Source organism: Chiloscyllium punctatum, chromosome 9 (genome assembly GCF_047496795.1).
Source record: "Chiloscyllium punctatum isolate Juve2018m chromosome 9, sChiPun1.3, whole genome shotgun sequence".
In the NCBI taxonomy this organism is placed as follows: Eukaryota; Metazoa; Chordata; class Chondrichthyes; order Orectolobiformes; family Hemiscylliidae; genus Chiloscyllium; species Chiloscyllium punctatum.
In genome coordinates, this window is record NC_092747.1 from 80,489,593 (window position 1) to 81,044,821 (window position 555,229).

Below are 555,229 nucleotides of genomic sequence, written 5' to 3' on the forward strand. Positions count from 1 at the left end.
TTACATAGCACGTATGTAGAGAGAAATTAACACTTTTGAATTGAGGACCTTTTGTAATCCAAGGAGCTCTGGCTACTGACCAAAAAAATGGAGATTGTGTGGGGTTGGGTAAAAATATAATTGAGAACCAAGTTGAATATGGAAAATTGAAAGGAATGGTGAAAATGCAAATAAATGAAGCAAAGAGGGAGCACAAAAAGAAACCGACAGACAGCCAACATGAAAAAGAATCCCATAATCAGAGTACTAGAGTCATAAAAGGACAAGAGCCCCAGTCAGAGATCAAAATGGAATCTGCATGTGGAGGGTCATAAAGTAATAATTAGTCATGCAGCACAAAATTCATTTTAGCTCATCAAGTCTATGCCAACCTATCTACACTAATCCCACTTTCCAACACTTAGTCATAGAGATGTACAGCACAGAAACAGACCCTTCAGTCCAACTTGTTTATGCTGGCCAGGTATCCAACTTGTCAGCATTGGTCCATATCCTTCTAAACTCTTCCTATCCAGATACCCATCCAGATGTCTTTTAAATGTTATGACTAAACCTGTCTCTTCCTACTCCACTGGCAGCTCATTCCATACACACCACCTGCTGTGTGAAAATGTTGCCACTTTAATTTTAAAAACCCCCTTATGATTTTATAAACCACTATATAAAGGGAGCTCCTTAGCCTCTGATGTTCAAGGGACAATAGCCCCAGCATATTCAGCCTCTCCCTACAACTGCAGCATTCTAACCCTGACAACATCTTGGTAAATCTTTTCTGAATTCTTTCCAGTTTCACAGTGTCTTTCCTATAACAGGGAAACCAGAACGCTTACTCCAAAAGTAGCCTAACTAATGTCCTTGGCCCATAACTTTGAATGTTTTGACATTTTAAGTGCTCTTCCACACACCTTTTCAAAAATGGAGGTTTGCTATTTCTACTACCCTCCCCAGGTAATGCTTTCCAGATTCCTACCACCCTCTGGCAGAAAAACTTTCCCTAAAAACTCATCCAACCCTTTTGCCTTCACCTTTTTAAAATTATGGCCCTTCACTATTGAGGAATAGTTGCTTCTGACCCACCCCATTCATGCTCCTCATAATCTTATACAACTCAATTAGGTCCCCTGTCAGCCCTGTGTATTCTAATGAAAACAACCTGAGCATATACAGCTTCCCTTCAATGCTAAAATGCACCAACCCAGGCAACATCCTGGTGAATCTCCAGTACAGTCATGTCCTTCCAATAGTGTAGTGACCAATTGTGAACTAACCAGTTTTGTATTCTTCCAACACGACATCCCTGCTCTTAAAATCTGTCGCAATTGATTAAACTCCAGCACCCATATGCTATCTTAACTATCTTGCTAACTGGTTTCTGTCACCTTAAGGGGTCTGGGGATAAACACCCCAAGATCACTTCCTGACCTTTTAAATTTACACTTAATATATTTTTTCCTTGTTAAAGGCAGATACAACAGAGGTCATGTTGAAACAAGAGGTAGTTCAATATCTATAAGGGTTTACAATGGATGAATATTGTATATACTCACTGTATATTGAGGCACCAGGACTAGAATAGATGCATTCATGGATGTTGTAGTAAGTGAAGGTGTAAACTGCAGAGGTACTGGCAAGTTTTTTTTAGTTTTCCTGAAATCTGGATGGTGCTAAAGGTCAGAGTATTAAGTATAGGAGTTGGGAGGTCACGTGGCTGTACAAGATGTTGGTTATGGTACTTTTAGAATATTGCGTGCAGTTTTTGTCTCCTTCCTATTGGAAGGATGTTATGAAACCTGAAAGGGTTCAGAAAAGATTTACAAGGATGTTGCCAGGGTTGAATGATTTCAGCTGTATGGAGAGGCTGAATAGACTGGGGCTGATTTTTTTTTTAGATTAGATTACATTACAGTGTGGAAACGGGCCCTTCAGCCCAACAAGTCCACACTGCCCCGCCGAAGCGCAACCCACCCATACCCCTACATTTACTCCTTACCTAACACTACGGACAATTTTAGCATAGCCAATTCACCTGACCCTTTTCTCTAGAGCGTCTGAGCTTGCAACGGCAGGGGACCTCAGACCCGTAGCATGTGCCTTTTGCTTGATGTGGGAGCTTAGAGTGTCTGACGTTTCTGACTCTTACACTTGCAAGAAATGTGTCCAGCTGCAGCTCTTGTTTGACCGCATGACAGCTCTGGAGCTGCAGATGGACTCACTGTGAAGCATCCGCAATGCTGAGGAGATCATAGATAGCACGTTTAGTCAACTGGTCACACAGCAGGTTAGAGTTGCTGAGAGAGACAGTGAATAGGTGACCAAAAGACAAAAAAAAGAGTAGGAAGGCAATGCAGGTGTCCCCTGCGGTCATCTCCCTCCAAACCAGGTATACCGTTTTGGATACTGTGGGCAGCAGTTGCCAGGATCATGGCACTGTGGCGAGCTCTGCTGTTCAGAAGGCTGGGAAAAAGACTCATAGGGCCATAGTCATAGGGGATTCTATCGTGAGAGGAGTAGATAGGTCGTTCTGTGGCCGAAAATGGGACTCCCAGATGGTATGTTGCCTCCCAGGTGCTCTGAAAAGCGCAGCAGGTCAGGCAGCATCCAAGGAGCAGGAGAATCGACATTTCGGGCATAAGCCCTTCTTCAGGAAGTCTTCTGCCCGAAACGTCGATTCTCCTGCTCTTTGGATGCTGTCTGACCTGCTGCGCTTTTCCAGCAACACATTTTTCAGCTCTGATCTCCAGCATCTGCAGTCCTCTCATTCTCCCCAGGTCAGGGATGTCACTGATTTGGCTGCACAGCTTTCTAAAAGGGGAGGGTGAACAGCCAGTTGTCTTGGTGCATATAGGCACTAACGATATAAGTAGGAAATGAGATGAGGTCCTGAAAGAAGAATTCAGGGAGCTGTGAGAGCAGTTTAAAGAGAAGGACCTCAAAGGTAGTGATCTCAGGATTACTACCAGTGCCACGTGCTAGCCAGCGTCGAAATGAAAAAAGCAGGATGAACACATGGCTTAAGAGATGGTGTAGGGGGGAGGGGACATTGGGATCGTTTCTGGGGAAGGTGGGACTATTACAAAATGGACGGTTTACATCTGAACCAGACCGGAACCAATGTCCTTGGGGGAGTTTTTGCTACTATGGTTGGGGAGTTTTTAATCTAATGTGGCAGGGGGGCTGGGAACCAGAAGAGAAAACAAATAAGCAGTGAGGTGGAGACTGTGTAAGAATTATGAAGAAAGCATTAATAAAGGCAAGAGTAGGCAGAGAGCAGATGAGCGCAAAAAAACTGGTGGCATGAAATGCATCTGCTTTAATGCAAGGAGTATCGTGTGTAAGGCAGATGAATTTCGGGCTTGGATTGGTGCCTAGGTGTATGATATTGCAATTACAGAGACTTGGTTGAAGGAAGGGCATGATGGTTGGCAATTAAATGTTCCAGGATAGAGATGCTTCAGACATGACAGGGAAGGAAGAAAGAGGGGATGGGGTTGCATTACTAGTCAAGGACAATAGCACAGCTGTGCTAAAGGAGGTCTTTGGGTAGTGGAGGTCTTGGGTAGTGAGGCATTATGGGTGGAGGTGAGAAATAAGAAAGGTGCAGTCACCTTGTTGGGGCTGTATTACAGGTCTCCCAACAGTGAACGTGAGGTAGAAGAACAAATAGGTAAATAAATTATGGAAAGATGGAGCGGCTGTAGGGTAATGGTGATGGGAGATTTTAATTTTCCCAACATTGACTGGGATACACTTAATGTCAAGAGGTCTGGATGGGGTAGAATTTATAAGAAGCATCCAGGAGAGTTTTGTCAATAGTCTGACGAGGGAAGGGGCCAAATTGGACCTGGTATTGGGGAACGAGCCAGGACAGGTGGTAGAACTTGCGGTGGGGGAATTTGTTTGGGAATAGTGACAATTCTGTAAGTTTTAGAATACTTGTAGATAAAGAAAAGATTGGTCCTAAGGGAAGAATACTAAACTGGGCCAAGGCCAATTATATCAAGATTAGACAGGAGCACGGAAATGTGGATTGGACACAGCTATGTTTTGAGATGTGGGAGGCTTTGAAAGATAGTGCAGGATAGGCATGTCTCGTTGAAGGCAAAGGATAGGAAGGGCAAGATTTGTGAACCGTGGATGACAGGAGAAATTGTACAACTAGCCAAGAGGAAAACTGAAGCATACATAAGATCTAGGCAGCTAAGAACAGAATGGGCCCTAGAAGAATATCGGAAGAGTAGGACAAGTCTTAAATGAGGAATCAAGCGGGCTAAAAGGGGTCATGAAATAGCTTTAGCGAACAGAATCAAGGAGAATCCCAAAGCATTTTATTCTTGTATAAGAAGCAAGCGGGTTACTAGAGAAAGGATTGGTCCACTAAAGGATAAGGAAGGAAGGCTGTGTGTCAAACCTGAGAGAATAGGTGAGATTATGAATGATTACATCCGTGCTCACTGAAGAGAGGAACATGATGAATGTTGAGATTAGAGGTAGAAGTTTGATTCGTCTGGATCACGTTGACGTAAGTAGGGAAGATGTGTTGGGTAGGCTAGAGGTTATTAAGGTGGACAAATCCCCAGGACCGGATGGGATCTATCCCAGGTTGCTGAGGGAGGCGAGAGAGGAAATAGCTTGGGCCCTGACAGATATTTTTGTGGCATTCTTATGTACAGGTGAGGTGCCGGAGGCCTGGAGGGTTGCTCGTGTTGCCTTCCTGTACCAGAAGGGTAATAGGGATATTCTGGGTAACTACAGACCAGTCAGCCTGAAGTTGGTGGGAAAGTTGCTGGAAATGGTACTGAGGGATAAGATCTATTTATATTTAGAAAAGAATGGGCTTATCAGTAATATGCAACATGGTTTTGTGCGGGGGAGATCGTGCCTTACCAACTTAATAGTCTTTCGAGAAAGTGACAAAGTTGATATGCTGATGTCATATACATGGACTTTAGTAAGGCGTTTGATAAGGTTCCCCATGGTAGACTAATGGAGAAAGTGAAGTCACATGGTGTGCAGGGTGTTCTAGCTAGGTGGATAAAGAACCGGTTGAACTACAGGAGACAGAGTAGTAGTTGAAGGGAGTTTCTTGGAATGGAGAAAAGTGACTAGTGGTGTTCCACAGGCTTCAGTATTGGGACCACTGTTGTTTGTAATATATATAAATGATCTGGAATAATATACATAAATGATCTGGAAGAGGGCACTGTTGGTGTGATCACAAGTTTGCAGATGACACTAAGATTGGTGGAGTAGTAGAAAGCATAAGGGACTGTCAGAGAATACAGGAGGATATAGACAGACTGGAGAGTTGGGCAGAAAAGTGGCAGATGGATTTCAATCCAGACAAATGTGAGGTGATGCATTTAGGGAAGACTAATTCTAGAGTGAATTATACAATGAGCGGAAGAGTCTTGGGAAAAGTTGATGGGCAGAGAGATCTGGGAGTGCAGGTCCATTGTACCCCAAAGGTTGCTGCACAGGTGGGTAGAGTAGTCAAGAATGCATATGTTATGATTGCCTTCATTGGACGGGGTATTGAGTATAAGAGCTGGCAAGTCAATTTAACATTGTACAAAACATTGGTTCAGCCGCATTTAGAATATTGTGTACAGTTCTGGTCGCTACATTACCAAAATGATGTGGACGCTTTGGAGAGGGTGCAGAGAAAGTTTACGAGGATGTTGCCTGGTATGGAAGGTGCTAGCTACGAAGAGAGGTTGAGTCAGTTAGGTTTATTTTCATTAGCAAAAAGGAGATTGAGGGGGGGACCTGATTGAGATTTACAAAATCATGAAGGGTATAGACAGGGTGGGTAGAGACAAGCTTTTTCCTCAGGGTGAAGAATTCCATAACTAGGTCACTCTTTCAAAGTGAGAGGTGGAAAGTTTAAGGGGGATACATGCGGCAAGTCCTTCACACAGGGAGGTGGACGTCTGGCATGCGTTGCTAGAAGAGGTAGTAGAGGCAGGCACGGTAGATTTCATTTAAGATGCGTCTGGACAGATGCATGAGTAGGTGGGGAGCAGAGGGATACAAATGCTCAGGAATTGACCAAAAAAAGAAAACGCTGGAAAATTTCAGCAGGTCTGGCAGCATCTGGAAGGAGAGAAAAGAGCTGATGTTTCGAGTCTAACTGACCCTCTTGTCAAAGCTGACAAAGGAATTGACTGACAGGTTTAGACAGTACATTTGGATCGGCTCAGGCTTGGAGGGCTGAAGGGCCTGTTCCTGGGCTGTAAATTTTCTTTGTTCTTTGTATTATTGCCAAGGTTGGAAGATTTGCGCTATAGGGAGCGGCTGAATAGTGTGGGGTTGTTTTCCCTGAATTGTTGGAGACAGGAGTGACCTTATAGAGGTTTATAAAATCATGAGAGGCATGGATAGGATAGAACATAGAACAATACAGCACAGAACAGGCCCTTCGGCCCACGATGTTGTGCCGAACTTCTATCCTAGATTAAGCACCCATCCATGTACCTATCCAAATGCCGCTTAAAGGTCGCCAATGAATCTGACTCTACCACTCCCACGGGCAGCGCATTCCATGCCCCCACCACTCTCTGGGTAAAGAACCCACCCCTGACATCTCCCCTATACCTTCCACCCTTCACCTTAAATTTATGTCCCCTTGTAACACTCTGTTGTACCCGGGGAAAAAGTTTCTGACTGTCTACTCTATCTATTCCTCTGATCATCTTATAAACCTCTATCAAGTCACCCCTCATCCTTCGCCGTTCCAACGAGAAAAGGCCGAGAACTCTCAACCTATCCTCGTACGACCTACTCTCCATTCCAGGCAACATCCTGGTAAATCTTCTCTGCACCCTCTCCAAAGCTTCCACATCTTTCCTAAAGTGAGGCGACCAGAACTACACACAGTACTCCAAATGTGGCCTAACCAAAGTCCTGTACAGCTGCAACATCACCTCACGACTCTTGAATTCAATCCCTCTGCTAATGAACGATAATACTCCATAGGCCTTCTTACAAACTCTATCCACTTGAGTGGCAACCTTCAAAGATCTATGTACATAGACCCCAAGATCCCTCTGTTCCTCCACCTGACCAAGAACCCTACCATTAACCCTGTATTCCGCATTCTTATTTGTTCTTCCAAAATGGACAACCTCACACTTGGCAGGGTTGAACTCCATCTGCCACTCCTCAGCCCAGCTCTGCATCATATCTAAGTCCCTCTGCAGCCGACAACAGCCCTCCTCACTGTCCACAACTCCACCTATCTTCGTATCATCTGCAAATTTACTGACCCACCCTTCGACTCCCTCATCTAAGTCATTAATAAAAATTACAAACAGACAAACAGGATAAATAGACAAAGTTTTTTTTCCCTAGGATGGGAGGGTCCAAAACTAGAATGCATAGAATAGAATATTACAGTGCAGTACAGGCCCTTCAGCCCTCGATGTTGCGCCGACCTGTGAAATTAATCTGATGCCCATCTAATCTACGCCGTTCTATTATTATCAATACGTATGTTGAATACCCATTTAAATGGCCTTAGCATCAGCGAGTCTACTATTGTTGCAGGTAGGCCGTTCCACACCCCTACTACTGAGTAAAGAAACTACCCGATATCTGTCCTAAATCTATCACCGTTAAATTTAAAGCTATGTCCCCACATGTTAGCCTTCACTATCCGAGGAAAAGACTCACTGCACACACGATCTAACTTTCTGATTAGGTTATATGTCTCTATTAAATCACCTCTAAACCTCTTTCTAACGAAGACAGCCTCAGTTCTCTCAGCCTTTCCTCGTAAGACCTTCTTTCCATACCAGGCAACATCCTAGTAAATCTCCTCTGAACCCTTTCCAAAGCTTCCACGTCCTTCCTATAATGTGGTGACCAGAATTATACGCAATACTCCAGGTGCAGCCTTACCAGTGTCTTATACTGGTGAAGCATAACCTCATGGCTCCGAATCTCAATCCCCCTCTTTCCTGCGCTGTCTCTCTCTCTCGCCCAGTCTTTCTTGCTTTCTCCTATTCTCTTTCTCCCACTGTCTCTCTCTCTTGCTCGCTTTCTGCTGTTTGCTATAAGGTTATGATGAGAGAGGAAAGATATAAAAGGGACCTGAGGGGCACCTTTTTCAGAGGATGGTGCACATGTGGAACGAGCTACTAGAGGAAATGGGAGAGACTGGTATAATTACAGCATTTAAAAGGCATCTGGATGGGTACATGAATAGGAAGGGTTTCGAGGGATATGAGCCAAGTGCTGGTAAAGGGGACTAGATTTTGTGAGGATATCTGGTCGGCATAGACTAGCTGGAGCAAAGTGTCTGTTTCTGTGCTGTACATCCCTATGACTCTATCGCCCTCTTCTGTCCTTGCTCTCCCGCTCTCCCGCTCTCCCTTGCTTTCTTCCACACTCTTGCTTTCTCCTGCTCTCTCTCTCCTCACTCACTTTCTCTCTCCCCTCTGCTCTCCCTCCTGCTCTTTCACTCTCCCATCTCGCCCCCATCCTCCTTTCTCTTTCCCATTCTCCCCCAAAGTCTCACCCCTCTTGCTCTCTCTCGCTTTCTCCCACTCTCTCTTGCCCCCTGCACTCTCCCTCGCTCTCTCCTTGCTCACACTCTTGCTGTCTCTCCCTTCTCTTTCCACTTTTTCTCTCTTCCCCTCTCTCTCCTCCGCCCTCTAACTCGCTCTCCCCACATTCTCTCCTCCCTTTCCTGCTGTAGTCCCACCTCGCACTCTCTCCCCCTTTTCTTGCACTCCTGTCCCTGTGCTGTCTTTCTCTCTCCCCTTCTCTCTTGCTTTCCAATGTGCTTTCTCTTCTGCTCTCTCTCTCTCTTGCTTTCTTCCATTTTCTGTCTCTCCTGCTTGTTTTCCCTCGTCTCTCTCTGCCCTTCTCTCGCTCTACACCCACTTTGCACTTTCTCTCACCTCCCTCTAGGTCTCTCTCTCTCTCTCCCTCCCTCCCAGTCCCTCTTCCCCTTGCCATCTCTCTGGCTCTCCCCGGCTTCCTCACGTTCTTGCACTCTAACTCCCCCTCTCTACCATTCTCTCAGCCTTGCTCTCTTCCCCTCTCTCTCTGGCCCCCACTTCTCTTTCCCTCTCTCTTTCTCCCATTCTCACTCTCTCCGCTCTTTCCCTATGCCACTTTCTCCCGCTCTCTCGCTCACTCTCTCCCTTCCCTCAATCTCTCTCTCTCTCCCACACTTGCTCTCTCCTGCTTTCTCCCGCATTCTCACTCACTTTCTCTCTCCTGTGCTCTCGCTCTGTCTCTTACACTCCTGCTATCTATTGCTTTCTCCAGCCCTTACTTTCTCCTGCTGTCTCTCCCCGCACTCTCCTTTGCTCCCTCTCTCTCCTCTGTCCGCACTCGCACACAATCTCTACCCCACACCCTGTCTTGTTCTCTACCCTTTACTCTTCCTTGTGCTCTCTCTCCTTCTCTTTCCAGCTCGCGCTCTCTCTTCTCTCTCTCTCTCAATGTGACCTCTTTACCCGCGGCTCTCTGTCACGTGCGTGAGCTCGGAACCTGATTGAGTCTTTTGAGGGGGTGACAAGGATTATTGTTGAAGGAAAGGCTGTGGATGTAGTTTATGTTGAAGTCAGTAAGGCATTTGAAAAAATCCCACCTGGCAGCTTGGTAGAAAAACTAACATCACAGGGGATTCGAGGTGGGCTGGCTTGATGATTACAAAACTGGCTTGATCATAGAAGTTAAAAATCGCACATCAGTTTATAGTCCAACAGTTTATTGGGAAGTACAAGCTTTTGGAGTGCTATTTCTTCATCAAGTAAATAGTGGGACAGGATCATAGGACACTGATCTTTTTACTATAAATTGTAAGAGTCATAACTGATGTATTGAACAAATCTTTAATCACTTAGAGTGGGGTTGCAGGTTTTGATTCATAAATATGTAAATCCCAGAACTTCTTTCAAATAACATTCCTGGGATAACTTAAGGTTTTATAAAAAGAAAAGGTGACATTTCAGCTCCCACAATGCATTAAAGGTGTGAGGTAGAGTCTGTCTGTATCCCAACCTTGAGTCAGATTGGTTCTATTTTCAAAGTAGGAATTTATAAAATGTCACATGGACTGACTGCCTACCGAGTGTGTGCTTTTTGAACAAAATTGAGTGTATCTGCAAATGTAAATTCATCCATAGACGTGTGTGGGAGAGAGAGAGAGAGAGTGTGTGAGAGAGAGTTTGTGGACATGCTTGATAAAGTTTGTGCGTAAGTGTGACAGTGTAATGCCTGTGAGAGGGTATGCATGTGGGAATGTGTGTGTGTGTCTGTCTGAAAGACAGCGTGTGTATGAGAGAGGGTCTGTTTGAGTGTGATCGTGTATAGCTATGGGTGTGAGAATATATAGTGTAGTGGGGTCACCTGTAGTCTGACATGAACCCAAGGTCCCCGTTGAGGCGAACTTGGCTATCGGCCTCTGCTCGGCAATTCTGCATTGTTGCATATCCCAAAGTCACCCGAAGATCCGTGGGGGAATGTCCCTTACTGCTGAAGTGTTCCCTGCCTGGGAGGGAATATCTCTGTCCAGCGATTGTCCATTCATGCGTTGTCATAGCATCTGCTTGGTCTCACCAATGTAGCATGCTTTGGAACATCCTTGCTTGCAGTGCATGAGGTAGACAAACCTGAAGAAGGGCTTATGCCCGAAACGTCGATTCTCCTGTTCCTTGGATGCTGCCTGACCTGCTGCGCTTTTCCAGCAACACATTTTCAGCCCAAACCAAATCAGTACCTGCTGTGCACATGGTGGGTGGTGCCCCGCATGTAATGGTAGCATCAACATCAAAACTCTTGCAGTGGTTCCATGATAAGGTTGTATGGTGTCATGGTTAATGTTGTCCTGAAGGCTGGGCAGTTTGTTGCAATCAATGGGCTGCTTAAGATTTGGCAGTTGTTTAAAGGCGAGAAGTGGAGGCGTAGGGAAGATCTTGGCGAGGTACTCATCCTCATCAATAATGTGTTGCAGGCTGCGAAGAACATGATGTAGTTTCTCTGCATGGAGACCAGTAACTAGTGTTGTTCCACAGGGATCAGTCTTAGGTTCTCTGTTGCTTATAGTATATATAAATGATCTGGAGGAAAATGTGGGTGGTTTCATTAGTATGTTTGCAGATGACACAAAGGTTGGTGATGTTGATAGCGCTGATGATTGTGAAGGGATACCACAGGATATAGACAGATTGGTGACTTTGGCACAGAAATGGCAGACGGAGTTTAATCCAGACAAATGTGAGGTGATGCATGTTTTCCAGCAACACATTTTCAGCTCTGTGGGATATAGGTAAAGTAGTGTTACTTCTGCAATTATAACTACTTATGCAAGGTAAATGAACTCTCACCAGTGTAATTGTTTCAACTAAGAGCTGAGTCAACTAGTATGCAAACTGTGTATGAAATACATAATTGTTTTTATATTAGCTAAAATTGTATGCAAGAATGAAATGTGACTGCAAAACAATGATAGATGTTACAGACAAATAGATAAGGTGCTGTGAGGATGTAGGTTAAGCCAGATATGCTTGCACAAGCAGTCGTTATAAGCATCTGTTTCCCACTTTTACAGAAACACAGGAACAAACCCCAATTAGAAGGTCATAAGGATCAGTATGGTTGGGGAAAGCACAGATGGAGGGAGTAGATAATACCTAACAATGGGCCACAGCAGGATGTGGTCAAACGGCCTTGAGGCCAGAAATAAGTATTTTGTCACAGATAAGGCCGGATAAGGCAAGAGATAAACAGGAGTAATGGGTGCCGGTCTTAGAGAAGTGGAAGATGTAAACGGGGAGGCGCAATGGGATTTTAAAAAAAAAAGGAACCAAATTACATAAATATCGTGTATTCGTTGAATTCAGTGTGTGTGTCCCCTGCCTTGTAGACAGTGAACATCACCCCCTCTTGCAAGGGTAAAATAAATGACACTACTGATTCAGATCTTGTCTCTGACTGAAATTATTGAAGTGAGTGAGCTTTGTTTCTCACCGGTCTAAATTGATGTGTTTATTCATGGAGTTCTGGTTAGAATGCTATGCCTCTAAGAATTCTCGTTTGTGTCTTTGTTTTGCCTGTCCTAGATATGTGTGTTGTCCCAGTCAAAGTAGTATCCTTCTTGTCTGTATGGATCGAAACTAGTGATAGTGAGTCGTGTCTTTTGGTATCCAGTTGGTGTTCATGTATCCTGGTGGTACGTTTCCTGCTAGTTTGTCCGATTATAGTGTTTTTTTACAGTTCTTGCATGGTATCTTGTAAATGACATTAGTTTTGCTGGTGGTGTCTATTGGATCCTTTTGGTTCATTTAGTTGCTGTTTAAGTGTGTTGGTAAGTTTGTTGCCAAGGGGTCTGTGTAGTCTGGAAGTCATTTCTGATATGTCTTTGATGTAATGTGGCTAGAGTTTTTCGTTGCGTTGTGTCTGCTTGTTTGGGTTTGTTTCTGAGAAATTGGCAGATTGTGTTTATTGGGTACACGTTTTTCTTGAAAACGAGATGGATCCAACACACCACGCTTCTATCGATTTACCAAAAATATACAAACCAAGGGCCTCCCTCAGACCCATCAACATACAGACTAGCCTAATTAACTCCACCCAAGAATTCCTGAACACCATAAAAGACACTAAGATAGATGAGGATGAAATAATGGTCTGATTTGATATTACAGCTCTTTTCACATCAATTAACATTGACCTGACCAAAGAAACACTGGCATCACTTCTAGGAAAACTAGGACCATAAACACCAAACAGCACCAACTTCATCAGCAATAATAACATCATCGAGCTAGTGGACTTGTGCCTCACTACCCACTTCACATTCAATAATAAAACCTACAAACAATAGCAGGGCTCATAGCAGAAGCAGTAATTCAGAGACTTGAACAAGCTGCCCTCCCGCCTATCCAACCCAAACTTTGGGTCAGCGGCATAGATCACAAAATGGAACAAATTAGAGGAAACATACAACACCATCAACAATATCGTGACAGGCATTAAATTCACAAAAGAGGAGAAGAATAGACAACAGACTCCCATTCCTAGAGTGACAGTTGAACGTATAGTTAACGAAGAGCTTCAAACCAGCGTCTACGGAAAAACTACACACATGGACCAAATACTTAACTTCAGAAACAATCATCTCAACACCCACAAACGGAATTGCATCAAGACATTATTTCAATGAGCTTCATTACACTGCAGCACCCAAGAAGTACAAAAGGCAGAAGAAAAATATCTCTACAACGTTTTCAAGAAAAACGGTTACCCAATAAACACAATCAGCCAATTTCTCAGAAACAAACCCGAGCAAGTAGACACAATGCAACCAAAAACTCTAGCCACATTACCTTACATCAAAGACATATCAGGAATGACTTCCAGATAATCAGAACCCTTGGTATCATGGTAGCCCAGAAACCTACCAACACACTTAAACAGTGACTAATGAACCAAAATGATCCATTACATATCACCAGTAAAACTTGCCGCCAGGATACATAAACACCAACTGGCTACTAAAAGGCACAACCCACTATCACTAGTTTCCATACATATAGACAAAGAACGACACCACTTTGACTGGGACAACACACACATCCTAGGACAGGCAAAACAAAGACATGCACGAGAATTCTTAGAGGCATGGAATTCTAACCAAAACTCCACCAATAAACATATCGATTTAGATCCTATCTACCTTCCCTTGAAAAAAAGAACCAGAAATGACATCACCCACCTTAAGAAACTAAGACCTAGAAATAGAGAGGCAGGACATAACACCAACACTTGACCAGACACACTCATTGATGATGTTACCTAGTATGGTGACGAAACATCTGAAAACAAACCTTCAAGCTCAGCGAGCTAACTTATATAAAACCCTTGTTAGGCTGCATTTGGAGCAATATCTGCTGTTTTGGTTGCCTCACAACCAGAAGGATGTGGAAGCTTTGGAGAGTGCAGAGAAGGTTCACGAGGATATTGTCTGGTCTCAAGGGCATTGGCTATGAGGAAAGATTAAAAAGACTAGTGGCTTAGTGATTAGCACTGCTGCCTCACAACGGTAGGAACTTGGGTTTGATTCCTGCCTCGGGCAACTGTCTGTATGGAGTTTGCACGTTCTCCCTGTGTCTTCATGGGTTTCCTCTGGGTGGTCCGATTTCCTCCCACAACCTAAAGATGTGCAGGCCAGATGAATTGGCCAAACTTAAATTGCCCATAGTGTTAGGTGCATTATTAGTCAGGGGTAAATATAGTGCAGGGGGACTGGGTTTGGGTGGGATACTCTTCGGAGGGTCAATGTGGACTTGCTGGGTCAAAGGGCCTGTTTCCATACTGTAGGGAATCTAATCTTTTAAAAAAAAAAGACTAGGATTGTTTTCATTGGAAAGATGGCAGCTAAGAGATCTAATAGAGGTCTACAACATTATGACAGACCTAGGTAGTCAGGCATTTTCCCAGGGTTGACGTTTCGATAACAAGGGGACACAGGTTCAAGGTGAGAGGGGCAAGTTTAAGGAAGGTGTACAAGGGAAGTTTTTCATGCAGACTGTGATAGGAGCATGGAATTCACTGCCAGTGGAGTAGGTATGTTGTTGACGTTTAAGAGACATCTGAATAGTTACATGAAAAGCAAGGGAATAGAGGATAATGGACTGAACATGGGCAGAAGGTTTATTTTAGTTTACTTAGGGCATGATGATCAGCATAGGCTTGGAGGGCTGAAGGGCCTGTTTCTGTTCTGTACTCCTCTTTGTTCTTGTTCTTGTGTATTCTCTCTCCCATATCTTCTTTCTCCATCTGCCAGCCTCTACATTCAAAGGCTCATTCTCTGCCATTGCAGATAACCCCAGCAGAATGCCAGCAACAAAAACATCTTCCCTTTGCTCTCACTTTCTGCGTTTCACAGGGATTGCTCCCCCCCCCCACCCCCAGGACACCCTAGTCCATACCTTGACCATGGCATCTTCCCAAGTAAGGGTAGAAGATGCAACACTTAACCCTTCACCTCCTCTCTGCTCACTATCCAAGAGCCTAAATAGTCTCTTCAGGTGAAGCAACGTTTGGCGTGGTAACTCCTCCAACCTTGTGTATTGTATTTGCTCAACCCAATGTAGCCTACTCTACCTCAGAGAAACCAAACGCAGACTGGGTGATTGCTTTGCAGAGCACCTCTGATCTGTGCATAAGCATGATTGCGATCTTCCTTTAGCTGATCATTTTATCACAGAGTCCTGCCCACATGTCCACTTGTCTGTCCTTGGTATGCTGCAATGCTTTAGTGAACCACAGAGCAAACTGGAGGAACAACACCTCATGCTCAGAAGAGGAACCTTACACCCTTTTGGACTTGATATCAAGTTCCACAACTTCAAACTGTGAACCCACTCCCATTCTTTCCTATTTTATTTAGTCTTACTTGTTACATTCTGTGTTACCATGTCCTCTCTCCTCTTCTCCTCAATTCCCCCCGCCCCATCCCAGTGGGACTGTCTGTTGTTTCCAGTCTGGCTGTTCGGCACACCATTATTCTGGCATTCTTGCGTTCCGATAAAATAATCTGAATGTAGAACTGTGCAGCACAGGAATGAGCCCTTTGGCTCACGATGTGCTGAACATGACACCAAATTAAACTAATCCCTTCGGCCTGCCCTTGGTCCTCTTCTCTTCATTCCTTGCACATTCATATGCCTATCTAAAAGTCTCTTAAACACTCCTATTGTATATGCCTCCACCACCATTCCTGGCAGCACATTCCACACTCCTACCACTCTGTGGTGTACAAAAAAAACTTGCCTGTCATATCTCCTTTGAACTTTCCCCCTCTCACCTTAAATGCATGCACCCAAGTTTTAGACATTTCAACTCTGGGGAAAAGATTCTGACTGTCAGCCCTTCCATAATTATCAAGTCTCCTCGCAGTCTCTGCCACTCCAGAGAAATAACCCTAGCTTTTCTAGCTTCTCCTGATAGCTCATACTCTCTAATCCAGGCAACATCTCCAAAGCCTCCACATCCTTCCTGTAATGTGGGAACCAGAATTGAATGCCATACTCTAAATGTGGACTAATCAAAGACTTATAAAGCTGCATCATGACAGCCTGACTCTTGTACTCAAGTCACCCGACCAATAAAGGCAAGCATGCCATACGCCTTCTCCACCACCCGATCTACTTGTGTGGCCACTTTCAGGGAGCTATGGACTTGAACCGCAAGATCCCTCTGTACATCAATGGTGTTCAGGGTCCTGCCAATAATAGCACACTTTTCCTTAATATTTGATCTCCCAAAGTGCAGGACCGCACACTTATCCAGATTAAACTCCACTTATCATTTCTCTACCCCTATCTGCAATTGATCTGTATCCCACTGAATACTTTTATAATCTTCTACACTATCCATACCTCCACCAATCTTTGTATCATTCAGCCTGATAAATACCTTTCCAAATACACTCTGCCTTCTATGGGCAAGCAAATTCTGAATCCACACGGCCAAGTCATCATGGATACCATGCAACTTAACCTTCTGGATGAGCCTACATGAGGGACCTTGTCAAAAGTCTTACTAATATCGATGCAGAAAACATCCCTCATTGATCACTTTCATTACCATATAGAAAAAGTTAGTAAGACATGACCTGCCCTCCATGAAGCCATGCTGTCTGTGCCTAATTAGCCCATTGCTTTTCCAAATGCACGTAAATCCTATCCCTAAGAATTCTTTCCAAAAGCTTCCCAACCACTGTTGTAGGACTCACCAGTCTGTAATTTCCTGGATTATCCCTATTTCCCCTGTTGATTAGAGGAACAACATTAGCTCATTGCCAGTCGTCTGGGAGCTCTCCAGTAGCTGGCGACGATACAAAGACCTTATTCAGGGCCCCAGCAATCTCCAGTCTTGCCTCTCTCAATAAACTAGGGTAGATACCATCAGGCTCTATGGACTTATCCACCTTTAATGCTCTCCAAGAAAACCAACACCATTTTTTCTTGATTTCAAAATGCTGTAGCATATTAGAATGCTCTGCAGAAATCTCACTATCCTCCATATCCTTCCTAGTCCCACAAAAATTCCTGTGTAAAAATTGTAAAATGAATTGAAAACAGTGCGTGGTCCCTTTTAAGAGAATGTGCTTTGGCTGGGCCTGCAAGTTTGCAAGCATTGTGCAGAGAGCTCCAAAATTGAAACAAGTGTATCAAAAGACTTTCAATTAGCAGTTCCAAGTAGCATTTTACCCAGACACCTGTTTAAATTCAGCCAATTAATTTAAAAATGCACTTGTAGATACAGGACCAATTGAATTTAAAATAGGTTGTTTTTACTTTAAATTCTTACAATTTGTTTAGCTTTCTAATATGGCATGGGGGGGATATATACAACTGGGAGTTTTGAAAATCGGCAGACAGCTACCTGCCATTTGAACAGAGAGCCAACTGTCATCTGAAGAACAAATATTGGGCTTAAAGAAATCTTTAAGCTCTCTAAAAAGTTCCATCAAAGGTATCACAGTATTTCCAGCTCAAAATCCTCACAGAAGAATCATCAGAAGAAAGGCATCTGTGACATCAAATCAGCAGAAGGAAGATTGGAGATAAAGCAGAGAAAACACAGACTGTGCGAACTTGGAGAGATTAAGTTTTAATTTATTCTTATTAATTGGATTTATATAAGTGGGACCTATTTTATTGAAATAGCATATCTATTAAAATGTAGCTCAGTAAGGGAAAAGGAAGCAGTTAGAAGAGATTTATTCTGTTTGATAGTAATTATGTTGAATTGTTTACTGTTAGAATTGAATAAGTAAATAGTTAGTTCTTAATTGTAGAGTGATTTCATTTCATTTAACCACCTCTTTATAATAGATTGGGAGTTGAGAGGCAGATTATACCCATGTCACAATTGTTTTTAATCAGATTACGAGGTGAGGCGATCTTCTCTGGATGTTTCAGTTTTAATTATCAAAGAAGAGTCGACCTCCCCTTTGTAACACTAGTTATCCTCTTGTTTTTAATGTATGTATAGAATATCTTGGGATTCCCTTTAACCCTATCTGCCCCTTCTTGTTCTCCTAATTCCCTGCTTGAGTTCTTTCCTGCTTTCTTTATGTTCCTCATGGGCCCTGTCCAATTTTAGCTTTCTGAACCTTACATGTGCTGTTTTATCCCTTTTGACCAAACTCACAACCTCCCTTGTTATCCAAGGGTCCCTCACCTTGCCATTCTTATCCTTGCTCCTTACTGGAACATGCCAGTCCTGAACTCTCGTCAGCAGGTCTTTAAACAATTCCCACATGTCAAATGTGGACTCACCTGATAACAGTTCCTCCTAATTAACACTCCCTAGCTCCTGCTTAATACTAATGAATTTACCCTCCCCAATTTAATATACTGGCACAGGGTTCTGACTTATCCTTATTCATAGCTATCTTACAATTTGAATTGTGATCACTGTTTCGAAAATGCTCTGCCATATAAAGCTCCGTCACTTGGCTGGGTTGGTTAATGAATACAAGTTCCAGTATTGCCCCTCTACTTTGACTTCCACATATTGTTTCAAGAAACCCTCTTGGATGTACTTAACAAATTCTGCTCTATCTAAGCCTCTTGCTCTAAGGGAAGCCCAGTTAATATTGGAGAAATTAAAGTCACCCATTATGACAACTCTGTTTTTATGGTATCTTTCCACAATCCGTTTGTTCCTCAATATCTCATTGATTGTTGGGGGGCCCTATACTGTAATCCAATCGGAATGACAGCACACATCTTATTTTTAAGCTTTACCCATATTGTCTCAGTGGATGAGCCCTCCAATATGTCCTCTCTGAGTGCAGATGTAACATTCTCCCTGATTAGTAATACAACTCCACCACCTGTTTTACCTTCTTCTCTAACTAAAACAATGAAACCCTGGAATGTTCAGCAGCCAATCCTGTCTCCCTCTCTCTCTCTTAACCAAGTCTCTGTAATGGCCAGAACATCATAGTCCTATGTGCTGATCCAGGCTCTAAGCTCATCTGCCTCACTTATAACACTCGGTGTTGAAATAAACACACTTCAGCCCACTAGTCCTATCATGTTCATTTACCTGTCTCTGCCTGTCTTTATTTTCCTGATTTACTAGTTGTAACATGCACCTTCCCCTCCATCTCTCCAATGGCTGATCTGCTCTTGTTCCCAGCCCCTTGCCACTCTAGTTTGAATCCTCCAGAGTAGCACTAGCAAATCTCCCTGCAAGGATATTGGTATCTCTCCAGTTTACGTGCAACTCCTCCCTCTTGTACAAGTCACCCCTGACCTAGAAAAGTGTCCCAATGATCCAAGAACCTGAACTATCAATATCCTTTCTCCCCCAGAACTCCTCCCCTATTCCTGACTATTGTATAAATGCTGCTCCCTTCACACTTAATGTCAGCTCTGATGAAGTCATCTAGATTTGAATTGTTAGCTTGCTTTCTCTCCATGGATGCTGCTTGACCCACTGTGATCTCCAACATTTTTTTGTTTTCTCTGTCAAATTATCAGCCAGCTAACTGTATGTAATGAATATAATAGTAATCCATGTAAGCACATCATCCTGAATTTTAAATGTAAGTATGCCAAAGGAAAAATTCTCAGACTGAGAAAGAGAGAAACAGACAGAAACTGAAAATTTTGGGGATTAAGGTTTAGGAGCTGGTAATGTGTTTTAAATAAGATTTACTCTGAGAAATGAAGTCTCCAGAACAAGACTTGAGCAGGAAAGAAAGTAAGGTGCAGATCGAGAGGACTATCTGTACAGAGACCAATAGTAGTGTAACGTCATAAGTGCAAGGAAAACAGATGTTTGGCGAATGGAAATAGTGACCAAACCAATCTCTAAAGTGATTGTTGGGTATAGTTTATTGAGTCTTCATAAGTCCATCCTTATTCTTAGGGTAATAAATATTTTTACAGTGATGGGATAGTAGTCAGGTAAACTGCATGATTACTTTGTTATTATAGAGGAAAATACCAGAAATCTCCTAGGACTAGAGACCTAAGTGGCAAGAGAGAATGGGGAACTGAAGGAAATTAGTGTTTCTATTAATAACTAGAGGAATTAGTGGAAATTTAATAGCAGAATATTTTTTAATTGGTAAGAGGTTGTAAATTGTACATGTACAAAGGAACCTAGGTGTCCTTGTTGATAAATTACTGAAGACTAATGTGCAGGTGCAGCAAGACCAAAGCTGAGAATGAAATACTTGGTTATGTGATGTAATAAGTACAAAATGAAGAAATCATCTTTTAATAAGATGAAAAATCAGTGTCAAGGTAAGAAACAAAAGATGGAAGAAGATTGTTGGGGGACTTGACAGTGTCGATACAGAAAGATCGTCTCCCCTTGTGGAAGAGTCGAGGACTGGAGTGCAGAATTTCAGAATAAATTGTTGCCCATTTAAGACAGAGATGAGGGGGAATTTCTTCGGAGAGTTGTGAATCTGTGAAATTATTTATCGCAAAGGATTGTAGAAGCTGGATCAAAATATAATAAGGGCTAAGTAGATTTTTAATAAGTAGGAGGGTGGAGTTGAGGATTATCAGATCTACCATGATCTCATTGAATGGCCCATTCGATGAGCTGAATGGCCTACTTACATAGGAACAGATGTCTGAGATGTCAAACCAGTTACATATTCATTAATTAACAGGTGATTCAATATAAATCTGACTATGGGGTATAAAATGTGGCTTAACATGGAAAATACAATATTTAGACATTGATGTAATGTGACAATGCATTTTCTGCAGTTGTCCAAGTAATTTTGTACAAATGCAAACTAAGTTTTCTTTGTAATCCTCTTCCATCAATTTTCAGATATTTGTTTCCTCCGGTATGCCAACAAATAATAATCCTACTTTACACTCTTGGGAAATCAAATGTAGATATATTACTCATCTCAGGATCAGTGAAAAAAGCCAGAAAACTTGTTTAAAATAAATATACTGCAGAGTTAAAACTCAGTAAAGTTTGAAGTCTTTTGCCAGCTGTTTGGAAAGTCCAGTCCAATAAATACTTGTCCAATGATTCAGCTGAAGGCTATATCAGGAAAGTGGTCCAAATGGTACATGATTCCATGGTAATGAAGATCCAATTTGATTGTTTTCTTTACATTCCCTCCTTTGCAGAAAAGAGGAGACTATTTGGTCAGTCCCTGAAGTTAATGCTCACAGCCGGGAGCAAAAACAAATAATCCGTGTTGTTGTACAATTGGAGCAAAATAAAAGTTAAACGTATTCAGCATTCATGCAAACTCCAAAAACGTTTTGACAGCTACCAAGTGGAAATACATAGTTAGTCACAAACCCTTCTGTTCATGGACAGCATTTAAAGGCGTATCATGTCATGAGAAATTAACAGATACTGGAGTGAACCAAAAACAAATTTGCACAATTTATATTTTGAAGTGTAAAGCTTTTTCCTGGATTCTTTTGTCATGTAGGCACACTAAAATAGTATATAGTTTAAAGGAAATAAATGGAACAGTGCTAAATAGCTCATTATGGGTATCTTGTAGCTTTTAAATGTTGACTTTTAGTCACAAAGATGAATCCCCTTAAGGCTTTCCCTGCTGCAACACTGTAACTTTGGCCTATTAAACAAACAGGACTGTCAATAAAAATTCTGCCAAAGTTATGGCAACGAGCTTCAGCCTGAATGACATTCCTGTTGCATGTTTAAACAAAGCCACTATTTCCCCCAATGTGATCCTATTTTGACATTGAGTATGTGTCATGGTTGCCTTATAGTGCATGATATCAAAACTTTGGCTTGCAACATCACCTAGCCCCACTTTAGGAAGCCCTGCATTAGCAAATTAACTAGCAGATAAGTGACCCGGAGTGCACCAGTTGATCAAGAGGTCCACCGCATGTAAAAGCACACACTAAATAATAGAAACAATGCAGGGGTATACACATCATCATTATATTTTTGTTACAGTATAAATCACTGAAATAAAAGTGCAACTTTGCCTTAAGTATAACTTAAGGGCATCGAGCCTTCTCACTCACACCGTCAAATGACTACATGGACATAGTGGAGGTTGTGATAATATAGTAAACTTCCAGTAATTGAGGTATTTTATTTTTGCCAGTTTATCGAGAGTGCCAATTAAAACAAAGTTTACAATATATCTAAAGACACTCTTCCACAATTTCCTTGTAAAATAAATCTTTTAGTATGTACATTATCTTGATTTTTGTTAACTGTTGTCACACTAATGTTGGTGTTAATTCAATCCATTAATATTCACAAGACTGGACTATTTAGTTGAAATGCATCATGTAAATGGGGAGCCCTGGCCTGATAGTCCAAGAAATGAACATTGGAAACCGAGAACGTTGATATTCCTGACAGTTCAAGTTTACTAATGAGTAAACAAAGGCTTCTATTTTTGAGTCCTAATTTTAAATGTTCAAGAAGTTTCAACATGTCATAGTAGAGGTTAATGGAGATGTGAAATCAATGTACATGGATTTGTATGTGCATTGATAATTTCTATCTGACAATGGTGTACAACACCACAAAGTTGCTCAATAGCATAGAACAGTCGACTTTTTACTTTTCATTCTATTGTTACACATGAATCCTGACTTTTCGAAGACAAAGCCATGATACACGATAATCCATGTTGAGGTTCAAAGCCAACATTTTGAAATTTCATCAGGAGTACATTTCAGGAAGTAAAGGCCAAAGTTGAAAGCAAAGCATATTGTTTGATATTATTGATTCCTTTTGTAAACAATGACATTATGAATTATATATACGTCAGAAATAATTTTTGTGAATACCTTTACAATTCAAGTAGTTTAATGAATGATGATGAGAATACTGATAATTGTTTTTTTGGAATTAGGTTGTCTGCTATCAGCTTTGACCATGACTACGAACCAGACGTGAATTTCACAGCAAATGTTTAGGCTGTTTCCAATTTATAAAAAACAAATATAACAGGAATTTTTACCTCAAAGTACACACAACTATCATGTTATTGCATGTACACTGTACACTCTTATGCATAATCAAAGTTCTCAAGTAATATATATGACAGAAATAACATGTTTTCTTCTAACTATAGTTCTTACTTATTTAGTGTGCAACACAATTTCAGAGACTTGCTAGAGTTCATCTCGCCCAGGAGCTGGAAAACAGAAATTTTAGATGAAATGCTAATGACAATAGCAAAATGCTTCACAACCTTCATCATGGGATTAGTATTTTGAATTTTATTAAATACGCAAGTTGCAAGATTACAAAGGGATCTTGATCAAATGGGTCAATGGGCTGAAAATTGGCAGATGGTGTTCAATCTGGATCAATGTGAGGTGTTGCATTTTGGTAAACGAACAAAGGTAGGGCTTACACAATTGATGGTAGGATTTTGAGTAGTGTTGTAGAACAGAGGGACCTGGGAGTTCAGGTACATAATTCTTTGAAGTTTACTTCATATATAGACAGGGTGGTTAAAAATACATTTGGCACACTTGCCTCATTTCTCAGTCCTTTGAGTACAGGAGTTGGGAAGCCATGTTGAGGTTGAACAGGACACTGATGAGGCCTCTTCTGGCGTCCAGCTCTGGTTGCCCAGTTACAGGAAGGATATTATTAAGCTGGAGAGGGTTCAGAAGAGATTTACCAGGATGTTGCCGGGTATGGAAGGTTTGAGCTATAAAGAAAGGCTGGATAGCTAGGAGTTTTTTTTTCACTGGAGCATAGGAGGTTGAGAGGTGACCTTATAGAAGTTTATAAAATAATGAGGGGTATATGTAGAGTTAATGATAGCTGCCTTTTTCATAGGATAGGGGAATTTCAGGACTAGGGGTGCACATTGTTAAGATGAGGAGAAAGATTGAAAAAAGCATGAGGAGCAAATTTATTTACATAAGGTGGTTTGCCATTTGGAAAAATATTCCTGAGGAAGTAACGGATGTGGGTACAATTACATTTAAAAGACATTTGGATAAGTACATGAATAGGAAAGATTTGGAGGGCCAGGAGCAGGCAGTTGGGACAAGTTGAGTTTGGGATTATGTTCCGTGTAGACTGGTTGGACCGAAGGGTCTGTTTCTGTGCTTTTTGACTCTGAGATTTGGTGAGTTACTCTGTTGCATCTTAGATGATGATACACACAGCTGTCACTCTGCAATGCTGATGAAGGGAATATTGAATGTGCTATTTGGAATGCCTATCAAACTGGTTACAGTATTTTATCCTTGGGGGGAGGTTTGCTAGTGCTCTTTGGGGGGATTTAAACTAACTCTGCAGGGGCATGGGAACCTAGACTGTAGCTTTAGGGTGCAGGACCTGGAGTGTAGGGAGGTTAGGAACATGGCATCAATCTCAAAGGAGGGTGCCTGAAAACAGGAAAGTGGCTTGAAGTGTGTATACTTCAATGCAAGAAGTATACGAAATAAGGTAGGTGAACTTGGGATTTTGATGTTGTGGCTATTACAGAGACATGGGTAGAACAGGGACAGGATTGGCTGTTGCAGGTTCCAGGGTTTAAATGTTTTAGTACGGTCAGAGGTGGGGGTAAAAGAGGGGGAGGTGTGGCATTGCTTGTCAAAGATAGTATTACAGCAGTAGAAAGGGTGATGGATGAAGACTCGCCATCTGAGGTAGTTTGGGCTGAGGTTAGGAATAGGAAAGGTGAGGTCACCCTGTTAGGAGTTTTCTACAGGCCTTCTAATAGTCCGAGAGACGTAGAAGAAAGGATTGCGAGGATGATTCAGGAGAAGAGTGAAAGTAATAGGGTGGTTGTTATGGGGGACTTTAACTTTCCAGATATTGACTGGGAAAGCAATAGCTCGAGTTCGTTAGATGGGTCGGTGTTTGTCCAATGTGTGCAGGAGGGTTTCCTGACACAATATGTAGACAGGCCACAAGAGGTGAGGCCATACTGGATTTAGTCCTGGGTAACGAACCAGGCCAGGTGTTAGAATTGGAGGTAGGTGAGCACTTTGGGGACAGTGACCACAATTCGGTGACTTTTACTCTAGTGATGGAGAGGGATATGTGTGCACTGCAGGGAAAAGTAGGCTTCAAGGGAAGGGCACAATCGATATGTGGAGCTTGTTCAAGGAGCAACTATTGAGTGTCCTTGATAAGTATGTACCTGTCAGGCAGGGAGGAAAGGGTCGTGTGAGGGAGCCATGGTTTAATAAGGAATTGGAATCCCTTGTTAAAGGGAAGAGGGCGGCCTATGTAAAGATGAGGCGTGAAGGCTCAATTGGGGTGATTGAGAGTTATAAGGTAGCCAGGAAGGATCTGAAGAGAGAGCTAAGAGCAGCAAGGAGGGGACATGAAAAGTCCTTAGTTGGCAGGATTAGGGAAAACCCAAAGGCTTTCTATTGGTATGTCAGGAATAAAAGAATGACTAGGGTAGGAATAGGTCCAGTCAAGGATAGTACTGGAAGTTGCGTGTGGAGGCTGAAGAGATTTGGGAGACACTGAATGAATACTTTTCGTCAGTATTCACTCAGGAACAGGACATTGTTGCCGATGTGAATACTGAGTCACAATTAATTAGAATGGATGGCTTTGAGGTATGAAGGGAAGACGTGTTGGAAATTCTGGAAAGGGTGAAAATAAGATAAGTCCCCTGGGCCTGATGGCATTTATCTTAGAATTCTCTGGGAAGCAAGGGAGGAGATTGCAGAGCCATTAGCCTTGATTTTTATGTCCTCGTTGTCTACAGGAATAGTGACAGAAGACTGGAGGATAGCAAATGTGGTTCCCTTGTTCAAGAAGGGGAGTAGGGATAACCCTAGTAACTATAGGCCGGTAAGTCTCACTTCTGTTGTGGGCAAAGTCTTAGAGAGAATTGTAAGGGATAGGGTTTATGAACATCTGGATAGGAATAATGTGATCAAGGATAGTCAGCATGGTTTTGTGAAGGGCAGGTTGTGCCTCACAAACCTTATTGAATTCTTTGAGAAGGTTACTAAGGAGGTGGATGAGGGTAAAGCGGTAGATGTGGTGTATCTGGATTTTAGTAAGGTGTTTGATAAGGTTCCCCATGGTAGGCTACTGCAAAAAATACGGAGGTATGGCATTGAGGGTGAGTTGGAGGTTTAGATTAGGAATTGGCTGGCTGGAAGAAGACAGAGGGTAGTAGTTGATGGTAAAGGTTTATCTTGGAGTGCAGTTACTAGCGGTGTTCCGCAAAGATCTGTTTTGGGGCCATTGCTCATTTTTATAAATGACCTGGAAGAGGGGCTAGAAGGTTGGGTGAGCAAGTTTGCGGATGATATGAAAGTCAGTGGAGTTGTTGACAGTGAGGAAGGATGTGGCAGGTTATAGCGGGATACAGATAAGCTGCAGAGCTTGGCAGAAAGGTGGCAAATGGAGTTCAATGTCGGTAAGTGTGAGGTGATTCACTTTGGTAAGAGTAACAAGAAGATGGGGTACTGGGCTAATGGTCAGATACTTGGTAGTGTGGATGAGCAGAAGGATCTTGGTGTCCATGTACACAGATCTCTGAAAGTTGCCACCCAGGTAAATAGTGCTGTGAAGAAGGCATATGGCGTACTGGCTTTTATTGGGAGAGGAATTGAGTTCCGGAGTCCTGAGGTCATGTTGCAGTTGTATAAGACTCTAGTGCGGCCGCATCTGGAGTATTGTGTGCAGTTTTGGTCGCCATACTATAGGAAGGATGCGGAGGCACTGGAACGGGTGCAGAGGAGGTTTACCAGGATGTTGCCTGGTATGGTAGGAAGATCGTATGAGAAAAGGCTAAGGCACTTGGGGCTGTTTTCATTGGAGAAAAGAAGATTTGGGGTGACTTGATAGAGGTGTACAAGATGATTAGGGGTTTAGATAGGGTTGACCATGAGAACCTTTTTCCATGTATGGAGTCAGCTATTACGAGGGGGCATAGCTTTAAATTAAGGGGTGGTAGGTATAGGACAGATGTTAGGGGTAGATTCTTTACTCAGCGAGTCGTGAGTTCATGGAATGCCCTGCCAGTAGCAGTGGTGGACTCTCCCTCTTTATGGGCATTTAAACAGGCATTGGACAAGCATATGGAGGTTATTGGGCTAGTGTAGGTTAGGTGGGCTTGGATTGGTGCAACATCGAGGGCCAAAGGGCCTGTACTGCGCTGTATTTTTCTATGTTCTATGTTCCTCCTGGATGGTATTGAGCTTCTTGAGTGGTGTTAGACCTGCACTGCACCCATCCAGGAAGAATTCCATCAGACTCCTGGCTTGTGCCTTGCTCATGATGACATGGAGGAGCTGGTGTTGGACAGGGGTGGACAAAGTTAAAACTCACCCAACATCACGTTATAGTCCAATAGGTTTATTTGGAAGTACTAGCTTTCAGAGGGCTGCTCCTTTGTCAGGTAGCTAGTCTTGATGATGGACAGACTTTGGGGAGGCATAATGATAAAACAAAAACAGAAGTTGCTGGAAAAGCTCAGCAGGTCTGGCAAAATCAGGGAAATCAGAGTAAACATTTTGGGTCTGGTAACCCTTACTGAGAAGGGTTCTTTTGGTTTTCATGTTTAATGATGTTGAGTTCTAATGAACTTGTTTAAACAGTGAGCTATGAATATGCTTCCCCCTAATTACATCAATACCTTTAATGTCAGCTGATATCAGTATCTTCAATGATACATTCATTTGGTTTCACACTAATCAGTGCACAAGGCTGCTAAATTAAGAAGATAAATTCAAGGATAGATAGACAAATAGCGGTGTGGCTATTTGACATGTTCCCTTAATGGTCATATGAACAGATGGTGAGGAATTTATGGAGAAATAGTTTGAGATGGGAACAAGGTTAGAAATTAAAGAATGATTTAGAGAATCATTATGAAGAAGTATTTAAGTAGTTGTAGGGAAAACACATTACTGTACAAAATGTCAATCTCAAAACAATGAGTGAGAGGTTTACAGCACACTTAAATTGTTGCCTTAAACAGTGAGCAGCTAGGGGGGGAATGAATATGGGAGGTACAAACATGGTCTAAAAGAAATTTGGATGGTAAATAACAGAACTGTGCCCAGCAAGGAAAGGGACACACACTGCAATTCAGAAAAGTAGAGAAAGGAACAGTGATTTATACCCTTATATTCTGTGGACCACATCATACGACTGACTGTACAACTGAGTGCTCCAAGCAAGAATTGGAACTGAGGGGTCTTTAAAACTCAATGCAGAACAAATGGGTTATGACTTTTGCATCTTGCAAGTGCCATTACAAATTCAGGCCTTGTATTTTGATATTGAAGAATCAATATCAAAGAAAGTAACCATGAGTGCCAAAATAGCTAGTAAAATTACCATGGGTCTGAACATGTGCAGAAAAGGTCAGTAACATCAATTGGTTGAGACAGTCACAGGCCAAGATTTAACCAGTTGTACTCTCTCTTGTCTTCTCACTCAGGCAGCAGAGCTGGTTACTCTCCTGTGTAGTCTATTTTGTTCCTTTGTTTCACACTCATTTGATGCTGAATATTGACATTAGTTGGGGCTGGATATTTGTTGGTTCTGAATGATGTTAACATGCTTTTTGAGCCACCTAGAAGTACAGCCTTGAAAATATTTGCCAACGTATACACCAAGAAATAATAATTTTCTAAAACTAATGAAACCCATGTCAAAGGGCATTGAATTCCTTTCTCATTGCTATTTCTGATAGAATTTGGTCAATTGCCATTGTGAAACATTGTATGTTGTGAGGGTTGAGAAGGATATCAGTCTGAAATGGCCATGCCTGTGAGAATTCCTCTTGAGGTTGGAATATTGAAATCGGTCATTTCAGAGAGTAATTAATCCCATCTGTAATATCCCTGGACTCTTGCAGAAAAGTTGCTTTTCAACATTGAGATAATTAATTTGAGGAGCAGAGTTCTCTTTTGTTTTCTTTTGAAGTATTCTGCAGTTGTCTATGTTGAGACTGAAAAAAATCACTTTTTATTAATCGAGAAAATCTATTGGCTTGGACAATGTATTGCTTGCTAGCATATTTGGATGTGTTATAATGAAATCCAATTTGGGGCTACACGGGAATAAGTCTGTGTTGCAATTGTAGCACGTGGGGGACTTTGTGTAAAGGTGCAAGGTTCTCGCTGCCTATATGGATGAGGGCAAATTCTGCAAAGCTGGTGAGCAAACTGACTTCAGTATTGTGCTAGTGGAGGAATGGGGTAGGGAGTGAAAAGGAATGTGGTTGTGGTTGGAGACTGCACACTGAGTTACACTGCTCTCTGCAGTTCCATTTCATGCCTGCAGTCAAATCTAATGAAAACTCTGCGTGGCTCCATGACTTGCTCCATGAAAAGAGCAGGATCCAGTTACTGTGGACTGTGTAAACGATGCTCTGTTGAGAAAGCTTGAGGAGTTAATGTCAAAATTAAAATAATCAGGTGGATTAGAAGATAAATAAACAGGTTAAATATGTGGCTGAAAGAGAGTGAAGATTCAGGGGTTCACCTCATTGCGACCTGGCATGAATATTGAGGAAAAGGTGAGCTGTTCCAGTGGGATCATGTTCTATGGAATAAAATATTTAGGGCAATAGACAGAGGTAGGGGTGGGGGACACTTGCAGAAGAAGAATAGGGTGAGGGTGAGGTGTCTTTTGGGAGAAGAATGTGCTTAAAAGGTGCATAAACTCCTTAAACTGTCCAACTTTTCAAGAATAGTTAAGTGTGAGGTGATGGATTTTGGGAGATCCAGTCAGGGAAGGATATATGCAATGAATGGAGGAACAAAGGGTTCTTGGTGTACAAGTTCATAGATCTCTGAAGGTGTCAGCACAGGTTGGGTGGTGAAGAAGGCATACTGGTTGCTTGCCTTCATTAGCTAGGGCATTTAATATAGAAACAAATTCTATTGTCACAATTTTATAAAACATTGGTTAGGCCACAGATGGAATACTGTGTGCTGATCTGGTTGCCACACTATAGGAAGGATGTGTTTGCACTGGAGAGGTTATAGAAGAGGAATTTCACCTGGATGTTGCCTGCGATGGATAGCCTCAGGTAAGAGGAGAGACTGGATAGACTGGGTTTGTTTACCTTTGAGCAGAGCAGGCTGAGGGAGGATCTGATTGAGGTATATAAAATTATGAGAGGCATTGACAGAAAGATCTCTTCCCCATGGCAGATGTGTCTAAGACCAGAGGACATAAGTTTAAGGTGAGATATCAGTGGTTTAGGGGAGATCTGAGGAAAATTGTTTTCACCCAGAGGGAGCATAGTGCCTGAGAGGGTGGTGGAGGCAGTTAACCTTGCAACATTTAAGAAACAGTTAAAATACCAGGGCATAGCAGACTGTGAACCTAGCAGGTAAAATGCAGGGATTGGTGTAGTTTGGTTGTTGTTCATTGGCACGGACATGGTCGGCCGAAGGACCTGTTTCTATGTCTTATGATTCTACGTAACTGTTGACACCGTAAAAATGTGTTTTAAGAATGAGAATGTGTTTCTTAAGATTGTAGACTACAATATAGAGTTTTAAGTAATCAAACTGTTTGTTTTCCTCTGTTCATGGGTCCTTGAGAATATGAGATGAATTGGCAAGGGAAGTGAAGACACATGTACTTAGGTACAGTGAAAGTTTTGTTTTGTTTTGTGTGAAGACCGGACAGATCTTACCATGCAAAGTCCATAGGGGTAACAGAACAGTGGTGAGTGGAAGTAGGAACTACGCATACATTTGAGGGTCATGGGGAAGGATAGAGGGGCATAGGGTGGGATAAGGAATGAGGTGCTGTGGGGTATAGGTAGAGAGCAAACAGCAATATTTTATATTTTCTTCTTCTGTTTTAATTTTTGAACGCAGTACTCCATGTTCAGATTTCCATCCTGTCCACCTCAAAAATTGTCAGCCTGCGATAGTCAAGTCCTTCTTGTGTCAGATTCCTAATCCAACCTGCCCCACCCTGACTGAAAATGGAAAGCACAGGTGGCCATTTTTGAAAGTTGGTTTGTGGAGCTGGGAATTATATATACTCTTTTTGGAGGAGAGGAGAGTCCTGGAGGTTAATCTGCATAAATTGTCCAGTGAGGACAAGGGGGTGCACAAATAGAGTTATTGACAATAAGGGCAAGAAGTTATGTTGAATTTTAAAAAAATTGGATACACTACATGGAAGTACAATGTCTGGATCTGTTCACCAATCTTTTAGGAAAGATGTTAAGAGTTGTTGAGAGGACACACAGGAGATTGACTGACTAGAATAGCCTAGTGGCATGGAAATTCAGGTGCAAGATAAACCTGGAGAAGCTGGCATTGTTCTCCTTGCAGCAAAAGAGGTTGAGGGGCGATTTGACAGGAAAGTATGAGATCATGATAGGTTTAGATAAAGTCAACAAAGCAAAGCTATTTCCATTATGTGACTATATAAAAATTGAACACAACTGGGCAATAGATAAAAGAGGGATGTAAACACAGTGAAAGGTGATGACTTGAAACTAGCTGCTTATGAGAGTGATGGAAGCAGAGAGCAAAGGGAAATTGGATGGGCAGTTGAGGGAAGTTAGAAGGTTTACAGGGAATTGTGGGAATGGGGGACTGGATCACTCCACAGAGAGTTAAAAGATTATGATGGGCCAAAAGGTCTACTGATACTTGATGACTCTTAGCACAGACTCTAGTCTTCACCCTGCATCCCATTTTCTTCTTTCTCTATCCATCTTGTATTCTCTTGCCCTCCAGTCTTAACAAACTGTACTAATATAACAAAATACCTTCTGCACTGATCCAAGACCTTTCACAATGTATGGTGTAATGAACAGAGTAAAAACAATAAACAACCTAGAAAGTTCCGCTATAATCATGTGACTGGATTTGAAAAATAACCCTCTGGAACCCCTGTAAAGTCAATGCCAGCCCAAAATATAATAACTAAGCACTTCCAAATGGGTCTGAATGCTCACTATTGAGTTATAAACTGCAATTGAAATTTATCGCCAAGAGAAACCCTTAACGACTAGAATTGATAGTTATACCTATTCTACAGGAAGATATGTGAATGAGTTTCCACTTAACTCCTGGAATGGGCCATTGGCAGTTGGGTATCTATGATGCAAGGCTTTGACTCTGCTCCACCTTGGTCACACAATCCCACAAATTTGAACCCACCTGACTTTTTGAATATACAATTTTGAAATAGCAAACAATTTACGAATCAGTGCTGATCCATGTGAGGTAAACTGAATATCAGCATTTTCAATTAAAAAAAACAAAGAACTGTGAAGACTGGAGATCTAAATCAAACAAAAATGGAAATTGCTGGAGAAATTAAGCAGGTGGCAGCCCTTGTGGCAAAAAAAGGTTAATGTCCAATGATTCATACTTGAAAAGTTAACACTGTTTTCTCTCCACAGGTGCTGCTATATGCTGATTTTCTTCAGCAATTTCTGCTTTTGCTTATATCAACACTCCGAAACTTGGGTTCCGAAGAAAACATCTCTGACTTATTGAAAATAGTATGTGCTGTGTTAAACATTTTTCAACATGACATGAAAGGAGGAGTTAAATTTTGGAAAAAAAACTTCCCAGAGGGCTTCTGAAAAGATTTTTAAAGACAGTTTTTCAACTCATGGACTTCATTAAAACAAAGACATTGTTATGGGCTAACAGTCAGTTATTTTCTTTTGAATAGGTTGTTGCTAATTGAACAGTTTCTAATTTTTTGTGATGGTCTCTCTTTGTGTATACTTATGTACTCTGTTGCAAAATATTTCCCTTGTGTCATCGAATCATACAATTTTGCAGTATAGTAGGAGGCCATCCACCTATCTGTACCAGCCCTTGACAGAGATACCCAGCTGGTCCCAAAAGCTCTTGTGGTACTGCCCCTATATTTGGATTATAAGGCCCAGGTCTAAGTCCTACCTGCTCTAAAGGTGTGTAATAAAATATTCTCAACAGATTGATTCAAAAAAACCTTCAGCCTTATCTTTGTAGCCATCTAAATTCATTATTTTCAAATACATATCCAGCACTCTTTTGAAATCTCCTATGGAATCTGCCTCCACTGTTCTCCCAGGCAGCACATTCCAAATGCTCACAAATCTTCAGTAATGAAGTTTCTCCTCATCTACTTCTAGCTGTTCTTGCTGACAATCCTGACGTTCTGACCCTTTGTTACTGACACAGCAATAACTGGAAATAGAAAATCATTCTTTACGCTGTCAAAATTGTTCATAATTTCAAACACCTTAATAAGGTTGTCACTTAATCTTCTCTGTTCCAATGAGAATAAGCCCATTTTTTCTATCCTTTCCTTGTATAAAATATCCCTCATGCTTGTTATTATTTCAGTAAATCTCCTGTCTCTTGTTTAAGACTGTTTAAATTAACCCAATTCAATTTATTAACACTTGACCAATGTTTAGTTCTTTGCAAAGTCACAGCACATAAACAGGGGGAATAGGGAAGATAAGGAAAATACTTAAACAACAATCTGGTTATGGACAGAAGGGTAGAGGGGGGAAGGGACATGTTTTAAAACTTGCAATCCATTCAAAGCCTGTGACAAATGAGAATGATGTTCTTGTGAAGTTTATTATTCCATGTAAACAAGAATCCCAAAGATCTTACCTTGAGACTGGGATTTTGATTTTGTATGGCTATTCCTTCTCTGTCCCTCCACTCTTTTTAATAACATTTTTATTTCATTATCATAATCATTCCACTCTGGTACAATTCGCACAGCAGCTTTTAGCTTAGGTTCTTTAGTCCTGGGGTTGTTGCACTGAAAGTTAAAAGCAAATCCACAATTTGTAAAGACCATTTCTCCTTAAGATGCTATTTAAACAAAAGGCAAAGCTCAAAATGTAATGCAAGATAACATTATTGTTCATATAAATAGGCTTGATCTGATTCTTCCAATAAATGTTAATTCCTTAAAACCTATCATAAAGTTCTACATATGTCCTAATCTATAATTATTGATAGTTCACAACTTTCCAGTTCAAATGCTATCTCAATAATATTTACCGTAGTGGACATTGCTAGGGATTTTAGTTAAGTATTCACAGATGTTAACTACACTAAGGAGCAGGCCAATTTTGACTCCTAGGTAAAAACAATGACTGCAAATGCTGGAAACCAGAGTCTAGATTAGAATGGTGCTGGAAAAGCACAGCAGTTCAGGCAGCATCTGAGGAGCAGTAAAATCGACATTTCGGGCAAAAGCCAGAAATGGGCAATTACAATTTCATTGATGACTATATTACCTTACATCCGATCCATCACATCTTCCCCTCAGTGCAAAGTTCCCAGGGTAAATCAGATTAGATTCCCTACAGTGTGGAAACAGGCCCTTTGGCCCAGCAAGTCTACACAGACCTCTGAAGAATAACCCACCCAGACACATTCCCCTACCCTATATTTACTCCTGACTAACACACCTAACATTTAGCATGGCCAATTCACTTAACCTGCACATCTTTGGATTGTGGGAGGAAACCAGAGCAGCCGGAAGAAACCCACACAGAGACGGGGAGAATGTGCAAACTCCACAGACAGTCGCCTGAGGTGGGACTCAAACCTGGGTCCCTGGCACTGTGAGGCAGCATAGCCACCTTGCCACCCAGTTTAACTGTCTACTGAGTGTGGTTTTGAGAATGTGAGGCCCAAAGGTGGGCGTTAAAATTACTTTTGTGTTACATTGAGGAAGAGTGTAATAAATATGAGCTGTTGCAATCTGTGATTTCCCCACTCCATGTAGTATGCTTGCAGTCATGGCCCAGGAGGCCTACCTTCTTCCGAACCAGGTGAACCTCTAAGCCACTTGATATTGAACTAATCATGAGCAGCTAAGTCACAGTTCGACACTTTGTTCATGATGTTGTGTGGAGAGATTGATCATTGAATTGAGACAGAAATCAGTCAGCATAATATTTAAACTCTCACGAGATTGCAGCCATTCTTAACATCCTAACTGGTTTGAAACTAATGTGTCTGCAGTATCCGCAACAATCATTATCACACTCTTGGGAGAGGTGAGTATTATAAGGATCATCACTTGATTTGAGAAGCTGCCATCATTAAATTAGTAGCTGCCATTTTACTCACTTTAGTCCTTCTTGCAACAACAGCATAAGAGCATAAGGTAAACAAAATGGGACCAGGTTTAGACCATTCAGTCACTCAAGCCCACCCCATCACTCTACATCATCATGGCCTTAGGCCTCCACTTCTCATTCTTCATAGCATTCAACTCCTTGATATTTCAAAACCTTCTGTTGAAATATTTTCCAACTCTCCGGGGCACAGAATTCCAGACATTCTTCACATTTCTTTGTATCTCAGTTTTAAATGAATGTATCCTTATTTTGTAACAAAGCCTAATTCGAGATTTGCCCCATCAGTGGAAATACCTTCTCAACATTTATTTTTTTCAATATGATCAACCCTCATTCTTCTAAACTTTAATAAATAAAGGTCTAACCTGTTTAGATGTTCTTGATAAGTCAAATTCTGCTTCCTAGGAAATGGCCTAGAATCTCTTTTAAACATTCTCCAATGCCAACATGTCCTTTCTTAAATATGAGCACCCAATGAACATAGTACTCCAGGTTCAGTCTCATCCAGACCATGCACAGTTGTTTCAAGACTTCCTCATTTTTAAAGCCACCAGCAATAAAGGCCAAATTCTATTTGCCATTTTATTATTACTGCACCTACCTGATAACATTTTGTGTTTCATGCAACAGAATATCCAGCTCTGTGCTGTACTTTTTTGGAATTTATCTCAATTCAAATAGTAGTCTGCCTTTTGAGTCTTTCTACCCTAGTGCATGACCTACACTTTACTACATTAAACTCAATTTGCAAAGTTTTTGCCCACTCATTTACCTATGTCCCATTGCAGATTCCTTGTGTCTTCATCACAAGATGCCGTTCCACCCATTTTTTATATTGGCAGCAAATGATATATTACACTCTGCCCCCTTTTCCAAGACACTAATATAGAAAACAAATAACTGGGGCCTGAGCTTTATGGAACTCCACCTGTTCTTTCCTCAACTTGTAAATTCACATTCTTTCTCAAATTGAATTCAAAATTAAAATTGTGTTGCTACCTCCTAAAGGGTCCTTACCAATAAAACATCTTATAAATCCTACCTCATTATTACATTATCACATGCAAATTAGACTATTCTGAGGTAGGTTCTGCAATGTACTACAGTACTCTAAGAAACAATCCGTGATCCAGTCTGCAAATTCATCTTTCACATTTCTCTTGCCATCAGATTTGTCTAGTCAATTTTCAGATTAAAATCATTCGTGATGATGCTATTGCCCTTCTTACATGCCCTTATTATTTCCTGACTTATACTTTGTCCTAGAGTGAGGCAGCTCTTCAGGGCCCTATGATGATTCTCATTCGTTACTGCTTTTTTTTTGCTATTCCTTATTTAAACCCAAACTGGTTTCACGTTACATTCTATTGTACCTATATTGCTACTTACCACTATACTGATATATTCCTTTAACAACACCACCACATTTCCTTTTCTTTTCTATCTTATTTTTCTGGAACATTGAATATTCTTGAATATTGAGTTCCCAGTCCTGGTCACACTGCAGCCATGTCACTGTGATAGCTATGAAGTCATGTAAATTTATTTCTATTTGTGCCATAAACTCATGAATCTTTTTAAAATTAGAACACAGAACTGTATAGCACAGGAATGGGCCCTTCAGCCCAAAATGTTGTGCCAAACATGACGCCAAATTAAACTAATCCCTTCAGCCTGCCGTATTCCTCCATTCTTTGCATGTTCATGTTTTTATCTCAATGTCTCTTCAATGCCCTGATCATATCTGCCTCCATCAGCACCCCTGGCAGCATGTTCCACACTCCTACTGTAAAGGAGACCAAACTATAAGCAGCGAATGGGATGGACTTGATTGAAAGAAATACAAGTGAAATACTACTTCACCTGGGGCCTTGGACAATGAAGAAGGAAGAGTTGAATGGGCAAGTGTTACACCTTTTGCAATTGCTTGGGAAGGTCCCATGGGGAGTGAGGAAGTGTTAACAGTGATGGAGAAGTGGTCCAGGATGTCAAAGGGAGTACAGTCCCTATGGAATGTTGACAGTGGAGATGTGTTTGGTAGTGGTATCTTGCTGGAGATGACACAGGATGATCCTTTGAATGTGAGACTAGTGGAGTACTAGCCGGGAGAGTGAAATGCTGGGATGTGAGATGAGTGTAGGAGTTTAAAGGGAAGTTGGGGACGGAGGTATTGCTATGTCTTGTTTCCTTACACCTTCCACAGGTCCATTGGAGTTAGGAGCAGGTGTTCAAGTTCAGAAAATGTCATGGGACCAACAGGAGCAGCTGATTGATGAGTTAAGTCCCAGTAGGTATTTCCAAACTATATTATTGTACTGAAAACAAAAAATGCAGGAAATCACAGCAGGTTAGGCAGTATCCATGGAGAGAAAGCAAGTTAATGTTTCAAGTCTAGATAACTCTTCACTAAAGCTGAAGTGAAGTTGGAGGGAGCAGCATTTATGCAGTAGTGTGGTTGGAGTACACGTGGGGAGGATGCTGCTTTTGCAATCTTTTGTAAGTGTTTATTTAAGCAAGGGTAGGGACTTACTCGGTTTATTTACCTTTTTAAAAAGTCTTCTAAAGTTTTTAAACTTTAAATCGTTTAGTCAGGTCAGGAGAGGTCAAAACAGTGGTCTGCCCCTTTTGCTCCATGGGGGAAACTGGGCACATTTCCAGTGCCTGGGCCAGCAGGAAGTGTGCAGGAACTGTGTCAAATTGTAGCTCCTGGAAGCTTGGATTTCAGAACTGGAATGATGGCTGGGGACGCCATGGAGTATCCATGAATCTGAGTGCATTGTGGTTAGCATGTTTAGAGAGGTGGTCACTCCACAGATGAAGACCTAAAGAAAGAAAGGAATGGATGACCACCAGGCAGTCTAAGAGAAACAAGCAAATAGGATTCAGTCTTGGAGGCTGACAAAGATGCTGGTTTATCCAGAGAGTGCAGACAGAGGCAAACTTCTGGCACCATGAGTATCCTGACAGTACGGGGGGGGGGGGGGGGGGGTGCAGAAAAGAGGAAGGGCAATAGTAATAGGGGATTCCATAGTCAAGGGAAAAGATATTTGCTACTGTGGCTCTCAACATGACTCCAGGATGGTAAGCTGCCTCCCTGGTGCTGGGTCTAGAATATCACTGAATGGCTACAGGGCATCCTGAAGGGGAAGGATGATAAAATCAGAGGTGATGGCACATGTTGATACCCACGATATAGGCACAAAAGAGGGATGAGATCTTGCATCAAGAAGTCAGGGAGCTAAGCAGAAGACTAAAAGGTAGGACTTCACGGGTTGTAATCTCTCAGGATTACTCCCAGTGCCACATGCTGGCAAGTACAGAAATAGGAGAATAGAGCAGATGAATGCATGGCTCAAGTATTGGTACAGGAGGAACAGATTTAGATTTGTGGATCGCAATGGTTGATGGAGGTACAAGATTGGCAGTTCAACATTCCAGAATATAGACTCTTCAGGCAAGACATAGGAGCAAGTAAAAGAGGAGGCAGCATTGGATAATTAGTTAAGAACACAGTTACTGCAATTAGGAGAGATGATATCATGGAGGTTATCCTCTTCTCATTGACATATCTTGTGATATCTTGAAGCTTTGTGGGTAGAGCTTAAGAACAAAAATGAGACAGCCACACTACTAGGTATTTGTTATGGACCCCCAGAAAGTTGGCAGGAAATTGAGGAGGAAAATTGTGCACAACTCAAAGAAGTGTGTAAAAATTAAAAAATGGTAATTACAATAATTACAACTTTCCCAATAATACTTGAAATGTGTACAGTAGAATTATTTAGGCCAAATACATAGAGAGTTCAACAAAGGATTGAACTGTTCTGCACTTAATTCTGGGAAATGAAGCTAGACAGGTGGTTGAGGTGATATTTAGGAAGCATTTTAGTGATAGCAATCACAACGTTGTACAATTTAAGCTCATAATGGACAAAGAAATAGTTGTAGTGTGGAGGCTTAAGAAAGGAATTAGGAAAGCAAAACGGGGCTATGAAAAAGCTCCAGCTGGAAAAAGCCAAGGAAATCACAAAATATTCTGTTAGTGTATCAATGGGAAGTGATAAAATGCTGTAGTTGAGGTGACTGTGGGAGGAGTAGGCATGGAATAGATATTGGTGGATAGCCTGTCCTCAGAAATGGAAACAAGTCAAGGAAGGGAAAGGTAGACTCAGAGATATCAAAGGCAAGAGAAGGGTGGAAACTGGAAGCAAAACTATTGAACTTTCTAATTCTGGATAAGAGCAGGATTTATGAAGAAAATGTTGTGGTTAGGGGGCCCCCAAGCAGGATCGGAACAAGGAGTGTTCCACATACCCCATAAAGACAAATATAGCTGGAACTCATGCATCACCATTGAAAAACATTGCTTCAGTTTTAATGCTCCTTTGTTTCAGATTCCTCCATGAGAGAAAACAGTTTCGTTGTGATTTACCCATCACATCACTAGCCATCTTAAATGCCTCAATCAATCTTCTATACACAAGGGATTAGAAACATAAGCTCTGTAATCCATCTCCTCGTAACTTAACTCCCAGTGAATCCACACTGCAATCCCTCTTAGACAGGTATATCCTATCTGACATTCAACACGAAGACTGATTTCTAATTGGATTGCAAACAGAGCTCTGTACTGGCTATATCAGTTTTCTCCTCTTTACTTCTTGAAATAAGGGCCAACATTCCACTGGCTTGTTAAGTTATTGTTGGCACTTGTTCACTAACTGGGATTCCTAAGTCTCTCAACTGCTCACCCACAGTTCCTAGCTTCTTACAATGTAGAAAATATTCTGATTTGCATTACTTGGGTTTAAAGTGAATGTCTCATACTTTCTTACAATATACTCTCTTTGCCATTGTTTTGTCTACTCTTAAATCGATTCTGTCATTTTGCAACGTCCTGTTCCCATCGACATGCTTTGCCCATTGTTAACAGCAAACTTGTATGATGGCACTCTTTTCCTTCATCTACCAGCTTACAGACAGTGAAAAACTGAGGTTGAGATGTGATCAGTGATGGTTTTAAGGAATGTTAGTATGGAATATGAAATTTATGACATCAGGCTCTTTACCCACCAGATCTATTGTTTTAGCCATCTTTTTGGACTCCTCACTACACCATGTTTCACACCAAAGCCATTCCTGTGGTAGGGATTTGATGGCCACTTGATGGATCATGTTGTTGGGTAGGTCCTAGAAGCATAAAAAAAATTACGTTAATCCTCATGGCCAATGTAACCATGACATAGTATTCTAAATTGTCAAAGAACAGAGATGAATTGGCAGTTTCTGTAGTTAATAATGAAGTTTGGATATTCACTACAATAACACATTGTCATGAATACATGCTTGCACTATGTAATAGTGTAAAGGAAGGGACTCTGTCTTTAAATTGGAGCATTTTAACGTAACTTCCAAAAGCCATAAGAGTTCTCTTTGGTTACTAGTGTGGTACTGCAAGGATTGTTTTGAGTCCACTGTTGTTTGTCATTTTTATAAATGACCTGGATGAGGATGGATTAGTAAATTTGTGATTGACACTAAGGTTGGTAGAGTTGTGGTTAGTGACAAAGGATGTTGTAGGTTACAGAGAAACATAGATAACTGCAGAGCTGGGCTGAAAGGTGGCAAATGGAGTTTAATGCGGAAAAGTGTGAGGTGATTACTTTGGAAGGAGTAACAGGAATGCAGAGTACTGGGAGAATGGTAATTTCTTGGTAGTGTAGATAAGCAGAGAGATCTCAGTGTCCAGGTACATAGATCCTTGAAAGTTGCCAGCCAGGTTGATAGGGTTGTTAAGAAGGCATACAGTGTGTTAGCTTTTATTGGTAGAGGTACTGAGTTTCGGAACCGTGAGATCACACTGCAGCTGTATGAAACTCTGGTATTGTGTACTGTTCAGGTCACTGCACTATAGGAAGGATGTGGAAGCTTTGGAAAGGGTTCAACGGAGGTTTACTAGGATGTTGCCTGGTATGGAGAGAAGGTCTTATGAGGAATGGCTGAGGGACTCGAGGCTGTTTTTGCTGGAGAGAAGAAGGTTGAGAGGTGACATAATTGAGACATATAAATTAATCAGAAGGTTAGATAGGTTGGACAGTGAGAGCCTTTCTCCTCAGATGGTGATGACTGAGAGGGGACATAGCTTTAGCTTGAGGAGTGATATAGATACAGGACAGACGTCAGAGGTAGTTTCTTTACTCAGAGAGTAGTAGGGCAATGCAATGCACTGCCTGCAACAGTAGTAGACTAGTCAACTTTAAGGGCATTTAAATGATCATTGGATAGGCATATGGATGAGAATAGGGTAGTGTAGGTTAGATGGGCTTCAGATTGGTTTCACAGGTCGGTGCAACGTTGAGGGCCGAAGGGCGTGTACTGCACTGTAATGTTCTATGTTCTATTGAAGTGCCTCATTTTCATCTTCATAGCCAGCATCTATATGTAGTTACTTTAAATCTTTATTTCTTTATTTTAACTTTAAACTATTAAACTTAACCACTTTCTACTTAAATAACTTTCACCAATAGTTATGAAATAAATTAAACTACTATTTTAAGTCATAAAACTGCTATTGGTTATTTTTAAATTCAAACACTCAATAATTGAAACCAGGAGTACACATGAGCATAAACAAAGTTTTAGTTCAGGGACAATTCTGAGGACACACTTGGCAGTTGTGCATGACATGCACTTTAGAATTTACATTCTGTATAACTAAACAGATAAAGTAGTGTTCAAGGTTCAAGCAGACAAATTTGTACATAAATTTGTGAAACAATCCTGGAGATATAGTGAAATGGTATTAAATGTAGCTTGGTAATATAGCATGCAAACAATCTGTGATAGATCATGCAGTTGTACCTGTTTACTTTAACATTTGTCAACAATACAGAAATCATTTGGCAGAACAGAATTTGTGTTTTTGCTCATTTACATGACATGGGCATCATTGGTTGGCCAGTATTTTATTGCCTAGTCCTGATTGCCCTTGAAAAGGTGGTATTGAGCTGCCTTCTTGAAATGCTGTCATCCACATGCTGTAGATTGACCCACAATTCCCTTGGGTTAGGAATTCCAGGACTTTGACCCAGCACCAGTGAAGGAACAGTGGTATATTTCCAAGTCAGGATGGCGAGTGGCTTGGATGGAAACTTGCAGTTCGTGATGTTCCCATATAGCGGCACGGGCGGCACGGTGGCACAGTGGTTAGCACTGCTGCCTCACAGCGCCAGAGACCCGGGTTCAATTCCCGCCTCAGGCGACTGACTGTGTGGAGTTTGCATGTTCTCCCCGTGTCTGCGTGGGTTTCCTCCGGGTGCTCCGGTTTCCTCCCACAGTCCAAAGATGTGCAGGTCAGGTGAATTGGCTATGCTAAATTGCCCGTAGTGTTAGGTAAGGGGTAGATGTAGATGTAGATGTAGGGGTATGGGTGGGTTACGCTTCGGCGGGGCGGTGTGGACTTGTTGGGCCGAAGGGCCTGTTTCCACACTGTAAGTAATCTAATCTAATCTAATCTAATCTAAGGTGCTGTTCTTGTCCTTCCAGTTGGAAGTGGTCATGGCTTTAGAGGTGCTGTCTAAGGGTCTCAGTGTATTTCTGCAGAGAGCATGCACTGCTGCTACAGAGCATCAGTGGTGGAGGGAGTGGATGCTTATAGATGTGCCAATCAAACAGCTATTTTGTTATGGATGATGTCAAGCTTCTTAAGCATTGTTGAAACTGCACTCATCCAAGCAATTGAGAGTATTCCATTGTATTCCTGACCTGTGCCTTGTAGATGATGGACATGCTTTGGAAAGGCAGGAGGTGAGCTACTCGCTGCAGCATTCCCAGGCTCTGATCTGCTCTTTTAGCTATTGTATTTATGTGCTGAGTCCAGTTGAGCTTCTGGTCAATGGTAACTCCAATGATGTTGATAGTGGGAGATTCAGTGGTGGTAACGTCATTGAATATCATGGGTGGTAGTTAGACTGTCTCCTATTGGAGATGGCCGTTGCCCAGTATTTGTACAGCACAAACGTTACATGTGTGACACAAAACAAACATTTTCTTACAAATTGCTCCAAAAAGCGACAAAAAATTTTGACAAAATGTGCCTTTTTCAGAAATAGCAGTCATTTTAATTAGCATAACATAGCCCAAATAACTATCCTATCTTGAAAGCAGGGTGAATGCTTGGAAGAACTAAAAAAAAGGTTTCTTTAGATATTGCAATTCTAGAGTTCGGGAATATCAACATGTAAATGAGTCATATTCTGCTCGAAAACATTAAGTATTTTTCTCTCCACAGATGATGCCAGATGTGCTGTGTTTCTCCAGCCCCTTTTTGTTTTTATTATAGAAATTAGGAAGGCAGATGGCATATTAGATTTTTTTGCAAAGGGATCTGAAGTACAGGAATAAAGGAAATAAAAGCAAAGTGCTGCAGATGCTGAAAAGCTGAAATAAAAACAAATGCTGCACATACTCAGCAGGTCCGGCAATAACTGTAGAGAAAGAAACAGAGTTAATGTTTCAAGAACAAGAAGCGATGTACTGGCTTTGAAATGCTATTTCTGTTCTTCTTCCCACAGATAATGCTAGAATTGTTGTATTCCTCTAGCACCTTCTGTTTTATTTCAGGAATAAAACAGTCGTGTTACATTCGCAGAGATTTTTGATGAGGCCACATCTGGAATATTAGATGCAATTCATGTCACAATATGTGAGAAAGGATACACTTACACTAGGGAGATAAGACTTGGGAAAGTTCACTAGATTGAAACCTGGGATGATGGGGCTATGGTATAAGCTGAGGCTGAGTAAGTTGGGCATGTAAAAGCTGTCATCGTCCTATCTGACGATAGCACTGCTCCCATCTTATAGATGACTGGTGGTGGTTTCACCTGTGGGTCACCCCGCTTTAGACGAGGAGGGAGGTTGGGAAGGAGAATCCTGCATGGTAACCTCATCTGGTGCAGGAATTGAACGCTTCTGTTCTGCGGTATCATTCTGCATCACAAACAAGCTGTCCAGCCAACTGATCTAAATCGACACTGTGGGGCCTGTATTTTTTTAAGGTCTAGCTGAATAAAAGGTGATGTAATTTAAATACACAAGACAATGAAGCAGATTGAGAGAGCCAACACTGCAAGATTGTTTCTGCTGGTCAGGACACTGAAACACAGGGACACAGTCCTAAGACAAGGGAATGATCAATTAGGACTGAGAAGTGAGAAATTGCTTTGTTCATTGGGTTCTGAATCATAGGAATTCTTTACTCAAGAACGTTGTGGGCACTCCCATTATTTAAGAATGGAATGGAGGTCATTTCGGTCTCTCAGAAATTCAAGGCTATGGGAGTAGGCAGGAAAATGGGAGTTAAAGCCACAAATGACTTGGTTGAAAAAGCTGGATCGATGGGCCAAATAATTAGTTCTGCTTCCATTTACTCCATTGGGAAAGTTCAGCAGTGAACTACACTGAAATTGCAAGAAGGCAATAGTTTTTACGAAGTTAAACCAGATGCTTGTCAATCAATGCACGTCATCTTTTTTTTAGTTTAACATATAGTTACAATTATTTTTTAAATTTTAAAGAGCTGGGGATTTACATTAAAGATCATGACATATATAATGACCATAAAATGACTTCAAGAGAGTCTCTCGCTACAGGTTAATGCCATTTGAACAGTGATAATAGGTACTGCTTAAACTAAGCACTGTTCTTGAATGACCCAGTAGTTTTGTGCTTTGCATCTGGTTGATTAACACTCAGTGCTTCAGAGAAGTTCAGCGCAATCTGGAAGAACAGCATTGATTTTTCGCTTGTGGAGTATGCAGTATTTGGAACTCAGTATCACATTCAATAATTTTAGGGTCTCAGCATTTACAACCATGTCCTTACCCTGAATCCCACACACCAGGCCTTATCATCACGTGGACTGCTACCAAAATTATCCCACTGTCAGCTACTAATGGCCCCAATTAGCAGCTATTGATTTCCCACAGGCTGACCTTTACCCATTCCTTTGTTGTTCTATCTCCCTGGGTTTCATCTCCAACTATTATTTATTCCTCCCCCTCCCAAACCCCACTTTCAGCATACATACCTTTTCCTAGCTATAATCAATCACTAGACCCAAAACGTTAACTCTGCTTTCTCTCCACAGATAGATGCTGCCAGACCTGTTGAGTCTCTCCAGCATATTCCCGTTTTCATTCCTGTGATAAGCAGACTGGCTCTGGTCTGCATAGCCATTGAGTTAGACCGTTTCAGGTAGGTATGTCGCTGACCCGAAATTCCAATCCTAACTTTTTCTTTGTATAAAAAAGTGCATATTTATGTCTAACTTCATGAGGAGAGTGTGGACTGTCCCAAAGCTTAGCTTCTCATTTACTGAAAGCATAAGATGTATTACTGACAGGAAAGAAAAAAAGATGGAGAAAGTAATTTTCAAATTAGATGAGGTGGATCAGTTAATTGATATGCAAACCAACAAATGTGTTCTGAAACAAACAATCATTTGACTGTCAAATTGCCTCTGCCAGTGTTGAAAATCACCTCCATGTTGTACAATATATTCAAACACAGTTGTCAACAAAAGTAATCAATCCAATTAAGATTTAAAGTAAATACAGAAAAATTAGACTCTGTAGATATAGTAAAATAGCTGGACTATCTTCAACAATGTGTATTATCCACTGGAAAGTTAAGGAAACACTGACCTGATCCAGATTGGACAGGCTGTTGGGATCCTGACTGAGTGCTTGGTACTGACCTCGAAGGCGATCACCTGCTGCTATTTTTCTGAACCTTTTTAAATCCACAACATATAAAGCACTAGAATAAAAGATAGTTGCAAATTTTCTTCATTATAACATCATATGCAAGACAGTTTCCAAAAAAGCACCATGCAGTAATTAACTGAATCATCGTTTCAAATCAAAGTATCTCTGAATAAAGGCCATTGAAATTAGTAAAATAGGTCAACAAATTCTCAGAAAAATGGACACTGTCATGACAAGGAGTGCACTTCCCTGCTGAAGTGTATAATTAACACTTTGAATTTGCTGAGTGAAGGAACCCTTGCATTCTTACTCCGACTGGTATACTGGTATACAGGACTGTGACTCCTGTCCCACACTTCCATAGTTAATTATCCAAGTGGCCCAGTGATCGCCCAGACCATCACATTCTTGTTTCAAGAAGTCATTATGTGGAGGTGCCCGTGTTGGACTGGGGTGGTCAAAGTTAAAAATCACATAACACCAGGTTATAGACCAACAGGTTTATTTGCAAGTCCAAGCTTTTGGAGTGCTGCTCCTTCCTGGCAAAGGAGCAGCGCTCCAAAAGCTTGTACTTCTAAATAACCTGTTGGACTATAAACTGATGTTGTGTGATTTTTAAACTTTGTTTCAAGAAGATAGCTCATCCTCAGCTTTTCATGATGGCAATAAGTACGTGCCTGTCTAGTGACCCTTGCATCTTTATTAATTACAAAAAGACACATACCTCTGTTTTAGATGTAACATTCAGCAGGCAATAACATCAGTGGTTTTGAAAAAATATAAAAGATGTGGCAAACAATAGATATTAACTTCTACAGTAATACATTCTTAATGAAATTTTAGAAAGAAGATCTGGCATTGCTACGATGGTAGGTTGTACCTTATGTGGTATTTTCTGCCTCCCAAATGTGAGGCCCAGTATCCTGAGTTCCAGAAGCGGTAACCATCCATTTCTTTACGACTGTCACAGAATGGTGTATATCCATAGGGTGCACCTTCTAGATCCAACTCCACCAGTTCTTTTAAATCAGTTCTCACAATCTTCAAGGGAAGAGTAAAAGTCAATGCTAAAAACTGGCAAGCGCTTAATTTTAAAAAATGTTTCACAATTTTTTAAAGGAAGAGTTTGTTAACTTTCATGATATCATGAAAGAAGAAGTATCTTTCATGATATCGTATGCAAAGATTTGAAAGATGTGGAGCTGGAGCTGTGAAGGTAGGATAATATGCCAAAAGATTACACTAAGTTTGAGAAAGTATGGAGTTGTTCAATAACCCAACTGAGGCATTGTAAAAATAGCTATTTAAACAATAAAAGATAACATATTAACCCTGCTTCATTCTTTTGATTTCAGCTTTTGTTAAAAGTTAATGGTATTTTACTGCATTGGTCAATAATGGTGGGAGAGAAATCTCAGTAAAAACACTTTGGGCCAGATGTTCAGGATCGAGGCAAGTAGTTCAAGTCGGGAAATTTCCCTGGATTGCTGGTCCCACCTTGATATAAACTCAGCTAACATTTTGAGATTCTGGTTCAATCCTACCAAGGCAGTTGGTGGAATATGAATTCAATTAAAAAAAAAACAGAATTAAGAATGTCGTGATGACCAAGAAACAATTGTCGATTGTCAGAAAAACACACCTGGTTCACTAATGCCCTTCAGGGAAGGAAAGCTGCCATCTTCACCTGGTCTGGCCTGCATGTGACTCCAGATCCACAGCAATGTGGTTGGCACTTAAATGCCCTTTGAAATGCCCTAGCAAGCCATTCACTTGTATCAACCACTACAAAGTCTCAAAGAAACAAAACCAGATGATCACTTGGCATCGATCTGGAAAAAACAATGACAGAAACAGTCCTGTCAATACTGTAATCCTCACTCATGGGAACTAGTGCCAAAACTGGGAGAGCTGTTTCACAGACTAGTCAAGCAACATCCTCACATAATCATGCTCATGGAATCCTATCCAATAGATAATGTCCCAGACAACACTATCACCATCTATGGATGTATCCGGTCCTCCTGATGGGATCGATCTATCAATGGTGGCAGCACAGTTGGTATACAGTCAGGAGGGGGTTGCCCTGGAAGTCCTCAACATTGACTTCAGACCTCGAAGTCTTGTGGCTTCAGGTTAAGCATGGACGAGACTGTCTTCCCTTGGCTGATGAATCAGTACTCTTCCATGTTGAGCAATAGTGTGAGGAAGCATTGAGGATGGCAGGGCACAAAATCTACTTTGTGTGGGTGATTTCAATATTAACCACCAAGAGTGGCTTGGTAGCAGTACTAATCGACGTGGTCAGGCCCTGAAAGACAGAATCAATAAGAGGAAAAAAACAACTTGACCTCATGCATAGCAATCTGTCAGCTGCAGATGCATCTTCCATGACAGTATTGGTACTATATGGTCCTTGTGAAGGCAAAGACCCATCTTCACTTTGAGAATAACCTCCACTGTGTCGTGTGGCACTCTCACCTTGCTAAATGGGACAGACTTCGAACAGATTTTGCAACCCAAAATGAGGCACTGCGGGCCATTAATAATAGCAGATTTGTATTCCAGCACAATCTGTAACTACATACCCCCCACTCAACTATTACCATCAAGCCAGGGGATCAACTCTGGTTCAATGGAGAGTGCAGGAGGGTATGCCAGGGGCAGCACCAAGCATTCCGAAAAATGAGGTGTCAACCTGGTAAATCCACTAAACAGGATTAATTGCATGCCAAGCTGCACAAGCAGTAAGTGATAGAGAGAGCTAAGTGGTCCCACAACCAACAGATCAGATCTAAGCTCTGCAGTACTGCCAGATCCAGTCATGAATGATGGTGGACAATTCAACAATTCAACAATTCACTGGGAGTGCAGTCTCCACAAATACCCGGATCAATGATGGAAGACCCCAGCACACAAGTGCAAAAGATAAGGCTGAAGCTTTCACAGCAATCTTCAGCCAGAGGTGCTAGGTGGATGGTTCATCTCTGTCTCCACCAGTGGTCCCTAGCATTATAGTAACCAGTCTTCAACCAATTCAGTTCACTGCACGAAATAACAAGAAACAGTTGAAGACACTGAATACTGCAAAAGTCCTGACAACATTCCAGCATTGGTACTGAAGGCTTGTGCTCCAGAACATTCCACCCTCCTGGTCAAGCTCTTCCAGTACAGTAACAGCACTGGCTTACAATGTGGAAACTTGCCCAGCTATGTCCTGTAAATAAAAAGCAGGACAAATCCAACCCAACCCTATCAGTCTACTTTCAATCATCATTGAAGTGTTGGAAGGTGTCATCAACAGTGCTATCAAGCAACACCTGCTCAGCAATAACCTGCTCAGTGACACCCAGTTTTGGTTCCGCCAACACCACTCAAGGTCAGTCATCTCGGCTCTAGAACATTCTTGCAGGAGTTCCTCAGGGAAGTGTTCTAGGTCCAACCATCTTCAGCTTCGTCAATGACCTTCTCTCCATCATAAGATCAGAAGTGGGAATGTTCGCTGATGATTGTACAATTTTCAGCACCATTTGTGACTCCTCAGATTCTGAAGCAGTCCAAGTTCAAATGCAACAACATCTGGACAATATCCAGGCTTGGGTTGACAAGTGGCAAATAATATTTGCCCCACACAAATGCAAGACTATGACCATCACCAATAAGAGAATGCCCCTTGACATTAAATGTTACTACCATCACTCAACTTCTATTGTCAGCATTCTGGGGGTTATCATTGACCAGATACTCAACTGAACTTGCCACAGACACAGTGGCTACAAGATCAGGTCAGATGCTAGGAAGAATGCAGCATGTAAATCATCACCTGATTTCCCAAAGCCTGCCCATCATCTACAAGGCACAAGTCAGGAGTGTGATACAATACTCCTACTTGCCTCAATGACTGCAGCCTTAACAACATTCAAAAGGCTTGACACCACCCAGGACAAAGCATCCCCCCCCCCCCCCCCCCACTTGATTGGCGCTGCATCCACAAGTACCAACTCCCTCCAGCACTGACACTCAGTAGTAGCAGTATGCACTGCTACTACTCAGACAGCACATCCTCAGACAGCACATCCCAAACCCACAACCACTTTCATCTAGAAAGACAAGGGCAATAGATACATGAGAATGCCACTACCTTCAAGTTCCCCTCCAAGCCATTCACCATCCTGACTTGGAAATGTATCAATGTTCCTTTACAGTATTTGGATCAAAATCCTGGAATTCCCTTTTCATGGCATTGTGGATCAACCCACAGAAGGTGTTCAAAAAGGCAACTCCCCACTAGCTACTCAAGAGCGACTAAGGACAGGCAATAAATGCTGGCTAGTCAGCGACATCCACATCTCAAATGTTATGAGCTTTGCTCTTTGACATGTTGTGATGCTGCATGCACCAGGCAAGCATGTATCCTTAAAGGAGTTAAGTGATGACATCTGTGTGATTACCTGCAATTTTGTTGACTTTGTGAAAGGAGAAGTACCTTACATGAGCAAAGATTTAAAAGATGTGGAGCTACAGAAGTGAAGATAAGATGATTATACTGAAAAATTGCATTAAATTTGATAAAGTATGAAGCTGCTCAATGTCAAGAAAAGATTAACATAATTGAAGCATTGTAAAAATAGCTATTTAAACAATAAATCATACTCTCCAATAAAGGTATCAGCTCCATCTCGACTAGCTCCAGCTATTTTGTAATCCATTAGCAGAGTCCGTTAGCCACCTTGAGCCCAGTCTATACCAATGTCTATGATAGAGTTTTAATGTTGCTCCATGAATAAATCTTCTGAAACCTGTTCTCAGTAAGGACCCAGATTCAAGTCTGCATGTTACCATTGGAGGAACACATTAGGGCAGGCAGGTGCAGAATAGAGTTGGAGCCCTGAATCAGAAGCATAGGAAAGGTGGCCATGGTGGGTGGCCAGGTGCCATGCTAAGTTGGGGTGAGAATCTGTCTCAGTTCTCTCAAACTGCACTTGAGATGTACTAAAGAGCCTCTCACCCTCAGTCTCATTCCTGATGAAGGGCACCTGCCTGAAACATCGATTTTCCTGCTCCTTGGATGCTGCCTGACCTGCTGTGCTTTTCCAGCACCACTCTAATCTTGACTCTGATCTCCAGCATCTGCAGTCCTCACTTTCACCTACTCTCTCCCTCACCCCCACTTACCTCACTTCCATCTCCATGTCAACTCATTCACAAAATATTTGAAAGCATAAACTGTTCCTTCAGCACTATGGAAGTGTCAACTGAGCAATTAAAGTATCAATAATAGGTTTTAAACACTTCACAACTCTTAAATTTAGTCAAATAATACTGATACACAACAAAAGAGAGCACAGAAAGAATAACAACACAACCAGTAAAAAAATGTTCAATCAAAGAAAGACAGCAGTTCTTTCCAGTTGTGTAAACCAAACACCACACTGGGATAGTCTTATTATGTGCCTGGATTATCTGCAGAAACAGATATGCTACCTTTTGTAAAAACTCAATTCATAGAAATGTTATTACGAATGCTTGGCTGTGCTGCTCGAGTGTTTCTAAATTGTGATCAGTGGGAATCAGTTATCATAAATGGAAGCAGATTGTATGGTTTGATTGATTGACCTCATTGTTAAGTTATTAGTTTCCTGAATGCCTTAATTTAACATCTGCATATGTATTTAAACAATATTAAGCTGTGTGAAATGAGGCAAGGGTTATTTTCTTAATTTTTATACATTCAGAGGATGTGAACATCACTGGCTAGGCTAGCATTTATTACCCATTCCTCATTTTCCTACAGGCAGTTCAGAATCAATCACATTGCTGTAGGTCTGGAGTCACAAAAAGACTAGACTGGGTAAGGATGTGTGATTACGCTACTCCTTTAACAAGGGCATGTTGTCGTTTGTCTTTTTCAAGAGGGCTTATAAAAGGCAGAGGTTCTGATGTGTCTGGACTTTTGGGGTCTTTGCTAATGGCTAATAAATACTGCCCAAGGCAAAAATCAGGGAAAAGGCTTTTAGGCATTTTTTAAAAAAAAAATTCTGCAATAAAAGAGGAGTGACCAGTTCTCCTAGTTCAGGGATTTTTCCTCGTTTGGTTTGGGTTTAAGTAAGCAGCCTAGCCGAAGCCGCTGGTTAAAAAACTGCTGGAGACAGAGAAGCAGCTACAGTGGAAAGAGAGTTCATGCTTCAGCAAATGATCCTTGGCTGATCTTCTCTCTCTCCCTCTCTCTAACATCTCTCCTGTAAAAACCTGGGTTTGAATTTATCTTTTTACCAGGGGATGTGCTTATGGGGATGTCGTAGGAAATTGGAACAGCATCATTAAGTTGCAATAGAGTTGGTTGAGTTTTCAAATCGTTGTTATTCCAAATTCTGTTTCTTTGATTTGTATTTAATTCAGCAGTGTGGAAATAAATTCTGTTTTACTTGAAGCCAAATGGTTTGACCAGCTGCATCACTCCTGGGATATTCACTCTACATCTGCCTAGAACAACTAGAAAGGTTCGGGTCTGGGGTACCTTCTTAAAATGTTTGGGGGAACCTGGCCTGACCCATAACAGATGGCAGATTCCCTCAAAGACACAAATAAACCAGATCTTTTCTAAGTGACAATTAACAGTAGTTACAATGGTTGCTATTCGTTTAGGATTTTATTCCAGACTTTTTATTGAAGACAACTTTCAATACCTGCCATGGTGAGATTCAAATTGTGCCTGGGTTCTGAATTACTAGCTCAGTGCCATTAACACTATTCCTCGGCCTTTCTATGATATTATATGTCTGTTTGACTGATTCTTTTATATACCGTAACAGTAGCAGTCTTTTCAAAGCTGATTTCTGAATGGCATTTTCTTTAAAAAAGTGCAATTCAAAACTTGTCTTTGTTATTTGGCTTACTGGTTCTATGACACATATAGTGTGAATAGGTACAAACGATGTGGCAGGGGGCATCAAAACGAAATAGGATATAGAGGGGGCATGGAGATGAAATATATTTTGTGGGGCAGTGTTAAAGGAGATGGTCTGCAATGTTGGAAAATTTCCTGCATCAATCTTTCCACCTCTATGGTGAAAGCCCAGCTCTCGAAGTAATTCATATCCTCAAAAACAATAGAGAAAAAAATAAATCTGAATCTGATTGCTTACATTCTGGCTCCTAGAAAAAGTGATAATGGATCCACTAAATATTTCCTTTGATTCTAGGATGACCTCAGTCAAATGGAGCGTGACAAATATATCACTGCTACTTGAGAATGGAGGGAGACAGAAAAACATAAACTTTTGGCTTGACATGAGTCATTCTGAACTTGCTGAGATCCATTAATAGGAAGGTGTTGAAGTTACATCTTCATGACAAAGATTAGGCAGAGTCAACATCAAAAAAGGTCAATCCTGATGACAAATGTATTCAAACCTTTTGATTATTTTACTGGCTAGGTAGTTTTAGGGGAGCCAGTGTGCGCGAATACTTGGATTTCTGTAAATTACTCATCAAGATACATAAGAAGCTAAATAAGGGCTGATGGAATTGGGGTGAAAAAAATAACAAGGACAAAATATTGGTTAACAGGCAAAAAACAGAAAGTTGAAATAAACAGTGTATCTTCAAGTTGTTCCAACCTTGCACAGCAGAAGCAGATCAAACTGCTTTGAGATATGGGCTTGAAGCAGAAAAGGATGGATCAGTTGGACAGAAAAAGTTACAAATGATGAGCTGTGAAGAATAAATTAACAATGTAATTAGTTGAGCATTCTCATGAAAAGGTAGAAATTAGAGCACATTTTAGGAGGAAACAGTTATTGAGGGAAGATTTTAAGGAAATATAGGAGAAAAGAAGTCATCAATGTTAGGTAGTTGACATTAGAATGACATAAGGCAGAGAGATATGGAAAGAGAATGAGGCAAGGCACTGCCTTCAGATAACTGATGATGGGATTGGACTCATTGAAAGCATTGGATTTGCCACAAAGAGAGTTTCTTTGATCTCAGCTGTTTACATTCTACATCAATTATTTAGGATGAGTGCATTGACCATGTTTGATGATGAAAGAAAGCTGGATGGACCAGTAAGTTTTAAAGAGATAAAGGTGAATGATATGAATTTATAACAAAGTAGTAGATTGGAGATAACATGTGGGCATTAGAGGCTGGTCCCATCAGCAGGAATATCGAGAACCAGAATAAATTTTAAAGTAGCAAGAAACATTGTTGGTACTACAGAGTAATGGGTATTCCCATCCAAGAAATATAGAAGATTAATATGCAGGTACGTTAAGGAGGAAAATAATATGCTGGTCTTTTTTTGCAAGGAATATTGAAATCTTCTTGATTTAACTCAAAGTGTTGATAAAATCATATCAAGGGCATTATGTGCCTTTTTGGAGCAAGGATATAATGTATTAGAAGTGCCACAAAAACAGGTTAACTCAACTGATTTCTTGGCTCACAGACCAGTCTTAGAGTTTATGTGGAATTGGCCGCGATTCTTTAAAGGAGGAGAAGTGATCTCTTGGAAAAATGTAAACGTTTGAGGGGATTAACATGCAGATGTTGAGGTGCTGCTTTCCCTCAATGGAGGATCTAGAACTAGAAAACAGTCTCAAATAAAGGAAATGAGGAGGGATGTCTTCATTGGCACGTTTGCAAATCTTTAGAAATTACCACCACAGAGGTCTGTGGATGCTTAATCACTAAATACACTCAAGGTGTATTTTTGGTCTCTTAGGGTGGCAAGGTATAGAAGGATCCAATAGAAAAGTGGGAACTGAAGTTAAAAATTAGGCACAATGTTCCTGAATAGTTGAGCAGAATTGAGAAGTAGTATGGCTATTCCTGTTCCTATCACTGTGTTTTAATGTATTAACCTGAAAAGTCTTTGGAGATGCCGGTGTTAGACTGGGGTGTACAAAGTTAGAAATCACACAACACCAGGTTATAGTCCAACAGGTTTGAAGGAGTGACACTCCAAAAGCTAGTGCTTCCAATTAAACCTGTTGGACTATAACCTGGTGTTGTGTGATTTTTAACTTTGAAAATTCAGAAACTCTCTGACATTCTGTGACCAGGCCACAGATCCAAGAAAACTGTCAGCAATGAATCCCAATGTGAGCCATGCCATCATTCAAAAGAGACACATTTACCTGGTCAGCATCAACAAAGATAATTTTGTTAATAGCTAATGGGAAGAGGACATCAAGAAACAGGATCTTGTAGCCCCAAATAATCCTCTGCTTCTCTGTTTGCTGATGGAGCCACCTTGGCCACTTGTACTGTACCAGTTCATACTGGAATCCATATTCATTCGCCATTTCTGGAATGAACTCCTATGTGAGGAAATTAAAGTTGTCAAGCAAGTCAAAGACTTTATACGTAGCTACTCCAATTAGTGTCTTACATAACCACTAGTGCAAAGTTACATACAAGAAGTAGTTAAGGGAACCACACACCATTGCTGGAAGTGTTGGCCTGTAAGTCAACCTTTGAACCTTCCCAAAATTGTCTCAAAATGGGCACTGTTTTGAACACCAGGTATGGCATATACAAGTAGGGCAGCATGGTGGCTCAGTGGTTAGCACTGCTGCCTCACAGCGTCAGGGACCGGGGTTCAATTCCCACTTCGGGCCACTGTCTGTGTGGAGTTTGCACATTCTTCCCATGTCTGCGTGGGTTTCCTCTGGGTGCTCCTGTTTCCTCCCACAGCCCAAAGATGTGCAGGTTAGGTGGATTGGCCATGCTAAATTGCCCATAGTGTCAGGTGTATAATCGGGGTAAATATAGCGTCGAGAAATGAGTCTGGAGGGTTTCTCTTTGGAGGGTCAGTGTGGACTTGTTGGGCTAAATGGTTTTTTTCCACACGGTAAGGAATTTAATCTTTAATCTAACACATATAGCCAGTATGGTTATAGGCAATTGTCATTTTGGTATGTGAGACTAAAATCTCACTGGTAATTCATATTAAATTATGCTGCCATGATTAATTGAATAAATTAAATGTTAATAATTAATAATATGTAAATTAAATTAATTAATACAATTAATCATTTCTTAATCATACAACTTAATCATTTGAATATCCATCAAATTCATTGCCTTCATTAACGCGGTGGCACAGTGGTTAGTACTGCTGCCTCACAGCGCCGGAGACCCGGGTTCAATTCCCGTCTCAGGCGACTGACTGTGTGGAGTTTGCACATTCTCCCCGTGTCTGCGTGGGTTTCCTCCGGGTGCTCCGGTTTCCTCCCACAGTCCAAAGATGTGCAGGTCAGGTGAATTGGCCATGCTAAATTGCCCGTAGTGTTAGGTAAGGGGTCGATGTAGATGTAGGGGTATGGGTGGGTACGCTTCGGTGGGGCGGTGTGGACTTGTTGGGCCGAAGGGCCTGTTTCCACACTGTAAGTAATCTAATTAACTGATGGAAAGAATTGATCAAATTCAGTCTGAGTCACTTTGGCTATGAAATCATCATAGGGTTCCCAATCTGGAGTATACGTGGTGTTGTCATTTCTGTAGAAGTCATACTGGACTGAAACACTAACTCTGTTTCTCGCTCCAAGGATGCTGCCAGACCTGCTGAGTTTCTTCAGCACTTTATGTTGGTTCAGATTGTCAGAATCTGCACTTTATATGTGGTGTTTTCAACTTCAGAATGCTACCTACCCCAACTGCCAAACAACAAATTATTTTGCTCTCCATCCACTGAATTAAAAAGTCTTCATTTATGAATCATCTGATGATAGTCTTTGCATTAATTACACAATTTTATAATGAAACTACACAAAACATGCAGCAGACAGCTAACTTCCACTGTTTGTGAAAGTTTGTTTTTGCCATTAATCAGCCTCATATTCTATTCAATCTGATCATGATTCTTAATTGATTTGTTGACACACACTTCCAAAGGTTAAACCACAAGTGTTAATATGGTATAACTGCTATGTGGAATTTATTTCTTCATAGGCATCTCTTGATCTTATCAGTTATATGGATTTTGAAAACGTCCCAGACTAAGCAGCATTCAGGTCACAAAGTCATCTATTCCACATATTATCCATAAAATCACTCCATCCACACCTACCAAACTGTTACCATCAGCATGCAGAAAAATTCCTTGAAGAAATTTGTTCTTGTCATGACTTTATCTTTTAAAATTATCATAGGTTTTTATTCTGTTTCACACACCACGCAAGCAAGTATCAGCATGAATCCTACTTCGTATGGCCTGTGGTCTTCACTCCAAGTGCTTTCAAACTTCACACTCCTCAGTTCAGATACTGGTCATATTAAATTTCATATTTGTCCATTGTGCACATACGGCATCATGATACTCATGTTTTTCCTGCTGTCTGATAATGTACAGCTGGAAACTGTTTATTTTGGCATTGAGGCATTTTGGTAGTGTCTGGGTGATACTGGTTTTCTGCTGCAGGCAGAAAGGCATTTTTTTTCCCATAAAGCCACTGCACCAACTACCTATTGAGATCTTTGCTGGACTCGAGGTTTGAATTGACCCATTTGAGTGCATAGCTGAAAATGTGTGGCTGGAAAAGCGCAGCAGGTCAGGCAGCATCCAAGGAGCAGGAGAATCGACGTTTCGGGCATGAGCCCTTCTTCAGGGCTTTCTTCAGGGATTCCTGAAGAAGGGCTCATGCCCGAAACGTTGATTCTCCTGCTCCTTGGATGCTGCCTGACCTGCTGTGCTTTTCCAGCAACACATTTTCAGCTCTGATCTCCAGCATCTGCAGTCCTCACTTGCTCCATTTGAGTGCATATAAATGCATTGCATTTCTGATGACAATCGTACCATCTGACAATTTTTGAGGACACATTCAGACCCATATTTTCAAGGCTAGGCCAGTGACTGGTGCTTGTTCACATGGTGCACTTGGTCGTGGGCATCTTCTTCACACGCTCAGATCAGTTCTTTATTAATAGTTATTTGATGGTTTTGTACATGTTACTTCTTGAAATCAGTTCCACACTTCACTTAGTTTTGCAGAGGCGCCCAATGTGTTCATGATCATCATGCATAGTCTGTATTGTATGGATGTGTCAAACTTCCATGCATATTCACTAAACAGGATCTATCAGCAGCTTGACACCCAGTGCCTGGTAACAGCATACCACGAATAAACTGCATTCTTGCTAAGAACAATTGAGGTTGACTATTTAACATAATTCTAGTGCAGCTGGAAAAGTGGGGCAAGGTTTGACTTGAATGGTAAATGCATGTATAAATACAATTTGGTGGATAAATGGTGTCATTACATACTTTGTGTCAATTACAGTAAGTAATTTAGATGTAGGTAGATAGGATAGTGAAGAAGGCGTTTGGTATGCTTTCCTTTATTGGTCAGAGTATTGAGTACAGGAGTTGGGAGGTCACGTTGCGGCTGTACAGGACATTGGTTAGGCCACTGTTGGAATATTGCGTGCAATTCTGATCTTCTTCCTTATTGCCAGGGTTGGAGGATCTGAGCTACAGGGAGAGGCTGAACAGGCTGGGGCTATTTTCCCTGGAGCGTCGGAGGCTAAAGGGTGACCTTATAGAGGTTTACAAAATTATGAGGGGCATGGATAGGGTAAATAGACAAAGTCTATTGGGTTGGAAGTCCAGAACTAGAGGGCATAGGTTTAGGGTGAGAGGGGAAAGATATAAAAGAGACCTAAGGGGCAACTTTTTCACGGAGAGGGTGGTACGTGTATGGAATGAGCTGCCAGAGGATGTGGTGGAGGCTGGTACAATTGCAACATTTAAGAGGCATTTGGATGGGTATATGAATAGGAAGGGTTTGGAAGGATATGGGTCGGGTGCTAGCAGGTGGGACTAGATTGGGCTGGGATATCTGGTCGACATGAACGGGTTGGACCGAAGGGTCTGTTTCCATTCTGTACATCTCTATGACTCTATAGCTTAAAATCGGAGACAAAAACAGAAAATTCTGAAAACCCAGCAGCAGATCAATTCTGGTAAGTGATGTGCACAACCATAATGTCAATTTGGCTGTTCTCTTTGCAGACGCTGCTGAAGTGTTTCCAATATTTCCCATCTAATGTACTGAATATCAAAGTTCCCTTACTTTGAAAGTAGGAGATAGGTAATTCTTCAAAAACCAGAACTTGACAGTTGATTTCGTGTGCTTTAACACAGAAAGCATCATAATTCTGAAAATATAATTGTAAAACAAAATTGAACATTTTAACATCTGCTTGCATAAAGAATTGTACAGGTTATTGGCTACAATGCAAAATGAGAGTTTTATCACATAAATCAGTCATACACAGTTAAAATATCATTACTTCATCAAGCTGTACCAAATAAATAGTTTGGTAAATAACTGAATGTTCACAAACTGGAAAAAAATGCAGGCTAGGTGCATTAGGCATGGTAAATGCAGGGTAACGGAAATCGGGTGGGGGTGTCTGGGTGAGATGCTGTTAGGAGGGTTGGTGCAAACTCAATGCGCTGAATGGCCTCTTCCTGAATTATACGGATTCTCCCCATCAACTCCTTAATTTTGAATATCTACATTAAATCTTTCTTTCACCTTATTTGTTCTATGGAGAAATTTTCTATATTCATTAAAAAACTGAAACTCTCTCATTGCTGGTACTATTTTGATATTTTTTACTGCACTCATCTAAACCGTCTAAAATGTTTACTATCTAAACACTAGATACAGTAAACTAGGTTAGAGGAGAGGCTGGTGAACCTCTGTCTCTCCTGGAAGGACTGTTTGGGGCCCTGGATGGACGTGAGGGGGTGGTGTTCTGGCAGCTTTTGTACCTTTTCTGGTTGCAGGGGAAGGCAGCTGGTGTGTGTGTGTGTGTGTGGGGGAGGGGGAGGCAGCGTGGGAGGGGGGGGGTGGTAGTAGTGGTGAGTGTCACAAACCAAGGTTTCCCTCCACTGCACCATCTTCATTCCCTGTTCCACTGCTCTAAACCCCTATTCCCCACAAACACAATAAAGACAGTCTCCTTTGTCCTCACCTATGTCCCCCTCCCAGTCTGCGCATCCAATGCATTTTCCTTACTTATTTCCACCAACTCCAACTAGACACCACCACCACCACCACTCCCTTCCCCAACCTGTCTGCCTTCCACAAGGACCGTTCCCATCACCAATCACTGGTTTGTGCCACTCTTCCCACCAACCCCACCGAACTGCAAATTAGAGGAACAACACCTCACCTTCCACCTGGGCAGCCTACAGCCTGGCGGAATCAACATCGAGTTCTCCAATTTCAAATAACCTCCCTTGCCATCCCCCAACTCCCTTCCCAGCCCATCCCCTTCCCTTCCATTCCCCTCAGCCAGCTACCAGATTCATCCCTCCCATTTACCAACCCGTACCCGCTACCTGTCTCCACCTATCCTCACCAACCTCCCCCCCACCCCACCTCCTGACCTCCTTAATCTACAGCTCCCTTTACACCCACCCCCAGTCTTGAAGAAGGGTTACATCTGAGATGTCGACTTCTCCACCTGCTGATGCCGCCTGGTTTGCTGTGTTCGTCCAGCCTCCTACTTGTCTACCTTGGTAATGTGAGGCAACAATGCTAACCATTGAGCTACTGTGCTATTATATTTGTTAGAACAGCATAATCCTGGAATTACTCACCTTCAAAGAAAGAGACTAAAGAGAGGTACAGGATTATGACAGTTTGAGACAAGCAAACATAGGCACAGATAAGCTGTAAGGTGGAATGTAAAAAGACTAAGAGTACAAGATTTAAGGCTTTTGCAAAAGACTCAAGGGATGTGTCAAAGGACTTTATGCAAAAAATGGCAATGATGTGGCATGCACAGTCTAATAGCTGTGCAAGTGGAAATCAATAATTTCAAAAGAAAATTGATGGCTTTTAGAAAAACAAATTGCCGAGCTAGGGAATAGAACAGGAAGTAGGACTGATTGGACCATTCCACAGAGAGTGGACCACCATACAAATTAGATTTAAAAGATCCATCAATATTCATCAGCTGTTACTGATAATCAGAGATAGAGAAAATGAATGTTGAAGGTGGTGAATGGAGTATCAATCATTTGAGTTGCTTTCTTCTGGAGTTGTATCAGATATATAGAAACATAGAAACTAGGAGATAAGAGGGAATGCCATATTCCCCCTTCCCGCTTAACCCTTGATTCTTTTAAAATCTAAAGGGGAGGGGTGTCCTTCCTCAGGCTGATAAGAAGGTTTTAGCCTCAACCTGCCCAACCTCCAGCCATGCATTCCAGTTGCTGACCTCACCAGCCTTCCCAAATGATAACATACAAACCCCACTTTCACCCCTACCCATAATTCAAGTTATTTCCACATCTCCTTCCCACTGGTCAGGCTGATCATTTGATTGGGTAGTCACCATGTTCCTGGTAATAGCATATCTCCAGACTCTTCTTCACTCTCCCTGACCAATATTGGAATATTAATATTGGAAACACTTAGTCATCAACTAACCTCAAAAATCGCTCATAAAGATGTCCTGATGCAACAGAGAAAATGTTTAGGACGTCATCTTTCTGTTCAGACCGGAAACCTTCTGCAAAGCTGAAGCACAGGAAAGAGAGTCACTTGATTGTTATGCAAAAAATCAAAGAATTCCACAAAACCTACATTGGCATAATTTGAGCTCAATTTTGATCACAGAATAAATTTATTCTTGAAAATCTGATTAAAGTTGCTCCATGTAATTCTATGTTCACATCCTAAGTAGTAATTCCCTTTGTTCTTCAGTAGGCATTTGATGTTGCTTGAATGGAAAATATTTCCTATTCCATTTACTGTTGCACTGACAGCACAAATTAAAAATGGTCATGTTCAAATACAGCTTACTCAATTCGTTATCCCGCTCCCCATATGTAAATGGAGTCTGACATTTATATCCTTCGGTTCTCTACCAGTACCCCATATTAAAGGATTGGAAGATAGTGGCCAGAGTTCCCACTATGTACTTTCCTCAGCAAACTAAGATACACTTGACAGAGTCATAGAGATGTACAATAAGAAAACGGACCCTTTGGTCCAACTCATCCACGCCGACCAGATATCCTGAATTAATCCAGTCCCATTTGTCAGCACTTGGCCCATATTGGTCTCAACCCTTCTTATTCATATATGCATCCAGATGCCTTTTAAATGTTGTAATTGTATCAGCCTCTACCACTTCCTCTGGCAGCGCACTCCATACATACAACACCCTTTGAATGAAAAAGTTGCCCTTAGGTCCCTTTTAAATCTTTATCTTCTCACCCTAAACCTGTGTCCTCTATTTCTGGACTCCACCAACCCAGGGAAAAGACCTTATCTATAAATCCTATCTATGCCCCTAATCTGGACCGTTTGGATTTTCTACTTTGAACTAGTGCCAATACTTGAGTTAATCTTGCTTATTTTAATCCAATCCAATGTCTCTATTATGTTCTTCACCACTGAGATATCCTATTGTTTAGCAGGAACATATATAAAGTACTCATTTACAATCGTTATTGTGTAGAAGCAGGCCATTTGGCCTATTAAGTCCACACTGACCTTCCGAACAGCATCCCATCCAGATCCACCCCTCTACCCTATCATCCTACATTTCCCCTGCTAATCCACCTAGTCTGCACATCCCTGGACACTTTGAGCAATTTAGCATGGCCAACCTAATTAACCTGCACATCTTTGGACTATGAGAGGAAACCAGAGCACCTGAAGGGGACACAGGTAGAATATGCTAACTGCACATAGACAGTTATCCAAGGGTGGAATTAAACCTAGGTCCCTGGTGCTGGAAGGCAGTAGTTCTAACCACTGAGCCAGCATGCCACCTCACTTGGGGGCTCAACAGGCCTCTGCCTCCACAAAATTTCCCTTTTAGTTTTGAATCATTACATGTTGATAAAAGCCATCAAGTGTTTTCTTTCATTATTTGCTATTTTTTCTCATACTTGCTTATTTTTTCCTTTATTCATACCTCCTTGGTACTTCCTATTTCTGCTAGATTGCTACTGTATTGTTTGAACTTGGTACTTATCAAAAGCCTGTTTTATCATCTTTACTTTTAGCCATCTGGGAAGGTTTAACTCTAGATGTCCCTCTTTTGTCCTTCAAATGAAGGGCTAGGATCGATCACCAGATTCAAATGTTAACTCTGTTTTTCTCTCACTACAAATGATGCCGGATCTGCTGAGTTTCTCCAGCATTCTCTATTTGTTTCAGATTTCGAGCGTCTGCCGTATTTAGCTTTTATTTGAATGTTTGTTTGTACATGTCCATCTCCTTCTTGAATACTTATTGCTGTTTGACTGCAGTTTTTCTTTTCAATCCAGCTACACCAGATTCCTTCAGTATCTACTGAAATGAGCCCTTTTATCAGTTGAATATAGTTTGTTGCTATACTGCCTGATTGTGAGTGAGAGTCAAATATGCTGCTAACTGTGTCAGGGCTGACACTTAAGACTAACCTGACCACAGAGCATGTTCCAGGGCTGACTGCAGTATTGTAGCCTTTCAGATGCAATGAATGGATTTTTTCTAAGTAGTGCTGTCCACATTGGATATTGAAGAAAATGAGTCACCAGTAATTGAATTCAAGATCTTTATCAAGGAAGATAGTGCTGACCCAAGCCACAGAGAAAGAAGAGAATTCAGTTACTAAAAGGGCTGACAATTTATAAGTGAGATATCAGACAATCTGATACATAAAGTTGATAAGACACCAAGACCAGATGTAATACAGACAAGGAAGGAAATGAATGTAGAAATTCTGGAGGCACTGGGTCATTCTTTCAGTTTTACTTGGCCTCAAGAGTGATGTCAGATGTTCAGGGAATTACAAATGCAGGTTCGTTAAGAAATCCATGCATGGTTTCCTCAAGGGAAAATTATCTTTGACTAACTTGCTGGAGTTATTTTGAAGTGCTAAATGAGAGGGTTACTAGGGGAATGCTGTTGATATACTGTATGTGGAGTTCCAAAAGGTATTTGCTGCACTGCCACAGAACAGACCTATGAGCAACATAACAGCTCATGAAACACAAGGGATAGGAGCAACATGGATACATGATTAGATGAGTGACAGGAGTCAGACAGTACTGATGTTCTTCAGGCCAGAGAAAGATTTGTAATGGACTTCCCCAGAGATTATTGTCTTGGTTGCCTTGCTATATATTAATGACCAAGACCTTGGAGCACATGACAGAACTTCAATATTTGTAGATGAAACTAAACTTGGAAGCATTGTGAACTTGAGGAAGCTAGTATAGAACTTCTGATATGATCCCAGTTGATGGTAATTTGAAACAAGTGAGCTTCAAGAGTCAAATCTGGCTTGATGGATCCCATGTTTCATTTCTGTGATTTGTTTACCACGGTGGTCAGTCACTGAACATATCCATAAGAGACAGCCAAAGTAATTTTAACAAAAAAACACAATAGTTAACCAATATGATATATTCAAGAACTAGAAAGCTCTTGTTCTGCAGGAATGACGATAATTGGCTTCTTATCAGCAAATTTTTGCATTAATTAAATGCCAGCCCCTTCAGTAATTGTCTCTTCCCAACACTCATGAACAATCCGCTAACTCAACTCACCTATTTAATAACGTAGGTCCTTGAACTCGTGTTATCCACAGCCTGTGCTTCTGGAGGTCTTTTGTTTTCCTATCCCACTTGCGCATTTTTCTCAGCTGTGACAGCTTTAGATTGTCTTTAGTTTCCACTTCACTAGTCTTTGCATGCAAAGGATCATTCTCCATCATGTTCAGCAGGCTACCAGCAGTAAACATTCACACCACACAGGGGGATGTACCTGCATCAATGCAGTTCCTAGAACATACACTGTGACACCATCAAGGAATAACCAGCTAACTGCCTTCAACATTTATTCGCTCCACCATGACATGGAGGTACTAGTTACCAGATGCATCACTAACCAAAGTTCCTTACACAGCAACCTCCAAATCCAAGGCCACCTGCAGAAGGACAAGGGCAACAGATAAATGAAAACACCACCAACTGCATGTTCCCGTCCATACTACTCAACATCTTTCATGGAAATATATTACATTTCACCTTCAGTGTCATTAGATCAAGTTGCTGGAAATTCCTCTCAAACAATGAGGGTGCAGTTATAAAAAAGGAATGCAGAAATTCAACATAACCTCTCAAGGGCAACTAAAGATGGGTAATAAATGCTGGCCAATGACCCATAAATGAATTAAATGCAAAATTCAACAATTTTATGGTAACAGCTAAAATGTGATACTTTGGATAATGTAATCTGCTCAAACCATTTAAATGTCTGCTGCCTCTTATATAACTCTGGAGGACCAAAATAACACATACTCTCCTGTCACATAGCTCCATCTGTTGACTGAACATATCCCTGAATTCAATCAGACGCTGTACTTCATCTTTTATTTATGGGATATTATGATAGGCTCCTGTGGGTGGAATTTTTCTCGAGAAGATAAAAAGGTTATTCCTAGTAACTCACTGTCCATCTCTCATTACATGTCAGTAACTAATTTTTTGTTGCACAAAATATAGAAAATACAGCACAGGAACAGGCCCTTTGGCCCACTATGTCCATGCTGACCATGGCGCCATTTAAAATCAATCCCGTTCTGCCTGCATGTGATCCCTATCACTCTATTCCCTGCCTGATATGTCTATGCAAATGCCATCCTCTGTGTAAAAAGAACTTTTCTTGCAATACTCCTTTGAACTTGCCCCCTCTCACCTCAAAACTACACTCCCTAGTACTTGACAGTTCCACCCTGGGAAAGAGACTGAGTTTCCACTCTATCCATGCCTCTCAATTTTATAATTTTTATCAGGTCACCCTTCAACCTGAAACTCTAAGTTTGTCTTAGAAAACAATCTAAGTTTGTCCAACCTCTCTGAATACCTAATGCACTCCAATCTAGACAACATCATTGTAAACCTCTTCTGCACCCTCTCCAAAGCCTCCACATCCTTCCTACAATCAGAATTGCTCACAATACTCTAAATATGGTTGAAATAAAGTTTTATACAGCTGTAACATGACTTGCCAACTTTTATACTCAATGCCCTGACCAGTGAAGGCAAACATACTGTAAGTCTTCTTGACCACCTTATTAATTTGTGCTGCCACTTTCAGGGAGCTATGTACTTGCACCTTGTGATACCTGGTGATTGACTCCCAGATCCCCTTGTCTTCTGTGTCCACATCGCTGAGCAAATCTTCATTTATTTTATCGGGCTTTTTGCTCACCTGTAAGAAACCCAAAATAGGATGAAAGTGACATAATGGTCTGAAGCACAGGAAACACAGAATCATTTACAAATAAACACAAATAATGCTAACAGTGAATTAATGTGCTTTCAACATCAGAACATAGAACAGTACAGCAGAGGAACATGCCCTTCAGTCCACAATGTTGTGCTGAACATGATGCCAAGTTAAACTAATTCCTTCTCCCTGCCCTTGGTCCAGATCCCTCCATTCCTTGCATATTCATGTGCTTATCTAAACATCCCTTAAATGCCCCAATTGGATCTGCCTCCACCACCACCACTGGCAGCGTGTTTCCAGACTCTTACAACTCCCTGTATAAAAGACTTGCCCCTCACATCTCTTTTGAACTTTCCCCTTTCACCTTAAATACATGCCCCCTAGCATTAGACATTTCAATTATGGGAAAAAGATTCTGACCATTAACCCTATCTATGCATCTCATAACCTTAGATTTCTATCAAGTCTCCCCTCAGCCACTGCTGCGCCTGAGAAAACAACTGGAGTTTTTCAAGCCTCTCCTTACAGCTCATACCCTATAATCCGGGCAGACTCCCTGTGAACCACTTCTATAAACACTGCCAAAGCCTCTACATCCTTTCTGTAATGTGGTGACCAGAAATGAACGCAACTCTTGTACTCATTGCCCTGACCAATAAAGGCAAGCATGCTATATGCCTTGTTTAGCACCCTATCTATTTGTGTGGCTACTTTCAGGGAGCATTGACTTGAACCCCAAGATCCCTCGGTCCAATAATGCTGTTCCGGATCCTGCCATTAACAGCATACTTTTCTAAGGTCTAGGGAGTGTTGCTATAAAAAGAGACCTTGGAATCTAGGTTCATAGCTCCTTGAAAGTGGAGTCGCAGGCAGACAGGATAGTGAGCAAAGCTTTTGATATGCCTGCCTTTATTGATCAGTGCATTGATTGCAGGATTTGGGAGGTCATGTTGTAGCTGTACAGGACATTGGTTAAGCTACTATTGGAATACTGCGTGCAATTCTGGTCTCCGTCCTATCGGAAGGATGTTGTGAAAGTCGAAAAAATTCAGAAAAGATTTACAAGGATGTTGCCAGGGTTGGAGGGTTTGAGCTATAGGGCGTGGCTAAATTGGCAGGGGCTATTCTCCCTGGAGCATCGGAGGCTAAGAAGTTTTTAGAAGTTTATAAAATCATGAGGGGCATGGATAGGAGAAATATACAAGGTCTTTTCCCTGGGGTGGGAAGTCCAAAACTAGACTGCATAGGTTTAAAGTGAGAGGGAGAAAATTTAAAAGAGATCTAAAGGGCAACTTTTTCGTGCAGAGGGTAGTGTGTGTATGGAATGAGCTGCCAGAGGAAGTGGTGAAGGCAGGTAGAATTACAACATTTAAAAGGCACCTGGATGGGTATATGGACAGAAAGGATTAATTTGACAGGTTGGACCAAAGCGTCTGTTTCCATGTACATCTCTAAGTCTACTTGATCTCCCAAAGTGCAGTACCTCATACCTCCTAGACTAAACTCCATCTGCTATTGCTCCACCCACATCTGCAACTGATTTGTATGCCACTGTATCCTTTAACAACCTTCTACACTATCTACAACTCCACCAATTTTTGCGTAATCTGCAAATTTACTAACCCACCTATCTACATTTTCATCCAAGTCATTTGTATATATCAGAAACAGCAGAGATCCCAGGATGGATTCCTGAGGAAAACCATTTGTTATGGACTTCTGGCCTGAAAAATAACCTTTACCACTACTGTCTGCCTTCTATGGGCAAGCCAATTCTGAATCCAAGCGACCAAGTCACCGTGGATTCCATGCATCTTAAATCTTCTGGATTAGCCTATCACGAGGAAGCTTGGTGAAAGCTTTGCTAAAATCATGTAGACATCATTCACTTCTCTACCCTCAACAATCACCATCGTCACCTCCTTGAAAAATTCAATCAAGTTAGTAAGACATGACTTGCCCTGTGCTGAAAATGTGTTGCTGGAAAAGCGCAGCAGGTCAGGCAGCATCCAAGGAGCAGGAGAATCAACAATTCGGGCATGAGCCCTTCTTCAGGAATGAGGAAAGTGTGTCCAGCAGGCTAAGATAAAAGGTAGGGAGGAGGGACTTGGGGGAGGGGCGTTGGAAATGCAATAGGTGGAAGGAGGTCAAGTTGAGGGTGATAAGCCGGAGTGGGGTGGGGGCGGAGAGGTCAGGAAGAAGATTGCAGGTTAGGAAGGCAGTGCTGAGTTCGAGGATTTGACTGAGACAAGGTGGGGGGAGGGGAAATGAGGAAACTGGAGAAATCTGAGTTCATCCCTTGTGGTTGGAGGGTTCCTAGGCGGAAGATGAGGCGTTCTTCCTCCAACCGTCGTGTTGCTATGGTCTGGCGATGGAGGAGTCCAAGGACCTGCATGTCCTTGGTGGAGTGGGAGGGGGAGTTGAAGTGTTGAGCCACGGGTTGGTTGGGTTGGTTAGTCCGGGTGTCCCAGAGGTGTTCTCTGAAACGTTCCGCAAGTAGGCGGCCTGTCTCCCCAGTATAGAGGAGGCCACATCGGGTGCAGCGGATGTAATAAATGATGTGTGTGGAGGTGCAGGTGAATTTGTGGTGGATATGGAAGTATACCTTGGGGCCTTGGAGGGAAGTAAGGGGGGAGGTGTGGGCGCAAGTTTTGCATTTCTTGCGGTTGCAAGAGAAGGTGCCGGGAGTGGAGGTTTGCTTGGTGGGGGGTGTGGACCTGACGAGGGAGTCACAGAGGGAGTGGTCTTTTTGGAATGCTGATAGGGGAGGGGAGGAAAATATATCCCTGGTGGTGGGGTCCGTTTGGAGGTGGCGGAAATGATGGTGGATGATACGCTGTATACGGAGGTTGGTGGGGTGGTAGGTGAGGACCAGTGGGGTTCTGTCCTGGTGGCGGTTGGAGGGGCGGGGCTCAAGGGCGGAGGAGCAGGAAGTGGAGGAGATGTGGTGGAGGGCATCGTCCATCATGTCTGGGGGGAAATTGCGGTCTTTGAAGAAGGAGGCCATCTGGGTTGTACGGTTTTGGAACTGGTCCTCCTGGGAGCAGATGCGGCGGAGACGAAGGAATTGGGAATATGGGATGGCGTTTTTACAGGGGGCAGGGTGGGAGGAGGTGTAGTCTAGGTAGCTGTGGGAGTCGGTCGGTTTATAGTAAAAAGGACTTGCCCTGTACAAAGCCGTACTGACTGTCCTGAATTGGGCTATACTTTTCCAACTACATGCAAATGCTATCCCTCATAATGCTTTCCAATAGCTTCCCAACCACTGATGTGAAAAATCACAAAACTTCCTGGATTCTCCCTATTTCCCTTCGTGAACAAAGGAACCTACATTAGCTACTCGCCAGTCTTCTGGGCTAGCAAGGATACAAAGATCTTGGTCAAGGTCCCAGCAATCTCAGGTGCACAGGAATTTTGTCCTTTTTTTCAACGTATGTATAGAATGCCTTGGGATTCTCTTTAATCCTATTTGCCAAGGTTATCTCATGGCCCCTTCTTGCTCTCCTAATTCTTTCTGTTTTCTTTATATTCCACACTTGGCTGTCTGATTTTAGCTTCCTAAACCTTACATATACTACTTTTTTCCCTTCTGAGTAAAGTCACAACCTCTCTCGTTATCTAAGAGTCCCTTTCCTTGCCATCCTTGTCCTTTCTCCTTACTGGAATATGTTGGTCCTTAACTCTGACAATAGGTCTTTAAGCAATTCCCACATGTCAAATGTGGACTTGCTTGATAACAGCTCCTCCTTAGCTCCTACCTAATACTGATGAAATTTGCCTCACCAATTTAGTACCTCTCTGCAAGGTCCTGAACTACTCTTATTCATAGCTATCTTAAAACTTAAGGAGTTGTGATCACTGTATCCAAATTAGCTATCCCACTGAAAGGCCAGGCTCATTGTAACCAATTTAAGTTTCAGTATGGCCACTCCTCTAGTTGGACTATTCACATATTATTTCAAGAAACCCTCTCAGATGCACTTAACAAAGTTGCTCCATCCAAGCCGCTTGCTTAAAAGGAGTCCAAGTCAATATTGGGGAAGTTAAATTCACTCACTATGACAACCGTGTTTTATTGAATCTTTTCATAATCTGCTTGTATATTTCTTTCTCAATGTCTCAGTTGCTGTTGGGAGGCCTATAGTATAATCCACTCAGAGTGAATTACATGCATCTTATTTTTGAGCTGTATCCATATTGCCTCAGTGGATTAACCCTCCATCTGCTCACTGAGTGCAAATGTAACATTCGCCTTCATTAGTAAAGCAATTCCTTCACCTCTTATCTTCCTCTGTCTCATCTAAAACAACAGAAGCCTGGAAAATTGAGCTGCTAATTCTGTCCCTATCTCAACCAAATATCTATAATGGCCGTAATATCATAGTCCTACGTACTGATCCCACGTACTCTAAGCTCATCTGCCTTACCTATAATATTCCTTACATTGAAATAAACACACTTGAGCCCATCAGTACCATTGCATTCATTTACCTGTCTTTACTTGTCCTTCCTTTCTGACTTACTGGTTCTAACATCAACCACAGCATCAATGTGGACTTCATTACATTCCTCATTCCCCCACTCCCCCCCGCTCCCCTCCCCCCCCTCCACTTTATCCCAGTTCCAACCTTCCCAACTCAGCACCACCTTCATGACCTGTCATACCTGTCCATTGTCTTTCCCATCTATCCGCTCCACCCTCCTCTCCGATCTATAACCATTACCCCCACCTGCATCTACCTATCGTACTCTCAGCTACCTTCCTCCCAGCCCCACTCCTCCCTGTCATTTATCTCTCTACCCCTTTGGCTCACAAGTTTCATTCCTGATAAAGGGCTCTTGCCCGAAATGTTGATTCTCCTGCTCCTCAGATGCTGCCTGACCTGCTGTGCTTTTCCAGCACCAAACTCTCAACTCTAATCTCCAGCATCTGCAATCCTCACTTTCACCTGGTTCTAATGTGTGCCTTCCCCTCAATGCCTTCACTTGCTGATCCACTGGTCTGGTTCCCAGCCCCTTACCACTCTAGTTTAACTCTCCTGAGTAGCACCAGCGAACCTTCTGCGAGGATATTCGTTCCTCTCCAGTTCAGATGAAATCTATCCCTCTTGTATAGGTGAACCATCCTAGAACAGGCCTCAAGGATCCATGAATCTAAAATCCTGCACTGTGTGTATGTGATATATATATATATATATCCCTACCAATGGGATGGTAGCACCAAATCTGCCACATAGCTCATACAACATGGTGAGCAGTGGTGAGGATTCATCTTAGTATAACCGTTTCCTCATTCCAATGACAGTGTTCTAACCTTGTTTATACTTTATTAACTTCACCACAAGCCTAACAACTTCAACAGTAGTTCACTGAGCCCAGTGACACCTGCAAAATTTGCAGTATGACTCAACAAAATTCAGGGACAGTTTGCGAATTCAGCATAACTACGCCAAGATGGACATTGAACATGATTTCAATGAATGCTTAATCAAGATAGCTCCATGCCTTGATAGAACTGTTGCTCAGCATCAGCAACAAGTAACAGACTGAAAGGAAAATTATGACTGTAATACTTATACAAGTATTCTTGTATAATTAATTTTATATTGAAAAATACTTACATTATGGGTGGCATCTTGGGAGAAGCATCTCAGAAGCAAAATGGCTGACAACCACAAAAAAATCATGCTATTGATTCAGCATGTTGAAACCACTAAATGTACTTAATGGGAACTAATCAAATTTTGTATGCAATTTCCATTACACTCATTCATTATCTGCAGATTCCTTATCCATAGATCCATATACTTGAGAGGTCAGTCCAGATCCCATTTCTTTTTTCTATTGATGCACCAGGTCTGAGTGCATGGTCTTTCACGGTAAATAGGAGATTTACTTTTAGCAGTATCTGCATTTTTTTGTTAACGCCCCTATCCCCGATGAATAACAAAGATTAGTGTACATACAACAGGTATATGGTAAGGTTTACCACTGTCAAAAACTTGGACTTAATGGCTTGGTGCTGGCTTTCATGACACAAAATGCACAAGGGTAATGAAAGGGTGAGAAAGGCAGCCATAAATTTCATGAGGTCATAAAGCAGGACTTTGCAAACTATTCTGTCATGAGTTCCGAAGGAGCAATGACTTGAAGTGGAACTCAGACAGATTTTTTGACAGTAAGGCCCCTTCAAATAATTGTGTTGTTTTTGTTGGTGAGTTGGCCTAATAGACTACTCTTCAAGGCCTAATTGCTGCTGCAAAAAATCCAAGAAAAAGTAGTTTTTCACGGCAAACCGATGTGTTCAATAATCAGGACTACAATGCATTAATAATCATGATTCTATTACATTTATAATCAAAGTCTAATTATATTCATAATCACATTCCTAATACATTTACAATCAGAGTCACTTTAAAATTTGGGATACCACTACATTGATTAATCTCAATATTACGATAAGAATGCGCCATCAACAATTGAGATCTTATTGCAAAAATAATCAATACTGATTTACATTAATAATTAGAATTCTATTACATTGATAATCATTACATTAATAATTGCATAGCTTCTATTGCATTCATGACCAGCTGACGAGTGCCTAGAAATTATTGCTTAGGTCATTAGGAATGTTAACACATTAGTATTAATTATTTCAATTAATGAGTCCTATTGTCAATAATCAAGATCTGATTATAAAAATTAATGATCAGAATATTATGCATTGTATTGAGAATCAATGTTCAAATACATTCGTAACGCATATACGTTTTCATTAATCAACAACCTACCCCACCCATAATGTGGATCTTACAACATTAATCAAAATCCTCCTCCATACCTCACACAAGAGCAGAAGTCTATCCCAGTATCCTGCTCTTAAAAGTGTTAAATCCCTAATATTCACTTGCTAGTCATACAAATCTGAAGCACTGAAATGGCACCACTGTGGGAAAAACATGTGAAACGGTGTCATGAACAGACTGATGGATTGAGTTATCATCATTCTGTCCTTTGATTTGAGTTCTGCTCAAGGTCATAAGCTTCTGACCTTGGTTTTCATGTGACTGAACAGGGTCATTGTCAAAAATCAGATTTTCAAAAATCCAATGATTTTTAGATACATGGGGCTGAACATGCAATAGACAATAGAGAATAGACAATAGGTGCAGGAGTAGGCCATTCTGCCCTTCGAGCCAGCACCACCATTCATTATGATCATGGCTGATCATCCTCAATCAGTATCCTGTTCCTGCCGTATCCCCATAACCCTTGATTCCACTATCCTTAAGAGCTCTATCCAACTCTTTCTTGAAAGTATCCAGAGATTTGGCCTCCACTACCTTCTGGGGCAGAGCATTCCATACACCCACCACTCTCTGGGTGAAGAAGGTTCTCCTCAACCCTGTTCTAAGTAGCCACCCCTTATTTTTAAACTGTGTCCTCTGGGACTCACCCATCAGCAGAAACATGCTTCCTGCCTCTAGAGTGTCCAATCCTTTAATAATCTTATACGTCTCAATCACATCCCCTCTCAGCCTTCTAAACTCAAGCGTATATAAGCCTAGCCGCTCCAATCTTTCAGCGTAAGATAGTCCTGCCATTCCGGGAATCGACCTCGTGAACCTACGCTGCACTCCCTCAATAGCCAGAATGTCCTGCCTCAAATTTGGAGACCAAAACTGTGCACAATATTCAAGGTGCGGGTCTCACTAGGACCATGTACAGCTGCAGAAGGACCTCTTTGCTTCTATACTCAATTCCTCTTGTTATGAAGGCCAGCATGCTATTAGCTTTCTTCACTGCCTGCTGTACCTGCATGCTTGCTTTCAATGACTGATGTACAAGAACACCTAAATCTCATTGTACTGCCCCTTTACCTAACTTGACTCCATTTAGGTAGTAATCTGCCTTCCTGTTCTTGCCACCAAAGTGGATAACCACACATTTATCCACATTTAACTGTATCTGCCATGCATCCGTCCACTCACCTAGCCTGTCCAGGTCACCCTGTATTCTCCTAACACCCTCCTCACATTTCACCCTGCCACCCAGCTTTGTGTCATCAGCAAATTTGCTAATATTACTTTTAATACCTTCATCTATATCATCAATGTACATTATAAAAAGCTGCAGTCCCAGCACTGATCCCTGCGGCACACCACTGGTCACACCTGCCATTCCAAAAGGGAGCCATTTATCACGACTCTTTGTTTCCTGTCAGCCAACCAATTTTCAATCCATGTCAGTATTTTGCCCCTAATAACACGTGCCCTAATTTTGCTCACTAACCTCCTATGTGGGACTTTATCCAAAGGCTTTCTGAAAGTCCAGGTATACTACATCCACTGGATCTCCCTTGTCCATCTTCAGAGTTACATCCTCAAAAAATTCCAGAAGATTAGTCAAGCATGATTTCCCCTTCATAAATTCATGCTGACTCTGACCTATCCTGTTACTACTATCCAGATGTGTCATAATTTCGTCCTTTATAATTGACTCCAGCATTTTCCCACCACTGAGGTCAGACTAACTGGTCTATAATTCTCTGTTTTCTCTCTCCCTCCCTTCTTAAAAAGTGGGACAACATTAGCCACCCTCCAATCCGCAGGAACTGATCCTGAATCTATAGAACATTGGAAAATGATCACCAATGCATCCATGATTTCTAGAGCCACCTCCTTCAGTACCCTGGGATGCAGACCATCAGGTCCCGGGGACTTATCAGCCTTCAGATCTAACAGTCTCTCCAACACCATTTCCTGCCTAATATAAATTCCCTTCAGCCACTATTACATCTGGGAGATTGCTCGTGCACTGGGAAATGGTATGTGGAGAGCAGGATTTGTTTCCTTTCTTCCCCTTCTTTGTTGCCGCTCTGTCTCATCATTAAGATGTTTGAACACAAAGCCTGATAACAACATGGGGAAGACTTGTTGCAATTTTTGAACAATTGGTAGCAAGCTCTTCCCAATCTTTAAAGTCAATGCTACCATGCTTTAAGGAGAGTTCCTGAATGTCTTGTAGTATTACCTTTGTCCTCCTTGGAATACCTGCTTTTTGATCAGTAAGAAAACAGGACCTGACATTAGGCATAACATCAGTCCACTATAGCAGATTTTTCAGAAGTTTTGCCTGATTACTTATGGAGCTAGCTTCAAGGAGAACACAAGCATTTGTCTGATGGTCCTCTATTGAATCTGAAGGAGGTAGGGGTATTGCTGGTGAAATTTATCTAGCACTCTATGTGTCACTGCGACACAATCTAGCTCTCATTGCAGTACAGGGTATTGGTGACAACTGGATTTTTATAGATCTCTATGGTCAAATGCTCACTGCTGCTGTTTGTAGAAAGCTGAACTGGCACAACAGAAGCAGATGGATCTATAAGTCGATGGAGACCTTTTGAGAGAGGTGCTGTTCAGGTCTGTGAAGCACTCAACATATTCCAGATTCTATCCTTCAATGTATATGCGAGATGGAAAATTTGACTTATCAGGTCTGAGTTGATGAATTTTGTTTTGGATAGGTCGAGTTTCTTGTCTGCAGAATTGAAAAGAACAAGAGTAGGTTGGAACTTGGGTGGAAAGTTGGCAAAAACACTTCATACTGTAGGTTGTACTTTAAGCCAAGTTGCTATTAAAAATTATTAAAGTAGATAAGACTTTGCATCCTGGTGGGATCTATCCCAGAATATAAAGAGAGGCATGAGAACAAATTGCTGGAGCATTGACAGATATCTTCATATCATTTTTGGCCAATGGTGAGGTCCCAGAGGACTGGAGAATAACCAATGTTGTTTAAGAACGGTAACAGGGATAATCCAGGAAATTACAGGCCTGTGAGCCTCAAGTTGGTGGTAGGGAAATTATTGGAAAAGTTTCTCAGAGACAAGATCCATACACATTTAGAAGCAAATTGATTTATTACTGATAAGATAGCATGTTTTTGTGTGGGGCTGATCGTGGCCCATTAACTTGGTAAGAGTTTTTTGAGGAGGTGATGAAGATAAGTGATAAGGGAAGTTGGTATTGTCTATGTGGACTTCAGTAAAGCCTTTAACAGGGTCCCTCATGACAGACTGGTTCAATAGGTGAAGTCACATGGAATCAGGAGTGAGATAGCAAGATGGCTTCAGAACTATTATAGGAGACAGAGGGAGCGGTGGAAGAATGCTTTTCAGAATGGAGAGATGTGACTAGAGGTGTCCCATACAGATCAGTAGTGGGATCTCTGCTGTTCGTGGTCTATGCAAATGATTTGGATGAAAATGGAGCTGGTCTAATTAGTAAGTTTGCAGATGATACAAAGATTGTGGTGTTGCAGACAGTGAAGATTGTCAGAAGATACAGAAAGATATAGACCAGTTGGAGGCATGGACAGATAAATGATACTTGGAGTTCAATCCAGACAAATGTGAGGTGATTCATTTTGGAAGGTCAAGTACAGGTGGAAATTATATTGCGAATGCCAGAACCCTTAGGAGTTTTGATATGCAGAGGGATCTGAGTGGGCAGGTCCACAGATCACTGAAGGTGGCAACACGGGTGCATAACGTTGTAAAGAAGGTCTATGGCATCTTGCCTTCATTGGAAAGGACAGTGAGTATAAGGATAGACAAGTTATAGCGTGGCTTTATAGAACTTTAGTTAGGCCACAATTGCAATATTGTGTACAGTTCTGGTCACCACACACCAGAAGGTTGGTGAATGCCATGGAGAGGATACAGGAAATGTTTACCAAGATGTTGTCTGGTATGGGGGATTTTTTGCTATGTAGAAAGGTTGGATAGACTAGATTTTGTTTCACTAGAACACAGGAGATTGAGGGTTGACCTAATAGATGTTTGTAAGGTTTTGAATGGCATGGATAGGGTGAAACATATGAGGTTTTCTCCCCAGGTGCAGAGGCCAATTATAAGGGGACACAGATTCAAGATGCAGGAAAGGAAGTTTAAAAGAGATGTGTAAAGCAGATTTGTCACACAAAAGGTAGTGAGTACCCGGAACACGTTGCCAGAGGAAGTGGTGGAAGCAGACACAAGAGCAGCATTCAAGAAACATCTGGACAAATACACGAACAGGAAGGGAATCGAGCGATACTGATCCTGTAAGCAAAGACAGTTTTAGTATGGAAGGGTAAAATGTGTCGACGCAAGCTTAGAGAGCCAAAGGGCTTGTTCCTGGGCTGCATTGTTCTTTGTTCTCTATATTCTTTGTTATATTAGTCTCTGGTGTCAGTTTAATTCCGGCAATGGAGGTGACTGAGATTAAAGGGTTTTCCATCCAAGTGACACTCAATACACTACAGGACAGCTGACATCTGATCTTTGGTAGAATGAGTGAGCATATGGCTTTGTGAGATATTGTATTCTTGGTCCTTTCACTAACCCACTCACAAGCACTTCATGTTTATCCTTCACTAATCCATTCACAAGTGAACATTGCATTCCTGTTTCATTCATTCCTAACTCCCTACTATAACACAGTTTCATTCATTCATTCATTCATGAAACCGCGGTTCTGTAGTATATTTTACTATCATAATATAGACCAAATTTAAACAACCCTATCTAATTAAAACAAACCTTTCAACTATGACTGACTTTTCACCCTTCAATACTTATCAACCTTTGCTACAAGCAGTGTTTAGGCCTATTTATTGCTGAATAAGTGTAGCATATCATAAGCAATACCATCTCCATCAAGTCTCAATGAAACATTATAATATTAAATCAGCCCTTACCAACCATCTCTTAGACCTGGAACACCAAACATTTCCCCAGTTAGTACGTACTTGTTAAATACCTTTTAACTGGGCCATTATCCCTTTAAGAAACTGTCAAAACAGCACTTATATGAAATTGCATGAATGAATGAAACTCACACAGGCAAACAGTCAACAAATCTCACAACCCAGCTACTGTAATCCGTTTAATATCCTTTATTCTTTTATTAAGTACAGGTACAATTTCTAACCCATTTAGGACATTTGGCCTCGTATTTTTTTAACTAACATTTACTAACTTAAAAGACAAAAGGACAAACTCCTCTTAATTATGCAAGCAGACTGAACAGGCACTTTATTTTTCAATAAATATATATTTTAAAAAAAGATTTTTAATATTACAACAAATACAAAACAATACAATTCAAAACAATACAAAGAAAGAACACCAAAAAAAATGTAAAAAACCCAAACGGACCTCATGTACAAATGTATAAATATGCATAGAAAAACATACATATATAAAAATCCAAGTAACTACTTAACTAAATAATTAATAACCAACAACAAGCTAACAAATAACTTAGCTCAGCCAAACAAAACACTCATTCTCAAATATCACATTCATATGTTCGCAATGCCCCCTCTCTGGATATTGGCCTCATAAAGCATAATCGCTATAGCTATATAAAAGCCCTTATTAGTGTGGCAGACAAATCTGTGTCCAGGTATTCCAAAAACAGCTGCCAAGTCTTATAGAAATTCTCAGTTTTGTGGTGTACCATACTTGTGAGAAAATTTAAGAGGATATACTCCATATCAATCTTCCGCCAACCCAACAGGCCCGGAGGATTTTCGGATATCCAATCTAACAAGATATTTTTTCTTGAAAGTGAGGATGTTGAAAAGTTTTTCTTATGTGCATCTAAGGGAACACACTGTGCAGGCCAAGAAGAAGAGAGATTGGGTCCTTCTCTACCCTCATACCCAAAATCCCCTCCATTGCACCCACCACAGTGCTCCAGTGTGTTTGAAGCTTACCACAGGAGCAGAGACAATGGGTAAGAGTGCCCATACCAACCTTGCACTTGGGACATGCTGAAAATACCCCTGGTTTAAATTTTGACAAACATTCTGGAGCCAAGTGGACCCTGTGGAGAATCTTCAACTGTAAAGCATGGATCCTATTGCAAATTGATATTTTTCTTGTGTTTTCCCAAATATTTTCCCATGCCTGTGAGGAGACTTTGATGCCTAGCCCTCTCTCTCCCACACCCTGCAGAGTCAATCAAATTCTCTTAGAGGGCGCCCCCCCCCAATTGATGTTATAAAGTGCTGACAGAAAGTGTACTGTTAGCACTGAGTACCCTCCTCGCTATGTTGGATTTGTAGGAACCAAAGTGTAGTCTTTTTTTGAATAAAATCTATAAGTTGAGAAAAACGAAAGAGGTCTCTGTTAGATAACTCGTATTTTTGTGCTAACTGTTCAAAGGACATCATTGTGTCTCCCTCCAATAAATCGCCCATGCAAGACACACCCCTAGCTGCCCAATGTTTGAATCCTAACTCTATCATTCCCGGTTGAAAACCCAGCATAATCACTACAGGTGTAAGAGATGTTTTGCCAATATTGCCTTCCCTCTGCCGAATTGCCCTCCATGCCTTAACAGTATTGATAACTATTGGGTTATGGCAATATTCCCATCTGTCCTCATTTTATCCAAAAGCAGCAGCTAGTAAGGGGGCACCCTGCCTGAGAGGTTTTGCTTATCTAACCATATTGAAACAGGGTCACCACAAGCCCAAACGCTCAAGCTTAGTTGATAGTTTATAATGTCTAGGAGATACATTCCCCCCAATTTGTGAGGCAATTGCAGCTGAGCTAATTTAATTAGGGGCCACTTAAGATGCCAAATAAAAGAGATGAACCAGCCCTTCAGTCTCCTGAACATTTGCTTATTGAAAATCATGGGGAGCATTCATATAAAGGGTACAACAAACGGGGGAGAATATTCATCTTAATAAGCACTATCCGACATAACCATGAGACCGGAAGCGCCTCCCATCTTTGAATTGATTTGATTTTGTCGAATATTTGAACAAAATTAGCTTTGAACAACCAATCAAGATCTGGAGTGATGAATAAGGCCAAAAACATAAACCCCGCTCCGTGACCACTTAAATGGAAAGTGATATTCGCCCTCAAGACCTAGCACCTTTGTAAGACCACCCATAGGCATAGCCTCTGATTTTGCAAAATTAATCTTATACCCCAAAAAGGTGCCAAACGCACTGATGCATTGTACCAGGCGAGGCACCAAAACTGCTGGATTTGACAAAACAAATGAGGACATCGTCCGCTTACAACGAAATCTTATGTAATTTTGACCCCACATCTGGAGCTGATAGATTAGGATCCCTATTAATGGCCTCTGCCAATGGTTCAATCACCAACATAAAAGGCAATGGCAAAAGGGGACAGCCCTGCCAGCTGCCCCTAAAAATGCTAAAATTCCTTGATCGTACTCTGTTGGTGATGACCGCAATGAGAGGGTCATGGTAGAGAACCTTTACCCATCTTATAAAGGCTTTGCCTAGCCAAACTGCTCCAGAGCATAAAAAAGGTCCAGCCACTCAACTCAGTCAAATGCCTTCTCTGCATCTATAGAAACCACTAATCCCTGTATTTACTGTTGTTGACATGCTTGAATTACATTAAGCAGCCTCCGAACATTATTGGAGGATCTGTGGCCCTTCATGAAGCCCGTCTGGTCCTCTTTAACTATAAAAGGTAACACAGTCTCCAGCCTTAATGCAAGAGTCTTAGAGAGGATTTGAAGTCCACATTTAAGAGTGAAATGGGCCTGTACAAAGCACAGTCTCCCAGGAGCTTCCCTTTTTTAAGAATAGGCAAAATATTGGCCTCGCTCAGAGACAGCAGGAGACGATCATGACCGTATGAGTCATTGAGCATGTTGAGCATCAGGTCTGACAGTATGCTTATAAATTCCTTAAAGAATTTCCTGGGTAGTCCATCAGGACCAGGCACCTTTCCACTCTGAAGCTGCTTCCCAGCCTCCTACACTTCTTGCTCTGATAAAGGGGCATTGAGAAAAGATTCTTGTTCGGGGGTCACACCTGGGAGCTCCAGATCTTTGAAAAAGGACTCCATCTTGGCCCACCCCTCCTCACAACCCTCAGATTAGATTAGATTAGATTACTTACAGTGTGGAAACAGGCCCTTCGGCCGAACAAGTCCACACCAACCGTCCAAAGAGCAACCCACACAGACCCATTCCCCTACATTTACCCCTTCACCTAACACTACGGGCAATTTAGCATGGCTAATTCACCTAACCTGCACATTTTTTTTTGGTTTATGGGAGGAAACCGGAGCACCTGGAGGAAATCCACGCAGACACAGGGAGAATGTGCAAACTCCACACAAACAGTTGCCTGAGGCGGGAATTGAACTCGGGTCTCTGGCGCTATGAGGCAGCAGTGCTGCCCACTGTGCTGCCCACTTACAGTAAAATCTCTGGAATGCCACATTAGTCTTTTTGGAATCACGTGTTGGATTCCCAGATCCTTCCCTAATCAATGTAATGGCTTGAGGAGCACTCCTTTTCCTGGCGAGATATACTAGGTACTTGACTGGCTTGTCACCATGCTCATGTAACCTTTGCTGTGCGAAAGTAAGCTCCTTCTTTGCTGTCTGTGTGAGCATGGAATTTGATGCAGACCGCAGCACTGTAACCCTCTGTAGCTTGACCAATGAGGGCCTGTCAAAGTAAGCCTTCTCAGCTGCTTCAACCATGAAAAGAATGCAGTCACATTTGAAGAAAAACAGTACTACAGTAAAAAGGTGGGAATAGGAGGCTCAGTATCATCTTAGATGCAACAAAAAAAAAATGGTTTGAGAACAGAAAACGAGAATAATTGCTCTTCAGACAGAGGGATGGCGGAATCAAGGGTTAATATTGGGACTAATCTTTTTCTAACACAAAAATTTCATGGATATTGGAAAATGGGAGTGGGGTTGGAATTTCATCATAAAGAGTGCAGGAGACCATGCTTGCAGTGATTTAAAAGGGACATTAGGGGCAACGTTTTCATGCGTGTAAGGAATGAGCTGCCAGAAGAAATGTGGAGGCTGGTACAATTACAACATTTAATAGGTTTATGAATAGAAAGGGTTTAGAAGGATATGGGTCAATGCTGGCAAACAGGGCTAGATTAATTTAGGATATCTGTTCAATATAGATGATTTGGACTGAAGGGTCTGTTTCCATGCTCTACAGCTCTACGACTCTGTTTGCCTTCTTCACTGCCTGTTACACCTGCCTGCTTATTTGGAATGACTGGTGAACAAGGAGATCCAGATCTTGTTCCACCTCCACCATTCTGAATGTATTATCATTCAAATAACAATCTCTCTTCCTGTTTTTGCTTTCAAAGTAACAACCTCATATTTATCTAAAATATATTGCGTCTACTTTGTATAATCTGCAAACTTAAAGTATAAAACATGACGATACTGCTCCTTTAAGAAGATTATGTTGTCCTTGTTTGCTTTTCAGAGAGGTAATAAAAGACATAGACTCTGAAGTCTAAGTTGAAGGGTTTTGGGGCTAGTTTGATTGAAGCTAACTGATACTGCCTCAGGAAACAGGTTTTCATGTTTAAAAAAAACACTTGTACAATGAAAGGGGAGCGGCCAGTTCTCCCAGCTCAGCTTTACTCTGATTTGGTTTAGTTTTTAGCAGTAGTGTTGAAAAGGTTACTAGACCTAAAGAAGCAGGTTTATGCTGATCCTCCTGTCTCTCTGACTTCTCTCCTGTAAGAACCTGTGTCTTATTTTACCTTTTGTGCCAAGGTGATTGTTGCATTTGGAACTGCATCACTAAGTTTGAATGATCTGTTGGGTTTTCAGATAGGTTACGTTATTCGATGTTCTGCTCTCTTGTTTGTGTTTCATTCAGTAAATACATTCTGTTTTGTTTAAAACTAAGTCGCTTGACCAGGTGCATCTCTGCTGAAATATCTGCGTTACATCTGTTGAAAACAACTAGCAAAGTTAGGGTCTGGACTAGTTCTTTGAAATGTTTTGAGGAGTCTGGCCTGATCCATAGTAAAATCATGAATTATATTATGAATAGGTGGGATCATCGCACTGATCATTGCAGTACCCCATTAGTCACGCTCTGCCACTCAGAAAAAGATCAGTTTATTCCTACTCTGTTTTCTGTCCATCCAACAGTTCTCATTTAATCCTTACATTATATTTTAAAGAATCCCTACAGGCCATTTAGCATCTGACCTCTGAACAGCATCCCATCCAGAGCCACTCATCCACCCTAACCTTATAACCATGCATTAACTATGGCTAATTCCCCTAGCTTTACATCCCTGGATACTATGTGGCCAATCCACCTAACATGCACCTTGTTGGATTATGAGAGGAAACTGGAGTAACCAACAGAAACCCATGCAATTAGGGGGAGAATATGCAAACACTGCACAGACAAATGCCCACGGCTGGAATCAAACCCAGATCTCTGGTGCTGTGAGACTGCAATGCTAACTGTGCCACTGTACCACCATGCCACTTCTAATCTACTTCAATCCATTTCAGTGCATAACCTCTTGTCCCATGCAATTTAATTTTAAATCATAATCTCTTATGTGAGATCTTTTTGAAAGCCTTCAGAAAATACAAGTAAAGCATGCCCACTAGTGCCCTCTTATCCATTCTACCGGTTACGTCCTCAAAACATTCCAGCAGATTGATCAAGTACTTTTCCCCATCATAAGTTCACGTTGTTGCTGTCTGATCCTCTTACATGGACTTACTGGGGTTAAATTGGATACTCTAAAATGATGTATAGGAACAGGGTGCTCAAGTAACCTGCAACTATTAAATGTACTGCAGACAGCCCACCAACTGTTTTGAGATTTCAACATGCAATCTATTGTCTGCATTCATAAGCAGAGAGCCCAAAATCAAGAGGTAGTTATCCATCAACAGCCAGCTGTACTACATCTGGGCAGGTGCAGGGTGGCACGGTGGCACAGTGGTTAGCACTGCTGTCTCACAGCGCCAGAGACCTGGGTTCAATTCCCGCCTCAGACGACTGACTGTGTGGAGTTTGTACGTTCTCCCTGTGTCTGCGTGGGTTTCCTCCAGGTGCTCCGGTTTCCTCCCACAGTCCAAAGATGTGCAGGTCAGGTGAATTGGCCATACTAAGTTGCCCATAGTGTTAGGTAAGGGGTAAATGTAGGGGTATGGGTGGGTTGCGCTTCAGCGGGGCGGTGTGGACTTGTTGGGCCGAAGGGCCTGTTTCCACACTGTAAGTAATCTAATCTTGAGCATGGTATAGAAGACATTCTACAGTTGAAAAAGTGAAGAGTGACAGACCAGGGAACATTGAGCAAGTACTTCCTGCATCACACTGGAAATATTGTCAGCAGAGCTAGAAGATGTTCCATGTATTCAAGAGGGAGCAAAGTTTTAGGATACCCTCCAGAAACATGAGATGTTGGGAACAAATAGCTACAGAAGCTCATGGCAAAACTGTCATCAGAGGAGCTGGATATAACGACACAAGAAGTTTAACGATCTCACATGTGAAGTGAAGATCGGCGATAAATCTTCACGTGTAACACAGGTTGACAGTTACTTCGGCATGTATCACTTAAACATAAACATATAATCAGTGATACTCTTCTCTCTTGACTTGCAGATGATGCTGCACAACTAGTGGCAGCAGAAATTATTTACAGGGAAGCAGACAAATCTGCAGGTTCTAACCATCCCTCATGGAGGAGATGTTGTCAGCTCTTATGGCGAGAGCCATTATTTAGGCTATGCCAGTAAGAGGGCTGAACCTATCAAAAGAGAGATTATAGTATACTGTTGAGCTGCCTGTCTGTTGCAGAGGTCTAAATATTTAGTCAACTAATGGCTGCTTACAGATTAACATGCATTAGTCTTACTTAGTGTGAGACACATAAGAAAGATGGCCATTAGATTGGGTTGGAATTATTTCTTATAGTTATTTGATGAGGTTAAGGACTGAAGAACATCAGACACACTGTTGGCAACTTTTAAAAGTTGATTTTGAGAAACTTTAAGCAGTTTGACAGGTTGCTCTGCGTGCACAGTGCATTAACAGAGGATATCATTGTAAATAACATATTAGGTTGCAAGTCAGTGTAGTCCTCTCCATGATGGCCTAGATGTGGAGTTTAAAAATGCTGTCTACAAGATGCCACTGCAATGGATTATTGTGAAATATTTCCCTTATATCAATCAACATTTCCGTCTGCCAACTCACTCACTCTACCATCTACTGACTTACCTAACCTTCCAGAACCCTACCCATTCACTAACACTCACACTAGATCTAAACTCACCTTAGGCAGCTCGTGATGTGGAAGGAGGGGTGGGGGTGCATACAGGACTTCCAAGAGTTTTCTAAGCAACACTGCATTCCAACTGGCTGGATTCAGAAGACTGACAAGGATCATTCAGCGGCATCGTTTCAGGGGAAATTGGATTTTTATTGAGTCAGTAGAGGTTGGAGCTTCATTGAGTCAGGGACAATTGGAGTAACATCAAGTCAGGGGAACTGGAATCATAGAATCCCTACAGTGCAGAAAGAAGTCATTGAGCTCATCAAATTTGCACTGATCCTCCAAAGAGTAGCTCACCCAGATCCCTGTATTTACCATGGCATCTAGTCTGACATCTCTGGACGCTATGGGGCAAATTAGCACGGTAAATCCACCTAACCAGCATACCTTTGGACTGTGGGACGAAACTGGAGCACCCAGTGGTAACAATGCAGATATGGTGAGAACAAGCAAACTCCACACAAACAGATCCTGCATGTCATGGAGCAGAAACTAATCAAGATGGAAGGCATGTGCAGCTTCTTCAGTGATGTTCTAATTAACAGAAAGTGAGAAACAGCATGCTGTAGCGTTAAACAAACTTTGAGGTTAACTTCAGGATTATGGATGAAACTAAGAAGCACAAGAGTTGCTTCATGGTGTCAAGTGCATCACACCCGGATGGAAGATATCCACCCAACATAGGAGAAGGTAAAAGGGGATTTTCATAGAATCATAGAATCCCTACAGGCCATTCTGTTCTACAAGTCCATACATGCTAAAATTGCCCATAATGTTCAGGGATGTGTAGGTTAGGAGCATTAGTTTGGGGTAAATGTAGAGTAGTAGGGGAATGGTTCTAGGTGGGTTACTGTTCGGAGGGTTGATTAGATTAGATTAGATTACTTACAGTGTGGAAACAGGCCCTTCGGCCCAACAAGTCCACACCGCCCCGCCGAAGCGCAACCCACCCATACCCCTACATCTACCCCTTACCTAACGCTATGGACAATTTAGCACAGCCAATTCACCTAACCTGCATAAGTTTGGATTGTGGGAGTAAACTGGAGCACCAGGAGGAAACCCACGCAGAGACGGAGAGAATATACAAACTCCACACAGTCAGTCGCCTGAGGCAGGAATTGAACCCGGGTCTCTGGCGCTGTGATGCAGCAGTGCTAACCACTGTGCCACCATGCCGCCCTTTTGAAAGCAAAAAAACCAGAGGACAAAGAACAATACACAACAATCCTATAAATGTTCTAAATTCTTTCCCAATTTCTGAACTTTCTTCTCCAGCACTCCACTTCCCCCATTACTACTTGAATAAATGCCACTCCCTCCAGACTTCATGCCAGCTCTGATGAAGAGCCATCTGAACTCGAAAGATTAGCTTGCTTTCTCTCCATGGATGCTGCCTGGCCTACTGTGATTGCCAGCAGTTTTTGTTTTCAGCCCAATTTAGCTAATAGAGTCGTTCCACTGTATCAGCAGCTCGTAGTTAAATCAGATTGAGACTGATCTGTGGAATGTCAGAAAGTACTGGAAAAAGTGAACTGCTGATAGAGATGCTGCTTTAACCTACTAGCGTCCCAAGCCACAATTTATTATCATGTCTAATGCCTCATCACAGCAGTTGTCTCACAGAGTAAGCAGCCTGTAGTATAAGCTTAATGTACCTTAAATTCCTGTCAAAATCAACCCATAATTTGAGAAAGAGGCAGAAGAAAATCATTAATGGTATTATTAAATTCCAAGTACGTGCATGTTAGGGAATTCAGTTTGCTCACTTCTCCAAACGTCCACCCATACTACCTTATCCCATTCAAACTCCCTGGATGGCCTCTCATGTCCCTAATGTCAAGATCAGCTTCTCATCAACCTCTGAGGTCCTGCATGCTAAAATACAGTCCTTTTATCTCCAACATACAGGACAAAACAATGAAGTCAAGGGTGGCAATTAGACGTGTTATACATTTCACAAGTAATTCATTCGTAACATTTCACCATATTAAAAAAACTCCGCTAGGCTACAGAGAATTAAACTGTTAATCATTCAATCTTTTTAAAGTTTCAATATATGAACCCACAAACCATTTGAAACCACTTATTTTGTGCAAAAATACATAATAGAGATCAAACAGCCAGAACTGTCAATCAAGCCAGGATGTTGGAAGTGAAATAAACCCCTTCCCTGTGGTGGGTGGTAATGACGTGAAACTCTCCTAACTATGAGGGTGGTACAATCAGATATGGTCAATGATCTCAACAAGGAATCAGATGGATCTGTAAAAGAAATAAATTTGCAGCTCTACAAGGAGAGGATGGGGAATGGGAGTGACTGCACGGATCTACAGAGAACCAGCATGGACTCGATGGTCCAAATGTATTGTAAACAACTCAGTGATTCTATAACAATGACAAGACTCTTGCTGATTTCTGCTGCAGCACTGGCTGCAGAGATTGAAATTAAAAATGGACAAACCACCCACATGGATGGAAATTTTCTTTTTCAATTTGGCTTCCATTATCACCTCACACATACAAATGAACAGTTTTTGGGAAAAGGATGATGCTAGGGTTACAGGTTTCATCATAGTACAATTGATCAAGGTGAAGTGGGGGTTTCAGTCAATTGTCAGCTGATGGTCACAAAGAAATAACTCAGTGCACACTAACAGCTTGTTCAAAATTTGCGCCATCTCAACATCAAGATTCCAAATTTGAAAAACACAATAGGTGCCTGTTTTCTTAAACTTACAGAATTATTGCTGTATTTTTCAAAATCAGCCCTGCGAGAGTCAAGTGTCATGTTCAATGAGATGATTTTATCACAAATAAACTGTAGTTCTCCAAAGATAAAATCAAATTATACAAACGAGGAACTACTTATGACATATTCACAATTGTATTTACCTACCTGAACTTTGAGAATTTTGCTTTTGAAACTGTTCAGTACTACAGCAACATCATCTGCATCATCAGGAGAATCTGTGCCTTCATGCCTGCAGGAGAGATTACAACTGATCACCAATGATATCACACACTATTATCAAAACAATTTGGACCCTGGAAATGACATAAATTAGAAGATGGAATCACACGCTAGCAGGAAATAGTGGAATGGCATCATAGAGAACAGAAAGGTCCTTTGGTCTCTCAAGTTTGTACTGCCAAAAATATACTACTAAACACACAAGTTCCAATTTTCCTGCACTAGGCCCACAGCCTTGAATGGTATGGTTCTTCAAGTGCTCATTCAAGTACTTTTTAAAGAGTTATGAGGTTTCCTGCCTCAACTGCCCTCCTTGGCAGTGCATTTCATACTCTTACCATATTCTGGGTAAAGAAACTTTTCCTAAAATCTCTCAAAACCCCATCTTTCACTTAAAATTATGCTCCTTTGTTATTGACCCTTTGACTACTAGGAACAGTTGCTTTCTATTCACCCTGTCTGTGCCCCTCAATCATATACATCTCTATCAGGACACTTCTCAACCTTCTCTGCTCCAAAGAAAATAATCTGAGCTTCTCCAGCTTCTCTTTATTGCCGAAATACTACATCTTAAAAACATCCTGGTAAATCTCCTTTGCACTCCTTCTTGTGCAATCACATCTTTCCTATAATGTGGTGACCACACATTACTCCAGCTATGGCCTTACAAAACTTCTGTAAAACTTCAGTTGCTCTTATAATCAATGCCACGACTGATAAAAGCAAGTGTACTGTATGCCTTCTTAACTATATTAACCTGCCTTGTCACCTTCAGGGATCAGTGGACAAGCACCCCAAGATTCCTTTGTTCCTTTGAGCTTTTTAGTGTCTTGCCATTCATTGAGTACTCTTTTGTTTTGTTCCGTCTTCTAAAGTGCATCACCGCACATTTAACAGAGTTAAGTTCATTTGACATTGATTTGCCCTTCTGACCAATCCATTTATATCCTCCTGTAACTTAATACTTTACTCTTCACTGTCAACCACATGGACAATCTTTGTGTCATCCACAAACTTACTTATCATTTCTCCCAGCATTCTCATCTACATCATTTATGAATATCACATATAATAAGGGAACCAGCATGGATCCCTGTCATATGCCACTGCACATCGGGCTGCAGTCACACAAACAGATGGCTACCACCACCCCCTATCTCCTGTCACTAAATCAATTTTGGTTCCAATGTGTCAGGCTACTCTGAATCCCATGAGTTTTTACCTTCTTTATCAGTTTCCCTTGTGAAATTTTGTAAAAGACCTTGCTGAAACCCATATAAATTGCATCAATTGCACCTGCTTTCACCCACCCTCTGAAGTCAAGTCTCTGAACAATTTTGGATGTTTGAAGGTGGTCATCTATCATTCTTCTAAATTCCAATGAGTACAGACCCAATTACTCAACCTCTCCTTGTAAGAAAGTTCCTCCATACCTGGTATCAGCCTAATGAACTGACTGTCTCCAAAGCCAATGTATCTTTTCTTAGATAAGGGATCCAAAACAGCATTCCAGCTATAGTCTAACTATGGCCTTGTACAGTTTTAGCAAAACCTCCCTACTCCTATGTTCCATTTACTTTGAAATAAATGCTGACATTTAATTTAATTTTCTTATTCTCCACTAAACTTGTATGCTAGCTTTTATAATTCATGCACAAGCACTTGCTTAGCAAAAACCTGTTCACCGGCTCTCAGATTGAATTCCAGCAAATCCACACAACTCCTGACTCCATTATAACTTTGGTTCAAACATGGAAAAAAAAAGATGATTGTACAGGTGAGAGTTATTTGGCTTAACATCAAGGCCACCTTAGGCTGAGTGTGGTATCAAGAAGCCCTAGCAAAATTGGAGTCAATGGCAATTGGGGAAAACTCTCCATTGGTTGGAGTCACACATGGCACAAAGGATAATGGTTATGGTTGTTGGAGATCAGTCATCTCAGGTCCTGGACATCTCTGCAGGAGGTCCTAAGGGTAGTGTTCTAGGCCCATCCATCTTCAGCTGCTTCATCAAAGATCTTTCACCCATCATGAAGTCAGAAAAAGAGATATTTGCTAATGATTGTACAATCTTCAGCATCATTCATGACACCTCAAACTGAAGCAACTCATGTCCAAATGCAGCAAATCATGAACAATATTCACACTATGGCTGAAAAACTGCAAATAATGTTTGTGCAATATCAGTATCCTTTCTCAGGTCAACATTTCTAGCATTCAGGTAGTGATTGAAATCAATCAGTTCCATTTGGCAGGTTACATTTTTCACATGCCTGATACAAAACTTCCAACACAATTTTCCTGTCTTGAGCTCCTTCATTGCAGGTGGTTACCAGAGGCTCAGAGAAAACACTGAATTCAAGGATATCCTCAGAACCTCCCTGAAAAAATGCAAGATCCCCATTTAGTTGTGGTAATTTCTAGCCCAAGATTCCCAAACTGGAAAAGGAGCTTCCATGATGATGCCATCCATTTGAGCACCTAGATGGAAGCCAACACAAACAGTGAAATGAGCATGCAAAAAAAACTGCGCATCTTACCAACCCTGCTTCAGCGAACACCACCAATGGGAGAGTGTGTGGATCCAGCATCAGTCTGGTCCAGTCACCTCAGTACTCACAAATTCATAGTGGAAGAAAGCCATCATCAATCCCCACATCCTCAATAGCTTGAAGAAGATCAAGCCATTCTATGATTGTATCAATGAGTAATCTTTCACCAAGTAAGTACAAAGCGTTTGGACTTTTGGGCTGAAAGTTGTCAATTGACTCAGACAGGAGATTGATCATTACTTGAGTGTAAAGGTTATTTACTTCTTTGGAGCATCCACAGAACCACTCCACAAAATTCACAAACCAATTACATTCACCACAAAGCCAATGCAACCACAAATTATTTTACCTGTTCAAATGACTCTTAACATTGTGTATCACTTGTGTGGAAATAAAATTTTACCAATTTGTGGTTGGTGATAAGGTAACATTTATTTCATATGGTTTTACTTACATAAATATCTGGTAGATATTGCTAGATCTCCCTTTGCGTAATCGAAGCAACCAAGTGCCTGGATTTGCTTTTAGCTGAAAGTAACCCTTTAAAAATGAAATCTGAAGTTAAAATCTTTTCTGTGCAACGCAAAACCACCGTTTTTATCATTTCGTTGATGCTTTGTTATATAGATGAGGGGCTGACTTAAAAATCGCCTTGATTCACACAGAAGTGATGACAAAATTACAAGAAATAGACTTACTATAATAAATTTAGCATTACCACTAAATTTCTCATCATAGTACAAAGTGAATCAAGTGATACCATTTTTTAATATGGGGTTATAGTTTTGCCAAGGCAGCAGCCTTCCAACTCATAAGATGATGGTTGCACCTGATGTGTCTCAACTGCCTCACTCTGGCCTGGCAGCAACATTTATTTTTAAGATGCAATCCAACACACAACCACTTGGAAGCCCCATGTACTGTCAATCGTCTTGCCCCTGCATGATTCTGTGTTTTCAGAAGTTGCTGTTGTGCATGGACCTCAGAAATACATATGCAGGAGGGAGAAAAATCAGGGGGAACATTGACTCTTTCGCATTTGCTGCAGATGAAGACAGTGGCCTGCAAAGAGCACTATTTGCTGGCCTCTGTTTTTTGGGCCCTCTTCTCAGACCAATTAATTTTGGTTTTACCCATCTCTTTCAATATCCTTCCAGTCAGTCTCCAGAGGTCACAGTTGTCAATATCAATGTCTGTCATCTTCATGTCTTCTTGCAGGTGTCCTTATGGTAGAGTTATGGACGCATGGAGAGTCAGAGTCAGTATCCAGTTCACTGTGTAGAGACTCATCGTCCATTTCATAAACATGGCTGAACCAGTGCAGGAATCATGGACACTGATAGAATTATCATGCTCTAGGATCTATGTGTTGGTCATTTTGTTTTGTTAAAATTTAACTTGATTTAATTTGATTTATTATCATCACATGTACAGTGAAACATGTTTTTTGAGCAGCAGGTCATAGCAAGCAAAGGCATACAGATGATAGGGTGCTTAGACAGTGAGGTATACAAGGTTATGGCTGCAAAGCAAGATCAACATTAAATGAAGAAAGAGAGGTCCGTTCAGCAATCTAATAACAGCAGGGAAGAAGCTGTTCTTGAACCTGTTGGGGCATGTGTTCAAGCTTCTGTATCTTTCGCTTGATGGAAGGAGTTGGAAGATAGCATGACTGGAGTGAACATAGGCCATTTTCCCCTGTCTACCATATGATGTCCATGTTTCACCACTGTGGAGGAAGCAAACCTGGTAAATGTTAATTGGTGTTGTCAATTAAGTTCTATTGTTCTCACGTTCTTTTACACAGCTTGGATATCGCAACTGGAACTTTTACAATGGATGTTGAATTTTACTATCAAGTGACAGATGTTGATGATTGTGAAAGTGTCAAAAACATGCCAATCATATTGTCAATACTTATAAATGTAACAAAGAGCCATGATGTTTGTCTTCTTGATGCTTTGATATAACTAACCACTAGAAAGGAAGATCTGAGAGGATGAGAGGGTCTATCCACTTGCCACTGAAGATGTACTTTGATAATGGGGCATTAGTGCAGCATTGTCAGTAGAAAGTAATGCTCAGATGAGCACTTGACATTCCTATTTCTTGGATCCTAGGCAAACAAGGTTGACCAGCTTTTCGTCAGTTCTGGTATGCTAGTAAATACTCTCTATTGATGATTTTAAGGCAAATTATAGCAACAAAGAAAATAATGTCCTGAAGAGTTTTGGTGTCAGAACACAACCCCATTTGCAGATCTCAAAAGATTCCAATATTGTCCCAATAAACTTGACCTTACCTATTTTGTTTTTGTGGAAAAAATAGATCATACTGAGCAGGCAACAATTTGCTCCAGCAGCTTAAATAGATTAATACTAGCAAATTACTGGAAATGCTGGAATCTGAACTGAAAACAAAAAAATGCTGGAGATCACAACGTGTCAGGCAGCATCCATGGAAGAAAAGGAAGCTAACGTTTCGAGTCTAGATAAAGATCTCCAGCATTTTTTGTTTTCAATTTAAAAAGACTTCAAGTGCTTACATGGGTTGAATACCTTGGTGAGATTTATCTTGCTCTCCTTTGTTCATGGCATTTCTGTTGCAGCCGCAGGTTGAGAAGATTGTGCCAACTGCAGATCGCTTAGGTCTGACCTTACACTCAGATTCAGGGTAGATGCATTTAGCCAATATCTGCAGCTTGATGAGGGCAACAGGAGCATGGATTTCTCATTAGAGTGATATCCTAATAGTTGTTGCAATTACCACAGTTGCCCTTGGTCACAAACTCTAAATCATACATATCTTGGAGCATTGGAGAACCATTATAGAATGGTTACAACACAAATGAGGCTATTTAACCAATGTTTATGTTAGCTCTCCGAAGCAGCAATTCATCTCGTTCAACTTCTCCACTTTCTTCCTGTAACCTTGAGTGTTCTTCCTTCTCAGTTAATAATCCAATTTGCTCTTGAAAGCCTCAATTGGCCCTGCCTTCAACACACTCTCAGACAGTGGATTCCAGATCTTAACCACCCATTGCATGAAAAATTGTTTTACCTCATGTTGTCATTTCACCTTTTTCCAATCACCTTAAATTTTGATACTTCCACTAATGGGAAAATTTGTCCCTATCCATTATCCAGACCTGTGTTCCCTCTCAGCTGTGTAATTGCAACCACTTTATAATCATGCTCTTCAGTTCATATTGTCTGTCCATTCCCACAAGTGAATCTTTTATCCTCCCTCCTGCAGGATGGAGCCAGAGAAGTTGTTGTAGCTGCTGCAGGAAGCTGGCTTCCTGTGGTTTAAGGTTTCAGGCAATATGGTGTTACTACATTGAGCTTTGCCAATGGCAGATGAGTCAATAGGTTTGTGAAACTCCACTGCTGTGAGTTCAATATCTAACACCACTACAACTGAGAAGGATTGAAAGCTTCTTTGATGAGAGTTTTCTCTATAAAGTTCAAGTCAAGATAAGGTGCAACCCATCTTTCCAACTGTTTATTGTAATAGGTGTTGATCTTCTTCCCTTGTTATCAAGTATCACCAGGATGGAAAATTAATCATTAGATTTGACAAAATTGAATTCTGGGATTTTTACAATGCCTTGGAAATCAAACACCAACTTACCATCATTAGTGGACAATGTAGGAGGGTATTAGAGGGAAAACAGCTAACAATTCTCCAACTTACCAGGTTAGCCATCACTATAGTGTCCACCATAACTGGGTTATGCTTCATTCCCAGGGTGAATTGTAATCCTCTGGGAGGTTGACCCGTGGTCACATCAAAGCAATGCCCTTCAAGCAGTATGTACTCTAGTTCGTACTCTGCTGACACGATTCCTTCAACCTGTTGGAATAGTCAGAACAAATAAAATTGAATACAGGACAGAAATTAGTCACATGCTGTGAGTAAAATGTGTGATATTAGATTGTATGCCCATCATAATTAGCTGTTGATAACTAGTTCTATTTCAATCAACGGAATTAAGTATCATGTGCTAGATATAAAAGGCAACCAATACAATATCCCCCAAGGGCTCTTGCAGGGAGTTATAGTGTTCCTACCTCTGAGCCAGGAGACCTGTGTTCAAGTCAAATTTTCTCCAGACATATGCAATAACACGTCAGAATAGGTTGATTAGAAAATAGCTGCAGTATCACCAAAGATAGTCCTTGTCCTGTAGTGTTAGAGCTCTTACCTCTTAGCCAAGAGTTCTGAGTTCAGATCATACCTATTCTAAAGGTGCATCATAATGTCTCTGAACAGGAAAATATCTACAATATCATCCACTTTGCACCCAGAGTATATCTCTACCTTAGAACTTACCGTTAACTTCACAACAAATCCATCTCCACAAGGTGGTATACTACAGTAAGTCTGTATTTGACAAGTAAGGTGTCAGTTTGGGTATCATAAATACATATTGTGTAATTTTTAAAAATATTGCAATTACCAGATATATAACAAAACCTCATTAAAACAATTTCAAATGTTGATGCCTTTCAGAGTTTTTTTTAAAGAAGAGCTCTTAAAAAGTTTTTAAGACTTTGGGATGCATAAAAGTCTTTTGTTCATTATAAAAATGATCATGCATAGCATTCAGTTTAAAAGCAGGAAGGAGCTGGAACTGTATAAAACATAAGTTAGGCCACAGCTGGAGTACTGTGTGCAGTTCTGGAATTCACATTATATGAGTGATGTAATAGCATTGGAGATGGTGCAGAGGAGATTGACCAGAATGTTGCCTGGGCTGAGAGTTTTACTTATAAAGTCAGATTGGACAGACTGGATTGCTTTTCTTAGGGAAGAGGAGATTGAGAGTGTACAATATTGTGTAAAATTATAAGGGTATTGGAGTAGACTGGAAAAAACCTCTCCCCTGGTTGGAGGAATCAATGATCATCAGCAAAGATTTAAAATAGGGGACAGAAGATTTAGAAGGGATGTGAGGAAAACCTATTCTCACCAAGAGGGTAGTAGGAATCTGAAACTCTCTGCCTGTTATATTGGTAGAGGCAGAAACCCTCATAATATTTAATAAGTACTGTACTTAATGCACTTAATGTGTACTTATGATGCCAAAGCTTATAAGGTTACAGGCTAAGTTCTAGAAAATGGGATTTGGATAGTTAGGTGTTTTTTTTTAGATTACTTACAGTGTGGAAATAGGCCCTACGGCCCAGCAAGTCCACACCGACCCGCCAAAGCACACCCACCCAGATCCATTCCCCTACACCTAACACTGCGGGCAATTTAGCATGGCCAATTCACCTGACCTACACATTTTTGGACTGTGGGACCAGAGCACCCGGAAGAAACCCACGCAGACACGGGGAGAATGCGCAAACTCCACACAGTCAGTCGCCTGAGGCGGGAATTGAACCCGGTCTCTGGCGCTGTGAGGCAGCAGTGTTAACCACTGTGCCTTGGTTGCTTTGACTGGCCTGGAGACGAAGGGCTGAGGGGCCTTTTTCTGTACTGTAGACTTCTATGACACTAAGGCAGGAACTGGCAAACAGCCTGCCTTTTTTCAGTCTGAGACCATGGTCTACAGGTGAGTAGGAGGAAAATGCAGTTTTTGTAGCAGAGAGCAGTTGTTGGCTTTCATTATTCAGCTAGAAGAAAGAGGATCGCAGATGCTGGAGATCACAGTCAAAAAGTGTGGTGCTGGAAAAGCACAGCTGGTAAGGCAGCATCCAAGGAACAGGAACAGGACAGAAGGAACAGAAACTCTCTGGTCCTCACCTTCCACCCACCAACCTACGGACACAACGTATCATCCTCCGCCATTTCTGCCACCTACAGTCAGACCCCACCACCAGAGATGTATTTCCTACCCCACCCCTACCAACATTCCGCAGAGACCATTCCCTCTGCAATTTCCTTGTTAGGTCCACACCCCCCTCCCCCAACAACCACCCTCCACTCCTGGCACCTTCCCTTGACACCGCAAGAGGTGTAAAAACTGCACCTCCCTGCTCAGCTCCATCCAAGGCCCCAAAGGATCCTTGCACATCCAGCAAAAATTTTCCTGCACCTCCAAACACCTCAACTACCTGTGTCTGTTGCTCTCGATGTGGTGTCATCTACGTTGCGGAGACAGGATGCCAACTTGCGGAACGTTTCAGAGAACATTTCCGGGACACATTGGTCCAATCAACCCCACAGCCTTTTGGCCGAATACTTCAACTCCCCCCCACTCTGCCAAGGACATGCAAGTCCTGGGCCTCCTCCACGGCCAAATTCTAGCCACCTGACGCCTGGAGGAATAACACCTTGGGACCCTTCAACCGCATAGGATCAATGTTTCATCAGTTTCCTGATCTTCCCTACCCCACCTTATCCTAGATCTAACCCCCCAACTCTGCACCACTCCCTTGAACTGTCCTACCTATCTATCTTCCTTCCCATCTAATCGTTCCATCCTCCACTCTGACCTATCACCATCACTCCCCACCTTCATTTACCTATCGCATTCTCAGCTACTTTCCCACCAGCCCCAACCCCCTCTCAACCCCCTTGGGCCCCGCCCCCTCCACATTCCTGATGAAGAGCTTATGCTCGAAACGATGACTCTCCTGCTCTTCGGATGCTGTCTGTCCGGCTGTGCTTTTCCAGCACACTCTTTTTGATGTGCCTTTCAGTATTCAGCTGAGGATGTTACGACTCATTCAAAGTGGAATATTAGACAAGCACTTTAGTCAGAGAGGCAGTAGAGAAGTCAGAACAGATATAGCTTATACCTATTTTGAAATAGCCACTTTTGAGTTGGGGTAAGTATTTCTGGCATCATAACTTTATTTGGGAAGCTTGACTTGTGTGCTCCTGCCATTGAAATCTGGGCCCAGTATGTGGAAAGAATGCATTATTTTTACCAGGCAAATTATATTGGGGCAGATGAAAAGCTACAATTTGTCTGATTGCTTGCAGACCCTCAGCATTTGTGGTTATTAGCAGCCTCACTTTCCCTGAGGCCCAGACTTTAGATGTTTCAAGAGTTGACTGGTTCAGTTAAGGAGTATTATGACCCTAATCCTTTTTGATTCCGAGATATTATTGTTTTGATTCAGCAGTTCGAGAACTAGGAAAATCCATAATGGGAATTTTGACGAGGTTAAGACAACTAGTTGCTAGTTCTAACTGGCTAATGTGAATCAGTGATTACAAAATCAATCTTTAAGTCTGCACAACACCTCAGCCAAAGTGAGTACATGTGCCAAGGAACCTTTATAGATTAAGATATAACTTTGATTCCAGTCTCCTATGAGAAGCAGTTGGTGCAGTTTCCACTGACGAGTAAAAGGCTCAGGCCCAAGCTTGATAGAGCAGAATTGGTTGAGAAAGATTCATAATTTTTGGCTCAACATATTTCAGAACAAAAACCGCCTGAGTGAAGTCTTAATTAAATCCTAGAGGTTTTTCTGGAAGGTCCAGGGACTATCAAAGGAACCAAGGCTACTTTACATGTCTACCAGGAAGCAGTTCTGTGATTCTGCAGAACCTGCCCAGTGCCATTTACCTTATGTGCAAAAGCAGGAGCAAAAATCAGGAGGCTGGAAAGGGAAGGAATGATCAAACCAGTAAAGCTTGCGAAATGCGCAGCACCAGTTGTAGCAACTATAAAGTCAGATGGATTGGTTTGCCTTTGTGGGGATTTTAAGCAAATGGTAAACTACTGTTTGTAACTGGATAAATGCCAAATCCTTCACATTGAGAACCCTAAGAATCTTTCACCAAGCTGGACATGAGAATGCATAGACACGGAGTCCCAGGAGTATGCTAGAAGGGTTTGTACCAGTATACAAAACTGTCATTTGGGATATTAGCAGCCTGCGCCCTTTTCCAGTGGACGATAGAGTTGCCATTTATCTGGTTGACATGCCAGTAACTGGGAAAATCAATAAAGAACACTTGGAGAACTTAGAAGGGAAAAATGTGTATTCCAGGCACACCAGGTAAAGTGAGGGTGATCAAAGGCTACCATGTCTGTACTGGCGCTAAGGTCTTTCCTTGGGTTGGTGAATTATTACAGAAAATTCATACATAACGTGATCTGCATCCTGGCACCCTTACACCTGCCACTGAAAAAGTGCCAGGCTTAAAAATGGTCATGTAATCAAGAAGTAGCATTTAGGAAAGTGAAAAAGCAGCTATCATTGTCTAAGGTGTTGTCTTATAATGACCCCAAGCAAGATGTGGTGCTGACATGCGATGCCTCCCCAAACAGTATTGGGGTAGTGTTGGCTCATCAGTGACCCAACGAAGATGAACACCCGATAGCGTACGCTTCCCGGACTTTGGATGATGCCAAATACAAATACGTCCAGATAGAGGAGGAAGGTTTGGTGGTCTTCGCTGGTATGAGAAGGTTCCACTAATGCCTTTACACAAGCAAATTTGTAATAGTAATAGATCACAAACCCCTGCTAGGGCTACTTAAAGAAGACAAGGCATGCCGCCCATAGCTTCTAGTTGAATTCAACAGTGGGCCCTTATTTTCAGTGCTTACAATTATAATTGAAACACCATGCAGGAGGCCAGCTGGCAAATGCAGATGCCTGGAGCCACCTCCCAGTGGCAGATACACCACCAGTGGTGCCGCTTCTGGAAGAGTCCGTTCTAGTTTTAAACTTTCTGGATACGCTTCCAGTCACTACTGACAATATCGAACTGTGGCCATAGGAAGATCCAATTCTGCCAAAACTAAAACAGCTTGTGTGATGGGAGAAACAAAACGGCTATCACAACCACAGCTGAAACCTTTCTGGATCTGGCAAGACCAGATGACTGTAGGGGACAGCATATTATTGTGGGGAGCAAGAGTGATTATCCCAAGTTAAGGTCACCGCCAAATATTCAGGAGTTTCCAAAACGAAGATATACCTGGTGGCCAAGATTGAATGCTGGTTTCACCATATTGGTGTGGTGGTGCCAACAAGAATAAAAATTAACCCCAGCAGCTCCCTCACATTCAAGGGAATAGCCCCGTAAACCTTGGACTCAGATACATACCGACTATGCCAGTCCTTTCATGGTCTCTATGTTTTTAATCATTGTCAATGCCCATTCAAAGTGGTTGGACATGCATTGAGTTCCTTTGGCAAACTCAGGGATGAGAATTGAAAAGCCAAGAACATCGTTTGCAATTCATGGACTCCCAGAAATATTGGTCACAGTCAATGGGACATCAGTTACAAGCAATGAATGAGTATTTTCAAAAGTTGAATGGCATTTGGCATGTTCGGACAGCTTTATACCATCCATGGGCCGTCCAATGGCTTGTTGGAAAGAGCAGTCCAAACGATGAAGTCAAACTTAACAAAACAACCTATAGCTTCACTAGATATCAACTGTTGTGGTTCCTGTTTGTTTGTAGGATCACCCCTCACATAACTACAGAGGGCGGGGGGAGAATGAAATGGCATTGGGAATGCCAATGCCAGCCACACGTCTCCTCTAAATGTGAGGGACAGTTTACTGCAGGGTACGAAGTTTGATGTTGAAACCATGGAAACGGCCATGCATGTGTATGAAGCGAGGCTGACGCAAGGTCAGGTCCTGTGACATACAAACTTGTGGCTCATATGAAAGCTGCTACCTCGCAAATGGGGCAGCAGCAAAACATACTTGACCCTTCAGAATACCCAGAAATGCTATTCAAAACCGTGGGGTCACCCTCTCCATGTAGAATTGAAGAAACTTCTGAGTCCAAGATGGCACTGGTGATGTCGCAGCTCTATAACATTACCACCTGAAGAGGAGGAGGAATTTATTCCAAGACACTCCATGCACAGAAGACAGGCTATGGTCTGGATCACACCATTGCATCGGAGTCAGATATTGGAGAAACCATACATTGGGCGAAAATGTCTCAGGAGAAGATATAAGAAAAAGGTGAGGTCTACTTACCAGACTTAGTGGGAGGAGGGATGCAGTGATTAGAATGACGTTGATCAGGTGGATCTCTTTAAGAATGAGTTCCCCAATTGAGTCTGTTAACCTGCAACAATCAGTGAGTCCTGGCTGACGGATATAAATACAAATGCTGTAGGAAGGATAGAAAGAAAGGCAAGAGAGTGGGGGTGGGGGTGGGGAAGAGTGGCATTTTTGATAAGGGCTACCATTACATCTGTACTTAGGGAGGATACTCCTGGAAATACGTCCAGGGAAGCTGTTTGGGTGCAACTAAGAAATAGAAAAGGGATGATCACCTTAATGGGATTGTATTATAGACACCATAATAGTCAGCAGGAAATTGAGAAACAAATTTGTAAGGAGATTTCAGTCATCTGTAAGAATAATAGGGTGGTTATGGTAGGGGATTTTAACTTTCCAAACACAGACTTGGACTGCCATAGTATGAAGGGTTTAGATGGAGAGGAATTTGTTAAGTGTGTACAAGAAAAATTTCTGACTCAGTATGTAGATGTACTCACTAGAGAAGGTGCAAAACTTGACCTACTCTTGGGAAATGAGGCAGGGCAGGTGACTGAGGTGTCAGTGGGGGAGCACTTTGGGGCCAGCGACCATATTTCTATTAGATTTAAAATAGTGATGGAAAAGGATAGACCTCCAATTCTAAATTGGAGGAAGGCTAATTTTGACGGAATTAAGCAAGTATCAAAAGCTGATTGGGGGCAGATGTTCACAGGTCAAGGGTCAGCTGGAAAATGGGAAGCCTTCAGAAATGAGATAACAAGAGTCCAGACACAGTATATTCTGATTAGAGTGAAAGGAAACGCTGGTAGGTGTAGGGAATGCTCGATGACAAGAAAATTTGATGGTTTGGTTCAGAAAAAAAAAGGAAGCATATGTCAGGTATAAATAGGAGAGATTGAGTGAATCCTCAGAAGAGTATCAAGGCAGTAGGAATATACTTCAGAGGGATATCAGGAGGGTAAAACGGGGACATGAGACAACTTTGGCAAATAGGGTTAAGGAGAATTCAAAGGGTTTTGACAAATACATTAAGGACAAAAGGTGACGAGGGAGAGAATAGGGCCCCTCAAAGGTCAGCAAGGTGGCCTTTGTGTGGAGCCGCAGAAGTTGAGGGAGATACGAAACAAGTATTTTGCATCAGTGTTTACTGTGGAGGAGGACATGGAAAAGAAAGGATTTAGGGAAATAGATGGTGACATCTTGAAAAATGTCCATATTACACAGGAGGCCATGCTGGACGTCTTGAAATGCATAAAGATGGATAAATCCCCAGGACCTGATCAGATCATAGAGTCATAGAGATGTACAGCATGGAAACAGACCCTTCGGTCCAACTCGTCCATGCCGACCAGACATCTCAACCCAATCTAGTCCCACCTGCCAGCACCCCACCCATATCCCTCCAAACCCTTCCTATTCATATACTCAGCCAAATGCCTCTTAAATATTGCAATTGTAACAGCCTCCACCACTTCCTCTGGCAGCTCATTCCGTACACGTACCACCCACTGCGTGAAAAAGTTGCTCCTTAGGTCTCTTTTATATCTTTTCCCTAAACATATGTCCTCGAGTTCTGGACTCCCCGACACCAGGGAAAACACTTTGTCTATCTATCCTATCCATGCCCCTCATAATTTTGTAAACCTCTATAAGGTCACCCCTCAGCCTCTGCGCTCCAGGGAAAACAGCCCCAGCCTGTTCACCCTCTCCCTGTAGCTCAGATCCTCCAACCCTGGCAACATCCTTGCAAATCTTTTCTGAACCCTTTCAAGTTTCACAACATCTTTCCGATAGGAAGGAGACCAGAATTGCATGCAATATTCCAACAGTGGCCTAATCAATGTCCTGTACAGCCTCAACATGATCTCCCAACTCCTGTACTCAATACTCTGACCAATAAAGGAAAGCATACCAAACACCTTCTTCACTATCCTATCTATCTGCGACTCCACTTTCAACGAGCTACGAACCTGCACTCCAAGGTCTCTTTGTTCAGCAACACTCCCTGGGACCTTACCATTAAGTGTATATGTCCTGCTAAGATTTGCTTTCCCAAAATGCAGCACCTCACATTTATCTGAATTAAACTTCATCTGCCACTTCACAGCCCATTGGCCCATCTAGTCCAGATCCTGTTGTAATCTGAGGTAACCCTCTTCGCTGTCTACTACACCTCCAATTTTGGTGTCATTTGCAAACTTACTAACTGTACCTCTTATGCTCGCATCCAAATCATTTATGTAAATGACAAAAAGTAGAGGGCCCAGCACCAATCCTTGTGGCACTCCACTGGTCACAGGTCTCCAGTCTGAAAAACAACCCTCCACCACCACCCTCTGTCTTCTACCTTTGAGCCAATTCTGTATCCAAATGGTTAGTTCTCCCTGTATTCCATGAGATCTAACCTTGCTAATCAGTCTCCCATGGGGAACCTTGTCGAACACCTTACTGAAGTCCATATAGATCACATCTACTGCTCTGCCCTCAACTTGTTACGTCTTCAAAAACTCAATCAAGTTTGTGAGACATGATTTCCCACGCACAAAGCCATGTTGACTATCCTGAATCATCCTAGAACTCTGTGGTAAGCAGGGGAACTGATTGCTGGGCCCCTTCCTGAGATATTTGTATCATCGATAGTCACAGATGAGGGTAATGGTAATACTAGCTTCAGTGGAGGTATTTCACTCTCCAAGTTGGTTGTGACTGCTTTTTGCATTCGCATTCAATGCTTCAAGTTCAACTCCAACTTTTTGTCATGGTGACTCTTATTCATTTCATTTGCCTTTCTTCATTATCTATTGATAACTTTTACCCTTCATATATAAAGACAATCATTGTTTCCTCGCTTGGTTCTTGCCTTTTCTCCTCTGCTAGTATTTTTATCATTAATTTTAGCTCCATTCCAACAACTTTATTGTGTTCTTCCTCTCTAGTCACAAACTTCGATTTCTTCTCTCTTACCATATTAATCAAATCCTTACTGCCTGCTCTAAACACCTTCTTTACGATTCAAAAAATACAGTGGATTTGCTTGGTTAACAAGTTGTTTCAACAACATGCTGTTTTGCTCCTTTATCATTCTCACTGGCATTCTTTCATAATGCAAATCTTCCTCTCCTTTACCAATACTTTGATTTATACTGGAATCCCTCCAGTGATACTGAATATAGAACAATACAGGCCCTTCGGCTCTTGATGTTGCACTGCAGCATAAGCCTCATGGCTCTTAAACTCAATCCCCCTGCTAATGAAAGCCAAATATCACACACTTTACCATATGCCTTCTCAACAACTCTATCAACTTGGGTGGCAACTTTGAGGGATCCATGGACATGGACCCCAAGATTACTCTGTTTCTTCACAATGCCAAGAATCCTGTCTTTAACCCTGTCATGAAACACTTCACACTTTTCCAGGTTGAACTCCATCTGCCACTTATCAGCCCAGTTCTACATCCTATCAATGTCCCATTGCAACCTATAACAGCCCTCCACACTATCCACAACTCCAACCTTTGTGCCATCAACAAACTTGCTAGCCCACTTTTCACTTCCTCATCCAAGTCATTTATAAAAATCACAAAGAGGAGGGGTCCCAGAACAGATCCCTGTGGAACACCACTGATCACCGAGTTCCAAATTGAATACTTTCCATCAACTATAACCCACTGTCTTCTATGGCCAGCCAATTCTGTTCTGGATATGTTCTGAAAGTCTTGATTTTAAAATCTCAAATGTCTCAGCCCTTAAACCCAGACGAAGGCTTCAAACACTTTTTTTTCTCAATGGCATTGACCAGGTCTTATATTTTTACTTTCTCCTTTTCCAAAGGTTTTTCCATCTGTTACTTCAGCATTCATGATGGCAAAGGAAGTGATTCAGATCTGACTATAGAATCTGTCATTTCTACACTTCTATGTTCTGTCTCTTACAACACTGGATGAAATCTTGTGCTATATGCCGTGATTCATAAGATCATAGAATCCTAGAATTCTATGGAACTAAAAAGGGCCTTTCGGCCCATCAAATCTGCACTAGTCAAAGTCAAGCACCTATCTATCCTTGTCTCATTTTCCAGCATTTGGCCCATAGCCTTGGCATTGCAAGTGCACATCTAAATACCTGTTAAATGTTATGAGGGTTTCCGTCTCTCCCATCCTTACAGATAGTGAGTTTCAGATTCCAATCACCCCCCAGTGAAAAAAAAACTTTCCTCACATCCCCTCTCAGTCTGCTGCCCCTTACTTTAAAATTACTATGATTCCTACACAAAGGGAAGTGTTCCTTCCTTCCTTCCTATCCTATTCATGCCTCTAATTTTATACATTTCAATCATGTCCCTCTCAGTCTTCTCTGCACCAAGGAAACCAAGCCAAGTATATCCAATCTCTCTTCATAGCTAAAACTCTACAGACTAGGCAATATCCTGGTAAATCTCCTCTGCATTCTTTCAGGTGCAGTCATATCCATCCTGTAATGTGGATTCCAGAAGTGCACACAATTCTCTTGCTGCGGTCTAACCAACATTTTATACAGTTCCAGCATAATCCCCCCGCTCTAAACTCTATGCCTCAGCTAGTAATCCATTTGCCTTCTCAGAAACATTATCCATCTGTTCTGATACCTGAAGGGACCAGTGCACGTGCATACCAAGGTAGTTGGTAATTCTGATCCTTGGTGCTTTCCACGGTCTTACTGTTCATCAAGTATTCCTTTGTCAGTCTGGCTTGCCCAATTGCATCACCTTACACTCAAGTGCATTAAATTCCATTTGCCACTGATCAGCCCATCTGACCAACCCGCCTACATCCTCCTGTAATCTAAGACTGCGCACTTCACTATTTTCCATCACCTCAATTTTTGTCTCATCTACAAACTTACTGATCCACCCTCCAACACTTAAGCCTAAATCATTTGTATACACAAGCACAAGGGCCCAACCTGATCCTTACAGAACTCCACTCGACACAAGTTTCCAATCGCAAAAACACTCTGCAGCCACCACTCTCTACTTTCTGCCACGCAGCCAATTCTGTATGCAATTTGCCAAACTTCCTTGGACCAATTGAACTCTTACCTTCACTAGCAGCGTTCCATTTAGAACTTTATGTTATGTACTAGGCCAGACCCCTTCAAAGCATTTTGAAAGTAGCTCAGACCCGAACTTTGCTACTGGTTTTACGTAGGTGTGATGGATATTCCAGGAGTGATGCAGGTAGCCCAACCACTCATTTTAACAAAACAGAATTTATTTGCAAGATTATTAAATTAAACAGAAACAAAAGAGAACAGAATATAGAATAACTTAACCTATCTGAAAACCCAACAGATTATCCCAACTTAATGATGCTGTTCCAAATACTTGCTACAATCCCCATAAACACACCTTGGCACGAAAGGAAAATTCAAATACACGGTCTTACAGGAGACAGAAAGATGGCAGAGGGATTCAGCATGGAACACCTTCTTCCATGTAGCAGTTTCTTAGACCAGCATCTTCAAACTGACTGCCTGCTTTCAGTGAAGAGCCAGTCTGCTAAAACCTGAACCAAACCAGAGAAACACTGAGCTGGAAGAACTCCCCTTTAACTGTACAAGTTTTTTTTTAAAACTTGAAAGCGTTTTGCCTGAGGCAGTGTGTGGTAGCTATAATCAAACTAGCCCTAAAGCTCTTCAAGCCTAGACTTTTCGGAATCACAACTTTTACGACCTCTCTGAAAAAAAAGCCAAGGATGCATTACCTTGTTAAAGCTGCAGCATCATCACACTTATGATTAGATTAGATTATTTACAGTGTGGAAACAGGCCCTTTGGCCCAACAAGTCCACACCGACCCACCAAAGCGCAATCCACCCAGACCCATTCCCCTACATTTACCCCTTCACCTAACACTACGTGCAATTTCGCAAGGAAACCGGAGGACCCGGAGGAAACCCACACAGACACGGGGAGAATGCGCAAACTCCACACAGTCACCTGAGGCGGGAATTGAACCCGGGTCCCTGGTGCTGTGAGGCAGCAGTGCTAAACACTGTGCCACCGTTCCGTCCACAAAAGCTTTTTTGAAGGCCAAATAGACTACATCAAATGCATTACCATCATTGACTTGCTTGGTCACCTCTTCAATATGGTCAATCTAGTTGGTATGACCTTCCCATATCAAAACCATGCTGATTCAGAATTATTTTAAACCACCAACTTGATCAAAACTATTAGAATGAAAAGCTTATTGAAAGAGTTGGTAACTTTGTGACATAACTGTTCCAAGTCTTCCAAGAGGACATACTTACATGGTCATTTATAAAGCAGTTAGTAAATAAAACAAATATTGCATTTTGCAGAAATAAGAGAAAAATGATCAAAAGCATTCAAAAGACTACCTAACCATGGATTTTAATTTGTTCCATAAAGAATGTATAGCATTTTGATGGTTTGAATTATTAACAAAAGGTATTTGCAATTATTTTCAAGTACGTAAAGCAGTTGGCAAATTATTTTTAATGAATCAAATCAGTCTATTATGCCAATATTTTGCAGCATACTTTAAGAATTGTATTTCTATTCCTGAAAAGGTACTTACTTCTTCTAAATGAATGTTGTCCAAGTCATATGGGCTACGTACTGATTCTACTAACCAACTCTCTGGTGTAATCATGTTCAGAGTAAACAAGGGTACTTCTGGCATTTCGAGAAATTTGGCTATGGGTCCTGCTGACAAATTGTTATCAGCTGTGAAGACCAATCTCGGCTCGAGCACATAACGGTAAAAGCTGTAGAAAGGATATAATAAGACTAAATATCTGTTCACTGTACATGGTCAAAAACTATCCACACTTCTTACTCAAATAAAATTGGCATTATTTAAAAAATAAAATTCCAGTAAGGACCATTTATTCAAATCTTTACATTCAGCTGCCAGAATTCACCCACTCTTACTTTGTGGTTGATAATGACATCTATTCCCTCCTATCCGGCCACAAAATCCAGATCATGAACACCTTTCAGTAACTAAGTAAGTAAAGCTTACAATGATCAATGTTTAGTATATTTGCATTTCCTAAAAGCATCTTTTATGATGCCAGGTGTGGTTTCGGCAAAGCCCTGCATAATTGCAACAAGTCTTCTTTAACCCTGTACTCCAGTCCCTTGTAATAAAGGATAACATCATTTGCCTTCCTAGTTACTTGCCATTTGTGTTCCTATTTTTGTGGTGCACATCAAATTCCTCTGACCATCAACATTTATAAGTTTCACATCTTTTAAAAAAATATTTTGTCTTTCTCTGTGCTGTCCCTGTGTCCTTCTCACATCTTACACTTCCACCTAGATTTGTCTCATCAGCTAGCCTAGATACATTACTATCTGGCTCTTTATTTAGGTTATTGACATAGATTGTAAATAGCTGAAGTCCCAACATTGATCTTTTTGCACTTCATTAGTCACTGCCTTTCAACTTGAAAATGCTCCAGGATTTTCCAGAATCTGGAGGGCTACAGAATATCATGGCTGGTGCATATGTTTTTTTAAATCTCTCTTTTAGACCTCTGGAATGTTAGCCACCTTGGTCCATTGCCTTTTATCTAAATGTGACACTGGTGGACTCCTAAGTTGGCTGCCAAGAGGCAGGTGACAGCTTTTAACTATTTCTGATTTGAAACATGTTTCTTATACTTTGAAGATTGTCACAAAAATATTTGATTAATGTTTCTGCCATCAGGTGGCACAGTGGTTCACACTGATGCCTCAGGGCCACAGACCCAGGTTTGATTCCAGCCTTGGACTCTATGTGGAGTCGACACATTCTCCCCATGTCTGTGTGGGTTTCCTCCGGCTGCTCCAGCCTCCACCCCACCCTCCAAAGTCCAAGGATGTGCAGGTTACATGAATTGGCCAACCTAAATTGCCCATAGTATCCCAGGATGTGCAAGCTAAGTGAAGTAGCCATGAGAAATGCAAGGTTACAGGGAGAGGGTAGGTGGGTGGGTTTGAGTGGGATGTTCTTTGGAATGGCAGTGTGGACTCAATGAGCCAAATGACCTACTTCTGTACTGTAGGGATTCTATTCAATTCTCATTCTTCATGAAACTTTCTCCTGTCTCTGCTTCTAAGGTACAATGTTTACTTTTGTTGCTCTTTTCCTTTATATATATGCAAAAGCTGCTTTCATGTTCTTATATTGCCAGCCCGTTTACTCCCATGTTCTATTTGTCCCACTTCCAGAAATATTTTGGTGACCTTTGCTAGTTTGTGAAATACTAATTACTGTATTATATTTACATTTACTCTTTGAACTTCATAAACCTCTTTTTTCAATCAAATACCATCCTTAACTCCCCTTAGCAAGTCACAAGTGAATCTCTCACTAAGCTTTTGTTTCTCAATGGAATTTATTTTTGTTGAATATTTTCAGTTGCTCCTTTATAGCCATACCTTTAGATTAAATACCAAGTCAAACTTAGCCAACGTTACCTTATCCTATGAAATTGATGTTACTTCTGATCTTTGCTTATAATTGGAATATATTGTTTTTGACAAAACACGCCTTAATACTTCCCAGTGGATCTTCTCACCATGATATTAACTCCACCCTATTTCACAATACTAGACCTAAAGCTGTTTTAACCCTAGTTAATTTGACAATACATTGCTCCAGGAAAACATCACTAAACTCATTTTCCAGACCACCTTTGTCAACTTGATTGGTCCAGTCTATGAGAACGATTAAAGTACTCAACTTAATTAGTATTGCTTTTGTTAAATGTTCCAATAGTTTATTATTCAATTGTCTGTTCAACTCTACAGGAGGTCACTGATTTATGGATATGACTTACAAACACTCTTACATGTGAACACGATCCTATATCGGGTTGTGATTTTAAATATTTTAAACATATGAACATTTCCAATACATACAAACAGCTGCTTTATGCTGTCCTACATTACATTCCAACTTGCATACAAATAGACTTGTGAGTGGACTCAGATGGAACCAGTCGCAACCTGGGGACTGCTTGTATACTAACAGGTGGGGCTGACATCAGTGTTTTCTGACAATTGCAATTCTTAATCTCCTAGAATGGAATGATTTGTTTATTGTTACTTGCATTTTGCAGTGAATAATACAGTGAAATACCATGAAAAGCTTCAACTGTCGCCACAATGCAGACGCTATTTTCAATAGTTTAAGAATAAAAAGTTTAAAAGAATTAAAAGATATAACTGAAGGAGAGTCTATCTTCATTCCACTGCCTCAGTTATGAGTCCTGAGCCAGCTCACCAAGGACAAATGTGACTCCACCTCTCCTTCACTGCCTTGCTGCTGTCTGTCCAAACCCATCAATTTTTTGGATGTAGGTTTGCTCGCTGAGCTGGAAGGTTCATTTCCAGACATTTCATTACCCAACTAGGTAACATCTTCAGTGGGCCTCAGGTGAAGCAATGCTGAAAGTTCCTGCTTTCTATTTATATGTTTGGGTTTCTTTAGGTTGGTGATGTGATTTCCAGTGTTGATGTTATTTCCTATGGTGAAGTCACTTCCTGTTCCTTTTCTCAGGGACGGAAGATGGGGTCTAACTCGATGTGTTTGCTGATAGAGTTCCAGATGGAATGCCATGCTTCTAGGAATTTTTGTGCATGTCTTTGTTTGACTTGTCCTAGGATGGATATGTTGTCCCAGTCGAAGTGGTATACTTCCTCATCCATATGTGAGCATACTAGTGAGAGAGAGTCATGTCTTTTTGTGGCTACAACAAGCAAAACTAATGCCATTTATAAAATACCACGCAAGGACTGTAACAAACACTACATTGGACAAACAGGCAGAAAACTAGCCACAAAAGACATGGTCCCCTCTCTCACTAATATCAGCGAGCAAACCTACATCCAAAACCTCAACCTGAGCTACAAATCTTCTCAAAACCTGCTAAAACCTATAGGCGCAATATGCTAAAACTGGCCCGAAAATGGGAAACGAATGCCATCTGACAGAGTGCCACCTGTGAACAGCTGCACGAATGCCAAAGGAAACAGGTACTACCTAAATGTCTTCAATACAAACCTTCCCTTAACACCCCACTAGCCATAAGAATAGCAGGGCAAAATGGCCACAGAATGCTTAAATGGCCACAGAGAAATGATTAATGATGCCCACAACAGACTCTGTAAATACAACTGGGAAATTTTGCCTCAAAAATCTTTACTCAGTCATGCAACAGACCATGAATGGACAGACACAGTAGAACAAGCCATAGATATTAGACAGCGACAAACACAGAAAATGAAAAAAACTAGACCTGCAGAAAAAAACTAGACAAACTTACACAAAGTAACAACAACAACAACACAGAAGCATGGATAAAAAACTTATCTGACCGACCCTTAATAGACACTGAAAAAGCCGTCTTAGTAAGAGGATTAAATTATAACTGCCAGGATGTGAACAAGAAAGATTTCTTAGCAGCATTAGAAACAACACTAAAAGACTACCAACTCACAGAAGAAACCCAGCAAACCATCAGACAGGTAGTCGCACCAACATTAAGCAGTAAAAAGGAAGGAAACACACAATGCACAAGAATGCTGCATTTTAGGAAAGCAAATCTTAGTAGGACTTATACACTTAATGGTAAGGTCTTAAGGAGTGTTGCTGAACAAAGAGACCTTGGAGTGCAGATTCATAGCTCCTTGAAAGTGGAGTCGCAGGTAGATAGGATAGTGAAGAAGGTGTTTGTCTGTCCTTTATTGGTCAGAGTATTGAGTACAGGAGTTGGGAGGTCATGTTGAGGCTGTACAGGACATTGATTAGGCCACTGTTGGAATATTGCGTGCAATTCTGGTCTCCTTCCTATCGGAAAGATGTTGTGAAACTTGAAAGGGTTCAGAAAAGATTTATAAGGATGTTGCCAGGGTTGGAGGATCTGAGCTACAGGGAGAAGGTGAACAGGCTGGGGCTGTTTTCTCTGAGCGTTGGAGGTTTGAGTGGTGACGTTATAGAGGTTTACAAAATTATGAGGGGCATGGATAGGATAAATAGACAAAATCTTTTCCCTGGGGTCAGGGAGTCCAGAACTCGAGGGCATAGGTTTAGGGTGAGAGAGAAAAGGTATAAAAGAGACATAAGGGGAAACTTTTTCATGCAGAGGGTGGTACGTATATGGAATAAGCTGCCAGAGGATGTGGTGGAGGCTGGTACAATTTCAACATTTAAGAGGCATTTGGCTGAATGTATGAATTGGAAGGATTTGGAGGGATATGGGTGGGGTGCTGGCAGGTGGGACTAGATTGGGTTGGGATGTCTGGTCGGCATGGACGGGTTGGACCGAAGGGTCTGTTTCCATGATGTACATCTCGATGACTCTATGACTCTAAAGGAAAGCACTGGAAAGACTGAAAAAAGATAAAAAACATTGTTATCCTACCTGCAGATAAAGGACGCTTGACAGTCATTCTAAATCGAAGAGAGACTACATTGAAAAAGCAAACACACTACTTACAGATACCAACACTTACCAACAAGTGGCGATAGACCTGACCACACAACTAGAGAACTGAATCACAGCCCTACTCAAAATACTTCAGAAATCTGGAGAAATAAATAAGACTGATTTCCAAAAAATGAAATCAGACGGATCCAACACACCATGCTTCTACGGATTACCCAAAATTCACAAACCAGGAGCCCCCCTCAGACCCATAGTCTCGCTACCTGGAACACCAATTTACAGATTGGCTAAGGAGCTACACCAAAGACTTAGTAGAAGACTCACGCCACTTCACCCAAGAATTCCTGAAGACCATCAAAGACACTAAGATAGAAGAGGATGAAATAATAGTCTCCTTTGATGTAACAGCCCTGTTTACTTCAATCAACATTAACCTGGCCAAGGAAACACTGACTACACTATTAGAAGACCCAAAGACACATGCACCAAACACTAATAACTTCATCAACAAGGAGAATATCCCCAAGCTAGTAGACCTAAGCCTTACCAGCCACTTCACCTTCAATAACAAAACCTAGTGACAAACCAACGGAACACCCATGGGATCTCTGATATCAGAGTTCTTAGCAGAGGCAGTAATGTAGAGACTTGAGCAAACAGCTCTGCCAACCATCCAACCCAAACTCTGGATCCGCTACATGGATGAAACCTTTGTCATCACTAAATGAAACAAGTTAGAGGAAACCTTCAAGACCATCAATAATCCCCTTACTGGCATAAAATTCACTAAAGAGGAGGAAAACAACAACAAACTGCCATTCCTGGATGTCACAGTAGAGTGAACAGCCAATGGGAAACTGCAAACCAGTGTCCACAGAAAAAGAACACATACAGACCAAATATTGAACTACAGAAGCAATCATCCCAACACCCACAAACGAAGCTGCATCAGAACATTATTTCAACGAGCCAACACACACTGCAACATTGAGGAGCTACGCAGAGCAGAGGAAAATTACCTATACCGTCTATTCAAAAAGAATAGGTACCCAATGAACACAGTCTGCCGATTTCTCAGCCACAAACTCAAACAAGCAGACAAAACACATCCAGAAACCCTAGCCACTCTCCCCTACATCAAAGACATCTCAGAAATTACTGCTAGACTACTCAGACCCCTTGGCATCATGGTAGCCCACAAACCCACCAACACACTAAGACAGCAGCTAGTGAACTTGAAAGACCCTATACAGATAACAAGCAAAGCTAATGTCATTTACAAAATACCGTGCAAGGATTGTAACAAACACTACATTGGACAAACAGGTAGAAAACTAGCCACAAGGATACATGAACACCAACTAGCCACAAAAAGACATGACCTCCTCTCTCACTAGTATCCTCATGTATGGATGAGGAAGCACACCACTTCGACTGGGACACCACATCGATTCTAGGTCAAGCCAAACAAAGACACACACGAGAATTCCTAGAAGCATGGCATTCCAACCGGAACTCTATCAACAAACACATCACGTTAGACCCCATCTACCACCCCCTGAGAAAAGGAACAGGAAGTGACTTCACCACAGGAAAAACACCACCCAGGAAATGACATCACCAACTCAAAGAAACCCAAAAATATAAATAGGAAGCAGGAATTTTCAGCATTGCTTCGCCTGAGGCCCACTGAAGATGTTACCTAGTAGGGTAGCGAAATGTCTGGAATTGAACCTTCCAGCTCAGCGAGCAAACCTACATCCAAAACCTCAAAACTCACTGAGATCCATCAATATAGGAGTTGTTATTCTTTAGGCCCCATTGCTACACTGCTGGGCTGACCTTGCCAAAGCTGCTACCAATACTGTGTTACGTGCAGAACCCACACTTGTACCGCAACCTGAAGTCCCTGATTCGGCTGCTACTACTGCCTCACCAATAACCAGGAATTCCCACTCCAGGTCTGTTGTGGCTGCAACCAGCTGTCCCTGGCTCTGCTGCCCTCTCAATGACAGCAGGATCCCTTCTTCTGGACTTACAGTGACCACGGATACTTGGTTCCACTGCCAGGCTAGGTCACTGCCACCACCTTGCCAGAAATGCCACTCCAGCTACTCTTCCCCAAGATGCTGCCTTGTCAGTGCTACCATCTGAAAGGTCTGCTCCCCCGGCTCAAAGAACCCACACACAATCCTGCTGCTCCACTGCCATCTTGTTTTCTAAGAACCATTTCTGTTTAATAGCAACTAGATCAATTCATTCACCTCTATTTGTGCCAGTAGTTCATATCTTACACTGGATGATTTGCACATTCAAAAGAACTGACTTCAATTTAATTTAATTTTATTACTATTTCTTATGTGTGATAATAATCAGTTCCTTATGTCGCTGATAGAATGAAACATCATGGCACAGTAATGAAAACAAGACACTTGGGTGTCCCCATCTATTGTCACTCTCCTCTGCCGACAAGAACTGGTTCTCTTTCACCAATTTCTCCTTTAACCGGTCTCATTTCCTCCGAATAAGAGGTTTGTATGGTTATCTGCATGGGTCCTAGTTATGCTTGTCTCATTGTGGGATAAGGTGAAAAGTCCTTGTTCCAGTCCTAAATGGGCTTCTCTCATAACTCTTTCTAAAGTACATTTCTGATTTCATCAGTGATGCTTTCTGCTCTTGATTGGAATTGGAGAAATTAAATCAACTTTGCTTCAATTTCCACCTTTCACTCACCTGGTCTAAATCTGATTCCTCTATTTCCTCCTTTACTGCCTCCCTTTGGGGATGGACTCGCTATTCTAATTCATAACAAGTCCACCAACTTCCACAGTGACCTTTACGACACTTCCTCACACTTAGCTAAGGGCAGATTCTCCAAGTTTCTCTATCTATGTGTAACTGTTCTGATGATGCTACCTTTAATATTTCAATTCTGAATATGTCTTCCTTTTCTATTAACCAACTATTCTCTCCACTATAGTGGACAGGGCCTTCAATTGTGCCTGAACATTTCCTGCACTTCTGCCCTCACCCCTTTTCTTTTCTCCCAGTACTACAATACGGTTCTCCTTGTTTTCACTTTCCATGCCACCAACCTTCATAATCAATGAACTTTTGTTTTTCATTTTCTTCACCTCTAGTGTGACATCACCACCAAACACATCTTTCCCTCCCCGGTCAGCATTCCATAGGGACTGTTCCCCATGTATGATACTAGTCCATTCCTCTAATACCCCAAAACCTCATTTCCTTCCTGCAGCGTCTTCCATTACCAACACAAGATTCCAGATAAAGCAATAATTTATCTGGACTTCTTTCAATAATTTACCTGGTCTGCTGTGTGCGCTGCTCAGAATGCTGTCTCCGCAACATTGGAGAGACCAAACCTAGATGGGGTGACCACTTTATGCAACATATCCCTATTTTCGTCAACATGACCTTGACCTCGACCTCCCAGTCACTTGCCATTTCAGGACACCATCTTGCTCCCATGTTTCTGTCCTAGAACTGCTGCAGTGCTCCAATAAAGTGCAATGCAATCTGTAAGAACATAACCGCATCTTTCAAATAGTCATTGGGTTCAATACCATCACGGAATCCCCATTACCAACATCTCACAAGTTATCATTGACAAGAAACTGAATGGACTAGCCTGATAAACAATGTCGTTACAAGAGCAGATCACAGACTCCCAATCCTGCAGCAAGTAATGCACTGCCTGACTCCCCAAAACCTGGTAAAAACAATGACTGCAGATGCTGAAAACCAAAACCTGTCCAAGGCACAAGTCAGGAGTGTGATAGAATACTTCCAACTTGCCTAGATTTTTCCATTTCCACCAACACTCAAAAAGCTTGACAAAACATTCAAGACAAAACAGCCGTTTGATTGTTTGTGTATGTGGTGCCATTCATTTCCTCCACCACTGACACTCAATAGCAGGAGTCTGTACCATCTACAAGATGCACTGCAGAAATTAATAAATGCTCCTTATAGAGTACCTTTCAAATCAATGACCACAGCCATCAAGAAGGACAAGGACAGTAGGTGCATGTAAAAACCATCTACTGTAATTTTCTCTTCAAGCCACTCACCATCCTGTCTTGGAAATATATCTCCATTCCTCCACTGCCACTGACTTAGAATCCTAGAACTCCCTCCCTAACAGTATTGTGGGTCTTCCTACAACTCACAGACTGCAGTCGTTGGCAATATCACATCCAGTGAATTAATAGAGAAGAGAGAAAGGAAGGAGATGAATTTTAGAACAGTGTTCAGGAGAATTTCATTGATAAATACGTTCTTAGTCCAACTAAGAGGTACTGCTGGATCTGGTGCTGGGTAATGAGAGGGTCCTGTGGACCAATGATCCGTTGGGGAGCATTATGTAAGGGTGGACATCACATTTAGATTCAAATCAGTAATGCAGAAAAGCATGGCCAATAAACTATATGCCTATTTCATGGTTTATTTCTGGGTAAAATAGAACCAGAGACTGACTGAAAAAACTAATGGAACAATGTGTGAACTCCTAATTAAAGATGGCCAGTGTGGATTTGTAAAAAACAGGTCATGGTTAACTAATACCAGTTTTTTCAAAAAGATTTTTCATGTGATTAGGGGATCTCTGGCAACATTTATTGTCCATTCCCTAATTAACCAGAGGGTAGATTCGGACCATCCAAATTGTTGTGGTTTTGGAGTCACATATATGCCAGATCAGGTAAGAATGGCGTTTTTTCTTTCCTAAATGATATTAATAAACCAGATGGGTGGGAAATATTGTAGAGAAAGCATGGGAACAGGTAATAGTCATTTAATGGCACTGTTGTAAAACAGTATACAGCAACACAGGATCTAAAGTTGCATGTGCATAGGTCTTTGCTTAACCTCTCTTTCAGTGTGTTCTTCAAAGTACTGTTTATGGGATTGTGGATTTCATAAATAATATAAAAGGAATGTAGTCATGCTGAATTTCTATAAACCCCCGGTTAATTAGGGCATTAATCCAGTTCTGCTCAATACATTTTAGGAAGGATGTGAGGGACATGGAGAGGGTGCAGAGGAGATTTACCAGAATGGTTCCAGGGATAAGGGATTGCAAGGACAGCTTGGAAAAGCTGGAATTGTCCTCCTTGGCACAAAGAATACTGAGTAGAGATGTGATAACTGTGTAGGATAATGATTAATTTAAATAAGGTAGATAACAAAAAACAATTCACTTTAGTTAACAGAGCAAGGACGGGGAGGCACAAATTCAACAGGAGAATCGACGTTTCGGGCATGAGCCCTTCTTCAGGACTCATGCCCGAAACGCCGATTCTCCTGCTCCTTGGATGCTGCCTGACCTGCTGCGTTTTTCCAGCAACACATTTTCAGCTCTGATCTCCAGCATCTGCAGTCCTCACTTTCTCCAGGCACAAATTCAAGGTTCTTACAACAAATGGAGTGTCAGTGTTAGAAGTATAGATCTTTTTAAAGATCAACCAAGGAATATTTACTCATCAACCTGTTCAGAGAGGGTATTTCTCATCTCTGGAGCAAGTGAGACTTGAACCCAGGCCTTCTGGCTTAGTGGTAGGGAAAAAAACCTACCTGAGCTAACGCACGAACACAGCAGATACCCAATTTACGACTTGCAAAAGTGCCAGTGAACAATTTCAATTGGAATTATTGATAAGCAACCTGTTCATGCATGTTTGACACATATCTGAGGCTGGTGGGGCTTGAACCCAAGATACGGACATGACCACTGCCACAAGATTGCCAAGGGTCAACCAGAAGATATTTGCTGATCAACCTACTTACACCTCTTGAGTAAGTGGGACTTGAAGCTTGGCTCAAAGGGGGATACTACCACTGTGCCACAAGAACCCTCAGGGTCAATCAGAAAGTTTCAGAGTAGATTGAAGTCAGGTGAAGCCCTTTGCACTTTGTATTTAAGTGCTGCACTTACCCTTTCTAACTATATTTTGATTTGGCCCTCTCAACTCTCCCTGCCTCTCCTTCAGCTTTAATGGCTTGCGTTGCCCTTAAAGGCCTTTGTTAATCAGTTGAAAACATGGGTAATTTACTGATGGTGTTTAATAGATGAAAAACAAATTACAAGTGATTTAGTGGTGAGAAACAAAACTCAGCTGTGTGTAAGAGCATTTCTAAGCGTAGAAAAAAAATTAACAAGTTTGTTTTAACAGCTTCTTTGTGGTGTAATGGTACTGTCCTGACCTCTGAACCAGGAGACCTGCATTCAAGTCCCAACTGTTCCAGTGGTATGTAATGACACATCTGAACAGGTTGATTAAAAATATCTAAGAGTTGGGTTTAAGCGCCTTTGGGTGCAGTTGTAGTATCTCTACCTCTGAACCAGGAAGCGAAGGGAAGCATAGAAACTGGCAATTGTACTGAATTATAATTTAACAATATCAATTTCTACATATCAAAAATAAAAAGCTTCAGTCTTCCCCAGAGGACAGTTGACTTCTGGACAGAGGAAGGACTCAAAAGAGAAAGCTGGAAACTGGTGTTTGTGCTAAACTACACTCATGTAAATAAAACTCTTGGAAATCTCTGAAAGCCTTTTGCTGAATAATTCACAAACACAGGAAGCCAGTAAAGTCATGCCCACAACTCAGTAATTAAATACCTGTCTGTAAAAGGGGGAATGTATTGGCATCTACATCAAATGGACTCCAACAGTACAAGAAGGTGGCTCAAGCCCATCTTATATGTTTCAATTAAGTCACCTCTAACTCTCCTAGACTCGACAGAATATCAGCCTAATTTGTCGAGACTTGCGTCATTAAGGCAATCTGCTCATTCCAGGCATTAAACCAGTAAATTCCACTGAACTGCTTCCAATAAATTCATATCCTTCCATGACCAGTACTGTACAAAGTATTCCAGTTGTAGTCTCGCCAGTGATTAATATAACTGAAGCACAATCTCCTTACTCATACATTCAATTCTCCTCACAATAAACAAAATCATTCCATTAGCTTTCCTGATTAGTTGTTGTACGTGCACACTAACTCTCTGCAATTTAGTCAAAATGGATTCAACAAATGCTGACCCAGCCAGTGCCACCCCATTCTGCGAGCATATAAAAAGAAGCGATGAGGATTTTTTTTATACAAAGAGGGGTAATGATTTGGAAGTCACTACACAAGGGGATGGAAGTAAAAAATAATCAATGCTCTGAAAAGGAAAGTTGGTACGCAGTTGAAGAAAATATACATGTAGGGGTACAGGTATCAAGCACAGGAGCGGGACTGACTGGATTGTACTACAGAGTTATGGGCACAGACTTGGATGGCTAAATGGCCTCCTGTACTGCAAAAGGATTACCCTGGTTTAAGTAAATTGACTCAAATGCTATTTAATTTGCAGTTTACTGCTATAAACAAGCAATTTATGAGATAACGACTCAACCAGAATATTAACACAATGTCATTCCTCACAGTGGCAGAAGGGACCTGCAAATACTTCACCTTTTCAAAGGCAATTCCGAGAGTTTGGGTCTGCAGTTCATGAACACTTTCAGCTTCATATTGATCACCTGATGCAAGACCTGAATGATAAACAAATACTGTCAATTTTCATGAAGTTCATTTTGTGACATGCAAAATCAATAGATCAAATTAGAATCATAGCTCCATACTTTGTCCAGAAAAAAGAAAAATTGTTGTCTACCTACTTGCATTTTATGAAATTTTGCAATAGACTATCAGTTACATAGCCCACAAAAGGTTCTCATCCACTTTTGGATTCTATCAGCTATTTATGTTGTAAAGTTCTTTACAGTCATAAAGAGCTGATCTGAACATTAACAACTGAAAGGCTTGACTGACCAGTAAGACATTTCTTGATCAATCTGTTCAGACTATACAACACACCTCTGAAGCAGGTGGACTTGATATTAGGCCTTCTGGCCATGCTTGGCCTCACCTACCCTGTCAATCTCCCGTGCTACTGTGTTTCACCAGACCATTCTTAACTTTGGAGCTGTATTTGACCTCATACTCATTTCATCAACAAGATACCCACTTTGAAGTCTCATGCACTGGGTTCAGCCCAGGGTTCAGTTCAAAAGTTAAATATTGGATCAACATGATCCTTTTGAATGGTGGGTCAGATTGAGCAGCCAAATGGCCTACTCCTGTCTATTTCTACTGGTCTATTAAATGAATTCATGAATTCTCATCTACTGCTGAAATCCTCACTCAGGCCTTCGCTGCCTCTGGACAAGACCATTGTAATGCTCTCCTGACCGGCACATCACGCTCACCCACCATATTCTCCCATCCACTCCCGCACACCACCAAAGTGCATCAGTTTAAGTTCATCCAAAACTCTATGTCTACTACATAACTTGCATCAAAAGCATCCATTCTTCACCCTTTTACTCACTGATTCACATTAGATTTTAGTCTGACCAATGCCTCAATTAAAATTCCCAGCCTTGCTTTCAAATAGACCTTCCACATCTCTGAATTACCTCCAGCTCTACAACCTTGGCAAGACAGGAGACTTTTTAAATGGAGTGATTTTCACCATGTGGAACACTGTCTCTAAAAGGCTGATGGGAGGAAATTCAATGATAGAAACTTCACAAAGGTAAAAGGAATTAGATAAATCCTTGAATGGGGAAGTATCAATGTTTTGGGCAAAGCCTATGGGTGTGTTTTATGTGGATAGCTCAAAGACCAGGCATAATAGTTCACATGGCTTCCTGTTGTGTTATAAGATTTTAAACACCGCAGCTGGAGAAGTGCAGTGAAAATAGAATCTGTCAGAGGCAAGTTGCCTTTTCAACTAACAATAATCCCCTTGCCCCATTACTCCCACAATACACCTTCTCAAAAATGATGCATTCTTCAATCCTGTTCACACTTGAGAAAATAACACATTAAACCTGTACAGACCCCTAGAATACCAAATGAATAACTGAGCATGAATTAAGTACTCATCTTTATTAAAAGCTCTTAAAGGTGAAGATGAAACATAATATTTTTCCCTCAAATTAGTTTCCCCTAGGTGTGTAAATGTGTAGTTTGTCCTCACTTTGAGGGTGCAACTTAATTATGCAATTGGATCAATTATTGTCTGAGATGTTCCAGTGGTGTTTTGCAAAAACAAGACAGCTTATCGGACTTCAGAATGAAGAGTAAGTTCTGTCATCTCCCTCGTGTTCACTAGGCCCTACCATGTCAGTCTGGTTCACCGAAGAATATGCTTGATTTCTACTATTCTTAAAGTTTGAATGCACAAAAGGAGCAGAAATAAGCCATTCCAACCTTCCAGCCTGCTCAGTTATTCTTTAAAATAATGGCTGATCTGTTTGTGGTCCGAACACCACGTTCCCATTTACTCCTGATAATCTTTGATTCCCTTAACTAAGAAGAATCAATCTATCTCTATCTTGAAAATATTCAATGACCATGACTCCGCAGCCTTCTGAGGCTGAGACTTCCAAAGTTGTATACCATTCTGGAAAAATCCGCTCATTTCTATTCTACAAATATGACCCTTAAATTTTAAAACAGTGTCTCCTAGTTCCCGACTGACCAAGGGAAACATCCTTTCCACATCCACCTTGTCAAAATTATTTAGAATTGTATAAACTTCTTGACACCATTTGTTCTTCTAAACTCTAAATTCAAAACAAGCCTTCTCCAATGTTCCTCAAAAGACAACCCAAATACTTAAGGTATCAATCTAGTAAACCTCTTCTGAACAGTCTCCAATGCATCTACATATTTTCTTAACTAAAGAGACCCACACCACACATAGTATTCAGGACGTGTACACCCTGTAAAATTGAAGTATAACATCCTCATGTTCAATTTCTCTTGTAATAAAGGATAGGATCCCATTAGACTTCTTAATTCTGTGCTGCACCTGCATACAAACATTTTGTGACTCATGTACCAAAACAATTAATTCCCTCTGTACCATCGAAGTCTGAAGCTTTCTCTGTTAAACTAATACTCTGCTTTTTATTCTTCATGCAAAAGTGAACAACTTTACTTTTTCGCACATTATACTCCGTCTTCGGTCTAATAACCAAATTATGTCATCTCCACAACATACTTTGGCATGAGGAATTCTATTTCTTAGTCTTTCCAACCTATTTTTATTTCTTCCATAGATTTATGCACTATACTTTCAGAACCCTCATCTCAGTTGTGGTCAGTTGTCCCATGATGTTGAGGAATGTTACAGAAATATTGACATTTCTTTTCATGAGCAGGGATAAAAACTCAAAATTGGGAGCAAGTTTAAACCTAGCTGGAGTCTGCAGTTCACAAAATGCAGAGCTGGAACACAGTATCAATGCAGCCAGGCCTTATACAATCAACTATCTTCCAAAACAGGCAAGCCTGGAAATGCCTGGTCAAATGTTAACAGTCACATTGTTTCAGAACAAAACTGTTGTTTACTTCTGTAGGAAGTCCACTTTGTTAGAAGAATGCTGTGCACACTTAGTGGGAGCCAGCTCAGTAGGAGGCCAGAGGCATAGCATGGCAAGGTCAGCATTTGATAGCTGAAGGTTCAAAACCATGTTCTGCAATCTCCAAGAATGGAAAATAGACATCTCATTGGACCTTCCTGCCCGATGCTAATATTGGACACAGGCCATAACATTTTCGAGAAGGTATGAAGAGAGGGAGAAGGGGTAACCTGAACCCCCCTCACACAGCCTCTCGGTTTATGCACCTTCTTCAATATTCCATTGAAGCATCTTAGACTGACAGCCAAGGTGCACAGCATCTCCAGCTCCTTGTACCTCATGGCAAGCATCATCAGACTGACCAGACTAAGCTGACTGCCTTGGTGAGATGGTCCGAAGACCAGAATTAGACAAAAGAGGAAGCCCAAACTGACAACTGGAAATCCTGAAACATTAGCCAACTCTCAAAGTCTGGAGAACATTCTCTCCTTTTGAACAGATCACACCAGTATTTTCAGACAAACAGTTCAAACATATCAGTGGGGTCTAATTTGGATAAACTGTAAGAAATCCTCATAAACACGTGTTCAAGGTAGATAGCTAGGGTAGATTTGAGACTGTTTACTTAGAGGTTTACTGAACAGACCTGTGAAAAGTTTTGTTTATTTTTATTTATTTTGTGGGATATGGGTATCGCTGGCTGGCCAGCACTTATTGCCCCCCGTCCCTAGTTGCCCTTGAGAAGGTGATCTTCTTGAACTGCTGCAGTCCACCAGCTCTGGGCTGACCCACAATGCTATTAGGGAGGGAATCCCAGCAACAGTGAAGGAATGGCGATCTCTTCATATCCAACTGCCGCCGCGACATTGGCTGCCTCTACCTGTCCACCCTTCTCACCCACTGCAACCTCTCACCATCACAACGCGCAGCCCTCCACTCCCTCCGCTCCAACCCCAACCTCACCATCAAACCGGCAGACAAGGGAGGTGCAGTAGTAGTTTGGCGCACTGACCTTTACACCGCTGAAGCTAGACGACAACCCGCGGACACCTCCTCCTACTGCCCCCTTGACCATGACCCCACCTCCCACCACCAAACCATCATCTCCCAGACCATCCATAACTTCATCACCTCAGGAGATCTCCCATCCACCGCCTCCAACCTCATAGTCCCACAACCCCGCACCGCCCGTTACTACTTCCTGCCCAAAATCCACAAAACCGACTGCCCCGGCCGACCCATTGTCTTAGCCTGCTCCTGCCCGTTGAACTCTTCTCTTCATACCTCAACACGGTCCTGTCCCCCTTAGTCCAAGAACTCCCCACCTACGTTCGGAACACCACCCAAGCCCTCCACCTCCTCCATGATTTTCGGTTCCCGGCCCCCAACGCCTCATCTTCATGATGGAATCCAGTCCCTATACACATCCATCTCCCATCATGAAGGCCTCTTCCTCTCCCGCCGACCCAACCAGTACCCTTCCACTGACACCCTCCTTCAACTGACTGAACTGGTCCTCACTCTTAACAACTTCTCCTTCCAATCTTCCCATTTCTTCCAGACCAAAGGAGTAGCCATGGGCACCCGCATGGGCCCCAGCTATGCCTGCCTCTTCATTGGCTATGTGGAACAGTCCATCTTCCACAACTACACTGGCACCACGCCGCACCTTTTCCTCCGCTTCATCGATGATTGTATTGGCGCTACGTCATGCTCCCACAAGGAGGTTGAACAGTTCACCCACTTTACTAACACCTTCCACCCCAACCTCAAATTTACCTGGACTGTCTCAGACTCCTCCGTCCCCTTCCTAGACCTCTCCATTTCTATCTCGGGCGATCGACTCAAAACAGACATTTACTACAAACCAACCGACTCCCACAACTACCTAGATTACACCTCCTTCCACCCTGCCCCCTGTAAAAATGCCATACCATATTCCCAATTCCTTCGCCTCTGCTGCATCTGGTCCCAGGAGGACCAATTCCAATACCGAACAACCCAAATGGCCTCCTTCTTCAAAGACTGCAATTTCCCCTCCAACGTGGTCGACGACGCTCTCCACCGCATCTCCTCCACTTCCCGCACCTCCGCCCTTGAACCCCGCCCCTCCAATCGCCACCAGGACAGAACCCCACTGGTCCTCACCTTCCACCCCACCAACCTCTGGATACATCGTATCATCCTTCGTCATTTCCGCCACCTCCAAACAGACCCCACCACCAGGGATATATTTCCCTCCCCATCCCTATCAGCGTTCCGGAGAGACCACTCCCTCTGCGACTCCCTCGTCAGGTCCATACCCCCCACCAACCCAACCTCCACTCCCGGTACCTTCCTCTGCAACTGCAAGAAGTGCAAAACTTGTGCCCACACCTCCCCCCTCATCTCCCTCCAAGGCCCCAATGGATCCTTCCATATCCATCCCAAATTCACCTGCATCTCCACATACATCATTTACTGAATATGCTGCATCCGATGTGGTCTCCGCTACATTGGGGAGACAGGCTGCTTACTTGCGGAAAGTTTCTGGGTCACCCGCACCAACCAACCCAACCGCCCCGTGGCTGAACACTATAACTCCCCCTCCCACTCCGCCAAGGACATGCAGGTCCTTGGCCTCCTCCATTGCCAGACCCTGACCACACAACGCCTGGAGGAAGAGCGCCTAGGAACCCTCCAACCACATGGGATGAATGTAGATTTCTCCAGCTTCTTCATTTCCCCTCTCCCCACCTTATCTCAGTCCCAACCCCTGGATTCAGCATCACCCTCTTGACCTGCAATTTTCTTCCCGACCTCTCCACCCCCACCCCTTCTCCGGCCTATCACCCTCACCCTCACCTCCTTCCACCTATCGTATTCCCAGCGCTCCTCCCCCAAATTCCTTCCCCCGTACCTTTTATCTCAGCCAGCTTGGCACACCAGCCTCATTCCTGAAGAAAGGCTTATGCCCGAAATGTCGAAACTCCTGCTCCTCGGATGCTGCCTGGTCTGCTGTGTTTTTCCAGCACCACATTTTTCAACTCTGGTCTCCAGCATCTGCAGTCCTCACTTTCTCCTTCTACTTTGTGTATTAACTTTTGATGTGGCATCTTATCAAATCGGTATATCAACAGATTCCCACTTATTGATAGTGCATATCACTCTCTCAAAAAATTCTAATAGATTAGTTAAACATGATTTCACTTTCACAAAACGATGCTGACTCTTCCAAATTACCTTGAATTATTCCATGGGTGCATTATAAATCCTTTCATGGTCAATTCTAACACCTTCCCCGTGACAGATGTCAAGCTAACTAGCCTATAGTTTCCAGTCTGGATAGAATTTCCTCAAACCTAACAAACTTTGGAAAATCAACGCCAATTCATCTACTATCTCATTAGCAACCTCACTTTAAATCCCGGAATAAAGTCCAGCAGCACTGAGAGATCCTTATCTCTGCAACAAAAAAAAACCCAGAAGGTGACAAAAGAAATTTAGATTAGATTCCCTACAGTGTGGAAACAGGCTCTTCGGCCCAACCAGTCCAAACCGACTCTCTGAAGAGTAACCCACCCAGACCCATTTACCGTCTGATTAATGCATCTAACACTATGGGCAATTTAACATGACCAATTCACCTGACTTGCACATCTTTGGACTGTGGGAGGAAACCGGAGCACTCAGATCTAATCACAAATTCAGTGAAACTGCAAAGTCCAAATTGCAATTACTTTTCACAAATCAACAATTCTACCTAATTTTTGTCAATAAGGTAGCCAGTCATATGAAACGAAAACTGAAGTCTAAATGTGCTCATATCTGGAGAATGGTAGATTCAGGAACTATCCTACATTGTATTCTGCAGAATACATACCAACCTTTTTTCTTTTAATAATCCACACTGTCCGCCTATTCTGGATGCTTGTTCAAAATAAATTGAGAACAATGTGTGTTGTTGAATGAACATTTATATTCTCACCATTAGCAATGGGGCCATCCTTTGTGCCTCTCTGCTTAGTGGATCAAGAATGACCACCACTTCATAAAAGACTCCATCTTGAGGTTTTATTTTTACTACACTGCAGATCAAAAACAAACATTTTGACAATGTAGGTCAGTTAATGCTAGTAATACAACATAGTTGAAAAACAGAGCAGCAATTGAATCTGTTATTACCTCAACTGATCTTGAAGAAACTTGACATCTTTCCGAGATTCCATTTTTGGCATTGATGATAAAAGTGCATCTACCTTCATGAGCAAATCACTTCCACTAACAAAACAAAATGAAGATAATCAGTTCTTCCCCAGTTTTATTCCTATTCAGTTTGGTAATCAATATGTGTGGAATCAACAGCTGTCTGTAATGTCTTTAATCAACCCCTTATAAAAGACGATTTACTTGCTCAAAGTATTCTTAACGCTACATATATGGCTGGGATAAAGACTGAGATTTTGAAGATGGTCAGAATCCAAACAGGGAAATGTTATATCAAGTTAGAGTCATTCAGACACCCCCTTCTCTCTTAAACAATAGTAGTCTGAATGACAAAAGGAAATTCTAATACAGTGTGTTCACATTCCAAATGCATTTTATCATCATTTCTGGATGTAGATGTAAATGTAAATATACATGTAAATGGAAATGAGTTAGAAAGGACTTCCTGACACTTCAGAGACTGAAGCAGATTTTTTTAGGTTTAGAGAAAAATGAGGTGAGGATCAAAAATATTGCAAAATCTTTTAAATAAAATCCAAATGTTATGCAGAAATCTCCAGCAACTAAAGGAGCAAGAGAAGTTCCTTTAAACATTTAAATTAAAACAAAATACTTCAAAATGCTCACCCTGTTTCTCTTTCCACACTTGCTACCAGACCTACTGTGTTCCGCCAATGTTCTATAATTATATTAAATCAACACAAAGCTTTTCATAGTCTGGAAGGAGAGATCACATCTGGAGTGAGGCATAGCCCAAGTGAATATGCATTTTGGTAATTCTGGAGCAGTGTGGGAATAGAACTGGTAAAAGTTTATTTTCTTTAATTTTTAGAAAAGTTTAAAATTCGGTAGTCTAGTTAAAAGGTAGTTGACAGAGGAACAGTTATCAATGCATCACCTGAAACCTGAATTGGGCATCTATAGGTGTTAATTACGAGTGATGTTCAACTAGTGTGTGTCATCTTGGTTTACCTCAGCTCCATTTAAGAGGTCTGGTGAAAGTGTGTGACTAGTAAGACTTACACTAAAGAGAGATCTCATCTGGAGTGAGTACATATTTTGGAGCAGCCTGGGAATTCAGTGCTGAGGGGAACTTATGCTTTTTGCTTGCTTTTCTGGTTTGCAGTTTGTAAGGTTGTTAATAAGAGAAACTGAAGCGCAAGATCAGAGGCCCAGCACAAAGATTGAATTTAATAGGAAAGCCACATTGTGATGACACACAATTGAAGTCTTGGAGCAGAACCTGTAGGGAAAGAGTTTGCACTGAATGGTGAGTGATAAATTTACTGCTGAGTCTGTGAGGCCTACTCATTGGGAATCAGGGATGTGGAGTGGAGCCTGTGGGAGGAGCTTGATCTAGGTGGCGAGTAATTAAAAATTTTTTTAAAACTTCATTCTGAACAGAAAGAAACAATCAGGGTGACATTACAGGAAAACTGAGGTAATTGGCTGCTTAGGAGCCATCTTTCGGGACTGAGAAAGGAATATTGGGAGGGACACAAAGGGTATAAGTCCTTAGTTTTGTTGTTTGTAGTTTGATAGAGAAATCTAATTTGGTGAGTAGTGGGTAAGGTGGAGTAATTTGTTCCTAGTTTATTATATTGTTGGGTTAAAATCCTGAAACTTCCTTTCTAATGGCATTGTGGGTCTACCTATTGTTATGTATGTAGTGAAGGTGCTACCCCATGAAGAAAACTGATCAGGTGACCCAGAGGGGTGTAGCTTGGTACCAGTCTAGTCCGCATTGTGGAGATGTGAGCATCATCCATAAAATCCTCCTATTCAGATTTACCATTTGTCAAGAATGGCCACAAGGACTCAATATGTTGTACTCAAAAAACCCAGTGATGTAGTTGTAAGCAGCTGGGTCATATTGTTTGAAATTGCGGCATACAACCTCTATTCCTGATGAAGGGCTTTTGCCCGAAACGTCGATTTTCTTGCTCCTCAGATGCTGCCTGAACTGCTGAGCTTTTCCAGCACCACTCTAATCTAGAAACTGATTTCCAGCATCTGTAGCCCTTCTTTACCCTGTTTTTACCTGCATACAACCCAAACAAGAGAAGGAGAGTGCAAAAGAAACAACCATGAGGACAAGGCACAAGATGCACCCTGTAGCCAGGGAGTAGACTAGGCTGGTGTCAGCTGGGTCTACAAAAGAAGCAGAAGGCCCAGAGTCAGCAGAGTTTCAGTTAAATAGAATGGGAAGGGCTGTTATAAGTTGCAATGGGACATTGACAGGATGCAAAACTGGATAAGTGGCAGATGGAGTTCAACTTGGAAAAGTGTGAAGTGATTCATTTGTGAAAGGTCAATTTTGAACACAGATTACAGGGTTAAAGGCAGGATTCTTGCCAGTGTGAAGGAACAGAGTGATCTTGGGTCCATGTTCAGACATCCCTCAAAGTTGCCATCCAAGTTGATGGAGTTGTTGAGAAGGTGTATGGTAAGGCATATGGTATATTGGCTTTCATTAGCAAGGGGACTGAGTTTAAGAGCTGCAGGGCAAATGCTGTTGCTCAAGAGCATCCTGATTAGACTACATCTGGAATATTATGTACAATTCTGGTTGCCTAATTATAGGAAGGATATGGAAGCTTTAGAGAGGTTGCAGGAGCTAAGATTTTTTTCATTGAAGTGAAGAAGGGTGAAAGGTGACTTAATAGTGGTGTACAAGATGATCACAGGCATAGATTGAATGAATAGTCAAGACTTTTTCCCAGGGTGGAAATGTCTAACATGAGGGGGCATAATTTTTAAGTGTTTGGAGGAAGGTTTCGGGGAGATGTCAGAGGTAGGTTCTTTACAGAGAGAGTGGTGGTTGTGTGGAACGCACTGCCAGCAGTGGTAGTAGAGTCAGATACATTAGGGACATTTAGGCGATCCTTGGATAGGCACATAGATGATAGTAAAATGAAGGTAATGTAGGTTAGTTTTACCTCAGGGTAATGTAAACGTTTGGCACATCATCAAGGGCCGAAGGGCCTGTACTGTGCTGTACTGTTCTCTGTAAACATCCTGTTGTTATGGGCCGAAAACAATCACTTCTGGGTTCTTCCCAAAGTAGAAGAAAAGATAATAAAAATGGATGTTGATTTAGGTGCTGTGGTATACCTGATTTCTTAATTTGTCTACAGGGAGAAGTTAAGGGCACTACCATTGAAGCTAAGATTATATTACGAACATATCGTTACATTGGCTGTGTAGTGCTGAAAGTACAGCAGAATTGCCACTTTATATTGTTAAAAGGCAAATACTCAGAATTATTCAGATATTACAGAAGTTATGGTTAAACTGGGCTGTGGTTAATAAGCTGGTGGAATAAAACATTAATTTGCAAGCGATCCTATCAAGCACAAAGATGTGACCAGTAATGTGCCACAAGGATCAGTGCTGGGTGCACTGCTTTTCATCATTTGTATAAATGATTTTGATGTGAACCATAGGAGTTTTAGTTAGTAAGTTTGCAGATGACACCAAAATTGGAGGTGCAGTGGACAGCGAAGAAGGTTACCTCAGAGTACAACGGGATCTTGATCAGATGGGCCAATGGGCTGAGGAGTGGCAGATGGATTTTAATTTTAGATAAATTTGAGGTGCTGCATTTTGGAAAAGCAAATCAGAGCAGGACTTATACACTTAATGGTAAGGTCCTTAACAAAGAGACCTTGGAGTGCAGGTTCATAGTTCCTTGAAAGTAAAGTTGTAGGTTGATAGGATTGTGAAGAAGGCATTTGGTATGCTTTCGTTTATTGGACAAAGCATTGAGTGTAGGAGTTGGGAGGTCATGTTGCGGCTGTACAGGCTGTTGGCTAGGCGCTTTTATGTTGTGAAACTAGAAAGGGTTCAGAAAAGATTTACAAGGATGTTGCCAGGGTTGGAGGATTTGGAGGGAGAGGATAAATAGACTGGGACTGTTTTCCCTGGAGTGTTGGAGGCTGATGGGTGACCTTACAGAAGTTTATAAAATCATGAGGGACATGGATCAGATAAATAGACAAGGTCTTTTCCCTGGGATGGGGGAGTCCAGAACTAGAGGGCATAGGTTTAGAGTGAGAGGGGAAATATAAAAAAAGGGACCTAAGGGGAAACTTTTTCACACGTATGGAATGAGCTGTCCCAGGAAGTGATGGAAGCTGGTACAATTATAGCATTTAAAAGGCATCTAGATGGGTATATGAATAGGAAGGGTTTGGAGGGATATGGGCCAAATGCTGGCAAATGGGACTAGATTAGGTTATGATATCTGGTCGGCATAAACAAGTTGAACCAAAGGTTCTGTTTCTGTGCTGTACATTACCTCACTCTATGATTTTATGTCCTCAAAGGAACCATACAGAAAATCAAAGGAGTCAAAAATAAATTACAGCCGAAGCCAGTGGCTCATCCTCAGAGTCTGAAGGTGTTTCTGGTGCTGCATGTCATCTGGCCTAATGTGGAGGTGGAACTGGAACAGTTTGTGAATCTGGGAGTGCTGGAACCAGTAATCATTAGTGAAAGGGTCATTCCCATCATTTCCAGTCTTAAAATAAATGGCACTGAAAAATCGCCATGAAGGACAGTATCCAATCATGAAGTCAACCTTTATTTATACCTGCATCGTACATCCAGAAATCCTGACATTCCTCTTGAACAACACTGAACAAACCTACTGGCAAAGGTAGTGCTGTATCACTCTACCAAACAGTGGCTAATTAGCAATTTTGGAACATTTCTTCTAAACTTACCCAAACCTTGACCCCACCCACCAAACATCAAACCCTCATCTCCAAATCTTTCATTGACCTCATTTGCTTTGGAGATCTTCCCTCTACGTTCTCCAGACTCCTTGTCCCCAACACTGAAAGGCACAATAGTATCCCCTTCCCAACATGTGCAAAGAGAGTTATCATTTTAGTTGTTCCTATCCCATATAAAGATTGGGGAGGTGAAGGTGCAGATGACACCGATGTTAGGCAGCTGGTGGAACTACAATTCAATCATAAAATAGTGACATGTAAAGCTAGACTAGTGCTGACCTTGAAACTATTATTGATTGCCATAAGATAATCCCAGTCTGGCTCAATAATGACTGTGAAGGAAAGTAAATTGGCTTCGCCAGACCTACAATTAATTGGCCAGTGATACTAGTCCAGCAAGTTACCTAGCTGCAAAGTTTAAATAAAATGAATAAAAATGGAAGGACCACAAAGCTTCAATGAAGACATTACAAATAGCAACTACACACACGTTACTGCAAAGCCCTCCTTAATAACATCTGTGGCTTGGGCCAAAATTGAGACAGCTGCCTCATGGACTAGTCAAGCAACTGCCTCATGTAATCATTGAATCACATCTTATAATGACCCAGACACCGCGTCATCATCCCTGGGGTAGGTCCTGTCTTACTGTCCTATGACAGGACAGTTCTAACCGAAGTTGTAACACAGTAGTGTACCCCTGGGAGTTGTCAACATTGACTCCAATCTCATGGCACAAAGTCAAAATTGGCCAAGAGGCCTCTTGCTGATTACCACCTATCATCACACCTTACAACCAAATGTCAATTCATTAGCGTTCTTTGAAGAATTAATATATGTTGTGGATTAGGAAGAGCCTGTAGATATAACTGTACTTGAATTTCCAGAAGGCATTTGACAAAGTTCCACATAAAATGCTATTGAGAAAGTGAAAGCACATGGTGTAGGAATAGATAGAAGATTGGCCAGCTGGCTTGCAGAAAGTAGAGAGTATGCATAAATGTGTCTTATTCTGACTGACAGGATATGATGAGTGGATTCTCATAGGGATGTGCGCTGGGGTCTCAGCTTTCTACAATTGACATCAGTGACTTTAAACAGGGGAGTAATGGCATGGTCAGTACATTTGAAAATAATACTAAGGTAAGTAGAAAAGTATGCTGTGAAGACGGCATAGAATGTAGACATGTATTGACTTGAAGAGTGGAACTGGATATTGTGTTGTGAGTTTTGCAAGCATGGTCACATTGGTACAGTCAGTAATTTGTTGCGAACAGCTGGTAAGACATGCTTTTTGCTGCACGCCACCAGTCTTACAATCCTAGCATCACACTAGCTCAGAAATTCATTCACCACATTACTCAAACTTAAGAGATATCTTCCTCTTCACAGAAAATCTCAGATAAACTGGGTAGTTTTCTCGACTACAAGGGATGGCCTTCAACCTGTTCATGAGCTTGCATAATATACAGCAAGAAATTATTTGATTAGGGTAGCCTTTACCCTACCAGATAGTTATTTAGGAGGTTGCCAATAAGGCCAAGGTGCTTAGAACTTTAGGAGCCCCAATGCATATATTGACTAGCGAGAGTAGATTTAACCTTAAATGTGATTCTGTGATTGGAGAGCATTTAGTAACTAACCCTGAGTGCGCAAGCAATTATACTGACAATCAATATAGGATTGCCAGTCAAGCTGGTAATATGGTGATCTTTTAATAAAAAGGTCATGTTCTATGCAGACAGAAAGAACATGAACACATATTGCATCTGTTTCAACTCAACAAAGTTGATAACTGGTTTACTTGTCAGGGCAATGCACTGACCAAAGTCAACTTGTCTGCCTTAAAATTTAATTTTGTGTGAAAAACTTGCCGTGCACATTTCTTTTAAATATCCCCCACTGCACCTTGAATCTGTGTCTCCTAGTAATTTACCCCTCCAGCCTGGAAAAAAGCCTCATACTTCACTTTTTATCCAAGCCATTCACAATCTTACATACTTCTAGCAGGTTGCCCCCCAACCTCCTGAGTTCCAGTGAAAACAAACCCAGTCTATCCAACCTTTCTTCATAGTGAAAATCTCTGGTAAACTTTTCTGTACCCTCTCCAAAGTATCCACATCCTTCTGGTAGTGTGGTGACCAGAACTGTAAGCAATGTTCCAAGTGTAGTCCAATAATGCTGCAACATAACTTGCCTAACCTTACACTCAATGTCCCTTCAAATGAAGCCAAGCATGCCAAAGGCACTTTTACTACCTTATCTACCATACTGCCACCTTCAACAACCTGTGGACCTGCCCAGCCATTTCCCTCTGCATATCAATATTCCTAAGGGTTCTGCCATGCACTGTATAATTTCCACCTGTACTTGACCTTCCAAAATGCATCAACTCACATTTTCTGCTTTTGCCTCCAACTGATCTATATCCTTCTGTATCCTCTGACAATCCTCCTCATATTCAACCAATCTTTATATCATCCGCAACTTACTAATTAGACTAGCCACGTTTTCCTCCAAATCATTTATATAGACTATGAACAGCAGAGATCCCAGCCCTATGGAGCACACTAGTCATAACCCTCCATTCTGAAAGTCATCCTTCCAACGCTACCCTCTGTCTCCTATGACTAAGTCAGTTCTGTATCCATCTTGCCAGCTCACCCCGATACCATGTCAATTCACCTTCTGTACCAGTCTGTCATGACAGACCTTGACAAAGCTTTACTGAAGTCCATGTAGACAACATCAATCTCTTTCCCCTCAATAATCATCTTTGTCACCTCTTCAAAAAACGCTTATCAAGTTCATGAGGCTGTGGGAGCAAGGAAATCATTTTGACTGTGGAAGCCATTTTCAAATAATCAATGTTAGATCAGTAGTATTGTTAGCCTTTTTTTAATATTGTTAACCTATCTATCATAGTTAGACCTGTGTTGTTTTGTAATCAACAATCAGTCATTTGTAACCCTTTATAAACCATGTACATCTGTAGCTGAGTGGAGAGGTTATGACCCATCAGTGCTGACCGGTCATTCTGAGCTGAGCGCTCACTGACCTCTTCCCATCATATCATGAAATAAATAAACATGCAAATTTCACAAGGTCTGCATATGAGGTTTATTGTAAATGGTACATTTCTCCATCAGTTTGGTGTTAGTAAACAGGACCCCTTGATTACAACGGGGCTCTACAGCAAACCTAAATTTTTAAAATTCAGCCAATTGCGTGATCCTGACCGAAGCCGGCGAGCTGATCCTAAGTTGGGGACAGACGCTACGGCAAAGCAAAAGAACAGAAAAGTTGCCTCTCTAAATTTATAAACTTTTTTCCTAAAATTCCGCCAACTGTGTGATTGCACCCTGGCCAACAGGTTGGGGAGACACCAAGACAAGACGGGACCCAGGAAAGACCGCTGCCGAGCAGTAATTCAAGTTCAAAACAGGGAAACCTTGAGAAATTGACCAGGGTACCTGGGTTTGTGTTGTTCATTTATCTTACCTGTTCATCCTGTCCATGTTCGCTCGTATTGTTGTCTGTTCTTTGTTTCCCATACAACTGTTCACAGGTAAATGGGGTTGCAGAACTAGAAACCCTTGGGAGAAGGACTGCCCCCGGGGATGTGACTACCTTGTCTCACTGGGACGGATGGTCCGCATCCACTGACCCTCTCACGGAGGATACAGACGTGCCACGGTAAACATGTATGCTGCAAGAACAAGGTAGGAGCTCCTCTGGTAACACCAGGGTCACCGCTGACACAGTATGGAAGGAAACGGGTGACGGTAGACATATCATTCCCTTTATCTCCAATGTATATGGGTGGTCCCACAGAAATTGGCCTTATGGGGGCTCCTTTAAATTGGAGAAAATTGAGTACTGGAGAACGCATATTGAGGGCGGGTACGGTGAACCCTCTTGGAACACTGATTACATGCTTCAATGTCTGAAAAAGTTTAAGACAGTTGCGAATGGGCACCTGCCCCATGAAAATACAGGTCATTGTCAGCCTCAGACACCCCTGCATCTTCTGATTCCCCACCCACTGCCCCGCTGCTGTACACCCCTCAATATCCTAAAGTTCCTTTCCCAGCTCTGGAGCTAGACCCACTAGTAAGTTGGGTCGCTGCAATTATTGCCATATGCCCTCCCACGCCACCTGCAACCGTAAATCGTGGGATTTCAGAGGCATCAATTGTAGGGAGCACATCAGGGACAGAACTCCCAAATTAAGTAAGAACCGATCCCACTTCCAACACCAGACTTACTCACAATGCAGCTGCAGCCTTGAAGACCCAGACTCCCGATAACCAGCACCCCCACATTATGATAGGCACTACGCCTTTCAAAAAGCCCTGGACTCACTGTGTGGTCTGAGGCGTGCTCCAGGATACCCCGAGCCACTAAAGCACCTGGTACCATTTTTCAATTGGCTACTACAAATTTGTGATATTTATAATTGCTCACCGCAGGACGTCTAGACTTTACTGCGGTTAGCAAACAGGACTTCCTGGGCAACCGTGAGAAACTCTATTGAATTTCCCATCGAGCCATGGGCTAATGCGCGCGCGTCCTCCACCTGGCTTGGGAATAGCATTAAAGGTGCCATCATGGCAGCTGCAAGGCAACGGGGCTGACTTCAAAACGCAAACAAGCCCATCCCTGATTTCACTGCCCACTTCAAAGATGGTTGGGAGTCCTCAGGCATCCCTTTGTTAGAGAATGATAAGTTAGCAGCATTGACCCTTGTGAATTGTATGCAGCCTGGACATACTCAGGTCTACAAGACCCAAAACCTAACCTGGCAAACAGCCAAGTGGGCAGATACACTCAACACTCTCAACAATTTAGACTGATGGGGATTATTTGAGTGTACGAGAGAGAAGGAAGCATACCCTCAGCTCATGCGGCCATGGAATCAGGGCAAAAAGCACAGCGGTGTCGGGCAGAAGTGGGGATAAATGTAGGGCGTGCAGCAAACTGGGTCACTGGGAAAGAGATGGTTGGTTAGCAGACCCTCAGCGGTCATCTATGGTTTCCACCCTTACACCACCTTCACTTTCCCAGTGAAACCATACTCCTCCACTGGGACAGCCTCAGTAGCCTAGATAGTGGACAACCTATTTTCCCATGCCCCAAGAGCCAAGGGCTGCTTCGGGAGTGAGGTTTTGGAGGCTGCCTCAATACACCTCTCCCACGCCCAATCTGAAAATCCTATGATGGATGTAGAGGTGGGGGTCGTCTCTTTTCAGTTTTGGTGGACTCTGGAGCCACACACTCATCTGCACCTCCCTCTGCGGACCTTCCCCTCAGTTCTGATATGTCCGCACCGTAGGTGTCTCAGGAGTACCCATGATAGAACCACTTTCTAATCCAGTGCCTTTTAGCGTCAGACCAGTCACCGTCCCTGCCACAGCTATAATTTCCTCATCCTGTCCAGTAGCCCTCTTGGGTCGTCAAACCTTTTGTACATTAAATGTGTCAATTCACTGTTCTCCCGGGGTCTCACCTTAGAAATCCCTGATTCCCACTACTCTATGGTGCAGGCTGCCATTTCCACACTTCCACACCTGTCTTCCCCTGTTGAGACTGCCAACAGTTGGTCATGCTCATCCAGACCTATGTGTGCCTTTCTTGACCCCTTCCTGTCCCTTTTGCCGAATTCCTCTTTGTTCCCTGCTATCTCCTTCCTGTGCTAGGTGGTTCTGACAGGCTGTTTCCTATGCAAATTTCACTGCACTGCATCCTTCCCACGTGATCCGGGGTCACTCTACTCCACTCTTGCCTATCCCCTCCTTACCCTGCCCTCTCAGCTAGCGCTGACTGGTTTGTGTTTCATTGGTCCCGAGGGAGTAGCTATGGATGTTCTGCTCATTGCTGAGCAGATATCACTGTTTTGCCATGACCCTGCCTCAGTTCACCACATTCCCCTTATCATTAAGGCCCCATTACATCCCAAAGACTTGGGACCCATGGTAACTAGGTTACGACAGCTGTCTCAGCACTTTGCGCCCCTCGACCCTGGAAAGTCCTTGTCAGTTCATATTGCTTGTCGAAGGCAGGAAGAATTTTGTGTGCGCTACCACCACACATCTGTGGAGGTCACCTTTATTGTGCATTCCCCCACAATAATCCCCTCCTACTGGCTGACCTGCCAGTGTCGCTGTGGGCACAACACTCTAATCAATACGGCAGTACACTCTATCGCTGGCCGTAACAGAGGGAATCAAAGCTGTTATTGACTCCCTCCTACAACAAGGCATTTTAATACCTACCATCAGCCCCTGTAACACCCCTATATGTCCGATCCCAAAACCAGGAAAACCGGGAAGGTGGCGTTTCATCCAGGATCTGAGGGCCATGAATGCTATTGCTGTCCCCTGCTCTCTGGTAGTACTAGGCACCATTGCCATTCTTACTCGTCTCCCTGCCTCTGCCACTTGCTTTTCCATAACTGACCCATTTCAGGGTTTTTCTCCATCAAATTGTCCCATGACAGCCAGTAACTTTTCGTCTTTACTTCCAGCGGTTGCCAATATACATGGACCCGGCTTCCCCAAGGGTATACGGACAGCCCCACGGTATATGCCTCCACAGTCAACCAGATGCTCAGAGGCCTCTAACTGCTATGTGAAAACATCTTGCTACAATACGCTGATGATTTATTGGCAGCCTCCACCTCCATTGATGCTTGCGAGAAAGACTGTTGCCCTGCTCCACTGCCTGGCGCGGAATGGACACAAAGTTTCCGTCGAGAAAATGCAACTTTGCCAGAGAACAGTGCACGACTTGGTCTATGATCTTTCACATAGCCTCAGAGTCCTGTATCCAGATTCATTGCAGCTAGCACTAAGTTCATCCCACCCATGATGCTAACTGACTTTTTAGCCTACATGGGTATGGTCAACTACTGTAGACACTGGATACATGACCATCGAACTATTGATATACCTCTTTGTAATCTGAGGTAACCTTCTTCGCTGTCCACTACACTTCCAATTTTGATATCATCTGAAAAATTACTAGCTATATCTCTTATGCTCGCATCCAAACCACTTATGTAAATGACAAAAAGTAGAGGACCCAGCACCGATCCTTGTGGCACTCCACTGGTCACAGGCCTCCAGTCTGAAAAGCAACCCTCCACCACCACCACCCTCTGTCTTCTACCTTTGAGCCAGTTCTGTATCCAAATGGCTAGTTCTCCCTTTATTCCGTGAGATCTAACCTTGCTAACCAGTCTCGCATGGGGAGCCTTGTCGAACACCTTCCTGAAGTCCTTATATATCACATCTACTGCTCTGCCCTCATCAATCCTCTTTATTGCTTCTTCAAACAAAAACTCAATCAAGTTTATGAGACATGATTTCCCAGGCACAAAGCCATGTGGACTATCCCTAATTAGTCCTTGCCTTTCCAAATACATGTACAGCCTGTCCCTCAGGATTCCCTCCAACAACGTGCCCACCATTGATGTCAGGCTCACTGGTCTATAGTTCCCTAAACAGTGGCACCACGTTAGCCAACCTCCAGTGTTCCAGCACCTCACCTGTGACTATCGATGATACAAATATCTCAGCAAGAAGCCCAGTAATCACTTCTCTAGCTTCCCACAGAGTTCTAGAGTACACCTGATCAAGTCCTGGCAATTTATCCACCTTTATGTGTTTCAAGACATCCAGCACTTCCTCCTCTGTAATATGGACATTTTGCAAGGTCATCTATTTCCTTACATTGTATATCTTCCATATCTTTTTCCACAGTAAATACTGATGCAAAACACTCATTTAGTATCTCCCCCATTTTCTGCAGCTCCACACAAAGGCCGCCTTGCTGATCTTTGAGGGGCCCTATTCTCTCCCTAGTTATCCTTTTGTCCTTAATGTATTTGTAAAAACCCTCTGGATTCTCCTTAACTCTATTTGCCAAAGCTATATCATGTCCCCTTTTTACCCTCCTGATTTCTCTCAAGTATACTCCTATTGCCTTTATACTCCTCTAAGGATTCACTCGATCTATCCTGACATATGTTTCCTTCTTTTCCTTAACCAAACCCTCAATTTCTTTAGTCATCCAGCATTTCCTATAACTACCAGCCTTTCCTTTCATCCAAATAGGAATATACTTTCTCTGGACTCTCGTTATCTGATTTCTGAAGGCATCCCATTTTCCAACCGTCCTTTTACCTGCGAACATCTGTCCCCAATCAGCTTTTGAAAGTTCTTGCCTAATACTGTCAAAATTGGCCTTTCTCCAGTTTAGATCTTCAACTTTTAGATCTGGTCTGTCCTTTTCCATCACTATTTTAAAACAAATAGAATTATGGTCGCTGGCCCAAAAGTGCTCCCTCACTGACACCTCAGTCACCTGCCCTGCCTTAGTTCCCAAGAGTAGGTCAAGCTTTGCACCTTCTCTAGTGGGTACATCCAAATACTGAATCAGAAAATTTTCTTGTACACACTTAACAACTTCCTCTCCATCTAAACCCTTAACACTATGACAGTCCCAGTCTTTGTTTGGAAAGTTAAAATGCCCTACCAAAACCACCCTATTATTCTTACAGATAGCTGAGATCTCCTTACAAGTTTGTTTCTCAATTTTCCTCTATTAGGGGGGTCTATAATACAATCCCAATAAGGTGATCATCCCTTTCTTATTTCTCAGTTCCAGGAATTTTCAGGAATATCCTCCCTCAGCACAGCTGCAATGCTACCCCTGATCAAAAATGCCACTCCCCCTCCTCTTTTGCCCTTTCTATCCTTCCTGTAGCATTTGTATCCTGGAACATTAAGCTGCCAGTTCTGCCCATCCCTGAGCCATGTTTCTGTAATTGCTATGATATCCCAGTCCCATGTTCATAACCATGCCCTGAGTTTATCTGCCTTCCCTGTTAGGCCCCTTGCATTGAAATAAATGCAGTTTAACTTATTAGTCCTACCTTGTCCCTGCCTGCCCTGACTGTTTGACTCTCTTCTGTTCTGAACTGTACCAGTTTCATGATAAAATCGCTTGAAGAGAATTCTTTTCCTCCGAGGTGGAAAAGCCCATTCCTCGTACTCCTGACAACACAGATGGCTGTGAAGGTAGAAGGAAGACTCGACTGGACACATGGGACCCGATGGAAAAGAGCACCGCACCAGGGAGAACCCAAATGGACAGTGCAGCAGGCAGCAGCTCTCCTAACAACCATACAAGAGGCCGACTGGCTACCACAATTGTTGCTGTGCTCCTCCTCACCCTGGTGACATGGACCCAACATGAATGGGGCAGAGAGGATGGCCAGGGGAACCCTAGCAGTCGAGAACTGCATGTCAACACCTTTCTTTATATGTCTTATGCTTATGCTCAGAAGATTAACCGTTCCATCTGCTGGGGATGTGCCCACATATTCATGCACTCTCAGGGAGGCATTCCCCTCTGACCCATTCCCTTTAAAAGTCAGACACAGCTGAATGGGGGCTAGAACAAGACAGGTCTCCTGAGGTAGCAACCTTTAAGTTTCCCAGTTGGTTACCACCCACAGTCAAAATGGGGACTGAAGGTGATAACTGCCGGAAGCACTGGAAATCAGCGGGCTATGAAATGGAGAAATTTAATGGTTGGTTCCAACCTCAGTACAATCTCTCCCATGAATCCCTGGCCTTGCTCCTCACTGACACTACAGAAGGAGGCATACCCATCGGATCCATCTGCTTAAGAAGCAACCATTCATCAGGATGGGATGCTGGCATCAGCAGGTGTGCTCATTCCCTGTTCCTCATCGCGACAGCGATTCGGTCAGAAGGGAATGGGACCATACTTCACCTTCAGGTTCTCAGCAAAACCGCCGAAAACACCACATTCACTACCTTTTGGACTGAGACTCAGACTGGCCGTTTGAGAACCTATAATGGTACTTACTTCATTTGTGGCCACAAGGCCTACCCCTGGCTGCCTCCCCTGGACTGGGTGCTGCTATGTGGGGTAAGTGGTCCCCTTTGTTTACCATTCACACTCTTCTCCTTTTGAGAAGCCATGGGTTTGCAGTAAGAGAGCGATTACAGCTTTCTTCACCCCCTCCTATGTCACTGTCCGGCTGGAGATAGAGAGTCAGTGGATGGCCATTACTCTGGGCCAGCTTAACGCAGAAGCGGTTGCCATTTGCAACATCACCTCTCAGAACAGGATGACCGTAGATTATTTGCTAGCCTAAAAAGGGGGCACATGTGCCCTCATTGGCTCCGACTACTGTACTTACATCCCCAACTCCAGTGAGAACATTACCAACAGGCAGCCTTTGTGCTCAATAAACCAGGCTCCCAGTAGGACTTGTGGAGCTGGATGGGCTCCTGGCTTGGGTCCAGAAGCAGTGCCCTGCTATAAGGGCTTATTTTCCTTGTTGTTATCTTTGTCCTTCTTGCACTCTTTATTATGTTCATTGAATGGTGTTGTGCATGCTTGTGTTCACTACTGCTGCCTCCTGTCAACTGCCCAGTTGACAAAAAATCACTTCACCGAAAGCCCTTGCGACAATGCAGAACCTCCGGATCCAGAATCATTGAGTCTGACCACTCCAATTCTGAGGGCTACCTGTCTGATTCTGAGCTTTCCCCATCAGACAACCCCTGGCTTGGGCTACATTCCTCCTTTTGCCGAAGCTCCCGACCTGCTCCTTTGATGGAGAAAAGAGAAAAGAGGGGATTGTGGGAAAAGGGAAACCATTTTGATTGTGGAAGCCATTTTCCCTGCTTAGAGGAGACATGCTAGCTAAATTACTGATGCCATTCACAAGAATTGGCTATGACAGGCATTTCCTGACGGCAGGAAACACCTTATTTAATTAACCTATTAATTGGATTCTCTCAATGCTGTTGTACCTCTGCACCCACTGATGAATCCCTCGAGGGGTCTCTCTCTCCATGGGAGCTCCAGCTAAAACGATACCTCTGCAGACGAAATGTCACCAAACTATTTAATATTGATAGCCACTGACCAATTGCCACTATGAACAGGATGCTGCTTGATCAGTTTCAATTGTTCAACTAATCAATGTTCTCAGACCACTAATATTTTCAGCCTTCTGTTACGATTGTTCAATTAATCAATGTTGTTAGACCAGTAGTATTGTTAGTTTTTTAAAATATTGTTAAACTATCTATTGTGGTTAGACCTGTATTGTTCTGTAATCAACAATCAGCCATTTGTAACCCTTTACAAGTGCCTATAGATCTTGTCCCTAAGAAGCTTTTCCAATAATTTCCCTACCAATGACATGAGTCTCACAGACCCGTAATTTCCTGGATTATCCCTGCTACCCTTCTTACACAATGAGACAACACTGGCTATTCTCCAGTCATCTGGAATCTCACCTGTGGCCAAAGAGGATACAAAGATGTCTGTCAATGCCTAGCATTTGTTGTCTTGCCTCCCTCAACATTCTCAGACAGATCCCATCAGGACTTATCTATCTTAACACTTTTTAAGATACACAACACCTCTTCCTTTTTAATGGCAACTTGGCTTAGAAATTTGACACTCCTTCCCCTGAAATCATCCTCAAACAAATCCTTCTCTTTCATGATTAGCGACACAATAGTTTAAGATCTCACCTACCTCTTCTACCTCCTTTGTCCTTGAGTGGACTAACTTTCGCTGGCTAACTTCTTGCTTTTTATATGTGTATAAAAAGCCTTGGAATTCTCCTTACAGGTAAAAACTTTTCACGACCTCTTTTAGCCCTTCTAATTCTTTGTTTAAGTTCTTTGCTATTTTCCTTATCTAGTTCAAGGGTTTTGTCAGTTCCTATCCTCCTAGACCTCATGTATGCTTCCTTTTTCTTTTGATCAGAGTCATGACATCCCTGTTCACACAAGGTTCACTAAACTTGCCATACCTATCCTTTATTCTCGTTGTTCCTGAAGTATTATCAATTGCTGTTTGAAATGCTCCCACATGTCAATGTGGATTTACCCTCAAACAACTGCTTCCAATGAAAATTCTCCAGTTACTGCCTAATATTCTGGTAGTTCACCTTCCACCAATTTAACACCTTATCCCTATCCATGAGTAACTTAAGACTCACAGTACTTTGGTCACTACTCCCGAAATGCTCACCCACTGAAACTTCACTCACTTGGCCAGTCTCATTTCCCAGTATAAGTCCAGTATAACCCCTTCTATGGTTGGACTGTTTACATACTGTGTCAAGAAACCCTCCCTGAATGTTGTGAATGGCCCCTAGCATTAAGTGAGTTTCAGTTAATAAAGGGGAAGTTAAAATCACCCACCACAACAACCCTGCTATCTTTACATCTTTCCAAAATCTGTCTACATAACCACCCCTCTATCTCCTGCTGGCTGTTGAGAGGCCTGTAGTACACCCCCAGCATTGTGATTCCACCTTTCCTATTCCTGAGTTCTACCCACATTGCCTCGCTGCATGACTCCTCCGATGTATCCTCCCTCAGTATGTCTGTGAGATAGCTTTGCCAGTCATGCAACTCCTCCACCACTTTTACATCCCTTTCTACCACACCTGAAACATTTAAATCCTGGGACATTCAGCTGCCAGTCCTCCCCCTCTTTCAGCCAAATCTCCATAACTGCGATAATATCATAGTTCTAAGTACTAACCAAAGCTCTATGTTCATCTGCCTTGACTATTATACTTCTCGCATTTCAGAGCACTTCCCCTGCTCTTTTCAGCAGCAATTCCCTGCCTGTTCTTGTTTTTACTCATGTTTGCCTTGGTTTCTATCTCTCCTTCAATTTCTACATCTACTGCCCAGGTATAACCCATCCAGATGCATCTACTGCCCTAGTCCTCTGGTTCCTATTCCCCTGCCACACTAGTTTAAACCCTCCCCCAACCACTGTACCAAGTATCCACCACCACCAAGGACATCAGTCCCAGTTCTGCCCAGGTATAATCCGTCCAGTTTGTACAGGTCTCACCTACAAACCTGCACAAACTGGATGGGTTATACCTGGGCAGTAGATGTAGAAATTGAAGGAGAGATAGAAACCAAGGCAAAAATGAGTAAGAACAAGAATAGGAAGGGAAATGCTGCTGAAAAGAGCAGGGGAGATGGTCTGAAATGTGAGAAGTATAATAGACATGGTAGATGAACATAGAGCTTTGGTTAGTACACAATGTTATGATATTATCACAACTATGGAGACTTGGCTGGAGAAGGGGCAGGATTGGCAGCTGAATGTCCCAGGATTTCTTGACACTGGTCCAAATGCTCCACGAATCTGAAATTCTGTTCCTCACACTGTCTATTCAGCTACATTTTCATCCTATGCATCCTGCTGTTTCTACTCTAACTAGCTCATGGCACTAGTGGTAATCCTGAGATAACTAACTTTGAGGCCCTACATTTCGATTTTCTTCCCGGTTCTCTATATTGTGCTTTTTAGGACTTCATCCTTTTTGTTTTGCCTATGTTGTTTGCACTAACATGTACCATGATCACTGACTGTTTGCCCTCCCCCTCCAGAATGTCCTCCAACCATTCCAAGACATCCAGGACCCTAGCATTACAGCGACAACACACTTGGATTCTCATTTGCAGTCATTACCTCTCTATTCCTCTTATGATTGAATCCCCTATAATGGAAGCGTTCACTTATGATTGATTCCCCTATAACTAAAGCATTTCTATACCTCTTTCTCCATCCCTCCACAGCAGAGTCTACCGTAGTGCCATGAATTTGGCTGCTGCTGTTATCCCCTGATGGGCCATTCCCCTCAACAATATCCAAAACGGGATATATCTGTTCTGCAGGGGAATAGCCACAGGAGGTTCCTGCACTGCCTGCTTAGCCCTCCTGCTCTGCCTCATGGTCACCCACTCCCCTTTTGCCTGTGGAGTCTGAAACTGCAGTGAGACCCCTCTATATGTGCTATCCATGATACTCTCCACCTCGCTAATCCTCCAAAGTATCCCCAATCTGTCATCATTAACCAGTTCATTCTCCTTGGCAATGTCTCTACCAAACAAAAATTCAATTTTCTGCCAAATGTTTTCCCCTCACATTGGTATTTCTTGTGAATTGTCCTGATGACTGCTACTACTATCACCTGCAAAATGAACTAATTTTAGAAGTCAGAAGAAATCAAAACAACAAACATACCTTTTAGAATGCACACCCATCCGTCTGATGTGAGCTTTAATCTTCTCTGATGATGTACTGAGGGTGATCCTTTCCAGGAGGCTGAAGTCTTCAGGATGAAATGTCTCATTTTCATTGAAAGCACCCAGGATCTGACAGCACAAAAAGCAAACATTTTAAAAATTTAATACTAGTTTTTAACAGTCTCAATATTATTAACATTTAGAAGTTACTTACTTTTACAGATGTGACAATCTGAAGTGGCTGCAATGCACAAACCAGTTCATATAAACTGCTAATTTTTCTCACAAACACTAAGATGGAATAACACTCAAGTCTGTGATCATGCTTACCACAAAAAGAAGTGAGTTTAATTTTTAAATTAAGTTCTATATTATAGCATGCTTAGTCTATCAAACAGAGAAGGCCTACAAAGTAAGTCATATCCTCGTTAGAATAAGAAATTCTTATATTCAACTTGCTTGAATTCATAGTTGCCCAGAAATTATTGGAAATATGGGAGTATCTGATTATTGGTCTCAGTTATTAGTAGAACAAACCAATGCTGCTGCATCCCCATTGTAACACTCTGATCGATCATAGAATCATTGAGGACGGCAGCACAGAAAAAGGCCTTTTAGCCCACCACATCCATGCCTGTCAAAATGAAAATCAATGTGCTTGGTTTGAATACAATGTTAACTAAGAAAGTTTATAGATTTTACTACATCTGCACAGTGAACATAGCTCAATCAATGAGCACTCTCTTCTCATGCTTTATAAACCCTTCACCCTTGGCTGCAGCACACTGAATCAGGGCCTTGAGTGAGGCTTCCAGTGCACTTGTGAGAAGCAGCAAATTTTGGGCGGCATGGTGGCACAGTGGTTAGCACTGCTGCCTCACAGCGCCAGAGACCCGGGTTCAATTCCCGCCTCGGGTGACTGACTGTGTGGAGTTTGCACATTCTCCCCGTGTCTGCGTGGGTTTCCTCTGGGTGCTCCGGTTTCCTCCCACAGTCCAAAGATGTGCAGGTCAGGTGATTTGGCCATGCTAAATTGCCCGTAGTGTTAGGTAAGGGGTAGATGTAGGGGTATGGGTGGGTTGCGCTTCGGCGGGGCGGTGTGGACTTGTTGGGCCGAAGGGCCTGTTTCCACACTGTAAGTAATCTAATCTAATCTAATCCCTGGACTGCATGTTGGCCTCAGCTCACACTCTCCTTTATATATTTATGTACATACACACATGCATACATACACATTCCACTCTTCAGGTAGCTCCTTCGTTTCTCCATCTGATGCCATCCCTACTTAATTCCTCGGTAATTAAGGATGCCCTCAACCGCATCTCTTCCATTTCTCACACTTCTATCTTCAAATCACACCCACCAACAAAAAAAAGGATAGAGTCCCCTTAGTTCTCACATACCACCCCAACAATCTCCAAATCCATTATCCTCCGACATCATCTACAATCATATCCCACCACCAAAAAGAAAGTTCTTTTCCTAGCGCTGTCCCCTTTTCACAGGGAATGTTCATTCCATGACTCCCTCATCAACTCTACAGACCCCACCAACATCTCCACTACACCCAGTACCTTTCCCTGCAACTGCAAGAGATGTAATACCTGCCCTTTCACATCCAATCCCACCTCCATCCATGGTCCCAAATAATTCTTCTTGATCCAGCAGAGTTTCACTTGTACTTCATCCAACCTGATCTATCGTATCTGTTGCTCCCAATGTGGTCTCCTCTATTCGAGGAACTTCAATTATTTGAATATCAATTATCCAAATATTGGATTATCCGAAGGAAATTTTGAAGTCCTGATAGAAACATTACATCAAAGAGGTGCTTCCAACACTGATTCACCTTTTGTTTACAGTGATTAAAAACGAACTCACCTTACTGAAATTCTGCAGAGAACAGTCCTGGACATCGATGGGAGCTTAGGCACCGTCTCCAAATAACTGACTTCTCTCTCTCTCCCCCCACAATTTCCCTGGAGTTCTACACAGGGGTGTACCTGAACCCCCCCCCTTCCCCAGATAACCTCTCCAACATTGTCTTTTACAGGGCAAAGGTGGAACCTGAGAAAACATTGTAGTAGAGAGTTGTGTGTGTGGCTGCATGTGTATGTGCGTGCTGTTTGGAGACTCACCCCACCAAAGGCAGCTGCAGTCTTACTGTTGGTGTCTAGTCTTGCTGCCCTGGTTTTGGGGAGGGAAGAAGACGGTGGGGCAGGAGCGCAGGGTGAACGGGTGATGATGGGGACTGAGGCGGATGGGACAGCGTAGTTAGAGGCAGATAAGGGCGGGGTGCGATGGGGTCAGACGGGGGCGGGGTGGACGGGGTGGAGGGGGTGGACGGGGTGGAGGGGATGGACAGGGGTAGGGGTGGGGTTGGAAAGTGTTGGCAGGTCAGACAGGGGGCCGGGATTGGACAAGGTTTGGGGGGAGGGGATGTTGAATGGTGGGGCGGGGTTGGACAGAGTTAGGGGTGTGCACGGGGGCCGGAGGGTGGGGACCATGGGGTGCGTGTGGTATGCTGCTGCTTCATCTCCTGAACAGGGAGCAGCCTTAACAAATACTCACTGAATGGGGGGGGGGGGCAGGCATCAGCAATGCTGCAGGTCCCTTACATACAAGTCTGTGTCTGCTCAGAAACAAACAGAGAGAGGGAGCAAGGCATGCCGAAAGAGGAGAAAGAGCTGAAAAATGTGTTGCTGGAAAAGCACAGCAGGTCAGACAGCATCTTCAGAAAGGGCTGAAGAAGGATTTTTGCCCAAAACGTCGATTCTCCTGCTCCTTCGATGCTGCCTGACCTGCTGCGCTTTTCCAGCAACACATTTTTCAGCTCTGATCTCCAGCATCTGCAGTCCTCACTTTCTCCGAGAGAGAGAAAGGAAACTTCAGAAAACTCTGAACCCCAGAGAGGCATTGAATCAATTAACCGAACAATCAATTGTACGATCAAAATAGTGCCCGCCCATCTCGTTCGGATAATCAAGGTTCCTATGCATCGGGAAGACCAAACGCAGACTCAATGACCAGTTTGTGGAGTACCTGCACTCTGCACGCATCAACTAACCCAACCTTCAAGTTGCCACCCACTTTAGTGCCCCATCCCACTCCCCCCGCGACATGTTCATCTTTGGCCTTCTCCACTATCAGAGTGAGACCCAACATAAACTGGAGGAACAACACCTGATATTTCACCTGGGAAGCTTACAGCCCAATGGCCTCAATATTGACTTCACTAGCTTCAAAATCCCTCCATTCCCCCAAGCCTTATCCTATGTCCAGCCCTCCTCCTCTGCCTCGCCTCCCTAACCTGTCCATCTTCCTACTCACCTTACTCCACCCTTTCCACTGACCAATCACAATTATCCCCTACCTGCCTTCTCCTATCACCTTCCCACTTACCCTTCCCCCAGCCCCACCTTCCTCTCTCTATTTACCTCTGGGTTCCCCTCCCCCCCCCCTGTCCTGACAAAGGGTTTCAGTCCAAAACATTGAACTTGCTGCTCCTTGGCTGCTGTCTGATCTGCTGTGCTTTTCCAACTTCACATCTATTGACTCTGGTTTCCAGCTTCTGCAGTCCTTACTGTCTCCATTTTTACCCCATGGGTTTTGTGAATATTTCAAACACTCCTTTCCCTGGACCATTTGAATTCTGGCTCATTTATTCCATCTCTTCTGAGTGACAGATAGGATAGTCCATGGGACTCTTACTCCAGGCTGTAATTCACCCTGGCACACTGTCTGTGTGTGAGACACCCATATTACCACCTGGAGTCATAGAGTCATACAGCACAGGAAGAGACTCTTCGGCCCAAATTCTCCATGCCAACTGAACTCGTCCCATTTGCCTGTGGTCCATATCCCTGTAGATCTATCCGATCTTGTACCAGTCCAAACATCTTTTAAATGTTGTAACTATACTCGTCTCTACCACTTCCTCTGGCTGTTCGTTCCATAGAAGCATTATTCTCTGTGTGAAAAGATTGCCTCTTGGGGCCCTTTTAAATTGTTCGCTTTCACTTTAAAACTATACGTTCTAGTTTTGACCTCCCTTACCCTGGGGAGAGGAGCTTGGCTATTCATCTTATCCATGCCTTGTTCAACATTCTTGGTTTAGTTTCCACTCGGTTACTTTGAGCAGATTTCTACATTAACTCCCTCCCTCAAAAATAATGCTATTCCCTGGAAAGAAGTCCACTTTGTGCAAACAAGCCCACGTCTTGGAAAGGATAAGTGATGGAATGGGTATGTTGACCAGTTCCAGGTGCACTCGGCCCCTTGAACAGTTGGCTATGAAGAGATCGAGGACAGGTAAGAGGCCAGCACGGGGTGTCCAGGTGGATGGGGTGTGATGAACGAGGGAGAAGGGGTCGTCAGAGGGTGGGCGAGAGTCTTGTTTGAAGAAATAGGCGCGGAGGTGAAAGCGGCGGAAGAATTGTTCGATGTCACGCCGCGTGTTGAACCCGTTAATCTGAGAGCGTAGGGGAATGAAGGTGAGGCCTCTGCTGAGGACTGATCTTTCATCCTCAGAGAGGGGCAGTTCTGGAGGGATGGTGAAAACACGGCAGGGCTGGGAGCGAGGATTTGGTGTGGGGCTGGAGCTGGGAGAGGGGGTGGAGTTGGGCGTGGTGGCAGGGATGGAGATCGGTGTGGGGGCGGAGTTGGGTGTGGTATTGGAGATGGGCGTGGGGGCGGGGTTAGGCGTGATTAGGCATGGTGACAGGGATCGGCGTGGGGGTGGAGCTAAACGTGGTGACCGAGATCGGCGTGGGGGCGGAGACACATGCGGCGTGGTGGTCATGCAGGTTAGTGATGTCACTGGGGGGGGCGGAAGTGGCTGTGGCGACGAGAATTAATGAGAGTGTTATTCCCGATAGCCGCGGAGGCCGCGAATCTGTCGGCGATGGTCTTCCTGGCAATCGCGGAGGCGGTTGTCTGGGCGGCGATCACGGAGTCTGCGAGGTCAGTGGGGGTGGAGTGACGTCATGGTCCGTGGTGGCGGTTGCTGCCGTGGGCGCTGTAGCAGCTGCATGGTTAATGGCGCCGGACTGATTTCGGAGGCCGATGGAAGATTCTGGAACAGTTGAGGAACACAGAGTGTGGGGGTAAGTACATGAAAGTTTTTGGTACTTACTGTCTTTAATTTCCGATATGGCTAGGAAAAACTGTTTGTTTAGTGTATGGATTCTTCTGTGGATGAAGAACAGTAGAGCTCCTTTGCAAGTCTGTGAGAGTGTTGTCCTGAGTTGGGGTAGGTCTAATTGCAGGGAATGTAGGTAGCGGTGTATGGCTGCAAGCGTGGAGCGGAGGATCCGGAGGGAGGTCTGTTGCTGGAGGCTTCAGATTTGTTGTAGGTACTGGTTGTCCTGGTTGGGTCCAAATTTTGTTGGTCGGAACGTAGTCTGGAGTCCGTGCGGGATCAGTCGGTTCCGTAGGCAGGTGCTGAGGAAGGAGATGTGGCTGTGGTAGCGAGTCTGTTTGAGAACGTGGCTGAAGAGCTTCTGTGCAGAGGAGATGACCTGAGGTGTGCAGTGAGAGAGGGACTCACTGAAATCCTTTAGAGGGAGGAAGAGAGCTTCTTCAAGGAAGGCATCCTTGTAAGAGGATTCGCAGTAGGTTAACTTGGGGGAGGGGCGTTGGAAATGCGATAGGTGGAAGGAGGTCAAGGTGAGGGTGATAGGCCGGAGTGGGGTGGGGGCGGAGAGGTCAGGAAGAAGATTGCAGGTTAGGAAGGCGGTGCTGAGTTCGAGGGATTTGACTGAGACAAGGTGAGGGGAGGGGAAATGAGGAAACTGGAGAAATCTGAGTTCATCCCTTGTGGTTGGAGGGTTCCTAGGCAGAAGATGAGGCGCTCTTCCTCCAACCATCATGTTGATATGGTCTGGCGATGGAGGAGTCCAAGGACCTGCATGTCCTTGGTGGAGTGGGAGGGGGAGTTGAAGTGTTGAGCTACGGGGTGGTAGGGTTGGTTGGTCCGGGTGTCCCAGATGTGTTCTGTAAAACGTTCCACAAGTAGGCGGCCTGTCTCCCCAGTATACAGGAGGCCACATCGGGTGCAGCGGATGCAATACATGATGTGTGTGGAGGTGCAGGTGAATTTGTGGCAGATATGGAAGTATCCCTTGGGGCCTCTAACACACCCCATCCACCTGGACACCCCATGCTGGCCTCTTACCTGCCCTCGATCTCTTCATAGCCAACTGCCGCCGCGACATTAACCGCCTCAACTTCTCCACCCCTCTCACCCACTCCAACCTCTCACCCTTGGAACGTGCAGCCCTCCACTCCCTCTGTTCCAACCCCAACCTCACTATCAAACAGGCAGACAAGGGAGGCACGGTGGTAGTTTGGCGTACCGACCTTTACACCGCTGAGGCTAAACGCCAGCTCACAGACACCTCCTCCTACTGCCCCCTTGACCATGACCCCACCTCCCACCACCAAACCATCATCTCCCAGACCATCCATAACCTCATCACCTCAGGAGATCTCCCATCCACCGCCTCCAACCTCATAGTCCCACAACCCCGCACCGCCTGTTTCTACCTCCTGCCCAAAATCCACAAACCTGACTGCCCCAGCTGACCCATTGTCTCAGCCTGCTCCTGCCCCACCGAACTCATCGCTGCAAACCTCGACACGGTCCTGTCCCCCTTAGTCCAAGAACTCCCCACCTACGTTCGGGACACCACCCACGCCCTCCACCTCCTCCATGATTTTCACTTCCCCGGTCCCCAACGCCTTATCTTCACCATGGACACCCAGTCCCTGTACACCTCTATCCCCCATCACGAAGGACTCAAAGCCCTCCGCTTCTTCCTTTCCCGCCGTACCAACCAGTACCCTTCCACTGACACCCTCCTTCGACTTACTGAACTGGTCCTCACCCTGAACAACTTTTCTTTCCAATCCTCCCACTTCCTCCAAACCAAAGGAGTAGCCATGGGCACCCGCATGGGCCCCAGCTATGCCTGCCTCTTCGTAGGATATGTGGAACAGTCCATCTTCCGCAGCTACACTGGCACCACCCCCCACCTTTTCCTCCGCTACGTCGATGACTGTATCGGCGCTGCCTCGTGCTCCCACGAGGAGGTCGAACAGTTCATCCACTTTACCAACACCTTCCACCCCGCCCTCAAATTCACCTGGACTGTCTCAGACTCCTCCCTACCCTACCCTTCCTAGACCTTTCCATTTCTATCTCTGGCGACCGAATCAACACGGACATTTATTATAAACTGACCGACTCCCACAGCTACCTAGACTACACCTCCTCCCACCCTGCCCCCTGTAAAAATGCCATCCCATATTCCCAATTCCTTCGTCTCCGCTGCATCTGCTCCCAGGAGGACCAGTTCCAAAACCGTACAACCCAGATGGCCTCCTTCTTCAAGGACCGCAATTTCCCCCAGACGTGATCGATGATGCCCTCCATCGCATCTCTACCACTTCCCGCTCCTCCGCCCTTGAGCCCCGCCGCTCCAATCACCACCAGGACAGAACCCTACTGGTCCTCACCTACCACCCCACCAACCTCCATGTACAGCGTATCATCCGCCGTTATTTCCACCACCTCCAAACGGACCCCACCACCAGGGATATATTTCCCTTCCCTCCCCTATCAGCGTTCCGAAAAGACCACTCCCTCCGTGACTCTCTCGTCAGGTCCACACCCCCCACCAACCCACCTGCACTCCCGGCACCTTCCCCTGCAACTGCAAGAAATGCAAAACTTGCGCTCACACCTCCCCCCTTACTTCCCTTCAAGGCCCCAAGGGATACTTCCATATCCACCACAAATTCACCTGCACCTCCACACACATCATCTATTGCATCCGCTGCACCCGATGTGGCCTCCTCTATATTGGGGAGACAGGCCGCCTACTTGCGGAATGTTTTACAGAACACATCTGGGACACCCGGAGCAACCAACCCTACCACCCCATAGCTCAACACTTCAACTCCCCCTCCTACTCCACCAAGGACATGCAGGTCCTTGGACTCCTCCATCGCCAGACCATAGCAACACGACGGTTGGAGGAAGAGCGCCTCATCTTCCGCCTAGGAACCCTCCAACCACAAGGGATAAACTCAGATTTCTCCAGTTTCCTCATTTCCCCTCCCCCCACCTTGTCTCAATCAAATCCCTCGAACTCAGCACCGACTTCCTAACCTGCAATCTTCTTCCTGACCTCTCTGCCCCCACCTCAATCCGGCCTATCACCCTCACCTTGACGTCCTTCCACCTATCGCATTTCCAACGCCCCTCCCCCAAGTCCCTCCTCCCTACCTTTTTTCTTAGCCTGCTGGACACACTTTCCTCATTCCTGAAGAAGGGCTTATTCCCGAAACGTCGATTCTCCTGTTCCTTGGATGCTGCCTGACCTGCTGCGCTTTTCCAGCAACACATTTTCAGCACTAATTCATATCTGTCAAGACTGTTGATACTCATTCTTCTAAACTGTAGTGGATAGAAGCCTAACCGGTCCAACATTTCCTCAAAAAACAGTCTTACCATTCCAGGTATCAGTCTAGTAAACTTCTCTGATCTGTTTCCATTGCATTTACCTCCTTCCTTAAATAAGGTGATCAATACTGTAATCCCGATGTGCTCTTACCAGTGCCCTGCACAACTGAAGAATAAATTTCTTAGTTTTACATTTAATTCCCCTTGCAATAAGCAATAACTTTGCTAATTACAAGCTGTGCCTACATACTATACTAGCTACCCATGCACAAAGACACTCAGATCCCTCTGCCTCTCAGAACTCTGTAATCTTTTACAATCTAGATAATGTGTTTTTTTTCTATTCTTCCTGACAAAATAGACAATTTGTAATTTTCCCATATTATATTCTATTTGCCACATCTTTGCCCAGTCACTTAACATATCTACATACTTTGTAGTCTCCCTGTATCCTCTTCACAATTTACTTTCCTAACTATCATTATGTCATCAGCAAACCTAGCAACCATAATGTCTGTTCATTCATCCAAGTTATTTGTATAAATTGTAAGAAGTTCAGGCAAAAGCACTGATCTCTGTGGCACATTATTTTTACATCTTGTCAACCACAAAATGACCAATTCATGTCTGCTTTCTATTTCTTATTAGCTAGCTAATCTTCTACCAAGATTACTGATTATGCCAATCACTACACATTTATTTCATGTGGCATCTTCTCAAATGCCTTCTATAAATCTAAGTACAGTACATCTATTGGCTCTTTTTCTAAAACGTTTTCAAAAATCTCCAATAAGTTGGTTCAACATAATTTTCCTTTCACAAAATCATGTTGGGTCTGCCTGGTTACTTTGAATTTATCTATGTGCCCTGCTACAATGACTTTAATTTTAGCTTCTAACATTTTCCCTGTGACAAGCTAACTGGCCTGTACTTTCCTGCTTTCTATCTCCCTTTTTGATTAAAGGAGTTACATTTGCCACCTTCCGATCTATTGAAACCTTCCTTAAGTTAAGGGAGGTTTGGAAAATAAACTATCTCACTAGCCATTCCTTTAAAACCATTGGCACTTGCCAGCCCATAGCTCCAATAATTTACTCAGTACCATTTTGTTGGTGATGGTAATTTTCCTAATTTCCTCCTTCTCTCCTGATTTACAGCTATTTCTGGGATGCTGCTTGTATGCTGTATATGAAGACTGATGTAAAATAAGTGTTAAATTCATCTGCCATCTGAGTTTCCATTATTAATTAAAATATTCGTGGATCAGATCTACACTCTGCAGCCCTATCACAAATAGAATTGAACAATTATTGAACTAACAGTATGGGTAGGCTTCACAAATTTCTCCAACCTTAATAATCTCAGCAAGATCAGTGTAAAAGACAAGTTTAGAGCAGTTGAAACAATCTTCAGTCAGAAATGCCAAGGGAATAATCCATCTCATTTTCCACCTGAGGTCCCCACAGGTCAGCCAATTCACTCCATGTCATATCAAGAAACAGCTGGAGCCACTGATGCTGCGATAGGCTCTGACAACATTCCAGCAACAATATTGAAGACATACTCCAGAATAAGTCATGCAGTAGCCAAATTGTTCCAGTGGAGCTGCAACACTGGCATTAAGCTAACAATGTGGAAAATTGCTCAGGTATATCCTGTACATAAAAAAAGCAGGAAAAATCTAACTAGGCCAATTGCGACCCATCTGTCTACTCTTGATCATCAGTAAAGTGACAGAAAGGATTGACAGTGCTTACGGTATATACGGTATTTATGGTTTGGCATAATGGACACAGGTGAATGTGAGGATGGTGTATTATGGCTACACCCAAATAAAATAACAATGTTCAGACACAACAATCAGTGGGCAGAATATATGGAAACAAATGGGAGTTCAACTGATTGCTACCTGACCATAGAAATCACAGGTGATTGGTGGAGATTCTCAAACAATGGGTGCCCTGAGATAGGATGCTTAGCAAGTGGCCCAGAAAAGAGACTGGAACTCAGATAGCGGTGCCCCAGGAAACTCATAGAGAGGAAGTTCATTCTGTCTCGATTGTCTTCTGACATTGAAGACACTCCCAAAAGGGCGCAAAGGCTTTGAAGTATAACAATCACTGCAACATCATCCTAAAGAGTGGTACTCAAGACCAACCACTGAGAAGAGAAGACAATCCTGGGATCACTGGGAAAAACAATGACTGCAGATGCTGGAAACCAGATTCTGGATTAGAGTGGTGCTGGAAATGCACAGCAGTTCAGGCAGCATCTGAGGAGCAGGCAAATCGACGTTTCGGGCAAAAGCCCTTCATCAGGAATGGCTTTTGCCCGAAATGTCGATTTGCCTGCTCCTCGGATGCTGCCTGAACTGCTGTGCTTTTCCAACACCACTCTAATCCAGAATCTGGGATTACTCGGACAAGACCAGATAATCATCGCCACGTGGATCATTGTCAAGATCTAGTGTGGTGGTATAAGATCATTAAATAAATAAATATTACCTTTATTATTATTCAGAGTCGACTCAGTTTTTTTGCTAGTTATAAGAGATAAACACACCGTGGCAGGCGCAACACTGGAATTTCATCTTGGAGCACAGAGTCATGAATCAGGAAATCTGATTCATAATGATCCATCTCCTGAATGGAAGTGACTTGGTGACTCTACTGTTTCCGCCACCTCCAAACGGACCCCACCACCAGGGATATATTTCCCTCCCCTCCCCAATCAGCGTTCCAAAAAGACCACTCCCTCCGTGACTCCCTCGTCAGGTCCCCACCCTCCACCAACCCAACCTCCACTCCCGGCACCTTCCCCTGCAACCGCAAGAAATGCAAAACTCGCGCCTACACCCCCCCCCCTTATTTTCCTCCAAGGCCCCAAGGGATATTTCCATATCCGCCACAAATTCACCTGCACCTCCACACACATCATTTACTGCATCAGCTGTACCCGATGTGGGGAGACAGGCCGCCTACTTGCAGAATGTTTCAGAGAACACCTCTGGGACACCCGGACCAACCAACCCAACCACCCCGTGGCTCAACACTTCAACTCCCCCTCCCACTCCACCAAGGACATGCAGGTCCTTGGACTCCTCCATCGCCAGACCATAGCAACACGACGGCTGGAGGAAGAGCGCCTCATCTTCCGCCTAGTAACCCTCCAACCACAAGGGATGAACTCAATTTCTCCAGTTTCCTCATTTCCCCTCCCCCCACCTTGTCTCAGTCAAATCCCTCGAACTCAGCACCACCTTCCTAATCTGCAATCTTCTTCCTGACCTCTACACCCCCACTCCACTCCGGCCTATCACCCTCACCTTTACCTCCTTCCACCGATCGCATTTCCAACGCCCCTCCCCCATGTCCCTCCTCCCTACCTTTTATCTTAGCCTGCTGGACACACTTTCCTCATTCCTGAAGAAGGGCTCATGCCCGAAACGTCGATTCTCCTGCTCCTTGGATGCTGCCTGACCTGCTGCGCTTTTCCAGCAACACATTTATAGCTTTGGGGATAGGTCAGTGTCAGTCTGTCGCCTCCCTCAGCATGCCTCAGTCAAAAGTTAAAAGGCCTACTACTGCTTATTGGAAAGACCACATGTTTTGTACTGTGGATTAATAAATAGTGAAAGATACTACTTTAACCAAGCAAACTGTGGAAAATATTGTTTTAATAGCAAATTATTGGAACACACTGTGAATTGTATCTATAATGTTGCTTTATACAAGCAGTTGAGGAGGATGTTAGACACACTGTCCTTTCATTTGTTTTTGGGGCCATTTAGCCCAGAGACATCCTTTTGATTGGTTACTTGGTAAGTGACTATAAGCCTTGCACATGGACAGTAAAGCAGAAACATACAGCCTGGAGCCAATGTCCCCTGCAGGCTATGCAGCTGCTCAGAGCATCCAATTGGCATTCAAATTCAAGGAAACACGGCCTGTAAAGAAGAAGCACTTCAATCGCTCTTTTCCCAGAAAATTGTCTGTTTTTAATCACCATTTGTCTGTGAATTCCTCTCTCTGCAAATTGTTGAAAAGAAAAAGGGAGAAAAAAACTACATTTGAAGATAATGTAAGGGGCTAATTCTTAACCAGTGAAGGAAAGACAGCATCAGTGTTGAAACAACCTCATTTCACCATCATGGAACTGCCGAGAATGGGAGGAAAACATTTGATCAACACCTGCGGTCCAGATAGGCTGAACAGTTTGATAGAACCTAATTTAATTTGTCTCCTCTGCCTGCTACCTTTTCTGTCTGTTATATCCTTGTTTTGAGTTTTGTATTTCTGTTTGTATATGTATGGGAATTTTTTTTAAAGGGATAAAATTTACAGTACAGAGTCATAAGTTAGCAAATCAAATTTGTTTCATTGATTAAAAACATTTTGATTACAATAAGTAATTATTGTCTGCTGTTATGTTTTTGAACCCAAATTAGAGTCATGCAATTTGGCAGTTTAATCAAATTTTCACACTATGATGACTTTGGCACTGGTGGGAGTGACTGTCCCTGACATCAGGTCACACTTGACTGAGTATGGCATTAAGGAGCTCGAGCAAAACTGAAGTCAATGGGAACAGGAGGGAAACCCTCCACTGGTTGGAATGATAGATAGCATAAACAAGCATATTTACAGTATTTAGAGGTCAGTCATCTAGCTCCTAAACATTTCTGCAGGAGTTCCCCAGGGTAGTGTCCTAAATCCAAATATCTTCAGCTGCTCCATCATAACATCATCATAAGGTTAGAAGTGGGGATGTTCACCAATAATTGTACAAGGTTCAGCATTGTTCCTCAGATACTGAACTAGTCCATGCCCAATTGCCTCCTTGATTGGTACCACATTCACAAACATCCACTCCATCCATCACCAACACTCAGTAGCAACAGTGTGTTTCATCTACAAGATGCACTGAGAAGTTCACCAAGGCTCTTAAAACAGCAACTGTAAATCCATCATCACTATCATCTAGAAGGACAAGGACAGATAGATGGGAACATCAATACATGCAATTCTGTCTCCAAACCACTCACCATCCTAAGTTTGAAATATATCATCACTGTTCCTTTAGTGTTGATAGGTCAAGAATGCTGGAACTTCCATCATAATGGCATTGTGGCAACTCCAGTCCAAGTGGTTCAAGAAAGCAACTCATTCCCTCCTTCTTAAGGACAACCAGGGATCAGCAATAAATGCTGGATCAGCCAATGACACCAACAGATCCCATGAGAGAGTTAAAAAGAAGACTGAATGTGCTGAATAGGTCCCTCTGTGTTCTACAGTTTGTTCAAAATAACATGGAAGCTATAACTGTACAGAGTATTTCAAATATGATCTGAACATGATTCCATGCTAGTTTTAAAAAACTGGTCCATCTTTCAACTGAGCTCTAGAAATGAACGAGTGTTTGCTTCTGTTTTAAATGGTGTTATTGACTTGCTACATCAATTTGTGTACCAATGCAACTTGGCTCAGTCCTGGACTGAGACATGTTGTAATCTTATGACAGGTAAATAACTACAGTGCACGCATGGAAATACATACCCGACCATTGCTAACAACTGCTTCCTGACCAGGTAACAGCTTCAGAACATCTTGACAGAACAATCGATGGGTGCGAAGGAAGTTGACTCCTATGGTGTTGTATTTCTTCTCAAAGGCATCATTATCCATTCCCTGAAATAAGAATAATGAATAATTTCAGTTGCTTAAATGAGTGACTATTCCTCTTGGTAGAAATGGTTTCCAGCGCCTTCCCAACATCTACAGTGATCATTTCTCAACATGGAGGCTGCTAAGAAAATACAAATCTGGACAATCAAAGTAACAAAGATATTTAGCAATTTTCCTTTTTTATTTGTTCATGGAGTGTAGGCAATGCTGGCTTGGACAGAATTTATTGCCCATCCCTAATTACTCAGAGAGAACTTATCAGTCAAAACATTGTTGTGGGTGTGGAGTCACATGTGGGCCAGAGCGCACATTGGCAGGTTTCCCTCCCTAGGGGACATCAGTGAACGGGATGGGTTTTTAAGACAATCAACAACCACAAAAGTTAGTATTTTTATTCCAGACTTTTAAGGAATTCAAATTTCTGACATGGTGGGATTTGAACCCATGTATCCAAAACATTAGATCAGGGTCAGACATTACTAATTCAGTGATATAATTGCTATGCCACCATTTCCCCATACTGTATGAAAGGTGAAAAGTGGCACATGGACTGAAAATTGAACTATTGCTGTGATCTGATCTCTCTGTAAAAAGGCAAACCTGCTAACTATTCACTCAGTGAAGTAATCAACACAAGGTGCAAACACAAATCAGTGCACCATCCATTTAGAATATATTAATTGATTGATTTATTGTTGTCATGTGTTCTGAGATAGAGTGAAACATATTGTTTTGTGTGCTACACAGGCAGACTACCATACAATGTGCATCAGGGTACCAGAACAGAGTGGATAACACAGTGTTACAGGTGCAGAGAGAGAGAGAGAGAGAGATCAGAATTAACATCTGAGAGGTTCATCAAACATCTGATGGCAATGGGGAAGAAACTGTTCTTGAATCTGTTCATAGGTGTATTCAAACATATATCTTTTGTCTGATGGAAGAGGGTGGAAGACTATATTGGTTGCAGTCCTGAGGCAGCGGGAAATATAGATGGAGTTAATGGCTGGTTTGTGTCATGGATTGAGCTGTGTTCACGACTCTATGTAGTTTCTTGCAGTCTTGGAAAGAGCAATTGCCATACCACACTGTGATGCATCCAGGTAGGATGCTTTCTATGTTGCATCAATACAAAATCGGCATTGTGGATATGCCCCATTTCCTTCGCCTCCTGTGGAAATACAGATGTTGTGTTCTTTCTTGACCGTCATGTCGACATGGATGGACAAGAACAGATTGTTGGTGACCATCACTCCCAGGAACGTGATGCTGTCAGCCGTATCCACTTCAGCACAGTTGATGCAGACAGAGGCACGGCTTCCAATCCAATCCCTGAAATCAATGACCAGCTACTTTGTTTTGCTGACATTGACGCAGAGATTGTTGTCTTTACACAATGTCACTAAGCATTCAATCTCTTTCCTGTATTCTGTCATGTCATTGTTGAGATCGGACCTACAACAGTGGTGTCGTCAGTAAACTTGTAAATGGAGTCAGGGTGGAATTTGGCTACACTATCATGATCTTATAAGGAGTATAATAGGGAGCTATGCACACACCCTTGCTGGGCACCAGTGTTGAGGATTAAGGTGTTGTCAACTATTCCTTGTGATTGCAGTCTATGCGTCATAAAGTCGAGGATCTAATATCAGCTGAGACCTAGTCTCAGAATGTAGCGATGGGTTTGTTTGGATTTATGGTGTTGAAGGCAGAACTGTAGTTAATAAGTAGGAGCCTGATGTAGATATCTTTGTCATCCAGATGTTCCAGAGATGAATATAACATGTTACAACTGGAATGTTGTACATAATTCAGTATTGTATCGATGTAAATAAATCAGGGAAATTAGGTATAATAATTAATTTTGCTAACTGATACATTAGGAAAATGCAATGTCTGTGAAAATATTTGCCTCTGGATATTACATGATTTTCAAGTTGACAGTATATCATTGTTAAATTGTCAGTGTTGATAAAAAGCAATGCTGATTAATTATGTAAGTAGCAAACCTTTAGTTAAATAGAAGATAGTGTGCAGAGCAAAGGGATTACTGCAATTCAGACTAAATCAGATAATGATTTCCATTGTGATGCATTGTAATACAGCCTGTATATTAATAAATTAGGCCTTTGTAATGCTGCTATTTTGTTACAGGTCAGGAAAACTCACCTCAGTCTTGCTGAGATGTGGACCTGGCTATACATCTGTAAAGGCTCTATGCTGAAACAAGCAACTGAGAGACAATCAATCATTTCGATCACTGCATATGTCTTTGGTGGAATAACCTCAAAACATCTTTGAGTTTACTCTGAGATTTCAGAGTTTCTGCTGCTGCTTTTGGGTAATGTAGAACTAATCTGCAGAAGAATGTAGGAAGATCATCTTCCAAATCACTATTCTTTTCATAGTTTGCATGTACATGACCACTCTCCATAGACAAAACTAATTCCTGCTTATGTATTCAAATATTTCCACCAATAAAAGAACTCTAATCTACTACTGCTGTTTCTAGATCTGATCATGCAAATGTATTGAGAAGTTTTCCTTGTCCCAGATTTTGATGGGGCAGATCATCAATTCATCCTTGTCCAAGAAGCTGAATAGTCTCTGTATTACAATTAATTCATTCTTGGGAGAAAAATGCTCTTTGACCAGCACATCAAAGAACCACCAGAGTTGGGAAATTAGTTTTACTGGTCAACAGTGCAGTAGCACTTGAAATGCATCTCACTCTCTTGCCAGAAGTTTGTTCTGAATATCACTGAAAATGATGGCTCCTCAGGGGAGTGCAGCCAACAGCCATTGGGGAGACAAGGTTGGAGCTTAAGAAATACTGGGAAAACTGTAGTGACAAAAGGTATAATTATAATCCTTGTGGCAGCAATGATGGGGTCAGGGTGGGGAGGCGTTGGAGATGGATGGTTGGGGATAGAGGGTGAACAATGTCAAGAGTGTGGTGCTGGAAAAGCATGAGTCAGGCAGCATCCAAGGAGCAGGAAAATCGACGTTTCGAGCAAAAGCCCTTCATCAGGAATGAAAGTCATTTGCCCAAAACATGGATTTTCCTGCTCCTCAGAAGCTTCCTGACCTGCTGTGCTTTTCCAACACCACACTCTTGACTCTAATCTCCAGTATCACCCTGTTCATAGAGGGTGAACAGCCAATCATTGTGGTCCACATTAGAAGCCACGACTTTGATAGAAAGAGGATCAAGAACCTTCCACAGATTTCTGGTAGTTAGGAAGGAGGACCTGTAAGCAAGTAATCTTTCATTATTCTGGTACTTTGCGCAATTGTAGAAACAGGAGGATAGAGCAGTGGCTGCAGAGGGAAGGAGGGAAGGCTTTAGATTGCTGTGGCATAGGTACCAGTGAGAGATGGAAGTGGCACAAACCAAATGAGTTGCAGCTAAACTGGGGCATGAAGAACCTTGTGGTTAGAGCTACAGTGGCTGTTTTGAATTAAATTTAGCAGGGGTATAGGAACCAGGATGTGGCATTAAAAAGGAAAACCAAGAACAGAAAGGATGCAGAGGATATTTAGCACTGGTATAAAACATAGCAACTTATTAGGTAGGGTCAAAGTAAGTGAGTCCACTGAAATCAAAAGTAGGTTTCGAGTATGTGCAACGTGTGGTAAAGGAGATGATGAGCTATAGCTTAAATAAATACATATTGTTAATGTGCATTGATCTTTGAGGCCAGCAGGACATATTGAAAGAGTGTTGGCAAAATGTATGGAATGTTAGACTTCATAAACAGAGGCACCGCGTACAAAAGCAGATGAGTTATGCTGAACTGGTATCAATCTCTGATTACAACACAACTGGAGTGTAGTTTCTGGCCATCAGCCTTTAGGATGGATGCAAAGATTCTTAAGAGCATACAGTGAAGCAGGATGATGATGGGATGAGAGATTTCAGCTACAAGATTAGATTGGATAAGCTGGAATTGTTCTCTTAGGAGCAAAAGAAGCTGAGGCATATACCCATTATATGATAGCCCAAAGACTATCAATATAATACTTTGGCCTGATGTTGGGGCTGATGTGATGCACATTTTTATGTAGCCAATAGCATTGATCTGAAACTCTAAGCCCACAGAAGTGTTGAAAGCAGAGTCAATGAATGATATTAAAAAAAAGTGATAAGCTCTTGAGCAAAACAAATGTTAGTGGTAAGACTTGGTGAACAAGATATACCGAGAACCAGCAATGATTCAGTCAGCCACATGGCCCTCATTCCACATTGTAGCCATTCTGTAACTCCATTAGGTAGTGCTTTTTCTCATTCAGCTGAAGGTGGACAGCTGATAATTGCTTATTCATCAGTCCAAATGGTGTGAACAGAACGTTTGGAAAAGCCTACACATATCTTACTTCCAGATTTCTTACAATTATTACATTTCAGTAGGTTTTTTGCATTTTGATTCACTTTTGGTTCTTTTATCGTGAAAAACACAAAACAGAAGGAAAAACTTTTTAAAAAGTGGTGTTCTTCTCACCTGGAGTTCCATTCTTGGATTTTTGGGAGAGGATGGCTTGGTTTACTTGTCTCTAAAATTATACGTGTAGACGACAGACTTCTTTAAAACTGCTAGATAGATTTTTTTAAATCACGGAGGACAGTTTTTTTTAAACATCGCTAAAGAGTTTTTTAAAATCACTTAGGAGAGTTTTTGTTCCCTAAAATTATATGTGTAGAACAGAGTTTTTTTTTCAATGAAATTGTGTTTATGTTGATATTGGAGAGGCCTACACGTGGCTGGCTCTGGAGTGAGTTTTTTTTTAATATGAGAAGATTGAAAGCTGTCTGCTAGATCACTTGAGGAGGAGTTTTTTAAAATTCAATTGTTCAGCTGATTTTATTTAAGAATTTTTTTTTTGCTTAATATTATTCCTTTGGGTAAGAAAATGTAGGTAAGTTTATATATAAGGTGCCATTGTAAGCTGTTTCTTTTTAGGCTTAACGTCATTGATGGCATACAAGAGACACAGAGTTAAATGGCTAGTAGATTTCGAGAAGTAATTACACAGCAGGATCAGTCAGATAGATGGGTAACTGTCAGAAAAAATAAGAAGGTCATTCAAAACTTTCCTGTGGCTATTCCTCTCTCAAACAGAAACTCAGTTTTGGGTACTATGGAAAAGGATCATTTTTCTGAGGAAATCAGAAGGGACAATCAGATCTTGAGTGCTGAGAATGAATCTTATATTAGACAAGGTTTGACAAAATTCAGAAGAATAATTGTTACAATTGTCAAGGGCACAGACAGGAAATTCTTTCGCAGTGAGTGTGGGATAGGATGTATGTACTCAGACAGCATGTTGCTTTCAAGCTACCAGGATTAAGGATGTGTCAAAACATTTGAAGCATATTGTTCAAGGGGAGAGTCAGAAACTGTAAGTCATTGCACACATTGATAAGAATGGGAAAAAGTGAGGACAACAGATCAGACTCAATAAGTGTGGCGCTGGAAAAGCACAGCAGGTTAGGCTGTATCTGAGGAGCAGGAGAGTCAATGTTTTAGGCATAAATCCTTCATCAGCAATGTGGGGAGGTGGGGAGAGGGCTGAGAGATAAATAGGAGGATGGGGATGAGGGGAAGGTAGCTGGGAGTGGAGGGGTGGGTGATATCATAGTTCAGAGGGAAGGTTGGAGTGGATAGGTGGGAAGGAAGATGGACCGACAGGCAGTTCAAGACAGCGGTGCCGAGTTGGAGGGAGGAGCACCCTCCTCCAAAATACACCTGTAATATCCAGCAAACTTATTTTGTTTCTCTGTCCACAGATGTTCTCTGACCTGTTGAGTTTTTTCTCTTTTCCTTCTATCTTATTCTGCTCCATGACTGTAGAAATGCAGTAGCAAACCAGTGATGAGACTAATCTCTGACAAACTAGTGATGAGATTATCGAGGAAATTCAGGTAATCCTTTGACCAATTAGACAAACTGGCAATGTGACTAACCAGGTGATTCAGATTAACCTATGACAAACTAGTAATGGGAGCAACTAGGCGATTCAGATAAATCAATGCTATGCAGTGAGGGTTTCTCACTGTCAAATTGCAAGAGGGTTTCAAATAAAGTGAGTTACAAGAAATGCTGGCGAAAAATATTTCAACTATTTCATGGTGATATTTGTCTCTTAGCTGAATGTTGATTTACTTTTTGCATGTCATACACTTCAATGTTATAAAAATGAAATAGGATTATTGTATGTTTATGACACTTCAAAGTATATGCTGACTTCAATGTTTATAGATGTATATTCAAAATATTTATGAATATAGTAATAAAAACTAAAATGACTAACTTTAACAGCAAATTCCAGAATTTTTGCTCCTGACGCAAGTGCATCCACAGTTTCTTCACTGAGCAGCTTAGTTATGTAGTTCCTTGCAATATTCCCATTCTGTGTCAGAAGCACTGCCCAGATTGCTCTGGAAATAGGAGTTGTATTTTCTGTTATTTCAGCTGCATGATTACTTATGACTCCAATTCGAATGTTGCTGCTTACTTTCTGAAACAAAAAGCACAAGTATTGTTGACACTTCCATGAACACCCTGAAATGCAGGGATTTTGTTACTGTAAGAAGAACAACATTATTGCTTTGTGTAATACTTATTATATGATGAAAAATTCAGAATATTTATTTATACAATTCCGACCAATTTTTAACAGAAAACCGTATATTTTGTTTCTGGAATCAGAAATATGACAGCATTAGGTCTTTTGTAAAAGCTTGCAACTTCTGAAATTGTTGAGTTACAATATATTTTCAGTCATTGCTCATTTTTTTTAATAGATATTTTAGATATTTTTATTGAAAATTTAACATGTTTTTACAAACTTACAAAATAATACACACAAATACGAACATTAATATACAATTAAATATTAAATAAATAATAACCAAACCCTAACAGACAAAAAGAAGAGATTAAAAAAGAGAAAACAAAACTCAACTAACTACTAATCTAACCTATAACTAACCAGAGCGTATAATAAAATATCTTACATTACTCAAGAGAAAAAAAAAGAATAACATAGTATTAAATAGTGAAGTACATGCTCGGAACGAATTAACATCGAGTCATAATAAAACCCGTATTCATGCGGGATTCCTCCCTCCAAGGGTCCCCGGACCAGCCAGAACCGCTACCACAACTAGATGAATGCCCTTGACAAAATAGCTGAAATATCTGTATCTATATAATTCAGGAAGGGCTGACATATTTTATAGAATAATTCAGTTTTTTGGTGCACCATATTTGTCAGGAAATCAAGGGGAATACATTCCATGACCAACCTGCACCAATTTGAAAGTCCTTGAGGGCCCTGAGCTATCCAGTTTACCAAGATATTTTGTCTTACACAAAAGGAGAGAATGGAAAATAACTTCCTCCTGTGCACATCCAGGGAAGGCAAGCTCAAAAAGCCCAGGAGAAGAGATACTGGATCTACTCTAATTTCTGCTCCCAAGATTTCTGTGAAAGCATTTGCTACTCTGACCCAGTATTTGCGGATCTTATGACATGTCTATAAGCAGTGGGTGACAGTGTCCATCTTTATTTTACATTTGGGACAGATTGGAGATGCTCCTGCCCTAAAGTTTGCCAATCGATCCGGTGCTATATGAGTCCTTTGGAGTATCTTTAACTGAATGGCTTGGGTTCTATTACAGATGGAGATTTTTCTGGCATTTTCCCAGCTGTCATCCCACATTTCTGTGGATATTTCCAACCCCAATTCCTGATTCCATGTTCTAAGCAAACGTTCCAAGTCTTCCGAAACTTCATTATGTAATAAATGATAGAGAGTGATGACCGAGGGTAAACCCATTGGCCACAACACTCTTCGTTCCATATCTGATTTATAAAGGCTACCTAATAACATAGTCTTCTTCTGTATGTAATCTTGAATTTGGAAGTATCAAAAGAAGTCTCCATTCGGTAGTCCAAATTTCTGGTGCAGCTGTTCAAAAGACATCATGACCCTCTCATCAAACAGATCCCCTAAACAGGAGATACCCCTGGATCTCCAGGATTTAAATGTGGCGTCTGAGAGCCCCAGTTGAAAACCCCATGCCCCCACTATAGGAGTATAAGGGGAGGTTTTATGTGAATTATCCTCGTTTTGCCACATTATCTTCCAGGCTTTAATTGAGTTTAATACTATAGGGTTTTTACAATGGTCCATAATGACTTTCACCTTAACTAAAATAAGAAATTAATAAGAGGACACTTTGTTTGAGAAGCCTTGATGTCCAGCCAGATTGATTGCGGGTCAGACGAGACCCAATCGGCTATGTAGCTTAATAGAGAATTCAGCTGATACTTCCTAAAGTTTGGAAAATCCAGCCCTCCCCTTGCTTGTGGAAGCTGTAGCTTCTTTAACTTAATGAGGGGCCGTCTATGATTCCAGATGAAAGAACCAAGCCAATCATATAATTTGCGCAATCCCAGCCTCGGCAGCATCACAGGGAGCATTCTCGTAGGGTATAAGAGACGGGCAAGACATTCATTTTCATTTGAGCTATTCTACTTAGCCAAGAAATTGGAAGATCCCCCAAAGTTGAAGGTCCTGCCTTATCCTTTCCAGTAGATGCACAAAATTGACCTTGTACAGCTGACCAAATACTGGAGTGATAAAAATACCTAAATATAAAAAACCCTCCAGAAACCACCAAAAGGGAGAATGAGATCCATCCAATGAGTGGGACAGACTAGTGAGACCGCCCATCGGCATGGCCTCCAATTTTGAGAAATTAATTTTGTAACTTGAGAATGCACTAAATAAATTAATAACTTGGATCAGGCGGGGCACGGACATCAAAGGATTACTAAGAAAAAGGAGAACATCATCTGCATAAAGGATAATTTTATGTTTACCCGTGCCAATCCTTGGGACCGTTATATTAGAATCAGCCTGTATAGCTTCTGCTAGTGGCTCAATTATTAGCGTGCATAGTAACGGTGAGAGAGGACACTTCTGACGGCAGCCCCTACCCACACTGAAGCTATCCAAGCCTAAACCACTGGTGATCACGGCTGCTTTGGGGTCATTATACAATGTTGAGGCCCATTTAGCAAATACCTTTCCAACACCAAACCTTTCCAGTGTATAGAACAGTATGACCATTCAACCCTATCAAATGCCTTCTCCACGTCCAACGAGACTACTATTCCCGGTATTCTTTCCTGATGACAGGCTTGAAACACATTCAAAACCCTTCTAATATTATTAGATGATGATCTACGACCCTTGATAAACCCCATCTGGTCCTCTTTTATGATATATGACAATACCCTCTCCAGCCTCAATGCTAACATTTTAGAAAGAATTTTAAAATCTAGATTTAGCAAAGATATTGGTCTGTACGATGCGCAATCTTCTGGGTCCTTTCCTTTTTTGAGAATGAGAAAAATATTCGCTTCTCTCACTGAAGGCAGGAAGCAGCCCTGACTATATGAATAGTTGTACATGTCCATAAGTGGACCAGCTAATACTCCTGTAAACTCTTTGTAGAATTCAACCTGAAATCCATCTGGATCAGGTGTTTTACCGCTCTGAAGCTGCCTGATTGCGTCAAGTACTTCTTGGGTTGTTAGGGGAGCATGCAGGACCAACATCTATTCCGGAGTTAAGTCCGGAAAGGCCAGGCTATTAAAAAAGGACTCCATCTTTTTGGCTCTATCTTCACAATCCTGCGATTTATACAAATCAAAGTAAAACTTTCTGAAGATTGTGTTGATCCTTTTATGATCGTGAGTCAGAGTACCAGCATTTTCCCTGATGGACGTGATAGCTTGAGGGGCCTTTGTTTTCCTTGCGAGAATTGCTAGGTATCTACCAGGCTTATCGCCATATTCATATAGTCTTTGCTTTGCAATTAAAATCTCCTCCTATAATTGTGCAACAAGCCCTGAAAGCCATCAGTTTGGAGAATGCTTCCATTATAAATTTGAAAGGATGTGCCGAGGGACAATAAAGATTCAAAATCCCATATTCCTCTCCATTTATAAGGGCTTTAATCAGTATGTACCGTCCAGATTCATCTTTTATCGGACTTAAGATTTTGAAAGGGAGATTCTTCCGAATGAGAATGACTACTCCGTTACTTATTGAACTGAAAGATGAAAAGAAGGCCTAATCAAATCCACCCTGTTGTAATTTCAAGTGCTCTTTATCCAGTAAACGTGTCTCCTGTAAGAGAGCTATATCAAACTTTTCTTTTTTGAGGTTTAATAGTATTTTCTTCCTTTTGATTGACGAATTACTCCCCTTGACATTCCAGGTGCAACAATTAATCCAATGACTAACCACAATCATCCAGACAAGTCCGAGACCCCCCGGGAGGAAGAACCCCATCCAAAGCACCTCGAGTATAGACCATAGAAAATTTACAAAAATAGAGATTCTTTAATACACTCACGCCAATATAGTAAAAAATTATTTCTAAATAAAAAAATATAAAACATATTTAAAAAGGGATTGTCCCCCCTCACTTCGAGGGGGCATCACTTCCTATCTGAAAACCCATTGTATCTTCTCCCAACCTGTGCCCCACCCTTGACCCAGGCACCCCAAAATAAAATAGAAAAATTCAAGTGTACTATAAAGCTGGAGTACCCTACCCCCCACCCATACCAACATCTAGATACATTTAGTAACGATAACACCATGTATAAACATATAAAACTATAAATTTACAGTCTGAGCAGGTAATAACTAAGTATAATAACACAAAAAAGGGGGAAAAACCCTGCTCTAAAAGAAAGAAATAAGGTAGGACAAAGCAAACGCCACCCCCCCCCCCCCCCCACCTGAATCAACTAAACCGCCCGGCCTACATATAAAAAAAAGGAAATCACATAGTGGAGAACAAATAAGCCCCCCTCCTACCCCCCGGAGATGAGATTAAACAATAAAGGAAATAAGGGAAAAAAAGAAGGGTAAACTGGGGGGGGGCGCAGAACAGCATCATTAACCACACGGATTAATTCTTACAATCTATTTAAGAGAATCCAAAAATTCCTTGGCCTTCTCCGGCGATCCGAAGTTATAGATGGATCCTTTGTAGTTAAAATGCAGCGTCACTGGGTAGCACAAGGTGTGCTGAATGCTTAAGTCCCTTAGACGCTTCTTCGTTTCATCAAACACCCTCCTCTTGCGGACCAAAGTTGGGGAAAAGTCTTGAAACAGCATAATCCTAGATCCCTTATATGTCATGGCCTGGGGAACTTTCCCGAGGGTTCTGGAGGCTTCCAAGAGCATTTGCTTCTTTCTGTAACACTGAAGCCGGAACAGGACTAGGCGGGGGCGCTGGTCCAACCCGAGCCTGCGTATTGCAACCCGGTGGGCCCATTCTACCCACACCTGGCCTGATCCAGCCTCCAGCTTCAACATCTGAGGGAGCCACTACTCCAACAAGCTGGCCTTCCTCTTCCCGATCAGGAAGGCCCAGCAAACAAATATTTTTTCGACAACCCCAATTCTCAAGGTTGTTGATGTGATCTTCTAAGGCCCACACTCTCTGTTCAAGAGTCAGGACCCAACCCACGGCCGATTGTGCAGCAGTCTCAGAGGTTGCGCCAGTTAGCTCCACCCCTCCAACGCGATGTTCGATTTTTTGAATATCTCGGTCATGCGTTTGCAGCGCGACTGAGAGCGACTCCCACCTGCTTCTGGACCCCTCCATGAATACATTAATCTTCTCTTCCAGCTTGGTAATTACAGCAACAAGGCTGTAATTAACTACCATAGTTAAGTCCCCCAGGGCGGCTGCGGACGTCTCTGCTGCAGCTTGGGGGGGCTTCCTGCCTGCTGCGAGCATCCTTTCCCTTAGTCATTTTGACAAAGCACCGAACTACTCAAGTTTGATACAAAATGACTAACTCTATTGAATGAAAGTTATTTTGAATGGTTCGGCAGGTGTGGTAGAGGCAGGCAGCCCACTATGCCTGAGTCTTGGGCAGAGCACTACAGACTCAGACTTGCTGGGTCGCCGCCATCTTGGATCTCCCCATTGCTCATGTTCATGTTTGGTTTCTTCTTGTAAAAACTGACTACTTATTTGGAAGAAATTCATCACATTAACATTTCTTTAGTTTTGTTTTCAATCTGGACATTCAAGAAAAGAATTAATTTGACTAAATAAGGCTAATATTAGAACGCCCTTCTAAACATAAATGTTGACCACAATGTCAGTTTCTTGCTGTCAAAGTTTTCCTTGGCTACACCCAGTTGAGCCTTTTATCCAGGATCATCTGATCCTGCCTGTCAGAGTAATTTGCAGCATAAAGTGAGCTGAGGAATTTCATAGGCACACAAGAAGTTGCAGGACACTTCCGTATTTATGGCACTGACAGCCCTTTGGTAAGTTTAAAGATTCAGTCATTGAATGAGATGAAAGGATGAATGTGTGAAGGATAGGTGGATGGGTGTCTGAATGTGTGGAATTGTAGGTGGAAAGGTAGGTGAGTGGATATATATGTGAGTGGACAGATGGATGAATGGGTGAATGGAAAGTGAACAACTGGTTGAGTGGGTATATGTGTCAGTGGACAGTTAGGTGAATGAGTGAAACGAAGGCTCAACACATGGCTGAGTGGGTGAATGGGTAAGTGTATGATGGAGTGAAAGGGTAGGTGGACAGATGGCGGGTGGGTGAAGGCAAAAGTACATAAGTGGGTGAGTGGGTAAAGGGGTAGAAAAAGGTGAAAGTAGGCAGATAGGTGAACGGTGAAGGGGTAGGTTCACAAGTAGATGAGTAGGTGAAGAAGAAAGTAGGTAGTTGGGTGAATGGGTGAAGGGGAGGGGGTTAAGTAGGTGACTGGATAAAGGATAAATGAGTAGACAAAATCTTGGCATATGTTACATAATGTGTGGAAATGTGACCTTATGTATTTTGACAGGAGGAATAGAGGAGCTGAATTTTAGTCAAATGGAGAAAGGCTGCAGAAAGCTTCACCCCTTCTCCATCCTCCCATGATACCGATATGTCCCTCGGTTCTCGCTTTACACCCAACCAGCCTCCATGTTCAAAAGATCATAAGCCACCAGGTTCCACCACCTCCAGTGATATGCCATCATGAGGCACATATTCCCTTCTCCTTCTTTGTCAGTATTTCTCAGGCAGCATTCCCTCTAACAAATCCTATCCACTCCTCCTCTACTTCCCATCTCCCACACCTCCATGGCATTTTTCTATACAATCACAGAAGGTGCACAATGTGCTCGCTTCTTCCAGGTGAACAATGGCTTACCTGCACTTCATTCAATTTTGTCTACTATATTCACTGCTCACAATGTGATCTTGTCTATCATGGATAGATGAAATGGCTGTTTTTTGGAACACCCACATTCTGTCCGTAAAAATAATCCCAAGCTTCCTACTGCAAGCCACTTCAACACACCAGCATGTTCCCATATGAATATTTGGTGCGGCACGGTGGCTCAGTGGTTTGCACTGCTGCCTCACAGTGTCAGGGACCTGGGTTCAATTCTACCTTGGGTGACTGTCTGTGTGGAGTTTGCACATTCTCCCTGTGAGTGCATGGTTTTCCTCCAGATGCTCTGGCTTTCTCCCACAGTCCAAAAATATGCAGGATAGGTGGACTGACTTTGCTAAATTGTCCAGGGATATGCAAGCTAAGTGGGTTAGCCATGGGAAATGCAGGGTTAAAGGGTGGGTCTGGGTGGGATGCTCTTCAGAGGGGTCGGAATAGACTCGATGGGCCAAATATCCTGCTTCCACGGTGTAGGAAATCAATGTCTATTTCTGCCCGAGTCCTGCTGCAGTGCTCTAGCAAAGCTCAATGCAAGCTGAACGAACAACACCTAATTTTTCACTTGGGGAACTACAGCCTTCAGAAATCAGCATCGAGTCTAATAAATTTAGACTTCCTTCATATCTTTTATCTACCCTCACCCCAAATTTTGTCCTTTCAGCTCAGCAAACCCATTTTCAACTACTCACAGCCCCCATTATCACCTATCTCACTTCTTTTCTATCCTGGTTTACTACTGACAATGCTTTTGTCTACCTACTTTTTTTCGCTATCTGAGCTCTATCTTCACATATCCGCTCACTCCTTTCCATCACCCCTCTTATGCCCCTAACATCAGCATAAACATCACTTTTTTCCAGCAATTGTGAAGTCCAAAGAAAGGCCACTGGATTCAAAATCTTAAGTCTGCTTTCTCTCTGCAGATGAATCCAGACCTGTTGAGTTTCTCCACCAATTTTTATATTTTTTGGTTTAGATCTCCAGCATCCTGTTCCTTGTTCTATTACAGAAGAAAATGATTTGGAAATCCTTGTCCATAAATCAAAAAAGCTAGCATGCAGGTTCAGTGGGTAATAGGGAAGATAAATGGAACTTTGGCCTTTGTTTCAAACAGAATGAACTATAAAAGTAGGGAAGTTTTGTTAAAAATATACAAAGCATAAATCAGATCACAGTTGGAAAACTGTAAAGAGTTATGGCCTCTACATATACTAGCATTTGAGGCAGTCCAAGAAGGGTTCACAAGGTCGATACCAGATGTGGAGGGTCTGTTTTATGAGAGGTTGAGTAAATGGGCCTGTACTCATCATTCAGCTTATTGAAACATACAAGACTCTTAGAGGACTTGATAGGCTAGATGTGGAAAGGCCGTTTCCACATGTGGGAGAGGGCATAATCTCAGAATAAGGGGTCTGATATCTACAACAGAGATGAGGAGGAATTTCTTCTCTTAGAGTGTTGTGAAACTGTGGAAATTTTTACCATTGAGGGCTGCTGAGGCTGGGTCATTAAAAATCTATTTATCTCAGGCTTGAATTTAATAAATCAATAAGAGAATCGAGAGTTATAGGGAAAAGGCAGAAAAGTGGAGTTGAAGATTATCAGATCATCCATGATCTCACTAAATGGTAGAGTTGATTCAGTGAGCCAACTAGCCCACTTCTGTTCCTATGTTCTATAGTTCTGTCACCTGGATAAATGGTAAAGATTATGATTCAGTCTTTGGCCATCCACGGTGATGCTTAGTTCTCTGTTAGTGCCTTAGTGCTATAGCACAAAAAAATGTCCTGGTCAAAAACACCCACCTCAACTATTCAAAGCCCATGTCCAGCACTTAGCCCATAGCCTTGTATGCCTTAGTATTATAAGTACACAAATTAAATACTTCTCAATGTTACGAGTATTTCTGCCTCTACCACCCTTTCAGGCATTGAGTTCCAGATTCCCATCTGCTGGATGAAAATACTTTTCCTTATGTCTCCTCTAACGTCTTGCACCTTACCTTAAATCTATGGCCCCTGATTATTCATCCCTCCATCAAAGTTCCTTCCTGTCTAAGCCCCTCAATTTTGTACATAGAGGTCTACAGTATGGAAACAGGCCCTTAGGTTCAACTTGGAGAAAGTGAGGGCTGCAAATGCTGGAGATCAGAGTTGAGAGTGTGGTGCTGGAAAAGCATAGCAGGTCAGGCAGCATCCGAGGAGCAGGAGAATCAACGTTTCTGGCCTCATTCCTGATGAAGGGCTTATGCCCAAAATGTCAATTCTCCTGCTCTTTGGACGCTGCCTGACCTGCTGTGCTTTTCCAGCACCACACTCTCGACACTTAGGCTCAACTTGCCCATGCCACCCAGTTTTCAAATTAAACTAGTCCCATTTGCCTTCATTCTTATCATGTCCATGTGCCTGTCTAAATGTTTCTTAAATTACGAATTTATACTTGCTTCTACTACTATCTTTGGAATCCCGCTCCAGACAGTCACCATCCTCTGTGTGAAAAAAAATGTCCCTCTAGACCTTTTTGAGATGACCTTTCTCACCTTAGCCTATACCCTCTAGTTTTAAACTCTCCACAATGGCAAAAAGCAGTTGGCTATCCACAATCATCAATGAAGTTAAAAATCACACAACACCAGGTTATAGTCCAACAGGTTTATTTGGAAGCACCAGCTTTTGGAGTGCTGCTTCTTCCTCAGGTCGTTGTCAACCACCTGATGAAACAGCAACACTCTGAAAGCCAGCGCTTCCAAATAAACATATTGGACGATAACCTGGTGTTGTGTGATTTTTAATTTTGTGCACCCCAGTCCAACACCAGCACCTCCAAATCATCACATTATCTATTTCTCTTATGATTTTATACACCTCTATGAGGTACCCTCTCAATCACTTATGCTCTGGGGAAAAATGTCCCAAGTCTATTCAACCTCACCTTATAATTCAAACCTTCCTGTCCAGGTAGTATCCTAGGGAATCTTTTCTGTCTTCTTTCTAGTTAAATAATATCCTTTCTATAGTTGGGCGACCAGAATTGCAGGCAGTCCTCCAAATTTGGGCTCACTATCATCTTATACAGATGTACCAAGACATCCCAAATCCTATTCTCAGTGCTCTGACTGACTAAAGCAAGCATGCCAAAAAACTTCGTCACCACTCTGTCTACCTATCGCTCCACTTTCAAGGAGCTATGAAGCTGTGTGTGAGTATGTAAGAGTATGTAAGAGTGACACACACACACACACACCTGACACTCTCACCCACGCACACACCCTTTCACATACTTATACTCCGTCGCACTATGCACACACTTTTCCAAGCATGCACACACGCAAATGCAAACACACACTCACATGTACTCATACTCACACATGCACACACTCACTCTCTCTCTCATGCACTCACACACACATGTTAAGTCTATGGGGTGAATTTACATTTGTAGAATTATATTTGCAGTTACATTCCAATTTGCTCAAAAAGTGCACAATCTGCAGGCAGTCAATCTATGTAATATTTTATAAATTCCTACTTTGGATGTAGTACCAGTCTGACTCAAGATTGGGGTACAGACAGATTCTGACTTCATGCCTTTAATGCAATGTCTAAGCTGAAATGTCACCTTTTTGTTAAAAAACCTTAAGTTATCTCAAGAATGTGACTCGAAAGAAGTTCTGGGATTTATATATTAATGAACAAAATCTGCAACCCATTCTAAAAGATGAAAGGACTTAACAGCAATCTAGACTTGTTCAATATATTATTTCAGTTGCATGACACTGTAACCTCTTGCTATAAATTCTGTGTCACATGATCCTCTTCCAAAGCTACCTGATGAAGGAGCAGTGCTCTGAAAGCTAATGTTTTCTAATAAACCTCTTGGACTATAACTTGGTGTTGTGTGATTTTTTAAAAATATATTTTTAATGAAAAAAAGATTTTGGATGTTACAACAAATACAAAATGAAACAATACAAAGAAACCCACTAATTACATAAATAAATAAGTAATAACTAACAATTAACTAAAAAAGCATGACAGTAATAATTATACAGCTTAATGAAACTAAGTAATAGCCCTTGACCATTGACAGCATAAATTAATACATATTCATGCCTTCATAGTTCCTCCTCTCTGGATACCAGATTCATTAAACAGATTCATCATACGGCCCTTATTAGTATGGCAGACAAATCTGTATCCAGATACTCCAAAAAGTGCTCCCATGTCTTATAAAGATTCTCACTTTTATGGTGCACCATATTTGTAAGAAAGTCCAAAGGGATGTGTTCCATGACTAGCTTACACCAGCTCAACAGTCCCGGAAGGTTTTCAGATATCCAGCCTAACAGAACAGCTAGTAAGGAGGTATCTTGCCTGAGATGCTTTGATGTCCAACTATAGTGAGTGAGGGTCCCCCCGGACTCAGTCATTCATGTAAGATAGCAATGAGCTGAACTGATAGTTTTTGATATCTGGGAGGTCCACTCCTCCCAGTCTGTGGGGTAGCTGCAGTTTAGTAAGTTTAATAAGGGGTCACTTGCAATATCAGAAAAAGGAACTGAACCAGCCATTCAGTCTTCTAAATGTTTGCTTAGTAAAAAGCAGAGGAAGCATTTGCATAGGATACAGCAGACGGGGGAGAATGTTCATTTTAATGAGGGCTATCCGACTGAACGAAGAGATCAGAAGCACCTCCCATCTTTGAAGGTTTTGTTTGATTCTATCGAATAAATGGGCAAAATTGGTTTCAAATAGCCAATCAAAGACGAAAGTAATGAATACACCTAAGTGGAGAAAGCCTGTGACCATCTAAAGGGTAATTGAGATTCATCCTCAGGACCAGACATTTTCAGGACACCACTCATGGGCACAGCCTCTGATTTTGCAAAGTTGATCTTGTTACCCGAAAAGCCGCCAAACTAATTAATGCAATGTATCAGACGAGGCACCAAAACTGTTGGGTTTGATGAAAAGACAAGAATGTCATCTTCATACAATGCGATCTGAGGTACTTTTGTCTCCACTCCTGGCCAGCGGCTCAATCACCAATGTAAAAAGCAATGATGATAAGGGACAGCCATGTTGACTGCCCCTAAGAAAATTGAAATTGCTTGACTGCACACCATTGGTGAGGTCCACGGCAAGAGGGTCACTATACAAAACATTTACTCAACCGATAAAGGCCTCACCCGAGCCAAACTGCTTTAAAGTATAAAAAAGGTATGGCCACTCGACCTGGTCAAATGCCTTCTCTGTGTCTAAAGAGATCACTAATCCCTGTACTGATCATTGCTGACATACTTGGATCATATTAAGTAACCTCCTGACATTGTTCGGCGATTTGCGACCTTTTTGTGAAACCCGTCTGATCTTCCTTAATGATGGAGGGCAGCACAGTTTCTAGTCCTAGTGCAACAGTCTTAGATAGGATTTTGAAATCGACATTCAGGAGTGAGATGGGCCTATAGGCAGCACAGTCCTCTGGGGCCTTTCCTTTGTTAAGGACAAGAGAGAGGCCTCTCTTAAAGATGATGGGAGGAGGCCACGACTATGTTAAACATACGAAGCATCGGTCCTGATAGTATACTTACAAATTCCTTATAAAACTCACTGGGAGGTCAGTCAGGACCAGGCACCTTTCCATTATGAAACAACCTCACAGCATCCTGCATCTCTTGCACTGACAGTGGGGCATTGAGTAGAGACTCCGATTCAGGGGTTGCTCCCGGGAAGTCCAAATTCTTAAAAGAAAATTCCATCCTAACCACGCATCCTCACAACTTTCAAACTGGTATAGTTCAGAGTAAAATTTCTGAAATGCCACGTTAATCCTTTTAGAATCATGGGTTAAATGTCCAGTTTCTTCCTTGATTGAGATAATGATTCGGAAGTACTTGCCCGGCTTATCTCCATGCTCAAAGCCTTTGGATTGCAAATGTAAGCTCCCTCTTAGCTGTCTCAGTGAGCATGGAGTTCAGTGTAGACCGAAGCGCTGTGATCCTCTGCAGTTTAGCTAACGAAGGCCTAAGTATGCCTTTTCAGCTGCCATCAGACTTATCTTGAGCAAGCATTGCTGCTCATCCTTCTGCAGTTTGTTACTGGCAGAATATGAAATAACTAACCCCCTAGCCTAGACTTTAGCGGTTTCCCATAGAATGGATGGATTACTGACCAAGCCTGAAGTAATAACTAACAAAACCCTGAACTCAGTAAACTTGCTATCCTTAAAGGTGAAGGAATCATTCGCCAATGCCTCAAACCTATTACAGTAGGCTTCCATAACTCTCTGTTTGTCTTTATAATGATGGAACCGTACCAGGACACAGAGAGAGCACTCGTGGCCTTCATGGTGTAACCCAGTGGGCTCTCTTAATCTTTATCCTACCCTTTACAGCCTCCAAACTAAGGAATTTCAGGAACCACTTCTCAAAGAATTCCACTGGTTGCTCACCTTCAGTCCCCTCCGGCATGTCAACAACACAAAGGTTCTTCCTTCTGCCCCTGTTCTCAAAACCATCCACCAGATCCAGTAAACCATGGACCTGTGTTTCCAAAGATTCAATCTGACTCTTGAACAAATCAGCCTCTGCCTCCACTTCTGTGGCCTTGTGCTTGAGCTCATCAGTCCTTTTCCCCAGGTCTTGCAGCAGAGCAGAGACCGGGGCCAGCTTTTCTCGATTTTTTTCTTCAATCTGCTTCCCCAGGACCCACGAGATTTGGTGAGCTCCTCAACCAAGGCCTGGTGAGTAAACAAGCCCGCTGCATTAGTGGGTTGAGCTGTGGCCCTGGGCAATCATCCTCCTTTCTTTGGCATTCTCCCGCAGCAAAATAAAAGCTAAGTAAAATGTTCAGGCTCTATAGCTCTTTTACTGTTTTTTTCACTCACAGTAACATGGGTGGGACGGGTTCTATTTCTGTCCAAGTTGTGGCGCAGAATCCAGCAAATGAGATCCTCCCAGGTCGACACCATCTTGGATCCCCATTGTGTGATTTTTAACTTTGTCCACCTCAGTCCCACACTGGCATTATGGAAATAGAACGCGCTGGAGTCTATTTCACTGGTGTGCGGTTGCACACACCAGGGTCATAGAGATATACAGCACAGCAATAGATCCTTTGATATCCTAAATTAATGTAGTTCCATTTGCCAGCATTTCGTCCATAATCCTCTAAACCCTTCCTATTCATATATCCATCCTGATGCCTTTTAAATGTTATAATTGTACCAGCTTCCATCACTTCCTCTGGCAGCTCATTCCATATGCGCAGCATCCTTTGCTTGAAAAAGTTGCTCCTTAGGTCTCTTTTAAATCTTTTCCCTTCAGCTTTAACCTATGCCAGCTATTTTTGGACTCCCCTGCTCACGGGGAAAAATGTTGACTTTCACAATATCCATGCCACTCATGATTTTATAGACTTCTACTCAGCCTCCGATGCTCCAGGAAATAGCCCCAACCTATTGAGCCTCTCCCAATAGCTCAAACCCTCCATGATTTGCAATCTCCTTGGAAATCTTTTCTGAACCCTTTCAAGTTAGATGACATTTCTTTCCCACATCACGGAGACCAGAACTGAATGTCTGTATTTCAAAAGTGGCTTAACCGATGTCCTGTACAGCCTCAACATGACCTCTCAACTCGTATACTCAATGTACTGACCAATAAAGGCAAGCGTATCTTGCCATCTTGCCAAATCAACAGCACATTGAGAGACTAAGCATTCAAACATATGAAACAGCATGAAGCTGTTGCATGTGGAAAATAACTGGCCTTAAATCGTGCCAAAAAATGTTAGGGTTTGTCTTTGAATATGTGAGCAAGTTCTTAACGGCAAAGAATTATGATTACTCCCAAATAATTTTTGCTTGCAGCTTTGAAATATTGCTGGGGACTTGAAAGGCTATGCATTTTTAAAAAATATTTTTGCTTTGTTTCATAATCCATTCTTTCCAATTTGCTTTCTGTACATGAATATAATAATCTAATTTCCACTTTCTGATTCAGAATCTACACTACTCATTAACAAATGTTTAAGGAGATAGGCAGTGGTTTACCGTGTTCATACAAATTCCAGATACTTCACAGTGGCTGATGAATGGTAAAATGACTTTCTAATTACATCTAATTCCAGGGTATAGACAGACTTGGCAGATGGCCTGATCAGTAGCAAATGGAATTCAATCCAGATAAATGTGAGATGCACTTGGGCAGGATAAACAAAGCAAGAGAATGCATGATGAAAAGTAGAATCCTGAGAAACATTGAGACTCGGAATGACCTTGGTGTGCATATAGGTCCCTTAAGGTACCAGGACATTTGGACAAAGTGGTTAAGACTGTATACAGTATACTTGCCTTTAATATTGAGGTTTAAGAATGGGAAGGTTATGCTGGAACTGTATAAAATGCTGGTAATACCACAGCTAGAGTATAGTGTACAGTTTGGAGTCCACATTTTAGAAAGGATATAATAGCACTGGAGGAATGCAGAGGAGATTTACCAGGATGTTGCCTGGCTGGATAGTTGCAGTTATGAAGAGAGATTGCACAGATGGGGTTGTCTGCCTTAGAGCAGAGGAGATTAAGACAGAACATGACAGAGATGCATAAAATTATGAAGGGCATCGACCAGTAAACAGGAAGAAGCTTTTTATTTCAATGACCAGGTGGCACAGATTTAAGATAGTGGGCAAGGGGTTTCGAGGAGATCTGAGCAAAAATATTTTCCACTCAGGTTGTTGGGAATCTGGAACTTATTACCTGAAAGGATAGTCGAGGCAGAAACCTTCATAGCACTTTGGTGCATTGAGATATACACTTGCAATGCCAAGGCAGATAAACCAGTGAGCCAAATGCTGGAAAGTGGTATTAGAATAGTTATGCTGCTGCTTTTGACCAGCACAGACGTGATGAGTTGAAAGATCTTTTTTCTGTATTGTACGTCTCTGTGACTCAATGATTTCAAGCCAGATAGAAAGTCTGTACGCAAATATAAGAATACTGAATGTGCAGCACCATTCATCCATTGTTCACTGTACAATCAGGCCTATTTCATTGATAAGAAATAATCCTACCCCACGACTGGGAAACACCAATGACACATTTTAGACTTCCAATTAATTTTCTAAACATATTTTCTACTTTTCACCCATAAAAACAATGGTGTAGATTGACACTAAGTAATTAACAAATGAAAAGCACAGATGTGCCCTCCGTCATTTCCAACACAGACAACCATTAGTGAACAAATACCAGAAGAGAGAAATATGAGGAAACTAATGGTTCCATGAGTAAAGTACTCAAAGCGAGAATTGAGTTGCTAGAGTGCTTATCTCACACACTGTATATTTTGAAGGCCAATATTACAAAATGCTCAGAATACTTAAATACAGTAATGAGAAACTTACCATGTGTTTAATTGCATTAAGCAGTAATCTTCTCCCAGATAATTTGTCAAAATCAGCAACAATCCAGATGGTCACTGCATAAATGATATCCTCATCTGAAAATAAAAAAGACTCCTGTGACTACTGAAATGGTCAGTGGTGATATTCTGGGTATAGGCGGAAGTGGGTACTGCAGATGCTAGAGATCAGAGTCAAGATTAGAGTGGTGCTGGAAAAGCACAGGTCAGGCAACATCCGAGGAACAGGAAAAATCGACATTTCAGGCAAAAGCCTGATGAAGGGCTTTTGTGTGCTTTCCCAGCACCACTCTAATCTTGAGTCTTATTCTGGGTATACATTATACATAATTATTGCATAACAACTAAACACTTACATGCTCAGTGGAGCTATTCTGGGAACATATTATACACACTATTCCATAACACGTAAAGACTTACAGGTCTTTATACACACCAGATTATCTAAACTAAATCTAAGCCTGTTATATTCCCAGTTTTTAGACTGAATACTGCGTGCAATTCTGGTCTCCTTCCTATCAGAAAGATGTTGTGAAACTTGAAAGGGTTCAGAAAAGATTTACAAGGATGTTACCAGGGTTGGAGGGTTTGAGCTATAGGGAGAGGGTGAACAGGTTAGGGCTGTTTTCCCTGCAGCGTTGGAGTCTGAGGGGTGACCTTATAGAGGTTTACAAAATTATGAAGGGCATGGATAGGGTAAATAGGCAGAGTCTTTTCCCTGGGGTCGGAGAGTCCAGAACTAGAGGGCATAGGTTTAGGGTGAGAGGGGAAAGATATAAAAGAGACCTACGGGGCAACTTTTTTACACAAAGGGTGGCACATGTATGGAATGAGCTGCCAGAGGAAGTGGTGGAGGCTGGTAAAATTGCAACATTTAAGAGGCATTTGGATGGGTATATGAATAGGAAGGGTTTGGAGGGATATGGGCTGGGTGCTGGCAGGTGGGACTAGATTGGGTTATTTGGTCGGCGTGGAGGGGTTGGACCAAGGGTCTGTTTCCATGCTGTACATCTCTATGACTCTAAATCTGGTCAGAAACAGAGGACCAGATTTTGCCATCCTGACATAAGTACAGAGTGAAAAGAAGTGGGCCAAGTGAATTCTCAGAAGTGGGCCAAGTTGCATCCAGTTTCACTGTGTACTATTTTTGAGGGTGTGGGAGAAAGGAATGCATAAAGGAATCCTGACGGCAGTGACTGAATTGCAAGGAGTAGTGATTACAGACCTTCATCCACACAACACTCACAGCTTCAGAGAGAGGCTAGGCACAACACCATTTCAGAGGGCCTTTGCAAATGGGGGATGCCTGTTCTAGCAGCAGAACATTTTGACAGCGTTGTTAACTTCATGTTTCCCTATGATGTAATGCTGTAATAAACACATAACTTATCATACAGTGATTAATAATAGGACTTTCTTTAGAGGAGGTCATTAATTTAATGATCATTAAATTAATCAGCATTGACAGAGCGAGGTAGATTGTTTATATTAACCCAGAGCCAACTATACACCTGTAGTGGGGAGTTATTAAGGAAAGCTACGCCCTCAACATTATCATGACCTAAATGAAAGAGACTGCAGAAATGCATCGTGTTTATGATAACCGTGACCATGGATCTTGGATTGATTGAAGGTAAAAAGTGTGGCACTGGAAAAATACAGCAGGTCAGTCAGCATCCGAGGAGCAGGAGAGTTGACATTTTGGGCATAAGTCCTATAACAGCAATGTTGGTCTTACCAAATAATAGAGAGAGACAACTGTATGGTTTAACCTCAGCGTTACCACGCCTCAGGAAGAGACAATCCTTCACAATAATATCTATCCCATGTGGGAATTGAACCTATTCTATTGGCATCACTCCGCGTTTCAAAATAACTGTCCAGACAACTGAGCTAACCACTCCCCTTCCTGTTGTCAAAGTTTGTTTGAGTATCTGATCCATGATAAGTGGTTAAACTCAACCAAAGGAAGATGGAATTGTGAGAGACTCTGGGATTGTTGGTGGACTTATCTATGTGTTATGGATGCTGTAAAAGATTTGAGAGACTTTCCATGCTGTATCTACAATTTAAATTGGAGCACATAGTTTCCACTTGACTGTTAATTTATTTTTTGTTATTTGTGGTTGATTAATGCAGTAAAATCAGAGATATAAGCGTATTGTGGCTCTGTTACTGGACTAGTAATCCAGAAAACCAGTTTAAAAATCTGTGGGCATTGGTTCAAATCACACCATGGAAACTGGGTGAATTTTAAAAATTCAATTAATCAGTTAAAAAAGAAGTCTTAGAAGGAAATCCATCCACATTACTTGTGACTCCCAATGCACAGTAAAACTGTGAACTTCCCTCCAAAATGGCCAAGTAAGCTGCTCTATTCAAGGGCAATGAGGAATGGGCAATAAATGCTGGACCAGCCAGTGACATCCACATTATGTGGACTAATAAATAGTTAACAAATTAAAGGCACATGTGTCATTTCTAACACATAGACAACCATTGGTGAAGAAACACCACAAGAGAGGAATGTCAAGAAACTTCTGTTGCCATGAGTAAAGCACTCAAAGAATAAAAATAAATTAAAGATTGAAATCTTGTTCATTGTTTTGTCATTGAAGTAACTTGGGAAGGTCACTTAGTTCACATTCCTCCCATGTCTACATCGGTTTCCAGCCAGGTGGTCTGGTTCCTCCCATAGTCCAAAGATGTACAATGGTGGTCTAAGGCAGTGGAAGACCATCTCCGAGATTGTTTGGAATCGGTGGACTGGACCGTGTTCAAGTGTAAAACCTAGACGGGTATGCCACCACCAACATGGATTTCTTCAGCAAATGCGTGGAGGACTGTATACCAAAGAAGTCAATCTGTGTGTTCTCCAACCAGAAACCTCAGATGAATCAGGAAATCCACTCCAGACTGAAGACCAGGTATGCAGCATTTTAGTTAGATGATCCAGACCTATACAGAAAATCCATAAATGGCCTCCACAAAGCCACCAGGGATTCCAAGATGCAGTACTGGAGCAAGTCAGAGGCCCAAACCAAACATACATATTCCCAGTGCCTGTGGAAAGGCCTAAACAGCATTACAGGATACAAAATGAAATACAGCAAGATAGCGGACAAGGTCACATCCCTCCCTCCCTGATGCACTCAATGCTTTTCATGTTCGGTTTAAGCACAATGCCAGTGGCGTGGTGTCACCTGCCTGACAGCCCCGGTTGCACCTGTGTCCACTGTCGTCACAGTCAGTCTTCCTGGGAATCAACCCAAGGAAAACGATGGGCCTGGTCAGGCACTTAGACCTTGGGTGGACCAACTGGCATAGGTTTCACTGACATCTTCAACCTCTCCCTCCTACAAGCTAAAGTCCTCACCTGCTTTAAGAAAACCACCATCATCCTAGTATTTAAGAAAGCACATTCAATGTGCCTTAATGACTACTGCCCAGTGGCTTTGACCTCCATAATCATGAAATTCTTCGAGAGGCTGGTCATGGCCCGTATCAACTCTGGACTCCAAGCCTACCTCAACCCTCTACAATTTGCCTACCGACATAGCAGGTCTATAGCGACACCATTGCCTGATGAAGGGCTTTTGCCAGAAACATCAATTTTCCTGCTTCTTGGATGCTGCCTGACTTGCTGTGCTTTTCCAGCATCATTCTAATCTTGACACCACTTCCCTAGCCTGCCTTCATCCCTGGAACATCTGATAACAAGGATACCTGCATCAGACTACTGCTTGTTGATGACAGCTCTGTCTTCAACATCATCAGCCCTTCCAGACTGATCGCAAAACTCCATCCTCATGAATTGGATCCTCAGCTTTCTGACCCACAGACTTCAAGCAGTAAAGATAGACAACTGCAATGCCTCCACAATATCAGTCAGCACTGGAGCCCCCAGTGACGTGTTCTCAGCTCTCTAATGAACTCCCTGTACACATCTACAGGTTTGCTGATGACACCACTGTGGGAGGATAGATATTAACCAATGATGAGTCAGAAAACGGAAAGGAGATAGAGACCTTGATGAAGTGGTGCAAAGAGGAAACCCTCTCTCTAAATGTCGGCAAAACTAAAGAAATAATCATTGATTGGCGGCACGGTGGCTCAGTGATTAGCACTGCTGCCTCACAGCACCTGCGTCCCAGGTTCGATTCTAGCTTCCGGCAACTGTCTGTATGGAGTTTGCACATTCTCCCCGTGTCTGCATGGATTTCCTCTGGGTGCTCCGGTTTCCTCCCACAACACAAAGATGTGCAGGTCAGGTGAATTGGCCATGTTAAATTGCCTATAGTGTTAGGTGCTTTACTCTGAGTGTGTTACTCTTTGGAGGGTCAGTGTGGAATGGTTGGGCCGAAGGACCTGTTTCCACACTGTAGGGAATCTAATCTAATCTGATCCAATCTAAACACTCCCCCATCTACATCAACGGATCTAAGATTGAGAGGGTGGATAGCATGAAGCTCCTAGGAATGACAGTACCAACAACCTGTCCTGGACTTTTCACTTAAGATGTGACAGTCAACAAATGACAACAATGTCTCTTCTTACTCAGATGACTCAGAAAATTTGGCAACTTTTACAGATGCATTAATGAAAGCTTACTGTATAGGTGCATAAAAGACAATGGAGCAACTGGTCTGTCCAGGACCATAAGAAAGTACAGAAGGTTGGGTGCAATAGCCCAGACCATCACAGAAGTCAACCTTCCACCCTATGGACTTCATTTACTGGCCCATTGCCACAGAAAGGCTGCCAACATCATCAAAGACCCATCACACCCCGGCAATGCTCTCTTACAACTTCTTCCATCCGGCATAAGACACAGAAGCTGAAAGACATGCACCAACAGATTCAAGAACAGCTTTCAGTGAGAGTGAGAGCCAGTTAGCTGGAGCAATAACTGAGGTTCCAGCAATGATCCTTATGACTCTCCAGTAGTTACACTTTGCCAACCGAAAAGTTAGTATTTTATCGTGACTCTGCTTTCTATTTGTTAATCAATTCTCAATCCATGCTGACTTGTCACTCCCAGACCACACACTCTTATTTCTGCTGTAAATTTTCAAGTGGACTTTCAAATGCCTTTTGTAATCTATAGATCAGAGATTGATACGAGCCCTTTCAGACAGAATTTAAAATTATTGGTACCTTTTCTAGTGAGGTATTTCATCTGATCAGCAATGACTGCGCTTTTGTCTCGGACATCAAGGAAGGAATATGTAGTAAAGTCATTCCAGTCACTCAAAGCTAAAATGCAAGGCAAGTATTTTATATGAAATATGACTTCAGATTTAACATGAAGCAAATTCATTCATAGTCAAACTTTTAAAATAGGAAAACAACCAATTAATTTACCTGCCTTAGATGTAAGATCAAGATACTTCCTTTCAGCACTCAGAATTACAGGATTGATTCGGTGGACAACATTAGGCTGATCCATTAGGAAATCGACCACATCTATGTGTTCATTTAACTGACCCTGTAATCAGATTGGTAAGGAGGCTGGTATGATTCAGGACTCTGAATGGATGTGACAAAGTTATAACTCAGCAGTTGTTAAAATAGTAAAATCAAATTGGGAAAGCAATAGTGAAAGAGGATTTTACAGTTGGGAAACAGACAAGGGCTCCCGTAGCTGTTGTGATATGATATACTTCTACCTTTAAGGAAGGTGGCTTAAAAACTATTGCCAATCACTAAGGTTGATCACATCTGAGCTGACTCCACCTTCCTCCAAGAAATACTGACTGTCTTTCAAAAACAAATAGGAGAAAGTGAGGACTGCAGATGCTGGAGATCAGTTTTAGCTCAGGCAGCATCCAAGGATATGATTCCTGAAGAAGGGCTTATGCCCAAAACGTTGATTCTCCTGCTCCTTGGATGCTGCCTGACCTGCTGCGCTTTTCCAGCAACACATTTTTCAGTGTTTCAAAAACAAATGCCTACTTCTGCCTTAATAGTATTTAATGATCTTGTCTCCACTGCTCTCTGGAAGAGGGTTCCACAGACTTGCAACCTTTGAAAAGAAAAACACTCTCCTCATTTGCATCTTAAATGCAGATCTCTTACCTGTAAAATGTGTCCCCTCGTTCTCGTATCTCACAGAGGGAAACATTCATTTAGAATCCACCCTGACAAATCCTCTCAGGATATGACTTAATAAGAACACCACTCAGTCTTCTAAACTCCAATCAATACAGGCCTATCCTATCCAATCTTTCCTCCTAAGATGCCCTCATTGCAGGAATCAATCAAGTGAACTTTTTCTGAATATCTTCTAATGTAATTATGTTTTTCCTTAAATAAAAATATGAAACTGTACACAGTACCCTAGATGTGGTTGCACCAATATCCTGTACAACTATAGCTAAACTTCTCTTTTTTAATTCCATTCTGTTTACAATGAAAGACAACATAGTACCTGTACCCTAATCTTGTATGATTCAAGTATCAAGACACCCATATCCCTCACCATCTCAGAAAGCTGTTACATAGAACATAGAACATAGAACAATACAGCACAGAACAGGCCCTTCGGCCCACGATGTTGTGCCGAACTTCTATCCTAGATTAAGCACCCATCCATGTACCTATCCAAATGCCGCTTAAAGGTCGCCAATGAATCTGACTCTACCACTCCCACGGGCAGCGCATTCCATGCCCCCACCACTCTCTGGGTGAAGAACCCACCCCTGACATCTCCCCTATACCTTCCACCCTTCACCTTAAATTTATGTCCCCTTGTAACACTCTGTTGTACCCGGGGAAAAAGTTTCTGACTGTCTACTCTATCTATTCCTCTGATCATCTTATAAACCTCTATCAAGTCACCCCTCATCCTTCGCCGTTCCAACGAGAAAAGGCCGAGAACTCTCAACCTATCCTCGTATGACCTACTCTCCATTCCAGGCAACATCCTGGTAAATCTTCTCTGCACCCTCTCCAAAGCTTCCACATCTTTCCTAAAGTGAGGCGACCAGAACTGCACACAGTACTCCAAATGTGGCCTAACCAAAGTCCTGTACAGCTGCAACATCACCTCACGACTCTTGAATTCAATCCCTCTGCTAATGAACGATAATACTCCATAGGCCTTCTTACAAACTCTATCCACCTGAGTGGCAACCTTCAAAGATCTATGTACATAGACCCCAAGATCCCTCTGTTCCTCCACCTGACCAAGAACCCTACCATTAACCCTGTATTCCGCATTCTTATTTGTTCTTCCAAAATGGACAACTTCACACTTGGCAGGGTTGAACTCCATCTGCCACTCCTCAGCCCAGCTCTGCATCATATCTAAGTCCCTCTGCAGCCGACAACAGCCCTCCTCACTGTCCACAACTCCACCTATCTTTGTATCATCTGCAAATTTACTGACCCACCCTTCGACTCCCTCATCTAAGTCATTAATAAAAATTACAAACAGCAGAGGACCCAGAACTGATCCCTGCGGAACTCCACTTGTAACTGGACTCCATGCTGAATATTTACCATCTACCACCACTCTCTGACTTCGACCGGTTAGCCAGTTTTCTATCCAATTGGCCAAATTTCCCTCTATCCCATGCCTCCTGACTTTCCGCATAAGCCTACCATGGGGAACCTTATCAAATGCCTTACTAAAATCCATGTACACTACATCCACTGCTCTACCCTCATCCACATGCTTGGTCACCTCCTCGAAGAATTCAATAAGACTTGTAAGGCAAGACCTACCCTTCACAAATCCGTGCTGGCTGTCCCTAATCAAGCAGTGCCGTTCCAGATACTCGTAAATCCTATCCCTCAGTACCCTTTCCATTACTTTGCCTACCACAGAAGTAAGACTAACTGGCCTGTAATTCCCGGGGTTATCCCTATTCCCTTTTTTGAACAGGGGCACAACATTCGCTACTCTCCAGTCCCCTGGTACCACCCCCGTTGCCAGTATCACACTTCACTCCAGCAAGCAGGTACCAATTGCAAGAACCTAATTAAAATGAGTCTAACTGCAGTGAGGTTTGTGCAGGTCTATATAGAACTGACCATAGCTGTGTTTTCCAAACTTGTTTCATCTCTGACGTCATTTTGAGGCTTGAAAAATGTCATGATCCCTCAGTGAAAACTGCAAGTACAGGAGAACAGTCGTAACTTAGATAGGAATTCTGTGGCAGTGATTCTTGCCTCTGAACTTGCAACCCCAACATTTCACTGAACTTAGGATTCTGACCTTCACACATCGAAGAATCCATTTCTTTTTTCATTGTCCCAAAAGAACACAGGTGGGAGATTAAAACACTGCAGGACTGAGATAAGTTTCTCTGCAGGAACATCTTCCTCACAGCTAAAATAAGGCTGCAAGAAAAGCTTTTTTTTCACTATGTAACTGGTTCATTGGAGCATGTCGGAGGGCAAGCCAGAAGCAGCACTGGGCAGACCTAAAAATGAGATGACAATTTGGTGAAGCTACAAAATAGGATTATTTGTGTGCCGAACAGCATAAGAGTAAATGATAAACAAAGATAAGTGATTCCACAACCTATGGAAGAGATTTAAGCTCCTGTAACATCCAGTCACGAATGGTGGCAGACAATTAAACAACTCACTAGAGAAAGCCCACAAAGAAATCTCTCCTAAGTAACAGTAGAGCCCAGCATAACTGTGGAAAACATAAGACTGAAGCATCTGCAACAACCTTCAGCCAGAAGTCTATTTTGGCCTCCTCCATGAATCCCCAACATCACAGATGTTAGTCTTCAGTCAATACTATTCACTCCCTGTAATATCAAGAAACAGTTGGCGACATTGGATACTACAAAGGCAACGGGTCTGACAAGATTCCAGCAATAGTACTTAAGATTGATGCAGCAGGCCTGCAGAGCTTAGATCTGCCTCAAAGGTTGTGAAATTGCTTAGCTCTGCTTTGGCATGCAAGTAATCCTGTTTTGTAGCCTCATAGCGCAGCACAGTGGCTCAGTGGTTGGTACTGATGCCTCACAATGCCAGCGACCAGGTCTGATTCTAGCCTTGGGTGGCTGTCTATGTGGAGTTTGCACATTCTCCTCATGAATATGTGGGTTTTCTCTGAGTGTTCCGATTTCCTCCCACAGTCCAAAAATGGGCAGGTTAGGTAGATTAGCCATGCTAAATTGCCCATAGTGTCGAGGGGTGTGCAGGCTATATAGATCAGCCATGAGAAATGCAGGATTACAGGGTTAGTGTAGGGTAAGGGAATGGACTAGATGGAATGCTGTGTGGAGGGTCGGAGTGAACTCGATGGGCTGAACATCCTGCTCCCACATTGTGGGGATCCTATGATTCTATGACTTGTGCTCCGCTAGTCAAGCTGCTTGAGTATGGCTGCAATACTGGCATGTAACTGGCAATGTGTCCAAATATGTCCTGTACACAAAAAACACCAAAATCCAATCAGGCCAATTATCAGTGTGCCCTCAAACATCCATAAAGTGATGGAAGAGTTTGTCAACAGTGCTATGAAGTGCTATCAATAGCCTACTTAATGATGCCTAGTTTGGGTTCTACCAATGCCATTGAGCTTCTGAAAACATTTCAGCTTTTAGTCTAGATGTGGACAAAGAAGCTAAACATCAGAGACACAGTGAGACTGAATGCCCTTGACATCAAGGCTGCACTTGATCTAGTGTGGTATCAAGGAGCCCCACCAAAACTGTAAATTAATGGGAATCAGGAGGAAAATTCTATATTAATTGCAGCTATATCTGGCATTTACGAACACATTTGTGGTTGTTGGAGGTCAGTCATCACAACTCCAAGAGGCCTGTGCAGGAGTTCCTCAGCGCAGTGTCCTAGGCCCAACATCTTCACATGCTTCATAAGTGACCTTCTGTCCATCATAAGGTGAGAAGTGGGATGTTCACAAATACTTGTACAATGTTCAGCACCATTCATGGTTCCTCAGATATTGAAGTTGTCTACATCCGTATATAATAAGACCTGGATAAGTGGCAAGTATTTGCACCACCCAAGTCCAGGGAATGAGCATTGCCACCAAGAGACAATCTAACCATCGTCCCTTGATATTTAATGGCGTTACTATCACAATACATTATGGTTTGCAGCTGTTCAAGAAGGAGGTTTATCCCCATCTCCTCCAGACTAATTAGGAATGGTTAATAAATGTTAGATTAGCCCGTGACACTGGCATCTCATGAACAAATAAAAAAGAGCTGCCAAACCAAATCATTTCCAACATTCACAATGTATATCGATTTCTCCAAATTGATCCCAATTTTCAAGAAATCCAATAAATTAGTTAAGTATAACATGCTACTCCTGACACCTTGATGTTCAGCTTTCATTAGCTTCTGTTGCTTAAAATAATCCCTTACACAGTTCTTTTTCAATTTCAAAAAAGGTTAATGTATCAGTATGTTTTGCAGAGTTGTATACTTTATTGTTGGAACTTTTAAAAAATAGGAATAACCAGTATCCCTTATCCAATGAGTTCTGAAAACTAGCATTGACCTACGTCAAAATTCAAAATCAAAATTTAATAAGCTGCAACAATAACGGTATGAATCCAAGATCTTGCCCGTTTTTGATTACCAGACCCTTCTAGTACATTCCTCCTTTCAACGTTAGAAACTGAGTTTTGTCTTAAGACCATAAGACATAGGGGTGGAAGTAAGGTCATTCGGCCCATCGAGTCCACTCCGCCATTCAATCATGGCTGATGGACATTTCAACTCCACTTATGGTCTTATGGTCAATAGGATCATTTTCTTCTTGTCTTTAACAACTTTTTAAAAAAGAAGTTTGAAAGAAAAAACATATTGTCCTTTTTCTTGAATCATGATTAAAGGGAGTCAATTGGAGAAACAAGGTCCACCCATTTGAGCAAAAATCACAACTAATATGGAATCTTGTGAACTGGAAGATAATTTTTGTTAAATACCTTCACCTTTTAATATTTGAGACAATTCAAATGTCTAAAAAATGACAAACTATCAAATCTCATACTTCTTATGACTCACACAATATGTAAAACATACCATGAACACCGCCTTCTGAAAAAACCCTGCAGCATCCATTATCTTTTGAAGGATAATAGTTTCCAGCTCTTCAGAGTCCAAGTCATCTATGTTAAAGTGAATGCCATTAAAGAGAGCCTGTGGTAGTGAACCCAAGCCAGTGGTCTTATAATAGCTTGCTCCTGCCTATTCAAATCAAAAATGAAACATTAATACAGGATTTATGCTAAATGAAAAAAAATCTATTCTTCAATGCATGAAACACACGTTTCTCAACTAAAAGTTAGCTTAATGCAGTGTACAGTGTACACTGTAAAACCATTGTAGTATCTTCCAAATTGATAAACACTTCCATCTAGAAGAACAAGGGTAGCAGTTATGTGGGAACACCACCACCTGTAAGATTTCCTCCAAGTCACTCACCATCCTGACTTGGAGATATATCACTGTTCCTTCACTGTCTCTGAGTCAAAATCCTGGAACACTCTACCTAACAGCATTGTGGGTCTACCTTCACCAAATGGACTGCAGTGGTTCAAGAAGGCAGCTCACACCATGTTCTCAAAGATAATTAGGGGTGGGTAATGAATGTTGGCTTAGTCAGCAGCATCCACATCCCATGAATGAATTTAAAAATTTCTATTTCAATACTACTTCATTAACTTTAACAAACATTATAAATATGTTCAAATAGACCTCCCAAAATCACTTGTCTTCCTAGCACAGACTAAACGTGCCAGATCCAATTTCTCTGCAGTATTTAGTTAACTGATCTTAGTTATAATGACGGTATTGCAATGTCAGTCTCTTGGGCTATTGAGGGGAAAATGTGCAATGAAGAAAATAATTTGGTTTCTCCATTCATGCTTATAAACTAGGTGTTACTCCTGAAACATATAGGTGCATTAATGTCATGGAGAAAAGATTAAGCTCAGCTTTAAAACCTCTTAGGTTATTGACTTTTCTCTAGAAGTTCAACCATGTCTAGCTCTTGGACAAGTAGCTAAGACCAGCCACTCAGAAAATGATTTTTAAAAACTCAGGGAAGGGGAAAAAAAGCCTTAATAATTATTGAAGGATGTACACAAAACCTTGCCAGAAAGTTAATGCATGCAAACAACATAGCGAGTGAGTTTTACTCGATTATTGAAAGTATTCTTTGCACTGTACAACTAGCTAAAGTTTAAACAAGTATGGCAAGGTATATAGCATCAGATTAATGCAATGAACTGCAACTAAAGTGTTTCTCTCCTTGACAATATGATGATCTTGGGTTTTTGTAGCTGTGGTCAACAATAATGCAAAGTCTCAGTGTAATGGGACCCTTGGTTTCAAGCTTTGTATTTTTGGAGACAAACCCTGACAGAAATAGAACCTTCAAATAACTGAAAGGGAAAGCGAACCTTCAGATGTCTTTGAAAACTAAAATGCAAACAAAACTTGAGACTTACACTGCATATTAAAAAAAAATTGAGGCTTTTGTTTCATTTTAGCCTGTGGTTATAGATACATTACGAGAACTTATAAGCATTTAGACCATTCACCTTCCTTTGGTCATCAAACTCAGAATCAACACCCAAGATATTCTGAACATCAACCCGTGGATACTTCTTTTTCATAAAACTGACCACATTGTCCACAGTAAGTGATTCCCCATCTTGAACTTGATTGAATATCTGCAAGAATAGAGAATAGATTTAGCTACCTAGAGCAATAATTAAAGTGCAGGTCATTAGACAGAACAACTCACAACTAAGAGATTAGAGAGCATGCTTTAACCTATCCCAAGATTTACCAGTTATTATAACAGTCACATACTAAAATACCCTCAAACTCAGCTATCAATAGTGCAACTTAACCCAGGAGTAGCAAATTTGCTAATTTGATAAGTATTCTTAAGACCATTTTTAGACCAATAACTTGAGAGCAGATTATCCTAGATTGGGTACTGTGCAATGAGAAAGGATTAATTAACAATCTTGTTCTGCAGGGTCCTTAACATTATAGAATTGTCCAATCAGATGGAGAGTGAAGACATTGAATTTGAAGCTAACTTGCTGAATCTAAGTAAGGCAAAGTATGAGTGTATGAGGTGTAGGTTGACAATGATATACTGGGGAATTTTATTAAAAGGATTGTCAATATCTAATATTTAAGGAACATGTGTATAAATTACAACAATCATGTTCTCCACTTGGCACAGATATATATTGGGAAAGATGGCTCAACCATTGCTTACAAAAGAAATTGGAGGTAGCATTAGATCCAAAGGGGAGACATATAAAATTGCCAAAAAAAGCAGCGAGCCTGAGGATTGGGAGCATTTCAGAATTCAGTAAAAGAGGTTAAACTACTTGATTAAAAGGATGATGCTGAGCATGAGAGTAAAATGGCAAGCATCATACAAAATGATAAACAAGTTTCTATAAATATGATTTATAGAAGGGCTGATGAAGGGCTTTTGCCCGAAATGTCGATTCTCCTGCTCCTCGGATGCTGCCTGACCTACTGTGTTTTTCCAGCACCACTCCAATCTAGACTCTGATCTCCAGCGTCTGCAGTCCTCACTTTCACCAAGCTTCTATAAATACTTGAAGAGAAAGAAATTTCTCAGATATATTAAGGAACCAAAAGTCTAGTTGAGATGGAGGCTGTATTAGTTAGAAAAAAGATGCCAGAGAAATCAATGAGGGTAAAGGCTGACAAATTTTCAGGGTCTGATAATTTACATCCCAGACTATTAAAGGAAGTGGCCCTGGAAATACTGCATTCATCGGTTGTTGTCTTCCAAATTCTATAGAATCTGGAGCAGTTCCTTCATATTGGAGCATGGCAAATCTAACTCCACTATTTAAAAAGTGAGGGAGAGAGGAGGAAAGGAAAATTACAGATCAGTTCCCTTATACTGTAGTGCGGAAAATGCTGGAGGCTACTATAAAAAAATCCAATAGCAGAACATTTAAAAAGCATTCATATGATTAGACAAAGCCAGCATGAACATATCAAAGGGAAATCATGCTTAATTAATCTACTGGAGTTTGTTTTGGCGGATGTAAGGGAGAACCAGTGAACGTGGTATGTTTGGAATTTAAGAAAGCTTTTGATAAATTCCCACATAAGACGCCAAGTAGGCAACATTAAAGCACTTGGGATTGTGGTAAAAATTGTAATGAATTAAGGATTGATTCACAGACGAAAAAAAGAGAGTGGGAGTACACAATTTGTGCGGTAGGTGGTGACTCAGTGGTTCCCCCAGCTACAAATGACTTCTCAATAACTGAGGGTTTACATATTAAAATGACTTACTTGGTAGCTCAACACGTATTCTGCACTCACCTGCATACTTGCCAAAGTCAAATCATATTGTCGTTCCTTGAATATCACTGTTGCCGAATCCTGGAACTCACTTTCTAGCAGCACTGTGGATGTACCTTCACGTGAAATACTGCAGCAGTTTAAGAAGGCACTGCCTTCTACAGGGCAATTAGGCATTGGCATTAAATGCTGATCTAGCTCGAAATATCCACCGTGCATGAACAACTTGTTTTGAAAAGGAAATATATTGCGGAAGGATGACGTGAAAACTGAAAGGGTTCAGAAAAGATTTACAAGGATGTTGCCAGAATTGGAGGATTTCAGCTATAGGGAGAGGTTGAAGTGGTGGAGGCTGGTACAATTGCAACATTTAAAAGGATGGGTATATGAACAGGAAGGGTTTGGAGGGATATAGGCCGGGTGCTGGCAGGTGGGACTAGATTGGGTTGGGATATCTGGTCGGCATGGATGGGTTGAACCGAAGGGTCTGTTTCCATGTTGTGCATCTCTATGACTCTATGACTAGGGCTATTTTCCCTGGAGCATCGGAGGCTGAGGGATGACCTTATAGAGGTTTATAAAATCACGAGGGGCATGGGTAGAATAAATAGACAATGTCTTTTCCCTGAGGTGGGGGAGTCCAGAACTATATGGCATATGTTTAGGCTGAGGGAGAAAGATATAAAAGAGACCAAAGGGGCAACCTTTTCATGCAGAGGGTGGTGCGTGTATGGAATGAGCTGCCAGAGGAAGTGGTGGAGGCTGGTACAATTGCAACATTTAAAAGGCATTTGGATGGGTATATGAATAGGAAGGGGTTGGAGGGATATGGGCTGGGTGCTGGCAGGTGGGACCAAATTGGGTTTGGATATCTGGTTGGCATGGACAAGTTGGACCAAAAGATCAGTTTCCATGCTGTACATCTCTGTGACTCTATAATCATGTACTTTTCATTGAATTTTTAGCAGGGAAAAATATTATGGCACTTAAAACTTTCAGATATTCTTGGATGAAAATGCCACCTGCTGAGCTGAACCCAAATAACATCTTTTTAAAAGCAGCCAAACATTCCCAATGGCTACAGCTGTCCAAACAAAAGCTTCTAGTGACATCACCTGAAATCAACAGAACATATCCAATTTCAAAAGCAGAGTGCCTGTCAAACCATGGAAGGGATTGGGTGCGCAGATTTATTTCAACTTTCAAAAGCAGTTTTGATTAAATCTCAACTGATGTCAGTTCATATAAATTACTGCACAAATCACATGAAGACATGAAGACAAGACGATGCGGCCATGAAACACATCCTCCTCTCTCAACTATCAACATTCTGAAGGGATTGTTCCTTCGGTGACATTCTGGTCCACTCCTCCATAACCCCCAATGTTTCTTTACACCCCCATGGCACTTTCCATGCAATTGCAGCAGGTATAACATTTGCCATTCACTTCCTCACCGTCCAAGGCCCAAAAAACACCTTTCAGGTAAAGTTAGCATTTTACTTGTACTTGTTTCAACTCAGTCTATTGCAACTGCTGCTTCCATTGTAATCTCATTTAAAATGGCGAGATCAAATGCAGATTGGGTGACCACTTTGTGCTAAACCTCTATTCTGTCCGAAGCAATGACCCTGATCTCTCAATTGCGTGCCACTTCAATAAAACATCACCCTTATATTTCTGACCTGGACTGCAATGTTCCAACAAAGCGTGACATAAGCTTGAGAAACAATACCACTTTCCGCTTAGGCACTTTACAGCCTTGAGGTCTCAACACTGACTTCAATAATTTCAGAAACTGACTGCACTATGGTTGTTCTCCATTTTACTAACATTATCTCCCCATTAACAACTTTCCTAATGGCTACATGTTTGTGCCTTGTTTAATTTGCTCTCAGTAGAGAGGACCCATTCTTTCCCTATCATACACTAATGCACACCCCATTTTACATCATCTTTTCTCTTTCACCACTAGTAACAAACCTTTGATCTGGGTCTCTCCATCTGCTCCCTTGCTCCTCTTCTATTTCTGTCAAAAGTAGAATCAAAACCATTTTCCAAACCCTTTCAGTTCTGAAGAAGAATCATACATGACTCAAATGTTTCTGTCTCCACAGATATTGCCAGAATTGCTGAGTTTCTACAGCATTCTCTGTGTTTGTTCCAGATTTCCAGCATAAGCAGTATTTTGTTTATACTCAAATCTTACAATAACAGTCTTCTGTGGCTACAAGAGAAGTTCAGAGGCCGGGAATATTGCAGCAATTAACTTGCCTCCTGACTCCCCGAATCATGACCCCCATCTATAAAGTATTTCCTACTTGCCTGGATGAATGCAGCTCCAACAATGCTCAAGAAGCTTGACACCATCCAGAACAAAGCAGCCCATTTCATTGGCACTGTGTCTACAAACATTCATTCTCTCTCAGTCACTAACACTCAGTAACAGCAGTGTGTTCCATCTACAAGATGCAAAATACAAATTCACCAATGTTCATCCAATCTATGTGGGTTTCCTCTGAGTGCTCCAGTTTCCTCCCACAGTCCAAAGATGTGCAGATTAGGTGAATTGGCCATGCCACATTGCCCATCATGTTCAGGTGGGTGGGGTGCATTAGTCAGGGGAAATGTAGATTAATAGGGTAGAGGAATGGGTCTGGGTAGGTTACGCTTTGGAGGGTCAGTATGGACTTGTTGGGCTAAATGGTCTGTTTTCACACTGTAGGGATTCTATGTATTCGATGTAAACCAACAACCACTACTATCTAGGAGGACAAGGGCAGCAGATACATAGGAAGACCACCACCTGCAAGTTTTCTGTCAAGTCACTCACCATTCTTGGACTTGGGAATTATATCACAATTCTTTCAGTGCCATTGGGTTGAACTTCCAGAACTCCCTCCCTAACAGTATTGTGGGTCTACCTACACCAAATGGAATGTAGCAGTTCAAGAAGGTATTTCACCACTTTTGAAGTTCATCTAGGGCTTGGTAATAAGTATTGGCCCATGCTACATCCCTTGAATAAAAAAAATTGACACAACCACAGAGAACGAATACTCAGCCTGAATAGTTTATGCCCTATTTGGGCTTCCTTCAATATTTTTCCCGTTGATATCTTGCATCATAACCATCCAATGCCTTGTCCCTCAGATACTTGTTAAGCTTATCCTTAAATGCACCAACCATTAACATCTCATACGTGAGGAATAAGAGAATGATCAGGGAGAAGATAGGGCCGATCAGGGATAGCGTGTGTCAAGTCTGAGCAGAGAAAGGAAGCCCTAAATGAGTCTTTTGCTTTGGTTTTCACTAAGAAATAGGAGCTTGTTGTGAATGAGAACTTTGAGGAACTGGGATACAGGCTTGACCAGATCAAATTTGATGAAGTTGATGTGCTGGAAATTTTGGAAAACATTAAGATTGATAAGTCCCCAGGGCCAGACAAGTTTATCCTAGGCTGCTCAGGGAAATGAGAAAGGAGGTTGCTAAGCTGCTGGCGATGATATTTGCCTCCTCACTCTCCACGGGAGTCGTACCAGAGGATTGGAAGGAGAGGAATGGTGTTTCACTTTTCAAGAAGGCTATTAGGGAAATCCCTGGCAATTACAGACCAGTCAGTCTTACGTCTGTGATCAGCAAAGTTTTGGAAAGTATTCTGAGGGACAGGATTTATGACTATTTGGCAAAGCATAGCATGATGAAAGGCAGTCAGCATGGCTTTGTGAAGGGCAGGTCATGCCTCACAAATCTTATTGAATTCTTAGAGGAGGTGACAAGACAGGTTGACGAAGGTCGAACAGTGGAAGTGGTGTATATAGACTTCAGCAAGGCATTTGATAAGGTTCCCCATGGTAGACTCATTCATAAAGTCAGGAAGTATGGGATACAGGGAGATTTGGCTATCTGGATTCAGAAATGTTTGGCTGACAGAAGGCAGAGAGTGATTGTAGATGGAAAGTATTCTGCCTGGAGGACAGTGTTGAGTGGGATCCTGCAGGGTTCTGTTCTTAGGCCTCTGCTCTTTGCAGTTTTTATAAATGACTTGGATAAGGAGATTGAGGGGTGGGTTAGTAAATTTGCAGATGACACAAAGGCCGGAGGTGCCATTGATAGTATCGAGGGCTGTTGCAGGCTGCAGCATGACATAAACAGGATGTAGAACTGAACTGAGAAATGGCAGATGGAGTTCAACCTGGATAAATGCAAAGTGATGCATTTTGGAAGGTCAAACTCAAATGCTGAATATAGGATTAAAGACAGGATTCATGGCAGTGTGGAGGAACAGAGGGATCTGCGTGTGCAAGTACATAGATCCCTCAAAGCTACTACCCAAGTGGATAGGGTTACTAAGAAAGCATATGATGTTTTGGCTTTCATTAACAGGGGGATTGAGTTTAAGAGCTGCAAGGTTTTGCTACAGCTCTACAAGTCCCTGGTGAGACCACACTTGGAATATTGTGTCCAGCTCTGGTTGCCCTACTATATGAAAGATACAGAGGTTTTGGAGAGGATGCAAAATAGGTTTACTGGGATGCTGTCTGTACTGGAGGGCTTGCCTTATGAAGAAAAGTTGAATAAGCTCGGACTTTTCTCTCTGGAGAGAAAGAGGAAGAGAGGAGACTTGATTGACATATACAAGATAATGAGAGGAATAGATAGAGTCAATAGCCAGAGACTTTTCCCCAGGGCAGGATTGACTGGTACGAGGGGCCATAGTTTTAAAATGTTAGGAAGAAATGGTATAGAGGAGACGTCAGAGGTAGGCTCTTTACGCAGAGAGTTGTGAATGCATGGAATGCATTGCCAACGTTGGTGGTGGAAGCAAAATCATTGGGGACATTTAAGCGACTGTTGGACATGCACATGGATAGCAGTGAGTTAAGGGGTGTGTAATTTAAGTTGAATTGCTTGGTGACTGAATTATTTCGATGGTTATGCTCTTCCTCACAAGTGAAAACATTCTATCTCTACTCTTGGAAAACTTCTCAGAACTTTAAAGATCTCTATTAGGATACCAATCAGCTTTCTCCTTTCTAGATAAAAGGGAAGCAGCCTGTCAAACCTTGCCTGATGTTTAAACCCATATGGCTCAAGTATTCTCTTTCTCCGCCCCTGTCCTGCGTGTCTACATTTTTTATATTATGTGACCAGAATGGCCACGGTATTTAAGTATGACTAAGTATAAGTCTATGACTCATTTCTACAAAGTAATTGGTGACCAACCAATTTTTTCTACCAAAAAGTAGACCTCACGTTAGCTGTGTTGAACTTCATTTGCAAATTAATTGCCCATTAATAACGACAGAATTCATAATTTTAAACTACATTATATTTATACAACATGGCCCACTGATCCCTTTTAATTAAAAGTCAGTAGTGCAATGTTCACATTCACCACCCTAAACTGGGGTGAATTCTCTGCTTGTTGTTGACATGGTTACATTTCTACTGTAATCACAGGTGACATGCAAGTTAATGCATTGCCTGAGCCATGAAGACAACAATTGTCTGGCCTCCATCTCGGATGCAATGAAACAGGAGATTGACTAATAGATATTTTTAAAGATGGGAGAGTTGGGTGAATGAGCCAGTAATAAGGAAAATTGAACATCAGACTATGTAGCAGTACTGAACATATTAGCAAGTATCATGAAAATCTTACAAAGTCAATGGATAAATCATAACCAACGAATGGAAGGTGTGCAGCACTGGACATCCCATGATAAGAATGACACAAAGCAAACAAAAAGTGAATCAGGTAGAACGATCAGTTCACTCTATTCAGGGAAGTGGGGTAATACAAAACCTGATAACCATTTCCAAGTAATCAATCCTATCATTTCTGCGGTATTCAACAAAACTCAGGTACGACCTACGATACAATTTATACCAATGAATTCTCTACATACTCACTGCCACTATTGAAGAAAAGGCATGCGAAAGTTCAGAATCTTCGGCTATGAAGTTAAAGACTCTCAGAAGAGCAACGCCTGCATCTAGATTGCCATCAATCTCTTCATCAGCATTCACAACAAAAATGAAACCAATTCTAGCAGAGTTAAAGGAAAATGAAACGTTAGAGTTCTCATTAGAATACATTTCCACAGATTTACTCAGATACAGGATTGACATGTATTTTCAAAGGCAAGGACAGATTAGGGATTGTCAACACGGCTTTGTGCATGAGAAATTATGTCTCAGTAACATGATTGTGTTTTTTGAAGAAGTAATGAAGAGGAGTGATGAGGGCAGAGTGGTGGATGTGATCTATATGGACTTCGTTAAAAATCACACAACACCAGGTTATAGTCCAACAGGTTTAATTGGAAGCTCACTAGCTTTCGGAGCGACGCTCCTTCATCAGGTGGTAGTCGCTCCAAAAGCTCGTGTGCTTCCAATTAAACCTGTTGGACTATAACCTGGTGTTGTGTGATTTTTAACTTTGTACACCCCAGTCCAACACCGGCATCTCCAAATCATATATGGACTTCAGTAAGGCGTTCAACAAATTCATCATGGTAGATTGATTAGCAAGGTTAGATCACATTGAATACAGGGACAACCAGCCATTTGAGCTCAGGACTGGCCCGAAGGTAGAAGGTGGTGGAGGACTGCCTTTTTGACTGGAGGCTTGTAACCAGCAGTGTGCCACAAAGGTCAGTGCTGGGTCCACTGCTTTTGTCATTTATATAAATGATTTGGATGTGAACAAAGGAGGCATGGTTAGTAAGTTTCCAGATGACACCAAAATCGAAGGTGCAGTGGACAGTGAGCAAGGTTACCTCAGAGTACAATGGGATCTTGATCAGATGGGCCAATGGACTGAGAAGTGGCACATGCAGTTCTATTTAGATAAATGTGAGGTGCTGCATTTTGGAAAGGCAAATCAGGGCAGGACTTATACACTTAATGATAAGATCTTGGGATGTTGCTCAGCAAAGAGACCTTGGAGTGCAGTTTCAAAGATCCTTGAAAGTGAGGCACAGGTAGACAGGATAGCAAAGAAGGCATTTGATATGCTTGCTTTCATTGGTATTGAGTAAAGGAGTTGGGAGGTTATGTTGTGGAGGCACAGGACATTGGTTAGGCCATTTTAGGAATACTGCATTCAATTCTGGTCTCCCTGCTGTAGGAAGGATGTTGTGAAGCTTGAAAGGGTTCAGAAAAGATTTACAAGGATGTTGCCATGGTTGGAAGGTTCAAGTTAGAAAGAGGCTGCATTGGCTGTGGCTATTTTTCCTACAGCATTGGAGGCTGAGGGGTGACCTTATTGAGATTTATAAAATCATAAGGGCACTGATAAGACAAGGACTTTTCCCCGGGGGGAGAGTCCAGAACTAGAGGGTTTCGGTTTAAGGTGACAGGGGAAAGATTTAAAAGGCACCCAAGGGGCAACCTTTTCACACAAAGGGTGGTGCATGGATGGAATGAACTGCCAGAGGAAGTGGTGGACACTGGTACAATTACAACATTTAAAAGGCATCTGGATGCTTATAAGAATTTAGGATACCTGGTCGGCATAGACAAGTTGGACCAAAGGATCTATTTCCATGCTGTACAGCTCTTTGACTCTGTGACTGATATTTTTTATCCAATTACAAAGGTTTATGTAGTTTTCACATTTTCAGGTGCTCAAAGGATTAATTTTACAAAACACATTGAACAGATCATATGGAATCATAGTTCCTCACATGGAAGCCTAGAAGAAATGAATGTGTAAGAAACCAACAGAGTTCAGCAACCAAGAATGGAGGAGGTAAAAAAGGGAAGTCAGCACCAATTGCTCAGATCACCTCACCAACCTGGTCTTCACTGGAGCTATGGTTAACAAAATCACAAGTTATGACTGATGTCTTGTAATTAGTGCCTGGCAGATACCACTCAAGATCTTTTTTTTAGCTTATCTGTATGTCAATGCATAGAGGTCCCAAATGATGTGTGGTGAGGATAGGGGAGACAGCTTTCATTTAAGTTCACATGTGACAGGAATACATCAATCAACTCATTCACAGGAATGAAGGGAACCATGATTGGAGGGGACAGGATGTGTAACAACCATAGTACAAAGTTCACTTCTCCAATTTGCAGCATTACAGCCTGTGAATCAATTTAGCAATTAACAAATTTATTTAAAACATCACTGACAAATTTTACGCAACAACTTGATATGCAGTGAATATTGTGATTCAGTTGCACCCAATAAGTCCTTGTCATAAGAAGGGGTTCACAAGCGTTTTTGTCAAAACCAAAGAAAAGCTAGACTGCCTCATTTGCCTCCAAGCGCGATCTAGTGAAAGCATGAAGGCAAATACATTTAAGTAAAACATGAAGACCATCAACAAAAATTATTTCGGGAGAGCAAAAAGGGGCATCAGATAGCTTTGCCTGAGATTAGAGTGAATCTGAAGACTTTCTTTAAGTATGTTAAAGGAAAAAGAATAACTAGAGAAAGAAAAAGACCACTCAAGGACCAAAGTGGACGCGAATATGGGGAACTTCAGGAGATTGGCAAGGGTCCTCCATGAATATTTCTTGTCTGTGTTTACTGTGGAGAAAGACATGAAGATTTGGGAACTTGGGAAAGTTAGTGGTGATATCTTGGGGACAATCATTACCACAGTAGAGGAGGTTTTGGATGGAGTAGACTGTATGAAGGTGGATAAATCTCTTGGTCCTGATAAGATATTTTTGCATCATTGTTAGCTGCGGGTGAGGATAGTGGAGGATAGTGAATGTTGTGCCCTTATTCAAGAAGGGCTGCAAATACCTGGGAGGTAACAGGGCAATAAGCTCATGGCATGATTCATGGGGAGTAATGGAAAAACCAAACATGAGGCTAGATGAAGTATTGCAGTGGGTCACATCAATTGTAAATTACATCCTACCCCACCCTTTATGAGCAAGACTGTTTACAAACCAGTGTGAAGACATGGCATTCAATCATACTGAAGTCCATTTTGAACTGCTTGTATTTAACAATGAACTGTAAAGCAATAAAATTTGTTGATATGCTGTAACCAAGAAAAGGTTTTCTTCCTTGTTTTCTTCAAAAAGATTTCATGGGATGTTGGTGCTGCTGGCTATGCCAACATTTATTGCTATTTCTTAGTTGCTCTTGTAGTGATTGGAACGAGGAGCAGGTGGGTTTCATTGACTGAGATCCTTGATTGGGGCTGTTAACCTAGATCAATCAAGGAGTCCTTGCTGACAGATATAAACAGGAGATTCAGAGAGTTTCCTCATTCTAGAGACTGCTCTGAACTCATGTACTATGTGCATGTGAATAATTGGTGACTTGCTGTTGGGAAACCGGCCTCTGTGCAGTTATTTCAGTGACAATGAGAGGAATCAGTATGCTTCTGAAGAACATTCACTTGCAAACAAATATCTTTGTGTTGAGGTAAGCATTTCAGGTATCATGACTTTATTTGGGAAACCTGACTTGATTGATCCCGCTGTCAAAGACTGGGCCCAGTGTGTGAAAATATTTTTATTTCTGACATTGGGGCAGATGAAAAGCAATGAGTAATTCTTCTGATGGCTTGTCGTCCCCAGCATGTTCAGTTATTAGGAGCCTAATTTTCGCTGAGGCACCAGATACTAAAACATCTCAAAGAGTTGATTTAACTTAGTTAAGGAATATTAAGACAACAACCTCTTCTAATTCTGAGATTCTACTGGTTTTATTTGGCTGTTTAAGAACCAGGGCAATCTGTATTAGGATTTTTGACAAGGTTAAGATGACTGGCAAAGGCATGTGATTTTGGATTAACCCTGAATGAGATGTTGAGACCAGTTGGTATGTGGGATTAATGATGTAACCATGCAAAAGTCTCTATTAGCTGAAGTTCAACTAGACTTGAACAGGCACTGCAATTGCCTTTATCATTAGAAAATGCAGCATGTGAGCTATAGGACATCCCAATGGAAGTGGACACCCTCACCTGTCTGACTGAGCTTGGGGCACACCACGTGACTGTAGGCAATCACAGAGCCTCATGCAGGGGGACCCAAGGCCAGCCCACAGTTGTGCTACCTATAGCTTCTGGCCCTTATTCTCAGTGTGTATAATTAGAAGTTGGAACATCATTTACCAGAGGAATTAAGTATTTTCAAAAGTCAGATGGCATTCAGCATCTTTGGACAGCTCCATATCAATCATCATCCCATGGTCTAGTGAAAAGAGTAGTCCAAACGTTCAAGGCAGGCTTAAAGAAACAGCCTATAGCTTCAATCAATACCCAGTATGCCAAGTAGCAAATGAGAGTGCCTTGAACTGCCTCCCACTGGCAGATACACCACTAGTGGTGCCTCTCTTTGAGTCTGTATTGGGTTAAACTTTCTGGTTTAAACCCTTCCGGTCACTACTGACAATATCTGATTATGGACACAAAAAGATCCTGTGCTGACAAAACTAAACAGCTGGTGGTAATGGGAGAAACAAGGGGGCCAACACAACGAGGATTGACACCTTCTGGACCTGGTCAGACCAGATCACTACAGAGAATGTCATGCTACTGTGGGTAGCAAGAGTGATTGTCCTGAGTAAAGGTCACTGCCATATACTGGCTGAACTCCACCAGGGTCATTCAGAGGTTTCCAAAATAAGGATGTTGGCTAGAAGTTATGTCAGGTGGAAGGATTGGATAACAAAATAACTGAGTTAGTGGGGCAGTGCCCAGAGTGTCAACAAGGACAAAAATTACCAACAGTGCCTCACATTCATGGGAATGGCCAGGTAAACCCTGGACTTGGTTATATGTCAACTATACCAGCCCTTTCATGGGCTCAATTTTTTTGGTACCCATGCAGACCAGTTCCATGGCTTCTTTACCAAACTTCATCCCCAGAAGTAAACTGTGTCTCTTGCTTAAGGGAGGCACTTGGCCAGCATTGGTGTTCCTGCTGCTGTCCCCCTACCCCCACCCCCACCCCCCCCCCCCCCCTCCCCCCACCCCACCCACTCAGGTCCGGAACATTAGATTTAACCTGGTGTGAAGTCTTGTCCCCGTCAGCAACTCTGCTGGAGTTATCCCTGTAGTTGCATGAGGGGTGGCCCTATAATTAAACAGGAACTGGGACAGTTTAGTATTAAGTAAAGCTGTCTGCTGTTTTTTCTTTCAAGCCTGCCTTCAACATTTGGTCTGCTCTTTCTGCCAGACATTCTGAATACCCATTCCAAGTGGTTAGATTTGCATAGGCTTCAAGTTTTGTGTAAAGATTTGTAGTTCAGGTGCCGGTTATTGTAGTTATGGGTATGTTTGCTGAGCTGGGAAGTTGACTTGCAGACATTTAGTCCTCTATCTAGGTGACTTCCTCAATGCTTTGGAGCCTCCTGTGAAGTGCTGCTGTACTGTGTCTTCTGGAATTTAGTTGATTCTGTTTCTGCTGCTTATGGTTGCCGGTTCTGGTTGCTCATTGTAATGGCCAACATATTGGGTCCAGGTCAACGTGCTTTGTTGATGGAGTCCATGGTTTAGTGTCATCCTTCTCGGAATTATCTGGCCATCCTCTGTTTAGATTGTCCTATAACTGTAGGGTTGTCCCAGTCAAATTTGTGGTCCCTGTCATCTGTGTGTATGGCTGAGAGACAGCTGGTCATGGCATTTAGCAGTGTTCGTGGATATGGATTGTTAGTTGCCTGTCTGTTTGCCCGATAGTGTTTCGTGCAGTCTTTGCATGGAATCTTGTAAATTACATTAGTCTTGCACATGATGGGTATTGGGTGTTTTGTCCTAGCCTCACTAGAATGTACGCTCAGAACTGACTGACTAACCAAAGAGACACAGCAAATACTGAGAGAAACTATTGTACTCTTACTAACAAAGAAAAAACAAATAAAACCTCAACACCAAAGAGAGAAGCCCTAACAGCACTCAAATGACAAGAACATAATCATAGTACCAGCAGACAAGGGCAGAATGACAATTATCATGGACAAGACCAAATATATTCAAAGCAGAACCTACCTGCAGATACCAACACCTACCTACAGAGAAAGTTTGACCCTACGCCACAGCTAACCAGTAGAAAAAATCAACATGCTATGGAACCTTCAATAAACCAGACTAATAACCAGGAGTGACCTACAAAGGATGAAACCAGAAAGCAACAACACTCCAAAAGTTTACAGATTACCCAAAGTACATAAATCAGATATACCACTCAGACCCATTGTAACACTGGCAGGAATGCCATTGCATAAACTGGCAAAAGAATAAAAAACGAAAACATCTTATTAGTTGAACCAAACACTCTGTACAATCATCACAGAAATTCCTAGACAATATCAAGAACGTAAGCATGGATAAGGACGAAGCAATGGTCTCATTTGATTTCTTCACTTCAATTTACTAAACTCAGGCAACAACGCAAAGTGGCTGAGCAGAGGCTGAGAGCCACATTCAGTGCCCATGGTCGTAGCCTCAACCCGGGACCTTGGGTTCATGTCACTCTACAGGTGACCCTACCGCATTACAGACAGACACTCCTACAGACCCTCTCTCATATGCTCACACATTCACCCTCTCACAAACTTATAGCCCTTTACACTCACGCTCACGCACACACAAACTCTCACTCTCTCACAGACACTTATATCCCTCCCCCACCTCTTACCACCACACCCACCTCTCCACTCCTCCCCCCCACACACACACACACACACGTGCATGCATTCATGTAAGTTTGTGGGGTGAATTTGTACTTGCAGAATTACATTTTATTTTGCTCAAAAACTGCATGGATCCATGTAAGATTATGTAAATTCTTTTTACATTAGAATCAGTCTGAACATTGGGACACTGACAGTCTCACACATTCAATGCATTATCTAGGCCAATATGGCACCTATTGTTAAAGTTCACTTGAGAATGTAACTTACAGAAAGTTCTGGAATTTACATATGAACAAACTGAAACCAACATGGTAATTCCGAAAGATGAGAGACTTAAACTGTACAGGTATTTTTCAATATATAATTTTAGTTACATCACACTGTAAACTTTTGCTATAAATTCTGTGTCTTACGATCTTATACTCCACAACCACCTGAAGGAGCAGTGCCCTGAAAGCTAGCACTTCCAAATAAACCTGTTGGACTATAACTTGGGGTTGTGATTTTTAACTGTGGACAAAACTCTAACTTGGGAGACAACGGCCAAACTCCTGGATGAGAAGACCAGAATGGGGAACCTATTAACAAGGACTGCATACTCAAACTACTTAACCTGTGCTTGACAACACACTTCACATTCGACAACCAAATATATGAACAGATCACTCAAACACCAATGGGTTCACCCATCTCTGGGCTTATAACAGAAGCAGTGATGCAAAGATTGGAACTAATTGCCCTACCCCAAATCCAACCCAAACTCTGGATCAGATACAGAGCTGACACTTTTGTTATCATTAAGAGAACAGAATCAAGAACACACACAGAATCAACCATACTCACAGGGATCATATTTACGAGAAAGGAGGAAACCAACAGAATCACAGAATTTCTTCAGTGTGGAAACAGGCAATTCATTCCAACAAGTCCACACTGACCCTCCAAAGTGTATCCCATTCAGACCCATTCCCCTACCCTATTACTCTACATTCCCGCTGTCTAATACACCTAGCCTACACATTCCTGAACACAATGGGCAATTTAGCACAGCCAATTCACCTAACCTGCACATCTTTTCGATTCCCATTGCTGAATGTAATGGTACAAAGAACACAGAACTGTAAATGCACCACAAAAGTGTACAGGAAAGCCACACTAACCAGGTCCTGAATTACAACAGTAACCATCCAAACACACAAGAGAAGCTGCATAAGAACCCTGTTCAAAAGGGCCACAACACACTGCAGCATTCACAACTTGCAAAGAGAGAAAGACCACACCTCTACAGAGTCTATGCCAAGAATAGATGTCCCTGCAACTTCATCCGCCGATGCCTCACAGACAGACAATGTGACGAGGACATGCCACAACCTAACTCACTCACCATGCTACCTTGTATAAAGATAGTCTCTGAACTGACAGCCAGACTTCTCTGTCCCCTGGGATTCATGACAGCCCATAAACCGACAGCCACACTCAGACAACAACTCACCAGCACAAAAAAACCCTCTACCCATCACATGCAAGTCTAACGTAATTTACAAGATTCCATGCAAAGACTGCAAGAAACACTATCCGGCAAACAGGCAGACAACTAACAATCCGCATCCAGGAACACAAACTAGCTACTAAACTCCATAACCAGCTGTCTCTAGTAGCCACACACACAGATGGCAGGGACCACAAATTTGACTGGGAGGACACAACCATCATAGGACAAGCTAAACATAGGACAGCCAGAGAATTCCTCGAAGCCTGGCTCTCATCCACAGACTCTATCAACAAGCACATTGACCTGAACCCAATATAACGGCCACTACAACGAGCAACCTGAAGTAGCAGAAATGGAACCAAATAAATTCCAGAAGGCACAGTACAGCAGTGCTTTACAGGAGGCTCCAAAGCACTGCAGATGTCACCTAGACAGGGGATGAAACATCTGCAAATTAATTTCCCAGCTCAGCGAACATGCACAGACTTAATTCGGCAAACTCAGGGATGGCGACTAAAAAACTGTGAGCATTCTTCACGACACAGACTCCCAGAAGTATTGGTCACGGACAGCAGGGATTTTGAGTATTTCCAAAAGTTGAATGGTAATCGTCATGTTCAGACAGTGCCATACCATTCATTGTCAAATGATCAAGGGCCAGATGTATCTCATTGACTGAGATCCTTGAGTAGCATTGTTACCTGCACCAATCAGGGGAGCCGTGGCTGACAGGAACAGGAGATCTGGAAAATCTCCTTATTCAAAGGACTGTCTGTGACCTGACTGGTCAGAGCCCAAGTCCTGTGCATGGGTAAATAAAGAGTGACTTGGTGACAGGATACTGGCCTCTGTGCAGTTACTTCACCCTTGCTGGTGAGCTGCCTTCTTGAACTGCAGTAGACATGTGTTGTAGGAGCACACTGGGCAGGCAGTTCATTTCTATGACCAAGAAATGGAATGTTTTCAAATACAAAAATTGTACAATTACTGGGTTTTGTCTCTTTTCATTGATACAAGGCAATAAACCTTTAAAATGTTTCTTAATCTATTCACTAAGTTTACATTAAAAGATTACATTAACAAATAAGTCATAATAACAGATACTGCACATTAAACTAATCCAGTACCTGAGAGGAATATTGTGTTGATAGAACAACTCAGCCAATTTTATCAATTGAACTGCTTCTTCCTGGGCAGGATCAATAAACATGACCTGTGGCCGAAAAAGTTAAATATAAAATTAACATTTAAAAAATACTAAGAAACATATCTTTGAGTTTATATCAGAACCAAGTAAGCTTGTTCCCAAAACAATAAAAATTTTAATACATAGTGTGAAAATGATTAATCACTGAAACATCAAATAAATTCACCATAACAGATTGTTTTATAAGATAGAGATGAGATGTGTTTAATGATTGAGCTCTGCTGAGCTCCACCCAGACTAGTAATGCCACAGCCTCTGTGTGGAAAATCAGTTGGAGTCTGGCACAATCTTCTGATGGAGACATAGGAGACTGATTTGCAAGGTTAGATCTCATGGAATACAGGGAGAACAAGCTATTTGGATACAGAACTGGCTCAAAGGTAGAAGACAGAGGGTGGTGGTGGAGGGTTGTTTTTCAGACTGGAGGCCTGTGACAAGTGGAGTGCCACAAGGATTGGTGCTGGCCCCTCTACATTTTGTCATTTACTTAAATGATTTGGATGCGAGCATAAGAGGTCCAATTAGTAAGTTTGCAGATGACATCAAAATTGGAGGTGTAGTGGACAGCGAAGAGGGTTACCTCAGTTTACAACAGGATCTGGACCAGATGGGTCAATGGGCTGAGAAGTGGCAGATGGAGTTTAATTCAGATAAATGCGAGGTGCTGCATTTTGGGAAAGCAAACTTAGCAGGACTTATACACTTAATGGAAAGGTCCTAGGGAGTGTTGCTGAACAAAGAGACCTTGGAGTGCAGGTTCATAGCTCCTTGAAAATGGAGTCGCAGATAGATAGGATAGTGAAGAAGGTGTTTGGTATGCCAGAGGCGAATAATACCAAAATTATTAGCCAGAGTATCGAGTACAGGAGTTGGGAGGTCATGTTACGGCTGTACAGGACATTGGTTAGGCTACTGTTGGAATATTGTGTGCAATTCTGGTCTCCTTCCTATCGGAAAGATGTTGTGAAACTTAAATGGGTTCAGAAAAGATTTACAAGGATGTTGCCAGGGTTGGAGGATTTGAGCTATAGGGAGAGGCTGAACAGGTTGGGGCTGTTTTCCCTGGGACGTCGGAGGCTGCGGGGTGACCTTATAGAGGTTTACAAAATTATGAGGGGCATGGATAGGATAAATAGACAAAGTCTTTTCCCTGGGGTCAGGGAGTCCAGAACTAGAGGGCATAGGTTTAGGGTGAGAGGGGAAAGATATAAAAGAGACCTAAAGGGCAACTTTTTCACGCAGAAGGTGGTACGTGCATGGAATGAGCTGCCAGAGGATGCGGTGGAGGCTGGTACAATTGCAACATTTAAGAGGCATTTGGATGGGTATATGAATAGGAAGGGTTTGGAGGGATATGGGCCGGGTGCTGGCAGGTGGGACTAGATTGGGTTGTGATACCTGGTCGGCATGGACGGGTTGGACCGAAGGGTCTGTTTCCATGCTGTACATCTCGATGGCTCTATGACTCTTGTTACTAATAATTAACGTGCCTAATGCTAATGCAATCTGCAAAAGGATACTGTTGTGTAAATTACAGCTTCCGACTAAAAGATCTTTTTTTTCTGCTGAGAGGTGGTCCATCCTTCATACATAACATGACTTCTCCATATGGCATCAAGAAATGGCTGATTAATGCCTATCATCTTTCATTGACTGATGGCTTAGCATTACTCCTTTCTGAACATCAACTAGAGGAAGCACTGAAGGAGGCAAGGGAACATAATGTACTCTGTTCAATGAGCATCTCCAAGAATGGCTTGGCAACACCACTGATGACCAAGCTGCATAAATTGTAAAGAACATAATTAGGTCTGTGACAGGTGACCAGAGAACTAGTAAGAGGGTCTGGATGGGATGCTATTCGGAGGGTCAGTGTAGACTTGATGGGCTGAATGGCATCCTCCATCTGCACTGTTGAGATTCTGAGACTCCCTTGATCACAAGATCAGAAACAGGGACATTTGCCATTAATTACATAAAATTCAGTCCTATTTACAATTCCTCCATGTACCATATAGCATTCCATGTCCAAATACAACAAAACCTTGACAATATTCAGGTCTGACTTGACAAGTGGCAAGTATCATTTGCACTGAGTGCCATGCAATGACCATCTTCAAGAAGGGAGAATCTAACTATTGCTCCCTGATATTTAATAGTGTTACTATCACTGAATACTTCTCACTATAACATCCTATGGGTTGCCATTGACCAGGAATCAAACTCAACTTGCCATACCAATAATGTGGCTTCAAGAGCAGGTCAGAGATTAAGATTTCAGAGTGGTTAACTCACCACTTGTCTCCCAAGGTCTCTCATATCCACCACTTATAATCACTGTACACTTGGTATTCTGTCCTACTAAGAGATGCCTAAACTTTACTTGAAGTACCACAGATGGAAACTGTCTACTGCTTTTCTGGGCTTGCAAACATTGTTTGTGCCCTGCTGATCCTTGAAAGTGGTAAGAACAAAGCCTATTATACAGTTAGTTTGCTATTGGTCCACACTTGACTTTATAACTTTGACATAACTGTGGCCCTGGTAACCCTAGTGTTGATTTTGGCATCAAATGACAGGTTAATCCAAGGTATGTGAATCTATTGATGAGCTCCACAGTGAAGTTGTCAATGTTGCTGTTAATATTGTAAAGGAACAGACTCACTTAAAATTCTAATGCCATTATTTCATTCTTCTGTGAGTGGTGGTACATCCTTATTGTCCCCTTCTTACCTCTCTTCAGCATTTACAGCTCTGGATCCAAATAGATAGTTCAGTATCTTACAGATGTTGACTTGATGATAGACCTGGCTATCTACTTTTCTAGACAATGAATCCCTTATGACTGAGATCCAAATGTGCATATTCACAAATCCTCGAAGGGGAAGTTGATAAAGCAGCTAAGAAAGCGTGACAGCTGACTTTGAGCATTGTAGGGACATAACTTTAATGAAGGTTGTCAGGTTTTATAAGAATAGACATGAGAAATCTTTCTACAAAGCACACTGTCCCCATCCAAGGCTGGCTGAGAATTAATTCAAGATTTACTTGGTTTGACAGCTTTAACTCAAATTAGTAAGACTCTCAACTGTTGAGAGTCAAAAAGTGTGCTTCTGGAAAATCACAGCCATTCAGGCAGCATCCGAGGAGCAGATTAGTCAATGCTTCAAGCTAAGCTCTTCATCAGGAATGTGGGGTGGGCCCAAAGGGGCTGAGATAAACGGGAGAGGGTTAGGGCTGGGTGGAGAAGGTAGCTGGAAATGTGATAGCTAGATGGACATGGGGGTTGATGTGATAGGTTAGGGTGGAGTGGATAGACGGGAAGGAAGATGGACTGGTAGGACAGTTCAAGAGGGCGGTGCCATGTTGGAGGGTTGGAGCTGGGATAAAGTAGAGGGAAGAGAAATTAGGAAACTGGTGAAATTGACATTGATCCTGTGGGGTTGGAGAGTCCCAACGCAGAAAATGAGGGGTTTTTCCTTCCTCCTGATGGAGGAGGCCCAGGACTTGCATATCTTTGGTGGAGTAGGAGGGGGAATTGAAATATTTGGCCATAGGATGGTGGGGTTGATTGGTGCGTGTGTCCTGGAGATGTTCTCTGAAACATTCCGCAAGTTCACATACCTTGGATTAACCTGTCATTTGATGCCAAAATCAACACTAGGGTAACCAGGGCCACAGTTGTGTCAAAGTAGAGGTGACTGCATCGAGAGCAACAGATACAGTAGATGAGGTTAAAATCAACCAGGCGAAAATGAGGACTGCAGATGCTGGAGATTAGAGTAGAGAGCGTGGTGCTGGAAAAGCACAGCAGGTCAGGCAGCATCCAAGGAGCAGGAAAATCGGCATTTTGGGTAAAAATTCTTCATCAGGAATTAGGCTGAGAGCTTCGGGGGTGAGAGAGATAAATGAGAGTGGGTGGGGCTGGGGGGAAGGTAGCTGAGAGTGCGATAGTTGGATGGAGGTGGGGATAATGGTGATATGTCAGAGAGGAGGATGGAGTAGATAGATGGGAAGGAAGATGGGCAGGTAGGACAGATCACGAGGGCAGTGCTGAGCTAGAAAGTTGGAACTAGGATAAGGTGGGGGAAGGGGAAATGAGGAAACTGGTGAAATCCATATTGGTGCCATGGGGATGGAGAGTCCCAAGGTGTAAGATGAGGTGTTCTTCCTCCATGCATCGGATGGTAAGGGAGTGGCAATGAAGCAAGTCTAGGACCTGTATGTCCTTGGCGGAGTGGAAAAGAGAGTTCAAATGTTCGGCCACGGGGCAGTGGAGTTGGTTGGTGTTGGTGTCCCGCAGATGTTCTCTGAAGCGCTCTGCGAGCAGGCGTTCTGTCTCCCCAATGTAGAGGAGACCGTATCGTGAGCAAAGGATACAGCAAATGGCATGTGGAAGTAAAATTTTGATGTATGTGGAGCGCTCCTTTGGGGCCTTGGATGGAGGTGAGGAGGGAGTTGTGGGCGCAGGTTTTGCAATTCCTGCGGTGGCAGGGGAAAATGCCAGGAGGGGAGGGTGGGTTGTTGGGGGGTATGGACCTGACAAGATAGAGGCGGAGGGAACGGTCTTTATAGAAAGCAGGTATGGGTGGGGACGGAAATATATCCCTGGTAGTGGGGTCCGTTTGTAGGTGGCGGAAATGGCGGAGGATGATGTGATTTATATGGAGATTGGTGGGGTGGCAGGTGAGGAGCAGGGGGTTCCATCCTTGTTGTGGTTGGATGGGTGGGGTTCAAAGGTGGAGGTGCGGGAAGTGGATGGGATGTTCTGGAGGGCATCATCAACCACGTAGGAAGGGAAATTGTGATCTTTAAAGAAGGAGGCTATCTGGTTTGGAATTGGTCGTCTCAACTGTTGAGAGCCAAATAATAACTAAAGTTCTGTTAGAAGCTAGAAATAGATTCTATAAGGACATGTTCGGAATAAAATAGAAATATAAAGTCTGGAGCCAGTGTGTTACAAAGACGTAACAAATGAATATATCCTATTGTGTCAGTTAAACAGGACGATATATTCATTTAGAATTTTGAAGGGTACAATCCAAGTGAATAAGTGAGTTCTGAGATACGTTAAATTAAATACTGACTATTTTTTCAATATTGTTTTGTTCTGCAATGGAAATGCTGTCCTTTGAAAAAGTGTCTTCTGTACACCACAAAGTAAATAACGCAAATAACCATCATAATTTCTATGACTCCAACAGCCAGGGATTCCTCCACTTACTGAATTATTAAAGGACTCTTTGATAATAATTCATTTTACTGAACACAAGACAGAAAAAGGAAACTTTCACATATATATACAGACACATACATATAGAGAGACACAGAGACAAATGCACCTGAGAGTTTTCTCTGCAGTGATATTTACCATCACAAAGATTTCGCTGCTTCTTGATTTTAAAAATCAGAATTAATATGGTTTCGTTATCCATATTATCAAGGTTATTGAAACATTATCAGGTAATAATTACAAAAAAATTATAAAATGCCAAAAATATCGAATTAGTTGAGTATCTTTATTTCAGAAGACTTACCAAATTGAAGAAGTTGCGCCTAATTTGCCGTATCACACCTGGGAAGGTTGGCCGCAATAACTCTTGATAATTTGATGGCCAAGAACGGTACTTCTGGTCTCTTTCCAGGTCAGTTATCCACTGAAACACAAAAGGAGCAGCACCCCAAAGACAATCAAGATCTACTAATCTCGTAATTTCAATTAAATTCTCACATTGGACAGCTCATAACTTTAGAAAAAGGATATTAGCTACAACAGCAAATCCCAAACTGTTTTGATGAAACCCTTGAGAACATATCCCAGCCAAATATTGGTAGAAGCCTTACCAGAAGTGACCTGTCTGGTCCATCAGTCAGTGAAGGATACAAATTGTGAAAGGGATTTCATTTCAGAAGGTTGTTTAAAGTGTTATCAGTCACTGGAGCATCAGAAACTGAGGGTTAATCTTATAGGTTTATAAAATCATGAGGGGCATGCATAGAGTCTTTTTTCCCAGGATAGGGGAGTCTAGAACTAGAGGGTATATGTCTAAGGTGACAGGAGAAAGATCTAAAAGGGACCTAAGGGGAAACTTTTTCACGCAGAGAGTGGTGCATGTATGGAATGAGCTGCCAGAGGAAGTGGTGGATGCTGGTATAATTACAACATTTAAAAGGCATCTGGATGGGTATGAGTGGGAAGGTTTGGAGGGAAATGGGTCATATGCTGGCAAATGGGATTAGATTTGTTTCAGATTTTGGCTGACATGGATGAGTTGGGCCGAACGGTCTGTTTCCATGTTATGCAACTGTTTGACTCTATAACACTGCCATTTCAGAGTTTTGGAAAAAAGACACCAACTATCAGAAATATTCAATTTCTTACATACTGTTCTGGAATGTTACATGCATTTAAAGGATCTCAGAGTGCCAGCACATTCTTATTTGGTGGGGCATATGGTGCTGGAGGCTAAAGCAATCAAAACCTTCCACAGGTACTCTGGAATAGACACGTGGAATGCTGGAGAAACTCAGGAGCTCTGGCAGAGACTGTGCAGAAAGAAACAGAGTTAATGTTTCTAATCACGATGAATCACTGTACTTAAAACATTAATTCTGCTTTCTCTCCACAAATGCTGACAAGCCTGATGAGTTTCGTCAGCAATATCTGTCTTTGTTCCAATGACGTAGGAACAGCTAGAAAAAATGTCTGAGAGATTACGAACAACTCAGGGCTAAATGAAAAATTTAGAATCACAAATGTAGTAATCTCAGGATTTGGGGCGATTGAGAGTTATAAGGTAGCCAGGAAGGATCTGAAGAGAGAGCTAAGAACAGCGAGGAGGGGACATGAAAAGTCCTTAGTTGGTAGGATTAGGGAAAACCCAAAGGCTTTCTATAGGTATGTCAGGAATAAAAGAATGACTAAGGTAGGATAAGCCCAGTCAAGGATAGTAGTGGGAAGTTGCATGTGGAGGCTGAACAGATTGGGGAGACTCTGAATGAATACTTTTCGTCAGTATTCACTCAGGAACAGGACATTGTTGCCAATGTGAATATTGAGTCACAATTAATTAGAATGGATGGCTTTGAGGTGTGTAGGGAAGATGTGTTGGAAATTCTGGAAAGGATGAAAATAGATAAGTCCCCTGGGCCTGATGGCATTTATCCTAGGATTCTCTGGGAAGCAAGGGAGGAGATTGCAGAGCCATTGGCCTTGATTTTTATGTCCTCGTTGTCTACAGGAATAGTGCCAGAAGACTGGAGGATAGCAAATGTGGTTCCCTTGTTCAAGAAGGGGAGTAGGGATAACCCTAGTAACTATAGGCCGGTGAGTCTCACTTCTGTTGTGGGCAAAGTCTTAGAGAGAATTGGCATTGAGGTATGGCATTGAGGGTGAGTTGGAGGTTTGGATTAGGAATTGGCTGGCTGGAAGAAAAGAGAGGGTAGTAGTTGATGGTAAAGGTTCATCTTGGAGTGCAGTTACTAGTGGTGTTCCGCAAGGATCTGTTTTGGGACCATTGCTGTTTGTCATTTTTATAAATGACCTGGAGGAGGGGCTAGAAGGTTGGGTGAGCAAGTTTGCGGATGATACGAAAGTCGGTGGAGTTGTTGACAGTGAGGAAGGATGTGGCAGGTTACAGTGGGATATAGATAAGCTGCAGAGCTAGGCAGAAACGTGGCAAATGGTGTTCAATGTAGGTAAGTGATTCACTTTGGTAAGAGTAACAAGAAGATGGGGTACTGGGCTAATGGTCGGATACTTGGTAGTGTGGATGAGCAGAGGGATCTTGGTGTCCATGTACACAGATCTCTAAAAGTTGCCACCCAGGTAAGTAGTGCGGTGAAGAAGGCATATGGCGTACTGGCTCTTATTGGGAGAGGAATTGAGTTCCGGAGTCCTGAGGTCATGTTGCAGTTGTGTAAGACTCTGGTGCGGGTGCATCTGGAGTATTGTGTGCAGTTTTGGTCGCCATACTATAGGAAGGATGTGGGGGCACTGGAACGGGTGCAGAGGAGGTTTACCAGGATGTTGCCTGGTATGGTAGGAAGATCGTACGAGGAAAGGCTGAGGCACTTGGGGCTGTTTTCATTGGAGTAAAAAAGGTTTAGGGGTGACTTGATAGAGGTGTACAAGATGATTAGGGGTTTAGATAGGGTTGACCATGAGAACCTTTTTCCACGTATGGAGTCAGCTATTATGAGGGGGCATAGCTTTAAATTAAGGGGGGGGTAGGTGTAGGACAGATCTTAGGGGTAGATTCTTTACTCAGCGAGTCGTGAGTTCATAGAATGCCCTGCCAGTAGCAGTGGTGGACTCTCCCTCTTTATGGGCATTTAAACGGGCATTGGATAGGCATATGGAGGATAGTGGGCTAGTGTAGGTTAGGTGGGCTTGGATTGGCGCAACATCGAGGGCCAAAGGGCCTGTACTGCGCTGTATTTTTCTATGTTCTATGTTCTATGTTCCACCTGATCCATGTGCAAATTGGTAAAGGGCAAATAGGTTTAGAAAGTTAAAGGTTGTTGTGGGAGAGTTAGGTTCCGATACACAGGGCAGTGGCACCAGGATTGGCGACAGAGAGCTGTTCCAAGGGAATGAACTTCATTTGCTGGGACCATTGGTCTGGAAAATTGTATAACTAAGGTAACAGAGAGTTTCAACCTAATTAGTAGAGGGTTTAATTGAAGGGAAACAATAGAACAGTGGTACAGGTTAGTGAAGATGAAACTGATAATCAAAGTGAAGGAAGGACGTAGTGACTTTACCTTCCCCAATACTGACTGCGACTCCCTTAGAGCAAGTGATTTAGACAAGGCAGAATTTGGCTTAGACCCAGTCTACGCTTTGTTTCCCAAATGTAGAGGAGACCACATTGTGTGTAGCAAATGCAGTGGACCAGATTCTGTGTTTCAGCTGGAAGGTATGTTTGGACTCTTGGGGTTGGCGGGGTGGGGTTGGAATGGAGGTGAGTTAATGGTCAGGTGTTACACCTTCGATTACAGGAGAAGGTGGTGTGAGGTGATGTTGGAAGTGAAGGAAGAATGGACCATGGGATGTCCCAGAGGGATTGGTCCCTGCAGAAGGCAGACAAGAGAGGATGGGAATATGTGGCTGGTGATGGCTTCTCACTGGAGGTGCTAGAAATGGTAGCTGACAATCTTCTGGATGTGCATGTTGGTGGAATATTAGGTAAGGATAAGGGAGAAACCTATCGTTGTTGCGGGAGAGAAGAGAGGGGTTGTGGGCAGAAGTGTGGGAATTGGGTCGAACTAATTGAGGGCCCTGTCAACAACATTGCTCGAGAGTCCTTGGTCGAGGAAGACAGTGGACATTTTTGAGACTCCCTTGGCGAAGTTGGCTTCAATGAAACAGATGTGATGGAGATATAGGAACTGGGGGAATGGAGCCTTTACAGGAAACAGGGTGCAAGGATGTATAGTTCAGCTTGCTGTGGGAGTCGATGGGTTTACAGTGGAAATTAGTGGCCAGTCTATCCCCAGAAATAGAAACAGACGTCAAGGAAGGGAGTAGTCAGAGATAGGGCAGATGGAAATTAGATGCAAAATCAATGAATGTTTCCAATTCCAGATGAAAGAGAGAAGCACCACCAATGATATCATTGATATATTGGAGAAAGTTATGGATGGGGGCCAGCATAGGACTGGAACAAGGAATATTCTACATTCCCCATGAAGTAATACGCATAATTGGGGCCCACGTGGATACCCTTCACCACCCCTCTGCCCAGAAGAAAATGAGAGTAGTTAAAAGAGAAGTTGATGAGGGTAAAGACGAGCACAGTCAAGCAGAGAAGGTTGGTGGTGAGTGGGGACAGTTTAGGCCTTTCTTCCAGGAAGAAGCAGACAGCCCTGAGACCATCCTGGTGGGGGATGGATGTCATAGAGATGTACAGCATGGAAACAGACCCTTCGGTCCAATCCGTCCATGCCAACCAGATATCCCAACCCAATCTCATCCCACCTGCCAGCACCCGGCCCATATTCCTCCAAACCCTTCCTGTTCATATACCCAATATATACAATTGCAACCCAATGTTGCAATTGTACCAGCCTCCACCACTTCATCCGGCAGCTCATTCCATCCATGTACCACCCTCTGTGTGAAAAAGTTGTCCCTATAACTCAGATAAATGCGAGGTGCTGCATTTTGGGAAAGCAAATCTTAGCAGGACTTATACACTTAATGGTAAAGTCCTAAAGAGTGTTGCTGAACAAAGAGATCTTGGAGTGCAGGTTCATAGCTCCTTGAAAGTGGATTTGCAGGTAGATAGGATAGTGAAGAAGGTGTTTGGTATAAAGTCATAGAGTCATAGAGATGTACAACATGGAAACAGACACTTCGGTCCAACCCATCCATGCCGACCAGATATCCCAACCCAAACTTGTCCCACCTGCCAGCACCCGGCCCATATCCCTCCAAATCCTTCCTATTCATATACCCATCCAAATGCCTCTTAAATGTTGCAATTGTAGCAGCCTCCACCACATCCTCTGGCAGCTCATTCCATACACGTACCACCCTCTGCGTGAAAAAGTTGCCTCTTAGGTCTCTTTTATAACTTTCCCCTCTCACCCTAAACCTATGCCCTCTAGTTCTGGACTCCCTGACCCCAGGGAAAAGACTTTGTCTATTTATCCTAACCTTGCCCCTCATAATTTTGTAAACCACTATAAGATCACCCCTCAGCCTCCGACGCTCCAGGGAAAACAGCCCCAACCTGTTCAGCCTCTCCCTGTAGCTCAGATCCTCCAACCCTGGCAACATCCTTGTAAATCTTTTCTGAACCCTTTCAAGTTTCACAACATCTTTCTGATAGGAAGGAGACCAGAATTGAATGCAATATTCCAACAGTGGCATAACCAATGTACTGTGCAGCCGCAACATGACCTCCCAACTCCTGTACTCAATACTCTGACCAATAATATGCTTTCTTTTATTGGTCAGAGTATTGAGTACAGGAGTTGGGAGGTCATGTTGCGGCTGTCCAGGACATTGGTTAGGCCACTGTTGGAATATTGAATGCGTGTAAAGGGTTTGCATATCTGTGGTAAAGACGAGGCGGCTGGAGCCTATAAAATGAAAAGTACGAAATTGGAGTAATGCATTCGAAGGATCACAAATGTAAGTGGGCAGGGACTGGCCCAGGGGAGAAAAGATTGAGTCAAGGTAGTAAAACTATGGTTGTTTCGTCTGGAGCAGGGGAGGCTGAGCTGAGAAGTTGATCAAATTATAAAATGCATAGATAGGGTTTTATAGAATCTTTTTCTCCAGAATTGAAATGTCTAAAACTTGGGGGCTTGCACTTAAGGTGAAGGGGTAAAATTCAAACAAGTTGAGAGGCAAGTTTTTTTACACAGGGAATGGTAGGACTCTGGAATGTGCTGCCGGGGTGGTGATAAAGGCATATACAATAGAAGCTTTTAAGGGACTTTTAGATAAGCATATGAACATGCAAGGAATGGAGGGATATGGCCAAGGACAGACTGAAGGAATTACTTTCATTTGATGCCATGTTCGGTACAACACATGGGCCAAAGGGCCTGTTCCTGTACTGTACTGTTCCATGTTTTGTGTTTCAAAATATAAGCAGAAGAATACAGAAGGTATTAGAACCAGAATAAGTAATTATGGTAAAAAGTCAAAGCTTTGAGGCTCTGCCTTTGAATGAATGCACCATTTGTAATAATCTAGATGTGTTGATGGCACAAATATAAAGAAATGAATATTAATAAGGAGTTAATGCAGGAAGAGCAAGACTGCAAACTCGCTATTAAAGTGTATCTGATGTTCAGTAAAAATAGGCATAAGCAAAATAAGGTAAGGTAGCTTTGGTATCATCAATGAATTGTGGTATACATGTAAACAATTTAAAGTACAAATAGGAAGGGAAAGAGGTCATGGGTTGGAGTTTGCTCCAGGCCCTGGAACACTTGCCTCACTCTAGGACAAAGTATAAATCAATAAATGATGAAGGCAAATTAGAAGGGCACTGCAAGTGTCACTGATGATTTTAATCTGAATATTGGCTGGGCAAATCAGATGGGCAAAGGGTAACATGGATAATGAATTTGTAGAGTGGATCAGGGATCGTTTCTTAGAGCAGTACATTGCAGAATCTGCCCAGGAATAGACTAATTTTGATCAAGTAATTTGTAATGAGATGGGATTAATAAGAAATTAAAGGAGACATGATGGCAGAGTAGTAACATCACTGTATGAGCAATCCAAAGCCCCAGGTTAACATTGTTGTGACATGGGTTTGAATCTCAACATACCAAATGGAAAAATGTAATTCAGTAAACCTCTTGAATAAAAAGCTAGCCTAATAATCACTGTTGATTCGTGGAAAGGAATCAATCATTCTTCCTTGTTTGACCTACAGCAATGTTTTTTTTTAGATTAGATTACTTACAGTGTGGAAACAGACCCTTCGGCCCAACAAGTCCACACCGCCCCGCCGAAGCGTAACCCACCCATACCCCTACATCTATATCTATATCTACCCCTTCCCTCACACTACGGGCAATTTAGCATAGCCAATTCACCTGACCTGCACATCTTTGGAGTGTGGGAGGAAACCGGAGCACCCGGAGGAAACCCACGCAGACACGGGGAGAACGTGCAAACTCCACACAGTCAGTCGCCTAAGGCGGGAATTGAACCCGGGTCTCTGGCGCTGTGAGGCAGCAGTGCTAACCACTGTGCCACCGTGCCGCCCACTTACATTTGTGATCCTTCGAATGCATTACTCCAATTTCGTACTTTTCATTTTATAGGCTCCAGCCGCCTCGTCTTTACCACAGATATGCAAACCCTTTACACGCATTCAATATTCCAACAGTGGCCTAACCAATGTCCTGGACAGCCGCAACATGACCTCCCAACTCCTGTACTCAATACTCTGACCAATAAAAGAAAGCATATTATTGGTCAGAGTATTGAGTACAGGAGTTGGGAGGTCATGTTGCGGCTGCAAAGGTCTTCTGGAAAATTAGAGATGGGAACTAAATGCTGGTCGAGCCAGGAATACTCACATCTCCTGACTGAATTTAAAAAAAGTGTTGTTAAGGATTCTGTGGGAGTAACATACATGATACAATTTCAAACTCACTTTGAGGGAGAGCAACTTGTCAATTCAAATATGGGCAATTACAGAGCTCTGAAGAAAAGAGGTGTTTAAAGTGGGCTATGAAAATAAACAATGGAAATAGTCAGTGGGTGAGCAGTTGCAGACATTTTAAGAAGCAAAAATATATTCCAATCAAAAAGGACTAAATGAGAAGAATGAACCACCAATAATTACCAAAGGAAGTCAAGGAGAGTATCCAAACAAAAACTAAAGCCTTTAAAGTGAAGAAAGCTAGTGGTGGCCAGAGGATTGGGATTTTTTTCAAAGAACCGGCAGTGGATGATTAAAAGTTAATAAAGAGGGAGAAAATTGATCAGAAAGTAAATTAGAAGAAAATAGTAAAACAAAAAGCTTCCATGGATATATAAAAAGAGAAAGCAGCCAAAGTACATGTGGATCTTTGAAGTATGCAACTAGTGAACTGATACTGGGGAACAGGGAATTGCAGATAAATTAAACTAATCTATTCTTATTAGTCTTCCAGGTCACGCTACTATAAAAATCTCAACATAATAGATAAGCAAGGTGCTAAAGGGAGGAAAGGTCTTATAACAGTCTCTGTGTTGAAGGACAAAGTATTTGGCAAACTAATAGTACTGATTACAAACAAGTAATCTGACAGCTTGTGTCCATGGGTTTTACAGGAAGTAACTGTGGAGATAATAGAGGCATTGGACAAAATATTCTCAAATCAGAGAATTCAGAGTGTGTTCCAGCAGATTAGATGATGCCCTGTTCAAGAAAGGAGACAGAAAATAAGAATCTATCGGTAACTTACCTAACATCTGACATTGGGAAAATGCTATAGTGCATTATTAAAGCAGAAAAACAAGTTATTTAGAAACACTTAACATAATCAAACAGGGCCAACATAATTTTATGAAAGGGAAATCATGTTTGACAAATTTGCTAGTCTTTTTACGGAGATAATAAAAAAAACAGAGATGATAAAAGAAGTTTCTATTGTAAGTTCTGGGCATTTTAAACAAAAAAAAAACTCAGATCACTTGTAGCCTTACACTGCCACTCAAGATCTCAATTGAAAGACCACAATGACTTTCAGTACAATAATATAAATTTCCCTGCTGCAGAGTTCACACACAAATTCACACCTCACCTCAGTGTCAAACAGTTTCAGGTAAAGGGCTCCCTGAAAGGCTAAGCAAGTTTTATCCATTAAATGTTGAAGAAGAGCAAAAATTAAATAGCTGGTACGTGCCAAATTAATGGATTTCAGTGAACCACAAAAAGTAGTTCAATCCCTTTTGCATTATGGACTGTTTATCCATGATTGAATTCCAGTGAAATAATGAGATGAGGGCAACTCGAGGGGGCTACTCGTACAAAGTGGTAATCAACAAAATACCCCCAAAAAACAATTTGTCAAAAGAAGTTATGCACAGCAATATATTTAGTAGTTGGATATGATCCAATTGTTGTTTGTGCATGTGCAAACGTTATTAAACTAGTTTGCACATTTAATACAGAGGTTGTTATCCAATGCTGTAGAGGTCTTTGATAATGGCAGCAGGTGAATAGCAACAAGACCAATGTGCAAGACATGATTTGATGATTGCATGCTTGAGTTATAAACAAATAGAAAAGAACTTGGCTGATAAAATGGTGACTTATCAATTAAAGTAAAATCAATTAGGTAACAAACACTAGAATGCCTTTTTGGGAAAACTGAATCAATTAACACTGTGGAAGAAATATGCTCCATGTTAAACATAATAGAACACATTGGACAAATGGTGTAGTTTTGTTTTTTGATTTCTCTAATATGTCCAACTTTGTTCAGAAAATTGTTCACCAACTTCAACTTCCATCAGGAAGTGAAACTGTACTTCAGTGTAAGAACAACTCATGTTAAATCTCAAACACTTACGATTATTTCTTATTGAATATGTGGATTCACCTACTACAGAAAGAGAAAAACTTGACCTACTCTTGGGAAATAAGGCAGGGCAAGTGACTGAGGTGTCAGTGAGTAGCACTTGGGGCCAGTGATTGTAATTTTCGTAGTTTTAAAATAGTTGTGGAAGAGGATAGACCTGATCTAAAGGTTTAAGTTCTACATTGGAGGAAGGCCAATTTTGTCAGTATTAGGCAGAAACTCTCCAAAGGTGATTAGAAGAGGCCATTCACAGGTAAAGGTATGGTTGGAAAGCAGCAGGCCTTCAAAAATGAGACAATGAGAGTTCAGAGAGAGTATGTTCCTGTTAATGTGAATGGCAAGGCTGGTAGGTGTAAGGAATGTTGGATGACTACAGAAATTGAGGCTCTGGTTAAGAAAAAGAAGGAGGCATATGTGAGGCATAGACAGCTGGGATCAAGTGAATCCCTACAGGAGTATAAGGACAGTAAGAGTATATAGAAGAAATCAGGAGAGCAAAAAGGGAGCAGGAGACAGCTTTGGTAAGTAGGGTTAAAGGAATCCAAAGAGATTCTATAAATATATTAAGGGCAAAGAGTAATGAGGGAGAGGACAGGGTCCTAAAAGATCAACAAGGCCATTTTTGTGTGGAACAACAGGAGATGACTGAGATACAAAATGAGCATTTCACATTAGGATTTACTGTGGAAAATGACATGGAAGCTAGAGATCTTGGGGAAATAAATAGTGATACCTTGATTAGTGTCCATATTACAGTGGAGGTGGTGCTAGTTGTCTTAAGATGCATAAAGATGGATAAATGCCTGGGACATGATCAAGTTTATCCCAGAATCTTGTAGGAAGCTGGGATTTCTAGGCCCCTTGCTGAAATATTTGTATCTTTGATAGCCACAGATGAGATGCCGGAAGACCCCAGATTGGCTAATGTAGTGCCTTAGCCTCCATGTTTTTCTCAAGTAAATATCTCGAATACTACAGGGCCTTGATCAGACATGTTAATGGGCCAAGGAATGGCAGGTGGGAGTTTAATTTAGATAAGTGTGAGGTGTTGCATTTTGGATAAGTGCATAAATAAGAACGTTTTGGAAGGATATAGGCCAAGAGCAGGCAGATGGGATGAGTTTAGTTTGGCATTATATTCAGTATGGACTGGTTGGACCCATGGGTCTGTTTCCATGCTATATGACTCGAGGATTCTTAACCTCCAAAAAGTCAGATAGGTTCTACAAAACCTGCTAAAGTAGTACTCCTAAATATGCAGCAGGTGAATGGGAAATACATACTTACTTGTCTAAGTCTCAGATGAATTGCTATCACTCAGCTTGATTTGGAGATGCCGGTGTTGGACTGGGGTGTACAAAGTTAAAAATCACACAACACCAGGTTATAGTCCTACAGGTTTAATTGGAAGCACACTAGCTTTCGGAGTGACGCTCTGAAAGCTAGTGTGCTTCCAATTAAACCTGTAGGACTATAACCTGGTGTTGTGTGATTTTTAACTTATCACTCAGCTGAGTTATCTAAATATACATTAAAAATAGTTATGGTTATTGCCCCTAATGGTATCTAATATGTTTTGGTGAAACGTTCAATCCAAAATAGAAAAGTCATCAAGCCCAGGTACGATGTTGTTGATGGAAGCAAAGGTGGAAATAATGGAAGTGCTAACCCTAACCTTTAAACACTCCTAAATAACAAAGTGCACCAGTGGACTGAATAGTTACAATTGATGCACAACGCTTTATGAAAAGGGACAAATCCAGTAATTAAAGGGACAAATCCAGTCAGCTTCGAGTCAGGGTGGACAAAGTTTCAGAGTTTGAGACAAATAACGTCACTCAAAAATATATGCATTTATCAAAGACACCCAGCACAAAGTTGTAAAAAGTCAAATTCTGTGTGTAAAACCCGATTGCATTTTTTGATGAAGGAATATATAAAGTTTTAGGAAAAAGCTATGTTCCACATCTGAACTGGCAAAAGGTGAAAAAGTGAGTCTACAGGAACAAAGGGATAATGGCAGTTTGACTATGATGTTAAAGAGAAAAAAAAGAGTATAGTTGTCTTTCAGACTGGAGGAAAATGTACAGCAGAGATTCCCTGGGATCAATATTAGGACCACCATTCTTTTTGGCATATGAATCACTTCGATTATTTTATCAAAGCTTGCAGGTAGGGTACAATATCAAAGCTTGCAGATGGCACAAAGCCCGAACATGTAGTAAACAGTGAAGAAAATATGACCATGAGACTGTGTTGAAATTGGAGACAAAAATAGATGAAATTCAATGTGGCAAAGTATGAAGTGATGAAATTTAGAAAAGTTGAAGTATAAAATAACTGAAACAGTATAACTTTAATGGGGATTAACATAAACATAATGAAGGAAGGAGGGAAACTCAGTAAGGTTGTTTTAAAAAAACACATTCAGATACTTCAGCTTAAAAATTAAGTTTGGTACAAAAGGAAGGAGCTTAAACTGAACATTTTGTAAATCACTGCTAGCCCTCATCTAGACTATTATGTTCAAAACTTTAAAAAGTCTATCAAGACCTACAGAGGAGATTTACCAGAATAGAACTTTCATTCCTTATAGAGACAAAGAGAAGCTGAGATTTTTTCTCCTCAGCCTGCCATTCCACCCTTTGAGTTTGCTCCATCTATGGATTATTTAATAGCTGAGCTGTGCCTTCACTCCATCTCTCCAACCTGGTTCTGTTGCCCCCAAATTTTTGTTGTGTAGCAAATATCTATCAATCACTGTTCAAATTTCACACATTCGAGAAGACCATAAGAAATAGGAGCAGGAGGAGGTCATTCAGCCCCTGGAGCCTTCTCCACCATTCAGCAAAATCATAGCTGATCTGACCTTCTTCACATCCACTTTCCTCATCTTTCACAATAACCCTTAATTCCCTTACTATCCGAGCCTCAAGTATATACATAGATTATACAAAGATGGTGTGGGGATGGAGCTCAGTGGTAGAGTGCATGCTTTGCATGTATGAGGCCCCGGGTTCAATCCCTGGCATCTCCACTTTTGGATGGCACAGTGGTTAGCACTGCTGCCTTACAGCGCCAGAGACCCAGGTTCAATTCCTGCCTCAGGCGATTGACTGTGTGGAATTTGCACATTCTCCCTGTGTCTGCATGGATTTCCTCCCGGTGGTCCGGTTTCCTCCCACAGTCCAAATATGTGCAGGTTAGTTGAATTGGTCAAGCTAAATTGCCCTTAGTGTTAGGGGTAAATGTAGGAGAATGGGTCTGGGTGGGTTGCGCTTCAGCGGGTCGGTGTGGACTTGTTAGGCCGAAGGCCATGTTTCCACACTAAGTAATCTAATCTAATGTCCCTATAGCTCTTTGTGACAAGGAGCTGCAACCCTCTAAGAGAAGAAACTACTCTTCATCGCAGTCTTAAAATGACACCCTGCTATTCTGAAACTGTGTTGTCTCCCATGAGACGAAACATCCTTACCCTGTTAAGCCTCATAAGAACTCTGTATGTCTCAGTGAGATCATCTCCCATTCTTTTAAATTCCAAAGAATAAAGTCTAAACTTCTTTAGTCTTTGACCACAGATACAGTAGCAGAATTCGGGCATTTGGTCCATCAAGTCTGCTCCATACAATCATGGCTGATATGTTTTACAGCCCCATTCTCCTGCCTTCTTCCAATCAAGAACCTATCTATCTCTGCCTGACATAGACTCAATGACTTTGCCTCCACAGAATTCTGCAACAGTCAGCGCAGGAGAGAGAAAGAAACTGACATCGCAGTGAGCCTGCACAGTGAAACTGCGCAGTTACTGCCTTTGCTGTTTGAATTCATGTATCGCTGGACATCGGAATGCATCTGGGAAAATTAACAGTGAAATTCACAACTGATCTTGGAGGAACTGTTTGGATGAAGTCACAACACAGAAACACCTAAGTCAGAGTTTATGTAAGCCACACTTAAAACTACTACAGTAATGAGTAGAGTGGGTTATTTCATGATTGTATGTTTTTGAGATATATCTCGATTAAACGTAAAATATATGCCATAACTATCAATTTAACCTGGAGCAGTGTTTTGTAGAGGAATAAGACGGTGTTATTTTCTGGGTCTGAAGATTGTGAAGGAGCAAAAATGGCCTTTAGTAGAGTGTTTTGTACTTCTTGTCAGATGTGGGAGTTTAAGGACAGTTTACGGTTACTGTGGATTATATGTGCAATAAATGCTATTGGTTGCAAATCCTATCAGATCGAATCAATCGGTTGGAGAGACAATTAGAAGCATTGAGGAATTTGCAACAGCAACAATATGTGATGGATGGCAGTTATAGGAAGGGAGAAAAGTCGCAGATACAGTCACGTAGATGGGTTAACTCCAGGAAAAGTAAGAGAGGTAGGCAGTCAGTGCAGGAGTCTTCTGTGGCTATCCCCATTTATGCTGTTTAGGAAAACGTATGGGGTGATCGATTTGCAAGGGAACATAGCACAAACAGCCAAGTTTCTGGTATTGAGACTGATTTTAATGCAATGAGAGGTACGTCGGGTTCCAAGAGATCCCCATGGGGCGGCACGGTGGTTAGCACTGCTGCCTCACAGCTCGAGACCTGGGTTCAATTCCCGCCTCAGGCGACTGTCTGTGTGGAGTTTGCACATTCTCCCTGTGTCTGTGTGGGTTTTCTCCGGTTTCCTCCCACAGTACAAAAAATGTGCAGGTAAGGTGAATTGGCTATGCTAAACTGCCCATAGTGTTAGGTGAAGGGGTAAATGTAGGAGAATGGGTCTGGGTGGGTTGCTCTTCAGAGGGTCTGTGTGGACTTGTTGGGCCAAAGGGCCTGTTTCCACACTGTAAGTAATCTAATTTAATCAATTGTGTTAGGCGATTCTCTCGTCCGAGGTACAGACAGACGTTTCTGTGGCCAGCAGCGAAAAATCAGAATGGTGTGTTGCTTCCCTGGTGCCAGGATCAAGGATGTCTCAGAGAAGGTGCAGAATGTTCTCACGGGGGAGAGGGACCAGCAAGAGGTCACTGTCCACATTGGAACCAATGACATAGGAAGGGAAAAGGTTGAGATCCTGAAGGGAGTTGACAGAGAGTTAGGCAGGAATTTAAAAAGGAGGTCCTCGAGAGTAGTAATACCTGGATTACTCCTGGTGCCACGAGCTAGTGAGGGCAGGAATAGGAGGATAGAGCAGGTGAATGCATGGTTGAGGAGCTGGTGTATGCGAGAAGGATTCACATTTTCAGACCATTGGAATCGCTTTTTGGTAGAAGTGACCTGTAAGGCTTGCACCTAAATTGGGAGGGGACTAATATACTGGCAGGGAGATTGGTCAGAGCTGCTCGGGAGGATTTAAACTAGTAAGGTGGGGGGGTGGGACCCATCAAGATAGTCTGAGAAAGAGATCAGTCTGAGTCTGGTACAGTTGAGAACAGAAGAAAGTTAAACAGTCAGGGCAGGCAGGAACATGGTAAGACTAATAAATTAAACTGCATTTGTTTCAATGCAAGGGGCCTAACAGGAAAGGCAGATGAACTCAGGGCATGGTTAGGAACATGGGACTGAGATATCATTGCAATTACAGAAACGTGGCTCAAGGATGGGCAGGACTGGCAGCTTAATGTTCCAGGATACAAACGCTGCAGGAAGGATAGAAAGGGAAGCAAGAGAGGAGGGTGAGTGCCATTTTTGATAAGGGATAGCATTACAGCTGTGCTGAGGGAGGATATTCCCGGAAATACATCCAGGGAAGGTATTTGGGTGGAACTGAGAAATAAGAAAGGGATGATCACCTTATTGGGATTATATTATAGATCCCCTAATAGTCAGAGGAAAATTGAGAAATAAATTTGTAAGGAGATCTCAGCTATCTGTAAGAATAATAGGGTGGGTAGGGGATTTTAACTTTCCGAACGTAGACTGGGACTGCCATAGTGTTAAGGTTTAGATGGAGAGGAATTTGTTAAGTGTGTATAATTTTCTGATTAAGTATATGGATGTACTCACTAGAGAAGGTGCAAAACTTGACCTACTCTTGGGAAATAAGGCAGGGTAGGTGACTGAGGTGTCAGTGGGGGAGCACTTTGGGGCCAGCGAGCCTAATTCTATTAGATTTAAAATAGTGATGGAAAAGGTGGTGGGTCCACTACTTTCCGTTATTTGTATAAATGATTTGGATGTGAGCGTAAGATGTATAGTTAGTAAGTTTGCAGATGACACCAAAATTGGAGGTGTAGTGAACAACAAAGAAGGTTACTTCAGGTTACAGTGAGATCTTGATCAGATGGGCCAATGGGCTGAGAAGTGGCAGATGGAGCTTAATTTAGATAAATGTGAGGTGCTGCATTTTGGGAAAGCAAATCTTAGCAGGACTTATACACTTATTTATTCATTTCTGGGGTGTGGACAATGCTAGCTTGTCAGTATTTACTGTCCATCCCTAACTGTCCTTGAGAAGTTTGTGGTGAGCTGCCTTCTTGAACCTCTACTGTCAGTGACAGTGAAGGAAAGGCAATATATTTCCAAGTCAGGATAGTGGGTGGCTTGGAGAGGAACTTGAAGGTGGTGATATTTTCATGCATCTTCTGTCCTACCCTTTTAAATGGCAGCAGTCATGGATTTGAAAGTGATGTCTAAGGATCTTTGGTGAATTTATATAGCGAAACTTGTAGATATTACATACCTTCGCTACTGGACATCAGTGGTGGACGTAATTGATACTTGTGAATGTGTGCCCATCAAGTGGGCTGCTTTGTCCATAAGACATAGCAGCAGAAATTAGGCCTTACGGTCCACCACGTCTGCTCCAACATTCAATCATACCTGATACTTTTTCAACCCCATTTTCCTGCTTGCTCCCTCTAACCTTTGATGCCCTTGGCAATCAAGAGCCTATCTATCTGCTTTAAATATACTCAATGACCTGGCCTCCACAGATTCACCAGTCTCTGGCTAAAGGCATTTCTCCTTATCTCTGTTTTAAAGGGTCTTCCCTTTACACTAAAGCTATGCCCTCAGATCCTCATCTCTCCTGCCAATGGAAACATCTTCTCAACATCCACTCTGTCCAGGCTGTTCAGTATTCTGTAGGTTTCAATCAGATTCCCCCTCATTCTTCTAAACTCCAAGTATAGTCCCAGAGTCCTCAAACGTTCCTCATATATTAAATCTTTCATTCCTAGGATTATTCTCGTGAACCTCTTCTGGACCTGCATCCTTACTGAGGTATGGGGCCCAAAATTGCTCACAATATTCTATGTGACCAGAACGTTCTAAAGCCTCAGAAGTATATCCCTGCTTTTATATTTGAGTCCTCTCGAGATGAATGGCAACATTGTATTTGTTTTCCTAACTACTAACTCAACCTGCAAGTTTACTTAAGAGAACCATGGACTAGAACTCCCACATCTCTTTGCACTTCAGATTTCTGAATTTTCTCTCCATTTAGAAAATAGTCCGGGCCCCTACTCTTCCTAACAAAGTGCATGACCTCATAATTTTCCAAGTTGTATTTCATTTGTCACTTCTCATAGAATCCCTACAGTATGGAAACAGGCCATTTGGCCCAAAAAGTCCACACTAACCCTCTGAAGAGTAACCCACCCATACTGATTCCCTTACCCTATTACTCTACATTTACCCCTGACTAATGCACCTAACCTACACATCCCTGAACACTATGGGCAATTTAGCATAGCCAATTCACCTGCACATCTTTGGATTGTGGGTGGAAACCCACAAAGATACGGGGAGAATGTGCAAACTCCAAACAGATAGTCGCCTGAGGCTGGAATCGAACATGGGACCCTAGTGCTGTGAGGTAGCAGTGCTAACCCCTAAGCCAATGTGCCACTCATCTACTCTCTTAACTTGTCTAATTATTTCTGCAGTCTCCCTGCTTTCTTAATACTACCTGCCCCTCCCCTATTTTTGTATCATCTGCAAACTTGGCCAGAATGCCCTAAGTTCCTTCATCCAGATCATTAATGTATAAAGCCTTGGATAGTGTCAAGCCTCTTGAGTGTTGCTGGACCTGCACCCATTCAGGCAAGTGGAGACTATTCCATCACACTCCTGACTTGTGACATGTAGATGATGGACAGGCTTTGCGAAGTCAGGAAGTGAGTTACCCACTGCAGTATTCCTAGCCTCTGACCTGCTCTTGTAACCACTGTGTTTATGTAGCGAGTCCAGTTGAGGTTCTGATCAATGGTATTCCCCAGGATGTTAACAGCAGGCATTCAGTGATGGTAACATCAATGAATGTTCAGAGATGGTGGTTAGATCATTCCTTATTGGTGATGATCATTGCCTGACACTTGTATGGTGTGAATGTTATTTGTCACTTGTCAGCTCAAGCATGTATGTTGTCCAGATCTTGTTTCATTTTAACTTAGACTGCTTCAGTATCTGAGGAGTCACGAATGGTGCTGAACATTATGTGATTGTCGGCAAACGTGCCCATTTCTGACAATTTGATGTAGGGAAGGTCATTGATGAAGCAGCTGAAGATAGTTGGGCCGAGGACACTATTTTGCAGAAGTGTCCTGGAGCTCAGATGACTGACTTCCAACAACCACAATCATGACACAATCAACCTCCAATCAATGAAGAGTCTGCCCTCGATATCTATTTATTCCAGTTTTCCTAGGGATCCTTGATGCCATACACGGTCAAATGCGGCCTTGATATCAAGGGTTGACACTCTGCTCACACCGCCTGAATTCAGCTATTTTGTCCATGTTTGAACCAAGCCTGCAATCAGGTGAGGAGCTGACTGTCCCTGGTGGAATCCAAACTGAGCATCATTGAGCAGGTTATTGCCTAGCAGGTGCTGCTTGACAGCGCTATTGATGACACCTTTCTCCATCTTTCTGATGACCAGGAGTCAACCAATGGGATGATAATTGGCTAGGTTGGATTTGTCCTGCTTTTTTTGTACAAGTCATACCTGGGCAATTTTTCATATTATCGGGTAGATATCACTGTTTAAACTATACTAGAAGAGCTTGGGTAGGGGAATGGAACACTCTGGAGCACAAATCTTCAGTGCCATTGCCAGAATGTTTTCAGGGCCCATTGCCTTTGCAGTATCCAACTGTTTCTATACATCACGTGGACTGAATCAAATTGGCTGAAGACTAGCATCTGTAATGCTATGGAACATTGGAGAAGGCAGAAATGAATCATCCACTTGGCACTTCTGGCTGAAGATTGCTACGAATGCTTTGGACCTGTCTTTTGCACTGTTGGTGCTCTTCCATCATTGAGGATGGGAATATTTGTGGAGAAACCTCCTCCAGTAAAGTGTTTAATTGTCCACCACCATTTGTGGCTTCATGTGGCAGGACTGCAGAGCTTAGACCTCATTCATGGTTGTGGGATAGCTTAGCTCTGTCTATCACTTGCTGTTTATGCTATTTGGCATGGTAGTCCTGTTTGGTAGCTTCAGCAGGTTGACAGCTCATTTTCAGCTATTCCATGGTGCTGCTCCTGTCATGTCCTCCAGCGTTAATCCCCTGACTTGATGGTAATGGTTGAGTGGGTGCTATACCGGGCCACGAGGTTGCAGATTGTGCTGGTGTATAATTCTGCTGTTACTGACGGCCCACAGTGCATCTTCGATGCCTAGTCTTGAGTTGCTAGATCTGTTTGAAGTCTGTTCCATTCAGCACGGTGATAGTGCCACACAACACAATGCAGGTTATAAGGTGAAGGTGGGGCTTCATCTCCACAATGACTGTGCGGTGGTCACTCTGACCAATACTGTCATAGATGCATCTGTAGGCAGCAGGTAAGAATGTTTTCCAAGTATAGTTTTCCCTCATCACCTGCTGCAGACATAGCCTGCAGCTATGTCCTTTAGGGCCCTGCCAGCTCGATCAGTAGAACTTCTACTGAGCCAGTCTGGGCACTGAACATTTAAATTCCTTATACAGAGTACATTTTGTGCCCCTTGCCATCCTCATTGCTTCCTCCAACTGTTGTTCAAAATGGAGAAGTACCAATTCATCAGCCGAGGGAGAATGGCACGTGGTAATCAGCAGGTTTCCTTGCCCATGCTTAACCTGAAGCCATGAGACTTCATGGGGTGTAGCATTAATGTTGAGTACACCCAGGTCAAATCCTGGAGAATGGATAGCTGTTAATGCAACCATTATTGGCTGACAATGGGTTGTTTGTGGTAGCAGCTCATATGATGACAAGGTCTAGTATGTGGGGTTGAGGTAAGGACATGGGGGAAGGTGCAAACATTCTAAAATTGTTGGATTGATTTTGAGTCCAGAAGGCTTTAAGGTTTCCAAGTGGAAAATGAGGTACAGTTCTTCCAACTTGCACTAAGCTTTGCTGGAGCACTGCAGCAACACTGAGACTGAGATCTTGGCCAAGGAGCACAGTGTGTTGAATTGGCAGGCAACTGGAAGCACAGTCTTTTTTGCTGACAGAATGTAGGTGTTCTGCAAAGTGGTCACCCAGTCTACACTACATCTCCCAGTGTGGGCATTGTGAGCAGCAAATACAGTAAACTAGGTTGAGGGAAGTGCAGGGAAATTGCTACTTCATCTGGAAGGTGCATCTGGGTCTTTGGAGAGTGAAGGAGGAAGTAAACAGCCAGCTTTTATAATTGCAAGGGAAGGTGGTGGTGGACATGGAGTAGGAGTTAACCAAGGTGTCCCAGAAGGAACAGTTATTGCAGAAGGCTGATAAGGGAGGAGAGGGAAGTAACTATCTGGTGATGACAATTTGATGGAGGTAGTGGAAATGGCAGCTAATGATCCTTCAGATATGGATTTTGGTGGGATGCTAGATGAAAATAAAAGGTACCCTATCATTGTTGGGGGAGGGAAGAGATGGGGTGAGGGTTGAAATGCGAGAAATAGGTCCCATATGGCTGCCTGTTCTGTCAATCACAATGGTGGGGAATTCTTGGTTGAGGAGGAAGGTGGAAATTTTGGAGGCCTCCTTGTCGAAGATGGTATCATCAAAATAGATGTGACTGAGATGGAGGAACTGGGAGAATGGAATAGAATCTTTACAGGAAGCAGGATGTGAGGATGTATTGTCAAGGCAATTGTGGGAGTAGGTTTGTCTTGGATATTGGTGACCAGCCTATAACCAGAAATGGAAACTGAGACAGCAAGGAAGGAAAGAGAGTAGTCAAAGATGGACCAGGTGAAGATGAGAGCTGGTTGGAAATTTGAAATAAAATATATCAACGTTACCAATTCTGGTTGAAAGCTGCACCAACAATGCCTTCAATCTACCAGAGAAAGTGTTGTAGGTGGGAACCAGAATAGAACTGGAACAAAGAGATTGGAATAACTCGGCTCTATGTGAGTACCCATGGCCACACCTTTAACCTGAAGAAAATGGGAGAAGTTGTTCGAAGTGAGGATGAGCTCAGCCAGGCAGAGGAGGGTAGTGATCAGTGGGGATGGTTCAAGCTTTTTTCCAGGAAAAAGTGGAAAGCCCTGAGACTATCCTGATGGCAATGGATATGTTAAGGGATTGTATTTTCATGGCAAAGAGAAGGAGACTGATGCCTGCAAATGGAAATTCTGAAACTGATAGAAAACATTAGAAGAATCTTATGTGTTAGTAGGAAGGGACTAGATAAATGAAGAAAAGAATTGAGTCGAGGTAGGAAGAGTTGATTTCTGTGGGACAGAAGCAGACAGAAACATGGGTCTGCCAAGGCAATCCTGTTTGTGGATTTTGGGTAGGACACAGAAGCGGGTTGTGCGGGGTTTGGCGAAGGCAGTGATGAATTAAGATTAGTGATCATTGTGGACACAATAGTTTGGTGTTCTATGGTGGGGTCATAGTTCAGGGGAGATGGAGGAGATATCTGAGGGCTGGCGCACAGCCTCTGCAATATAGAGGTACACTACATTCTATTTGCAAAAAGGACCCTAGAGTTCTGGTTGCCGACCATTTCAACACATCACCCTCTTGCCTGGCCAATAGCTCTGCTTCAGGCTTTCTGCAGTACACCAGTAAAGCTCAACACATGATGGAATAACAGCAAGTCACTTTATGTGAGGAAACCTTGCAGCCTTCTGGACTCAATTTCAACAATTTTAGGTCTTGAGCACCTTTACCCATGTCCATACCCGAACCCCACAGACCTAGCCTTGTCATCATGTGGGTTGCTACCACAAACAATCCATTGTCAGCCATTAATGATACCCATTAGAAACTATTCATTCTCCCAGGCTGACCTTTTCACATTCTTTTGTCTGCCCAACTGTTTTTCTCTCTCTGGCTCTATCTCCACTTATCATTTACTCTTCTCCCCTCGTTCTACCCCATCTTTAGCATATATATCAAGCTTGTCCTAGCTACAATCAGTTCTGAAGAAGGGTCACTGGACCTGAAACATTAACTCTGCTTTCTCTCCACAGATGCTACCAGACCTACTGAGTTTTTCCAGCAATTGATGTTTATTTTTCTCTCTGCAAACTGTTTGTATCCAACTTGTCTTTCCACCTATTTTCGTGTCATTTGCATATTTGACTACAGCATATTTACTTCCTTCCCGCCATTGATGTCTGTGGTACCCCACTAGTTACAAGTTGCCAATCTGAAAAATAACCCCCTTTCCCCACTCACTGTTTCCTGCCCATGAGCCAATTCTCTACCCATGCAAATATATAACTGTACCACTGTGGGCTCTTATCTAATTACTTAACTTTATTTGAAGTACTTTGTTGACTGCCTTCTGGAACAAACACATCTTTTTGGTTTCCCTTTATCCATTCTGCTAGAGCCTTCCTCAAAAAACTTTAGAAATTAGTCAGATAAGATTTTCCTCTCGTGAAACCATGCTGACTCTGCCTGATTAGATTATGATTTTATAAATGAATTGCTATTATTTCTTTAACAATTGATTCCAACATTTATCCAACTACAGATGTTCATTCAGCACTGACCTTGCTTCAACTGCATTTTGAGAGCGAGATCGAGGTTTTCACTAATTATGGGGTGTTTAAATCACAGATGTTCAAAAGTAGGAGGTTTTATAGATAAATAAGAACATTGTTTGCATTCACAAGAAGGTCAGTTACCACAAACATTAAGTAGCAAAGTGTTACAATTTTGAATACACTATCTGAAAGGACCATAGGTTCAATAACACTTTCAGAATTGGACATACAGTTGAAAAGGAGAAATGTTCAGAGATAAAGAACAGGAGCATGACACAAGTAAGAATGCCTTAAGAGTCAGCCCTGAAACAATGACATGATTGCAATTCTTTTAATCTGTAGTTAGACCCATCAGCCAATGTATCACTGACACATTCAACTGATTAGGCTTCTGATTTACTGTTCCCTCCAGGACTTCCATTAATTTTCCTTATACTATGATAAAACTATAGACAGCATCTACCTAAATATTGTGGCAACAAACAATTGCTAATAATTATATTTGAATAACAGCCCTTGAGGTCAAAAGGTGAGCATGCACTGACACACAAACCACATGAACTTCACATTATAAAGTATAGTTAACTAACAATTATAGCAGAGTGTCGGATATCAAGTGCCGGGCTTTCCTCCATCGGATGAACATTCAGACTCAGAAGTTTGCTTAGATCTTTGTCTTGGATCCCAAGGTTATAAAGACCATCCATAACTTTGCCTTCCTGTTTGAGGATATCTAGAATACTGAAAGAAAGCACATGGATTAATGTGATTTGCTGACACAGGAGGATGACATCCTCCTTTCAGAAGATGTCATGAGTGCCACAGAGGAAAGCTGTAGACCTAAGAGAGAATCAGCTAGGAGAAAGTGAGGACTGCAGATGCTGGAGATCAGAGTTGAGAGTGTGGTGCTGGAAAAACACAGCAGGTCTGGCAGCATCCGAGGAGCAAAAAAGTCGACGTTTCGGGTATAGGCTCTTCATCCTGATGAAGGGCTTTTGCTCGAAATATCAATTCTCCTACTCCTCGGATGCTGCCTGACAGGCTGTGCTTTTCCAGCACCACACTCTCGACTAAAAGAGATTCAGGTCTGGGGTAGTATTGTCAGAGTAGGAATATCAAGGAATACTGAAGGGTTTGAAATTTAAAAGGGTACGTATCACAGAGGAGAGAGTGAAAGGAGGAAGGATAACAGGATAAAGAGGCAAGAAAAAATTAAAAATTGAGAACAGTGTCAGGGAAATCAAAGGTATGGTTTCAGGTCTGCAGCAATAGTCAGGACATCTAAAAAACAAAAATTATGCTTTAGACTGGTATGTTGGGCAGCTTTAGTGAGATGACCCTTCCTTTTGCAATATCACTGTTTAAAACTTATCTCTTCCATTCATTCCTGCATTCCCATCACTCTCCTTGAAGACTCCATATCATTTTTCTTTACTTTGACTCACATGAGCCTAGGGAGTGGGCTGGGTGAGGAGACTGTGTCTAATTTTATTCACTGCTACTGAACAGGCCAAATGGGGAACTTCAGAGACACACTTTGAGCTATTTGCAGCTGTTCTAGCAGAGATGGTGGGAAATACACAGGTGGCTTTTGTTTACAGGGATAAAAGTACTTTGATTCTATAAAGTATATATCTAGTAACTAAACTGCTCGTTAAAATACTAAAGAGAAAATACTTCAATGAAGTAATGACAGAAATATAATAGTAAATAAGGCCATTTTTACTCACCTGAATGGACTATGAGTATCCAGATCAATACGCATCCCATTTAAAAACAATGCTGAATCTCCAGGTTGAAATCCTAAAGTTTCTGCAAGAAACTAAATCAGGCAAATAGACATTAGAAACATTATCACACTTCTTTAATACAGCAAGTGAAGTTTATCAAATTCAATGACATCTGCTAAACTTTCCCCAGGTCTGGACATATCAAGTGAATCTCAATATTGTTAGGTGAAAAAACATCTCAATATTTCTAATTTTAACTAGGGTAAAATGCAATTTCCATTCATATAAAAATTAAGACTAAACATTACTAATTCAAAGCTAGTATCTTTCTCACAGCTTTTGGAGAATATACTTGTTTCTTTGACATCTTTACTGCTACAAATTTTATTGAAAGGCTTACTACTTATTATATGAAAATGTTCAAATATTATTGGAACACTGTTACATTATCTGGACTTCCACATTGTTACAGATGAATACACTGACATATCACTGCTTTCAAGTACGATTTAACATTTTTTCTTAATTACTATTAGTATATTTCTGCTAGTGGTGTTGTAAAAACTGTCAGATTGGATTCACATTTGTGTTACACTAATGATAAAACTGTAAGAATTGTAAGGTAGAATACTTATAATCATCACAGTTTTCTGAAATTAAACTCAAGACTTTGTGTGTGGGAGATCACACCTCACAAGATTGTTAGAATTCTTTGAAGAAGTGACTAAGAAGTTTGACGAGGGTAAGGCAGTAGACATAGTCCATATGGATTTCGGTAAGGCCTTTGATAAGGTTCCACAAGGTAGGTTGCTCTGGAAAGTTAGATCACATGGAATCCAGGGGGAGTTGGCAAATTGGATTGATGGTAGGAAGCAGAGGGTAATAATGAAAGGATGCTTGTCAGACTCCAAGTGTATGACTAGTGGAGTGCCTCAGGGGTTGTTCCTCAGCCCATTCCTGTTTGTTATTTATATCAATGATTTGGATAAGAATGTATAAGACATGATTATTAAGCTTGCAGATGACATTAAAATAGACGGTATCGTGGACAGTGAGAAAGGTTATCAGAAATTGCAAGAGGACCTTGAACAGCTGGGGAAGTGGGCCAAGAAATGGCAAATAGAGTTTAATATAGTTAAGTGAAATGGTCTTGTATGGGGTGGGGAACCTGCAGTCTTAAGGCCGCATGCGGCCTTCTAGGACATTGTGTGTGGCCTTTTGAATGAATCCAAATTTTGCAGAACAAATCTTTTAATTTTATTAATATGTTTTTTGTCCTTTATTATTTTTATTTTAATCTTAAAATGAATGTATTTAAAATACCAGAGAGTAAAAGAAAATGCAACAAAATAATCCTCACAGACTGCCACAACTAAAAAATTGGTAAGTCATAAGGGCCATTTCGACACCTGCTATGCTCATGATTTAGTTATAATGCGACTCTAGAACGTACGTTATCTTCCCCGCCAGACTGCTGCCACTACTGCCCTAGGCTAGTTGGTGAGAGCCTGTGGGTAACAGTACACCAGTGTTTATCAACTTATGACAACAGTGCACATGGCTTTCCATTTGAAGTGAAATTTGAGAATAATTACACAGTCTAACTGTATCAACATTTTTTTAAATTTTATCACTTAACAGCCCATCATGTCAAAGAAGAGCAAGAGAACACTGAAGGAAAAAAAACAGAGGTTTTAATGAGGATTGGGAACTGCAATATTATTTTGTCTGCTAAAGATAGGATGATTTGCTTGCTTTGTGATACTGCAATATCAACATTGAAAAAATATAATGCTTATCAGCATTATGCCACTCATAAGGACCACAAATATTTCAAATTAGAGGGAGAGGTGCGGAAGGTTGCATTGCAGAAATTAAAAGATGAAAAGCAAAAGCAAAGAGTTATTTCAAGCACTATTAAGACCTGGGAAAAATGCCACTGAAGCAACATATAAAGTAGCTTATCTACTCGGGAAAAGGGGGAAGCCTTTCAGCGATGTGGAAATCGTAGAAGAATGTATTGTCAAAGTTGTAGGGTGCTTAGACCCTGATAATGTTCCAAAGTACAAACAACTGCCTCTTTCAAGAAGAACCATAACTGATCGGCAGCATGAATTAGCCCGTGACGTAACAGAACAACTCCAACAAATATTCCAAAAGGAAAATACATATTATTCAATTGCTTTGGATGAATCAACTGATACTACTGATTCAGCGCAGGTTTTATACTTCATTTGGGCCATAACAGAAGATTTTATTTGCTATGAAGAGTTACTGGCTTTGGGCACTCTTACAGGTAGGACATAAGGAATAGACATCTTCACAAACTTTCAAGGTAAATGTTGTGAATTTAAATTGAATTTGGTTAATTTAGTGAGTGTATGTACAGGCGGTGCACCTTCCATGACAGGAAAACATGAATGGTTGATTGCACAGATAAAAAAAGTATTATCAGATCAATATGCTCTTATTTCTTTTCATTGTATCTCTCATCAGCAAAATCTCTGTGCTAACTTAAGTGACACTTTGCAACAAGTTATAAGTATTGTTAACTATATTCATGCAAATGCAACACAGTATCGTCAGTTTCGTAACATGCTAAAGTTGGATGATGAGGTATTCAGTGTGGATTTGCCGTATAATTCTAAAGTGCGTTGGTTATCGCAGGGACAGGTGTTAGCACAAATTTTATCTTTGCGAGAACAGATAATTACATTTTATGAAGAACAGAGTCAGCAATGCGAATTAGTGAAAGAAGATTTCTATAGAAATGCTGCATTTCTGTGTGATATCATGTCAAGGCAAAATGACTTGAATATTTCTTTGCAAGGTAAAACTAAGTCTATATACGATATTTGGCAAAAATCCAAGCTTTACTCTCCTTTTTCAAAAGGAAATTTCGGATGAACATTTTCCCCAGTAGTAAAGGTCATTGATGAACAGGAGGATTCTTGCGAATCATTTGAAGAATACGCAGCTGTTACAGACTTATTAATTGGAGAATACAATGAAAGGTTCTCTGACTTTGAGAATCATGACATCACACTCAGATTAGCATTTCAACCTCCCCTAGTTGATACCTCCAAGGCTCCTAAAGAACTACAGATGGAATTGATTGAGCTCTCAGAAGATGACATTTTAAAGTCCTTATTTGATGCGAAGAAAGATCCGATTGAAATATGGAAAAATGCAACAGAACACCCATGCCTTCGGCAACATGCAAGAAAAATGCTTTCTTGCTTTTCAACCACTTATTGCTGTGAATCTACATTCTCCTACTTAACCAAAATCAAGATTCCCTTAAGGTCACAAATGATGGATGCCCATCTAGAGGATCAGCTAAAACTGCAGACCTCCATGCTGCAACCAAATATTCAAATATTTTCCTACAAAAAGCAGTCACAACAAAGTCATTAAAAGGTTAGTTAACTTTAGAATTAACATTCTTTTTCTTTTATTTTTAGTTAGTTAGTACATAGTAGTTAGATTTTTACAAAATAATGTGAATTTTGAAGAGTATATAATTGAAGATTTTTGGATGCGGCCTTGTTAGATTACAACTAACATAATGCGGCCTTCCAACATGAAAAGGTTCCCCACCTCTGGTCTTGTATTTTGGAAAGTCATAGAGTCATAGACCCTTTGGAAACAGACCCTTTGGTCCAACCTGCCCACGCTGACCAGATACCTCAACACAATTCCCGCCTCAGGCGACTGACTGTGTGGAGTTTGCACGTTCTCCCCGTGTCTGCGTGGGTTTCCTCCGGGTGCTCCGGTTTCCTCCCACAGTCCAAAGATGTGCAGGTCAGGTGAATTGGCCATGCTAAATTGCCCGTCGTGTTAGGTCAGGGGTAGATGTAGATGTAGGGGTATGGGTGGGTTACGCTTCAGCGGGCGCGGTGTGGACTTGTTGGGCCGAAGGGCCTGTTTCCACACTGTAAGTAATCTAATCTAATCAATCTAGTCCCACTTGCCAGCACCCAGCCCATGTCCTTCCAAACCCTTCCTATTCACATACCCATCCAAATGCCTTTTAAATGTTGAAATTGTACCAGCCTCCTCCATTCCCTCTGGCAGCTCATTCCATACAAATACCACCCTCTGTGTGAAAAAATTGCCCTTTAGGTCTCTTTTATATCTTTCCCCTCTCACCCTAAACCTATGCCCTCTAGTTCTGAACTCCCCGACCAGGGAAAAGACTTTGTCTATTTATCCTATCCATGCCTCTCATAATTTTGTAAACCTCTACAAGGTCACCCCTCAGCCTCCGACGCTTCAGGGAAAACAGCCCCAGCCTGGTCAGCCTCTCCCTATAGCTCAAATTCTCCAACCTTGGCAATATCCTTGTAAGTCTTTTCTGAACCTTTTCAAGTTTCACAACATCTTTCTGATAGGAAGGAGACCAGAGTTGCACGCAATATTCCAAGTGGCCTCACCAATGTCCTGTACAGCCACAACATGACCTTCCAATGCCTGTACTCAATACTCTGACCAATAAAAGAAAGCATACCAAACGCTTTCTTCACTAACCTATCTACATGTGATGCCACTTTCAAGGAGCTATGAACCTGCACTCCAAGGTCTCTTTGTTCAGCAACACTTCAGAGGACCTTACCATCAAGTGTATAAGTTCTGCTAAGATTTGCTTTCCCTAAATGCAGCACCTCGCATTTATCTGACTTAAACTTCATTTACCACTTCTTTGGATTCTCCTTAATTCTATTTGCCAAAGCTATCTCATGTCCCCTTTTTGCCCTCCTGGTTTCCCTCTTAAGTATCCTCCAACTTCCTTTATACTCTACTCGGATTCACTCGATCTATCCTGTCTATACCTTACATACGCCTCCTTCTTTTTCTAAAACAAACCCTCAATTTCTTTAGTCATTCAGCATTCCCTATACCTACCAGTCTTTCCTTTCTCCCTAACAGGAATACACTTTCTCTGGATTCTTGTTATCTCATTTCGGCCCCAAAGTGCTCCCCCCACTGACACCTTAGTCACCTACCCTGCCTTATTTCCCAAGAGTAGGTCAAGTTTTGCACCTTCTCTAGTGGGTACATCCACATACTGAATCAGAAAATTGTACACACTTAACAAATTCCTCTCCATCTAAACCTTAACACTATGGCAGTCCTAATCTATGTTTGGAAAGTTAAAATCCCCTACCATAACCACCCTATTATTCTTACAGATAGCTGAGATCTCCTTACAAATTTATTTCTCAATTTTCCTCTGACTGTTAGGGGATCTATAACATAATCCTGATAAGGTGATCATTCCCTATCTAAATTGCCTGTGGTGTTAGGTGAAGGGGTAAAGGTGGGGGCTGCTCTTCGGACGGTCCGTGTGGACTGGTTGGGCAGAAGGGCTTGTTTCCACACTGTAAGTAATCTAATCTAATCTAATCTAGTCTTTCTTATTTCTCAGTTCCACCCAAATAACTTCCCTGGATGTATTTCCGGGCATGTCCTCCCTCAGTACATCTGTAATGCTATCCCTTATCAAAGTTGTCACTCCCCCTCCTCTCTTGCCTCCCTTTCTATCCTTCCTGTAGCATTTGTACCCTGGAACATTAAGCTGCCAGTCCTGCCCATCCCTGAGCCATGTTTCTGTAATTGCTATGATATCCCAGTCCCATGTTCCTAACCATGCCCTGGGTTCATCTGCCTTCCCTGTTAGGCCCCTTGCAGTGTAATTTATTAGTCCTACATTGTCCCTCCCTGCCCTGACTGTTTGACTCACTTCTGTTCTCAACTGTACCAGTCTCAGATTGATCTCTTTCCTCACTATCTCCCTGCGTCCCACACCCCCACCTTACTAGTTTAAATCCTCCCAAGCAGCTCCAGCAAATCTCCCTGCCAGTATGTTAGTCGCCTTCCAATTTAGGTGCAATCCGTCCTTCTTGTACAGGTCACTTCTTCCCCAAAAGAGGTTCCAATGGTCCAAAATTGTGAATCCTTCTCCCATATACCAGCTCCTCAACCATGCATTCATCTGCTCTTTCCTCCTATTCCTGCCCTCACTAGCTTGTAGCACCGGGAGTAATCCAGAAATTACTACTCTCGCGGACCTCTTTTTTTTAAGCCAAATCAAGGCAGGAGTTTCATGGTGAATGGTAGGGCCTTAAGGAGTGTAATGGAATAGAGGGACCTTGGAGTTCAGCCACGGTTCTCTGAAAGTGGAGTCGCAAGTAGGCAGGGCTGTGAAGAAGGCTTTTGGTACAATGGCCTGCATCAGTCAGGGCAGTGAATATAGAAGTTGGGAAGTTATATTGCAGTTGGCTTCACTTGGAGTATGGTGTTCAGTTTTGTTCACCTTGCTACAGGAAGGATGTTATTAAACTGGAAAGAGTACAGAAGAAATTTACCAGGACTCAAGAGTCTGAGTTATAGGGAGACGTTGTACAAGCTATTACGTTTTTCTTTAGAAAGTAGGAGACTGAGGGGGAGTCTTAGTGTACAGAATCATGACAGTTTGGATAGGGTGAATACTTAGGGAATTAAGGACTAGAGGGCATCAGTTTAAGGAGGGAGGGGAAAGAATAAATAGGAACCTGAGGGGCAGCTTTTTTTTTACACGGAGGGTGGTATGCATATACCAACAGAAGTGGTTGAAGCGGGTACATTAATAACATTTAAAAGGCATTTGGACAAACACATGGATAGGTAAGGTTTAGAAGGATATGGGACAAGTGCAGGGAAAAGGGGTTAAGCTTGGTGGGCAGGACCAGTTTGGGCCAAAGGGCCTGTCTCTGTGCTGGAGGACTCTGACTCTGATTTTATTTCTGTAAATCAGTCTCAAATTTTGCCTACTCTGTTGGAATATTTCAGCTGTGCTTTCAGCCTAAAATATTGACAGAGCAACAGACTGAAATACAGGCTGTCAAATTCCATTACCCACTAAAAATAAATACGTACATCAGCTTTTGAATAAGTGTAATTGTGTAATTGTATTGAAAATAAGTGAAAAAGGTGTATTTAAATTGAGAAATTCAAAATGATTTAGGTTAACAGAAGTTTGCACAAAATTCATAGGCAGTGATTTGCCAAAATGCTTCACTGATCAAGATATTTTTTCTTCACAATGTTTTTGCTTCTTAAAGTCCTTAGCTTCAATGAAAGCCTTAATTCACAGGCCAGAAAACTATCTGGTTTCTTTTCGGGAAGGAAATTTGCGGTCCTTAAACAGTCTGGCCTATGTTGTGGTTCTGTTCACCGAGTTGGGAATTTGTGTTGCAAACGTTTTGTCCCCTGTCTAAGTGACATCTTTAGTGCTTGGGAGCTTCCTATAAAGCGCTTCTGTGATCTTTCCTCTGGCATTTGTAGTGGTTTGAATCTGCCGCTTCCGGTTATCAGTTCTAGCTGTCCGTTGCAGTGGTCGGTATGTTGGGTCCAGATCGATGTGCTTATTGATTGAATCTGTGGATGAGTGCCATGCCTCTATGTGACCTATATATGACCCCAGACCCACATGGTTGACTCCTCACTGCGCTCTGAAATAGCAGATGAAAGCCACACATTTCAACAGGAATGAGAGGCGGACATTAAGTGCTGGCCAAGCCAACAATGTACAGATGTGATGAACAAATAAAGGAACCTATTGTAGCTAAGTACTGAAGAAAAATGTAAAAATGCTAGAAATAGTTAGCAGGTCAGGCAGCATGTAGAAAGAGGAATGGGATTAAGGGGACTTTCCTCTTTTGAGAAGTTGCAGTCTCACAAGGAGTAGAATTTAGAACAAGTGGCCGTTGTTTTAAAATAAGAGGTCACCATTTAAAACATATGTTTTTTTTCTCTCAGACGGGCATGAGTCTTTGGAACTCTGTTTCTGAAAAAGGTGGAAGTAAATTATTTTAATTATTTAAAGATAGAGGTAGATGGATGTGTGTTAAGGAAGGGTGTAAAAGGTTAATAGGAGTCCAATATCTGTCATTTATTTAAGTGATCTGGATGAGAATACAGGAAGCACGGCAAGTAAATTTGTGGATGACACCAAACCTGGTGAGATAGTAAAGTGAGGAAGGTTATCTAAGATTACAAAGTGATCTTGATCAATTTGGCCACTGGGCCAAGGAATGGCAGATGGAGTTTATTTAAACATGAAGTGTTGCATTTTACTAAGACAAAGAAGAACAGTACTTACACGATTAATTGTAGGACCCTGGGGGGTGTTGTAGAACAGAGAAACTTAGGGTTCAGGTGCTTATTTCATTGAAAGTTACATCACAGTAGACAGTGGTAAAGAGGGTGCTTGGCCTGCCTTCATTGCTCAGACCACTCAGCATAGGAGTTAGGATGTCATGTTGCAGTTGTACAATCGGTTGGTGAAGCTACTTTTGGAGTTCCGGTCACCCTGCCATAGGAAGGATATTATTAAATTGGAAAGGGTGCGGAAAAGATTTTAAAGGATGTTACCGGGACTAGAGGATTTGAGGTATAAGTACAGGTTGGAGTATAGGAGTTTGACGGGTGACCTTAAAGAGGTTTATAAAATCATAAGGGCATTGATAAGGTGATTGGCAAAGGTCTTTTCCCTAAGGTTGGGAAGTTCAAAACTAGGGGGCATAATTTTGAAATGAGAAGAGAGATTTAAAAGGGACATGAGGAGCAACATTTTCAGAGTGTGGTTCTGATGTGGAATGAACTGCCAGAGGAAATTGCAGATGCAGGTACAGTTGCAACAATTTGGATAGGGACATGAATAAGAAAGGTTTAGAGGGAAATGGGTCAAACACCAGCAAGTGGGGCTAGTTTGGGAAATTTGGTCAGCACAGATGAGTTGGACCAAAGGATCTGTTGCCATGCTGTATCACTCTACGGGTAAGTAGAAATGTGGATTTGAGATTACAATTACATGAGCCATGATCTTATTAAATGGTGGAGTCAGCTCAAGGGGCAGATTGGCTTGCACATGCTCCTAGTTTGTAAGTTCATGTACAATTTTGATCTCCTCATCTAAGGAAGGAGATACTTACCATAGAGGGAATCAATGAAGGTTCACTAAAATGGATTTGTGAAATAACAAGATTGCCCTATGCGAAATGATTGGGGAGCTGAGGTTTGTACTTGCTGGAGTTCAGAAGACTGAGATCCCACTGAAGCATACAAAATCCTTAAAGAGGCTTGCCTGGGTAGATGCAGGAAGGATATTTCCTGTGGCTGGGTCTAGAAAGGATTGCAATCTCAGAATAAGGGACAGGCCATTTAAGACTGAGTGAAGAAATCCCTCCTCATCTCAAAGGGTGGTAAATGTTTGGAATTCACTACCCCAAATGGCTGTGGAAACTCCAACATTTATTGATTCTTTCATAAAATGGGAGCATCTCTGGTGGCCAGCTTATGTTGCCCATCATAACTGTCCTTGAACTGAGTAGCCTGATGGATCATTTTGGAGGGTAGTTAAGAGTCAACCATATTGGGGTGACCTGGAGTCACTTGTAGGCCAGACTGGGTAAGGATGGCAGATTTTCTTTGCTAACCAACTATTGTAGACCAGATGGGTGTTAGGACAATCAATGACAACTGACATGGTCACCAACACTGAGACCACCTTTGTATTTCAGGTGTGTGGGGCAAAACGGTGGTTCAATGGTTAGCACTGCTGTGGAACCTGGGTGCAATCCCAGCCTTGGGTGACTGTCTGTGTGGAGATTGCACGTTCTCCTGGTGTCTGCGTGGGTTTCCACCCACAGTACAAAGATGTGCAGGTTAGGTGAATTGGCCAAGCTAAATTGTCCATAGAATCCAGGGATTTTATTAGATTACATTACATTAACATTACATTATAGTGTGGAAACAAGCCCTTCGGCCCAACATATCCACACCGACCCGCCAAAGCGCAACCCACCCATACCCCTACATTTACCCCTTACCTAACACTACAGGCAATTTAGCATGGCCAATTCACCTTGACCTGCACATCTTTAGACTGTGGGAGGAAACCGGAGCACCCGGAGGAAACCCACGCAGACACGGGGAGAACGTGCAAACTCCACACAGGGAATTGAACCCGGATCTCAGGCGCTGTGAGGCAGCAGTGCTAACCACTTGCCACCGTGCCGCCCGAATGTGCAGGCTAAGTGGATTAACCATGGGAAATGCAGGGTTACAGGGATAGGTGCAAAGAGTGGGTCTGGGTGGAATACTGTTCGGAGGAGCAGTGAGAGCTTGATGGTCTGAATGGCCTGTTTCCACACAGTAGGAGTTCTATGATTCTATGAATTGAAATTACATCAGGTGGGGTGATGTGAACTCATGCCCTCAAACACATTAAGATGAGCCTATGGATTATTATTTCATTGACTTAACCCTATCCTCTCTATATTAACAATGTTCAGCACACAGGTCAATAGATTTCTAGATACTAAATCAAAGAATAAACAGCACAGAAAAGGGCCCTTTGGTTATTGATTCCATGCTGGTCAAAAACAATCACCTAACTCATCATTCAAAGCAGCACTGAGTATAAGGATAGGCAAATTATAGTGCAGCTTTATAGAACTTTAGTTAGGCCACTCTTGAATATTGCGTACAGTTCTGGTCACCACACTACCAGAAGGATGTGGCTGCACTGGAGAGGGTACAGAAAAGGTTTACCAGGATGTTGCCTGATATTGGGGATTTTAGATATGAGAAAGATTGGATAGACTGGGCTTGTTTTCACTGGAATGCAGGAGGTTGACGGGCGACCTCGTAGAAGTTTATAAGATTGTGAATGCCATGGATAGAGTGGGAAGTATGAGGCTTTTTCCCACACTGAAGGGGTCAATTACTAGGGGACATAGGTTCAAGATGTGAGGGAGAAGTTTAAAAGAGATGTGCGAGGCAAGTTTTTCATACAAGGGGTGGTGAGTTGGAGGAGGTGGCAGAAGCAGACACACTAGCAGCATTCAAGAAACACCTGGATGAATAGATGAATAGGAAGGGGAGAAAGCGATATGGATCCTGTATGTGAAAACAGTTTTAGCATGGACGAGGAAAATATGGTGGCACAGGCTTAAAGGGCCAAGGGCCTGCTCCTGTGCTGCATTGTTCTTTGTCTTATAATTCACAAGGTGAAATGGTCAGAGGGAGAAAAAACACAGGGAACAGCTACAAAATGCTTTTTCAATTGACTACTTCAAATGATTCCAAACTGGGACCATTTTTATGATTAAACACTCCCATAAACAGCGATTTTTGAGAAAATTTGTAGCTCAGGTTGATGATAAGAGTGTTAGTTAGCATGCTGTGCTGGAAGATTTGTTTTCAGATGTTTCACCAAAATCTCTAGCCACATTACCTTGCATCAAAGACATATGCAGAAATGGCTTCCAGACTACTCAGACCCCTTGGCATTGTGGTAGCCCACAAACCTACCAACACACTTAAACAGTAACTAATGAACCTAAAGATACCACCAGCAAATCTAACATCATTTACAAGATACCATGCAAGAACTGTAAAAAACACTATATCGGACAAACTAGCAGGAAACTTGCCACCAGGATACATGAACACCAACTGACCACCAAAAGACACTACCCACTATCACTAGTTTCTCTACATACAGACAAAGAAGGACCTCACTTTGACTGGGACAACACACACAGCCTAGGATAGACAAAAGAAAGGCACGCACAAGAATTCTTAGAGGCATGGAATTCTAACCAGAATTCCATCAACAAACACATAGGATCTAAATCTATCTACCTTCCCTTGAAAAAAAGGACCAGAAATGACATCACTCACCTGAAGAAACCAAGACCTACAAGTAGAGAGGCAGGACATACTACCAGTGCTTCATCAGAGACTCTCACTGATGATGTTACCTAGTATGGTGACGAATCATCTGTAACAAATCCTCCAGCTCAGTGAGCTAACTAAGATACTTATTCCCAAATAAGCAACAGAAAAACCTATAATGTCAGCTCCACTACGATAAGTGGTAACATTGCAAATTGGATTTCTCCACATGGTTCAGAAGACAGGGCAAAGACATCTGCTTGGGGATAAACTACTGAAATGTGTTTGTGTATTTCTCTTGGAAGTACAGCTAAGAAGACCCACCCATAAATCAACCCTTTGAAGCTTCGATGCCACAGGGGGCTCATAATGCAGGAAACATTCTACAGCATAACATCACTCTGTGACAGAACTGCATTACAATTCATTAGGTTCAAGAAAGTGCTGTCTGAGTTAATGAGACTAGATATTTAAATAGAGTACCAAGACAGAACTACTGTGTACAAAAACACTTTCAGCTTAAACGAGCTTTGGGTTTCTGTTGAAAACTGTTAGAACTATCAGGCACACACGGACTTTTTTTGTATACCACAGAAACAAATATACATTTTTGTTCGTTGAAGTGCTTTTCAAGCTCTGCTAATTTATATGAATGCATCTGAACTTGCTTTATGACCAGTTTTGTTTCAACAAATATATTTTATTTTGTGAAATATATTTATATTTGTGAAGGTACATTAAGATATCACAGTAAATGGCCTACCTCTCCTACTGAGAATGTGGAGAAGGTATAATCAAGCAGAGAAAGCGTTACGTTCTGAGTTTTATGAAACAAGAGGTTCAGCTGAGCATGAATCAGATCAGATAAAGACTTGCAGTTAACAATGGGGTGCTGGAGGCAAGGGTACTGGATTAACAAGATGAAAAAGCGTTCATTATGTTGAGTCATTTAACAATATTGGATGCATTCGGTATGTATGGTCAGTTCAACAAGGTGAAAGGTATTCATTATGTGAAGGTAGTTAAGGTTGTGTACATTCATTGCGTAACACCAGATGGCTTAATCTTTGCTATTGACACTCGCTGATTGTAAAGGTCACCCAATAAATATGTATGTTGCCTTATCTGGATACTCTTCCATGTAAAATGACTATATAATTCACTGAGAAACTGCTCTTCCAGAGAGGTCCATGAACTCGCACATGGGCGATCATTCTTTCTCCCTCCAGGGCTCGGAATAAAGATGAAGAAGGTCTCCGAGTGTTTTGCTTCGGTAGGATGTAGCAGGGACGACACTACATCTTATCAACTTATTCTCTCCTAATATTTGCTAAAGCTTTTGCCTCTAACAAGTGACTGTGAAATTGAACAATTAATGCATACAGTACAGGGTACTTATCTTGTGTCTTTAGCAAAAAATTGAAAGAACCTGGAAGGCAGATTGAGTCTTGGGAAGTTAAACAAACTATTCTGATCCCATTTTTCAGTACTTGACCCATAGCTATCGCAAGTGCATATCTAAATATTTCTTAAATAGGACATAGTGAGGACTGCAGATGCTGGAGATCAGAGTCAAGAGTGTGGTGCTGGAAAAGCACAGCTTGTCAGGCAGCATCCCAGTAGCAGGAGAATCAATGCTTTGGGTGTAAGCCCTTCATCAGAATTCTTTGCGTATTGTCCATATCTTTCCATTTCCTACCTGTCCATGTATCTGTTCAATTGCCTGTTAAGTATGTTATGCTGCCGGCTTCTCCCACCTCCCTGTCAGCACATTCCAGGAACATTCCACCCTTGACGTAAAAGACTTAACATGCACATGTCCTTTAAATTTTCTCCTCTCACCTTAAACCAATGCTCCTTAGTAGTTCATCCTTAGAAAAAGATTCCAACTATCAAACCTATCCGTGCCTCTCAGTTTTATATACTTCTATCAGGTCACTCCTCATCCTTCCATTCTCAAATGAAAACAATCCAAGTTTGTTCCATGTCTCCTTATAGCTAATATACTCCAATTCAAGCAACATCCTGTTAAACTGCTTTAGCACCTTCTCCAAAGTCTCCACATCCTTTCTGCAGTGTGGTGACCAGAACTACACACAATAGTCCAAAATGTGGCCTAACTAAAATCTTCTACAGATGCAACATGACTTGCCAAACTTTATACCCAGTGCTCTGACTGATTAAAGCAAGTATGCCACTTTTGTTGCCACTTTCAGGGATCTATGGAGGTGACGACCAGAGGGGCAGCCGGGAAGAAAAGCAGTGAGTATAGATGCTCACCCTTCGACGCCAACGGTCATTTTGAGTGCGAGCAGCAGCTGAGTTTAAACAAACCCAGAAGGCTACAGCTAAGGTAAGACAGTTTGTTTTAAAATTACTTACCGGTAGCGGGCAGCAGTGTTTTTTTTTCTCTTCACAAAAAGAGCGGGAGCAGCAAGGGGAGGTGACGATGACCAGAAGGGAAGCCGGGAGCCGGAAGCTGGTGTAGCGCAAGCTTACCTAGGTAGGTTTTTTCCCCTATAAAAGCGCGCAGGAGAGGAACCCAAGGCACTGCAGGGGTAGTGTCTCCCACCCGCCCTCCTCCTCTCACCTAATAATAAGACCCGTTGTGGGAAGTAGGTAAGTGCTGCATTTTGCTTGTTCTATTCTTTAGACCTAGTTTGTTTTTTTTTTGAAAGGTTACTTTTAGAGCGATGGCAGTGAAGGCAGTGCAATGTTCCTCTTGCAACATGTTTGAGGTAAGGGATACCATGGTCGTCCCAGGTAATTACACTTGCAGGAAGTGCACCGATCTCCAGCTCCTCCAAGACCATGTTAGGGAACTGGAGCTGGAGTTGGATGAACTTAGGATCAGTCGGGAGACAGAGGGGGTCATAGATCGGAGCTTTAGGGAAGTAGTAACTCCAAAGATTGCAGACAGATGGGTGACAGTGAGGGGGACTGGGAGGAAGCAGCCAGTGCAGGGACCCCCTGCGGCCGTTCCCCTCAAGAACAAGTATACCGTTTTGGATACTTGTGGGGGGGACGACTTACCAGGGGTAAGCAATGGGGTTCAGGCCTCTGGCACGGAGCCTGTCCCCGTTGGTCAGAAGGGAAGGGTGGAGAAGAGCAAAGCAATAGTTATTGGAGACTCGATAGTTCGGGGCACAGATAGGCGGTTTTGTGGGGGTGAGAGAGACTCACGTTTGGTATGTTGCATCCCAGGTGCAAGGGTACGTGATGTCTCTGATCGTGTTTTCCGGGTCCTTAAGGGGGAAGGGGAGCAGCCCAAAATCGTGGTCCACATTGGTACCAACGACATAGGTAGGAGGAGGGCTGAGGATGTTAGACAGGCTTTCAGGAAGCTAGGTTGGAAGCTCAGAGTTAGAACAAACAGTTGTTGTCTCTGGTTAGTTACCCGTGCCACGTAATAGAGAGTCGAGGAATAGGGAGAGAGAACAGTTAAATGCGTGGAAACAGGGATGGTGCAGGAGGGAAGGATTCCGGTATCTGGATAACTGGGGTTCTTTCTGGGGAAGGTGGGAACTCTATAAACAGGATGGTCTACACCTGAACCTGAGTGGCACCAGTATCCTTGGGGGGGAAGTTTTGCTAGTGCTCTTGGGGGGGGGGGGGGGGGGAAGGGGGGGTTTAAACTAACTCTGCAGGGGCATGGGAACCTAGACTGCAGCTTGAGGATGCAGGGCCTGGAGTGAAGGGAGGTGAGGAACATGGAATCAATCTCAAAGGAGGGTGCCTGTAAACAGGAAAGTGGCTTGAAGTGTGTATACTTCAATGCAAGAAGTATACGAAATAAGGTAGGTGAACTTGCAGCGTGGGTTGGTACCTGGGATTTTGATGTTGTGGCTATTATGGAGACATGGGTAGAACAGGGACAGGATTGGCTGTTGCAGGTTCCAGGGTTTAAATATTTTAGTAGGGTCAGAGGTGGGGGTAAAAGAGGGGGAGGTGTGGCATTGCTTGTCAAAGATAGTATTACAGCGGTGGAAGGGACGATGGATGAAGACTCGCCATCTAAGGTAGTTTGGGCTGAGGTTAGGAATAGGAAAGGTGAGGTCACCCTGTTAGGAGTTTTCTACAGGCCTCCTAATAGTCCTAGAGACATAGAAGAAAGGATTGAGAGGATGATTCAGGAGAAGAGTGAAAGTAATAGGGTGGTTGTTATTCGGGACTTTTAACTATCCAGATATTGACTGGGAAAGCTATAGCTCGAGTTCGTTAGATGGGTCAGTGTTTGTCCAATGTGTGCAGGAGGGTTTCCTGACACAATATGTAGACAGGCCAACAAGAGGTGAGGCCATACTCGATTTGGTTCTAGGTAACGAACCAGGCCAGGTGTTAGAATTAGAGGTAGGTGAGCACTTTGGGGACAGTGACCACAATTCGGTGACTTTTACTTTAGTGATGGAGAGGGATAAGTGTACTCTGCAGGGCAAGAGTTATAGCTGGGGGCAGGGAAATTATGATGCAGTGAGGCACGACTTGGGGTGCATGGCTTAGAAAAGTAGGCTGCAAAGCAAGGGCGCAATTGATATGTGGAGCATGTTCAAGGAGCAACTATTGAGTGTCCTTGATAATTATGTACCTGTCAGGCAGGGAGGAAAGGGTCGTGTGAGGGAGCCGTGGTTTAATAAGGAATTGGAATCTCTTGTTAAAGGGAAGAGGGCGGCCTATGTAAAGATGAGGCGTGAAGGTTCAATTGGGGTGATTGAGAGTTATAAGGTAGCCAGGAAGGATCTGAAGAGAGAGCTAAGAGCAACAAGGAGGGCACATGAAAAGTCCTTAGTTGGTAGGATTAGGGAAAACCTAAAGGCTTTCTATAGGTATGTTAGGAATAAAAGAATGACTAGGGTTGGTATCGGTCCAGTCAAGGATAGTAGTGGGAAGTTGCGTGTGGAGGCTGAACAGACTGGGGAGACACTGAATGAATACTTTTCGTCAGTATTCACTCAGGAACAGGACATTGTTGCCGATGTGAATACTGAGTCACAATTAATTAGAATGGATGGCTTTGAGGTATGTAGGGAAGACGTGTTGGAAATACTGGAAAGGGTGAAAATAGATAAGTACCCTAGGCCTGATGGCATTTATCCTAGGATTCTCTGGGAAGCAAGGGAGGAGATTGCAGAGCCATTGGCCTTGATTTTTATGTCCTCGTTGTCTACAGGAATAGTGCCAGAAGACTGGAGGATAGCAAATGTGGTTCCCTTGTTCAAGAAGGGGAGTAGGGATAACCCTCGTAACTATAGGCCGGTGAGCCTCACTTCTGTTGTGGGCAAAGTCTTAGAGAGAATTGTAGGGGATAGGACTTATGAACATCTGGATCGGAATAATGTGATCAAGGATAGTCAGCATGGTTTTGTGAAAGGCAGATCGTGCCTCACAAACCTGATTGAATTCTTTGAGAAGGTGACTAAGGAGGTGGACGAGGGTAAAGCGGTAGATGTGGTGTATCTGGATTTTAGTAAGGCGTTTGATAAGGTCCCCCATGGTAGGCTTCTGCAAGAAATACGGACGTATGGCATTGAGGAGGAGTTGGAGGTTTGGATTAGGAATTGGCTGGCTGGAAGAAGACAGAGGGTAGTAGTTGATGGTAAAGGTTCATCTTGGAGTGCAGTTACTGGCGGTGTTCCGCAAGGATCTGTTTTGGGACCACTGCGGTTTGTCATTTTTATAAATGACCTGGAGGAGGGGCTAGAAGGTTGGGTGAGCAAGTTTGCGGATGATACGAAAGTCGGCGGAGTTGTTGACAGTGAGGAAGGATGTGTCAGGTTACAGCGGGATATAGATAAGCTGCAGAGCTGGGCAGAAAGGTGGCAAATAGAGTTCAATGTGGGTAAGAGTGAGGTGATTCCCTTTGGTATGAGTAACAAAAAGATGGGGTACTGGGCTAATGGTCGGATACTTGATAGTGCGGATGAGCAGAGGGATCTTGGTGTCCATGTACACAGATCTCTGAAAGTTGCCACCCAGGTAAATAGTGCGGTAAAGAAGGCATATGGCGTACTGGCTTTTATTGGTAAAGGAATTGAGTTCCGAAGTCCTGAGGTCATGTTGCAGTTGTATACGACTCTGGTGCGGCCGCATCTGGAGTATTGTGTGCAGTTTTGGTCGCCATACTATAAGAAGGATGTGGAGGCACTGGAACGGGTGCAGAGGAGGTTTACCAGGATGTTGCCTGGTATGGTAGGAAGATCGTATGAGGAAAGGCTGAGGCACCTGGGGCTGTTTTCATTGGAGAAAAGAAGGTTTAGGGATAACTTGATAGAGGTATACAAGATGATTTGGGGTTTAGATAGGGTTGACCATGAGAACCTTTTTCCACGTATGGAGTCAGCTATTACGAGGGGGCATAGCTTTAAATTAAGGGGGGTAGGTATAGGACAGATCTTAGGGGTAGATTCTTTACTCAGCGAGTTGTGAGTTCATGGAATGCCCTGTCAGTAGCAGTGGTGGACTCTCCCTCTTTATGGGCATTTAAAAGGCATATGGAGGATAGTGGGCTAGTGTAGGTTAGGTGGGCTTGGATTGGCGCAACATCGAGGGCCAAAGGGCCTGTACTGCGCTGTATTTTTCTATGTTCTATGTATCCAACGATCCCTCTGTATGTCATTGTTCCTAAGGGCCCTGCCATTCACAATATGCTTTCCTCTTTCATGTGACCTCCCAAGATGTATCATCTTATAGTTATCCATATTAAACTCTATCTGATCTATATCCTTTGATAGTCCTCCTCACTATCCACCTACTTTTTCAAACAAGTCATTTATTTATGTGTAACAAATGAGATCTCAGCACTGATCCTTGTGGAACACCATTGGTCATAGACTTCCAGTAGAAAACAACCATCCGCAACTACCCTCTGTCTTCTACGACAAAGCCAATTTTGTAACCAAATTGCAATCTCACCATGGATACCATATGAGTTAATATTCTGGACCAGCCTATCAGAAGGGACAGTGCCAAAAGCTTTAGTAAAGTCCATATCCACAATATCTTCCACCCTATCTTCATCACTTTCCCAAAAAACTTTAGTTTGTGAGACAAGACCTTCCCTGATAAAGTCACGCTGACTATCTCCTAATAAGTTGGTTCTTCTCTAAACATGAGTAAATCCTGTCCTTGGGAATCTTCTCCAATAATTTCCCTACAACTAATAGAAGGCTCACTGGTAATTTCTTGGATTATAACTGTTGTCCTTCTCCAAAAATTAAACAACACTGGCTATTCACCAGTCTTCTGGGATCCTGCCTGTAGCTAAAGAAGATATAAAGATTCCCTGAAATTTCCTCCCTTGCCTCCTTCAGTGTTCTGGGAGAGATCCGATCAGCCCTGGTGACTTGTCTATCTTAATTCTTTCCAAGACAGCCAACACCTGCTTACTTTTAATATTTACATGCCTTAGACAACAACAAATTCCTCCCTAAACCTACCACCATCCATGTCTCTCTCCTTGCTGAATACTGATACAAAGTATTCCTTAAAGGCCTCACACTTCTGACTCCACGAATAAGTTCTCCTTGAGTGGACCTAACCTTTCCCTCAATACCTTCTTGCTCCTAATAAATATGTAAACTGACTTGGGATTCTCCTTAATCCTATTTACCAATGACATTTCATGGTACCTTCTAGCTATCCTAATTTCTCATTTAAGTTTTCTCAGTTTCCTTTATATTCTTCAAGGGTTTTGTTTGATTACAATTTCCTAAACATGACATATGCTTCATTTTTCTTTTTAACTAAACTTTCAATATGTCTTGGTTCCCAAATCTTGCCATCGTTATCTTTCATCCCTACAGGAACGTGCCAGTCCTGAACTTTGATTAATTGCCTTTTGGAATATTCCCACGTGTCAGATGTGGATTTACTTCCAAACAGCCGAATCCAATCTAATTTTTCCAGTTCCTGCCTAATAGTGTTGTAATTAGCCTTCCCCGTTGGCATCAAAGATCCTGGCACTAAGGGAGATAACGTCAAAACTGGGGAAAGTTAAAATTACCTACTCCAACAACCTTATTGTTTTTAACATTATTCCATGATCTTCTTATCAGAGAATCACAGAATAGATCAAACAATCCCTACAGTGTGAAAACAGGCCATTAGGCCAAACAAGTACACACCGACCCTCTGAACAATAATCCACCCAGACCCATTCCCTATTACTCTGCATTGCCCCTGACTAATGCATTTAACCAACACGTCCCTGAACGCTGTGGGCAATTTAGCATGGCCAATTCACCTAATCTGCACATTTTTGGATTGTGGGAGGAAACTGGAGCACCCGGAGGAAACTCATGCAGATAGGGGGGAGAATGTGCAAACTCCACATAGGCATATATCTGTTCCTCTATCTCCTGTTGGTTATTAGGAGGCCTATAGTACACCCTATTACAGTGATTGCACCTTGCTTATTCCTGAGTTTCAAAATTATGGCCTCACTGGATGAACTCTCCAAAATGTCTTCTCTTAGTACAGCTGTGAAATTCTCCTTAATTAGTGATGCAACTTATCTGTGCCTTTTACATCACTATCATCACCCATGAAACACTACACCCTGGAATGTTGAGCTGCCTGTCCTGCCCTCCTCTCAACCAGGTTTCCGCAATGGCTACAATATTGTAATTCCATGTACTAATCCAGACTATAAATTCATCTGCTTTACCTTTCATACTCTGCATTAAAACAAAGACACTTCTGACCGCCCGTCCAGCTGCGTTCATAAACCTAGTCCTGCCCATCTTTCCTATGAAACTGATTTGACTTAACACGACCTTTTTTTCAACCACTCCACATACTGACTTAAATATTATGAAGATTTCTGCCTCTAACACCACTGCAGGCAGTGGGTTGCAGATTCCCAAATTCCTCTGGATTAAAAATATTTTTCCTTGTATGTACTCTAAAACTTCTGCCCTTTTCCTTAAATCTATGCCCCTGGTCATTGATGCCTACATCAAGGTGAAACGTTTCTTCCTGTCCACCCTATTTATACCCCTCATATTTTTAAAAATCTCAATGTCCCCTCTCACCTCTAAGGAAAATAACCCTAGCTACTCTTATCTTTCTTCACAATTGAAACTCAGGCAACATCCTGGTAAATGGATGTAGGTTTGCTCACTGAGCTGCAAGGTTCATTTCCAGATGATTCAATACCCTACTAGGTAACATCTTCAGTGGGCCTCAGGCGAAGCAATGCTAAAAATTCCTGCTTTCTATTTATATGTTTGGGTTCCTTTGGGTTGGTGATGTCATTTCCTGCAGTGAAGTCACTTCCTGTTCCTTTTCTCAGGGGGTGGTAGATGTGTTTGTTGATAGAGTTCCGGTTGGAATGCCATGCTTCTAGGAATTCTCGTGCGTGTCTTTGTTTGGCTTGTCCTAGGATGGATGTGTTGTCCCAGTCAAAATGGTATCCTTCCTCATCCGTATGCGAGGATACTAGTGAGAGAGGGTCATTTCTTTTTGTGGCTATTTGGTGTCACGTATCCTTGTGGCTAGTTTTCTGCCTATTTGTCCAATGTAGTGATTGTTACAGTCCTTGCACGGTATTTTTTAAATAACATTAGTTTTGCTTGTTGTCTGTACTGGGTCTTTCGAGTTCATTAACTGCTGTTTTAGTGTGTTAGTGGGTTTGTGGGCTTCCATGATGCCAAGAGGTCTGAGTAGTCTCTGAGTAATTTCTGAGATGTCTTTGATGTAGGGCAAAGTGGCTAGGGTTTCTGGATGTGTTTTGTCTGCTTGTTTGGGTTTGTGGCTGAGAAATCGGCAGACTGTGTTCAATGGGTACCCATTCTTTTTGAACACACGATATAGGTGATTTTCCTCTGCTCTGTGCTGCAGTGTGTGTTGGCTCGTTGAAATAATGTTCTGATGCAGCTTCGTTTGTGGGTGTTGTGGGATAAATACTTCTGTAGTTCAAAATTTGGTCTTTATGTCCAAATATTTCTGTAGATGCTGGTTCGAAGTTCCCCATTGGCTGTTTGCTCTACTGTGACATCTAGGAATGGCAGTTTGTTGTTGTTTTCTTCCTCTTTAGTGAATTTTATGCCAGTAAGGGTATTATTGATGGTCTTGAAGGTTTCCTCTAACTTGTTTCATTTAGCGATGACAAACAGGCAGAAAACTAGCCACAGGATACATGACACCAACTAGCCACAAAAAGACATGCCCCTCTCTCACTAGTATCCTCACATACAGATGAGGAAGGACACCACTTCGACTGGGACAACACATCCATCCTAGGACAAGCCAAACAAAGACACACACGAGAATTCCTAGAAGCATGGCATTCCAACCGGAACTCTATCAGCAAACACATCGAGTTAGACCCCATCTACCACCCCTTGAGAAAAGGAACAGGAAGGGACTTCATGAAGGAGATAACATCACCACAGGAAATGACATCACCAACCCAAAGGAACCCAAACATATAAATAGAAAGCAGGAATTTTCAGCATTGCTTCGTCTGAGGCCCACTGAAGATGTTACCTAGTAGGGTAACGAAACGTCTGGAAATGAACCTTGCAGCTCAGCAAGCAAACTACATCCAAAACCTCAACCTGAGTTACAAATCTTCTCAAAGCTCGCTAAAATCCTGATAAATCTCTGCACCATCTCCACTGCTATTATATCCCTCCTATATTGTGAATTCCAGAACTGTACACAAGTCTGTCGCTATGGTCTGATCAATATTTTATGCAGTTCCAGCATACTCTCCCTGCACTTAAATTCCATGCCTTAGCTAACAAAAATAAGGATACCATGCGTTCTTAAACCATTTTATTCACCTGTGCTGACAGCTTAAGGGACCAGTATATATGCACACCAAGGTCACTCCGTTTCTCAGTGCTTCCCAAGGTACAGGCAAAACAAAGTGTTGAAGTTGAAGATTAGCCATGGTCAGGTTTGAGGGGCCAAATGGCCTATTTATGTGTTTGTATATTCCTGGACATTTTTAAATATGCCATGCAATAATTTTAATTTCCTTAAATTGCCCCAAAATTCTAGCAATTCAGAAAAATACTGCAATCATTTTCAACTTTGACTTCCTAACTTATGTGGAAATAATAATGTTAACAAGGTCAATAGAATTGTTGAAATTGGTAACCCTTGGGCAAATCTATGAAGTGGGTTTTGCAAAGAGACAAAATTTGGATCTCAAACTATAGCCAGATGCTGGAGTTGTAATTCTTTAAATATGTGTGACTGTTCTCTGTAACTTGCACCAAAAAATAAATTCAAAGTTTTCAAAAGGATTCAGGTAGTATTTAGTTTATTAGATGATTAGATTTTTTACAGAATGGAATCAGGCCCTTCAACCCAACAAGTTTACAATGACCTACCGAAGAGTAACCCACCCAAACCCATTTACCTACCCTATATTTACCCCTGACTAATGCACCTACCACTCTGGGCAATTTAACATAACCAATTCACCTGGTCTGCACATCTTTGGATTGTCAGAGGAAACCTGGAGGAAACCCACGAAGACACTAGGAGAATGTGCAAACTTCTCACAGACAGTCGCTCGAGGTGGGAATCTAACCCAGCTCCCTGGCGCTGTGAGGCAGCAGTGCTAACCACTGAGCCACTGTGCCACCCCGATTACATCCACAGTTTTCAATGGTGAATACATCTTTCTTTTTTTCTAGTCAGCTTGAAATCAAATGTGACCATGTTTGAACTGTGGTCGCTATCCCTGAAGACATACAGTTTCTCTGACAGAACAAGCCTACCTTTTGATTTGCCTCAATTTCATCTCGTATTCCCTGGTTTACTGCTATTCTTGTCAGTGATCTATGGTAGAATTCAAATAAAATATTTTAGTAACACAAATTATATGACATCATCTTTTCTCCGCTCTGAGATTTGTCTTAGATAAACATGAATGCTGGGACCCGAGTAAGTTCTGTCTGTGTCTCTCTTTTGGTCATCGTTCGAACCATGTTAAGCAAGCTCGAGTATAATACAGTGCCAAATAACAGATCTTGTAAATGTGACTTGATGGAAAGTCAGCACCTGGTTATGAAGACAATGTGCAATAATTGGATGTAGTGAGTGTTCTGGGGTGGTCCATACTGCAAATGCATCCTCCATTAGTTCTTCAATTTTGCCTTGACACTTATATGAGATGCAATTGTAAATTATATGTCTGAATTTAATGAACAAAGTTTGTCATTAGCAATAACAAACTGAGTGCACACAGTAGGATTTAAGACTTTTGTTTGCGTGGACAGGAATATACATGTACAACTTTATACCCATTGCACCACAAAAGCTAACACACAAACACATAAATATATCATTAGAAGCAGAAAGTGGTCACTTGGCCCTATATGCTTTCTCCGCCTTTCAGTAAACTGAGGTGATTATCCCACAACCCTACATATCCTCAATATCCTTTCTTGTCAAGATCCATCCATCTCTGCCAATGTTCAAGAACTCTATTTCCACTGCCTTTTCAGGAAGGGAGCTCCAAAGATGCATGACTAAGAGAACAAAATCCTCATTTTTACTGTCTTAGATGGGTGACTCTTGATTTTGAAACAAGGACCACCTCATTCTGGATTCTCCCGCAAGAAGAAACATCTACTCCAGGATCTCACAGGCTCCTATATGTTTCAAACAAGTTACCTCTTACTCGTTTAAACTCTAGTGAATACAAGCTCAGCCTGTTTGACATTTCCTTAGAAGATAATGTGAGTTATTCTGGGTAAATCTGCATTTTGCCGCTGAGCTGTTACTATAAAGGAAGGAAGGCAATGACCTAGTGGTATTGTTGCTAGCTAAATAATTCAGAGACCCAGGAAATGTTCTGAGCAACTGGGCTCAAATCCTATCATAGGACATGGTGGAGTTTGTATTCAATAAAAGAAATCTGGAATTACAAATCTAATGATAACTGTGAAACTGATGATTGTTGTCTGATCTGCATGTGACAGCAAGCTGGCTGACTTTTAACAGCCGTCAGAAATGGCCAAGCAGGCCATTCAGTTACATCAACCACATGAAAGGAGAATGAAATAGTGGGCCATCTGATATTGACTTAGGCATTGGAAATAACACAGCAAAGACAGCCCTGCCAACCCTGCAAAGTCCTCTTTACGAATATCTGGCACAGGTGCCAAAATTGAAAGCATAGTCTATCAGACTAGTCCAGCAACAGCCTTACATAGCTGCAATCACACACATAGAATCATAGCTTATACATGTCCCAATAAAACACCATCATAAGATATAGGAGAAGAATTAGGTCATTCAGCCCATCAAGACTGTAGTGCTGGAAAAGCACATCAGGATTCCTGATGAAGGACTTATGCCTGAAACATTGATTCTCCTGTTCCTTGGATGTTGTCTGCCCTGCTGTACTTTCCAGCACTATACTCTCGACTCTGAGCTCCAGCATCTGCAGTCCGCACTTTGTCCATTCAGCCCATTGAGCTTGCTTTGCCATACAATTATGGCAGATATATTTCTGAGTTCTATTCTCCTGCCTTCTTCCTGTAACCCTCAGTCCCCTTAATAATCAAGAACCTACCCCTCTCTGTCATAAATTCAATCAATGACATGGCCTCTTCAGCCTTCTTCAGTAATAGGTTACACAGATTCACCACCCTCTGGCTAAAGAAATTCCTTCTTATATCAGTTTTAAAGAGTCATTCCTTCATTCTGAGATTGTGCCTTTGAATGTTAGCCTCTCCCATTTGTTGAACCATCCTCTTCACATCCGCTCTATGCAGATCTCTCAGTATTCTATGAGTTTAAATAAGATCCCCGCTATCCTTCTAAATGCCATGAAGTACAGACCCACAGTTTTCATGCACTCCTTATATGACAAGCCCTCCATCCCCAGGATCATTCCTGTAAATCTCCTTTGGAGGCCAGCACATCCTTCCTTAAATAAGGGGATTAAAACTGCTCACGATATTCCAAATATTTTCTGACAAGAGCTTTATACAGCCTCAGCAGTAAACCTCTGCTCTTGTATTCTAAGCATCTTGAAATGAATGGTAACATTGTATTTGCCTTCCCTACTGCTAATTAAACCTGCATGTTAAGAGAATCCTGAATTTGGACTTCTACGTCCCTTTCTGATTCAAATTTCCAAAGCCTTTCCCTGTTTGTACAATAGTCTATGTCTCTCTTCTTCCTATCAAAATACATGACATTTCACTTTCCACATTTATTCCATCTGCTACTTCTTTGCCCACTCTGCTAGTCTGTCCAATTCCTCTGCAGCTTCCCCACTTCCTCATCACTACTTGTCCCTGCATCGAACTTTGTATCATCTACAAACTTAACAACAATGCAATCAGTTCCTTCGTCTAGATTGTTAATGCATAATGTGAATAGTTGTGGACCCAACATGGACCTTTGCAAAACTCTACTCATAACTGGCTGCCATCCTGAAAAAGTCCCTTTATCTCCATTGTCTATTGTCTACCAGTCAGCAAATCCTTTATTCATGCCAGTACCTGCCCCTAACACTACGGTCTCTTAACTTATTTAGCAGCCTCCTCAGCAGCAGTTTGTCAAAGGCCTTCTGGAAATCCAAATAGATTCAAATGGATGTCACTGGCTCTTCTTTGTCTAATTTGCTCATTACATCAATGCTTCTTCAAAGAATTCTAACAGAATTGTTAGGAATAACAACTCTCCTTGAAGAAGCCCTATTTTCCCATGCACTTCCATGTATTCTGTAATCTTATCCATAATAATGAACTCTAAAATCTTACCAGCGTTCAAGATCAGGCTGATGAGTCTATAATTTCATATCTCCTCTCTTGCCCTCTTTTTAAATAGGAGTGTTATATTAGCCATTTTCCAGTCCACTGGTACTTCTCAGGTTTCAGTGATTCCTGACAGATCACTATCAATGCCTCTTCAGCTATTGCCCTCAGAACCTTGGATGCAATTCATCCGGTCCAAGTGTTTATCCACCTTCAGGACTTCCAGCTTTCCTGGCACCTACTACTTAGTAATGACCACTACACTCAACTCTGCATCCAACTGTCTTGGATTTCTGGTATAGTATTGATGTCTTCAACTGTGTCTTCAACCTGTCCAGTTCCTCTGCCATTTCTTTGTTCCCCAATACTATTTCTCCAGCCTCTTCTTCTAGTGGTCCAATGTCCACTTTTGCTTCTCTCTCTTAAGGTTTGTGTATCTAGAAAAGCTCTTTTATATTACCTTCTAGCTTACCCTCATATTTCAGTTTCTTCCCTCTTACTGCTTTTTTAGTTGTCCTCTGCTGGTATTTGAAGAGTTCCAAATCCTCTGGCTTCCCACTAATCTTCACCAAATTGTATGCTTTCTCTTTTGCTTTTAGGCCATCACTGACTTCCGTTGTCAGCCATGGTTGCCTCATCCTCACCTTGGTATATTTCTTCTTCTTTGCGATGAATTCTGTAGTACCTCCCGAATTAAGCTTTGAAATTCCTGCCTTTGCTGCTTAACCATCTTTCCTGCTGGGTTCCCTTACAATCAACTCTGGCCAGCTCCACCCTCATGTCCTTGTAGTTACATCTGCGCAACTGTGACATTGTTGCTTCTGATGCAAGCCTCTCCTTTTCAAACTGTCGAGTGAATTTATCATATTATGGTCACTGCTCCCTAAAGGGTTTCTTCACTTTAAGCTCCCTAATGAAGTCTGCCTCATTACACATCACCTCTAAGTATGTCCTGCCCCACCTGTAGGGATGGCATACTGTCACAGGCAAAGTGCTGTACATTCAGGACAGAGTTGCCCGAGGACTCCTCAATGTTGACTTTAGACCCCATGAAGTGGCATGGTATCAGGTCTAAACTTCTCCTGTTTACCTCATAACTTCAACCTTTGGCAGATGAATCAGTACTCTTCCATGTTGAACAACACCTAGAGGAAGGACTGAGGGTGGCAAGAGCACGGAATGTACTCTGGATGAGGGACTTCAATGCCTACCACCAAAAGTGATTCAACAGCACCACTATTGATTGAGCTGGTCAAGTCCTGAAGGACATTCCTGCTAGATTGTGTCAATAACAGGTGTTGAGGGAACCAACAAGACGGAAAAACATACTTGATCTCATCCTCACCAATCTTCCTGCCACAGTTACATTGTCCATGTCTGTATCTACAAGAATGGCTGCTACATGGCCCTTGTGGAGATCAAGTCCCACCTTCAGACTGAGAATACTCTCCATTGCATTGTGTAATACTATCACTGTGCTAAACGACTTTGAACAGACCTAACAACTGTTCAAACTGTGCATCCACAACTTGTCATCCACCCCTGTTGCCACCCCTTGATAGAAGGCGTCATCAACAGTGCGATCATGCAGCAAAAACCAGCTTCTGATGCTCCATTTTGGTTCTGCCAGAACCACTCAGCTCCTGACCTCATTTGAGCCTTGATCTGAATGTGGTCAATAGATCTTAATTTGAGAGGTCAGGTGAGACTGACTTGGCCTTGACTGGCATTTGACAGAATGTGGCATCCTGGAACCCTAGAAAAAAAGAGAATCAATGGAAATCAGGGAAAGATAAAGTTGCCATGGTTGCAGAGGACCACAGAAACAGAAGACTTGTGGTTTAATCTCCAGGTCAGGTAGGAGGACAGACTGCATGGTAACCTCAGCTAATATGGGAATTGAACCTGTGCTGTTCGTGTTACTTTGCATCACAAACTAGCTATCCAGCAGACTGTGCTAACTGACCCTCTTATCAGGTTGTAGTCATATCTGACACAAAGGAAGATGGCTGTGGTTGTTGGACATCAGTCATCTCAGCTCCAGGACACCGCTGCGGCAGATCCTCAGAAGACTGTCTTCAGCTCAAGTATCTTCAACTGCTGCATCAATAATCTTTCCTCTATCATCAGGTCAGAAGTGGGGGTATTCGCAAATGATTGCACAATGTTTAGCACCTTTCTTGACTGCACAGATAATGAAAATGAAATAACTTCACAGATGCCAGTAGCCTGTCACAAGTCACCCTTTATCTACACATGAATACTGCCTATTCAGATTCAGCTCTCAGGGTGCCAGAATCTCTGACACTCCTATTTTAAATCTATCAGTCAGAGCTACCTGATTGGATCAGGTTAACAGCTCCAATTAGGGAACTCATATTCTATGAAGTCTACCTGGATGACTTTGTACAATCACTACATCCCTCTCCCTCTGAGTCTGAGAACATATTCTGGTCCTTTTTTTTGGAGAGCTTCCTGGAACGTTTTAGCACTGGGTCAGCTTCCTCTGACTCAGCATCTGACAGGGGAGGTGTGCGACGCACAGGAGCTTGCCTATTGTGCCAGGAACACCTAAAAGAATTTCTTCTCTCTTCCAATGTCAACGTGGCTACATCCATCATGTCCATCTCGGATTCAGAATATTCGTCAATGCTTAACAGAGGGGGTGAACCCAGAAGTTCTGGAAGCCTTTCCAATTGTTCCAAGGGCAGGGCATGTTTTGCCTATGCACCGTTGCATGAACGTTATGTCACTGGTACTGACATTGAATCAACCATCTGTCTTATGGATGCAGGGCCACTTCCATGATTTTTACACAACTTTGACTCCTGTACCAAACTGCTTCTCTTGCTTGATGGAGTCTTACCTTCAGCATTGCCAGTCTTTATGCATTTCACCCTTCCCCCAGGTCTGGGAAGATCAGACTTAGCCATTACCAACCATTAGCAAGTGCCATCCCCATGGTTGCATATGAGGTATTCACATAAGAACTGACTGCTTGATATCTAGTAAGGTTAAAGGCTGTTTCTTTCCTTCTCCAAAAACTGAGGCTTATCCATGCAACCATTTCAAAGGTTGACTCTTTTGTAGGAGTTGATACAAAGGTGCCAGGATGGAGTCCAGGTTATTTATGAACTTTCTATCATAATTTCCTAGCCCAAGTGATGACCTAAACTCTTGGAGAGATGTGAGAGCCGAGGCACTTTTCATCACCAATCACTCTATATTCACTCTATTCATCGCCAATGCTCAGTAGCAGCAGATATTTAACAAGCTCCTTATTCAGAATATTCCAAATCCATGATCACTGTCATCTGGAAGAATAAGGGCAGCAGTTACATGGGAACAGAAAAACCTGAAAGTTCCCCTCACCACCCTGACTTGGAAATATATTGGCATTCCTTCAGTGTTACGGGATCAAAATCTTGGAATTCCTCCCTCAGTAGCACTGTGGTATTACATACACCAGATGGGCTGCAGCAGTTCAACAGAAGCTCACCATCATCTTCTCAAGGGCAACTAGAGATGGGCAATAAATGGTGGCCCAGCTAGTGATGACCAAATCCCGTGAGTGGGTAGGTGGAGATGGAGCCCAGAAAGAGGGATACTCGAAAGGGGTGGGTAGCAGGAGGATTATTGCTAGTAAGCTACAACTGAAGAAAAGCTGGACAAGTGATAATTAGGTAATGTTATTGAACTTGTCTTTCCATTTTTTTAAACCACACTCTGGTCTATCATGATAAGGGTTGCATTCAGCACAGCGAACCCATTCTCTTCCAGTCTTAGTCCTATTACCACTTTACATGGTAGCTTATCTATTGTCTCCAATTCTTAGTATTCATTATCACTTATAAAGCTTTTCTTCTGTCCTGATTTACTATCAATAATTCCCTTGTATGCTTACCCTTTTCATATCTCCATAGCTCCGGGCTCGAACTCCACTTAACCACACACCGAAAATGTTATCTCTGCTTTGTCCCCACAGATGATGCCAGGCCTAATGAGGTTATCCATCAATCTCTTGTTTTCATTTCAGTACTCTAGCATATGTCATTCTTTGTTTTCCTATAGTATCCTTTTAACTGATTAATCAATCTTACAACCTTAGAGTTATTTCCCTTTTATCTGAAAAGTGTGCGTATAAGTCAGCATCACTCATGAAGCAGAATGAGATACATGCAACAATTGAGCATAATTGTGAAGCAACTGAGAGTGCAAACCTGTATTAGAAGTGCAGCAATGGCAGGAGATAAAAAATAGTAGTAGGCAGCCCATTTCAACCTGTTAGTACCTGTCAGAGCCACTTTAATGCCTCAGGAAAAAAAGGTAGGTGATGAGTGGGTGTTTCTTCTGTGGCTGTTTTAATTGGCTAAGTGGTTTAAATCAGGAAATGTTAATACAGCTAGGGAGAGTAAAATTTCAATTAAAATATTTAACATCCAAATTAATTAAATTAAATAGAGATTGCTGGGCAGGCAACATATTGCAGTTGTAATATCTGAGAATTGGTGGTCAGCACTGCAATCCATGATGACCACATTTACTGCAAGTGCTGCTTGCTCGAAGAACTTTGACTCAGAGCTGATAAGCTGAAGCCTGAGTTGCTGACTTTCATATTTCAGGGAGAGGGTCCATTACCTGGACACATAGTTTGAGGAGATAGTCATAGCTCTTAGGTTAATTATATAACATAGAACATTACAGCGCAGTACAGGCCCTTTGGCCCTCGATGTTGTGCCGACCTGTGAAACCAATCTAAAGCTCAGCTTACCTACACTGTTCCATTATCATCCATATGTTTATTCAATGACCATTTAAATGCCCTTAAAGTTGGCGAGTCCACTACTGTTGCAGGCAGGGCATTCCACGGCCTTACTATTCTCTGAAAAAAGAACCTAACTCTGACAGCTATTCTATATCTATCACCCCTCAATTTAAAGCTATATCCACTCGTGCTAGCCACCACCATCTGAGGAAAAAGGCTCTCACTGTCCACCTATCTAATCCTCTATCATCTCGTATGCCTCTATTAAGTCACCTTTTAACCTTCTAACAAAAACAGCCTCAAGTCTTTCAGACTTTGCTCATAGGACCTTACCTCCATACATCCTGGTAAATCTCCTTTGCACCCTTTCTCATGCTTCCACATTCTATGTATAATGCTGCAAACAGAACTGAGTTTTGTACAGCTGCAACATGACCTCATGGCTCCGAAACTCAATCCCTCTACCAATGAATGCTAACACATTGTACAACTTCTTAACAACCTAACTAACATGGGTTGCAACTTTCAGGGATCTATGCACATGGACACCGAGATCTCTCTGCTCATCAACACTGTCACAAATCTTACCATTAGCCCAGTACTCGGTATTCCTGTTACTCCATCCAAAGTGACTCACACTTTTCCACATTAAACTCCATTTGCCACCTCTCAGCCCAGCTAGGCACCTTATCTATGTTTCTCTGTAACCTGCAACATCCTTCTGCACTGTCCACAACTCCACTGACTTTACTGTCATCTGCAAATTTACTAACCTATCCATCTGCGCCCTCATCCAGGTCATTAATAAAAATGACAAACAGCAGTGGTCTCAAAACAGATCCTTGCAGTACATGACTAGTAATTGAACTCCAGGATGAACATTTCCATCTACCACAACCCTCTGTCTTCTTTCAGCTCACCAATTTCTGATCCAAACCGCTAAATCACCCTCAATCCCATGCCTCTGCATTTTCTGTAGTAGCCTAGCATGGGGAACCTTATCAAATGCTTTACTGAAATCCATATATACCACATCAACTGCTTTACCTTCATCCACCTGTTTGGTCAATAAGGTTTGTGAGACATGGTCTACCCTTCACAAAACCACGTTGACTATCCCTAATCAAATTATTCCTTTCTAGATGATTATACATCCAATCTCTTATAATCATTTCTGAAACTTTGCTCTCAACAGAAGTAAGGCTCACTGGTCTATCATTACCAGAGTTTCCTCTACTCCCCTTCTCGAACAAGGGGACAACATTTGCTATCCTCCAGTCTTCTGGTATTATTCCTGTAAGCAATGACAACATAAAAATCAAAGCCAAAGGCTCTGCAATATCCTCCCTACCTTTCCAGAGAATCCAAGGATAAATCCCATCCAGCCCAGGGGACTTATCTATTTTCACACTTTCCAGAATTGCTAACACCTCGTCCTTATGAACCTCAAACCCAACTTGTCTAATATCCTGTGTCTCAGTATTCTCCTCGACAACATTTGTCTTTCTCCTGTGTGAATACTGATGAAAAATATTCATTTAGCACCTCTCCTATCTCTTCAAACTCCATGCACAACGTCCCACTACTTACTCTCTTCTTACCATCCTCATTTTTTTTATTCCTGACTTCACCTATTGAAAGCTTTTGGGTTTTCCTTGATCCTACCTGCTAAAGACTTCCCATGTCCTCCCCTGGCTCTTTCTTTAGGTCCTTCCTAGTTAATTTGAAACTTTCAAACACCCTAACTAAGCCTTCATGTCTCATTTTTACATAAGCCTCCTTCTTCCTCTTTATAAGAGATCAATTTCTTTAGTAAACCATGGTTTCCTCGCTTGAACACTTCCTCCCTGCCTGACTGGTACATACTTATCAAGGACACACAGTAGTTGTTCCTTGAACAAGCTCCACATTTCAATTCTGCCCATTCACTGCAGTTTTCTTCCCCATCCTATGCATCTTAAATCTTACCTAATCGCATTATAATTGCCTTTTCCGCCAGCTATAACTGTTGCCCTGCATTATATATCTAACCCTTTCCATCACTAAAGTAAATGTAACCAAATTGTGGTCACTATCACCAAAGTGTTCACCTACCACCAAATCTAACACCTGGCCGAGTTCATTACCCAATGCCAAATCCAATGTGGCCTCGCCTCTTGTTGGCCTATCTACATACTGTGTCAGGAAACTCTCCCACACATTGGTTAAAAATTGACCCATCTATAGTACTCTAACTATAGCATTTCCAGTCAATATTTGGAAAGTTAAAGACCCCCATAACAACTACCCTGTTATTTTCACTCCTATCCAGAATCATGTTTGCGATCCCTTCCTCTACATCTCTGGAGCTATTCAGTGGCCTACAGAAAACTCTCAACAGGGTGACCTCTCCTTTCCTGTTTCTAACCTCAGTCCATATTATCTCAGTAGACGAGTGCTCGAACGTTCTTTCTGCCACCGAAATACTATCCTTGACTAACAATGCCAAACCTCCCACTCTTTTACCATTTTCCCTGATCTCACTGAAACATCTAAATCCCGAAACCTGCCACAACCATTCCTGCCCTTTCTCTATCCATGTTTCCAAAATGGCCACAACATTGAAGTCCCAGGTACCAGCTCATGCTGTAAGTTCACCACCTTATTCTGGATGCTCCTGGCATTGAAGTAGACACACTTCAAACCACTTTCCTGTCTGTCAGTACACTCCTGCAATCCTGAAGCCTTCTTCACAACCTCACTACTCTCACTACTGTACACTGAAGCAACAATTCAGGTTCCCATCCCCCTGCTGAATTAGTTTAAACCCTCCTGAACAGCAATAGCAAATTCCCCCAACCCCCTCCCCAGGATATTGGTACCCCTCTGATTCAGGTGTGGAACATCCCGTTTATAGAGGTCCCACCTACCCCAGAATGAGCCCCAATTATCCAGGTATCTGAATCCCTCCTTCCTGTACCATCCCTGTAGCCACATGTTCAACTGGTCTCTCTCACCTTATTCCTCGCCTCACTAGCATGTGGCACAGGTAACAAACCAGAGATAACAACACTGTCTGTTCTAGCTCTAAGCTTCCACCTTCGCTCCCTAAATTTCTGCCTTATATCCCCATCCTTTTTCCTACTTATGTCATTAGTGCCTATGTGACCACAACTTGGGGCTGCTCCCCCTCCCCCTGAAGGATCCTGAAAACACAATCAGAGTTATATCAAGTTTGGTCTGTGGTCAGGGACAAGGGGGTATGTTTGTGAATAAGGCAGGTATAGGGATCTCAAATTTAGCTTTGGAGAACGAACAGGTACAGCCTTCCCATTGATGCAAGATTCTTGCTTCTAGTCTAAATGAGAGCACAGACTGCAGGGAGGATGAGGGAATTGGCCACAACACAATTGTCAAGAATACCATTCAACTTGAGGGAGAAAAGAAAAATGTAGTCTTAATAGGGGACAGCATAGTTATGAGAATAGATACTGTTCTTTGTAGAAAAGATAGATTCTCAAAGGCTGTGGTGCCTATTTACTGCCAAGGTTAACAAAATCTCTCCTGGATTGCAAAGGAAATTTGAGTTGATGGGGAAAGATCCAGTTGTTGAGGTCCATGTAGGTACTACTGATGTGGGCAGAACCATGAAAGAGTTTCTATTGAGGGATTCCAACATATCAGAGCTAAATTAAAAGCAGTTAATAATGTCCGGATTCCTGCTTCAGCTATATGGATATTGGCATGGGTAAACTAACAGAAATAAACTTACAGATAACAGAATTAATTCAGAGTTACAAGAAAATGCATGGTTCAAAGATTGGTGTGAAAGAAATGGTTTCTATTTCATGGGGCATAGGCACCAATATTGAGGAAAGAAAGAGCTGCTCCATTTAAACCAAAAGGATCAGTGTCCTGATGAATCTTACATCCACGGTCATAGCTCATGCTTTAAACTAATTAAGGGGGATGAGTTCAATTGAAGGGAAGTTTAAAGAACATAAAAGAGAAAGCAGAGGTGCAGGGTGGTGAAGAGGCAAATGATAATCAAAATGTGACAGGAAGGGGCAAAACTATAAGAACAAGAGTAGAAATATACTTGATAGCTATTACAGAGATATAGTTGCATGGTGACCAAGACTGAGAATTAAATACACATGCATTTCAGAAAAAAATGGCAAAGATAAAAAGGAGATGGCATAGCTTTGTTAATAAAGGATAATACCAATGTAGTTGTGAGTAGTCATATAGTGCAATGGATCACGATGTGGAATCAGATTTGGTGAAAATAAGGAACAGCAAGGGACAGAAGTCATGTATGGATGTAATCCATAGACCCTTGAAGAATTTCCTCATTGTAGGACAAAGTACAAATCAGGAAATAATGGAGACATGTAAGAACAATCATTTATGATTATAATTTGTCGACTGGTCAAATGGTATGGATAAGGCAACACAGAATTTGTATTGTCCATCAGAGACTGTTTCTTAGACCAGTAGAATCTACCCAGCAACATGCTAATGTAGTCACATGTAATGAGACAGGAATAGTAAGAGATCTTATATTTAAGCAATCTCTAGGGGATATTGATCACAGCATGGTAGTGTTTCAAATTCAGATTAAGGGAGAGCAACCTGGGTCTGAAACTAGAGTCATCAACTTAAATAAGGGCAATACCAAAGGTATGAAGAAACAGTTGTATAAACCAAGCCAGAAAAATAGATTTAAAGGGTAAATCAGTAGATGAGTAAAGACAGACATTTAAGCATCTTGCTCAGTAAAACTTTCTTCCAATCAATATTAAGGATGAGAAGGATGAACCACACATGATTAACGAAGACAGTACCCAGTCAAAAACGAAGGCATGAAAAGGAGTGAAATCTATTGGTTAAAATAAAGGAGAACATTGATTATGAAAGGAAATTGGCAGAAAAAAAAACAAACTGCAAGAGCTTTTACAGGCATACCAAAAAAATACAGTAGCTAAAGTGACTGTGGGACCCCTAGAGGATGTGCCTGGAGAACTGATATTGATATGATAGATAATCTGATTATAGATCGATAATAAACTAATATTGTGTTTGGGTCTTCTCAGTGAAGTACACTACAAACATGCCAAACATAACATTGAAGCAAAGTGCTAATGGTGAGGAAGTTTCCTGTAACAGTCTCTAACACGAGGGCCAAAAGCTTTGAGAAATTAATGGAAGTTACCAGCACCTGACAGGTATATATGGAAAGCAACTGCTGAAGTTGCTGAAGTTATTAAGAAAAAAGTAGCAGGACATTTAGAAAAGCTTAATGCAATCAAACCAAATAAATATGGTTTTAGGAAAGGATAAACATGTTTGACAAATTTGCTTGCGTTCAAAGCAAAGTTGATAAAGGGGAACCAGTAGATACAGTGCATTTGCATTTCTAGAATGCATTGAAAAATGTGCCACATAGAAGTTTACTGGAAAAGATAGGAGCACACGGGATTTGGGCTATGTATTATCATGGATTGAGGATTGATTAACACACAGAAGACAAAAAAATCAGGATTAATTTGTCTTTTTCATGTTGTAGAGACATAACTAGTGGAGTGCCACAAATCCGAGAGCCTTAATTATTTACTATCTGAAGTAAGAATCTGAAGAGGGCAGAATGTTGAATATCTAATTTTGCTCGAGACAAAAATAGGTGAGAGGGCACGTTTTGAGGGTGGCACAGTGTCTCAATGGTTAGCACTGCTGTCGCACAGCACGAGGGACCCAGGTTCACGTCCAGCCTCATTCGACCATATGTATGGAATTTGCACATTCTCCCTTTGTCTGCATGGGTTTTCTCTGGATGCTCTGGTTTCCTCCCATTGTTTAAAGATATACAGGTTAGTTGGTTTGGCCATGCTAAATTGCCCATAGTGTCCAGGGATGTGTAGGTTAGGTGTATTAGCCATGAGATATGCAGGGTTATGGGGATAGGAGAGGGATGAGTTTGGGCAAGATGTTCTTCAGAGAATTGGTGTGGACTTATTGGGCAGAATATCCTGTTCCTATGAATTCTACATGGGGATATAGACTGAGTGAGTGGTAAAACTTTGGCAGGTGAAGTTTGATGTACAGTTAGGGCTCTGTACCCATACATATGAAGTTATGCACTTTGATAGAGAGAATCAAAAGATAGATGAGTATTTAAATGGTGAGATAATCCAAAAAGTGCAGAACAGAAGGATAGGAGTGTCCTTGAGAATGAAATAGACAATGTTATCAAGTAATTATGAAGCTAAATGGAATTTTGTCCTTTATTGCTAGGGTGGCGGTGTATTGCAGTTTAAAACTAGGGAAACCTTGTTACAACTGTACACTGTTTTGGTGAGGCTGCAGCTGGAATAGAGTGTACAGTTTTGGTCCCTCTATCTCAGAAAAGTTAGACTGACCCTGGAGTCAATTCAGAAGAGATTCACTAGGGTGATTCTTGGAATGAAGTTGACTTATAAAGAATGGCTAGAACAGGTTAGGACTTTATTTATTAGATTTTAAAAGAATGAGGGTTGATCATATTGAAACTTAGATGATTCTGAGGGGTCTTGAAACAGAGTAGATGCTGAAAAGAAGTTCCCACTAGTCATGTCATCTAGAACTAGGGGAGTGGTGATCAATAAGGGGGCACTTATTTAAAGCTGAAATGCAAAGAAATTCCATACATAACAGTGTAGCAAATGTCTGGAGTTCTCTTCCCAGAGGGTTGTGGAGGAGAGATCATTGAATGTATTTAAAGAGGAATTAGACAGATCTTTGAAATGTCAAAGAGTTGAGGGCTACAAGGAGTAGGAGAAAGTGAGGACTGCAGATGCTGGAGATCAGAGCTAAAAATGTGTTGCTGGAAAAGCGCAGCAGGTCAGGCAGCATCCAAGGAGCAGGAGAATCGACGTTTCAGGCATGAGCCCTTCTTCAGGAAAGGCTCCTGAAGAAAGGCTCATGCCCGAAATGTCAATTCTCCTGCTCCTTGGATGCTGCCTGACCTGCTGCGCTTTTCCAGCAACACATTTTTGGCTACAAGGAGTAGGCATGAAAGAGGATTGCAGACCTGTTGCAGATCAGCCATGATCTCATAGAATGGTGGGCAGGTTTAGGTGGATGCCAATTTTTTTTACATTCTAAATCACCCAATCTTTGCTCTCTGCTGAAAGCACTCATTTGGCATAAAATTCTCCACTATCTGTTGCAACCCTCGGCTCAATACAGCACTGACAGATAGCCTGAAATTAATACAGAGATGAGATAAATATATGGGGAGGTACATGAGCACAACAGGGCTGCAACCAAGCCGAGAGCAAAGCAATGTTTTGTGTAACTCCTTTATTGTTTGCAAGAATGACCCTGACATTCTGGTCACTTTTGATTTCAATTCACTATATCATTTTCGCTTCATCTCTTATGCTAAAAACTTAAAGCATCTTTCCAGCAAAGGTCAACGCAAGCTGGAGGAACAGCCCTTTATTTTCCACTTGAGCACACCACCACCTCCTGATTTCAATAACTTTAGACCATGAGCTCTATCCTTCATTTTTATTACATCCCCTTCCATTTCAATGTCTTAAGTTTACTCTCAGTAGAGTTGATCTATTTTCTGCCATTAGTATCTATTATTCAATTATATCTCTTCTCTATTATCCTTCACACCCACCTTTACTGACTGTTATACTTGGTCCTTTGCTCCCTTTCTCAACAGAATAGATTAGATTAGATTACTTACAGTGTGGAAACAGGCCCTTTAGCCCAAGTCCACACCAACCCACCGAAGCGCAACCCATGCCCCTACAGTTACCCCTTCACCTAACACCACGGGCAATTTAGCATGGCCAATTCACATTTTTGGACTGTGGGAGGAAACCGGAGTACCTGGAGGAAACCCACGTAGACACGGGGAGAGTGGGCAAACTCCACACAGACGGAGGTGGGAATTGAACCCGGGTCTCTGGCGCTGTGAGGCAGCAGTGCTAACCACTGTGCCACCGTGCCGCCCATCTTTTCATTTCCCTATAATTCTGAAGAAGAGTCATATCGGACTTGAAACATTAATTCTGTTTCTTTCCACAGATGCTATCAGGCCTGCTGAGTTTTTCTTGCACCTTCAATTTTTTTCTTCAGGTTTCCAGCATCTGCAGTAATTTGCTTTAATTACAAAAGTCAAGGATGCTTTATCTGGCAGAGACCACAGCCAAATGTTGCTGCAAAAGACTTAGGCAAGCACATTAATGGACTTGCAGGCAGTAGCAGCCCTGTGGATATTAACATGTTGGGTACACTGGCTGACCTGTCACACGGACCCCCAACTCCATCAATATACACTTTTACTGCATTAGCAATGAAGATTGCATAAATTAGCCATCCATACTTTGAGACCTGAATGAGTCTTTTCCCAGTGTTACCTTTCAGATTGGGCAAATCGTTTATTCAGAATGATACATTTCAAACAAATTACTTGAACTCAGGATTTAGTTGAGGATTCACCAAATAACAAGCTTTTTCTATCTATCCCTGTGCAAAAGTCACGTGTGTGTTAGTTTGCAACCTGACCAATCAGCAAGTTGTTACTATGCTGAACTCTCCTGACCCACAATAAAAGGTGCCAGTTCATTTGGACTGAATGTCCCGAAAGCATTGCCTCATATACATCAGCCAACTTCCCTGGTTTTACAAAACTGCAAACTCCTTTTATATTCTCCTCATTTTAAAAGTGTCCATTGTCTTCCTTTTCAGTCCAGAGGCCAAAGATAGAACTATGTATACATCTGTATATTTGTATATGTTCTCCACCACTAAAAGAAATGAAAAACTATTTTTAAATGCATTTCATCACCAGGTATGTGATACACAGACCACAAAATATGAGACTTATGTCCATTCATCTTTTATGAAAAAGTACAGAAGTATTCTCAAATTCTTAACCTATTCTACCATTTTTTATATTGTGGACAATACAGCTTCTATTAGATTCTGTCACATTATCTTTTCCAGCCATGTGCACAATCTTTACATTGAATGGCTGAATCAATAAGCTCCATTTGAACAATCTTGCATTTCAAATTTTGAAGAGTCAATAATACTCCTTTTGATATTGGCTTAATTTCTTCATTCCTAACTCAGCATCTTGTAACAAGACTACACCTACCTCCAATTCAATACTACTGTCGTTTTAAAGTTTTCATAAGGTTGTCAACACCAGTTCTTTGATTAAAAATGTCTTCAGCTCCTCCACAGTTGACCTGGCACTCTGCTGACAATACCACCTTGACTGTTTTTGTAACAAATCTGTTGAAGATACAGACCTTGTGCTCAATTTAGGCACAGAGGGATCTTGGGGGTGCTTGTCCACAGATCCCTGAAAGTAGCAGGTCAGGTTAATAGGGTGGTTAAGTAGGCATATGGAAAATTTGCCTTTATCAGTTGTGACATAGTTTAAAAGAACAAGGAAGTAATATTGGAGCTGTAAAGAACTTTATATAAGCCACAGCTGGAATACTGTGCTCAGTTCTCGTCACCACACAATTGGTGTTTATTTGTGTTGGGAGTCACACGTAGGCCAGACCTGGTGAGGATGATATTAGTGAACCAGATGGATTTTTCTGACAACCAACAATGGATTCACAGTCGCCAATAGACTCTTAATTCCAGATTTTTTCATTTAATTCAAAGTCCACCACCTGCCCTTGCAGGATTCAAATCCAGATCCTCAGAACATTACCTAGGTCTCTGGGTTAGCAGTCCAGTGATAATACCACTGTGTTGTTGCCCCCCTATTGGAAAGGATGTGATTCGCAAATGTGAAGGAGATTCACCAGGGTATTGCCTGGCATGGAGCATTTCAACAATGAAGAGAGGCTGGATAGGCTCAAGTTATTTTCTTTGCAGCAGAGAAGGCTGAAGGGGGACCTGACTGAAGTGTACTGTATAAGATTATGAGGGGTATGGGCAAAGTGGATCGAAAGCAGCTGTTCCCTTCAGTTGCAAGATCAATAATAGTGTAATTGAATCATACAGCACAATAAAAGCTCTTCAGCCTACCATGTCTATGTTGACCCACAAACTCCAAACTTCACTAATCCCATTTACTTGCACTTGGTTCATAGCTTACTACACCTTGCATTTTAAGTGCTTGTTGAAATGCTTCTTAAATATTGTGAGAATACTTTCTCAGGCAACATGTTCCACATTTCTACCACACTCTGGGTGAAAAGATCTTTCCTCAGATCTCCCTTAAATGACTTACTCCTCAGCTTAAACTTATGTCCTCTGCTCTTATATGCATCTGCCATGGGGAAAAGGTCTGCCTCTCATCATTTGTATATCTCAATCAGATCCTCCCTCAGCCTCCTCTGCTCCAAGGCAAATAAACCCAACCTACATAGTCTTGTTTCATAACAGAGGTTTTTAATCCCAAGCAACGTCAAGGTGAATCTCCTCTGCACCCTCTCCAGTGTAATCACCTCCTTCTAATAGTGTGGCAAACAAAACTGCATGACGTTTTCCACCTGTGGCTTCACTCATGTTTATAACACAGTAATAAGACTTCCTTATTCCTATATTCTACAGCCCAGCTAATGAAGGCAAGCATCCTTTTTGATTTTTTCATCATCCTGTCTACTTGTGCTGATACCTTCAGGGATCTATGACTTGTACACCAAGGTCCCTTTGTTCCTCAGTGTTACCTTGGGACCATTCACGTGTATATCTTTCACATACTAGACTTCCCAAAATGCATCACCTCACGCTTCTCAGGATGAAATTTCATCTACCATACTCTGCCCAATTACAAGTTGATCAATATCAGAGTATAGCCTTTCACTATCCTCCTCACTATCAACAACACCAATTTTCCTGTCATATCTAACTTACTAACTAGACCTTCAACATTCACATCCAAATTGTTCATGTACATATACATAACAAACAGCAAGGATCCCAGCACCAATCTCTATGTAAACAGCTGGTAACAGGCTTCCATTCATAAAAACAACCCTCCACAGTAACATTTAACCTCTTACTTGTAAGCCAATTTTGGATCCAGCTTACCAACTTGCCTTGAAATCCATAGGCTCCTACCTTTTGGACCAGTCTTCCAGGTCACACCTTGTCAAAGTCCTCATGTAAAACTACACTCACAATATAGAATCATAGAATTCCTGAAGCGTGGAAACAGGCCATTTACCGGAACAAGTCCACAACGATCCTCTGAAGAGTAACCCACCCAGACCCATTCCCCAACCCTATTACTCTACACTTACCCTGACTAATGCACCTAACCTACATATCCCTGAACACTATGGACAATTTAGAATGGTCAATTCATTGAACCTGCACGTCTTAGATTGTGGGAAGAAATCAGAGCACCCAGAGGAAACCCACACAGACACTGGGGCTGGAATCGAACCCATGTCCCTGGCACTGTGAGACAGCAGTGCTAACCATTGAGCCACAGTGCTGCTACTGTGTCACTTTTTCAAAACACAAAATTAAATCAGTCAGAAAGGACTATGGTGGATAGTCCTTGACAGTTGGCTGCTCATCCTATCCCTTCAGAATGTCCTGCAGCTCCTTTCAGACACCCCTGACCCTGGTATCAGGGAGACAACAAATTGACAGAATCTCCTGTCAGTTCCCCTTACAATCAAGTTCCCTATCACTAAAGGGAAGCACCCTTTTTTTTATTCCTAAGCTCTACCCAGACTGCCTCATTTGAACAGCCTCCTGAGACATTCTCCCTCATTACTGCAGTGATGGTTTCTTTTGTCACTAATGAGGAGACATAATTTTAAAGTGAAGAGCGGGAGGTTTAGAAAGGATTTGAAGAAAGATTTTTTTTCACCCAGCTGGTGGTGGGTATCTGGACTGTACTGCAGCAGAGACATGAAAGTTCACAACATTTAAAAAGTACATGGATGACATGTCATCACATTCAGAGCTATGGACCAATGCTGTAAGGTGGGATTTGTGTAGATAGGTTGGCTCGGACATGGTGGGCTGAAGGGTCGCTTCTCTGCTGTATGACTCTGTGACTGATGAATTCCACTCATTCCACAAAACCTCATGATTCCCCACTTAGATTTTAAAATGGGGAAAATCTATTAGACCCTTCATTTTTGCTGTTCTTGGCCATACTTGTCCTTGTGCTGTTACCTGATGAAGGGCTTATGCCTGAAACGTCAATTCTCCTGCTCCTCAGTTGCTGCCTGACCAGCTGTGCTTTTCCAGCACCACACTCTTGACTTGTGCTTTTACCTACCTGTACAAAGTTATCTTGCACTGGATGTTACCTTCCCATTTGCAAATTCATCCTTGGCCAGATTGATTACTAACCTAGTTGAGAGCGTGGTGCTGGAAAAGCAACCAAGGAGCAGGAGAATTGACATTTCTTATGCCCGAAATGTCAATTCTCCTGCTCCTCGGACGCTGTTTGACATGCTGTGCTTTTCCAGCACCACACTCTCGACTCTGATCTTCAGCATCTGCATTCCTCACTTTCCCCTGGTCACAAAGCTAGCTAACCATACTTGTTTAAACAGGTCTTATAATTGCTTTACACAAATCTGTTAATCCCAGATTTTGCTGTACCATCAATATCATCTAAATAATCTACAATATTAGGAACGTCAGCAATTAGTTAATTTAGTAGTCTTTGGAATATAACTGCAGCATTTTTAAACCCAAATGGTATCACTCGATATTGTCATAATCCATTTGTTGTAACAAAGATAGATATTTCTTTGGCAATTGATGTTAATGATACTTTCCAGTACCGCTTCAACAGATCGGTGTTAGAAAGAGATGAGGTACTACATCTCCATTTAGATTAGATTACTTAGTGTGGAAACAGGCCCTTCGGCCCAACAAGTCCACACCGACTCTCCAAAGAGCAACCCACCCAGAGCCATTCCCCTACATTTACCCCTTCACCTAACACTACAGGCAATTTAGCATGGCCAATTCACCTAACCTGCACATCTTTTGTCTGTGGGAGGAAACCGGAGCACCCGGAGGGAACCCACGCAGACACGGGGAGAATGTGCAAACTCCGCACAGACAGTTGCCCAAGGCGGGAATTGAACCGCTGTGCCACTGTGCAACCCACTATTTACAAGCGAGTTTACTTCTCAGGCCTTAACCTGATAGGAATGTTGCTTCATTATTGCTGACTCTCCCATGTCCACAGCAAACTACTTCCAGGTGTATCTCTAAAAGTTTAATTACATTTCCCAAGTAATCTTACTCGACACTCTCACTGACTTCACTCTAAATGTGATAATTTGTTATCCATCTGACCTAGTAATTCAGTAGTGACTAAGTGGTTTATAGGAGTTTCACTTTGTGAACATCTACCCCTTCTTCACTCTTATTGTCCCTGTCATCCTCCACTACGTCTACTGCCTGACACATTTCTCTTGTGTTCCTGTATTGATATTGCTCCAACATGTTCACGTGACATAAACGATTCTTCATTCCATGATCAGTAGTATAAGTCAGATAATTCACTTCACTAACCCTCCCAACTAATTTGCATGGACCACTAAATTTAATTTTCAGAGGTTTACTCTGAAAATTTATTTTCCCTGAAAACACACCATTACATTGTTTCTTGCCTGAATTGATCTTCTGCAGATTCTTTCAATACTGCTTGTGAAGTTCATTAATGTTCTCGTGCTACTTTACATGATCCTGTGAGTCGAGAAACAGAAGGACAGAATCCAACAATGTGGATTTGACTCTCCCCTTAAAACTTTCTCACCAACAAATTTTAATGGAACTCTTAGCTTACAACCATAGACCAATTCAAATGGACTAAATCCAGCAGAAAGATCCGAGAAATCTTTGGAATCAAATAGGAAGAATTCTAACACTTTTTCCCAATCCTATGGGTATTTCTGAGAGTATGCCTTAAATCAGTTTCTTGAGAGTCTGATGGACCTTTCTGAAGCTTTCTGTGTTTGTGGATGATATGCAGTAGACAACTACTCTTTAAAACCCAGAGCGCTGATTATGTACTAAAATATTTGTTTATGAAGAAAGGATTTCTAATTTATCTACCTTAAACTTGTACAAGTGAGTTAAAGTCATGACCCTCTTGGATCAGACTAAGATTTGCCATAAGAATCTATGTTTTCTTCTGCATTTTTAAAAAGTTAGAATATTTTCTTTGGTTTGTAAGAAACAATACCTTTTTATTTAGGTCTCTTGCCTGAAAATGAGGACAACAGGCACCATTTTAAAACAGAAGATGCACAAGGAGTTGTTTTAGCAAAACAGTGAACCTGGCTGATGTAAATGGGAAAATGTCGCTTTTTAGGGAGATTGAGTCCAGATGAACTGGCACCATTGTTGTGGGGTCAAGAGGGCTCAACATAACAAATCTGATTGGTCAGGTTGTAACTTAACACTGTGAAGGGAATGGAAACAGAGAAGCAACGAACCCCCTTGGAGCTGGCTGCAACAATCTCTGTCTCTCCCTTTCTCTGGAAAGTTGCTGTCTCCAATTTTCTGTCGAAAGAGCAGAAAAACTGGATTCAGAGATGCTGAAAGAAATAATTCTAAAACAGAAGGAAAAAGACAGACCCTGGGTTCAACCAGTGAACATAGGACTGGTTTTTGCAGTACAGGTAACATTGTGACACAATCAAACCCATGTAATTGTATGATTTGTGATGGTGATGCAAAATTGAGCTCTCCAACTCCCACAGTGTTTATGATTTTGTAGTTTCACCGTGTGTGCATATGTGTCACTGTGTGTATTATGCATTTGTGTACACATGAGGAATGTCAGGTCAGTCATAATCCTATTGAATGATAGAGCAAGTTCAAGGGCTGAATGACCTACTCCTGTTTCTATTTCTTATGATCTTATCTTGGGCAGCTGCAGTTTAACTCTACCTTTCTCAGTACTGAACATGAAAAACATTTGTTTTATTACAATTCAAAATAGAGAAAAGAGTTTTCAGTTGAAAGTATTCTCCTCCATCTTTATCCAATAGCTATTCTAAAGTTACTTAAAAATGACATTGCTGACTGAGTGTTTTTCTGTGTATTCTCTAGGAGATACCAGAGAAATACTCAATGGATGTCAGCGCTTTGCTTCACCCCACACCTCGACATTTGGTTTTGAGTGCTAGCCCTACGTTCGCCCTACTTAGAATAAAATATGATCAAGAAAATGCTAAGCTTTTCAACAAACTTAAATGAACAACTGAAGAGAAGGAAAAGAGTTTTTCAATGTTCAGCTCTCCTTTCCTCCAGAAACGTTGTCCTTGAATTGTTTTATTCTGTCACTGTTTGTTGAAAAATGTCTGGAAGATTCCATTCAACTATTATCTATCCTCCTACTACACGGAGCAGCACACACCTTCTAGAATTATGACCTAAAATCCACTGATATTTTTCAAATGCTTCAAAAATGATTCAATCTCAGGCTTCAATATACACAATAAATTCACAAGCATATTTGAAACAAAATAAGAAGAGAATTCTGGAAGATAACAAAGGTTTCTGGATGAGTTGCAAGAACATTTTCCAGGTTGATTATTATTCTGGCACACATTTCCAAGTAGAATTTCCCCTTCTTAATGTCTGAAATGCTACTCCATGAATCCAGCCCCCTCTCGGGAGCAATGTAGAATGTGCCACAAAGGGGACACTGATACTCCCATCTCCCACTGACAGTGATGCTACACTGATGGGCTATATAGAATTGTGGATGAATATATATTTTATATATATATATAATATCTATTATAAATTACAAACACTTTTTTCCTTTCTGAACCAATACCACATCACACATTCAGGCTGAAATAGATTGATAATACTTATTTACATACCTGGCTTTTGTTGGTAAGTTCTGACTAAAGTCTCGCATTAACTTCAAAGCATCATAAACAGGAGCAGAGAGAATGCGAGCTGCTGCTTGAAAACTTAGATCTAGAAAAAGAGCAAAAGAGATCATAGAATATTGTTTGCAATTTCCACCAATTAAGAAGGAATTCTGTAGATTAGACCCAGCTGGTAGCTCTATTGGAGAGGACACCTGCGTGAAAAGAGATATCCTGATTGCATTTAAAATACACAGAAATGGAAACATTAAAATGAATGACAAAGAAATATTTGTTCTTTAGTAAGGAGACACTGGGGTCAACTTCCTGTGGTTCATTTGCTTGTTTAAGATCGGCCAAGGTGACTAAGATCAGAACTTGAACTGAAATGTTTGTTTAGAGCAAGATGCCAACTTGATAAATATGAAGTACAAATAAGGATTGACTGCTAAGAGGCTCAACATCGGGCCCGCTTATGGCACAGAGGTAGTGTCCTTACCCCCGAACCAAGTGACTTGGGTTCAATTCCCACCTCCTCCAGAGGTCTGTAATAACATCCCTGAACAGGTTGATTAGGAAAATAGGTTAAATGAAAAATCAAAAGAAAGGAGGCAAAATATGAGGCTGATTTCACTTAAAACATTCAAAGAATAATTAACAAGGATGTATTGAATTCTGGGGCTTAGTGTAATGCATGTGCTCCAACCACTATCACCTTGTGGTTTATTGCCATTATTCCATATGCTTGACTTGTTCTAAGGGCTAACCTGATTTACAGCAGTACAGGAAAGCCACTAGTGATTCTTACCAGGAAGAAGTCCTTATCTTAAGCACAACATAGTTTACTGGAAGACAGTAATCAGGTACGTTACATTAATTGAATGTTATTACCACAACTACAGAAAGACTTGTGCCTATCAGTCCTCCCCTTCTGAGATCCTAAGACATTCTGACTTTCTCTACCCAAGTCTTTATGACACCATCAAATTGGATGGAATTTATTACAGTCTCAGCACCATTAACTTCTACAGCACTAGCCCAAACATCCTCCCTGAACAACATCCAGGTAACTGGAAGTGAAGAAGGTGCATTGGTCAAGATTTACAATGCTGCTTGAATGAATACTCAAGTTCATGTTGTCTTGTTGCTGCAGCTGTGAAGAGGATGTCAAAATATTTCTGCAGTCTTTTGAGAACACATTATCAAGGTCTCAATGCCACTCTAGCATTTATTGCGCAGACTTCCTCCGTAAAAAGAGGGAAAGCACTTCGCCTTTTGGAAGTCACCATGAGAAAGATGAGAAGTCATTACCACCTTGTTAGGGCCATCCTATGTCTGGATGAGGATGGAAGGAGAAGATGAAGCCAGGCAGAGCAGTCCTGTCTGTTCCTGGGGAGAGGGTTAGCAAGACAGGATGTCATCCAACTCATCGGGATAGAGAAAACCTCTTCTCCTCTGGACTTACTCCATCATGACCTTCAATATCAGATCAAGATCCTATGAATTTATTAGCTTGGTTCCTGAGCCATCCAATGTCTTACTACGTGTGCAGCCACCATACTTAATACCTTTTTACAATTGTGTAATGAGCACAAGAATGTTAAAGCTGCAGGCTTTGAATGTTTCAAAACATATTCAAGGTACGGCAATTAATACTATAACTGTGTGCTGAATGCAGACTTTCAAACAGGCATTTCTTACAGTGATGTAAACTGTAGGATTTATATATATATGATTGTTTATTGTAAATTTGGGTTTCTGACTTTTGAGTTAGTAACTGGTGGGCTTTCTGTATGTCTAAAGTGAAAAATTAACTTATCAGTATTTCTGTAGCTATGATCTAAACTAGGTTTGAGGCCTGTCTTTGGAGTGAACGTGAATTTTTGCATCAGTAGTGGTCTTTTGTTTATTTCGGATTGTTATGCATGGATTGTTAGAGGTAAGTGGGACCTTTTTTAAACTGAAGGAAAAAGTCTATAACTGAAAGAGGGAGATGTTTAATTTCCAGTTTCACCTTGAGTTTGGAGAAGTATGATTAATTCCATAAGATAGAGAAGCGGAATTATACCATTTGCCTAATCGAGTCTGCTCCATTACTCATGGCTGATACTTTTCTCAATCCCAGTTCTTCTGCCTTTTCCCTGTAACCCTTCATCCCCATATTAATCAAGAATCCGACTTTCTTAAAGACACTCAATGACTTGGCCTCCGCAGTCCTCTGCAGCAATGAGTTCCACAGATTCACCACCAGCTAGCTGAGGAAATTCCTTCTCATTTCAGTTCCAAAACTATAGAATCCCAACAGTGTAGAAAGAGGTCATTCAGCTCATTAAGTCTGCACCAACCCTCCGAGGGTATCCCACCCAGACCCACCCAACTCCCACTCTATCCCTATAACGCTGCATTTAATCTGGCTAATCCATCCTACACCAACCCCTACATCTCTTGACACTGCAAGGCAATTTAGCATTGCCAATCTAGTTAACCTGAACTTCTTTGGATTGTGGGAGGAATCTGAAGCATCTGCAGGAATCCCACACAGGCATGGGGAGGACGTACAAACTCCACACAGACAATCACCCAAGGCTGCAAGCCTAGCCACCTCTGTGCCACCACGCTGCCTCTAAACAGTTGTCCCTTCACTCTGAGGCTGTGTCCTACAAGTGGAAACATCTTCATGTCCATTCTATTCAGGTCTGCCAATATTCTATACATTTTAATGCAATTTACCTTCATCTCTCTAAACTCCAAGTACAGAAATACAGAAATCAAGTACAGACCCAGAGTCCTCACCACTCAGCATATGACAAGCTCTTCATTACATTCTTGTAAACCTCTTCTGGACCCCATCCAAGACAAGCACATCCCTTCTTAGATACGGAGTCCAAATCTGCTCACAACATTCCAAATGCTAGGTGATTGCTTTAGCACTGATATTTCACCATTGCTAAATTCTCAGGTATAAGTGCAAATTGTGATACTGATAACCACTTCCAATCCTTTCTTTCAATCCTTGTTACTTGCAGAGAAAGTCAAAAATCTCACCACATCAGGTTATATTCCAGCAGGTTTGTTGGGCTATAACCCAGTGTTGTGTGAGTTTTGACTTTCGTCCAACCCAGCCCAACACGGCACCTCCACATCATGACTCGCACAGAAGTTAGTGAAAGATTGCAGAAATAGTGAGTGAGAAGATGTTGAACAATCTTTTTGCAGGGGGATCATTGCTGACAGATTAACCATAACAATACATGGCATTGAAGGTCAGATGGTTGAATGAATACAGTAAGGTTGGACTGGCATATTCAGAAAGACCAGACCTAACATATAAATCCAATTGTTGCACCGAGAATATATGAGGTAGATTTGTTATACACACAAAGTGAGAAGAACCTGGATTTGAGTTGAATGCTGCAGATCGGGCTTGAAATTGTGAAAGAAAACTAATTTTTTAAACAAGCAAAACAATTTACAATGTGACAATCTAGAAATGTTCCTTACTAATCAAGATGCGCAGGGCAATGTTAAGTTACTTCCAGGTGAATGAGTTACAAACGTGCCACAAAGCATATTATTTCAATAATTAAACACAACAGTAAAGGACAGGTTAACACAGCTCCATTTTCAGCACTTTAATTGGTTGGTTTCCTCATGACACCACTCTATTGTGTCCAAAACCCCTTCCTTTCCACAGCAGTTACTCTATTATCAACTAACACTGTGGGCTTTTACCTTATTTACCAGTCTCCTGCATAGCACCTCGTCAAAGGCCTTCTGGAAAAACAAACAGATCATAGTCCCTAGCTCTTCTTTGTCTAACTTGCTCATTACCTCCTCAAAAGAACTGTAACAAATGTCTCAGGCATGACCTCCCCTTAATGAAGCCATGCTGACTAAGCCCTATTTCACTCTGAACTTCCAAATACTCCACAATCTCATCCTTAATAACAAACTCTCAAATCCTACCAACAACTGAGGTCAGGCTAACTGGCCTATAATTTGCCATCATCTGCCTCTCACCTCCTTGCTTAAAAAAGGGTGGTGTGACCTCCTCTGACTCCAGTGATTATTGACAGTTCACCCCCAATGCCTCTACAATCTCCTCAGCTATCTTCACACCTTACACTTTCCCCAGCACTTCCTTCTTAGTGATGTATACTCATCTCTGCCCAGACTCTCCTGGAGTTCTGGTATGCTACTGGTGTCTTCCACCGTGAAGACTGACACAACATACCTATTCAGTTCCTCTGTCATTTCTTTGTTCTCTATAATTACCACTTCTCCAGCCTCATTTTCCAGTTATCCAATGACCACTCTTGCCTCTCACCATTTATGTATTTTAAAAATCTCTTACAATCTTCTTTTATATTATTGGCTAGGTTACCCTCATATTTCATCTTCTCCCCCTTATTGCTTTTTAGCTGTCCTCTGCAGGTTTTTAAAAGGCTTCCTACTAATCTTCATCACATTGTACGCTCTTTCTTTTGCTTTTATGTTGTACCTGACTTCCCTTATCAGTCATGGTTGTCTCATCCTCTCTTAGTGTGTCTCTTCTACCTTGGAATGAATTTCTGCCATGCCTCCTCAATTACCCCCAGAAACATCTGCCATTGCCAGTCCAATGTCTTCCCTGCTTACAGCCTTTTCGTGGAGTTCAATAATTTTAAATCATAACGTGTGTGGCTGCATTGCCTTTTTTGTCTCTAGACAACAACTATCACTAATGATTTTGCTTACTTTTTAACCTTCACTAGACATACTCTTTATTTCTTTATTTGCCCTACTATTGTTAATTTTAGGTGGCTCCTAATCACAGTTACTTGATGCAAGCAGTCAACATCTTGGTAGTAATTTTCTAGTAGTTTATCAAAAAGCAGCACTTTAGATATGATACATTAGTTAATTAGACAAAGAAAGGAAATAGTATTATAGGAATCAAAAGTTACAGAAAAAAAGGCAGGGAAATGGATGTGAGAAATGTCAGATCAGCCATGATTCTACTGACGGACAGGTCAGGCTGGAGAGACCAAACAGCTTACTCCTGTTCCTATTTCTTAATGTCTGAACGACCTGTGACAAATGAGAATACTTTACCAATCCCAGAGCCATTCTGTAGAATGGACAAGTAGAGGCAGCGTATTCCCACAGCCCACTGTTGTGTTTCGTGCTGGTCTCAGCACCAACAGTCTTGTTTTTGCCTCAGGTTGATGCAGATCTTCCTCAAGGGGATGGTGTGGTTCACCTCTTTTAATCTTCTTTGTACCTCCCTGTTAATATATCTCAATTTGGGATTACGTGTCTAAGCCCTCTTGGTCAATAGCCATGGGACAGCTACTCTTGATGATCTTTTTCCCTTGTCGACCCACATCTGAGGGTAGATTTTCATTCCTTCTCATACCAAAAGCTTAATGTTTTCAAAAACAATACACTATAATAGGGTGCATTTGGCAGCAGATAAATTATTGATGCCAGTTAAATGTGCATCATGACCTCAGTGTTCCTTGTAATTCTTCTCTTTGTTTCATGTGCTCGAATTTTGGAAACTTAGTTCCGGTATAATAGCTGTCAAATGAAATCTCATGCAACACAGTAAATATTAGAAAAATTCAGTTGCATTCTAACCAGAGCACCAAGACAATGGAGGAGCAAGTTTAAAAAGGTCATGGAAAGTGGGGAGAAATTTCAGTCTTACTTTGGGAATAGAGGTAGAGATGGATGGACCTATTCTGCAGCGGAGAAACGTACCAACAGTGACATTGCAGTAAAGTCCTGAGTTGACCTGGTTGTTGAACAGTTGCTGTAAGGAACTGAGTTTCAAGTCAGTAATTTTGAAAAATAGAAAACCAGCACATGAAAACTAAGAATTTCTAGGTACAGGACAGGAATCCAAATTGAGGTATGGGGAAATTATTTCTACTTTCTACAAATTTCCAGTTCATAGAAAATGGTACAAAAGTAAAGTTAGACTAAGTTTAAAGCAAAATAAGGTATGGTCAAACAGCTTGGCCGAGATGAACTTACATGCAGGAAGTATCAATGACTGCACAACTTGGGTTCTGGAACTTGAGCAGTAGCTGTGGTCACTGATGTGCATTCATAAGGCAGGGAACTGTATGGATAGCACACAGAGATAGGTGATCACACTACAAGTTAGGGGTAGGCCAGCTGATAGAGAATAGGTGACTGCCAGAGAGGTGAAGAGAAACAGGCAAGTAGCAAAGTCCCCAGGGGTCCCACTCACAAACTGGCTTCCATTTTGGATGCTGACAAATGCGATAAGTCCTTGAAAGAGTGCAGCAAGACATAGGCCGATGGCATCAAATGTGGCCTTGCTGTATATGAGGGAAGGAAGATAAGTGAGAGCAGGAGTGATAGCAGACTCCTTGGTTAGGAGAGCATTCTGTGGCCATTGACATGACTCCAGGATGGCATGTTGCCTCTCTAGTGCCAGAATCGTGGATGACAGAAGAATGCACGACATTCTTGTACGGAAGAGTGAACAGTCAGAGCTTGGGGTCTACATTAGTACCAACAACATGAAAATGAAATGGGATGTGGTCCTGCAATCACAAGCCTGTTAAAAAAATTAGCCAGCAGGACAGTGTAATATACAAGAGAATACAGAAAATGTAAGATAAAACAATGAAATGATGGTACGGGGAAGGACTTGATATTTCTGCTATGCTGGAAGTGGCTCTGGAGGACATGACACCTGTACAAAATAGATAGATATCACCTTACAGAGCAGAGCTCGAGTTCCTTGCAGGGCATCTGACTGGTGCTGTTGGGGAGGATTTAAATTCACGTAGCAGATGTGCTGGAACCAGGAGAAAATATCAAGAAACAATACCAGGGTGCACAAAATGCTGGGAGAGGCAGCTAGTGCTAAAATAGAGAATAGTAAGTTAATAAGTTGAGTTGGAGGAAGAGAGAAAGTAGCAAGTATAAATCAGGGTTACATAAGTATGTGAGTACATAGAGTTGAAAAGTGTGGTGCTAATAAAATTGAGGAGTTAGAGGTGCAGATTAGATGGTGGGAAACAGATGTTGTGGTGATAACAGGGTCTGGGTGTTAAATATTCCTGTACAAGGTTTTTTTGGATAAGATAGTAAATCAAAGGTAAAGACAATGATTAAGGAGAGCACTGCAGTGCTGGAGAAAAAGGATGGTGTTTAAGGACAGGATCGAATTGACTTCAGCTAAGGAACAAAAAGGATACAATTACAAATTCGGTGTAACTTCAGACCACCCTAATCCTCACCCGAACTCTAATTCCACCCCAATTCATTCAGAGGAAAAACTTGCAGGCAATTTCAAATGGAACTTAATTGAGTATAATGAGGGGCTTGAATTTCATTAATATGGACAGGGACAGTGATTATAGTCAAAAATGTGGCGCTGGAAAAACATAGCCAATCAGGCAGCATCCAAGGAGCAGGAGGGTCAACATTTCATGCATATGCTCTTCATCAGGAGGGTGGGTGTGTGTGTGCGTGTGTTTGCACGCACATGTGGGGGGCGGGGGGGGCAAGGGGGCTGAGAGACAAATGGGAAGGAGGTGGGGCTGGGGTAAAGTAACTAGGAATGTGATAGGTAGATGAAGGTGGGGCTGATGGTGATACGTTAGATTGGAAAATGGAGCAGATAGGTGGGAAGGATGTTCAAGAGAGGACAGTTCAGGACAGTTCAAGAGAGCTGTGCTGGGTTGGAAGGTTGGATGTACGATAAGGTGGGGGGAGGGGAAATGAGGAAACTGTTGAAATTGACATTGGAGGGTCCCAAGGAAGATGAGGTGTTTTTCCTCCAGGCATCGGGTGACTAGAATTTGGTGGTGGAGGTGGCCCAGGCATGGCCTTGGCAGATGGGAGGGGGAGTTGAAGTGTTCGGCCGCAGGGCAGTGGGGTTGATTGGTGCATGTGTCCCGGAGGTGTTCTCTGAAACATCCCATCAATTAGCATCTTGTCTCCCCATGTACAGAGGAACCTCGATTATCCAAATACTGATTATCCAAATTTCAGATTATCTGAAGAAGATTTCAAGGTCCTGCAAAAACGTTACACAAAGAGGTAAGTGTATTCGATTCACCTGTACTGAAGAAGATGTGAAAATGCTGGCAAAAACAAAGAAACACAAGCAGCTCAAGCATCAGAGACTGGATATTTTTTAGGTACGGGTTGTTACACAGACTTTTGCAAAAGTAAGTGTTTTACAGTAATCCCGTCACTTTACCAGGCCATTCATGAAAAAAATGGCTGAGAATGTAAATGTGTGCACGAGACAGGGTTCTGTCTTTCTATTGTGACACTGAGTTTCCAGAAACTGACAAATGCTCTTGTGATTGTAGAAGCTGTTCAGAACCTTGTTTACTGTGGTCTTCACCACTCCTTGCCAAATGCTAACTACTGCAGCATTTTTAACAAATTTTCTCGGGTTTTCATTGTTTTATTTTGTCCATCATGTGAAATCTGTGGTCTCTTGCCCTCAATACTTTAAAACTATTGTTTTAAACAAATTCTCTGGTAGAGCACAGCATTAAATCAGCATTGCTTCCCTTGACTAAGATAAAATCGATTATCCAAATAATAATTTATTCGGATAATCAAGGTTCCTCTTTACAGGGCAGCATGGTACAGGTATTCCTAGATTGTGTTCAGGAGAATTTCCTACAGCAGTATGTCTGCCCAGACCAACAATAAAGGAGGCGTTGCTAGATCTGGTTCATGAGAATGAGGTGGATCAAGCTGATCAGTGATAGTGGTGGAAAATTTATATAACTGTGATCACTGTACCATAAAATTCAGGATAGAATGGGACCAAAGTTTGCTTGGAAAACTGTAGCTGAACAATGGGCTACTTTCAAAGAGGAAACAAGATTGAGCACAATCAATATATATTATCTCAAAAGAGAAAAATAGGGCAAACAAATCAAGAGCTTCCTGTCTTAGTCAAATCACTCATACACAGATGCAGTGAGCCATAAGGATAAACTCTGTTAGTTGGTCCCTTTTAAGATGACAGAGGAGCTATGTGACCTGCTAGTCCAATCAAGAAAGGAGTGCGTAATCTGCACAAGATGGAGCAGTTGAAATAGGGAGCTAGGCATGCAAGAATTGTGTACTGTACTCTTTAAATGTTATTAGTTGCATTAAATTATGTTTTAAATTAACCAGCATATCCAAGGTTTGAAGTTTTTACACCTATCATATATATCACCTAGCAGTTCACTGCTTATTAAAAATGCCTTTTTAGCTTGCTTTCCATTAAGGCCATATGATTATGCACAGTGGCGGGTCCAGCAGATGCAAGTTTGGACCTGTAATTAAGAATGGGCATGCATTTTTTTGATAGAATCACCTTTGTTCAGGACAACTATTGCAGTTCCTCTGTCACATTCACTGATATGTATGCCCCGGTGGACTTGAGACCTCACAACATTGCCAGACAATCATGTTCCATGTGAAAATTGAACAAGTTATTCAGAATTCCACAAGTACTAGATGAGCTCGCACACCTTCAAGGATTTACTGTCTTCGGTGGATACAGATTTGTGGTGGCATAGCTGCAAGTACTGGAGTTTTAACTCAACAAATATCTCTTTGCATTTGATGTGGGACAAAGGCCCACTAACGTTGAACCAAACGCCTCATTTTCAAAATGCACATGGTCAGACAGCTTTATCATGTGTTTATTCGTATCAATTGTGTTGTTACTTGTACTGCCAAATTACTTATGCTTAAATGAGTTTACGGTGTGATCATCTTTTAAATTAGATTATGATGTGGTCATCTACTGAAGCAATATAAGAGCACAAATAAATCAAATCAAAAAAATGAAAATAACTTCATACTTCAGACTAGGCACAGAGTAGGGCATGGTGTAAATAGTCACCCTATTACCAATCTATTCAATATTATTTCACATAAACACCATTTCATTTGTGGGCATTTAACATTATCATGACATTTAGAAATAAAAACTGGTACAAACTTGAGTTCAGTGTAATTTTGATTATGATTAGTATTATTGTCTCAATTTTTGTGTGCCAGTATATTATGTTAATAGATGACCACACCATAAACTGCACCATTGACAGCTCCAAGTGCTCCTTAGTATTGAAAGTGAGATTACAAATATAAATGCCTGCTTTGTAAGGAATTAAAGGAAGTTACATGTCATGAATGAGTTTGTTATCATCAAGGCAGACTGTTTGAAAAAAAATTGTAAATGTTTCTCCAATTCTCCAATCCACTTAACCTCCTTCATAAACATGGTTTCCCTTCTCCAATTTAATTTCTCTTTCATTAACAGAAGCAGCCCTGGATTTGCTTGTCCTACCTTCATACTTTATGAGAATACAGTTCAACTGTATTCAAATTCTCTCTTCTTCAACATGATGCAGTTAAATTATTCCTGCGAACCTTTGATCATTACTTATCTGACTCAGATTCACCTCAATGAGGTCAGCACACTTATCACATCTCTGATATTTTCCAATTCTGATGAAAGGTCATCAGCCCCAAATGTTCCCTCCCCACAGATAATACCCAATATATTGGGTATTTCCAGCAATTTATGTTTTTGTTCCATAAGATGATACGAGGCACCAGTGGACTGCAAATGAAAGGTGAAAAATTCTAGACATATAGTCGAATTTTACTTGGATTTCACTGGTACATTAACCCATTGAAGATTACAATGTTAGCCAATACTATGAAATAACATGCAACATATTGTACTCCTTCAACTTTCTGGTGAAAGAAATGAAATTATTGGGTGACACACAATTAGACTTAAAATTCAATCAAGTGAGAAATGTATAAAACACTATTTTGCAATTTGCCTGTAACTTTATGGTATCTTTTCAAAATTTGCTTTTTATTTTTCCCGTTAAAAAGAATCTGAAACATTGAGGTCAAAAAAGCAGCACATTATACCTTAATTCCGAGATCTTATTGGTCTATTAAACACTCAAAATGAAGCCTGCGCATTTTCAAAAGCCAGTCACCAAAATGATTACTGTACTATAGAATATATCCTGAAATTAAAGTGCCAAATCATGAATAGTAAAACTACAATTGTGAATATGCACTTGATTTTAAATGACTTTCACTTCGCTTATGTAACAAAATATGTCACATCAGCACTTTTTATTTAGCTGTAATCCATAAAATATCCAACTGAATGAAGACCAGACTGAAGTTATACCTTGAAGTTCCCACACTTTCAGCGGAGCCATGTCATTAGTGCTTTCAATAAGATGTTTTCTTAATTCTTTCAGCTGGCCTGTTAAATCAGGATATAGCTGCCTGTTAAAAGAACAATACAACAGTTACACAGATGAGGCAAAGAGAGGATTGAAGAGTATGCAAGGTGGTGGGAGTAGGCAGGAAGAAGGAAATATCTGTCGGCGAGGGAGGCACAGGGTGAAGGAGGGCATTAACATCAGCCAACGTTCTTTCTTTCTTGTTCACAGTTTTTCTGTTTGAGTGTGCATAAGGGGCTTTGCAATGGAGAATAGAAAGCAAATTTTGTTGTACAGCATGATTGGTTAAAGGATTGTGTACAAACAGATGTTTCTCAGTTCACTACATAACTTTGAAAATCATATTCATTTTTACATCCTCATCTATCTATATAGATACATCCATTCCCCAATCCTGTAAAATATACTGTTACATAATTAATAATTATAATTCATTTCAAAAGTACTTCCCTCAAACAAGGTTTCTTCAACTAACTTTTCATAAATCTTTTGTGGAGTAGTTTTAACCACAGCCTATTCCTCTGGTGCACATTTAATAAACCCTTGTGCTTACACTTATTCCAGTAGCCATCAATGATATACATTAATTATTTATCATGTATACTGTCTATGACAATGCTATCACTTTAACAAGTTTATTTTGTCCTTGGTTATTTTGCAGAGACGTCATAAAGACAGAGGTATTGAAGAGTTTAGTTTAACAATGGAAGGGGAGTGGCCAGTTCTCCCATATCAGGCTTTTTCTTGTTTGTTGTTAAGCTGCAGCAGTCACAAGATGTTGGAATCGAGGAGAGGTGCAAGCTTAGGAAAGAATTCCTCTGACTTTCTCTGAAATTACTCCCTAGATGTTGTTCCGACCTGTCTGTAAGAATCTGTGTTTGAATTTACCTTTTGCCAAGAGGGTGTTTATAGGATGTTACTAAATTGGAATTGTTAATTAGTAATAGTTATTGTATCAGGTCAGTTAAGTTTTCCAATAATCAAGTGATTCTAAATTCTGCTTTCTTTTGTTTGTGTTTCAACTATAGCATTTAAATAAATTGTTTTGCTTAAAGCCAAAATGTTTGACCAGTTGCACCACACCTGGAACACCCACTTTACATCTGCCTTTCAAATAAGAAAAACTTAGGGTCTAGGTTATCTTCTTAAAATATTTTGAGAGGGTCTAGCCTGGTCCATAATATACTGGAGGCTGTTGTTGGGATTGATTCTATAATTCCAATTTAGGTTTAGCATTGTTGGACTCAAAGGCAGCAAGTGGTAGGTGTTAGTGCATTTTGTTCCAGATGTTGAATTCAGTTGGTTTAAACAGTGTTTTGTGTAGTAATGGCTCTTTCAGTCACTACAGGTTTTCTGGGGAGGAAGAAGTGTTTTACAAAAGGTGAGCAAGGCAAAGATGTTGCAATTGGCAGAAAAGCTAGTGTTGAGATTGACTTTATCTGTGAGAAAAGGAGAGGTAATTATAACAATAGCTCAACATTCAGATTTGCTGGAAATGCCATCGCAACCTTTGGAAACGGCTAGAATTCAATTGTAGATGAAGTATCTTGAACATGAAAGGGAACTGAAACAATTTTAAATTACAGTTAAAATCAGAGTAAAGAGAAAAGGAAGCAGTTGCGCTGGCAGAACAAAAAAAATGAGAGGAAGGTCTTAGCAGAAGAAAGGAAGAAAGAAAGAGAAGAAAGGGAACAAGAGGGAGGGGAAACAGAGAAAGAGTGAAAGTTTGAACTTCAGAAGTTGGCAAATAGATAGAAAAGTTGGCTGAAAAGGATGGAGGTGAAGGTAGAAGGTAGGCTTAGTGAGCAGGATAGTGATGATGGGCACACCCAGTGTAGCGAAAGGCCTGTTGTGGATCTGTTTAAATATATCCAAGTATTGCCTAAATGTGATGTGAAGGACGTAGAAGCCTTTTTCATCTCCTTTGGGAAAGTGGCTAAACAAATGAAGTGGCCAGTGACCATGTGGGTTTTGATGATCCAAACAAAGTTGGTAGGTAGCGCTAGTGAAGTATTTGCATCATGATCAGTAATGGTATCTGGGGAGTATGAGGAGGTCAAGAAAATTATCTTAAGTGCTATGAGCTTGTGCCAGAAGCCTACAGATAATTTTTCTGGAATCGAAGGAGGACCTTGGTAAAACCTACATTGAGTTTGAAAGGATCGAACAAAGTAATTTTGATAGGTGGATAAGGTCATTAAAAACAAATCAAACATATGACACCCTTAGAGAGACGATTTGAGAACTCATGGAAGAGCTGACAGTGAAAATGGCAAGATTAGCAGCTGAAATGGTTAATGATATGAGTTGATTCATAAATCAAAGTTTGGCTTCCAACATCAATTTCAATTTTATGAGGGAGAGAAATTAGGGAACAGAGAAATCCTCAGGTGTTAAGGGAAAGTAGATCTCATTAAAAATATAAAGATAACTTATCACAGGGTAAAAATGAAACCCATGAAGGGGAAAGAGAAGTTAAAAAGCTCAGGGTTTTTCACTGCAATAAAGTAGGCCACATGAAGTCACAATGTTGGTGGTTTAGAAAAAGCACTGGGAAGACAGATATAGGAAAACAGGATACGCCAGTGAATTTTGTTAGAGTGGTAAAGGAAAGTACAGTGGAGGCTAAAAGCTGCACCAAAACACAACCTTGTCAGAAACTGAGTGAGAAGGAAGTGCTAGATCTTCTTAAATCATTTCCTTGCGAAGGTAAGGTTTACTCATATAGGCCAGGAGCAGCAGGTAAAGAAGCTACAGTATTAAGAGATACGGGATCATGTCAATCTTCAATGGAGAAAGATGAGGAGATATGTAACTCAGAAGGACTATTGCCAGAAAAAGTGTTAGTACATGGAATTTATGGTGAGACAAGAAGTGCTCCATTGTATAGAGTGAGGTTGGAGTGTCTTGTAAAAAGTGGAGAATTTGGTGACAGGAGTACTGGAGAAACTCTCAGCTCCAGTAATAAAATTTATCCTTGGTAATGATATTGCTGAATCACAGGTAGGAGTGCTGCCGACTATGGTTGAAAAGCCAGTGGAGAATCAGGCAACGGAGGTATTACAAGAAGTATATCCTGGGAGTTTTCCTGTGTGATAACAAGGTCACAAAGCCAACAGTTGAACCAGGAAGAAAAATCAAATAATATAGATGAATAAGTTGAAGTAGAATTATCAGAGACCATGTTTGATCGAATGGCTGAGACAAACCAAGAACAGGTGGAGGACAACATGGATATTTTTAGCTCAGAGAAATTATCTGAGTTATGACAGAGAAATGAAAAACTGAAGCAATTGTACCAAAAAGCATACACTGAAAATGAATCTGGAGTATATTCCTGAATGGTACTATCTTAAAAATGATGTCTTGATAAGGAACTGGAGACCATCACATATTCAGGCAGATGAGAAATGGGCAGAAGTTTATCAAGTATGACCAGCAGGTTACAGAAAGGAAGTGTTGCTGGTAGCACATGAATTATCAGTAGGAGGTCATTAATATGTAAGAAAAACTCAAGCCAAAATACAAAAGCATTTTACTGGCCTGAACTGCAGAAGGGCATGGTTGAATTTTGCCAGGCATATCATGTGTGTGTCAGGTAATTGGAAAACCTCAGGCAGTGATAAACCAGCAGCTTTAACACCCATTCCTGCATTTAAGGAACCTTTTGCAAGGGTTTTAATTGATTGCATTGGATCCTTACTTAAAACAAAAAGTGGGAATCAGTATGTGTTGACAATAATGGATGTGTTTACTAGATTTCCAGAGGCTATTCCATTATGCAATATCACAGCTAAAAGGATTGTAGAAGAGTTACTCAAATTTTTCACCAGATACTGATTACCAACAGAGAAACAATCAAATCAAGGGTCAAATTTTACATCAAAATTATTCAGCGAAGTTGTGGATAGCTTTGGAACACAACAATTCAAATCCACTGTATACCAATCAGCATCACAGGGAGCATTAAAAAGGTATTATTTAAAGTCCATGTTATGGGCTTATACTCAAGACTATCCAGATGATTAGGATAAAGGAATTGCATTTATTCTGTTTACCATTAGAGATGCACCAAATGAATCAAATTCAGTCAATTTGAATTAGGTTTTGTGCATGAGGTGAGAGGACCACTGAAATTGATTAAGGAAAAATTGGTGAGTCAGAATTCAGAGACCACGTATTTGGACTATGTGGCTAATTTTAGCTAACAGTTAAACAGAGTGGGGGAACCAGCGAGACAGCATTTAAAAGTAAAACAAGATATGATGAATCAGGAGGCAGACAAGAAATCAAAAATTGGAGAAAGTGAGGACTGCAGATGCTGGAGATCAGAGCTTAAAAATGTGTTGCTGGAAAAGAAACTCTTAGCTCCTCATTCCTGAAATACCCTCCTCCCTACCTTTTATCTTAGCCTGCATGGCACACCCTCCTCATTCCTGAAATCCTTCGTCATTTCCGCCACCTCCAAACAGACCCCACCACCAGGGATATATTTCCCTCCCCACCCCTATCAGCGTTCCGGAAAGACCACTCCCTCTGCGACTCCCTCGTCAGATCCACACCCCCCACCAACCCAACCTCCACTTCCAGCACCTTCCCCTGCAACCGCAAGAAATGCAAAACTTGCGCCCAAACCGCCCCACTCACTTCCCTCCAAAGCCCCAAGGGATCCTTCCATATCCGTCAGAAATTCACCTGCACCTCCACACACATCATTTACTGCATCCGCTGCACCCAATGTGGCCTCCTATACATTGGGGAGACAGGCCGCCTACTTGCAGAACATTTCAGAGAACACCTCTGGGACAGCCGCACCAACCAACCCAACCGCCCCATGGCTAAACACTTTAATTCCCCCTCCCACTCCGCCAAGGACATGCAGGTCCTTGGCTTCCTCCATCGCCAGACCATGGCAACACGACGCCTGGAGGAAAAGCGTCTCACCTTCTGCCTAGGAACCCTCCAACCACAAGGGATGAATGCAGATCTCTCCAGCTTTCTCATTTCCCCTCCCCCCACCTTTTCTCAGTCCCAACCCTCAGACTCAGCACCACCTTCTTGACCTGCAATCTTCTTCCCGACCTCTCCGCCCCCACCCCCTCTCTGACCTATCACCCTCACCTTAACCTCCTTCCACCTATCGCATTCCCAACGCCCCTCCCCCAAGTCCCTCCTCCCTACCTTTTATCTTAGCCTGCTTGCACACTCTCCTCATTCCTGAAGAAGGGCTTATGCCCAAAATGTCGATTCTCCTGTTCCTTTGATGCTGCCTGACCTGCTGCACTTTTCCAGCAATCCATTTTTAAGCCAAGAAATCAAACATTCACAGTTTTGCTAACGGAGATAAAATTTACTTCCAGTGATAGTTAAACCTTTAAAAGAAAGTTTTAGTGGACATTATCAAATCAAAAGGAGATTGAGTAAGGTGAACGATTTGATATGGACTCCGGATAGAAAAAAGGTCTCACAGAGTGTGCCATGTGAATATGCTCAAAAGGTATTTTGATAGTGAAGGAACGCAAAAGGAGAATGTGTCATTGGTTACAGCGCAGAGTGAAGAACCAAATTCAGAGGATTCTGAATTGGAATTACTCACAGTAAATTGGACAATGACGAAGTTGTCAAAAATTGGGATAACTTATTGAATTACCCTCCAGAGGAAAATTGAAATGACCTGAAAGAGTTATTGCTCTCATGTGGGGAGACATGTGGAAATAAGCTGGGAAGTACTAACCTAATTATACAGGATGTAGATATTTGAAATGCTGTTCCAGTTAAGCAACATCCTTGCAAACTTAACCCTCTAAAGTTGGCACAGGTTCAACAAGAGATTGAAAACATGCTCCAAGACAATATAATCTGTTATGAAGATGTGGATATACCTTTAAGAGAGTTAAAAGCAGCAGAACTACCGGACACAGCACAAACTGTTCTCAATAAGGTAACAATGTAACACTAGGCCAAACAACTCAATTAATTCATTGCTGGGAGACAAAAACAAATTCGAATTTGGTCAATCAGTTTAAATTATACCCCAATCAAGTTTGAATTGAGTATATTTACAATCTTAAAAGCCAATGGCACAATCCAATGCTCTGGGGTATAAGACCAGTGGAAAATTGAACAGTTGAGAGGAGAACTGCCAAGACCTAGCATGTAACAGATTGTTTGAAAAAAAGTATCTCTCTTAAAAGTATATTTTCAATCAGTAACCTGTGATACAGAAATTCCTAACAAGGAGAAAAGAAGACACAGGAAGATCTGAAGACAAGAACCTAAAGCTGCCTGGTTTTGAGATAAGAAGTGTTGTTTTGTAAATCTTAATTGGGAGTTTTATCAGACTAGTATTAGGTAACAGACAGGTTAGAATAAGGAATGGTAAATAATTATTAATTAATTTTACTCTGTTATAATTTAAGAAATAAAGTTGTTAATTTTTACTTTGCATAGTTCTTGGCCACTCAGATTTTTACAGATTACTGCACGGGATAAATCTTTTCTCTGTTGCTGGTTTTAAATTAAGCAGGAGAGTTTACCCCGTGTCCTAAAAAATTGAAGTGAGTTGCAGTGACTAACGCTCACCCATTGTAATGGTGCCAAAAACAGATAGTACCCAACAGTTATGTGTAATCTATCACAAAGTCAATGTAGTTACAAAGTCTGATTCATATCTTATTCCACATTTGGAAGACTGTATTGTGAAGGTGGGACAAGCAACATATGTTTCTAAGTTGGACTTACTCAGAGAATACTGGCAAATACCTTTATCTGAAACAACAAAGACAATTTCAGCTTTCATAACACCGAATGGACTTTACTAATTTAAAGTCAAGAGTGTGGTGCTGGAAAAACACAGCAGGTCAGGCAGCATACGAGGAGCAGGAAAGTCGATGTTTTGGGCAAAAGCCCTTCATCAGGAATGAAGGGCTTTTGCCTGAAACATTGATTTTCTTGCTCCTCGGATGCTGCCTGACCTGCTGTGCTTTTCCAGCACCACACTCTTGGCTCTAATCTTCAGCATCTGCAGTACTCACTTTTGCCCTATATTAGTTTAAAGTCATGCCATTTGGTATGAAAAATGTGCCAGCCACATTTCTGTATTACTCAGTTGTGTGGTATACATTGATGACCTGGTGATTGTTAGTCAAACATGGAAGGAACATTTACAGCATTTGCAGAATTAATCAATCCACTTCGGGAGGCAGGCTTGGTGGTCAACATGGCTAAGGGTGAATTTGCCAAAGCCCAAGTCATATTTCTGGGCCATGTTATCAGACATGGAGAGGTGGTTCCACAGAATACGAAAACAAAGGTTATTAGGGAGTTCACCATACCGTCAACAAAGAGAACAGTATGAGTGGGATTTATCAGAAATCCATACCAAATTTTAACATTGTAGTTGCTCCACTCACTGATTTATTGAAGAAGTGCAAAAGCTTTCAGTGGATGGAGGAAAGTCACATGGCATTGGACAGCCTGAAAGCTGTGTTAACCACTGCCCCAGTATTAGCCACATCTAATTATGCAAAGCCATTCAAGGTAGCTATCAATGCAAGTGATATGGGTGTTGGTGCTGACAAGAAGATGAGAAGTTAGAAAGTGCTATCGGATACTTGACCAGGAAACTGAATATTCATCAACAAAATATTCTCCAACTGAGAAGGAGTCCCTTGAGCTTGGCATTGATGTTACAACATTTCAACATTTATGTTGCCAGTAATGTGTCTGAGACAAATGTATATTCTGATCATAACCGATTAGAAGTTTTGGAGCAATTTAGTTCAAAAATTCTAGACTGTTTAAATGGAGCTTATTTTTATCGCCATTCAATTTGAAAATTACACACTTGGCAGGAGAAGGAAAGGTAATTGCTGACACATTGTCGAGACTTGGATGAAGAAAGATGGAGGTGTTTGGTGGCAAGAATAAATGGACTGAAATAGACTGTATTAGTTAATGTTTTATGGTGTACTAACAGTGCTAGACTGAGGGGTTTAAATTGAAGCCATCTTTATATATTGATGGTTCACTTTTTTTTTTACAAAGGGGGTAGGTGTGACGATGCTGTCATTTTAGTGAAGTTATGTTGTCCTTCATTTTTTATAAGAGAGGTCATAAAGGCAGAGCTACTGAAGAGTTTACTTTAACAATGGAAGGGGAGTGGCCAATTCTCTCAGTTCAGGTTTTTACTACTTTGTTTTTAGCTGTAGCAGTCACAAGCTGTTGGAGTCCAGGAGAGGTGCGAGCTTAGTAAAGAATTCTTCTGAATCTTTTTCTGGATGTCGTTCCCTCCTGCCTATAAGAATCTGTTTGAATTTACCTTTTTACCAAGGGGTGTGTTTATGGGACGTTACTGGATTGAACAGTTATTTAGTAATAGTTACTCTATTGGGCCATTTAAGTGTTCCAATAGTTCAGTTATTCTAAATTGCACTTTATTTTGAATGTGTTTCAACTGTTATATTTAAATAAATTCTGTTTTGCTTAATGCCGAGCGGCTTGACTAGTTGCATCACACCTGGAGCTCCCACTTTACATATGCCTTTAAAATAAGAAAAAGTTAGGGTCTAGGCTACCTTCTTAAAATATTTTGGTGGGGGGGGGGTCTAACACTGTCTCACTCACTTATTTCCCTTGACAAGCAATTTTTGTGTATGATACAAAAATATTTAAACCAGAAGACAAGTTTCTTGCAATCAGTGTGCTACTACCATGCTTAAAATGAAAAAAACTGTTTTCAAAAAACTGGGGGTTTTCAATGCATTTGAGTATTAATCTTTGTATCATCAAATTTTTAACAAAATCAGATGGGGTGATACAAAAGAGGTGATCAAATCGGATGCGAAGATTGTGAAAAATCTGCTGAGTTTCAGACTTTGGCCAGGGGTGGAATGGGGTCTGTGGTTAGGAAAAGTGGTTTGATGTTGGAACTGAAGACAGCAGTTTGGAATTTCTGATATCTAACTTGAAGACACTTTCCCTCATCCAAAACATGCTGCCAGGGAATACTGAATTAGGCAGAGGAAATATGAGATAGGCATGTGGTGAAGTACAGATGAAAGTTTTCAGTATGCATGCAGAATGTAACAAATGCTTGGATTATTTGCCGATGATAACTAGGATTTTAAGATATTAATAAGTTTTAAGTTCCTACTTGTTACCTACAATCAGCAACCTCTCATGGTGTGGAAACGTAAAATCATAATCTGGAGTGAAATTAAAATTCACTTAAAAAATGACAATCAACAAGTTGAAGGGAGACCAAGACTAATAAACTTGATTAGTTTGTTTGTCGATGAAACAGTGTTAATGAAGATGGTGCAGTTAATCTCATATATGCTCATACAAGAGTTAAGTAACAAACATTAGCTAAATGGATTTCTATGAAAGCAACAGTAATAGTATAGTTACAAACTTGGTGAAGAGACACAAAGCTGAAAATAGTAATGCAGATTAGGTTTCAGACAGTAATGTACATGACTCTGATGAGGTAGACTTGTGTACACAGAGAGAATTTCAACAGTGAGGCTGTTCATTAACCTAAGACTGTTCATTAAATGCTATTTTTCTCGCTAGATGTTGTGGGACATGCTGAATGCTTCCAACATTTGGTGTTTTTACTTTTGACTTCAAGGTCCTTATCATATTTTTCTTTATAGAAATGTAAACAGTGAAAACTATAATCATAGGCTTAATATAGAACATACAGCACATCTAACCCATTTTCTTACTCTCACTTCTTAGTATCACTTATTCAGCTTTTCTGTTGGACTAATATCCATAATCTCCTTGCTTAGCTAACCCTTTCATATCTGTCTGTCCCTGGGCTCATTCTCCCTCTACCCACTCACTCTCCCCAAAAAGGGCAGCTTCAGCATAAGTACCACATTTTCCTAGATACTAACAGTTCCGACAAAGAATCATTGGACTTGAAATATTAACATTGCTTTTTTCCCACAAATGCTGTCAGATCTGCTGAGTTTTTTTTTGTTTTGTTTTTTGTTTCAGAGTTCCCGCATTCACCATTCTTTGTTTTATTATCCTGCAAGAACACTGTCAGTTTCTATGAGATCGTCTCTCATTCTTATAAATTCCAATGAGTACAGGTCCATCTTCTCAATCCCTCCTCAAAGGACAGACCCAACATGTCAGGAATCAGTGTGATGAACCTCCACTGCTCCCTTTCTACAGCATTTACATCCTTCCTGAGGCGAGCATACCACAGTACACAGTATTCCAGTTGCAGTCTCAACAGTGTACTGTACAATTGAAACAAGATCTCTTTGCTTCTGCAATCAATACCTCTTCAGATAAATGCAACATATGTTTCGCTTCAAAACTGCATGCTGCAGCTATATGCTAGAGTTAAGTGACTTATGAAAAGAAAACCTAGGTCCCGCTTGTATGCCACCATTTTCCAATCCTTCACCATTCAAGAAATATTTTGCACCTCTGTTAGTCCAACCAAACTCTGTGAAACATTTATCATAAACCTTCTGAAAACACAAATACACCATACGCACTGGTTTTCTCCACTGTGACTCTGCTAGTAACATCTTCAAACAATTCCATCTCAGATTTGTCAAAATAACGCAAAGTGAAATCACTCATGATTCTGCCTTCCTCTTCCGACATGCATCATAGACTTCCTGATTTCTACTGTCCCTGATTACCACTACTGTTTAATGGCCTATAGATCACACCTACCAATGTTTGCTGCCTTTTGCTGTTTCTTTGCTACATCCAGATTCTACATCATTCTCTTCCAATTGGAGATCTCTTCTCACTAATACACTAATCCCAATCCTTATTATCAATAATCTCTATCTCCTTTTCCTTCTTGACTGTTCCTCCTAAATATCAAATATTCTTTAATATTCAGTTCTCATTTGTCATGTTGATCATTCAGCTGCTAAGTTCCCATACTGGCAATTAAATCAGACCCCGTTCCTGTATCACAGCTTTAAATTTGTTCTGAGGACAGGTCAGTTGATCCAAACCATTAACTCTGATTTCTCTCCACAGATGCTCGTGGCTGCATACAACGCATATAATGTAATAATGGGTCTAGGAGTACCGGCTGTTGGTGGTTATAAAACATGGAAGAATGAAATGGATAGAGCTGAGAAATTCTAAGGGTAGAAAGACCCTAATGGGAGTTATCTACAGGCCCCAAACAGTAGCCTGGATGTAGTGTGTAAGTTGGATAAGGAGCTGAAATTGGCCTGTCGCAAAGATATTACGACAGCTGTTATGGGGGATTTCAACATGCAGGTAGACTGGGAGAATCAGGATGGTACTGGACCCCAAGAAAGGGAGTTTGTGGAGTGCCTCCGAGATGGATTCTTAGAGCAGCGTGTACTGGAGCCTACAAGAAAGAAAGCAATTCTGGATCTGGTGTTGTGCAACGAACCGGATTTGATCAGGGACCTCGAAGTAAAGGACCCATTAGGAGGTAGTGACCACAATACAATAAGCTTTAATCTGCAATTTGAAAGGGAGAGGGTAGAATCGGAAGTGACAATATTTCAGTTATTTCATTAAACAAGATGTTACTAGCAGAGTCACAAGGGAACTATGGAGCTATGAGGGAGGAGCTGGCCAAAGTTCAATGGTGCAATATCCTAGCAGGGATGGCAGTGAAACAACAATGGCAGGTATTTCTGGGTATAATGCAGAAGATGCAGGATCAGTTCATTCCAAAAAGGAAGAAAGATCCTAAGGGGAGGCAGGGGTGGCCGTGGCTGACGAGGGAAATTAAGGACCATATAAAGACAAAAGGAAAAAGTATAACATAGCAAAGATGAGTGGGAAATCGGAGGACTGGGAAGCTTTTAAAGAACAACAGAGGATAAATAAAAAGGAAATATGCAAAGAAAAAATAAGGTACGAAGGTAAACTGGCCAAAAATACAAAGGAGGATACTAAAGGCTTTTTTAGGTATGTGAAAAGAAAAAAGGTTAAGACTAAAATTGGGCCCTTGAAGACAGAAATAGGTGAATTTATTACGGGGAACAAAGAAATGGCAGAAGAGTTGAATTGGTACTTTAGATCTGTCTTCACTGGGGAAGGCACAAGCAATCTCCCAGATGCAATAGTGGCTGAAGGACCTGAACTGAAGGGAATTTATATTAAGCAGGAAATGGTGTTGGAGAGACTGTTAGGTCTGAAGGCTGATAAGTCCCCAGGACCTGAAGGTCTGCATCCTAAGGTACTGAAGGAGGTGGCTCTAGAAATCATGGATGCTTTGGTGATCATTTTCCAATGTTCTATAGATTCAGGATCAGTTCCTGCGGATTGGAGGGTGACTAATGTTGTCCCTCTTTTTAAGAAAGGAGGGAGAGAGAAAACAGAGAATTATAGACCAGTTAGTCTGACCTCAGTGGTGGGAAAAATGCTGGAGTCAATTATAAAGGACGAAATTACGACAGATCTGGACAGCAGTAACAGGACAGGTCAGAGTCAGCATGGATTTGTGAAGGGGAAATCATGCTTGAATAATCTTCTGGAATTTTTTGAGGATGTAACTCTGAAGATGGACAAGGAAGATCCAGTGGACGTAGTATACCTGGACTTTCAGAAAGCCTTTGATAAAGTCCCACATAGGAGGTTAGTGAGCAAAGTTAGGGCACGTGGTATTAGGGGCAAAATACTGACATGGATTGAAAATTAGTTGGCTGACAGGAAACAAAGGGTAGTGATAAACGGCTCCCTTTTGGAATGGCAGGCGGTGACCAGTGGTGTGCCGCAAGGATCAGTGCTGGGACCGCAGCTTTTTACAATGTACATTGATGATATAGATGAAGGTATTAAAAGTAATATTAGAAAATTTGCTGATGACACAAAGCTGGGTGGCAGGGTGAAATGTGAGGAGGGTGTTAGGAGAATACAGGGTGACCTATACAGGATAAGTAAGTGGACAGATGCATGGCAGATGCAGTTAAATGTGGATAAATGTGTGGTTATCCACTTTGATGGCAAGAACAGGAAGGCAGATTACTACCTAAATGGAGTCAGGTTAGGTAAAGGAGCAGTACAACGAGATCAAGGTGTTCTTGTACATCAGTCAATGAAAGCAAGCATGCAGGTACAACAGGCAGTGAAGAAAGCTAATAGCACGCTGGCCTTCATAACAAGAGGAATTGAGTATAGAAGCAAAGAGGTCCTCCTGCAGCTGTACAAGGCCCTGGTGAGACAACACCTGGAATATTGTGCGCAGTTTTGGTCTCCAAGTTTGAGGAAAGACATTATGGCTATTGAGGGAGTGCAGTATAGGTTCACGAGGTCAATTCCCGGAATGGCGGGACAATCTTACGCTGAAAGATTGGAGCGACTGGGCTTGTATACGCTTGAGTTTAGAAAACTGAGAGGGGATCTGATTGAGATATATAAGATTATTAAAGGACTTGACACTCTGGAGGCACGAAGCATGTTTCCGCTGATGGGTGAGTCCCGAACCAAAGGACACAGTTTAAAAATAAGGGGTTGGCCACTTAGAACAGAGTTGAGGAGAAACGTCTTCACCCAGAGAGTGGTGGGTATATGGAATTCTCTGCCCCAGAAGGTAATGGAGTATCCAAATCTCTGGATACTTTCAAGAAAGAGTTGGATAGAGCTCTTAAGGATAGTGGAATGAAGGGTAATGGGGATAAGGCAGGAACAGGATACTGATTGAGGATGATCAGCCATAATGAATGGTGGTGCTGGCTCGAAGGGCAGAATGGCCTACTCCTGCACCTATTGTCTATTGAAATCAGGTTCTTAAGTTACTGAACTCAAGGAACATCATCTCATTTTCTGCTTGGGGGTCCTGCAGCATTGAGTTCAATAACTTTAGAGCCCGATTCCATCCTTCCATGTCTTTTATCCAGCCCACACTGTTAAGACAGGGGTTGCATTTAGCACAGTTGCCCATTCTCCCATTTTGCTAGGCCCATAATCACATTATATGGGTTGCATTCAGCAGTGCTAACCTATATTTTTTTCTGAAAGCAACAAATGCTGGAGATCACAGTGGGTCAGACAGCATCCATGGAGAGAAAGCAAGCTAACATATCGAGTCTAGATGACTCTTCATCAGAGCTGAAGTGAAATGTACAGGGGACAGCATTTGTGCTATCGTTTGGAGTGAGTGGGGTTAGCATAGTGTGGGGGTAGTGGATGTAGGATGCTGCATCTTTTCTCCATCAGCACCTTCCACCCACTATTCCCACCCATGCCTCAAATTATAGCATAAATACTGTCCCCTCCACATTTCACTTCAGCTCTGATGAAAAATCATCTTGACTCGGAACATTAGCTTGCTCTCTCCATGGATGCTGTCTGATCTGCTGTGATCTCCAGCATTTGTTCTTTTCAGTACAGGTTCCACCATCTGCAGTAATTTGCTCCTAACCCATTTTCTCTTTCTTTGGCTCTTATTATCACTTAATCAGTTTTCTTTTGTCCTGGCCTCCCACTCATAATCTCTCTGTTTACACACCCCTTTCATATATCTCTCTCTCTCAGGACTCCATCTCCACTCGTTCACTCACCTCTCCCCTTCCTGTCTTCCACTCCCCTCCAACACATCTGCTTCAGCATAAATACCACTAATAGTTCTAATAATGAGTCACCAGACTCAAAACATTAACTCTGCTTTCTTCCCACTCATGCTGCCAGACTTGTTGAGTTTCTCCATTGATTAATGTTAATATTCTTTAACTGATAAACAGGGAAAATGTTTGCCTGGCTTTGCGGATTGAGAGTAAAAGGCAAGCCAGTTATAACTGAGATGAGGAAGAATTTCACTCAGCATGGTAAATTTTTGAAGTTCTCTATCCCATAGGACTGTGGAAGCACAGTCATTAAGTAAGGTTAAGATAGAGATTGATAGATTTCTACTCAGTAATGACATTGAGGAATATTGGGATATTTCAGGAATATGGCTTTGAGGTGGATGATCAGCCATGATCTGGAATGAGAGGGTTGACTCGGGGGTCTTTATGGCCTATTCCTACTGCTATATTCCTGTGTTCCTCATGGAAATAGGCGGGTTGAATGTAAAATATACATGTACAAATACATGAATTTGGGGAATACATGAATAAGAATACTTACAAAGAACACATTGTATATCTATTCATACAATGAAATAACCAGAGTACAAAATAAAGATATTTATGGTGAACCTGTATAAAACTGTGGTTAAGTCTCGAATACAAAATTGTGCCCAGCTCTGGACACTACACTTTAGAAAAGTACAGCAAAGATTTATCTGAACTTGAAGGAACTTCAGCTATGTGGAGAGATTGCAGAAGCTGGGATGTTTTCCATTCTGTTAAGGTGACTAAGGAGAATTGAATGCAAGCGTTCAACTTTTCTGAGGGGTTTCAATAGAATGAATAAAGGTACTGTATCCACCAGTATTGAGAGGGCAGAGATTAAAATAATTGGCACTGAACCAGGCAGAGACAGAGAGAATTGTGTTTACACACTGAATTGTTACAAGCTAGAATGAATGGCCAGAAAGAATAGTGAAAGCAGATTCAATATAAACTTTCAAAATGGCACGGGATATATACGCAAGAAAGAAAACTTTGCAAGGCAACAGTGAAAGCTCAGTGGCATTTGATGACTCAGTGGAACAGACAGCTTTTTCAACCAACAGGTACGAATGGGCGTAATCATTTTCTTCTTTTTGAATGATGATGGTGACAGCGTGTAATGTAACTGATCTAGTAATTCAGAGCCCTACGTTAATACTTATAGAATAAAATTCCACAATTGCACATGGTGGAATTCAAATTTAATGGACAAAATCTGGATTGGAAAGTTTGTCTCAGTAATTGTGGCCTAGAAACTGTCATTCATTCTTCTAAAAACCCATTTGGTTCACTAAATGTCCTTTACAGATGGGAAATAAGGTCATTGTCCTATAACTAAGTCACCCTTTATTTACAAGTGCACACTACACTGGCTGAGGCCAGCCAGAATAGAGTCAGTTCTCAACTGAGGAGAATCTAATTCTCTAATTACATTGCTCAGCCAAGGCTTTCCTGATTAGCCCAGATTAATAACCCCAATCAAGAACCTCTTAGTTAACAAGGTCCACCTGGTTCCAATCACTGACACCTTTAGCAGGTCTGATCTACATATGACTCTAGACACAGTAGTGTGGTCAATTCTTAACTGCTTTCTGAAATGGCCGAACAAACCATTGAGTTCAAGGGCAATTAGTGATGGAAAACAGAATCGTGCTTTGCTATAGACACCCTTGTCCCATGAAGAAAAATAAAGAAAAAAAAAATTCTATTATCAGAGGCACCCTTTGTGACTTCTGATAAGGGGCGAGAGTGACACAGGTAAAAACAAAAATTAACTTACTTCAATTTCCTAAAATGGAACCCCTGAACTTCATCAATGTCATCATCATCTTCCAGCACAGTATTATTTGTACCTGCATTAAAATTAGAAACAATATTTGTCATACAATTACACAGCAATTTATAACATTTGTACGTGTACTGCTAATATTGTCAGATTAGCACAATGAGAATTATTAACAATGTTTTACATTATAAATAATATGTACAAAAATCTTACTCTGCACAACTGCTATTTTTGTAAGAAGATAATTTTATGGGATACAGTCTCAGAGGCAACAACTGTAATCATACTGGAAATTGTTAAATATTTAAGTATACATTATAAATTATAGAATCCCTACACTGTGGAAGTAGGTCATTCAACCAGAGTCCACACCGGCCCTCCACACAGTATCCCATCCAGACCGGCACCCCTACCATATCCCTGAAACCCTGCATTTCCCATGATTAATCCCACAATCTTGCACATCACTGGACACAATGGGTAATTTAGCATGGTCAATCGAATCCAACTCCATATCTTTGGACACTTTTATATGTGCTATATACACAATATAAAGCAAAGGGATGCTTGTTCTGTGGCGCTGTGGAGTCCGTGGACTATGTATATATTGGGTGTGGGCGTTGGCACTCCCTTTTTGATTTTCTCAAAAACCTTCTCCTCTGCTTTTGGTTGCACTTCAGTCCCACGCTCCTGATCTTCGGGTACCCGGTACAGAGGAGGGAGGGCAGGTCTGAAGACCTCCTCATGGGTCTGCTCCTGGGCCTGGCCAAACTGGCCATCAGCAGGTCCAGGCAGCGGGCCGTGGAGGGGGTCGTTAGGGCCGACTGCCTGCCCATCTTCCGGGGTTACGTTAGAGCCCGTGTGTCCTTGGAGAAGGAGCACGCGGTGTCCACCAACACCCTGGAGTCATTCAGGGAGATGTGGGCGCCGCAGGGAGTGGAGTGTATTATTTCCCCGTCCAACTCTATTTTGATTTAATCCCTACCCTCCCCTTCACCTTTTTGATCACACAGCATTGCCCTTTGGTTTGAAGGGCACTGCTTGTCACTGGCCACTCGGGTGTTTTCCTATCTTCCTGGTGGTGGCAATTGAATAAAGATTCGTGCACTTTGTGTCTCACACCTGCACACACACACCATGGGTGCTGGGGAAAAAATAAGCACTACTGCAGTTAGGCGGTAGTGTGGGAGTTGGAAAAAAAATAGAAATAAACAGGAGATTAAGTGCTTGTCACTGCCCACTCGGGGAAAAAAAAAGGAAAAAAATATATAAAGCAGAGGGTTTTTGTCTGACTCAAAGAGTAGAGGCATATAACTCCTTCAGGATGATGTGGAAACAGCTTTTAAACATGTGAAGAAGATTAAATTAGAATTTATGTTCTTCATTGTGTCGCAGGGCAGCATGGTGGTTCAGTGGTTAGCTCTACTGCCTCACAGTGCCAGGGACCCGGGTTCAATTCCCACCGAGGGCGACTATCTATGTGGAGTTTGCACATTCTCCCCGTGTCTGCATGGGTTTTCTCCGGGTGCTCCGGTTTCCACCCACAAACCAAAGATGTGCAGACTCGTTGAATTTGCCATGCTGAATTGCCCATAGTTTTAGATGAATTAATCGAGGGTGAATATAGGATAGGGGAATGGGGTCTGGGTGGGTTACTTTTCGGAAGGTCGGTGTGGACTTGTTGGGCCGATGGACCTGTTTCCATACTGTAGGGAATCTATTCTAAAAAAAATTAAGATTTAGACATTCTGTCAATCTCAATGGCAGGACATCACATAAGCAAATTAGGGGGAGACAATGGCATGGAGGCAATGTCATTCAACTAGTGATTCAGGGCAAGGGTATTTTATTTGCAATTCTCTAGTGCTGTGGCACCAGACAAGTCCAAAGGAAGACTGAAAAATTATTGCCAGAAGCTCTGCAATTTCAGCCTCTCTTCCCTCAGTACTTTTATGCACCTCACTTGGTCCCAATGCCTTTATCAATTGTAAAGAATAGGCAGCCTATCTAATAGAATCATAGAATCATACAGCATAGTAACAGACCCTTTGGTCCAACTCATCCATGCCAACCAGGTTCCCCAAGCTAAACTAGTCCCATTTGCCAATGTTTGGCCCATATGCCTCTAAACTTTAATATTGAGTCACAGAGATGTACAGCACAGAAACAGATCCGTCAGTCCAACTCGTCCATGCCAACCAGATATCCTAACCTAATCTAGCCCCAATTGCCAGCACTTGGCCCACATCCCTCGAAACCCTTCCTATTCATATACCCAGCCAGATGCCTTTTAAATGTTGTAATTGTACCAGCTTCCATCACTTTCTCTGGCAGCTCATTCCATACACAACACCTTCTGTGTGAAAAAGTTTCCCCTTAGGTCCCTTTTATCTTTCCCCTCTCACCCTAAACCTACGCCCTTTAGTTCTGGATTCCCCCACCCCAGGGAAAAGACTTTGTCTGTTTATCATATCCATACACCTCAAGATATAATAAACGTCTATAAGGTCATCCCTCAGCCTCTGACACTCCAGGGAAAACAGCCCCAGCCTGTTCAGCCTCTTCCTATAGCTCAAATCCTCCAACCCTGGCAACATCCTTGTAAATCTTTTCTGAACCCTTTCAAGTTTCACAACATCTATCCAATAGGAAGGAGACCAGAACTGCATGCAATATTCCAAAAGTGGCCTAACCAATGTCCTGCACAGCTGCAATATGACCTCCCAACTCCTATACTCAATGCTCTGACCAATAAAGGAAAGCATACCAAGTGCCTTCTCCACTATCCTATCTACCTGTGACTCTATTTCAAAGGAACTTTTAACCAGCACTCCAAGGTCTCTTTGTTCAGCAACACTCCCTAGGACTTTATCATTAACTGTATAAGTCTTGCTCTGATTTGCTTTTCCAAATTGCAGCACCTCGCATTTATCTAAATTAAATCTGCCACTCCTCAGTCCATTCGCCCATCTGATCAAGATCCCATTGTACTCGGAGGTAGCCTTCCTCACTCTCCACTACACCTCCAATTTTGATGTTATCTGCAAACCTACTAATTATAACTCCTATCTTTACATCCAAATCATTTATATTGTGGGCAGCACGGTGGCTCAGTGGTTGGCACTGCTGCCTCACAGCGCCAGGGACCAGAGTTCAATTCCCACCTCGGGTAACTGTCTGTGTGGAGTTTGCACATTCTCCCAGTGTCTGCATGGATTTCCTCCAGGTGCTCTGGTTTCCTCTCACAGTCCAAATATGTGCTAAATTGCCCATATTGTTAGGTGCATTAGTTAGGGAAATGGGTCTGGATGGGTTGCTCTTGTTGGGCCGAAGGGCCTGTTTCCACACTATAGGGAGCCTAATCTAATATAAATTACGAAATTTAGTGAACCCAGCACTGACCCTTGTGGCATACCATTCGTCACAGGTCTCCAGTGTGATAAGCAACCCTCCACCACCACCACCCTCTGTCTTCTACCTTTGAGCCAGTTCTGTATCCAAATGCCTAATTCTCCCTGCATTACATGACATCTAACCTTGATAACCAGTCAAACGCCTTACTGAAATCCATTTAGATAATGTCCACTGCCCTGTCCACATCAATCCTCTTTGTTGCTTCTTCAAAAAAACTCAATCAGGTTTGTGAGACATGAATTGTCATGCACAAAGCCATGCTGACTATCCCTAATCAGTTCTTGCTTTTCCAAGTACATGTAAATCCTGTCCCTCAGGATTCCCTCCAAAACTTGCCCACCACCAATGTTAAGCTCACTGGTCTATAGTTCCTGAGTTTTCCTTACCACGTTTCTTAAATAGTGGCACCATGTTAGCCGACCTCCGGTCTTCCGGGACCTTACCTGTGACTATCAATGATACAAATTTCTCATCAATCACTTCTCTAGCTTTCCACAGAGTTCTAGTGTACACCTGATCAGGTCCTGGGGATTTATCCACTTTTATGCATTTCCTGACAACCAGCACCTCATCCTCTGTAATATGGACATTTTTCAAGATTATACTATTTATTTGCCTTCATTCTATAATCTTCCATGTTGTTCTCCACAGTAAACATTGATGCATAATACTAGTTTAGTATCCCCCCCATCTCCTGAGGCTCCACACCACAGGCTGCCTTACTGATCTTTGAGGAGCCCTATTCTTTCCCTTTTGACCTAAATGTATGTATAAAAACCCTTTGGATTCTCCTTAGCCCTATTTGCCAAAGCTATCTTATGGACTCTTTTTGCCTTCCTGATTTCCCTCAAGTATATCCCTACTGCCTTTATACTCTAAGGATTCACTTGATCACTCCTGTCTGTAACTGACATATGCTTCTTCTTTTGCTTAACCAAAACCTCAATTTCCCTAGTCATCCAGCATTCCCCACACCCACCAGCCTTTCCTTTCACCCTAACCTCAATAAACTGTCTTTGTACACTTGTTAGCTCATTTTTGAAGGTTTCCCATTTTCCAGTCATCCCTTTACCTGCAAACGTCTGCTCACAATCAACTTTTGAAAATTCTTGCCTAATACCATCAAAATTAGCCTTCCTCCAATTTAAAACTTCAACTTTTAGATCTGGTCTATCCCTTTCCATCACTATTTTAAAACTAATAGAATTATGGTCGCTGGCCCCAAAGTTCTTCCCCACTGACACTCAATCCTACCTTGTTTTCTGTTTTGTTCCTGCCTGTCCTGACTGTTTGACTCACTCCCTTTCCCAACATTACCAGTCTCGGATTGATCTCTTTTCTCTCTATTTCCTTGGGTCCCACTCCTCCTCCTCCTCACTAGCTGAAATCCTCCCGAGCAGCACTAGCAAATCTCCCTGCCAGTATATTCGTCCCCTTCCAATTCCAGTGCAATCTGTCCTTCTTGTACAGGTCACTTCTACCCCAGAAGAGATTCCAATGATCCAAAAATGTGAACAATTTGCCCATGCAGCAGCTCCTCAGCCATGCATTCAACTACTCTATCCTCCTATTTCTACCCTTACTAGCTCGCAGCATCGGGAGTAATCCAGATATCACTACCGTAGAGGACCTTCTTTTTAAATTCCTGCCTAACTTCCTATATTCTCCCTTCAGAATCTCATCTTTTTCCCTTCCGATGTCACTAGTTCCAATACCTACAATGATCTTCTCCTGCTCCCTCTCCCCTTTGAGAACATTCTGCACCCTCTCTCGAAATATCGTTGATCCTTGCACCAGGAAGGGAACACACCATTCTCATTTTTCACTGCTTTCACAATCTATTGCTTGGAACCTGACATTCCCCTCATTACAGTAGAGCCTGTCTTGATACCAAAAACTTGCTACATTCCTGACAGTCCATCACCTCCTACCTTTTCCAAAACACCATACTTGTTTAAAATGGTTATAGTCACAAGAAGGCTCCTGCACTACCTGCCTACCCCTCCTACCTCTCCTGGAGTTAACCCATCTACCTAACTGCAACCATCACACCCCCTAGCTTTTGTAAATTCCTCATTGGCTCTAACTGCCGCTCCAACCGATCTATGCGATCTGATAGGATTCGCAACCAAAGACATTTCCTGCAGGCATTATCATCAGTAACATGGAAACTTTCCCTCAGCTCCCACATCCGACAGGAAGAGCATATCACTCTAGTAAATGCCATCTTTGCTCCTTCACAATCTACAGACCCAGAAAATAGCATTGTTTTTTCACTCTTTAAAAAAAGCTTCAGGCTAACTTAGCGCTTATGGTTTATATTTTTTGAATTTAATCAAGAGACAAATTTCAATAAAACAAATAATCAATAAAGAGCCCACTCTATTTACTTACAGCAAGGTGACATGTAAAAAACTATGCACTTATCTGGTTCTGTGCTGTGAGCTCTCCCCTACAGGTTCCTCCAAAATCAGCTATAAATTTCGCTGTTTGTTAATTTTTCTTAGATGTACTCCAATGTCCAGAGGTACATGAACTCAAACAGCAAAGGCAGTAACTGTTCAGATTCACTGCTATGTCAGTTAGCAGCGTAGTTTCTTTTTTCTCTCTCCCTCATTAACCGTGTGCTCAAGGCATTTTGTCTGTCTTTCTCTCTTTTAAAAGTGCCGTTGTTTTGATTATTTTTCCCCGAAGTCCCAAAACGATGCAACAACATATAAAACAGTAATTGCTGCTCCTGGAATTTGAGGAAATCATCTCCAACACCGAAAATACCTCAAAAAAGAAGCAATTCTTACAGGCACAATGTTTTCCCGCCGTCCATCTTGGATTACCCAGAATCCTCTTCTTAATCAACTTTAAAATACTTTTAATGGTTATATGAATCCTTCTACTGTAGCTACTGCAGCATAGTCTACCTTAGTAAAGACATTATATGTCTCTGGAGGTCCCATTTATTTTAGCAGTGCGTCTCTGTATATACATTTTCTTTGCTTCTCTAATATTGCCCCTCCTCATGCGTCTTAGACTGTAATTTTCCCTTTCTGGATTAGTGGTGCTGGAAGAGCACAGCAGTTCAGGCAGCATCCAAGGAGCAGCGAAATCAACGTTTCGAGCAAATACCCTTCATCAGGACTAAAGGCAGTAAGTCTGAAGTGTGGAGAGATAAGCTAGAGGAGGGTGGGGGTGGGGAGAAAGTAGCATAGAGTACAATGGGAGAGTGGGGGAGGGGATGAAGGTGATAGGTCAGGGGGGAGAGGGTGGAGTGGATAGGTGGTAAAGGAGATAGGCAGGTAGGACACCTCTCATTCGGTTGGCCGAACTGGTCCTCACCCTTAACAATTTCTCCTTTGAATCCACCCACTTCCTCCAGACCAAAGGGGTAGCCATGGGCACACGTATTGGTCCCGGCTATGCCTGTCTCTTTGTTGGCTACGTAGAGCAGTTGATCTTCCGTAATTACACCGGCACCACTCCCCACCTCTTCCGCCGCTACATTGATGACTGCATTGGCACCACCTCATGCTCCCGCGAGGAGGCTGAGCAATTCATCAACTTCACCAACACATTCCACCCTGACATTAAATTTACCTGGACCATCTCTGACACCTCCCTCCCCTTCCTGGACCTCTCCATCTCCATTAATGACGACCGACTTGACACTGACATATTTTTACAAACCCACCGACTCCCACAGCTACCTGGATTACACCTCTTCCCACCCTACCTCTTGCAAAAATGCCATCCCGTATTCCCAATTCCTCCGACTCCGCCGTATCTGCTCCCAGGAGGACCAGTTCCACTACAGTACACACCAGATGGCCTCCTTCTTTAGAGACTGCAATTTCCCTTCCCACGTGGTTAAAGATGCCCTCCAATGCATCTCGTCCACATCCCGCACCTCCACCCTCAGACCCCACCCTCCAACCGTAACAAGGACAGAATGCCCCTGGTGCTCACCTTCCACCCTACAAACCTTCGCATAAACCAAATCATCTGCCGACATTTCCGCCACCTCCAAAAAGACCCCACCACCAGGGATATATTTCCCTCCCCACCCGTTTCCGTCTTCCGCAAAGACCGTTCTTGGACATCATCAGAAATATACACATAGACAAGAAAGAAACTATGGTCTCATTCGATGTAATGGCACTGTTCACCTCCATCGACAAAACACTAGCCAAAGAAACAATAGCCAACCTGCTGGACAGACATAACAGACAACAGGACGTTGAACCTATCAACAAAGACGGCATACTTAAACTACTGGACTTGTGCCTCACAACACACTTCACATTCAACAACCAAATATACGAACAAATCAACGGAACACCCATGGGCTCACCGATCTCTGGACTCATAGCAGAAGCAGTAATGCAAAGGTTAGAACAAACAGTCTTACCACAAATTCAACCCAAACTCTGGGTCAGATACGTGGATGACACCTTTGTAATAATTAAAAACACAGAAATAGAGAACACACACCAGATCATCAACGCCACACTCACAGGAATCCGATTTACTAGAGAGGAAGAAAAGGACAACCAACTCCCATTTCTATACGTGATGGTACAGAGAACACCGAACGGAGAATTCACCACAAAGGTCTACAGGAAAGCCACACACACAGACCAAGTCCTAACCTATGAAAGCAACCACCCCAAAACACACAAACAAAGTTGCATCAGGACACTATTCAAAAGGGCCACAACACACTGCAGCACACCAGAACTACAAAAAGAGGAAGAGGAACACCTATACAAAGTATTCGCCAAAAACGGATACCCGCGCAATTTCATCAACAGATGCCTAAGGGAGAGACAACAGAACGAGGACATGCCGCAACCCAAAGGACTAGCCACACTACCATACATCAGGAGCATTTCTGAACTGACAGCCAGACTACTGCAACCACTAGGACTCATAACAGCACACAAACCAACAGCCACGCTCAGACAACAACTCACCAGAACAAAGGACCCGATACCCAACATGAGCAAAACCAATGTAGTGTACAAAATCCCATGCAAGGACTGCACAAAACACTACATCGGACAAACAGGAAGACAGCTAACGATCCGTATACACGAACACCAACTAGCCACGAAACGACACGACCAGCTATCCTTAGTAGCCACACACACAGACGACAAGCAACATGAATTCGACTGGGACAACACTACCATTATAGAGCAAGCCAAACAGAGAACAGCCAGGGAATTCCTAGAGGCATGGCACTCTTCCACAAACTCTATCAACAAACACATCGACCTGGACCCAATATACCGGCCACTACAGTGGACAGCTTGAACTGAAGCGGCAGAGACAGGCCACTATAAATGTTGGAGGAAACAGCACAGAAGCGCTTCACAGGAGGCTCCCAAGCACTGAGGATGTCACCTAGACAGGGGACGAAACGTTTGCAAGACAAATTCCCAGCTCGGCGAACAGAACCACAACAACAAGCACCCGAGCTACAAATCTTCTACCAAACTTTGAATACTGTCATACTTCTTTCCTCTAGTTTTCGCTCATCTCCTTTGTTGCCCATGACTGTTATTCAAAATATTCTTGTCCCTTGGGGGAGTTTATGTTGATCATGGATGAAAATAAAATCATTATCATTTGTCTATAGTGTGCCATACATTACAGTAATGACTAATTTAAGGTACTGTACCTTAGTGTACTCAAAAATGCGCATCTCAACCAGGGATAAATGGACTTTATTGAATTTAAACAAAAACTTTATGTCCTTCCCGCAGCACAGTTATACACAAATGTTCATCTGTTCAGCCCTGTGTATGTCACTCAGGTTACAAATTACCACTTGAGATTATACCATAAAAAGGTTTTGAGTCAGGGACTCTGAATGATTCACTTTTGACAAGAAAGAATATTAAAGGATACTAGGAAAGAGCAAGAAAACAGCAATAATTCATATCAAAATACTGCCAATGGGACATGTCTGATGGATTGAGTGTGGTTCGGTGCTGCAAATCTGATTCTTCAATATAAGTGTGAATTATTTTGTAAAGCCTGAACTATGTTTTGAGGTGGGGGAGGTTAGAGCAGAGGTGGCAGGACAGACAGAAAACTAACACTGCTGTCCCACAGTTCATAACCAAATCAGTAAGACCATGAGACATAGAAATCCGGCCATTCAGCACATCAAGTCTGCTCTGCCATTCAATCATGGTTGATACATTCCTCAACATCATTCTTCTGCTTTCTCCCCATAACCCTTGATCCCCTTTACCATCAAGAAACCTTTACCAACTATCTCTGTCTTAAATATTTTCAATGTCCTGGGGGGGGGGGGGGGGTGTCCAAGATGGCAGCGATCTAAGAAGATCACACTGCAGAGCTCCAGCACAAGCGGGACGAAGCTTCAACCCACCCAACCCAGACCATCGTGATATCTTGGGATTCCAGAAAGATCATGGAGTCCCAAGAAACTTCTAAAAATGAACATCTCAGTTTCCAGCCATCCAGAGATGCCGAAAAAGGGAGGAGGAGCCTCCAAGGCCGGTCCTGCGGCCCAACCTGCAGAATCCTCAGAGTCGATTACTTTCTAGACCCTGGTGAAAGAGCTCGCAAAATCTCACGAGATGTTGGGGAACCACATAGAAGAGAAGCTGGCTCCACTCTCTCTCATGTTGCAGAAGCATGAGCAGCAGCTGGAGACCTGGAAAAGAGAACGGTTGAGGTGGAGCACAGGGTCACAGTGGTGGAAGCTGATGCCAGTTCATCCAAGCACTGGAGACGCAGGTCCGTAACTTGCAAGACCAAGTCGATGATCTTGAGAATAGGGGCAGGAGAAAAAAAATTTGGATAATCTGTCTGCCTGAGGATAAGGAAGGTGAGCGGCCTGCGGAATTTGTTGAGGATTGGCTGCTGAAATTCCTTGACTTGGAGGCTGGCATGAGAGGATTGAAGATAGAAAGGGCACACCGGGTCACAGCACGGAGTTCGTGTCTGGGTCAACATCTTTGTCCTCTCCTGGTGAGATTCCATCATTACTGGAATAAGGAGAGTCATAAAGGTTACCAGAGTCCAGGGGAAGGATCCGAAGGCTCTGATTTACGAGGGTTCCAAGGTCATGTTCTTTCAGGACTTCTCAGTGGCAGTGATCCAGAAACGAAAATCTTACAACAGTGTGAAGAGATGACTGAGGGAGCGTGAGATTCAGTACTCCCGGAGGTATCCGGCAGTGCTTCAGTTGTCATTAGATGGATCCATACATCTCTTTGACACGTTGGAGAAGGCAAGAGACTTTGTAAACAAATTAACTTAATTTGAACAATTTTAGTCTGTATAAATAATGTTGTTTGGATATGTCTTTATCATTTTGTAAAAGAAACTAAGGAAGTCAGGTTGGAGCTGTATTTTTCGATTTTTGTTTCTATTGATAATAATTTGGTTTAAACTATGTTTTGTGGCGATTAAGATGTACATTTTCAATTTCTAAGTTAGGATATACCAAAGGATGGTTGGGGAATTTATTCCTTTTTTGTTTTAAAAATGCTTTTTTTTATTCATATTGGTATTCTACAGTGTGTTTACTCTTTTTCTGCTTGTGTTTGCAGTGCGGCTCTAGCTGGGAGAAATGAAGGTGGCTGGGATGATTAGTTTGGGAAGAGTAGTTGCCCCATCTGGGCAGGGGGTGAGTTTCCTACTCAGCGCTGTTCGCACTTTACATGTTGGTTTGTTTTTTGGTTTTCATTGTTTATCATTTTTAATTGTTTTGTAGGTTTGTTAAATGTAGTGGTTTTAGTTTATGTAGTTTTTATATTTAGTCGATCATGTGATACTAAGGCTCAATGATTTGTGGTTCGGGTTCCTCCTGTCTGGAATTTAAAAGTCATTGCAGAAGGTTATGGCTAATGACTTGATTAAATCATGTACCTGGAATATCAAGGGAAGTCACTCACCAACTAAGAGGAAGAACGTACTCTTGAGTCTGAGAAAGGAGAAGGTGAATATTGCTTTGTTATAGGAGACAGACTTGGATGATAAAGAGCATCTGAAATTACAGCAGAATGGCTTTGACCATGTTTATTTTTCATCATTTCATACCAGAGGTAGGGGAGTGGCTATATTGGTTAGGAAGACTCTCCCATTTAAGTTGTTAGAGTCACGGGAGGTTTGTAATTCTTAAAGCCTTGAGAAATGGAGAAGAATGTGGTGTTTTGAATGTTTATTGCCCTCCAGCACATCCTCTTAAATTTTTGGTGGATGCTTTTTCTAAACTTTTAAGGCTCTAGTCCCGACACATCATTATAGGGGGAGATTTAACTGTCTCAATAGCCTCCACAGCCTTCTGTGGCAGTGAACTGCATAGATTCACCATTCTCTAGCTGAAGAAGTTTCTCTTTATCTCCATTCTAAAAGGTCTTCCCTTTACTCTAAGACTGTGCCCTTGGCTTCTAGTCTCTCCTACCAGTGGAAACATCTTCCACATATCTACTCTGTCCAGGCCATTCAGTATTCTGTAAGTTTCAATTGGATCCTCCTTATCCTTCTAAACTCCATCAAGTATAGATACAGAGTCCTCAAGTATTCCTCATATGTTAAGCTGTTCATTCTTGGGACCATTCTCATGAACCTCCTCTGAACACTCTCCAGGGCCAGTACATCCTTCCTGAGATATAGAGCCTACGACTGTGCACAATACTCCAAATATAGCCAGAGCCTTTTAAAACTCCACACAGATAGTCATCTGAGGCTAGGATCAACCCTGGGTCCATGGCGCTGTTAAGCAACAGTGCTAATCACTGAGCCACCATGCCTCCTGCTTCTATTACTATGAAATACTATGAACCTATGAAACTCCTGCCATTGCTATTCCACTCTCTTTCTTGCTAGGCTCCTCTCCCAGTCAATTTTACCCAGCTCCTCCCTTATGCCTCTGTAGCTGCCTTTTTTCATCTGAAATGCCATTACCTCTGATTCTATCTCCTCTCTCTCAAATTGCAGAGTAGATTCAATCATATTATAATCACTGCTTCCTAAGGGTTCCTTCACCTTAAGCTCCCTTATCAAGTCTGCCTCATTACACAATACCAAATCCAGTACAGCCTGTTCCCCCATGGGATCCACCACAAGCTGCTACAAAAATCAGCTGCCGACCTGATTTTTCCCAGTTCACCTGTATATTGAAATCCCCATGATCACTGAAACTTGGTCTTTCCTATATATCTTTTCTATCTCCTGGTGTATCTTGCATACTACCCCTGACTACTGTTTGGAGGCCTACACATAATTCCCAACTATGGTTTTTTTTTGTAACTTTGCCGTTCCTCAATTCTACCCACACAGATTCCACACCATCTGACCCTACTTCATTTCTTACTATTAATTTAATTCAATTTCTCACGAATAGGGCAACACAACCCCCCTGCCCACCTGCCTATCTTTTCAATAGGATATATATCTTTGAATATTCAGCTCACAATCCTAATTCCCTTAAGTCAATGTCTCTGTAATAACTACCATATCATGCCTGCCAAATTTGATCTGCATCACAAGCTCATTTACCTCATTCCCTATACTGTGTGCATTCAGATATAACACTTTCAGTTCTATATTATCCATCCCTCTTCTCACTGTCATTCATTTGTCCAGAGTACTTGATGTTTGATTTCTATCTCTTTGCAGATACTCTGTCCTATTTGTGTCTGTGCTGGAGATTTTAGTAACCTTTCCTGAGTTCTGCACGCTTACCTCCTTTTTTTTTATTTGGGTTTTCTCGTTTCCCCTATAACTAAACCGGAGCACAGAAATGGTGTTCAACTGTCATTCATGTGAAATGGAACACAAAATCTTTTATGTTCAGTCTTTAAGGAAGAATATCACCTTTTGAGGAAAAGCAAAATAATCCTTCCAATGTTACAGTCTACATACCTTCCTCAAAATATGGCCAAAATCATGAATTAACTGAACATACGATAAAAGTTGAAGAATGACTGCTGTATTTAGCATCTGGACTAGTAGCAAAACAAGCAGTGAATTTTAAAACTTTAACTTTGAGAAAATTGTCCTATAGGAATTATATATGAATTTTAACTTATCTTATTTTCTACAGAAGTGATAATTTTGTTTTTAAATTGGAATGCTATTGCATTCAATGCACTACTATCATCAGTGATTTGCACTTTGATTTCCTCTCCACAGATATTGCCAGACCTGCTGTGGTTTTTCAGCAATTTCTGTTTTTGTATCTAATTTACAACATCTGTAGTTCTTCAGTTTTTATTGTGGAGATAACAGGCACATATTTTGGAATAAAAGCACAGGGCCTTATCTGAAACTTCCGAGATATTCTGAGATCACTGCATAAAAATATCACAGCAAGAACAATGCTACAGAAAAAGGTCTAATTGAAACAACTTCAACTAATTAAGTTTGACTGTATTTTACATATACAGCTAAAACTAAATCTCATACCTTCAAAATGAGTGTCATCTACTGCTTTGTATTCTGTACTTTTAATAGCAAGTTCAACACCATATCCTGAAAGATGGACTTTCTTCAAACTGGTTTTCTGTTAAAGATATAGTTATCAGTTATTAAGCTATGCCGAACATGTAACAACATTAATTCTCAATAGTACACACTATATTTGAAATTTGCTATTTATGACAGAATGAAATACTGCAAAGTTAAATACTTCTGCTCTTAAAAATGTGAAGTATAAAATATCTTCAATCAACAGTTGAGCCAAATGATTTGTTTCTGTGCTGTACATTGTTTGTAATTCTATGGAGTAAATGAAGCTTTCTCTAAAGTGATACTTTATAATACAGTAAGCGCTGGAGGAACTCAGAAGTTCTGGCAGCATCAATGGAGAGAGAAAAACAGGGTTCATGTTTTGACTGCAATATGACTTCTTTGGAACAAAGTTCTCTTCTCCACTAGAGGAAGAAATATTATCAAGACAAACAGAGGCAATAGAATTAGTTTCATTTTCTGAATTATGAAAAGAGAAAAATAAAACATCAATCAGAATTACCAGTCTGATTATAGATTACTTTTCCAGCATAATCTGGAATATAATGACACAATCATATTTGGGGTTGATGGGCTGAACAGTGACAAACACAAAAATAAACAATTATTTACTAATCTGGAAGGCTGCAAATGGAACTAATTCTATTGCCACTCTTCTGCTGTGAAAAGGCCCCCAAGTCTAGAAAGGAATTATCAGAAAGGGCGCAACTCTAAGCAATTCGCCTGCTTAATAAATGTGCAGAACAACAGTTGACCATCACCAAAATGAAAAGTACAAGAATTCTTGGAAGCAGGCACAATTAAAGTACTGGCACATGATCAACTATGCCATCGTTCAATCCCAACATCAAAAGGATGTCCTCATTACCAAAGCGATGACCAGCGTAGGTGACTGCTGGACAGACCATTGGTTCTGCTGCTCCTCAATGTTCTTCCTAATGGAGAACTTATGCTCAAAACGTCGACTATCCTGCTCCTCGGATGTTGCCTGACCGGTGGCACATTTCCAGCGCTACTCTTTTTGACTCCTCAATATCCATCAAGTGCCATCACAGACAGCTAAGTTTCAGAAACAGTTAAAAAAATTCCTCAACATGGAGCTGCTTGAAGAGCCAAGCAGTCTAGTGAACTTTCAACAATGACTTCATCAAAATCTCTCAACAGTTCACTACAATGGATTGGAAGAAATCCGGAAAGAACTGAAGACAACTATCATCTTATGGGTGAAGAATCCAACAGCTACAAGATCAGGAAGCACCAAGACTTATTTGACAAGCATGACCACATCATCCAAGACATCATCAACTAGAGGAGGAAAGTTTTCCATGCCCTACAAAACAATATCACCAGTGAGGAAAAAAGGAGAATTCATGAAACAGCAGAGGTGGAGTTACAAAGAAGAACAAGGGAAATCAAGAACCAAATGGAGGACTTAGAAAGCCTAAAGAGCTGCAACTCCTTGCTAACAAGCAGGGGAACTAGGTTTTCTTCAGTGCCATCAATGTATAGACCAGGTTAGGAGAGTGATTGACAAGAACAGGATCAGTCGTCGAAGATGAATGATTTTTAAGAAGGAGTTTCATTATTAGATTGGCAAAAATTTAAGATCTATGCTCCCTTATGAAGTTTACTAACCTACCTTGTCATTAATTTCTGCACAGAATCATCGAGAAATATGTGGGATCTGTCTCGATTGCATTTGCTAGTTGATGTGCTCTATAAGGTATTTGCCACATGCTATTACCCAATCTTACCAGATGCTGATTCTGGGTGTTAGAAATAAGTTGCATACATTAGAATGTGTTAATGTTTTAATATTGTACAGTAATTCTTATGATGGTTTGTTCAAAAATGTAGATTTTGTTTGGTTTTATTCTCTTAGTGAGGCCCCTGGATCTCACACTTTGACTACTTTTAAAAAAGGATTACTGATCTCTCGTCTTACAGAACATGCATTTGGTGTTTAGGTCTTGGATTGTTCACACCCTTTTCCCCCTCCTGGAGCTCCAATCCTCTGTCATGCCAGGTGCAGCAGACCATGACCGTTCTGAACACTGTTGCAGATGTACACTGAAGGTTTCCCCAGCATTCTGCTGTGCCCTCACCTCAAAATTGTCCGGCTCCTCAAAATTTCTTCTCATTATAATTACTTGTTGGTAAATCATCCCACAGATGTCATTAGTGTCACCTTTAGAAGACAGTCCATGCCTCCACAGAGTCAATTGTTGACTCTGCTGGAGGTGTAAAAATCTGTGAGATACTTGACTGGTTCAAGATGTAGGCACCTCTCTGGATATTTTGTCCAGGCAAGCATGATGTTTCTGTGGTCACACACCAGTTGAATAATTCCTCTTAGTTGGTGAGTACTACTGTTGACCTAAAAACATCTTTATGGTCCTGTGCGTACAATCTTTACCATTCAACTCTTTACTACGGGTGTCCAGCAATAGCATTTCTTTCTGACAGGACTGATCCATAGCCCAGTGGACACATGTGACAGTCCTAGCAAACCAACTATCATCACCTGTGGGATGGACTTTTAGGCATTAGATTTTGAGTTTCTGCAAATGTCATCCAAATGTTGTTTGGATTTGGAACCAGTTGCAAAATAAAATCACTGTTTTGTAATGTTGATGTGTGCCCAGGTGGTACACTTGGCAGAAGATTCTAATTAAATGCAGAAACTGAGAACTTTCTTTGGGATACAATGGCAGTTTTTCACTTGCACTCTGACACATTTAAAATTTCTCACCTGATATCCAATGATGATCACCAGCAGAGGTGGGGGTAAAGCTAGAAATGGCCTGGACTGCCCAAGGAAAGGGCTGTCTTCACCTTACAGAATAATAAAATGAATAACTGATCGGACGCTATCTGTGCTAGCTCTCTGCAAGTGCAATTTAGCTGGTTGCAATCAGCATCTTTTCCATCTAACCCTAGAAAATTATCCAATTCCATTTTGAAAGCTGCGCATGAATAACACACACATACACACACGCACGCACGCACACTTACCCAGATCCTAACTACTCACCCTAAGAAGACTTTTCCTCAATTTGATCAGATCCTTTATCATTTTGATTTTAAAATTTATGAAAAGACAGGACATTTCTTTCGCCCTTTCAGAGTCAAGGCAAGGTGTTGTTACAAGCAAAATTGATTGGTTCTCAGCTAACTGAGTAGGTTGGATCTGGAAGCATGTCACAGAAAGAAAGACACAGAAGTGTGTGCTGATGCTCTCTCCAGCATAAGCTGCTGTTCTCTGTAATTAATATGCAGTTTAAACTTAAAGGTACCCAATTAGCTCTCCTGCAGCACTTGCAGTAAGCTGTGAATTTTGAATTGATAAATCAGAGACATTTTCCAAGTATATCATCCACTCTACATTTCTTACAAATACGTCAGACGCTTCCAGAAAAAGACAACTGAACACTAAGGGTGTGGTTAGCCCAAGTATGATCATCTCAACATCAGAATCAGGAGGAAAGTTTTTCTACCTCTGCCAAGAATCTATTTGCCCTATTTGTATTTGTAGAATGTGTGTTTGCATGTGCGTGTGCGTGGAGGAATTTTTAAGGGAATTAGCATTTCAATTAGTACCAATGGTTTATATGTGCTTACTTGTAGCTATAATTATAACATGTAATAAGTCTTGATTTGTTCAGAAATCTGGCCTGAAATTTCTTTCAACCATGGTCTGAAATTCAACTAAATTGGGATTCTGTGTGAACTTAAACAAAATCTTTAACATTTGGTACAACTCTGGGAATAGTGGGTCACAATTTAAAACGTGCTAGCCTCACAGGTCATAATGTTGTGAAAGATTTGGAAGAGTTAAAAGCTAAATAAAAATCAACAACTCCAAGGGCAAGGTTGCTCAGGATAAGTAAAGTAAGGAATTAAAGGTATGGTTTGAAGTTTAGTATAAGTGAAATGGATTTCAGCTTATGAGAAACTGGCACAGTACTGCAGTAGAAAGAAGCTGTTCCAACCAGATGGCAAGTTACAGTGTAACAGAAGAATGATGAATAATAGACATTTTTCCAGCAGCAATACAAAAGAATTCCAGATGGGAAAGAGTCGATTACACTGTGTTACGTAGCCTGATGGCTTGGGGGAAACAACTATTGCACAATCTGGCCGTGAGAGACCACATGCTCTGGTATCTTCTGCAGATGAGAGGAGGGAGAAGAGTTTCAGTGAGAAGTGTGTGGGGTCTTCCACTATGCTCTTAGCCTTTCAGATATAGCATGCAGAGTAAATGGCTATAATGGAGGGAAGAGAGATAAGATCAGCAATAATCATATTAAATGGCAGAGTGGGCCAAAAGGGCTGAATTGTCTATTCCTGCTCCTAATTCCTCTTTTCCAATTCCATAAATATCATTCTACAAATGATGGAAGGGCAGTGTTTTATCAAAGGGATAAACTGAAGGAAATTAGTATCAGTAGAGAAATGAAATTGTAAAGATTAATGGGATTGAAGGCTGATAAATCCCCAGATGGGCGGCACGGTGGCACAGTGGTTAGCACTGCTGCCTCACAGCGCCAGAGACCCGGGTTCAATTCCCAACTCAGGTGACTGACTGTGTGGAGTTTGCACGTTCTCCCCGTGTCTGCGTGGGTTTCCTCCGGATGCTCCGGTTTCCTCCCACAGCACCAAAGATGTGCAGGTCAGGTGAATTGGCCATGCTAAATTGCCCGTAGTGTTAAGTAAAAGGGGTAAATGTAGGGGAATGGGTGGGTTGCGCTTCGGTGGGTCGGTGTGGGCTTGTTGGGCCGAAGGCCTGTTTCCACACTGTAAAGTAATCTAATCTAAAACTACATCCCAGAATACTTAAGGAAGTAATCCTAGATATAGTGCATGCAGTGATGATAATTTTCCAAGATTATTTAAAATCTAGAACAGTTCTAATAGATGAGAGGGTAGCTAGTCTAACCCACTATTTAAAAAAAGGAAGTAGAGAGAAAACATAGAACTATAGACTGGTGAGTCTGATGCCTGCAGTGGGGCAGATGCTAAGGTCCATTATCAAGTATTTTTTGCAGAGCACTTAGAAAGCAGTGGTAGAATCAGACACAGTCAGCATGGATTTAACTAATGGAAATCATAGTTGACAAATCTACTGGAATATTTTGAACCTATAACTAATAGAGTTGATCAGGAGAGTTAATAAGTGTGGTTTATGTGGACTTTCAGGAGACTTTTGACAGTCCCGCATAAGAGATTAATGTGTTAAATTAAAGCACTTGTAATTGAGGGTATGTATTGGGATGAATAGTAAATTGATTAGCAGACGGGAAAAAAAAAGTAGGAATATATAGATATTTTTCTGACTGGCAGACAATGAATAGTGCATGAATTGGTACTAGGACCGCTGTAATTTACAATATATGTTGATGATTTAGATGAGGGAATTAAATATAATATCTCAACTTTTGCAGATGACACAAAGCTGGGTGGAAAGGTGAGGTGTGAGGAAGATGCAGAGATGTTGCAATGTGATTTGGAGAAGCAGAATGAGTGGGTAGATGCATGGCAGATGCAATAAAATGTGGATAAATGCAAGGTTATCCACTTTGATAACAAAAATAAGAAGGCAGATTATTGTTTGAATCACTGTAAATTGAAAGAGCGAATGTTCAACAAGACCTGGGTGTGGAAAAATGTGTTGCTGGAAAAGCACAGCAGGTCAGGCAGCATCCAAGGAGCAGGAGAATCGACGTTTTGGGCATAAGCCCTTCTTCAGGAATGAGGAAGGTGTGCCAAGCAGGCTAAGATAAAAGGTAGGGAGGAGGGACTTGGGGGAGGGGCGTTGGGAATGCGATAGGTGGAAGGAGGTTAAGGTGAGGGTGATAGGCCAGAGAGGAGGTGGGGACGGAGAGGTCTGGAAGAAGATTGCAGGTCAAGAAGGTGGTGCTGAGTCCGAAGCTTGGGACGGAGATAAGTTGGGGGGAGAGGAAATGAGGAAGCTGGAGAAATCTGCAATCATCCCTTGTCGTTGGAGGGTTCCTAGGTGGAGGATGAGGCACTCTTCCTCCAGGCGTCGTGTTGCCATGGTCTGGCGATGGAGGAGACCAAGGACCTGCATGTCCTTGGCGGAGTGGGAGAGGGAGTTAAAGTGCTCAGCCATGGGGTGGTTGGGTTGGTTGATGCGGGTGTCCCAGAGATGTTCTCTGAAACATTCCGCAAGTAGGCGGCCTGTCTTCCAATGTATAGGAGGCCACATCGGGTGCAGCGGATGCAGTAAATGATGTGTGTGGAGGTGCATGTGAATTTCTGATGGATATGGAAGGATCCCTTGGGACCTTGGAGGGAAGTGAGGGGGGAGGTGTGGGCGCAAGTTTTGCATTTCTTGTGGTTGCAGGGGAAAGTGCCAGGAGTGGAGGTTGGGTTGGTGGGGGGTGTGGATCTGATGAGGGAGTCACAGAGGGAGTGGTCTTTCCAGAACGCTGATAGGGGAGGGGAGGGAAATATATCCTTGGCTGTGGGGTCTGTTTGGAGTTGGCGGAAATGATGAAGGATGATACGATGTATCTGGAGGTTGGTGGGGTGGTCGGTGAGGACCAGTGGGGTTCTGTCTTGGTGGCGATTGGAGGGGTGGGGTTCAAAGGCGGAGGAGCAGGAAGTGGAGGAGATGCGGTGGAGAGCATCGTCAACCAAGTCTGAAGGGAATTTGCGGTCTTTAAGAAGGAGGCCATCTGGGTTGTTCGGTATTGGAATTGGTCCTCCTGGGAGCAGATGCGGTGGAGGCGAAGGAATTGGGAATATGAGATGGCTTTTCTACAGGGGCAGACCTGGGTGTTGTCATGCACCAATCACTGAAAGTAAATATGCTATTGCAACAGGCAGTAAAGAAGACACATGGTATATTGGCCTTCATAGCAAGAGGATTCAAGTACAGGAACAAGAATTCTTGGTGCAATTACTCAGGGAATTCGTAAGGCCATACCTGGAATGTTGCGTGAAATTTCGTGTCGTTATCTGAGGAAGGATAAAATGGGAAGAAAGAAAGAGTTGGAGATACTGGATACTGCAAAGGCTATGGACCCTTACGACATTCTGGCAATAGTATAAAAAACTTGTACTACAGAACTCGTTGCTCCCCTAGCCAAGCTCTTCCAGTGCAATCACAACACTGACAGCTACCTGACAATGTGGAAAATTGCCTAGGTATGTCCTGAACATAAAAAGCAGAACAAATCCAGCCTAGCCATCTAAATCATCAAAGTGATGGAAGGTGTCATCAATAGTGCTATCAAGAAGCAATAATCTGCTCAGTGATGCCCAGTTTGGGTTTTAGTAGGGCCAGTTAGCTCCTGACCATGAAACAGCCTTGGCTCAAACATGGACAAAAGAGCTGAATTCCAGAGGTGAGAGGAGAGTGACAGTCCTTGACATCAAGACTGCATTCAACTGAGTGTGGCATCAAGGAGCCCGTGCAAAATTGGGAACAATGGGTATCAGAGGGCAAACTCTTCGCTGGTTGGAATCAAACCTGATATATAGGAAGATGGTTGTAGTTGTTGGAAGTCAGTCATCTCAGCTCCAGGACATCTCTGCAGGAGTTCATCAGGGTACATTCCTAGGCCCAACCATCTTCTGCTGTTTCAATGACCTTCCCTCCATCATAAGATCAGAAGTGTGGATGTTAGCCAATAATTGCTCAATGTTCAACACTGTTTGTGACTTTCAGACACTGCAGCACTCCAAGTTCAAATGCAACAAGATCTGAACAATATCCAGGTTTGGGCCAATAAGTGGCAAGTAACATTTGTACCACACAAAGACAGGCTATGACCATCACCAATAAGAGCCAATCTAACAATCACCTCTTAACATTCAATGGTGTTAGCATTACTGAATTCCCCATTATCAACATTCTGGGAGTTACCATTGACCAGAAACTGAACTGTGTGAAGATTTTAGCTTTGGGTGTAAAATGAGCAGTACGTCCACCATACCCATCCAAAGACAAAGAGGTGCTCCCTTTGCTGCCCAGCAGGTACATATCTTGGAAAACCAAACATTTTCGTTATGAAATGGTTTAGTAATTTCAAAATTAGTACAAGTAAGCTATTCAGCCTCTCAAGTCTGCGGGTAAGTGGAGTTGAACTGCCCAGCAGCCATAATTGAATGGCGGAGTGGACGCGATGGGCCGAATGGCCTTACTTCCATTCCTATGTCTTATGGTCTTATCATTCAATAGGATCATGACTGATTCAACATTCTCATATCAATTTTCCTGCATTTTCCCCACAGCCCTCAATTCCCTTATTGATCACACTCATATTTGTGTCAGAAGGATTGAGGGATCAGTGATTAGGTTGGTAGGGTGACTGGGTAGAAATGTGGTGGAAACAAAGAGTTAAATTACCAATCAATGTTTCTGTGAATGACAGAGAAACAAATAACTATGTTACAAATCATTTTACCATTTTGATAAATACAGTGCATGATAATTGTGGCAAATGCAAGTAAAAGGTTTGAAATGGACCATGTGATAAGGCCTGAAATAAAGAAAACACAACATTTGGGATGGACATTTTGGATTGCATCCAATGCCATTAATAGCAGCTGTAGAAATAGGAAACTAGAGGGGTTCAATGTGTGACTTGAGGCAGCATGGAGGATTTCAGATTCTTCGAGTATTAAGATCAGCTCTGGTCAGGAGACACTTATTCACTCATTGAGATTTACATCACCAAGGCTGGAATGATTACATCCTCACAGGTAGGATCACAAGTTTAGCTACTACAGTGCAGAAAGATGCCATTCAGCCCATTGAGTCTGCACCAACACTGAGAGCAGACCCAGTCTCACCCCCGTCTTAACCTATCCCCATAACTCTACATTTACTACGACAAATCTACCCTACCTATACATCCCTGGACACTATGGGCAATTTAACATGGCCAAGCCACCTAACCTTTGGACTGTTTGGGAGGAAACCAGAGTGCCCAGCAGAAACCCACACAGACAGGGAAACTTGCAAACTCCACAAAGACAGTAGCCCAAGGCTGGAAATACATCTGCTGCAAGGCAACAGTGACAACCACTGAGCCACTGCCAAATTGAACTGAATCACAACTGAAGACAGAAGTAAAATAGCTATAAATGATTCAATAGCTGCCAGGTGTATTGTTCCCTGCTTTGAAACAACAGTTAATACATTTCTCTGCATTTTGCCTCTACTCTGAAATTTTAAAAATTGAACCCATGGGTCAGGGTTTCTTTTAACATAAAGAAATACTCAGCTCTGATCCTTACATAACATCCGGCAACTGCAGTTTCTTAATGATAAATCTCCAATTTCAAGAATCTAATAAATAGATAAAAGGAACTTGTATTACACTGCATATTTGTGCAGGTTAGATGACTTGTAGTATAAGTACAATTATGACTGTGATTCAACAGACAAACCACACTGGACTTATTATACCTTTGCATAATTTTAAAAAAAGACAATTTGATGGAAGTTGTTAGGGGTTGAGGTGAGATAAGGGGTTTGCACTTTGCAGAGAGATTGCACAGTTTAGACATTTACTGTCTGGAGTTTAGAAGAATGAGAGGAGATCTAATTGGAGGAAAATAAGATGCTAAAGGGATTCAACAAAGTAGATATAAACAATGTGCTTCCTTATGCGGTGTTACCAAGAACAAGAGATCAAAGTTTAAGATAAGAAATCACAAGTTTAAAACAAATGAGAAGAAATTACTTTTCTCAATGGGTTGTAAACCTGAGTAATTCACTACTGCATGAGTCGTAGTAAATTTAATGAAGAGATAGACACAATAATTCTGGTAAGCCTTCGTTGCTCTCTTGCCATGGTCAGAATGTTCTTTCCGAAATAAAAAGCAGTGAGCTGGATCTAGATCAGGAAGAAGAACCTGACCTAGATCATCCATTTGATTAGACCAAAACTGCACACAATAATCTGTTGGTAGTAGTCATGATTTGGAGATGCCAGTGTTGGACGGGGGTGTACAAAGTTACAAATCACACGACACCAGGCTATAATCCAACAGGTTTAATTAGAAGCACTAGCTTTTGGAGCGCCGCTTGTACAACCACCTGATGAAGGAGCGGTGCTCTGAAAGCTAGTGCTTACAATTAAACCTGTTGGACTATAACCTGGTTTTGTGTGATTTGTAACTTTGTACACAATAATCTGGTTATGGTCTCACCAAGGCCCTGTACAATTGCAGCAAAACATCCCTGCTCCTATACCTGAATCCTTTCACTACGAAAACCAACATACCAATTGCCTTTTTCACCGCCTACTACACTTGCTTGCTCATTTTCAGTGACTGGTATAAAAGAACACCCAGGTCTTATTGCACATCCCCCCCTTTCCCAATCCATCACCATTCAGATGATAATCTGTCTTCCTGTTTTTGCTATCAAAGTGATACCTTACATGCATCCACATTATATTTCAACTGCCATGTATTTGCCCACTCACTCAACTTGTACAAATTACACTGAAACATCTCTGCATCCTCTTCATTGTTCGCTCTCCCACTAAGCTTTGCGTCACATGCAATCTTGGAGATATTACATTTAAATCATGAATATAAATATAGTGAATAGCTGGGTCTTAACACACATCCCCGCCATATCCACTCATCACTGGCTGCTACTTGAAAAAAGGCTTGTTTATTCCTACTCTTTGTTGCCTGTCTGTGTCAGTATACTATCCTCAATTCCATGCACTTTAATTTTACCTGATAATCTCTTATGTGGATCCTTATCGAATGCTTTCTTAAAGTCCGAGTAAATCACATTCCATGGCGCCCCTTTATCAGCTCTCCTAGTAACATCCTCAAAATTTCAGTGGGTGTCAAGCATGACTTCCCTTTTGTAAATCAATGCTGACTCTGTCCAATGTTGTTGAGGAGGTTTTAAACTAATGTGGCAGGGAGCTGGGAACCAGAAGAGAAGACAAGTAGACAGCAAGGTGGAAACTGGAGACTGTAAGAATCATGAACTTAGCAGTAATAAGAGGAAAAGTAGGCAGATAGCAGATGAACGCAAAAGAACTGGTGGCCTAAAGTGCAAATACTTTAATGCAAGGAGTATAGTGGTAAGGCAGATGAACTTCGGGCTTGGATTGGTGCCTGGGAGTATGACATTATTGCAATTACAGAGACTTGGTTGAAGGAAGGGCAACTATATGTTCCAGCATATAGACGCTTCAGACAGGACCAGGAGGGAAGTAAAAGGGGGGGAGGAGTTGCATTGCTGGTTAGAGATGACATCACGGCTGTGCTAAAGGAGGACACTATGGAGGACTTGAGTAGTGAGGCATTATGGGTGAAGCTGAGAAATAAGAAGAGTGCAGTTACACTGTTGGGGCTGTATTACAGGCCTCCCAACAGTGAGCATGAGGTAGAAGAACAAATAGGTAAACAGTTTATGGAAAGATGTAGAGGCAATAGGGTGATGGTGATGGGAGATTTTAATTTTCCCAACACTGACTGGGATACACTTAGTGTCAAAGGTCTGAATGGAGCAGAGTTTGTAAGAAGCGTCCAGGAGAGTTTTCTAGAGCAATATGTCAATAATCCGATGAGGGAAGGGGCCATATTAGATCTGGTGGTGGGGAATGAGCCAGGCCAAGTGTAGAAGCTGCAGTGGGGGATTTCTTTGGGAACAGTGAGCACAATTCTGTAAGTTTTAGAATACTCGTAGACAAAGATGAGAGCAGTCCTAAGGGAAAAGTACTAAACTGGACCAAGGCCAATTATATCAAAACTAGGCAGGAGCTGGGAAATGTGGATAGGACACAGCTATTTGAAGGGAAGTTCACATTTGATATGTGGGAGGCTTTCAAAGATAGGTTAAAGATAGTGCAGGATAGGCATGTCCCATTGAAAGCAAAGGATAGGAAAGGCAAGATTCATGAACTGTGGATGACAGAAGAAATCGTACAACTAGCCAAGAGGAAAAGGGAAGCGAACATAAGGTCCAGGCAGCTAAGAACAGAACGGGCCCTGGAGGAATATTAAGGGAGTAGGACCAGTCTTAAACAAGGAATCAAGCGGGCTAAAAGGGGTCATGAAATAGCTTTAGCAAGCAGAATTAAGGAGAATCCCAAAGTTATTTATTCTTACATAAGAAGCAAGCGAGTAGTTAGAGAAAGAATTAGTCCACTAAAGGATAAGGAAGGAAGGCTGTGTATCGAACCTGAGAAAATGGGTGTGAATCTAAATGATTACTTTGCGTCAGTCTTCACGAAGGAAAGGAGCATGATGAATGTTGAGTTTAGAGATAGAAGTTTGATTACTCTGGATCACATTGACATAAGTAGGGAAGATGTATTGGGTAGGCTAGAGGTTAATAAGGTGGACAAATCCCCAGGACCGGATGGGATCTATCCCAGGTTGCTGAGGGAGGCGAGAGGGGAAATAGCTGGGGACCTGACAGATATCTTTGTAGCATCCTTAACACAAGTGAGGTGCCGGAGGACTGGAGGGTTGCTCGTGTTGTCCCCTGTTCAAGAGTAGGAGTAAAATATTCTGGGTAACTACAGACCAGTGAGACTGAAGTCAGTGGTGGCAAAGTTGCTGCAGAAGGTAATGAGGGATAAAATATTTTTATATTTGGAAAAGAATGGGCTTATCAGTGATAGGCAACATGGTTTTGTGCAGCGGAGATCGTGCCTTACCAACTTAATAGAGTTCTTTGATGAAGTGACCAAGTTGATAGATGAAGGAAGGGCTATAGATGTCATATACATGGACTTTAGTAAGGTGCTTGATAAGGTTCCCCATGGTAAACTAATGGAGAAAGTGAAGTCACATGGTGTGCAGGGTGTTCGAGCTAGGTGGATAAAGAACTGGTTGAGCAACAGGAGACAGAGAGTAGTAGAAGGGAGTTTCTCGAAATGGAGAAAGGTGACCAGTGGTGTTCCACAGGGATCAGTGCTGGAGCCACTGTTGTTTCTGATATACATAAATTATCTGGAGGAGAGCATTGTTGGTATGATCAGCAAATTTGCAGATAACACGAAGATTGGTGGAATAGCAGAAAGCACAGGAGACTGTCAAAGAATACAGGAGAATATAGATAGACTGGAGAGTTGGATGGAGAAGTGGCAGATTGAGTTAAATCCAGGCAAATGTAAGGTGATGCATTTTAGGAAGTCTAATTCTAGAATGAATTACATAGTAAATGAAAGAGCCTTGGGAAAGGTTGATGAACAGAGAGATCTGGGAGTTCAGGTCCATTGTAACCTGAGGGTAGCCGTTCAGGTGGATAGATTGGTCAAGAAGGCATATAGTATGCTTGCCTTCATTGGATGGGGTATTGAGTTTAAGAGCTAGCAGGTCATGTTAAAATTGTAGAAGACATTGGTTTGGCCGCATTTAGAAAACTGTTACACTTCTGATCACCACATTACCAAAAGGATGTGGACACTTTGGACAGGGTGCAGAGAAGGTTTACGAAGATGTTGCCTGGTATGGAAGGTGCTAGCTATGAAGAAAAGTTGAATAGGTTAGGATTGTTTTCATTAGAAAAAACAAGACTGAGGGGGACCTGATGGAGGTCTACAAATCATGAAGGGTATAGACAGGATAGGTAGAGATAAGCTTTTTCCCAGGGTGAAGGATTCAATAACGAGAGGTCACGCTTTCAAGGTGAGAGGTGAAAAGTTTAACGCGGCAAGTACTTTACACAGAGGGTGGTAGGTGCCTGGAACGTGTTGTCAGCAGAGGTAGTAGAGGCAGGCACAGTGGATTCATTTAAGATGCATCTGGAAGATGCATAAGTAGGTGGGGAGCAGAGGGATACATATGGTTAGGAATTGGGCGACAGGTTTAGACAGTGGATTTGGATCAGCTCAGGCTTTACAGTTCCTGGGCTGTAAATTTTCTTTGTTCTTTGTAATTCTGTCAGTATTTCCCAAGTGCTCTGCTATTAATTCTTTTCTCATGATCTGCCATAGCTTGCGTCATACTTTTAGATATTTTAAAATAGATGTTTCAGCAGTGTCCTGGATCTAGATCAGCAGCACAAATCTGACCCAGATCAGCTACATTTGCCAGATCAACCTATATACTTATTGCCTTCCTGGTAAAGAGAGAATGTTTAAATCTGCACAGTTTTAAAGAGTATGCAAAATAAAGTGTCACTTGTGAAACTATAACAGAGACTATCATGCCAATCAGGACAACATTATTTCATATATACAGCAACCATACAAACCAAGCATTTAGACATACCTGGACATAATGCCGCAAAACATAAATAAGTGCTCCTTTGCTGGCTTTCTCAGACAGAATCTTGTGGAATTTTGAAAATTCTTTAGTTCCAATTTCAGCATACAAAATTGCAACCGGAGCTTCAGAATTCTTGGTTGGAAATATATGGTCCCCTTTAAACAAGTATGGCTTGGGCCTGTTAGCAGAAATTAGGTCAAAATTCTAACATAATTATTTTAGAATCACAATTCACTTGCTTTAACAATTCTCTCTGATGCAATATAACAAATGAGATTAAATGGATTTCATCTTACAGACTTTAACATTCAACTATTAGAACATAGAATACAGAAATGTACAGCACAGAACAGGGCCTTCGGCCCACGATGTTGTGCAAATTTTTGCATATATTTGCAATCTAAATATTGATTTATGAAAAAAGACATTTTGTTGAAGCTTTCTGTTTTACATGCGTCAGGACAATTCTCAAGAATACCAATTCAAGAGGAAAACCAACATTTATACTTCATAAGAAGGGGAGTGCTAATTGGTTAACAAACGGATATTGATTGGTAGAGAATACCAATGGACAATACACTAATTAATGAGGGTAGACAGTCAACTGCTAGAGAAGTGTCCATATACTAACCAATCAGCACTTTCCTTTCATGCACTAAAACTTTGGATTTCACTTAAATTTGTACTAGCGAAAATTATTTTGATTGCTGTAAGACGAAAAGCTTCAGAAAACGTGTATTTTTCCACCAATGCTCAAGATCTGTGCTACATAACAACTAAATGCAGGATTATAACCATCTCTACCAGAGCATCAATATGCTTTTAAAATGTCAATAGCAATTACAAATTGATAGGATTGGATGGGAGGGGCTCACATGTCCTGTCGAGGAAACGATGCTTGCCAGTCAGAGGCAAAGATCATAGTGGTTTGAAAATACAGCTCATCACCACATTTCCGCAGTTAGGGATGGGTAATATATGCTGATTTCACCAGTGATACCCACGTACCACAAATGGAAAAAACACTCCTGAGCTTAGCAGTGCCATGTCAAAGGTACTGCTGCTGCTGGTAGAAGAGCAGCCCACCATTGTCAGTGGACAACAAAGCCACAAAGGACCAAGGAAAAAGACAAATGTTGGGGATGGTGCAGTGCAGGTTTTTTAATGAGGGAGAGTGTTAGTGGTTGGGGGCATTGGGATGGTTGAAGAAAGGGCAAGGTGGTAGATTTTAACAGGTTCACCGTTACCCTTTGTCCAGTTTCTCAATCAGACACTAATTGCCTTTGCTGAAAATGTGTTGCTGGAAAAGCACAGCAGGTCAGGCAGCATCCAAGGAACAGGAGAATCGATGTTTCGGGCATAAGCCCTTCTTCAGGAATCCTGGTTCCTGAAGAAGGGCTTATGCCCAAAACGTCAATTCTCCGGTTCCTTGGATGCTGCCTGACCTGCTGCATTTTTCCAGCAACACATTTTCAGCTCTGATCTCCAGCATCTGCAGTCCTCACTTTCTCCACTAAATGCCTTTGACAAAGGACACTCACCACCAACAATTCCGCATGTCAGGCCTATGCTGGCCAAGCCTAAGTTGGCAGGATAAGGCTGGTCCTCAATTGGACAGTTAAGGATCTCAATTGGCAGCAGGCAGGAAGATGACCCAGTGGGCCTTTCCATAATTCCCAGCCCACTCCCTCTGAATCCCCAGGCCCTAACTAATTCCAGTGGAAAACAAGATTTGAATACATCTAACAAAGTGCACCTCCTACCTCCAAGTTTGCCATCTCTCTGAGCAGGACAGAATATTTCTCAAATCAGTTTGATGAAATGGCGAGGTCATGAGTTAGAGTTATAAAGACAGGAGTAATCATGGAACATTTACAAGTGGAGAGGGACAGTGTGTGAGAACTGTCAACAATATCAATAAACATAAGTACCAGGACAGGGTGTTGCGCAGTCACTGGTTTAGTGGGAAAGGAGGCAAGAGTTTAGAGGGTGAATGAGGGGACATAGGAGATAAACTGAAAGAAAAGGTGCAGATTTAGAGCTACATAGGGGAATTTTAGAGGCATCTTGTTCTGAAAGGAAGACAAGCGACAAGGGCAGCACTAACCAACAGGAAAACTCACGAATGAGATAATTTTGTATTTAAATTCTATACAATATCTTCTTTTTTATTCTAAATTAAAATGAACTGAGAAGCATTGTAAACCTCCTCCTACCTATTAGCTGCTCTTTTGAGGAGTTTCTTGACTTCGTTGGTATTGCAGGTGTGCTCCCCATGGACAGCTACAAAACTACTGCAGCCTTTTGGTGGTGGTTCATCAGTTGCAGTCTAGGCCAGACGTTACAAATAAATATACAGGTTAAAGAGGGAATTTCTTTTATCCATGTTTACTGCCCCAAACTCTCACTATTTCTGAGAGATGAGTAATGATAGATAACATTTCCAGGGTAAAACTTGAACCCCTTTCTGATTATGTAAGATATTTGAACAAAGGGTAGGAAACCAGTTTAAAATAAGATGTAGCAATCAACCCTCATCAACTCATTTCAATAGAAGATCAAAGAGCACAGTTACAACTGTGAGTTAAAAATATATCCAAACAGTGTGGGGTGGATGATTTCTAATGTTGGATCCCAGACAGATAAACTATTCAGGCAGAGTATAGTACAGAGAAAATTACATTCTATAGAAACAACCATGCGTCAGTTTAACAAAAAGCTTGGATATTGAAAGCACCAACATCATCCTCAACTTGATAATCAAACAAAAACAAGTATAAAACTTCAACTAACCATGCGAATATCTGAAAAATTATACACCTTTTCCCTATATAATAACTCTCACCTTGAAGAGCACAATATTTTTAATGTAAGAAATTAATTGTCACTCACGAACAATTTCACTAAAACAACTAGATATCGCAGTTCTTCCTAAACTTGTTTCCTCTGTAATTTCCAGTTCAGTCATGAAAATTACTGTGACCTCCCAGTGAGACCTAGAATTCCTACAGTGTGGAAACAGGCCCTTCAGTCCAACAAGTCCACACCAACCCTCCCAGAAATCCACCTAGACGCATTCCCTGAGCCTAACACTCTACATTTATCCCTGACTAATGCACCTAACCTGCACATCCCTGCACACTATGGGCAATTTAGCATGGCTAATTCACCTAACCTGCACATCTTTGGATTGTGGGAGGGAACTGGAGTGCCCAGATGAAACCCACGCAGACACAAGGAGAATGTGCAAACTCCACACAGACAGTCACCCAAGACTGGAATCGAACCCAGGTCTCTGGCACTGTGAGGCAGCAGTGCTAACCACTGAGCCACCGTGCCGCCCTCAGCTGGTAACTTTGATAGATATCTTACATTATCTCACTTTCAAGATAGAAAGAATTTAGAAACAGAAAACAATTTTGTCACGAACCTCTTTTTACAACTATCAATTCACACTTTATTCTGAATACTGCTGCTTGTTTCCACCACAAGTTCTATAATAGTCTTCATTATTTTTTCTTCTACATCCAAGTATTGTAGCAGTTCAAACATCGTTCTTGTATCAATCAGATGCCTTGACACAATCTACAAAGCACCAGTACATATAATTGGATCTAATGCTCTCTCCATAATAGTTCTTGCTCCCCTTTCTTCAGGTAAACCATATTGTTCTGCTCATGTCTCTGATCTCATTCTGCTTTGTGCCCTTATTGTGATGATTGTTGGAATGAGTTTGATTATTTGAGTCATTACGTTAATCATTCTATAAAAGTTCACATTCTATTGCTCTTGGACTGTTAAGTAATGTTGCAAATACTGACTTGCAAGTTCTTCTGGTACTAAGCCAGGGTTGTACATTTGGTTGAAGAAAAATATCATCTCATATCTAAATTATGCTGATGCCAATATTATTTCCACACAAGCTATCTGACCACAGGTAAAATTGCAGGCAGCAGAGCAAGAGAGAGCCAAGGGAAGAAATAGACCACAATTTAAGAAGCAGAATGACACAAGATTGATAACATTAATATGTTAGCTGTCATCAAGAATCATGAAGTTGGAGAGCAATGGCACCTAAAACATAGCACCTGAAGAAATGAAACTTGAAAATAGGGAAAATGGGCAAAGTCATTCATCATTCCAATGAAATTCTTAGTATAACCAATCAATGTAATGACATGATTCGAGCAAATCTATCACACTTTACAAATGAGGAGATCTATGACATTTGCAGATTTAATGAATGAAGTTCAGGTATTTGTAAAAACAAACAAAAGCAATGTTTTATATTTATATCATTGAGTGGTCGGATTTAGTTCTTGCCAGGGGACTGCTTGTATTCAGAAAAACACATCTAAAATGATTTGAATTATCGCTAAGCATCCAAAAATGTAAAAGAAAAAAATATTTCCATAAACAAGGTCAAATTTGTTTCATTCAGAGGTGTGCCCAAATAACACTGGAGTTTTTCAATTCTACCATTGAACTAAATCTAGTTAAAACATTTCTTTTAACATAGATTCAAAGAACTTTGCATTTTAAATATTTTTGTCAATGAAATGAAAATAAAAAAGTGAGCAGGCAATTCAGTGTCAAGACTCTTCAACTGTCTTCCTTTTCTTTTAAGAGAGAAACATTTTTGCTGTAGTTTCTTCCACCCAGCTTCAACATAACATGAAGATTACTCTACGCACCTGCTGAAACATTTGAACCATTGGAGAATATGCTCTCAGCGAGAGGGCAAACTTCAGAAGATTGAGTTTCAGTTCCGACAAGAATTGACCAGCTTTCTTCAGAATTAGGTCATAATAACTGCGTTCAGAATCTATTAAATAACATTATCATATTAATAACAGAGCTGTAATAATAAGGTCAATTATTTTATTAGCATGTTAGTTTTGCCAGTAACATTATTATTGCAATGCTAAATTCCTACAGCTCCTCAGAATCTCTCATTCACTGTTGTAAAGTCTGAGAGAATGTTTCAGAGGTGAAAGAAGATCCCTTACCACTGTCCTCAAAGGATGATGTGCTGAGAGATCTACAATTCTCTGTGGTGAGAAGCTTAACTCCCCCACTGTGCCATTATCTGTAGTCCCACTGTCAAGCTGCAGTGACATCAATGCTGCTAATTTAAAGAATTCTCACAGTAAACAGTAAGTTGTCTATCAGGTAAAAACAAGGACTGAAGATGCTGGAAACCAGAGTCTAGATTAGAGTGGTGCGAAATCTAAATAGACAACTTACGGGGGTCTAGATTAGAATGGTGATGGAAAAGCACAGCAGGTCAGGGAGCATCTGAGGAGCAGGAAAATCGACGTTTCGGGCAAAAGCCCTTCATCAGGAATAGAGGCAGGGTGACTGCAGAGTGGAGAGATAAATGAGAGGGGGGTGGGGGTGGGGAGAAAGTAGCATAGAGTACAATAGGTGAATGGGGGTGGGGATGAAGGTGATAGGTCAGAGAGGAGGATGGAGTGGATAGGTGGATTGGATGAAGGTGATAGGTCAGAGAGGAGGGTGGAGTGAATAGGTGGAATCCACCTATCCACTCCACCTTCTCCTCTGACCTATCACCTTCATCCCCACCCCCATTCACCTATTGTACTCTTTGCTACCTTCCCCCACCCTCCTCTCTGACCTATCACCTTCATCCCCACCCCCATTCACCTATTGTACTCTATGCTACTTTCTCCCCACCCCCACCCCCCTCTCATTTATCTCTCCACTCTGCAGTCACCGTGCCTCTATTCCTGATGAAGGGCTTTTGCCTGAAACATCGATTTTCCTGCTCCTCGGATGCTCCCTGACCTGCTGTGCTTTTCCAGCACCACTCTAATCTAGACCCCCGTAAATTGTCTATCACAGAGACTTGGTTGACACCAGTCTGATTTTGAAGATTTTTTTGGCAGATCTCTCCCTCAAGACAATTGCTGTCCTATCATCATAAAGCTGTTGGAGGATTGTTACAAAGTTTCTTGGGCATCAAAAACTCCACTGAACAGTCTATAAAGCCTCATGATTTATGGAATCAAGTGTGTTAGTCAGACTGATGAATGCAATGATAAGTTTCTGGTGTTGTTCTTAACATTTTTCTTGGATTTGTCTGACAACAGAGACCATATTTGAGCTTCCTCTGGAAGGTTTAAAGCCGCACTCAGACAAGAGGAACAAACCTTGATAATTGCCACAGTGTGATTTTCATCCCTTCTTGAAGATAGTTGTAGAGGTTGCATGTGTGTGTGTGTGCACGTCCAGTCACTGTCAACGTTATCTATCTTTCAAATGCGGCTAACAAGAAAGTAAATATCAATATGACATTAAATCATTTCATATGCAGCGGCACGGTGGCTCATTGGTTAGCACTGCTGCCTCATAGTACTAGGGTCCCAAGTTCGACTCCAGCCTCGAGCGACTGTCTATGTGGAGTTTGCACATTCTCCCCGGGTCTACGTGGGTTTCCTCCGGGGGCTCCAGTTTCCTTCCACACACACACAAATATGTGCAGGTCAGGTGAATTGGCCATGCTAAATTGCCCATAGTGCTAGGTGCATTAGTCAGAGAGAAATGGGTCTAGTGGATTAGTCTTCGGAGGGTCGGTGTGGACTGGGGGGCCGAAGGGCCTGTTTCCACACTGTAGGGAATCTAATCTAATCTAAGAATATCCATTATTACACATGACAAGTAGCCTACCTGAAAATAACATTGGAAACATTTTCAAAGGTAAACACAAGTAATGGTGATCAAAAACCAAATTAGTTTATTGATGCTTTATTAACAATCAATTATTTGCTTTTCTATATTTTTCTTATACTTTTAATAACTTTTAAATTGTTGAGATAAATCAAAATTCAGCATGAGGTCAGAGTAGTCAAGAGTGGGGAACTCGCTGTCACAGGAAATTAAATATATCAATACATTGTGGACAATCTGGACAGGCTGGTCAGAGAGAAGGATAAAAACATAAACAAGATCAATCACTACACTATATTCCTTATCCGCTGACCATGATGTGCAGCTGAGCAGATTTCATGGAATGGAAGATAAAGCTCTGAACTCCTCACAACACAAAGCTCTCACTGTCACTTAGAGTCACAGAGTCATAGAGATGAACAACTTGTCCATGCCGACCAGATATCCTAAATAAATCTAGTCCCATTGCCAACATTTGCCTCATATCCCTCTAACTCCTTCCTATTCATGTACCCATCCAAATGCCTTTTAAATGTTGTAATTGTACCAGCCTCTATCACTTCCTCTGGCAGCTTATTCCATACATGCACTACCTTCTGCATGAAAAACTTGTCCCTTAGGTCCCTTTTAAATCTTTCCCTTCTCACCCTAAACCTATGCCCTCTAGTCTGAACTCCCCTACCCTGGGGAGAAGACCTTAGTTGTTCACCCCATCCAAGCCCCTCATGATTTTATAAATCTTTATAAGGTCACCCCTCAGCCTCCGACGCGCCAGGAAAAGTATTCAGCCTATTCAGCCTCTCCAAACCCTCAATCCTGGCAACATCCATGTAAATCTTTTCTGAAGCCTTTCAAGTTTCACAACATCTTTCCTATATCAGGGAGACAAGAATTGAACAGAGTATTCCAAATGTTAGGACGATCTAAAGCAGATCAAAGAGGAGGCATGGCTTCATATAGCTTCCATCTTTAAATACAACTTATTCAAATATCCAAAACTCAATTATCATCATGCTAATTTGTTCACCATGCCTTTACAATTACAGTATGCACCTATCTACCAATCTCACCAAATGCCTACTTATATACTGTAAAGGCATCAATCTGTTTTTAGATTCACCTGACTTTCTCCATATAAGTACTGTAAACATCCCGGAGAATGAACTGAATGTACATGATATTTGGAGAAATTGGATTTGTTGTCTTTGGAGAGAAGAAAGCTAAGAGGAAATCTGATAAAAGTTATTAAGTTCTTGAGGAGTCTGGACAGACTAGACAGGGAGAAACTGTTCCTGTTCATAAAAGGATTGAGAACCAGAGAGCATAGTTCTGAAGTATTTTGCAAAAGAAGCAATTGAGAAGTGAGAAGAGACGTTTTTCACACAGTGAATAGATAGCATCTGGAATCCATTCTTGAAGAGTGGTGAAGGCATGTTCAATGAAACATTTGTGAGGGTATTAGATGATTATTCAAATAGAAACAGTGTGTATGGCTAAAGGGAAAACGCAGGAGTTTGGCACTAAATCAAAATTCTCAGACAATATGGACAAAATGGACTTCTTCTGCTGCATAATGATTTATGATTCTACATACACTGCATAAATATAAGACTTAAAATATTTCCTGTACTTCTATTCTTTAGAGCTCCATGTTTAAATTCCCTTTATACTGTCATCACAGTTGCAACACCATACTTTACTTCCTGACCAATGTTTTAGCAGATTTTCATGGGATATATAAGATGATCTTACCTCCCTGAATGTAGGTTATTTCCTTCACAGTGTCAATAAATTGCCAGAACTTTTCATCATCTTCTTCTGCCACAAACTCACTATAAAATAAGAGCCAGATAATATTTTATATTTTCACAAAAATTAATACATTCATAGAGTGATTGGAAACAGTAAGAAAAGAAGTTACATATGCGTTCAGAGAAAATTTCAGCTCAAGTAAACACAGAAATGTTCAGGAAAGTAAAATTTTTAATTATTTAAATTTATACCATTCCCAAGTAAGGAAGATTTAAAACAAAATATTCGTGAACTGAATCTCAGCTAATCAGCGAAAGTTAAAACATAAAATATTTCGGAAAAACCTCTCTCACTTCGGTACTCTCCCCTCCTTCTCTACAACCCTCTCAAAGTAGAAGTTTGGAATCGGATCAGTAAGACAACAAGCAGAAAGCAATGAGTGTTCAAGAGAAGGCAGCAGCATGTAAAAGAGGAGCAAGAGGGTTGTGATGAGTAAAGGTGGGGAGCATGATAGCAAGAGAAGGCAACAGCATATAAGAGAAGGAAGGAATGTGGCGAGTAAGGGGGGAATATGACAGCAAAAGGGGAGACAGCAAGCGAGACAGGGAAACACTGAGTGATGCAGGTAGCAGGAGAGGGATGAGACAAATGTCGAGAAGAGATTGATGTGTTAGAGTGTGAGATGGAGGGAAGTAGTAAACTCGACTGTTGGGTAGGAAAGTGTGATAAGGAAAACAGCAGTTTGTTTTAAAAATGACCATGGAGAGTAAACTTTTTTGGTAAACTTTTCTAACTTACAAACTGCACTAAAAAACTGTGCTATGACAATGTGGTTTAAACAGGGGATAACTGTACACAACTTAAAAATAAACACTGTGGCCCCAGTTCTGAATCCTGCATTGCTTGCCCGGTGATGGGAGAATTCCCAGCTCCACAAACCCAATCTTTAAAAATGGAAACCTATTGTTCCTTTTTGTGGTCCAAAGGAAGTGGAGGTGGGAGGGCTTCACTGGATTGTGAGTCAGGCAAAGTGGGCAGGCTGCCTGCTCCCAAGACAAGCTGGACAGAAAGCCTGCATGAGGTTTTGGGAACAAAGCTTACAAACTTGACTTTGACTGAAACCTGAAACATCCCTCCTGCTCACTTCACCTCACTACCCCATCTATACCAACCCATGCCACCTAATTCCCGAGATTCACATTCACATTCCCTCAATCTGTACGCCATCTAATGCCCATCTACCCATTGACTATGGCCACTCATAACCTTTGGTATAGATCTCAGCTCCAAGCCATCTCTGTAAGAAATCCTTACTGTCGTGTCCTAGGTCCAACCATCTGTAGCTGTTTTATCAATGACCATCCCTCCAGGATAAGGTCAGAAAAGAGGATTTTCGGTAATGATTGCATGATGTTCAGTACTATTCACAACATCTCAGTTACTGAAGCAGTTCCTGTCTGTATAAAGCAAGGCCTAGACAACATCCACGTTTGGGCTAATTAGTGGCAAGTAACATTGTGATAAACAGGTGCCGGTAATGACTATCTCAAATGAAAGAATCTAACCATCACCTTTTGACGTTAAATGGCATTATCATGTCCCACTAGATTAGATTAGATTAGATTTCCTACAGTATGGAAACAGGCCCTTCAGCCCAACAAGTCCATTCCAACCCTCCGAAGAGTAGCCCATCCAGACTCATTCCCCTACCCTACAATTACCCCTGACTAATGCACCTAGCACTATGGGCAATTTAGCTTGTCCAATTCACCTGACCTGCACATCTTTGGATTGTGGGAGGAAACCAGAGGAAACCCACATAGACACAAGGAAAATGTGCAAACTCCACACAGACAGTTGCCTGGGGTGCTGTGAGGTAGCAGTGCTAACCACTGAGCCACCATGTTGCCCCTATCAACAGTCTGGCAGTTACCATGGACCAGAAACTGAATTGAACTAGTGATATAAATGCTGTGACTACAAGAGGTAAGAGGTCAAGAACCCCGCAGTAAGTAACTCATCTCCCTAACGTTTGTCCAACACTACATGTCGCAAGTCAGAGATGTGATGGAATATTCCCCACATGCCTGGATGGGTGTCATTCTAACAACACTCAAGAAGCTTAACACTATCCAGACAAGGCAATCCATATGACCTCATCCATCCAACTTTCAACATTAACTTCTTTACCAGTGATGCATAGAGAGGCACTGTGCGACCATCTAGAAGATGCACTGTCTTGGAACTGTATCACTGTTCCTTTACTGTCACTGAGTTAAAATGCTGAAACTATCTCTCTCACAGCACTGTAGGTGTACCTAGATCTCTTTCACTGCAGTTCACCAACACCATCTCTACAGCATTTTGGGATGGGCAATAAATGCTGGCCTAGTCAATGACACCAACATTCCATGAATGAATTAAAAAAGTGGGTTTTTTTTGCACAAGAATGCCCAATTTTCATAATCCCAAACGATGCATGATAACCAACAAAGGCAGCTTACCTCTTCCAAAGGTGCCTAGGATCAGATGCAAAGGTGTACCTTACCTCTTCAAAGTTCTGCCCTGGTTATCTTAAAAAAAGAATTTTTAAAGGTTCTTTTATGGGATGTGGGTGTCACTGGCATGGCCAGCATTTGTTACTGATTCCTTCAGATTGCTGTCAATCTGAGCGCTACTACAATATTTCAGAGGGCAGTTAATAGTCAACGACATTGTCATATGTCGGTCAAACTGGATAAGGACAGCAGATTTCCTTGCCTAAAGGATGTTAGTGGACCAAATAAGTATTTACAACAATCAATGATGTCACTATCACAGAGATAGTTTTATATTCTTCATTTATTAATAGACTTTAAATCCCACCAACTGCTGAGAACATTTGCCCTCAGATGGTTTAATCTCCACACTCCAGATATGCCAAAATCCTGTTTCAGTAGAGGCAGCTGATCATTAAAATGGCCAGTTGCCTCCATGAGCTCCACACAGGCAGGCTATGGACTAACCCTCCAAAACCATGCTCATGAAAATCAGAAATGCCAGGTTCAGGAGCAGGACTTTGATTTCTAACATTTTCCAGCATTTTTGCTATGGTGGAGAGATGCTATCCATCGCAGTGAAAATCTGAGCTTGCAATGTCAGCCCTAAAATACACACCTCCTTCACCTGACTGGCAACTAAAAGCACATCTTACAATCATCATCTTGAGCCATCCCTTATTCCATCTATTTCAGCAGGAGCAGATTTGCACGGATCCTCCATTGGGATAGGGAACATAGGGAGGTAGAAGACAAGTCAAACAGATTCACTAATTTTAATTGGGATGAGAAATGATCTAACCAAGTTAAAATGGAACTAAAGACTAACACAAAGAAGCACTGTGAAACAATGGGTGATCGTTAAAGAAAAAATGTTTCAGATCTCGGCTCAGACCATTCCAACAATGGACAAGATGCAAGGGAACCAAGAACAGGGATTCTTGGATGACAAGGGAGAAAGACTTTATAATGAAAATGTTATACATAAAAGATGAATTATTCAAACAAGAATAGCTCAAATACAATAGGGTGAGATTGGAAAGTGAGGCAACATGAGAATTTCAACGTGGGCTGTGCTGGACAGTTCTATAAAAAGAGATACAATGAGAATATGATGGCAATAATGTAAAAGTAAATCCTAAAATCTATTGCTATGTAAAATAATAAGTGTGTAACATGAAGTGGAGTCAGTCCCATTTGGGAACCAAGAGGGTGAGACGTGTATAGAGAGGAATTTGAGAAAATATCAGTGGAAGTGGAGATAGTACAGGTGATGGTGCAGTGAACGCTAGTAAGGAGTATAGCTGTCAGAGGCTTGAACAGTTGTAAAATCACAGATGTGACACCTCCATTAAAGAAAGGGGACTTGATATTCTTAATAACTACAGGTCAATTAGTTTAAGTAGGTAGGGGTTTAGAAACAATGAACATGAAAAAAAAAACTGAACAGGCACATGAAGAGGTTTGAATTAACTAAAGAAAGCCAGCTTGGATTTAAAAAGGACAGAATGTGTTTTACTAAGCTAATTTAATTTTTTTGGTGAAGTAACAGAAATGGTTAAATGAATGGAATGGCCTTGATAATATTCATGTAAAAGGCTGGTTGACAAAATTGTGTGTGTGTGTGTGTATAAAAAAGGATAGAAAGACTGACTTGTGCTAAATAACTAATTTTTTCAGTATAATTGATGATAGACAGTCGTGTTCCCCAAGGGTCACTGATAGGACCACTGCTCTTTTATTGCCAAGGATTCCAAACAAGGAGGAGTGATAGTGAGAATAATGTTAATCAACTGCAACCAAGCACAAACAGATCAGCAGGATCTGCAGATCAGAGAAAGGTGAAATTTTACACAGAGAACTGTGCATTTGGCAGAAGGGTTACAGTGAAATCATGCAGACTTAATGGCACAGTTCTACAGATTGTGCTGGAACAGAGGGACCTGATGTCAGTGCACACTGAGAATATGGTTAGCAAAGATTTGGGATCTTGTTATAAATAGCAGCAATGTTTGTAACTACAGGGATGTTATACTGAACATGTGTAAATCTCTAGTTAGGCCACCCTAAACGATGTATCCAAATCCGATCATCACATTTTAGGAAGGTGCAGAGGAGAATTTTACACAACACTAGATTATAACCAACAGGTTTATTTGGATGTAAAGCTTTCGGAGGGTTGCTCCTTCATCAGGTAGCTAGTGGAGCAGGATCACAGGACACAGAATTTAGAGTAAAAAATCAAAGCGTCACACAACACGCAACAATCACCAGACAGGGATGTCCCGTCCACTCAGGGAACACTTCAGCGGTCAAGGACATTCGGCCTTGGATCTTTCAGTGACCGTCCTCCAAGGTGGACTTTGGGACATACAACAATGCAGAATTGCCAAGCAGAGGCTGATAGCCAAGTTGGTAGCCATAAGGATGACCACAACTGGGATCTTGGGTTCATGTCACACTACAGGTGACCCCACTACACTACAAAAACTCACACAAGCACACACATAGAACATAGAACATAGAACAATACAGCACAGAACAGGCCCTTCGGCCCACGATGTGCCGAACTTCGAACCTAGATTAAGCACCCATCCATGTACCTATCCAAATGCCGCTTAAAGGTCGCCAATGATTCTGACTCTACCACTCCCACGGGCAGCGCATTCCATGCCCCCACCTCTCTCTGGGTAAGGAACCCACCCCTGACATCTCACCTATACCTTCCACCCTTCACCTTAAATTTATGTCTCCTTGTAACACTCTGTTGTACCCGGGGAAAAAGTTTCTGACTGTCTACTCTATCTATTCCTCTGATCATCTTATAAACCTCTATCAAGTCACCCCTCATCCTTCGCCGTTCCAACGAGAAAAGGCCGAGAACTCTCAACCTATCCTCGTACGACCTATTCTCCATTCCAGGCAACATCCTGGTAAATCTTCTCTGCACCCTCTCCAAAGCTTCCACATCTTTCCTAAAGTGAGGCGACCAGAACTGCACACAGTACTCCAAATGTGGCCGAACCAAAGTCCTGTACAGCTGCAACATCACTTCACGACACTTGAATTCAATCCCTCTGCTAATGAACGATAATACACCATAGGCCTTCTTACAAACTCTATCCACCTGAGTGGCAACTTTCAAAGATCAATGTACATAGACCCCAAGATCCCTCTGTTCCTCCACCTGACTAAGAACCCTACCATTAACCCTGTATTCCGCATTCTTATTTGTTCTTCCAAAATGGACAACCTCACACTTGGCAGGGTTGAACTCCATCTGCCACTCCTCAGCCCAGCTCTGCATCATATCTAAGTCCCTTTGCAAACAACAAATGCCCTCCTCACTGTCCACAACTCCACCTATCTTCGCATCATCTGCAAATTTACTGACCCACCCTTCGACTCCCTCATCCAAGTCATTAATAAAAATTACAAACAGCAGAGGATCCAGAACTGATCCCTGCGGAACTCCACTTGTAACTGGGCTCCAGGCTGAATATTTACCATCTACCACCACTCTCTGACTTCGACCGGTTAGCCAGTTTTCTATCCAACTGGCCAAATTTCCCTCTATCCCATGCCTCCTGACCTTCCGCATAAGCCTACCATGGGGAACCTTATCAAATGCCTGACTAAAATCCATGTACACTACATCCACTGCTCTACCCTCATCCACATGCTTGGTCACCTCCTCGAAGAATTCATTAAGACTTGTAAGGCAAGACCTACCCTTCACAAATCCGTGCTGGCTGTCCCTAATCAAGCAGTGTCTTTCCAGATACTCGTAAATCCTATCCCTCAGTACCCTTTCCATTACTTTGCCTACCACAGAAGTAAGACTAACTGGCCTGTAATTCCCGGGGTTATCCCTATTCCCTTTTTTGAACAGGGGCACAACATTCGCTACTCTCCAGTCCCCTGGTACCACCCCCGTTGACAGTGAAGACGAGAAGATCATTGCCAACGGTACTGCAATTTCCTCTCTTGCTTCCCACATAATCCTAGGATATATCCCGTCAGGCCCGGGGGACTTGTCTATCCTCAAGTTGTTCAAAATGTCCAACACATCTTCCTTCCTAACAAGTATCTCTTCTAGCTTACCAGTCCGTTTCACACTCTCCTCTTCAACAATACGGTCCCTCTCGTTCGTAAATAGTGAAGAGAAGTACTTGTTCAAGACCTCTCCTATCTCTTCCGACTCAATACACAATCTCCCACTACTGTCCTTGATCGGACCTACCTTCGTTCTCGTCATTCTCAGGTTTCTCACATACGCATAAAATGCCTTGGGGTTATCCTTGATCCTATCCGGCAAGGATTTTTCATGCCCTCTCTTAGCTCTCCTCATCCCTTTCTTCAGGTCCCTTCTGGCTATCCTGTATCCCTCCACTGCTCTGTCTGAACCCTGTTTCCTCAACCTTATGTAAGCCTCCTTCTTCCTCTTTACAAGAAATTCAACCTCCCTCGTCAACCAAGGCTCCCTCACACGACCATTTCTTTCCTGCCTGACAGGTACATACATATCAAGGACACGTCATATCTGCTCCTTGAAAAAGTTCCACATTTCCACCACATCCTTCCCTGACAGCCTATGCTCCCAACTTATGCTCCTCAAATCCTGTCTTACAGCATCGTAATTTCCCTTCCCCCAATTGTAAAATCTACCTTGTTGTGCGCACCTATCTCTCTCCATAACCAAGGTGAAAGTCACAGAATTGTGGTCACCATCACCAAAATGTTCACCCACTAACAAGCCCACCACTTGTCCCGGTTCATTACCGAGTACCAAATCCAATATGGCCTCCCCTCTGGTTGGACAATCTACATACTGCGTTAGAAAAGCTTCCTGGACACACTGCACAAATACGGCCCCATCCAATCTACTTGATCTAAAGAGCTTCCAATCAATATTTGGGAAGTTGAAGTCGCCCATGACTACGACCCTGTGGCTTCTGCACCTTTCCAAAATCTGTTTCCCAATCTGTTTCTCCACATCTCTGCTGCTATTGGGGGGCCTATAGTAAACACCCAACAAGGTGACTGCACCTTTCCAATTTCTGACTTCAGCCCATACCACCTCCAAAGGCAGATCCCCCTCAAACTTCCTTTCTGCAGCCGTTATACCATTTCTAATTAGCAATGCCACCCCCCCTCCTTTTTTACCACCCTCCCTAATGTTACTGAAACATCTGTAACCAGGAACCTCCAACAGCCATTCCTGTCCCTCATCTATCCACGTTTCCGTGATGGCCACAACATCGTAGTCCCAGGTACCGATCCACGCCTTAAGTTCACCCACCTTATTTCTGATACTCCTTGCGTTGAAGTATACACACTTGAGCCCATCTCTGTGTCCGCAAGTATTCCCTGTCAGTGCTACCTTCTCCACAGCCTCCCTACAGTCTTGGACATCCTGACACACAGCTAGCTTACTTGCTGGACTACAAGTCCGGATCCCATTCCCCTGCCAAATTAGTTTAAACCCCCCCGAAGAGTGCTAGCAAGCCCACCCCCCAGGATATTGGTGCCCTTCTGGTTCAGGTGCAACCCGTCCTGTTTGTACAGGTCCCACCTTCCCCAGAATGCAGTCCAATTGTCCAAATACCTGAAGCCCTCCCTCCTACACCATCCTTGCAACCACGTGTTCAACTGCACTCTCTCCCTATTCCTTGCCTCACTGTCACGTGGCACCGGCAACAACCCAGAGATGACGACTCTGTCTGTCCTAGCTTTTAGCTTCCAGCCTAACTCCCTGAGCTCTTGAATGACCTCCCCACCCCTCTTCCTACCTATGTCGTTGGTGCCAATGTGTACCACGACTTCTGGCTGCACATCCTCCCCCTTAAGGATTCTGAAGACACGGTCCGAGACGTCTCGGACCCTGGCACCCGGGAGGCAACAAACCATCCGAGAGTCTCGCCCATGTCCACAGAACCGCCTGTCCGTCCCTCTAACTAGAGAATCTCCTATAACTAGCGCTCTCCTCCTCTCCCCCTTTCCCTTCTGAGTCTCAGAGCCAGACCTCACGCCACAGACCCCTTCACTGCAGCTTACACCTGCAAGGCTGTCCCCCCCAACAGATTCCAAAGCTGTATACTTATTATTTAGGGGAACGACCACAGGGGATCCCTGCACTGCCTGCTTCTTCCCCTTCCCACCTCTAACTGTTACCCAGCTACCTCTGTTCTCCGGCGTAACTATGTCCCTGTAGCTTCTATAAATCACCCTCTCAGCCTCTCGAATAATCCTCAGTTCACACGATTACACTCACATAGACTTTGTCTTGTACATATACTCTCTCTCAGACACATACACCCCCATGTGTACACCCTCTCACAGGCATATACTCTGTCACATTTGCGCACACATTCTATCAAGTATGCACACTCTCACAGACACACACACACACACACATGCATACATATAAAAGTCTATGGGGTGAATGTGCATTTGCAGATACATTCTAATTTGTTCATAAAGCACACAATCTGTAGGCAGTCTGTCCATGTGACATAATATAAATTCCTACTTTGGAAATAGAACCAGTCTGACTCAAGGTTGGGCTACAGACAGCCTCTAACCTCACACCTTTAACGCATTGTCTGAACTGAAACGTCATTTTTTAAAAAATAAAACCTTAAGTTATCTTAAGAATGTGACTTGAAAGAAGTTCTGGGATTTACATATTAATGAATCGAAGCCTGTAACCCCATTCTAAGTGATTAAAGACTTAACAGCAACCTAGTTTTTTTTCAGTAAATCACATCAGTTGAATGTCACTGTGATCTTTTACGATAAATTCTGTGTCCTATGATCTTGCCCCACTAGCTACGTAACGGAGGAGCAGTGTTCCGAAGGCCTGTACTCCCAAATAAACCTGTTGGACTATAAGCTGGAGTTATGTGACTTTTAACTTTGTCCACCCCAGTCCAACACCAGCATCTCCACATCAAAGGAGAATTGTCAGAGTGTTCCAGAAATGGGACATTTTAGCAGCACTGTTGAGATGGAGAAAAGTGAGGGTGGTGGATACAGAGATGGTTAATCGCTTCAAAAGAAAATTCAAAGAACTGTAAAAGTAAAATCAAGCAAAATATTAAGTAAAATTGAAAATATTAAGTTTAGAATAGCGTACTCTCAGATTTCCAGCCCATAGTACCCCAGAAGGAAGTAAACTAGTTAGTTTCAGTGATACCCCACGTGCCAATCATCCTGGTGATCCAACAACAGAAGGATTCATCACATTTTCAGTGGGAAGAAACAATAAATGGAGTCTATTAACCTGGGAATCAAAAAAAAGAGTACTCAAAAGCATCTTAACTGCCGGAATACTTCCGCTGGTAGAAGAGATCAATACGATTCAGTGTTTACCAAGTACTTTAAAGGAACTATTTCACAAGAGAAAGAAATGTACCTGTACAATGGTACATTGACAGTCATCTGTTCTGGACGTATGGCCATTTGGCAAAATGTACTGCAGAAAAGAGATTGAGGGTTGGACTTATGGTTATAATAGAGGTTTTTAGAAGTAAAGGAAATTTTAAAAATAAAATTGGTCGACGTAGGTCACCAGGTATTACATTGTTTTAAAGAACAGTGCTGGGCCAAAGAAATTGTTGGATGTCCTTGAAAAGTAACACCTTGTGATTTAATGAGTTATGAAAATGTGAAAATATCATAGCCTGTGACGATGCTGCTCCGTTAACAAGGTTAAGTCATCCTTCGTTGTTCTTTGAATCATAAAGACACAGGTTCCGATGTGAATGGTTTGGATGTGTTTTAGGGCCAATTTGATTATAGTTAGATTTGATTAGATACAGATACTGCCTCAGACAAAAGGTGTTCAAGTTTTAAAAAACTTGTACAATGAAGGGGGAGTGGCCAGTTCTCCCAGCTCAGCTTTCCTCTGGTTTGGTTAGTTCTGCTTTCAGCAGTGTGGCTGTTCAGAGATGCTGGTAAGTTGTTAGCTGGGAATCCAAAGTAACAGCTACATGGAAGAAAGTGTTCAATGGTTAATCTCTCTGCCATCTCTCTCTCCTGTAAGAATCATGGAAGAAGGTGTTCCACGGTGAATCTCTCTTCTGTAAGAACCTGTGTCTGATTTTACTTTTTTGCCAAGGGATATTTATGGGGATTGTTGCAGGAATTTGAAATAGCGTCATTAAGTTGGTATAGTCTGTTGGGTTTTCCGATAGATTAAGTTATTCTGTACAGAGGAATCTCGAATATCCAAAGGACACGGGAGGGCAGTATTTCGTTCAGTTAATCAAATTCCGGATAATCGAATGCCTGTAACATAGCTTAGCTGAGCATCTGGTCCTTGCGATCTTGCCGGATAATCCGATATTTGGATAATCGAATGCCAGATAATCGAAGTTCGTCTGTATTCTGTTCTCTTTTGTTTGTGTTTTATTCGGTACTCTGTAAATAAATTCTGTTTTGTTTAAAACCGAGGGGTTTTGATCAGCTGCACCATTCCTGGAACATCCAGTACACACCTGCTCAAAACAACTAGAAATGTTATGGTCTGGGCTACCTTCTTGAAAAGTTTTGAGGGAATCTGGCCTGGTCCATAACAAGTCTTATTGAAATTCCTTTTCATTTCAAGACAGGAGAATATGGAGTATGCTAAAGATTAATTTTATTTTTATGCGACCGATAAAATAATGCTTCTATATATATCTGTTTGCACCTTAATTTAGAGAAAAATATAGCAATCTGATAGCATATAATAGGCTCTGATGAATAGTAAATACCTAGTATTGGAAGGTAAAAAGGTAAACAAGTGCTAGATATCGTTCAGCTGTATATGGGACTCTTACATTGGTGCAACACTCAGGGTGTAATGGTGGGAAATGATTGAAAGAATTGTGCAGAAACACATGGAAGCTCAGTACTGATGGGTCCATTGGAGAGTGAACAGATGAATTAAGGGGTGGCACGGTAGCTCAGTGGTTAGCACTGCTGCCTCATAGCACCAGGGTCCCAGGTTCGATTCCAACCTCAGGTGACTGTGTGGAGTTTGCACATTCTTCCCCCCGTGTTTGCGTGGGTTTTCTCCCACAGTCCAAAGATGTGCAGGTCAGGTGAATTGGCCATACTAAGTGGCCCATAGTGTTAGGTGCATTAGTCAGAGGGGTGTTGGTTACTCTTCGGAGGGTCAGTGTGGACTGGTTCGGCCGAAGGGCCTGTTTCTACACTGTAAGTAATCTAATCTAAGAAAGAAACATGGAAGTATGAAGTTTCCCTTGATTACTAGGCTAAGCAAGTGACTCACTCTGTGAAGAGTGCCAAGACCTTCTACCCTCATCCAAAGCACAATGGAACTAGAAAATGACAAATCACACCTGGATGGGTGGAGTCAGTGTTTTATTCCTGTCTGAACTCATGGGTTCTACTTGTAGGCAACTTAAAGCCCTTCAAGGGCAATAGCATTATTAATACACTTACACAGTACAGGTTAAAGCCATCTGTATTCATTTTGTCGAGCATTTGAAATACTTGCAGTGCCCAATTGTGTGAGATAAAAATCCTGGTCACAAATAATTCAAAGAATCCCTACAGTGTGAAAACAGGCCCAACGAGTTCACACTGACCCTTCGAACAGCATACCACCCAGACCCATCCCTCTGTCCTATCCCTGTAACCCTGCATTTTCCATGGCTACGTACCTAATCTACATATCCCTGAACACTATGGGTAGTTTAGCATGGCCAATTCACCTAACTTGCCTATCTTTGGACTGTGGGAGGAAGCCAGAGCACCAGCAGAACCCCACACAGACACGGGGAGAATATGCAAACTCCACATAGATAGTGACTCAAGGATGGAATCAAATCCAGTTCTCTGGAGGTGAGGCAGCAGTGTTAACCTCTGAACTATCATGCTGCCGAATGCATTCTTCTGCATTTTGATTATGTCACGGATCATTACAGATTGATCACAGTCATCTCTGTTAAGCAGAAGTAATTAGGGTTGATCTTAAAAGTGGCACATGGAGTCCACTATTGAAATACAATTCAAGACCCCTGAGCTGCACAAGAGCATGGAGATTTACTCTCATCTTGAACAGTAAGTATTCATCAACATGTTCTTATAGATAATGCTGCCTTTCTTAGGTGATATTGGCAACAAGATATCAGGAATTCAACCGCACTTGCAATCTCCTCCAACATTTGTGCAACAATGGCTGATGCTGCTTTGTCCATGAAGTAGCATTCTATGACCATTCCTGTCAAAGTCCTCCATGTCTGACTGTACAGAGGAGCAAGCTAAGACAGTGATGTGAATGCTGACTGCTCACATTACTATGGAGCTACTCTGTTTCTGATATTCTGCGCACACATTCATTAGAACCATGATCAGTGGATGTAATCACCACAGAGGTAAACGTTCCTGTTATCAGATGTCTTCCAAGGATAATGGTTGAGAGACAACAGCTACTCTCTTCATTAACCATAGATGACAACTCCATTTCACAATCCCTGACTTGAAGTCAAGTGTAGATAAATTCTGCCCATTCTTCAACCAATACCAACATGGAGTGAATGATAGGCCTGCTACAAGCAAGGTTCCAATGCTTAGATTGGTCTGGGGGCCCTTGCAGTACACTTTCGACAAACTTCGGTGCAAAATTCTAGCATGCTGTGCTCTGCACAACTGCAGCAGGCAAAGAATGGATGTGATGGAATCTGAAGAGTTGTGAGGGCAATAGCAGTCTTCTGCAGATGAATATAAGAACATTGTGCAGGAAGAACATTACTTGCAGCATATCAGAGTGCAACACTGTCAAGCTCAAAAGGCCAGATAGGACTTCATTGACATTCCATATCAGTAGATGTGAACTGGTGCAGTTACCACACATTCATTGGAAACCTGTTGCAAGTGGTCCTTACTTGTTTCCAGAGGTAAGTGAGTTCATAAATGCTTTTTAGTTTGCTTTTTCTTCTCTTTTGCTGATGTTCAACTAATGAGAAAATTTTCAACTATTTGAGGGCAATCTAGGATGTGATGGCCCTACACTGAACAATAAGATGATGTTACACTATGCTAAACATTAAGGAAAGTAACCTGGGTAACTTGATTCATACAGCTGCAGTTACAATGACAGTTAGACAGATGTAAGTAAAAAATAGCAATACATGTATAAGTGTGACACTCTATTTGCAATGACGTGTCACCCATGCAACGAGAGTGCCCTCAGGAGGTTTTCTTTTTCATTTTCTTCCCACTGTACCTCCTATGACGCCAATGGTCACTTTGAGTGCGAGCAGCAGCTAAGGTAAGACAGTTTGTTTTAAAATTACTTACCGGTAGCGGGCAGCGGGGTTTTCTTTTCTCTTCACAGAAAGAGCGGGAGCAGAAGGGGGAAGTGACGAAGACCAGAGGGGCAGCCGAGACAGGGAAGCAGGTATAGCGTAAGCTTACCTGGGTAGGTTTTTTCCCTATAAAAGCGCGCAGGAGAAGAACCTGAGGCACTACAGAGGTAGTGCCTCCCACCCGCCCTCCTCCACTAATCTAATAATAAGACCCGTTGTGGGAAGTAGGTAAGTGCTGCATTTTGCTTGTTCTATTCTTTAGACCCAGTTTTTTTTTAAAAAACGGTTACTTTTAGAGGGATGGCAGTGAAGGCAGTGCAATGTTCCTCCTGCAACATGTTTGAGGTGAGGGATGCCATGGACGTCCCTGCTGATTACACTTGCAGGAAGTGCACCGATCTCCAGCTCCTCCAAGACCATGTTAGGGAACTGGAGCTGGAGTTGGATGAACTTAGGATCATTCGGGAGTCAGAGGGGGTCATAGATCGGAGCTATAGGGAAGTAGTAACTCCAAAGATTGCAGACAAATGGGTGACAGTGAGGGGGACTGGGAGGAAGCAGCCAGTGCAGGGACCCCCTGCGGCCTTTCCCCTCAAGAACAAGTATACCATTTTGGATACTTTGGGGGGGGGGGGAACGACTGACCAGGGGTAAGCAATGGGACTCAGGCCTCTGGCACGGAGCCTGTCCCCGTTGCTCAGAAGGGAAGGGTGGAGAAGAGCAGTAATTGGGGACTCGATAGTTCGGGGCACAGATAAGCGGTTTTGAGGGGGCGAGAGAGACTCACGTTTGGTATGTTGCCTCCCAGGTGCAAGGGTACGTGATGTCTCTGATCGTGTTTTCCGGGTCCTTAAGGGGGAGGGGGAGCAGCCCGAAGTCGTGGTCCACATTGGCACCAATGACATAGGTAGGAGGAGGGCTGAGGATGTTAGGCAGGCTTTCAGGGAGCTCGGTTGGAAGCTCAGAGTTAGAACAAACAGTTGTTGTCTCTGGTTAGTTACCCGTGCCACGTGATAGAGAGTCGAGGAATAGGGAGAGAGAACAGTTAAATGCGTGGCTACAGGGATGGTGCAGGAGGAAGGGATTCCACTATTTAGATAACTGGGGTTCTTTCTGGGGAAGGTGGCACCTCTATAAACAGGATGGTCTACACCTGAATCTGAGGGGCACCAGTATCCTTGGCGGGAGGTTTGCTAGTGCTCTTGGGGGGGGGTTTAAACTAACTCTGCAGGGGCATGGGAACCTAGACTGCAGCTTTAGGGTGCAGGACCTGGAGTGTAGGGAGGTTAGGAACATGGCATCAATCCCAAAGGAGGGTGCCTGTAAACAGGAAAGTGGCTTGAAGTGTGTATACTTCAATACAAGAAGTATACGAAATAATGTAGGTGAACTTGCAGCGTGGGTTGGTACCTGGGACTTTGATGTTGTGGCTATTACGGAGACATGGGTAGAACAGGGACAGGATTGGCTGTTGCAGGTTCCAGGGTTTAAATGTTTTAGTAGGGTCAGAAGTGGGGGTAAAAGAGGGGGGAGGTGTGGCATTGCTTGTCAAAGATAGTATTACAGCGGTGGAAAGGACAATGGATGAAGACTTGCCATCTGAGGTAGTTTGGGCTGAGGTTAGGAATAGGACAGGTGAGGTCACCCTGTTAGGAATCTTTTACAGGCCTAGAAACGTAGAAGAAAGGATTGCGAGGATGATTCAGGAGAAGAGTGAAAGTAATAGGGTGGTTGTTATGGGGGACTTTAACTTTCCTGATATTGATTGGGAAAGCTATAAATCAAGTTCGTTAGATGGGTCGGTGTTTGTCCAATGTGTGCAGGAGGGCTTCCTGACACAATATGTAGATAGGCCAACAAGAGGTGAGGCCATACTGGATTTGGTTCTGGGTAACGAACCAGGCCAGGTGTTAGAATTGGGGGTAGGTGAGCACTTTGGGGACAGTGACCACAATTCGGTGACTTTTACTTTAGTGATGGAGAGGGATAAGTGTGCACTGCAGGGTAAGAGTTATAGTTGGGGGCAGGGAAATTATGATGCGGTGAGGGATGACTTAGGATGCGTGGCTTGGAAAAGTAGGCTTCAAGGCAAGGGCGTCATTGATATGTGGAGCTTGTTCAAGGAGCAACTATTGAGTGTCCTTGATAAGTATGTACCTGTCAAGTAGGGAGGAAAGGGTCGTGTGAGGGAGCCGTGGTTTAATAAGGAATTGGAATCCCTTGTTAAATGGAACAGGGCAGCCTATGTAAAGATGAGGTGTGAAGGTTCAATTGGGGCGATTGAGAGTTATAAGGTAGCCCGGAAGGACCTGAAGAGAGAGCTAAGAGCAGCGAGGAGGGGACATGAAAAGTCCTTAGTTGGTAGCATTAGGGAAAACCCAAAGGCTTTCTATAGGTATGTCAGGAATAAAAGAATGACTAGGGTAGGAATAGATCCAGTCAAGGATAGTAGTGAGAAGTTGCGTGTGGAGGCTGAAGAGATTGGGGAGACACTGAATGAATAGTTTTCGTCAGTATTCACTCAGGAACAGGACATTGTTGCCGATGTGAATACTGAGTCACAATTAAGTAGAATGGATGGCTTTGAGGTATGAAGGGAAGAGGTGTTGGAAATTCTGGAAAGGGTGAAAATAGATTAGTCCCCTGGGCCTGATGGCATTTATCCTAGGATTCTCTGGGAAGCAAGGGAGGAGATTGCAGAGCCATTGGCCTTGATTTTTATGTCCTCGTTGTCTACAGGAATAGTGCAAGGATCTGTTTTGGGACCATTGCTGTTTGTCATTTTTATAAATGACCTGGAGGAGGGGTTAGAAGGTTGGGTGAGCAAGTTTGCGGATGATACAAAAGTCGGAGGAGTTGTTGACAGTGAGGAAGGATGTGGCAGGTTACAGTGGGATATAGATAAGCTGCAGAGCTGGGCAGAAAGGTGGCAAATGGAGTTCATTGTCGCTAAGTGTGAGGTGATTCACTTTGGTAAGAGTAACAAAAACATGGGGTACTGGGCTAATGGTCAGATACTTGGTAGTGTGGATGAGCAGAGGGATCGTGGTGTCCATGCACACAGATCTTTGAAAGTTGCCACCCAGGTAAATAGTGCGGTGAAGAAGGCATATGGTGTACTGGCTTTTATTGGTAGAGGAATTGAGTTCCGAAGTCCTGAGGTCATGTTGCAGTTGTATAAGACTCTGGTGCGGCCACATCTGGAGTATTGTGTGCAATTTTGGTCACCATACTATAGGAAGGATGTGGAGGCACTGGAACGGGTGCAGAGGAGGTTTACCAGGATGTTGCCTGGTATGGTAGGAAGATCGTATGAGGAAAGGCTGAGGCACTTGGGGTTGTTTTCATTGGAGAAAAGAAGGTTTAGGGGTGACTTGATAGAGGTGTACAAAATGATTAGGGGTTTAGATAGGGTTGACCGTGAGAACATTTTTCCACATATGGAGTCAGCTATTACGAGAGGGCATAGCTTTAAATTAAGGGGTGGTAGGTATAGGATAGATGTTAGGGGTAGGTTCTTTACTCAGCGAGTCGTGAGTTCATGGAATGCCCTGCCAGGAGCAGTGGTGGACTCTCCCTCTTTATGGGCATTTAAGCGGGCATTGGAATAGGCATATGGAGGATAGTGGGCTAGTGTAGGTTATGTGGGCTTGGATCGGCGCAACATCGAGGGCCAAAGGGCCTGTACTGCGCTGTATTCTTCTATGTTCTATGTTCTATGAATGGCCATTGCTAGCTGGCAGTACTTGACTTGGTGCACAGCTCAGATTTAAAAATGACAACAAAAGAGATGAAGGAAAAGTAAGTAAGTGCTGAAGAATGTGTTCTAATCTAGTTATGTTTGACTATTTCAAGTAATAATTAGATGGATTTCTTTCAGAAAATAATTTTGGGATATATTACAAATCATTTGAAATTTGTGGTAAACATACAGCATGCAGGAGAAAAATAAGGTGGCTTATGGCCCATATTCATAAAGTTCTTCACCATGAATCTTTGCCTGTGTCATTCCTGGGTCTGTTGTCGACCATTTGACAAAGAATAACAATTACCAGTAAATGACTTTCACTGTAACGTGTGATTACAAAGATCTCTAAGAAACCTATTCCACTGTCCATTATCATAACAAGTAACACTATACTTCAAGCGTCAAGCATTCCTGTGAATGTTGTACACTGTATTCACTCATTAACATCTTGAATATCAAGTAACAATTGTCAAATTATACTGAGTTAGAATGCACTTTTTTTTACATTACTTTGGTCTCTTTTTTTGTCTCTTCATATATCTAATTTGGCTCCACTTTGTTCATGTATACATACAAGCAGTTTATTTAAATTTACTCCACAACACCAAAATCGTGAACCTGAGTAAAATCTTAATATATATATAACTTCTGAATTGGGTTGGATGAATGTCTTTTCACTCCCCGCAAATAGGCTATCAGCTGAACCAAATCAAATTTTGATTCACAGCTTTTATTTGTAAACTTTAAGAACTGAACATATATTACAGTTTATAAATCATGTTAACCTAAAGTTAAAGAAGGACCTTTAGAAAGTGGGAAGCTATATGTGAAGTTAAATGTGAAGGAAGCAGTTTCAAAATTAATCTTACCTTGTCTCCAACAATAAAGGTGTTGATGGCCACTTTGCATCTAAACTAACAGTCACACCTTTGCCAGCTGCTTGAGTGTTGCAAAACCTCAAGATGAGAACAATGAATGGTAGAGCCATCATCTTTGGAAACTGAAAAAAATGAAAACTTAAATTAACAAGTATGCCTTCATGATATAACAAGGTAAAAAAAAGACACAGACAAGGATTGAAATTAAAATAATGATATATAATAATACAAAACAAATAACAATCAAATAGTAAATGATTTAGCTTTAGTCAGTTTTGAGAAGATTTGTAGCTTAGGCCGAGGTTCTGGATGGAAGTTTGCTCGCTGAGCTGGACAGTTTGTTTTCAGACCTTTCGTCACTTAGGTAACATCATCAGTTTGCAGATGACACCAAAATTGGAGATGTAGTGGACAGCGAAGAAGGTTATTTCAGACATCAACGGGATTTTGAGCAGACGGGCCAATGGGCTGAGGAGCGGCAGATAGAGTTTAATTTAGATAAATGCGAGGCGCTGCATTTTGGGAAAGCAAATCTTAGCTGGACTTATATACTTAATGGTAAGGTCCTAGGCAGTGTTGCTGAACAAAAAGACCTTGGAATGCTAGTTCATAGTTCCTTGAAATTAGAGTGACAGGTAGATAGGATAGTGAAGAAGGCATTTGGTATGCTTTCTTTTATTGGTCAGAGCATTGATTATAGGATTTGGGAGGTCATGTTGCGGCTGTACAGGACATTGGTTAGGCCACATTTGGAATATTGTGTGCAATTCTGGTCTCCTTCCTATTGGAAGCATGTTATGAAACCTGAAAGGGTTCAGAAGAGATTTACAAAGGATGTTGCCAGGGTTGGAGGATTTGATCTATGGGTAGGGCTGAATAGGTTAGGGCTGTTTTCCCTGGAGACTCAGAGGGTGAGGGGTGACCTCATAGAGGTTTATAAAATCCTGAGCAGCATGGATAGGATTAATAGTCAAAATCCTTTCCCTGGGGTGGGGGAATCCAGAACTAGACGGCACAAGTTTAGGGTGAGAGGGAAAAGACATAAAGGGGACCTAAGGGACAACTTTTTCACATAGAGGGTGGCATGTGCATGGAAGGCTGATACAATTTCAACATTTAAAAGGCATCTGGATGGGTATATGAATAGGAAGGGTTTAGAGGGATATGGGCCAAGTGCTGGCAAATGAGACTAGAATAGATTGGGATATCTGGTCAGCATGGATGAGCTGGACCGACGTGTTTGTTTCCTTGCTGTACATCTCTATGACTCTATTTACCACCCTCTGAGAAAAAGGACAGGAAATTACATCAGCACAGCAAATGACACCACCACAAGAAATGACATCACCAACTCCAAGGAAATGTAAGCACATAAATAGAAAACAGGTCACTAACACTGAAGGCTCACTGATAATGTTAACTAGTATGGTGACAAAACAAACCTTCCAGCTCAGTAAGCAAACACACATCCATGATTTAGTTTGTACTACTTCATTGGCTATCACTCAGATTGTGTGGAACCTATCCTGTAAAAATCATTATAGTTTATTGTCACTCAGAAGTAATTACACAGAAATGAGATGGCACATTTTGTTTTAAGATATCACTCATCTTCAAAGTAACATTGAATCTTATATAGTCAGTGCTTTTTCAGTATGGAAATAGGCCATTTGGCCTATCATGTTCATGTCGGTCATCAAGCAACCATCTATTCCAAAATAAACAAAACACCGCGGACGCTGGAAATCTCAAACAAAAATAGGAAGTGCTGGAGAAACTCTGCATGGTCTGAAAGCATCTATCAGGAGAGAGAGAGAAAAACAGAATTAAATGTTCAAGTCCAGAGACCCTTTGTCAGCACTTTTGCACTGTTTAGCTTCTCTATACCTATCTATTCCAAACCTTTTTTCCAGCATTGACCCACAGCCTTATATGCCAAGGTACTTCAAGTGCTCGTTAACATACTTAAATATTTTGAGTGTTCCCACCTCCACCACCTTTTCACACAATACGTTCCAGAAACCCACAATCCTCTGGGTGAGTAAGTTTTCCTCCAATCCCCTGTAAATCTCCTGCTCCTTACATTAATACTGTGCCCCTCAGTTAGTGTCCCCTCTGTGGAGAGGAAAGGTTTCTCACTAAACTGCAAACCTCGATTGAGTCCCTCACTCTCGGCATAAAAGCAAATTACTGTGGATGCTGGAATCTGAAACCAAAAAAAGAGAAAATGCTGGCAAATCTCAGTAAGTCTTGCAGCATCTGTAAGGAGAGAAAAGAGCTGACGTTTCGAGGTGATAATGACAGTGCATAGAGAGATTATAGGGAGACTAGGAGCTGTGAATGACCAAGGCTGAAGTCAGTGCTATGTGACAAAATATGTGGGGGATGGGGGGTATGGGTGAAGCAGAGGCAAAATGGAAAACAGAGGAGAAAGGTAGCAAAGGGGGAAGAGGAGAGGATTATCCCATCTCAATGCTTTGACTAATAAAGGCATATAAAAAGCCATATGCCTTTTTAATCACTTAATCTACTTTTCCCACTGCCTTCAATGATCTACAGATATGTATGGTAATACTGTAAACTTCAGAACTTTAAGAACTGTATACAGATTGAAAGAATTAGCAACAACAATGATTAGAATAACTGTAAAGGGACAAGAACAAACTATTATACAGAACTGAAAGTAATTAGCCATCCCTGGGAGAAGGAGAAGTCAAAGCTACATGAATAAAACTGTTTTAACAATTGCTTGATAATTGGCTGCCATATGCCACAAGGAAAAATGATTGCGCTGCAGAAGAATGTAAAGAGTTAAGGGCAGGAAAGTTGTGTCTTCAAACAGACAAGCCAATGCCAAATGTAACAAGGAACAAAGAAACTGCTTCTGATCAGAAGGCAAGCTGTAGACTTGCAACATTGTGAATGAAAGAATCCAAAGGATCATCAATAACATCATACTACAAACCTGAAGGATGGAACATTGTATAAGAATTCAATTTCAGGGTTCCTCAGGGACAGAACTCTGGAGAATAACACTGCACAAGGATCAAACCCTGGACACATCCAGAGAAAACATTGTTGGTTGGAATCATAGGTAAATTCCACCATTAAACATGTAAGAGCCAAGTTGAATTGTGAGGCTTAACTTGCTTCCTTGAAGGGACTTAGGGTTGATTGTCTGTGTCAAGTATGCAATTCTCTTTGTGTCATTGTAGGTTTCCTCAGGGTGTTCCAGTTTCCTCCCACAGGTGTGCAGGTTAGGTAGATTGGACCATAGTGTCCAGGGATGTGCAGGTTAGGTGAGTTAGCTATGGTAAATATGGGGTTATGGGGATAGGGTAGGATGCAGAGTCTGGCCGGGATGCTCTTCAGAGGATTGGTGCAGACTTGATGGGCTGCCTGGCCTCTTTCTGTGCTGTATGAATTCTGCTCTATAATTTTATTTGGTTGCTACATGCAATAAAGTTTAAATAATTTTTTCAGTATTTGATTGTCTGAGAGATTTCTTAACAAGTAGCTGAATTAAAAGTGTCAGGGGAGGTTTGAATTTTCTGGTGGTATCTTTTGTTTAAAAGATTAGAAGGTTGTATTTCAGACTGGAGGCCTAAGACCAGCAGTGTGCTGCAATGACTGGTGTTGAGTCCACTGTTTTTTGTCATTTATATAAATGATTTGGATGTGATATAGGAGACATGATTAGTAAGTTCACAGATGACACCAAAATAGATGGTGAGGCAAACAGTGAAGGTGATTATCTCAAAGTACAACTGGACCTTGATCAGATGGGCCAATGGGCCACAAAATGGTATAAGGAGTCTAATTTAGATTAATGTGAGGTTGCATTTTGGTAAGGCCAACCCAGGCAGGATTTATATAGTTAATTGTAGGGCCTTGTGTACTGATTCCAAACAAAGTGATCTAGGGGTGCTGGTCAAAGTTCGTTGAAAGAGGAGTCACAGGTTGACAGAGTTGTGAAGTCAGTATTTAGAACGTTTGTCTTAATTGGTCAGAACATTGAGTATAGCAGTTGGGATGTAATGGTGTGGCTGTGCAGGACGTTGGTGAGGCCACTTTGAGGGTGCTGAAAAGATTTACAAGGATGTTTCCGGGACTGGAGGGTTTGATTTATGAGGAGAGGCTGAGAGGTGACCTTCATAGAGATTTTAAAAATCATCAGCGCTGGTTACGGTGAATGGCCAAGGTCAAAACTAGAGGGCAAAGGTTTAAGGTGAGAGGAGAAAGATTTATAAAGGACATGAGAGGTTACATTTTCACGCAGAGGATGACATGTGTATAAAACAAGCTGCCAGAGGGGAGATGGGTACTATTACAATGTTTAACGGCATCTGGATGGGTACATGACGGAAAGGGTTTAGACGGTTATGGGCCAAATGCTGCCAAACGAGACTAGTTCAGACTGGGTTGTCTGGTACAATGTGCTTACGACAACCAAAGAGTCTGTTTGTTGTTGTATGACTCGAGGTCCATGTAGAGTACAACAACTGTATTACCTTTATTCACACACCTCGTCACCTCCTTGAAAAGTTTAATCAAATTTGAGAGACATGATCTCCCTCTTCCAAAGCCATGTCAAGTATCCTTGATTAATCCTTGCTTCTCCAAGTGGAGATTAATTTTGTCCCTTAGAATATTTTCTGATAGTTTACTTATCACTGATGTTGTAAATCTTTTTCTAATAATACTAGTTCAACATTACTCCATTTGCTATTCCATATTAACTTATCAAGCAACAGCTTCTTACAGATACACTAAAAAAAAATTAACATCAGTCATGGGGAATGTCTAAGAATGCCACTTTGGCAAAATTGTCATATAGGTAAATATAGTTTAGCAAAGGAAAGCCAAATCATGTACAGACAAATTATGTTGAACTAAATTGCTTGAGTTTGTTTTGAGGCAACAGAAAGGATTGTTGTGGGTAATGCTGTTGATATGACATCCCTAGGCTTCCAAGAGGATTTGATTAAAAGCCTAGAGAACAGACTTGAGTAAAGTTACAGCACATGGATTTTATAAGGAACAATCAACATGGACACAGAATTGGCTGAGCCCCTGCAGGGGCTTTTGCCCGAAATGTCGATTCTCCTGTTCCTTGGATGCTGCCTAACCTGCTGTGCTTTTCCAGCAACACTCTCCTGAGAGGAGGATAGTGTTGAACTTCAAAACGGACAGATGATGGAAATTATGGCCAGGTGGCCAAGGTAATTAAGAAGGCATACGGCATGCTTGCCTTCATCAGCCAGAGCATGGCGTACAAGAGTTGGCAAACAATGTTTCAGCTACATAAAACCATTGTTAGGCCACATTTGGAGTATAGTGTGCTGTTTTAGTTGTCCCACCACCAGAAGGATTCAAAGCTTTGGAGAGGGTACAGAGAAGGTTCACCAGGATGTTGCCTGGACTCAACAGCATCAGTTATGAGGAAAGATTAATATGACTCAGATTGTTTTCACTGGAAATACTGCAGCTGAGAGGAAATTTATAGCGATCTACAAAATTATGAGAGGCATGGATAGGGTAGATAGTCAGTTTCTTCCCAGGGTTGAAGTTTCAATTACAAGGGGAAACAGGTTCAAGGTGAGAGGGGAAAAGTGTAAGATAGGTGTTTGAGGAAAGTTTTTCACACAGAGTGGTTGGAGCCTGGAACGCATGCCAGAAGAGAGGGTGGAAGTCGGTGACATTTAAAAGGCATCAGGATGGTTACATGAATAGGGAGGGATATGGACCGCATAAGGACAGTAGGTTTGTTGATTAGTTAGGGCATGATGATCAGCACAGGTTTGGAGGGCCAAAGAGCCCATTCCTGTGCTGTTCTTCTCTTTGTATCTTGTTCTAGATGACAGATAAAATTAGATGCTGAAAAGTGAGAAATTATTCATTTTGGTAGAAAAAACAAGCGGATGCAGTCAGATGTAGTAATTCCAGTCCAGAGACAACCATCGGAGATTTTAAGGAAGATGCAGAGACAAAATGGGCGGCACGGTGGCACAGTGGTTAGCACTGCTGCCTCACAGCGCCAGAGATCCGGGTTCAATTCCCGCCTCAGGCGACTCTCTGTGTGGAGTTTGCACGTTCTCCCCGTGTCTGCGTGGGTTTCCTCCGGGTGCTCCGGTTTCCTCCCACACTCCAAAGATGTGCAGGTCAGGTGAATTGGCCATGCTAAATTGCCCGTAGTGTTAGGTAAGAGGTAGATGTAGGGGTATGGGTGGGTTGTGCTTCGGCGGGTCGGTGTGGACTTGTTGGGCCGAAGGGCCTGTTTCCACACTGTAAGTAATCTAATCTAATCTAATCTAAAATAAAACAAAGGGCATAATTCCAAATGGGGTGTGGGTTTTGAGCAGCCTGAGTACATTAAAACAAAAATCATTGAAGTGTTCTGTGTGTTTAATAAAGCAGGTAGGTTTTCCTAGGTTCCAACAGAGGAGTATGGAACATAAAAGCAAAAATATCCTGGTAAACCTATGTAAAACACTGGTTGAGCTTCAACTGGAGTATTTTGTCCAGTTGGGATTGATTTCCTTGAAATGAATGTTAAAAGGAGATCTGATAGACGTGCTCAAGATCGTGAGGGACTGGACAGAATACAGCAAAATTGATATGATGATGAAATTGTTGAGATCCATGTAGCAATTTAAGACAATTTGAAAAGAAGCAACAGTGACATGAAGAAAAACTTGGCAAGTTGTGAGAATCTAGAATGCACTGCTTGAGAATGTGGTGGAGGCAGATTCAATTGACAAATTTAAGAGGGAATGCGATTATTTTCTGAAAAAGGAAGGTGTGCAGGGTTATGAAGGAGAACACAGGGGAGTGGAACTAGATAAATTTTTCTGTCCAAGAATTAACACAGACATGACAGGTCAAATGGCCTGGTTCTGTGTGGTAACTCTTGTATGATTCTAAATGCTCACTGCATTTGAAAAGAAACAGCATTTGCAGCTTAAGTGCCTGAATCTACAAGGCTAAAGACCAAGAGCTGCTAAATGGAATTAGGCTGGGTGATTGGTTGGCAGACACAACGGATCAAATTTTCTCAATCATGCTGTATATTTCTCTGATTATGAGATCCGTGATTATACACATTGTTGAAGTATGACACTAGCTGTGAAAATGATTGGAGAAAGTAAGGACTGCAGGTGCTGGAGATCAGAGTCGAAGAGTGTGGTGCTGGAAAAGTGCAGCCAGTCAGGCAGCACCCGAGGAGCAGGAGAGTTGATGTTTCGGGCATATACCCTTACTCCATTCCCTTTTAACTCTGAGTATTTAGGTAATCTGCCATATTTAAGGAGGTTGTCATTCATTCAAGGTTATCAAGCCATTTATCAAAAGTGAGTGGAATCTAAATTAATGTGTGACAAAAGCAGCAAGTACTGAGCAGGTCCAACAGCATCTGTACAGAGAGAAAGTGAGTTTAATGTTTCACGTCCAGTGACTCTTTATCAGAACTGAAAGCATCTGGAAAAGTGTGGCCCAGTTTTATTTAATGAGTGAGAGTACTTGGGAAAGGAGGGAATAAAACAAATGAGATCATGCAAGAGAGAGAGAGAGAGAGAGAGAAGCAAACAAAGGGGTTGCTGCTGATAAGCCCTGAGGGAGCTAAATGCTGAGTAAGATGGTAATGAGAAATCTCCATATGAAATAGAGGTGGATATGAGCATGGAGAAGGGTGTTCATGGTCTGAAATTGGACCTTACAGGACTCTACCATAGAGTTTTACAATTCTCGTCAGTACTCTAATGATTAGATTAGATTATTTACAGTGTGGAAACAGGCCCTTCGGCCCAACAAGTCCACACCAACCCTCCGTAGAGCAACCCACCCAGACCCATTCCCCTACATTTACCCCTTCACCTAATATTACTGGCAATTTAGCATGGCCAATTCACCTAACCTGCACATTTTTGGACTGTAGGAAGAAACTGGAGCACCCAGAGGAAACCCACGCAGACACGGGGAGAATGTGCAAACTCCACACAGACGGAAGCTGGAATTGAACCCGGGTCTCTGGCGCTGTGAGGCAGGAGTGCTAACCACTGTGCCACCGTGTCGCCCGTGAAATTCCACCATCTGCAGTGGCAGGATTCGAACCCAAGTCCCCAGAATATCTGGAATAGTAGCTCAGCAATAATGCCACCAGGCTACTACCTCCTGTACAAGGACAGATTGCAATGAATTGGAAGGGGACTAATATACTGGCAGGGAGGTTTGTTAGAACTGCTCAGGAGGATTTAAACTAGTAATGTGGGGGTTGGGACCCAGGGAGATAGTGAAGAAAAAGATCAGTCTGAGACTGGTACAGTTGGGAAAAGCAAGTCAAACACTCGGGGTGGGCAGGAACAAAACAGAGAATGAGGTAGGACTGATAAATTAAACTGCATCTATTTCAATGCAAGAGGTCTAACAGGGAAGCCAGATGGACTGGGATATCATAGCAATCACAGTGACATAGCTCAGGGATGGACAGGACTGGCAGCTTAATGTTCCAGGATACAAGAGAGGAGGGGGAAGTGACATTTTTGATTAGGGATAACATCATGGCTGTACTTAGGAAGGATATTTTTGGGAATATATCCAGAGAAGTTATTTCGGTGGAAATGAGAAATAAGAAAGGAATGATCACCTTATTGAGATTGTTTATAGACCCTCCTAATAGTCAGCGGTAAATTGGGATCAAATTTGTAAGAGATCACAGTTATCTGTAAGAGGAATACGGTGATAATTGTTGTGGATTTTAACTTTCCAAATATAAACTGGGACTGCCATAGTATTAAGGATTCAGATGGAGAAGAATTTGTTAAGTGTGTACAAGAAAACGTTTTGATTCAGTATGTGGGTGTCCTAAAAGAGAGTGAAAAACTTTACCTACTCTTGGGAAATAAGTGGGGGAGCACTTTGGGGCCAGTAAGCATAATTCTATTAATTTTAAAATAGTGATGGAAAAGGATAGACTGGATCTAAAAGTTAAAGTTCTACATTTGAGGAAGACCAATTTTGACACTATTCTTGAAGAAGTAACAAAGAGGATTTTTTTAAAAAGAGAGGCTGTAAAGGCAGAGGGGCCTAGAAAGTGCCAGTTTAACAATGGCAGAGGAGTGGCTAGTTCTCCCATTTCACACTTTTTCCAGCTGGGTTTAGCTGTGGCAGTCACAAGATGCTGGATCCAGAAAAGGTTGTAACCTTCAGCAGATCATTCCTGACTGACTCTCTGTCTCTTTGAAATCTCTTTAGATGTTGTTCCTCTAAGAGTCTGCATTTCAATTTACCTTTTTGCCAAGGGTTGTGTTTATGGGATCTTACTGGATTGGAACAGTTCCTGAGTTAAGTTGCTGTATCAGGTCAGTTAAGTTTTCCAATAGTTAAGTTATTCTAAATTCCATTTTCTTTTGTTTGTGTTTCAACTGTAGTGTTAAATAAATTCTGTTTTGCTTAAAGCCAAGTGGTTTGAGCAGCTGGATCACAGCCGGAATATCCACTTCACATCTGCCTTTAAAATAAGAAAAAGTTAGGGTCTAGGCTACCTTCTTAAAATATTTTGAGGGGGTCTGGCTTGGTCCATAATAGGTAATGGTCAGCTCAGGGATATGCAGGGTCATGAGTTTGCAAACTATGTTCAAAGTCTATTGCTGTTGACGGCCCACAATTTCACATGGACGTCCAGTCTTGAGTTAATAAATCTCCTTGAAATCTGTCACATTCAGTGTAGTGGTGATGCTGTACAATATGATGGGGAATATTCTCAATTTAAAGGAGGAAATCTGGCCATTCAGCTGTATTGAACCGCTCAGAAGTCTCAACAAATAAGGAATGGTACCATCTGGCATCAATTTATCAGCCCTGATGGAAATCCAAAGTCCTCCTTCCTGCCTGCATGTTGAGCTACTCCAAAATTAGCAGAGCTGACTAAAAGACAGTCAAGCAACAACCTGACTTAGTCATATTTTCTGAATCATCCCTGACAGACAATGTCACAGACACTACCATCACCATCCCTGGATATGTCCCGTCCCACCAGCTGAGGTGGTGACACAATGGTTTATAGTTGCAAGGGAATTGCCCTGGGAATCTCCATTCTCCCTCAGCAAATGAATCAGTACTCCTCCACATTGAACATCGGGGAGGAAGTACTGAGGGTGACAAAAGAACAGAATGTATCCTGGGTGGGAGTCTAAATGACAGAATCCGTACAATGCAGAAATAAACCATTTGGCCTGTCGAGTCTGCACTGACCCTCACAACATCTCATACTGGATTAGTGGTGCTGGAAGAGCACAGCAGTTCAGGCAGCATCCAACGAGCAGCGAAATCGACGTTTCGGGCAAAAGCCCTTCCTGATGAAGGGCTTTTGCCCGAAACGTCGATTTCGCTGCTTGTTGGATGCTGCCTGAACTGCTGTGCTCTTCCAGAACCACTAATCCAGTATTTGGTTTTCAGCATCTGCAGTCATTGTTTTTACCTCACAACATCTCACCCTATCTCATCTCTGTAATTCTGCATGAGGTTTTTCCCATGGTTAACCCAACCTGCACACTACAGGTGTAATTTTATTTCATGTTACACAACCTTGAACTGTGGAAGGAAACCAGAGAACCTGCAGGAAACCCATACAGACACAGAGAATGCATGAGCTCAGCACAGACAGTCGCCCAAGGCTGTAATCAAACCAGGTTCCTGGTGCTATTAAAGCAACAGTGTTAACCACTGTGCCGCCCCTAAATATCACTCAGTAATATCACTACTGACCAAACTGATCAAATCTTAAAGAAAATAAATGCTGGACTGGGTATGCATGAGAAGCTGAGTGCAAAGACTGCATCTTTTTATTTTTCTGCACTTTTGATTTTACAATGAAATGGGAAAAGGAATATTTTAAAATCAAAGAAATGGAACAGGGATTGCTGTACTTTTTAAAAAGCAGGTTACCAGCACTATTGTAAGTGGTGTTCACATTACTGTTTGTTAAAATGTAGTGTACAATGTGATATTCAGCTAGCAACAAGGAACTGACTGGTCTGTGGAATGTTGACCAACTATCAATGACAAAGGTTTTCTGTCTGCCAGCAACTGTAATTGGCTCCCAGGTTGCTGAATAGCTTGTGGGTATGAACAAGGTAACCAGAAGCCTTCAGATGACCAGAAAAGGGAGTTGGTATATTTTTCTCTCTCCTCTTTTTCTGCAGTAAAAAATACTTAAAGACCGTAGGGAATCCATTTATTTTTCATCACTAAACTGTGGCTTTTAGCATGTGACATAAGTTTGTGACTTTATAAGTTGTAAACCTGTTGTTCTTAATCTATAATAAATAAATGAAAGTACCTGGAGAAGAGAGATCATGGAGCAGCAAATCCTTCAGAACAGAAGGACTTGAAGAGGAGCCTGGCTTAAATGTTGGGCTTTTGCCCAAAATGTCGATTTTCCTGATCCTCAGATGCGCCTAACCTTCTGTGCTTTTCCAGAACCACTCTAATCTTGACTCTGATCTCCAGCATCTGCAGTCCTCACTTTTGCCTGTTTCTCTCACCACAAATGTTGTTGTACCCGCTGAGTTCCTCCAACATTTTCTGTTATTATTTAACATATATGCCAAACACCAAAAGCAGCAATTGATATATGGAGCTTAGGGATCCCACAACCAATGGATCAGATCTAAACTCTGTGGTCCTGTCACATCCAATCATGAATAGTGGTGGACAATTAAATAACTCATCGCAAGTGAGGCACTGTAAATATCCCCATCCACAAGGATGGCCATTAAGTAAGGAAATCAAGGAATATAGGAATAAAGCAGGAAAGTAGAATTGCAGATAAACAGGTCAACATCTATCTCATTAAATAGCAGAGTAGCTTTGATGTGCTGAATGTCTACTTCTACTCCTACATCTTACAATGGGTGAACCCAGCACAGTGGTACAAAAGATAAAGTTGAAACATTTGTAACAATCTTCATGACGTGGAAGTGCCAGTGTTGGACTATGGTGGACAATGTCACAAGTCACATGACACTAGCTTATAATCTAACAGATTTATTTGAAATCACAAGACTTCAGAGGAAGGAGCGGCACTTTGAAAGTTTGTAATTTCAAATAAACCTGTTGAACTATAACCTGATATTGTCTGACTTCTGACTTTGTCAACAATCTTCAGACAGAAGTTCCAAGTGGATGATCCGTCATGGCCTCTTCCTGAGATCTCCAGTCTCCCAAATAGTAGTCTTCAATCAATTTGATTCACTCTCTGTGATTTCAAGAAATAGTTGGAGGCATGGGATAATGCAAAGACTATGGGCAAAGGCTTGTGCTCCAGAACTTGCTGCTCCCTTAGCCAACTGTACTGAAAAGGCAGGACAAATCAAACCTGGCCAATACCAGTGTACTCATGATCATCAATCAAGTGATAGAAAAGGGTCATCAGCAGTACCATAAAGCAGAATTACTTAGCAATACCCTGCTCACTGATGCTCATTTTGGGTTTTGCAAGGGCTACTCGACTGCTGACTTCATTAAAGTCTTGATTCCCACATGGACAAAAGAGAATTCTAGAGCTTATATGAGAATGACTGCCCTTGACATCAAAGCTGTGTTTGACCAAATGTAGAATCATGGAGTCCTAGCAAAACTCAAGACAGTGGAAATCAGAAGGAAAATACTTCATTGATTGGAGTCACAACTGGCACAAAGGAAGATGTCTGTAGTTATTAGAGGTCAATCATCTCAGCTTCAGTACTCCAATCAGTTGTGTGGATCATAATAGAAGGAATAATGAGACCTTGTTAAAAAAGTATAGTGATAATTGAATGAAGTTTTAATCTACATATTGATTGGCAAACTCAGAAGGCCAAGGGAACCTTAGATAAGGAATTCATAAATTGTTTTCAGCATAGTTCCTTGGAACAGCTTGTCAGAGCATGGTAAACTGGATTTAGGATTGCGCAATGACTTAGAACAAATTAATGGTCTCATAGTGAAGATCCCCTAGGTCACAGCAACCATCATATGGCTGAATTCTACAGTCAATTTGAGAGAGAAACGAGTGCAGTCAAGATTTTTTTTTTATTTTTAAGAAAGAAATTAACAAAGTAAACATTGGCCCCATAGAAAGTCAGACTGTATAATTAATCTTAGAAAATCAGGAAATGGCAAAAGAATTGAACAGGTATTTCGGTTCAGTCTTCACTGTAGATGATACAAGTAACATCACAGACGTAGCGATAAATTTGGAAACACAAGGAAGGAACATAGAAAAACCACAATTAAAGGAGAAGTTATACTGAGCGGGCTGACAAGTGTCCATGTACTGATGGACTTCATCCGAGAGTCTTAAAATCCATGGCTTGTGAGACAATTGGTGGTCTTAATTTTCCAAATCTCCCGAGATTTGGCGATGTTCTTATTCCTTTGAAAGATAACGAATGCAGCTTATTTATTCAAAAAGACAGAAAGCAGGAAGCTCTAGGCCAGTTTGATTAACATCTGGCAGACGGAAAATGTAAGAAATCATTACTAAAGGATTTACAGCAGGTATTTGAGTATTTTGAAGATACTCAGGCAGAATTACATGATTTTGCAAATGGTTCTCCTCAGTTCTTTGAGGAGGTACCACATGTTCTGGCGAAAATGGAACCAGTGCATGTACTTTACTGATTTTTGCAGAGGACATTTGATAAGGTCCACATGAGAGATTACTGCCAGAAATTAAAAGCTCATTGTGTAATGGGAAGTATATTGGTGGCATGTCTAAATGATCTTCTTCAGGTTGGCAAAATGTAGTAACTGTTGTGCCACAGGGATCAGTGCTAGGGCTACAACTGCTGATGATTTATAAAAATGACTAACATGATAAGACAGAAGACTTGATTGTCAAAAAAATAGGTAGGAAAGTAAGTTGTGAAGAGGACACAACACAGTTACGGAAGATCATTTAAGTGAATGAACAAAGATTCAGCAAATAGGTTATAATGTAGGAATGTGTGAAATTGTCCATTTTCTCAGGAAGAATAAAAAGCAAATTATCTAAATGGTGAGAGATTGAGGTGATGCAAATAAATCTGGGTATACTAGTGAATTATAAAATTATTCAGGTACAACAAATAATTGGATTAGCTAATAGAATTTTATAATTTAAGGGGAATTGAATACAAAAATCAAACAAAATAAGAAAGAAAAGAAACACTGGTGTGAATTCTAGCTGGCAAAATTTCTGGAGGAATAATAGTAAGTAATACCTAAAATTGTACAATAAACTTCAAACGATCTGGACTGTGATCTCTTGTGACTTCAAAGGTATCAGGAAACTGACAACATTCTACTCAACCAAAAGCTGTCCCTGAGAATTATGTCCCACAGTGACGATATAATTGTGTTTTTCCTTTTGAATAATACACACGGGCAGGGGTTAAAAAGCCAGTTTCAACTCTCCTGAATCCTGTTATGAATATCAGCACTGATTTGAATGTTAGTAAGCTGTGAAGATTACAGTGAAATAATGATCCTCTAGTTACTCTTGTCCTTCAGATAAAGAGTTTCCCTCACTGGCTAGCAGCCAAACCAATTCAGTACTGATTTTTAAAATCTTTTTGATCTTACCTCATATTTCAAATCTATGTGAATGTATGTTACTTTACTAAGTCTTCACACATTTAGTAATTTATAAACTCATTTTGCTAACTCAAAGAAGCCTGGATAAATTGGCTCCTTTTAAAACATAAATTAAGTTCAGTCTAAGAGAAAAGTACTCACAAAGGAAGGGATCATTTTGCTGGGATTTCAACTCTGAGGCAAATGAACTACCCACAGAATACCACAAACATTAAACTTTGGAGTAGAGATGTACTTATTTATTTTTTTGTTTACTTTCTTTTCCAAATTTTCAATGTAATTATAGCATGTGTTGTATAATTCCAGAATGTTAGTGTGACAATGTGTAAGCAACATACTTCATGTTGCATTCCAGTACTTGACGCACATTGGAGATCTGACATTCTGACATGCTAAGGATGTATAGGTTAGGTAGTTTGTTCGCATTATTTCCTGGACGTATACACAATATTTTAATGCGGTATACCTCTGCACCCTCAAAACCCTATTCACCATTAGTATTTCTAGTTTTTCATCCTTTGGAAGATATCCTCTGTTCAATCTTGTTTTCATTCCAAAATGAATGATTGTGTATACTGAAATCCACTGGTCGTAGTTTTGCTTTTCACTTAATCTCTATAATTCTATGCTTTACCTATGCTGCTAACATTGCCATTATCTTTCTGTCATTAGACAACTTGGATTGACAGCTTCCTACCCAAACAACTGAGCTGTCTTTATGTGTTGCAAATAATTGAAGCCCAAAACAAATCCTTACACGACATCATTTATTTTAAATTTATAACCAGAAGTACACTTACACACAACTGAAGGATTTTATTCCCCAACAAATCCAGACATTATTTCTTACATTCTGTCAATTAACATACCTGTTTATTATTATAGAATCCCTACAGTGTAGAAGCAGGCATTTAATCCATACCAATCCTCAGGAAATCCCAGCCAGATCCAACCACCTACCCTATCCCTAAATCCTGCATTTCCCATGGCTAAACTACCTAACCTAAACGTCCTTGGAAATTACACAGCAACTTAGCATGGCCAATCCACTTAATGCCCATCTTTGGACTGTGGGAGGAAATCCACACAGACACAGGCAGAATGTGCAAACTCCACATAGGCAGTCATCCAAGGCTGGAATCGAACCCGGGTCCCTGGCAATATGTGGCTGCAGTACCACTGTGCCTACTCTCCCTATTATCTCTACTCTCACTCACCTCCTGCTCAACAAATTTCTTAATCAGATCAATAATTAATTCAATGAATTTCATTCAATGAGCTGCAATTTTAACTGAAGGACATTCATATATAGACAATGTACTGTATTGGAGTCAAACAACACAAGGCTCATTACCACAACAAAAACGAAAGCTAATATTGGAAATATCTAAACTTTGTAAACATACTTATTAGTCTGCAACTGTATATAGAAAGGTACATTTCCACATTACAAACAGTGTCAAGGTAACTTCCCTTTTTAAATTGGTTACTATAAATTGAGCAAAACTGATTTACATTTCAGTGTAATTACTATCAAGTTGATAGGCAGAAACAAAAATCTGCAGTTTATAATTACAATCTGGACAATTTAGCAAGAACACCTCAAAATAATCATACTCAAACAGATACAGTATCTGAATTACGAAATTGTTAAGAGGCAGCCATTTGGCCTAGCAACACACATCACCCTCTGTGTGAAAACAGTTGCCCATTGAGTCCCTTTTAAATCTTTCCTCTCTAACCCGAAACCTATACCCTCTAGTTCTGGACTCCCCCACCTCAGGGAAAATACCTTGTCTATTTACCTTATCCATGCCCCTCATGATTTTATAAAATTCTGTAGGGTCCCCCATCAGCCTCTGATGCTCCAGAGAAAATAGCCCCAGCCGATTCAGCCTCTCCCTTTGGCTCAAACTCTCCAACCCTGGCAACATCCTTGTAAATCTTTTCTGAACCCTTTCAAGTCTCACAACATCTTTCCTATAGGACGGAGACTAGAATTGCATATAATATTCCAAAAGTGGCCTAACCAATGTCCTGTACAGTTGCAACATGACCTCTCAACTCCTATACTCAATGCTCTGACCAATAAAGGAAAGCGTACTTAATGCTTTTTTCACTATCCTATCTACCTGCAACTCTACTTTCAAGGAACTATGTATGCAATTACATGTAAACGCTATCTGGATCGGTACATGAATAGAAAGGATTTAGAGGGATATGGGCAAATGGGACTAGACTAATTAATGACAACTGGTCAGCTTGGATGAGTTGGACTGAAGCCTCTGTTTCCGTACTAAACATCTCTCTGACTCTAAGTCTATACAAGCTCCCTAGATAAACAAATCACTGGGTGTCATTCTACCACCTTCTTCCCAGTAGCCCTGCACATTGTCTCTTTTCAAATAACTGACACCTTTTTGCAATTTCCACCCTCACTCTCTCGAAGGGCATACCAGATGCCAACCACATCAAGGAAAAGTTCTCATTTGCTTCTCTTGCCAATTAATTTCACTACATCTCCTCTTGTTCTCAACTCTTTATGACCAGGAAGTTTCTCCCTATTCGCTATGTCCAGACAAACTGATGATTTTGAATGGTATTTTGCAATCTCCTCTCAGTTTCTCAAGAAAAAGTCCTAACATCATCGAGTTAACAACACAATTCATCCCGAAAATCCGTGACATAAATTTCTTCTATACTCTGTGCCTTCCCACATTTCCTAAAATGGGCTTCCCAGAATTGAACCAGCTAGTGTCTTATCACACACTGGATTAGTGGTGCTGGAAGAGCACAGCAGTTCAGGCAGCATCCAACGAGCAGCGAAATCAACGTTTCGGGCAAAAGCCCTTCATCAGGAATGTCCATCTTTATTCGGCTGATTCCGACCCGTCAGTGAGATTGCGGTTGGGATAGGGCTGGAGATTGTCATCCCGCTCGTATTCCATGAAGAGTAAGTAGGACGTGGCACACTCATGGGCAGTCTATCGCCTGGTTGCGGCCACCGTTCTAGTCCATTGAGTTTAACAACAAGTACAGATTGCAATTTCTCCCGGCTTTACTGCTGAATAGAGTTATCTTTTCACAGTTAAACGTAGCACCATAATTCTCCATATGACAAATGAATTATTATATTTTTACATGTAATAGTTAACTCTATTCAGCAGTAAAGCCGGGAGAAATTGCAATCTGTACTTGTTGTTAAACTCAATGGACTAGAACGGTGGCCGCAACCAGGCGATAGACTGCCCATGAGTGTGCCACGTCCTACTTACTCTTCATGGAATACGAGCGGGATGACAATCTCCAGCCCTATCCCAACCGCAATCTCACTGACGGGTCGGAATCAGCCGAATAAAGATGGACATTTCGTGTCCTTGTTTTGTAACAACAAGGCTCGACATGTTACAATGTGTACAACGGCACGAGCTGCCCGCTGCTGAGGAACTCCGGCTCCTCTCACCACCACCATCCAGATACAATCCTCACTTACCAGATCAGTTCTGCTCGCTGCCATCTTTAGGGTCCTCCCTCTAACTGGGTCATTCTCTCCGGATGCATTTGTTGTTCTAAACGCCACGAAACACGGCGGCAACATTATTGCCCTCTCCCTACCCAAAACAAAAATCCTGTGTTGTATTTACTGTGTTTAATCTAACGCTGCAACAATATTCTGGCTGCTGCTGTAGCCACCTATAACTTCAGGGCACTGTGCATGAACAGTCTCAGCCCGTCTCCGCTAATTTACTGACAGACTATCACAAAAACTCTCTCCAGATTGTAGCCGTGTGCAGGCAGGGAGCGCTATCCTGCAAAAGAATTCAACGTTTGATGAGAAGCTGAAGAGTTAGTAGTATCTGTGTTTGCCTTGAAGAACAGAGGCTATCTAAAAATCAGCAACAGTTTCCTTGAGGTTCAAGAGGGCTGCTAGCACCTTCTCCAAGACGACTAGGGATGGGCAATACTGCCAAGTGATGCTCACGTCCCACGAAACATTAAAAGAAAGGTACTTACACAATCACTGGTGCCCGGTGTTTATAAATATGCATTACATTATTAATCAAAACATTTGAGATCTGGACTACGAAGAATAGATACAAATTTTGTAAAAATAGTGTGCAAGCGTGTGGGGGGAAAAGTAGGGGATTGGCACAAACCAGTCATATTTTCTTAATGAGCCAATTGCAAGGACTGTAGCCTAAATGACCTCCTGCTCCATTACACCTTTCTGTGTTTCTGTGAAAGGGCAACATTACGTTCAAGCAGTGCACTCTAGTTGTTGGCCGACTTTCAGAGGAAACGTCCTCTCCACATCAACCTTGTCAAGACCATTTGGGATGTTGTACAGTTAAATCAAGTCAACCCTCATTCTTCTAAGTTACAGTGGAAACAAGCCCATTCCATCCAACTTCAAAAGACAACCTAGTTATTCCAGGTATTAGTCTTGTAAACTACCTCTGAACTATTTGGAGCCTAAATTTCTGAGTCAACAATTCCAGAAAATTAGTTGGGAGAGTGGGGTGAAGGAGGTATTAACACTGGAGAGTCAGCTGTGTTGGGGTTGAACACTGTGGGGAGCAAGCACTGTTGTGAATGGGGGAGGAATGAACATTTTCAGGGGTTGAACATTTATCAGGGCGAATGTGGTCAGGGGTCAAGAGTTTTGAGGGGTGAACGTTGTCGAGAAGGTGAACAATATCAGCGTACGAACATTGCCAGTATTGGAACATTGTCAGTGGGGTGAATATTGTCGGAAGGAATGAATATTGGTGGGGGTTGAATATTGTCAGCGGTAAATATAGTCAAAGGATGAATATTGTTGGGATGAACATTGATGGGGGTGAACATTGTCAAGGAAGGAATATTGTCAGTGGTGAATATTGTGACAGAAGAATGGTGTCAGGGCGAATATTGTCGAGGGTTGTAAATTTTGTCAAAGGGTGAATATTGTTGAGGGTGATAACAATCGAGCGGTGATCACTGTCGAGTGGTGACGATCGTCTGGGGCGAATGTTGCTGGCGATGAATCGAGTCAAAAGTTGAATATTACTGTGGGGGATGAACGTTATCAAGGTGAAGATTGGTGAAATGTGACCATTTTCAGGGGATGAACATTATCAGGTGGCGAATGCCTCAGGGTGGAGTGGTGAGAATATTACTGCAGTTAGCTGATTTATTTTTTGCGATGCTGGTGTTGGACTGGGGTGTATGAAGTTAAAAATAACAAAGCAGGTTATAGTCCAACAGGTTATTTGGAAGCACTAGCTTTCAGAACATTGCTCCTTCTTCACCTGAGCTCTAGTTCTGAAAGCTAGTGCTTCCAAATAAACCTGTTGGATTATAACGGTGTTGTGTGATTTTTAACTCTGATTTATTTTGGAATTGTGCTGGATTTTTATCTCTAGTAACTGTAAGTGAATCTGTGTAAAAAAAAGAATAAAGTCTGGGGCAAATAGATAAGTCTCCATGATTGTGGCCATCTGACCTATGTTAGGAATCACAGAACTGTCTGGCAGGGTAAGACCTGCAATAATTGGTACCACAGAAGCACAAACATGCGCAGAGAAGTCTCAATATCCACAAACAATATAAGTTGGGTTGGAGGCCTTTGTCCATTTCAGTAAAAACTAAATCATAAAGTGCTGGAGATGCTGAGCAGGTCTGGCAGCACCTGTGGAGAGAAGGCAGAGTTAATGTTTCAAGTCCACTAACTTTTCTTCATTTTAGAAGAGATGGGCACCATAATAGCTGAGGTGCAAACCATTCCCTCAGCTCTTCAACACTGTCCCTCAACTCCTCAATCCTCCACCTTCACCTTGCTCCTTTGCACTGTCCCTCAACTGCTCTGCACTGTCCATTAGCTCCTCTGCACTGTCTATCAGCTCTGTTGCACTGTCCCTCAACGCTTCTATGCTATGCCTTAGTGCCTGTCTGAGGTCCTTCAGGTCTCCACGTTGTTTTTCCCATCCTCTGCACTGAATCTTAGTTCCTCTGCATTGTCCCTCATCTCCTTTATTATGTCTCTAAGCAATTCTCCGATATCCCTCAGCTCCTCCTCACTGTCCCTCTGCTCCTCTGTACTGCCTCTCACCTCCTCTGCACTGTCCCCCAACTCTTCAGCAATGTCCCCCAGCTCCTTTGCACTGTTTGTCAGCTCTTACTTGCTGTCCCTGAACTCCCTGGCCTGTCTCTCAGCTCCTCCACACTGTCAATCAACTACTCTGAACTGAACCTCAGCTCCTCCGTACTGTCCATCAGCTCATTAATCCCTGCGCACTTTCACTGAGCCCCTCTGCACTGTCAGCTCTGTTGCACTGTCCCTCAGCTCCTATGCACAGTCCCTATGCTCTTCTATACTTGCCCTCAGATTCTCTGCACTACCTCTCACCTCCCCTGGATTGTTCCTCAGCTCCTTCACAGTGTCTCACAACTACTCTGCACCGAACCTTAGCTACTCCGTGGTGTCCTTCAGCTCCTTAATCCCTGTGCACTTTTACTGAGCTCCTCTGCACTATCTGTCAGCTCAGTTGCACTTTCCCTCAGGTCCTCCCTGCTGGCCCTCACCTCCTCTGCACTGTCCCTCAGCTCCTCTATTATGTCTCTAAGCAATTCTCCAATATCCCACAGCTCGTCTGCACTGTCCCTCACTCGTCTGCACTGTCCCTCAGCTCCTCTGCACTGTCTCTCAATTACTCTGCACTGAACCTCTGTTACTCTGCACTGTCTCTCAGCTCCTTCACACTGTTCCTCAGCTCATCCACACTGTCATAGAGTCATACAGCATTGAAACAGGCCCTTCAGCCCAATTTGTCAATGCCTACCGGTTTTCCTAAAATGAACTAGTCCCATTTTGCCTGCATGTAACCCATATCCCTCTAAACATTCCCTATCCATGGACCTGTCCAAATGTCCTTTAAATGTTGTATTGTGCCCACCTCTGCTACTTCATCTGGCAGCTCATTCCATTTATGCAACACTCTGTGTAAAAATGTTGACCCACAGGTCCATTTTAAATTCTTCAACTCTTCAGTAGAGTCCTTTAGCTCCCCTGTCCTATCTCTCGGCTCCAATGACTGTCCCTCAATTCTTCTGTGATAATCTTCAGCTCCTCTGCACCATCCCTGACCTTCAGCTTTTCAGTGCTGTCCATCAGCTCCTTAATCCCTACACACTCTCACACAAGTACTCCACGCTGTCTCGTAGCTCCTCTGCAGTGTCCCTTATCTCTTCATTCCTCCATGGAAACCCTGCTCCTGTGCACAGTCTGTCAGCTCTGCTGCACTGTCATTCAAGGGTCAAAAGGTGTGGTGCTGGAAAAGCACAGCCAGATTCTGATTCCTGATGAAGGGCTTATAATCAAAACATTGACTCTCCTGCTCCTCAGATGCTACCTGACCAGCTGTGCTTTTCCAGGGCCACACTTTTTGACTCTGATCTCCAGCATCCGCAGTCCTCACTTTCCTCTGCACTGTCATTCGGCTCCTTTGCACCGTACCTCAGCTCTTCTGCACTGTCCCCCAGCTGCTTTGCATTGTCAGCTCTATTGCACTCTCACTCAGCTTGTCTGCACTGTCCTTGTGCTCTTCTGCGCTGACCCTCAGCTCCATACATTTGCACACTGTCACTCAGCTCCTCACACTTGTGTACTGTCCCTCAGCTCCTTTGCACTATCCCTCCCTCAGCTCCTCCAAACTGTCACTTAGCTCTTCTGCATTATCCATAAGTGACTCCATGGAGTCCATGGACTCCATCGAGTCCTTTCTTCCCCGCACTGTCCCTCAGTTCCTCTGCACTGTGCCTCAGCTCTTTCCATGTTGTCCCTCACTTCCGCTGCACTGTCCCTCACTTCCTCCATGCTATCCTTCAACTCCTCCTTGATGAACTTCAGCCTGTGATTGCTGTATTCTCCTCTCGCATTTTTGCAGTGGTTTTCAATGTACTGGATAGTAGCTCCACAATGGTTGACCTTCGACCCAGTCTCTGAGACGTTGCCTAGATAGCTTCCCTTGAATGGTCCAAGACATGACAGCTCATTATCTCTCTGCATCATGTACTTAATTCACATTCACAAGATACAATGTAATTGATAAAAGAAGCAATTGTGCCATAAGGAAAAATGGTTTCATGCAGCGACTGGATAGGATCTGAAATACACTAACATGGAACAATTAAGAGGGTTATGTGGAGAATTCCCTATTTGGAGAGCGGCCGCTGAAATGAGGAGTCAAATAGATTCCTTTTGCGAATCAACTTCCCACTGCTTCTGCCCAGGATCATTGCCCAGGCAGCACCAGTACTGTGTGGTCCTGAGGTTCTAGCATCAGGCTGGTGAAGTAACACATCCGAAACTTACAGATACACAAATACCCTGGCCTCAGTCCCTGCTCCATAAGGCTCCATAGAGTTATAAATGTCAAGTCTACACTGATTCAAATACAATCACTTAACTATGCTAATCTAATTTTCCAGCATTTGGCCATATCCTTGGTATTGCAACTGCACACCTGAATACTTCTTAAATGTTATGAGGCTTTCTGTCTCTACCACACTTACAGGCTATGAGTACCAGAATCCCATCGCATTCTGGGTGAAAACCTTTTTTATTATATCCCTCTAAACTTCCTGTCCCTTACCTTAAATTTATGTCTCCTGGTCATTGATCCCTTCACCAAGGGGAAAAGTACTATCCTGCCTATCCTACATATGCCCCTTATAATTTCAAATATCTCATTCATGTCCTTCCTCAGAGTCTTCTTCCTCAAGGAAAACAATCCCAGCATATCCAATCTCTCTTCATACCTAAACTCTCCAGCCCAGGCAACATACTGATAAATCTCCTCTGCACCCTCTCCTATACAGTCACATCCCGCCTATTGTGTGGATTCCAGAACTGCATGCAATACATTATTTGGGGCCTAACCAATGTTTTATACAGCTCCAGTATAACCTCTTTGAACTTCTTAACTACTTTATAAGAACATAAGAAATAGGAATGGAAGTAAGGCTGTTCAGCCGATTGAGTCCACTCTGCCATTCAATCATGGCTGATGGGCATTTCAACGTCACTTACCCGCACTCTCCCTGTATCCCTTAATTCCTTGCGAGATTAAGAATTTATCAATCTCTACCTTGGAGACATTTAACGTCCTGACCTCCACTGCGCTCCGTGGCAATGAATTCCTATCTATCTGTTAATTATCCATTTGTCCTGCTACCCTAAGGGACCAGTGACCATGCACACCAGGACCCCTCTGATTCTCAGGTGCTTCTCAAGCTCTTACCATTCATCATGTATTCCCTTGCCTTGCTTCTCCTACCAAAGTGCATGATCTGACACTTATCCGGATTGAGTTCCATCTGACACTGATCAGTCAATCTGACTAGCCAGGCTGTACTCTCTGTAATCCAAGACTATCCTCACTATTTATGATTCCACCAATTTTTGTATCATCTGCAAACTTACTGATTTACATTCAAGTCTAAATCATTCATATATACCACAAGCAGCAAGGTTCCAAACACAGATCTTTGCAGAACTCCACCAGACAAGGACTTTCAGTCATCAAAACACCCCTCAACCATCACACTCTGATTCCTGCCACTCAGTCAATTCTGGATCCTATTCGGGGTGGCACAGTGGTTAGCACTGCTGCCTCACAGCGCCAGAGATCCAGGTTCAATTCCCGCCTCAGGCAACAGTCTGTGTGGAGTTTGCACATTTCCCTGTATCTGCGTGGGTTTCCTCCGGGTGCTCCGGTTTCCTCCCACAGTCCAAATAAAATGTGCAGGTTAGGTGAGTTGGCCATGCTAAAATGCCCGTAGTGTTAGGTGAAGGGGTAAATGTAGGGGAATGGGTCTGAGTGGGTTGCTCTTCGGAGGGTCGGTGTGGGCTTGTTGGGCTGAAGGGCCTGTTTCCACACTGTAAGTAATCTAATCTAGACAAATCATTGGATCCCATAGGCTCTAATGTTCACTGTCAGTCTTCCACGCGGGACCTTTCCAAAGGTTTTGCTGAAGCCCAAGAAGACTACCATCAAATGCATTGCCCTCATCAACAGCTTTTTGAAAAATTCAATCAAGTTGGTCAGACATGACCTTCCCCTTAACAAAACTATATTGAATATTCTTAATGACTGTGGCTGATCATCCAACTCAGAACCTTATTCTCACTGGCCCACACCCCTTTGGTTTCTTTCACCCTAAGAACTGTATCAATGTTCTTCTTGAGAACATTCAATATTTTGGACTCAACCATTTTCTATGGCACAGAATCTACAGGCTCACCACTCTCTTGTTGAAGAAGTTCCTTTAATTCAGTCTCAAATCAGTCTTTCTTTCAGTTTATCCCTTCCTCCCTTCTTGAATATTAGTATGACATTGGTTGTCCTTCAGTCCTCTGGTACCTCACCTGTGATCAGACAGGAATTGAAAATTCCAGCATCATAGAGAGGCATAGAGTCCTATAGCACAGAAGCACACCTTTTGGACCAAACTGGTCCATGCCAACCAAAATGTACATCCCACTAACCCCATTTCACTGGGCTAGGCCATATCCTTCTAATCCTTTCCTATCCATGTGTTTATCCAAATGCCTTTTACATGTTACTGATGTTCCCACTTCAACTTCTCCCACTGGCAGCTCACTCCATTTGCGTACACACTCTGTGTAAAAAAGTTGCCCCTCAACTTTCCTTTTATTCTTTCCCCACTCACTTTGAACTGATGCCCTCTAGTCCTCTATTCCCCAACCCTGGGAAAGACGGAATGCATTCACCCTATCCATGCCTCTCATGGTCTTATACACCCCTATAAGGTCCCCCCGCAGTACCTACGCTCTAAAGAAAAAATTCCTAGCTTGTCCAACTTTTCCCTATAACTCAGACCACTACGTCCAGGTAACATCCTTGTAAATTTCTTCTGTACTCTTTCCAGTTTAATAACATCCCTCCAATAATAAGTCGACCAAAACTGAGCATGATACTCCAAATGTGGCCCCGCCAACATCCTGTATGACTGCAACATAACTTCCCAACTTCTATACTCAGTGCCTTGACTGATGAAGGCCAGTGTGCCAAAAGCCTTTTTCACTGCGTTATCTATCTATGACTCCACTTTCAGAGAACTGTGAACCTGAACTCTAAGATCCCTCTGTTCCACTACACTCCTTAAGGCCCAACCATACACAATGAAAATACAAGACTTCACACTTATCCATATTAAACTCCATTTGCTATTTCTCAGCCCATTTCTCCAGTTGATCAAGATCTTGCTGCAATTTCTGATAAACTTCCTCACTGTCCACGATACTGCCTATTTTAATGGCATCTGCAAACTTACTAATCATGCCTTGTACATTTTCATCCAAATCACTGAGAGAGATAACAATGGGCCCAGCACTGACACACTCTAATAGTCACAGGCCTCCAGTCTGACAACATCATTTCACTATTATCCTCTGCTTCCTACCATCAAGCCAATTTGCCAGCTCCCCCTGGATTCTATAGCAGCCTACCATGTGGAACCGTACCAAAGGTATTAATGAAATCCATATAGACTACGTCTACCACTCTGCCCTCATCAACCTTACTGGTCACTTCATCAAATTTGTGAGGCATGACCTCCCACTCACAAAGCCATGCTGACTACTCCTAATCAAACACTGTCTTTCCAAATGCATGTATATCTTATCCCTCAGAATCTTCTCAATTAACTTACCCGCTACTGATGTTAGGCTTACTAGTCTATAGTTCCTAGGATTTTCTTTGCAGCCCTTCTTGAATAATGGCACAACATTTGCTACCCTCCAGTCTTCTGGGACCTCACACATGACTAACAATGATGCAAAAATATCAGCCAGGGCCCCTGCAATTTCTTCTCTAGCCTCTTGCAATGTTTTCAGATATATCTAGTGGAGGATTTTCCACCTTCATACGTTCTGATACATCCAACACCTCTCTACTGTGATATGGACTGTCCGCAAGATATTACCAGTAACTTCCTCAAAATCTCAAGTCTTCATGTCTTTCTCCATGGTAAACGCAGAGGAGAAATCTTCGTTGAGAGCCTTGACCATCTCCTGTGGTTCTACACATAAATCAAGAGTGTAGTGCTGGAAAAGCACAACAGGTCAGGCAACATCTGAGGAGCAGGATAATTGACATTTCAGTCATAAGCCCTTCATCAAGCCCTTTCCTTAGGCATGAAACAATGATTCTCCTGCTCCTTGGATGCTGCCAGATTTGTTGTGCTTTTCCAGCACCACACTCTCAAATCTGATCTTCAGCATCTGCAGTCCTCACTTTCTCCTAGTTCTATACATACATGTCCACTTTGATCCTTGTGTGGCCCTATTCTCTCTCTAGTCATCCTTTTTCCTTTAATATTAGTGCTATTTCCTCCATTGTCTCACTCAACAGTCTGGGATAAATTTTGTCCAGCCCTGGAGACTTCCTACCAAAGCACTTAAAACTTCCTCTCTGTCTATGCTAATTTTAAAAATTATATCACAGTATTTCTCCCTGATTTCTATACCCACAACTAGTGAATACCGACACAAAGTATTCATTTAGAACCCTAGCTGTATGCTCTGGCTCCATGCTAATGGACCTTACACTTTCCCTACTTATCCTAATTTGGATGAGGGCAGAGCAGTAGATGTGAGTAGTGGACAGCGAAGAGAGTTACCTCAGATTACAACAGGATCTGGACCAGATGGGCCAATGGGCAGAGAAGTGGCAGATGGAGTTTAATTCAGATAAATGTGAGGTGCTGCATTTTGGGAAAGCAACTCTTTGCAGGACTTATACACTTAATGGTAAGGTCCTAGGGAGTGTTGCTGAACAAAGAGACCTTGGAGTGCAGGTTCATAGCTCCTTGAAAGTGGAGTCGCAGATAGATAGGGTAGTGAAGAAGGCGTTTGGTATGCTTTCCTTTATTGGTCAGAGTATTGAGTACAGGAGTTGGGAGGTCATGTTGTGGCTGTACAGGACATTGGTTAGGCCACTGTTGGAATATTGCGTGCAATTCTGGTCTCCTTCCTATCGGAAAGATGTTGTGAAACTTGAAAAGGTTCAGAAAAGATTTACAAGGATGTTGCCAGGGTTGGAGCTACAGGGAGAGGCTGGGGCTGTTTTCCCTGGAGCGTCGGAGGCTGAGGGGTGACCTTATAGAGGTTTACAAAATTATGAGGGGCATAGATAGGATAAATAGACAAAGTCCTTTCTCTGGGGTCAGAGAGCCCAGAACTAGAGGGCATAGGTTTAGGGTGAGAGGGGAAAGATATAAAGGAGACCTAAGGGGCAACTTTTTCACGCAGAGGGTGGTATGTGTATGGAATGAGCTGCCAGAGGATGTGGTGGAGGCTGGTACAATTGCAACATTTAAGAGGCATTTGGATGGGTAGATGAATAGGAAGGGTTTGGAGGAATATGGGCCAGATGCTGGCAGGTGGGACTAGATTGGGTTGGGATATCTGGTCAGCATTGACAGGTTGGACCAAAGGGTCTGTTTCCATGCAGTACATCTCTATGACTATGACCTTATTTTTACCCTGTCATTATCCTTTCATGCTCCCTTTCTTTCTAATTTCATTTTAAGACCTCCCTTGCACATTCTGTACTTTTCAAGGCTTCTGTTGTTTTGAGCACTCAGTATCTGCCATAAGCCTCCCGTTTTCTCCTTATCCAATCCTGTACATTCCTCGATATCCAGGATTCACTGAATTTGTTGGGCCCCTTTTACCTTTATTGGAACATGTTGGCCCTAACCTCACGATATTTCCTTCTTGAATGCATCCCACAGCTTTAACACAAGGTTTACCTAAAAATATCAGTTCCAGTCCACTTTGGCCAAATCATACCCAATCTTCTTAAAATCAGCTCTTCCCCAGTTGAGAACTTTGATTTCAGGACCATCCTTGTCCTTTTCCTTAACAATTTTGAATGTAACGGAGTTATGGTCACTGTCAGCATAAAATGGTTCGCCACCCTACCCCCCCCCCCCCCCCCACCTCCCAACACTGATGTTTCAACCACTTGCCCAGTTTGTCAACTGAAACTAAGTACAGCAACACTCCTCTCTTGTAGGGCTTTCTATGTACTGACCTAAAAGCTCTCATGGATGCATTTTAAGAACTCTGCTCCCTCTGAACCATTCACACTATGAGACCCCTAGTTAACGCCTCATTTTCCACCTTGGGCCCCTGCAAACACATGCCACCAACATTGATTTCACCAGTGTCCTCATCTCCCCTCCCCCCATCTCATCCCAGATCCAATAGACCAACTCAGCACCGCCCCTTGATCTGTCCCTCCTGTCCATCTTCCTTTCCACCTATCTGCTCCACCCCCTGCTCTGACCTATTGCCATCACCCCCATCTGCATCTACCTGTTGCCTTCCCGGTTACCTTCTCACCAGCCCTGCACCCCGCCCCCCCCCCCAATTATCTCTCAGCCCCCTCCCCTCTCCCCACCTCCCTTCCCCCACATTCCTGACGAAGGGTTTATGCCCCAAACGTCAATCTCCTGCTTTTCCCATGCTGCCTGACCTGCTGTGCTTTTCAAGCACCACACCTTTCGACATTGATCTCCAGCATTTGCAGTCCTCACTTTCTTCCACCCCCCCCCCCCCCCCAGTCAATATTGAGGAATTTGAAATCCTCAAAATCAATATCCTACTACATTTAGACTACTTTGAACTTTATCTATATATCTGCTGTATTTCTCTCAGTCTGTTCGGGAGGGGGCTACAGTACACAGGGATGTGAATGCTCCTTTTTGGTTTTAAATTCTACCCATGTGGCTTAATTTCTCTGTGTACAGACTGGAAAGTGTAGAGTGTTTCTCTGGCTCAGCATGACACTCTGCACAAACTTGAGAGCGTGGAGTGTCTCTCCAGGTCCGGGTGATACAGTGTACAGACTGGACAGTGGGAATGTCTCTCCGGGTCAGAGTAATGGCTTGTATCGTGTGGCCAGTTAATCCGGGAACGCGGAGCTTCTGCTGTCCCCGCGTTTGTGCAGTAGCTCCCTCTGGTACATTGTTTGAGCGTTGACAGCGGACGAGGTTCCCTGTTGTTATTTGTAAACGGACGGGTCGAACGACAGGGGAACTGAGATCGCGCTCACATCACCTGCACAGGAAGATGCTGAACGGGAACGTTACTAGGCGCCAGCAAATGCAGTCTTGTGTGGGAGATGCCATGGCTGGTTAGCGCTTCTGTCGATCGATAAGGACAGCTTGCGGGAAACATGGATGAGAAATGTAACAGGCGGCTGCTGTTGCTGGTGTTGGTCGCCTTGTTTGTGGTGATCATCTTCCAGTATGTTTGCCCTGGAGCCAGTTCCTGCCGAATGCAATGGGGGGACAGAGCCCTGGACTTTGGGCTCTCTCCCCTTGGTCAGCGTCCGGGGGCGGAGGAGCGGAGGTTCCAGGGCGCCTTCAATTTCACCGAGCGGGATCTCTGGAGGCGGCTGGATTTTGACATGAAAGGGGACGACGTGATCGTCTTCTTGCACATACAGAAGACCGGCGGCACCACTTTCGGGAGGCATCTGGTGCGGAACATCCGGTTGGAGCAGCCCTGTGACTGTCGGGCCGGACAGAAGAAATGCACTTGCCACCGGCCAGGCAAGAGAGAGAGCTGGCTGTTCTCCAGGTTCTCCACCGGCTGGAGCTGCGGGCTGCATGCAGATTGGACCGAGCTGGTCAACTGTGTGCCAGCCCTCATGGAGAACCCACAGCAGCAAGACACTCACAGGTGAGGAACAGGGCAAAGATATAAAGCTGAGCAACCAACCTGGGCCACAGCTTCCCTGGTCATGTCAGCACAGTGTCAGGCTGTCGCCAGAGTCTGTTCTACTGACCGTCATCTTTGTTTTTGTTCAATGTAAATAGCTTTGGGATATAATCTTTATTCAAAATGGCCTGTGAAAATGCTTTTATACATACACACATTCCAGTGATCATGTTTGTATAAAAGATTGGAGAGGTGGGGTGGTGGTTGGAGTTCAAATTCTTGACCTTCCCTAAACCCAAATTTGATTTTTAAAGAAAGCCTTCCAGGGCTGAGCAGATTTGGTTCAGAGATAGAAAGATCAACACACCGTAGGAGGAGCGCATCTCCTGCAGCAACAATCTGCATAGAAAGGAAAGGAATACAACTCAGAGGCATCTGCTTTTAAAGATGGAAAACAGCAGAACTTTAAAAAGAAATAATATTATGAACATTGAATGTATCTGAATCCAAAGTTGTGCCCAATTCAATCCTGATTTGTCTTATAAAAACTTGACTTATCCGCTCGGATATTTCTTTATGAATCTTTCAGATTCCAACAGACAACATGAATTTTTTGTTTATTTGCAACTGGAAATCATGAACTTCATGCCTCTATAAGTCCCTGGACAAATATCATCTTTAGAACTAAAGAACCTAATCATATTTTGCAACCCAGTATTCAAAGGTATTTAAAATCTTGGTTGAGTGTATGGTGCTGGAAAAGCACAGCAGGTCAGGCAGCATCCGAGGAGCAGGGGAATCGAGGCTTCAGGCAAGAGCCCTTCATTAGGAATGAGGCTTGTGGGTCGGGGAGGGGTTACTGAGAGATAAATGGAAGGGGGGGGGATAGACCTGGGGAGAAGGTGGCTGGCAATATGAGGTGGAAATTGAGGCATTCTTCCTCTAGGTGTCAGGTAGTAAGGGTTTGGTGATGAAGGAAGTCCAGCACCTGCATGTCCTTGGTGGAGTGGGAGGGGGAGTTAAAATGTTCGACCACTGGGCGGTGGTGTTGGTTGGTGTTGGTGTCCCAGAGATGTTCTCTGAAACAATCCGCAAATTGGCATCCTGTCTCCCTGATGTAGAGGCAACCTTATCAGGTGCAACAAATACGGTAGATAACGTGCATGGAGGTACAGGAAAATTCTGCCAGATGTGGAAAGGTCTTTTGGGGCCTTGGACAGAGGTGATGGCGGGATGTGGGTGCAGGTTTTTCATTTCCTGCAGTGGCAGGGGAAGGTGCTGGAAGTGGGGTGAGGGCTGGTGGGGGACATGAATCTGACAAAGGAGTCGCGGAGGAAATGGTCTCTCTGGAATGTAGATGGGGTGGGAAGGAACTAGATCTCTAGTGGGTCAGCTCTGTTTGTAGGTGGTGGAAGTGTCAGTGGGTGATGCAATATATGTGGAGATAGGTGAGGTGGAGGTGAGGACCAGTAGGGTTCTGTTCCTGTTGCGATTGGAGGATGGGGTTCAAATGGCAGAGAAGCGGGAAGTGGAGGAGATGCACTGGAGGGCATCGTCGACCAATTTTGTGTCCAAATCACTCGCAGCAGACTGAAGTACAAGGAATACTGACTGCAGGAGCTAGCCACCCACCAAGAAGGCACATTTATCTTCCCCCATCCATTCCATTTTATAGGGTGTAAAGCTTTGTCTTCAGTATGGTATGGGAAGCATCAACAATTGTATATTGTCGCTTGTTTCTAGACAAGGCAACTCTGTCGATATTATCAAAGCATTCTCCTACTGTATTAGACAGTGATATGAATAAAGCAACAAACCTTGGATTTTAGCACTGTGAGTTTCTATTTATTGAGGCACTTGAACTCTCATTCCAACAAGGTATTGATTTGGCCTAATAACTGCATGATATTTGGTTGTCCAGACCAAGAATGAAACAAAATGACTTGAATATTACAGAGGGCTCTATTTGTAGGTTCTACAATGTATTCATTGTGAACAAGTTCTGTTTGTTTCCCAAGCAGGTCTTATAAAGCCATCTCGAATTGGTAACTGCTCTTCAAAAATCAAACAAAACGTTGTAAGATGTATTTGAATGACTTGTGAATCTGCCCCCAGGAACACCCAAGTACCTGCATTTCCATACTATATTCTCTGAACTGCACTCTAGCATAAACTTCAGAAAAAAACCCACACACTTACAGGACAAAAACTTCAGTTATTTTTCGCAGTAGTTGGAATTCTATGTCTGAAATCCAATTATGACAGTTGAAGGTGGTAAGACATTTTCACATTGGCCTATTAACCATCTTCCCCAAGATTCCAACACCCTTTTCAGGAAACCCAATAACAATATGGGTCAAACTCCCTAAAATTGGAGGAGGATCTAAATTACAGATCTCCACAAAGGAACATGAGGAGTGGGATTATTTAAGACCAGCGAGCATCCTGAACCCTTATCCTGGGCCGTAAAAACCCCACACTAAGGGAACAGTGGATGGAATTCTGGAATCAGGTGCTAATCACTAATTTTAAATCCAGCCAGCCTGCCTTCATTCTAACACCAATGGAGCTGTGAAAATTTGGGTTGATGTACCTGAACAATTTTCTACTTTATCTACATAGTTGCCAGTGCTGTAGTCATACTAGAACAGGGAGAAAGTGAGATCAGAGTCGAGAGTATGGTGCTAGAAAAGCACAGCAAGTCAGGCAGCATCCGGGGAGCAGGACTATCGACATTTCGGGCAAAAGCCCTCCATCAGGAATGAGGCTTGTGAGCCAAGGGGATGGCTCCACACCACACTCGTGCCATAATAGAACAGCTTGGCATGAGTTTGTATCTTTGGAGCATAGGCCGACTGTATTATACTCAAGATGTCTTCCAGGGCATAACTTTTTCTGACTCCAGTGTACTAAGCCATTTCTTGATACTAAGGGGGAGGGGTGGGGGAGTAGCTGAGAGTGCGATAGGTAGATGAAGATGTGGTTAACGTGATAGGTTGGAGAGGAGTGTGGAGTGGATAGGTGGGAAGGAAGATGGACTGGTAGGACACGTCATGAGGGCGGTGCTAAGTTGCAAGGTTGGATCTGGGATAAGGTTGGGGGGAGGGGAAATGAGGAGACTCGTGAAATCCAAATTGATCCCGTGTGGTTTGAGGGTCCCAAGGCGGAAGATGTGGCGTTGTTCCTCCAGGCATTGGGTGGTTAGGGTTTGGCAATTGCAGAAGCCCAGGACCTGCATGTCCTTGGTGGAGTGGGAGGGGGAGTTGAAGTGTTACGCCACGGGACAGTGGGCTTGGTTGGTGCAGGTGTCCCGGAGATGTTCTCTAAAGCATTCTGCAAGTAGGCGTCCTGTCTCCCCAATGTAGAGGAGACCGCATGAAGAGCAACGGATACAGTAAATGACATGTGGAAATGCAGATAAAACTCTGATGGATGTGGAAGGCTCCTTTGGGACCTGAAGATCACCTGGACCATCTTGGACACCTCCCTCCCTTCCTGGACCTCCCCATCTCCATCAACGGTGACAGACTCAATTCGGGCATCTTCTACAAACCAACTTGCTCCCACAGCTACCTGGACTACATTTCCTCCCACCCTGTCTCCTGTAAAACATTATCCCTTATTCCCAATTCCTTCAACTCCACTGCATCTGCTCTGAGGAGGACCAGTTTCACCACAGAATACAGCAGATGGCCTCCTTCTTCAAAGACCGCAATTTTCCCTCCCACGTGGTCAATGATGTATCTTTGGAGCACAGGCCTACAGTACTATACTCAAGATGTCTTCTGGGGCATAACGTTTTCTGACTACAGTGCACTAAGCCATTTCTTGATACCAAATGGATTGAATTGAATTAGCACCAGTCCAATTCCCCAGGTGTGGGGTTCCTATGCTTTCTATCTCGCTCCTTTCTTAAATATTTGCCAAACAAAATGCAAAACTGCAAATGGTGGAAATCTGAAACAAAAACAGATATTTCTAGAGAAACTCAGCAGATCTGGCAGCATGTATGGAGACAAAGCAGAATCAACATTTCAAGTCCACTGACACTTCTTCTCCAGTTCCGGTGACGGTGTTTTAAGTTCGTTCCCCTCTATCACTTTTTGATTTTCAATTATCGTTTGGACACGTTCTAAGTCTCTTACAGTGAAGATAGACACAAAACACCTGTTCAAAGCCTTCACCATTTTTTTGTGTGGGAATGCTGGATGACAAGAGAAATTGAGGTTTTGGTCAAGAATAAGAAGGAAACATAAGTCAAGTATAGACAGCAGGGATCATGTGGATCCGTAGAATAGGATGAAGGCAGTAGTTTGTCTACTTAAGAGAGAAATCAGGAGGGCAAAAAGGCGATTTGAGATAGTTTTGGCAAATAGGGTTTAGGAGATTCCAAAGGGATTCTACAAATCCATTAAGGACAAAAGAGTAACGAGAGAGAATAGGGCCCCTCAAAGATCAGCAAGGCCACTTATGTATGGAACCATACGAGATGAGGCAGATACTAAAACATGTATTTTGCATTAGTTTTTACTGTGGAGAAGGATATGGAAGATGGAGAACATGGGAAAATAAATATCAACATCTTGAAAAATGTCCACATTACAAAGGAGGAAGTGTTGGATATCTTAAAATGCATAAAAGTGAATAAGTCTCCAGGACCTGATCAGGTATACTCTAGAACTTGGTGGGAAGCTAGGAAAGCATTTGCTGGGCCCCTTGCTGAGATATTTGTATAATCAATAGTCACACATGAGGTGCCGGAAGACCAGAGGTTGACTAAGCTGGTGCCACTATTTAAGAAATGTGGTAAGGAAAAGCCAGGGAACTATAGACCGGTATTGGGCAAGTTGTTGGAGGGAATCCTGAGGGACAGGAATTAGATGTATTTGGAAAGGCAATGACTGATCAGGGATAGTCAGTGTGGCATGGACATCATGTCTTATTAACTTGACTGAGTTTTTTGAAGAAGTATTGAAGAGGATTCATGAGGGTGGACAGTGGATGTGATCTATATCGACTTCAGTATGGCGTTTAACATGGTGCCTCATGGTAGATTGATTAGAAAGGTTCAATCACATGGAATACAGAAAGAACTAGCCATTTGGTTACAGAACTGGCTTGAAGGTAGAAGACAGAGGCCTGTGACTAGTGGCGTGCCATAAGGATTGGTGCTGAGTCCACTGCTGTTTGTCACTTATATAAATTATTTGAATATGTATTAGGGGATGTGGTTAATAAGTTTGCAGATGACACCAAAATTGGAGGTGTAGTGGTCAGAGAAGAAGGTTACCTCAGGGTACAACGGGATCTTGATCAGATGGGCTAAGGACTGGCAGATACACTTTTATTTAGATAAATATGAGGTGCTGCATTTTTGGAAAGGCAGATCAGGGCAGGACTTAGACACTTAATCGTAAGGTCCTGGGGAATGTTGCTGAACAAAGAGACCTTTGAGTGTGGATGCATAGTTCCTTGAAAGTGCAGTCCCAGGTAGACAGGATAATGAAGAAGTTAAGAGTGTGGTGCTGGAAAAGCACAGCAGATCCGAGGAGCAGGAGCGTCGATGTTTTGGCTGTGAGCCGAGGGGATTGTGAGATAAATAGGAGGGAGTGGAGTGGGGGGTAAGGTTGAGAGTGTGATAGGTAGGTGGAGGTGGGGGTAATGGTGATAGGTCAGAGGGGAGGGTGGAGCCGATAGGTGGGAAGGAAGATGGACAGGTAGGACAGATCATGAAGGCAGTGCTGAGTTGGAAAGTTGGATAAGGTGGGGGGAAGGGAAATGAGGAAACTGGTGAAATCCACATTGCTGCCATGAAGTTGGAGGGTCCCAAGGCAGAAGATGAGGCGTTCTTCCTCCAGGCATCAGGTGGTTAAGGAGTGGCAATGCAGGAGGCCCAGGACCTGCATGTCCTTGGCAGAGTGGAAGTGGAAGTTGAAGTATTCGACCACGGGGCGGTGGGGTTGATTGGTGTGGGTATCCCGGAGATGTTCTGTGAAGCGCTTTGCGAGTAGGGCTCTTCAGAGAACATCTCTGGGACACCCGTGCCAACCAACCCCACTGCCTGGTGCCTGGATACTTCAACTCCCCCTCCCACTCTGCCAAGGACATGCAGGTCCTGGGTCTTCTCCATCGCCACTCCCTAACACCCGTCACCTGGGGGAAAAATGCCTCATCTTCCGCATTGGGACCCTCCAACCCCAAGGCATCAATGTGGATTTCACCAGTTTCCTCATTTTCCCTCTCCCCACCTTATCACAGATCCAACCTTCCAACTCAGCACTGCCCTCATGACCTGTCCTACATGTCCATCTTCCTTCCCACCCACCTGCTCCACCCTCCTCTCTGACCTACTCTGACCTATCACCATTTCCCCCACCTCCATCTACCTATCACAGTCTTGGCTACCTTCCCACCAGCAGCCCCCCCCCCCGCCATTTATCTCACCACCCCCTCATTCATAACCTCATTCCCGATGAAGGGCTGTTGCCCGAAATGTCAACTCTCCTGCTCCAGGAATGCTGTCGGACCTGCAGTGCTTTTCCAGCACCACACTCTTGACTCTAACCTCCAGCATCTGCAGTCCTCACTTTTGCCCAGGATAGTGAAGAAGACATTCAGTTTGTTTGCCATAATTGGTCAGTGCATTGAAACAGGAGTTGGAAGGTCACATTGTGGTTGTACAGGACATTGTTCTGGCCACTTTTCGAATGCTGCTTGCAATTCTCATCTCCCCACTATTGGAAGGAAATTGTGAAAACTTGAAAAGGTCCAGAAAAGATTTACAAGGATGTTACCAGGTTTGGAGGGTTTGTGCTATCAGGAGAGGCAGAATAGGCTGGGACTATTTTTCTTGGAGCATCGGAAGCTGAGGGGTGACCTGATAGATGTTTATAAAATTATGAGAGGCTGAATAAACAAGGTCTTTTCCCTGGGATAGGGGAGTCCAAAACTACAGGGCATAAGTTTAAGGTGTGAGGAGAAAAATTTAAAAGGGTCCTAAGGGGCAACATTTTCATGCAAAGGATAATGCCTGTATGGAATGAGCTGCCAGAGGAAGTGGTGGAGGCTGGTACAATAAAAACATTTAAAAGACATTTGAATAGCGAGGGTTCAGAGGGATATGGGCCGAATGCTGGCAAATGAGACTAGATTTATTTAGAATATCTGGTAGGCATGGACTGACAGGTCTGTTTCCATGGTGTCCTTTTTCATGACTCTAATTGTGTTCCAATTGCCCAGAGTCATTCTCTGGAGAAACAACGCGAGTTACCCTGTTCCTATTCAAATACTTGTAGATGCTCTTACTGTCTAGTTTTATCATTGCTCGCTCAATTTGTCCCATACGTCTGTCTTTCATTTTAAATTGCATGTTTCTTGACAGTTTGATAGAACTCAGTGATGAAGGAATGGACCAATTGGTAGCTCACAGACAGAAAAGGCCAGGGCAATGTTGAGACAAGGCAGACAGGCAAGTCAAAACCCTACTACGACCAAAAACCAGGTGATATGTGCTAACAAATATCTGTTCCTCCTATTATGTTCTTTTAAACTTGATTTCCAGGAGCCCCTGCTTCCACTTTGGGACAGACACTATTGAGCTTTTTCTGTTACAATTTTCTGGTTCTGTTTTCCATTTTGCTGCTATTTTGATCCCTTAGAAGCATGAAAATGAATTGATAAGCCTACCCTTTGTGCTAATGGTGTGCACCAAGGTTTGCACAGCACTGCACACTCTCACAAACTTGGGCTCCTGGAAAGTAGCATAATCATTGTGTTTTCCTCAGCAAATCATTTTACATGCTACCTCTAAAATCCCATGCTGTCTCAGTTTGATTTGGTTGCTCATACCCCATTATTCCACATACTCCACTTGCAGACTCTACCTTTCTGAGAACTTTGTAAGGCAGACACTGGAACATATTGAGATAGCACAGAGGAGCCAGTTTACACCCCACAGACCTTGCAGCATGCTCCACAGCTTTCCTACATCATGGCCAATGTGACTCATGTCATTATTTCCTCACAATCACTAGAGTCCTGGAGAGCTTCCTTTCATTTGACTATATGAACCTTGATCAGATGAGCCAATGGATAGAGTTTAGTTTAGAAAAATGTGAGGTGCTGCATTTGGAAACACAAATCAGGGCAGGACCTAGACACTTAATGGTAAGGTCCTGAGGAATATGCTGAACAAAGAGACCTTGAAGTGCAGATTCATAGTTCCTTGAAAGTGGAGTCGCATGTGGATAGGATTGTTGAGTATGCTTTGCTTTATTGGTCAGAGCATTAAGTATGGGAATTGGGAGGGCATGTTGCAGGTGTACAGGACATTGGTTAGGCTACTTTTGGAATATTGCATGTAATTCTGATCTTCCTCCTATCAGAAAAATGTTGTGAAACATGAAAGGGTTCAGAAAAGATTTACAAAGATATTGCCACGGTTGGAGGATTTGTGCTATAGGGAGAGGCTGAATAGGCTGGGGCTGTTTTCCCTGTTTCAATGCTGCCACATCTCTATGACTCTATGTTGTGTTAAATGAGTGTCCTTAGTGACAATGCCTCCAGTACCCTACAGGAAAACACTCCCCTTCTATTTTCATACCCCCAGAGAATGAAGTCCTTAGCTTCTAGTCATGTATTGCCCACCTCTTAATCTGAGTTATGTTATTCCTGAGTATGGAGAGCCCACCCTCAGAAATTATCCTCTACGCAAAGGAACCTTGCAACATTTCTTCATTACTCACATTGATTGTATCTGCATCGTAACCTGCATCCGCATTCTCACCTCACTGACAATGTAAGTGTCACTGAGATCAGTCAGGGCACCCTTGGCTATAATTTTAAATGCTAGCTCTATATTTTGTTGGTTCATGAGAACATTAGGCATACACATTACTGATGATGTGAACAAACAAAATGTGTCCCATTACAAGACCATCATTCCTTGTGATGATGGATGATGCTCTACTCCTTTCACTTCTGACAACCTTATCAGTACTTGATGGTGTAGTGAGGCTACAGAAAATTTACATGTAGTGCTACTTAAGAGATATTTACAAAGTTACAGATTGGATGGCTTAAATGATCACCTGAACCATAAATATGCCCTCAGAACTTTGTCTTTGTGGACCATCATTTCCAGGTACTGCTCCAACATCTCTAGCTGATTGGGGTCAGCCTGCTGACTGCTACCCACTGGTGTCAGTGATGTGATAACCTTGGCAGGGATCCTTTGTGTCTTGAAGCCTGGAGGCCTTCTGAGCCTGACATGCTGAAGGTAATGGCTCACTTCTGTAGCAGGTTGTTTTTGGAGTGCCCTGAGATAAGTACCCAGTGATGTATGGATGACTCTTCCTTATTGTGAGTGTGCGATAGCATCTCCCTGACTCCTTAAGGAGAAGGGGCACCTGGAGAGGTGTAAAAGTGACCACGCCTTGTCTTACTATTGATGAAGTGCACCCATGAAGTGCAGGTCAGAGTGCATATCTGCCAGCCATAGGGCGCTTTATTGGAACTGGATCCCCAAAGGCAGCAGCTGCCTCATGAAGGCAGCCAAGACCTCACTGTTTGGAATCATGGCAGTAGATTTTGGACACTCTTCTAGTTCGAAGTGATGTTTCCCTGTTTGTCTCCACATGTCCAACCCATAACTTAGAGTTCATCATCCATATGAGGCTGAGCTGGGGTCTGGGTTTCAGCAGGTCTCTGGAGTCAGAAAAAGTATCCTTTGCTTCTGTATTGGCCATGGACTTGTTTGTGATACCAAGCTCACTCTACGTTCTGTATCTGTGCTGGTGGACGTCATGTCGGCAAATGCCATGCCAGTGTCCAATTTGAAGGTAGGGTGACTTTCTCAGAGTTGGTGGTGGAGCTTGAAGGAGGAGCTGAGGGTGGAGACTGGGAAAGAGTGCCCCCTTCTTCTTTCATATTTCACTTAGTAACTGGAATGGAGAAGAGAAAGAACATGGTGCTAGTTATATGTACTCCCTTATGGAAACAAGGCCCTCCTATGTCAACACATTTGACAATAGCAAACTAGGGACATCTTCACTCATGTCATGAGAGCGTCCTATCTCTCTGATGAAATTGGCATGGTCATAATCTTCCTCTTACTTCTTTTTGAAATGGGTAAAGATGCGGATGTCTGGCATCTGCTTGCTGACAGTCTGGACCCCTCCCTCCTGTCAAACAATGAAAGTTGGAGTGCCATAGCAATGGGTGTGTGAGCATCAGCATGTATGACCAGGCCACTCCTGAGCTCTGCACAGTAAGTGATTCCCAATTGAGGACTGGTAGAATATTGCCAGAATGAGGTGACTGTGGCACATTCAGTGCACATATCCTACTTGGTGCTGAGGCTTGCGGGTGAGCCTCCCTCTGACATATCTCTGCACTGGCTCAGTTAAACTGAGTGATGTCTGCAAAAGTGTCAGCTGACAGTGAGCAGATAGTGCCAACTACCTGTGCAGAATGTAGGAAACCCTTTGTTCTTTTCCTGCACACTAAATTCCCACAGGCATTGAGCCTTGCTGTGGCCTCTATTCAGACTGCCTTGGTCCGATGAGAGGACCTTAGGGAACAGGAACTGCTGCCTTTCCTGGATAGCCCTTTCAGGGACCTTGTTAACAGTGGGGCTAGTTTCCTCTTGCTGTGAGACATCTCCATGGGAATGTGGGCTTGAGAGGGAAGGGGCCAACACAGGCTGCCTGTTGCCTCCCCTGCACTGAGTGGATGCCTGTTCATGTGACCTTTAAGTAAGGCATCCTGGCCTTCAACCGTGGTAGATCCCCGTGGAGGTGAGAACTTCCTGCTCACCTCTCCACCTCATCAAATTCGCTGTTCTCCTCACAAGAGCAGCAAATACATGAGAACACCACCAGCTGCAAGTTCCCCTTCAAGCCACTCACCATCCTGACTTGGAAAATGACAGCATTCTGTCATTGCCACTGGGTCAAAATCCTCAAACCCCCTCCCAAAAAGCATTTTGAGTCTATCTACAGCAAATGAATTGCAGCAGTTCAAGAAGGCAGCTCGCCACCACCTTCTCAAGGGCAATTATGAATGGGAGTGAATGCTGGTCTATCCAGTAATGCCCACACCTCATGACTGAATTAAAACCTTAGGGAAAGGTTTATTGCATCAGGTTTTTGCTGTTCCTCACTTCTAGTCAAACTGGCATCTTCACTGTTTCCAAAACTGTTGTGCAAATATGCAAAATCATGTTAGCAAATGTGGTAAACATGAAAACTGAAAGAATGTTATGCTATCCCAAGTAGGCTAGGATCAGGATCAACTGATGGATTCTGGTTAATATAAAGGGTAAAACTTTATTTAATAGTCTGATGTATCCTACAATATTTAGTGTATCTTGACAACAACTGGAGAAGGTACATGGCTTTTCCAACTTCTGTGTATTTGTGGTTTGATCAGAAGGGACATTGTCAAGTGGATTGGCCCCTAGGCTAGCAATATGCACATTTAGATAACTTATACAATAATTAAAAGCTGACTGGAAGAAAGCTATTTCCAATATTTCCTCTGAAAGAAATGTTCTAAAATCAATTAAATGGGAGAGAGTGAATCAACCTCAGACTTTATTAGCTGAGCTTATTAAGTACTTGTTTTTCTAGTTAGGCAATTGAAAGTTAGAAAACCATTAGGTGATCTAGGAGGACTACCTGTAGTAGTGCTTTTACATTCTTTAAACAATTGAGAAAGACATGGGCATTTGATGTGGGCATTGGCCTGAAATCCGATAATGAAGAATGAATTTTAGTTTTAACCTTGTAATTTGGATAGTGTAATGATTGGAATGAGATCAACCAGATGGATCTCACAGAATATGAGTTCTCTGATTGGTGCTGTTAACCTGAGCTAACAGGGTCAATGTCATGTACTATGTATTTGTAAATAAAGGGTGACTTGGTGACGGGATACCGACCTTTGTGGAGTTGTTTCAGATAGCATTTAGAATGGCCTACGTCTGTGATCTAATTTCTTGTTTAAACACCAGCAAACCTATTTAATTAGGTTATTCTGTGTTGAAGTCTAGAGAGTAAACATAATATATCTATTCATTTAAGTATAATGTGGATGCTATCTTATAAATCAGACACAGTGCCACCCAGCTCCTGTTAGAAAGTCTACACAACAGACATATTAACATGTATCAAACTAATAATGTGCCCAACATCTCTACCACCTCCTGTTTCATGATTAATTTGGCAACATATATTCCATTGGTTAAAAGCAGCTGTAAAGTATTCATTTAGTACCACAATAATGCCATCTGTTTCTATAAATATGGCTCATTTTTTGATGTTTACTTAACCTCACCCCTCCTTTTATTACCCTTTAACTATTTATACGCTGATAGAAGGCTTTTGAATTTTCTTTGTGTTAACCAGATCAGTCTCCTATTCTGACTTTGTTTTCCTTGTTCATTTCTCCTTTGAACTTATTGTATTCAACTTAGTTCTCACTTGCATGTTCACTGCTTTATCCAACCTCCCAATACTGCTGCTGTAATCCCAGATTCTTGTCCTGCCACTTCATTCCACCTTCCACTCTCACAACTTCATCTACAAATCCTTTCATACTACTTTATGCTAGATCCACTCTCAATTTTAAGCTTCTCTACATTCTGCACATTTTTGAATTCTCCTGTTCAGAAAAGTAAGTACACACCTGTAGAGGAGGTGGGGCTTGAACCTAGGTCTCTTGGCTGTACTATTACCGCACCACAAGAACCCCTAATGTACATTCCCTATCATTCTCTTATTTAACTGATTTTTCTAATCAACCTATTCAGAGATTTTATAAGACACCTGTAGAGCAGTAGGACTTGCACCCAGGCCTCTCAGTCCAGGGGTAGGGATTGCACTTCAAGGAATTTTTTCATATACATTCTCTAATTCTAACTCCCTGTAAGGGCTACCCATCTTTGAAAGACACAAAATGTCTGACAAGCGTTAAATAGAATTAAACAGCCTACTCCAGCATTAAGTGAAACATAATGGTACCTTTGAACAGGGCTACTCCAAGGTGATCAGAGGCCCTAGACAAACAGTCATCTTAGACAGTGTGATAAGAGGATATCTAAGGATAGACACAAATTCATTAAAATATGAAATGTGATTGATTCTAGTCTCATTAATGAAAGGACATTGTCCCATTAGGTGAATAGTGTCAGTTGGAACAAGGGATATAAATCTCAGTCCATGAGACAATCAGCCCAACTTATTTTACAGCGGTGAAAATAATAGCCGAAGTTATTTTGTAGTAATCAGTTGTTTCTTTGAAGTTATTCACAATATTAAGAAATAGGTTCTAGTTAAAGATCCTTCAGATAATCAGAGATAGGTTTCAGTGTAAATATATATACGCATATATAATCAAAATATAATAGAATCATTAGGGGAAAACGTTCAAACATCGATTTTAAAGTTAATTAGCCTCAGAAAACACTTTCCTTATCTTTAAAAAAGATGCTGGACATGTCCTGAACGAAATAGATTGTTCACAACTTATTAGTTAAAAAATGCCAATGATAGAAGTAGCTGTAAAACTTTACTTATAACTAACCTTATAATTGGAATTAATACTATGAGTCTTATAGTAGTTAGTTGGAACCAACTATCTTTTGTATATTTTATATATAATTGGGGCAGTGGAAAATATAAGACAAGTAACAGAATTTGATAGAGGTAGCAAAGGAATTCAAGGGGCAACAACATTCAAGCAGTACTTAAGAGATAAGCAAGTTTGGGACAGGTCCAAAGGAGTATAACCAGTAAATTGGGAATGTATAGAAAGATCCCAAGGCCTGGCGATTACAATATCTGTGAAACATCATGAGATCATGGGAACCTGGGTCTGTCCATAAGAATGCCCATCATTGATTAAGTGTTTCACAGGATTGGATGTATAGAATAGAGGGGAAGGATGTAGTGACCACATTGTATGTAATTATTGTAACACAAAATGTATAAAAATCCATAATGGTTTATCTTGTCATCAGATGCCAAGGTACTATGATCTGGATAACAAAACATAGAACTGTGGATTCTGAAGAGCTGAAAAAGTCAGTACGGAAATTGTTGGAGGAACCTGAAAGGTGGAAGCACCTGTTAAGAAACAAATGGGTTACCAATATGAGTCCTATGACCCTGAATTGAACAAGGGTCACTAGATTTGGAATGTGAACTCTGTATTCCCTCTATAGTTGCTACCAATCCTGTTGAGTTTCTTCAGGAATTTTTGTTTTGCTGTGATCAGGAAATGCTTTCCCATACTGTCTGCCTGTCCAATTTTACGTTGTTGCAAAGTGACCATGCCCTGAATGTTCAAGGGCATTTGTCATTTTGGAAAATAGGAAAAAGGGTCAAGGTAGTTCTGTCAATAAAGGGCTTGATAAGTACAACATTGAGAAATAATCTTGGTCCAGAGGATCAACATATAGAATCAGCTTGTATGGAAATACGAATTAGCAAAGGAAATAATTCACTAATGGAAATAAGTTTATAGGACCCACAAAATTAGCTGGTCTCAGGGCAGATAAAGAAATAATCTTTACAAAAGTATTGTAACAATTATGGGACATTTAACTTTTTTTATTCATTCATGGGACACAGTTTTGCTGACTGTCCAGCATTTATTGCCTGCTGCTACTTGCCCTTGAACAGGTAATTGTGGGCTGCCTTCTGGAACCGCCGCAGAAAATGTGCTGTAGGTTGACCCACTATGCTCTTTGAGAGGGAATTCTAGGTCACTGAAGGAACAGCAATATATTTTCAAGCCATAATGGTGAGGGGAACTTGCAGGTGGTGGTTTTCCCATTTATCTGCTGCCCTTGTCCTTCTAGATAGAAGTGGTCATGTGTTGTAAAGGAGCTGCTAATAGTACACACTGCTGTTACTGAGCATCAGTGATGGAGGGAGTAGATGCTTGTGGATATGGTGTGAATTGAAGTGGGCTACTTTGTGCTTGATGCTGTCAAGTTTCTTAAGTATTGTTGGAGCTGTACCACATCCAGGCAAGTGGGGAGTATTCCATCAAACCCTTGACCTGTGCCTTGTAGGTGATGGACAGTCTTTGAGGAGTCAGGAGGTGAGTTACCTACTGCGGTATTCCTAGCCTTTTACCTGCTCTTATAGCCACAGTGTTTATGTAGTGAGTCAAGTTGAGTTTCTGGTGAATGGAAACCCCCAAGATGCTGATAGTGAGGGGTTCAGTGATGGTAACACCAATAAATGTCAAGGGGTAATGGTTAGATTGTATCATATTGATGATAGTCATTGCCTGTCATTTGTGTGGTCTGCGTTTTGCTTGCCATTCATCAGCCCAAGCCTGGATAGTATTCAGAAATTGTTGCATTTCACTATGGACTGCTTCAGTGTCTGAAGAGTCGTGGATGGTGCTGAACATTTGCAATCATCAGTGAACATCCCCACTTCTGACCTTATGATGGTGGGAAGGTCATTGATGAAGCAGCTGAAGATAATTGGGTCAAGGACACAACCCTGCAAAGATGTCCTGGAGCTGAGATGACTGCCCTCTAAAACTATGACCATCTTCCTGTGTGCTGAGAGTTAGCCCCTGAGACCCACTGATTCCACAATCTTGGTCTTTTTACAAAGTTACTATGCCCTTGAGGATTTTTTTCCCGGAGAGGGGTAATTGGCCAGACTCCAACTAGGCTGGGTTCAAAAGGTTTATTGGGGCCCTTTTTGTTTACCCTGAACAGATAGGTTTTCTTGTCTTTAAAAACACAGTATAATCAAAAGGAGCGGCCAGCTAGCTGAGTAGCTAGCCTTTGTTTAGATTAGAGTTTTTGCTTCAGTTCAGTAGCAGTGTGGGTGAAGAAAGGCTGCTGGGGCAAGACCAGCCATGTACACTCTCTCTGACTTAAAACCTATAAGCCCTGGTTTGTTTCATTTTTACTCTTTGTGCTGAGGAATTTGTTTATTGGGACTGTTGCAAGTATTTTTGGAACAGTATCATTAAGTCGAGATAGTCTGTCGGGTTTTTGGATAGGATATGTTATCCAGTATTCTATTTTCTTTTTTTTTGTTTCATTCCATAAACTTGGCAGTTGGACAGCTAATTCACTCTGGGAATATCCACTGTACACTTCCCTAAAACAAATAGCAAAGTTACGGTCTGGGTTACCTACTTAAAAGTGTTTTGAGGGGTTGGGCTTGGACCATAACATGCCACACTTGGTCGAATGCAGCCTTGATGTCAAGTGCTGTCACCTTCATTTCAGGTCTTCTGTCCATGTTTTAACCAAGGCTGTAATAAGGTCAGGAGCTGAATGGCCCTGCTGGAATCCAAACTGGGTGTCACTGAAGAGGTTATTGCTGAGCAGATGCTGCTTGATAGCACTGTTAATGACATTTCCTTCACTTGAATGATGATCGAGAGTAGACTGATGGAGTTGGCTGGGTTGGATTTCTCATGCTTTTTATGTGCAGAGGTTAAAAATCACACAACATAAGTCCAATAGGCTTATTTGGAAGTACAAGCTTTTGGAGCACTGTTCCTTCATCAGGTAGCTAGCCACCCCGATACAATACTGGAACTTCCACTTCATGTGCAGGACATACCTGAGCAATTTTCCACATGGCCAGGTAGATATCAGTGTTGCAATTGTACTGGTAGAGCTTGGCTAGGGCAGCGGAATGTTCTGGAGCACAAGGTATTCAGTACTATTGCCAGAATGTTGTCAGAATCCTTTGCAGTATTCAGTGCCTCCAACTGTTTCTTGATATCAGCTAAAGTGGAGCGAACTGGCATCTGTAATTCTGGGGATCACTGGCAGAGGCTGCAACGATTCATCTACTTGGTACTTCTGGCTAAAGATTGTGACAAATGCTTCAGCCTCATCTTTTTACGGCTAAGGATAATTGTAGAGCTACCTCCTCCAGTGAATCGTAGAATTGTCCACCATCATTTATAACTGGATGTGGCAGGACTGCAGAGCTTAGATTTGACAAGCCCTCCCACAGTATCTTGAGCTTAGGTTAATCCCCTAGCTTGATGGTAATGGTTGAGTGAGGGATATGCTGGCCTATGAGGGTACAAATTGTGCTGGAGTACAGTTCTGCTGCTGTTGATGCCCCACAGTGCCTCATGGGTGTCCAGTCTTGAGTTGCTAGATGTATTTGAACTCTGTCCCATTTAGCATAGTGATAGTGCCACATCATAAAATGGAAGTTATTTTCTATTTGAAGGTGGTCTTCATCTCCCCAAGGACCATGCGGTGGTGTCTCTTATTGATACTATCATGGACAGATTCATCTGCAGCTGTCAGATTGGTAAGGATGAGGTCAAGTCTGTTTTTCCCTCTTGTTGGCTCCCTCACTTCTTGCTGCAGACCCTTGCTGTAGCTAAGTCCTTTAGTGCTTGACCAGCTTGAAATCCCCACCCAGAGTAGATTTTGTACCCATGCCATCCTCAGTGCTTCCTCCAAGTGTTGTTCAACATGAAGGAATATAGATTCATCAGCCAAGGGAGGATGGTGTGTGGAAACCAGCAAGAAGTTTCCTTGTCCATGTTTAACTTGGTTAGAGACAAAAAGAACTGCAGGTGCTGGAATCCAGAGTAGACACGCAGGAAGCTGGAAGAACACAGCAAGCTAGGCAGCAAAAGGAGGAAGAGAAGTCAAGGTTTTAGGTGTAACCCTTCTTCAGCACTGGAGGTGGGTGTGGTCCTGAAGGGTTACACCTGAAACATTGACTTCTCTACCTCCTGATGCTGCCTGAATGCTGTGTTTCTCCAGCCTCCTATGTGTCATGTTTAACCTGAAGCTATGAGACTTCTTGGGCTCCAGAGTCAATGCTGAGGACTTCCAGGGCAACTTCCTCTCAACTGTATACCACTGTGTGTTGTTACCTCTGTAAGGCCTGTCCTGCCAGTGAAACATTGTCTTAAAGGTATGATTCCGTGAGAATGACTAAGTCAGGCTGTTTCTTAACTAGTGTACATGACAGCACCTCCAATTTTGGCATAAGCCCCCAGATGTTAGTAAGGATGACTTTGCGGGGTTGATGGGGCTGTATCTGCTGTTGTCTTTTCCAGTGCCTGGATCAATGCCAGGTGGCCCATCTGATTTCACTTCTTTGAGATTTCACAGCATTTGATATAACTGAGTGGCATGCTAGATCACTTCACAGGGCAGTTGTGAGTCAACCACATTGCTGTGGGTCTGGAGTCACATGTAGGTCAGACCAGGTCAGGATGGACATTAGTGAGGCAGATAAGTGGATAAGTCCCCATGGCCCAATGATACCTACTCCAGGTTATTGAGAGAGGCAAGAGAGGAGATTGTTGGGACCTTCACCAAGATCTTTTTATCCTCATTAGTCACTGGAGAGGTCCCGGAGGGCTGGCGAGTAGATTAGATGACTTACAGTATGGAAACAGGCCCTTCAGCCCAACAAGTCCACACTGACTCAGGATCCCCATACCTACCTCACTTGCAGTCACAGCCTGCTCTACCTGATCACTGATTGTATTTGAAGTACTTAATCCACCAGGTGTGACCACCTCCTGAAACAACGTATCCGGGTACTTTTAGATTACTTACAGTGTGGAAACAGGCCCTTCGACCCAACAAGTCCACACCGACCCTCCGAAGAGCAACCCACCCAGACCCATTCCCCTACACTTACCCCTTCACCTAACACTACAGGCAATTTTAGCCTAGCCAATTCACCTAACCTGCACATTTTTGGACTGTGGGAGGAAACCAGAGCACCCGGAGGAAACCCACGCAGACAGAGGGAGACTGTGCAAACTCCACACAGTCAGTTGCCTGAGGCGGGAATTGAACCCAGGTCTCAGGCGCTATGAGGCGGCAGTGCTAACCACTATGCCACCATGCCGAGTGGCTAATGTTGTTTCTCTATTCAAGAAGGCAAACTAAAGACCAGCAAGTCTTACATTGGTGATTGGGAAGATATTGGAGAGAATTCTTAGGATTTATGAGCATGGCCTAATTAGGGCAGTCAACATGGCTTTTTGCAGGGCAGGTCATGTCCTACTAACTTGATAGAATTTTTTGAGGAGGTGATGAAGGTGATCGATGAGTGTAGAGTAGTGAATGTTGTCTACACGGATGCATGGCAGCTTGGCTGCATGGATTCAGAATTGGTTTGCCCATAGAAGGCAGAGGGGTAGTGGTGGAAGGGTGTTTTTCAGGCTGGAAGTCCGTGACTAGTGGTGTTCTGCAGGGAATGTACATAGGTAGGTTAATAAGTTTGCAGATGATACAAGATTGGTAGAATAGAAAGAAGTTGATAAAATGATGAGATGCATAGATAAGCATGATAGTCAGAATCTTTTCCCCAGAGTTGAAATGTTTAAAACTAGAGGGCATGGATTTAAAGCAAGAGGGGGAAAGTTTAGAGGAGATGTTAGGGGGAAGTTTTTTACACAGAGAATGGTAGGAATGTGGAACATACTGGCAAGGGTGGTGGTGGAGGCAGATATGATAAGAGATTTTTAGATCAGCACATAAATATGCAAGGAATGGAGACATACGGACCAAGGGCAGGCAGAGGGGATTAGTTTAATTTGGCATCATGTTCAGATCAACACCATTCCTGTGCTGTACTGTACTATGTCCATGATCTAGGTGGATTTTTCTGACAATCAACAATGGTTTCATGGTCTTCAATAGATTCTTAATTCCAGATTATTTTATTGAATTGAAATTCCATTATTGGCTAGGAGTCCACTTCTTCAGATAATTAGTTGGGTTTCTGGATTATTAGTCTAGTGATAATACTACTAGCTAGACCATCACCCACCCTGACACTTATTTAATTTATGAGTTCCCTGGAATCGATGGTGAGCCATCAGTTGCCATTTGGTTCCTTTTAGTGGCTATTTTGCGGAGTTATTGATAAAAGCTATAGGACTGCTGGGTTTAGCAAATTGCTAATAACCTAGGCCACCTCCCCCTCTGCCTGATTAGGGAAAGTGTATATTGTCTTTGTGACTTTGCGTCCGATCCACCCCTCACTACCTCACCTTATATACAACTGTAGTTGTATGTGTGACTGGCAAACACACTCTTATGCTCCATGAGAATTGCTTGTGCTGCTGGGTAGTCAGTCATTTCAGTGGATCTGATCCACTATGCCACCATGGTATAACTTTTCTGTCTGTATGTGGCTGTCAAAATCTCCTCATCAAGCTCGGGAATTTACCAAATATAACATTTGGTTGGGTCAAAAGGTAAATTACACTTCCTCATAACGTCTAAGCCTAAAACGTACTCAATGTCCGAATGGAACTTAACGAACACTGCTGGGTGATGGTAGACTATGTCTCTCAGTTTAAATTCTATAGGTTCTGTCTCTCCTACTTATTGTTGGTGTCATGTGAATCCATTCAGAAGAATTTTCTAATGGCTGCACTATGTATCTGCTTCAGGGTTTTGAGTATTAAAATCTCAGAATGAGTTAGGCATCATTCTGGACCCCATCTATCTTCCATAAAATCTCAACGGAGCAGCTATTCATGACGCCATCTCCACGCTCTTCCATCTGGGACTGCAGACTCACTGCTTCACGCTTTGGAGAGTGTCGCCAGCTGGAGAGTGGGAGAGCTACAGAATTCGACAGGAGGATTTTCTCCACTACATTTGACTGTGTGACCTCCCTACCAAATTAACTGCTGCTTGCATGACCGGTTCTTCTAGCAGCATGGACTAAAGTCTTGAGCCTGGTTCCTTAGGCGATGCTAACTGCCTCTGTAACCTGCAGTCCCTTGCAAAGTGACATTGTAGCATTTCATTTGTGGTGGCCGTGCTGCCTAGCACCTCCCTGCTGCTGATCCCTACCTCTCACTGTTGGATGGGCAAATGGAGATGGATGGCTCCGATAATAATGGGTGCTTTTACTGGGTGCATTTTTCCATTATCTGATTCATGAATCACTTTCTCTCAAGCCAGGACCCATTCTCCTTATAACCCATTGTTATGTATGGATGTTGCCTGCCGTTGGAAATTTTCACATGCTTTCCTGGCTGCCTCTGTGACATGTGAGACAAACTTTTGAGTCCAATTTGCAGTGTCAACACATTCCAATCAAGGTTACTGAGGAGCCCTGTGAACTTTGTCCAAAGGTGCCTGGTAAATGCTATTGAGAACTCTCCCTCTCGCTGTCAACACTTATTTAATCCCTCCGTGGATTCTCCCCTTTTGTGGTGTCATACAAAATGCTGCTGCATTAAGTAAGGGTGCATGGGGTTATGAGTAATGTATTAGGAAGGATGGAAGATCGGCTAACTAACAGAAAACAGAGGGTGGGGATAAATAGGTGTTTTTCTATTTGGCAATCAATGTGCCACAAGGATTAGTGTTTGGACCACAATTGTTTACAATTTAAGTAGATGATTTAGACATGGGGACCGAGTGTAGTGTGTCAAAGTTCACAGATGACATTAAAATGATAGAGTAAATTGTGCAGACGAAACAAAGAGTCTGCAGAGGGATATAGATAGGTTAATTGATTGGTAAGAGTTTAGCAGATGGCATACAATGTTGGTAAATGCGAGGTCAACCATTTTTGCAGGAATAACAGCAAAATGGACTATTATTTAAATGGTTAAAAATTGCTGCACATTGCTGTGCAGAAGGACCTGGGTGTCCTTGTACAGGAATCACAAAGTGTTGGTTTGCAGGTGCAGCAGGTAATTAAGAAGACACATGGAATATATTCCTTCATTGCCAGAGAGATGGAGTTTAAAAATAGGGAGGTTATACTGCAGTTGTACAGCATGCTGGTGAGGCCACACCTGGAGTACTGTGTATACTTTTGGTCTCCTTACATGAGAAAGGATGTACTCATACTGGAGGAGGTGCCAAGGAGGTTCACTGTGCTGATTCAGAATTGAGTGGATTGTCTTATTTTTGATTTGGAGGAACCATTGTTGGACTGGGTAGACAAAGTTAAAAATCACACAACACCAGGTTATAGTCCAACAGGTTTATTTGGAGGCACTAGCTTTCAAAGGGCGGCACGGTGGCTAGCACTGCTGCCTCACAGCGCCAGAGACCTGGGTTCAATTCCCACCTCAGGCGACTGTCTGTGTGGAGTTTGCACATTCTCCCCGTGTCTGCGTGGGTTTCCTCCGGGTGCTCCAGTTTCCTCCCACAGTCCAAAGATGTGCAGGTCAGGTGAATTGGCCAATCTAAATTGCCCGTAGTGTTAGGTAAGGGGTAAATGTAGGGTATGGGTGGGTTGCGCTTCGGCGGGGCGGTGTGGACTTGTTGGGCCGAAGGGCCTGTTTCCACACTGTAAGTAATCTAATCTAATCAAAGCACTGCTTCTTCACGGGTAGTTGTGAAGAAGGATCATAAGACACAGAATTTATAGCAAAAGATTTTTGTGGTTTTTTAACTTGGCGTATTCAGATTGAGTAGACTGGGACTATAACTCATTGGAATTTAGAAGAATGAGAGGGGCTCTAATAGAAACATAAAAAAATTATGAAGGGAATAGATCAAGTAAAAGCATGGAGGTTGTTTCCACTGACAGTTGAAACTAAAACTTGGAGGGCATAACCTCAAATTAAGGGGGAGCATATTTAGGGCAGAGTGGAGGAAAACCTCTTCACCCAAAGGGTTGTGAATCCGTGGAATTCCCTGCCCAGTGAAGCAGTTGTGGCTACCTCATTGAATGTTTTTAAGGAAGTGATGAATAGATTTTTGAACAGTAACGGAATTATGGGTAATGGTGAATGGATGGGTAAGGGGAGCGGAGTCCACAAAAAGATCCGCATGATCTTATTGAATGGTGGAGCAGGCTCGATGGGCCAGATGGCCTACTCCTATTTCTTATATTCTTTTTTTCTTATGTATCCTACAGTGCTGTTTCCATAGCCTGCAGCTCCCTTCCTCCCACATTCTGAGGGTTGGGCAAAGCAGAATGGATCTTGTTGCGCCGACAAAAGACCATGAATTTTATTTCACCAACATCATCAACCCTGTGGAGAATGCTATGTTGCTGTCAACAAACATGTAGGGATCATCTAAGGGCTCAAATACAGAGATCCCTTTTGCTATCTCTAATAATTGTGTCACTGTAAAAGGGATCGTTTAAGTAATTTGATTATTGTTCTGGCTATCTAGATGGGTTGTAGTAAGTTGGCTTATTGGAACAGGGTAAGATCCTGGGGGTACCAAAAGGTTTACTCCTTACAGAGAGTGAGTTTGAGGTCTCCAGTCTTCACTGCTGTTAGCATTTCTATGAAATTGTTCTTTGAATTCTCACATATTACCCCATAATCACTATCTCCATCTGATTCTGTTGTCCTAAATACACATATTGTGCATATAATGCAGATCTTTTACACAGAAAGTTGCAACTTGATTTTTTTCCAATCTCATGCTGGCATTTCAAATGGTCTGCAGCATTGGTTCTGTTTTCTTTCTGTGCCTGTTGTAGAATTCTGAGCACAACCTGTAGGTTTTTGCAAATCTCAGTTAGCTTGTCCACAGCTTTTTGGGCTGTGTCCTGACAACTGATCACACCCTTTTGGTATGCTCTATCGCACTGGGTCTGAAATTGTCCCAAGTGTACCACTTTCACCTAGTTCATCTGTTCTTGCTATGCTGCTTTGAATCTTACTTTCTCCAATTCCTGCTTCACCATCATCCATTCTCTAACTTTTCCATGCAGTGGCTATCACTTTGGACTTGAAGTTTAAAGTGCGCTTCCCTTCAGTTTTTTGTGTTGCCTCCTAGCATTTATGTCCCACCAGTCCTAGGCCCATTATTTACTCATGGCAATGATCGACTCACGAGTCACTTCTTCTTTAGGTACTTTCTTATACCTACCTCCCCCCCCCCCCCCCCCCAGGCACATTGCCGTTTCTTCTATTGTTTCAATTTAGTGCTCTCTCACTCATAGGTTTCTGACCCTGCATTAGCTGCTTTTTTTTGTTTCTCTGGAATTTTTCCCAACTGTCTCCTATCTTGTTGGTCCCAATCCCAATATCTGACTTCTTACCACCTTGTGTGTCCTCTGACTCTGTTATCAGCTTTCTTGCCTCTGTTTTCCGTGGGTCCCTGACCTTCTATTAGCCAACGCCCGATTTCCTTTTCAGTGTGTCCCCAACCCTCTATGAACTCTGGCTGTTTACAGTCCTACAGCACAGAGACTGGCACTTTGACCGGCTCAACTGGTCTATGCAGACCAAAATGTACTTGCATGCTAACCCCATTTCACTGCATTTCACTTCGCTCATATCCTTCTAATCCTTTCCTATCCATGTATTTGTCCAAATGCCTTTTAAATGTTGTTAATGTACCCAACTCAACCACTTCCGCTGGCAACTCATTCCATGTGTATCACCCTCTATGTGAAAAATGTTGCCCCTCAGTTTCACTTTTATTCTTTTCACTCTCACCATAAACTGATGCCCTCTTGTCCTTGATTCCCCAACATTGGGAAAAAGGCTGAATGCATTCACTATATCCATGCCTCTCGTGATCTTATACACCTCTATAAGATTCCCCGTCAGTGTCCTACACTCCAAAGAAAAACGTTCTAGCTTGCCCAACTTCTCCCTATAACTCAGACCATCGAGTCCAGGCAACATGCTTGTAAATTTCTTCTGCAGTCTTTCCGTTTAATAACATCCTTCCTATAACAAGACAATGAAAACTGAATACAATACTCCAAGTGTAGCCTCACCAATGTCCTGTACAACTGCAATGCAACTTCCCAACATCTATACTCAATGCCCTGACTGATAAAGGCCAATGTGCCAAAAGCCTTCTTCACTGCTTAGTCTACCTGTGACTCCACTTTCAGAGTACTGTGAACCTGAACTCCAAGGTCCCTCTGTTCCACTACATTCCTTAAGGCCCTAATATATACCATGAAACTCCTACCTTGATTTGACTTTCCAAAATGCAAGACCTCACACTTATCTATATTAAACTCCATTTGCCATTTCTCAGCCCACTTCTCCAGCTGTTCAAGGCCCTGCTGCAATTTGATAACCTTTCTCCGTGTCCACCTTACCGCCTATTTTAGTGTCATCAGCGAAATTACTAACCGTGCTTTGGAAATTCTCATCCAAATCATTGATATAGATGACAAACAGCAGTGGGCCCAGCACCAACCCTTGAGACACTCCACTAGTCACAGGGCTCCAGTCTGACAAGCATCCTTCCACTATTATCCTCTGCTTCCTATCATCAAGCCAATTTTGTATTCAATTTTCCAGATCCCCCTAGATTCCGTACGATCTAACCTTCTAAATCAGCCTACCACGTGGAACCTTATCAAAGGCCTTACTCAAATCCATATACTCTATATCTACTGCCCTACCCTCCTCAACCTACCTAATTACTTTATCAAAGAACTCAAACAAATTTGTGAGGCATGATCTCCCATGCACAAACATTGTCTTTCCAAATGCATGTATATCTTATCTCAGAATCTTCTCAAGTAACTTACCTACGACAGCTGTTAAGCTTACTGCTCTATAGTTCCTATGCTTTTCTTTGCAGCCCTTCTTGAATAATGCCACAACATTTGCTAACCTCCAGTCTTCTAGGACCTCACTTGTGGCTGACAATGATATAAAAGTATCAGTTAAGGCCTCTGCGATTTCTTCTCTAGCCACTTGCAGTGTTCTTGGATATATCTGGTCTAAACCAAGAGATTTATCCATTTTCACACATTCTAATACATCCAACACCTCCTCTGCTTTGAGAGGGACTTTTGAAGATATCACCACCTACTTCCCAAATCTTCATGTCTTTCTTCACAGTATACAGAGGAGAATTATTCATTGAGGACCTTGACCCTCTCCTGTGGTTCTACACATACATGTCCACTTTGGTCCTTGAGGGGCCCTATTCTCTCTTGTTATTATTTTTCCTTTAATGTACTTGCTTAAAGAACCTCTTTGGATTCACCGTAATCTTCTCAGCCAAGACTATCTTGTGTCCCCTTTTCACCCACCTAATTTCCTTCTTCAGTAAACTCCTGTGTCCCTTCTACACCTCCAGGGATTCCCTTGATCCCAGCAGCCTGTAGCTGAGCCATACCTCCTTTTTTCTGGTCAAAGCCTCATTTTCTCTTGTCATTCAGAGTTCCCTATTCCTGCCAACCTTGCCTTTCACCCTCACAGGAACATATAGACCTTGATCTCTAGCAAACTCACTTTTAAAGGCCTTCCACTTGCCAGAGGTCCTTTTGCCTGCAAACAAACTACTCCAATCAACCCCTGCAAGCTCCTGTCTAATTCTATCAAAATTTGTCTTGCCCCAATTTAGAACTTGAACCTGTGGACCAGTTTTGTCTGCCTCCATAACTATTTTAAGATTAATATAACTGTGGTCACTGGTCCCAAAGTGCTCCCCCACAGTCACCTCCATCATCTATCCTTCTCTATTTCCTAATAGTAGGTTGAGTTTAGTCCTTTCCTGAGTAGGACCCTCTAAATACTGCTTGAGGAAACTTTTCTAAACACACTTAAATTCTACCACATCTAAGCCCTTAATGCTGGCAGTCCCAGTCTATGTTAGGAAAATTAAAATCTCCTACTATGACAACCCTATTATTCCTGCATTTTCTCATTTTATAAGAACTTGGTTTATGGCCCAATCATTGGTTGGAAACCTTCCCCCTATTTCACCTAATTGAATCCTGGATGTCAATTGAGGCAGCTGTATTCTTAATTCACACTCAGGCTGGGTGTTTGAGATTTCAAGGTTGGTGGAGTTCAACTTGAGGTTATACAAACACTTTTAATCAAAGTCCACTTAGGGATGCAAATATTGTGTGTGCTTTGACACATAAAATGGGTGAAGTGTCCAAAAACACTTCTTGTGTTCTTGTCAGTATGGCAGACAAAGGGACACAAAATTCGGTTTGCATTTCAATTCAGTTTTATAAACAATATGTATTCCTTATTTAAAACCATGTGAGTATCTCCCAAATTTCACAATATTTACTGTATATAGCTTTATCTGTCTGAGAAAAGATATCACCCGCAGTGATCCACCTGTTTGTGCTGGGTCATTGGAATCTCCTTCCTGTCCAAGGTGAGGCTGGCTCTCTTCCATGAAGGCAGGTTTCATTGGTCAGTGTGGATCTTCTCCTTGGTCTTCCGGGATTGCTGCATGGTCTTCTGCCGTGAGCATCTTGTTAAACTCTTCTGCACCCTCTCCAAAGTCTCCACATCCTTCTTGTAACCAGAGTTGAATGAAATATTCTAAGTGCGACCTAACCAAACTTTCATAAAGCTGCAACATCGCTTTCCGACACTTTATGCCATGTACGAGTGTATTATTTGTGCTGTCCATGTAGCACTCTCGGTCCTGGAGGAACGCTGTCTCGTTTTTTCCTGTATCAGTTGTATAGGTAGAAATGACCAATAAAAGGCTACTATTACTACCGTACTCAGTTCCCTAATCAATAAAGTCAAGCATGCTATACGCCTTCTTTACCACACTCCAGAACATAGAACAAAGGGCCTGTACTGTGCTTCGGCCCACAATGCTGTGCTGAGCATTTATCTTAATCTAAGATTAACCAAACCTGCACACCCCTCAATTTACTGCCATGCGTGTGCTTGTCCAACAGTCGCCTAAATGTCATTAATGTCTCTGACCCTACTAATGCCCCAATTGGCGGTGAATTCCATGTACCCACCATTCTGCGAAAAGAACCTACCTATGATACCTCCCCTATACCTTCCTCCAATCACCTTAAAATTATGACCCCTCATGACAGCCATTTCTGCTGTGGGCAAAAGTCTCTGGTGATCTACTCATCTATGCCACCCATTACCTTGTACACCTCTATCAAGTCACCTCTCTTGCTTCTTCTCTTCAGTGTGAAAAGCCCAAGCTCACTCAACCTCTCTTCATAAAACATCAATCCAGGCAGCATCCTGGTTAATCTACCCTGCACCTTTTTTAAAGCATCTACATCCTTTCTAGAAGGAGGTGACCAGAACTGGACTCAATATTCCAAGTGTGGCCTACCTAGGGTTTAATAGAGCTGTAGCAAAACCTCCCGACTTGTAAACTCAATCCCCCCGATAGTGAAAGTCAAAACACCATACACCTTCTTAACAACCCTATTAGCTTGGGTGGCAACTGAGGGATCCATGTCTTTGGACCCCAAGATCCCACTGTTCCTCCACACTGCCAAGAAACTTATCTTTATCACTGCATTCAGCATTCAAATTTGACCTTCCAAAATGAATCACTTTGCATTTATTGTGTCCAAATTGAGTTCTATCTGCCACTTTCAGCCCGGCTCTGCATCCAAATAACGTTTTATTGTAGCCTGCAACAGCCCTCAACACTATCTACAACATCGTCGACCTTTGTGCCATCTGCAAATATACTAACCCATCTTTCCACTTCATCCAAGTCATTTATAAAAAGTACAAAGAACAGAGGGCCAAGAACAGGTCCAGGTGGGACGCCACTGGTCACCAACCTCCAGGCAGAATACTTGCCATCCACTATCATTCACTGTCTTCTTTTGGCCAGCTAATTCTGTATCCAGACAGCCAAATTTCCCTGTATCCCATACCTCCTAACTTTCTGAATGGGGAACCTTATCAAATGCCTTACTGAAATCCATATACACCACATCCACTGTGGACCTTCGTCAACTTGTCTTGTCACTTCCTCAAAGAACTCAATAAGGCTTGAGAGGCATGACCTGACCCTCACAAAGCCATGTTGACTATCTCAAATCAAACCAAGGATTTCTGACTTTTTGGAAAAACAATCTCTCAGAATCCTTTCCAGTACCTTAATTACCACAGACATAAAATTGACTGGTCTCTAATTCCCTTTTCTTGAACAGAGGAACAACATTCGCCTCCATCCAATCACCCGGTACTACTCCCATAGAGAGTGAGGATGCAAAGATCATCAGCAGAGGCACGGCAATCACATTCCTCACTTCCCATAATAACCTTAGATATGTCTGGTCTAGCCCTGGGGACTTATTTTGATGCTTCCCAGAATTTCCAGCATATCCACTTTTAGTATCAATCTGTTCAAGTCTATTAACCTGGTCCACAGTGTTCTCAATGTTAACAAAGTCCGTTTCTCTCATACTGAAGCTAAAAGCTCATTTAGGCCCTCCCTACCTCTTCAGACTCCAGGCACAAATTCCATCTACTATCCCTGATCAGCCCAACCCTCTCTCTGATCATTCTGTTATTCCTCACTACCTACTTGTGTAGCCACTTTCAGTGAGTTACGGACTAGGACCCCAAGATCCCTCTGTGCAATGCTGTTCAGGGTCCTGTCATTAACTGTATAATGTATTTTCCAAGATATTTCTCCAACACAGCCCTTGAGCTGGATGTAACGGATTCCACTTGATCCACTGCAACTACTTTGATCTTGGTTTCCGCTGTTCTGTGTATCTGATATCTGCTGGCTGCTGTTTAATTTATTTGGGCCAATTTTCTGTCAGACCCAATTTTTCCAGCTGTGGGCCAATTTGGAATGTCCAGTTTTGAGCCTGTGGTCACCTGACCACATAATCTTGACCAGCGTATTCAGAGCACAGCCATCGTGTGCTTACTATAACCTCACTTCCAGGTTTTTTTTCTGGTAATGACAGCAACTTTTTTTAATTTGTGCACAATTAAGCTATTTCAGCCATTGGGCCTGTACCAACTTTGAAAGAGAAATCCAGTGATTTCCCTTCCCCTGCCCTTACTGTTATTGCTGCTGCTTTAGATAAGTGACATGTAAACCTTGAATTTACTGGCCGATCAGGCAACAATTCACTGTTAAAAAATTGTTGTAGTCTAGAATATTATGAATAAGGTGATTGAATGTATTTAGCTGATCAGATTTTGTATAGGTTAAGTCATGCCTGAAAGAAACCAAGAATAACCATTCCAACTGAAGAACTTTAAAGTGGAAATAGGGTGACCCTTCATTGAGGTTTAAGTATCTGTAAGGTGGTTGTTGAAGGTAAAAAGCTTGTATCATTATTTCCGATATTTGCAATAAGAGCCAGTTTTTGCTTAGTATAATGTGTGTAATAAATTTGGAATCTCTTTTGCTAAAACATTGGCAGTCTCTTGAGAATGCATTCAGTGAATGACTACTACAGTGGTCAAATCACAAAAATAACACTTACAATCTATCAAGTCATATTTCATATGGGATCTGACTTGTCCAGTATTAACATCAGCTGGGATCACAATGCTCGCTTTGTTGCTCATTGAGAGTACAGGTCGTTCTGCTATAACTCATGTTTTGTTAATAGGAATTCACTATAAACGACATTGTGAACACTGTTTCTAAAGCGCGAATGTTTAAAACCTGTGTTGGGTATAACCATGATTACATTACCACCACATTAAGCACAGTTTCTAAAGCATAATTTTTCTACAATGTGGGGTTGCACGAGCACGCAACCATTGTGTTATAGGAGAACTACCTGTAGACCACTGGGTCTAAGTGAGAACTCCAGGACATTTCCCATGTCCTGGTTAACCATTTGTACAGGAAGTGTTGTCAGCTGCAGCAGGTATCCATGTAGTTGGAATGTTGTCACCCCCACAGCTTTTGAGCATGCAGGAAGAGGGAATGGGTGACCTCCAGATAGTCAAAAAACGAGCAGGCAGGCAGGAGTCCCTTATGTGCATCTTATTATTATAACAATATTCAGTTCTGGACAATGTTAATTGTGATAGTTCATCTGAAGAGTTCAGCCAGAGACGATTTTGCGGCACCATACAGTATTCCAGTTGCAGGGATACAAATCTGGAAGAGTAACAGCAAAGGTATTTTGATAGACAAATAGATAGATACTAGAGGTCAGAAATAGCCAGGAGTGTGTGTTTCTTCCCTGATGCCAGGGTCAAGAATGCCACTGCAGAGCATCCTGAGGGGGGAAAGTGAACAATCGTGGTCCATATCGCACAAATGATTTCAGGAGACATAGGAATGTAGCTCTGCAATCAGAATTTAGAGACTAAGGGAGGGGGTCAGCAAGCATACTCCAAAGTAGGCTTCTCTGGTTTACTTCCAGTGCCACATGCAAAACCGTTTAGAAATAGGGGGCTAAGACAGATGTATGAGTGGCTGGAAAAATGGTGCAGGAGGAAGGGGTTTAGATTCTAGGGAGATTTGGATCAGCTCTGGTAGAGTTTGTTGAATTAGAGTATAAGAGAAAGTAATAAAGTCTGAATCAGGGTCTCTGTAACTGTCAATAAAATTGTGGTCAGTAAGTTTGGTGTCTTACCTGCACAGACTGCCAACTGGAAGTACAATGTTGTGGTGATTACAGAGACCTCTCTCAAGGAAGAGCAGAATTGGTTGTTTAAATATTGGATACTGTAGATGTTCAGTAAAGACAAGAAAGGAAGAAAAGGGGTTGGAGGTGGTAGGATTGGTAAAGGAGAGTATTGCAGTTCTGGAGAAAGAGAATGTCATGGAGAGTTCAAGGGCAGAATGGATTTTACTGCAGCTAAGAAACAAAACAGATGCAATTGCATTGCCCAATGTAATATGTAGGGCTTCACTAGTGGGAAAGCTAGAGGAACAAATTTGTTATCGGAATGCACACAGCATTCAAAGAGTTTAAAACTATCTTGTCACTGTCTTAAATTTTTTTCTGACCTGATTTTGGTTCTCTTTTGTTTGTACTGTTTCTTCCTTTCACACTGAAGGGGCTGGTTAATTCAGTTGGCTGGATGACTGGCTTGTGATGCAGTGTGATGCTGACAGCATGGGTTTAATTCCTGTGCTGGCTGAGATCACCATGAATGCCTTGCTTGAACTTGCCCCTTACCTAATGTGGTGAACCACAGGTTAAACCCACCAACAATCATTCTCTCTAATGACAGAGCAGCCCCTAAGGGACTATGACAACTTTACTTTGTGTAGTATGCATTTCATTACCCTGCACTATAAAATGATTCATCAGGGCACTGCTCTCAGGGCAGTTTAAGCAAAGACCATACCAATAGTACAATTCCCCACTACCCATGTACTCCACAAATTAAAATCTATGTCTCCCACACCAGCCTTTCAATCACATATTTATCTCCCTAACCTTATTTAGGCATGGTGGCACAGTGGTTAGCACTGCTGCCTCACAGCGCCAGAGACCCGGGTTCAATTCCCGCCTCAGGTGACTCTCTGTGTGGAGTTTGCACATTCTCCCAGTGTCTGCGTGGGTTTCCTCTGGGTGCTCCGGTTTCCTCCCACAGTCCAAAGATGTGCAGGTCAGGTAAATTGGCCATGCTAAATTGCCCGTAGTGTTAGGTAAGGGGTAGATGTAGGGGTATGGGTGGGTTACGCTTCGGCGGGGCGGTGTGGACTTGTTGGGCCGAAGGGCCTGTTTCCACATTGTTAGTAATCTAATCTATTTAACATGTATCAATTCGCTGTGGCGGAGGTACTTTGCTTCTGCATTTTCATTTAGTTCCTAGCTGCTCATACACCCTCAGAAGAACCTGTTTAAGTCTTATATTGTTGGTGCCTATATGTACTTTCTTCCTTTATAAGTCCTATTGTAGGAGATGTTCTTAATCCTGGCATGGGACAGACAACAACCCTTGAAACTCATGCTTCTGCACGCAGAGAGCCGTGTCTATCCATCTAACGATCCTGCAAATTCACTGAGATGAAAGATGCACCAACCCCAGCATCTTCAACCATGCCGGCATTCCCAACATTGAGGCACTGACCACCCATGATTAGCTATGATGGGCTGGGCATTTCATCCGAATGAATGACACGAGACTCCCCAAGCGGGTTCTCTACTCCCAGTTTCAAAAGGGCAGGTGAGCCCCGATGGGCAGAGATGCCCTCAAGGATTCACTGACAAAGTGTGGCATTCCCACAGACACTAGAGAATCACTGGCCTGACACTGTCCAAAGTGGAGGAAGAGCACCCAGGAAGGCACTAAGTACCTTGGGACTTGCCACTGGGAAAAGTGAAAGTCAGGTGAAAACAGTGAAAGGAGCACGCTGCCGCACCAGTGCTCCAACCACCCCTTCCTGTGACCACCAGCCGCCCCAAGTGTAACAGAGCCTGTGGTCACCGAATCGGTCTGTACAGGCACTTATGGACTCACTCAGTAGAAGAGAGTCATCTCATCCATGAGGGACCACCAATGGTGATATTTAACAAATTAGGTTTCAAATTTAGCGATATCAACTTTGTAGATATGTTAAGGAGTTTAAATCATTGTGTTATGAATTTTTTAGATATTTTTATTGAAAGAAAAAGATTTTTAAATAAAATTACAACAATAAATCAACAAAAAACATTACTGCATATATATAACAAAGACAACAAAACAACAATGCAAACAAAACACAACTGCAGGAAATACAATGGGTAGGCCCAAAAGGAGCGAAATAGGGTCTTTCTCCACCATTACACCTAAAATCCTCTATATTGCACCCACCACAGCGCTCCAATATGTTTGAAGCCTGTCACAAGACCAAAGACAATGGGTAAGAGTACCCGTACAGACCTTGCACTTGGGGCATGCTGAAGATGCCCCTGGTTTAAATTTTGACAAATGGTCTGGTGCTAAGTGGACCCTGTGGAGAATCTTCAACAGTAAAGCATGGGTCCTATTGCAAATATCTTCCTTGCATTCTCCCAAATATCCTCGCAAGCCTCTGAAGAAACTTCAACAGCCAGCTCTCTTTCCCACATCTTGCAGAGTTGATCAGACTCATCTGAGGTGGCCCCCCCCAATTGGTGATATAGAGTACTGACAGAGAGTGTGCTCTTAGCCCTTAGTACCCCTCTTTCGATGTCAGATTTATAGGGGTCAAAAGTGTGGTCATTTTTTGAATAAAATCCCTAACTTGAAAAAAACGAAAGAGAGGTCTCTATTAGGTAACTCGTACTTCTGTACTAACTGATCGAAGGACATCATTACATCTCCCTCAAATAAATCACCCATGCAAGATATACCCCTAGCTGCCCAATGTTTAAATCCTGAATCTATCATACCTGGTTGAAAACTCGGCATACCCACTAAAGGTGTAAACAAAGATGTTTTGCCAATATTACCTTCCCTCTGCCGAATTGCCCTCCATGCTTTAACAGTATTGATGACTATTGGGTTATGGTAATATTCCCTCACTGTCCTCACCTTGTCCAAAAACAGCAAACTGGTAAGGGGGCACCTTGCCTGAGAGACTTCAATATCTAGCCATATTGAAAGTTGGTCCCCACAAACCCAATCACTTACGTAGGTCAAAAGCAAGCTTAACTGGTCATTTTTAATGTCCGGAAGATAGGGAATTCCAAAAATTCTCCACATTTCAGTCCGAAATGGCATTCTCATTATTTTTAAATTGTATCCCCTGGTTCTAGATTTTCAAACCACAGGAACATCACAGGTGCTTCTACCCTGTTCATCCCTTTAAGTATTTTGTAGGTTTCATTGAGATCATAGCTCAATCTTTGAAATTCTAGAGAATATAGGCCCAGTATACCCAATCTGTTTTCAAAGGACAGTTCCACCATCCTGTGACAAGCTTTGTGAATGTTCATTGCACTCTCTCTGTGGCAATATTATTTTTCTTGGAATAAGGAGACTAAAACTCCATACAATCATCCAAGTTTGATTTAACCGAGCTCCTACACAATTGAAGCAAAATGTCTTTGCTCCTGTATTCAAAACCTTTTGTGATAAAGGCTATTATCCAGGTACACCATTTAATCAAATCATTAGCCATAATCTTCTGCAATTACATTTAAATTCCAGAGAGGAGGAACCCGAACCACAAATTGCTGAGCCTTAGTGTCGGATGATCCACCAAATATAAAAACTACATAAACTAAAACCACTACACTTAATAAACATACAAAATTATTAAAAATAAAAAACAAAAACCAGAAAACAAACCAACATATAAAGCGCCAATAGCGCTGAGTAGGGGAACTCACCTCCTGCCCAGAGGGGGCAACTACCCGTTCCGAACTGCCCATAAATAAGCATCTAACCATCTCAACCACCTTCACTTCTCCCAGCTAGAGCCGCATCGCAAGCGCAAGCTAAAAAGAATAAACACCCCACAGAATATCAATATGAATAAAAAAAAATTCTTTTATAAAAAAAAGGGGGAATAAATACCCCATCCATCCTTTGGTATGTCCTAACTTAGAAATTTAAATTGTAAAATGTACATCTTAACCATCGCCAGACATTTTTTGAACCAAATTATTATCAAAAAGGGGAAAAAACAAAAGCTCCAACCGGATTTCCTCCATTTCTTTTACAGAATGATAAACGCATACCCAAGCAATGATATTTAGATTAGATTAGATTAGATTAGATTACTTACAGTGTGGAAACAGGCCCTTCGGCCCAACAAGTCCACACCGCCCCGCCGAAGCGCAACCCACCCATACCCCTACATTACTCCTTCCTAACACTACGGGCAATTTAGCATGGCCAATTCACCTGACCTGCACATCTTTGGACTGTGGGAGGAAACCGGAGCACCCGGAGGAAACCCACGCAGACACGGGGAGAACGTGCAAACTCCACACAGTTAGTCGCCTGAGGCGGGAATTGAACCCGGATCTCTGGCGCTGTGAGGCAACAGTGCTAACCACTGTGCCACCATGCCACCCACAGAATCTTTATATATACTACAATTGTTTAACTTAGGTTAGTTTGTCCACAAAGTCTCTTGCCTTCTCTGATGTGTCAAAGAGATGCATGGATCCATCTAAGGTGATCCGAAGCACTGCCGGATATCTCTGAGTACTGAATCCCAAGCTCCTTCAATCTTCTCTTGACACCATCATACGATTTTCGTTTCTGGATCACCGCCACTGAAAAGTCCTGAAAAAACATGATCTTAGACCCCTCATAAATTAGGGCCTTTGGATCCTTCCCCTGGAGTCTGGAAGCCTCCATGGCTTTCTCCTTGTCCCGGTAATGATGGAACCGCACCAGGAAAGGACGAGGGCGTTGACCCAGACCCGGTGCTATGCTGTGCTGTGACCCGGTGAGCCCTCTCAATCTTCAATCCTCTCATGCCAGTCTCCAAGTCAAGGAATTTCAGAAGCCAATCTTCAACAAATTCCACAGGCTGCTCACCCTCCTTACCCTCAGGCAGACCGATGATCCGAATGTTATTTCTTCTGCCCCTGTTTTCAAGATCATCCACTTGGTCACGCAACTTACAAACCTGCATCTTCAGGGCTTGGATTCTCTTCCTTGAATGAACTGGCATCAGCTTCCACCACTGTGACCCTGTGCTCCACCTCATCCGTCCTCTTCTCCAGGTCTCCCAGCTGCTGCTCATGCTTCTGCAGCATGAGAGAGACTGGAGCCAGCTTATCTTCAATCTGTTTCCCCAACATCTCGAGATTTCGAGAGCTGGTTCACCAGGTCCTGGAGAGTAATCTGCTCCGAGGCTGCTGCAGGCTGAGCTGCAGGCCCGGCCTCAGATGCTCCTCCTCCCTTTTTAGGCATTTCTGGACAGCTGGAAATACAGGTAAGTCAATTTTTAAATGTTTCTTGGGGCTCCACAATCTTTCCAATACCCCAAGAAATCCTGATGACCTGGGTTGGGTGGGTTAAAGGACTGTCCTGCTCCTACTGCGATGCAAAGCTCTGCAGTGTGATCTTCTCAGATCAACGCCATCTTAGATCCCCCCTCTTGTGACCATTTAAAAGGGAACCATGATTCACCCTCCACAACAAATATTCTCTGAAGACCCTACATATGCGTGACTTCCGATTTTGAGAAAGCAATCTTATAACCTGAAAAGGAACCAAATGAATTGATACATTCTATCAAATGGGGCATTGATCACTGGATTCAACAGAAAAACAAGAACATCTGCGTATAACATGATCTTATGCAATTTTGATCCAACCTCCGGGGAAGCTATTAGGAACCCTATGGATAGCCTCCACCAGCAGCTCAATCACCAACATAAAAAGTAAAGAGGAGTGGGGACAGCTTTGCTGACTGCTGCTACAAATATTAAAATTACTAGATCTCACATCATTGGTGAGAACTGTTGCCAGAGGATCATTATAGAATACACTCAACTACCTTAAGATCCCCCAATCCAAATTGTTCAAGGGTATAAAAAAAGATATGGCCACTTGACCTGAGCAAATGCCTTTTCTGAATGCAAGGAAATCACTAATCCCTGAACCAACTGCTGCTGACAAGTTTGAATCATATTCAGTAACCTCCTGACATTATTAGATGATCTATGGCTTTTTATATTCAATGAATTTACTATCCTGAAGAATAAAGGGATCCATTTGTCAGTGCTGAGAGCCGACATACACTGCCCTTAACCTCAGTCTCTAAATATACTGCAGTGTGGTCAGAAATAGTGATGTTTCCAATTGTACATAATGTTACTGAATCCAGGGGTTAGAAAAAGATCAATCCTAGTTTGACATTTGTACTGATTAGAAAAGAATGTAAAGTCCTTACACGTGGGGTAGAGACACCTCCAAACATCCACCAATCCCAGTTCAGCATATAAGTCCATTAGTTGCTTAGATCGTGAAGAAAGTATTGAGGGGCTTCCAGGCATTCTATCTACCGCGGAATCCATGAAGCAATTAAAGTCTCCCCCTATAATTATCTGCTGTGGCGCAAGAACCATTAGTTTAGAGAATGCATCTATCAAACATTTAAGGGGGTGCATTGGAGGATAATAAACATTCAAAATACCATACTCCTCTCCATGTATTGAAGCTTTAAGAGTGAGAAGCCATCAGTACTCATCTTTAATCTGAGCTAGCAACTTAAATGAAAGATTCTTTCTAATAAGTATGGCTGCTCACCTGCTCCTAGTATTAAAGGAGGAGAAGTACATCCGATCAAACCCATTCTGCTGCATTTTCAAATGTTCTTTAGCATTGTGATAAGGTCTCCTACAGAAGTACAATGTCCACCCTCTCCTTTATAAGACTAGAAAGCACCTTTTTCTTCTTAACTAACGAATTGTTACCTCTAATATCCCAAATACACCACTTGAGGACACAATTAGCATGACTCTCTATAACATCATTTAAACTCCAAAAAGGAAGAATTCGCCTTATTAATTGCAAAACATAAAAAACTCATGAAACCTAAAAGATACATAAACTAAAACTATTGCAACGAACATACTAATAATTAAGCATACAACAAACTAAACCAAATCCAAGGCACTTAAAGAAGGGTTCTACCCCCTGCCCACAGGGCGCTGGTCAGAGCCAGGCTTGCACACCACAACCCAATGGGCCCTTTAAGCTTTCACCTGGTTCAACGCGGCCTGCAGGCAAAGAAATCACAGCAGCCAGCTTTCAAAGAAGCTCGCTGGCTGGTCACCTTCCACTTTGTCTGGCAGCCCCATGACACAGCCATTCTTCCACCTACCTGCTCTAAAGGCTTGTTCCAGTTAGGAAAGGACCTGTTTCTCAAGAACCCAAATATATTCCTTTGAACAGTCAATTGTGGTCTCCAAAGCTGCGGTCCTTCTTTCAACTTATTCCATTCAGCAATCAAGGCCTTCCAGCTGCTCCTCGTGCTTGTGGAGCATGGTCACAATCAGGTCCAGCCTACCGCAGAATTTCTCAATCGACAATTTGATCATGTCTCTCAGTTTCACAAACTCCGTAGCCTGGGCCTGGTGGGTGAGCGACTCTAATGGACCAGTGGAGGGTGCTGCAGCTGTAGCTGCAGAAGTGTCCGACGTCTTGGGCGAGTGTCCCATGTGTTGGGACTTGCTGGAACCTCTACTTTTTGTCATTTTCTTTAATTGAACAACTTTTAAGAAATTTATATAAGTTCTATAACTCTTTAAAAGCCAAAATTTTCACAAAAATAACTTAAATGGGGAGTGCAACTTTGCTTGGGCTGAGATGCAGGGCTCAGCAAAGCAGATTAACTTTGGGGAAATAAAAGTCAAAACAACAGCAGTTTAAAAGGGAGAAGAGCAGACAAAGGAAGCACATGGTGAGGACAGTGCAGGAGAGAGAGAGAGAGAGAGAGAGAGAACCTGCACAGTTACCGCCTTTGCTGTTTGAATTCGTGTATCGCTGGACATCGGAGTATATCTGGGAAAATTAACAAACAGTGAAATTCACAACTAACCTTGGAGGAACTGTTGGGTGAAGTTCACAGCACAGAATCAGATAAGTTAATTGTTGTTTTAAGTCTGTCCAAGCGAAAGGCTGCAGTAGTGGGTACAGTGGATTCTTTCTTGATTATATGTTTTTAGAGATAAGTCTCTTGATTAAACTTAAAATATAAGCCATAGCTATTAATTTACCCTGGTGCAGTGTTTGTAGAGGAGTAAGACGATGTTATTTTCTGGGTCTGTAGATTGTGAAAGAACAAAGATGGCCTTTGCAGTGATATGTACTTCTTGTCAGATGTGGGAGTTGAAAGAGTGTTTAAGGGTTACTGCAGATTATATCTGCCATAAATGCTATCGGATGTGAATCTTATCAGATCAAGTGGATCGGTTAGAGAGACAAATAGAAGTGATGAGGAATTTGCAACAGCAACAGCATGTGATGGATGGTAGTTATAGAAAGGGGGGAAGTCTCAGATACAGTCACATAGATGGGTTAACTCCAGGAAGGGTAAGAGAGGTAGGCAGCCAGAGCAGGAGTCTTTTGTGGATATACCTACCATGTTTATTGCCTACCCATTTCAAACAAGTACGCTGTTTTGGAAAATATAGCGGGTGATGGATTCTCAGGGGAACGTAGCACAAACAACCAAGTTTCTGGTATTGAGACTGGCTCTAAAGCAACAAGGGGTACGTCGGCTTCCAAGAGATCAATTGTGTTAGGGGATTCTATAGTCAGAGGTACAGACAGACGTTTCTGTGGCCAGCAGAGAAAAAGCAGAATGGTGTGTCATTTCCCTGGTACCAGGACCAAGGATGTCTCAGAGAGGGTGCAGAATGTTATCACGGGGGGGAAAGAGGAGCCAGCAGGAGGTCATTGTCCACATTGGAACTAACGACATTGGAAGGGAAAAGGTTGAGACTCTGAAGGGAGATTACAAAGAGTTAGGTAGAAATTTAAACAGGAGGTCCTCAAGGGTAGTAATATCTGGATTACTCCCTGTGCGATGAGCTAGTGAGGGCATGAATAGGAGGATAGAGCAGATGAATGCATGGCAGAGGAGCTGGTGTATGGGAGAAGGATTCACATTTTTGGATCATTGGAATCTCTTCTGGGGTAAAAGTGACCTGTACAAGAAGGATGGATTGCACCAAAATTGGAAGGGGACTAATATACTGGCAGGGAAATTTGCTAGAACTGCTTGGGAGGATTTAAACTAGTAAGGTGGGGGGGGGGTGCCCAGGGAGATAGTGAGGAAAGAGATCGAGCTGAGACGGGTACAGCTGAGAACAGAAGTGAGTCAAACAAACAGTCAGGGCAGGCAGGGACAAGGTAGGACTAATCAATTAAACTGCATTTATTTCAATGCAAGGGGCCTAACAGAGAAGGCAGATGGTTAGGAACATGGGACTGGGATATCATAGCAATTACAGAAACATGGCTCAGGGATGGGCAGGACTGGCAGATGAATGTTCCAGGATAAAAATGCTACAGGAAGGATAGAAAGGGAGGCAAAAGAGGGGCGTGGACGGGGGCGGGGGGAGTGGCATTTTTGATCAGGGATAGCATTACAGGTGCACTAAGGGAGGATATTCCTGGAAATACATCCAGGGAAGTTATTTGGGTGGAACTGAGAAATAGAAAGGGATGATCACCTTATTGGGATTGTATTATAGACCCCCCCCCAATAATCAGAGGGAAATTGAGAAACAAACTTGTAAGGAGATCTCAGCTATCTGTAAGAGTAATAGGGTGGTTATGGTAGGGGATTTTAACTTTCCAAACATCAACTGGGACTGCCATAGTGTTAAAGGTTTAGATGGAGAGGAATTTCTTACGTGCGTACAAGACAATTTTCTGATTCAGTATGTGGCTGTACCTACTAGAGAAGGTGCAAAACTTGACCTACTCTTGGGAAATAAGGCAGGGCAGGTGACTGAGGTGTTAGTGAGGGAGCACTTTGGGGCCAGCGACCATAATTCTATTCGTTTAAAATAGTGATGGAAAAGCATAGACCAGATCTAAAAGTTGAAGTTCTAAATTGGAGGAAGGCCAATTTTGACGGTATTAGGCAAGAATTTTCCAAAGCTGATTGGAGGCAGATGTTCGCAGGTAAAGGGACAGCTGGAAAATGGGATAACAAGAATCCAGAGAAAGTATATTCCTGTCAGGGTGAAAGGGAAGGCTGGTAAGTATAGGGAATGCTGGATGACTAAAGAAATTGAGGGTTTGGTTAAGAAAAAGGAAGCATATGTAAGGTACAGACAGGACAGATCGAGTGAATCCTTAGAAGAGTACATAGACAGTAGGAGTATACTTAAGAAGAAAATCAGGAGGGCAAAACGGGGACATGAGATAGCTTTGGCAAATAGAATTAAGGAGAATCCAAAGGGGTTTTACAAATATATTAAGAGCAAAAAGGTTACTAGGGAGAGAACAGGGCCCCTCAAAGATCAGCAAGGCAGCCTTTGTGTGGAGCCATCGAAAGTGGGGGAGATACTATATGAATATTTAGCATCAGTATTTACTGTGGAAAAGGATATGGAAGACTGTTGGGAAATAGATGGTGACATCTTGCAAAATGTCCAGATTACAGAGGAGGAAGTGCTGGGTGTCTTGAAATGGTTAAAGGTGGATATATCCCCAGGACCTGATCAGCTGTACCCGAGAACTCTGTGGGAAGCTACAGAAGTGATTGCTGGGCCTCTTGCTGAGATATTTGTATCATCGATAGTCACAGGTGAGGTGCCGGAACACTGGAGGTTAGCAAATGTGGTGCCACTGTTTAAGAAGGGTTGTAAGGACAAGCCAGGGAACTACAGACCAGTGCACCTGACCTCGGTGGTGGGCAAGTTGTTGGAGGAAATCCTGAGGGACAGGATGTATTTGGAAAGGCAAGGACTGATTAGGGATAGTCAACATGGCTTTGTGCATGGGAAATCATGTCTCACAAACTTGATTGAGTTTTTTGAAGAAGTAACAAAGAAGATTGATGAGGGCAGAGCAGTAGATGTGATCTATATGGACTTCAGTAAGGCATTTGACAAGGTTCCCCATGGGAGACTGATTAGCAAGGTTGGATCTCATGGAATGCAGGGAGAACAAGCCATTTGGACACAGAACTGGCTCAAAGGTAGAAGACAGAGGGTGGTGGTGGAGGGTTGTTTTTCAGACTGGAGGCCTGTGACCAGTGGAGCGCCACAAGGATCAGTGCTGGGCCTTCTACTTTTTGTCATTTACATAAATGATTTGGATGAGAGCATAATAGGTACAGTTAGTAAGTTTGCAGATGACACCAAAATTGGAGGCGTAGCGGACAGCGAAGAGGGTTACCTCAGACTACAACAGGATCTGGACCAGATGGGCCAATGGGCTGAGAAGTAGCAGATGGAGTTTAATTCAGATAAATGCGATGTGCTGCATTTTGGAAAAGCAAATCTTAGCAGGACTTATACACTTAATGGTAAGGCCCTAGGGAGTGTTGCTGAACAAAGAGACCTTGGAGTGCAGGTTCATAGCTCCTTGAAAGTGGAGTCGCAGGTAGATAGGATAGTAAAGGCGGCTTTTGGTATGCTTTCCTTTATTGGTCAGAGTATTGAGTACAGGAGTTGGGAGGTCATGTTGCGGCTATACAGGACATTGGTTAGGCCACTGTTGGAATATTGCATGCAATTCTGGTCTCCTTCCTATCGAAAAGATGTGAAACTTGAAAGGGTTCAGAAAAGATTTATAAGGATGTTGCCAGGGTTGGAGGATCTGAGCTACAGGGAAAGGCTGAACAGGCTGGGGCTGTTTTCCCTGGAGCGTCAGAGGCTGAGGGATGACCTTATAGAGGTTTACAACTTTTTCACACAGAGGGTGGTATATGTATGGAATGAGCTGCCAGAAGATGTGGTGGAGGCTGGTACAGTTGCAACATTTAAGAGGCATTTGGATGAGTATATGAATAGGAAGGGACCTCTTGGAGGGATATGAGCCAGGTGCTGGCAGGTGGAACTAGATTGGATTGGGATATCTGGTTGGCATGTACGGGTTGGACCAAAGTGTCTGTTTCCATGCTGTACATCTCTATGACTCCATGACTCTCTCAAATCTCCACCATCTTGGATCCCCACGAACTTAATACTAAATACCTCTCCAGTAACAATTTAAAGCTCCATTTGGTTGAGAGAATAATAACTTTAAACACTCATCGACCAATAACTGGCTGATCTAGCTGTCGTCCCTTCCATGTCTTGGACCACTTAGTTCTGGAAAGCTGCACAGAACAGCTCCTCCTTGCTCTCTGCATCAAATTCCCTGAAAACACAATACTCAGATGAGCTCAACTTCATTTTGTTTGCTTCATTTGCAAAACTCCCTACCCAATTAGGTGTGCTACCTTTCCCACAGAGCTTATCATCAGGAAGGCTGAAAAGAGCTATAATTTAATGTTGCAGTTAAATACTAAGTGCAACCTTGACTAGATTTAAAAAAAAGATAGAATTCTATGAAGTTATCAATTACGAAGTTCCATCTTAAATGATTACAACTCACTCTGCAGCATTTAATAATTTCCTTGCCTTTTCAACTCTTTTCACTTCTATGGTTCACGTTTCCAAGTAGCTAATGTAAAGTCTGTCTGATAAGATGTGGCTATCTCCATGAAAATTGATACATTTCTTTGGGACAAGCTCTGAACGGGCCCAAAATGCTGGCAATTGCCTCCTTAATGGAGCAGATGGTCTCTGGAGACCACTGCCTCCCCACCCTTGTGGAGATGGAGGGCGGAAAGGGAGGTATTGTTGTTCAGAGGTCATTTTTTCCTCATCTCACTTCAATGAGGCTAATGAAAATCCTCAGCTGGGTTATGGTCTCCCTGAATCCCAATATTAAAAAGATTTGGAGATGGCATAGCAATAGTTATTGAAATTGTAGTCTAAGAAACTACTCAGCCTATGAGGCAAAGCCAATGAAAATAAATGAAAGACAGTGCAGATAAATACAATAATTAAAAAGATAAACTACGTGGTTGTGTCATACAGAATTTAAATGAAGAAATATTATGGCATCAATAACACATTTGAAAGCACTCAAGGTTTCACAAAGTTTAGAATCACACATCTCTACTCAACAGCAACAGGGTTATTAATTTACAGAAGTGGATTGGCATCGTTATGCTGGCTGGTAGTTGGATAAAGAAGGTAGAATATATTGCAAATTAAATTTGCTTTCATAAGCTTAAACATTGCATGAATTTCACAACAATTAATAGAAATTATTTTGGAATCAAATATTGAAGAACCACAAAGGAAGTAAGACCTTGATGAGAGTTGTATTCAGGTTCCCAAGCAGTAGTCAGGATTTGAGCAGAAAATAAATCAGAAGGTAGAAAAGGGGCATGTCAGAAAAGCACTATTACAACAACCATGGTGGACTTCAGAGAAAATCAAATACTGGATTAGTGGTGCTGGAAGAGCACAGCAGTTCAGGCAGCATCCAACGAGCAGCGAAATTGACGTTTCGGGTAAAAGCCCTTCATCAGGAATAAAGGCAGTGAGCCTGAAGCGTGGAGAGATAAGCTAGAGGAGGGTGGGGCTGGGGAGAAAGTAGCATAGAGTACAATGGGTGAGTGGGGGAGGGGATGAAGGTGATAGGTCAAGGAGGAGAGGGTGGAGTGGATAGGTGGAAAAGAAGATAGGAAGGTTGGACAAGTCCGGACAAGTCAAGGAGACAGTGCTGAGCTGGAAGTTTGAAACTAGGATGAGGTGGGGGAAGGGGAAATGAGGAAGCTGTTGAAGTCCACATTGATGCCCTGGGGTTGAAGTGTTCTGAGGCGGAAGATGAGGCGTTCTTCCTCCGGGCGACTGGTGGTGAGGGAGTGGTGGTGAAGGAGGCCCAGGACTTCCATGTCCTCGGCAGAGTGGGAGGGGGAGTTGAAATGTTGGGCCACGGGGCGGTTTGGTTGATTGGTGCGGGTGTCTTGGAGATGTTCCCTAAAGCGCTCTGCGAGGAGGCGCCCAGTCTCCCCAATGCAGAGGAGACCACATTGGGAGCAACGGATACAATAAATGATATTAGTGGATGTGCAGGTAAAATTTTGATGGATGTGGAAGGTCCTTTAGGGCCTTGGTGAGGGAGGAGGTGTAGGCACAGGTTTTACAGTTCCTGCGGTGGCAGGAGAAAGTGCCAGAATGGGAGGGTGGGTCGTAGGGGGGTTTGGACCTGACCAGGTAGTCACGGAGGGAACGGTCTTTGCGGAAGGCAGAAAGGGGTGGGGAGGGAAATATATCCCTGGTGGTGGGGTCTTTTTGGAGGTGGCGGAAATGTCGGCGGATGATTTGGTTTATGCAAAGGTTGGTAGGGTGGAAGGTGAGCACCAGGGGGCGTTCTGTCCTTGTTATGGTTGGAGGGGTGGGGTCTGAGGGCGGAGTTGCGGGATGTGGACGAGATGTGTTGGAGAGCATCTTTAACCACGTGGGAAGGGAAATTGCGGTCTCTAAAGAAGGAGGCCATCTGGTGTGTTCTATGGTGGAACTGGTCCTCCTGGGAGCAGATACGGCGGAGGCGGAGAAATTGGGAATACGGGATGGCATTTTTGCAAGAGATAGGGTGGGAAGAGGTGTAATCCAGGTAGCTATGGGAGTCGGTGGGTTTGTAAAAAAATGTCAGTGTCAAGTCGGTCGTCACGAATGGAGATGGAGAGGTCCAGGAAGGGGAGCAAGGTGTCAGAGATGGTCCAGGTAAAGTTAAGTTCTGGGTGGAATGTGTTGGTGAAGTTGATGAATTGTTCAACCTCCTCGCGGGAGCACGAGGTGGCGCCAATGCAGTCATCAATGTAGCGGAGGAAGAGGTGGGGAGTGGTGCCGGTGTAATTACGGAAGATCAACTGTTCTACATAGCCAACAAAGAGACAGGCATAGCTGGGGCCCATGTGTGTGCCCATGGCTACGCCTTTGGTCTGGAGGAAGTGGGAGGATTCAAAGGAGAAATTGTTAAGGGTGAGGCCCAGTTCGGCCAAACGAATGAGTGTGTCAATGGAAGGGTACTGTTGGGGACGTCTGGAGAGGAAAAAACGGAGGGCTTGGAGGCCCTGGTCATGGCGAATGGAGGTGTAGAGGGATTGGATATCCATGATGAAGATGAGGCGTTGGGGGCCGGGGAAACGGAAGTCTTGGAGGAGGTGGAGGGCGTGGGTGGTGTCTCGAACGTACGTGGGGAGTTCCTGGATGAGGGGGGATAGGACGGAGTCAAGGTAGGTAGAGAGGAGTTCAGTGGGGCAGGACCATGCTGAGACAATGGGTCGGCCAGGGTGGTCAGGCTTGTGGATCTTGGGAAGGAGGTAGAACCGGGCAGTGCGGGGTTTCCGGACTATGAGGTTGGAAGTTGTGGGTGGGAGATCTCCTGAGGTGATGAGGTTCTGTATGGTCTGGGAGATGATGGTTTGGTGATGGGGGATGGGGTCATGGTCGAGGGAGCAGTAGGAAGAGGTGTCCGAGTTGGCGTTTGGCTTCAGCGGTGTAGAGGTCAGTGCGCCAGACAACCACTGCGCCCCCTTTATCCACTGGCTTAATGGTGAGGTTGGGATTGGAGCAGAGGGATTGGAGGGCTGCGCATTGTGAGGGTGAGAGGTTGAAGTGGGGGAGGGGGGACGACAGGTTGAGGCGGTTAATGTCCCGGCAGCAGTTGGAAATGAAGAGGTCGAGGGCAGGTAATAGGCCAGCGCGGGGTGTCCAGGTGGATGCAGTGTGTTGGAGGTGGGTGAAGGGGTCCTCGGAAGGTGGGTGGGAGTCCTGAATGTGAAAGTAAGCTCGGAGGCGGAGGCGACGGAAGAATTGTTCGATGTCACGTCGTGTATTAAATTAATTGATGCGTGGACGGAGGGGGATGAAGGTGAGTCCTTTGCTGAGGACTGATCGTTCGTCCTCAGTGAGTGGGAGGTCTGGAGGGATGGTGAAAACTTGTCAGGGCCGGGAGCTGGGATCTGGTGTGGGTGTGGAGCTGGGAGTGGGGTCGGAGCCAGTACCTGGAGTGGGTGTGATGGTGGGGGGAATGGGGTTGGAGGCATGAGCTGGGGTAATGTTGCCCTCGGGGTTCTGGGGTGTGGGGATAGTGACAGTGGGGGGCGTGTCAGCAGAATGCAGGTGAGTGGCACTGGTGGGGGCGGAAGTGGTGGTGATCATGGCAGTAGGGGTGGCAGAAGTCACTGAGCGTGTGGCATCAGCGATGATGTGAGGGCCGGAAGTGGCGATGGGAGTGGCCATGATGGGGGCGGAGGTGACATCATCACTCAGCGTGGGGGTGGTAGCTGCGTCAGCCGCATGGCTAATGGCGTTTCCAAGGCCAGGGGAATCTTCTGGAATGTTTGAGGAGCGCTGGTTATGGAGGTGGGTGGATAAAAGTTTGTTGTACTTACAGCTTTTGATGTTTGAGATGGAGTTGAAATACTGTTTGTTGAGAGTATGAATTCTCCTGAGGATGTAGTACAGAGTGGGTCCTTTGCAATTCTGAGAGAGTGTGGCCCTCAGCTGAGGCAGGGCTGACTGTAGAGAGGTTAGGTGCTGGCACATTGCTGCAAGCGTGGAGCGGAGGATCTTGAAGGAGAACTGTTGCTGGTGTTTTTGAATCTGTAGTCCGTACTGTTTGTCCTGTTTTTACCTTCAGAGAAAAATCAGGCTGGTAGTAGATCCTAAGAAAAGGAAATTGTGGAATACAAGATGGTTTTTTTTTTGGAGCATCTTCAGGTACAGCCCACCAGAAAACAGGCAATTCTGGATTTATTAATGTGTATTGAAGCATACTGGATTAGGGAGCATAAAGTGAACAAATCTGAAGAATTCAGTGACCATAAAACGATAGAATTTGCTCTGGTGTTTGAGCGGGAGAAGCTTAAATCAAATGTAACAGTATTACAATTCACTAAAGACAACTACAAGACATAAGGGAGAAGCTAAACAGAGTTGATTAGAAGGGGAGCCTAGCAGGAAATACAGTGCAACAGAATGGCAAGAGTTTCTGGGGGGGTTATTTAAGAGGCTCAGCAGAAATCCATCCCAATAAAGACATATGCTAAGGGGAAGAGGAGGCAACCATGGCTGAGAAGGGAAGTCAGGGACAGCATAAAAGGATTTTTAAAAATAAGTGTCCATTTTCATTGGGAGACCCTGTATCTCACATACTCCACTTGCTGCATTTTCAAATGACAAAACTAGTTGTAAAGCCTGTTTCAAGTCGTTGGGCTTCACCTGGTAGGTACTTTTGCATGGTTATGTCATTAATCCTGCACGCCAAATGGTGTCTCAGCAGCTCATTCAGGGTTAACCCAAAATCACATGCCTCTGCTAAAGGTCTTAACCTCAACAAAAATCCAGATACAGATTCCCCTGGTTGTCAAACTGCCAAATAAAACCAAAAATGTTTCCGAATTAGGAGAGGCTTGGGATCATAATATTCCATAACTAAATCCATCAACTGCTGCATTTTAGTATCTGGTGCCTCAGGGAAAGTTAAGATCCTAATAAGTGAAAGTGCTGTGGGCCCATAAACAGCCAGAAGAAATACTTATTGCTTTAACTGTCCCAATGTTATTTGCCCAAAAAGAAATTCCTCCACATACTGGGCCTAGTCTTCAACAGCAGGATCAAACAAGTCAAGCCTCCCAATTGTAGATATTATGCCAGAAATGCTTACCTGAACTCAAAGATGAGTATTACAAGTGAATTTTGTTCAGGAACACCCTGATATATTGACTAACATCACCAACCCTAGATAAGGCATGTCCCACCAGCATGACAGTTACAGTAGCAGGCAGGTGAGAGGGAGGTGTCTTGGGAGACTCCCTGAAGTTTCACAACACCAAGTTAAACACTAGCAAGGAAACCTCCTGCCATACCGTCCTCGCTTGGCTGATGAATCAGTACTCCTTGATATTGAACAGCACTTGGCGGAAGCTCTGAGGATGGCAAGGCAGCAGAATATTCTCTAGGAAAAAACAATGACTGCAGATGCTGGAAACCAGGTTCTGGATTAGTGGTGCTGGAAGAGCACAGCAGTTCAGGCAGCATCCAAGGAGCTTCGAAATCGACGTTTTGGGCAAATGCCCTGCATCAGGGATAAAGGCAGAGAGCCTGAAGCGTGGAGAGATAAGCTGGAGGGGAGTGGGGGTGAGGAGAAAGTAGCATAGAGTACAATAGGTGAGTGGGGGAGGGGATGAAGGTGATAGGTCAAGGAGGAGAGGGTGGAGTGGATAGGTGGAAAAGGAGATAGGCAGGTAGGACAAGTCCAGACAAGTCATGGGGACAGTGCTGAGCTGGAAGTTTGGAACTAGGGTGAGGTGGGGGAAGGGGAAATGAGGAAACTGCTGAAGTCCACATTGATGCCCTGGAGTTGAAGTGTTCCGAGGCGGAAGATGAGGCATTCTTCCTCCAGGCGTCTGGTGGGGAGGGAGCGGCGGTAAAGGAGTCTTGGAGGAGGTGGAGAGCGTGGGTGGTGTCTCGAACGTATATGGGGAGTTCCTGGACTAGGGGGGGATAGGACAGTGTTGGCCTTAATTTCTCCTTCGAATAGTCCGGGAACCCCGCACTGCCCGGTCCGACCTCCTTCCAAAGATCCACAAGCCTGACCACCCTGACTGACCCATTGTTTCAGCATGCTCCTGCCCCACTGAACTCATCTCTACCTACCTTGACACTGTCCTATCCCCCCTAGTCCAGGAACTCCCCACATACATTCGAGACACCACCCACACCCTCCACTTCCTCCAAGACTTCCGTTTCCCCAGCCCCCAATGCCTCATCTTCACCATGGATAACCAATCCCTCTATACCTCCATCCGCCATGATCAGGGCCTCCAAGCCATCCGTTTTTTCCTCTCCAGACGTCCCCAACAGTACCCTTCCATTGACACACTCATTCGTTTGGCCGAACTGGTCCTCACCCTTAACGATTTCTCCTTCGAATCCTCCCACTTCCTCCAGAGCAAAGGGGTAGCCATGGGCACATGTATGGGCCCCAGCTATGCCTGTCTCTTTGTTGGCTACGTAGAATAGTCGATCTTCCATAATTACACCGGCACCACTCCCCACCTCTTCCTCCGCTACATTGATGACTGCATTGACACCACCTCGTGCTCCCGCAAGGAGGTTGAGCAATTCATCAACTTTACTAACACATTCCACCCAGAACTTAAATTTACCTGGACCATCTCTGACACCTCCCTCCCCTTCCTGGACCTCTCCATCTCCATTAACGACGACCAACTTGACACTGACATTTTTTACAAACCCACCGATTCCCACAGCTACCTGGATTACACCTCTTCCCACCCTACCTCTTGCAAAAATGCCATTCCATATTCCCAATTCCTCTGCCTCCGCCGTATCTGCTCCCAGGAGGACCAGTTCCACCACAGAACACACCAGATGGTCTCCTTCTTTAGAGATCACAATTTCCCTTCCCACGTGGTTAAAGATGCCCTCCAACGCATCTCGTCCACATCCCGCACCTCCACCCTCAGACCCCACCCCTCCAACCGTAACAAGGACAGAATGCCCCTGGTGCTCACCTTCTATCCTACCAACCTTTGCATAAACCAAATCAACCGCTGACATTTCTGCCACCTCCAAAAAGACCCCACCACCAGGGATATATTTCCCTCCCCACCCCTTTCCGCCCTCCACAAAGACCGTTCCCCCCGTGACTACCTGGTCAGGTCCACGCCCCCCCTACAACCTACCCTCCCATCCTGGCACCTTCCCCTGCCACCACAGGAACTGTAAAGCCTGCACCCACACCTCCTCCCTCACCTCTATCCAAGGCGCTAAAGGAGCCTTCTACATCCAAAGTTTTACCTGCACATCCACTAATATCATTTACTGTATCTGTTGCTCCCGACGCAGTCTCCTCTACATTGGGGAGACTGGGCGCCTCCTAGCAGAGCGCTTTAGGGAACATCTCCAAGACACCCGCACCAATCAACCAAACCGCCCCGTGGCCCAACATATCCTCCCCCTTCCACTCTGCCGAGGAAATGGAGGTCCTGGGCCTCCTTCACCACCGCTCCCTCACCACCAGACGCCTGGAGGAAGAACGCCTCATCTTCCGCCTCAGAACACTTCAACCCCAGGGCATCAATGTGGACTTCAACAGTTTCCTCATTTCCCCTTCCCCCACCTCACCCTAGTTCCAAAACTTCCAGCTCAGCACTGTCCCCATGACTTGTCTGGAGTTGTCCTACCTGCCTATCTCCTTTTCCAACTATCCACTCCACCCTCTCCTCCCTGACCTATCACCTCCATCCCCTCCCCTCACCCATTGTACTCTATGCTACTTTCTCCCCACCCCCACCCTCCTCGCGTCAGGATCTCTGCCTTTATCCCTGATGAAGGGCATTTGCCCGAAATGTCGATTTCGCTGATCCTTGGATGCCGCCTGAACCGCTGTGCTCTTCCACCACCACTAATCCAGAATATTCTCTAGGTCAGGGATTAAAAATCCACCCGTAAAAGTGGCTCAGTTGCATCACTGCTGACTAACCTGGTCAAATCCTAAAGGACATACCTTCTAGATTAGATCAGCAGCCTGCAGAGATGGACCCAACAAAATGGTAACACAACCTTGACCTCATCCTCACCTCTCCGCCTACAGCAGATGTATCCATCCATAATATCATTAGGAGTGACCACCGCACAGTCGTTGTGGAGACAACATTCTATCTTCACTTTTCCTCTAAACATCTTCTCCTTAAACCTCTGCACCCGGGCGTTGATTGCTGTAGCCAAGGGAAAGGTTTCTTCTGGTCTACCCCATACGTATCTCTCAGTTTTTTACATCTCAGTCATGTTCCCTCTCAATTTCCTGTTATGAGGAAAACAACCTAGTCTATCCAATCTCTCTTCATAACTGAAACTCTCCAGGCCAGGCAACATTCTGGTAAACTTCCTCTGCACCCTTTCCAGTGGTATCAGATCTGTCTAACATGGATTCCAGAGCTATGCAAATTACTCTGTGGCCTAATCAATGTTTTATACACTTCCAACATAACGTCCTGGCTCTTAAACTCTATGAGGAGAAAGTGAGGACTTCAGATGCTGGAGATCAGAGCTGAAAATGTGTTGCTGGAAAAGCGCAGCAGGTCAGACAGCATCCAAGAAACACGAGAATCAACGTTTCAGGCATAAGCCCTTCTTCAGGAATGAGGAAAGTGTGCCAAGCAGGCTAAGATAAAAGGTAGGGAGGAGGGACATGGGGGAGGGGCGTTGGAAATGCGATAGATGGAAGGAGGTCAAGGTAAGGGTGATAGGCCGGAGAGGTCAGGAAGAAGGTTGTAGGTTAGGAAGGCGGTGCTGAGTTCGAGGGATTTGACTGAGACAAGGTGGGGGGGGGGGGGGGGAAAGAGAGAAGGGGAAATGAGGAAACTGGAGAAATCTGAGTTCATCCCTTGTGGTTGGAGGGTTCCTAGGCAGAAGATGAGGCACTCTTCCTCCAACCATCGTGTTCTATGGTCTGGCGATGGAGGAGTCCAAGGACCTGCATGTCCTTGGTGGAGTGGGAGGGAGAGTTGAAGTGTTGAGCCACGGGGTGGTTGAGTTGGTTGGTCTGGGTGTCCCAGAGGTGTTCTCTGGGACGTTCTGCAAGTAGGCGGCCTGTTTCCCCAATATAGAGGAGGCCACATTGGGTGCAGTGGATGCGATAAATGTGGAGGTGCAGGTGAATTTGTGGCAGATATGGAAGTATCCCTTGGGGCCTTGGAGGGAAGTAAGGGGTGGAGGGGGGGGGGGGGGGTGTGAGCGGTGGCGGAGTGTGGGCGCAAGGTTTGCATTTCTTGCGGTTGCAGGGGAAGGTGCCGGGAGGGGAGGTCGGGTTGGTGGTGGGTGTGGACCTGATGAGGGAGTCACGGAGGGAGTGGTCTTTTCAGAACGCTGATATGGGAGGGGAGGGAAATATATCCCTGGTGGTGGGGTCCGTTTGGAGGTGGCGGAAATGACGGCGGATGATACGCTGTATATAGAGGTTGGTGGGGTGGTAGGCGAGGACCAGTGGGGTTCTGTCCTGGTGGCAGTTGGAGGGCAGGGCCTCAAGGGTGGAGGAGCAGGAAGTGGAGGAGATGCGGTGGAAGGCATCATCGATCACGTCTGGGGGGAAATTGCGGTCTTTGAAGAAGGAGGCCATCTGGGTTGTATGGTATTGGAACTGATCCTGCTGGGAGCAGATGCGGCAGAGACAAAGGAATTGGGAATATGGGATGGCGTTTTTACAGGGGGCAGGGTGGGAAGAGGTATAGTCTAGGTAGCTGTGGGAGTCGGTTGGTTTATAGTAAAACGACCGTGTTGATTCGGTCGCCCGAGATAGAAATGGAAAGGTCTAGGAAGGGGAGAGAGAGGAGTCTGAGACGGTCCAGGTGAATTTGAGGTCAGGGTGGAAGGTGTTGGTAAAGTGGATGAACTGTTCAACCTCCTCGTGGGAGCACGAGGCAGCGCCGATACAGTCATCGATGTAGCGGAGGAAAAGGTGGGGGTGGTGCCAGCGTAGCTGCAGAAGATGGACTGTTCCACATATCCTACGAAGAGGCAGGCATAGCTGGGGCCCATGCGGGTGCCCAGGGCTACTCCTTTGGTTTGGAGGAAGTGGGAGGATTGGAAAGAGAAGTTGTTCAGGGTGAGGACCAGTTCAGTCATACATACTCTTGTAGTCTGGGGCTATCCTAGTCACTATTTACCACTCCAACAGTTTTTGTACTGTTTATAATACTACTGATTAAGTCCAAATTAATCAGATAAACTACAAATAGCAAGAGCCCCAATATTAACCTTTGAAGGACATTGCTGGATACAGACTTCAAGTCAAAAAAAAATCCCTCAATCTCCTTCTGCTTCCTGGCACTCAGCCAAGCGTGGATCCAATTTGCCAGATTTCCTTGGATCTCATGGGCTCTTATATTGGCTTTCAGTCTTCCACATAAGACCTTATCACAAGTCTTACTGAAGACCATGTTGATGAGCACTGCCCTCATCAACACACCTCATCAACCAAAGAAACATTCAACCAAATTCAACGTCTATGGGAGGTAAGTTACTTGAGAAGATTCAGAGATAAGATATATATGCATTTGGAAAGACAGGGTTTGATTAGGAATAGTCAGCATGGCTTTGTGCATGGGAGATCATGCCTCTCAAATTTGTTAAGAGTACTTGATGAAGTGACCAGGAACATTGACGAGGGCAGGGTAGTAGACGTAGTCTCTATGGATTTCAGTAAGGCCTTTAATAAGATTCCATATGGTAGGCTACTCTGGAAGGTTAGATTGTATGAAATAGAGGAAGAGCTGGCAAATGGATATACATTTGGCTTTATGTTAGGAAGCAGACGGTGGTAGTGGAAGGATGCTTGTTGGACTGGAGGGCTGTGACTAGTGCAATGCCTCGGTCCATTGCTGTTTGTTATCTATATCAATGATTTGGATGAGAATGTGCAAGGCATGAAGAGTACGTTTGCTGATGACACTTAAATAGGTGGTATTTTGGACAGTGAGGAAGGGTGTCAGAAATTGCAACAGAACCTTGATCAGCTGGGGAAGTGAGCATGGAGTTTAATATAGATAAGTATGAGGTCTTGCCTTTTGTAAAGTCAAATCAAGGTAGAAGGTTTATGGTGAATGGTAAGGTCTTAAGGAATGTAATGAAATAGAGGGACCTTGGAGTTCAGGTGAATGGTTCTCTGAAAGTGGAGTCACAGATCAACAGAGTCGAAAAGTGTGTCGATGGTAAAGCACAGCCGATCAGGCAGATGTTTTGAGAGAGCGCCATACTGATCTCCAGCATCTGCAGTCCTCACGTTCTCCTCACAGATAGGCAAGACAGTGAAGGTGGTAAAAACAATGACTGCAGATGCTGGAAACCAGATTCTGGATTAGAGTGGTACTGGAAAAGCACAGCAGTTCAGACGGCATCTGAGGACAGTGAAGGCGGCTTATGGCTCACTGGCCTTCATCAGTCAGGGCACTGAATAAAGAAGTTGGGAAGTTATGTTGCAATTGTACAGGATGTTGGTGAGGCCACATTTGGAGTATTGTGTTCAGTTGGGTCACCTTACTATAGGAAGGAAGAGTCAAGAAGAATTTTACAAAGATATTGTCAGGACTCAAGAGTTTGAGTTATAGGGAGAGGTTGCACAAGCTCAGACTTCTTTCTTTAGAGCATAGGAGACTGAGGGGGGATCTTGTAGAAGTGCAAGATCATGAGGCATGGATAGGGTGAATGTACTCAATCTTTTTTCCCCAGGGTTGGGGAATCGAGGACTAGAGGGCATCAGTTTAAGGTGAGAGGGAAATGAATAAAAAGGAACCCGAGGGGCAATATTTTTACACAGAGGGTGGTAAACATATGGAATGAACTGCCAGCAGAAATGGTTGATGGGGGTACATTAACAACATTTAAAAGGCATTTAGACAACAAATACAGAGATAGGAAAGATTCCACCCTTGTTTATTTTTAAAAATTTATTTAAAAATTACAAAAACAGTTTACAAAAAAGGAAAACAGTTAACATTTTCAGCTGTATACACCAGCAATTTTACAAGGGGGAGGAGCAAAGCCAGGCCCCAAACCCTACCGATCAACCAGTTTACAGGGAGAGGAGGACAAACCTCAAATCCCACTTCCACATATGAAAAGACAGCAACAATGATTTTTGTACATGAGACAATACTATTCCATGCAAAAGTGCAGACAATACAGATCCAGCAAGCTCTGATCCCTCCCACCTTCCAGCCATTCTAAGGCAGCCTACCCCTATTGTCTCTCTGTCCGCCCTGACACCTTTCGACCACCTCTAGGACAGCCTGCCCCAGGGTGACAGCAGTCTGCATGGCCTACCCACCTTCTGGCTTCACTAACCACCCTCAGCAACTTCCAATCACCTCTCGGACAGCTCGTTCCCTTCCCAGGGATGACAGCATGCAGAGTAGCCGACAAGTCTTCCGGATCTCAACCTGCCCCTACGCGCCTTCTGGCTCTCAGCTGTTCTGACACCTTTCAACCACTAGGACAGCCCGTCCCAATCACCCCTTCTCGAGATGACAGTGCTCAGAACGGCCTACCCACCATCTGGCTCTCAGGGCAACTGGAATCAGGGCAGCCTACCCACCCTCTGGTATTCAGGACAGCCTTCAGGTTCACAGGATGGCTTACCCACCCTCCGGCTCTCAGGGTGACAGCTTTCAGGATGACCCATGAGCCTCCCAGCTCACAGTAAGACCTGCCAGACCCAGGGACACGCAAGACAGTGCAGGTGATAACCCAAACACCACAATACAGTTAATTGCCAAAAAACAGAGTCCTTTCTGGTACACAGTCCAAATGTAGAGTCTTCAGAATACGGAGTCCATTCCCAGGAATGGAGTCCACTCCAGTTTATGAGGTGCATTGTCCAAAATGGAATCCACTCCCAAAGGCAGCAAATGCACACCCCGCAGCACACAGATGTTGAGTCTCCATGGAGTCCTGGCACAGTACATTTTAAAAAGATGCAGTTAACTCACAGGGGTTTTTGGTCCACTGCTGAAGGCAAGATCTTCTCCAAAACTCCAGGATACAGCAAGTGTTCACCTCCCAGCACACACACAGGTGTTCAATCTTCAGAGACCCAGTCCCAGGGCTAGGCCTCCCCACAGGAACAGCTCCTCTGGTGAAATGTAGGTCTTCCACAAGGGCTCAGTCCAAACACCAAAAACAGTGAGGCTACGTACAAAAAACAAAGAAAACTAGAGTCCAAGGGCTAAGCCCTACCATAAAATCACATTTTACTTTTCAAAAAAAAAAGTGTGACACACAGGCTGTAACCAGATAGTGAAACAACAACCCACTAATGAGAACTGAGCTACACCTGAAACATTATGTTAAACTCCTTATGCACAATCAGCCCTCACTAAAAGGAATGCCAGTTAACAAACTGACTAAATAATTCAGCCAGTTCAGGAATCAGGTTTCCCCCCTCCAAAAAAAAGAGCAGAAACCAACAGTAACATACTAACTCCAGCCAGCATAGAGTCAATCCCCTAAACTAAGAAGACTCTGAATCTCCTGTTTATTTTATTAAAATGTTGGGAACCAGTTTACAAAAACAATAAACAGCTGTATACAACAGCAATTTTTACAAGGGAGAGAAGCAGCAAGGCCAGGCCCCAAACCCTACTATTCAACTAGTTTACAGAGAGAAAAGAGGACAAACCTCAAATTTCAGTTTCACATATGACAAGACAGCAACAATGACATTTGTACATTAAAAAGCGAATCCAGCTGCATAAAAAAAGTGCATACAATACAGACCCAGCAAGCCCCTGTTCCTCCCACCTTCCAGCCACCCTAAGCCAGCCCACCCCTACGTACCTTCTGGCTCTCTGTCCAATCCATGCCTCTTCCGGTTCTTGGTCTGCCCTGACACACTTTGACCAGCTCTGGGGCAGCCTGCCCAGGGCAACAGCACTGAGGACGGCTACCCGCCTTCTGGCTCTCTGTCTGCCCCTACATACCATTGGGCTCTCACTCACTCCGATACGCCGTCCGGCCAGTGGGCTATCCTGGCACACCTTCCGGCCACCTCTAGGATAGCCTGTCCCGATTACCCCTACATCCTCGGGAGAATTCATACTCCCAACAAGCGCTCAGAACGGCCTACCCACCCTCTGGCTTTCAGGAGAGCCTATCAACCTTCAGGTTCACAGAATGGCCTACCCACCCTCCGGCTCTCAGGATGACCCATGAGCCTGCCAGACCCAGGGACACACAAGACAACGCAAGTGATAGACCCAAACACTACAATACAGTTAATTACCAAAAAAAAGTCCTTTCTGGTACACATTCCAAATATATAGAGTCCATTCCCAGGAATGGAGTCCACTCCAGTTTTTGAGGTGCATTGCCCAAAATGGAGTCCACTCCAAACTGTAGAGTCCATGCCTGAAGGCAGCCAATGCACACCCTACAGCACACAGGTGTTCAGTCTCCATGGAGTCCTGGTCCAGCCTTGGAAAACCAGGCCCAATCACAGGAACACAGTACATTGCACAGGTGAAGTTAACTCACAGGGGTTTGATCCACTCCTGAAGACAAGGTCTTCACCCAAACTCCAGGATACAGCAAGTGCTCACCTCCCAGCGCACACACTCGTGTTCAGTCTTCAGAGGCTCAGTCCATCTGGAACAGCTCCTCTGGTAAAATGTATGTCTTCCACAAGGGCTCAGTCCAAACACCAAAAAACAGTGAAGACACATACAAAAAAAACAAAGGAAACTGGAGTCCAAGGGCTAAGCCCTACCACAAAATTAACATTGTCCTTTTCTCAAAAAGTAGAAAAAGAGAAAAGACTAACACACAGGCTGTAACCAGCCAGTGAAACAACAATCCCCTAATGAGAACTGAATTACACCTGAAACATATTATGTGCATCAGGAGTTTAACAATCAATCTTCACTAAAGGAATGCCAGTTACTAAACTGGCTAAATAATTCAGCCAGTTCAGAAATCAGGTTCCCCCTCCAAAAAAAAAGCAGAAACTAACAGTAACATACTGACTATAACACCAGCCAGCACAGAGTCAGTCCCCTAAACTGAGAAGACTCTGAAACTCCTGTTTGTAGTATTTGAATAAACAATTACAAAACAGTTTATAAAAAAAAGTTAACATTTACAACTGTATACAACAGCAATTTTACAAGGGAGAGGAGCAGCAAAGCCAGGCCCCAAACCCTACTGTTCAGCCAGTTTACAGGGAGATGAGGACAAACCTCCGATCCCAGTTCCACATATAAAAGACAGCGACAATGACATTTGTACATAAAAAGCTAATCCAGTTACATAAACAGTCCATACTGTAGCTTTAGGGTGCAGGACCTGGAGTGTAGGGAGGTTAGGAACATGGCATCAATCTCAAAGGAGGGTGCCTGTAAACAGGAAAGTGGCTTGAAGTGTGTATACTTTAATGCAAGAAGTATACAAAATAAGGTAGGTGAACTTGCAGCGTGGGTTGGTACCTGGGATTTCAATGTTGTGGCTATTACGGAGACATAGAACAGGGACAGGATTGGCTGTTGCAGGTTCCAGGGTTTAAATGTTTTAGTAGGGTCAGAGGTGGGGGTAAAAGAGGGGGAGGTGTGGCATTGCTTGTCAAAGATAGTATTACAGCGGTGGAAAGGACAATGGATGAAGACTCGCCATCTGAGGTAGTTTGGGCTGAGGTTAGGAATAGGAAAGGTGAGGTCATTCTGTTAGGAGTTTTCTACAGAAATCCTATTGTTCTAGAGACGTAGAAGAAAGGATTGCGAGGATGATTGAGGAGAAGAGTGAAACTAATAGGGTGGTTGTTATGGGGGCTTTAACCTTCCTGATATTGACTGGGAAAGCTATAGCTCGAGTTCGTTAGGTGGGTCAGTGTTTGTCCAATGTGTGCAGGAGGGTTTCCTGACACAATATGTAGACAGGCCAACAAGAGGTGAGGCCATACTCGATTTGGTTCTGGGAAACAAACCAGGCCGGTTTTAGAATTGGAAGTAGGTGAGCACTTTGGGGACAGTGACCACAATTCGGTGACTTTTACTCGAGGGATGGAGAGGGATAAGTGTGCACTGCAGGGCAAGAGTTATAGCTGGGGGCAGGGAAATTATGATGTGGTGAGGCACGACTTAGGATGTGTGGCTTGGAAAAGTAGGCTTCAAGGCAAGGGCGCAATTGATATGTGGAGCTTGTTCAAGGAGCAACTATTGAGTGTCCTTGATAAGTATGTACCTGTCAGGCAGGGAGGAAAGGGTCGTGTGAGGGAGCCATGGTTTAATAAGGAATTGGAATCCCTTGTTAAAGGGAAGATGGCGGCCTATGTAAAGATGAGGCGTGAAGGTTCAATTGGGGCGATTGAGAGTTGTAAGATAGCCAGGAAGGATCTGAAGAGAGAGCTAAGAGCAGCAAGGAGGGGACATGAAAGATTAGGGAAAACCCAAAGGGCTTTCTATAGGTATGTCAGGAATAAAAGAATGACTAGGGTAGGAATAGGTCCAGTCAAGGATAGTAGTGGGAAGTTGCGTGTGGAGGCTGAAGAGATTGGGGAGACTCTGAATGAATACTTTTCGTCAGTATTCACTCAGGAACAGGACATTGTTGCCGATGTGAATACTAAGTCATAATTAATTATAATGGATGGCTTTGAGGTATGTAGGGAAGAGGTGTTGGAAATTCTGGAAAGGGTGAAAATAGATAAGTCCCCTAGGCCTGATGGCATTTATCCTAGGATTCTCTGGGAAGCAAGGGAGGAGATAGCAGAGCCATTGGCCTTGATTTTTATATCCTCGTTGTCTCCAGGAATAGTGCCAGAAGACTGGAGGATAGCAAATGTGGTTCCCTTGTTCAAGAAGGGGAGTAGGGATAACCCTAGTAACTATAGGCCGGTGAGCCTCACTTCTGTTGTGGGCAAAGTCTTAGAGAGAATTGTAAGGGATAGGATTTATGAACATCTGGATCGGAATAATGTGATCAAGGATAGTCAGCAAGGATAGTTTTGTGAAGGGCAGGTCGTGCCTCACAAACCTTATTGAATTCTTTGAAAAGGTGACTAAGGAGGTGGTCGAGGGGAAAGTGGTAGATGTGGTGTATATGGATTTTAGTAAGGTGTTTGATAAGGTTCCCCATGGTAGGCTACTGCAAAAAATACAGAGGTATGGCATTGAGGGTGAGTTGGAGGTTTGGATTAGGAATTGGCTGGCTGGAAGACGACAGAGGGTAATAGTTGATGGTAAAGGTTCATCTTGGAGTGCAGTTACTAGTGGTGTTCTACAAGGATCTGTTTTGGGACCATTGCTGTTTGTCATTTTTATAAATGACCTAGAGGAGGGGTTAGAAGGTTGGGTGAGCAAGTTTGCGGATGATACGAAAGTCGGAGGAGTTGTTGACAGTGGGGAAGGATGTGGCAGGTTACAGCAGGATATAGGTAAGCTGCAGAGCTGGGCAGAAAGGTGGCAAATGGGAGTTCAATGTATGAGGTGATTCACTTTGGTATGAGTAACAAAAAGATGGGGTACTGGGCTAATGGTCGGATACTTGGTAGTGTGGATGAGCAGAGGGATCTTGGTGTCCATGTACACAGATCTCTAAAAGTTGCCACCCAGGTAAATAGTGCGGTGAAGAAGGCATATGGTGTACTGGCTTTTATTGGTAGAGGAATTGAGTTCCGGAGTCCTGAGGTCATGTTGCAGTTGTATAAGACTCTGGTGCGGCCGCATCTGGAGTATTGTGTGCAGTTTTGGTCACCATACTATAGGAAGGATGTGGAGGCACTGGAACGGGTGCAGAAGGGATTTACCAGGATGTTGCCTGGTATCGTATGAAGATCGTATGAGGAAAGGCTGAGGCACTTGGGGATGTTTTCATTGGAGAAAAGAAGGTTTAGGGGTGACTTGATAGAGGTGTACAAGATGATTAGGGGTTTAGATAGGGTTGACCGTGAGAACCTTTTTCCACGTATGGAGTCAGCTATTACGAGGGGGCATAGCTTTAAATTAAGGAGTGGTAGGTATAGGACAGATGTTAGGGGTAGGTTCTTTACTCAGCGAGTCACGAGTTCATAGAATGCCCTGCCAGTAGCAGTGGTGGACTCTCCCTCTTTATGGGCATTTAAACAGGCATTGGATAGGCATATGGAGGAGAGTGGGCTCGTGTAGGTTGGGTGGCCTTGGATTGGCGCAACATCGAGGGCCAAAGGGCCTGTACTGTGCTGTATTGTTCTATGTTCTATGTTCTAATGCAGACCCAGCAAACCCCCATCCCTCTCACCTTCCGGCCATTCTAAGGCAGCCTGCCCCTACGCACGTTCCGGCTCTCGGTCCACCCCATGCCCCTTCCAGTTCTCTGTCCGCCCTGACACCTTTCGATCACCTCTAGGACAGCCCACCCCGGTACCCACCCAGGGTGACAGCAATCAGGACGGCCTACCCACCTTCCGGCTTCACTAACCACCCTCAGCACCTTTCGACCGCCTCTAGGGCAGCCCGCCCCGGTAACTGCCCGGGGTGACAGTGCTGAGGACGACCACCCGCCTTCTGGCTCTCTGTATGCCCCTATGTACCATTGGGCTCTCCTGGCACACCTTCCAGCCACCTCTAGGACAGCCCGTCCTGTTCCCTGGGACGACAGCGTGTAGGGTAGCCCACAAGCCTTCTGGATCTCAGCCTGCCCCTATGCGCATTCTGACTCTCGGCTTCTCTGACACACCTTTTGACCACCTCTAGGACAGCCCGTCCCGATTACCCCATCTCGGGGCAACAGCGCTCAGAATAGCCTACCTACCATCTGGCTCTCTGGACGACTGGCATCAGGGTGGCCTACCCACCCTCTGGCTTTCAGGACAGCCTACCAACCTTCAGGTTCACAGGATGGCCTACCCACCCTCCGGCTCTCAGTGGCCGCTTTCAGGATGACCCATGAGCCTCCCAGCTCACAGTAAGACCTGCCAGACCCAGGGACATGCAAGACAGTGCAGGTGATAAACCCAAATAACACAAAACAGTTAATTACGTAAAAACAGAGTCCTTTCTGGTCCACAGTCCAAATATATAGAGGCCATTCGGCAGGAATGGAGTCCACTCCAGTTTACGAGGTGCATTGTCCAAAATGGAGTCCACTCCAAACTACAGAGTCCAATGCTAAAAAAAAGGGTCCACTCCCAAAGGCAGCAAATACACACCCCACAGGTGTCCAGTCTCCATGGAGTCCTGGCCCAGCCTTGGAAAACCAGGCCCACTCACAGGAACATAGTATATTGTACAGGTGCAGTTAACTCACAGGAGTTTGATCCACTCCTGAAGGCAAGGTCTTCACCCAAACTCCAGGATACAGCAAGTGCTCACCTCCCAGCGCACACACAGGTATTCAATCTTCAGAGGCCCAGTCCCAGGGCTAGGCCTCCCTACAGGAACAGCTCCTCTGGTGAAATGTATGTCTTCCACAAGGGCTCAGTCCAAACACCAAAAACAGTGAAGATACATAAAAACAAAGGAAACTCGAGTCCAAGGGCTAAGCCCTACCACAAAATTAACATCGTCCTTTTCTCAGAAAGTAAAAAGAAAAAAAGAGTAGCACGCCGGCTGTAACCAGCCAGTGAAACAACAATCCCCCAATGAGAACTGAGTTTCACCTGAAACACTTTATGTGCATCAAGAGTTTAACAATCAATCTTCACTAAAAGGAATGCCAGTTAACAAACTGGCTAAATAATTCAACCAGTTCAGGAATCAGGTTTCCCCCTCCAAAAAAAAGGGAAGCAGAAACTAACAGTAACATACTGACTATAACACCAGCCAACACAGAGTCAGTCCCCGAAACTGAGAAGGCACTGAATCTCCTGTTTATCCTTTTTTTTTACAGTATCCTTAGAGCCAGCTCTCAGAGTGAACAGAACTTCTGATATTCTGTTTTTTTTTACCCATGTGTGTGTGCAGTTGTGGGACACAGTGAAAGACACAAGGTGCACAAATCTTTATTTAAATTTCCACCACCAGGAAGAAAGGAAACACCCGAGTGGCCAGTGACAAGCAGTGCCCTTCACATCAAAGGGCAATGCTGCGTGAAGTCCTGTTCTTTTTTTCTCTTTTTATCCCCACACTACCGCCTAACTGCAGTAGTGCTTATTTTTCCCCAGCACCCATGGTGTGTGTGTGCAGGTGTGAGACACAGTGAAAGACACAAAGTGCACAAATCTTTATTCAATTGCCACCACCAGGAAGATATGAAAAACACCCGAGTGGCCAGTGACAAGCACTGCCCTTCACATCTCCTGTTTTTTTTTGTCAGCCAGGGCTCACTGATTGGCCCAGGTTAACAACCAAGGATCTCAGTCAATGAGATCTACCTGACCATTTAAAAGACATTTGGACAAGTACATAGATATGAAAGATTTGGAGGTATATGGGCCAAATGCAGGCAGGTGGGACTTGTTTAGTTTGAGAATGGACTAGTTGAATCGAGGTGAAAGTGTGTTGCTGGAAAAGCGCAGCAGGTCAGGCAGCATCCAAGGAACAGGAGAATCGACGTTTCGGGCATAAGCCCTTCTTCAGGAATGGGTTTTCCTCATTCCTGAAGAAGGGCTTATGCCCGAAACGTCGATTCTCCTGTTCCTTGGATGCTGCCTGACCTGCTGCGCTTTTCCAGCAACACATTTTCAGCACTGATCTCCAGCATCTGCAGTCCTCACTTTCTCCTAGTTGAACCGAGGGTCTGTTTCCATGCTGTATGACTCTATGACTTGCACCCTTCTTAGATGATAGCACCACATTGGCTCTGTGGCCAGACAGGAATTGAACATTTTTGCAAGCACCTCCTGCTATTTTCTCCCTTGCCTCACGCAACAACCTGGGATGCATTTCATCTAGCCCTGGAGATTTATTTAAGCCTGCCAGACCACCGTGAATCTTCTCACTGTATATGCTAATTTCTTTAATTGTACCACAGACCTTCTCCCTGATTTTTATACTCACATTATCTTTCTCACTTGTGAACACCAATCCAAGTCTTCATTTAGAACCCTACTTACATCCTCTGGCTCCATGCTCCATGATCCTTAATGGGCCCTACTTTTTCTCTCATCATCCTTCCACCCTTAATGTAGCTCGAAAACAACTTGGGATGTTTCTTAATTTTATCTACCAGTATCCTTTCATATCCTGTTTTATCTCTCTTAATATTTTTTTGAAGTTCCCTTTTGTACATTCTATAGTCTTGGGTTGCTGCAGTTTTGAGCTCCTGTTAGCTGTAATAAGCCTCCCTTTGTCTCTTAATCCCATCCTGTATATCCATTGAAGTCCAGGGTTCACAGGATTTGAATGTCCCACCCAGGGCATTCTAGCTAGGTGGATAAAGAACTGGTTAAGCAACAGGAGACAGAGAGTAGTAGTTGAAGGGAGTTTCTCGAAATGGAGAAAGGTGACCAGTAATGTTCCGCAGGAGTCAGTATTGGGGTCACTCTTGTTTGTAATATACATAAATGATCTAGAAGAGGGCACTGTTGGTATGATCAGCAAGTTTGCAGATGACACAGAGATTAGTGGAGTAGCAGAAAGCATAAGGGACTGTCAGAGAATACAGAAGGATATAGATAGACTGGCGAGTTGGGCAGAAAAGTGGCAGATGGCTTTCAATCCAGACAAATGTGAGATGATGCATTTAGGCAAGTCTAATTCTAGAGCGAATTATACAATGAATAGAAGAACCTTGGGAAAAGTTGATGGGCAGAGAGATCTGGGAGTGCAGGTCCATTGTAACCTGAAGGTTGCTGCACAGGTGGATAGAATGGTCAAGAAGGCATATAGTATGCTTGCCTTCATTGGACGGGGTTTTGAGTATAAGAGCTGGCAATTGTACAAGACATTGGTTCGGCCGTATTTCAAATACTGTGTACAGTTCTGGTCGCCACATTACCAAAAGGATGTCGACGCTTTGGAGAGGATGCAGAGAAGGTTTACAAGAATGTTGCCTGGTATGGAAGGTGCTAGCTATGAAGAGAGGTTGAGTAGGTTAGGTTTATTTTCATTAGAAAAAAGGAGATTGAGGGGGGGACCTGATTGAGGTTTACAAAATCATGAAGAGTATAGACAGGGTGGATAGAGACAAGCTTTTTCCCAGGGTGAAGGATTCATTAACGAGAGGTCATGCTTTCAAGGTGAGAGGTGGAAAGTTTAAGGGGGATACATGCGGCAAGTACTTCACACAGAGGGTGGTGGGCATTTGGAACGCGTTGCCAGATGAGATGGTAGAGGCAGGCACGGTAGATTCATTTAAGATGCGTCTGTACAGATGCATGTGTAGGTGGAGAATAGAGGGATACAAATGCTTAGGAATTGATTGACAGGTTTAGACAGTACATTTGGATCAGCTAAGGTTTGGAGGACCAAAGGGCCTGTTCCTGGGCTGGAAATTTTCTTTGTTCTTTGTTCTTTGTATTTCTTTTATTGATACATGTTGGCCCTTATTCCCCATTTTACTTTTCGATCTGATCAAAACTTTGTGGTTTTGCTGCACCTAGATATGGCCAACGAATAAACAATGACCTGGAAGAGCAATCTTCACAATCAACCTGTTATCAATGTTAGAGAATCCCACATGTTAGTGTAGAAAACAGGCAATTGCCTTTAGCCCGAAGTGCGAAGTGAATGTTCCATCTTAGCCGTATCTTGAGGTCTTTACCACTACAAGTGCCAATCTTCAGCTAATACAATTCCTTCCACAAAATAGCAAGATGGGGTATCGTCCAACTATTATATTGAAGACTTGTGCTCCAAAACTAGCTATTCCCTTGATGCCACACTCGGTTGAATGCAGTTTTGGCTGTCACTCTCACCTCACCTCTGGAGTTCAGCTCTTTTGTCCATGTTTGAAACAAGGATCCAACCAACTTGATCAGTAATACTGCTACTGAGCCACTCTTGGTGGTGAATGTTAATATTCCCCACATAGAGTGCTTTTTATACGCTTGCCATTCTCAATGCATCCAGGAGAAAGTGAGCATTGCAGATGCAAGAGATCAGAGTCAAAAAGTGTGGTGCTGGAAAGGCACAGCCGGTCAGGCAGCATCCGAGGAGTAAGAGAGTTGCATTTCGAACATGAGCTCTTTGAGCATAACCTATCACCATCACCCCCCACATCCATCTACCTCTCACTTTCCCAGCTATCTTTCCCCAGCCCCACCCCACCATTTTCCTCTCAGCCCCCTTGGCCCACCCTCCCCATTCCTGATGAAGAACATTTGCTCGAAACGTCGACTCTCCAGTGCCTCGGATGCTGCCCCAACGGATGTGCTTTTCCAGCACCACGTTCATCTTCAATGCATCCTCTAAGTGTTGTTCAACATGGAGGAGTATCGATTCATCTGTCAAGGAATGATGGTACATTGTAACCAGCAGGAGTTTTCCTTGACTGTGCTTAATCTGCAGCCATGAGCCTTCATGGGGTCCAGAGTCAATGTTGAAGACTCTGAGAGCAACTCCCTCCCAACTGTACATCACCGTGATGCCACCTCTGCTGGGTCTGTCCTGCTGGTGAGATAGAACATATCCTGGGATGGAGAGGTGGTGTCTGAGACAATATCTGTAAGTTGTGATTCTATGAGTATGAATCTGTCAGGCTGTTGCTTGACTAGTCCGTGATACAGCCCTCCCAAGTTTGGCAGTAGCCCCCAGATGTTAGTGAGGAGGACTTTGCATGGTTGACAGACTGTTTTTGCTGTTGTCTTTTCTGGTGCCTAGGTCGAAGACAGGTGATCTGTCAGGTTTCAGTTTTTGAGACTTATAGCGGTTGGTACAACTGAATGGCTTGCCCGGCCATTTCAGAGGGCAATTGAGAGTCAACCACATTGCTGTGGGTGTGGAGCTACACATAAGCCATACCAGGTAAGGATGGCAGACTTCGTCCCCTGAAGGACATTAGTGAACTAGAAGGATTTTTTCCTGACAATTGACAATTGACACTTGAGTCCAGTTTTTTTTTGCTGCATTCAGATTCCACCATCTGCCATGGCAGGATTCAAACCTGGGTCCCCAGAACATTACCTAGGACCCTGGATTGATAGCCGAGTGATAATACCACTAGGCCATCACCTTCCGAACAAAGCTGATATGTTTCTTGACCCCATTCTCCTGCCTTGTCCCTGTAATGTTTGATCCCCTTACTAATCAAAAACTTACCTATCGCTGTCTTAAATACACTCAATGACTTGGCCTTCACATCCCTCTGTGGCAATGAATTTGACAAATTAACTCTGGCTGAAGAAGTTCCTCCTCATCTTATTAACTTAAGTTTTTATTTCCTGGTGGTTTTATAGTAGATCTCCTTGCTGGCTTCTCTAAAATGTTGACATCCTTCTAAACAGGGAACATGGAAGCAATCGCGATTGGGGTGGCATGATGGCACAGTGGTTAGCACTGCTACCTCACAATGCCAGGAACTTGGATTCAATTCCAGCCTCAGGCGACTGTCTCTTTGGGTTCCTTCTGAATGCTCCGGTTTCCACCCACAGTCCAAATATGTGCAGGTTAGGTGGATTGGCTATACTAAAAATTGCCCACAGTATCCAGGGATGTGTAGGCTTGGAGGATTAGCCATGGTAACTGAAGGTTATAGGGATATGTTGGGGACTGGGTTTGTGTGGAATGCTCTTGTGAGGGCTAATGTGGACTCAATAGACTAAATGGCCTCTTTCTGCACTGTAGGGATTCTGTTTCTATGATCACAATAGTCTGGATTTCTACTCCAGAGGCATATAGTGGGATCCAAGAAATTCCACAGCAAAGCTGAGAATTAAGTGCCTAGAAAAACAAGATCTTCATTGACAGGAGTCAAGATTCACTGCAGCTGGACCAGCTAGGAGGCATATTTAGCACTGTTGCCTCACAATGCCAGGGTCCATGGGTTCAATTCCAGTCTTGGGTGACTGTGTGGAACTTGTACATTCTCCCGTTGTCTGGGTTTCCACCAACAGTCCAAAGATGTACAATTTAGGTAGATTGTCCATGCTAAATTGCCCGAGTATGCAGGCTGGCTAGAATAAAAACAGGGGTTGGGGGAGTGGGATGTTCTTTGGAGGGTTGAGTGATATCAATCCTTTGGGGTTCAATGAGACAGTTTGATGACATTCACAGGGGTTGCCAGTAGCCAGCCAGCTTGAAAGGCTGGTCTGAAGTCCTGAAGAAGGGTTACTGGATTGGAAACATTAACTCTGTTTTCTCTACACATATGCCATCAGACCTGCTGGGTTTCTCCAACATTTTCTGTTTTTTGCTTGAAAGGTTGGTCTCAGTGCTATAGGACTTCATCCCCGTTGGAGTAAAAGAATACTGTACAATGATAGGATGAAACGGTCAGTTTCACCTCTTTGAGAAGCCTTATCTCTCAGGGTAATCTGAGGTAGACTGGGCTCTTTTCATGATTGAAAGTGATGGCCTTAAGTTCGTTCATGAGTTTGTGTAAACAGCATGCAATGATCTGATTGTAGAGTTATATAGCAACGAAGTAGACCTTTCGATCAAACTCATGCACACCGACCAGACATCCTAATCTGAACTAGTTCCATTTGCCAGCATTTGGTTCATATCCCTCTAAACCCTTCCTAATCCAGATGCCTTTTATAATGTTGTAATTGTATCAACCTCCTCGACTTCTAGAGCAGTTTATTCCATCCAGGCACCACAGTCTGCGTGAAAACGTTACCCCTCAGGTCCTTTTTAAATCTTTCCCCTCTCACCTTAAACCTATGCCCTCTAGTTTGGGCACTTTATTTCACAGGATATCTTTAATTTAATTTAATTTTGCCATTTATTTCAACATCAGGCTTGCCTAGTGAGCGAATGGCTCAGGCCCTATTTACTAGGTTGCTGGTAAAGCCAATCTTATGATTTGTGGAGGAATCCCAGTGCAATTATTAAACAGTGAAGCTCGATTTGTGAGGTAAGAGATAAGAAGTACGCATTACAATTTATTAATGCTATCTATAGCAACAGTTTTAGTTACATTGACCTGATGAAACCAGATAATAATGATACTGATGCCAAGAATAGAATGAGGTGGCAGCCACAGTGGCTAACAAACAGTGAGAATAGTGGCTGAAAATCCAATTTTAACACTGATATTTTCCTTAATATTCTACTTCCAGGTTTGATGTCTCTAACATGTATCAGTGAGTATACTATGGAGCAACATTTTCTAACTTCATCTCCATTGTTGAAAGGCCTGATTCACAAACACAATGAGGGGGAAGGTTTAAACGTTGATATTCGGGGACACAAAATGAACAATCACTTCCTGTAAGAGATCGGAGGCCACAACCAGATTTAGGGTGCCATCATTAGGTGTCCTGCTGAGTAAAACAAGGGTCAGAATGAGATTCTCCATTCCAGCAATGGGGAAAATACCTGGTGCCAAACGGAAGAGGCATTGTTTGTGATCCAAGTTGTAAATTGACCTCAATACTTTCGAAAACTCCTTATTCTGTCTTGAAAAACATTACAAAGATTAGCATCATCCCTCATTTCCACTTCACTTTCAGCTCTACTGTTTGTTCTATTTGCCTCTCACCTTCCCCATTTGCCATGATTACTCCAATCCAGAATCACAGAGTTGCTATTGTGTAGAAGGAGGCCGTTTGACCCACTATAGCTGCACCAGGTTTCTGAAGGAGTATCATGCCTGCCCTTTTCACATAACTCTGCACACTATTTAAATAACCATCCTCCTGAAAGCTCTCAATTTAACTGCCTCCATCATACTTAAGGAATCGCTGAGCCATTCAAATATTTTTACTCACATTGCATTACTTCTTTTGCAAATCACTTTAAGTCTCATTCTCGATCTGTTTTTAAGTGGGAACAGTTTCTCCATGTCTATACCATTCAACTTCAATTTAATCCATATGTACGTTTTTGTCTTTATTCTTTCAGGGCATATGGGGTTGCTGGCAAGGTCAGCATTTGTTGCTCAGCCCTAATTGCTCTGAGTGGTGTGCTAGAAAATTTCAGAGAGGAGTTGAGAGTCAACCAAGCCTGTTTGTTACCCTCCTGTGATCTGACTGATTGCAGGAATTTGGAATGAAGCTGAACACTGTGGAATCGTCAGAAAGCCACCCCAGTACTGACTTCATGACGTATTTAAGTTACTAATGGGGCTCCAGAGAATGTTCTGAGTACATCATCTCCTGAATAAACTCCTAAAACAATATCAAAAAGTGTGGAGCTGGAAAAACACAGCAGGTCAGGCAGCATCCGAGGAGCAGGAGAGTCGACATTTCGGGCATAAGCCTTTCATCAGGGCTTATGCCCGAAACATCAACTCTCCTGCTCCTTGGATGCCACTTGACCTGCTGTGCGTTTCCTGCACCACGCGTTTTGACTCTGATCTCCAGCATCTGCAGTCCTCACTTTCTCCTAAAACAATATTCTGAGCCTGCAAATACTAGCCTCAAACCAAAACCATCTTCCAGTTTGTCAGATACAACTCAAGATCGCAGAAGATTTCCACTTGTTTCTTACTGACTTCAGTTTTAAGAAGTTCTTTATTGCCATACTCAGTCAAATCCCATTATACTGCCAAAATAAGTTACTCTTCCATTTCTTTTAGCATTCAACTTTTCTTCCATGTCTGGGTCAAAGCTTTGATGAGTTGCTGTGGCAGAACCTGAATTATTAACCAGTGAGCACGTCATTGGTGAGTAGGTTTCTGTGTAGATTATTCTGTTATTTTGTGGCTAGGATATACATGGAAAATTTTCTACATTGTTGTTTGATATCAGTGCCACAGCTGCGCTAGAATAGCTTGGCAAGAGGAGCTGCCAATTCAGGTGTATAAGTGTTATACAAGACATTTGTTAGACCTCACCTGGACTACTTTGTGCAGTTATGGGTGCCACATTATAGGAAAGATGTGAATGCATCAGAGAGAGTGCAGAAGCTATTTACTAGAATGGTTCCAGGACTAAGAAACTTCAGTTATGAAGATAGATTGAAGAAGTCAGAACTGTTCTCCTTGGACAGAAGTAGGCTGAGAAGAGATTTGACAGAGATTTTAAAATCATGAGTGGGCTAGATAGGAACAAACTGTTCCCACTCACGAAAAAAAAGTGATATGCAAACGAAGCAAGGCTGATGTGAGAAAAAAATCATTTTCACTGTGAGTAGTTAGGGTTTGCACATAAATATGTTAAAGTAACATCATAATAAGGAAGAAGTAACCAAGAGCAAGTATGTCAGGTGATAAGAATGACAGGGGCAGTGACAGCGAGATAGAATGATAGGCAGACAATTCACAGAATGAGTCAAAAAGTGTGGCACTGGAAAAGCACAGCATACGAAGAGCAGGAGAGTTGATGTTTCAGGCATAAGCCCTTCATCAGGATGTGGGGCTTATGACCAAAACATCGACTCTCCTGCTCCTCCGATGCTGCCTGACAAGCTGTGCTTTTCCAGTGCCACACTTTTGACTCCAAGCTCCAGCATCTGCAGTCCTCACTTTCTCCAATTCACAAAATGAATCTCCTACAATTCCACAAGCCAATACTGATCTATTTGGACAGTTAGACAATGTGGTTTTGTACTTAATGGAAGAATATGGGCAAATCTAGTCAGGTTATTTAAGAAATTCAAGGAAATCTGTAGATTTACACCTGAATGTACTACCTTAGCCAGCCATGATGTGAATGTAGGAGAATCAGTACCAATAAAACCACGTCCTAATCAGTTAAACCTGAGAAAACAAGCTTGAGTGGAAACAAAAATTCAATACATGTTAGAAAAACACCTGATTTTACCTAACAAGAGCAGCTATAGTTCATCAGTGGTGCCATTTCCTAAATCAAATGGGGGGGAGGGTAAACTAGATACTGCATAGATCATAGTAAAGCAGATACGGTAATTAGAACCCAATTCCTCAGTGTCAGGACTGTATTGATAAAGTTGGCAATGCTTCATTCCTTTCATAGATTGATCGATTGAAAGTTTACTGGCATGTGCCCTTAACGTCAAGAGCCAAATGTTTAGTCAGGATATTCATATTTAGAAATGTCACAAACTTGAAAGAGTTATGCATCAAAGTGTAGCTGCTGCTATCTACAAGTAGCTGCACTTTATTTAGATGATATTGTAATATAAAGCCATAATGTGGAGATCCCGGTGTTGGACCGGGTTAGACAAAGTCAAAAATCGTATGACACCAGGTTATAGTCCAACAGGTTTATTTGAAAACACTACTCCTTCATCAGGTGCTAGTAATATAAAGGAACACACGAGAACTTATAAAACAAGCATCAGACCTGTTAAAGCATAAATATGTTAACTTGTGACAAACAATATAATTAGAAGCCATCAATACAAGAAAGTCATCAAGAAATCCAAAGGGACTTCAGAAAAAAAATCTATGCTGAAAAAGAGTTTTAAGAATATGGACTGGTTGAAGCAAATAATTCAATTGCATTTAAGGAGAAACTGGACAATCAGACCAGGGAGAAGGTATTTCAGTTTATATTTGGCTGAGAAAAGATAGAAGAAGACTTAAATGGAGAACAAACACTAGCAATGGCCAGTTAACAGGCCAATTAATTTATTACTACAGCCATGATTTCCAAACAAGATGTTCACTTCACATCACATTCATGAAGAAAAGGTTACATCTGTATAACCTCCCATCTTAGATGGCTATCCTGTAAAAGATTTGAGTGGAGCCTGTGGTGATGAGTGCCAGCAGAGGTAATGATGCATAAGGTTTCTACATGTCAAACAGTCAGGGCAGGCAGGGACAAAGCAGTGAACAAGGTAGGACTGATTAATTAAACTGTATTTGTTTCAATGCAAGAGGCCGAACAAGGAAGGCAGATGAACTAAGGGCATGGTTAGGAACATGGGACTGGGATATCATAGCAATTACGGAAACATGGCTCAGGGATGGACAAGACTGGCAGCTTAATGTTCCAGGATACAAATGCTATAGGAAGGATAGAAAGGAAGGCAAGGGAGGACGGGGAGTGGCATTTTTGATAAGGGATAGCATTACAGCTGTATTTAGGGGGGATATTCCCGGACATACATCCAGGGAAGTTATATGGGTGGAATTGAGAAAAAAGAAAGGATGATCACCTTATTGGGATTGTATTATCGACCCCCTAAAAGTCAGAGAGAAATTGAGAAATAAATTTGTAAGGAGATCTCAGTAATCTGTAAGACTAATAGGGTGGTTATGGTAGGGAACTTTACTTTCCAAACATAGACTGGGACTGCCATAGTGTTAAGGATTTAGATGGGGAGGAATTTGTTAAGTGTGTACAAGAATATTTTCTGATTCAGAGTGTGGGTGTACCTACTAGAGAAGGTGTGATCTATATGGACTTCAGTAAGGCATTTGACAAGGTTTCCCTTGGGACACTGGTGAGTAAGGTTAGATCTGATGGAATACAGGAAGAACTCACCATTTGGATACAGAACTGGGTCAAAGGTAGAAGACAGAGGGTGATGGTGGAGGTCTGTGACCACAAGGATCGGTGCTGGGTCCACTACTTTTCATCATTTATATAAGTGATTTTGGTGTGAGCATAAGAGGTATAGCTAGTAAGTTTGCAGATGACACCAAAATTGGAGGTGTAGTGGACAGCAAAGAAGGTTACCTCAAATTAAAACAGGATCTTGATCAGATAGGCCAATGGGCTGAAAAATGGCAGTTTAATTTAGATAAATGTGAGGTGCTGCATTTTGGGAAAGCAAATTTTAGCAGGACTTATACACTTAATGGTAAGGTCCTAGGGAGTGTTACTGAACAAAGAGACCTTGGAGTGCAGGTTCATAGCTCCTTGAGAATGGAGTCGCAGGTAGATAGGATAGTGAAGAAGGCATTTGGTATGCTTACCTTTATTGGTCGGAGTATTGAGTACAGGAGTTGGGAGGTCATGTTGCCACTGTAGAGGACATTGGTTAGGGCACTGTTGGAATATTGCATGCAGTTCTGGTCTCTTTCCTATTGGAAAGATGTTGTGAAACTTGAAAGGGTTCAGAAAAGATTTACAAGGATGTTGCCAGGGTTGGGGGATTTGAGCAATAGGAGCAGGCTGAATAGGCTAGGGCTGTTTTCCCTGGAGCGTTGGAGGCTGAGGGGTGACCTTATAGAGGATTATAAAATCATGAGGGGCATGGATAGGATAAAAAGATGAAGTCTTTTCCCTAGGTGGGGGAGTCCAGAACTAGAGAGCATAGGTTTAGGGTGAGAAGGAAAAGATATAAAAGAGGCCCAAGAGGCAACTTTTTCACTTAGCGGGCGGTACGTGTATGGAATGAGCTGCCAGAGGAAGTGGTGGAGGCTAGTACAATTGCAACATTTAAAAGGCATCTGGATGGGTATATGAATAGGAAGGGTTTGGAGGAATATGGGCCAGATGCTGGCAGGTGGGACTAGATTGGGTTGGGATATCTGGTTGGCATGGACGAGTTGGATTGAAGGGTCTGTTTCCATGCTGTGTATCTCTATGTCTCTCTGAATCTACGCCAACTCTGCCTTATTTCTTCTGACCTCTCCCTCAAACCACATGCTTTGTATGACTCACTTAACCTATCTAACTTAACCCAAGTAATGAACCTATTCTCACCTATTCTTATCCCATTGCAGACTCTTTAGGGCAGTTACAAGGGATGAAAAATATTCATTTCTTGTTGCGAGATGAAGTAGACATGAACTCGACAGTGTGTTTGTGGCATGTCTAGTCTGTGGTAAGTTCATACTTGTAACATGCTTGCATGCCATTCACACTCATTAGCCTGAAGCAAATTTTAATAGATGCACTGTTAGGACAAGTCTTGTGGAACCTAGTTCCCAGTCACTTAGAGGTGAATGCACCCAGTTGACTCTGTGCAGTTGCGTATAAGGTCTACGTGTATAAGTTGCGTATAAGTTGTCTACATTTAACTATGGCATGGGGGTGCTGTGTGTGTCCATGTGTGTGCAAAGGTAGATGTTTGGACACAGTGAGTGCAGAGGAAGGAAGGAACAAGCATCTGAGCTGTGGTGGTCCTCTAAAGGGTAGGGTAGGGTAGGGCGTAGTTCTAAATGGGGTTTGTCAAGGTGATTGATGATCTAAGATTTGATGCTGTCAACATTAGGGTCTTATACATAAAATTGAGAGTGCTAGTTGGTGTAGAGAACAGTCACAAGAGTGAGTTTGGATTGGGTTGATGGAAACAGATTAATTCCAAAGTCATATTCAGAGATCTCATGGGGTGCACCAAAGGAGCCGATGAAAGTACTAAGAAGGATAATTGGAGGTCAGGGTCAAGGTTTCAGTTGTCATGTGTGATGGCAAAGGGGCGAGAGATAGAATGTCAAAGGAAGTGATAATCGGGTGTAGGTGATGGGAGAATGTTCATGGATTACAGAGAAATGGTGAAAGGTTATGTTTGTTGGGTCAAGGATGATGGGGACAAGCATTATCATAAGAGTAGGAGGGTAGAAGATACAAGGACAGGTTGGAACTCTACTGGCACCATATTACGAGCTTGAGTAAAATGGATATTTGTATGCAAGATAGTTAATTGGAATGGGAGAAAGACCATCTTGGAGTTAGTCATAGAGCATTACAGCCTAAAAAGAGGACATTCAGCCTATCGTATCTACACTTGGCATGTAGCCTTGTAGCCTATGGCTTTTCAAGTGTTCACCTGAATACATGTTAAATATTCTGATGATTCCCACCTTTTCTACACTTTCATGCAGCAAGTTCCAGATACCCACCATCCTCTGGGTGAAAAAAACTCTGCTCTAAACCTACTGCCCTGACCTTAAATCTATAATCCATAATTATTGATCCTTCCACGAAGGGAAATGTTCCTTCCTATCTACCTTACCTCTGTCTCTCATAGCTGAAAATGTGTTTCTGGAAAAGCGCAGCAGGTCAGGCAGCATCCAAGGAACAGGAGAATCGACGTTTCGGTCATCAGCCCTTCTTCAGGAATGAGGAAAGTGTGTCCAGCAGGCTAAGATAAAAGGTAGGGAGGAGGGACCTGGGGGAGGGACGTTGGGAATGCGATAGGTGGAGGGAGGTCAAGGTGAGGGTGATAGGCTGGAGTGGGGTGGGGGCGGAGAGGTCAGGAAGAAGATTGTAGGTTAGGAAGGCGGTGCTGAGTTAGAGAGATTTGGCTGAGACAAGGTGGGGGGAGGGGAAATGAGGAAACTGGAGAAATCTGAGTTCATCCCTTGTGGTTGGAGTGTTCCCAGGCGGAAGATGAGGCGCTCTTCCTCTAAAGAGCGTCTCATCTTCCGCCTGGGAACCCTCCAACCACAAGGGATGAACTCAGATTTCTCCAGTTTCCTCATTTCCCCTCCCCCCACCTTGTCTCAGCCAAATCTCTCGAACTCAGCACCGCCTTCCTAACCTACAATCTTCTTCCTGACCTCTCCGCCCCCACCCCACTCCAGCCTATCACCCTCACCTTGACCTCCCTCCACCTATCGTATTCCCAACGTCCCTCCCCCAGGTCCCTCCTCCCTACCTTTTATCTTAGCCTGCTGGACACACTTTCCTCATTCCTGAAGAAGGGCTGATGCCCGAAACATCGATTCTCCTGTTCCTTGGATGCTGCCTGACCTGCTGCACTTTTCCAGCAACACATTTTCAGCTCTGATCTCCAGCATCTGCAATCCTCACTTTCTCCTCTGTCTCTCATAACTTTGTACACCTCAGGCTGCCACCTTGGCCTTTTCTGCTCCAAGAAAAACAACCACAGCCCATCTAATCTCTCATACAAGTCCAGCCCAGACAACATCCTGGTGAACGAAACAAAAACTGAAATTGCTTGAGAAATTCAGCAGGTTTGGCAGCATCTGTGGAGAGAAAAACAGAGTTAATGTTTTGAATCCAATTATCCTTCTTCAGAACTGAAGAAATACTTCCAGGGCTGAGGAAGTTCTGTTCTGTGGATAGGTTGTAGAAGCTGCGACTGTTTACTTTGAAGAGAAGATTGAGAGGAGATTTGATAAAGGTTTACTTTGAAGAGAAGATTGAGAGGAGATTTGATAAAGGTTTTCAAGACCATGAGCTGTCTGGACAGAGTAGATTGGGAACACCTGCGGTAGGGTAACCCTATATTTAATCCATTGGTGAAAGAATCAAAAATGAGAAAGCACATGAGTAAGATAATTGGTGGAAGTAGTGATGGTGACTTGAATAAAAGCTATTCAAATAGCAAGTGGTCAAAATCTGGAATGTGCTACCTCAGAGTTTGATGGAGGCAGGTTCAATTGAAACTTTCAAACAGAAATTAGATTACTTATAGTGTGGAAACAGGCCCTTCGGCCCAACAAGTCCACACCCACCATCCGAAGAGCAACCCACCCAGACCCATTCTCCTACACCTAACACTAGGGGCCATTTAGCATGGCCAATTCACCTGAACTGCACATTTTTGGACTGTGGGAAGAAACTAGAGCACCTGGAGGAAACCCACGCAGACACAGGGAGAATGTGCAAACTCCACACAGACAGTTAACTGAGGTAGGATTTGAACTCAGATCTCTGGTACTATGAGGTAGCAGTGCTAACCACTGTGCCACCATGCAATTGATTATCTTAAAAGGGAACTGTGCAGGGCTACAGGGAGATAATGGGAGAATGGTATTGGGTGAATTGCTCCTTTTTACCCATAAATCAATTTCAATTGGATCAAGAACTAAGTTACTATTAATCATTCCAAGGAAAATATAAATCATGGTGTTGAAGGAAAATGTTGATCTATTGACATTAGATATTAATTTAAGGATCAAATTTTGCTTAATAGCATTTGGTGTGCTCCGGTTTCCTCCCACAGTCCAAAGGTGTGCAGGTAAGGTGAATTGGCCATGTTAAATTGCCCGTAGTGTTAGGTAAGGGGTAAATGTAGGGGTATGGGTGGGTTGCGCTTCGGCGGGTCGGTGTGGACCTGTTGGGCCGAAGGGCCTGTTTCCACACTGTAATCTAATCTAATCAAGTCTAAATAAAAATCTAATCTAATGAGTGAAAGTAACTGAATTTTAAGTTAAAACTCACAACAGTGTGATTTATTGTTAAAAAAGTCCTGATTTTTGGATTGAAAATAATTGTGATGCTAACTATACCATGACCATGAAAATCGAGAAATTGTGGTCAGAGTTATTTTATTCCTGGATCATGCTATAACAATATAACAAAAATAGACTTTGACATTGCAATCAATGTGAAGTTATAATATTTATCCACCAGATACCCATTAAATGCCTCAGTAACTATTACAGCCAGTTCATTCATGTATAAGTGAATTTTTAATGACATGATCATTCATCGTTACTGCCAAAATACTTGAAAGTTTTGAAAGTTTAAATTTATAAGTGTGTAGTCACATTCTTTTACAATTTGCAACTGACTAAACAAACAGTTATTTATTAATTCTGCCTAATACTTTCTTACTGTCTCTTAACTGCATCATTCCAAATCAGATTTTGATTTCAATACATGATTTGAATTTAATTAAAAATCCAAATCTTTCAGTCTCCAGATTGTCAGACAGCAGATAAACAACTGAAAATTCATATCAGGACACCACACAATTTTCAACCTGCTACCCTGTGAAAACGACCCATCCAGTTTAAAGTTCTGATAGGCAATTTCCCCGTTCCTTGGACAGCCGTGTCAGTCTCTCCAATTCCAAGTTGGAGACTTTGGACAGTGTCACATTAATGTCCCCAGCATAAAATGTTTGACAAAAAACAATGCTTCTAACTTCTGGCTAGTGACGTAACTTAACTGCCCCCCCCCCCCCCCCCAGTCATTAAGTCTAAGTCCCTGACTCCCCCTCAACTCCTTGAGAAACCCCTATAAACTTTCTGGGCTCCCAACTACTACGCAACAACTCTCTGACAGTACAACTACTGTCTGACCTCACCCTGGTTACTTCCAACTTCCTACACCATACCAAGTACCGACCTGACTACTGACTACTCTCTGTGGGATCCAACAATGCCCTAATATCCAACTATTCCCTTTGGCTCCCTACCATGCCCCTGATCAGATGTGAATAGCCCATTTCCAAATATACTCCCTAATGCAGTAGCCTCAAACTATCCCATACCCACCTCCCCTCCTCACCCCACCCACCCTACTCATCTATCATCTCACTCACCTCCACCCTACCCATCTACCAATTCACCCATGTCAACCTTCTCGACTACTACCTCACCCACCCTTACCCTACCTCACACCTCACCCCCATAATACCTCACCTACCTCCATCCTACCCACTTCCTCCATCCAGCCCACCCATTTACCACACGCACACCTGCCCTTCCTCCCTCAGATCCCCCCCCCCCCACCACACCCTATACATTCAATCACACATCTATCCATTCACCATTGTTCACAGTGGATAGACAACATTGTAGCCAATTTTGCAAAAAAGGGCCGTGATCCTGTCTCCCCACCTTCTGAACTCCTATCCACTCCCACCCGGTCTCCGAGTGGACACAATCCTTTGCATTTCTGGCTCGGAAGGAGGGAATGTTCGAAAGGTGCGGCAATCCGACCATGGGGCTACAAGAAACAGAGAGAATGCTGGAGAAACTCGACAGACATGGCTGCTGAAGAAAGCTCTGAAGACCGCACTCGAAATGTTACTTTGTTTCTCTCTCCACAAATGCAGTCAAACCTGTTGAGATTCTCCAGCATTATCCCATTTTTGTTTCCTATCTCCAGCATCCACATTATTGACTTTCAATTTACTGCAACTGCTCGGGAGATCCCAGCCTGGATAAATCCTGGGTTATTCTTCCTGATTTTAACTGTGGCTGCAATAAGAGTAACAGCATGGTCGTCTGCCGTGCTTCCCTGTTGCTTTCCCGACTCCGAGCCGCCACACATGCTCGGTCGGTTGCGAGGTGGGGGAGGGAGGAAGAGGGACGGGGATTGGTGATGCTGATGCTGATGCTGACTTATTTGTAGAGCAGCAAGTTCATAATTAAGAGTATCTGTCGGGTTGTTCCCCAACACAGTGAGATGCAAACAGAATTCCTTTTGCTGCTGTTCTGTTACAAAAATTGCGAACATATCACAGATGGTCTTTCTCTCCACATTTCTAGGAACTTCTATTACATAACAATGCTAAGAGACCCCGTATCCCGCTTTTTAAGCGAATGGAGGCATGTCCAGAGAGGAGCTACCTGGAGGGCTTCATTACACATGTGTGATGGCCGGACCCCTACACCGGATGAGCTTCCGACCTGCTACGTAGGGGATGACTGGTCAGGCTGCAGTTTGCAGGAGTTTATGGATTGCCCTTACAACCTGGCCAACAATCGCCAGGTCCGCATGCTGGCTGACCTGAGCCTGGTGGGTTGTTACAACGTCTCAACCATGGGAGCCAGCAGGCGCAATGAAATACTCTTGCACAGCGCCAAGACTAACCTGAAGGACATGGCCTTCTTCGGACTGACCGAGTTCCAGAGGAAGACCCAATGTCTGTTTGAAAGAACCTTTCAGCTGAAGTTCATTTCGCCGTTCACACAACTCAACAGCACCCGGGCGGCCAGTGTGACGCTGGACCAGCAAACCCGGCGGCACATAGAGCAGCTGAACTTCCTGGATGTGCAGCTCTACGACTACGCGAAGGATCTCTTTCTGCAGCGTTTCCAGTACATGAGGCAGAAGGAGCGCCAGGAAGAGAAAAGGAAGCGCCAGGAGCAACGCAGAGCACATCGCCAAAAACAGGGAACACACAGGTCCCCAAAAATTTACACGGAGAGCGTGATGACAGATGACTATGCAAGTCTGGTGGAAAGGTGGTGACTGGTTCTCATCCACTCCCTTCATTCATTCATCCTGGGTAATTAACATTGTGACCACAAATGTGGGGTCCATGTGAGGGTCCATGTGAGAGGACAGTATTTCACATGAAATGTGCAATACCATTACCCTGTGCGACCACAGTAAACCTGTCGAGCTATCTTTGTCTTTAACTCCAGTGTAACCGTCACCTCTACATCCCACCTAATTCCCAGCCCCATCTTACTCGTGCATTCTTGCTGTTTACCTCGGTTCAGTTTTTGTCATGGGAGATTTAGAGTCGAAATTGCTCTCAAGGTTATGAAGAGATTGTAAAAATTTCATTCAGTTGTCCAAGGTACTCTGTCAGAAAGCAGGCAAAGCAGGTCTAAAGATAATACATGTAACAATAGATATGTGACAATACACCCAGGCATCAGATCAAATTCACCACCAAAATAGGTTTGTCTGTTACTGCTATATCAACAAGATCAAATAAAAAAGTCTTTTGAAGTTAGCACAATATTGTGACTTTTTTTAATGCTCGTGTTATTAAACTACAATTTGCATCAATAAAACACACATGATTTAACTATTAGCCTGACTGATTGCCTTTCTGAATGTTCCAGCAAAATATTTATGTCAGATTTAATTGAATTCATTGTTCTTCCTTCAGTTAACTTAAGGTTCAGTTGTTTCTTCTACATCCACTAAGATTTGCTAAATGGGCAAATGAATACTGTACAGAAATCTTTATGAAGTAGGTTGAATCATACAGATGTAACAACATAGAATGAATCCGTTTAACCCATAGGCTCTGTGCTTACTCTCCATAGAGTAATACAGGCAATGTCATACCCCCATTCCATTCCCAAGCCCCTGTGACTTCATGTACCTCAAGTGTCTGACCAATTTCCTTTTGTAATCATTGTCTCTAATTCCACTCTCCTTATAAGCAATGAATTGTTAGGTATTCCTGCTCGCTTTTAAAATAAACAGGTTTTTTCCTGTCCTCCTGCATCCATTTCTTTTATTCAAAACCTAAAATCTGTGTCTTCAAGTCTTGTGCCATCATTTAATGGGAATAGGGTTCATTTGCTCACTGAAATAAAATATCATTTAACCAATTTTTCAAATCAACCTTTTCAGAAATATTATTGCACAACACTCAAGCAGGTGGGAATGGAACCCAGGCTTCTCTGGTCCAGGGACAGGGACACTACCTCCGATAATCTTGTACATCTTGATGAAAATGTCTCAAATTCCTTTTCTCCTAGGTGAACAAGCCAGTATCTCTAATCTAACCTTGAAACTAAATTCCTTCATTCCTGGAACCATTCTAGTAATTGTCCTCTCCGGACTCTCAGGGACCTTAACATGGGGTGGCATGATAGCTCAGTGCTGCCACACAGCACCAGGACCTGGGCTCAATTCCAGCCTTGGGCAACTGTCTGTGTGAAGTTTGCACATTATATGTATGCATGAGTTTTCTCTGGGTGCTATGATTTCCTCCCACAGTCCAAAGATATGCAGGTTAGGTGGATTGGCCATGCTAAATTGTCCATCGTGTGCAGGGATGCCAAAGTGAGGTAGATTAGCTATGACACAAGGATTACAGGGGCAAGGGAGTGAGTCTGCCTGGGATGCTTTTTGAAGAGTCGATGTGGACTTGGTGGGCCAACTGGCCTGTTTCCGCTCTGTCGGGATTCGATGAACTTTTACCCTTCCTGACTGTGATGACCAGAGCTTGGCATAATACTCTGGTTTGAGCCTAACAAGAATTTTATGAAGATTATAAATCTCTTGCTTGCTTTTGTCCTCAAGATCTTTAAGAAGCCAATATCCCATTTGGTTTACATATTAAACAATCAGAATATCCTTTTGCCTTCAAAGTTGACGCACACGAACCCTCCCAGACCCCTCTGTTTGTGCACATCCTTTACAACTGTGATTAAGACAGCACTACTGTATGTCACTTTATTCTGCTTCAAATGCATCATCTCAGTCTTCTCTGTATGAACCATTCTTGACTAAAGAAGCGCCTTCTGAATTCCTTACTAGACTTCCTCATGGCAACTCTTACAGTGATGTCTTTCTGTTATGTTCTTCCTGACAGAGAGAAAGCATTGGCCCAGATATTCTGATGAGTAGAATCATAGTTGGATTATTTCTCTGCTCCTGTTTTTTGCCCTGAGGATACAGCTCTGCATTTCCAGCTGGAAATTTCAAACCTGACTCCGTCAGAAAGGTAGAGTGTATCTGGAACCAAGCAGTTTCCCTGTAGCCCAAGATAGTCAGGGGAAGTTAAACCACACACCCTTCTGCAGCAGCCAGTACACCACGTTCTGGGAGTTATTTGTCCAGAAGCATACCTGGTTAACTTAACAGCTACTGTATGGATGTATGTAAGGTATGTATATAAAGTAAGTGTGGAGTTAGCATGGTAGTTTGATATGGGATTATGGTGCCAAACTGGGTAGGCTCAGAGACATAAGGCACCAGAGAAATGTGGGTAAGCTGCCAAGGTGCCAAGTAAGTGATAGAGTGCTTAGGGCAGGTTGGTGTTGGGACAGGTTGGTAGATGGGTGAGAGAGATCTTTGGGCTTGGTGTTCAGAAGAGGGAATAAGGTCTGACAGTAGTGGTGGGATAGTGGAAAGTTATCAGGAGGAATTGTCATCTGGGGTGGTGTCAAGCAGGGTGTGGTATATTGTGTCTAATAGGGGTGCGTGATATCTTAAGGTTTGGTGAGGACAGGATGGTTTCAGTTCTGGCAAGGGTAGGTGTGTTGGTTCCTTAAATGTCAGGTCTGAGGGGTTGTAGTGGGTGATGATGTTAGTGGGATTGAGTTGTGTTGGATTGGGGAGAGGGGATTTGGTCACAGGATGATAATTTTAATGGGTCCATAGGGTATGAGGAGTTGGGAAGTTGCAGGCATGAGTATGCACTTGGAGGGTCAGCTTAATAGTTAACTCAGGAGTAGGACTAGGTTTTCAATCCTCTAATTTTTCCAGGGTAACTATTGACTTCAATTGGGTGAAACCCTCTAAATTCACTGACTTTAATATATTCTTTTCCATTTTGGAGGATTCTAGTTGTAGATAATTATGCTCCTCACTTTCATCTTCATGGATAATTTCTAACTGTCCCTGGAATTACAGAATTACCACGCTATTCTCTCTGGCCACTCTATAAAAACCTTCAGAATTTTAAAGATCTCAATTTGGCCACTCATTTGCGTTTTCTTTCCAAGAGAACCAAGATCCAGGGAAACCCACAATGCTGTTAGGAAGGGAGTCTAGGATTTTGACCCAATAAACTGAAAGAACGGCAATACATTTTCAAATCTGGATGCTAAGTGGCTTGGAGGGGAACTTTCAGGTGGTGGTAGTGTTCCTATATATCTGTTGCCTTTGATCATCTAGATGGCCATAGTCATAGGTTAGGAAGGTGTTGTTTAAGGAGCCTTAGAGATTTTTTGCACTGTATCTTGTAGGTGATACATACTGCTGCTACTGAGTGTCTGTGATGGAGGGAGGAAATGTTTGGAAATGTACTATCAGTCAAGCAGGCTGCTTTGTCCTGGATACTGTCAAGCTCCTTGATTGTTATTGGAACTACACCCATCCAGATAGTGGGGAGCATTCAATCACACTCCAGACTTGTGCCTTCTAGGTGGAGGACAGGCTTTGGGGAGTCAGGAGGTGAGTTACTCGCTGCAGTATTCCTAGCCGCTGAGCTGTTCTTGTCGCCACATTATTTGTATAACTAATCTAGATCAGTTTCTTGTGAATTGTAACAGGTAGACTTAGGTCTTTGCTTGCTGAAATTCTTAATTGTAACCTCTCTTGGATTTTCAGTCTTTTACTCGCACCAGTAGAAAGTGGAAGAGAAAGACATTTGCAAGTTGCAGATATCCATGGCTGTCCTGCAGATTTTTAACAATCTGCAGCTCAAACAATTCCAGGACTGCCAACAAGTAGTGTTTCTTTAACTCAAACTTTCTGTCTCAAAGTGTCCACTTTGAAAAGTAACATTGTCCTGTGCAGCTAACAATATATTTTAGCTTTATAACAGTCTGACTTCGATTCTAGTTTATAGTCAAACAGAAAAAAACATGTAGTCCCTTCCTGTAAATGTTACATATAATAGTTGCAAGCATGAGAACTAGATGGTTCAGGTACACTCTAGGCCTGGATTGCAAATTTGTAAATTCTAAAATAATCATAGATAGAAGTCCTTCTCATCACCAAAGTTTATCCAGCGACAAGGATCAGACTCTCAGAATTGACACCTGTTATGATTCCATCTGGTGTTATTACCAGACAAGTCAGATCCCACTTCAGAACCTGGCTTGATTGATCATATCTTGATTTGTTTTGGTTTTAAATGACAAAATAAATGAAGAAAAAAGACATAATCTAAATTATGTACTTATAACAGAATTTCAAACACTTTAAAACACACAGTAAAGCTGTAGTCTCATTAATAGCAAACACTCATTTTTAAATGGAAAATAAAACAGCTTTTGGGCGTACCCAAAATCACAACTGGTACATTAGCCCAAACATGCAATATTAACATCAGCATGCATGTATCTAATATTTAAATAGATTTAAGTCACTGGTGACTATCAATATGCTGGAGGATAATATTGACATGAAACTGAACTGCATTAGGCACATAAAACCTTTGGCTATGAGAGCAGGTTGGGGCTAGGAATACTGTAATAAGTAACTCAACTCATGACTCCCCAAAGGCTGTCCACTAGTCAAGAGTGGGATGGAAAGCCTCTTACCTGCCTAAATGAGCGCAGCTCTGACAACATTCAAGAAACCTGCACCATCCAGGACAAAGCAACAGTTGACTGAACCACACCACAAAATTTCACTGCCTCCTCCACCAACACTCAGTTGCAGCAGTGTGTACCATCTACAAGGTGGATTGCAGAAGTTCTCAGCCTGAAATCTCTTAAAAATGAGGGGAGGTCCATTTAAAACAGGGATGAGGAAACATTTTTTTCGCTCAGAGAGTTTTAGAACTCTTTAGAAATCTCTGCCTCAAAAGGCAGTGTTTGCAGAATCTTTAAATATTTTTAAGACGAATAGCTAGATAGAGTCTCGATTAACAAGTGGATGAAAAAAGATAATGGATGTGCAGGGATGTAGAATTGAGGTTAAATTTAGATTAGCTGTAAGATTTTATTGAGTGGTATAGTAGACTCGAAGGGCTGAGTGACCCATTCTTATTCTTTGATCGTATGTTTGCATGTAAAAGACGTATCCTGAATCCTGAGACCATAATCCCTTGTTTTGGTGAACCTCCCTTCAAAACTGGTTAGGGGAAACATCATTCCTGCGTCCACTTTATCCAACTCTGTAAGAATGTTACATGTTTCAATGAGATCCCCTCTTAACTGTCTAAACTCCAGTATATACAGTTCCAATCAACCGAATATCTCCTCATTTGAAAAACCTGCCATGCCAGATGAATCTTCATTGCACTCCCTCTGTATACAGATGTCTCTTTTCATAGGTAAGGAGACCAAAAACTGTACACAATGCTCCAGGTGATATCTGACCAAGACCCTGAATAACCCAACAAGACTTTCTTCCTCCTGTACTCAAATTTTCCTGCAATGAATATTGAAACACTATTTGCTTTCCTTACTGTTTGATCTGTGTACTATGACACCCAGTATCAGTATATCAGTATCGCCATTTAATAATGCTTTGCCATTCTGTTTCACTGCTGCCTTTCACACTTATCTAAATTATATCGTATCTGCCATGCATTTGTACACTCATTCAGCTTGTCCAAATCATCTTAAAGTCTCTTTACTTCCTCTTCACAACTTATAGTCAACTTAGTTTTGTGTTATCAACAAGAGTGGAAATATTACATTGACTCACTGCATGCCCAAGGTAGGTTGCCCCTGTTTTTACAAATTCACTCTTGACAAGGTTTACCACTATATTAAATAACAGTTAACTTCCAAAAAGTGTTTCCAGCAATTCCAAGTGATGGTTAGGAACAATGGTTAATATTTTGTTCATTAGCCTCTGGAAAGTGGTTGAAGCACTTCTTAATCCAAGGAAATTCTTGGAATTGAAAAAGACGGTCCAGGATGACAAACCCCTGTATTTCAGTAACCAGGGTGTTAAGGGAATCAGCCAGTATTCTCTTGGCATATCCAATGGGTTATGAATGTTTTACTTACAACCCCATGAATACAATCCTTCATGTGAGGAATTAGGTAATATCTGCTCTGGTAACCACATTAACTTTTCTGTACTCTATGCAGAACCTGGTTGAACAATCAAGCTGGAAATCAGCATAAATTGGAACTCCACTTGCCATAAATGGGTTCATCTAAGGGGAATTTCCCACGGTCATTTTGCTTGTATCTGAAACTATTTCTCAGGACCTAGGCATTAAGAACGTGCTTTTGGGAAGGGATTCTCTCCCCTATCCACGTCGTGCATGTCTACAGTTGTTACACCCCAAACTGACCTTATAAACACATTTAAGTTTAGTGAGCAGCCTTGTCAAGTCTAGCAGTATAGTATCTTATCTTCCTAATGATTTGTTGTTAGCTAACTGGGCAGTAGGAAATTCAATTTTGGAATTTTCACACCTTGCTATGCATCATCATCACTGTCTCTTTAATCCTCCACTGTTCTTACTACTAACAGACCTGTGCTTGGTCATTCCCTTCCCCCCGGTTATGGTACTATTTCAATATGTTGATGTTTGCTTGTGTATCTGTGGTAGCTGTAAGTTTTAAGATGCTCTGAGGTGATTGTGTTCAATTCTGATCGCCACATTGCAGTTAGGATGTGGAGGTTTTGGAGAAGGTGCAGAAGAGATTTACCAGGATGCTACCTGGATTAGTGGGTATGAGCTATAAGAAGAGAGTATGAGCTATAAGGCGAGGCTAGAAAAAGCATAGTTTGTTGTCTCTGGAATGGCAGAAACTGAGGGGAGACTTGATAGAAGTCTATAAAAGTTATGAGATGCATAGATAGAGTTAACGGGCAGAATCTTTTTCTCAGAGTTGAAATACTTAAGACTAGGGGTATACATTTAGGGTGAAAGGGGGAAAGTTCAAAGGAGATGTAAAGGGTAAGTTTTTTATGCAGAGAATGGTAGGAGTCTGGAGCGCGCTGCCAGAGGTGATGGTGGATGCAGATACAATAGGGTCGTATTAGAGACTTCTGGATAAGCACATGAATATGCAAGAAATGAAAGGATATGGCCAAACACAGGCAGAAGGGATTAGTTTAATTTGGTGCCATTTTCAGCATAACATCATGGGTTAAAGGGCCCGTTCCTGTACTGTACAGTTCTACATTCTATGTTCTATGATATTACAGGTCAATGTGACTGTTCCCAGAACATTTCTACATAATCAAACAGAGAAGATTAGTCTGTTTGCTCCAAGAACTTCCCCTTGAACATTGCTTAGTTCCCAGAAACCTCTGGTCTTGTGTCCATAAACTAATTCAGAGATATTAAACTTGGTGGGCAAATTGGCTAATCCAGCTAGGAAAACAAGATAAATCCCTGTCCTTTGTTCCAGTGTAAGGTGTATTCATGGCAGCTTTTCCTGATCATCAGCTTGAGAATCTGATGATTCTGTTTGAAAGCTGCTTGTGACTGTGGGTGATAACTGAGAGCTTTAGGTGGGTTATATCCAGACTACTCAATATTCTGAAATGTTTATACATAAAATCGACATCTTGATTCAACTGGATCTCAGCTAGCAATCCATGTGGGTGAAGAACTGGGTTATCTTCTCCGCCATTACCTTGCCAGAAGTGCTTTTCAGGGGAATGGCCTCTGGGACCTAGGTAGCCACATAGACATTATAGTGAGGATATACTGACTACCAACAATCTGACAAATAGTTCCACAAAGTCTGGTATGGGAACAGGGATGCTGGCATTATTGCTAGTTGCTTCTTTTCCAGAACTTAGTAACGTGACACATTTTACAGAACTGCATCACCTCTTTGTGGATGAACAGCCAGTAAATATGGCAGATATTTGAGTTTGGGTCTTCCAGATAGCTACCTGCCAGCCGTAGAAATTTTATAGGCTAACCTCAATATCACTAACCCATACCTGGGTAGCACCACTGACAGGTGGACCATTGTCCTCTCTTTATCCTTGGATCTGTGAGAGCATTTTCACTTACTCATTCACAGTCCATTTTTAAATAGTTGCAATTCCCTCTGCTTCAGCTAGCACTGGGCAGTTTTTATCAGTTTGTTGAACTCCCAGTCAGCTTGCTGAGCCTCACCAAGGATGACCTATTTTGAGCCAACCCAACTTTTGATAAAGGCTCCAGCCAGCCAAACAGCATGTCATCATTCTCAGTGTTAATTTAATCTGTGTTGTGTGTTAATTACCACAAGCTTCCTTTAATTCAGCTGTAGCAACCAAAATAAGATCCCTCAAGTAAGCAAGTTAAGCCTTAGAACTCAACTTAGCTATTACCCAATTAATGGTTGAATTTAACTGCAATTCCAATCAACTGTCTGTGAATGTCCAGGATTCTTGTGCACTGTTGCTCTTCAAAGTTCTGCTACTGAAGAATCCTGAAGTTGAATTCTTAAATGATTTTCTGTCTTGTGAAGTTTCTAATGTGACATTATTGATGATCTTTTAGATCTGTTCATCCACAATATTGATTACACTACCGGAGTAATCAATTCTGTAGTTTGCCTTCCTTTCAAAAGTAGCTTCTCTATTCCTTGTTACATTTGACATTAACTGTCTGTTCAAAACATAACTTTTCTGCAACTAACCTCTTTATACACCGATCCAAGATGCAGCGGCATAGGACGCTCTGCCCATTCTTCTTCCTCTTTTCTTCTTTTTCTTCTCATTTCTTCCTCTTCATGCTTTCTTTTCTCTTATTCTCTCACAGCCTCTGACGACTCCCATCCTCTGGCGATGATTCCCAGCCTCCAGAGGTGACCTCCAGTGAACGACAATTCCCACCCTCTGGTGAGTGATGATTCCTGGCCCTCTGGTGATGATTACTATCCTCTGGCAATGAATCCCGTCCTTCAGCAATGATTCATCTCCTCCATTGATGACTCCCAGCCTAGTGCAGTGGCCTCCCAGCCTGGCAGAGTGGCCTCCTGCAGCGGCTTCTTGGCAAGCTGTGGTGATCCTGTCCTGGTGCAGCAGCCTGCTCCTGTAGCAGCCTCCCAGCATGACATGGTAACCTCCTTACGTCCCACAGCAGCCTCCCAACATGCCAATCTCCCAGGCTCCTGCAACCCACCCCCACCTCCCTACCCCACCCTCCCAACCCCCACCCCACCCAGTGTAGCATGGCAATCTCCCAAACTTCTGCAGCAGCCCTTCTGGTGTGGCACGATGACCTCCCGGCATCCGGCAGTGGGCCCCCCTGGCATGGTATGGCATCTTCCTGGCCTCCTGCAGTGGCCTCCCAGCATGGTATAGCGATCTATCGGCCTGGCAGCAGCCCCTCTGGTGTGGCATGATGACCTCCCGGCATCCGGCAGCGGGCCCCCCTGGCATGGTATGGCATCTTCCTGGCCTCCTGCAGTGGCCTCCCCACCTTGTAGCAGCTTTCAGATGTGTCATCCTCAGCCCAGCATGGCAATCTGAAGCAATGGCCCAGTCACTTGATCCTCAAGGTGAAGCTGGCATGGTCTGATGCCAGGGCCCAGTACAGACTGGAAGGTAGTTGCCAGCATGGTCTGTTGTTCTGAACTTTTATTTATGAAATGCTGGACATTTTCTTTCTCTATTGTCTAAGATTTTGTAACTAAAGAAACTGTGCCTAAGTACCGCTGTGCCTAAATCAGCACTGAGTGGCGAAGTATAAACTTTTCACTATACTCATTGAGTATATGTGACAATAAAGGCTAATTCTAATTTTAACCTCAGGACTTTCCTTCTGCAGGCAATCTTATTTGCTCATTTGTCATGAGGCAGTGAGTTATCAAGCAGTGTTACCAGGCAAAAGTGAGGACTGCAGATGCTGGAGATTAGAGTCAAGAGTGTGGTGCCTTCATTGAGCATCAAAAAAGTTTAAAAAGGATTCTCCTCCTTTCACCTTTTATTTCAGCCAGATGTTCCCTTAGGGTAATTGAACCTCATATTTTTGCCAAAAGACATAAACATTTCAAATCTGAGTCTGTCACATCAAGAATCACAGATTGTCTTTTCCTGATGTTAATCAATTCCATTGGTCCTATATGCGTGGGTATTTAATGGTAAATGCAAAATGTTGAATCAGTGATGTGGCAAGCCAAGTTATGATAATGTTTTTTTAGTGATATTGTGATACGGTGTTCTTCTTTGCCTACCCTACATAACTAACTTATATTTTCCAAGTAATGCTTGATATTTCAAGAGTGCAGTAACCGTTTCATTATCGATGGAATAAAAACTGCATGTGGCTGTTGTATAGATGGGAGAGAGCCAAACAATAGTATCATCAGTCTATTGGCATTACTTAAGTGTTGTCCCTACAAGTTTCCCCACCTTTTCTACCGCATAAGATAAGTGTTTTGGATCACTCCAATATTTTGCACCATTGTAATATTTAATGGTTTTTCATTAATTGCCTGAACTCACAAATAGAAATTTTACTTTAAAGTCCCTGTCCTATCAGCTAAAAACCTCGCTGCTCCCTCACCACCAGACGCCTGGAGGAAAAACGCCTCATCTTCCGCCTCGGAACACTTCAACCCTAGGGCATCAATGTGGACTTCAATAGTTTCCTCATTTCCCCTTCCCCCACCTCACCCTAGTTCTAAACTTCCAGCTCAGTAACTGTCCTCTTGACTTGTCCGGACTTGTCCTATCTGCCTATCTTCTTTTCCACCTATCCACTCCACCCTCTCCTCCTTCATCCCCTCCCCCACTCACCCATTGTACTCTATGCTACTTTCTCCCCACCCCCACCCTCCTCTAGCTTATCTTTCCACGCTTCAGGCTCACTGCCTTTATTCCTGATGAAGGTCTTTTGCCCGAAACGTCGATTTCGAAGCTACTTGGATGCTGCCTGAACTGCTGTGCTCTTCCAGCACCACTAATCCATGATGTGGAGGTACCAGTGTTGGACTAGGATGGATGGAGTCAGGAGTCACACGACACCAGGTTACAGTCCAACAGGTTTATTTAAAATCACAAGCTTTTGTAGCACTGCTCCTTCTTCAAGCTGCTACACCTGGTAAAGGAGTAGCGGCTCCAAATTTGTGATTTCAAATAAACCTGTTCATCTTTAACCCGGCGTCGTGTGACTTGACTTTTTTGCACAATGTCATTAAGTGTACAAACTTGTAAAATGTAAATACTTGCAGCGTCTCCGAAATAAAGTTCTTCATTTCCTTTTTTCCTTGCAATTTTGTAACCCTCCTGAATAAACAATTTTCTATAAATCTGCTAGTCTGTGGAGAACAGTCAAAAGGAGGAACAGCAGCAGCACAGAGTGTGTACAAAACTCGCTGAGCTCAGGGATTGCTGCCTAGTCTGTGGGGTTAAAAATCACACAACAGCAGGTTATAGTCCAACAGGTTTAATTGGAAGGACACTAGCTTTCAGAGCGACGCTCCTTCATCAGGTGATAGTGGAGGGCTCAATCCTAACACAGAATTTATAGCAAAAATTTACAGTGTGTTGTAACTGAAATTATACATTGAAAAATTGATTGTCTGTTAAGTTGTTCATCTGTTTGATATCACTTCTTTCATGTGTAAATCACAAACTCTTTTTTAAAATGTTGCATTCTCAGGTTAGCTGTTAACAATGGTTATAGCGAGACAATATGTTGAAGGTGGGAGAAAGTGAGGACTGCATATGCTGGAGATCAGAGCTGAAAAATGTGTTGCTGGAAAAGCGCAACAGGTCACGCAGCATCCAAGGAGCAGGAGAATCGATGTTTCGGGCATAAGCCCTTCTTCAGGAATGCCCAAAACGTTTTTCAGCTCAATATGTTGAAGGTGTTACCCCCCTGTGTTCTCTGTCTATGCCATGATGTTTAGATTGCTTCTTATCTAAAAAGTGAGATAACGGAGTTTTACATGAATGCATGCAGTTTTTGAGCAAACTACAATGTAACCCTGCAAGTACAAATTCACCCCACAAAATATATGTGTGCATGTGGGTCTGTGTGTGTGTGTATATGTGTGTGTATGTGTGTGTGTGTGTGTGTGTGTTTGTGTTTCTGGGTTGGGGGTCGTGAGTGTTAGAAAGTGTATGTGTGTGTGTAGTGAGTGTAGAGTGTCTTAAGTCTGTGAGGGGGTGCATGTGTGAGTGTGGGAGTGTGTGTTTGTCTGTAAGGCTGTGTGTGGATGTCTGTGTATATGTGTGTCCGTGTGCATGTGTGTATAGGAGTGCCTGTGTGTGTGAGAGTGTGTGTGTGTAGGAGTGTCTATGTGTGTGTATAGTGCAATGGTGGTCACCTGTAATGTGATATGAACCCAAGTTCCCAGTTGAGGCCCTCCCTATGGGTACCGAACTTAGCTATCAGCCTCTGCTCGGCCATTTTTCACTGCTGCCTGTCCCAAAGTCCGCCTTGGAGGATGATCACCCAACGGTCCGAGGTCGAATGTCCTGGACCGCTGAACTGTTCCCCAACTGGGAGGGAACACTCCTGTCTGTTGATTGTTGTTCGGTGCCCATTCATCCGTTGCCGTAGCCTTTGCTCGGTTTCCCTAATGTACCATGCCTCAGGGCAACCTTGCCTGCAACGTATAAGATAGACAACGTTGGCTGAGTCACATGAGTACCTGCCATGTGTGTTAGGATTGAGCCCTCCACTATCACCTGATATCGGGAGTTATCTGTTTTGTAACAGTTGAAATTCTGGGATGAGTTGAGGTCCCAGATAGCAGAATCATCTAGCAGCCTCCTGCTAATGAGGTAAATTTGCAGCATCATTTTTCATGCTGTCAATGAGTACATGGTCTTGATGATATATTGTTTCGACCCCTTTTAACTAATTCAAATGGTACCATTCTGTTTCACTAGTGGCAAATGAAATTTTGTCTACAAATTGGCTTGCTTTGTCAATTATCAAATAGAGTCCAGAATCTCCACACAGTCACCAGAGGCCAGAATTGAACCCAGGTCTCTGCTACTGTGAGGTAGTAGTGCTAACCACTAAGCCACCCTCTGTCTGGAAGTTTCTTATGGGCTTCATCAATCATCTATGGAGAGGGAATCATCTGTCTCCCAAAATATAGCTATCTAGTGATTGCAGCCTGCAGAACATACCTGTTGGTTGGTAATGCTTCAGAATGTGGGCATCAATGGGAGGTGTCAGGACATTGGGCTCATAGCTGGATGATGGGCTGTCTGTGGTTGCAGGCTAACGACACATTAAGGGAGTGATTTCCCTTCCTGTTTTGGAGTGTGATTGGCTCTCCAAATAATTCTCTAATTACCAAGCACCAAGACACATTGATCAGGAGGCAGACCCCTCCGTCCTTTGCTTTGCCTGAGGACACCGTGTGTTGGATTGAGAAGCCCTCATGTTGTTAGCACTGTCAGGTGAAGAAAGAGTAAGCCATATCTCTTTAAAGTAGGGTAGTCAGTCATTCTCTTTGGTAGGTGATGCTAGCTTTAAGTTCATCCAGCTTGTTTTACAATAGTTTGGATATTTTCCAGGACGTTGCTGGGGAGGGGGATCTTGAAATCACGTTGTTTCAGTCTCAACTGTGGCCAGTGCATCTCCCACATTTCCTGGGTAATTAGTTGCTTCTAGTTGGGCTCAGGAGTTGGAGTGGATGGTTTGATGTTGCGGAAGGTAAGTGGATATGTCCAGTGGGGGTCCTGAGCTCTGGTTGCAGTCTTGGGCACATCAGAGGATGTTGTTTTAGGCCCTTCATGTACAGGACTCTACAAGGTTTGGAAGCGCATAGGGTCCACTCCACAGAGTCCGGTCGCCAACTGATGTCTGGCTCGGGCCTTCAAAAAGCCAGTAAATGGCTGGTCGCTTTGTGTCATAGTCACAGTTCCAGTGCCAGCAGTCAGGCCCCGACATTTCCAGCACCAGCAGTCAAGGGCTCCAGAAGGTCCTGCTCTCTGTTTGGTCAGATCCAGTCATGCCATAGGTTGTTTCTGGAGATTGAAAAATCATCAGACCTGTAAATAGATTTAAGGAAACATTGTTAGTAATTCTGACAGACTTACAATTAAGATTTAAAAGAGTAGAATGATTATAAAAGATGTGAGAGTGATGATCTACTTAGGAAAGCTTGCAAAGAGTTGCCACAATCTCATACCATCTTGTATCTGTGCCAAAGAAGTTAACCTGAGTGTTTCCCAACCAGAAGCCATGGATGAATGGAAAGATCTACTCACTATGGAAGTCCAGGTCTGAGGCATTCAGTCAGATGACCCTAACCTGGACAGGAAATCTAGGTACGATCTTTGCAAAGCCACCAGGGATGCCAAGAGACAATACCAGACTAAACTGTAGTCCCAGACTACCCACATTAACATACATCAACTTTGACAAGATTTCCCTAACGTAATTGGCTACAAAGCAAAATTGAGCAGAATCGCCGACAACAATGCATCTCTCCTTGATGAACTCAATGTATTCTATGCTTCTTTTGTACAGAAGGTCAGTGAAATGATGTCATCTGCCTCAGTAGCCTTGGTTGCACATGTACCCACAGTCACCAGTGTAGGTGCCAGATTGGCCTCTTTGAGAGTGAACCCACAGAAAGCGACTGGCCCGAATGAGTCCCCTGACACACATTCAGATCCTGCATGGACCAGGTGCCGGTAGTATTTGCAGACATCTTTAATCTCTCCTTAATACAATATGAGGTTCCCACCTGCTTCAAGAATATCACTATCATCCTGATGCCAAAGAAAAATCGGACAACGTGCCTTAATGCCAACCACCCGGTGGCTCTGACAATCATCATTATGAGGTGCTTCCAAACGTTAGTAATGGCACTTATCAACGCTAGCCTCCTTGTTTGCCTTGATCCACTACAATTTGCCTACTGTCACAATAGGTCCATGGCAGATGCCTCTCCCTGGGTCTACATTCATCCCTGGAATATTTGGATAACAACAACATCTATGTCAAACTCATATTTATTGACTTTAGCTCTGCCTTCAACACCAAACTCATTTCCAAACTCAGACTTAGGACTCTGCTCCCCACCTCTAGATCCTCAACTTCTTGAGCCACAGACCACAATCAGAAAGGATAGGTGACAACACTTCCTTCACAATAATTCTCAACAGATGCCCTGCTAAGCTGCATACTCAGCTCTTTATGATACTTGTACACTCGTGATTTTGTGGCCAAATTCAGTTCTAACTCCAATTAAACATTTGCTGATGACACAATCAAAGTGGGTTGGATCTCAAACAATGATGAATACAGGAAAGAGATAGACAGCTTAGTGACATGGTGTAAAGACAAAAGTTTCTTTCTCAATGTCAGCAAAACAAGGAAGCTGCTTATTGACTTCAGGAAGTAGAGTGAAGGATATGATTCTGTCAATATCGATGGTGCTGAGGTGGAGGTTGGTGACAGCTACAAATTCCCAGAGTAAATGTCACCCATTTACCCGGTAAAAACAATGACTGCAGATGCTGGAAACCAGATTCTGGATTAGTGGTGTTGGAAGAGCACAGCAGTTCAGGCAGCATCCAAGTAGCTTCGAAATCGACGTTTCGGGCAAAAGACCTTCATCAGGAATAAAGGCAGTGAGTCTGAAGCGTGGAGAGATAAGCTAGAGGAGGGTGGGGGTGGGGAGAAAGTAGCATAGAGTTCAATGGGTGAGTGGGGGAGGGGATGAAGGTGATAGGTCAAGGAGGAGAGGGTGGAGTGGATAGGTGGAAAAGGAGATAGGCAGGTAGGACAAGTCCGGACAAGTCATGGGGACAGTTACTGAGCTGGAAGTTTAGAACTAGGGTGAGGTGGGGGAAGGGGAAATGAGGAAACTGTTGAAGTCCACATTGATGCCCTGGGGTTGAAGTGTTCCGAGGCGGAAGATGAGGCGTCCTCCAGGCGTCTGGTGGTGAGGGAGCGGCGGTGAAGGAGGCCCAGGACCTGCAGACCCATTTACCCTGGTCCATCCACATTGGTGCTACAGTCAAGAAAGCCCACCAACGCCCTACTTCCTCAGAAAGCTAAGGAAATTTGGCATGTCCAAATAAATGTTGAAAATTTTTTGCGGATGTACCATAGAAAGCATCCTAACCAGATACATCACAGCTTGATATGATAATTGCTCTGCCCAAGACCGCAAGAAGTTAGAGAGCTGTGAAAGTAGCCCAGTACATTATGAAAACCAGCCTTTCTTCCACTGATGCCTCCTCCCTTGGGAATACAGCCAACATAATCAAAGATTTCTCCCATCTTGGTTATACTGTCTTCCACCCTCTTCCATTCGGCAGAGATTGAAAAGATTGAAAACACATACCAACAGATTTAAGAACACCTTTTTTCCCGTTGTTACTAGACTTATGAACAAATCTCTATTCTGGTCTCCCTTCGATTGGAAGGATTTGTGAATCTTGAAAGGGTTCAGAAAAGATTTAAAAGATTTCTGATTCAGTATGTGGATGTACCGACTAGAGAAGAAGCAAAACTTGACCTACTCTTGGGAAATAAGGCAGGGCAGGTGACTGAGGTATCAGTCGGGGAGTACTTTGGGGCCAGCGACCATAATTCTATTAGATTTAAAATAGTGATGGAAAAGGATAGACCAGATCTAAAAGTTGAAGTTCTAAATTGGAGAAAGGCCAATTTTGACGGTGTTAGGCAAGAACATTCGAAAGCTGATTGGAGGCAGATGTTCGCAGGTAAAGGGACGGCTAGAAAATGCAAAGCCTTCAGAAATGAGATAACAAGAATCCAGAGAAACTATATTCCTGTTAAGGTAAATGGAAAGGCTGGTAGGGATAAGGAATGCTGGATGATGAAAGAAATTGAGGGTTTGGTTAAGAAAAAGAAGGAAGCATATGTCAGGTATAGACAGGATAGATCGAGTGAATCCTTAGAAGAGTATAAAGGCATTAGGAGGTAGATTTAAGAAGGAAATCAGGAGGGCAAAAAGGGGACATGAGATACCTTTGGCAAATAGAATTAAGAAGAATCCAAACGGTTTCTACAAAAACATTAAGGACAAAAGGGTAACTAGGGAGAGAATAGGCCTCTCAAAGATCAGCAAGGCGGCCTTTGTGTGGAGCCGCAGAAAATGGGGAAAACATAAACCGTGGAAAAGGATATGGAAGATATAGACCATAGGAAAATAGATGGTGACACCTTGTGAAATGTCCATATTACAGAGGAGGAAGTGCTGGATGTCTTGAAATGCATAAAGGTGGTTAAATCCCCAGGACCTGATCGGGTGTACCCTAGAACTCTGTGGGAAGCTAGAGAAGTGATTGCTGAGCCTCTTGCTGAGATATTTGTATCATCGATAGTCACAGGTGAGGTGCCGGAACACTGGAGGTTGGCAAACATGGTGCCACTGTTTAAGAAGGGTGGTAAGGACAAGCCAGGGAACTATAGACCGATGAGCCTGACGTCAGTGGTGGGCAAATTGTTGGAGGGAACCTTGAGGGACAGGACATACATGTATTTGGAAAGGCAAGGACTGATTAGGGATCGTCAACATGGCTTTGCGTGGGAAATCATGTCTCACAAACTTGTTTGAGTTTTTTGAGAAAGTAACAAAGATGATTGATGAGGGCAGAGTGGTAGATATGATCTATATGGACTTCAGTAAGGCGTTCGAAGGAATCCCCATGGGAGACTGATTAGCAAGGCTAGAGTTCATGGAATACAGGGAGACCTAGCCACATGGATACAGAACTGGCTCAAAGGTAGAAGACAGAGGGTAGTGGTGGAAGGTTATTTCTCAGAATGGAGGCCTGTGACCAGTGGAGTGCCACAAGAATCGGTGCTGGGTCCTCTACTTTTTGACATTTACATAAATGATTTGAATGCGAGCATAAGAAGTATAATTAGTAAGTTTGCAGATGACACCAAAATTGGACGTGTAGTGGACAGCGAAGAAGGTTAACTCAGATTATAACAGGATCTAGACCAGATGGGCCAATGGGCTGATAAGTGGCAGTTTAATTCAGATAAATGCAAGGTGCTGCATTTTGGGAAAGCAAATCTTAGCAGGATTTATGCACTTAATGGTAATGTCCTAGTGAGTGTTGCTGAACAAAGAGAACTTGGAGTGCAGGTTCATAGCTCTTTGAAAGTGGAGTCGCAGGTAGATAGGATAGTGAAGAAGGCGTTTCATATGCTTTCTTTTATTGGTCAGAGTATTGAGTACAGGAGTTGGGAGGTCATGTTGCGGCTGTACAGGGCATTGGTTAGGCCACTGTTGGAATATCGCGTACAATTCTGGTCTCCTTCCTATCGGAAAGATGTTGTGAAACTTGAAAGGATTCAGAAAAGATTTACAATGATGTTGCCAGGGTTGGAGGATCTGAGCTACAGGGAGAGGCTGAACAGGCTGGGCTTTTTTCCCTGGGGCGTCAGAGGCTGAGGGGTGACCTTATAGAGGTTTACAAAATTATGACGGGTATGGATAGGGTAAATAGGCAAAGTATTTTCCCTGAGTTGAAGAGTCCAGAACTAAAGGGCAAAGGTTTAGGGTGAGAGGGGAAAGATATGAAAGAGTCCTAAAGGGCAACTTTTTCACAGAGGGTGTATGTGTATGGAGCTGCCAGAGGAAGTGGTGGAGCCTGGTATATTTGCAACATTTATGAGGCATTTGTTCGGGTATATGAATAGGAAGGGTTTGGAGGGATGTGGGCCGGGTGCTGGCAGGTGGGTGGGATATCTGGTCGGCATGGATGGGTTGGACCGAAGGGTCTGTTTCCATGCTGTACAGCTCCATGACTCTATGACACTATGTTGCCAGGGTTGGAAGGTTTGTGCTGTAGACTGAATAGGCTGGAGCTGTTTTGTTCGGCATGCACTGTTTGGGCTGAAAGTCCGTTTCCATGCTGTATCACTCTATGACTCAATGTGACAATAATAAATCAAATCAAATCAGATATATGAAGGTAAATAGTTTATCGTTATATTAAGATCCTAAAACCCTAATTTAATCTAAAATCTCACAAATTGTGACCACATGTGCCAGGATGAGGTAAATAAGTATTTGCTTTAATGAAGTAGGCACAGACTGAAAGTATCTTGGAAAATCTTTGTAGTGTAGAATGCCACCTGGTGACCAGTAACAGTAAAGCTGCAGGAATATTTTGTTTTAAATGAACAAAGATCCTAATTCCGAGCCCAAAGGCAAAGGAGAAAACCAACATCTTCGGAATACTTCAACCAATGAAGATGTAGTCAATGTAATCATACTTTTCTGTGGTCTGTTGCCAAGAATGAACAGTTATCGATGCAGATATTCATTTACTTTTGTGATTTAAATTATTGCGTGTTCTAAATCTATCTTCACTAAACATGGAAACAAGAAACAACCTATGGTCTTTATGAATAATGAACATGATTGTGGGTGAATAGACACAGAGGAGTGTATCGCCTTACCATGTATTCGATTCTTAAATAAACTTACCTCAGCATGACAGAAATGATCCAAGTTCTTTTAGGAAGGGTTTACCAAAAAAATTACATTTTAGCCTGTGAAGCAACATAATGGGAGTTGGAATTCAAACGTTGATTATTGAAAGCTCAATTTTGAAAAGCCAGCTTGTTCTTCTGTGTACAAGAAACTTCACCTTACTTTTGAAAACAAAATACTAAATAATAGTTTGGACTGCATGCCCAAGAAAGATGTTCAAGCTCTCCAGATAGTATATTTCACTATCATTTCACTAAAATAAGGATTGACAGCAAGTATGGAACTGGAATGACCAGCGTTCAGTGATCTTCTGTTGTATGGATGTATTTTCAAGATTTAAGAGATTTATTTTCAAAATTTTGTTTGAATGCCAATGCTGTTATGATGTAAAATAAGGTTTTGTTTTTGAGATTTGAGTTTTCCGCAATCTGCTGCATGTAGAACTGCTGTCATCTGTTGAAATTTGAAAGTATACACACTTCATGTAAATATTGTTGTGGAAAAGTATATTTTTAGCTTTAAAGAATATGGACCTTTTTAGGAGTTTTGAATTCACTTGCCTTGTAAAAGATCAATTTTATTCAGAAGTATTGAGATATTTGGCAAAAATCCAGCTGGAACTGTTCAAACATATTTTATTTAACATTGCGCGAATACCAACTTTTAAAATTTAAACAGGGTGTTTTATGGTGGATTGCCATGTTAATTTGTAAATTAGAAGTCTCATCATGTACACAATGAAACTTTTAGCAGCAATGTCACTTATATGAGGGAGTCTTTAATTCAGATAAAAAGACATGCACATATATAGGGTTTGGCAGTTTTGAATCTTCAACGTTCAATCATGTGAATTAAAAATTGGTCCTGATTCATAACTGCATCAGAAAAAGTAAATATTAAAAAGAGCAGTCTCCAGAAAAGGCTTTGGGAAGCATAAAGTTTATCTAAAATGCAGAATGTTTTCATTTGGAGTTAATGCTACTAAAAAAATCAAACACAACAACCTAAAAATCCTAAGACACTACATTGTAGGAATTAAAATGGAGGAAAGATATTGAAATCAAAACAGCAAGAATTCAGCATAGAGGTTAGTTTAATAAAAGTTAGGTAAGTCGATGCAACTGTATACTTCTACAAATGATTTTATATTCACTCACAGAATATGGGTGTTGCTAGCTAGGCACGCATTTATTGCCCATCCTTAATTGCCCAGAGGACAGTTGATTGTGAATACATTGCTGAAGGTCTGGAGTCACATGCAGGCCAGACCGGGCAAGGACCATCGGATAATATGAAACAAGAACAGTATCAGGCCATTTAGCCCCTCGAGCCTGCTCCATCATTCAATATGCTCATGGCTGATCCAACATTCCTCACATCCACTTTCCTGCCCTCTCGCCATAACCCTTGATTCTTCTGCTAGTCAAGAATCTATCTATCTCCACCTTATATAAAAGGCCATAAGAAATAGGACAGCAGATTTCCTTCCCTAATGCACTTGAGCAAACCAGATGGGTTTTCACAACAATTGACATAAATGCCATTAAGCTAGTTTGTTTTAATCTCACAGACTTAAAAAAAAAAATCTGTCATGGTGGGATTTGAATCCATGTCCCATAGAAAGCGCAGTCAGGAGTTCTGCACTACTAACATTACCCCTTACAGGATTTTTAGTCTGCCTCTTGAAGTCCAACAGTGATTTTGACCCTTTCCGCGAAGTGTTTTTTTAAAAATTTGTTCACAGCTTTCGTATTTTTGAATATCACTTCATATATATTGGCACTTTTCACGGTTTCATAATACATTTGATGGTATGGGACTCCTGAGCAGACCCACAATAGATTTTTACTTAACAGGTAATTTTGGATCCAACTGGTCATGAAGAATAAGAAATGAACATCTACAACTCTTTTTTATTTAACAGGAGCTGACATAATGACACTTGCACTGTTTGAATGAGTGCTTTCTATGCATATAAAAAGTGGGATCCATTGGGATTGGAATGGTCACATGCTGCTTGAGCCTCCTTGAGCATGCAGTTGGGGTTTTCTGAGCCAAACGGATTTCATCTCCTCAAGGTTTTTCCATACGAGCTCTGGTCCATAGGGAATATTGACAACAGCAAACAAATGAGCTGAAAAGGCTGTAGTGTAATTCTTCCTGTCTCTGTCGGGGTTTGTGAAAATCCTCAGCCAGGTCACCCCGATTGCACACCACTGCAGCTTTAGTGGCTGTTTTTGAGACCTACAAAGGTTTTGAGTCTTCACAAGGGCTGATCTGACAATGCGATCAAGGTCTAGCAATATGAGTTTCTTTTCTTCTTCATCATCCAACCCCTGTTCTAGGAGGATCCAGTGCATCTAGTGAAATTGTTCTTCTACTGGATCATCTGGTTTAAAAGGTGCCTGCCTTTTCAACATGCTCCTCTACCGGCTTACTTTAAAGGAAATGCTGTATCATAGAGATCAGTAGGAATTTTCAGGATTTCTCTCTATGTTGTATCCAATTGTAACCACAGAGTTCATGAGCAAAGTGTCGAGAACAACAGATGTTTTGGGGAAGTAGATGGGTCATTGGGTTCTTATGTTGGAGGTAGGTCTGCATCCAGTGACTCACGTCCACTTCCATGGCCCATCTCTTGCCCATATAGCCAGACTGCCTCAAAATGTGTACCCCAGTCAGGTTCATTTTCATCCCTTTCATTTGAAAAAGCACAAACTATGCCTTACTTTTCTTTCAGATGTGCTTTAACTGCTCAATAGAGTCATAGAGAGTCCAGAGATGTAGTGCATGGAAACAGACCCTTCGGATCAACCTGTCCACCAGATATCCCAACCCAATCTAGTCCCATCTGCCAGCACCCAGCCCATATCCCTCCAAACCCTTCCTATTCAGACACCCATCCAAATGTCTATTAAATCTTGCAATTGTACCAGCCTCCACCACATCCTCTGGCAGCTCATTCCATACATGTAGCACCCTCTGAGTGAAAATGTTGCCCCTTAGGTCTCTTTCATATCTTTTCCCTCTCACCCTAAACCTATGCCCTATAGTTCTGGACTCCCCGATCCCAGGGAAAAGACTTTGTCTATTTATCCTATCACCCATCAGGTCACCCCTCAGCCTCCAGGGAAAACAGCCCCAGCCTGTTCAGCCTCTCCCTGTAGCTCAAATCCTCCAACCCTGGCAACATCCTTGTAAATCTTTTCTGAATCCTTTCAAGTTCCACAACATCTTTCCGATAGGAAGGAGACCAGAATTGCACGTAATATTCCAACAGTGGCCTAACCAATATCCAGTACAGCTGCAACATGACCTCCCAACTCCTGTACTCAATACTCTGACCAATAAAGGAAAGCCAACCAAACACCTTCTTCACTATCCTATCTAACCTGCGATTCCACTTTCAAGGAGCTATGAACCTGCACTCCAAGGTGTCTTTGTTCAACAGCACTCCCTAGGACCTTACCATTAAGTGTAGAAGTCCTGCTAAGATTTGCTTTCCCAAAATGCAGCACCTCGCATTTATCTGAATTAAACTCCATCTGCTACTTCTCAGCCCATTTGGTCCAGATCCTGTTGTAATCTGAGGTAACCCTCTTCGCTGTCCACTACACCTCCAATTTTGGTGTCATCTGCAAACTTACTAACTGTACCACTTATGCTCGCATCCAAATTATTTATGTAAATGACAGAACGTAGAGGGCCCAGCACTGATCCTTGTGGCACTCCACTGGTCACAGGCCTTCAGTCTGAAAAACAACCCTCCACCACCACCCTCTGTCTTCTACCTTTGAGCCTATTCTGTATCCAAATGGCTAGTTCTCCCTGTATTCCATGAGATCTAACCTTGCTAATCAGTCTCCCATGGGGAACCTTGTCGAATGTCTTACTGAAGTCCATATAGATCACATCTACTGCTCTGTCCTCATTAATCTTCTTTGTTACTTCTTCAAAAAACTCATGTTTGTGAGACATGATTTCCCACACACAAAGCCATGTTGACTGTCCCTAATCAGTTCTTGTCCTATCCTGAGGGATACATGTACATCCCATCCCTCAGGATTCCCTCCAACATCTTGCCCACCACCAAGGTCAGGCTCACTGGTCTATAGTTCCCTGGTTTGTCTTTACTGCCCTTCTTAAACAGTGGCACCACATTTGCCAACCTCCAGTCTTCCGGCACCTCACCTGTGACTATTGATGATACAAATATCTCAGCAAGAGGCTCAGTAATCACTTCTCTAGCTTCCCACAGAGTTCTCGGGTACACCTGATCAGGTCCTGGGGATTTATCCACCTTTCACCGTTTCTAGACATCCAGCATGTCCTCCTCTGTAATCTGGACATTTTGCAAGATGTCACATCCATTTCCCTACAGTCTATATCTTCCATATCCTTTTCCACAGTAAACACTGATGTAAAATATTCATTTAGTACCTCCACCATTTTCTGTGGCTCCACACAACGTCTGCCTTGCTGATGTTTGAGGGGCCCTATTCTCTCCCTAGTTACCCTTTTGTCCTTAATATATTTCTAAAAACCCTTTGGATTCTCCTTAATTCTATTTGCCAAAGCTATCTCATGTCCCCTTTTTGCCCTCATGATTTCCCGCTTAAGTATACTCCTACTTCCTTTATACTCTTCTAAGGATTCACTCGATCTATCCTGTCTATACCTGACATATGCTTCCTTCGTTTTCTTAACTAAACCCTCAATTTCTTTAGTCATCCAGCATTCCCTATACCTACCAGCCTTCCCTTTCACCCTGACAGGAACATACTTTCCCTGGATTCTTGTTATCTCATTTCTGAAGGCTTCCCATTTTCCAGCCGTCCCTTTACCTGCGAACATCTGTCTCCAATTATCTTTCGAAAGTTCTTGCCTAATACCATCAAAATTGGCCTTCCTCCAATTTAGAACTTCAACTTTTAGATCTGGTCTATCCTTTTCCATCACTATTTTAAAACGAATAGAATTATGATCGCTGGCCCCAAAGTGCTCCCCCACTGACACCTCAGTCACCTGCCCTGCCTTATTTCCCAAGAGTAGGTTAAGTTTTGCACCTTCTCTAGTAGGTACATCCGTATACTGAATCAGAAAATTGTCTTGTACGCACATAAGAAATTCCTCTCCATCTAAACCTTTAACACTATGGCAGTCCCAGTCTATGTTTGGAAAGTTAAATCCCCTACCATAGCCACCCTATTATTCTTACAGATAGCTGAGATCTCATAGAACATAGAACAGTACACACAGAACAGGCCCTTCAGCCCACGATGTTGTGCCGACCACTGATCCTCATGTATGCACCCTCAAATTTCTGTGACCATATGCATGTCCAGGAGTCTCTTAAATGTCCCCAGTGACCTTGCTTCCACAACTGCTGCTGGCAACGCATTCCATGCTCTCACAACTCTCTGTCTAAAGAACCCGTCTCTGACATCCCCTCTATACTTTCCTCCAACCAGCTTAAAACTGTGACCTCTTGTGTTAGTCATTTCTGCCCTGGGAAATAGTCTCTGGCTATTGACTCTATCTATGCCTCTCATTATCTTGTATACCTCAATTAGGTCCCCTCTCCTCCTCCTTTTCTCCAATGAAAAAAGTCCGAGCTCAGTCAACCTCTCTTCATAAGATAAGCCCTCCAGTCCAGGCAGCATCCTGGTAAACCTCCTCTGAACCCTTTCCAAAGCATCCACATCTTTCTTATAATAGGGCGACCAGAACTGGATGCAGTATTCCAAGTGCGGTCTAACCAAACTTTTATAGATCTGCAACAAGATCTCACGACTCTTAAACTCAATCCCCCTGTTAATGAAAGCTAAAACACCATATGCTTTCTTAACAACCCTGTCCACTTGGGTGGCCATTTTAAGGGATCTATGCACCTGCACACCAAGATCCCTCTGTTCCTCCACACTGCCAAGAATCCTATCCTTAATCCTGTACTCAGCTTTCAAATTCGACCTTCCAAAATGCATCACCTCGCATTTATCCAGGTTGAACTCTATTGCCACCTCTCAGCCCATCTCGCATCCTGTCAATGTCCCTCTGTAGCCTACAACAGTCCTCTATACTGTCAACGACACCTCCAACCTTGTGTTGACTGCAAACTTGCTGACCCATCCTTCAATCCTTCATCCAAGTCATTAATAAAAATTACAAACCATAGAGGCCCAAGGACAGAGCCCTGTGGAACACCACTCACCACAGACTTCCAGGCAGAATATTTTCCTTCTACTATCACTACTGTCTTCTGTTGGCCAGCCAATTCCTGAAGAAAGGCTTATGCCCGAAACGTCGATTCTCCTGTTCCTTGGATGCTGCCTGACCTGCTGTGCTTTTCCAGCAACACATTTTCAGCCAATTCTGTATCCATACAGCTAAGTTCCCCTGTATTCCATTCCTCCTGACCTTCTGAATGAGCCTACCATGGGGAACCTTATCAAATGCCTTGCTGAAGTCCATTATACACCACATCCACAGCTCGACCCTCATCAACGTTTCTAGTCACATCCTCAAAGAACTCGATAAGGTTTGTGAAGCATGACCTGCCCCTCACAAAGCCGTGTTGACTGCATTTATTCAAGCCATGCTCTTCCAGATGGTCATAAATCCTATCCCTCAGAATCCTTTCTAACACCTTGCAGACAACAGACGTGAGACTAACTGGTCTGTAATTGCCGGGGATTTCCCTATTTCGTTTCCTGAAGCAAGGAATTACATTTGCCTCTGTCTGGTCCTCAGGTACGACTCCAGTGGAGAGCGAGGATGGAAAGATCTTCGCAAGTGGCGAAGCAATTGCATTTCTCGTTTCCCAAAGCAGCCGAGGACAAATCTGGTCCAGGCCTGGTGACTTGTCAATCTTAATGTTTGACAAAATTTTCAGCACATCAGCTTCCTCTATCTATCCATTTCAGCATGCACACCTGCTCTTCAAAGGTTTCATTCACTACAAAGTTTGTTTCTGTAAAGACAGAAGCAAAAAGCTTCCCCTACCTCCTCAGACTCCACACACAAATTCCCTATGCTATCCTAGATCGGCCCTACTCTTTCTTTGACCATTCTCTTATTCCTCACATAAGTGTAAAATGCCTTTGTGTTCTCCCTAGTCCGTTCTGCAAAGCCTTTCTCAAGCCCCCTCCTGGCTCTCCTCAGACCATTTTTGAGCTCCTTCCTCGCCTGCCTGTAATCCTGTGGAGCTGAGCTTGACCCTAGCTTCCTCCACCTTATGGAAGCTACCTTTTATCCTTTTGACGAGAAGCTCCACTGCTCTCGTCATCCAAGGTTCCTTTATCTTACCACTTCTTGCCTGTCTCAGAAGGACATATTTATTCATCACTTTCAACAACTGTTCCTTAAACAGTCTCCACATGTCTATAGTGCCTTTACCATGGAACAATTGCTCCCAATCCATGCTTCCTAACTCATGTCTAATTGCATCATAGTTTCCTCTTCCCCAATTAAATATCCTCCCATTTTAGATTAGATTACTTACAGTGTGGAAACAGGCCCTTCAGCCCAACAAGTCCACACCGACCCGCTGAAGCGTAACCCACCCAGACCCATTCCCCTATATTTATCCCTTCACCTAACACTATGGGCAACTTAGCATGGCCAATTCACCTAATTTGCACATTTTTGGTCTGTGGGAGGAAACCGGAACACCCGGAAGAAACCCATGCAGACACGGGGAGAATGTGCAAACTCCACACAGTCAGTCGCCTGAGGTGGGAATTGAACCCGGGTCTCTGGCGCTGTGAGGCAGCAGTGCTGACCACTGTGCCACCATGCCGCCTCACTGTGCCACTGTGCCGCCGCACTGTGCCACCGTGCCACCTAATCCATAGCTATGTAGAATGTGAGGCAGTTGTGGTCACTATCACCAAAATGCTCTCTCACCACAAGATCTGATACCTCCTTACAAGTTTGTTTCTCAATTTCCATCTGACTATTAGGGGGTCTATAATACAATCCCAATAAGGTGATCATCCCTTTCTTATTTCTCAGTTCCACCCAAGTAACCTGCCTGGATGTTTTTCCAGGAATATCCTCACTCAGCACAGCTGTAATGCTATCCTTTATCAAAAATGCCACTCCCCCTCCTCTCTTGCCTTCCTTTATATCCTTCCTGTAGCATTTGTATCCTGGAACATTAAGCTGCCAGTCCTGCCCATCCCTGAGTTGAAACGTGTGGTGTTGGAAAATCGCAGCAGGCCAGGCAGCATCCGAGGAGCAGGAGAATCGACATTTTGGGCATAAGCCCTTCTTCAGGAATTTATGCCCGGAACGTTGATTCTCCTGCTCCTCAGATGCTGCCTGGCCTGCTGTGCTTTTCCAACACCACTCTTTTCAACTCTGGTACTCCAGCATCTGCAGTCCTAACGTTCTCCTGCCCATCCCTGAGCCATGTTTCTGTAATTGCTATGATATCCCAGTCCCATGTTCTTAACCATGCCCTGAGTTCATCTGCCTTCCCTGTTCGGCCCCTTACATTGAAATAAGTGCAATTTAATTGATTTCTTTCCTCACTATCTCCCTGGTAACTGCCCCCCCCACTCCCAACCTTACTATTTTAAATCATCCCAAGCAGTTCTAGCCAAATTTCCCTGCTAGTATATTAGTCCCCTTGCAATTTTGGTGCAACCCATCCTTCTTGTACAGGTCACTTCTACCCCAGAAGAGATTCCAATGATCCAAAAATGTGAATCCTTCTCCTATACACCAGCTCCTCAGCCATGCATTCATCTGCTCTATCCTCCTATTCATGCCCTCACTAGCTTGTACACAGGGAGTAGTCCAGATATTACTACCCTTGAGGACCTCTTTTTTAAATTTCTACCTAACTCTCTGTAATCTCCCTTCAGAGTCTTAACTTTTCCCTTCCAATGTCGTTGATTCCAATGTGGACAATGACCTCCTGCTGGCTCCTCTCCCCCGTGAGAACATTCTGCATCCTCTCTGAGACATCCTTGACCCTGGCACCAGGGAAACAACACACCATTCTGCATTTTCTCTGCTGGCCACAGAAATGTCTGTCTGTACCTCGGATTACAGAATCCCCTAACATAATTGATCTCTTGGAAGCCGACATGGCCCTCATTGCATTAGAGCCAGTCTCAATACCAGAAACTTGGCTGTTTGTGCTATGTTCCCCTGAGAATCCATCACCCGCTATATTTTCCAAAACAGCATACCTGTTTGAAATGGGTATATTCACAAAAGACTCCTGCCCTCAGTGCCAACCTCCCTTACCCTTCCTGGAGTTAACCCATCTATGTGACTGTATCTGAGACTTCCCCCCCTTCCTATAACTGCCATCCATCACATACTGTTGCTGTTGCAAATTCCTCATCGCTTCTATCTGTCTCTCTAACCGATCCACTCGATCTGATAAGATTCACATCCAACAGCTTTTATGGCAGATATAATCCGCAGTAACCCTTAAACTCTCTTTAAAGTCCCACATCTGACAAGAAGTACATATCACTGCAAAGGTCATTTTTGCTCCTTCACAATCGACAGACCCAGAAAATAACACCATTTTATTCCTCTACAAAACATTGCACCAGGTTAAATTAATAGCTATGGCTTATATTTTAAGTTTAATCAAGAAACTTTAGATTAGATTAGATTAGATTATTTACAGTGTGGAAACAGGCCCTTCGGCCCAACAAGTCCACACCGCCCCGCCGAAGCGCAACCCACCATACCCCTACATTTACCCCTTACCTAACACTACGGGCAATTTAGCATGGCCAATTCACCTGACCTGCACATCTTTGGACTGTGGGAGGAAACCGGAGCACCCGGAGGAAACCCACGCAGACACGGGGAGAACGTGCAAACTCCACACAGTTAGTCGCCTGAGGCGGGAATTGAACCCGGATCTCTGGCGCTGTGAGGCAACAGTGCTAACCACTGTCCCAAAAACATATAATCAAGAAAGTACCCACTGTACTCACGACTGCAGCCTTTCTCTTGGGCAGACTTAAAACAATGATTAACTTATCTGATTCTGTGCTGTGAACTTCACCCAAACCGGTTCCTCCAAGATTAATTGTGAAATTCACTGTTTGTTAATTTTCCCAGATGCACTCCGATGTGCAGTGACACATGAATTCAAAAACAGCAAAGGCAGTAACTGTGCACGTTCTCTCTCTCTCCTGCAATGTTCAATGTCCTTTAAACATTTTGTGTGGTTTACTACTTTTCCTTGTTGGATTATTGTTGTTTATATGGCTTACTATCTCAGTTTCCTTCCTAGCATGCTGTTCAGTTAGTCAATTTTCCCAGCATGCTGTTGAGTTGGTCAATGTTGGTTTTAGTGTCCCAAAAGAGATGTTATTTATAAGGTTCATTTCACTTCCTACACAGGCATTCTGACTGATAGATAGGGACATTACCATTACCCCATAAGAGCTCCCATCATTAGGTTTACAAAGGCTAGACGCAGACTGAAATCATCCAATGCTAATTGTGTTGCCCATGATATGTGCTTCTCCAATCTCCTGATTAACACCATGCCCCACACTGCCATTCCCGTTTTGCCTATAAACAAATCTTATCAATCCTTATTGCCCCTTGCTGTTTCTTAGCTTACCCTGAATAAATCCTCCATTTTTGTTCTTCCAAGCAGAGGTTCTCTATCACTAATATACCTATCCCATCCCTTATTTTCAGCATAACTCCATCTCCAATTTCCTTTATGCCTATCCTTCCTAAATTACAGAATCACATAATCATTATCATATAAAGGGAGGTCACTTGGCCCATCATTCTGTACTGGGCCACCAAATCAGATTATGACGTAATGCAGTTCTTGTCTCTTTTCTCGTAAACCTATTCTTCGCATCCATTTTAGTCATCATCTCATGGCCTCATATGCAATTTGAGGAGTAAACGCAATTGAATGGTTGAGGATTGGAAATATTCTGACTTCCATTCTAACATACTGTGTTCAAAAGAATTGAGACCTACCCTGACGCGCAATTAAAGTTTATTTTGTACCTGTGAACCAGTTTGCTTGGATCTCCAACTCATACAAGATGGACAAATTGTGCAACCAGGAGAAATGAGAAGAATTCAGGTTAGATTTTCCAAAGTTATTCACTAGCCTGAGAGTACTATTCTAAGACTGGATACTGAACTGATATCCCTTTCCACTATGACAAACATCCCTCACCTACTTCTACGAAGGCTAAACAAGAAATTGTTGATGCTGTATCAGGGAGTCATCATCAGTAATGTAACTAATTAGTTGGTGTTTCAGGGATGGTTTCATTTCTCAAATTGAATACCTCACCTTATATCTGTGTGGACTTCACACAGTTAAACAAAGCTGTGGAAAGAGAAGCCCAGCCATGGCATCTGTAGAGGAAAACCTGGAGAAATTCATAGGAACATACAAATATATGAATCTGAAATAGTGGTAAGCCATTCTGCCCTTTGACCCTGCACTATAGTTCAATGAGATCACAGTTTATCTGATTGTAATCTTAAATCAATATCCTCATCAACTCCTGATGATCCCTTCCTTCCTTCCCTCCCTTCTTCCCTCCCTTTTCCTCCCTCCCTTTTCCTCCCTCCCTTTCCCTTCCTCTCTTTCTCTCCCTCCCTTCCTTCCCTACCCTACCCAGCTCCAAAGAAAAAATGTATTGCTTACTCTCTGTTTTAACCAATCCTTGATTTTTGCAGAGTCAACCCTTGTTCTAGAGACTCCATTATGAAAAGACATCTTCTCCACATATACCCTATCATGACCATTCAGGATCTTATATGTTTCATTGAATCATATAGAACAGAAAAGGCTCTTCAGCTCATTGAGTTTGTATGTATTACCAAAGATGCACTATTACCTACACTAGCCCTACTTTCCTGCACAAGACCCATGACCTTGAAAGTTATGATGCTTCAAGTGCTCATCCAAGTACTTTTTAATGAGTTTTATTTCTGTTGCATCTACTTTCCCAGGCAGTGTATTCCAGACCAACTCTACCCTCTAGGTGAAAATGTTTTCCTGCTTCTGTCCAGTCTTCTGACCTGTTTCCACACAATTTTAGTCAGATATAGTGTTTGGACATGTAACGATACATATACAGGCAGGTAAAATTTGAACTTAGATCTTCTGATCCAGAGTAAGGACATTACCGCTATACCTTAAGAGCCCTGTCTTTGCATAATCATGTCTTCTGGCCTGATCTGTTGTTTGATTCTTAGATTTGTACTGATAAAATAGCCCACTTGATTGGCATCACACTCAATGTTGATGTCTTGCACCACTGTCACACAAAGGCAGCAATGTGTGCCAGCTAAAAGATGCACTGTGGAAATTCACCAAAGCTCTTCTAACAAGACTAGATTAGATTACTTACAGTGTGGAAACAGGCCCTTCGGCCCAACAAGTCCACACTGACCCGCCGAAGCACAACCCACCCATACCCCTACATCTACCCCCTTACCTAACACTACGGGCAATTTAGCATGGCCAATTCACCTGACCTGCACATCTTTGGACTGTGGGAGGAAACCGGAGCACCCGGAGGAAACCCACGCAGACACGGGGAGAATGTGCAAACTCCACACAGTCAGTTGCCTGAGGCGGGAATTGAACCCGGGTCTCTGGCGCCACCGTGCCGCCCACAAACAACTTCCAGATTTTTTCCTAGATGTTGACTGCTTGTCTTATAACCCTCCTCTGCCCTACTCCTCTAATTGTTAAGAAAATGTAAAGATCAGCTCAAAAATTACAGGCCAGCCAGTTTAACCATGTGCTGGTGATAAAGCTTTATGAAATGACCATTTTGGAGGAAAAATACTTGGACAAACATGGATGAATTAAGGAAAATCTGTACAAAATGATTAAAATTGTTAAAATCATGTTTCAGTAACTTGATTGTGTTTTGAATGAGTTGTTAATGGTTTTGTGTTTTATTACGTGCACAGGTAAAGAGTAAATCAACCATAGTCCCAGGGAACCATTGGGTTGTTTTTTCAATAGAAACAACTCAAGGTGAATTTACCTGAAGGTCATCATGCTTCAAGGGAGGGGCAAGGTTGAGAGGATGGGATCTTCATGACCTTCAGCTGGTGTAACAGTTGAACACATGTTGCTGGCATCACTCACCAGTCATCTAGCCAATTGAGTTAACCAACGCCCAAATCAATTTTGATGGTGCACATAGATGTCCAAAATACATTTAAGTGTCATATAGCAGGCTTATCAGCCAAGCTATAATCCACAGAGAACAAGGAACATTAACAGCATGGATTTGAAATTTGCTTAGTGAAATAACTTCATTGAGTCTGGTATCCCATCACCAAATCACCCTTTATTTAGACATGCATAGTACTCAGCTAGCTCAGAGCTGGCTCTTAGAGTCTGCAAAACCCCCAACATTCTTGTTTATATCTGCCAGTCATGACTCTCTGACTGAACCAAGTTAACAGCCCCAATCAGAGAACTGGCCCACCTGGCTGATCTTACTCCAATCACTACATCCCTCTCCCTCTAAGTCCTGGGATGTAGGCCTGTTCTTTTGCCTGCAGTTTTCACATCGGCCTGGTTCCTCTGACTCTGCCTCAGATGTGGGCAGCGTATACTGGACCGCAGCCTGCCTTTTGTGCTCAGAGCATCTGGACCAAAATTCATCTTCTATTTCAGGCAGTAACAATATTGAGACTGTGAAATCTGCCATGTTCATCTCATTCTCAGAGGCTTCTTGTCACCAGCCTGAGGGGCCAGGTATATTTTGTTCCTGCCCTGGTTGCTAGGTTTACAGCATTCATGTAACCCACACACTTGTTCAGGATGGCCTCTCCAACCAGAACTTTGCACGTCATGGGAACTGGCATGTCAACCATGCCTTTTACACATTGTTATAAATGAAGGTTGACCCACTCCCTCTGAGTACTAAAACTCAATCACACAAAGAGGAGCGCCTTGCTCTATAATCTGTAAAAAGAGTGTGAAAAGTGGTGAAACCTGCTTTTCAGTAACTTTGAATGGTTAAGTAAAATAAATACCTAACACTTACTTTAAAATCAACAAGTGACAATTTATTTATCAAAGTCTAAAAGTGAGCAAATTAACTAAACTATTAACAAACCAAATAAATCCCTTCTAACTAATAACTATCCCTGAATAAAACAAGACTCTAATGTATGAATTAGATTAGTTTACTTACAGTGTGGAAACAGGCCCTTCGGCCCAACAAGTCCACACTGACCCGCCGAAGCGTAACCCACCCATTCCCCTACATTTACCCCTTTACCTAACACTATGGACAATTTAGCATGGCCAATTCACCTGACCTGCACATGGACTGTGGGAGGAAACTGGAGCACCCGAAGGAAACCCACGCAGACACGGGGCGAATGTGCAAACTCCACACAGTCAGTCGCCCAAGGCTGGAATCGAACCCAGCCTCCTGGCACTGTGAGGCAGCAGTGCTAACCACTGTGCCACTGTGCCGCCCATATGCTCTTCCAATAAATACAAGTTCCACTCATTTGTTGAAATTACAACCAGGTTATGTGTCTTCTGGAATGTTCCGTGTCTTCTTCGTTGATTCTTCTGTCAGGAACACTTTCTCTATCGATTCTTCTGTCAGGAGCATCTTCTCCAACAGTCTTCTGTCTGGAAACCTTCATTGATTTTTCTGTCAGGAATGCCTTCTCCACAATTACCACTGTTATTATTTAGATGGTGCTTTCTCTAATGTATAGATGACTGTGAGAGCCAGCAATTCTATCTCGAGAGCTGAGGACTGTTAGCTCTGGTGGATGGCAGTTAGCTCTGGGGTCTTTGTCCAACTGCCCCCTTCTTTTATACCTGTAATAACATATCAATATTTCCTACAATAGGATTGGCCCTGTGTTGTCAAAACAATCAGATTTAAATTGAATCGGTTTTAGGTATCTAAGTGCCTGGTTCAAAATGATTGGCTAAATTCAAAAACCTGTTGTCTTGGTAAAAACTGCTGCTTGGCCTACTAACTGTATGGCCTTTCAATCCAAATGTTTCAGTTCAGGCTCCCTGTGTACTGGCAAACTCAAGCTGCTGCTCACAGACATCAATTTTAAATCTCTAAGCACAGAAAAAGTGCTGTCTTTTAAAGGGACCATGCAATGCTTTCCCCTAGCAACTGACAATTTTACAAACACCAAATTCTAGCTTCCCGCCTCCCAATCTACAGTTACTCAACCCAGCTTTTCAATACCTATGCAAGTCCATTCCCATGGTTTTGACACCAAATTTATTCCCCTGAAATAGACTGCCTCTCTCACTTAGAGGAGTTTTGTGCATTTTACTGGCGCTCCCGTTGCTGTTTCACCCTCCCCGTAAGGTCCGGGAAGATTAGATTTAAGCTGGTGTGGAGTTTCACTCCATCATCAACTCTGCTAGAGCTGTCCCTGTAGTTGCATGAAAGGTGGTCCTATAGTCATAGAGTCATAGAGATGTACAGCATGGAAACAGACCCTTCGGTCCAACCTGTCCATGCCGACCAGATATCCCAACCCAATCTGCCAGCACCCAGCCCATATCCTTCCAAACTCTTCCTATTCATATACCCATCCAAATGCCTCTTAAATGTTGCAATTGTACCAGCCTCCACTACATCCTCTGGCAGCTCATTCAAACAAAAACTGGGACAGTTTGGTATCAAGTGAAACTGTTTCTTCAAGTTTGGACTGCTCTTTCTGCCAGGCCATTGGACAATGGATGGTATGGAACTGAACTTAACATACCAAATGCCATTTGACTTTAGGAAATACTCAAATTCCCTGCTGGTAAATAGTGGCCCGTTGTCTGTGTCCAACACTTGCCGGGAGCCCTTGTATTCCAAAAGATGCTCGCAACATCGTCCCTGTGTTTGATGAATGAATTTTATATCATTCAACCACTTTGAACGATTGTCCACAATGACTAAAACTATAGAGCACATGAAAGGACCAGCATGGTCAATGTGTAATGGAGTTCAGAGTTTACTCAGCCATTCCCCTGAATGTGGGGGAGCTGCTGGTGTCCTTCTGGGCACTGTGGGCACTGTCCCACCAATGCGGTTATGTCGGCATCCAATCCTGGCCACCAGATATAACTACTCACCAACATTTTAATTTTGGAAACCCCTGGTGGAGTTCAGTCAGAATCTTTACTCAGAGACCTTTGCTAGGGAACAATCACTTTGGTTCCCGATAGTAATGTGTCATCGTCTATGGTGATCTGGTTCTTGTTAGGGGGCTTCAATTCTGGTTGTGATAGCCCTTTTGCTTCCCCATCACCTCCAGCTGTTTCAGTTTGATCAGTGCAGGATCTTTTTGTGTCCACCATCAGATATTGTCAACAGTGACCAGAAGGGAGTTCAGAAGGTTTAAAACCGAACAAACTCTTTTAGGGACAGCATCATTTGTGGTATATCCACCAGTGGGAGGTGGCTGAAGGCACCCGCAATTGCCACTTGGCCTCCCAGATGGTGCTCCAACTTGTAATTGAATGCACTCAGAATAAGAGCCCACCACTGAATTGATCTGAAACAATGGACAGCATGGCCCTGTCCTCTTTAAATAGCCCTAGCCGGGGCTTATAGTTTGTTAAAGCTGCAAATTTACATCTGTAAAGGTATTGGTGGAACTTTCTCACACCAAATCTTCCTTCTCTTTCTGGGCATATCTTAATTTGGCATCAGCCAAAGTCTGGAAAGCGTATTCTACTGGGTGTTCCTCTCCAGAGGCCCACCACTAAACTAGGGCTGCCATGATACCAAACTGTGTGTTTGTGTGTCGGGGGGCGCTGGGGGTAGGCGGGTGGCGGTGGGGGGGGGGGGGGGGGGGGGTGATGAGCGGGTGTAGCATTGCATGTCAGCACCACATCTTCTTTGGGATCGTGGTCCGTCATCTCAGAGGTCAATAGCTGCTTCTTCACTTCCCTGAAGACTATATCTTGGCTGACACATTTTCAATAGCAGGTATAAGGGTACCAGATAGAGGCCAGATTGTATATGAATTTTCTGAAATAATTCACCAAGCCAAGGAAAGACCTAAGCTCTGGTACAGACAGGGATGCCGGGGAACGCTCACTTTGATTGCCCTCACTATCTTCAAACAGATGAAAGTAGTTCAGTTGAGGTGCCTTAACACAGATGTATTCCTCCTGAAGCATACATCCGCAGTGAAGAACGATTACATTCAAGTTCTCTAAATGCTCTTTATTTGTCATCCAGATAAATGGTAACCTGGGGTAGATCTCGTAAAATGTTCTCTGTTGTCCACTAGAAATAGCGCAGACAAAAGGCAGTCTCATATATTGGTACAAACCTTTGTATGTGTTAATTGTAGCGTAATTCTAGGAATCCTCATTGAAGCACAATTGCAGGTATGCATGGCTCATTTCCAGCTTCTTGAAAGACAGTACCCCCCTCCCATGTCTGTGTTGTGCGTTAGACTTCTGTGTGAGGGGGTTGGGTATTTATCCAGTTATGAAAAGTGGTTTACCATTTGTTTGAAAATTCCACAAAGATAAGCTGACTTGTTGGGCTTCACAATCGGTGTGACTGGTGTTGTGATTCGACAAACTATCCTGGTTTGATCATTCCTTCACTTTGCAGCCTCATGATTTCTGCCTCCAGGTTCTGCATTAAGGCAAACGGCACTGGGAGGGTCTTGTAGAATCATGCAATTGTTTCTTGCTCAACATGTAAGTTGACCTTGGCTTCTTTGATAGTCTGTAGTGCTCCCTGAAAACTCTTGGGTAGATTTTAACTTTCCAAACAAACACTAGGACTTCCATAGTGTTAAGGGCTTGAATGGAGAAGAATTTGTGTAATGTGTACAAAGAAATGTTCTGATTCAATATGTGGATGTACCGACTAGAGAAGGTGCAACATTTGACCTAGTCTTGGGAAATAAAGCAGGGCAAGTGACTGAGGTGTCAGAGGGGGAGCACTTGAGGTCTGCAACCATAAGATTTAAATAGTGATGGAAAAGGATAGACAGGATCTAAACGTTAAAGTTCTAAGTTGAAGGGAGGCCAATTTTGATGCTATTAGGTAAAAACTTTCAAAAGTTGATTGGGGAATGAAAGCGCTTATGCCCAAAACATCGATTCTCCTGCTTCTTGGATACTGCCTGACCAGCTCTGCTTTTCCAGCGCCACAATCTTCGACTCTGATCTCCAGCATCTGCAGTCCTCACTTTCTTCCAGAGACATTATGTTCCTATTAGGGTGAAAGGCAAGGCTTGCAGATATAGGGAATGCTGGATGAGAGATGAATTGATGTTTTGGTTAAAATAAAGAAGGAAGCATATATCAGAAGTAGTAGGGATTGTGTGAATCCCTAGAAAAGTATAAAGGTGTATACTTAAGAGGGAAATCAGGTGGGAAAAACAAGGACATGAGATAGCTTTGGCAAATAGGTCACGGAGAATCCAAAAGGATTCTATAAAGACATAAATAGCAAAAGAAAGGGAGAGAACAGGGCCCCTTAAAGATCACCAAGGCCTCCTATGCCTGGAACCGCAGGAAATGGGGGAGATACTAAATGAGTATTTTCCATCAGTGTTTACTGTAGGATGTGGAAACTGGAGAACTTGGGGAAGTCAATAGCGACATCTTGAAAAATGTCCACATGAGAGAACAGGAGGTAATGGACATCTATAACATGTAAAGGTGAATAAATCCCAGGACCTGATCAGGGGTACCCCAGAATTTTGTCAGAGCTTCAGGATGTGATTACTGGGCCTTTGGCTGAGGTATTTGTATCATCAATAGCCACAGATGAGGTGCTGGAAGACAAGTTTGGCTATGTGGTGCCACTGTTTAAGACTGATAGTAAGGAAAAGCCAGAGAACTATAGACTAGAGAGCCTGACATCAGTGGTGGGCAAGGGATTTTGGAGGGGATCCTGAAGGGTAGGATTTACAAGTATTTGGGAAGGCAAGGACTGATTAGGGATAGTCAACACGACTTTGTGAATGGAAAATCATGTTTCACCAACTTGATTGAGTTGTTTGAAGAAGTGACGAAGAGGATTGATGAGGGCAGAGTGGTGGACATGATCTATATGGACCTCAGTGAGGTGTTTCACAAGGTTCTGCATGGTGGACTGGTTAAGAAGGTTAGATAACATAGAGTACAGGGAGAACTAACCACATGAATACAGAACTGGCTTGAAGACAGTAGACATAGTGTGGTGGTGGAGTATTGCTTTTCAGACTGGAGGCCTGTGATCAGCAATGTGCCACAAGGATTGGTGCTGGGTGCACTGCTTTTTGTCATTTATATAAATGAGTTGGATGTGAACATAGGAGGTTAGGTTAGTAAGTTTGCATGTAACACTGAAATTGGAAGTGTAGTGGACAGAGAAGAAGGTTACCTCAGAGTACAACAGGACTTTGATCAGATAGGCCAAGGAGACAGAGTTGAATTTAGATAACTTTAAGGTGCTGCATTTTGGAAATCAATGCAGGACCTATACACTTAATGATAAGGTCCTAGGGAGTGTAGCTGAACAAAGACACCAGGTTCATAGCTCCTTGAAAGTGGTGTCGTAGGTAGATAGGATAATGAAGAAGGTATTTGGTATTCAAAGTTTGTGAGAAGATTTGTAGCTCGGGTGCTCGTTGTTGTGGTTCTGTTCACCGAGCTGGGAATTTATGTTGCAGACGTTTCGTCCCCTGTCTAGGTGACATCCTCAGTGCTTGGGAGCCTCCAGTGAAGCGCTTCTGTGATGTTTCCTCTGGCATTTATAGTGATTTGTACCTGCCGCTTCCGGTTGTCAGTTCCAGCTGTCTGCTGCCGTGACTGGTATATTGGGTCCAGGTCAATGTGCTTACTGATTGAATCTGTGGATGAACGCCATGCTTCTAGGAAGTCCCTGGCTGTTCTCTGTTTGGCTTGTCCTATAATAGTAGTGTTGTCCCAGTCAAACTCATGTTGCTTGTCATCTGAGTGTGTGGCTACAAAGGATAGCTGGTCGTGTCATTTTGTGGCTAGTTGGTGTTCATGGATGTGGATCATTAGCTGTCTTCCTGTTTGTCCTATGTAGTGTTTTGTGCAGTCCTTGCATGGGATTTTGTACACTACATTGGTTTTGCTCATGCTGGGTATTGGGTCCTTCGTCCTGGTGAGTTGTTGTGTGAGAGTGGCTGTTGGTTTGTGTGCTGTTATGAGTCCTAGTAGTCGCAGTAGTCTGGCTGTCAGTTCAGAAATGCTCTTGATGTATGGTAACGTGGCTAGTCCTTTGGGTTGTGGCATGTCCTTGTTCCGTTGTCTTTCCCTTTGGTATTTGGTATGCTTGCTTCTATTGGTCAGCACATTGAGTATAAGAGTTGGGAGATCACGTTGTGGCTATACTGGACATTAGTTAGGCCACTTTTGGAATACTGCAATCAATTCTGGTCTCCCTGTTATAGGTAGGATGTTGTGAAACTTGAAAAGGTTCAGAAAAGACTTTCAAGAATGTTGCCAGTATTGGAGGGCTTGAGTTGTGGGGAGAAATTGAATAGGCTGTGGTTATTTTCCTGGCATGTTGGAGGCTGAAAGGTGACCTTATCGAGGTTTATAAAATCAAGAGGGGCATAGATAGGCTGAATAGACAAGGTGTTTTCCCCCAGGTAAGGGAGTCCAAAGCTAGAGGGCAGTAGTTTAAGGCAACAGGGGAAAGACTTAAAAAGTTGCTAAGGGCGAATTGTTCATGCAGAGGGTGGTGCATGTATGGAAGGAACTGCCAGACAAAATGGTGGAGGTTGTTCCAATTATACCATTTAAAAGGCATTTGGATGGGTGTATGAATGGGGAGAGTTTAGAGGGACATGGTCCAAATGCTGGCAAATTGGACTAGGTTAATTTAGGATATTGGGTTGGCATAGATGAGTTGGGCCAAGGTGCCCAATTGACATCAGTGGTGGGCAAGTTGTTGGAGGGGATCCTGAATGTGAGGATTTACAAGCATTTGGAAAGGGAAGGACTGATTAGGGATAATCAACATGGCTTTGTGAATGGGAAATCGTGTTTCACCAAATTTTGCATCCTGTAGATTTCTGTGACTCTATCTAATAAAAACTTGACTCATGCAGACATTTTATAATCGAACTATCGGCTGCTTCTCATAAGAGACCACAACCAAAGTTTTACTCTTAATCTATAAAGGTTCCTTGGTATACGTTCTCAGAGTGGTTGAGGTCTGGTATAAGAGTTGGGGTCTAGAGCGAATTTTGGTTAAGACTGGTCCTGCAATCACTGATACAGCCACACCAGTACCAACCTTCATTAGAACCAGGGCAACCATTTAACCAGATGTTTATTTTGATTGGTTCTGATATGGCTGTTGCTAAGCAATTTAACAGTTCCAAACCAGATGTGGGTGGACTTTCCAGGGCAACTCTCCTGGATACCAACCTATGAGTTCTCTCACTCAATTTATGCCTGGTGGGATGGTTTTACTGTTTTGAGCCCACATTCTGGCAGCAACTACAATGGCCTGCTGTCTTGGATCCTTGAGAAAAGTATAATTGGCTGAAGTTCAGCGTTGTTTTCGTGTTTTGCTGTGAGCTGACCCAGAGTGCCTCTGTTCATGATTTGTCCTGAGTGAGGTTTTGCAATTGCCTTCACTCAAATGGTTTTCCTCAAGCTCAGTCAGCCTCGCAAGGGTGTCCAGTTCCTTCAGCTCAGTACCCTGCAACTTATAAGCTCTACTTGCTGCATTTTCTACTGATAAAGCCAGTTGTAGTGCTTGTTTGAAGTTCTGTTTGGCTTCAGCTATTAGGTGCTTTTGCATGGTTATATAATTTGTCTCACATACCAAATGGTTTCTCAGCATCTCACTTAGAGTTAAATCAAAATAACATGCCTCTGTCAATTCCCTTAACCTGGTTAGGAGTCCCATTGTGGATTCCCTTGGTTCTTGCACTGCTGAGTAAAACCAATAGCCTCTTAGATTAAGAGGAGGCTTGAGGTGGTAATATTCCTTAAGTCTTGATCTGCTCAAAGAGATCAAGGGAAGGAAAAACTCTGAGATCAGAGTTTATCTTCAGGCCATCTGCAAGCTCTGATTGCTGAACAAGAAAGGGACAAAATCAGACTAATCTCACTTATTTTACTAAGGCGCAGTTGCAAAGTGACTATTTAACATTGACCAACCACTGCAGTATTCATGGTAGTCGCAGTTAATTTTTTTTTATTTGATTCCCTACAATGTGGAAACAGGCCCTTCAGCCCAACAAGTCCACTCTGACCCTCTGAAGAGTAACCCATCCAGACCCATTTCCTGCTGACTAATGCACCTAACCTATGGGCAATTTAGCATGGCCAGTTCACCTAACCAGCAAGGAAATTTTATCTTCATAAAGAAGTGCCAGTAGATGATACAATTCTACTTCCTTCCAAAGTTCCCTGCATTATTAGTGCTAGTTTTAAATGCACCTAACCTATGGGCAGTTTAGCATGGCCAATTCACCTGACCAGCACATCTTTGGATTGTGGGAGGAAACCCACACAGACACAGGCTGAATGTGCAAACTCCACACAGACAGTTGCCTGAGGCTGGATTCGAACCTGGGACCCTGGTACTGTGAGGCAGCAGCGCTAACCACCGAGCCACCGCGCCACCCCCATGGTGAACAGTTGCATCTCAAACAATAAGAAGATATAGAGTGGTGCTCTGCATGAGTTGGTCTATTGTGAATTGGGAAGAGGACATTGATAAACTTCAAGAAGACATAGTCCTACTGCTGGAGTGTCTGGACAAATGGCAGACAGACTGGAAAAAAAGCACAAGGTTATTTATTTTGGGGGATAAACAAGGGGAACTAATAATAAAGATGCATTTCTAAAGGGAGTGCAGGTGCCAAGGGACATAGTTTAATATCTGCATGTCATTGAAGGATCCTGGACTTTTACACAAAACAGTAGAGTACAAATGCAAGGAAATTTTATCTTCATAAAGAAGTGCCAGTAGATGATACAATTCTACTTCCTTCCAAAGTTCCCTGCATCATTAATGTTAGTCTTAAACTAATTTGATTCATCGAAGAAACAGAGATACTGGATACTGTAAAGGCTATGGGCCCTGACAACATTCCAGCCTTCACATTGAAGACCTATGCTCCAGAGACAGCCATGTCTTGAGCCAAACTGTACCAGTGCAGCCACAACATTGGTATCTATTCAACCACGTGGAATATTGAGCAGTATATCCTGTGTATAGAAAACAGAACAAATCAAACAGACTACTGCCCATCAGTCTGCTCCTAATCATCAATAAAGTGATGAAAATCTCAGCAGAAAAACTGTAGACAACATTCTGTCCTCTGCAGCATATCGCCACACTGATTTACGATGATCAGTATTAAAAAGAGTTTGCAATTTGTGTTACCAAAATGATTATTCAGTCATCACGTGACATCTATTCATGGTCTATTGAAGTCACTGACCAAGAAATGAAGTCTCCACATGCTCCAAGACACATTGATCACCGATATCTACTTTCATTTAAAGCACTCTACAGTGTTCAACTGGAATTATTGGCAATCAACTGAAAATAATGTAAGATAAAATTAAATCTTGATCTGTCTCAGAGATCAAAAGAAGGAAAAACTCTGAGATCAGAATTTACCTTCAAGCAATCTGAGAGCTGTGATTGTTGAAGACAAAATCAGACTAATCTCAGATATTATAATAAGGCCTAGTTGCAAATATGACTGTTTAACATTGACCAATCACTACAGTAGTCATTGTAGTCTTATTGATATCAGTTACTTTGGTTTTATAATTACTACAGTTTGTTATTGTGTGATATAATAATTTTGTTATGTAGCATGATGGTCCTCATCCCTTTTACTGTTCCTATCAGCCCCACACTCTTTTTAACTCCTTGGTCTAACCTGCTGCTTGTCTTCTCCTGCCCTTTCCCCTCTATTCCTCGCTACTCCATGCTCCTCTCACCTCTCTATCCCCAATCTCTTTCCTCTCCCTAACTCTCTTTCAGTGCAGCACATTTGAAACTGGAAGTTGGGGGCCAGGATGGCATCTGGTTGCTACACAGTTCCAGGATTTTGACCCACTGACAGTGAAAAGAAAAAGGTGGTGAAGTGGCAGAGCTGATTAACGAGGAAATTAACACAATAGTGAGAAAGGATTTTAGCTCTGACAATGTGGAATCTGTACAGGTTAAATTGAGAAATACAAAAGAGCAAAAAAACATTAGTGGGTGTCAAATAGAGACCACCAAATTGCAATGGTGATGTTGGGAATGGCATTAAACAGGAAATTAGAGATGTATGTTAAGGGAGTATTGATGATCATGGGTGATATTAATCTGCACATAAATTGGGCAAACTGAATTAGCCACAATTCCACAGAAGAGGAATTCTTGAAGTATATATGGAATGGTTTCTGAACCGATATGTGGAGTAACGAACGAGACTGCAGGCCATCTTAGACTGGGTACTGTGTAATGAGAAGGGAATCATTGTCAATCTAACTATGCGAGACCTCTTGGGGATAAGTGACTATAACATGATTGAATATTTTATCAAGATGGAGAGCGAAATAGTTGATTTGGAAACTAGGGTGCTGAATCTTAATAAAGGAAACTCTGAAGATATAAGACACCTTGATAGATTGGGGTGAGTTACTTAAAGAGATGACAATGGATAGGCAATGGCAAACATTCAAGGAACACATGGAAGAACTGGAACAACTGTTTACTCCTCTCTGGCACAAGAGCAAAATGGGTAAGTTAGCCAATCCATGGATTGCAAAAGAAATTAGAAATAGTAGATTGGCCAAGAAAAGCAATAGGTCTGAGGATTGGGAACAGTTTAAAATTCAGCAGAGAAGGACCAAGGGGTTGATTAAGAAGGGGAAATTACAACACAAACATAAGCTAGCAGGGAGCATAAAGACTGACACTAAAAGTTTCTATTGGTACATGAAGAGAAAGAGATTAGTGAAGACAGATGTAGATCCCTTACAGAAAGAAATGGGGGAATATATAATAGGGGACAAATAATTGGCTGAGCAACTGACTATTTATTTTGGCTCTGTCTTGACAAATGAGGACACAAATCAGATACCAAAAATGTTGGAGAATGCAAGATTTAGTGAGAGGGAAGAACTGAGGGAGATTAATATTAGTAGAGAAGTGGTGCTGGGGAAAATTGATGCAATTGAAGGCAGATAAATCCCCAGGGCCTGATATTCTATATTCCAGAGTACTTAAGGAAGTGGCTCTAGAAATAATAGCTGCTTTGGTGGTCATTTTCCAAGATTCTATAGATTCTGGAAGAGTCCCTGTAGATAGGAGGTCAGCTAATGTTACTCCAATATTCAAAAAGGAAGATGGAGAGAAACCAAGAAATTATAGACTAACACCGTTAGTGTGGAAAATTTTTGAATCCATTATCAAGTACTTTATAGTGGGGTATTTAGAAAGGATTGGCAGAATCAGGCAGAGTCAGCGTGGTTTTATGAAGGGGAAATCTTGCTTTACAAATCTGTTAGAATTCTAGGAATATGTAACTAGTAGAGTTGACAAGGGGGAGCCAGTCGATGTGGTATATTTGGATGTTCAGAAAGCTTTGGACAAAGTCCTGTGTAAGAAGTTATCATCATGATTAAAGCACATGGAATTGGGCCAAGTGTATTGACGTGGATAGAAAACTGGTTGGCAGAGAGGAAACAAAGAGTAGAAATTAATGAGTCCTTTTCAAATTGGCAGGCAGTAACTACTGGGGTGCCACGGGGATCATTGCTAGGACTATTCACAATATATATTAATGATTTGGATGAGGGCACAAAGCATAACATTTCAGATGATACCAAGTTGGGTGGGAGGGTGAACTGTGATCGTCCCACATGGTGGGATGCAGAGATGCTTCAACATGATCTGGACAGGTTGGGTGAGTGGGCTAATCAACGGCAGATGCAGTATAATTTGGATAAGTGCAAGGTTATTCACTTTGGAACTAAAGCAAGAAAGGCAGATGGCTACCTGAATGGCTGTACATTGAGAGAGGGGAGTATGCAACGGGACCTGGGCACCAGTCACTGAAAGTAGGCATGCAGGTGCAGCAGGCAATAAAGAAGGCAAATTGTATGTTGGCCTTCATTGTGAGAGATTTCAAGGAGCAGGGATGTGTTGCAGTTTCACAGGGCTTTGGTGAGGCAACACCTAGAATATTGTGGGCAGTTTTGGTCTCCTTTTCTGAGGAAGGATGCTTTTGCTTTTGAGGGAGTGGAGACGGATTCCAGGGATGGCAGAACTGATGTATGAGGAGAGATTGACTCGGTTAGGATTGTTTTCACTGTACAGATAAATTCAGATGAGTGAGGGGGAAATATCATAGAGATTTATAAAATTCTAACAGGACTAGACAGGGTAGATGCAGGGAAAATATTCCCAATGGTGGGGGTATCCAGAACCGGGGGTGACAGACTGAGGATTAGGAGTGGATCATTTAGGACAGAGATGAGGAGACATTTTTTCACCCAAAGAATGGTGAGCCTGTGGAATTCATCACCACAGGAAGCAGTTAATGCCAAAACATTGAATGTATTCCAGGCGTGGCTAGATATAGCTGAAAATGTGTTGCTGGAAAAGCGCAGCAGGTCAGGCAGCATCCAAGGAGCAGGAGAATCGACGTTTCGGGCATGAGCCCTTCTTCAGGCTAGATATAGCACTTGGGGCAAATGGGATCAAAGGTTATGGGGACAAAGCTGGATTAGGCTATTGAGTTGGACAATCAGTTATGATCATGATGAATGGTAGATCAGGCTCGAAAGGCTGAATGGCCTCCTCCTGCTCCTACCTTCTAAGTTTCTATGAAGGAATGGTGATATAGTTAATAGACAAGGGTCGTTGACATTACTGGAATTATCTGGCATTATGTATTTACTGAGCAATAATTTGCTCACCTGGCAAACAGTTTGGATTCTACCAGGACTGAGTTTATTGCAGCCTTGGTTCAAACATAGATGAAAGAGCTGAATTCCAGATGTGAGTTGAGAGTGATTTGACTGTGTGTAGTATCTAGGAACCCCAGCAAAACTGGAATAAGTGGGAAGTGGAGGAAAATATTCCACTGGTTGGAGTCATACTTGGCACAAGTGAAGATGGTTGTGGTTGTTGGAGGTCAATCATCTGAAGGTCAATTGTCTCAGCTCCAGGATATCTCTGCAGGATTCTTGTCAGTGTCCTTGGCCCAACCATCTTCAGCTGCTTCAACAGTGACCTTCCCTCCACCAGAAGGTCAGAAGTAGGGATGCTTGTTGTTGATTGCACAATGTTTAGCACTGTTCATGACTCCTCAGATCCTGAAGCAGTCCATGCCAAATGCAGCATTCAGGCTTGGTAAGCTACAATTGTGCCAGACAAGTACCAGGCAATAATCATCTCCAGTAGGAGAGAATCCGACCACCCCGTCTTTGATATTTAGGTGTTTTACTAATGCTGAGTTCCCCACGATCATCATCTTTGGGATTACTGTACATTGACTGGAAACTGAATTGCACCAACCATATAATGTCACTGCAAAGGCAGGTCAGAGTCTAGGAATCCTGCTGCAAGTAACTCACCTTGTATTTCCACAAAGCCATTCCACCAACTACAATATACAAGTCAGGACTGTGAAGACAATTGAATGGGAAAAGTCCAACTCTAGACAAAATTCAGAAATATCATTAACCTTGAAGCCAATGACAATTCAGCTGTTAATTCTCAACAGTCATGTTTTATTTGAATGAATGATTTAATTTTCCCAATTTGGACAGCTTTTGCAGATTGCATTAGGAAACTGTATTTTTTTTTGTAAAAGGATATTAGTTAACATTTTGTTCATGAGTATTAGATTGAATTTTAACATTTTTAACCTACAGTTCCACTTAGAGTTATAGAGATGTACAGTACAGAAACAGACCCTACGGTCCAACTCGTCCATGCTGACCAGACATCCTAACCTAATCTACTCCAATTTTCCAGCACTTGGTCCAAATCTCTCTAAACCCTTGCTTTTCATCTACCCATCCAGATGCCTTTTAAATGTTGTAATTGTACCAGCCTCCATCACGTCTTCTGGTAGCACATTTCATAAAAGCACCGCTCTCTGCATGAAAAAGTTGCCCTTTGGTCCCTTTAAATTTTACCTTAAACCTATTTCCCATCCGACTTGCCCTGGTGAAGGTGGTGGCTACAGTTCCTAGGGTAGGTAAACCGACAGGGTTGCTAGGGAAGGAATTCCTTTCGTGTTACTGGGTCAAAACCCTGCAAAATCCTGCAATTCCTTCCCTAGCAACATTATTTACATACCCCAGGGACTGTAGCCACCACCTTCACCAGGGCAAGAAGGATGCGAAATCAATGCTGGCCCAGCCAGCGAAGGTCACATCCTGTGAATGAATGAGTAAACAAAAAAGTTTTGGTTAGCCTTTATTAAAAAAATGGAATTAACCTCAAGGGGAGCATTTTGTTCAGCTTACGGCACTGTACAAAAGGAAGGATGTGAAGACTTTGAAAGGGGTTCAGAGGAGAGTTACGAGAATGATTCCAAGGATGAAGAACTTCAATGAAGTTTCATGGATAGACTAAGATTGTTTCTCTGGGAGAAAGGGAGGTCAAGAGGGCATTTGAAAGAGGCATTAAAAATCATGACAGTGTAGATTAAGAGGACATGTTCCAGTTGGTGGAAAGAGCAAAGCCCAGATAGCCAATGACATAAGGTGATTGGCAAAAGAAACAATGGTTATGTGAGAAAAGGTTTTGATGCAGCAAGTGGGTGGTATCTGGAATTGACTCAGAGTATGTTGGAGGCAGGGTGAAACATGGCTTCTAAACAGGAATTAGAACATTACCTGATGTAAAACAATTCCAGGGCTACAGAGAGCAAGCAGGGGAGTGGCATTCAATGAGTTGCACTTTGCTAAGAGTCAACACAGACATGACAAGTTAAACATTCTCCTTCTGTCCTGTGACCATTCTATATCTTTGTGAATTAAATCTCCGTTGGAAAGGTCAGTCATGGTTCGCTAAAGAAGTCAAGGATAGTATTAAATTTAAAGGTGAGACTCACAGTGTTACCAAAGTAACAGGAAGCCCAAAGACTTGTAGCATTTAAAAAATCAAAAAAAGATGACCAAGGAATTGATAAAAGAGAGAAATATTAAAACAGATGAAAGAATATTTGCAAACATCTGCAAGAGATTAGTGAATGCAAACATCAGTTGGAGGCAGAGATACAAGAAATGATGAATAAGGAAATAACAGAAATATTAAACTCCTTCATAGTGCAAGACACAATACTTACTTAGACTTAGGCTAAGTTTTTCAGGTCCCATGTAGGAAATTAGGCATCCTGATTCTGCCACTTGCCCTCATCCATTACAGCCTCTTTCACTTCAGCTTCGCTGGTATCCTACCCATCAGTGCCCCCTTTAACATACCGCATCAGATCTTTGCTGATCCTGACTTCTTTTCTCATCTGGCAGTGTTCATTCTATTGCTTTTATAGCAGGGTGTATATCCAAGAGATGAAATACATGTCCTGAAGCAGTCTCAATCAACCTTCCATCCTGAGATTTGAAAGGTGTCCCTGACCAGTTATTTATAGCATGCTGTTGATCCTGTCTCCCTGAGAGATGCCTGGGGTCTTATGTAGGCAGCACAGTGGAAGGTGCCCAACTTATATTACAGATTTGCTGCTTTATTCCATGTTTCACAAAAAAGAACACGCTGAAAATTGTGGCATAGTAAGTGTACAATGTGATGACAATATTTGAAATAGTTATGATTCATAAAGAGAAAGTAACCGAAGGAATAAATGCGACTAAAGACCACCTTCTTGCTTAAAGTGGATGACCAAAAACATTTTAAAAATTGTGCCTACAGAGATAATACATAAATTGATATTGCATCTTTCATGAGTTCTCAAATGGCCCCAGTGGATTGAAAATTAGTTAATATAAACCACTATGTAGAAGAAAGGAGGAAGAGAAAAATCTAGGCCCGTTACCTGATATCAGTAATAGGAAAGTTCTAAAATGCAATGTAAAGGATTCAACACTGGACCTTGTTGCACCTGCCACACTGTGTGTTATTGGGGTGTACCCATAACACACCATCCTCACATTTACCTGTGTCCAGTGGGCCAAACCATAAGCGCCTTAGGCACATATATCCTGGTCTCTTTCTTGTGTGTTGTTTCCAGTGATGATGATGATCCTGATGAAGTTGATCTTGATTATGTTCCATGTGGTCATAGTTGTCTTGGGGAGAGGTGAAGGTTATTCTGTTGTCCTTGTCTAAGATCTGAATAATTTAGAATGTGTAATGCACACGTTCTAATCCTTGTCCACATTTTCTTTTAAGGAATAGGAACCCCTTATGGAATTTTAATTCAGGTGTAATGCCTGGTAGATTCCAACCTCAGTTTCTAGTGACTATGGCCTTGTTTCCTAGTGGTAGGGGTTTGTCAAGTATTTAACTGGCCTAGCGGTGGAGTGGTTGGAAAAGACTGGAATGAGGAGATCAATTTGGTACCCAAAATCTTTGCTTGGTACAATGAAGTTTTTGCTATGACCAAAGAATTAGGAATACAATGAGGCAAATTCAGTAACAGAGGTTGTATCTAGTGAACGATATGGGGAAACTGTAGGTTGGATGGCAACCTATAGGAAAGTCCCTCTAAAGAGACTAAGTGATGTATGGAAGTAAACAGGCAATTGTCTGAACCAGATGCAAACAATCTTTGATCTATGAGCTACTGTGCTAACCTGGTTAATCCAACTGAAATTACAAGAACATGAGTTGGTCCTACTGAACCTATAGAGAGATGTGAATTGCGTATGAGTGCAAACCATCAGAAACAGTTGCACCTCACCTTGGGTGAATGTCAGGAACCATTTCATCATCTGGATTAATAACTTAGAACATTCATTAAATAGGCACCCAGCAGAGACTCATCAGTTTGTCCTGAATCCTCTGTCTCTGTGGGCCTGGCAATACAGATCCACCAGGTTCCCATGTTCATGTTCTGTCATTCCCCCTTAGTGGCGAACCTCTGAATGCTAAACATTTCTACCTGACGGTTTGGTTCAGCCTGTCTTTTCTTTGTCCGCACTAGTCTCTTTGTATTGTCCTGTTACCATGTTGCAGATATACCATCTAGGGTCTGAATTATAAGGACTTGGGGTCTGTTGAATTCCTTGTCTATCAGGGAGTTAATTGATTTCATCCTGGCCTTAAAGTTGTCAAACACAATTTCTACTATTTATTTCCTTGCATCCTCGAATTATTTATGAATCTTTTTCAATTCTTGCTTAGTTCCAAGCAATTGTTCCATACAGCAAACTATCAGAATGGGTTTGTCAAGTTTGGAAACCCACTTCCCTTGAATTTTCCTCAAATCCTCCCAATATTTTTGTCCTATGAATCCTGTTCATCATTACAGCAAAATTCTCCACATATGGGCCACTTTTTCTTACTGATATATTGCCTTAGCTTCTTTTCCCATAGGGGAAAATCTTCTACTCTGGTGCCTTTCTCTACCATTCTTGATAAACCAAGTGGTGTAGGGGGTATATCAAACTGAGGGAAAAGCTTTCGCTATGTTCCGGTCCTAATCCCATTGGGTGTCTACCAACTTTCAGTGTTTTACCTTACCTATCCCACTAAGGATCCCACTAAGGATCCCACACACACACACAAAGAAACAATTGTTTACCTGATTAGGAGTAAACATCTGTTGGCTTTATCCTTTAAACAACAGTCCAATGTAGACCTCTCAGTTCCTTTCAATTTACTTTAATTGCGGCCACCATTTGAGACTTCATCCTCTTAATTCAGGCTCAGGCAAAATTTTAGGCAATATTAAGTACCATAGGAGCAATAAAGTCACTTCTTATCGAGTTCCACCAGATTCACCAATTTGTTGCACCTGCCACACCCCTATATTCAGCAAAGAACTGCAAGTCGATTCTTAACAGTAAAAATAAATGATCTTTATATATTTCAACACAATTAACACTATAATAACAAATATACTACAACCTAACAATTAACGCTATAAATCTAATTAATTACCTTATACTTTAACTTAACTTTGAATAATCAAATTCTTCTTCTGGTGGTCCCAGGATCATCTCCTCTTCATGGTTGTTGATCGTGGGTTTCCAATTCTGAGGGTGGCATTGTGGCGATTCTCACATCTGGAAGCTTTTGTGCCCTTTTGGAAGGGTCTTCAATTCCTACTAATGGATCGGTCAGGGCTTGATCATCCTGATCATTCAGGCCCAATCAGGCATTAATGTATTGATGGTGGGGTTGTCATTAGGCCTCCATTCCTGAAGTTGTTAGGGGCACATTGGTCAAGTAGCCTTTCCCAAATAAGGGTGTGAGCCACTCCTTAGTTCTGGAAAACAACTCAATGTTTCCTATTGTCCTGTAGATTAGATTCCCTACAGTGTGGAAACAGGTCCTTTGGCCCAACAAGTCCACACCAACCCTCCGAAGAGTAACCCACCCAGACCTACTTCCCTCTGACTAATGCATCTAACACTATGGGCAATTTACCATGGTCAATTCACCTAACCTGCACATCTTTGGACTGTGGGAGGAAACCAGAGCACCCGGAGGAAACCCATGTAGACACGAGGAGAATGTGCAAAACTCTACACCTGAGGGTGGAATCCAACCCGAGTCCCTGGTGCTGTGAGGCTGTAGTGCTAACCACTGAGCCACCGTGCTGCCCAAATAATGTATAACGGCTGTCTGCCACTACAGGCAGTCTGGGTCTGTAGCTTGTTTATTTCAGTGTTTTTAGCACAAATAATTTTGGTCAATGCTTGGCTCAATTTCCCAGCATGCTTTATTTATTATCTGGTTTTTTTTGTAAGTCTGCCATTTTGAGTGGCTCATCTGGAGTCTCTTGGAAAACTATAATATGATTGGACAGAGTAAATTTTTTTCTTTGAAAGAGGAATCATACTTGCCAAATAAGCAACTTAGGAGCATCGGATTTAAAAGCAGGAGTAAGTCATTCAGCCCTTGTTCACGTTCCATCACTTGATGACAGTCTGACTGATCTGATTGTGATCTCAAATGCACTTTCCTGTCTTCCTCTGTAATCCTTGACTCCCCCATCCCATAGAAACATGTCTATTTCAGCCTTGAATAACTTCAATGATCAACCTTCACTAATATCTGGCATTATTGATTTCTACTTTTGAATGCAGAATTAACATGATAATTAGAACATAGGACATAGAACATAGAAGAATACAGCGCAGTACAGGCCCTTTGGCCCTCGATGTTGCGCCAATCAAAGCCCACCTAACCTACACTAACCCACTATCCTCCATATACCTATCCAATGCCCGCTTAAATACCCATAAAGAGGGAGAGTCCACCACTGCTACTGGCAGGGCATTCCATGAACTTACGACTCGCTGAGTGAAGAACCTACCCCTAACATCAGTCCTATATCTACTCCCCCTTAATTTAAAGCTATGCCCCCTTGTAATAGCTGACTCCATACGTGGAAAAAGGTTCTCACTGTCAACCCTATTTAACCCCCTAATCATCTTGTACACCTCTATCAAGTCACCCCTAAACCTTCTTTTCTCCAATGAAAACAACCCCAAGTGCCTCAGCCTTTCCTCATAGGATCTTCCTACCATACCAGGCATCATCCTGGTAAACTTCCTCTGCACCCGTTCCAGTGCCTCCACATCCTTCCTATAGTATGGCGACCAAAACTGCACACAATTAAAGGATCAAGGGTGGCTCAGTTGTTAACGCTGCTGCCTCGCACTGCCAGGGACCCAGGTGCGATTCCACACTTGGGCGACTCTCTGTGTAGAGTTTGCACAATCTCCTCATGGTTGGTGGGTTTCCTCCAAGTTATCTGGTTTCCTCCCACAGTCCAAAGATGTGTAGGTTAGTTGGATTGGCCATGCTAACTTGCTCATAGTGTCCAGGGATGTGTAGGTTAGGTGGATTAGCCATGAGAAATGCAGGGTCACACAGATAAGATAGGGTAGGGAGGTGGGTCTAGTTTGGATGCTCTGTGGAGGGTTGGTGTGGACTCAATGGGCCAAATTGCCTGCTTCCATACTGTAGATATTCTATAAATCATCACCTTCTCGAGGGCAGTCAATAAATGCCGGTCTTCCAGTGATGCCCATGTCTCGTGAATGATTAAAAGTAGGAGGCCACTCTGCCCATTCAATGAGATCGTAGCTTATCTGATAATCCTCAACTCCACTTTCCTGCCTTTTCCCCATAACCCTTGATTTTCTTACTATTTAAAACATCTGTTTATCTCTGTTATGAATGCATTTAGTGACCCAGCATTGACAGACCTCTGGGCTAAAGAATTCCACTGAGACACTACCATCTGGGAGAAGAAATGCCTCCTCATCTCTGTCCAAACCAGGTGACCTCTAACTCTGAGATTATACCCTCTGTCCTATAAGGGAAAACAAATGTACTGCGTTTATCCTGTGAAGTGCCCAAGGACGCTTGAATATTTCAAGAGGTCACTTCTCATTTTTTTAAACTTCAAGTGGATAGGCCCAAACTCTCAATGCTTCTCATAAGACAATTCCTTCAAACCTGGTCATCAACTTCCTAAACCTTTTCCACACTGCCTGCAGTGTCAGTGAATCTTTCCTTAGATAAGGGGACAAAACTGTTTACAGTATTCCAAGTGTGAATTATAGAATCCCTACAATGTGGAAGCAGGCCGTTCAGCCCATCAAGTCCATGCAAAAACTCTGAACAGCATCCCACCCAGAACAACAGAACCCTGTATTCCTATACTCCTGCATATTCTATGGATCATCCACTTAACTTACACATTCCTAGGCACTATGAGAAATTTAGCATGACCAATCCATCTTTGGACCTGCACATCTTTGGACTGTGGGAGAAAATTGGAACACCCAGAGCAAACCCATGCAGACATGCAGAGAATGTGCAAACTCCATACAATCACTGAGGGTGGAATCAAACCCAGTCCCTGGAACTGTGAGGTAGTAGTACTAACCATTGAGCCATCTTACCACCCAGTGTAGCCTCCATAGTGTCTTGTAAAGTTTTAGCAAAACCTCCTTATAATCTACTTCCTTTGAAATAAAGATCAAGAGCCCAGTTGCCTTTCCTATTTTCTGCTGGACATGGGTGTTAGTCTTCTGCAGTCTTTCTCCATTTAAATAATACTCTGCAGCTCTGTTCTGCCTGTCAAAGTGTCAAAGAATCATAAAGCCATACAGCACAAAAATAGACACTTTGATCCAACTCGTCCACTCCTCTTGCAGGATGTGGGAGGTAAGGTTCACCACTAGTGTCCCTGCTGACTCCACCTGTGAGAAGTGCACCCACCTCCAGCTCCTCACAGACTGTGTTAGGGAACCGGAGCTGGAGCTGGATGAACTTCGGATCACTGGGGAGGCTGAGGGGGTGATAGAGAGGAGTTATAGGGAGGTAGTCACACCTAAGTTACAGGATAAAGGTGACATCAGGAGAGGAAAAGGGAATAGGCAATCAGCGCAGAGATCCCCTATGGCTGTTCCCCTCAATAATAAATATACTGCTTTAATATGGTTGAGGGGGATGACCTGCCAGTGGACAACCACAGCGGCCAGGTCTCTGGCACTGAGTCTGGCTTTGTGGCTCAGAAGGGAAGTGGGGAGAATAGGAGAGCGATAGTGATAGGAAATTCAATGGTTAGATGAATAGACCGTAGATTCTGTGGTTGTGCATGAGAATCCCGGATGGTATGTTGCCTCCCGGGTACAGGATCAGAGATGTCTCGGATCAAATCTGCAGGATTCTTAAAGGGGAGGGTGAGCAGCCAGCAGTCGTGGTACACATCAGTACCAAAGACATAGCTAGGAAAAGGGATGAGGACCTGAAAAGTGAATACAATGAATTAGGTTGGAAGCTTAAAGGCAGGGCAAACAGAGTAGTAATCTCAGGATTGCTACCGGTGTCATGGACTAGAGAGGTGAAGAACAGAAAGTGACAGCAGCTGAACACGTGGCTGTAGAGCTTATGTAGGAGGGATGGTTTCAGATATGTGGTCATTGGAATACTTTCTCTGGAAAATGGGACCTGTATAAGGAGAATGGGTAGCACCTGAACTGGAGGGGCACTAATATCCTGGTAGGAGGTTTTCTAGAGCTCTTCAGGAGGGTTTAAACTAGTTTGGCAGGAGGATAGGAACCAGAGCTACAGATCAGAAGATGGGGTAGCTGACGAACAGGCAGATACAGCGTGCAGAGAAGAAGGATAGACAGTTGATAGGAGAAAGTTGCAGGCAGTGTGATGGGTTGAAGTGTGTCCATTTTAATGCAAGAAGTGTCAGGTATAAGGGAGATGAACTTAGAGCATGGATCAGAACATGTAACTAGGATATTGTGGCCATGACAGAGACTTGGATCTCACAGGGGCAGGAATGGTTGTTAGATGTTTCGAGATTTCGATGTTTCAAAAAGAATAGGGAGAGAGATGAAAGAGGTGGGGGAGTGGCATTGCTAATCAGGGAGAGTGTCACAGTTGCAGAAAGGGAGGTCATTGAAGAGTGTTTAGTCATAGTCATAGAGTCATAGTCAGAGAGATGTACATCATGGAAACAGACCCTTCAGTCTAACCCATCCATGCCGACTAGATATCCCAACCCAATCTCGTCCCACCTGTCAAAACGCGGCCCATATCCCTTCAAACCCTTCCTATCAAATGCCTTTTACATGTTGCAATTGTACTAACCTCCACCACGTTCTCTGGCAGCTCATTCCATACATGTACCACCGATTGCATGAAAAAGTTGCCCTTTAGGTCCGTTTTATATCTTTCCCCTCTAGTCTGGACTCCCCGACCCCAGGGAAAAGACTTTGCCTATTTACCCTATCCATGTCCCTCATAATTTTGTAAATCTCTATAAGGTCACCTCTTAGCCTCATATACTCCAGGGAAAACAGACTCAGCCTGTTCAGCCTCTCCCTATTGTTCAAATCCTCCAACCCTGGCAACATCCTTGTAAATCTTTTCTGAACTCTTTTCCAACAGTGGCCTAACCAATGTCCTGTACAGCCGCAACATGAACTCCCAACTCCTGTACTCAATACTCTGACCAATAAAGGGAAGCATACCAAACGCCTTCTTCACTATCCTATCTACCTATGACTCCACTTTCAAGGAACTATGAACCTGCACTCCAAGGTCTCTTTGTTCAGCAACACACCCTGGTACCTTTCCATTAAATGTATTAGTCCAGCTAAGATTCGCTTTCCTAAAATGCAGCACCTCACATTTGTCTACTGAGTCATTATTGGTGGAAGTCAGAACCAGGAAAGGAGTAGTCACTTTATTAGGAGTTTTCTACAGACCCCCCCAATTGTAACAGGAATATGGAAGAGCAGATTGGGAGGCAGATTTTGGAAAGGTGCAAAACTAACAGAGTTGTTGACATGGGTGACTTTAAATTTCCTAATATTGATTGGAGCCTCCTTAGTATAAATAGTTTGGATGGAGCAGATTGTGTCAGGTGCATTGAGGAAGGATTCCTGACTCAATATGTAGACACGAGCTGAAAATGTGTTGCTGGAAAAGCGCAGCAAGTCAGGGAGCATCCAAGGAGCAGGAGAATCGACGTTTCGGGCAAGAGCCCCTCTTCAGGAATGAGGAAAGTGTGCCAAGCAGGCTAAGATAAAAGGTAGGGAGGAGGGACTTGAGGGAGGGGCGTTGGAAATGCGATAGGTGGAAGGAGGTTAAGGTGAGGGTGATAGGCCGGAGTGGGGGTGGGGGCGGAGAGGTCAGGAAGAAGATTGCAAGTTAGGAAGGTGGTGCTGAGTTCGAGGGTTGGGACTGAGACAAGGTGGGGGAGGGGAAATGAGGAAACTGGAGAAATCTGAGTTCATCCCTTGTGGTTGGAGGGTTCCTAGGCGGAAGATAAGGCGCTCTTCCTCCAGTCATCGTGTTGCTATGGTCTGGTGATGGTCAATATGTAGATAGGCTGACAAGAGGGAGGTCATATTAGATTTGGTGCTTGGCAACAAACCAGGTCAGGTGTCAGCTCTCTTGGTGAGAGAGCATTTCGGTGGTAGTGATCACAACTCCCTGACCTTTACTATAGTCATGGAGAGGAATAGGAGCAGATGGCATGGGAAAGTATTTAATTGGGGAAGGGAGAATTACTATGCTATTAGGCAGGAACTAATAAATTGGGAGCAGATATTCTCAGGGAAATGCACAACAGAAATGTGGAGGTTGTTTAGGGAGCACTTGCGAGTGCTGGATAGGTCTGTCCCACTGAGGCAAGGAAGGGATGGTAAGATGAAGGAACCTTGGGTGGCAAGAGGTGTAGAACATCTAGTTAAGAGGAAGAAGGAAGCTTCCTTAAGGCTCAGGAAGCAAGGATCAGATAGGGCTTGAGAAGGTTACAAGGTAGCCAGTAAGGAACTGAAGAATGGACTTAGCAGAGCAAGAAGGGGGCATGAAAAAGCCTTGGTGGATATGTTTAAGGAAAATCCCAAGACATTCCACACTTATGTGAGGACAAGAGCATGGCTAGAGTGAGGGGAGGCAGGGGAAACTTGGGCCTGGGGTCGGAGCAGGTAAGGGAGGTACTTAATGAATACTTTGCTTCAATATTCACTGGTGAGAGGGACCTTGTAATTTGTCAGGACAGCATAGAACAGGTTGATATTAAGGAGGAGGATGTGCTGGAAATTGTGATAAACATGAGGACAGATAAGTACCCTGGGACAGACAGGATTTACCCAAGGTTGTATGTACCTACTAGAGAAGGTGCAAAACTTAAATTACTCTTAGAAAATAAGGCAGGGCAGATTAATGAGGTGTCAGTGGGAGAGCACTTTGGGGCCAACGACTGTAATTCAATCAGATTTAAAATAATGATGGAAAAGGATAGACCAGATCTAAAAGTTAAAATTCTAAATTGGAGAAAGGCCAATTTTGACGGGATTAGGCAAGAACTTTCAAAAGCTGATTAGGGGCAGATGTTCGCAGGTAAAGGGACGGCTGGAAAATGGGAAGCCTTCAGAAATGAGATAACGAGAATCCAGAGAAACTATATTCCTGTTAGGGTGAAAGGGAAGGCTGGTAGGTATAGGGAATGCTGGATGACGAAAGAAATTGAGAGTTTGGTTAAGAAAAAGAAGGAAGCATATCTCAAGTATAGACGGGATAGATCGAGTGAATCCTTAGAAGGGTATAAAGGCATGAGGAGTATATTTAAGAGGGAAATCAGGAGGGCAAAACAGGGACATGAGATAGCTTTGGCAAATTGAATTTAGGAGAGTCCAAAGGCTTTTTACAAATACATAAAGGACAAAAGGTTAACTAGGGAGAGATTAGGGCCCCTCAAAGATCAACATGGTGGCCTTTGCGTGGAGCCGCAAAAAATGGGGGAGATACTAATTGAGTGTTTTGCATCAGTATTTACTGTGGAAAAGGATATGGAAGATATAGACTGTAGGGAAATAGATGGTGACACCTTGCAAAATGTACCTATTACAGAGGAGGAAGTGCTGGATGTCTTGAAACACGTAAAGGTGGATAAATCCCCAGGACCTGATCAGGTGTACCTAGAACTCTGTGGGAAGCTAGAGAAGTGATTGCTGGGCCTCTTGCTGAGATATTTGTATCATCGATAGTCACAGGTGAGGTGCCTGAAGACTGGAGGTTGGCAAATGTGGTGCCACTGTTTAAGAAGGGTGGTAAGGACAAGCCAGGGAACTATAGACCAGTGAGCCTGACATGGGCAAGTTGTTGGAGGGAATCCTGAGGGACGGGATGTACATGTATTTGGAAAGGCAAGGACTTAATAAATATAGTCAACATGGCTTTGTGTGTGGGAAATCATGTCTCAAAAACTTGAATGAGTTTTTTGATGAAGTAACAAAGAGGATTGATGAGGGCAGAGCGGTAGATATGATCCAAATGGACTTCAGTAAGGCATTTGACAAGGTTCCCCATGGGAGGCTGATTAGCAAGGATAGATCTCATGGAATATAGGGAGAACTAGCCGTTTGGACACAAAACTGGCTAAAAGGTAGAGGGTGGTGGTGGAGGGTTGTGTTTCAGACTGGAGGCCATGAAATGTGGAGTGCCACGAGGATCGGTGCTGGGCCCTCTACTATTTGTCATTTACATAAATAAGTTGGATATGAGCATAACAGGTACAGTTAGTAAATTTGCAGTTGACACCAAAATTGGAGGTGCAGTGGACAGTGAAGAAGGTTAACTCAGATTACAACAGGATCTGGACCAGATGGGCCAATGGGCTGAGAAGTGGCAGATGGAGTTTAATACAGATAAATGCAAGGTGCTGCATTTTGGGAAAGCAACTCTTAGCAGGATCTATACACTTAATGGTAAGGTCCTAGGGAGTGTTGCTGAACAAAAGGACCTTGGAGTGCAGGTTCATAACTCCTTGAAAGTGGAGTCACAGGTAGATAGGATAGTGAAGAAGGCGTTTGGTATGCTTTCCTTTATTGGTCAGAGTATTAAGTACAGGAGTTAGGAGGTCATGTTGCAGCTGTGCAGGACATTGGTTAGGCCAGTTTTGGAATATTGCGTGCAATTCTGGTCTCCTTGCTATTGTAAAGATGTTGTGGAACTTGAAAGGGTTCAGAAAAGATTTACATGGATGTTGCCAGGGTTGGAGGATTTGAGCTATAGGGAGAGGCTCACAGGCTGGGTCTGTTTTCCCTGGAGCATCAGAGGCTGAGGGGTGACCTTATAGAGGTTTACAAAATTATGAGGGACATGGATAGGATAAATAGACAGTCTTTTCCCTGAGGTCAGGGATTCCAGAACTAGAGGACATAGGTTTAGGGTGAGAGGGCAAAGATATGAAAGAGACCTAAGGGGCAACGTCTTCACACAGAGTGTGGTACCTGTGTGGAAAGAGCTGCCAGTGGAAGTGGTGGAGGCTGGTACAATTGTAACATTTAAATCGCTTTTGGATGGCTATATGAATAGGAAGGGTTTGGAGGGATATGGGCCGGGTGCTGGCAGTTGGGACTAGATTGGGTTGGGATATCTGGTTGGCATGGACGGGTTGGTCCAAAGGTTCTTTATCCATGCTGTACATCTCTATGACTCTCTGAGTCTATGCTACAGGATTGTCCACTGGAGTAGTACGAGATGATTGGAGGAAGGCAAATGTTTTTTAGTTGTTCAAGAAAAGGAATAGAGATAACCCTGGGAATGACAGACCAGTCAGTCTTACATTGGTGGTGGGCAAATTTAGGAGAGGATTCTGAGAGAGAGGATATATGATTATATGGAAAAGCATAGCTTGATTAGAGATATTCAGCATGGCTTTGTGAGGGGCAGGTCATGCATCACTAGCCTTATTGAATTCTTTGGGGATGTGACAAAACACATTGATGAAGGTTGAGCAGTGGATGTGTTGAATTTCAACAAGGTATTTGATAAGGTTCCTCATGGTAGGCTCATTCAGAAAGTAAGGAGGCATAGGATACCGGGAAATTTGGTTGTCTGATAATGAATTGGCTGGCCCATAGAAGACAGAAGGTAGTTGATGGAATGTATAAGGCCTAGAGATCAGTGACCAGTGATGTTCTGCAGGGATCTGTTCTGGGACCTCTGCTCTTTGTGATTTTTCTAAGTGACTTGGATGAGGAAGTGGAACAGTGGGTTAGTAAGTTTGCCAATGACATGAAGGTTGGTGGAGTTGTGGATAGTGTAGAGGGCTGTTGTAGGTTGCAATGGAATACTGACAGATGCAGAACTGGGCTGAGAAATGGTGGATGGTGTTTAACCTGGAAAAGTGTGAAGTCATTCTTTTTGGAAGGTTGAATTTGAATGCGGGTTACAGGGTTAAAGGCAGGATTCTTGGCAGTGTCGAGGAACAGAGGGATCTTGGGGTCCATGTTCATAGATCCCTCAAAGTTGCCACCCGTTGATAGGGTTGTTAAGAAGGCATATGGTGTGTTGGCTTTCATTACCAGGAGGACTGGGTGTCAGAGCTGGGATGTTATTCTGCAGCTCTGTAAAGCTCAGGTTAGACTACACTTGATATATTGTGTTCAGTTCTGCTCACCTCATTATAGGAAGGATCTTTGGAGAGGGTGTAGAGGGGATTTACCAGGATGCTTCCTGGACTGGAGGGCATATGTTATGAAGAAAGGTTGAGGGAGTGAGGGCTTTTCTTGTTGGAGCGAAGAAGGATGAGAGGTGACTTGACAGAGGTGTACAAGATGATGAGAGGCATAGATAGAGTGAATAGCTAAAGACTTTTTCCCAGGGAGGAAATGGCTGTCTTGAGGGTGCATAATTTTAAGCTGATTGGAGCAACGTTTTGTGGAGATGTCAGAGGTCGATTCTTTACACAGAGAGTGGTGGGTGCAAGGAATGCACTGTTAGCAGTGGTAGTAGAGTCAGATATATTAGGGACATTTTAGTGACTCTTGGATAGGCATATGGATGCTAGTAAAATGTAGGGTATGTAGGTTAGCTTGATCTTAGAGTAGGATAAAGCTTCGGCACAACAATGTACTGTGCTGTACTGTTTGATGTTCTATGTTCTATTAGTATATAGGAGGATATGGTGGTCATTTTACAATAAACTCAAGTATTTATGAAAAACCAAGAAATTTCTTTTATTGGTAGAGTTTATCAACTTTTCAGTCTTTTTCTTAACAAAAGAACACTATTAAATCACTCCGTTTAAAAATGACATGAACAATATTACAAGCATGGTGTCATAGAGCTGTACAGCACGGAAACAGACCCTTCAGTCCAACTTGTCTATACTGACCAGATACCCTAATTTAATCCAGTTCCATTTGCCCATAATCCTCTAAACCCTTCCTATTCATGTACCCATTCAGATGCCTTTTAAATGTTGTAACTGTATCAGCCTCCACCACTTCCACTGACCTATCACTCCATACAAGCAAACACCTTCTGTGTGAAATAGTTCCTCCTTAGGTCCTTTTTAAGTCTTTTCCTTCTCACCTTAAGCCTATGCCCTCCATCCTGGGGAAACGAATTTGGATATTCACCCCAGCCATGTCCCTCATTTTATCAACCTCTTTATGTCCTCCGATGCTTCAGGAAAAATAGCCCCAGCCTATTCTGCTTCTTCCTATAGATCAAACCCTCCAACCCTGGCCACATCTTTGCAAATCTTTTCTGAACCCTCTCAAGTTCCACTACACCTTTCCTATAACAGGGAGACCAGAACTGATTGCAGTATTCCAAAAGTGGCCTAATCAATTTCCTATACAGCTGCAACATGACCTCCCAACTCCTATACTCAGTGCACAATAAAGGCAAGCATACCAAACATCTTCTTCACTATCCTATCTACCCTGTGACTCTGTTTAAAATGAATTATGAACCTGCATTCCAAGGTCTTTTTGTTCAGCAATGCTTGTATAAGGGCTGCCCTGATTTACTTTTCCAAAATGCAGCACCTTACATCTAACGAAATTAAACTCCAACTGCCACTGCTCAGCTCATTGGCCCATCTGATCAAGGTTCTGTTGTAGTTTGAAGTAACCTTCTTCGCTGTCCACTATACCACCAATTTTGGTGTCATCTGCAAGCTTAGTAACCATACCTCTAATGTTCAAATCCAAATCTATTATATCAATGACAAAAAGCTATGGACCCAGCACTTGAGAATAATATACAAGGACGGGTAAGAAGAGAGGGAGGCGATAAATCAAAGTGGAGTTGGAGGGGAAATAATGCACCTACATGTAACCTATTTTTCTAATCAACCAGTTCGGGGATGTCATTACACACTGGAGCTGGGACTTGAACCTGGGCCTCCTGATCTAGGGACAGGGATACTATCACCACACTGCAAGAGGGCCCTCACTGAGGTCTTATCACTCCTTTCACATCCCAGTCCTACCTGTTTCCCCTTTTATATCCATCAATTCAATTGATTAGTCAATTAACCCCTACTTTGCTGTTTGTTTCATAAACAAGAAGGACAGCAACAAATGGTCAATAGACTGGGAGGACAAGAGAGATCAAGTACAAAAAAAGAAGTCTACAGCACAGAAACAGGTCACATGGCCAATAATGTTTGTGCCAACTAATGAAGGATCATCTACATTTGGCTATGGTACAGAGCAATTCAATTTCCCGTTTCTGAAATGGCCTGAGGTGGAAGATTTGCTCGAGTCGTTCAGGAGGGTTTAAACTAGTATGGCAGTGGGGTGGGAACCTGAGCTATATACCTGAGGTGAGAGTTAATGGCGATGAGGCAATAGGAAGAGGTAGCGCAGCCAGTGGGAAGGAATTTCCTGGGAAAGAACCAAGGGAGCGGTTAAAGTGTGTTTGCTTTAATGCAAGGAGTATCAGGAATAAAAGTGATGAGATTAGAGCATGGATCAGTACCTGGTGCTATGATGTTGTGGCCATAACAGACGTGGGTTTCTCAGGGGCAGGAATGGCTGCTGGATGTTCCAGGGTTTAGAACTTTTGAAAAGAATAAGGAGGGGGGAAAAAGAGGAGGAGGTGTAGCACTACTAATCAGAGAGGGTATCACAGCTACAAAAGTTACCATTGTCAAGGAGGGTCTGCCTACTAAGTCAGTATGGGTGGAAATTAGGAACAGTAAAGGAGCAGTCACCTCATTAGGGGTTTACTACAGGCCCCCCCATTAGCAGCAGGGAGATTGAAGAAAGCATAGGTCAGCAGATTTTGGAAAAGTGTGAATGTAGTAGGGTAGTTGTAACGGGTGACTTTAACTTTCCCAATATTGATTGGAACCTCCTTTGAGCAGATGGTTTGGAAGGAGCTGTTTTTGTAAGGTGTGTTCAGGAGGGTTTCCTAACTCAGTACGTTGACAGGCCGAAGAGGGGAGAGGCCATTTTGGATTTTCTGCTCGGCAATAAGCCGGGGCAGGTGTAAGATCTTGCAGTGGGAGAGCATTTTGGGGATAGTGACCACAACTGCCTCATATTCTGCATAGCTATGGAGAAGGAGAGAAGCAGGCACAATGGGAGGATATTTAATTGGGGAAAAGGAAACTATGGTACTATCAGACGTGCGTTGGGAAGCATGGACTGGGAGCAATTGCTCCATGGAAAGGGCACTATAGACATGTGGAGACTGTTTAAGGAACAGTTGTTGCGAGTGATGCACAGATGTGTTCCTCTGAAACAGGCAAGAAGGGGTAAAATAAAAGAACCTTGGATGAAGAGAGCTGAGGAGCTTCTCGTCAAAAGAAAGAAGGCAGCTTACGTAAGGTGGAGGAGGCAAGGGTCTTGCTCAGCTCTAGAGGATTACAGGCAGGCGAGGAAGGAGCACAAAAATGGTCTGAGGAGAGCCAGGAGGGGGCACAAAAAAGGCTTGGCAGAAAGGATTAGGGAGTCCAAAGGCGTTTTACATGTATGTGAGGAATAAGAGAATGATCAAAGAAAGAGTAGGGTGGATCAGGGATAGCATAGGGAAAGGAGCCTTCCACATCCATCAAAGTTTTACTTGCACATCCACTAATATCATTTATTGTATCCGTTGCTCCCGATGCGGTCTCCTCTACATTGGGGAGACTAGGCGCCTCCTAGCAGAGCGCTTTAGGGAACATCTCCAGGACACCCGCACCAATCAACCACACCACTCCGTGGCCCAACATTTCTACTCCCCCTCCCACTCTGCCGAGGACATGGAGGTTCTGGGCCTCCTTCACCGCCGCTCCCTCACCACCAGACGCCTGGAAGAAGAATGCCTCATCTTCTGCCTCGGAACACTTCAACCCCAGGGCATCAATGTGGACTTCAACAGTTTCCTCATTTCCCCTTCCCCCACCTCACCCCAGTTCTCAACTTCCAGCTCAGTAACTGTCCCCATGACTTGTCCGGACTTGTCCTACCTGCCTATCTCCTTTTCCACCTATTCACTCCACCCTCTCCTCCTTGACCTATCACTTTCATCCCCTCCCCCACTCACCCATTGAAGCCTATGCTACTTTCTCCCCACCCCCACCCTCCTCTAGCTTATCTCTCCATGCTTCAAGCTCACTGCCTTTATTCCTGATGAAGGGCTTTTGCCTGAAACGTTGATTTCGAAGCTCCTTGGATGCTACCTGAACTGCTGTGCTCTTCCAGCACCACTAATCCAGGAACTTGTGTATAGAGTCTAAGGAAGTAGGGGAAGCCCTGAATGAGATTTTTGCTTCCATCTTTACTAAAGAAATGGACCTTGTAGTGAATGAAACCATTGAGGAGCAAGTAAGCATGCTGGAACAGACAGAGATTGAGGAAGCTGATGTGTTGAAAATTTTGACAAACATTAAGATTGACAAGTCACCAGGGCCAGACCAGATTTGTCCTTGGCTGCTTTGGGAAGCGAGAAATGTGATTGCTTCGCCATTTGCAAAAATCTTTGCATCCTCGCTCTCCACCAGAGTCATACCTGAGGACTGGAGGGAAGCAAATATAATTCCTGTCTTCAGGAAAGGAAATAGGGAAATCCCCGGCAATTACAGACAGTCAGTCTCACGTCTATCGTCTGCAAGGTGTTAGAAAGGATTCTGAGGTATAGGATTTATGATCATCTGGAAGAGCATGGCTTGATTAAAGGCAGTCAGCACGGCTTTGTGAGGGGCAGGTCTTGCCTTACAAATCTTATTGAGTTCTTTGACGATGTTACTAGACAAGTTGATGAGGGTCAAGCTGTGGATGTTATGTATATGGACTTCAGTAAGGCATTTGATAAGGTTCCCCATGGTAGGCTCGTTCAGAAGGTCAGGAGGAATGGAAGACAGGGAAATTTATCTGTCTGGATACAGAATTGGCTGGTCGACAGAAGACAGCAAGTGGTAGTGGAAGGAAATATTCTGCTGGAAGTCAGTGGTGAGTGGTGTTCCACAGGACTCTGTTCTTGGGCCTCTACTCTTTGTAATTTTTATTAATGACTTGGATGAGGAGATTGAAGTGTTGGTTAGCAAATTTGCAGATGACACAAAGGTTGGAGGTGTCGTTGACAGTATAGAGGCTGTTGTAGGCTGCACCGTGACATTGACAGGATGCAGAGATGGGCTGAGAGGTGGCAGATGGAGTTCAAACTTGATAAATGCGAGGTGATGCATTTTGGAAGGTCGAACTTGAAAGTTGAGTCCAGTATTAAAGACAGGATTCTTGGCAGTGTGGTGGAACAGGGGGATCTTGGTGTGCAGGTACATAGATCCCTTAAAATGGCCATCCAAGTGGACAGGATTGTTAAGAAAGCATATGGTGTTTTGGCTTTCATTAACGGGGGATTGAGTTTAAGAGCTATGAGATCTTGTTGCAGCTCTATAAAACTTTGGTTCGACTGCACTTGGAATACTGTGTCCAGTTCTGGTTGCCCTATTATAGGAAAGATGTGGAAGCTTTGGAGAGGGTTCAGAGGAGATTTACCAGGATGCTGCCTGGAATGAAGGGCTTATCTTACGAAGAGAGGTTGACTGAGCTCAGACTTTTATCATTGGAAAAAACAAGGAAGAGAGGGGACCTAATTGAATTGTACAAGATAATGAGAGGCATAAGTCAGAAACTTTTTCCCAGGGCACGAGGGGTCATAGTTTTAAGCTGTTTGGCAGAAAGTATAGAGGGGATGTCAGAGGCGGGTTCTTTACGCTGAGAGTTCTGAGAGCATGGAATGCGTTGCCAGCAGCAGTTGTGGAAGCAAGGTCATTGGGGATATTTAAGAGATGACTGGCCATGCATATTGTCACAGAAATTTGAGAGTTCATACATTAGGTTTACCTCACATGAGGATCAATGGTTGGCACAATATCGTAGGCTGAAGGGCCTGTTCTGTGCTATATTGTTCAATGTTCTATGTTTCTGCCTTTACCACTTTTTCAGACAATGAGGTCCAGGTAACCACTAACCCTCTGTGTTAAAACATTGCTCTTCTATTCTGTCCATCTGACTAGGAGAAAGTGAGGATTGCAGATGCTGGATATGCGTATTGTTGACAATGAAGAAGAAAGCTGTGGACTGCAGCAATATATCAATGGTGTAGTTAGAGGGGCAATGTCAAAAAATGCGGCACTGGGAAAGCACAGCAGGTCAGGCAGCATCTGCAAAGCAGGAGAGTCGACGTTTCGGGCACAAGCCTTGATGAAGGGCTAATGCCTGAAAGATCAACTCTCCTGCTGCTTGAATGCTGCCGGACCTGCTGTGCTTTTCCAGTGCCACACTTTTTGACATTGCCCCTCTAACTACACCATTGATATATTGCTGCAGTCCACAGCTTTCTTCTTCATTGTCAACAATACGCCCAAGTTATGTATCGTCTGCAAACTTCTTAATCAGCCCCTTACATTAAAATACAAATCATTGAGATTAAAATACAAGGTGCTTTACACTTAGCTTTGTGGAACTTCACAGGAAACAACCTTCCAGTCACAAAAACTCCCACCAGTCATTACTGTTTGTTTCCTGATTCTGATTCAACTTTTAAGTCAACTTGCCACTTTGCCATGGAGCTGATGAGCTTTTAATTTTGGGAACAGTTTGCAGTGTGGGATCTTATCAAAAGTCCTTCGAAAAATCCATCCAGACAACAACAAATTCATAGACCCTCACTGACATTCTTTTCTAACTCATCAAATGAATAGCCTTATCTAAAATTTAGAGAATGAGTAGTGATTTGATTGAAACATGCAGTCCTGAAAGAGCTTCTTCCAGCTAGAGAGTCTAGAACAGGGGTTGATAGGTTTGAGCATTATGAATTGAAATAACAAGACATTTTTTAATGAGAAGTTTGTGAATCTTTATTATTCACTGTGTCATCATATCATGACTGCTTGGTCAAAGAGTAGATTCAAGACTGGGATTGGTCATTTGTTTGCACCTGACAGAACCAAAGGACTTCAGAAAGAAGGCAGTGTTGACATTGAAGTTCACAAACATATGAACATCAGAATTAGCAGCAGGAGTAGGCCCTAAGACTCCTTGAGTCTGTTCTGCCAGTCGCAGGAGGTGGATCAGTGGTTAGCACTGCTGCCTCACTGTACCAGGAACCCAGGTGACTGTCTGTGTGGAGTTTGCATATTCTCTCCAAGTTTGTGTAAGTTTCGTCCGGGTGCTCCTGTTTCCTCCCAAGTCCAAAGATGTGCAGGCTAGGTGGTTTGGCTATGCTAAATTACCCATTGTGTCCAGGCTTGTATAGGTTAGGCAGATTAGCCATGGAAAGTGCAGATTGAGACTGAGTGGGAGGATCTTTGGAGAGTTGGTGTGGACTCTTCCTTGCCAAACAAAAATCCATCTATCTCTGCCTGAAAATGTTCAATGACCCCGTCTGGGATCTTACATGTTAAATAATAACATCAGCTGGGATCATGATATTGTGTCAAGGACAAATTGTGAAATTCTGTGAAATGTGATGTGTTTTTGTCAAATGCCTGTTCTGAATTTCAGCATGGACTGTCACCTTCGTCATCCTTGTTAAAGAAAGGCAGAAAAATGTTGAATTCCTTTGACAGCTTGAAATTTATACTGGCCACTGCATCAGTGTTAGCAGCCCATATTGTGCTAAGCCATTTTAACTGGCAATTTATATTAGCAATATGTTATTCAGAAATTTGAGATGGGGATTGATTGACCCACAGGATATTTTCCTTGCATAATAGATGTATGTCAACAGAAATATTCAGAGACACTGAGCTACTCAATATTTTGAAGTTCACATACCCAACAACTCTCCAGAGACCATTATCTATACAGACCATTATCCTTTAGTGTTTTATTAAAATTTCACAATAACAATTTGAGACTGTTTCAATGGAGTTTAATGCTACAACCATATAAATTAAAAATAATCAGCAATACATCTTTTCTCAATAGATTTGTTTGCCCTTCTTTTTCCCTTTGTGGATCCCTATGAATACGTAATGAATACTTCTCTTCAGTCTGCACTCTGGAAAACGAGAATGTAGATATGGAACTCAGGAAAAGGGACTGTGAGGAACTTTCACAGTTTGACACAGGAAATGGGTGGTATTGGAGACTCTTCAGTCTTAAAATGGCCACATCCCTCGGCCTGGCTGATTTACATGCCAAGCTGCTTTGGGAGGTATGGCAGGAAATTGCAGGGGCTCTGACACAAATTTTTAATTCTTTTCTGGCCAAGGGGCAAGTGACAGAGGACTGGAGGATGGCTAATGTGGTTCCACTTTTCAAGAAGGGTGGTAGAGGTGGATCAGCAAATTACAGATGATCACATCAGTGATAGGAATACTATTGGAGAAAATTCTGAATAAGTGTACATTCATATAATTAATCTATTCATAATGATATAACTTAGAAAGGTATGGTTAAATAAGGATAGTCAGCATGCCTTTGTCAGAGGGAGGTCATGCCTAACAAATTTGTTAGAATTTTTAACAATGTGATCAAAAGTGTGGATGAGGGAAGTTCAGTTAATGTAGTTTATATAGGTTTTAGCAAAGCTTCGGATGAGGTCCCACATGGGAAGGTTGAGAAAGTTAAAGCAGGTGGAATTGAAGGAAACTTCGCAGATCAGAAACTGGCTTAGTAATAGAGTAGTGGGAGAAGGCTGTTCGAGTGACTGGATGCCAGTGTCTAGCAGTTGACCACATTGATCAATACTGGGACCCTTATTGTTTGTTATATATACAAATGATAGAGATGAAAACATGGGAGGATTGTTAGTAAATTTTAAGACAACACCAAGATTGGTAAATAGCAAAGAATTGTACGTTACAAGAAGATACAGATGGATTGGTCAGATGGGCAAACCAGTGGCAGATGATATTTAAACTTGATAAGTGTGTGGTGATGCACTTTGGAAGAAGTGACAAGATGAGGTTGTATTTAATGAATGGCAGGACACTGGGTTGCTTAGAGGAACAGCTGGACCATGGGTAATTATTCACAGATCCCTGAAGTTGGCAGACCATGTGAATAGGATAATTAAGAAGGCCAATGGGACACTTGGTTTCATCAGTTGCAGCATAGGGTATAAGAGCAAGGATGTAATGTTGGAGGTGTATAGAGCATTAGTTAAGCTCCTTTCTGGTTGGACTGGAGATGTTTTGATATAAGGTTATCATTTGAAGTGCTGTCCAGAATTTATCTGAGTTGTGGGGACTCTGCGAACTGTTAAGAATAGCTGGTGGGATCCATCATTTGCCCTCTTGCCCTCATTTTTGACAGATCCTCCATTTTTGCTGGTAGGTGAAAGAGTATGAGGGAAACCTGAACTCAGAAGGGTCATTTGAACTCAGTGCAGAGTTGGCCTAATCAATCAATGAAGGTGAATGGGGATCATGGATTGATAAGAAGGCTACGAGGGACCTTTGAAAGCAGGTTTATTGGCATGAGTTGTGTGAGGGACCATGGGGTTGCTTTCATCACAGATTGGCATGGAACAAATAAGGGGCCACTACAATAGGGGAGACGGCATGGGTTGACATGCATGCTATTTGGGACCATTGAGGATGGATGCAATGGTGAGTTTCTTTGGCGTGATGTTATGAGGAGCTGTTGTGGATGGTGGGGTTGGCATGAGTTGGCATGAATCAGGCATTGGGAATGGTGTAAGGGTGAGCGCCAGGTTGTAAGGAGTAAGGGCAAGTAGAACTAAGGAATAAGAAAAGGCTGGGAAAACCAAGGTAGGTATTTTGAACAACTATAGCCTTTTTTCATTGTATGCAGATTTATTTTTGGTACTATTCACAAGAAATATTTTTCCTTTTGACATTGTTGGTACAATAGGGCCTTATATTTAAAATGTAGCATTGGAAGAATAATTCCTCGTGGGACTTCCCCTTACCTCGGACATAATCAGCATAAATGCATGTCAATGTAGGCCCCATGTGAGAAGAGGGGGATGGGCTGGAAACTGAAAGAACTTTGTGAGGCTAGCTTTTGTGTATAGTTTTGATGGCTACAAGTTGAGAGTTTACTGTTTTAATTCCCTGTCTTTTTATTTTACCTATGAGATAGCTTGTTGTCTGCATGTTGTCCTCAACTCCACATGGTATCATTTCTTGAAACAAAGGACTTTGAGGATTTGGAAGTTGAATGTATCAAATTAACTTACCTTTCAGGTTTGCTTCTATAGTTGTGCATTATTTGAACAGTACTGATATGAACTAAACAGAAGAGATCAGAGATGTAATGTTACAGATTGTTTTCAATACATTGTGGAGTAACTAATTCGGATTTATTTCAGAGTCCCATTAAACTTGGATAGCGCGAATGATAGTGGAAATGTTTCCTCTGAAGGGATGTGGATCCCATCCCCCACAAGCAGCACATTAGCAGTTTATTTTTCT

At 42.5% G+C, this 555,229-nt stretch overlaps 2 protein-coding genes and 1 non-coding gene across 5 annotated transcripts; 2 read left to right on the forward strand and 1 right to left on the reverse strand.

Annotated features, from left to right (window-relative positions):
- Positions 1-8,971: 8,971 nt before the first annotated feature.
- uggt2 (UDP-glucose glycoprotein glucosyltransferase 2) lies at positions 8,972-390,054 on the reverse strand. Of its 2 annotated transcripts, XM_072577884.1 has the most exons (41): positions 389,718-390,054; positions 371,603-371,733; positions 353,128-353,207; positions 349,380-349,510; positions 346,902-347,014; positions 344,689-344,863; positions 330,397-330,493; positions 316,531-316,603; positions 300,108-300,208; positions 288,911-289,010; positions 265,322-265,382; positions 241,866-241,957; positions 240,726-240,876; positions 217,707-217,826; positions 212,090-212,175; positions 202,768-202,903; positions 195,082-195,213; positions 193,559-193,723; positions 187,899-188,022; positions 187,692-187,790; positions 182,518-182,612; positions 166,134-166,340; positions 159,693-159,824; positions 145,669-145,799; positions 126,770-126,865; positions 126,573-126,672; positions 119,643-119,722; positions 107,295-107,484; positions 94,461-94,619; positions 91,219-91,304; positions 88,138-88,222; positions 65,986-66,071; positions 61,287-61,376; positions 58,911-58,995; positions 54,975-55,157; positions 46,715-46,875; positions 45,772-45,886; positions 40,139-40,255; positions 33,576-33,729; positions 23,103-23,158; positions 8,972-11,268 (listed from the first exon to the last, which is right to left on the reverse strand). In XM_072577884.1, exons 1-40 carry the CDS (start codon positions 389,820-389,822, stop codon positions 23,136-23,138), a joined length of 4,647 nt encoding a protein of 1,548 aa, XP_072433985.1. In that variant the 5' UTR covers positions 389,823-390,054; the 3' UTR covers positions 8,972-11,268; positions 23,103-23,135. The 2 variants fall into 2 exon arrangements, with proteins under 2 accessions (XP_072433985.1, XP_072433984.1); XM_072577883.1 differs by lacking the exon at positions 8,972-11,268 and having other exon boundaries at positions 20,506-23,158.
- On the forward strand, positions 230,183-230,254 carry trnaa-ugc (transfer RNA alanine (anticodon UGC)). The gene has a single exon. It is a non-coding gene; the product is annotated as a tRNA-Ala (tRNA).
- Positions 390,055-390,093: 39 nt separating the features above from the next.
- LOC140481532 (heparan-sulfate 6-O-sulfotransferase 2-like) lies at positions 390,094-483,933 on the forward strand. 2 transcript variants are annotated; one of them, XM_072577886.1, is made up of 3 exons: positions 390,094-390,230; positions 401,045-401,981; positions 482,672-483,933. In XM_072577886.1, the coding sequence occupies exons 2-3, from the start codon at positions 401,473-401,475 to the stop codon at positions 483,375-483,377; spliced, it is 1,215 nt and encodes a 404-aa protein (XP_072433987.1). In that variant the 5' UTR covers positions 390,094-390,230; positions 401,045-401,472; the 3' UTR covers positions 483,378-483,933. The 2 variants fall into 2 exon arrangements, with proteins under 2 accessions (XP_072433987.1, XP_072433986.1); XM_072577885.1 differs by lacking the exon at positions 390,094-390,230 and having other exon boundaries at positions 400,981-401,981.
- The last annotated feature ends 71,296 nt before the right edge of the window (positions 483,934-555,229 follow it).

Coding starts and splice junctions, on each gene's coding strand:
- uggt2 (XM_072577884.1), bottom strand. CDS start 389,822: ATGTTGCCGCCGTGTTTCGTGGCGTTTAGAACAACAAATGCATCCGGA. Junction 344,864..346,901: donor CTCAAAAGAGCAGCTAATAG/GTAGGAGGAGGT, acceptor TTCTGCTAACAG/GCCCAAGCCATACTTGTTTA. Junction 289,011..300,107: donor GAAAGTGTGGGAACTTCAAG/GTATAACTTCAG, acceptor CTCTTTTTCTAG/ATCTAAGTTTTCAAGCAGCA.
- LOC140481532 (XM_072577886.1), top strand. CDS start 401,473: ATGGATGAGAAATGTAACAGGCGGCTGCTGTTGCTGGTGTTGGTCGCC. Junction 401,982..482,671: donor CAGCAGCAAGACACTCACAG/GTGAGGAACAGG, acceptor CCACATTTCTAG/GAACTTCTATTACATAACAA.